This window comes from Homo sapiens, chromosome 3 (assembly GCF_000001405.40).
Source record: "Homo sapiens chromosome 3, GRCh38.p14 Primary Assembly".
Classification (NCBI taxonomy): domain Eukaryota; kingdom Metazoa; phylum Chordata; class Mammalia; order Primates; family Hominidae; genus Homo; species Homo sapiens.
This window is the reverse complement of record NC_000003.12, coordinates 106863655-107407684: the sequence shown is the minus strand read 5'-3', so window position 1 is coordinate 107407684 and position 544030 is coordinate 106863655. Positions and strand designations below refer to the sequence as shown.

Genomic DNA, 544030 nt, shown 5'->3' with positions numbered 1-544030 from the left:
ATAGCTTCTAGAAGCTGAAAAAGGCAAGAGAACAGTTTCTCCCTTTACAGGCTTCAGAAGAAGCTAGTCTTCCAGGCACCTTAACTTTGGCCTAGTGAAACTCGTTTTGGACTTCTGACCTCTAGAACTGTAAGATAATACATTTGTGGTGTTTTAAGTCACTAAATTTGTGTACAGAAATAATAGGTAACTAATACAGTAACTATACTGAGCCCCTTTACACTCTCAAAAATAGCTTGGTTTGGTGATAAATTATATCTCTATTCTATGCATAGGCCACAGCTGCTTATAAACCTATGATTCTGTCCAGAGTCATTTTAGGAAGTAAAATTTAAGTCTGTCTTCTCTGATTATCAGGGATTAGGCCTTGGAGGTCTGAAATTAGATTATGTTTACATATATATGGGGAATTGCCAACTAACCAGATTAAATTCCATGAGGGTTGAGAAGGAGCAAATGGGGAGATGGGATGTTACACTGAATCCTTTACTTCAGCAATATCCTGTGTTCGGATGTCCATGGGATCTTATTTAAAGGCTTAATTTGGCTTAAGTTATGTCTTGTTCTGTTTGCTGGACTTTGACAGACAAATACAATTTATGGTAAAATGTTTTCAGAACCATGTTTTTAGAACAGTTGGAGGTATTTGCCTTTTAGATTCATGTAAACCCTAAGTTCATATGCCCAGCAGCATCTGTCAGTTCATTTTTCAGAAATATATAGAAAGGATATTTTCTTCTAAATAAATATCTCAATTTTATTTACTATTTTAAAATAAATGCAGCAATTCCTAATAATATAATTTCTCAAATCAAAAAGTCTCTTAAAATATTTTGGTCAGGCCGGGCGCTGTGGCTCACGCCTGTAATCCCAGCACTTTGGGAGGCTGAGGCGGGCGGATCACCTGAGGTTGGGAGTTTGAGACTAGCCTGGGCAACATGGAGAAACCTCGTCTCTACTAAAAATACAAAATTGGCTGGACATGGTGGTCCATGCCTGTAATCCCAGCTACTTGGGAGGCTGAGGCAGGAGAATCGCTTGAACCCGGGAGGCGGAGGTTGCAGTGAGCCGAAATAGAGCCATTGCACTCCAGCCTGGGCAACAAGAGTGAAACTCGGTCTCAAAAAAAAAAAGAAAAGAAAAGAAAAAAATTTAGTCAGAAAAAAATCCCTGCAATTTCTATAACTTCAATTTTGCTTAAAGGATTAAGTCCCTATTCATTATTTTTTATTTTTAAAATGGTTTGATTCTTCAAGGATTTCCCACAAATTTCTGAGGCATTCTCTGTAGGAGAATTAATTTAAAATGGCAGCTCATTCATATATATATGTATATATATATACATATATATGTATACATATATATATATATGTATACATATATATATATGTATACATATATATATGTATACATATATATATATATGTATACATATACACCATAATGGTGTCTTGGCCCAGTTTATGACATAATAGAGAAATTCATTTTAGTAGCGACTAAGTAAAGCAGTAAAATAATTCTATCTTTATGACACGATAAAAGCCATTTATTTCTGTCTTATTATGTTTTGAGCTTTTAGATGTGTTCAAATGCCTATGTAAATGAGTAATTAACTTATATACTAGTTTTGGTTTTCAGAAAGATATTAAAAGATTTGTTTTTATATTTTAAGACCTTACAAAATGGGCCCTAGGCAGATGATCATTTGGACTTATAAATGGACTATTTTTATCCCTTCTGTTGACAGAATATTACTTTATAGTGTAATTATTCTATGAAATGAAGCTATGTGGTTATTTGACTTTTTAGAGCACAGTATACGTATATGGTACTGATCTTGCTGTCACTCAGTTTTATTCTGTTCTAAATTTAAAGTATTGTATATTGATTTGAAAAGTTAATAGAAGAATCAAAGAAAGTGAAGTAGAAACAAAATAAAAATTAGATTGTGAAACAATATTTAGGATAAACTAAAGTAGAACTTCAGTAATTCATTAGCAGGCTGTCTAAGTAAATAGTTAAACAAATACATCTTATAAAAAAAAGCTCAAACATGGATTAATGTATTATTATTAGTAAAAACTTCCTTCATAAATATCCAAGTCTTCAGAAATAAGAATATTAGATCAAAGAATCTGTGAAAATAACAATATAAAATAATGGTAGGTGGTGGCTGGAAAAGAACAGGTCAAAAGAGGAAAAAAATGGATTGAAAACAAACGTATGTACACCAGGAATAATAGAGCACATGAAAATAAAATGATGTCAGCTTGAGCAGTACAATCTCTCATACTCAGTAATTAGTAGACTGAAAGTCAATCTCCATCCCTGGCTGAGCAGGAACTCAGTCCCCCATACAGTTAGGACCATCCGCTTAACATTAAGAGTTTGCATTCTTCTCTGTATTAAGTGATTTGCTGGGAGGAACACACTTTCATCAAAAGAAACAAAGAGTAACAAGCAGAAACAACCTAGTTTTTCCTAATCCATATTTTCAGCAGTTTTAGCTTCAGAAAGCTAAAATTTCATGATTGTCGAAAAGGATACTTAACAGATAAGGAGATTCAATGAAATGATTTCTTTGTACATCTGCTTTTTAAAAAAGACAAATGATCTAGTCTGCATATAGAGTTGAATTACTTTGAAATTTCAGATACTTCACATAACTGAGGTCACTTAGTCTCCATTTTTAGATTTTTGTTAAACATCAGACTGGATCTTTTGGGTGGTAGGCATATTTCTAAAGTTTGTGGGCTGTGTTTGTAACATACCAGAGGAAAGAATGTATGACAGTCAGAGCCACTCAATAGCCTAGGCAAAGAAATAAGTGAGGATGATTCAAAGGTCACATAAATATTGCACAAAATGTTCTGTGGGTGTATGTGAAAGAAAGCTGTAAACTGTAAACCCATATGTACTAAGTGTTCTACATTTCATAGGTTTATATGTGTAAACATATATCATTGTAATTAAGAGTAATTACATTTATAACACAATTGGATTTGTAAATGCAAACCTGCATAGATCTCAATAAGTTTCCTTGAACTCTATGTCACAGTTTGCATCAATATTACAGGTAACTGATTATTAGCAGTCATAAAAGTTAAACCTTAATTAACTAGTACTAGAAAATCATCAGTTAACTAGGTATACCCCTAAATATACATGAGAAAATGTATAGGAAGAAAAATATCTGTGGAGATAAGAAATGTAGGCAAGTTTTGAACCACCAAATATCCCTTAATAAATAGCAGAGAATTCCTGTTGTATTAACTTAATATAAACATAGTTGAACCTCTCAGAGCTCATATGAAAACTGGTAGAAATATGAAAACTGCTTCTAAAAAGCAACCTTTTGTATGTAATCAGTAGAGAAAAATCTTTTGTGCCAACAGATACACACACACGCGCGGGTGCACACACACACACACACACACACAATCTACACTGCTACAGGCTACCAGATGGTGAAGGTTTGTGCATCATTTACTGGAGAAGAAACCTGTTAGATCTTATACCCTGAAAGAATCTTATAAAAATGTCTATTCAAATCTCCTTTTTTATAGTTGGAACCTGAGCCCCCAAAGGTAACCTCATATGCTTAGGTCTAGCAAACCACTAAGTGGAAGAAAACGTCATGTCACAGGTAAATAATGGTAGTCATAAAATGTTCCTTTAATGAACATTTATGAACATTATGAACAGGATATCTGACTCTGTCTTGGTGTTCTAGGTTTAAGAGCTTCTACAGAATGGTGTGATGAGAATTAATCTAGAGGTCTAGAGACCTATTTCTGTCCTGGCTTTGATACTTCCTGGCAAGATGCCTCTTATAATATCACTTATAGCTTCCATTTTCACATCTATAAAATAATGATAATAGTACATAACATTCTTCAAGTGAGATAATGTACAATCAAGTTTTATCAGGTATAAAACACATCATCATTATCTGAGTTGATCTCTTAAGATACATTTAGACCAATGTAGATTAGGTTTGATATGATTTTTGGGTTTATCAGAACCACAGGGAAAAAAGCTAATGGGGCTAAATCTGCACAGGTTGATGAATAAATGTACAGAACATATTCTAAATCTTTAATGAAAGCCTTCAGAGGTTTACATGTAAAGGAATAGGCCTACTTTGCATGCTTGTGGGTAAAGTTATTTTTCACAAGCATTACGTGGAATGTATGCATTCTCATTTCCCTCTGTACCTGTAGTTTCTTTCTTTCTTTTTTTGTTTTGCAATAATGATTTTCTCTTTTATGAAATACCACTCTCCCCTTTTCTTAGTCTGTTTGGGCTGATACAATGAACTGCCATAGACTGGATGGTTTATAAATAAGGAAGCTTATTGCTCACAGTTCAGGAGGTTGGGAAGTTCAAGATCAAGGCACCAGCATATCCATTGTGTGGTGAGGGCCCACTCTGGCTCATAGACAGTGTCTTTTCACTGTGTTTTCACATGGTGGAAGCAGGAAAGACAGTTCTCTGGGCCTGTTTTATAAGGGCAGTAATCCCATTCCTAATCACTGCCAAAGGCTCCTAATAGCATCACATTTGTGCTTAGTTTTCAACACGTGAATCTGTGCAGAAACGCAAACATTCAGACCATGGCTCCCCCTACTACTTGACAGTTACTTACTATCCCTGGTCTTGCCCCCGTCCTACTGCAGTGCTATTCCTGGCTCACTATCATCGTGTGCTTCCTTTCTTCATAACTGAGATTTCCTGATCCTTAACTGTAGGTTCAGCACCACCCTAGGCTCTGAAATCAACCAATCAATCCGCTTCTTAGAACTTGATTAAGGATCTATTCAATCTTGCTGTCTTTGTGTCTGAGTTTTGGCAACCAGACTCTGCCTTGTTTGAGACCAAGCTGCTGGCCTATGCCCATGTTCTAGTCTCTGAGAAGCTGGATCTGCAGCAGTGGAAGCTGGTTTCTCCTCATAAGAATATTCTCAAAAACTTATAAATTGTCAACATTTTTTAAAAGGTGATTATTGCTAAGATGGAAATACATGGAGGAAATAGTGGGAAACCAAAATATTGAGGAACTTAGGGGAGAGTAAAATGGTAGCTCTTTTTTACACACTTATATTCCTACCAAACTTCAGCCCAGAACTTTCCCGTGTGCACCATGTTGGAACCTAGCTCTGAACCTCAGTTCCACAACTGTGTTGCTTCTGGATGTCTTTGATGTCAATTGCTTACCCGCTGTGATCTCTAAGTGACGCCTGCTCTCAACTTAGATTCAATGGTTGACATGTCCTGATGACAGCTTGCTGGATTTCTCTGACACCTATAGCTCATCTAAAGTACCACTCATTATTCATCAGTATATTGGAAAGGCATGCTGTTTTATCATCTTAAATATCCTTCCTTGCATTGTTATCTGCCTGGTCTTCATTTAAATTCTTCTACTCTCAAAGGGTCATCCAACCCCAAAACTACTGTCTTTGAAAGGCAATGGTGGTAGTAGTCTAGGTGGTTAGAAGGTGTGATGAACATAACTGGATTGAAAGCCTTTAAAAAAATGATTTAGATAGTTGTCTGGGAATCCGCCCTGAGAGAAGACACAAAAGCTATCAGGCTAACAAAATCATAAAGCACCATCTTAGTTCTTTACCTGTATGTCTCAATGAATACTTTCGCTAAATTCAGGGCTCCATCCCACATTTATCTCTCTTCAACATTTATGAATTAGTTAACGAACATTTTGTTATAAGTAATACTAAATAATACTAGTGTCTTAGTTTGGGTTCCCTGGAAAACAGACTCTGAGATGGAGATTTATATTTGGGAAGTTTATGGTGGCGTGCTTTCCTGAACAACCCCTATGAGGTAGTGAGGAAAGCAATGTTCATGCAACAAAGACAGCTCATATCACAGGGGCTATGGAGCCGGGATAGTCCTTTAGAGTTGTTCCAAACTGAGGCAAAGGGGTCTGGTTTTTATACCTACGCATTGATTAGTCATTGGATAGGGGCTTCTCCCAGCAAGGTGTAAAAACTTGACCAAGTCATCTCCCTTTCCCTGGTGGCAATTGGCAGAGAGACCTGAGCTGTGACTAGTCTGCAACCAGTCTCCTTTGAAGCTGGCAAAATGTATGCCTGGGTCATAAAGGGTGGATCTGGATGGCTCCCCACAGGACGTACATACTGCCACACATACATATGCATACATAATATACACAGCCATACATATACATATGCACATTCATGCATACTGCAGACATAATTATACATATTCATACATACTTCACACATACATATACATACATAATATATACAAGCATCAATATACATATATTGCATATTTCCTTATACTGCACAAATATAGCTATTTGATGTTTTCCTCCATACTTTACTTCACCCAGCAATGACCTTTATCTTTTAATTTAAATATAGAATTCCTTAAGAGAGAAGTTCGTCCTGTTTCAACAAGAAATCCTTCTGGAAATTCGAAGTTCAAATCAGGCTACTTTATACTCAGCATCAGAAAGTCATTTTAGAGTCTTAAAAATAGCATTCTCCCTACCTCCACATTCTTACCACTACCCCACAGTTTCACCAGAAAGCTTTTATAATAAATTATTTGAAATGTTTGAAATGTTTCTACAGTCATTTTTTTTTTCACAGAGAGAACAACACCTTCATGTACAAAAATCTATATCTCAGCTAATGGCTAAGGATTACACTGACTAAGGTATAATGAGGTCACAATATTAGGTTAATATTAAAGATATTTCTCTTTAGCCTTTTGGGCTAAAGTGTCAGAGTGGTTATTCCTCTGTGTTAAAAAATCCTATATTCTGTTTTCATTTATAATAAGAAATTTCATTAAAGTAGCACCCTGACCATAATCTCTAACCTTGGACTCAATGATCTCGTCCATTTTTACTCCCCTCTGACATTGTCAGAAAACCTATTTTTTTAAAAAAAAGGTTTGATGATGCCACACTAATACTAATTCCCATTTTTTAACTGTAATGAATTTTTTACTGAATTAGTTGGATGAATTGATTCCCTATCTTGTTATGAAAATACATGAAAATAATAGGTCTTATGACAAATTATATATTCCTACAGCCACTGAAATGAACATTTTGAGAGTAAACTATATTATGTAGTAAGATTGTTTGAGCAAATTACAATGTGAATCAAATTGGCTATTGAGAGTTGAAGTTTTGTCTCTGTCAGAGTAGAGGACAGATTCTGTAATAATATCTTTCCAAGGTTTCCAAGATACTCTAGACCAAAAACCTCTCTTTAGACTTATGGTGAACTCATTGTCATCACTTGCATTATCATCATTATCAATGACTTAATTATTATCTTTGGCATTAAAGATGGGCCTTAAGGAAAATGATAAGGCAAAAAGTTAAGTAGCAAACTGAAACTTTTGAAAAGTGTAAAATAGTAGTCAATATTTAACATTTATTGAGTGTTTAGTATGTGGCAGGCAGTGTCCTAAAAGCTTTAGTGCATAATGCCAAGATTATTTTTGAAATTTTCAGATGAGAAAATTGAGGCACAGAGAGGATATATCTTAGGCCCAAAGTTATCTAGCTAGTGACGTTGTGATGTTAGTCCATGAGACCTGGCTCCAGAGTCAATGTTCCTACCGTTACACCACATTTGCTTCTAATTAAGAGGACTATACTCAGAAGATTATATTTGCCTCCCATTTCTGTATTTTAGAATATTTTCTCTGGGATATAGATGATTATTTCTAATATTTGTTTTGAAATACAAAGCAATGCTATGTAAAAAAGTATCACTGACCAAAAACCTATGATTAAAGTAGGAAAGCAAGGTTTCAAAAATACATAGATGGTGATATGTAAGAAGAACTTGAATCATTCCCTAATCTCTCTTTATAAGGAGTCTAGAACCTTGGGGTGTGGTGAAGGATGAGGTCAGAGTTGGACATATCATTGTTAGGTGCCACTTTTACCCTTTTCAATGGTGGGCCTATGGCCTGGTCAGTTATTCCACCTGAACCTGAGGATGGGAAAAAGGTTCAATGGACTAATCAACAGCCACATTTGTTTGAACCAACGATATGAAACTGGTCAATACTGGCTGATAAAACATTTCCATCTATGACCTGACTCTTGATTATCATAATACAAATCTGAATTCTAAATGGTACCATGAAGCTCAGAAAGAGTCAATGTCCAGTCCAAAATAACAAATTTATTTTGGGTGTAGAGGGGTGACTTAGGCCCTGGAAAAATCTACCTCAGTAAGAATTTAATACTTACTACCCCTATCTATTTCTCTTAACTTCTCCTTCAGAAGGAAAGTAAGGTCCTAGTCTACACCACTGTCTATTGGCCTTTGTCACTTTATCCCATTAGGCAAATAGTATTCTTATTGCACTATATCCAAGTCATCTTTTTAACACTATCCAGCTTTTTTTCGTGTCAGTGTAATATTTTATATAGTAAATTATGTTTTTCTACTGATAGAACATTTTTCTTCCCTTTCATCTCCTTTGACATCCCCTCCCACTTCCTAATTCAAGCAACTAGGTTCTTTGGGCTCATTGCCTCAGGGGAAGGACATGACAAGGTGGAAAGAGAAACCAAAAATATCTTCCTGGTTTTGGTCTAAAAAACCCTACGGTTCCTTGGGGAAACATCACAGGTGAGAGCAGTGCTTTCTTCCCGTGACTGCTCAAAGGAAAAACATCTTCCTAAATCTATATTGGAGAGGCAGAGAGACTGAAGAAATGGGCAGAGAAGTTACAGGGATGAGAAGAAAATGGCTGGACCAGAAAGGGCCAATCCAGCCAGCAATGAGGACTGTCTCAGAGGAGGACCACTGTGAGAGGCATTGTCAAGCGTCCAAGGGCTTCTGGAGAGTGAGGTCAGTGTCCTCGCACCCAGGGACTCTGCTAGTTGCCTTTCCCATTGGAGCCCAGTGAGGACTTCCCTTGGCCATGCTACGACTTTGCCTGGTGACTGTCCAGCAGGAGTGTTATTGCGCATCCCTGTGCAAGCCTTTGCTGAAACCCAGCTTCTGTCCAACTCACTGTGTGAAGAAGTCCCTCCTTCCCCCAGTTTTCACCACCCACAGAAGAGTGGATCTTGAAAACTTAGATCAGGTTAGCAGATGAAAAGTCTGAATGAAACTGGCTCCAGGTCCTTGGTCCCCAACACCCCACAAGGGGGAATAATATAAAGCATATACTTATGTTAGCTTTTTAAAATTAAAAAAAAATCAAGTAATAAAATAAATAATAAATAAAAAGTAGATGCCTTACTTTATAATTCTATGACATTGATTCTCCTTTTTTTCTCTATCTCTTCACTTCCATGGACATTTATTTTCAATCTTTGCTCCTTTTTCTCTGTGCATTCTTTAAATGTTGATGTAACCAGGTCTCCTTTTCATTCCTCTTCTCTTTTTAATTTAGACACTTTTTGGGGGGAGTGAGCTCATCCACTCTCATGACTTTGACTATCATTAATATTGCAAAGATTCTCAAATCTGTTTTACTAGCCTCAATCCCTGTCTAAACTCCAGACCCACATATCAAAGTGCCCAATGAACATCTCCTCTTTGATGTACCACAGACATTTCACACTCAGAAGAATACCTACAGTTGAACTCATCATATTTCTCCACTCCCAACTTACTCCTCTTGTGTCTTGAAGAGTGAGACTAATCATCCCTTTCCATGCTTTGGCTTGGACAATAGAGATGTAGGGTGTCAGAGAAATGGAGGAAGCACCCTCTACTTGGGGCTTTTTGCCTTTCTCTAGAATGTGGAACTCAGGAAGAAGATGCCTCACAGGCCACTCCACACCAAATTGGGAGTGACTGCATCAAAACATATTCAAAAGCTCTGCAAGGTTGGCTGAAGAAATTCCACAACTGAAATTTCCCAAGCCACTGTCTATTCCTCAGTTATGGCTAGGACGTAGGTATTTTCTCATATCCTTGATGGGGAACCTAGAATTCCCCGAGAGGCTGGCTGGAGGGCTTGCCAGTGTGTAGTGGGGGTGTTGCTGTGGAGGAGGGGGTAAAGTAGCTTGAGACAAGGGCTGCAGGGTTGACAACTTAAGCTGTGCCCCTATAAGGTTTAGAGCCAGCCCTGTGTGTGCCTACACGTGGGTGTGTGAAATATTACACTAGAGAGGGCAGAGATGGGGCTGAATATCTCCTCCTAAGGAGAAGCAGAGGACCCAATAAGGATTAGAGGAAATTTCAGCCCCTGCTGTCTGGAGATTACATGAGCCACATACCTCCCCATACTCTATATTCAAAATGTCATTTTAGGGACAAGAAAGGGGTACAACAGAAATCTGAAAGACATAAAACTGAGTCATCTGAAGGAGATTTTTAAGCCAGTTGGATAGGGAAACAAAATGTTGGAAGATTGAATGTTTAAAATGAGTGAAGATAATTTAACCAGAAAATCAAAATATTATAAAATTACAAGTTTAAATTGCTGCCATTACTTAGCAGGATGGTAGTTCCAGAGAAAGATTAGGCATGTTTTAGGGATTAAAGAAACCACATATTATTTGCATATCTGAGTATCCCTTGGGTATGGTAGTAAGTTTGCTTGTTTGCTTCAATAAACTCACCCCTTATATCAAAACAAAAGACTTCTGCTTTCTTTTTCTTGTTTTCCACTCCCATCTCTCATCCAAAATAATCTTCCTGCTCAGTCTTGTGGTATCTCCTGGTCTGAAGGGAAAGAGGGGAAGTTTTTTTTTTGTTGTATGCAAGGGGCCCACGTTGGACTTTGTTCCAGACCCCAATTTGCCTGAGGTGGTTTTTTTCCCCCCTCTTTGCGTTTTACCATTTCTGAAGACAGGAAAACTCTTACAGTCAGAGTTTCCAAGGAGAGGAGAGTGTTGTGGAGTTGTGGTAGTTGTTATTTGTTGAGTATATGTGAACTAAGCTGTGTATCAGAGTATCTCTTCATTCTATTATCACTTCTAGTTGAGCTTTGTGCATTGATAACAAGTTGTTGAATTTAAATTTAATTTGGATCCCCAATTTTTTGCTTAGAATTTTTGCAAAAAGATATCTTTATGATGTAGCACTGAAATGGAAATAAATTCTATCTATACATAGATGATTGCCTGTCATATACCAGGTAATGGCATTTAAGGGTGTTGAACTTGCCAAGTCTTTTACGTCAGATCACAGACTTTTCAAAGCAGGAAGAAGTTAGTGTGGTTAATTTGCATTCATATAGGCCCTTTATTCAGTTACGGAATATCAAAATGTTAAAGTTGCCAGCTAACTTGTGTTTTGTTTGTTTGTTTGTTTGTTTGTTTGAGACAGAGTCTCACTCTTGCCCAGGCTGGAGTGCAGTGGCATGATCTTGGCTCATTGCAATTTCTCCTCCCAGGCTCAAGCAATTATCATGTCTCAGCATCCTGAGTAGCTGGGATTACAGGCATGCGCTACCACACCCACTAATTTTTGTATTTTTAGTAGAGACGGGGTTTCACCATGTTGGCCAGGCTGGTCTGGAACTCCTGACCTCATGTGATCTGCCTGCCTCGGCCTCCCAAAGTGCTGGGATTACAGGTGTGAGCCACCATGCCTGGCCATCCAGCTAACTTTTAAGAGAAGCTCTTTGACCTATAGTAATAGGTAATCATGCAAAAAAACAAACAAACAAAAAACCTCTGAGTTTAACCAAATAGGAAATGCAGAGGAAGAAATTCTAATATAATTTGATAAGGTTTGAAATGTACTGTCAATCTTAAAAGAAGTCAAGACCACAGGCACTGGTGAGAAGCTAAATATAACTGCCAAATGACTGAAAGTGATTTAGAAGGATCTCTATACTCTTTCTATTTATCAAGAAGGTTTGGATGCAAATTCTGATTTAGGTATTGAAAAGAAAGAGTTTAGATGGATAAATGAATGATATTTTTAATTAGTTTTAAAATAAATGTGGCATTTAGGGTAGTGCTTCTATTTTTCCCTTGAAAGCTCTTATAAAATGGGTGGTGTGTCTTATAACCAATGACCTCTTAGACTCCAGAAAATGTGGAAGTTACATCTTGTTTCTGCTTTCCAAATGACCTCTCCACACTCCCTACCTCTCATCATATAATCCAGCTACACTGAACAATTTTTACCTTTGTAAATATACTATGCCTTCTCAACTTTTTGTACCTAATACACATCTTCTGCTTAGACTGCTTTTTCCTTTTTCTCATCCTCAAATGCAATTTTCCTGGCTCACTCCTACTCACACTTCAAGACTCAGCTCAGACATCACTTCTTTAAAAAATCCTCCTTGACTGTGCACCACCTCCATATTGCATCCTGTGCTTATCTCTGGCACTGCACTTATAGTGCAATCTTATATTTTCACTTGCATCAATTTAACAACACACAAACAAAAGCAAACATATTTTTCATGCAGCATGGCCCCTAAATGAAAGCCAAATTCTTCATCTGGTGCTTAACTGAAGAAACTGTGATCCATTTCCATACTGGGGGTGTGTGATCGCACTGTGTGTGGTTGATTTGCTGAGCTATTACAGTTTGTTGTATACAGTTGCAAGGCTCAGTTTGGAAAAAAAAAAAAGAAAAAAACAGAACTCATTCTATCTATTTTAAGTAGGACGGATTATAATACAAAGAATCAGGCCTATATATATTCATCAGACTGCTAGAAGTTTAAGGCTGAATGTGTCAGGATAAGTTCCAGAGATAGCAGTGCTGCTGCCTCTGTCAAAGCAGGGAGGCAGACTTAAGAGTTCACTACTGACCTGTTTGGTTTTGAGTTCAAAAGCACAGTGTCATAGCTGTCATTCAGGGATCAGGAAACCACTACTATCCCCACTGTACCTACCTCTGGATGCCCACAGAGCTGAAGACCAGACATTGGGACACAATTGGAGAAAACCCAGAGTTTCCAGGACTGTGCCTCTGAGCAGCAAGCAGCAGGAAGATAGACTCTTCCTCACTTGTAGATTCAACCTTATGCAACAGAAACCTGGCAGCAAGGGATTCTGGGCAAGGTAGTTTTACCAGTCCAACTGGTGCAGGTCAGGAAGGCACTCTAGGAAGATGAATTGGATGCTGAATAACAATTTACTATATCTACCATAACCAGGTGTACTATGAATTTCGGGCAAGGTTAGGACCTTTATTGGTTAATTTTGATTCCTCATTAAAACCTACACCTCACATAACTGCAAATCCACAATACATTCTAAGACAGTGGGCTTTTTGTCTCTTTATAGACTTTCAGCTCCTAACACAAACTGTGCTGTACTCGTATTTGAAACATCGTGCCTAGTACTGTGTCTGGTCAAATGAATGAATGAATAAATATATGAGTCAAGAAATCAGTAAATGGTTGAAAACCTGTGTCCTTTTGCACTTTTGAATTGACAAATTCATTTGACTTTTTCCAATTCAATGGCTCTCGACCAGGGGCAATTTTGCCCACCTGCCCTCCCACCCCCACCCTGGTACATTTGGCAATGTATGGGAGGCACTTTTGAGTGTTACTATTTGGGGATTGGCGGGTGGGTTTACTGTTGGCACCTACTGGGCAGAGACTTGGGATGCTGTTAAATATCCTACATTGCACAGGATTGCCTCCTGTAACAAAAAATTATCCAGCACAAAATGTCAGGAGTGCTGCAGTTAAGAAATCTGCTCTAATTACTACTTCCTCTTACTTTTGTCTGCCATAATATTCTTATGCCAATAGATCAGAACCCTTGAGAATTTGGGCTTTCTCAGAATTCAAGTCTTCATTAGTCTTTTTTCTCTTTGGAGGGTTTTTCTCCCATAGTCTCTGATTATATGTTAATCATTCTATTCCCACATATATTCATAATGGACCTCAGGGACACAGAGTGGCCTTTAGGTCCTTGTATTAAAACATTACTAGAGAAAATTTTTGGAGTGTCACTCTTCAACTTCTTTTCTTACTTAATCTCACAGCTCTAGATTTAGTAGTAACATTTCGTTCAATTTAGAAAATGCCTCAAGAAAGTGAGAGATGTTGTTCTATATTTTAAACCTTGATAGGCACCAATTGTACTGAATTAGTTGATTTTTGACTTTTTATATTTTATCTTTTTTTTTCTTTTTTTAAATACATGACAATTGACTGGCTAGTAGTCTTCAAGAAAAATGAAATTCTGTTCCTAAAATGGACTTCTTAGAAAAATCCAGAACTTCTTTTAGATTTTAGAAATTTATTCCTTTTCATAATCAAATACTTCTAAAGTATAAATATGTCATAATCGAATAATGATCACAATTAAAACTTAAGTAGTCATAGTTAAATCAAGTATGTTTGTGAACAGAACAGAAAGTCAATATAAATCTTAAAGATGGAAGTGTGTAAAATTCAGTTTACACATCCAACAAATCTTATTGAGCTTCACTGTTCCTCTCTGATAACCATTGAGAATACCTTAGTGAGAAAATTATTCCCAGTCTCTACCCTCATGGAGCTTACATTATTTAGTTAGAGTCTTCCTACTGGAGAATCACACAAGTAGTATTTAATTACTAAGGTGACAAGTTCTATAATTGAAAAATCACAAGGTGGCATGAAAATAAATAGGGAACCTAACATATTTTTAATCTAATCAGGAGAAATTTTTTTTTAAAGAAAGTAGTAATTAAACTCATACCTGAAAGATGAGTAAGAGTTAGCTGTGCACAGTGTGGAGCAAACAGCATTCCTGGCAGAGGCACATGTAATGGCTGGAGGCAAGAAAGAGCTTGTTTTTCTCAGGAAATACAAAGGATTTTGGATTTAATACTCAGTACTGAGGAGCCACTACATGGTTTTAGCAGAGGCGTGATTTGATTAGATTTACATTTTAAACAATTACTCTCACTGCCATGTGAAAAATGGGATTGAGGCAAGGAAAAGTGGGTTAGAGATAACTAGCCAGAAAGTAACTGGAGTAGTCTGGTTGAGACAAGATGGTGACGTTAACTGGAAAACAGATAGATTTAGAAGGTGGGGTAAACTAGGTTTGGTGGCTGATTTTTTGGGGGTAGATAATGAAGGGAGATATCGGTTATGGTTGGATCACAGGCTTCTGGCTGGAGCATCTGGGAGGATGTGGGTACCACTTATTATGTTAGGGAGCTCTAGAGGAGAAGCAGTTTTAGGGCAAGATGGTTAAATATAATACATTTATTTTGGGGCATGCTGTATTTGAAATTCTTCTAACACATCCAAGTATCCAAAATGGAAATACTATAAACATTTGGACCTATAAGTCTCTCACTCAGAAGAGTAGTCTAGGCTGGAGATATAATTTTGAAAACCACTGACTTTAGATGACATTTGAAGATATGAGAGTAGATAAGATCACCTTATCTCATAAGATATGAGAGGTGATGTTTGAAAATATGAGAGAGAAGAAGGTCCGAGGCTGAGTCATGATAAAAGGTCTACGTGAAAAGTTGGGGTCGAGGAGAAGTCTCTGAAGAGGACTAACAATAAATCAGAGGGAAAACAACAGAAGTAAACAGACGTGGAAAGATAGAAAGCAAGGAAAGAGAATATTCTAGAAGGAAGGAGTGGAAATCTGTTACAAATGATGCTGAGAGGTTAAATAGGAAAGACATGAATATTTTCATTGACTTAGCAACATGCACATCATTGGCGACTTAATGCTAGAATCTGAGAGGAAAGAACAGAAGCCAGTTTGGAGTGGGCTGAGAAGTCAGTAGTAGAAGGAAGTAGAAATTGAAGCTATAGCTATGTATTTTGTAACTGGGAGAGCAGATAAAATTTTAGTTGGAGATCTGTAGTTCGGTAAAATTTGTGTATACATGTTTTAAGACAGGAGAGACAATAGTATGTATAGATGATAATGAAAAGTGTCTAGTAGAGAAAGAGAGGTTGAAGTTATGTAGGGGAAAATGGGTATTGTCTAGAGGAGAAAGTTTCTGAGAAAGTGGGAGGAGATGGGATTAATAGCACATATCAAGAGATTCTCCTATGATAGAAAACACTTTTATTTGGTAACAGAAGGAAATAAAGAGTTAATAACTGTGAAGTTTAGAATATTCATTTAAGGCCTGGTGGTGGCTCATGCCTGTAATTCCAGCACTTTGGGAGACCGAGGTGGGTCGATCACTCGAGCTCAGGAGTTTGAGACCAGCCTGGTCAACATGGTGAAACCCTGTCTCTACTAAAAATACAAAATTTAGCTGGGTGTGGTGGTACATGCCTGTAATCCCAGCTACTCAGGAGGCTGAGGCAGGAGAATCACTTGAACCCAGGAGGTGGAGGTGGCAGTGAGCTGAGATTGCACCACTGCACTCCAGCTTAGGGGATAGAGACTCCATCTCAAAAAATATATTTATATATATGTATTTATGAATATATTTATACATATTATGAATATATTTTATATATATTCATATATAATGAATATATTATATATATGATATATATTCATATATATAATGAATATATTATATATATGAATATATATTCATATAAATGTGATTCTCCTCTAGAATGAATGATCTTAGTGATCTGAGATTGTTTGCACACGTGCTTCCAGAGCTTGAAACTAATGTCCATATTCTTGGGAGTTAAAATGTAGGCGGGTATTTGTGGATGCCTTCCACAAATACTAACCAAGTATTCAGTAGATAAGTTGCCATAATCCTATTTGAAGTGGGTTGGCATATATGTTACGGCATTGGCCTGGGGATTGGGAGAGCCAAAGTGGCCATGTATGTAGTACTGGTGTAGTATTTACACACACTGCTGCTCTCACACTGCTGCACTCACTTTTCACACCCAGTTTCACAAGGCAATTTGGCTTAGGACTCAAAGCAAACAACCAAAATAAAAGTTGATAGGCACCAAATAACCATAAGAATCCTGAAGTGCTTGTAGACTTCAACAGGACTAAATAAGACTGTGAGGTCAGTTTCTCACCCATGTTCTGGGCAGCACAAAAATAGAATGATTCACTAAAGCCCTAAGATGCAGAGGCAGTTTTGGCTCTGATCATGGCAATGGCAATATGTTGGTAAGACTTGCTTTTGGCTGCAAGAAACAAAAAACCCAACTACATTGGGTTTTATGATAGGAGTTAAATAACAGAGGTTTTTTTCTCACATCGTAGTAAGTCCTGAAGTACAGGTTGCTGATGTTGTTTCAGTGGCTCAATGATGTCAAGGTGAGCATCTTTGTGCTTCTCTTGTCTCCTCATGCTCACAATGTAAGTGCTGAAATTGTAGCTCTTACTTTTGCTTTTGAGGCAGGAAGAAGAAACTTGGAAGTGCTTACCAGTTGCAGGTGTCCCTTTTTATCAAAGAGGCAAGCTTCCCCTGAATTCCCTCCAGTGAATCTCTGCTTACATCTGGGCTGGGGGGTAAAAGGAAGCTAAGAGAGTATATATCTGACTCTATAGCCCCTGTGGTTGGAGGCATCATGATAGAGGAGGGTTGGAAATAGCTTTGAGTAGCCCAAGCAACAGTGTCATTTAACAATAGGGAGCCACAGGATACCCAGGGGGAGACAGTAGTTCTCAAGGAGAGAAAAGCATTGAACCACTTGGTAGTGGTGATGGCAAGCCATGACCAGGGCCCAGGCAGAGGAGGCAAGAGTCACCCCATAAAAATAGCTCTAAAGAGGTTGAAGACATCAGGTGGCATCTGCAAAAGCAAAAAGAAGAATTCGCAGGGAGACAAAAGCTCTGCGGGCTTCTACCCCATTCTCTAGGAAGCTCGGGATAGTTAATCATATCTATGTTACTTACCAACCTATTACCAAGAACTTAGCGTGGTGCCTGGTATATAGTAGATTCTCAATTATTGTTACATTAATTAATGAATAAATGAATCATCTAAGAAAATGGTGAGAATGGAAACAATCAATGGGTGAAGATGTCTCCCATTCCTATGGAAGAGAGAAAATACTTGCAAACCGAACATCTGACAAAGGGTAATTTCCAAAATATGTGAGGAACTCAACTCAATAGCAAGAAAACAGATAACCTGAATAAAAAAAAAATTGGCAAAGGACCTGAATAGGCATTTCACAAAAGAAGACATGCAGATAGCAAACAGGTGTATGAAAAACTGTTCAACATTGCTAACCACCTGGGAAATGCAAAATTAAATGAGATATCACCTTATATCTGTTAAAATGGCTATCGTCAAAAAGACAAAAGATAATTGTTGGCAAGGATGGGGAGAAAAGAGAAGCTTATGGGTGGGAAGATAAATTAGGGCAGGCATTATGGAAAATAGCATGTAAGTTCTTCAAAAAATAAAAAACAAAACTACCATGAGAACATGTGATTCAAAATAATTTAGAGTAAATTTCAAATGTCTCACCACAAAAAAATGATAAGCAGGCGAGGTGGTGGATATGTCAATTAGCTTAATTTAATATTCTACGTTGTATACTGTGATGGCTAATGTTAGGTGTCGACTTGATTGAATTGAGGGATGCCTGGATGTCTGGTAAAGTATTGTTTCTGAGTGTGTCTGTGAGGGTGTTGCCAGAGGAGACTGACATTTGAGTTGGTGAACAAGGAGATGAAGACCAATATTCAGTGTGGGTGGGCACCCACAAAGTAGGCAGGAGAAGGTGGGATAAGTTTGTTTGCTGAGTCTTCTGGCTCTCTTTCTTCTTCCTGTGCTGGATGCTTGCTTCTGCTCCTCCCACCCTTGGACCTCAGACTCCAGGTTCTTCAGCCTTTGGACTCTGGGACTTGCACCAGTGGTTTCCTTGGGGCTCACAGGCCTTGGGCTGCAGACTGCAGCCTGCACTCTCGGCTTCCCCAGTTTTGAGGCTTTTAGACTTGGACTGAGCCACTACCAGTTTTTCTCTCTTTCCCCAGCTTGCACACGGCCTGTCAAGGGACTTCACTTTGTAACCGTGTGAGCAAATTCTAATTAACTCCCTTTTATATATGCATATGTTCTATTGGTTCTGTCCCTCTGGAGAACCCTGACACATCTACATATATCAAAACACCATATTGTACCCCATGTGTATATAATTATGATTTGTCCATTAAAATAATTTTATTTATTTATTTATTTATTTATTTATTTATTTTGAGATGGAGCCTCACTCTGTTGCCCAGGCTGGAATGCAATGGAGCAATCTGGGCTCACTGCAACCTCCACCTCCCAGGATCAAGCAATTCTCCTGCCTCAGCCTCCTGAGTAGCTGGGATTACAGGTGTGTGCCACCATGCCTGGCTAATTTTTTGTATTTTTAATAGAGATGGGGTTTCACCGTGTTGGCCAAGCTGGTCTCGAATTCCTGAATTCAAGTCATCCACCTGCCTCGGCCTCCCAAAGTGCTGGGGTTACAGCCGTGAGCCACTGTGCCTGGCCAAAATAATATTAATTTTTAACAAAGAACATGGGGAGATAAATCCAAGATGATAGTAGTGGGAAACTATTGCTTCCTTGCTTAATTTGGGATTTATTTCATGGAGTTGGGGCTGATTTGGCAGATTAAAATGGTTAATTTTCAGACGGGAAGGAGGACGTATCCTCTTCATGTTATTTCCCAATATATGTCCTGGAAATAAGCCTGTTTAAAAGAAACACATAGAATTGAGGAGTTTGGGAAGGAGATGTGTTTCAGGGCTTTGCCAACTGGGACCCCCACCCACTGCAGGGACTTCAGAACAAGCTGAGGCAGGGGGATCTGGAGCAGCCCTGCTCATCATGTCCCTGCATGTCTTTCCTGTCCTTCAAAATATTCTGCACTTGCAGTTAATAAGGGACCAGAATGCTTGGCTGGGGAAATTTCACTCCTGATTAAAAATACCATTTGTCTGTAAGATGAGTTTGTTTTAATAAAGTGAAAGAGAAATGAATTTGAGACTACCTAGTTCTTCGCCTCATTTAGATGAGTCAGAGTGAATTGAATCTTTACAATTTTTTCAGTCTTCTTTAGACTGTGTAGTCATGTAGTATTCTCAAAGTTATAAATACGTAAAATTGATTTCGTAATTGTGGAAGTTCAAAACCTAGGAAGTTTTTGTTTTAAACCAAGAGATAAGGGGAGCTAGGGAAGCAGTCTCATCTCAGATCCAGTAATTTCCAAAAATCTGAAATTTTTGTCTAATGATTTGTTTATGCTATTCTTGACTTTCTTACATTTCATTGTTGCAGGTGACAGACTCAGTGTTCCTTCAAAACATGCTTATTCTAAAACCCATTTTCAGTGAACTGAAAAACAACCAAAAATATCCCCTATCTCTTATTACAAATTAAAACAAATTAATTTGCTTGAAACTACAAAGGGACCAGAATATAAGAGCAAATAAAGATAAGAAAATTGGATTAAAATCCTTTTGCATGTATTTTCTCAGGATGGAGATTTTTTTTTTTTTTTTTGCAATTGAGAAGCTACAGGAAAAATAATAAGTAAAAGCAGCTATAGCTAAAGTTACTTCCCTAGCTAAATTATAACTTGTTCTATTCACTTGCTTTTGAAATTCAGACCAAGGAACATTCCATTGTCTTTATTACACAAAATAAGTTCTACAATAAAATTTTATTCTGTATTACCATCGGTTCTACGGAAAAAAAGTAAGAATGAGTCAGAATGGAGATACAGTCTAGGATCAGATGGGTACATTGAAGCAGCCATACCAAGAGGACAGTCAGAAGGCGAAGCATGATTGCCGGCCTGAGTTGGACACAGAAATCAGGACCTAGGGAGGGGGATTTGGGAAATGGATGTAGCTGTAAGAAACCACGAGAGGAAGTTGGAGCAGGAAGCAGGGATAACAGGAAGTAGAATCAGGAAGAATAGGAAAGGTAAACACTGAAACTGAGTGGGGGAAAGTGACCTTGGCTGGCAAGTGACTATATGTGTGAACCCATGGGCTGCTGCACCATCCTGAGAAAAACTGAGGTGGAAGGAGGAAGAAGGGAGAAACAGAGACAGAGAGAGAAAGAGGGAGAAGTCCACTGGTGGAAATAGTAACACTTTATCAAAAACCCAGGAAAAGAGATAGGAAAAGAGAAATAATCCTGTTTCTTTTAAAGAAGATGGCAAGAAGGAAGAGAAGACAGGCTTAGAGTGCTTCTCTAGGTTTTAGGTTTTACATTAAGTGTATTAATACATGTTTCCTGTCAAACTCTGCTCTTCCCTTGAATGACAGGCTTCACAGTAAGTTATCCTTGTCCTTTAAGACTCTTATAAACTATATAATTCACAGCTCTTCAACTTTCTAAAAGTACATTAACATTTACAGGGACCATCTGAGTCTTCTATTACAAGTATGTGTGTGTGGGTGCTTATTATCACTATTGTTTTTTTTCATCTGTAGCTATAGTAACTAGAACAATAGCACTGACAATAGGTTAAAAAAATTGATCAAAGATTATAAATCTCTGGGATGTGTGTGTATAATACACACACATTTGATACCACATATACATATATGTATGCATATAGCTAAATCTACATAAGTGTGTACATACATACATTGCCATATAATATTCACACCTCATCCCTGATCAAATGATCAATAATAGAAGACCAGCCTGACAAATTATGGGGTGAGAAAAGTCAAAGTCTCAAAGGTAATGGAACATGCACTGTATGATCTGGGGAAAGGGGTTTGGTTGAATTGCAGTAATAGCAGATTTCTTATCCTCAATCAATGCACTTTGATACTTTATGAAACATCAGGGAGACTGCACAGAGGGAGAGAAGCACAGCTAAATTTGTCTTTGACTGCTAGGCCACTGCATTTCCCTGGTTATTTTCACTGATTATTACTTAAGTTGTCAGAATCCAAGGATTCAGTATGTTCTAAAAATCACAACACCCACCATCTGTAGCCCTGGAATCTGGTTCACACTCCTATAAGCTGGGTAACTTTAGGCAAGTCACTTCTGCCTCTGGATCTCAGGTTCCTCCTCAGTAGGTTGGACCAGTTTTCTGACCTCAGTCTTTTTTCTGCCTCAACATACTGGACAGCAGCTGCCCAGCCTGTTCAGTAGTAGTAGTAATAGTAGTAGTAGTGGTAGAGTTATATGGAACATTAATTGAGTACCTACTATGTGCCAGATGATGAGCTAAGTGTTTTTCCTCATTTGTTTTTCTGAAGCACATAATTTTACTTTATATTCTATTATCTCTAATTCAGAGATAAGAAAATCAACTCAGAGGATTTAAGAAATTCAGCAAGGTCACACATCTAGTGAGTAACAGCCCTCATGAATTCTGGCCTATCCAATATCTAGGTGCTTCTTCTTAGTCCCTACATTATGCTGGTCCTATTGTCATGATTCTTAAATGGGGTACAGACAACGTCATGTCCCCCAACCCATAGGTGTATCATGGTATTGGGAGGGATTACTTTGCAAATGTCTGCTGGGAGATTTTTAAAAGACCCTTGGGGGTACCCCCACTTGAATATCACTGAACTAAGTAATCTTTAAGCTTATTTTCATAGTTAAATTTTTATGAATTGGGATCCTGCTGTTGAGAAGGAAGAAAATTTCTATTGCTACCACTCTCAACAAGATCGAATCTTGCAAACTCTGTTGTGTTTTGTTGTTCTGTAACAGCCTGCATAAATTTGCAAGTCATGAGTTCCTCTTTGTCTCCTTCAATAGCTCATTGTCTTCAGAGCAGCCTCTGATCAGAAACTTCATTAAGTCAGCTCTGATTTGTCTTCTTATCATACCTCTTAGATAACATATTGAAAATGCCAGCTGGGTCGTGATGGTGCTTTTCTAATTAGGCTGCCATAGGCATAATTTCATTTATATTGCTATAACAACAAATAGTCATGTCACTGATGGCTGTGATCGAATTACAGCCTGTACATCAAGCAATTATTATCTTTATATTTGGTAAATGTAAGTTGACTAAGTGTCACTATAAATGACAGCACTATCCAAATTTAGATTTTCTGATAATCTGAAAGACATGTCACACCTTTCATCAGGAGATTGGCCGATGAGAACACCCCTTCTGAAACAACTGACGTTAGGAATAAATCTTCAGAATCAGATGATCACCTGGCCACATTTTCATGCATTCTTTTCCTATGACAGCAGATGAGAGTGGGAGAGAAAGGTAGGATCTAAAAATAGGTGGGAAAAAAATTGGTGGAATCTTTGACAAAAACAAAGATTGGAAGAGTCCTGTTGAGAGTCATTCCTGGAAGCTTGTGCAGATTGCTTAGGGCTAACATGTAACTAAGGGTAGAAAAAGGATGATCATATCATTAAATTACCTAAGGAAGCACTGCCTTCTTTTGCCTTTTTTAGCATTTTCGGAACGCATGGTGTAGTACCTTTGCTCTGCATGGGAGGAGTGGGCTGCACTAGAACATCAGTTGTTTCTTAATCCTATTGAAGCGTTTTTCTTCTTCTTGTTCTTCCCCCACCCCACCTCTGCCTCTGTCTAGGATGTGTCTCCCCAAACCCCACATCCTTGCATCTCAAGCTTTAGGTGAAAAGAATGGCATGGGAAAGGAGAAAGATGAGAGGACAAGCTCACATATCCTATCTTGGTCCCAAGAGCCCCACTAGTGCAACGTTCCTTTACCTACATGTCCCATCTGCACAACCATCGCCCTGCTCCAGTAACTCCATCTGCCACTGACATTGGAGTTTCATGTTCCTGACAAATAAAATTAGCCTCCAAATAGGTTGTATTCCAAAAAACAAATGAAGAAGCAAAACCCACAGTTTTTGCCTCTATTCCATCATCTCCAGTATCATTATCACCATTTATTGAGCCTGACTATGTGCCAAAAATTATGCTTTACATGCTTCAATTATCTCCCTTGTATGCAGCCTTCAGTCCCTCATCACCGTAAAAAATGATGTTGGCCCCACTTCAGTCCTTATTCCCTGGACTAGATTCTCAGCAGCCACATGGAGCCTTTGTCTCTTTCCTCACCCAAGAATTTCCACCTTGGCTTCCCATCCCTGGAGCACCTGTCTTGGCCCCCACTTAGTTGCTGTTCTTTGTTCCCTGTTCTCCATGGTGTCCTCCACTAGGGCCGTCAATCTATGAAATTTTCACTCCACTATCAGATAGAAGAGAGAATAAGGAGCGTGGGGGCACTGGTCCAGCTGTCAGGATTACCACTATTGCAGTTATTTTCCTGAATACACTTTAGCATGGGAATATACGAAAACTTGGCTTTAGAGTTTTATTAATGCCATTATCTCAGCTACATTGTAGTTCAGTCAGCTTTTACAGGTTGGTCAAAAATCCAACTCTAATACTATTTCTTTGTAGTACGCATTCTGAGTTTTAAAGGATTTACAAATAAAGTTTCAGAGCATAATCCACTGATATGTTAGTGACAGTCTACATTTTGAAGGTGTGTAGAAGCATTTAGAAAAAACTATATTTTTCTGTCTTGATGAATTAACCTTGAAACATTACTTTTAGGAAAGCAATGTCTTTTTCTAAATGGGACTTGATTTGTGTCCCACAAAAAAGCTAAATTAAGTTTTAAATGAAGAGTGTGGTTTTCCAATCCAAATCTAAGCAACAGACCAAAATAATTGGCAACTGGAAATAACACCATTTGAAAGTATGTTCTTTCAGGACAGGACTGATGTCTTTGCATCTCTGTTTGTTCACACCTAGCTCAGCTATTTCCTGGTATAGAGTCAAATTTCAATAAATGTTGGTGAATATTGTTTTTGAATGAACAGAATGCTGTTAGTGTCTGTGTCTACGCAAGCAAGTATTACACACTGAACTAAATTATTTATCCTAACTCAGCCTCCCTTCCCTCCAGATCCTTTTCTTTGTTGCTTATTTATACAGCGTGCAATTAAAGGTTGGCAAACGACTGTTGTAGATGATGGAATATTGGTTGAGTGCCCAGACCAGGAGGAGAGCTTCACACCCCGTCTTATTCTTATCACACTGTCTTTGGATGAGGGAGTCAAGATTTTGTTTGAAGCATTTGTATTTAGCCTGTCACTTTGTTCCCTATTTGTCTGGAGTCCTTTATGGCTGATGAAAGGAGGCAGAATCCTGAATGTGAGCTGCTTGAGGCAGGGCCCATGTCCTGTTCATCTTCATGCCTTCCATTGACATTTAGCCTATGGAGGGAAGGAAATGACCACCATATGCTAAGCACCTACGAAATCAGGCATTATTCTTGGCAGATTATACACATGATTTCATTTAATTAACACAAGAGTCTCATGACATAAATTGTTCTCAGTTCGGAGTTGAGAAAACTGAATTCAAGTTTTAAGGACTGCCAAAATCACATAGTTATGAGGGTCATGATTGTACACCCAACTAGCATAGTGCCTGATACATAATATAAATGTTTAGTAAATAGTCATTCTAAAATCTGTTCTTCTTTGAATGTCTTTGCTCTTTTTACCACCGAGTGTTTCCTCCCCAATAGATGTGTTTAATAGCAAAAACAATGATTTGAGATGTTTTGGTGAATGCACAATGACTTTCATGTTTGACTGATATACATTATAGACATTCGTCTAATTATATTTATATACATTTTTTTGTAGACACACAAGTGGAGAAGATAAATAGTAATTTGGAACCAAAACTCAGGACGTCCCAGGAGAGGCTAGATTAGGAATTCTTTGATTTGGGATCACGAAAATGAAGTATCCATATTTTAACAGAATGATTAGTGGCAGAGGAATCATCTAAGAAAACTGAGAAGACTCTGCCAGAGTGATGGGAAGAAAACTAGATGAGAAAGCACCATTCTGGAAGACATGCTCCCATGAACCATGGAGAGAAGAGGAGAGGGAAGGTGAGGACAGGGAGGGTGGGCCTCTCATTAAAAAAGATGATGGGAAATTGGCAGGAGACGAGGGGAACACAAGGACAAGGGAACCAGGTGAGTATTTTTGTAAGCGGAGTACAAAGAACTGAGAGGTGGTGATTAAGATGGAGGGGAAAGGGGGAGTAATTGATGAAGACTCTGCAAGGCACTGGTGGAGGAATGTGGGTTAGAGAAACGCCACTTCTCCAAGCCAGGAGGGATGGAGGTGGGCTGGTGAGAGGCAGGTGAACTTGCAAACCAGGACTGGGGAAAAGTTATTTGCTCACATGCTGAGTTATAAGATGATTTATAATTTTAACAAGTCATGTGAGATCTTGTCTAGGTGACAATAAATAATTGACTCAGAAGTAAAATCCTCCCTTTGCTCACAGGGAACTCAATTCATTAACAGGACAAACAGAATCCTCTCTAGGGAAAGTGCGAGACCTTGCGAAAATCACGTAGAGTCACTTTCTCCCCCTCTAACATTCTTATGTAGGTAAAGAAAACAGGTTGAAATGAGCATGGTGGGAATCTCTGAAGAGAAAAATTAGATCCATAAAAGGGTTGAAATAATAGCCTGTCTGTACTTTATGTTGTATAATGCCCGGTGGCTTTCACATCCCACGTTCCTTACTATCCCCCCGCCCTCTGCTCCTGTTTTTCCCTCTGTCAGCTGCATTGTCCTCTCCACCTCCTCCTCACTTTACTTCCTTAGCACAAGGCTCATCAAGCTTGTTTCTTCTCTGACACCAGCAATACTTGCAGTATTGCTATTTGCTGCCCATCCCCATTTATCATGTCTCAGAGTTCTTTGTGTACATTTTTTATTTATGCCATTTAATGTTCTATATTTACAGGACATGGAATGTCTACCTTTTCTTGTATCCTCCATGATCCCTTATTATTAGTGAACACTGAAAAAATATTTACTAAGTTCATATAATGATTATATTTTTACAGCTGACAGAAAAACCTCATTGAAATTAAATAATATAATTTGTAAGAGTAAAATTTAGGACTTAGGTTGAGAACCTTGGTCTTTTGATCCTCAAGCGTGTGCCTGTAAACTGCGTGCCTCTCTAGAAACATTAAGGGCTGTGTAAGGGACATGTGAGGGGGAAAAATGAAAGTCAGTGCTGATATACAGAGGCTCAGACGACCCAGGCTTATACCAGCTGGGTCACTTTTTTCTCTTCCAGAAGTTATTTGTGATGTCATTTGCCTGTGTCATGGCCTGCCTTCCCTAGATATTGTCCTAATGTGAGCATCACACCTAAGGTACTGAAGTAGAGTTCTGGCTGTTCCTTACGGACATCTCTGGTGGTAAGTAAATACATAGAGATTGCTAGTGCCTTTAACAGAACAATACATTGTAAGCACAGTTATCTCATTTTTAAACAAACTCATTTAATAAATACCTTTGCTTTTATTAGGTATGTTGCATATTGACATATTTTATTTTTTAACTTTTATTTTAGTTTTGGGGTACATGCGCAGGTTTGTTTTATAGGTAAACTCAAGTCGTTAGTACCCAGGTACTAAGCCTAATACTCAATAGTTATTTTTTTCTGCTTCTCTCCCTCCTCCCAACCTTCACTTTCAAGTAGGCACCAGTATCAGTTGTTCCCTTCTTTGTGTCCATGAGCTCCCATCTTTTAGCTTCCACTTGTGAGAACATGTGGTAGTTGGTTTTCTGTTCCTGCATTAGTTTGCTAAGGATAATGGCCTTCAGCTCCAGCCACATTCCTGGAAAAGACATGATCTCATCTATTTTTGTGGCTGTCTATAGTATTCCATGGTGTATATGTACCATATTTTCTTTATCTAATCTGTAATTGATGGGCATTTAGGTTGATTCCCTGCATTTTGACATATTCTAAAAGTTATTATGTACATATCTATAAATTTGTAAAGAAGGATCAAATAGAATATATTTGTCAATGAAAAAATAATGTGTTATATAATTACTCCCAGATTGGCGTCAGACGAAGCTGTGTCTTAATTTTTGCTGTGCCCACCTTTAGGTCCTTTGTCCTCTTTCATTTGTTCTCAGCTAGCTACCAAAACCCCCCTTTCAAAGTATTGACTGCAAATAATTAAGTGTAGTACATTTGCCAGGAATATTTGTGGTTTAATATATGACCACAAAGGAAGGTAGCGTTCATTCACTGAGTTAAGTGGTGAAGGAAACATTGTTTTTCAGTTATTCTGCATGATATTCAGAAATTACAATGACAACCACCTGTTATATCTAAAAATGAAGCTCTTCTTGGCTATATGCTTTAAACAAACAAACAAAGAAAAACCTATCATATAAGAGTTTATGGTATTATAGTGGTAAGATTTAACTTAGTTCACAAACCCCTTCTTAGATCTTCCCTTTTCCCCTGCATCAAACCTATAGGACATGGTATTTTTCTCCTTTCATGAAAATGTAAAAATTACCCAGTATCATATTGTCTTTCTCCTCTTATCTAATTGTTTCATAGAAAAGAAGCTGAAGTTGAAAGAAAAAGCCAATATTTTGAATATGTTCCTTGCAATAACTTAGCCTTTCAATCCCTTTCATTTTTATACTGCTAACTTTAGTAGCCTTGACAATGGGTATCCTTTTCACTCTATACTACCTAAAGTCTGACCGGGCGTGGTGGTTCATGCCTGTAATCCCAGCTCTTTGGCAGGTCGAGGTGGGTGGCTCGCTTGAGGCCAGGTGTTTGAGACCAGCCTGGTCAACATGGTGAAACTCTGTCTCTACTAAAAATACAAAAATTAGCTGGGTGTGGTAGCGTGCGCCTGTAATTCCAGCTACTCAGGAGGCCGAGGTAGGAGAATCACTTGAACCCGGGAGGTGGAGGTTGCAGTGACCCGAGATTGCACCACTACACTCCAGCTGGGTGACAGAGTGAGACTCCATTTCAAAAATAAATAACAAATAAAATGAAGTCTTGTCAGTAGTGTATGTTTCTGGTATCACAAACCGTATCCACAAAGGCCACGAGGACAAAGTGTATAGAAAACTGACATGGAGGCCACCAAACATACTACACATTGCCCTGGACTCCTTCATTCTTTGTTTCCAATTATCTATGAAAATGGACCCAGGATGAGTCCTCATGAATTGCCTTTGAGAAAACAAGAACATTGAGAGAAAACGAATTACAACAGTTCAATTAGATCATGTGCCTTAACTTACTGTAGACATAGAGAAACTCTGCAGATAGTGGGCCCAGAGTGAGCAAACTACCGAAGAATTCACAGCCACCACACCAATGTGTGAATACTTGGAGCCTCCAGGTTACATTTATTTTGTGCCAAGCAAAGCAGAACATAACTCTATAGTCGAGTTACTTCTTCTTTTAAGGAACAAATAAAGCCGTAAATATTGTTGAAGATGGAGAGACAGATTGTGGTCAAGCTCAAAATGGGCCCAGTGAATGGACAGTATCTCTGGGTTATGACCTGGGGTTCCTCAGGAAGAATGGTTGGCCTAGAAAGAAGCCACTGGATGAATTCTTCTAACTTGGTAGCACTGAGGAAAAATGTCCATTTTCCTCCATGAACAAAAGTTAGCTTGATCCATGTACTGAAGTCTGGGTAAATGTAAATATTTGGCTTTGCTTTTTCAAAGCTCCTTGATGCATTTTGATGGTTACGTTTCTTCAGAGTTTTCATTTGGGGAGAAATTGTTTTTTTCTCAAGATGGTCAGTGGACTTTGGATAACTGGGCACTTTCTCTGGTTCTGCTGAAGAGATTTCCATGTCTGTAGAGGCCAAAGTGTTCTTCAGAGTTGCTGGTTGTATGAGTTTGTAAAGCAGTTCTGTGATTTCTTTACCCCTTTCTCCCTCCAGAATCTCTAGACAATGTATCGTGGAGCAGGAATTCTGAATTTCCAGTTCTGTCACCTTCTTCTTTAATGCCTTGATGTCTTCTTTCATAGAGAGGATATCTTTAGTCGTTGTGCATTGTTTGTCTTCATTAACATTCATTCTGGTTTCCAGGACCTCCATCTGTTTTTGATACAAGTCAGTCTTTTCCTGGACTTTTGGTATCATATGGACAATGTCAGTCATTTGGCTGAAAAGTTCAACTTGAGCAGTTTTAACATCTTGGAGCACTACTGGAAGATTCATTTTTCCGTCATAACTATCATCATCTTGATTACAATCATCAGATGTCACAGTGGGATATCCAGTTGAATCTTGGTGCCGAATCTTACATTTGTGGTAAACATTTTTAAGAGACTGTCTGACCTTGGAGAGATTTGAAGTCCACATCTGCCTAGCAGCAGCTTTTACCCTTTTGGTGTGAAGTGTGTACATCTTTCATGGTGAAACAAGAGGCAAGGTGTTGGAAAACAGAATCACAGGAAGAAATAATGTACAAATGAAATGGTCCTTCTCTTACTATTTGTTGGATGCCTTTCCTGATAACATCTTAGAACACTCTGGAAATCATCAGCCACAGCAATAGACACTGTTAGGTGATTAGCTTCTTATAGAGCAGCCCAACCAGAGAGCTCTGTGAAATAATAGTCAACTGCATGGAATCTTTCATATGGTAATCATTGACCTGCTGCTGATGTCACAATGACTGCTGGCTTAGAACAAACATATTTAACTACAGCAGTTCTCAAAAGTTTTGGTCATAGGGCTCTTTTTGAATCATAGAAATTGTTGAGCAGCCTGAGGAACACAGAAAAACACCTGTTGCTACAAAAAAATAAAAAAATTAGCCAGCCATGGTGGTGCATGCCTGTAGCCTCAGCTACTTGGGAGGCTGAGGTGGGAGGATCACTTGAGCACAGGGGGTGGAGACTGTAGTATGCCATGATGGTACCACTGCACTCCAGCCTGGGCGACAGTACAAGACTCTGTCTCAAAATGAATAAATAAATAAATAAATAAATAAAAATAAAAATGAAAAATTATTGAGGATCACACAGATTTTGTTTATTTGGGTTATATCTACCTACATTTTATAGTAGACATTAAAACTAAGAAAGTCTTAGATAATTAGTTATTAATTTAAATTTAAAAACCCATTACATGTTAACATAAGTGATATATTTTCATAAAAAATAATTTGGTTTTCTAAAAAAAAAGTGAGAAGAGTGGCATTGTTTTACATATCTGCAAGTGTTTTAAATACCTGAATTAATAGAAGATAACTAGATTCTCATATCTGCTTCTGCATTATATCTGTTGTGATATATTATTTTGAAGTATATGAAGAAAAAATAGCCTCATGGAGTTACGTAAATGGAAAGGGGAGAGTATTTTCATAGCTTTTTCAGATAATTGAGGATATCATTCTTTGCTACTTTATGAAAATTTGACAAATGATTTTTTTTAAGAAGTTAGCTGCAATGTGTCATTTTAGGCCAAATCAAAGAAGTTTCATACTCTGTTATATTAATAGCCGCTGGTCTATTTTTTATTTTGAATAGATGCATAATATCATGTATTGGTCATTTGGCAAACAATGGTTCACTGAATTATGTAGGTCTTCCAAATGTCAACTCATTGTATTATATAATATCAAAATATCATTTTCATTAATATCTCCACCAATCTCACCAGAAAAGTCTTTGAGTACTGAGAAGAGGCCAAGCTCATGGTAGCAAATGCAGATTTTTCAAAATTCTAATTTTAGCTTGAAAATCTTGAAATTTATCAAGCTGGTTTATTGTTTTCCTTGAAGTGACAGATTCCCTCCATCCATTTTTTGCAAAAATGCTTGCCAAATGCCCAACTATGAACACTGTAGTTTGTTGTCAGTTTTTTTCAAGAAAAAATAGTGTTCCATGAAAAAAGCACACATTTGTAATTCAAATACTTATGTACGTTTCCTCATGAAAACCAGTATACTTTGTTAAGCTGCAGAAGCACTTATGTTTACTTCCCATTATATCATACATAATATAAAAAAGATGTACTGAAGGGTTGAGATCTAATAAGATTAAAAATTCTTACTGCTTCATTGAGGACATTCTTGAGTGAAACTGGTTTTTCTTGTATTTTTTTCCTTTTCTGATTGAGTCACTGTTAGTCAGTGTGGTACCCCTGCTGTAGTTCATGCTAAGGTATCAACAGTTTTACCCACCATTGCTTTTGCAATGTAATTTTCAACAGGCAAATGTAAGCACAGTGGAAGAGACAAACGGTGTCCTGGGATTATTTTGAAATATTGTTGCCCTCATTGTCACACTTACAGAGTGGTCTCATGACACAAAGCATTCCACACTTTGAGAGCCACTGCCTTAGAATTTAAAAATAACAGCAGCCATTTCTCATGTTCCTTCTTATAGGTTTTTCTACATAACAGTATTTGAAATTCAAACCCTTTGAAATATTAAATAATATTTGGCCCATTTTATATATTGAGGTAAAAACTTAATTTTATTCTCTAAACACATTAGACTGAACACTCTGGAATCAAAATGACGTGTTACTCACATGTCTCTCAAGGAGCAGTCCCATTCTACTCAAAAGGACATTCCCTCTTGGATCCATGCCAATTCCAACCTTCTACCAAATCACTGTTTCTTCTATCTGTGCCCAATTGGAGGGTCAGTGTTGGCCCAGGATTTGGTACAAACAGTGAGCTTTTCCAGCAGTAATTTTAAAATTTTGGCTCATCAATAATATCTGGGATTTTGCCTTACTCTCCTATCTTTCAAATGCTGTTTAGTAACCTTTCGAAAATGTCTAGAAACCTTTCCAAACACTTGCTGAGGAAAATATTCTCCAAGAGGCAGACTATCACAGGAATGGCATTTGGGGCTTGGAAAGGTTAGAGTTCACAGCCGTCCCGTTTACTCTGGCTAAGGCCATTTTATCCGTCGAGTTCTGCAGACACAGTACTTAGGGCCCATACAGTTTTTAAGGGCCAATGAAAATACTTAAGAACAGAAGAAAAAAAAAACAGTGGCTCAGAATACTGAAAGAAAGCTGCAAGATTGAAGCAATAAATGTTTAATGAAACGTCTCTGAAATGTACTATGTCATATTCATTAATTGTTAGATTTAGTATTATTAAAATTTCATTACATTTGGAGGCAATTTGTGTATTACGTATTCTCACTTTCCAAGAATTCCCAGTTAAATGAGAGGGACTGCTTGTCATAATTACTCCCTCCAGGTTAATAACAGCTAAGACTTGTTGGGTGCATACCAGACACTGCTCTAAGTATTAGCTTACTTAACTATGTTCAGAGAAGTCAAGTAACTTTCCTAAGGTAATAGAGCTTAAAAATGGGCAGAGTCAGATTTCAAATGCTTACATTCTGGCTCCAGAGTCCATGTGTTTTACCTCTACTGCCTCACAATCATGATTAAAATATATATTTAGTACAACTCAGAAAAAGATGGACATTTTCTTTTTAAAATCCTACTGTATATTTATAGAAGACTTATTTTATTAAAATTTTGTCTGTTTAGCATTATGAGAAAATTTAAGCTTTCATCGGTTATTTTATTTACCAAAAGCATTTGATACAGAAATTTGTGAAGACTTTAGAAGTTGAACAAGCTCTAATTTGTAGGTAAAAGTGAATATTTGGAGGCTTACTTTCCTTACTGTGGTAGACATAGTAATACAATAATTGGAATTAAAAAAATTAAAGTTTTCAACTTAAAATATGAGTGTATGCTTACTATTTTTATAAAACAAATAAATCTAATAGGCTGATACAAACATAAACCTGTCTGGGTTTCTAACTACTTCCTTCGTAATGTCAATAAAGGGAGCCTTGGCTTATCTGGAGTTTGCCAGGTGGTGAAAAGTTGCACCGGGAGGAGGTAAGCCTATTGATTTGGGCGAAGTTATGAGAGCAGTCAGAAAGTGAATGAATAACGGGAAATAAGCTGACTTCCGCTCTTCGGGTTCCTGCCAAGGGTATGGTGGCATTTAGAAATAAAATAGCACAGTGGTCTGAAGCCTAGTGGGAGACTTCCTGAGTCTACCTGTTCTCCAGGAGGTTGGCTTTCACAGGAATGGTATTTGGAGCCAGAAAGGTTCAAGGCTGTCCCATGACTAACTCAGTGCTCTTACACAAGTTTCTAGCCTCCCACAAGCCTGTAAAATGGGATAATAACAGCACCTAGTTCAGTGACTGGTTTTGAGAATTAAGATGCTGAATAGTTACAAGTCCTTTCCTCCTCATTTCCCACCACCTGTCTCTCACTTCTCTTCTTCCAGATGAAAGGAGATGGTTAACCGTTTTCAGCTTTAGCGCTGCCTGCTCTCTCAATCTCTCACTCTGCCTTTCTCCCTCTTTCAATATGACCAAGACATAAAGTGTGTGGTCCTTGCTGCCCAATATACCATGCAGGGAAAGCATTTCGATTAGAGGCAACTGAAATGCAGCAAACAAGGCTGACACATCAGCCCTTTATCTCTTAGCACAGGGTTTCCCAACCAGCTTTGGTTTCAGGCAGACTGGAGTAGAATAACCACTGGTTAGATGGGTCTAATAATACATAATATTATTCAATATTTTAAATGCTGTGTTTTTGAGTACACTAACTATATATTAATTATGGCAGAGTTTAGATTATCTATATAAATTACATATATAAAAGTCACTCTGGGCCGGGCACGGTGGCTTACGCCTGTAATCCCAGCACTTTGGGAAGCTGAGGCGGGCGGATCACAACGTTAGGAGATCGAGACCATCCTGGCTAACACGGTGAAACCCCGTCTCTACTAAAAATACAAAAAATTAGCTGGGCATGGAGACGGGCGCCTGTAGTCCCAGCTACTTGGGAGGCTGAGGCAGGAGAATGGCGAGAACCCGGGGGTCGGAGGTTGCGGTGAGCCGAGATCGCGCCACTGCACTCCAGCCTGGGCGACAGAGCGAGACTCCGTCTCAAAACAAACAAACAAACAAAAACAACAACAACAAAAAAGTCACTCTGTTTTTTTTAAACATGTTTTTTTGTGTGTGTAGGAGAGAGTGGGATAGTTACAGCTATCCTGCTAGCAATTGAGCATTATGTATAACGTTTGTGTTACACCTGTAGTGATCTACTATTACTCATGTTACCTTAGGGGTCGTGACCACAAAAACTTATTAAGAGTCTTTAACTTCCCCCACAAAATTTAGGGGCCAGGTTCACAAGAATCTGGACCCTCCCACGTGACTATCACCTGTCATGTGCACGGTGGGATAAAAGATTGAGGAAACAGGAACCAGGAAAGTCTTTCGAATTTGATCAGGGTGGGCTGACTCAAGGGGATAAGAATGTGCGAATTCAATCTCCTGTTACACATGCTAAGTAGTTATGAAGGGCCCAAAGGGAAAGCTGTCTTCTACTTTTCTTTCTTTTTAGCCATGAGAAATAGAAGAGAGTGGGCTTGAAATCAGAGCTGTTGCACTGGACCAGGACAGAGAAACAGGGGAAAGTCACAGTGTTTATAATGTAGGCAAGGTTTCAGGCTGAAGGAAGCGATGGAGCCCAGGGACATTGATAAGGCCATCTGGTGAGAGTGACACGTGGGGTAAGGGAAAGGGCCGCATCCACTACGTGGTTCTAATAAATATTCATAATGATAGTTTAAAATCCTGTGAGACCACAAGCCAAAAAATGAGGTGAACACCTTTGAGGAAATGATGGAACGATAACTTTTAAATAATATTTGGCAATGATATTTTACTTTTTCACTATAACTAAAATTGTATGGTCTTTCTGGAAAATCTTTCATCTGTTTATCGCCAGGGCAAATTTCTACCCATCCTTTGGAGTCATTCATTCATCTACTACACTTGTCTTGCCTTTTCTGATTCTCCTTATAGTCTTCCCAATGCTTCCAACAGATCTGGGTCTCCATCTAGCAATGATTCCCATATTGTATTGTTATTGTTGGTGAGCCTATCTCCCCTCTAGATTCCGAGTTCCTTGAGAGGAGAGACTTGGGTTTGTTTTTTTTTTTTTTTAGAGACGAGTCTCGGCATGTTGCCCTGCCTGGACTCAAATTCCTGGGCTCAAGCCATCCTTCTGCCTCAGCCTCCCCAGTAGCTGGGACTGCAGGTGTGCACCACCAGAGACTTGCTTTTTAACTCTATATCCTCAATGTCCCAAAGCCTAACATATAGTTAGTGCTCAAAAAATCTTTATTCATTGAATGAAAGGATGAATGAATGCACCTGTGGATGATTGTCAAGATGTTGATTGGGTCTCTCCTGAGCCTATTTCTATGGACAGCAAGGAGATACACTGTTTTACTCAGAATGGGAATAACTTTTCTCAATTCCTGGGGGATCATTTAGCAATTTTGGGATAGGATTTAATAATTGCTCCCCACAGACTTGAAGCAGTTAAGTGGCAGTAATTTGAGAGAGATGGAGGTAATTACATACCTGGAAACAGCTATGGAATGGAGAGAGAGAGCCCAGTAATGATGGTGACAGGGGTGGTGTTGATGGCTCTGGTCCTAGAGGTGACCAAAGTACATAGCATATGTACCCCCTGTGCAACATATTAAGTCTTTCAGGCCTCTAGAGAACCACAGGGTATCAGTGTATTCTCCATACCTCTGTGGGATTGCCCGAGAATGCATTCGTCATCAATTTAGATACTCAGGCACTTATCTCTTTATTTCTGTCATCTTATACTGTGAACTCCAAATTTACAATGAACTCTCTCTAGCTTATCTAAACATACCCTTCACCATGTAGTTCCATAACCCTTGGGGCACATTAGCATTTTATTTGATCTCTCTTCCCTGTCATCTTCCTCCAGTTCTTTCTGTTACGCTTGGCTCTCCCTGGTAATTTATTATATGAGGTTGCCTAGTTTCTGTAATTCTCAACTTCACCTCTTGGTTTCCCTTCTCAAATACCACCTTGAAACCTCTGCTCCCTTTAGCTTATGATTGACACTCTTCTTATAGTGCTTTATAAGTCTCGATGTGCACAATTGATGCAGCCATAAAAATAAATGTCTGGAAAAATGAAGGGAAACTGAAAGAGATTTGTTTTCACTTAACCATTCACCTCTTTCCTTTAATGGAACTGGTGAATAAATTCAGTGAGTTAGTCTATTTAAACACCTTTGTTTCACTGAATTTATATCATTTAGCAGATCTTTTTTGGAAACCATTATGTGACGGGTGCAGCACAGTGTCAACTTGCTATCTTGTTCCTGAATTGTATTGTTCTTCATTTAGGAAACCAAAAATTAAAAGCTAGAGAATAAATAGTGATCACATTGGAAATGGGGATTTAAGTGTGTACAAATCCAGAAATCATAAAGTGTAAAAAATTGGAGAATGCTAGTATTCCCATTTCTAATTATTATACTGTGTAGTTTGCAGTGGTGTCGTCTCTGGGTATGTTACTATGTTAGTATAGCCTTAATTTTAAGAAAAACTCTGTTTTTCTGTTTGGCTTTTTAGTTGTCCTAATGCTTTGTAGTACTTTGGAGTACAAAATCCAAGGAGCTATCTTCTTTCTTATTCCAACATTTTAAAGGTGATAAAGTGAAATATTGCACTGGCTTTTCCTAATAGTGCTCACCTTGAGAGACATGTATTATGATGGCATTTTATGTTTCTAATGGAATTTGCACCCATATCTCTGTGAAGTGAATGTGTATTTATCCCTTGACTGTATTTTGCTTTCTGTTATTAGTGTCCTCTCTATCTTGGGTGTATTATTTTTCCGTTTCATTCCATCTATACAATGAGAACAGCAGTAAAGCCATATGTTGACATTGAAGGGGGTCACAGAATTAACATGAAAATGTTTATTATATCTAATTTTAAATTTTATATTATATCTCTTATTTAAGAACTGTAAACGTCTTATTATGCATGGTTTTGGCAGTGTTTTTTCTTCAGCAGTTTGATTTTGGAATCATTTCCTTTCTCTGTTTAAAGCTACAGGCATCCTTTTTCCTGCATGGGTTTGGATTACAAAGATCTTATTTAACTTCCCAAATGTATTCCTTCTGCTTGTGCGCTATGATTACACACAAAATGGAAAATGTCCAAAAGGCAATCATAAAATGAAGTGGATTTTTTTTTCTTCCTTCTCTACCTAGGTTTTTATAACTATAACTATGATAATCTGAGGAGAAAATATTTATTCATTTTTTTAAATATTTATTGAAGGCTCCCCCAGTAGAAATGTGTACTGTTGCTGCAGCTGTTTCTATTATGCCAAAAGCCAGCTAGAATACAAAAGGTGTTTAGGAATGTTTAACTGTAAGATTGAGAATTTTATTTTTTTGGGGGAGATGGGTACTTCTCTTTCTGGAAATTTGAGTCTCTTTCTTGTAGTCTAAAAGTAATGTAAGTATTGAATAACAAAAAAGTAGAATGATTGGGAGGCCAAGACAGGTGGATCCCTTAAGGTCAGGAGTTCATGATCAGCCTAGCCAATATGGTGAGACCCTGTCTCTACTAAAAATCCAAAAATTAGCCGGCCATGGTGGCACGTGCCTGTAATACCAGCTACTCAGGAGAGGCAGAGGGTGCAGTGAGCCAAAGTTGTACCACTGCACTCCATCCTGGGCAACAAAACAAAACTTTGTCTCAAAAAAAAAGTACAGCGACAAGACAGTTCTATTAAATACATATTTCAATAATTTTCAGCTTCAGTGTTTGGCACTAATGGCTACAATTCTCACTGTAACTTGTGAGACTTAATTACTGCTCATTCTATTTAAGTGCTGAAGTTTCTCCTCCACCATGCAGTGTAAAATGAAACGAAACTGGTCTGAGCCCTTGGGCAATTTACATATTAAGATAGGCAAAAATTTCTGTTGTAACTTCCATTGAACTTTACATTTACATTTTTAAATGACATTTAAAAATAAGAACATGTTGCTGGAAATCACATTCTTTGTTGTTAGAAAGTAGAGCTGAAGTCAAATGAATGTCCAGGCTCATTGAAATGATTGAGAAAGTGATATAATTGCTTAAACCTTAGTAAAGCAGAAGATCTGGGTTCCAACATTCCTTTGAGAATCCGATGAAAGTTTTGCGTGCTTTTTCAGAAAACAGCACTGATATGGTTTGAATTTGTGTCCCCACCCAAATCTCATGTCGCGTTGTAATCCTCAATGTTGGAGGTGGGGCATGGTGTGAACTGGGAGCTGATTGGATCATGGAGCTGGATTTACCCCTTGTTCCTGAGATAATGATTTCTCACAAGATCTGGTTGTTTAAAGGTGTGTAGCACCTCTCCTCTCCCCTCTCCTTCTTTCTTTGCTCCCACTATGTAAGACGTGCCCGCTTCCCCTTTGCCCTCAGCCATGATTGAAAGTTTCCTGAGGCCTCCCCAGCCATGCTACCTGTACAGCCTGTGGCACAGTGAGTCAACTAAACCTCTTTTCTTTTTAAATTACACAGTCTCAGGTATTTCTTTATAGCAGTGCAAGAATGGACTAATACAGAATATTAGCATACACACACAAATTTGCACATAAGTACATCAGGGGATAGACACACAGACCTCTCCCACCCCAATCCTCAAAGCCCTTTATGGACACCGTAAGATATAAACCAGGTTAAAATCCTCACAATAAGAGAAGGAGGACCAAACATTATTCAGGCCCCCTTTATGAGTGTTTTTGATTTGAAGGAGCTAGAGCCTTTAGGTGGTTTAATTCAAGAACTTAGAATACGTGAAGTGCTGAGAATGCAGGCAGTTGATTATCTGAGGAACAAAGGAGGGAGATCCCCATGGAATGTATTGGCTTGGGAATGAAATCCTTGAAAACAACTGAGGTCTGGACAGGTGAAAGTCAAAAAGGTCTTCTGTGCTGTACACACCATGAAGTCAAGGACCCTATTTAGTTTGTTCTTCTAAACAAACCAGCTTGGTGCAAGCTATGAGCCACCAGGCTGTCAATAAATATATAGTGTTTTGTGCTTCATTTCTAGTGAGGAGTTTGAACCAAGAGAAATGACATAAACTCAGGGAGGGAATTCTGTGTGCGCCCCTGATACAAAGTGACTGAGATGAATGTCGGAGGCTGGGCTGGTATCTTTTGCGGTCAGTTGGGAGTAAATGTTTTCATAAGAGTTGTTTAAGGGTCAGATTTGCAAAATTAAATGTCTTGATTTTATTGCTAAGGAACTAAGGAATAACAGAAATGTTATATCCAGTGTTTTATTATGAAATTCTAATGGCCTTTAGAAATGGAACTTGGTAGTGAGGGTTCCAAATCTCAGAAGTTAACCGCTAGACCTAAACTGCCTACAGCAGTGGAAGAGCCGACATTTTCAATGGGACTCCTCCAGCGTGCACTTTCCTAATTTCCTAGAGTGGGTAGGAAAGAAGGAGAGGCTTTGTGGGGCAACAAAGTTATTGTTAATTTTGACTTTTTCCCTCTCCTCTTTCAGAAATATTTAAAAACGGGGGCTGTTGTTATCAAACGCAGAACCTGCTTCACCTCCCCCACCCCTTTTTTGGCTTGCTCCTTCCTCTTCCTGCCTACCTGCTGAGTCATCACTGTGGTGCAGTGAATCAGCTTTTGGCATTTCTTTATTCTGAGATGTAAATAAAATCCTTAGCTATTAAATCATTTAATGCTGTGTCACCATTGGGCATTTTTTTCCTTTTTAGATATAGAATTTACATATCTATACATGTATTTGTGTACTTTACATATATAATGCAAGTGACAATGAAGTTTTTCCTTTTTAAAACCTTGAGTTTACCCACAGCAGAACTATGTCATTTTACGTCTTATTCGCTACTGACCGTTAGGAATAAAATAATCATGTTGTGAAGTGCTTGAGGCCCAACATGCCCCAAATGAAAAGGATGGAATAGATCACAGTCTGGTCACACAGGATATATGTCGGCGGGTGGATGGGTAGGATGGTGATACCTCCTTTTTGGGACTTGGAGTTTCCACAAGGAGGGATAAGAATTAGCATATCACTTCTGCCCTGTCTCCACCCCCTCAGAGGAAGGGAATGCCTTTGCTGGTTGTGAGGTTGGACTGAGGAACTGGGCGTGCATAGCTCAGCTTCTTCCTCCTTTCCTTTGTCTTTGGGATTTGCCTGCCTGCCAAGGACACTCTTTATTCTTCATTCTGTCCTCCATGCCATCAGCTGGATAAGGGCAGACTCTGCCCCTAAAGATCAGGAGTGGGGTTTAGGGAGGCACAGAGAGAAGCCTGGAGATTCAATCCAATTCTGAGATTGGGTATTAGGAAGATTATCGTTGTCACACTTCTATGCTACATCCATCATAAGGGTGATATTTTGATCTCTGATCTACTGTACTCTTCTGACTATTCCAATTATTGTAGAAATTGGGAGCAGAATAATAGCATAATTTACTCACCTTTTCATACACTCAACAAAATAGACTAATTTGTAATCATTGCAAATTTGGATGGTATTACTCAGCCTGCGGTTTTGGAGTAGCCCCGAGTAAATTCTATTTAGAGTGAACTACATTTGGTGAGAAGCCTATGAATTTGAAATTTTGATTTTAGGTACAGAGTTTATAATTTTGATGTGACTGTACATCTTTTCTTTTTTCTTTTCACTGCAAACATGGGAAAACCATACTGAGCCGCTTTTTTAAAATGGTGTTACGAGAATTACCAGATAGAGGCATTTCGATCAGTTTCTAAAATTTTGTATGCTCTTATCTGTGATATGGGAATCATAGTATTTCATAAAGTTTTTGAGGGGATTAAACTAAATGAGAAAATGTATTTGAGAAATAGTTCAGTACTGGCCCATAATAATCATTCAATAAATGTTTAATCAATGTCTATGGTGTACTTGGCGCTGTGTCAGAACAAGAGCATTCTTTATGAATTAGTGAACTTAGCAACCAAGCATTTTGCTGTCCAAGATAGAGGAATTAAAAAGATGGGAAGAAGAAACAAGTGTTATTGGTGACCTCATCTTTTCCGCTTCTGTTTATTCTCTAAATATCTCTTTTTATTTTTAATTCAACCATTGTCATTTTGATCCTGTAAAATCTAGGTATAGTTTCTATGTGAGGGAATTTCCTTTTAAAATTGTTAATATTGCTCGAAGAAGGAGGGAAAGCCAGAAGCCAGCTGCCAGCTGGGTCTCTTGGTGACATCCCCACTGTCCTGTGGAATCAACTGACCCCAGTTCAGAGGAGAGAGTGAGAGGCCAGTAGGTGGCTCATGCTGCCAGACTAGTCTAAAACTGAGTACAGAAAGAGAAAAGAAGAAATGTTTAAATACAACCTTGAACTTTTCTTTAAAAATTTTTTTTTTAGATTTAGGGGGTACAAGTGCAATTGTGTTACCTGAGTATATTGTGTAGCCATTGCCCAAAGAGTGTACATTGTACCCATTAAGTGATTTCTCGTCCCTTATCCCCCTCCCACCCTCCCACCCTTCCTTGTCCCCAATGTCTATTATTCCACTCTCTATGCCCATGTGTACACATTATTTAGCTCCCACTTAAAAGTGAGAACATGCAGTATTTGACTTTCTGAGTTACTTCACTTAAGATGATGGCCTTCAGTTCCATCCATGTTGCTGCAGAAGACATAAGTTTACTCTCTTTTATGGCTGAGTAATATTTCATTGTGTATAAAAACCACGCTTTCTTTATTCAATCATCCATTGATGGACACTTAGGTTGATTGATTGCATATCTTTGCTAATGTGAATAGTATTAAGTTGGTGCAAAAGTAATTGCGGTTTTTGCCATTACTTTCAATGGCAAAAACCGCAATTACTTTTGCACCAATCTAATACTGTGACAAACATATGGATATAGGTATTTTTTTATATAATGAACTTTTCCTTTGGGTAGATACCCAGTAGTGGGGATTGCTGGATTGAATGAGAGTTCTATTTTTAATTATTTGAGAAATCTCTGTGCTGTTTTCCATCGAGGTTGTGCTGATTTACATTCCCATCAATAGTGTATAAGCATTCCCTTTTCTCCACATTCTTACCAACATCTGTTATTTTTGACTTTTTAATTTAATTTTAATTTGTATAGATTTAGGGGATACAAGTGCTGGTGTAAGATGGTATCTCAGTGTGGTTTTGATTTGCATTTCTCTGTTGATTAATGTAGTTGAGCACTTTTTCATATGCTTTTTGGCCATTTGTATATCCTCTTTTGGGGAATGTCTGTTCATGTGCTTTGCCTACTTTTTAATGGGGTTATTTTGTTATTGTTGTTGAGTTATTTGAGTTTCTTATAGATTTCGAATATATTAGTCCTTTATCAAATGTGTAGTCTGCAAATATTTTCTCCCATTCTGTGGGTTGTCTCTTCACTCTTATTTCTTTTACTGTCAGAAGTGGTTTAGTTTAATTAAGTCCCATTTGTCTATTTTTGGTTTTGTCTCATGTGTTTTTGAGGTCTTCATCTTTGAAATTTTCTTTTTTATTTGTCTTGAACATAAAACAAGATTTCACCAAACTTTTTTAGTTTCTTTTCTGTTCTTTTTTTTTTTTTTTTTTAAGACAAGAGTCTCACTTTGTTGCCTCACCCAGGCTGGAGTGCAGTGGCGTGATCTTGGCTTACTGCAAATTTCATCTCCTGGGTTCAAGTGATTCTCCTGCCTCAGCCTCCTGAGTAGCTGGGATTACAGGCATGCATCACCACACCTGGCAAATTTTTCTATTTTTGATAAAGACGGGGTTTCACAATGTTGGCCAGGCTGGTCTCGAAGTTCTGACCTCAAGTGATCTGCCCGCCTTGGCCTCCCAAAGTGCTGGGATTACAGGTGTGAGCCACCATGCCCAGCCAGTTTGTTTGCTATTCTTACAGAATAGCCAAATTTTCTGTTTCCAGGTGCTCACAAACCCTAGGTGTCAGGGGTGGAAGATGTGGATTGAAGTTGGTTCTTACTCTTCATCATCTCTCCAACTTCACAATAGCTCCATCACAGTTGGTTCTTCCTGGAGATGTACTGTGGGAGAAGGAAGCCTGCTTCCTACACTCAATCTATAAATCCCCAGCTCTAACCATCCACCTCTTTCTCAGAACTGGCAGATACCAATAATCTCCTCGCAGGGTCATGGTTTAAGAAGAAGAAAAAGAAATAAATCAAAGTAAGGTATTTTCTCTCTCTCTCTCTCTCTCTCTCTCTCTCTCTCTCTCTCTCACTCACTCATTCTCTCTCTCTTTCTCTCTCTCTCTCTCTCTCTCTCTCTCTCTCTCAGTTCTAGGCCTATACTATTTGTTTGCTTCCACATGACTTGTGGCAATGAAGTAACCATTCTTCTCTGTGCTAAGGGAGGGAGATACTTTCTCTCTGAGCAGCCTTCAAGTCTTGTTCAGTGTCAGTATGATGGCCTGGAGTTTGGCATGGTGAGGTAGCAGAGAGAGCCCTGGGTTCATCAGCAGAAGGCTCTGGTTCTGCTCTGTCATTAACTGCATGGAAGGAAATATACCCCACCCCCTGTGCTTCATGGTGATCTTCAGAAAAATGATGAGATGAGGCTTAATGATATCTTAATTCCATTCTAATTCCAATATTAGAAAAAGCACATCTATGGGTCAGAAGGTAGATTTAATTAATTTTTATTTATTTTTAAAATATTTATTTTAGAAATAGCATCTCACTTGGTTACCCAAGCTGGAGTGCAGTGTGAGATCATGGATCACTGCCGCCTGCCGTCTGGAACTCCTGGGCTCAAGTGATCCTCCCACATCAGTCTTCTGAATAGCTAGGACTACAGGTGCATGCCCCCACACCTGGCTTTTTTTTTTTTTTAATAGAGAAAGGGTCTCATTATGTTGTCCTGGCTGGTCTCGACCTCCTGGCCTAAATGCAATCCTCCTGCCTCAGCCTCCCAAAGTGCTGGGATTACAGTATAAGTCAACACTCCTGGCCTGATTAATTTTTATTGAATTTTTTTTTTAAAAACCCTGCTGTTGTATTAATATTATTCAATTACATCCCATTTTCACAGTGTAAGCCTACTTTTATATGCTTAGTAAGCTTGAAGCTTTTTAACAAATTTACTTGATTGCTGTCCAACACTCGGTTATTAATTTAAATTAAATATTATCTATTTAATTATGAATTGCCACATGGTAAGCAAAATAATTCAGGAGTTGGAGATTCTTTCTTTAATAATGTGTGCTTAGGTTTTAGAAATGTGCAAATAATCTGAGTCCAGGAAAACTCCCATGTCATCTAATACTGCATTTCATTAACTCTAAGATGCATGTTTTTGCACATTTTCATATCCCTGAAATTGAAATTTGTCTTACAATAGGTGGCATCTTAGTATTATGTCATATATTAGTTGGTGATGCTTTTCTTTTTTAATAAATACTTAATAGCATGCTTGCAGTTAATGACATCTTAGACTTAAAATATAGCACATATTAATATACTATAAACATCTAATTTAAGAGTTTTCTAATCTTACATAAAGGCGCTATACATGTTAATCCTTTAACTTAAGGGTTTCATGAACTTAATGTATCCTAACGTAATCATTTTTAGTACACAAAGCTACATTGTGCATTTTTTATTCAATGGAATTTCCAACTTGGGCCTAAACTGGGATTTATAATAACATGTCTGGTCATGTTGGGAGAAACTGAGTATGCATATGAGGTGTTAACGTATATGACTTTATTCAAATGGGGTGCTTTCAGAGAAGGAAGAAAGTTTTGTTTTGGAGTCTATAGCTGGAGATAGGCATGTCAGTTGGAGTCTATAGCTGGAGACTAGGCATGTCAGTTGGGTTCTATGGGAAGCAGACATTGAGACAGAGTTGGGAGTACAAGCAGTTTATTAGAGATAACACCTATGAAATACAAAAGGCAGAGAAATTGTATTGGGCAGGAAATGCCTACAGATTAGACAAAGTCTCAGAAAATCCAACAGGGAGCTTTGGAGCAAAGATTGTCCATGAGATTGAGCTCACTAATAAGCAGAAATGGCCAGGCCCTAGTACCCCCACTCTTCTCAGACTAGTTGGGGAATACCCAGGAAGAGGAGCCAAGGTCAACAGTGTCTGTCGTAGACAGTGGTTCTTGTCATGAACTTCTGTCTGAATCCTGTAATGAAAGGTGTGTCAATAACTGTGAAACATCCTAACAAGTTAGCTCGCCACTGTTCTGTGGATGCTGGCAGAAGACATGAGACTCCTGCATCAGAGACAAAGGGCTTTATTATTCATGGCATAGTAGTCAGCATATTTGAATTGACTCCACTTGCTCGAGTTCCCAGAGGGAGATGCAAAAGGGCTAGGTGAAGCCTGCACAAATCTTCCCTCTGTTCCACAGAAAGACACTCTATTTTCCAGGGCTGTTGGCCATACAGACATCACTAAAACAATAATTTGGAACAAAGTTAGCCAGTGCCTCTACTCACAAGATGTGCAGAAATGTGAGAGACCCCTGGGGAATTGACTTCCAGCAAGGTTCTCCAAACAGAGACTGAAGGAAATATTTTCATTGGTGACTTTGGAATGTGAGGAGCAAAAAGCAGAGAGACAATCGTGTCTTTTTTTTTTTTTTTTAAGAGAGACAGGGTCTCATTCTGTTGCCCAGGCTGGAGTGTAGTGGTATGATCATAGTTCACTACAGCCTTGAACTCCTGGTCTCAAGCGATCCTCCTGTCTCAGCCTCCTGAGTAGCTGGGAATACAGGTGTGCACCACCATGATCAACTAGTTTTTAAATTTTTGTAGATACCAGGTCTCCCTGTGTTGCCCAGGCTAGTCATGAACTTCTGGCCTGAAGCGATCTTCCTGCCTTGGCTTCCTAAATTGTTGGGATTACAGGTATGAGCCACCATGTCCAGCCATGTTGACACAAAGTAGAGAGAGGGACTGTATGAGTCTGTTCTCATGCTGCTAACAAAGACATACATGAGACTGGGTAATATATAAGGAAAGAGGTTTAATTGGCTCACAGTTCCACATGGCTCAGGAGGCCTCTCAATCATGGCAGAAGGTGAAAGAGGAGCAAAGTCACATCTTACAAGGCAGCAGACAAAGTGCATGTGGAGGGGAACTCCACTTATAAAACCATCAGATCTTGTGTGTCTTATTCACTGTCATGAGAACAGCATGGGAAAGACTCACCCCCTTGATTCAATTACCTCCCACTGGGTCCCTCCCATGACATGTGGGAATTAAGGGAGCTACAATTCAAGAGGAGATTTGGGTGGGGACACAGCCAAATCACATCAGGATCATTCTTCTTGCAACTTATTCTTGTGACACAGAGGGACTTTAGCTCCAAGAGAATTACAGTGGAGGCCATTCCATATAGGCATCTCAAGTGTTTGCAGTTTGAGAAGTAGCAAAAAACAAGACTATTGGCGTGAACATAAGTACTTTCCTTGACTTCTCTCAGTATTTGACTATAGCGAATTAGGCCACAGGCTGAACATAAGATAGTTTGTGAAAACTTTGAGATACCCTTTCAGGACCTCTAGAGATAATTGGGCATGGCTGCAGAGGCTTGTTTTGCATGAAACTGATTTATGTCTGCTATGGAGGTGAGAAAAAGAGGCAGGAAATATGAGATGTGACCATTAATATTATTCTACCCATACACAACTGCTGGGGAGGCCTGCTTAGAGAAACTCAGGTCACGCCAAAGGTGCTTATTCTGTAGTTCTTACAAGTTCTTTGACGTATGAATTACTATATTTAGTAATTCTCTCTAACCTAATTATATTTGGCCGTGTATCTATTTCCGTTTTTGTTCCCTAACCTTCCTTTCTCCTGAATATCTAACTTGAGGAAAGCCTGAGTAAGCAAATAATTTCATCCAGGTTAAAAAAAAAAAGTTAAAGTTTTAGAATTAATGAAGGAATTTCTTGTTCATATTTCCAAGCTCAGTTCAACATTTACCTCCTCCTTGCAAGGGGTTTCATAGAAACCCCTTCGTCTTGTGTCCTCACATGGTGGGAGTGGCAAATGAGCTCCCTTGGCCTATTTTGTAAGGGCATTAGTCCATTATCAGAGGCCTCAAGCCCTAATCACCTCCCCAAAGGCCCTACCTCCTAATACCATCACTTTGGGGTTATAATTTCAACATATGAATTTTAGGGGGAACACAGACATTCAGACCATAGCATTTTTCAAAACAAATGTGGAAAATATTACAAAGAATGAAACTCTCTTGCAAGATTGCAATGTACATTGCCATAATAAAGGCGATGAGAAATTGTGCATTAAAGAAAACTACTTGAATATATGTAATCTAGAATCTCCAAATTATTTTTTTACTACAGAACCTCTTGTTTTTCTGTAATATCCTAACAAATTCAACATCATGTAACACCCTGTGATGAGCTTGGTTTTATTCTCTTGTGTAGGAATAGAACTCTTGAATTATTTACCTTTTACATATTTGTTTTATATTTTATGCAGCTGAAGTATACACTTGTTGAGAACAGGGACTGTGTCTTAAACTTCTTGTATCCATCACAGAATCTAAATCAATGCAATGTACGTAGTTTGAGTTCAATATATATGTTTTAAATGTCTTAATTAAGTTAACCAGAATAAGACTGGTGGCTACAGATACTTCACTCACGAGATTGAGTTCAATAATAAGCAGAAATGGCAGAAATTCACAGATTCACCAGTGCATTCTCAGGGCTCGGCATATAGAAAGAACTACATTGAAATTTATCACATGCTAAAATATGTGTTAGAACAGATGCAGATAAAAACATAAGACTCAGTCCTAGAAATAAAAGAATCTAGAAGCTTTGGGGGCAACTTGTAAATAAAGACCATGAGCTCATGTTGCAGCAGGATATGAAGTAAGACTACAAAGAACACAAACAGCAAGTGTCGTCTTCAGTTTATTTGAGACAGGTTCGCATTGGACAAAATGTGCAGTATGCTTGGATGCTTATGAAGCAGTACAGTGCATGGTGAAGTGCTTTTTCTTGGGATAACCTGCCTAAGTTCAGGACTTAGCTCTGCCACTTGGTAGCTGAATGAGCTCAAGTCAATCTCTTAATCCCTTATCTAGAAAATGGGATTTTAAAAATGCCTACCATGCAGGGTTATTGTAAACAATAATAAGATATTTAAAGAATTTGACACAGTGCCTGTTCCATGTACTAGTCAGAAATCAATACATGTAATCTATTATTTTTGCTAGGGTAGATCAGAAAAACGACAGAAAGGTCTTTACACTTTCTAATAGCAACGTGGTTCAAGTCTTTTTACCTTGATCTTTCCAGACTTCTCTTCTTTCTCAGTTTTTACACTCTTGATATATGCTGTGTCTTGCATGGCCCTATGATCACACAGCTTTTTATACAGTCAGTTAAAATCATATTATAATGTATGTCTTTGCTTGAGGGCAAAAACCATGACCCATGCAGTTTTGTACTTGTACGGAGCCAGAACGGTAATTGCTGGTAGTTAAATGCTCAGTAAATACTGATCGAACAACACATTAATATTTTTAATTAAAAATATATTAAACATTAAAAATGTACAAATAACTGCTAAATGTGACTATGAATTGAGGGAAAACTGGTTCTTTTCGGTACAACAAGATATTTTAGGTGGTTAGATATCTGAATTCCCGAGTTGGATATTTTCTTATAACATATGCATACTTTCTTAAAGTTCCATTATTTTCGATATTAACCATTTCAATATAAATTTTTTGGAGCCTGCTTTTATAGTTGCCTCTGTTTCCTAATTCTCAAACATTTAATTGCTCTGTTTAATAGCCATTTACCTCTTTTTAAAATTTATTATTTATATCCTCCAACAGTACTAATAATTCTTTTATGTTTAATTACTGTTAGGTTTAGAATTATGCATTTTATTTTATTTTATTTTATTTATTTGAGATGGAGTATCACTCCGTCACCCGCCCAGGCTGGAGTGCAGTGGTGTGGTCTCGGCTCGCTGCAACCTCTGCCTCCTGGGTTCAAGTGATTCTCCTGACTCAGCTTCCCACGTAGCTGGGATTAAAGGTGCCTACCACCACCATGCCCGGCTAATTTTTGTACTTTTAGTAGAGACGGGGTTTTACTCTGTTGATAAGGCTGGTCTCGAACTCCTGACCTCAAGTGATCCCCCTGCCTCAGCCTCCCAAAGTGCTGAGATTACAGGAGTGAGCCTGGCCTAAATAATGCATTTTGAAATAAAAATGTCATATATGATTATAACGAAGACTCTTGAACATCCTATTTGCTTTTCATTATTTCTATTGGCTATTTAGGCTTTACTTGGTTTAGACGAAGCATGGATTGAGCACCGGCTTATATTTTTTCATGTTGCCTTATAAGCCATGAGGTCTATTTTGGAGCTTGGCTGGAGAACTGACCCTCAGAACACTATTACTCTTCCTGGACAAGAAAAAAACCTAGTAAAAAAGAAATAACTTGATAAAAATCTCCTGAATCCTTACTATATTTTAGGAACTTGTCATATCTGAAAACCTCATCATCATATGAGGCAAGTAGTAACATTTTACTGAGGAAATGGAAGACTAAGGAAGTTAAGAAATTCACCCAAAATTTAATTGCTTATAACTACGTGAACTGAGATTTAAGCATAAAGGTCAGTCTGATCGGAGCCTGCCCTACACCACCTTTTTATCCATAATTTATCACACACTAGTACTATTTTTGTAGTTAACATCTGAATGATTAGGCAGAAGTAAGCCATTTGGAACTGTGCTGCTAGGACATTGGAATACCTCTCTCTTTTCTTAACATATTACAGCTCTCTGGATATGTTTTTTATTTTTCGTTTTGAGACAGGGCCTTGCTCTGTCTCCCAGGCTGGAGTGCAGTGGTGCAATTATGGCTCACAGCAGCCTCAAACTCCTAGGCTCAAGCAATCCTCCCAAATTTGGGAGGCCTCAACCTTCCAAATTATGAGTATGTTTAATCCGAAAAAAAAGATAAAAATTGTTTCACTGCAACTTAAAAAATTGGTAATTTATTCCATAGATTTCCATCTAGTTCTCCAGCTTTCATATTCGCTCAACATCTACTGAAAGCTCCCATTCATGTTGAGTCAGCTAGCAGGGTATACAGGCAGGTCTGAAGCTTATGAATAGGAGAACTGGGATGACTGCCATTGTGCAGATCTTTCTGGTAAAGCCAGAATTTGAGGTTTAAATAACAGGTTGTCTTGAATATCTACTGATCCCCATGTAAGAATCTAATGTTATATCACTGACTCACCTGAGACTTATTAGTCACCTATAAAGCAACTATAATATAATGAGGAAAATAAGGGATTAATAATTTTTTTATCTTATAAAGCATTTCAAAAAAGATGCATTTGTAATTAGTAGAAGCATGTTTTTATTCACTGTATAGTTTTTCCATAAGAGCACTAAGCTTAAACTTGACTTCAGTATGTTAAGTATTCTGAGAATGTTACCTTTCTCAAAAAAACTTACAAAATGATAACTTGGAAACAAGGAAGATTTTGCATAAATCCTGCATTAAGAAATTTTTCTTGCATCACTGGGCTTACAGGAAGAAAGGAAAATCTTCAGCAGCCCGAAACACACAAACGCAGAAAGAATACACAAAATAATAATCTGTGAAGTAAAACCAGAGCAACGAGTAAACCCTTGTGAAAAGCAACGCTACCCTGATTGTAATGCCAGTGCCAGAGCTAAGGCAAGGAGACTAAGCCTTAGGCATGCAACAAGGTTGAGTTGCTGATCCTAAAACCCCCACATTAATCTGGGCATCTTAGAATGGGCCAGAGTGTTCTCAAGTCTAAGCTGAGTCTTAGAAGAAATAATTTTAATTTAATTTTTCCCTGGGTAATAGCATATTCAATTTAGGCCCCAGTTTCCCCTCCTCCTAAATATTGGAGACAAGGGCATATCAAGAAAGGTTGAGAAGTGGTAGAATCCTCATGCTTTGGGTTGGGATCCTGAACAACTCACTCTAGAAGTGATTAACTGTAAATGAAGTCCTTGAAGGAACTGAAACCTAGTTTGAATAATCCAGCCTAATGCCAGAGCCCACCACTGCTTACAGGCTGGGTGTACTTATAGGTATGGGCGGGAGGGATCTGGGCAGTATGGCTTGCTGCCCGGCAGGATATTGATAAGATGTTCCAATGATGAGGCGGTTCTGGCCCTTGTTCCGGCAGGTTGTCATCGTGGTGTTCCTTGGACCTTTGTCCAGCAAGATATGATAGGGATGTTTCTTTAGTTGGGCCTTTGTTTGCCTTGCGACACGGTCAGGTGGTTAGGCAGGAGGTTTCTCATGGCCCAAACCCCCATGAAATGTTTCACTTTGACCAAGGTCTGCAAAATAGCAGGGAGCTTAAAAAATGGTGCAGTTTGGACTAACAATTAGAAGATAGCTCGGAGAAAATAATTTTTAAGACAGAAAATAGATAAAATAGCCTAAGTTTGGGAATACGTGAGTCACAACTAACACGTGGATAATGAGAGTCCTGGAGGAGAGTAGAAAGAAAATAAGGCAGAAGTGTATTTAAAATAATAATGGACTTATAATTTTCCAAAAAGGATGAAAGATTTAAAATAGAGGTGTCCAATCTTTTGGCTTCCCTGGGCCACATTGGAAGAAGAATTGTCTTGAGCCATACGTAAAGTACACTAACGATAGCTGATGAGCTTTAAAAAAATCACAAAAAAAAATCTCAAAATGTTTTAAGAAAGTTGATGAGTTTGTGTTAGGCCACATTCAAAGATGTCCTGGGCTGCATGCAGCCCACGGGCCATGGTTTGGACACGCTTGATTTAAAGCCATAGCTTCAAGGTGCTTTATGAAACAAACAGGGTAAATAAAAGCAAAATCGCACATAAGTATATCATAGTAAAGTTGCGGAACTACAAAGATAGAAAAATGCTTAAAAGCAACCAGGAAGAAATCTTTGTAACTCTACAGGAATTAAAATAGGATTAACCATCAAAACTCATAATATGTAGCTAAAGCTATGTTGAGAGAATGTTTCATTTCAAATATATATGTTAGAAGAAAAAAATTGAAGTCAGTGAGTTAATAGAAGCAATGGAAACTCAAGCACAATAAAATAAAGGCTGAAAGAAAATAACTGCCAATCTAAAATTGTATTTTCTCTTTTTTCTTTATATATACATATATTCTAAATTCTATTTTCAATAAAAACATTCTTCATGAATAAAGGTGAAATAAAAATATTTTCCACACAACCAAAAACTGCAAGAATTTATCACCTGAAAATCTACACTGAAAGAAATACTAAGGCATGTTCTTCAGTAAGAAAGGGTAAATGGATAGTTTTAGACAGACAACTAGAGAGAAAACTAGACAGAAAAGTGTGGAGATGCAAGAGAAAGAGCAGCAAAAAGGGTCTAAATATTTACTGTTCAAATTAATAATAATAATATCATATTTAAAATTTAAAACATATAGAGTTAAAATATATGACAACAATGCCATCTAAATCTAAAGAATGATAAACTGAGGTTACATGTTCGAAGGTTCTTGAACTGTCTTGGAAGAAATATAAGGGCTAAATTATCCTAGTCTTTGATAAATGAAGAATCCAGGTTTTAATCGCTCAGGGTAATACAAAAAAAGTAAAGAATATATAACTAAAAGAGTCAATTATTTAAAGTAAGAAAGAAGAAAAAAATAACACCAAATGGTGACATTTTTAGCTTAGTTCTCTGTGAGCAGAGAAAATTTATGAAAATTCAGTACATGCATGCTAGCTAGGGCAGAAAGCATGTCACAACATGTTTAACTCTTGGCCCATTTGCTCCGAGAAGCCCCAAGAATACTCACTGACCACACTTGGCGGCTGTTGCATTTGACCCTGAGGTAACTAACTTTGCAACAAAATATCTCGCTTTTATTACTATTTTAACATTGCTCTCACATATCGACTTTGGAAAGAAAAGACATCTTTTTATTTATGCATTCTGTCCTTAGTAGTGTTATTCCCATTTACAAAATATAGTAATTCTCAAATGCTGAAAATGTCGAATTCTAGAAAAAGTAGCATTCTTACGCATGATATTAACATCATTCTCTGACAGGTATTGACATTTGATAAATCCAGTTTTTCTGAAATAGACAATTCTGATGTCAGTTCTGTTTAGAAAAAACTCCAAGAACAGTTTTTATATTTTATTATTTATTTATTTCAGATGGAGTCTTACTCTGTTGCCCAGGCTGGTGTGCAGTGGCACGATCTTGACTCACTGCAACCTCTGCCTCCCTGGTTCAAGCAATTTTCCTGTCTCAGCCTCCCGAGTAGCTGGGATTACAGGCGTGTGCCACCACGCCTGACTAATTTTTTTGTATGTTTAGTAGAAGTGGGGTTTCACCATATTGGCCAGGCTGGTCTTGAACTCCTGACCTCAGGAGATCCACCCACCTCGGCCTCCCAAAGTGCTGGGATTACAGGCATGAGCCCCATGCCCAGCTCAGTTTTTATATTTTATTTTCACAGTGAAAACCAGTCAGATTTAATTCAGCCTCAGAGAGCATATTTTTGTAAAATTAAATGAGCACTGGCAGAAAGCTTTTTTTTTTTTTCTAATCAGGAAAAGAGTTAAAAGGATTGTAATAAAATGGAGTGTGCTCACCGACCACAGTAGAAATAAAAGTCAACAACAATAAGAAAACTTGAAAATCCCCCAAATAGTTGGAAAATAAATAATATGCTCCTAAGTAATCTGTGAGTTAAAGAATAAATTACAACAAAAATTAGAAAATACTTTAAAATGTTGATAAATACAATACCTGTCAAAACTCATGGTATGTAATTAAAGGCATGCTGAATGAGAAATTTTTAGTTTTAAATACATATATTAGAAAAGAAAGATTAAAGTTAATGAACTGTCTCAAGAAATTGAGTCTTGAAGACAGTAGAACAGAAGAACAGAAATCATAAAGAGACAAGCAAAAAATCCATGATAGATTAAAAAAATGAGATAGAGGCATCAAAACCAAAATGGGGTACTTTGGAAAGAGTAATAAAATTGACAAACTCCTTCCTTCTGAGACTGGTGAAGAAAAAGTTTAAAAAGAGAGAATGCAGAAATACCTAATATTGGAAATGAAAAGGTTATATTTCTACAGATCCTATGTTCCCAACTTTATGACAATAAATTTGAAAAATATGTAAAATTAATAAAGTCCTAGAAAAATAAAACACTAAAACTGATGCAAGAAGAAATAGAAATTATAAATATTCTAAATAAATGTATTATATTTGCTAGTAAACTTTGTGAAATAAAGTGCTAATTTTGTCACCTTTCCTGGAGAATAAAATAGAAGAAACATGTCCGAGCTTACTTTATTAGGTAAGAATAATTTTCAAAATGAAAATTTTAGAAGAATATTAAAGAATGAAAATTATAGGCCAATTCATTTATGACGACGATATGAAAGTCTGTAAATTCAATTAGAAATTTGAATCAGCCAACGGATAAAAGTATAAAATATTGACCTTATTTGATTTATTTCAGAAATATGAGGTAGGTTTAATATTAGAAAATCAGTCATTGTAGTCTACATTAACGGCATAAAAGAGAAAATGTTGTAAGTATTCAAATGGATTCAGAAAGAGTATTTGATGAAACTTAATGTTATTAATGGTAAAAGCTCTTCTCTAACTAAGAATGAGACCTTAATCTCATTTCAAATACAAGATATTCTAAAACAAATAAAACAAACTACAGCAAACATCAAATTCAATGGTAAACATTAAAAGCTTTCTGTTGGAGATAGAAAATAATATAAGGGCACTACCTATCATCACTTTAAGTCAACATTTTTGTATAGGTCCTAGCCAGTGCAATAAATCAAAATGAAATTAAAATACAATCACTTGAAAGGAAAGAAAATTTATCATTATTAATGTACAATATAATTTCATGCTCCAAAAATCTGAAATAATCACTGATAAATTATTAGGATTAAGAAATGATTTTGGCAAGTTTATTGAGTGCAAGATCCAATATGAAAACATAACTTATATTTTTATGTATTGGCAGAGAATTAGAAAATGAAATAAAATAACAATTACAGTAGCATTAAAACAACAACCAATACCTAGCAATAAATCTGACATAGGTTGTGCATGACTACTATTCAAAAAACAATTTAAAGGTAAATTTTTAGAAGACTTAAAGAAATGGAGACATACACTACATTTATGGATTTAAAGAGTCAATGTTTCAAAGATGTCAATTCTACTCAATCTGATCCACTAGATTTAGTGCAGTTCTAGTGAAATTTCTGTCTTCTTAAGGTATGAATTGACAAGTTGATTATAAAGTTCACAGAGCAATGCAATGAGCCAAGAGCCATGAATAATCAACTTCCTTCATGAAGAAGAACAAGATGAGAGAACTTACTCTAATTGATATTAAGCTTATTACGAAGTTATAGTAATTGCAATAATGTGGTGCTGGAACAAAGATGGATAAATAGACCAAAGTAACAAAATGGTGCTCAGTAACAAACCCACGCATATACGTCTATTTGATTTATGTTAAAGAAGAAATAATAGAGCAGTAGGAAAAGGGAGTTCTTTTCAATAAATAGTTCTGGGTCAACTAGATAACCATATGGTCAACTAGGTAACAATAAGTGGTTCCAGCTCAACTTGATAACCATAACTAGACAATGAACCATATATTTGACCCCTACTGATATCAAATGCAAATATTGATTCTATATGAATGCTAGATCTTTTTAAAAATAATATGGAATATCTTTATGACTTTGAAAATTGTGATAGATTTCTTGAGCAGCACACACAACATTAATCATAAAAGAAAATATTGATATACTAGAATACTTTAAAATTAAGAAAACTTGTTCAGCAAAAAGATAGAGTGGAAGAACATACTTATAACACTTATAATCAACAAAAACCTTATGTTCAGAATGTATAAAAAACTTTTACAAATGGATAAGACATGGATAAGAATAAGAGATTTAAAAAGATGAAACATCACAATAAATGTAATAGAAATAATGATGAGAGAAAAATAGTAAAAATTAGTGCAGAAAATAAGGAGAAACAATCAAGCAATAGAAATTATCAACCATGTTAGTTTTTGAAATATTAGTGAAGTAAATAAATTTTGGCTAGATTGATAAACAAACAACACATAAATAATATTCATAGGCTGTGCACAGTGGCTCATGCCTATAATCTCACTTTGGGCACTTTGGGAAGTCCAGGTGGGAGGATTGTTTGAGCCCAGGGGTTTGAGACCAGCCTGGATAAATAGTGAGATTCCATCTCTACAAAAAATTTAAAAAATTATCTGAGTGTGGTGGCACATGCCTGTGGTCCCAGCTACTTGGGAGGCTGAGGCCAGAGGATCACTTGAGCCCAGGAGGTCGACGCTGCAATGAACCATATTTGTACCACTTGCACTCCAGCCTGGGCAACAGAATGAGATGCTTTCTCAAAAAAAATAGTAATATTAATAATAAAATTGACATAGCTATGGATCTGTACACAATAAAAAGATAAAACAATGAACAATTTTGTGCCAATATGCTAAACACTTAGAAAAAATGAATAATTCCTTAGAAAAAGGATTTATCAAAACTGACTCAGAAAAAAATGAAAGCCTGAGTAGTCTTAAAATTATTATCTTCATACAAAAAACAACAGGCAAAAATGGTTTTAGAAGAAACCTCTAACAGGCATTTAAGGAGCAGATGATTAAAATCATACTAAGGGTTTTCTTGCAAATAGACAAGGAGGAAATCAAACTCATGTTATTAGGCTAGTTTGGTCTTGATAACAAGATCATAAACAATTATTGTGGTAGGTAAATCATGGATGCAAAGTCTTTGAAACTACTTCCATAAAGAGTTAGGTTTACCTCTCCTCTACAGTATTTAATGCTTACACTGCCTTTTTTTAGAACTAATAAAGCATGGCAGAAGTGGTGCTATGATAATTCTGGACCCAGCTTTTAAGAGGACTGATGGGTACTACCTTGGTTGCTTGGAGCCCTGAACTACTGTGGAAGAAGCATAACTATCCTGTTGTATAGACTATGCAGTGAGACCCTGAGACTATATGGAGAAGGAGAGGGGCCCAGCTGAGCCCAGCATTCCAGGCTTCCCTGCCAATGCACCAGGCATTTGATTGAATTTGTCTTGGACTTCAGCTCAGTTCAGTCACAAGCTGACTACCACTGAGTGATCTTAGTTAACGGCATAAAGAAATGAACAATTTCCCAGAGAAGCCCTGCCCAAATTTCCAACCCACAAAACCAGGAGACATAATAAAATAGTTGTTACTTTAAGCCTCTATGGGTGGGAGTACTTTGTTATGCAGCAATAAAATAGCTGGAACAGACTGTATGGGGGAGCAAATTTGTAGTCCAATATCAGACATGAACATAGATGCAAAAATCCTAAACAAACTATTGGCAAATCAAATCCAGTGATATATATATATATGCCAAATTGGGTTTATCCCAGGTATGCAAGGGAGTTCAATATTAGAAACTTCACTAATGTAACTCACTGCAATAATAGATTAAAGGGAAAAAGCATAATTTTATTTCAATAAGTGAAAACAAGGCATTTGAAATGCCAATGCACATTCACTATAAAAACTCTTAACAAAATAGGAATAAAAAGGTCTTTTTTTAATCTGATGAAAATTCTCTGCCAAAAATGAACAGAAGGCATCCTTTTAAATGGTAAAATGTATTAGCATTTTATTTAAAATCAGGAAAGTTGTTTATCATCAACATTTCTGTTTAACATTGTATTAGAGATTCTAGCAAATACGTAATTTGAAAAAATATTTAAAATACCATTTATAATAGCAATAAAAATAGGCAAATAGGTACAGAGTAACAAATCTAACAATAAGTAGACAAACCTTTATGGAAACAATTTAAAACTTTATTAAAATATATTAAAGAAGACCTATATAAATACAGACATAACACTTCATGAATAGAAAGACTAAATATCATAAAGATGTATGTTTTCCCCAAATTAATCTTTAGACTAATGAAATTCCAGTAAAATTCCAATGGTGGTTTTAGTGAAACTTGACAAGCTGATTCTAAACTTTTGTATGAAACAGCAAAATCTCAAGAATAGGCAAGACATTCTTAAAGAGGAAAAATTTAAAAAAATAAATTTGGGAGGACTTGCCATGTTAGATATCATGATATATTATGAAGTTATAGTAGTTAATATACTTCATATTTGTGAAAGAATAGGCATACTCATTGGTGGAACCAAATAGAAAACGCCCCAAAATATGTAAACATATAATGTTATATGCATAATGATATCTATAATAATCAAGGAATACTAAATGTGGTAGAGATATTTCAGTCGAAGCTCTAAACTAAATAAACCATTTGTCATTAAAAAAAATCACTCAGAAGAGATAGTATATGCCAGGAAATCTGATTTTAAGGACAGGGAATTTATGACAACTAACCACAATTTTTGTATTTGCACCTAAGTTGAATACACTACTGCGTCACACCTCCAACGACTATTCTGATTTCTCTATCGCCTGACTAGCTCCTAATCATTTAAAAAATATATTTCAGATATTGAGATGTTCTCTGCTTAATTGTCTCTGGCCTACCTTAAAGAATAGCTCATCAGTCTCTTTGATGTACTGTTTTGTAAGGAACATAAATTACTAATGTTTTTGGACTTCAATCACAGTAATGCAATTTACTTACACATTTGCCCTGTTAGACTGAGTTCCTTGACAACAGATACTACCCTTTTAATAGATAACAGTTTTTGCCAGCTTCTGTACTAGATGTGTATTGGAGATACAGAAATCAATATGGATTGGGAATGTGGTTGGATTCATAAAAAGGATTAAGATAAAAAAGAAAGAAAAGGAAAGAAAGAAGATATAGTAGCATTTTAAAATTATTTTCCATGGTCTAAGCAGCATGCTAATCACATTTACATGTAAGGAGTCGTGGAATTACAGAGCTGGAATGGACTTTGAGATCATCTCTCAAACCTTCTTATTTTACAGAAGTAACTATGTCACAAAGCATTTAAGTGGCTCATCCAAGGTCATCTGACTATTTGGTTGTAGAAGGCATCAAAGTCCAAACGTCCTATCTCCTAGTTGAGTGTTATTTCCTTTACATCACACTGCTTCCTGTTCTGGCCTTTCTAAAATACAAGAACAGAATTTAGTATCCCAGACCCCTGTATATTATCTGACTATGGCTCATCATCAGAATATCCCTATGCTTCCAAAATAACAGTTTTAACTTTGCCTGAGAGGTTATTTTGAATCATTACCTTCCTATGAGAAATCAGGTACAAATGTTTATGGATTAAGTGATTTAATACTAAATTATGTGAGGTGGTTTCATCTCTGTATTATTCATAAAACCCAAATGTTATCAAATTATTCTAATTTATGTTAGGGAGAAAAATATCTGTATTAACCCTGGGCTAGACAAGTAGCATTATTCTTATTAAAAAACTCAAGTATATGTAAATTTACGGAATTCAGCTTTTTTTTCCATAGGTTATTGGGGTACAGGTGGTGTTTGGTTACATGAATAAGTTCTATAGTGGTGATTTGTGAGCTTTTGGTGATACTTTGATTACATGACTGTTTATGATTACATCAAATCAAAGCCTTTCCCTAAAATTTGGTTTCAACCTGGTTTATACTCAATTAGTTAAGACACTTTTATTTAATATTTGCTTTTTTACTTTTGCATGCATGAAGTTTAATAATTCATCTAATTTGACTTAATTTTCTAAAGCCTGGAGTGTTTTTGAATAAGCTTTGCCTTTGGTTCCTATTAGGATTTCTCTTTTCTCATAAATAACTTGATCTCATTTAGATTGCAAGAAATACACAGAAAAAAAAGTAAATATTTTTCCTGGCTCATAATGATGTCTCAATTTTTATCTGTCCCGTTGAACCACCCAGTTAAGTAAAAATAAAAATTTTATGCATAATACAAAGTTTTAGATGTTAGACCATTAGGCACTTCCAAATAGCTACTGATCATTTGTCAGAGACCCGAACTCAGCTAAGTAAGTTTCTTTTACTGGAAACAAAACAAAACACAACCAATGACAGCATCAGAGTTCGCTGTAGACTGCTCAGCTGGGATATATTCAATTCAGATACCAAGTCCTACCTGGAAGTGTGAGTTAATCTAGAAAGCACAGAATATTTCCTGTTCTCTGGAAACAGAACCTGTAAGAAGGGGAACCATTGTGCACAGAGATAAAGCATACTCAAAACACCACCTCACTTCTGTATTCTGAGTCACTACAGATATTGACTAACACGTCCCCAGACTGCTGAACAATGTATTGGAAATTTTCTCCTATCTTCCCTGACCCCTCCAAAAGTGAGTATTTGATTAATCCATTTTAAGGTCTGAAATTCTCAATTTTTCCTAAAACAAAATTTCTGAAAATCTAACTATATCAGTAGCAGATTGCTAAGGAAGGTATATTTATTAAAATCTTCAAAAGTGATATTGTTTGAATGTCACGAATATGATTTGACTCCATCTATTTCCACTGTGTGTGTGTCTTAATTTGTGTTTTATTATGTTTTCTCATTTATGAATGGGATAAATAACTTTCCTGGGGCTGATAGCAAAGAGAGCTATTCCGAAGCCAAAATGATTGTGGTTCTGTTGCTGTACCCTGCCACTCTGCTCCTTTGGGGGAAGTGCCCTGTGGTTTTGCCAGGGGCAGACAATCCCATAATCACACACCCAATGCCCTGGTCACAGAAGTAGATAACCAGCCAGACTGAGCCAATCACAGTGGTTTCTGTGGCCTGGCCAGGGGCAGCCAGGGGTCTAGAGCAGGTTGGCCAGCATCCTTCTCTAGGGAGTTCTAATCAGAAGCTGGGAGAGAAAATGTGTCTTTTCTATGTGTTCAGGAGCTGTGAAAATGTGGGATGTTCCCTGCCACATGAAAAAACTGAGAGCAGTGGCATTATGCGGTGATGAATAAAATAGGGCAAACAGAGAGAGACAAAGCAGACAGGGCTGACAATGTTTGAATTCTTGTTTCTGGCGCTGTCCCCACAGGGGCCCTCGTTCCTGTTGTTCTTTCTTCAATTTGGGGGCATAACCCAGGTTCTTCAGGAAATACCCTTTCACTCAAATACATTTCTTTCCCTTTGCTTTTCCTTTTTTTCTCTTTCTGAAAATAAAAAGCATAGGCCATTAATTTTGGATTTTTAATTCTATCTATGTGCTTATATAAGGCATTTACAACAATATTTTTTCCTTTGGACACTATATCCCATCAAGGATAGGCAGCATGTATAATTTTCATTCAGTTCAAAATATTTTCTAATTTTCCCTGCAATACTTTTGTTTTGACCCATGGATTGTTTAGAATTGTGTTAATTTCCACATATTTGGTGATTTCCACATATTTTTTGTGATTGACTTGTAAAATTGCATTGTTGTCAAAGAACACGGTCTGTCTGATTTCTATCTTTTTAATTTTATTGAGACCTATCTATGGCCCTATATGTGGCCTATCTCTGTGAATGTTCTTTGTACAGCTGACTAGAAAGCGTATTCTGCTCTTTTTAGGCGAAATGTTCCAAAAATGTCTATTAGGTCTACTTGATTGATGGTGTTGGTCAGTTCCACTACATGCATACTCATTTTCTGTCTACTTGTCCTATTACTGAGACAGGAATGTTGAAGTAACACTCAAATGGATTTGAGTTATGTTTTCTGGATAATACAATTAGTTGCCTATTTAAAAACAAAACAAAAATAAGTATAAAAGGCTGCTAACAGTAGGCGCTGTTTTAGAGAGTCGTGTATTTATATCTTACGTGAGCAGTGGACAAACAGCAACATGCTCAAGAGTTTCTTCCTTGTTTTGTTAGTTTATGGAAATGTTGGGAGATAAGAAAATATTCAGAAATGGCTTCTTTCTAGGGGTCTTCACTTCTTATAAGAGGCTCTTGGATGTCAGGCCAAGTCTGGTAGTGGGTGGGAAGTCTGGTTGAGTTGGCTACACTCTCTAGGCAGCAGTGCTTCTTCTGGTCTACACCAGCATCCTAAGACTACCCAGGAATGCACTGAAGAGGAGTGACTCACTCACCCACTCAGCCCAATTAGAGTGGTACCAAAATGAGCTTTCATGGAAATTTGCAGCACTGATGTTGTATTCAAAGCTTCTCTCCTTATTATTAGCACATTTATAAACAAAATTTTAGGCAGAAATTGTATGATAGTGTTAGCTCCTGTAGCTTCATAATATTTCAGCAAGGAGGCAGGTATTATCTTGTTTACTAGAGAGAGGGACACAGAAGACCGAGAGAAACAGGTACTTCCCCCAGTCTTCTGAGTGGTGTAAATGTAACAACAACAGTATGTTGAAAAATGATATGTCATTGGGAAGCATAGCTTTGTCGAGCTCACGTGCATGCTCTGAAGTTCCTGTAATAAAAGTAAAATGCTTTTAAAAATTATTTTGAAAGCTGCTACATTTCTGAAATATGCTATAATAATATCAACTTCTGGCAATGGAGCTGACGTATTTCAGCTCAAAGTACACACATACAGATGTTATTTTTAAAACAATAGTTCAGCAATTACCCTCATGCGGTCACATTCCTGATTTTATTGAGTGGCAGTGCTTGGGAGGAAATGTTGGATTTTAATTGATGATATCAATATGAAGTTTCATACAATAAAAATGAAGGCAGGGAACAAAGGCAACATATACTTGTTTGACAATATTTGAAAGCAATGTCAAGTTGTGGTGAGATTCTCCTGCCCATTTTAGGTAGAGTTTTGCAGTGTGTTGTTTGCTTAGATTAGAGTTTAATTCAGTATTTAAAAAACGTTGCTTATTTTTGTTCTTAACCATCATCATAATAGATCTGTGATTATCTGATTTTATAGATGGTAGGATATTTTTTGTGGGACTCGGTTTCATTTAAACAAGCTGTCTTCCATGTAACATATGCTTTTGCTAGTGGATCATAATAGTTATTAATAAAAATTAATGCATTGTGTTTATTCATCTATTTCATTGGAAACAATTGATAATCTTTCTTAATTACAAGACAAAATGAGTTCCAATGATTGAACTAAAAAATTGAGACAAATTTAAGGAGTGAAAGGAATTATTATCCTTGACTAAATGCAGGTAGTGATGTAATTTCTTTGTACATTGATGTGAATATCATTACTGAGTTATGTTTTTATTTGTGTGTAATTTTAGGATTCATACGCATGTCCTGTAAGCAACTTTTCTTTTTTTTTTGAGATGGAGTTTCGCTCTTGTTGCCCAGGCTGGAGTGCAATGGTGTGATCTCGGCTCACTGCAATCTCCACCTCCCAGGTTCAAGCGATTCTCCTGCCTCAGCCTCCCAAGTAGCTGGGATTACAGGCGTGCACCACCGTGCCTGGCTAATTTTGTATTTTTAGTAGAGATGGGTTTTCTCCACGTTGGTCAGGCTGGTCTCAAACTCCCGACCTCAGGTGATCCGCCTGCCTCGGCCTCCCAAAGTGCTGGGATTACAGGCATGACCCACCGTGCCCGGCCTAAGCAACTTTTCTAAGAGAGAAGTTGTCTTGGAATATGAGTGGGTTAAATGGAGGTTCCCATATGGATATCATGTAGACAAGCACCATCCAAAGTGTGGTCTGTGGACCTTCATTGTCTTCATCACCTGGGAGCTTGTTAGAAATTCAGAATTGTGCTGAATCAGAATCTCTTTGTTGGCGAGGAGCTCAGGAATTTGTTTTAACAAGCTCTTTTTTGTGTGATTCAATGAATGTTAAAGTTTGAGGACCATTGATCCACAAATTATACATTTCCGTGCTGGTATCAGGTATAAGAGCTGACTCAGACTCTGTATTCAACAACCATCCTAAGATCTGGGTTTTCCCCTTCTCCCATGGACACTTACCTGAATAAATAATCAGATTCCTTTAGGGAAGAACTGGTTAATTACTACCGTTGTGTCTCGACTACTTCCTCATGGGGACCTGCTCATTCCTTCAGTAGATGGTTGAGTCAAAGACCTGGCTAGGGATTGTGATACTCCATTGGGGCAACTTTATTTATAGAGTTGTTAGTTTTTGAACCATCACTACGATACAGTTTTAGAACATTTCCATCACCCCCTCCTCTTAACTTCTCTTCAGGCTATCTGAAATCAATCCTTTCTGCCACCTTTATTTCCAGAAAACCTCTGATCTGCTTTCTGTCTCTACACATTTGTCTTTTTCTTGAGCATTTCATATGAATGGAATCATACAATGTGTACTCTTTTGCATTTGGTTTCTTTCAGTTTTCATAATGTATTTGAGGTCCAGCCATTTTGTAGCAAATACCAACATTTTGTTCCTTTTTGTTGCTCAATAGTATTTCATTGTATGAGGATCACATTTAGTTTATCCATTCTCAGGTTGATGGATGTTGGATTGTTTACAATTTCAGAATATTATGAATAATGCTGCTAGGAACATTTGGGTACAAATCTTTGTGTGGACATACTTCCAGGTCTTGTGGGTGGATACCTCAGAGTGGAATTCCTGGTCGTATTGTTACCGGTGGCAGGTGTCCTGGTTCTTGGCATTTTGAACAAAGAATTGGACAAAACACACAAACAAAGCAAGGAAAGAATGAAGTAACAAAAACAGAGATTTATTGAAAACAAAAGCACACTCCACAGGGTGGGAGCCGGCTTGAGCAAGCGGCTCAAGAGCACTGGTTAGAGAATTTTCTAGGGTTTAAATACCCTTTAGAGATTTCCCATTGGTTACTTGGTGTATGCCCTATGTAAATGAAGAGGATGAAGTGAAGTTACAAAGTTATTTACTTGGTGTACGTCCTATGCAAATGAAGAGGATGTTTGCTACCGTAGCTGAAGTGAAGTTACAAAGCTCTTTATTAACACTTGGGTTTAGAAGGTTGGGGTTTTTCAGTTTAATTTAGTTCTAGGAATTCTTTAGGTTCCCTGTATGCAGAGCTTATTTCCTGCCTCAATATCACTTCTTATCATTGCTATTGATTACCTGAAATAATCAATACATTTACAAAATATTACTTCAAATGTACAATTTGGCTGAGAAAAATTTTTTATACATCACTTTACTCAGATCATGTCAGACAATTACAAAAGATTTTCTTACTGTACAATACTGGTAGATTCATCAGTTTTCAGAGAATTTTATTGACTTTGTCATTCTCTGAATAATAATTGGTCCTTTACTTTCTGTTCATAGCTGCAATTCCAAAATAGACTCTTATTTGACAGAGGCACTTTATCAATCATTTTGCTTGCTTTGTCCCCAGTCACTGCTTTTGCATTTATTTGCCTGTAGGATTATATGTGTTTCATCAATTATTTTACAACAACATAGGGAAGGTTTCTCCAGCTTTTGTATTCTTATCCGTATTACACACATGTTAGTTCCTAGGATGCCTGAATGTTCTTCTACTTTGCCTCAGAAATTTTAATAAGTTTCTCATAATGTTCTTTGTATGTGTCAAATGACACCAGTATTTTGAGACACAACCTACAATGAAATAGGTTTACTCTCAGCTGGCAAGTAAATTGCAAATTTCAAACTATTTTTGTCATTTTTGTGTAATGTTATTTTTGTTGAAGCTTGCATTTTATAACACAAACAGGTGATTCAGTCATTAATTAAGTTTTGCTATGATCAACACTAGTGCTCATATTTTTATAAATCTCTTCTATTATGTCCAGAAATTTTTTAAACCTCTTAATCATAATAGAATCAATTTTTTTTTTTTTTAAAAAAAAGGGTTCTTCAAAACCACAATGCGATACCACCTCACACCAATCAGAATGGCTATTATTAAAAAGTCAAAAAATAACAAATGCTGACAAGGTTGCAGAGAAAAAGGAATGCTTATACACTGTTGGTGGGACTGTAAATTAATTCAACCATTGTAAAAGACAGTGTGACAATTCATCAAAGGCCCAAAAACAGAAATACCATTTCACCTAGCAATCCCATTAGAAGGCATACACCCAAAGAAATATAAATCGTTCTGTTGTAAAGACACATGCACGTGTATGTTCACTGCAGCACTATTCACAATAGCAAAGACATAGAATCAACTTAAGTGCTGATCGGTGGTAGACTGGATAAAGAAAATGTGGTATATATACACCATAGAATACCATGCAGCCATAAAAAAGAACAATTGTGTCCTTTGCAGGAATGTGGTTGGAGCTGGAGGCCATTATCCTTAGCAAACTAACACAGGAACAGAAAACCAAACACCACATATTCTCACTTATAGGTAGGAGCTAAATGACGAGAATACATCGACACATAGAGGAGAACAACAACACTGGGGCCTATAGGAGGGTGGAGGGTGAAGGGTGGGAGGAGAGAAAGGATCAGGAAAAATAACTAATGTCTTAATACCTGGGTTGCAAAATAATCTGTACAACAAACCCCCCATGACACAAGTTTACCTATATAACAAACTTGCATGTGTATCCTTGAACTTAAAAGTTAAATTAAAAAAAGAGTCCAACCTGGATTATAGTTCATGATAATGTATATGTACATTTGACTTCTAGAAGTGCTGAATTGATGTATCACTAAGAAATACATGATGATAAGACAGAAAATTCAATATTATGAGAAACTATAGTGGTCATTTGTATATTCACAGTTTCCTTACATCCAAGGCAGACATTTTAATTATTGACACTTCGATCCATTCATAGGTCAGCATAAGTAACCAGACTCAGTCCATGGCATTACATATATTGGCATTACAGCAAGTAATACCATTTATAAATGATATAACCTTGCCAGTATCTGTTATTTTAAATTTTTAATAGTAGCCATTCTGACTGGTATCACATTGTGGTTTTGAAGGACTCTTTTTTAAAAAAAAATAATCCTTCTTTTTTTTTTTGAGACAGAGTCTTGCTCTGTCCTCTAGGCTGGAGTGCACTGGCACAATCTCGGCTCACTACATCCTCTGCAATTCTCCTACCTCAGCCTCCCGAGTAGTTGGGATTACAGACGCCTGCCACCATGCCTGGCTAATGTTTTTCATTTTTAAAATTTTTTTTTATTTTTTATTTTAATTTTTAATTTTTTTAATTTTTTATTTTATTTTATTTTATTATTATTATACTTTAAGTTTTAGGGTACATGTGCACAATGTGCAGGTTAGTTACATATGTATACATGTGCCATGCTGGTGTGCTACACCCATTAACTCATCATTTAGCATTAGGTATATCTCCTAATGCTATCCCTCCCCCCTCCCCCCAACCCACAACAGTCCCCAGAGTGTCATGTTCCCCTTCCTGTGTCCATGTGTTCTCATTGTTCAATTCCCACTTATGAGTGAGAATATGCGGTGTTTGGTTTTTTGTTCTTGCGATAGTATACTGAGAATGATGATTTCCAGTTTCATCCATGTCCCTACAAAGGACATGAACTCATCCTTTTTTATGGCTGCATAGTATTCCATGGTGTATATGTGCCACATTTTCTTAATCCACTCTATCATTGTTGGACATTTGGGTTGGTTCCAAGTCTCTGCTATTGTGAATAATGCCGCAATAAACATACATGTGCATGTGTCTTTACAGCAGCATGATTTATAGTCCTTTGGGTATATACCCAGTAATGGGATGGCTGGGTCAAATGGTGTTTCTAGTTCTAGATCCCTGAGGAATCACCACACTGACTTCCACAATGGTTGAACTAGTTTACAGTCCCACCAACAGTGTAAAAGTGTTCCTATTTCTCCACATCCTCTCCAGCACCTGTTGTTTCCTGACTTTTTAATGATTGCCATTCTAACTGATGTGAGATGGTATCTCATTGTGGTTTTGATTTGCATTTCTCTGATGGCCAGTGATGGTGAGCATTTTTTCATGTGTTTTTTGGCTGCATTAATGTCTTCTTTTGAGAAGTGTCTGTTCATGTCCTTCGCCCACTTTTTGATGGGGTTGTTTGTTTTTTTCTTGTAAATTTGTTTGAGTTCATTGTAGATTCTGGATATTAGACCTTTGTCAGATGAGTAGGTTGTGAAAATTTTCTCCCATTTTGTAGGTTGCCTGTTCACTCTGATGGTAGTTTCTTTTGCTGTGCAGAAGCTCTTTAGTTTAATTAGATCCCATTTGTCAATTTTGGCTTTTGTTGCCATTGCTTTTGGTGTTTTAGACATGAAGTCCTTGCCCATGCCTATGTCCTGAATGGTATTGCCTAGGTTTTCTTCTAGGGTTTTTATGGTTTTAGGTCTAACGTTTAAGTCTTTAATCCATCTTGAATTAATTTTTGTATAAGGTATAAGGAAGGGATCCAGTTTTAGCTTTCTACATATGTCTAGCCAGTTTTCCCAGCACCATTTATTAAATAGGGAGTCCTTTCCTCATTGCTTATTTTTCTCAGGTTTGTCAAAGATCAGATAGTTGTAGATATGTGGCGTTATTTCTGAGGGCTCTGTTCTGTTCCATTGATCTATATCTCTGTTTTGGTACCAGTACCATGCTGTTTTGGTTACTGTAGCCTTGTAGTATACTTTGAAGTCAGGTAGCATGATGCCTCCAGCTTTGTTCTTTTGGCTTAGGATTGACTTGGCGATGCGGGCTCTTTTTTGGTTGCATATGAACTTTAAAGTAGTTTTTTCCAATTCTGTGAAGAAAGTCTTTTGTAGCTTGATGGGGATGGCATTGAATCTATAAACTACCTTGGGCAGTATGGCCATTTCCACGATATTGATTCTTCGTACCCATGAGCATGGAATGTTCTTCCATTTGTTTGTATCCTCTTTTATTTCATTAAGCAGTGGTTTGTAGTTCTCCCTGAAGAGGTCCTTCATGTCCCTTGTAAGTTGGATTCCTAGGTATTTTATTCTCTTTGAAGCAATTGTGAATGGGAGTTCACTCATGATTTGGCTCTCTGTTTGTCTGTTATTGGTGTATAAGAATGCTTGTGATTTTTGTACGTTGATTTTGTATCCTGAGACTTTGCTGAAGTTGCTTATCAGCTTAAGGAGATTTTGGGCTGAGACAATGGGGTTTTCTAGATATACAATCATGTCATCTGCAAACAGGGACAATTTGACTTCCTCTTTTCCTAATTGAATACCCTTTATTTCCTTCTCCTGCCTAATTGCCCTGGCCAGAATTTCCAACACTATGTTGAATAGGAATGGTGAGAGAGGGCATCCCTGTCTTGTGCCAGTTTTCAAAGGGAATGCTTCCAGTTTTTGCCCATTCAGTATGATATTGGCTGGGGGTTTGTCATAAATAGCTCTTATTATTTTGAGATACGTCCCATCAATACCTAATTTATTGACAGTTTTTAGCATGAAGGGTTGTTGAATTTTGTCAAAGGCCTTTTCTGCATCTATTGAGATAATCATGTGGTTTTTGTCTTTGGTTCTGTTTATATGCTGGATTACATTTATTGATTTGCGTATATTGAACCAGCCTTGCATCCCAGGGATGAAGCCCACTTGATCATGGTGGATAAACTTTTTGATGTGCTGCTGGATTCGGTTTGCCAGTATTTTATTGAGGATTTTTGCATCAATGTTCATCAAGGATATTGGTCTAAAATTCTCTTTTTTGGTTGTGTCTCTGCCCAGCTTTGGTATCAGGATGATGCTGGCTTCATAAAATGAGTTAGGGAGGATTCCGTCTTTTTCTATTGATGGGAATAGTTTCAGAAGGAATGGTACCAATTCCTCCTTGTACCTCTGGTAGAATTCGGCTGTGAATCCATCTGGTCCTGGACTTTTTTTGGTTGGTAAGCTATTGATTATTGCCACAATTTCAGAGCCTGTTATTGGTGTATTCAGAGATTCAACTTCTTCCTGGTTTAGTCTTGGGAGGGTGTATGTGTCGAGGAATTTATCCATTTCTTCTAGATTTTCTAGTTTATTTGTGTAGAGGTGTTTGTAGTATTCTCTGATGGTAGTTTGTATTTCTGTGGGATCGGTGGTGATATCCCCTTTATCATTTTTTATTGTGTCTATTTGTTTCTTCTCTCTTTTCTTCTTTATTAGTCTTGCTAGCAGTCTATCAATTTTGTTGATCCTTTCAGAAAACCAGCTCCTGGATTCATTAATTTTTTGAAGGGTTTTTTGTGTCTCTATTTCCTTCAGTTCTGCTCTGATTTTAGTTATTTCTTGCCTTCTGCTAGCTTTTGAATGTGTTTGCTCTTGCTTTTCTAGTTCTTTTAATTGTGATGTTAGGGTGTCAATTTTGGATCTTTCCTGCTTTCTCTTGTAGGCATTTAGTACTATAAATTTCCCTCTACACACTGCTTTGAATGTGTCCCAGAGATTCTGGTATGTTGTGTCTTTGTTCTCGTTGGTTTCAAAGAACATGTTTATTTCTGCCTTCATTTCGTTATGTACCCAGTAGTCATTCAGGAGCAGGTTGTTCAGTTTCCATGTAGTTGAGCGGTTTTGAGTGAGTTTCTTAATCCTGAGTTCTACTTTGATTGCACTGTGGTCTGAGAGACAGTTTGTTATACTTTCTGTTCTTTTACATTTGCTGAGGAGAGCTTTACTTCCAACTATGTGGTCAATTTTGGAATAGGTGTGGTGCGGTGCTGAAAAAAATGTGTATTCTGTTGATTTGGGGTGGAGAGTTCTGTAGATGTGTATTAGGTCTGCGTGGTGCAGAGCTGAGTTCAATTCCTGGGTATTCTTGTTAACTTTCTGTCCTGTTGATCTGTCTAATGTTGACAGTGGGGTGTTAAAGTCTCCCATTATTATTGTGTGGGAGTCTAAGTCTCTTTGTAGGTCACTCGGGACTTGCTTTATGAAGCTAGGTGCTCCTGTATTTGGTGCATATATATTTAGGATAGTTAGCTCTTCTTGTTGAATTGATCCCTTTACCATTATGTAATGGCCTTCTTTGTCTCTTTTGATCTTTGCTGGTTTAAAGTCTGTTTTATCAGAGACTAGGATTGCAACCCCTGCCTTTTTTTGTTTTCCACTTGCTTGGTAGATCTTCCTCCATCCTTTTATTTTGAGCCTATGTGTGTCTCTGCACGTGAGATGGGTTTCCTGAATACAGCACACTGATGGGTCTTGACTCCATCCAATTTGCCAGTCTGTGTCTTTTAATGGGAGCATTTAGTCCATTTACGTTTACAGTTAATATTGTTATGTGTGAATTTGATCCTGTCATTTTGATATTAGCTGGTTATTTTGCTCATTAGTTGATGCAGTTTCTTCTTAGCTGCTATGGTCTTTACAATTTGGCATGATTTTGCAGCGGCTGGTACTGGTTGTTCCTTTCCATGTTTAGCGCTTCCTTCAGGAGGTCTTTTAGGGCAGGCCTGGTGGTGACAAAATCTCTCAGCATTTGCTTGTCTGTAAAGTATTTTATTTCTCCTTCACTTATGAAGCTTAGTTTGGCCAGATATGAAATTCTGGGTTGAAAATTCTTTTCTTTAAGAATGTTGAATATTGGCCCCCACTCTCTTCTGGCTTGTAGAGTTTCTGCCGAGAGATCCGCTGTTAGTCTGAGGGGCTTCCCTTTGTGGGTAACCCGACCTTTCTCTCTGGCTGCCCTTAACATTTTTTCCTTCATTTCAACTTTGGTGAATCTGACAATTATGTGTCTTGGAGTTGCTCTTCTCGAGGTGTATCTTTGTGGCGTTCTCTGTATTTCCTGAATCTGAATGTTGGCCTGCCTTGCTAGATTGGGGAAGTTCTCCTGGATAATATCCTGCAGAGTGTTTTCCCACTTGGTTCCATTCTCCCCGTCACTTTCAGGTACACCAATCAGACATAGATTTGGTCTTTTCACATAGTCCTATATTTCTTGGAGGCTTTGTTCATTTCTTTTTATTCTTTTTTCTCTAAACTTCCCTTCTCACTTCATTTCATTCATTTCATCTTCCATCACTGATACCCTTTCTTCCAGTCGATCGCATCGGCTCCTGAGCTTTCAGCTCCATCAGCTCCTTTAAGCACTTCTCTGTATTGGTTATTCTAGTTATACATTCTTCTCAATTTTTTTCAAAGTTTTTAACTTCATTGCCTTTGGTTTGAATTTCCTCCTGTAGCTCGGAGTAGTTTGATCGTCTGAAGCCGTCTTTTCTCAACTTGACAAAGTCCTTCTCCATCCAGCTTTGTTCCGTTGCTGGTGAGGAACTGCCTTCCTTTGGAGGAGGAGAGGCACTCTGCTTTTTAGAGTTTCCAGTTTTTCTGCTCTGTTTTTTCCCCATCTTTGTGGTTTTATCTACTTTTGGTCTTTGATGATGGTGATGTACAGATGGGTTTTTGGTGTGGATGTCCTTTCTGTTGGTTAGTTTTCCTTCTAACAGACAGGACCCTCAGCTGCAGGTCTGTTGGAGTTTGCTAGAAGTCCACTCCAGACGCTGTTTGCCTGGGTAACAGCAGCGTTGGCTGCACAACAGCGGATTTTCATGAACCGCGAATGCTGCTGTCTGATAGGTCCTCTGGAAGTTTTGTCTCAGAGGAGTACCCGGCCGTGTGAGGTGTCAGTCTGCCCCTAGTGGGGGGTGCCTCCCAGTTAGGCTGCTCAGGGGTCAGGGGTCAGGGACCCACTTGAGGAGGCAGTCTGCCCCTTCTCAGATCTCCAGTTGTGTGCTGGGAGAACCACTTCTCTCTTCAAAGCTGTCAGACAGGGACATTTAAGTCTGCAGAGGTTACTGCTGTCTTTTTGTTTGTCTGTGCCCTGCCCCCGGAGGTGGAGCCTACAGAGGCAGGCAGGCCTCCTTGAGCTGTGGTGGGCTCCACCCAGTTCGAGCTTCTCAGCTGCTTTGTTTACCTAAGCAAGCCTGGGCAATGGCGGGCGCCCCTCCCCCAGCCTCATTGCCGCCTTGCAGTTTCATCTCAGACTGCTGTGCTAGCAATGAACAAGACTCCGTGGGCGTAGGACCCTCCGAGCCAGGTGCGGGATATAATCTCCTGGTCCACTGTTTTTTAAGCCCGTCGGAAAAGCGCAGTATTAGGGTGGGAGTGACCCGATTTTCCAGGTGCCATCTGTCACCCCTTTCTTTGACTAGGAAAGGGAACTCCCTGACCCCTTGCGCTTCCTGAGTGAGGCAATGCCTCGTCCTGCTTCAGCTCGCACACAGTGTGCTGCACCCACTGTCCTGCGTCCACTGTCTGGCACTCCCTAGTGAGATGAACCCGGTACCTCAGATGGAAATGCAGAAATCACTTGTCTTCTGTGTCACTCACGCTGGGAGCTGTAGACCGGAGCTGTTCCTGTTTGGCCATCTTGGCTGCTTCCCCCCCATTTTTTAAATTTTTTGTAGAGATGGAGTTTCACCACATTGGCCAGGCTGGTCTCAAACTCCTGACCTCATGTTATCTGCTTGCCTCGGCCTCCCAAAGTGCTGTGATTACAGGTGTAAGCCACTATTTTTAAATTATGGTTAAGAGGTTTAAAAACATTCCTAGACATAATAGCAGAGATTTATAACAAATAAGAGCACTAGTGTTGACAATTGTAAAACTTTATTAATGAGTGAATCACCTGTTAGTGTTATAAAGTTTATTTTGCTAGTTTGTTTCCTGATAGATGTTAAAAATATTGGCCAGGCATGGTGGCTCATGCCTGTAACCCCAGCACTTTGGGACACCAAGATGGGTGGGCCATTTGAGCCCAGGAGTTTGAGAGCAGCTTGGGCAACATGGTGAAACAGCATCTCTACAAAAAATAAAAAATAAAAAAAAATTAGCCAAGCATGGTGGTATGCACCTGTGGTCTCAGCTACTTGGGAGGCTGAGGAGGGAGAGTCACTTGAACCTGGGAAGTCAAAGCTGCAGTAAGCTGAGATCCTGCCACTGCACTCCAGCCTGGGTGACAAAGCAAGACACTATCTTAAAAAAAAAAAGTAACGGTTAAAATGTTAAATCTATATAGCTAGTAAAATATTGAAATGTTAACCTAAAGTTATGTTGAGGACTAGCAGTGGTATATGGGGTGTGCTTTGGGAAATGCTGCTGTAACCTATAACATCAGGACCATGACTCACCTAAATAAACCCACCATCTTCACGTCATCTCACCATTCATATTGTGCCAATAGAAGATATAAACTGGGCCAGGCACGATGGCTCACACCTGTAATCCCAGCACTTTGGTAGGCCGAGGGGGGCGGATCACGAGGTCAGGATTTCGAGACCAGTCTGACCAACATGGTGAAACCCCGTCTCTACTAAAAATACGAAAATTAGCCGGGCATGGTGGCACGCGCCTGTAATCCTAGCTACTCTCTGGCTGAGGCAGGAGAATTGCTTGATCCCAGGAGGCGAAGGTTGCAGTGAGCCGAGATCGCGCCATTGCACTCCAGCCTGGGCAACACAGTGAGACTCTATCTCAAAAAAAAAAAAAAAAAAAAGATATAAACTGTTGGCCAGGCCAGGTGGCTCATGCCTGTAATCCCAGCATTTTGGGAGGCTGGAGCAGGTGGATCAGTTAAGCCCAAGAGTTCAAGACCAGCCTGGGCAACATGGTGAAACCCCATCTCTACAAAAATTAGCCAGGCGTGGTGGTACATGCCTGTAGTCTCAGCTCCTCGGGAGGCTTAGGCAGGAGGATCACTCGAGTCCAGGAGATTGTGGCTGCAGTGAGCTGTGATTGCACTACTGCACTCCAACTTGAGTGACAGAGTGAGGCCCTGTCTCAATAAAAATAAATAAAGACAAACTGTCATGAAGAATCTATCAGTATTCTCGATTCTTGCTTCTGAATCTAACTTTTTAAAAAATTACCAATAGTTGGAATGATTAATAAATGAAAGAGGCAAAGAAAAATTTGAATAAAACCCTCTTCCACTCTCCCCTCCACATTCATCTAACTGTGGAGCAATCAGGGTGATAAAGGAAAATGTAACTAGAGAAAGCTGGATTCCAATCCAGGTTTTTCACTTTAGAGCTCTTAAGTAGTTTAAGGGTATGAAAATAATTATATCTGTCTGGAAGGACTCTGTGAGGTTTTTTTTTGTTTTTTTGTGTGTGTGTGTGTGATGGAGTCTTGCTCTGTCGCCCAGGCTGGAGTGCACTGGCGTGATCTCGGCTCACTGCAAGCTCCTCCTCCCAGGTTCACACCATTCTCCTGCCTCAGCCTCCCGAGTAGCTGGGACTACAGGAGCCCGCCAGCACGCCTGGCTAATTTTTTGTATTTTTAGTTGAGATGGGGTTTCACCGTGTTAGCCGGGATGGTCTTGATCTCCTGACCTCGTGATCCACCCGCCTCGGCCTCCCAAAGTGCTGGGATTACAGGCGTGAGCCACCGTGCCCAGCCAAGGTTTTAAGATATCAAATGTAGCATGCCTGGCATAGGGCCTGGTGCATAATAGATATTCAAAATACTACAGGTAGTTTTATTTTTATTTTAGAGTCAGGGTCTCTCTCTGCCACCCAGGTTGAAGTCCAATGACCTGATGATCACAGTTCACTGTAACCTCAGACTCCTGGGCTCAAGCAATCCTCCCACCTCAGCCTCTTGAGTAGCTAGGACTACAGGTATGTTCCACCACGCCCAGTTAATTTTTATTTTATTATTTTTTCTTTTTTTGTAGAGATGAGATCTTGCTATGTTGTCCCAGGGTGGTCTCAAACTCCTGGCCTCAAGCAATCCTCCTGCCTTGGCCTCCCAAAGTGCTGGGATTACAGGTAGTTTTAATTCTTTTTTTTGTTATACTGGTTGAGCTAAGAATATCCCCCCATATACTTTGTGTGCTACTGTAGAAACTAAGTTACATTGTAAAATATTTTCCAAATTGCCTCTCTATTAAATATGAACAACATTTTCTTTGAAAATTCCAAAGGCATCAACAAATCTAAGGAGGATAAAGAATGGAAAAATGTAAATATTTCTAAAATATAGTACTTTTGTCACAGTCAGAATGGTTTAATAATGTGTTCAAAATGTTGGATGTTTTGAGATCTTCAGATGAAAAGCACTGCGGAAATAAGGTGTCATTACAGTTCATTTGACTATGCCTTAGCAAACAAATTTTTTAAAGTTATGGAATCAAAACATGTAGCTCACCCTTCCTGTCATATTATCCCTTAAAACATGCAGAAAATCTCTAAATTATTAGTGAACTTGAATAACAATGTATAAAATTATGATCCCAAAAATGAAAACACAATATTGTATCCCTTAAATAGTGAACTGATAATTAAATAATATGTATGTATTTATTTATTTATTTATTTTTGAGACAGAGTCTAGCTCTGTCCCCCAGGCTGGAGTGCAGTGGCACAATCTCGGCTTACTGCAACCTCCGCCCCCTGGGTTCAAGCAATTTTTGTGCCTCAGCCTCCCAAGTAGCTGGGATTGCAGGCATGTGCCACCATGCCCAGCTAATTTTTAAAAATATTTTTAGTAGAGACGGGGTTTCACCATGTTGGCCAGGCTAGTCTCGAACTCCTGACCTGAAGTGATCCACCTGCCTCACCCTCCCAAAGTGCTGGGATTATAGGCGTGAGCCACCACACCTGGCCTAAATAATATTTTACAGAGAGGAAAAGGTGAAAGTTGTTTGGACAAATTAATATTTAAAGAAAAGACTTCTCAACATAGAATATGTAAAGCTAAAATGATATCTCATCTTAAATATTGTCATCACGTTCCTTATTTTCCTCTCCAAGAAAAAAGAACCAGAAGTTTATTTGTTCTGAGGATTCAGGAATGAATTTTCATATCATGTGGTTTAGCTTGATGATTTTTTTCGGAGAGACAGACTACCTGGAATGATGTGATTTTTCTCAATTCATTCCTGTTTTTCCTTCTGTGTTCATGTATTTTCATTCATCACAAATATTATGGAATGAACCCACATCAAAGGACCTTGACCATAAAATGTTAAGAATACAAGAAAACCAATGAAAAACCTTAACACCATTCAAAGACCTTTGTCTCTTACAGGCACTGATGACATGTAGTAACACAAAAGAATGTGGTCACCCTTCTGGAATAGTGAGTGAGTCCAGTAAACTTGTGTTTGATTCAGGTCATGTGTTGTTTGGCTGGGCTATTCAACACTACTGTAAACTCGGAAATGGATTTTCCAAACACATTTATTTTCTTTTAGATTGTTTACAAAATCTGAGTAATTTTGAAACTTAAAATGTATATTTCTTACTATAAAAGCAACATGTGTTCACTGTACAAAAGCTAGACAACAGGAGAAAAAACATATTTTGTATTCTGTGTTTAACATTTTTGTTTAAATCCTAATCTGTCCAAAAACATTCGCATCTTTTCCTTTCTATAAACATTATTTAACTCTTGTGAATAAACACAATATTTTTTATTATTGAGGTCATCATTTTGCATATTCTATTTAAAATTTGCTGACATAAGAAACAAGAAACAAATAAGAACATACAAATAAACAAATCCCCACCTGTAACCCTGTCATTAGGTATAATCACTGTTAATTTGTTGGATGTCTATTTTTCCAGAATTTTCTCAATTTGCAAATCATTGTCAGAAGCAATAGGTCTTAAATTGATTTATTTGTAATCCAAAAATGCATTGGCTCTGTGCATTCTGAAGGTATACGTTGTTCTGTCTTCTACTCCACACACTGCTAAGAACTATTGGAAAGTCAGTCTTAATAAGTTCATAGTTGGCAGTGCACAGGGCCTTGCTGAGAACCCCTGGCTGGGCACCTGCTGCGGGTTCATCTATGTGTTTCCTCAGCTGCCTCCTTTCAACCTTGTCCACCCATTGCGGCCTCTGGTGCCGCAGTGGTGGTTCCTGTTTCTGCCACAGCTCTCTCCCCTTCTTCCCTCTCCACCAGATCGCAGAGTTCACTCACCATGGTTTTACCCAAGTGGCTGCCAGGCTCTTGGGAAGCAACAGTGCATCTTGTCTTGTTCTTGCTGCCTGGCATGCCAGTGCTTCCTCCAAGAATTTGAAAGACATATTGGCTGACCTGATAGTTAAGGAGCAGGCCAGAATTAAGACCTTCAGGCAGCAACATGGCAAGAAGGTGGTGGGCCAAATCACTGCAGACATAATGTATGGCGGCATGAGAGGCATTAAGGGATTGGTATATAAACATCAGTTCTTGATCCTGATGAGGTTATCTGTTTCCGAGGCTTCAGTATCCCTGAATACCAAAAACTGCTACCCAAGACTAAGGGTGGGGAAAACCCCTACCCAGGGGCTTATTTTGGCTGCTGGTAACTGGACAGATCCCAAGAGAGGAACAGGTATCTTGGCTTTTAAGAGAGTGGGCAAAGAGGGCAGGCAGCTCTACCTTCCCATGTGGTCACCATGCTGGACAACTTTCCCACCAATCCACACCCATGTCTGAGCCCACTGCAGCCATGGCAGCCCTAAACAACTTTGCCCGAGCATATCCAGAGGGTGCCAGTCAAACCAAGTACTGGGAGTTGATTTATGAAGACCATGTGTGTCTAATCACAAAGCTACCTTGTATTGCAGAAAAGGTCTACCAAAATCTCTGTGGAGAGGGCAGTGGTATTGGGGTCACTGACTCTAAGCTGGACTGGTCCCACAGTTTCACCAACATGTTAGGCTATACTGATGCTCAGTTCACTGAGCTCATGCACCTGTAGCTCACCATCCACAGTGACCATGAGCACAGCAATATAAGTGCTCATGCCAGGCATTTGGCAGGCAGTACCCTTTCAGACCCTTCCCTGCCCTTTGCAGCAGCCATGAATGGGCTGGCAGTTCCTCTACATGGACTGGCAAATCAGGAAGTGCTTGTCTGGCTAACACAACTACAGAAGGAAGTTGGCAAAGATGTGTCAGATGAGAAGTTACAAGACTACACTGAACTCGAGATGGGTTGTTCCAGGCTATGGCCATGCAGTACTAAAGAAGACTGAGCCACAATGTACCTGTCAGCGAGAGTTTGCTCTGAAACATTGCATAATGATCCCATGTTTAAGTTGGTTGCTCAGCTATACAAGATTGTGCCCAATATCCTCTGACAGTAGGGTAAGGCCGAGAATCCTGGGCCCAATGTAGACGCACATGGTGGGTACTATAGCATGACAGAGATACATTGCTACGCGGTCCTGTTTGGGGCATCACAGGCATTGGGTGTACTGGCACAGCTCATCTGGAGCCGAGCCCGAGGCTTCCCTCTAGAAAGACCCACGTCCATGAGCACAGGTGGTCTGATGAAGTTTGTGGACTCTAAGTCAGGGTAAAACTGGAGACTGGGGGAAACTGACTATCAGAAAGTGAGGAGGCCTTAAAAAAATGTATATTTTTGTTTCAGGGGGCCTTTTAAAGACTTAAGATTAAATTGTATCTGAGGCACTGATAATCTGTTTGAGGTTAAAATATTAATTAAGACTTTAAAAAATGAAAAATGAGCCCTTCTTCCCTAACCAGCTCCCTTCCCCTGCCCAGTGTTAGTTGCCCATCAACTGTAGGATGACCAGAACTAATGCATGTGCTGTGGGTTAGGTTTGGTCCCTCTCTATCTTTAGAGTGAGAATGTGGCTCCTCTTTCTCTGGGTCAAAGCCAGTTGCAGAGAATCTGCAGTCACTTTGGAGCTTTCGCTTCTTCTCTGCCAAACCTCAACAAGCCAGCTAACCAAGACTCTGCCGCTTCTGTTTCCATAGGAATCACGTTGGATAGTCAGTGGTACCAAGCCCCTTGGCACTCTGTCATGCACACGAACACCTCCTAGCAAGACCTTTTGATTAGCCAGACAGGCATGCTTTGGCAAATTTTTTATGATACCAAGTGACCATAAAGGCATGGCATTTGTGGTGACTGGCACCCAATGTTAGATTCTATTTCAATTTTTTAAACTATCCAATTAAAATTAAGGCTTGGGAGTGTTCTGTTTCCCATTACTTTAATATTTACCTCCTCCCAGACTTTCCACACCTACTGCATCTCAAGCTGAGGATGTTCCAGACCTCCCACTCTTGGTCCCTACTAGTGACCTCTCAACAGATCTGTGGTCCCAGTCATTGGGTTTTATCAGTGCTTAATATGAACTAAGGTGTTTTACTTCCACAGAACACAAGCCACTACCCTCTGACCTTCCCTTGCCCTTCTAATATGTTGTAGGGCATAGAACAGGGACTCAGGAATGACCAGCACGGTATTTTCAGAGTATTTTCATGGTATTTTCAGAGTCTGGTCCCTGGGGTATTAGCACCTCTTTTTGAACAGGGAATTGATTCAAGATTGGACATGATCTCCTCTGATTATCATGTCCTGGGGCTGAGGGGATTAAAAATAGTAAGCCTCCCTCCTCATCTGCCGCCTCAAGAAAATGCCCCCTTAATTATCAACATCCTTTTCCTGCCCCTTCCCCGAGAGCTCACAGTACAATGTTTGTTTTAGAGGCCCCATTTGCACAGGTTTTCAGCAACTTGGAATGCTCTGCTGCCTTTGAGGTGGGCTTGAGATACACTCCTGCTGTGCCCCCTTCTTCCCTCCAAACTCCTGCCTGTGTTTGTGCGGATCCTCAATCCCAGAACCACGGTGTTCAGTTGGACACACATAAACCCCTGGGTAACCATCAAGTCATGATGCAGACTTCAGGCGGTTCTGTATAAAATGCAAAATAAACGTTTTTATTAACAACAACAAAAAATTCATAGTTAAGTGGAGGAATCAGACAAGCATATCACTGTTGTCATTGACACCATATGCTGTAGGGGACTGAGGAGTGGCACCTACTGAGCCTAGAGGAATCTGAGGAGCCTTCACAGGGCAAGTGATGTTAGAGTCTTGAATAAGGAATAGAGTGTTCATCATTCAGGCGAGGCAGGGGAGGCCTTTCCAAGGAATGTGCAGGGCTGGGAGAGAATGTAAAGTAGGCAGCCCTGAGTAGGTTAATATGGTGTATGATAGTGAAAAATAAATCTTGAAAGACAGAGACCCGACTGACCATGCAAAGACTTAATGTCCAGATAAGAAGCCTGGGCTTCAACTGGTAGGTCATAGGAACCTATTTGAGGAATGTCTGTGTGTGGGGGTGGAGTGGGGGCTTCTATAAGAAATACACAAGTAATCTTTGGATAGTGCCTTCGGTTTAGTTTCTGAAGACATAGCCCAAAATGAGGATTGAATGAGCAAAAAAGGCTGAGTGTAGTTGTGGACACAACAGGACACGTGCTTCTGTCTCACCCATGAGGAAGCTCTGGAGCACAAATTGCACCACAGGGTTAATACCATTCCAAGGCATGGGGTTACCCTTTAACCCCTGGGTCGATTAGTCCTTGTCCCAGGGTTTGGTGGGAAGGGAAAGAGGTAGAGCTTCCTGTGCTAGCATCGGCCGAGAGCAATTCTCAGGAGAAGGGGGCATCCATCAGTACTCACAGTTCCCATCACAGCATGAGTGCAGAAGCAGGTAAAGAGGAACTGAGCAGAGCACCAGCGATGCATCCGTTGCAGAGAGCTTTAACTAAACAGCACAAGTGTATTCTCGATGAACATTTCTGGCTCTTCCTCTGAAAGTTTGAAACTCTGGTACGTCTACATCTATCAGATGAGGAGAGTCTTGTGGTGTTGACAACCAACTAATCATCCCACATTGACAGAGTGAGTCTTCCCTCTCTGAGGTAGTGTGCTCTTCTGGGTCATAAGGGAGAATTTTCTATCTACAGGGAGTAACTTAGGGTTGGGGAAATCATATTTCAATGTGTAAAAACATTAAGTAACAGTAGAAAAGTTAAAGATTTCCATGAGGCAGCAGTACAGCGGCTCTCAAAGAAATAGAAGGCAATTGTCACATGAATGGCTGTGACTTCATTTGGACTAGAGTCACTTCTTTGCTCTTTTGAAACACTTTCTCTCTGATACTTTCAAGATACTTGAGAAGTGACATCAGCTTCACTGCCATTAGCTTACCTGAAGTGTATACACAACATGGGCATGGAAGCAATGCTGCCTGTCTCTCAATATGATATGTGCATTCATTCATTCATTCATTCAGTCAGTCAGTCAGTCAGTCAACAAATACTATGTGGTATGCAGTGCCTTGGGTAAGAGAAATATCACAAAGAACAGTGCAATATCCCTGAGGTTGGGAAGCTTACATTTTAGATTTGGAGAGGCATACAGGCTATATATAAGTAATTAAGTAAGAATGAATGTCAGCTTGTGATAGGTATAAGGTAAAAAATAAAACAGGTGATCTGGGCATGTGAGTGAGTGGTTCATGCCTGTGATCCCAGCACTTTCGGAGGCTGAGGTGGGAGGATTGCCTGAGCTCAGGAGTTTGAGACCAGCCTGGGCAACATAGTGAGACCCTGCCTCAACAACAACAACAAACCTAGCCAGGTGTGGTGGTACATGCCTATAGTCCCAGCTACTTGGGAAGCTGAGGTGGGAGGATTGTTTGAGCCCAGGAGTTTGAGACTGCAGCGAGCCATGATCACACCACTGTACTCCAGCCTGGGTGACAGTGAGACCCTGTCATAAATAAATAAATAAATAAATAAAGCAGGATAAAGTGGGTAGAAAGCACCAGTGTCAAGGGGTTGATGTTGATTTCTATTTTATTTAGAATAATCTGAGAAGGCCTCACTTATAATTTGGCTTGAAGAAAACACGAGAGCAAGTCATGCAATGTTCAAGTAAGAGTGCAGCAGTCAGAAGAAAAAGCTATGCAAGGGCCCTAAGGTTGAAAGTGTTCTTAGTGTCTTTGAGAAACATCAAGGAATGTGCAAAAGGCAGAATGATAGAAGATGAGATCAGAGAGGTGAGGGGTGGGGAGGGGTGTCACATGTGTCCCTGGAGGTCATTGTAGGGCTTTTGCCTTTCATTCTGAATGAAGTAGGAAGCCTTTGTAGTGTCTTGAACAGAGACGTGATATGATCTGGTTTATGATTTAAAAGGCCTAGTTGGGTGCATTCAGGACTGGCTACAGTTTGAAGGACCTGGTGAGAAATGAAAGTGTGAGGCTATTTGTTCAAAAATTATCAAGAAATTCAAGATGGCAACAGCACAGCATTAAACCGAGCACTGGGTCTTTGTGAGTGAGGGACTCTGTGTGACTGCATGGGTCACATGCCCATGATGCTGGCCCTGGATGCATTGAGTATAGGCTGCCAGGAGTGAAGGGCAGAGGCAGTGAGACCTATAAAAAGTCAATGCAAATATCCAGTGGTGGGTGAAAGTATAGACATAGCAGCGGAAGTGGTGAGGAGGAGGCACACACTGTGGTTGTTGTTTTTATATATTTTTTGAAGGTAGAGCTGATGGCATTTGCTAATGGATTGGTTGAAATTTATTGAGATAAAAAAGAGGAGGAGCAGGTCTTTAGTGTAAATCAGAAGTTCATGGTTGGACTTTAATAAATGTGAAGTCATTTGAAAGCAAGTGGGAGGATGACATTTAAACAGTTGGATGTATGATTCTGGAATTGAGGAAAGAGATCCAGATTGTAGATCCAAATTTGGGAGTCTCATCTCCATAAAGAAAGCATTTAAGATCACAAAAGCAGATAAGATGGGGCAGATAGGAGAAAAATGGGGAAAGAAGAAAAGAGAAGGTAGGGAACAGATATATAAAGAGAAGAACAAAGTTAGAGGATAAGACACTCTACTTAGAGATCAGAGACATTGGGAGGAACAAACAAAAGAGAACTAGAACTGTGAATGAGGAGGGATGATCCAGAGGCCACGTGAGAAAAATGTGTCCAGAAGAAAGTGTTAATCATGTCATGTGGCCCAGCAGTTGAGGACTGAGGATCAACCATTGAATTTAGCTTCATAAAGGTTGTATGTGTTCTTGGTAGGAACTGCTTTGGTTTAACAGTGAAAATAAAAACTTCTCTGAAGTGCAAACAATTTAGAATGAAGGGAGAGGTAATGAAAGATAAAAAACACATACAACTCTCAAAGAGTTTTGAAGAAAGGGAAACAGACGAATGAGTGGTGACTGGAGGGAAAAATGGGGTCATGTCATCATTTTTTGTTTTGTTTTTGAATTGTGAGAAATAAAAATGTTATTATTTAGAGGGAATTATGTAGTATAGAAGGAAAATTTGATGATGGAGAAACAAAAGGGACAATTGCTAGAGTGATGTCCTGAATAATAGAGAAAGGATGGGGTACAGGGCCCAAGGGAAGTAGATGGCTTTGCATAGAAGCACAGACAGTTCGTTTATATTAATGGGGTTGTGGGGAGAGAGCAGGGTTTTGGGTCCAGATGTAGGAAGGAGGCAGATGTTATGTTGGGAGGGTATAGGAATTCTATTCGGATTAATTCTCATTTCCACTTAATTCTCATTTACAGGGGAAGTAAATTCAACAACAGAAATTGAGGATGAGGAACATGGTGTTGCAGTTCAAACCAGTTCCAGCCAAAATGGACTCTAGTCACAAACAAATAGTAATAACAATCCAAACTTGTGGCTGAATAGAGTTCTGAAGTTTTGAGAAAGAGGTAAAGATATGAAATAGTTGTCTAGGAGCAGGCAAAAAAATGGCTTAGAGAAATTACAATTGCTACTTAGCACTAAGGGGCCACTTGAGATTAGAGGTGATACATGAAGAGTGAGATTTGAACTGAGTTTTAAAGAATGTTAAGAACTTGGATGGAGCAACAAGGGAGAGAACTTTAGACAAAGATGATCTGTAGACCCAAGGCCTGACATTCTCATCATTATTGTTTGCCTTAGTCTGTGTATCCTCTAAAAGCCCAAGGCGAGCATTTATTTGGAAGGGGATTTCAGGGAACACAAGTGAGGAAGTGAGTGAAAGAGAGGTGGGGTAATGAAGAAAGCCAGTAAAGGCTTTGTTAAGCTGGCCACCACTGTGTTCAAATGGAGCTCATTCTCACTGGGGATTCTCTGAGAAAATTGAACCATGCCTCAGAATTATTCCACCAGTAGGGAGGGAGAGGCGGAGGCATTCATCCACCAGCTATCCCATACCCCTTCCATGGGTTGAGGGGTGTATCCCCAATATTTTAGTTTGTTCATGCTTGTGGCCAGCAGCTCTTGAGGCACAAGAGAAAGCCTGCAGAAAGAAAGCTTCAGCATGGGAAAAACTGTCTTGATTGCTCTGTCACTTCACCAAAGCAATTTCTCCCTCAATCTTCCCCAGTTCAGTAAATGGCACCACAATGTAGTCAGTAGCAGGAGCCAAAACTTAGCAGTCATTTATTCAACCTTTACATTTATTGAGTACTTATACCATGCCTAGCACTCATTCAGGTGCTGGGTGCTAGCGAGCCCTATATGCTGAACTCCTAGAACTCCTAGAACTCCTATAACATCCCAAATCAGTCCTCTTCTCTCCAAATCCTCTTTTATATCTATAATTTGCAACGAGGATGGCCATTTAAAATTGTTGCTAAAATGAGACGAAGGGGCTGAGTCTTTGTAACCCTTGTTGAGCCACTACCATGCTCCATTCACATGTCTTTTCCCCGTATGTTTTTGTCTCTGATCTTCCAGACCCCTGTCCAACTAGTCAAATCATTCACCTTGCATATGAGTTTCTGTATATTCCTGGCTTAAGCCACTTCTCCTTCTACACCCTATGTAGATGACCAAGTGCACTGTTTAAAGCTATCCCCAGTGGGAGGATTTTTCTCTCACTTCTGTCTTTCAAGGCACTGTGGGTTGAAATATGTCCCCTCAATGACATGTTGAAATCCTTACCCTTGGTACCTAAGAATGTGATCTTATTTGGAAATAGGGCCTTTGCAGATATAATTATTAATATGAGTTCATACTGGATAACAGTAGCCGTAATTCCAGTGTCAAAGCTTCTTATAAATAGAAATTTTAGAGACACAGACAAAGGGAAATAAGGCCATGTGGTGGAGGCAGAGATTGGAGTTATGCAGCCACAAGCCAAAGAAGGCCAAGAATTGCCAACAACTACCGGAAGCTAGAAGTGACAAGGAAGCATTCTTCCCTAGAGCCCTTGGAGAGATCGTGGCCCTGCAACATCTTAAAGTTAGGACTTCCAGCTTCCAGAAATGTGAGAGAATAAATTTCTGTTGTTTTAAGCCCCTTGGCTCATGATGTTTATTATGGAAACCCTAGGGAACTAACACCCTGGCTCACCCTTGAGTGGACTCTGGTATAGCAGCAGTCCATTTTCAGCTTGCATGCACTTACGACACCTCCATCAGTGAAGCAATGCTGTTTTTCCCCTTTATTGTTGGTCATAAGGGATCACCTCCACTTATGAGGTGGCACAGGTGTGAACTGGGAAAGTGTTGTTAATGCAATAGTGGTAAATGATGTGGAAATCTGGGCAGTACACTGGTACAGTGTATTTTTTAATGCCCTCTGGCCTTGCTCACAACTGATTATAACTGATCCTATTCTCACCCCACAATGAACTGCAGCTGTGCCACCTTATCTCATGATGTGACGAATCTGACAGGATGCACCTCATGATGGTCAGCTCTCACCCACGGTCACTTGATGTCCTATGGTCAGAAGCCTTTTCACTACCAGGGTTCAGTAGCCCTAGTAAACCAGGAAACACCAACATGTTTCTCAAATGGTGTATACTTGTTTGCTGCAGATGGCATGGTCTTGCTGCAAACTCTAGGAGCTCTATGTTATGATTCTTCTACCGTGGCTTCCCTAAACTCCACATGTTATCTTTTCACGGCACAGATACCTTTAGTAACCTAGACTCTGCTGGATCATATGGCCCAAGACGCCAGTCTGATTGCACAGCAGTCGACCTGCTGCAGATGCTTTCCCACTGTAAGTCACACTCAAAGCTGGGAGCCTTCCTCTTTGCCTGGTGAATGGGTTAGAGCTGTATTTCCAACTGTGGCAAATGCTGCTCCAGAACCCAGAGACACCTAGCAAGCTCTCTGCTTCCTTCCTAGTGCTGGAAGTGGTGAGATGCAGTAATGTGTCCTTTGCTTTTAAATGGATGTTCTTGTGCACTTCAAACTTTACTCCTTAGATTCTTCCTCCTCAGACTTGGCCCCTAAAATCTTTACTGTCGTGGTTGGGTCATTATGGCAGATATTTGCTGTGATCCTACTTAATAGGGACCCAACTTATCTTTCAATCAATAGGCTTCAGGTCTAAGAATTAGCTCAGGTCTGGAAACAAGGGAAAGGATTGTGAGTTTTTTTTGGAGTGACTGACCCCATTTTTCTGCTAATGCACTCTTGATCATCTTTGATTATATATATATGTCAATAATTATATATAGCAATGTCTTGTTGGTTGCTCATTTATCCTGCACCTTTAAATACCATGTTTTTTATGGCATCTCCATAGAGCCCTGCAAATCAGGCCCTCTTGGCTGTCCTTCCAACTTTGCTATTCATTTCAACAACTATTCCCACCTTGCTCCTGTCATTGAAATGCTACCATCTAGACCCTGTTATTTCATGATTATATCATCTCCATTGACACTCAGGGCCGGGTTTTCTAATAGCATCTCCTGCCCTTAGCCATGACTCAAGGAGAAGAACCATAACTGAGCTTTTCAATGATGCTGATGCCCTTCTCACCAGCACATTTCTCATTTCTTTGGTAAATGGAGTGTTCTCTGGGTCCTCCCATAGAACAGAGTTGGCTGTTGAGTTGTTAGGCCTTGAGAAGTATATTCACTCTTGCGTGCTGTCTTCTCTGAGCCTTTTGATTTCTTTCTCCACTGTCCTCCCCAAAAGATCTGGCATTTATACTGCATGTAGTGTGGGCCGTTGATTTCCTCCAGCTTCCAAGAGCTATCCTAGCAGATATTAGTAGCATCTCCTTTGGTCTTTGTGAGGGTGTTAAATTCTGTATTGTAGGAAGGTACTCCTGTATTAAAAAAACTCGCTTGTTCATTTTTATGTTTCATCCCTTAAACCAGCTATCACATTCCTGTTCTATATATACTCTCCTGGCTCTTGCCAGTTCATGCTGGGTAACCCTTTACACTTACAGTGTACAGTTCCTTTCCCTTCCCTAGTAGACCCAGATCATTTCCAGGTTATCCTAAGATTTGACCCTAACTAGGGGTCTAGTGGCTAGGAGGTAGGTGAGGGTAGACCCTGAGGGTGCGATGTGTTGTTCTTCAAGAATAGATCATTGCATCAGATACAAGCTAGAGGGGCAGGCTAGCCTTTAACAGGGAGGAGTGAGACACGTTTGCTGGCCCATAGGGTTTAGCTATATTTGGGTATACAGGTTTTCAAATGTTATTGACCCAGATGTCCCCATCCTAATCCAAGGGTCCCACTTTTTAAATGAAGCCTTTTTACTAATGTTTCAGAGCTGCTGGGGTTAACAGTTCAACCTTCTCTGAGGCTCCACTACACTTATAATTAAATTCTTGCACTGACCTTAGCTTTTTTCACATTTTAACAGGTGATTCAGCTCAAAAGTTTTGTTTAGAATCTACTTCCTAGTACCCACCAGCTTAGGCTGAGTTTCCCAGAATCAGATCTGTGTTGGAGATTTGTGTGTATGATGTTTATTGGGGAGCTTCCCCAGAAACAACACCTTTAAGTACAGGAAACAATTGAACAGGGACAAAAATCCTACAGTGATAAAATTATAACAGAAGTCGTAGGTAATCCTTTGGGGCTCTCTGGAGCTAAAACAGCTTTTCCAAATTGTCTATAAATTGATGCAAGAGGAACACATCTTCATACTTCACGTTAAACAGTCACTGGGCACAGGCTACCCTAGGAGAAAGCTTGTAAACTTGGATGAAGTAGGTTCCTTTGACAGAAAGCAATTCCAGAAGAGAGATGTACCTATGAGATAACAGTAGCCAGCACTCCCAGAAGCTCACAAGTGACTGCCTTTGTCCTGACAGAGGTATCTGAACAGTGCACTATGCCATCCACTACAACCCATTTCTACGTTTATCTGTTTATTTTAAGACAATAATTAGAATAAGCTCCAAGAGAACAGAGACCTTGTCTATCTCATACATTGATATCCCCAGAATTTACAACAGCTCAGTATTTACTCAATAAGTATTTGTTGACTAAGTGATTGAACTGAATGAGTAATTAAAGTATATTTATAGGTGCCACATTTTGTAAACTATCACTTGGCATATCACAGAGAATACTAATAAATGAAAACACAGATTGGGAAGCATCTCATAATACTTCTTTATTCTCATATTAAAGTATAAATCTCTAACATAAGATTTTTTAGATCCTCAGTACAGCACAGCTACTCTGTGAAAACGTGGCCAGACTACTGTTTTGAGCAGGTCCCTGATCCCATTCCTCCTGACTGGGCGGGACCTCCCGACTAGGGTCTCCAGCCACCTTCTACAGGTGCCTTGGGGTGGACAACAGGTCCATACCTCCCCGGCACAGGGCTTTCGGAGGGAGGGGCAGGCCACCATCTTTGCTGTTTTGCACCCTCCACTGTTGATACCTTCAGGCACTGGAAAATCCAAGGTGACTAGGGACTAAAGCAAACCCCCAGTAGCAGACCTACGGAAAAGTGGCCAGACTGTTACATGGGGGCCTGTTCCCATGTCTCCTCACTGTGCAGGTCCTCCAGGCCTGGACCTCTACCCACACCCTGCTGGGGCTATTAAGCCAGTAGCAGCTCTGCAACTGCCTCGACAGACCTCACAGTGGCGGGGGACAAGGGAGTGTTGCCATCTTCACTGTCTTGCAGCCCTTGCCCTTGCTGTCTCCAGGCTCGGGAGAGTCTGTGGGGACCGGGGACTTGTCTGGACCCCCAACAAAGAGCAATCCCCTTACAGAAAAGTGGCCAGACTATTCTCCACGCAGTTCCTGGTCCTCACTTCTCCTCATTAGGCAGGGCCGCCTGACGTGGGACTCCAGCACAACCACCCAACCCTTGCCTGATCACCACAATCAAAGACAGCCCAGCATTTCTTCAAGGAGGAAATCACAGAGTCAACCCACAACCCCTCCACCACTACAGGTGCAGTGGCTCAGCCTTTACAGCCTTTGGACTGGGAAGGAACAAAGGGCCTAGTCATTACACTGGCACCTCCAGCACACCGCAGCCGCCATATGGAGGGAAGTCCAGACCCCTCTTCCCTGGGAACCACCACCCTCACTCTTCACCAGGCAGGGGCCCTGGCTCATGAATGCAGAACAGTTGCTCCGCCCACAGCTGAACATGCCCACTGGTAGTAGCCCAGAGTTTCCCCAGGGAGAGCCTCCCAGAGGCATACAACAGCCCCTCTGCCACTGCCACAGTAACAATTCTATCCCTCCTGCCCTTGGCCTGGGGAAGAAACAAAGAGCCTGAGGAGTACACGTGAACTTACAGTACCCCACAGCTACCATATGGAAAGGACACCAACCTCTCCTCCCTGTAAGACTTCAACCCCCTGCTCCCCAACAAGCAGAATTCCAAGCTCACAGCAGCAGTGCAGCCACCCTACCCCACTGGCTGAACACCTCCCAATAATAGTGGCTCTGAGTTTCTCAGAGGTGGAGCCCCCAGGGGCAACCAAAAGCCTCTCTGCCACTGCCTCTGCAGTGGAACTGCCCTTGCCACCCTCAGACTAACAAAGGAGCAAAGACCCTAAGTGCTTTATCCACACCTCCAACAAACCAAACTGCTGTCAACCCAAGGAGAGAAGGCCAGCGCATCTCCCATGGGTCCCACACACCCCCCTCCACCCTACTTGTCACCAGACAGGGAACCCCAGCTTGGACCCACAGCACAGACCCTCCATCCTGGGATGATTACACTGAGTGATTGCCGAACTGCATCCCTCTGGGGTGGAGCCTCCAGGAGACAAGCAAAAGACCCTTGACCACAGTGACTACTAAGGTTCCTTCCTGTACTGCCTCCAAGTTGGGGAAGGAAAATAAACCCTGAGATTGCCCCAGAGCTATGGTGGGCAGCCCAAAAGTGCGAAGCCTCAATCTACAGCCAGCATTCAAGTGGTAGAGGAGCCCACACTTTCAGAGCATTGAGAGGGAGCATGGCTGCAACTGTGAGGAAATATAGAGGAGCCACGTGACCAAGCAAGAGCCTACCAAGTGACCAATACGCCTAAGCACCACCTACTGAATCACACCCCAAAGCTTCAACACCAAAAATACCTTGCTAACATACCCTCTTGTGAAACCAGACACAAGAAGTCTGCTGCAAATAAAGACCCTGCATAAAGCCTTGGCCCTGTGAAAACATCCAGCAAGAAGTTTATTGACTGTACTCAATCTATACTGCAGTTAAAGGAACACTCACACCCAGAGATGAGAAAGAACCAACACAAGAACTCCAGTAACTCAAATGGCCAGAGTGTCATATGTCCTCCAAACTCCAAAGTTGGAGAACTGCACCAGTTCTCCAACAAGGGTTCTTAACCAGGCTGAGCTGGCTCAAGTGACAGAAAGAATTCAGAATATGAATAGGAATGAAGATAATCGAGATTCAGGAGAATGAAAAAACCCAACTCAAAGAAATTAAGAATCACAATAAAATTATACAGGAACTGAAAGATGAAATAGCTGGTATGAAAAGGAACCTAATGGTTCTGATGGAGCTGAATAACACAATACAGGATTTTCACAATGCAATCACAAGTATTAACAGCAGAATAAACCAAGCTGAGGAAAGAATCTCAGAACCTGAAGGCTGGCTCTCTGAAATAAGAGAGTCAGACAAAAATAAAGAAAAAGTAATGAAAAGAAATGAGCAAAACCTCTGAGAAGTATGGGATTATGTAAAGAGGCCAAATCTATGAATCATTCGCCTCCCTGAAGGGGATAAGGAGAAAGCAACCAACTTGGGAAACATATTTCAGGATATTGTCCGTGAAAACTTTCCCAACCTTGCTAGAGAAGCTGGAGAAGTGAAAGTCAGGAAATACAGAGAACCTCTGCAAGATTCTACATAAGAAGATCATCCCCAAGACACGTAGTCATCAGATTTTCCGAGGCTGAAATGAAAGAAAGAATGTTAAAGGCAGCTAGAGAGAAAGGGCAGGTCACCTACAAAGTGAACCCCTTCAGGCTAAAAGTGGGCCTCTCAGCTGAAACCCTACAAGCCAGAAAAGATGAGAGGCCTATATTCAATATTCTTAAAGACAAAAAACGTTCAACCATGAATTTCATATCCAGCCAGACTCAGCTTCCTAAGTGAAAGAGAAATAAGATCCTTTTCAGATAAGCAAATGTTGAGGGAGTTCATTATCACTAGGCTTCCCTTATAAGAGATCTTGAAAGGAGCACTAAATATAGAAAGAAAAGACTGCTATCAGCTAATACAAAAGTACACTTAAATACACAGACCAGTGACACTATATAGCAACCACACAAACAAGCCAGCATAATAACCAGCTAACAACGCAATGACAGGATAAAATCCACACGTATAAATACTAACCTTGAATATAAGTGAGCTAAATGCCCCACTTAAAAGGCACAAAGTGGAAAGCTGGATATAAAAGCAAGACCCAGTGGTGTGCTGTCTTTAAGAGACCCATCCCACATGTGATGACAAGCGTAGACTCAAAAGAAAGGGACGGAGGAAAATCTACCAAGCAACTGGAAATCAGAAAAAAAGCAGAGGTTGCAATCCTAATTTCAGACAAAACAGACTTTAAACCAACAAAAATCAAAAAAGATGAAGAAGGACATTACATAATGGTTAAGAGTTCAATTCAACAAGAAGACCTAATGGTTTTAAATATATATGCACCCAACATGAGAGCACCCAGATTCATAAAGCTAGTTTTTAGAGACCTACAAAGAAACAGACTCCCACACAATAATGGGAGATTTTAACACTCCATTGAAAATGCTGGACAGGTCATCAAGGCAGGAAATTAACAAAGATATTCAGGACCTAAACTCAACATTGGACCAAATGGATCTGATAGACCTCTACAGAACTCTTCACCTCTACCCCCAACAGAAACAGATATACATTCTTCTCATTACCGCATGGCACATAATCTAAAATCAACCATATAATTGGATATAAAACAATCCTCAGCAAATGCAAAAGAAGTGAAATCATACCAAACACATTCTTGGTCCACAGCACAATAAAAATAGAAGTCAAAACTAAAAAAATCACTCAAAACCATGCAATTACATGGAAATCAAACATGTTCCTGAATGACTTTTGAATAAATAATAAAATTAAGGCAGAAATCAGGAAGTTCTTGGAAACGAATGAGAACAAAGATAAAACGTACCAGAATCTCTGGAACACAGCCAAGGTAGTGTTAAAAGAGAAATTCACAGCACTAAACCTCTATGTCAAAAAGTTAGAAAGATCTCAAATTAACAACCTGACTTCACAACTGAAAGAATTAGAAAAGCACCCAGCACTTTGGGAGGCTGAGGCAGGCGGATCATGAGGTCAAGAGATAGAGACCATTCTGGACAACATGGTGAAAACCCATCTCTACTAAAAATACAAAAATTAGCTGGGTGTGGTGGCATGCACCTGTAGTCCCAGCTACTCAGGAGGCTGAGGCAGGAGAATCACTTGAACCTGGGACACGGAGGTTGCAGTGAGCCAAGATTGCACCACTGCACACCAGCCTGGCAACAGAGCGAGACTCCATCTAAAAAAAAAAAAAAGAAAGAAAAAAAGAGAAAGAATTAGAGAAGCAGAACAAATCAACCCCAAAACTAGCAGAAGATGAGAAATAACAAAATTCAGAGCTGAACCAAAGGAAATTGAGACATGAAAAACCATTCAAAAGATCAATGAATCCATGAGTTTTTAATTAATAAAATAGGCCACTAGCTAGACTAATTAAAAAGAAAAGATCCAAATAAACACAATTAGAAATGATAAAGGGAATATGTCTATTGACCCCACAGAAATAAAAACAACCATCAGAAACTGCTATGAACACGTCTAGAAGAGATGGATAAATTCCTGGACACATACACCCTCCCAAAACTGAACTAGGAATAAATTGACTCCCTGAACAGACCAACAATGAGCTACAGAATTGAATCAGTATAAATAGCCTACCAACCAAAAAAGCCCAGGACCAAATGAATTCACAGCTAAATTCTACCAGATGTACAAAGAAGAGCTGGTACCATTCCTGTTGAAACTATTGCAAAAACTTGAGGAGGAAGGACTCCTCCCCATTTCATTCTATGAGGCCAGCATCATCCTGATACCAAAACCTGTCAGAGACACAACAAAAAAAAGAAAACTTCAGGCCAATATCCTTGATGAACAGTGGTGCAAAAATCCTCAACAAAATACTTGCAAACCAAATCCAGCAGCACATCAAAAAGCTAATCTGCCACAATCCAGTAAGCTTCATCTCTGGGATGCAGGGTTGGTTCAAGATACACAAATCAATAAATGTGATTCACATAAACAGAACTAAAGACAAAAACTACATGATTATCTCAATAGATGCAGAAAAGGCTTTTAATATAATTCAACATCCTTCATGTTAAAATTCTCAATAAAGTAGGTATTGAAGGAATACATCTCAAAATCATAAGAGCCATCTCTATGAAAAATTCACAGCCAACATCATACTGAATGGACAAAAGCTGGAAGCATTCTCCTCAAAAATCAGCACAGACAAGGATGCCCTTTCTTACCACTCCTATTCAACAAAGTGTTGGAAGTCCTGGCCAAAGAATCAGTCAAGAGAAAGAAATAAAGGGCATCCAAATAGGAAGAGAGGAAGTCAAACTACTGTCCCTGTTTACAGATTACATGATCCTGTATCTAGAAAACCCCGTAGTCTTGGCCCCAAAGCTCCTTCAGCTGATAAACAACTTCAGCAAAATTTTAGCGTGCAAAATCAATGTGCAAAAATCATCAGCATTCCTATACACCAACAACAGCCAAGCTGAGAGCCAAATCAGAAAGGCAATCCCATTCACAATTGCCACAAAAACAATAAAATACCTAGGAATACAGCTAACCAGGGAGGTGAAAGATCTCTACAAGGAGAATTACAAAACACTGCTCAAAGAAATCAGAGAAGTCACAAACAAATGTAAACACATCCCATGCTCATGGATAGGAAGAATCAATATCATTAAAATGATCATACAGCCCAAAGCAATTTATAGATTCAATGCTATTCCTATCAAACTACCAATGACATTCTTTTCGAAACTAGAAAAACACTATTTTAAAATTTATATGGAACCAAAAAAGAGCCCAAATAGCCAAAGCAATCCTAAGCAAGAAGAACAAAGCTGGAGGCATCACATTACCCAACTTCAAACTATACTACAGGGCTACAGTAACCAAAATAGCATGGTTCTGGTACAAAAACAGACACATAGACCAATGGAACAGAATAGAGAGCCCAGGAATAAGGATGAACATCTACAACCATCAGATCTTTGACGACGCTGACAAAAATAAGCAATGGGAAAAAGACTCTCTATTCAATAAATGGTGCTGGGATAACTGGCTAGCCATATGAAGAAGATCGAAACTGAACCCCTTTCTTAAACCCTTTACACAAATCAATTCAAGATGGATTAAAGACTTAAATGTAAAACCCAAAACTATAAAAACCCTGGAAGACAACCTAGGCAATACTATCCCGGACAAGGGAATGGGCAAAGATTTCATGATGAAGACACCAAAAGCTATCAAAACAGAAGCAAAAATTGACAAATGGGATCTAATTAAACTTAAGAGCTTCTGCACAGTGAAAGAAACTATCGACAGAGTAAACAGACAACCTACAGAATGGGAGAAAATGTTTGCAAACTATGCATCTGATAAAGGTCTAATATCCAGCATCTATAAGGAACTTAAATTTACAAGAAACAAACAAACAACCCCATTATAAAGTGGGCAAAGGACATATACAGACATTTTTCCAAAGAAGACATACATGTGGCCAATAGATATATGAAAAAAAGCTCAATATCGGTGATTATTAGAGAAATGCAAATCAAAACCACAATGAGATACCATCTCACACCAGTCAGAATGACTATTACTAAAAGTCAAAAAATAACAGATGTTGGCAAGGTTGCCAAGAAAAGGGAACACTTATACACTGTTGGTGAAAGTGTAAATTAGTTCAACCATTATGGAAAGCAGCCTGGAGATTCCTCAAAGAGCTAAAAGCAGAACTACCATTTGACCCAGCAATTCCATTACCGGGTATATACCCAGAGGAATATGAATCTTTCTACCATAAAGTTACATGCACATGAATGTTCATTGCAGCACTGTTTACAATAGCAAAGACATGGAATCAACCTAAATGCCCATCAATGACAGACTGGATAAAGAAAATGTGGTATATATACACATATATTTCTAAGCAGCCATTAAAAGCAACGAGATCATGTCCTTTGTGGGAATATGGATGGAGCTGGAGGCCATTATCCTTAGCAAACTAATGCAAGAACAGAAGAACAAATACCATGTGATCTCACTTATAAGTGGGAGCTAAATGATGAGAGCTCATGGACACAAAGAAATGAACAGCAGATACTGGGGCCTACGTGAGGGTGGAGGGTGGGAGGAGGGAGAGAATCAGGAAAAACAATTATTGGGAACTAGGCTTAATACCTGGGTGTTGAAATAATATGAACAACAAACCCCCATGACATGAATGTACTTATATAACAAACGTGCACAAGTACCGTCAAACCTAAAATAAAAGTTAAAATAAGATTTTTTAGTTTTCTGAAGTTGCAACCGCTTCTAACGCACTAAGAAAACTGACAAACGGCATGGGCTATATACTCATTTTAACCACTACCTTCTACTCTGATGCAGAATCTTAATTAACTGACTTGGCCGTTACCGGTATTAAAGAATATTAAACGAGGTATTATAATTAAATCAGCCCTTATAGTTAGATTGACTTACACAGGTAAATTTGGTTTTGCACCTACGTTGCACTAATACCCACTTTCAGCTGCCTCCCAACAGATGTCTGCTTTTGATTTTAAACATAGGTTTTCAAACATTTTTATGAGACTATAAACACATAGAATCTTCTGAGACATTTTTCTCTAACCACATTCTATTGAATATTAGCCCTCTCCCTTATGTTGTGAGAAAAAAATTAAGTCTGAAATGTCATTTTGTCCTTTCCTTAAGTATTTCCTATTGCAAAATGTCATAAAAACTCAACATTAGTAAAACATTGTTCCTAATTTTAACAACTACCATGTGTGAGTTCAAGTTTACAATTGAAAACGAATGACCACACTTCTTAAGATGAACAAATATCAGGAATGGCGGTAGTGAAGAGTTTTGTGGACCTGCTCCCCAACAAAACAAGCATAACTAGTAACAATTATTTTTTAAAAAACCTCAACCATTTCAAGTCTCTGGAACTTGTTATAAGGGCACACAGCAGATGAAGAAATACTTATTTAAGAAAATCTACTAAAGTCAGGTAAGAATAGCAAGACTTTGTGGTACTTGATCCATGACTCTCTCTTCAGTGCAACTTGATTGAAATTCCATTCCAGGTAGGGGTAGCCAATATAATGGATGCCTTTCCTAAACTCATAGCCAAGGATACAGCATTTCACAGGGAGGCACAGGCTTTTAGCCTCTGTCATACTCCAACTCTGAGTGGCAGAAGCTAAATCCCTGGTGAGTGTGGTTGTGGTCGTGGTGCCCTGCATTTACCCAGTTGCAATTCATAGGAAGGAGCCTCTACCCAGACATGGCAGGCTAAGAGTACTGGGGCCCTGGTAACTTTTGCCACAGCTCACTACTGGAGTGGAAGAGCCATGCCAGGAGAAGCAATCTGGGAAGACCAGAGGCTACTGCTCCTGCTCAGTACTCAGACCAGTCTGCTCAGAGATTTTTTTTTTCCCCAGGTGGGGAGGCAATCTATAGGAACAGAGAGCTCCAAAACTCTCCCCACAGGGACTGATTTTATTTGAAACCGAGTATGGTAAAGTTCAAGCCTAAGGGTACTCTCAAAAACAATGGAGATGTTGGCGGAAAGCAGTTAAGAGGAGGTTGGTACATCTATGGGAGTAACAACCAAAACCACAGGCCAGCTAATTTAACAGAGACAGCTGGCAAGAGACAGTTAAGAGGAGCTCTCCAGGGGAACAAATCTCAAAAACTGTCCTCCAAAATATTCTATCCCTGAAAAGTGGTCCAAATTCAATTAGATCAGACTGTGGAACAATTTATGCCCAAGGGCATTGCCAAAAACAAGAGATCAATCAGCCAGCAGTCAATACAGCAATCAGCAAGCAGTTAGTGGAGCCTAACAGCTCAGTGTGATACCAAAGGAGGCAGACAGCTTAACAGAGAGATCGGGACAGTCAAAGAAAGTTTCACTGAAATCACTGTCAAATCAGGGTGACTGCGTGCATGCCCAAAGCTATGCCCTCTGAAAAGCAACATCAGAGGTTTCACACTGTAGGGGAAATAGACTTCACTAAAATTATCTATCTAAGCCATTAAAAAAATAAACAAGCAGGCAACAAGAAAAACAAGCTCCAGAGCGGGGAGAGGGGAACCAGTATCCAGTTTCTGCAATATATTGCCCAAATGTCCAGTTTTCAACAACAAGAAAGAATGAGACATGATAAGAAACAGGGAAATGTGACCCATACAAAGGAAGAAAAAGCAGACGAGAGAAACTGCCTGTGACCCAAGACAATAATACGGATCCATGTGACAAAACAACACTGGTAAAGGTAACGAAGCAATTATAAAATACAGTATACACGCATTTCTTTTATCTGATTTAAATGCAATTATGTAAAAATATACATACAAATTGTATTGTTGGACCTATAACACATAGAAATGCAATATATTTGCCAATAACAGCATAAAGAAGGTGGGTGAGAGCAAAGATGTATTGGAGTAAAGAAGAGACACCAGATGGTAACTTGAATGCGCAGGAACAAGTGAAGAGAACCAGAAATGATAAATAAGATCAATATAACAAATTGTATAAATAAATATATACTTGCTTTTTTTTTCTCAGCCTCTTTCATGGACAGAAAAGTATATAAAATAATAATTATAACAAAATAGTAACAGGTTTGAAACATATTGTAATATAACAACAATAGCTCAATAACGAGGAAGTGAGAGTGGGCCTATATAGGAATAATATTTCTATATTTCACTGGAATTTAATTTGTTTAGGCTGGGCACAGTGGCTCACGCCTGTAATCCCAACACCTTGGGAGGCCAACGCGGGCAGATCACCTGAGGTCGGGGATTCAAGACCAGCCTGGCCAGCATGGCAAAACCCTGTCTCTACTAAAAATACATAAATTAGCTGGGCGTGGTGGTGGGTACGTTATCCCAGCTACTCGGGAGGCTGAGACAGGAGAATCGCTTGAACCCAGGAGGTGTAGGTTGCAGTGAGCTGAGATTGTGCCACTGCACTCCAGCCTGGGTGACAGAATGAGACTCTGTCTCAAGATAATAATAATAATAAATAAAGAAAATAAATTTGTATAACTCTAAACTTGATTCTGATAACTTATATGTTTATGGTAAGCCCTAGAAGAACCACTAAGAAAGTAAGTGGGGAAAAAAGCGAGAAAAAAAATTAAATGTGAAGACTGAGGCAGAGATTGGAGTGATAAAGGTACAAGCCAACGAATGCCAAGAATTGTGGTGTTGGGGCTCAGAAAACAATACCCTAAAATGAAGGCCTCAGAAGCAAAAGTTTTTCTCTGACCTTCTGCCCTCCTGTTTCTCAGTCCAATTCTCCCCTGAGGTTAACCATAGAAACTAGAATCCCTCTTCCCCAAAACCATAAAACCTAAAAAGAGTACTCTCACTTTCCCTCTGCCTTTTGGTGTCAAAAGTGGCCATAAAGAAATTTTTATCTGCCTTATTTGACTGTGGGTCATAATACCCCTATGCCAGAGAGAGCCTTGCCCCACACCCAGAAGGTAAGGATGCATGCTCAGAGAGGCCGAGAGGAATCTAGACAGACAGGCCTTGTTGGCTTCCCCGGTTTGGTCTATTAGCATTGGATCGCACCCTTCTTTTCCAATCACATTTCTACACGGCTGTCCGTACTTTGTTGAACTTAAGCATAAAAATGGACAATTTCCCCTGTTCTTTAAGTCTTCATTCTGGAGGCTCCTATGTATACACGTTAAATAAATTTGTATGCCTTTTCTCCAATTAATCTGACTTTGGTGAGCTGATTTTTCAGAGAAACTTTAGAGGGCCAAGGGGAGCTTCTCCCTTGAGAGAGGAGAAAAGATTCTGGCCGGGTGTGGTGGCTCACGCCTGTAATCCCAGTACTTTGGGAGGCTGAGGCAGGCGGATCACTAGGTCAAGAGATCGAGACCATCCTGGCCAACATGGCGAAACCTGTCTCTACTAAAAATACAACAATTAGCTGGGCGTGGTGGTGAACGCCTGTAGTCCTAGCTACTCGGGAGGCTGAGGCAGGCAGGAGAATCGCTTGAACTCGGGAGGCGGAGGTTGCAGTGAGCCGAGATCACACCACTGAATCCAGCCTGGCAACAGAGCGAGACTCCATCTCAAAAAAAAAAAAAAAAAGGAGGGAAGATTCTTCCCTAGAGCCTTCAGAGCGAGCACAGGCCTGCTGGCACCTTGATTTGGGGCTTCTAGCGTCCCAAAATATGAGAATGCATTTTTGTTTTATTTATTTTCATTATTTATTTTATTTTATTTTATTTTATTTTATTTTATTTTATTTTATTTTATTGAGTCAGGGTCTCACTATGACCCAGGCTGGAGTATGGTGACACATTCACAGCTTACTGCAGCCTCGACCTCCCAAGCTCAGGTGGTCCTCCCACCTCAGCCTGCTGAGTAGATAGAACTATAGGCACCTGTCACCACACTTGGCTAATTTTTGTATTTTTTGTGGAGGCGGGATTTCGCCAGGTTGCCCAGGCTAGTCTCAAACTCCTTACTTCAAGCGATACGCCTGCCTCAGCCTCCCAAAGTCCTGGGATTATGGGTGTGAGCCACTGCGCCCGGCCATCTTTGTTGTTTTAAGCCATTCGGTTTGTGGTAATTTGTTACAGCAGCCCCAAGGAAACTAATAATACAGACATCTAAAACAGTTCTTGAGTATTTTGGGAAATGGGTGTTGGTATTATTTCTTAACACTTAGAAAGTGAAGAAAAGTCTCAGAAAAACTTACCCATGATTATGAGTCCTGCCCTCCCCGCCATTCATATATTGAAATTCTAACCTTCAATACCTCAAAATGTGACCTTATCTAGATACAGGGTTGTTGCGAATGTAATTAGTTAAGATGAGGTCATACTGGACTAGGATGGGTCCCCAATCTAATCTGATGGGTTTCTTTATGAAAAGTGGACATTTGGACACAGACACACAGGGGAATCCCATGTGAACACGAGTTGTGCCGGCACAAGCCAAGCACCCACCACACGCTAGGAGTCCTGGCACAAACACTCCCGTCCCTCCCCTGGGGCCATCAGAGGGAGCAAGGCCCTGCCAACACCTCGATCTCGAGCTTCTAGCTCCAGAACTGTGAGACTGTAAATTTCTGTTATTTAAGCCACTCTGAGTATTTTGTTATGGCAGCTCTGGAAAACTGTAACACTCTTTATGCCATTTCCAAGTAATAACAACCGTTAATTTTTTGGTTTCTCTCCTTTCAGTTTCATATCTATAGAGACCAAAGTTTACTTATACACATACATACATATATGTAATCTCCATCTAAATATTAGAGGCAGGTTCCTCTTAAGAACATTGTCCATGGCCGGGCAAGGTAGCTCACGCCTGTAATCCCCAGCACTTTGGGAGGCCGAGGTGGGCAGATCACTTGAGGTGAGGAGATCAAGACCAGCCTGGCCAACATGGTGAAACCCCATCTCTGCTAAAAATACACAAATTAGCCTGGTGTGGTGGGAGGCACCTGTAATCTCAGCTACTCGGGAAGCTGAGGCAGGAGAATTGCTTGAACCCAGGAGGAGGAGGTTGCAGTGAGCCAAGATCACGCCACTGCACTCCAGCCTTGATGACAGAGTGAGACTCTGTCTCAAAAAAAAAAAAAGAACATTGTCTAAAATTTGGAAATAAAGCAGAAAGATAACTGTGTGACCTTTCAAACTCATACCGAAGACTAGGTAACAAGCTGGTCTGAGACGTCTATCACACTAAGCAAAAGTAATTTGTTTGATTTACTATTTACTTTTGGTTACGGCCCAGATTCTATAAAGTACAGTCAACTTGGAGAAAATGGATAAATTGCAAATTACCTTTTTTTTTTTTTGGTGGTGATTCAAATGATTTTTGTCCTATAGAAAAAATAACCTCTGAGGGTTATGATTTCATTACCCTGTACCTAAATTAGCAATCTTATTTCAGGTTTCTTCCTTTAGTAACTCTCTTTTTAATTTCTCATATCCTTTTTTGAAACAGGCTTACCATCCCTGCTGATTCATTAGTGAGTTCAAAACATCTTTGACATCTGTATACTATATACCCATATAAGAGCCATGTTTTTAATTTTTTGAAAATTATACTTTGACATGATTTAGATCAGTGGTTCTCAGACTTTCAGATTTCATAAAGAATAAAAATTATTAAAATAAAATAAAGTTGGATGCCATTTTGAATTTTCCAAGTAATGTCCACTTAAAAATCACAAAATGGAAAACTATCCTCTACAAATACCACCATTTTATTATAGGCTGTGCAGGGCTTTTTAATACCAAAAGAGTGGAATAAAATGCAATATTAGCCACATAATATTATGAAAGTTTACCCCATTCTACTTATTTTCCTCATTGCACTGCATTTTGGTAAGAACCTCAATGGCAGGCATAATTTAGCAAGACTGTGTATAAATGACTGGTTTCCTTTGTACTTGTGCAGCTTCTTTTATTCATTCACTCCAGGTCTTCACTGAGGTCTTTCTATGTTGCAAGAAATGCCTACTATGAGAGAAAGAGCACCAATTATATGCCAAGGAGCTATCTTCTATGTACAAACATGGTTCCTGATGTCCTGGAAAATATATTCTAGTGGAGGAAGATTGACAATGAATAATTACATAATTAAGTGATTATATAATCAAAATTTTGACCAAATTATTGTACCATTAAAATTTTGCCACATATTATAAGGAAAGAGCACACATTTAACAATGTGCATTGAGTTGCTTGTATGCCAGTCATTTCTCAGTGAAAACTACGACCCTGATAGAAGGACCTAACAAATTATTCTCAAAATTGCTTCTCCCAACAAAAGAAAGCCACTCTTTAAGGATTAAATGTGTGCCTGAAGGTAGCAGATAGTCAATAGTAGTTGACTTTGCCTTGCAGGGCTTCACAAAACCCTCAGAGAGAACAGGGACCTCTTACCTTCCCCTTCCTTCCTTCATCCCTAGAAGAAAGAAACTGGGCACTGATTAGTTTTCTCTAGAGAAAATAAAGTAAAATGAGGTTAGTTCATAAGTTAATCTTTCTGAGAGACACGAAAGTGTGCTGTTCAGCTGATAATATTATTTAGTTAATTGACGCTAATTAGCTCGCAGTCCAACAGACTTAGGCCCCATGGCTATGAAGCAATTCTACAAGGAGGGGAGAAGAGTATTATCATGTGCAAATATCCCTTCTTACAAACTTTCTGGAGAAAAGTTTTGACCTGATTGCATAAGTGTGGGCAACTTAGGCTTCAGGATAGTTTGTAAATATATAAGAAGAGAACAACAAACAGTTGAAACAATTCATGCTCTCCTATGCTGCGTTTGAAAGGTGATGGGGACAGGAAACCAAAACTCCTAAAAATTTCTTGAACAAATGCGAGGGTGAATAGAGAGAAAGACAAGGTAAGGTAGTTTGACTGAGAATTTGAGACTATTAAATCGGTTGAGAAACATAAAATAACTGACTCCCAGGAAGCAAAGCCTGTTACATATGCGACCAAAAAAGTGGTTGGGAGATTTCTCCTTGTTAGATAGTCAGGGAATACACTTCTATATTTGTGTATGAAGGCAATTTTCACAAAATAGGTTTGGCAGAGGAGTGGGGCAATAAATAATCTTCTCACTCTTCTACCATCACCAAGATTTATCTGTATTCCTCTGTAGACTTCATGGTTTGGGGATGACCTACACAAGTCAGGCTCAGTGAAGGTGAGGAATGAAAGCCTTTATACACTTTTGAAAAGCCAAAAGAAACAGGTATTTAATTTATAGAAAACCAATCAGGTAAGATACTCTGAGGACAAGAGGCCCATTTTGCAACTCAGGGTAAGAAAAGATTGATGAAAAGTTTAGCAGTGTTAACTCTCTACTCTCCCCACCCCCAGTAAACCACCAGAAAAGACTATCGATCAACCAAGACTGAATTTATTAGACTTACAGTAGTGAGAGAGGACACCAATTTGATAAAGTATTTATAGCTTCTCAAAATGGGGGTATTTATAGGTATTTATAGGGGGTAGTTATAGGTATTTATAGGTATTTAGGTATTTATAGGGCAGATTTCAAGCTGAGTCATGAAAAGTAGGTAACTTGGTATTGGGCAGAGTTTATGATATGGTAACTTTGGCTTGATAAGCACAGCAAGATGAGGTACTTGAAGAGAGTCTTGATAAACAAATTGTTAGTCTTGCTAAATAAGCTGTTAAGTTGGTTCACAGTTTTATTGTCTTGATGATGAGTATTTCCTAGAGTAAGATGAAGTCGTTATTTTTACTTGCCTCAGTATGGTTTCACATAAGAATAGGAAAGTATGCCCAGTCCCAGTAGTGTTTAATGTAAGGCCTCGGAACTATGTTGGTTTCAGTTCTCAGGAGTCTTTTTCATTTTTCTCCAGCCTAAGCTACAGAATAGAAGATTATCAACTAGGGACATGATCAATCCAGATTTATATCACTGTTTGATATGTTGTGGTTATATGAAGGGTTTCTGATGATAGTCACCCCATCCATTATTAATAACAGATTTTTTTAATTGTTCATTTTGTTGGAAGATCATGTTTGGATCATTTTATGGAACAACTACTGCATAGCAGATTTTAAGACTCTGGAGAGCACACATTTGAGAGTGGCAATATAATTTATATAATTTCTTTCTTTTTTTTTTTTTTTTGAGACGAAGTCTCACTCTGTTGCCCAAGCTGGAGTGTAGTGGCACAATCTTGGCTCACTGCAAACTCCACCTCCCAGGTTCAAGCGATTCTCCTGCCTCAGCCTCCCGAGTAGCTGGGATTACAGGTACGTGCCACCATGTCTGGCTAATTTTTGTGTTTTTAGTAGAGACAGGGTTTCACTATGTTGGCCAGGCTGGTCTTGAACTCCTGACCTCATGATCCTCCTGCCTCGGCCTCCCAAAGTTCTGGGAATACAGGCGTGAGCCACCGTGCCCGGCCCAACATAGATAATTTCTATGAGAAATATTATGATATGAACTTGTAGTCACTTTTAAGGCAGAAGCCAAGAGTGACAACATTTTATCCCCAATGTGAAGAGGCCACACAAGCAGATAGAGAGTATTAGCCAAATTACATAATTTCACTATTTTTATGTTTGCCACCCAGATAATTTTAGCAACATTAAAGATCCAAAAGAGGTCTGTAATAATGCAGGTACAGCATTCTTTCCCTAAGTCAGCACACATCCTACCTCGAAAGACTTCTGTTTTGAACCATCACCACACCTGTGAACCTCTTAGGTGAGAAGTTCTACAGCTGTAGCAATGTTGCCATTGTCTGTAGAATCCTGCCTACTTGTCAAGTCTCATGGAAAGTGTGAAATGAAGAAGAAAGCAGTCTGAAATGTTCTTTCAGGGGTTGATTTAAGATGTAAACCAAAGTTCAGCATTTTTGAATTAAATTATCTAAATGTCTTTTTTTCGTAGAAGGGAAGTCTGCAGGTCAAAATGGAGGCGGGGTGATACTAAGAACTCTCCTGAAGGCAGACCTCAGTTTACTCACATTATAGATCCCTGTTCAATTTACAGATCGCAGATCGCAGTCAATAGTCTTTTGTGCTTCAAATACTCATACGGGGATGTCAAATAGAATTGGCCTGGCATAAGGTCTATCACCTAGTGCTAGGCCAATTCTATCTGACATCCCCATATGAGCATTTCCACTGAAAGCAGATCATTGGGTAATCCCTCACAACTAGTATTGGATTTGAAGCACAAAAGACTATTGACTGCAATCTGTAAATTGGACAGGGATGGGGGTTTAGCTTAACTAATGCACCTTTCTTGCAAGGTCTGTAAAAGTTAGGCAATGTTTTAAATATACCCCAACTGTTCCCTGGCTTTTTCTACATTCTATTTCTGTAAGGGTTGATTGCAAAGGCTAGCTTTTCTGTGTATTTTTTTCCTACAGAAGAAGAAACACCTCATTTATAGGTTTGACATAGCAGAGACTTTAGGTTTCTTGACTCTCTGGTCTGTTACGGTTTTTGTCATCTAAATAAGTTGATTGGTGGAAACCAACTTATTTATAACAAGGAAAAGGTATCAAATAAAGCTGGATGGCACCCAGATAAAAATGAGTACAAATCCAAAGGTCAGTTTGATTGTATTCTTTAGCCAAATTGCAATAAAACTGCTGGCAGGTATTGGAATCAGGCCAAGAAGTATGTAAACATGCCGAAATATTATTAAGGATGGGAACCGTACAGATATTATGTTTAAGAAATAATAACTTTCTGTTAGCAATCAGAAACTTTAACAAAGAGGAGAGAAAATAGCTAGGGAAATAAAGAATGACATATTGCAGATAAAGCATGGGAATCACTGGTTCTGGTCATCTGGATCTTCTTCATAGATCTTGAATGGAAGTTGTCTACTATTCACAGTTGTTTCCATGATCTGATGGTCTTAATTTGAAGCTGTCTCCACCCTCAAAATCTATGCTTTTGGAGAATTCCTAAGTTCCTAAGGATCCTCAGCTTGAAGTCCTGCTAAGACCATCCTTTCAGTGATTCACGGATGAATTATATTTCTTTAATTGAGAGATATAGATCTTAGAGTCCACACCTTACAGTTTTTCTTTTGTATTATGTATTAATAGGATCTGAAAATATCATTTTCATCAAGCCTCAAGGACACTTTTTTTCCTGTGATGTCTCTTTCGAAATCTAAATCCTCTGGACATATAGCGAAGCAAAATTCTCTTTTAGGTATGATACACAACACAAGTATAAGGATATAGTCAATAATAACTCTGGGAGTAAGAACACATTATGAACAGTGAAGACATTGACAAACCTCCGGGACCTTTGATTTGTGCTATAAAGTATACTATGATCAGCCCTGATTAACGTAAGTATTGGAATCAAGTAACCTAGATATCAAATATTTTAAACAATTATTATACCAGTCTGTGTACATGAACAATAGCATGCTTATTTTAACATAAAAATGTGTATAATATTAAAATGTTTTGTTACTTAAGATAGGAAGTCTAAACTTTTGTGATATGTCCATTTTTTGTTAAGTTGAAAAAATAAAAGGTCTCTCTTCATTTTTGACGTAAAAACATCTGGAGAATGCTAAATAAACCTAATTATCTCCATTATTTTTACTTTATGAGGTAAAGGAGCAGAATTTTGTGTTACCTGGTGGAAATTCCAGGAAATCTAAAAATAATGTCAGCATAAAAGACATCTTAACAGTTTGAATGATCTGAATTTATGGACTGAATTCAGAAAATCATAAATTAAAATTGTCTTTAAGAAGAAAAAACATTTAAATACAAGTCCTAGTTTTAAGCAATATTTTGAAGATATACAATGATATATGACTTTTAGTAACTTATTTTTTCTAAGAAAATAAGAAAACTTTTATCAAAACAAATGAGGAATATGTCAAAAACTTAGAGAGATATCTTGGTGATAAAAAAGTTATTATTGAGCAAAGAACAGCTGAAAATTTCACAAATTTGGTGATGGAAAATAAATGGACAGATCTAAGAAGCTCAGCAAGTTCCAAGCAGAATAAACTTAAGAAAAATCTTCCAAACACATTATAATTGAACTGCTGAAAACCAACTATGAAAAAGAAAATTGTTGAAAAGAATCATTGAAAAATGTCAGTTGACTGGGCATGGTGGCTCAGCTCATAATCCCAGCATTCTGGGAGGCTGAGGCAGGAGGATCACTTAAAGCTAGGCCAGCCTGGGCAACAAAGTGAGACTCCATCTTTACATTTTTTTTTTAATAGCCAGGCATGGCAGTGCCCTTCTGAAGTCCCGGCTATTCAGGAGGCTGAGGCAAGAAGGCTTGAGTCCGGGAGTTTGAGGCTGCAGTCAGCTATGATTGCTCCACGGCACTCCAGCCTGAACAGAGTGAGATCCTGTCTCTAAGAAAAAAAAAATAAGATAAAGAAAAAGAAAAGTGTCAGTGATTTGAATAATTGAAGATTTCTCATCAGAAACTATGGAGATTAGAAGATAGTGTAATAACATTTTTCAAGTGCTTAAAGAAAAAAAACTGTCAACCCCAAATTCTATTGCCAGTGAAAAAATTCTTCAGGAGTGAAGGCAAATAATACATTCTCACATGAAGGAAAACAGAGAGTTTATTGCTATAAGATCCTGCCTTAAAAGAAATGCTAAAAGAAGTTCTTCAGGTGGAAGGAATTATAACAGAGTAAAAATAGGAACTTTATGAGTTAAGGAAAAGCAACTGAAATGATATCTGTATTATTTTCCTAGAACTGCCATAATCAATTACCACATAATTGGTGGCTTAAAACAACAGAAATTTATCCCTTCACAGTTCTGAAAGCCAGAAGGTGTGGCAGGACTGTGCAGTCTCCAAAGCTCGGGGGAAGAATCCTTCCTTGCCTCCTCCAGCTTCTGGGACTGTCAGCGTTCCTTGGCTTCCTTGACTGCATCATTCTAGTTTCTGTGGTCACATTGCTGCCTTCTCTTCATGGCTGTGTTTTCTTTTCTGTCTCTTATAAGGACACTTATCATTGAATTTAGGACCCATTTGGGCAGTCCAGGATGACCTCATCTTGAGATCCTTAACTTATTTATATCTTCAAGGACCCCTTTTCCAAAGAAGGTCACGTTCACCCATATCAGGGGTTAGGACAGGGACATATTTTGAGGGGGACAGCATGTAATCCATTACCCATAGTAAGTCTATAGGTTACTTTTGGGATTTTATGTACTCTTAGTCCATTTTGGCTGCTATAACAAAATACCATAGACTGGGTAGCTTATAAACAACAGAAATTTATTTCTCAATTCTGAAGGCCTGGAAGTCCAATATTAAAGTGCTCGCATAGCTGGCATCCAGTGAGGACCCATCCCTCATAGGCAGCACTGTACCTCTGTATCCTCACATGATGGAAGGGGCAAGGCAGCTCCCTATGACCTCTTTCATAAGGGCACTAATCCCATTAGCCCTCATGCCTAATTAACTCCCCAAAGGCTCCATCTCTTAATACCATTGCCTTGGGGATTAGGATTTCAGCATACGAATTCCCTACATATGAACACATATGTAGTTCATAGCACGTATTTAAAATACATCTATATCTAACCACCATCTCTCTATATATATTTCTATTGAAATTGAAAATTATAACATTGTGAGATGGAATTTTCTATGCAATTTTTTCTATGCATTAGATGTAATATATGTCACAACTACAATATGGGGGAGGTAAAAGTAGTTATGGATTGTAAAGTTTCAATAGTTTGTCTGAAAGGGTAAAATATTGACTCTCAGTTTACATTTTAGGTAATAATTCAAAAGAAGGTAAGTATGTATACTATAATGCCTAGAATAACTATTCGTGTGTGTGTGTGTGTGTGTGTGTGTGTGTGTGTGTGTGTGTATGAAGAGGTATAGTAAAACACCAACAGATAAAAAAATTCATGTAATCCAAGAGAAAAGAAAAAAGGGCAAAAAGGGAACCAGAAGAATAAAAGAAAAAAGAAGGGCTATTAAACAACTAATAATAATATATAGACCTAAATCCAGCCATATAAATAATTACATTAAATGTAAAAGTTTTTGTATTAAAAACAGGGATTGTCACATTGATGATAAAACCAGGACATAACTATATGCTGTCTACAAAAACACCACTTGAAATATAATGATATAGATAGGTTAAAAGCAAAAGCCTGAAAAATGACATACCATGCAAACACTAATACAAAAAGCTGGAGTGCTTATATTAATATCAGACAGAATAGGCTTCAGAACATGGAAAACTACCAGGAAGAAAGAAGCACTTTAAACAATGATATAAGGCTCAATTCATCAATGAGACATTACTATCTTAATTGTGTATGCATTTAATAACAACTTTAAAAGCTCTGTTTTACCTAATACAGGCAGTAACAGAACTGAAAAGAGACATAGACAAATCCACAATTATAGACTTTAACCTTCCTCTTTCAGTAATTATTTAAAAAGTATGTAGAAAATCACCAAGGATATAAAAGACTGGAACAACACTACCAAGACTTTAATCTAATTATCATTATGGAACACTTTAATCAACAACAGAATACATATTTTTAAGTGCACATGAAATATACACCAAGATAGTCCATGTTTTGAGTCACCAAAAATTTATTAAATTAAAATAAATGAAATCATACAAACCATAGTCTATGACCATAAATTGATCAAAAAATCAACATAAGAAAGTTACCTGAAAAAAACTCTATATCTTTGTAAATTAAATGGCATAGTCCTAAAGATTACATGAGTCAAAGAGGAAGTCTCAAAGAAAATCAGAAAGTATTTTGAAAATAAAAATATACTAAAATTTGTGGAATGCAGTTAAAACAGTCCTCAGAGAGAAATTTATAGCACTAAAAGCCTTATACTGAAAAAAAAAGATAAATCAATAAGGTTAGCTTTCATATTAATAAACTAGAAAATAAGTGCAAACTACACCAAAAGCAAGCAGAAGGAAGAAAATAATAAAAATGACAGTGGACATCAAATAAATTGAACACATAACAACAATAGAGGAGAAACAATAAATAATACCTTGGAAAGACAAATAAACTGATAAATTTTTAAGAAGACTGATGAAGAACAAAAAAGAGAAGACACAAGGCCAGGCTCATGCCTGTAATCCCAGCATTTTGGGAGGCCAAGGCAGGTGAATCACCTGAGGTCAGGAGTTCGAAACCAGCCTGGCCAACATGGTGAAACCCCATCTCTACTAAAAATACAAAAATTAGCTGGGCATGGTGGTGTACGTCTGTAATCCCAGTTACCTGAGAGGCTGAGGCAGGAGAATTGCTTGAACCTGGGAGGTGGAGGTTGCAGTGAGCCGAGATTGCACCACTGCACTCCAGCCTGGGCAACAGAGTAAGACTCTGTCTCAAAAAAAAAAAAAAAAAAAAAAAAAAGAGAGAGAAGACACAAAATACTAATATTAGTTATGAGAGAAGAGATATTACTATAGACCCCACAGACATTAAAAGCATAATAAGAGATTACTATGAACAACTCCATGCACATGCATTTGACAACTTAGATAAAATGGACTGATTTCTTGAAAGATTTAAAGAAAAAGAAATCAAGAACTCAAGAGTCCCATATCTATTTTAAAATTGAATTCATAGTTAAAAATGGTCCCAAAAAAACCCTCCAGGCCCAGATGATTTTATTGATGAAATCCCAAACATTTCTGGAAGAAATAATGCCAATTTTGTACAATTTCTTTCACAAAATAGAACTATTTCTTAATGTATTTTATGTAGCCAGCATTGCTCTGACGCCAAAACCAGACAAAGATAGTACAAGAATGGAAAATTGTAGACCAATATCTCTCACAAAAGCATACTAAAAAATCCTCAATAAAATAATAATGTAATAAAAAATTGGATCCAGGAAATTAAATGACATGGTTTTACAGATTATATGGGTCAAAAAGAAAATCTCAAAGAAAATCAGAATGTATTTTGAAAGTAAAAATATAACATACTAAAATTCATGGGATGCAGTTAAAGCAGTCCTTAGAGGGAAATTTATAGCACTAAAATCCTTACACTGGAAAACAAAAATATAAATCAAGAAGAAAAACCTTCACATTAATAAACTAGAAAATAAGTGCAGACCACCGCAAAAGCAAACAGAAGGAAGAAAATAATAAAATGAGAGCAGACATCAAATAAATTAAACACATAAAAACATAGAGGAGAACCAATATAAAAGAATAATATTAAAAAACCCTCAACAACCATACATCATAAGTAAGTAGAGTTTATTTGGGGGAATGCAAGTCTGGTTCACCATTCAAAAATCTTCAGTGTAATTCACCATACTAATAGACTTAAGAAAAACCATGTGGTCATATCAATAGACGCAGGGAAGGCATTTGATAAAATTCAATGTCCATTTAAGATAAAAATTTCCTCACAAACTAGAAGGAGGATGGAACCTTTGCAACATAATAATGCTCATCTTCAAAAAGCCCCTAGAACTAACATCATATCTAAAGTGAAAGACAAAATGTTTATCATCTAAAATCAGGAACAAGGCAAATATATCCACTCTCATCACTTCTATTCAATGTTTTATTGGAAGTTCTAGTTGGTGAAATAAGCTAAGGGAAAAAAAGGCATAAAATCAGAAAAGAAGAAATAAAATAATACATATTAACAGAGAGCATGATTGTTTACACAGAAAATCCTAAAGAATTAATTTTAAAAATCCAAGAACTAATTCACTAGCAAGGAACAACTAGAAATCAAAGTTTTAAAATCAGGATCATTTTTCAAAAGACTGAAAATTTACCTAGGTATAATCTAACAAAATATTTTTAGGATCTATCTGCTAGAAGTCTCTAAACACTGATGAACAATATCAACGAAAATCCCAATAAATGTAGAAATACAGTGTATTTATAGTTGAAAAACTCAACATTGGCAAAATGCCAATTCTCTCCAACTTTACCTATAGATTTAATGTACTCCCATTTAAAATCCCAGGAAGATTTTTTGGTGGATATAGATAAACTCTTTCTAAAATTTACATGAAAGTGCAAAGAAACTAGAATGGCCAAAATTATTTTGTATGAAAACAAAGTTGGAAAACTCACACTACCCAGTTTTAAGATTCACTATAAGGTCAGAGTTGTCAAGATCTTGTGGTATTGGCAAAAGGATCAATAGAACAGTACCAGTGGATCAGTATCTGGATTCTAGACATAAACTCACATTTTACTTACCATATGGTCAATTAATTTTTTATAGAGGTGCAAAGGCAATTCAATGGGAAAAGTATAGCCTTGACAAATGGTACTAGAACAATTGGACATTCATATGCCAATAAAATGATCATCCACTCTTACCTGACATCATGTACTAAAATTTAACTCATAAAAATAAAAGGTAAATATATAAAAATTTTAAAAGAAAACAGGAGAAAATCATTGTGACCTCAGGTTAGGCAAAGAGTTCTTAGATATTACACCAAAAGCAAGAGTCATAAAAGAAAAATCAATATATTGAACCTCATAAAAATTTAAAACATTTGCCCTGTGTTCTTTTTTAAGAGAGTGAAAAGCCACAGATAGGGAGGAAATAATTTGAAAATCATATATCCAACAAAGAACTTGAGTTCAGAATATTCAAAGAATTCTCAAAACTCAACAATAATAAAACAACCCAATTGAAAAAAAAGTCAAAAGATTTAAAGAGACACTTTATCAAAGAAAAAATATGATTGTCAAATAAGTGCATCAAATATGCTCAACATCATTAGTCATTAGGGAACTCCAAATGAAAACCAAAATGAGATACCACCACCCACCTATTAGAATGACTTTTCTTAATGACAATATCAATGCTGGCAAATATGTGGAGCAATTGAAACTCCTATAAATTGCTGGTGGAAATGCAAAATGAAATAGCTACTTTAGAAATGTTTGGCAGTTAAACATACACTTATCATATAACCCAGGAATCTGATTCCTAGGTATTAACTGTAGAGAAATAAAAACTTATATTCACACAAAAACCTGGACATGAATGTTTATAACAGAACCACATTATTCATATTGCCCAAAAATGGAAACAGACTAAAAGTTCTTCAGTGGGTAAATGGATAAACAACCCATGAAATACTTCTCAGCAATAAAAAGAAATAAATTATTGGTACATGCAACAACATGATTGAATCTCAAATGCATTTACTAAGTTAAAGAAGTAAATCTTAAAAGGCTAAATATGTATGACATTCTAAAAACGGCAAAAATAGAGGGAAAGAAGATCAGTGGTTGCAAGGCTTAGGCCTGAGGGGAGAGTTTGACTATCTACTGAGCAGGAAAAGAGACATTTTGGGGAAGGTGTGGAATTGTTCTATAACCTATTTGTGATGAAGCTTACAAGAATCTGTGCATGTGTTACACTCATAGAACCATACAGAAAAATGGAACTTTACTTTAAAAATTGAATTAGAAGAGTAATATAGAGATTAAAGTACATAAATATATTTTTATGTATAAGTAAATGTATAAATGTCTGCATAGTCGATTTTATTAATTACCACCTTTAACAAAATTAACCAACTTTTATTTTTCCAGACACAAGAGAAAACTAGAAGATAGGTAACCAAGATCAATAAAACTATTTTTATGAGCATATATGTTATTTTACTTAAATAAATTTTAAGATGGCAAAGTAAGTGCATTTAATATAATTTAAGGACATTTGTACATCTCCTTAATCTGTAGTGATTTTATGTATAAAGGTAAAAGAAATTTAAAATTATATCTAATAATCAAAGTTTTCTGTTTTTTCTTATAGAAAAATTATATATCCAAAGATTATTCATTAAATAAAACAATTTAACATTAGTTTAACATCTTAGAGTGACTAAATATCTGGAAAGTACAATTTAAGTCAGAAGATTAAATCCTGTGATTTGTAGTATTAGAAAAGTTCACAAGATTATACTCTTTGAAAAACATGTGTCAAGACAATTTCATTTAAATTATTTATATATACACATATATATGTATGTATGTGTGTGTGTATATATATATATTTTTTATCTTGTCTTAAAAATTTTCCAGACAGAATTATATCTTCCAAGATCCAAGACACTAATGGAAGACATTTTAAAAATAGAAATTATTGGAAATTAAGCCCAAGTGTTGTGTTAATAAAAAATTTTGCAAGCATTATTTTTTACATGATGACAGAACCAAGAAAAAGACATAGAGTTGTTTTTATTGTAAAATTAAATCACTCTAATTTTGTCCAAAGGCTCATCTATCCTCAATGTAAACTCACATGTTACTTACCATATGGTCAATTAATTTTTTATAGAGGTGCAAAGGCAGTTCCATGGGAAAATTTTTAAGATTCTTGAGTTTATTCTAAACTCTCAGTGTCTAGCTTTTCTTCTCATTAGGAATCCATGGTCATTAACCAAATTTGCAGTTAAATTTCTTCTCTGAGTTAGTGTTTTATCTGGGAAAACATACAAAAGAAACACAGTTTAATATTTCTCTTTCTTTTTGACTTTCTTGACTATTTATCTGGAGTAGATGCTCTTAGAGTGTGTACATTAGTATGGAACCATTTTTAAATAATCAGTGAATCTCCAAAGTTTCCTAAGAGTAGGGAAAAGGAGAAAGAAAGGAAGAAAAAACAAAAACAAAAAAATACAAATAGCTGGCATCAGATACATATATTATTAACATTGTAAAGGCTCATTATCTCCCCTCTGCAAGGAAGGGGTGCTATGGTTTGAATGTTTGTCCCCTCCAAACCTCATGTTGAAATTTGATCCTCAATGTTGGAAGTGGAGCTTACGTGGGTGGAGGTGTTTGGGTCACGCGGGTGGATGGACAGATTAATGCCCTCTCTTCAGAGGTGAGTGAGTTCTCAGTGTGTTAGTTCCCCTGAGAGCTGTTTGTTAAAAAGAGCCTGGCACCTCCCCCATGTCTCTCTGGCTTCCCCTCTCACCATGTGATCTCGGTATACCCTGGCTCCCCTTCTGTCTTCCATCATGAGTGGAAGCAGCCTGAGACCCTCACCAGATGCAGATGCAATCTTGAACTTTCCAGCCACCAGAATCATAAGTCAAGTAAACCCTTTTTCTTTATAAATTAATTACACAGTCTTGGATATTCTTTATAGCATTACAAAACAGACTATGACAGGGTGTTTTAATCCATTCAAGCTACTATGATAGAATACCATAGACTAGATCGCTTAAACAACAGATGTTTATTTCTCACTGTTCTGGAGACTGGAAAGTCCAAAATAAAATTGTCAAAAGATTTGATGTCCTGTGTGTTAGTCCAAACTGCACAATTTTGTAAGTCCCTCGCCATTTCCCAGACCTTGGTCAAAGTAAAACATTCCATGGGGATTCAGGCCATGAGAAACAGCCTGCCCAGCCACTGGACTTTCTTATCATATTCTCCTGAGAGAAAGTGCGAGGAACATCATATTCTGCCGGAATAAGGGCCAAACTGCCTCATCAAGAGAACATATTATTGACATTTTTCCAGGCAGCAGGCCGTGTTCCCCAGACCCCTCCTGCCCAGGCCTATAATTGCTCCAGCCTGTAAGCAGTGGCGGGCAATGGCATTAAGCTGGTCCCCCACCTCTGCAGGTCTTATGCTGGACATAGAGCCTGGATTTGCTGTAGAGGCACCACTCTCTCTCTCTGTGTCTTTCTTTAACCTTTGCCTTCCCTTCAAAACCTAACACTGTGAGGGTCTGCTTCCTGGTTCATAGATGGCACCTTTTTGCTCCATCCTCAAATAGTGGAAAAGGAATAAAGTAGCTCTCTGGAGTCTTTTTTATGAGGGCACTAACTCCGTTCATGGGTGCTCCACCCTCATAACCTAATCACTTCCTAAAGGTCCCACCTCCTAATATCATCACATAGAGGGTTAGGATTTCAACACATGAATTTTGGGGAGACACAAATATTCAGGCCATAAGAGAGGGCAAAGACATAGATGTAGGAAAACTCATTTTTCACACACGTATATGTGCACATACACAGGATTAGGTGAGAGGAGAGAGAGAGCATGTGAGAGGAAATAAGCCAGTTTAAACAGTAACTCAGGCCCTTGACAATTCTATCAAATTTATAACTTAAAATGATACTTCTTAAGTCCCTGAAGTACAAAAGCAAAGATAAGTTTTCTCCTTCTTTATGGAAGTTATCTCTCTTTTAGATTGACAAGACAGAGAATCTCCTCATGAGGGTTTCTTCCTTTTTTCTTTGAATGTACCTCTCAAATGAATAATCTTATTCATGTCAAAATTTTCCCCAAATGGTCACTAAATATCAAAGTGTCCCTGGTGGAATTATGCCAGTTAGAGAGAAATGCACATGAAATAAAACAGGAAGGGAGGAGGTATTCTACCTGGTAGGCAAACAGAATGAGAAGATCCTATTAGGATTGCAGGGGTTAGTAAGAATGATGCTTGTGCAAACCTCTGATCTCTAGAAACTGACCAAAGATTATTTATCACCAGTTGGGATCCAGAGAACCTTCCCCTTCTGAGCAGCAAAACCAAATAAAGCAGTTCTCAGGATACAAAGACAAGACTGAGGAAGATCCTAATAAGGTGTTGCAAGGTGACACAGGACAAACTTTGTCCAAAGGAAATTGATCTGACAAGAACTTCTGGACTTGTCAGTTCTTAGGGCTGACTGGTCTATCCTCTTTCTATTGACTTTGGCTTACTAGACTCAAGCAGAAAGTGACAAGGGAAGAAAAGGATACAAACAGAAGCAAGTTTCCAAGAACAAGGTTTACATCAGGAAGAGCCAATCAAAGATCATATCTGGAGGACTGCTGCAAAGTTGTGATAAATGACCAAATAGTATTTTTATAGAAGGTGGAATGAATGACAGACTAAAGATTTCAGCTGATTAAAGAAATTATGGAGTGCATCATTCTCAGTTTATATTGAACTGGGGTTCCTGAGAAATTCCTCCTTATAAATTTACATGGAAATTATAATTTTTACTAGTTGATTTCAGTTAATTAGCCTACTGAATAATTTGATTCTTGCACTCACTAAAAGATCATAGAGCACAAGAATACCATTTACAAAATACTTTAAAAGTGGGGATATAAACACAAATAAGGTCTTGTACCAACCTTGAAGGGATTTTCAGTCTAGGTAAAAACCATTTAAAATAAAAAGAGGGCATCCTTGTTTTATTCCTGTATTTAAGAGAATGTGTCTTTCAGTGTTTAAAATAATGTTTACTGCTGGTTTATGATAAATACTTTAAAAAATCACATTATGGGAATGTTTTCCAATTTTCATTTCCTAAGAGATTTTTGTCAGGAATGTAGTTGAATTTTATTAAGTGTCTTTTCTGTATCTCTTGATATAATCATGTGATTTTCAGCTTTAATAAATGTCTTAATATTGAACTGCTCTTGTGTTACTGATATAAAACAAACTTGCTTTCATATTTCTTTATTACACTTCTGGAATAATTTTATAACATTTTATTTAGGATTTTGGCATCTATATTTATAGGTGCTATTTCAAGTTTCATTAGGATAGCTCAAATAGAGCTTGGAATTGGTTTAAAGAGCAAATAAGAATTCCTTGTTTCAGAAGTGTTTGATGGAGCCTTTCTCTAAAATCATCTAGTACTCTTGCCCTTCTGGGTGAAAAATCTTTCTATTTTTTTCTTACCAATTTGATTCATTCAACGACTCCACATCTATGTGCTGAACGGCTCTATCCAATAACTCGGTGAGGTAGTCCATGCAGGAGTAATTACCTTGGTGGGCAGTATACTATGCTCCTACTTTCTGCCTATTTGGATCTAAGGATCAGTTCAGATTTCTTACCTCCTCTTGAATTAGTTTGGTAATTTTTGGTTTCTTAGTGTTTATGTGTTTAATCTGGGTTTTCAAATTTATTATCATAGGATATACGTTGTAGTCTCTTAAAAATTTTAAATTTCTCTCAATTTCCCCGTATATTTGTAAGAGTCAACTGTTTAATATTTTTCCCTTTTTATTTTTGGTCAGAAAGAAGATCTAAAAAGATGAATTATTTTAAAAGAGTTAATGTATACATAGTATTTCCAATCTGTTCTGTTTTCTTCATATTGTTTTATTTAACCCTCACAAAACCATATGAGGTGGAGCTAAACTGAAAACCTGTGCCCTTTTAAGAAGCCTATGCCAATTTTCTGTAATTGGTATATTGAAATCTTCATCTCAGTATCTTGCTATTATTTCTTTTCGCTGAAGGAATATTTTTATTCCTTCCATTAAAATTTTTTAAGTATTCACTGTCTCTGCAAGAAATAATCACTAGGGTGAAAAAATGAGAATACTACCATCACCATGGAGAAAAAAATAAGTGATTTTAAAAAAGAAGTACCTCTTGCTGCCTACTCAAAGCAGGCACAAATGTTTATTTGTTATATGACTAAACATTCCAAAAGCTTTTACCAAAAAAAGGTAGGAAAAAGTAGATATACAGGGATTATAAATATTACAAATCTGCTTGGGTAGACAAGAAACAGAAGATAATATTTTAAAATATTTCTACTGGGGAAGAGGTTCTGGAATTGAATTTATGTAGGTACAGAAGGCAGAATTAAATTTTAAAAAGTTTATTAGAAAGGAAATTTTGAATAAGTGTGAGGAAGAACTTTCTAGTAATTGTAGCTTCTAACCATGGATGAGAAGGGCTGTCTTACAGTGTAATGGATTTCCTCCCCACATAGGGTGACCATATAAAAATTTGAGAATAAAATGGCATGCTTATAATTATAATTACATAATTCTTGAAGTAATAACTGATTGCTAAATTGATTGTCTTTTATTTGTAAACATATAAATTCTATTCAAAAACTATTTAAAAATAAAATAGCAAGATATAATCATAATTTTAAAAATTCCATTGCTTTAAAATAAAGAAGTAATGAAAGGAAATGCGCACAAACACTGTCTTGGTGTTTGCTGCCCTGTCAGCTTACTGGTGGCCCATCCAGTGGAGCATGGCCGATGTGGTGGTTCTTACTACGGGCCTCGCCACAGCTAACAGGATACCTGAAACTGTCAGCTCACCAGTCGGTGGAGTCTTTGAGAAATAGGGAAAATTATAGGGTAAATTAAGATGAGATGTGCAGGGGAAATAAAGACAGAGATGTCCTAAACTATAGGTATTTTGTTTGTTTGTTTGTTTGGAGATGGAGTCTCGCTCCTTTTGTATTTTAAAGCAATATTTTTAAAGTACTTATATGAATTATCTGTATATTAAAATTATATAAGCAGGAATTTTTTTTCTTGGTACTTATTTGGGTACTATAGTCAATAACCTATAGGGGCCAGGTGCAGTGGCTCATGCCCGTAATCCCAGCACTTTGAGAGGCTGAGGTGGGCAGATAACTTGAGGTCAGGAATTTGAGACCAGCCTGGCCAACAGTGGTGAAACCCTGTGTCTACTAAAAATACAAAAATTAGCTGGGCATGGTGGCATGTGCCTGTACTCCCAGCTACTCGGGAGGCTGAGGCAGGAGAATCACTTGAACCCGGGAGGTGAAGGTTGCAGTCAGCCGAGATCAGGCCACTACACTCCAGCCTAGGTGACAGAGCGAGACTCCGTCTCCAAAACAAAAACAACAACAACAACACAATTACCTATGGGTTAGGACATCTCTGTCTTTATTTCCCCTGCACATCTCATCTTAATTAACCCTATACTTTTCCCTATTTCTCAAAGACTCCACCAACTGGCAAGTTGACAGTTTCAGGTATCTTGTTAGCTGTGGCGAGGCCTGTGGTAAGAACCTGTGCATCGGCCATGCTCCACTGAATGGGCCACCAGTAAGCTGACAGGGCAGCAAACACCAAGACAGCGTTTGTGTGCATTTCCTTTTGTTACTGAGTCCTGCATGATGTCTGTCTTAGTTTGTTCAGGCTACAATAACAACATATCAAAATCTGGGCAACTTATAAACAGCAGACATGTATTTCTCGTAGTTCTGGAGGCTGGGAAGTCAAGATCAAGGAACTGGCAGAATCTATGTCCGGTGAGGACGTACTTCCTGGTTCATGGTGTCTTCTTGCTGCATCCTTACATGGTAGAAGGAGAGAGGAAGCTCTCTGTGATTTCTTTTATAAGGGCACTAATCCCATTTATGAAGACCGAATCTCCCAAAGGTCCCACCTCCAAATACCCTCACACTGGGGTAAGGAGTTCAGCATCTGAATGTTGGAGGGAACATAAATATTCAGCTTGTAGCAATGTACTTGGGAAGTTGCTGTTAGTTACTTTGTGTTTAGAGAGGGTTGGAAGTCAATCAGATTTAACCATGTGTTAAAGTCGGAACTCTGCTCACTGCACAAAATCTCAGTTACTCCTTGCTGAGACCAGACTGAAGCTCGAAAAGTCAAAGTTCACCAGACCCATCTTAGCATGTTTAACACAACTGTTGCTAATAGCACTAGGTTAAAAATGGAAATCCCTGAGCAAATGCTAAACTGAACAGGTCAACGATACAACAAAGTGTACATGGGGACTATCCCTGGCAAACTAGTCATGAAGATATCAGACATACGAGTTGAATTCTCTTTTATTTAAACATAAATGCCACACAGGCAGAAGAAAGTCAGAATAAAAATTCCATGGGGTGTTTTAAGTATGTCCAAAATGGGATGACACTTGGTCATTTGTTTAGTCCTTCTCACCCTGTTGGAGGCATCCAAGAAGGGAAGAAAGTAGCCAGCTGGTTGCCTTCTTTCTCTTTGCTCCTGTCTGACGCTTGGGCAAGGAGTGCAGCCTCCTGTGAGGATGTGGATTGTGGAGCTGAGTAATCTGCATTTGAATCTGGGCTTTGCCTCCTGCTGACTGTGTGGCCTGGAGCAATCCCTGAGTCCCACTCAGTGTCTCATTTTCTCCTCTGTACATTGAGATAACAATAGTAACTACGTCACAAGGTTGTTATGAGGATGAAATGAACTAACACTAGTAAAATGGCATTCAATATATAGCTGTTCATCAAAATAAAATAGGTTCCAGAGTCCTGTGGGAGAGAGAATAAAATGGTAGCTACTGTGTTCTATTCCTTAACTGACTGGTTAGGGCTTCTCTTCAGTCTACAAGGAAAGAATTGCCTTTGGTGCTAAAATAAGAAACCTATTTGATATGGGACAAAGATACAATGACATGAATGCTACTCTCAAAGGGCCCTTAATGTAGGACCATCTTGCTTGTGATTAGAAACTCGATTAAGGGCTTTTAGGTCCTTGCACTCTGGTTAGGAAATATCTAAGATTCTGAAATCCAGAGCTATCTATAATCCTTTTTGCAAAGAGTATCAGCAGCAGACAGTAAGTAGCAGCTTCAGTGAATGAGTTGAAAATCTCTTCAGACTCCTATCATAGTTACAAGAGAGAACAAAATGTTAGCACTGTAAACAAGACTGTGACTCATCAAAATATGGTCCCTGAAATTATGCTCATGAAAACCAAAATGCTATGCATAAGAAATCATATAGCAGCTTCAATGTACTGTAAGATGATGTCATTATTCTGGTTTTATATTAAACTGCCTGTCATTCCATGTTTATGCTAACCCCACACTACTGAGGGGCATTTGATATTATTTTCATTCTAGAACAAAATGTTCCTTAACTGAAAAATTGCTCAAATGATTCACAACCTGAGAAGTACACGTGGGCAGCTCATAATAAAATAAAAGCATTACCTTTGCTAAAGCATTAGAATAATTTTTTAAAGCTGTTTATGTTTTGGATTCAACAGTATTTATTTACTATGTTTTTATAACAGCAGTTGAAAAAAAGCATGTACTGCTTTTTTTCTGACCTGCTGACTTACCTAAATTTTAGTGCTTCTACATGATGCTGGATGCACTTTTTAAGAAAGTAACATCCCAGATTTAGCTACAAATCTGGGTAATCTGGTCATAGCATTCATACTTTTCTCACCACCCCCATCCATTATCATCTAGTTACGTCAGTCTCAGCTCCACTTTTTATTATTCTTCAGACACCGTGATGAAAGGAGTTTGAATCATGCGTCAACAGGTAGCTCCTGTCTCACTCAAAATCAAGGGTCAAGCTCTATGCATATACCCCTGGAGTGGACTTGGCTCAATTAAGACTTGTTGAAAAGCTCTCTGCAGGGCTATGTTACAAAGCAGTTAGTTGCTAAGGGATCAAGAGACCTGATTAGCTGCACTGGAACATAGAACATCCACACACAGTTCACATACATTTCCATCTGTTCAAATTCTTGGACCCTTGAAAACAGAGGTCTGAGAGTAAGAAGAGGAACACAATTAATGAAGCTCTTCCTCTTTAATTCCAGGGTTTCCTAATATTCCCCAAAACTTTAGGTAGTAAAGGTAACAATTTGTTAAGCAGGAAGAAAGTTCTTAGGAGTGGAGATTTTGTTTGTATAAGAAGGCTGGTCTATTTTAGATATGTGCAAAAAAAAGGATTTGGGTCTTTATTAATTTTATTGGTGAGGGGTCATTTTTCATAGGCATAACTCTTTTGTGGTTTCATCAGTAAAAGACCAAGTAATTTATATTTGAAACTCATACATTTAGTTGTATTGATTTAATTGACGCAGGAATTGGCAAACCATGCCCCTGAAACCCAGTGTAATCACCTGTTTTTGTAAATGTTTGTTAGGACATAGCCACGCTCATTCATTTGCATATTGCATATGGCTGCTTTCACTCAAAGACCGAGTGGAATTCAGTTTAAAATAATTACTATCTGGATTTTTACAGAAAAAGTGTGCTGAACTCTGGATTAATGCATGATTTCATAAAACTTCCTCAAACACCTCATGGGTTTTCTGTATGATTGCTCACCTTATGGGTCCTGCAGGAGCTGAGGGATGTGACATAGTTACGGCTGGGCTAAGATCTATTCAGTGATTTTATAGGGCTCTGTGCTGCCTTTGTTTACCCACCCAGGCAAAGTTACTTCTTCCTTTGTATCTTTCTAGACTCTAGAGATGTCTATTTTTAGAGCCATTATTTTAAATGCTTGTGTTTCCTATTTGTTGTTGAGTAACTTGAGAGTAAGGCTCATGCTTGACTTAATTTTTGACTCCCAAGGTCTAATACAATGTTTGGCAGAATACTACAGAATTGAAGCAGTTGAATTAAATTGAGCAGAGTCTCCCAGCATCATCAAAACATGAACATTTTGTGATGGGTGCAAAGAAAAGAGGCTGAGAGTGCATGCTCCCTCACATCAGTTTAAATTGCCTTTTAATAATTTAGTATCAACTCTAACCCTAGAGTTACATGAAAGAAAAGGAATTGAAAGGCTGTGATGTGTCTTGATGACACAACTCAAAGTCAGTAACCAGGAAGTATAGTTAACAAAGACAAGGATTAGTTTTTGCTTTTGATTTTAATTTTTCTTTTAAAACAGTTGAGCAACCTTGAACTTTTATTAACTGAAATGATTGAGGGAATGAAATTTAATAGTTAATTTAGTAATCTGGCTAAATAGTAATGGGTTTTCAATTATTTTAGAGGGAAAATGACAAAATAAATAATTATAAGGTCATACTGAAAAATGTTAAACTTGCTTTAATGATTCAGAAAACACCTCAGGATCTCGAAGTAATACAGTTATCATAATGAACATAAATAGTAGGTGGTCAAATACTTATTGATTTGAATTCTACACTTCTAAGTAGACTGTCTATGAAATTAGGTGGAAAATATGCTGACCCTAGGGTATATTTTTGAAATTGCTTCAGAAATTCTTGATATCAGCTTGTTTACTTGTCATTTATATCTTTCGCATGAAAGTAAATTTCAGTTTAAAAAAGTCAGTTATTTGAGTTTCTTAGCTATTTGCCTTGTAGATGAGGAAAGTTTTACAGTTCTCATATATCTTGAGATTTGGCAGACTTCTAAAACTCTTTTCCTTTCACTTTTGATGCCAAGAGTAAGTGTTAGTTTGTACCCATCTTAAACATCAAAAACAAATATCCTACTATTAGTCTTCTTCAAAAAGTTTGGAAAAGAGATAAAGTAATAGCATATCCTTCTACCAGCGATTGATTTTCTGTCCCAATGCTCAAAGTAATGATTGGTAAAGACTATGGCTCTAGATGGATAAAGATAAGTTTAAATCCTAACTGAGCCACCTATTAGTTGTGTGATCATGGACAAATTATTTGATCTCTCTATGTTTAGATTTCCTCATCTGTGGAATAAGGATACTTAAGTCACAGGACTATGGTAAGGATTAATAAGTTAATGAACACAAAGCCTTTAGCTAGAAAGGTCCTGGCATGGCCGGGCGCAGTGGCTCCAGCCTGTAATCCCAGCACTTTGGGAGGCCGAGGCGGGCGGATCATAAGGTCGGGAGATTGAGACCATCCTGGCTAACACGGTGAAACCCCGTCTCTACTAAAAATACAAAAAATTAGCCAGGCGTGGTGGCAGGCGCCTGTAGTCCCAGCTACTAGGGAGGCTAAGGCAGGAGAATGGCATGAACCCGGGAGGCGGAGCTTGCAGTGAGCTGAGATCGCACCACTGCACTCCAGCCTGGGCGACAGAGCGAGACTCCGTCTCAAAAAAATAAAAATAAAAACAAAAATAAAAAAAAGAAAGGTCCTGGCATGTAGTTAGAGATCTGAAAATGATAACTATTTTTTACTTAGAGTTTAAATTATTAAAAATTATTGACATTTTATTTTTTAAATAAATTTAAATTTATTTAGATTTTACATACAGTCAAATTCATTTTTTATTTTTGGTATATAGTTCTGAGTTTTACCACATGTATATATCCATGTAACCACTATTACAATTGAAGTGCAGAACAGTTTCATCATCCCCTCAAAATCCCTCATGCTCTCTCTCTGTAGCCATACCCTTTCCCCAGCCCTAACCCATAACAAACACTAACCTATTTTCTGTAGCTATAATTTTTCTCTTTCTAGAATGTCAGGTAATTGGAATCATCAATTTTTGAGACTGGTTTCTTCACTCAGCATAATGCCTTTGAAATTCACCCAAGTTTATATGTGTGTTAATAGTTTGTTCCTTTTATTGCTGAATAGTACTCCACAGTAAACAGTTTTTCTATTCACTCATTGATGGAGGGGTTGGTTCTAGTTTTTGGCAGTTTGGGCACGTGTGAACATATGTGTGTGTGTGAACATATGTTGTATGAACATCTGTTTTCATTTCTCTAAGGTAAATATTGAGGAGTGGGATTTTGGGTCATGGCAAGATATATGTAACTTAAAAAGAAACTGTCAAAATGTTTTCCAGAGTAGCTCTACCATTTTCATTTCAGGAATGTATCAGAGTTCCAGTTGCTCTCCATCCTCAGCAACACTTGGTAATGTCAGGTTTGGTTTTGTTTTTTTTAATTTTAGCTTTTCAGATAGGTGTGAAGTGGTACATCATGCATTTAATAATAATGGTGAGGATATTTTCATGTGGTTATTTGAAAACTTTGTGGGGTTTTTTTTTGGTGAAGTGCCTATACAAATACTTCACTCACTTTAAAATTAGGTTATTTGTTTACTTGTCGGTGAATGTTTAGGGTGTTTTTTAATATTCTTTATATATTCCAGATATATATGAGATATGTATCTTTGTCAGATATATGATTTGCAAGTGAGTTCTCTCAGTTAATGACTATAGAATTGATAGTATAGAATTGCTAGAATTGATAGACTATAGAATTGATGGTATTTTCAACCTTTTTATTTTTATTTTTTGATACAGGGTCTTTCTTGCTCTGTCACCCAGGCTGGCATGCAGTGGTGTGATCATGGCTCACTGTAGCCTCCACCTCCTGGGCTCAAGCTGTCCTCCCATCTCAGCCTGCTGAGTAGCTGGAACTATAGGCATGTGCCGCCATACCTGGCTAATTCTTGTATTTTGTGTAGAGATGAGGTTTCGCCATGTTGCCTAAGCTGGTCTCAAACTCCTGGGCTCAAGCGATCCTTCCACCTCGGCCTCCCAAAGTGCTGGAATTATAGGTGTGAGCCACTGTGTCCAGCGGTCTTTTCAATCAACATCCTTTCACAAAAGTATTAACATTTGACAAAGTCCAATGTATCAATTTTTTTATTTTATGAATTGTCCTTTGATGTTACATCTAAAATCTCTGTCTAACCTCATGTCATGAAGGTTTTCTATGTTTTCTTCTAAAGTTTTGTAGTTTTATGTTTTGTATTTGTATCCAGGATTCACACTGAGTCACGTTCCAGTGTGGCTAATCAGGTCTCTTGATCCCTTAGCATCTAACGGCTTTGTAACATAGCCCTACAGAGAGCTTTTCAACAAGTCTTAATTGAGCCAAGTCCACTTCAGAGGTATTGAGGTTTGAGATTCATTTTTTGCATATAGATGTTCAGTTGTTCCCTTGTAAGAGGATTCTTTCTCCATTAAATTGCCATCACATCTTTGTAAAAAAAATCAGTTGGCCATATTTGTGTATTTGTGTGGGTCTGTCTCTGTACTTTATTTTTTTCCATTGATCTTTGTGTTTATCTCTTCACCAATAGCACACTGCCTTGATTATTATAGCTTTGTAGTAATTCTTAAATGACTTTCCAGTTCATTCTGCTGTTTCAAAATTGTTTTGGTTAGTCTAGTTTCATTGTCTTTCCATATAAATTTTAGAATCAGCTTGTATGTGTTTACAAAATCATGTTGGGATTGATTGGAATTACATTGGAATTGACACTTTTATTATGCTGAATCTTCTAACCCATAAACACAGTATGTCTCCACTTATTTGGGACTGCACTGACTTCTTTCCTCAGTATTGTATAGTGTTCAGTATAAAGGTTTTACAAATATTTTGTTAGATTTCTACCACAGATCAATTTTTGTGTGTCGATTATGTATCCTGAGACTTTGCTAAACCCACCTATTAGTTCATCATGGTTTTTTGTGGATTACTTTGGTGTTTCTTCACTGACAGTTTCATCTCTTGCACACAGGACCGATTTTATTTCTCCTTATCCAATCTTTATGATGTTGAATGGGAGTGATGGAAGTGGACATGTTTTTGTTGTTCCTGATCTAAGGGGGAAGGTATTCAGTCTTTCATCAACAAATATGATGTTAGGTAGAGGTTTTTATTGTTTTTGTTGTTTTTTGGTAGATGCTCTTTAGCATGTTAAGGAAGTTTTCTTCTATTCCTACTTGGCTGATAGATTTTTTTTTTTAATAATTAAGTGATGGTGAATTTTATCAGATGGTTTTTCTGCATCTTTAGTATGATAATATGGTCTCTCTTCTTTAGACAGTTAATGTGGTAGATATATAGTTGGCCATGGTATCCAGTGGTCATTATTTCTTTTATATATTGCTGTATACTATTTGCTGATATTTTGTAGAGAACTTTCATGTCAGTGTTCAGGAGTGAATGATTCTGCTCTGTAGATTTATTTTACTTTGTTGACCTTTTTGTCTGGTATTGATATCAGAGAAATTCTGGCCTCATAAACAGATTTGGGAAGTGTTCCCTAAGCTTTTATATTCTGGAAGAGACTACAGAATTGATGCTATTTCATCTTTAAATATGCAAGTGAAATAATCTAAGCCAAGAGATTTCTTGTTTAAAAGATTTTTTTCATTAAAAAATTCAGTTTCTTTAATAGTTATAAGGTTGCTCAGGAATATTGATTTCATCTTGGATGTGTGTTGTTGGTTTATGGATTTTGAGATATTGGTCCATTTCATATAAATTATTGAATTTATATATAATTAATTGTCCATAGCATTCCCTTATTTTCCTTTTAATTTTTGTAGAGTCTGTAATGATATCCCCTATTTCACTCCTGTTGTTGGTAGTTTATGTCTTCTCTCTGTTCTTCTTTTTCAGTTTTGCTAGAGCTTTATTAATTTTATTAACCTTTTCAAAGGTTAATAAAAACTAATTTTTCCCCTCTATTTATTTATTTATTTGAGATGGAGTTTCGCTCTGTTGCCCAGGCTGGAGTGCAATGGTGTGATCTCGGCTCACTGCAACCTCTGCCTCCCAGGTTCAAGCAATTCTCCAGTCTCAGCCTCCCAAGTAGCTGGGATTACAGGCACGTGCCACCAAGTCCGGCTAATTTTTTTGTATTTTTAGTAGAGACGGGGTTTCGCTATGATGGCCAGGCTAGTCTCAAACTCCTGACCTCAAGTGATCCATCCGCCTCAGCCTTCCAAAGTGCTGGGATTACTGGCATGGGCCACTGCGCCTGGCCGGGTATAATATATTTTTTAACTTTCCATGAATTTTCTCTTTGACCTATGGGTTGTTTATTGCATGTTAATTTCCAAGTGTTTAGAAATTTTTCGGTTATCTTTATGTTACTGATATCTAGTTAAATTCTATTATGCTTAGAGAATATATTTTGTATGGTATCAATTTTTTAAAATTTAAGTTTTGTTTTGTAACTCAGGATATAGTCTATATTGGTGATTATTCCATGTGCACTTGAAAAATTGTACTTTGCTTTATTTGATGAAGTTTTTCATAAATATGAATTTAATCCACTTAGTGGATACTGTTACTCAGTTCTGCATCCTTTCTGATTTTTGTCTGCTTGTTCTGTTAAATACTGAGAGAAACTGAGGTTGTCAAATATAATTATGAGTTTGTTTCTCTTTCTTTTCTGTCAGTTTTTGCTTCACATATTTTGATGCTCTGTTGTTATGTCCATATTCATTTTGAAGTGTTTTGGCTTCTTGGTAAATTTATCTATATTAATGTAATATCCCTTCTTATCACTTTAGCTTTCCTTTGATTAGTGTTTACATGATATACTTTGTCCATCCTTTTACCTTTAACCTGCCTACAGTTTTTCTCTGTAAATCTTTCCTGACAATCTCTATGTGTTTAGACTATGTACCTTTAATGTAATATTGGTATATTTGGATTTAGGTCTACAATTTTATTTTATTTTTTCTATTTTTCCTTTTCCATATTCTGCTATTCTGTTTCTCCTTTATGTCCTTCCTCTGGATTATATAAACTTTTGTAGTATTCCATTTAATTTATCTATTGTGTGCTTGACTTTCTCTTTTTTTTTTTTTTAACAGTTTAGGTAGTGGTCAATCAAGAGGTATGCATATTTAATTTTCATGATCTCTTTAGAATCTATATTTTACCACTTCAGTTAGAATGAAGAAAGCTTAGCACCATATAGGTCCTTTAATATTCCTCAATTTATGTTGTACTTTCCCCACATATTTCACTGATGTACATTAAATAAATCATCAGATAATATGACAATTTTGTTTTTATCTATCAAATGTATTTTTAAGAGCTCGAGAAGTTATATTTACCCAAGTATCTACCATTTCTGTTGCTTTCTCTTTATTCCTGATATTCAAAGTCTTCCTTTTACTTTTCATTTTACTTTGATCTGAAAAACTTCCCTTAACAATTCTTTTGGAGTAAGTTTTCTAGCAACAAATCCTCTTGGTTTTCTGTCATGTGAGAAAGCATTTATTTTTTCTTTATTCCTGAAGGAAACTTTTGCACTTGAAAATGTTGAGTCACTTCTTCGTGGCCTCTATGATTTCAGTTTAGAAATCCACTGTCATTTGAATTATTGTTCCCATTTTCTAGTTAATGTCTTTCTTTCTCACTGCTTAAAAAAATCTTTTTTCTTTATTTTTAGTTTACAGATGTTTGATTATAATGTATCTTGGCATGGAATTCTTTGCGTTTATTCTGTTTGGGGTTGACTAAACTTCTTTAATCTGTAAATCTGTGACTTTCATCAACATTAGGACATTTTCAGCCATTATTTCTTCAGATATTTTTCTGCACCATCCTCTTTTTCTTTCCTTATGGGATGCCAATTCCACAAATACTAGACCAAAAGGTACCGTCCCCAAGTCCTCTTTCCTGTCACTTCCATTCTATTATTGAGCCTATCCAGTAAGTATCCTGCCCAGTCTTATATTAGCCTCAGGTTTTACATTTTCAAACAAGTATTTTTTTTTAATACATGTAGCCAGCCAGTTAGATCAATAAGGGAAAACTATGTGTGCATGTTGTGGTTTGTGAACATGTCCACAAACTTTTTATCACTTTTTTTTTTTTTTTTTTTGAGATAGAGTCTCACTCTGTCGCCTAGGCTGGAGTGCAGTGGCGTGATCTTGGCTCACTGCCACCCACACCTCCTGAGCTCAGGTGATCCTCCTATCTCAGCCTCCCAAGTAGCTGGGACCACAGGCATGTACCACCACACCCAGCTGATTTTTTTGTATTATTTTTTGTAGAGATGGGGTTTCACCACATTGCCCAGGCTGGTCTCAAACTCCTAGACTCAAGCTATCCGCCTGCCTTGGTCTCCCAAAGTGCTGGGATGACAGGCATAAGCCACCATGCCCGGCCTAACACTTTTTTCATCAAAAGGTTTGCTTTAACTACCCTCCTCTTTAATATTGTTCAGTGTTATATTTGTCATTTGCATCTGACTAATAGAATGCATTGAAAAGTAATGCTGTGTCACTACCACCACAGTCAGGCTAAAAAAGTCAGCAGCTTCCTTGTGGCTTTCCTTCTTGAGAAACTCATCATTGGAAATTAGCCACCATGTTGTGAGTGCACATATAGACAGCACGTATAGGTGTTTTAGCTGACATCCATAGCTAATCCAGAAGATGCTTGGCACATTATCTCTGCCAAGCCTTGTCAAATTTCAGATTTCTGGGAAATATAAATATTGCTATTATTTTATGTCACTAAGTTTTGAAGAGGTTTGTTACATAGCAAAAGGTATCTAGACTTTTGTGAAATAGAAGCTGAGTGTTTTGTTAAGCTCTGTTTTCTCTTGCTATGGAAGGAGTTTTATCACTTACTGTAGGAACAAAATACATATCTACTTATTTTATTGTTTTGTAATTTTTAAAAGATTTGGAATGAACTTGATGTATTGAGTGGATACTGTTTTGAATTGCCTCTTTTGAACTGTGACTGCATACTATGTACAGCAGAAAGGGCAAAATGAATATTTGGTAAGCAGGTAGGTAGACTATCAGAGATAGGATTGATCAAAGCTGTTTTTTTTTTTGTTTTGTTTTGTTTTGTTTTTTTTAATGCATTGAGCCTTTTGGCAGACTGCTAAAGCATATGGTGTTCTTTTCACTGTTTTTATACTTTGCTCTGAGGACACGATGGTCTAATGACCATGACCACAGATCTCTACAAATCAAGGCAAACAAGTGGCAACTATGCTCTTGCTTTCTGTTATGGTAATGATATCAATGTTGCCTCTGATAGTTAAATGCTACTAGTTGTTCTCCACTATTATGCAATTCTACCATCCCCACTGACACTAAGGATTCTAGTCCCAAGATAGCATCTACCCCAGTCAATCCTGGGCTACAAAGTAGAGTCACCCAAGAGTGTCTCAGTGATGCTGGTGTCCCCCTCACTGGTGCATTCCTTGCACCCTAAAGAAGGATGTGTCTTCCCTTTCCACGGAACATAATCAGGCAGTAGGTTCTCATTGCTCACATAATTAATCGATTTAAAGATGCCCATTTGATGATCATTTTGTTCCCTTTATCAACTCCCTGAACACAATCTGTCATCTCTAACTCATTTATTGTAAGACAGTGTCGTGTCCAAGCTCAAAAGAATCATTGCAGCGTCATCTTAGAACTGGCTCCAGGTGTCCTTGCTAGTACATTAACTTTTGAGAGAGTGCAACCATGTTAATCATCTGCCCCATTGTGAGGCTTATATTATGCCCCATATCCTCAGGTCTATTATTCTCAAGATCCACTCCCAGCTTTTGTCAGTACACATGAGCCAGGATTTGCAAATCTTTTGGTAAGCTATTTACTCTTGTAGCAAGAAGTATTCTTCCTTGCTTGGACTATGCTGAGGTCTTTAGCTACTGGCCGGGAGTCAGTGAAGGGAAGGGGAGTCAATGAAGGGAAGTGAGGGCAGGCCTTAAGCATTATCTTACAAGCATCTACTTTAAGATCACTGCATGGTCTCCTGGCAATAGAAGGCTGCTTTTCTAGCAAGGGGCAGAGACTACTTTTGATGACCTAGAGTTTAGGATAAGCTGGGCATTCTAGGCTCTCAGTCATACCTACATATCCCGTTCTTTTCATTACATTTACCCCATACCATTCAAGTGATATAGATGCAGCATACGCCTTTCACCTGTACCACATCCCAATATGCCATAGATAAGCCTCTTAGTCATTGTGAGGCCACAACAATCTAGGAGTTAGCTCCTTTCCCAACACTTGCCACATGTGACAGTTGCTATCTGACTGTTTAGTAATTCAGTTTCAAAGTCTATAATGAGGGGCATTTTTCTAGAGCCTCTTCCCACACCAATGCTTAAATTGGATTGTCATGAAATCAGAGGCTGAGATAATGACTTGGTGCAGGTAGTTTATTTGGGAGATAGTCCCAGGAAACAGAAGTGAGACAGTGAGGAGAATAAGACAAGAAAGAGAGAAAAGCCAATAAATCTTACTGTGTTGGTTGCTGCTGAGAATAACTGGAACTCAATGCTACTTGCAAACTTCGAAGTTTATAGAATGTGCCTCAGAATAATCTTGCTAAAGAACTCGAGACTGGTCTGTTTACATAAACACTACTGTTTAGCATGGTTTGAGTGTTGTCCCCATGGTTATTAACCCTCCGCACTTCTGAGCTGCACCTTGCATCTACTGAGTGACCTTCCAAGACTTCAGATAAATCTTTAAAGCAAACAAAACAAAACAAAAACCACAGAGATGTCATACCTGCAGAGAGTCGCTGATAGTATGCATGGAATTGTTTATGTCAGCTGCACTGAAATCAGATGGACTGAGTAGAAATGGCTTTGGGCACTACCAGTGTCTATCATACCTACATTTATAATGGAAGGAAATGCTAAATTTCAGTTTGAGGTTAGAATGGAATTTCTTTCCATCTAAGCTAACAGAACTTTTGGTATCCCATGAAAACCATGTCAAAAACTCTAGGCCTAGATTAGCTGTGGTGGCTCACGTCTATAGTCCCACCACTTTGGGAGGCCAAGACAGGTGGATCGCTTGAGTCCAGGAGTTCAAGACCAGTCTGGGCAACATGGTGAAACTCCATCTCTACAAAAAAAACAAAAATTAACTAGTGGTAATGGCACGCCACCTGTTGTCTGTGGTCCTAGCTACTCACAAGGCTGCGATGGGAGGATCACTTGAGCCCAGGAGGTGGAGGCTGCAGTGAGCCAAAATGGTGCCACTGCACCTCCAGCCAGGTGACAGAGTGAGACCTTGTCTCAAAACAAAAACTAAACCAAAAACAAGACAAACTCCTGGTCTAGAAGCTCAGTAATTGTGCATTCTCTTTCCTGGCATACTGGAAGCCTCATTCTTCATCTAAGTTGATCATGTGACTGGGTTCTAGCCAGGCTAGGGGACAGAAGCAAAGTATACTACTTCCAAGCCTAGCCCCTGAAATTATGCCACTCTTTACTTGACAGCCAAGAGAAAATTCAGTGTGAAGATGATGGAGTGACACAATAGAAGGAACCTGAATCACTGAATCATCACTTGGAAGAAAGCAGCCCAGACTAGTTACCCAACTCCCATCAGACAGTGACCAGAGTGAGAAATAAGCCTTGTGTATGGTGTGTGTGTGTGTGTATGTGTGTGTGTGTGAATTCGTGGGTATTTGGGGTTGCTTACTTTAGCAGATTATATTACTTTAGTTGACACAGTCAATGTGGTATCTTACATAAGATCGATACTTTCCTGATTTGTACTGCACTTTGGTCATTGAAGAAAGTATTAGTTATCACCTCTTTACCTCATAGGCATATGATGAAAATGGACAGAATCATGTTTGTGGTTTGCTTTTAGCCTTTTAAGGACTAGGCAGATGGTTAGCTCAAAGCAGTGGTATAATTATTTCCAGATAAATGATTCCTTTCCTCCTAGTTAGGGAGAATCATCCATTGCTATTTTGCACTTGCTGAACACAACTTGACAAAGAAATCCTCCTTCACAATCCCCAGATAATAAATGTGAGAGAAAGAACCAGTATGAAATACTGTCTGCTTTCTCTTTTATCATGGCTGGTTAAGAAAATGTCCTGGATATAATACATAGGAAAGACACACAGATAATCACTCATATTTTAGATGAATAAAAATGAAGCTTGTTTAATAATATGTCTTATCATTAAAAAAACGCAGAAGGGTACTGTCTATCCAGTGTCAGAGATGGACAGTGACAAAGAAGTAAGAATACTCCCTCTTGTGGTTCTTGAGAGAAATAATTCCTGCTACGAGATCATGTTGAGAAAACAGAGATACTGGATTCAAAGATCACTTCAGTGGATAATTAAAGCTTATCCTTTTCACTGTGACCTGATTTAATGAAGCTAAGTAACCATTTTAGGCTGGGTTGGTGTGGCTCTTCTGGAGAGTGTGAGCTTGCACCGCTAACCTCAGGGGACAACTAAACATGTGACAGGAGGAAAGGACTCTTCAACCTGAACTGGAAAAGAGATGCTTTCTACTTGGATTTTTTTCCCTGAAGGGTAAAAGAAACAGTCATTGTCACTAAATTTCCTTTTTCTCTAACTTGGATCTGGTTCCCCAATGTGGCCATGTACTTGCACTTGGGGAAGCTTTGATTTAAGAGGAGTGAATTTGGTTTGGCACCCTATCTCCTCTAAAACACAGCTCATGCTATTATTTTGTGTGGGGGTATAAATGTGTTTCTCTGATATATGCTTTTCCCCTTTTCTAGGTGGAATCTTACTTAGCAGCTTTGTTTTTCTCGAGGGAGAGTTGATGCCCCCAAATAGGAATTTCCTCATTTCTTAAGGAGTAAAATAGGATGGCACAACTGGAAGACAGCACAGATCCAATGTCAGCAAACATTTGATGTGCAGTTGTGATTTGTTTCTCACAATTGGTATCCCTTACTTTTTGCTGCTAGTGTTTCACCATTAGAAATATGATATCCTCCAGTTATGAGGACGGTTGACATCTGCATGGGAAATCAATATCATCTATCTATCTATCTATCTATCTATCTATCTATCTATCTATATCTATCTATCTATCTCTATCTCTCCCTTTCTCTCTGCTTCTGTAGTTAAGAAGTACATATTGTTCTACTCTGCCCAGAGAGGTCCTGATTTATGCCACTGTCTCATTTGGTTTAAGATTTGTTCCTTTTTCATTTTTTCCAATGAAGAATATAATGATTTCAATTTTATTAATCACAAAATGTAACTTTAAGAACACTGGAGGTAATCTTATTTAAAAAAGATTTAAATATTATATTAAAAAACACATTCTTCAGAAAAATACCAGACATGATGTTAAAAGCAAAGAAACTGATTAAAATGCATTAATGTGTACCAAGAATAATTGTTCAACTTTTAGCATTTTAAATGTTCAACTAATCAATATAATAAATTTTTAAAAATTTTTGCAGCCTCTAAGATGGCCCCAATGAGACTCACCTCCTGATATTTATTGCCTCGTGTGATCTCTTCCCTGGCAACATTGAGGGCATATCATTTCCCTGATCCAAGTTACAAAAGACTGTGATTTCCATCTTGCTAGTTGACTCTCCCTGTTGATTTCTCCACATAATGCTTTAATGAAGCAAGGTGCCAGGTTGAAGAGGTCCCTTTAGCAAGGAATTGATGGTAGCCTCTGGTCAATAGCCAGTGAGGAACTGAGACCTTCAGTTCAAAAGCCTGTTGGCTGCTAACAACTAAGTGAGCTTGGAAGTGGATCCTTCCCCATCCAGCCTTCAGATGAGACCCCAGCTTTGTGAACACAGCCAAGGAGAGACCTTAAGACAGGCCCCAACTAGACGTGCACAGATTCCTTAGACATACACAGATTCCTAATCCATACAAACTGTGAGATAATACATATGTTTTGTCCTCAGCTGCCAAGTTTGTGGTTTATTTATTTATTGCACAGCAATATATAACTAATACAAGCTCAATCCCTTATCCCAGCCCAAATCCATTTCAGATTTTAACTTCACTGGGGTGAAGATTGAGCCCAAAGTGAGGCTTAAGCAGTTCTGTATTACCCCAAAGGTATAATAAGTATGTATTTAAAGATCAAGCAAAATAGAGGTAGTTTTTTTGGGGGGGATTTGAAATTTCAAATTCAAAATAATAAGCAAAAACACATTGGGGCTGGGTGTGGTGGCTCATGCCTGTAATCCCAGCACTTTGGGAGGCTGAGGCAGAAGGATCACTTGAGCCTAGGAGTTTGAGATCATCCTGGGCAACATACGGAGACCCCCATCTCTACAAAACATTACAAAAAAAATTAGCCAGGTGTGGTGTCCTGCGCCTATAGTCCCAGCTACTTGGGGGCGCTGAGGCGCAAGGATTGCTTGAACTGAGGAGGTTGAGGCTGCAGTGAGCTATGATTGTCATGCCACTGCACTCCAGCCTGGGTGACAGAGCGAGACCCTGTCTCAAAACAAACAAACAAACAAACAAACAAAAGAATCATTGGGGGAGTCATTATGAAAAAAATAAGGATTTTGTTGAAATGCTTCATATATATTTTATGATTAAATATTATTTATATTTACAATTACAGTTAGGGACACCACAATCTTTTTCATACCTAGAACCTCTAAAAATCTTAAAATGACTTTAGATTCTGGCATGGAAGAGCCAACACTGAAATGGACTTGAAAGTGCAAGAGGTTTATTGGAGGAGAAATGCCTATGAAAGATAAAACGGAGAGGAAGCAAGAGTGGGGAGGAAAAACCTTCATATCACGCTGTTGCTCTGACATGAAAGGAAAGAATGAAGAACTCAGATAGGGCAGGGGGAACCTCAAACCGTGATGCAGACTTGACAAAGTCTCAACCAATCCAACAATGGGCAAAGATTGTGAGCAAAGATTACCATTTGAGGAGTCTCACATGAGGCATTAAAGGCCAGGCCCTCACACCCACAGTGTGCCCAGTAATTGGCTGAAGCTTCTCAGGAAGAACACAACCTCAGCTAAAGGCTGAGGCATATCTTGGAGGTGCTAATGGTTGGCGAATTCTTGTTTAACGGGAGATTCAAGGAGCGCATATCCATGGCTGCCACAGGGCGTGGCATATTCATAGCTCTCCTCTGCTAATTTAATCTGTCTCCTGCTTATCCCTGAAAACTTACCTTGTTTTTGGTTTCTGTTTTTGTCTCTTTTTTTCTTCCCCATGGATTTTCTGTTTCTCTACAACTTAATCTTGCTTATGGCACTAATTTACCATTTGGGCCCCCGGGTGCCACATCGATTTAAAGTTTGGCTTTTCCTAGCAAACTGACTTAGTACATGTTCCACCTTCAAATTCCTAGGTAAGATAATTTGGTCAGGTAACCATACTGAGGCCATCAACTCTAATGGGAAAGGAGGGCCAAATTATTTGAGACACAGCTATTCTTTAGAGAGGCTACTAACAGAGTAACGGACAATTTGCTAATTTCTGTGGCTTAACATAATACAAGTTATTTCATTCACATGAGTCTAATGCAGATGTTGGGCAGTCTTCCTGAATGGCTCTCCTCCAAGTGCTGCTGTGTCAGAGACTCAGGCCTTCTCTCCTTCATAGAAAGCTCTGATATCCTCAACAAGGGCCTTTACTGTCGCCTCAGAGTGATGGATAGTGTGAAGAAGACACGTCTGCTCTCAACTGCCTCAGGCAGGAAGGCACACATCACTTTTGCTCACATTACATTGGTGCGAACTTGACATATGTTCCCATCTTACACACAAGAGGGCTGGAAATGTAGCTTACCAGTATCCCCAGGAGAAAACAACAACAACAACAACAACAACAACAACAAAACATTTGATAAGTATCATATAAGCTATAAGCTTCTGCCATAGTTTGCCCTTTTGGTCATCAAATACCAATTTCATGCTTCCTCCCACACATAGAATAAATGAGCCCCTTTCTTAAGTGGAAAACACAAGATCTCATCGAGTCAGTCCCTGCTTCTAGTTCTAGGTCCAAGATGTTCAAGTGATGTGAAATTCTCTCCTTTAGTCCTAGATGTGGCTCCTTATGGTTGTGTAGCCCATGATCTGAAAAGACAGTGATCAGTTTGCTACCCTCCATCCCCAATGCACAGTTAGTAAAACAGGCACAAGACAACCTGTAAATATTCTCATTAAAAAATTGGTAGAATGAAAGACACAGGAAAATCATTAGGCTATGGCAATTCTGAAATTCCACTTAGCCAATATTGTGAGGATTTGTCAGTCTGGAGTAGGAGAAGTCCTTTGATTAGTGCCAATTTCTACTGTCCTTGAGAATTTTTTTTTTTTTTTTTTAGTCTGTTGCTTTCTGTGACCCCTGGCTTTGCCCTCTAGCAGTTTCTTCCAAGTTTATTATTTTCCATGGCCTTCTCTGAACTGGGTATTAAGTGTAAGCCCTCTTTGGGAGTTATACAACTTTCCTAACTTTATTTGTTCATGGAAGTTAAAGGCTCAAGCTTTTTGTAAGTCTTGAAAGTCCGACATTTTAATTTCAGACTTCTGGTACTGGACAATGTATTTCTCAAAAAAATGTAGTAGCTTTCTACTTACTCATTTTCATGTGTTTATCAAACCCAAAGTACCTTCCTAGATATAGTTCTCCAGGGTGCTTTACTTTGCTTCTTCAGCTCACTGTCTCACATACTCAACTTAATGATGGCAACCTTGAAGCTGCCAGGCTAGAGTGGGAACACCAGTCTTAATATCTTTTTGCTGAAAGGCTGAGTCATTCTATCCAAGAGGGTACTAGGCTTCCCTCTAGGCTTCGTGTCTGTTTTTAAATATCATCTTCTATGATTTCAAGTTCAGAAATAGTTGACTTTTCCACCCAGCCAGCCCTTGACTTTCTGTACTCCTCATTCCCTTTAAAGTCTTTCCCCAAACTGGCCAGTCCTTTCCTGAGCTTTTTTCTTGTAATACTTTGCTGCCAGCAGTCAGTAACAACCAACGCATGCTATTCATTCTCCGTTTTCCAACCTCTCCCCGTAAACCTACTTGCTAAGTAGGTATGTAGTACGCCTTCCATTTTATGGCAGATGACAATTTTAATAGATATTATGTCACTGTATGGTATGACTCTGTAGGCATTCTGCCTGTTATCACTGTGTTCTTGCTCTTCATTGCCCACGTGCCAAGCTAGTGACACATATTTCATGTTTTTATTATAGCAATGCTCCATTTTGAAGTACCAATTTCAGTGGCAGGGTTAATAATACTGCTGTAACAAACAACCCCAAAATCTCAATGGCTTATTATAGTATAAATTTATTTTCCACGTAGGCAGAGTCAATTACATATGTTCCTGGTCAGGCAGCTCTCTTCCAAATGGTGACCCAAGGATCTAGACTTTCTATGTAGTATTTCTGCCATCTTCAAAATGTGGCCTCCAAGATTACCCTGTGAGGGGAAAAGAAACTGCCTCATACTGGATGAGACACATAACTTCTGCTTCTGTTCTGTTGGAGAGGCCTGTCATATGGGCCACCTGGATGCATGGCTATTGGACACCATCATTCAGCTGCTGGCCCAGAAATAAGAAACAGGTTTGGGGACTATGTAGTCAGTCTCTGCCACATTATCTCACAATAGGAGGAATGAAGAAAGGAGGCCATGGAAGACATATGCAGTAGAAAAACAAGAAAGGTGTTCTTTATACCTTATAGGCAAGGAAACTGAGGCTCAGAGAAGTTAAGAAAAATACCTATAGCTACCCAGTCACAAAAAGGGCAGAATTAGGCACCAAACATGAGTCTATGTGACTTCCAGTCCCAACACTTAACCATTACATCTCAAAGCTCTTTTGGTAGTTTTCAGCTATTAAGTACTATTTACGTCTTTATCTATGGTTAACAGAAGCTAAGATTTAAGTGATTTGGGTTATTACTTCTCATTTTACCTGAATTTTAATACTTGCACCTATTTTTTGGAAGCCATGGCTGGCTAAGCATAAATATGGAAATGATTTATATATACTTGTCTTCCAATAATTTAGATTCGATGTCAAATTTCTTCTTGTGAAAATTCATTACCTTAATTCTTCACAGACAGAAAATAGCCTCTCCTTTTCCCCATGTATCCACTTACTTTATTTTTCATTTTTGTTCTGATTTGAAACCACAGAGTTAGGAATGGACAATTATTATAGGATTATTATATCTGTTATAGGAGATTCTATCATTTTTCCTTGGTTAAGCATAAACATATAACCTGGTTGTGGCTCAGATTCCTTAGTTTTGAGGGGGAGTAGAATATAAACCTGGAAGGTATCTCTCCTCATGCCCATCATTCTCTTCTACGTAAATTATCTTGAGACTCATAAAAGGAAAATAAAATTCTGAAATTAAATTCTTCATTGCCTTTGTTGGCTGATTTTATCAACTGTCTATTGAATGAGTGGTTTAGTAGAACTCCTTAAAAACATACAATATACTGACCAATCTATTTGGCTATTTTCCACATGTTTTCAGAAGTCAAGACACAAAATCTAACTTGTTTGTTTTTGCCAAACAATGAACAGCATTATGTGGATCTTAGACTTTGAAAAAAAAATATGACACATATTATGTAGCCTGAGTACTAGTGCTGTGTCCTGCTTTTTGAAGTTACTTTCTGGCAAGGGTGATTTTATCCAACATCAGTTACCAATCAAAGTTGAAAAATATTAAAGATTGGTTGGTGGCCTTTTTTCCCACTTACATTTCTGTCTGCCTTCTTCACAGTTCAGTCAGTTCACAACTGAGCTGTGTGTTTAAAGCAAACTGGATGAAAAAAGTAAAAGGAAAGGTCTAAATCATTCCTTCCCATAATGCAAATGCCATTCTTGTTTTGATTCTGCTATTCTCCATGCTATATTTAGAAAACAAGGCCTAATTTTTTTACTTGGCTCTGGACCTGCAGATCTTCTTGCAGAAATGACACTGAATCGTTCTCTACCTGTCCTTTCTGGCAATGTGTTTTGGTTAATTGGTACTTTGCCCTTACTCTTTCCAAGCACAAAAACTCTGATGCTTGTCCTTTGAGGAAGCACAGAAACGAGAGAAGCATAAATCCCCATTTGTCTCAAATGACAAGTCAGACATTTAGCCGCTGAGCAAGAAACATGCTCTCTGTGTTCCTCGGAAAGCAGCAGCTCAGAGCGCTTGATATTCTCTGAGACAGGAAGCTTGGAGATTCCTTATCAATAGTATGTAAATAGAGTAAGAGAACAGGCTGTAGACTTAACTGGAATTCAGACAGGTCTGGGCGTGCCTGGTGTACTGGTAAGGCCATCTCCTCAAAAGAGTTTTCCTGAAGGACTGAGATTTCCGAGAAAATATTTGTCCTAAGAGAGGATGAGTCTGACTCTGTGATAAAGCGTTAGTTGTCTGCGTGATTGTGCGATTCTGTATATAGCATCAACATTTGTATTTTCATTTGACTTGTAGCAAAGACCCTATTATGTTTTGGTTGAAATACTATGGAGAGCAATGGGTCTATACATAAATCCCCAAAGATCTGATCTTCGAAAAATTCTTACATATAAATGCACAAACATTGCTTTTTACTGCACCTCTCCAAAATAGTGGGAAGCAGAGATGAAAGAGGATCTTCACACAGTAACTGGGAGGCAGGATTCTAAAGATGCATCCATACCCAAGATTTCTGACCTCTGCTTATTCATTCGAATACAAATCCAAGTACTTCTTTGAAGGAATTTTGCAGATGTAATTAAAGATGCATCCATACCCAAGATTTCTGACCTCTGCTTATTCATTCGAATACAAATCCAAGTACTTCTTTGAAGGGATTTTGCAGATGTAATTAAAGTCTCAAGTGAATTAATTGACCTTAAAGTATGGGGATAATCAAGGTGGGCCTGATCTAATCAGATGACCCCTTTTAAGGCAGAGTGTTTTCTGTAGGATCAGAAGAGGAAGTCAGAGATTTAAAACATGACAGGGAGTTGACGCACGGTTGCTGGCTTGAAGATTAGGGAGGGGCGGGTTGTGCCACAGAATGCAGGTGGTCTTAAAGAGCTGAGAGTGGCTCCTGGCTATAGCCAGCAGAGAAACATGGACCTCAGTCCATATTTGGCCAACAACTTGAATGAGTTTGGAAGCAGATTTCCTTCCTAGGGCCTCCATATTCAAAAGCTCAGCCAAGTGAACATCTCATTTCAGCCTTGAGAGACCCTAAGCAGAGAACTCAGTTGAGCTATGCCGGAATTCTGAGCTCCAGAAGTGTGAGATAATTTGTGTTATTTTAAGTCACCATGTTTGTGGTAGTTTTCTATACGGCAATAGAAAGTTAATGCAGTAACACGATGTGGTGAGGCTTTGTATTTTGTGGGACTCAGGCCTCAGCTGTGGTGGGAGGCCCCCAGCATCCCAGAGACGTCATGATATGCAGTGTTTACCCAGTGGTAAAAGATGACGAACGGTAAGAACAGACTAGATGAGTGCTTGTGAAACCTCCCCTGGAATTCCTAGAAATTCTCCTGGGTGGGGAAAAAGAACACTGAAATTCTTCTGGGTCGGGGAAAAGAACACTGAAATTTGCATTATTACAGTCAATATGAGTGACTAGAACCTACGGGCTGATGAATTCCAAGGAAATTGACTGCACACATTTCCATAAAGTCCAGATTAGTTTGATCTCCTAGGATATGCTTCATTTACCAAAAGGAACACGGGGTTTTCTTTTTCTTTTTTTTTTTTTTTTTTGGTTTTGGTTTTGTTTTCTGATTTACTCCTCCCACTCCTAAATTCCCTTGCCTTATTCACAGACCCTGACCTCTTTTGCTAGATGCCAAGGGAAGGATTTAGTTAGTATGTCCTTGGATGATTGTGACAGTAGAAAATATCTTTTTCTTTGTTAAATCTTTGCTACTGAGACAAAATAGCAACTTATTCTTGAGAGATAGAGGACCTCTTTCAGTATACTTAGGTGCCTTTCACAAACTTCCTATTAAAAATAATGAGCAAACATTTTGTATTGGATTATTAAGAAAGGAAACTCGGTGAAAATTTAGAAGAGTGTAGGATTTTCCTCTTCTAAGCCAGCATACAGATTAGTAGAGATGAATGTGCTATAACTGTACTGTAATTTTATAAAAATATTGTTGGGAAACAATTTTCCACAGATCTTTTGCATTTCTGTACATCTTCAGAGCAGATACATGGACAGCTTTTATTCTGAAATGTCTTCTTAAGTGTGTTTGCATGGCAAACAGTTTTGGAAGGTAAAGATAATGTCTCCCTCCAAAGCAAAGGACAGATTTGCTTTCTATTTAGAATAATAAAGATAATGTCTCTTTCCAGGGCAAAGGATGGACAAGTTACTGGCAGTCCCTTTAAAGGTCTGCTATCTCCTAAGCTCAGGGAATCTCAGCTCTTATATAAGTCTTGTGTGTACAGGATGACAAACTTGTCAGAATTTGCCTGAGACTTTCCTGTTTACAGTAAAGTAAATCTTGAATATTAGGAAACCCCTTGGTCTTAGGTAAATGAGGGAGGTGGTCACCCTAGTGAGCTGCATCCATCTGAGATGCACCATATCACTCCCATGAGATTTGGAAGACATGGAAACCAATGAAAAACTTGAAGCTCATGCTGCTTGCTGTGTTGTAAGAAATAAATTTCTTTAGCTCTGACCCAGGAGTCTTGAGCCTTCTTCCAGCATCTTAAAATTGTAATAGGCTAACTTCTTAGCAAGTAGAAAAAAATCTCAGACAGACCCTTCACAGTTCTTTAAAAACGTAAGTCTAGTAGTTGCTGGAATTATAATTGGAAAAAAAAAAAGGTTAGAGAAATGGAGTAAGACCACAAGCTTCCTCTAAAGTTTTCCAAAAATCTGTTGTATGAAATGGATAATTCAAAAGCATATCAACTTACAAAAGTGATTTGTAAGAACCTGTACTATTTTTGTGACTTCCATTGCATTTTTTCCTCTTATTAATAGATTATTTAGAAGTATATTGCTAATTTCCAAACATTTAGGAATTTTCTAGTATCTTTATGTCCCCATCCTTTAGTCTAATCCCACTCTGGTCAAAGAACATACTCTATAAGAATATACTCAATTCTTTGAAATTTGTTGAGATTTGCTTTAGTTTATTTTGGTAAATGTCTAAGTGCGCTTGGAAAAAATGTGCACTTTGCAGTTGTTGGCTATAGTGTTGTCTATATGTCAATTACGTTAAGGTGGTTGATTATATTGTTCAAATTTTCTATTTTCTTACAGATTTTTTGAATTTTGTGTCTGCTTGTTCTGTCAGTGATTGTAACATTTCCAAATATGATTGTGGATTTGTCACTGTTGTCTTTATATACTGTATTAGGTGATACAAATTTAGGAATGTTTTATTTTCCTATTTATCATTTTGACTATTTCCAGTAATACTTATTGACATGATTTGGCTGTGTCCCCACCCAAAATCTCATCTTGAAATGTAATCTGAATTATAATCCCCATGTGTTGGGGGAGGGACCTTGTGGGAGGTGATTAGATCATGGGGGTGGTTCTCCCATGTTGTACTCATGATAACAAGTGAGTTCTCATGAGATCTGATTGTTTTATAAGGGGCTTTTCCCTGCTTCTCTCTGTAGCTACCGTGTGAAAAAGGACATGTTTGCTTCCCCTTCTGCCATAATTGTAAGTTTCCTGAGGCCTCCCCAGCCATGCAGAACTGTGAGTCAATTAAACCTCTTTCCTTTATAATTACCCAGTCTTGGGCAGTTCTTTATAGCAGCCTGAGATCGGACTAATACACTTATCTTAAAGTCTACGTTACTTGGTATTAATAAAATTATACTAGCATCCTCCTGTTTAGTTTCTGCATGGTATATATATTTTCCATACCATTCCATGGTGTATATTTTTACTTTCAAGTTTTCTGTGCCCTTGTATTTAAAGTGTGTCTCTTGTAAACAGCATACTGTGGAATTTTGTTTTTGAGACAGGGTCTCACTTCGTCACCCAGGCTGGAGTGCAGTGGCATGAACACAGCTCACTGCAGCCTTGACCTCCTGGGTGCAAGTGATCCTCCCACCTCAGCCCCAGCAAGAAGCTGGGACTACAAGTGCATGCCACCATGTCCAGCTAATTTTTATATATTTTTTGTAGAGATGAGGTTTTGCCATGTTGCCCAGGCTGGTGATTGTTCGTTTTTTTTTTTTTTTTAATTTAGTATGACAGTCTCTGTCTTTTAATTGAAGTCTTTGGTCCATTTGTATCTCATATAACTACTAATATAGTTGGATTTAAGTCTACCAACTTGCTATTTGTTTTCTGTATGTCCTATCTGTCCTTGATATTTTACTTTTCCTTTCTTGAATTATTTTGGATTAATCAGTGTCATTTATTATTCCATATTCCCTCTATCAGTTTTTTAGTTACATATTTAAGAAAATTCTTTTAGTGCTTTCCATATAATTATAATATATTCATCCATATCTTATTGCAGTCTTAAATTAGTAACTTCACCAGTTACTGTCAAATATAAAAATGCTCAACAGTTTAACTCCATTTACCCACCTGTCACTATTTGTGCTAGCGTTGGTAACATGAGTTGAGGAATTTGAATGAAGATTTTTGTATCCTTCTCTCAATCTGTTTACTATCTGAAATTTTGAGACTCAATTCCAAGCCATATTGGCCGCTCTGAACTCAGACCTCTTTCCTCTCAGTCCAATAAGACTGTCACTTTTGGTTTGAGCTATATTTCCCTTAGTCATTATTTGAAAAATGCTCTCAGAAAAAAGTCATAGCATGAATACAGACCTCACCATATGTGCTTTCCTTCTTTCAGGGACTGAGAAAGTCCAGCCTGTACTGTTTGTTTGCCAATGCCTTCAAACAGTTGATTTGTATGTCAACCAGCTTTTATAGTTGTTTTTGGCAGAAGGGTTAGTTCAATACCAGCTATTTTATCATGCATGGCTGAGATTGGAAATCCCTTAGAACAGTTTTACAAACAGAAATTTTCCTTCATCTCCTATTTAATAGAACAGTGTTACAGCTCATGTAAATACATGATTGTTTCAAAATCATGTTTTCAAAATAATGAGATGATTCCCTGGCATCCCCAATAATTTTTAGTATAGTTAGGAACTCACAGATTTAAACATATTTGCTATGCTTTAATCCATTGTAGGTATGATTCTTTTTATTTATTTATTTTTGAGACAGGGTCTTGCTCCATCACCCAGGCCAGAGTGCAGTGGCACAATCACAGCTCACTGTGGACCCAATCTCCTGGACTCAAGGGATCTTCCTGCCTCAGCCTCCTGAGTAGCTGGGACTATAGGTGTGCACCACCATGCCCAACTAGTTTTTGTATTTTTAATAAAGATGAGGTTTCACCATGTTGCCCAGGCTGTTCTCAAATTCCTGGACTCCAGTAATCCTCTTGTCTCAGCCTCCTAAAATGCTGCGATTATAGGAATGAGCCACCATGCCTCGCCATTGTAGTGTTATTCTTAATGATGTTAAAATGTTCCTATCTTTGACCACTGAAAGCCTCTCTAAGTTAGCTCCTGGGTCCTCCTAATATGACCTTGGGTGTCTTCACTATCTTCTTTGTTATGTGTATGACAAGATATTCCAAGCTTATCTTGTGCATTTTTTCTCTGTAGCACTGGAATCAACCAAGATAGAGTATGAGAGAAGGATCAAGGGTAAGTTGTGTTCTCAGGGCACTGCCAAGTTTCATTTAAAGCAAAAAGGTTATAGAGACTAACCAAAGGGAAAGCTGAATTTATAGGCAATTTTTCTGATGGCAGTTCATGCTTGCTACAGGACAGAGAGAAAGATTATTAGAAGTAAGCAAAGGGTGAGAGTTTAGGTAAAATGAATTGAGTAAAAGAAGAAAAGGAGATGAGATGAATGAAAGCCCAGTAAATACTAACATGTATTGTATTTTAAGCAGATCAGCGTATGTGTGGTTATTTTTTGTTCTAAAAATTTTTGGTATATTAAAAATCACCATCAGTCAATTTCCATGTCACTGGTAGTTGCATAGACTCAAGCACTGTGCAGGATTGACTGTTTAAGGATATTTTTGACCATGCCTTTGTTTTGATCAAAGATTTACCTGAAAAAAAGCATTTCTTTACAGAGCTCAGAAAATTGTGAAGATTTTCTCCTTCTCATTGTCTTGGTATTTTTACTTTGAGTAGTGGGAATAATTGTCAGACACTATAGAGAAAGAGAGTAAAGTGTACTTTAATTTGTACATTTTATTCATTAATAAGTCTCCTCCATTCCCTATTACATTACTATAATTGTAATATATTTAAATATATTTATTTCATCTACATTCATTATGTAAAGAATCTCAGGATGTGAACTGCTGGTTAATATTTTCTAGTGAAGAATTGATGGATTTCAGAGAAGTTCCGGGGATGAACAATACTGTATTATCACTTGTAAGGTAATCTTCCTGGGCAGAAGTCTCTTGAAATAGTGAAGAGATGCTAATGATGGTAGTTGAATCGTAAAGTCATATTAACAGTGACAATAAATGGTGTGTGCTTGTGCGTGCTTTGGATGATTCTCACTGTGATAGATGCAGCAACATCTCTAACTTCAAGAATTTCATTAAGTCTAGTGGTAGAGGCAGGTAAGTTATAGAAAATATTGAGGGTAAGTATTAAGTGCTTTAAGAAAGTATGCTTGGGCTGCAGGGAGCATTGTAGGGTTCTCAGAGGAAATGATCCTTGCTCCTTTTTGGAATCATTCCAAGCAGAGGGAACAGCAAGTTCATGTGTATATAATGGGGGAAGGATAGGAGATAAGGTTGTAATGTGGCTCTATCTAATGGACCTTTATGCCATACTAAAGAGTTTGTACTTTATCCTATACAAATTAGGTAAGGGCAAAGGAATTAGGTAAGGGCAAGGTAAATTTAGTTAATAGAATATAACTAGAAGATTTTTAGTAATTAGGTATGGGAGATTAGGGGAAGGGACAAGTTAAGTGTGCTTCCCAGGTCTCTGATTTTAATAACCCAATGAATAATAGAGTGGAGTTGGGTGGGATACAAAAGAGCAGCCATTGGGGAAGAGTGAATATGATGAATTTGGTATTTATATATCTCTATTAGTATATTTATCTATAATTGTGTGTGAGTGTATCTCTCATAGTACTTTTTAACCTTAGCTATCTCTCGGGATAACCTTTCTACATTTCACAGATAACAAAATGTATTCTCATGTTTTGACTAGGAAACATTCATCTTGTCTTGCTGCCCTTTTAGTTGTTTACTTGTTCTGTACACTTTCTTGTTTTTTTGAGTAATGTTATGTACTCAGTGGATATTTTTATAATGAAAAGTCACACATCGGACTTTTTCTCACAGATACAATATTAGTCTCTTTAGGAAAGTGTCATCACACAAAAATGGGCCAGATTCAAAGTTAGAAGAATATGTCTTGCTGGTTGCAAGGGGTTTTGTACTTGCCAGCTAAATCTAAAGTTTAAGGGAGGAGTCAACTGAAAATCCAGGAGGAAGACAAGGACAGCATGGAAAAAGACAGAGTAATGCTAGAATGGAAAAGAAGGCACAGTTTACAAAACTGCTCACACACATTTCTGGCTAGCATGACAGTATGCCAGATTAACTTGCTATTTGTTTCATGTATAATTTTTAAAATGGAAACATTTATACCTCTGAAAGTACAAATGTTGAGACAGATGTGGATTTCCATTTTTTTATTTAACCAAATTCCCTGGCTTTAAAGGAGTTAGCCCAAAGTTATGAAGAGTCGTGGAGCACCACCCAGCATATCTCATGTGTCTTTTTTTCTGCCTTGGTTTAGCCTCTTATTACCTCACTCTTGACCTATTGAAATAGCTTCCTACCTTTTATGACCTTAGTTCCAGACTTCCTTCCTTCTGATATATTTCAAACACTACTAGAAAGAACTTTAAATGCCATTCTTCCAGTCTTAACAATATGTGTGTTCCTTGAGTCAGTTTGTTATCTACAACAAGACTTCTAGCTTTGTTTTTCACTTCATTGTGAGGTTAATGTTTTTGACATTTCTCTCCAAAAGGCTTGAATGAAGTCCAAATATTTCACTTCATCATTTAAAGTCTTCCATGATCTGACTGCAAATTTATTAGCAGCCATATTTCCCTTCAGCCATCATGAACCATGTCACATTTCTTGTTCATGTCTCTTCGACTTCACATGGCCTTGCTACTCATCACTCAAGTATAGGCACCATGAAAGCTGATCTCCAGAGACTAAAGCAATGGGAAGACTTTGAAATGAAGAAAAGCACTCATTCATCTTAGCGCATAGTAAATGCTTAGCAATTGTTCTTTGGACCCAATTTAATTAATTAATTTAATCAATTAATAAGTAAAGTTAAAAACCACCTTGGAGGTGTTTTATGGTTTGAAAACTCATGTTAAAATTTAAGTACCATTGACTTGTAAGAGTTAGGTCACGAGGGTTCCCGAATCATGGGTGGGATCAGTACCACCATAAAAGGGCAAGTTCAGCCCCTTCTTTCACCCTCTTCTTCCACCATGTGTGGATGCAGCAAGAAGGTCCTTGCCAAATATTGGCATCTTGACCTTGGACTTCCCATCCTCCAGGACTGTGAGCCAATACATTTCTGTGCATTATAAATTACCCAGTCTCAGTCATTCTGCTGTAGCAGCACAAAAGACAAAGTGGTTGTTGGATAGGTTCCTAAATCTCTAGAATAGGTTATCTCTAAACACACATACAGATCTCTCTTTTTACAAACAATCAAAAACTAGTGAAAATAAAATTACAGCCAATTTTGGTATTGCCATTTCAATGATTAGCAACTTTGATAATAACGGCCATGCTTTATTGAAAACTGGCTGTGCCAGGCAATCTAATTACTTTAAGTAAATTATCATGAGATCTTTAAAACTCCCTTGTGAGGACTCTATCAATTTAAATAATGAGCGTATTGAGGCTGAGGCTGTCTTTTATTTGCTAAGTACCTCAACTGAGATTTAAATATTGATCTGAGTGACTCCAAAGCTCAACCCAGTCAGCCATCTGCATTCTTTCATTTAGGAAATATTTTTGTTAACTGACTTATATGTCTTGTGTGACACTCACAGTGGAGACACAACCATGACCAAGAAACCTGGGTATCTCTCCCTAATGGAGATTTGATGGCTATATTGCCAACAAAGGAAGAAGATAACCTGAATAAAATCCCTAAGTGAAGTTTCAGAATTTAAGTCCATTCTGATCATCATTTTCTATAGTAATTGAATATTACAAGCTGGAATCCAGTGGTGAAAGTAAATTTTGAGAATATTCCTAACTGTGCTACCTGATTACAGTTTAAAGACCTGTATATTCTGAAGAACAGGAGGTCCCAGGACTGCCTTTCTCTATGCTTCCTCATTAACCTAATTTCCTCTGCCTACTTTATCTCCAATCATCCCTAGGATACACTGATTGTAATGTCTCAGTGGGTGAATGGAAGGTAAAACCACACAGGTACAAAACAAATTGACTGCAGAATCATCGGTTTTATCTCACAGCATCAGCAGATTTTTGTCCTTATGATTTTTGTTTTAAAAGAAAATGTAGTATGGCTAAGTCAATGAACTTTTAATTCTTTAATTGTGTAGTGGGTGTTTGTTATCTGTTAACAGGGGAACCACAGAATATTGCGTTTCTTTTTTTTTCCTGAGTTAGGTCAGTAAGGAATGTTCTAGCTCCTTCTTGACTGCCTTCTTCCTGCTTCTCTAATCAGTAAGGACATTTTTTGTCTCTCCACTTCAGATCTTCTTTTAGTACCTCCAAGTAGTAATAATTAATACATGAAAATCCCCCATGATTTTGGTATTGTGACTTATATGTGGCATGTCGATTATCTTATTTTAGCCTTAAATTACCATCAAAAGAAGGTAGATTGGTAGCATTTTCATTTCTATTTTACAGATGAGGACACGATCCTCTTCTTTCTGAATGTAAAAAAAAAAAAAACCAACAACAACAACTAGTATTTGTAGTCCTGCTACCATCAGAAACATCAACCGCAGTTGTAGCAGAGGACCAGGAGAAATATAAGCTGAACTCGGGTTCCTATTCCTCATTTTCTGTTGTATTTATCAATAAGTATAGCACTGAGTCAAGAGCATGACCTTGGACTAGCACAGCAGAAGACGTCTCAGCTCTGACACTTTGTAGCTGTGTGTTCTTGGGCAAGTTATTTGACCTGTCTAAATATCAATTTCATACTCTAAAAAGATGAGGATTCTAATATTTAAAACCTACCTCAATTAAATAATGTTAGGAACTATTTAATATCCAGATCATCCTCATTATACTTACACTCATCTATTCAAACTGCATATGTTGTTCTAGTATTCGTTCATTCCTTCAACGAATATTTGAATGTCCACCATGTATTAGACATTGGCAGTGAACCAGACACACATAGTCCCTGTCCTCATTAGAATGTACATAGCAGAGTGTCTAGTTCATTCAGATATCAGAATCTACACAGTGTATTTAAGAACAACAGTCAAATGTCAAAGGTCAGGATTTTGATAAGGAGCTAAACAGGAGATGGACAATGAACTTCCAATAAGGAAAAAGGAAAACTAGTCATATACTGTTGTTCTAGAAACCAAGCCAAGGAAGTGTTTCCAGATGATGGTAGTGATCAACTGCATTAAATGCCTCTGAGAATTAGAGTAAGTGAGAGTCTGAGTATGAAACGTTGATTTGGACAAGATGGACATCATTGGTGTTCTTGATAAGGACAGGTTTAATGAAGAATGGGAGAACAGAAAACAACTACTTGGTACATATACATTTTCAGGAATGAATTTCCAGCATCCTTAGCTCATGATTACTAGAATTCTTCTGTTCTCAAAAAGAATATTCATCTTTTGGTAGTGTGGGTGACTTACTCAAACTGAGCATCTGCAGTACTGCTATCGACATACCTATTCACCATCAAGTCTTTATCACTGTTATCAGAATATCTGGAAATATAATACATCTTTTGAACTAGCCTACCCATTGCTGGTTTCCCTTTATACTTACCATTGAGTACACCCTAATATCCGGTGATAAACATTCATCACCCTATCTTATTTTTCAAATATCTAGAATTATTTTTTTTTGAGACACAGTCTTGCTCTATCATCCAGGCTGAAGTGCAGTGGCACAATCATGACTTACTGCAACCTCTGCCTCTCAGGCTCAAACAATCCTCCCACCTCAGCCTACCAAGTAGCTGGGACTATAGGCATGGGGCACCACACCTGGATAGTTTTTCATTTTTTGTAGAGACGAGGTTTTCCATATTGCCCAGGCTGGGATATCTAGAATTTCATAATGTGTGACAAAAAACATAACTCTTGATGGTCTGATGAGATGTTCAGTATTTTGAGGGATTTTAGCCATTTAAAGAAACTTGTGCCACCATTTTTAGGCTTCTTTTAGTACATGGCACTTATTTCCCATGCAGAACAAGACATGGGCATCTTTTCTTCTGACATGGATTTACTTCTTATAAAGTAACTGGGAGACAAGCACATTTGAGTAAATCTCTTGTTTGGAGTTTTCTTTTTTGGTCTCAAATATTAAGTGTATAAGCTCTGGCACTTGATTTCTTGTTTGGGGAGAATGCTGAGAGACTTGAGAGACGGCGTGCAAGCTTGCTTTTGAGTTTGACTGCCAGGGCTGGGGTATCTAACTTTGGTTGATAATCACTCTCATATTTGAGACAAGAGCAGGGGCACTCACTCTAGAAGTTATAAATGATATTTCAGCCTGGATTGATTTATCAAATTGATAAAGCCAAAAATAATCCATTCAGAGTGATTTTATTACTTCTTAAAAAAGATTTTAAATTTTGCTTCTATTAAAAAATTACCATAAATGGAACATAAAATAAAATATATTTTTTAACATGTGGAATATCTGACATTTAACTGCAGCTTTCCCCTTGTTATTATGAGCATGTAAAAGAATTCTAGTATCTTAATTTTTAAAAATGTAATGAAGATTTAGAGAATGGCTAGAATTTTTGTTTTTTAATTTAACTGTAAGTATTTTGTAAGTGAATAAAGCAGGGTTTTGTTTTTCAATAAAAGCCTTACCTTAAGGCTTGTTTATTAACATATAAAGTTGTGGAAATTGGCTTTATTGGTTACAAACAACACATACTTTCAACATTTGGAAAAAAATGCTATTTGTTTAGCATTTTGGTTTGTAAAGACAGAACTTTTATTTATTTATTTATTTTGAGACGGAGTCTTGCTCTGTTGCCCAGGCTGGAGTGCAATGGTGTGATCTCTGCTCACTGCAACCTCTGCCTCCTGGGTTCAAGCAATTCTCCTGCCTCAGCCTCCTGAGTAGCTGAGATTACAGGCATGTGCCACCACGCCCAGCTAATTTTTTGTATTTTTAGTAGAGATGGGGTTTCACCATGTTGGCCGGGCTAGTCTCAAGCTCCTAACTTCGTGATCTGCCCGCCTTGGCCTCCCAAAGTGCTGAGATTGCAGGCATGAGCTACTGCACCCAGCATAAAGACTTAACTTTTAAATGTATACCTTTAAGATTTTCTTGTAGAAAGATCCTTACATAAGTTTTCTAAAGCTAGAGCCTTTCTTAGTCTGCTTTCCTAACCAAGTGTGAGTGTAACAAACTTTTCACCCAAGGATGAGTTACCTGTCTCATGTAGATGGACTATGAGCAATGTAGGCCATTGCTTCATTATGTGAGATAGAATATGTTCAGTTATTTATTTACAGAATCTATGAGTGCTTGCCTATCATTGAATATGTGCAACAAATCCATAGGGTGAATGCTATGAAGCTATTTCCGTCAAGGGAAAGCTATTCACCAAATAGAGAAATCACAGCTATCATGTTTAAAGGTATACATGCATCTATAGGAAAGGAATAGGGCCTCCAGTGCACATAACATGCCATTTCTTTGTGTAGGTTGCACTGGGGAAAAATATTTTAAGAAATATAGGTAGTACTCATAGCAGATAGGAATAGCAGATCATTTGCTTCTTGCTGCTCACATTTGCTAAGACTCTTATGAAGATTTTCCCTGGGCACATGAATCAGTTTAATAATGATTGCTGCCAGTTGGTGGCTAGACATCAGACTGCCAGCCTACTCAACAGTGTTGCCATCTGCTATTTGGATTCACAGTGTGTTGCTGCTACGCACCACCTCATTAAGAACGGGACCCTTGTGAGCCATAGACAGTGGCTTATTCAAGCGAGCGAAGCAAACTCCTCCCCAAGCCAAATTTGTAGAGGCTGCATGCATCTCATCTTATGTGGAGATTGCTCTACGTTGATCATGCAGTCTGATAGCTCATTGTCTCTGATCACTTAGGTTTAATATTTCAAGCCAGCTCCTTGTTTCAAATTAGTGTCAAAATACAAATATGATTATTTCAAAGACTTGTAAAAACTACTCACTCCAATTTTTTTTGGTAATGCATTCATATCTTAAAGTGGTATTAGTCAGTGGCTTGCCAAACAAATATTTTAATAAGTTATTATAATCCACTGGGCTTTTCTGGATAGATCTTCCAGTCCTGAAGATTTTTCAGTTTTGTAGAATTCCTACTGCAGTTTTTATTTCTTGGAAATGGACTTTCAAAGGCTTTAATCATATTTTCTCTTTTCCTCTCCCGTTAAATATCTAAAAGCAGCTGGAATGCAAAACATTTGTATCTGTCAGATAGACATGAGTGCATTTTACCTGACAACCACGGATTATCTTAGAGTTTTAAACACTGTTACAGAGAAAAGAAAATTTATTTGCATAGGTCACATAATATTTAGATCCTCTCCGTAGCACCTCCATAGATAGTAGATCCTGCAGTACTTTAAGCATTAGAGTTACACATCAAAATTAAGCTAGTTTCAAATCTCAAAGGAATTCATAAGCTGAGATTTAAGTCTCGGGTACCCCTCCCCTTACTTTCCACATAGGTACTTAGTTCTCACACCTGCACTTACCAGCATCCAGAATATATTTCTTAAGGCCTACTCTTGTTAGGTACTCTATGAAAAAGGGTTTTAGGCCAGGCACAGTGGCTCACACCTGTAATCCCAGCACTTGGGAAGCCCAGGCGGGCGGATCACTTGAGGTCAGGAATTTGAGACTAGCCTCACTAACATGGTGAAACCCCCATCTACACTAAAAATACAAAAAGTTAGACAGGCGTGGTGGTGGGTACCTGTAATCCCAGCTACTCGGGAGGCTGAGGCAGGATAATTGCTTGAGCCTGGGAGGCAGAGGCTGCAGTGAGCCGAGATTGCACCACTGCACTCCCTTCCAGGTGAAAGAAGAAGCCTCTGTCAAAAAAAAAAGGGGGGCGGGGAATGGGCTTTGATGGGCAAACAAAATTAGAAAGTGGGGTGTCTCAGACAGTATTCTCCAGGATGCAGATTCTGAGATATACTTTAATTGCAGGATATTTATTAAGAAGTGCCTTTTGCCAAACATTTGTTCAAAGAGAGAGAGAAGCGGAATTGGGAGAAAATGAGTTATAATGTAGGTCCAATGACAGCCTTGGCCAACCCCACAGGGAGCTCTGGAGTTAAAACGGCCCTCGGAGATGTCCTCAGATGGGCAAGAGAACAACTTTGTATCTCCACACTGATCAATCCTTGGCTATGGGCCACTCCACAAAAAAGTGTGACCTTAGGTGAAGTGGTTTTCTACAGCTATGCCAATTCCTGAAGAGGGCTGACAGCTGCAGGCTGCCTGCTAACATCACACCCAGCAAGTGGGGAGCAAGCCGTTCTTTGAAGGGGGATCTGGGCTGCACATCATACTACTGCCACATGTAACACATCAAATCATCTCTTTTGGAGAGTTGCACTAAACATTCACATACGAATGGCTTTGAGAATCTGGCACTGAAGCAAATTTCTAATTTAATTTTTCTCCTGACATCAGTTCATATCCTATGGAACTAGTTTTCCACAGAACATAATTCGATAAACGTCTCCCTAATCTTACAGTGCCTTGCAGGCTGTTAAAAGAACTGCATATAGATGGTTTGCTCTGGGCTTGCCTGCCCTTCAACAGGGTCTATTGGTTCTGCCTGAGAACGTTGGTGTTGCTATATTAGTTAAGGACCTGCTATACAATGGCATGTATGTACTGTGATGAAATTAACCATCACACCTTCATAAGGGTCAGATGAATGAATATGTGATGGATATACTGTGATGAATATGTCATGAAATAGTGACAATTCACTAAGGCCACCAAGAATGAGCCTGTGAGAAGGTACCAGTATCACTAAGTGCAGTAGTGGCTTTACTCTTTAGACCAGGGCTGATGGTAAATGAGGTGGTCACAGAGCTGGGATTGTTAATATGATTCAGGGGTAATGGACCCTCAAGTAATAGAGGGCTCTGGAGGACTAGTGCTTAATTACCAAAAGTCAAGAGGCCATAATTACTATAACAACTGGTGAAATTGGAGGGGTAGTTAAGGGGGTTTGATTCACAGGGTGTTTAGGAGATAATTAATTGAAAGTAACACCCCTATAGGCAAAATAGATGGGCATCTAACAAGAATGCTGCTTAACGCCTATAACCAAATAAGGCACGAATGGAACCGCACTGGCTCCAATGACACATCACAATCCCTTTCTCAGTTCCTAGACCTGAAGCACTTTTCAGGTAAGGAAGCCACAGATGGAAGAACCCATAGGTGGCTGGGTTACTAGGTCACAGGTCACTAGGAGGAAGAACCCTGCTATACATGTACAGACTTTGATGAAATGGCAAGTTCTTCCCCAAATAGATTTATGACTATATGCTGGCAAGGAAGAATATCCAGACATTTCCAGGTTTACTGGGCACAGAGCCTGAGTTGACAATGATACCTAGTAATCTTCCTGGCAGCTAGGCCTGAATAGAGCTGTGCAGCCCAAGGGGTGGACTGAGCCAGCAGTGGATATGCACCACTGAGATCTCTTGCTGTGGAACGTAATTGACTGGGGGGGTCCCCGCTACTGCTCTCTGAATCCATTGATACAGTCATGCCAAGGCTACATTTCCCATGGGTTGTTTCCATAAGAATAACAATAACTGAATGAAGAAGGTATACTAATAATGCAGGCCTATTCCTGTGAGGTAGGGGGCTCCTCCAATGGGCGACTTTGGTTTGAGTGTTCTTCATCAGCTGACCTTAAACTTTATCGGAATTGTGCTACAGCCTAAGCTTTCTGCTACTCAACCCGCCTTTCTTCCCTCTCTCCTTCTGTATTAGTCAGGGTTCTCCAGAGAAACAGGATCAATAAAACCTATGGCTCTATCAATCAATTAATAAGGATTTATAATCAACCTATAAGGATTTATCAATAAATAAACCCTTATTTATTATAAGGAATTGGCTTACACAATAATGGAGGCCGAGAAGGCCCCAAGTCTGCTGTCCGAAGGTCTGAGAACCAGGAGCACTGATGGTGTCAGTCCCAGTTCAAGGGCAGGAGAAGATGGGTGTCCCAGCGCCACAGTCAGGCAGAAAATTCAAGCTTCCTCCACCTATTTTATTTGGGTCCTTAGAAGACTGGATCAAGCCCATCCACACTGGGGACTGCAATCTGCTTTATTCAGTCCATCAATTCAAATGCGAATTTCCTCCAGAAAAAGCTTCATGAACACAACCAGAAATAATGTTCGATCATATATGGGGCATCCTGTGGCCCAGCGAAGTTGACATGCATAAAATTAACCATCACACCTCCATGGAGGCCAGAAATTTTATGTATTCTGAGGACTCTGTCTCTCTGGCTTCCTCTCCATTTCAACCCTCAGGCATTCTTTTTTTCCCCAAATAAATGTCTTGTAAATCTATTTTTTTTTTACATGTGTTTTTTTTGGAGTACTGGAACTAATAAATTTGGACTTTGTTCTGCAGGTAGTTTAGTTACTTACAGATCAGCTTTATACTATTGAGGCTTGTTTTTAAGCTTTTTGTGGGGGTGAGGAGCAAGTGTAGTGTAGTTTTTAGTCAGGATAGTTTAGCCCTACGTATGTAACACACAACCTTTCTGGGATCTTTAGCGAATGCCTGGTTTTCAGTCAGGACTCTCCACTGTGGCTGGATGGAAATTAGATATTTCCCAATCTCACGCTAATTTTGAGAATTGTTAGGCTTAGTGTTCCGCAATGTACACAATGGGGTCTCTACATAGATTTCTGGATTTTTTTGTCTACCTTCCTCCTTGTTGATACTTTGTCCTGAAAATTCAAGCTATCTCAGTATCAACTCCAATCTTCCTCTCCTCAACTCAGCAAGACTCTGATCTCCTGCGATGGGATCCAGAGTGCTCACCTCAGAAAGGCAGGGCGATCGGAGGTCTCACTTTGTTTCCCTGCCTCAGCGATCAAATTGTATAAACTTTTTCCCTGGCTTCTGGAAACACTGATAGCCAACCTTTCGGTAAAATTTCTAACATATGTACTTAGAGCTTTAATATGCTAAGTATTTAATATGCTAAGTATTTTCTTTAAAATTCATTTCAAAATATTTTTGCAATTTTGCCGTGATTTATTTTTTGGCTCATGGGTCATGAGGTGTATGTTCCTTAAATTAATGCATTTTGGAAATTTTTTGTTACCTTTATGTACTTGATTTCTGGTTTAATTCATACTCTATATGATTTCAATCTTTTGAAATTCTTGAGACTTGATTTGTGATCCAGCCTAACATGCGCCCCAGAACACATGGTAAATGTTTTGGGGTATACTTTAAAAGAACATGTATTCTGATGTTTTTGAATGTAATATCTTATGTCTTATTCATATTTATAGTACCAATACACAGCACATAGTAGAAACTTAACATATATTGAGTTAAATAATTCAAAGGTTTTATCCGATTGGTGGCAATTCAAGACCAAATAAGAGAGGATGATGATGACATCACTATTTCTGTTAAGACAGGGCCTCATACAACATACAGGAATGTCCAGTTGTCAAGTCATGCAGTTTCTCCCCTATTCTAACCAATGTTAATGCCAATACTTTGTGATGAAAATTATCCCAGTATTTTTCCTCCTATGTTTCCACCAGTTTTCCCTTCATTGATTGTTAAGATTTATATCACTAGAGCTATTTGACAGTAGGAAACAATTACCTTAGGAAAAGTTGGTGACATTGGTCTATAAAGGTCACGGAGACATAAGAAATGGTTATTTTTTCATTTTTCACCAAACAATTCACGATTGTTTCTAAGATTACAAAAGATTAGACGATAGCTAATATTTCTATGCAATGGTCAAATTTTTCAAGTAGAATCATTTTTAAATTTTCCAAGTTCCAATGTCACTTTCTCCTTGAACACGACTCAAGGTCAAAACTTATAAATGTACACCTTCTAGTACATTTAACTTTCCAATTTAACCCTTCTGCCAACTTTATTCTGGACACTGAAGTTTTGATTATAAAGAAGGGAGGAAATAGATTTCGATGAGTCTAACAGTATATTACGTAGGCTTATAAGATGCTTCTTGGGTACAGTCTCACATCTTTTCAACCTCTGATTCCAGTCATAGCTCTGGTGAAGAGTTAACGGGAAGATTTTACCCTGCTCTGTGCTGACACCGTCTCACTTCGAGCATGCACCAAGACTCTAGCTTCCTGTCTTAAGACCTCTCTGATGCAGCAATGTGTGATGCTAAGGTACCAGCTGGACTGTCAGCTAGCTCTTTGCAGCCCAGAGGGTTGGGGTGGTGGAGGCAGTGGGTTAATGCCCCAAAGGAGCAGCCCTCAACACACAGGAGGTGGCTGCTGATGGAGAAATACTTCTCCTTTCTCCCTGAGGCAGACAGTTCTGAGATAAAGTTTAAGAAGAATCCTGAGAAAGTTCTGCATTATGTAGCCATTAATAGGGGTGGACCACTTGATAAGAGCAGTATCTGGTTTTGCTCGGACTTAGTTTCCCTTTTCCCCAGTTCACTCCCCTATCTCTCATTCCTGCTCCTGGGTGTTAGACTCATAAATAGAATGTGTCTACCTTTGTCTCAGGCTCTGCTTTCAAGAATAACCTAGATTAAAACAGTGGGTAAGTGCGTTGTTGGTACATTACATAATGCAGGGATGTAATTTTCCTTGACTCTGTGCATCTACAAAGAAACACTTATTCAGATGGCAGCATAGTTGAGGATTTCCACCTTTTTCCTTTTTGAAAGCTCATGGTCCATCCTGAGCCTGACCACCTAAAGAAAAAAAAGTTGTCATAATTAGGTTATAATTAAACAGGAAAATTTCTTTGTGAGGATGGCTCTAAACATTTTTTTTCCTGTCTGAGGGAGTCCTCAGCAATTTGGCTGGATATTTTCGTCTAATATGGAAGAGCCCTCAGTCTACTTAATCATGTAAAGCTTTTGTTGCTTTGGAAACAAGCATATTAAATTTCTTATTTTCCCTGGTAAAAAAGCTGGATCTTGGCTGGGTGTAGTGGCTCACACCTGTACTCCCAGCACTTTGGGAGGCTGTGGAGGGTGGATCACTTGAGTCCGGGAGTTCGAGACCAGCCTGGGCAACATGGTGAGACCCTGTCTCTATTAACAATATAAATTTTTTTTCAAAAAGTAAAACAAACAAAAAAGCTGGATCTTTTAGTGGTATAATTCTTTTTGTTAAGAAATTCAAACATAAAAAACATAAATTACTGGAACACTATCAGGGCTTTCTTCATTCATGAAGGAATGCTCTGAAAGATACAGGGAGTTATTAGAAATAAATTGAGATTGCCCATATGCTAGCACGAAGTGAAAACGTCAACAATGATAATTTTTTACTCATTTGGTTCTGAAGACACTTCAGAGAACAAAATTGATTAAAATCCCTCCTTATTGAACCTGTATTCCAGTGGAACAGAAAGTTAAGACAATAAACCAAGTAAATCATTACAGTACATTGAATTTAAAATAAGGGCTACAGCCAGGTATGATGGTGCATGCCTGTAATCCTAGCTACTCAGGAGGCTGAAGCAGGAGAATTACTTGAACCCGGGAGGGTGGAGGTTGCAGTGAGCTGAGATTGCTTCACTGCACTCCAGTCTGGGCGAGAGAGTGAGACTCCATCTAAAAAAAAAAAAAGGTGGGGGGGAGGGGCGACAGATGAAAATAAACAAGAGATGGTGTATGGCCTGAATTATATACCCCCAAAATTCATATGTTGAAGGCCTAACCCCTAGTACCTCATAAGGTAACTATATTTGTAGAAATGGTTTTTAAGGAGGCAATTAAGTTAAAATGAGGCCCTTTGGATGGGCCCTAATCCAATCTAAATGCTGTCTTTATAAGAGAAAATTTGGGCATGCAGAGAGACACCAGGGGCACTCACCCACAGAGGACAAACCATGAGAGGACACAGAAAGTGGACAATGGCTGGCCAAGGAGAGAGGCCACAGGAGAAATCAAACCTGCTGCCATCTTGATCTTGGACTTCTAGTCTCCAGAGCTAAGAAAATAATTTTCTGAGGGTTAAGCCACTGGGTCTGCGGTGCTCTGCCATGGCAGCCCTGCAAACTAATCCAGATGCTGAGAGAATGTACAAGTTTTTTGTTTGGTTTGTTTCATTGGTAGGTCTCACTGAGAAAAATGACATCAGAACAAAGACCTGTGGAAGAGTCAGTTATATAAATATTTGGGGGCAGGAGCATTCTGGAAGAGGAAAAAGCAATCCCCAAAGCCCTGATCTGGAAGGAGGCCAGGGAGGTTTGATACATAGAGCATTAGAAGATGAGGTTAGAAAGGTTGGAACAGCGAGGCAGTGGCAGATCACAGGAGAGAAGGGTTCTCAGTGGATGCAGGGCCGTACTGTGCACCAATGGGATATTTTGAAAAACTGTGAGGAATTTTGGCATTACTATGATTGGGGTGGTGGTAATGTTAGTGGGCAGGCAACATTTATGTTAAAAGAATAGCCATGCTCAGGACCCTTCCACCCAGCAAAGTATTTTTTCTACAATCAATGTGACTTTTAAATGCCCTGCTGCTCATTCATGGAGATGTAACACTTTATAACCTTTTATGCTAACTTCTAAACTCCACTAATGGCAAAATAGGTTATGGGATCAACTCTTCATTAAACAAGTAAACATTCTGGATAAATATATTTGATCATATTTGGGGAACCTTTGCTAATACTTTTTCAAGTATTTTTCTGCCTGATAGTTTCTCTCTTTGACTTCTAAAAGTCCAATTTCATGTAAGTTAGATGTCTTGACATTATTTCATGGGTCACTGATGTTCTGTTTATTATAAACTTTTTTTTTTCTCAGTGCACTTTAAATTTGGATGATTTCTATTGATCTATCTTTTTTTTTGAGATGGAGTCTCACTCTGTAGCCCAGGTGGAGTGCAATGGTACAATCTCAGCTCACTGCAGTCTCCATCTCCCTAGTTCAAGCAATTTTCCAGCCTCAGCCTCCCGAGTAGATGGGATTATAGGTGTGCACCACCACACTCAACTAATTTTTGTATTTTTAGTAGAGATGGGGTTTCACCATGTTGGCCTGGCTGGTCTCAAATTTCTGACCTCTGACCTCAAATGATTCGTTCGCCTAGGCTTCCCAAAGTAGGCTGGGACTACAGGTGTGAGCCACTGTACCTGGCCCTCTATTGACCTATCTTTAAGCTTCCTGATTCTCCTTACTGTTGTCCAATCTACTGATAATCCCATCAAATAATTTCAGTTATTATAATTTTCAGTTCTAGGGGTTCCATTTTGTTCTTCTTCTATTAGTTGTATTTCTCTTGAAATTCCCTGTCTTCATTTATCATATCTACCCTTAGTAAGAATCTTTAATAATTTAAAATAGCCATAAATATCTTTAAAATTCCTTTTCTACTGATTCCAACATCTGTAGGTCTATTTCTATTGATTTATGACAAAGGTGATGTTGCAGAGCAGTGGGGAAAGGACTTTCTTTTCCAAAAAAAACTTAGGTCAGTTGGATAGCTACATTAAAAAAAAAAAAAAAAAAAAAAAAAAAAACTAGTCCTCACTTCACACCATATGCCAAAATTAATTTTAGGTAGTTAGCACATCTAAGTGTTCCAAGAAAAAACTTAAGGTTCCAGATGGTAACATAAGAGAATGCCCTTGTCACCTTGGGGTAGACAATGATTTCTGACAGGTTAGCGAAAGCACTAACCATGAACAAAGAGTGATAAATTAGACCTCAATAAAAATAAAAGATTTACCTTTATCAAAATCTAAAAATGGGAAGTTAAAATGCAAGCGTTTAATTAGGAAAAGGTGTTTGTTTGCAGCACTTATCTAGAATATACACATCAAGTAGAAGAAGATTAGCCAATAGAAAAGTGGGTGAATGCCTAAAAGGCACTTAACTAAAGAGGATATCCGAGTGGCCAATAATCACATGAAAGATGCTCTTTATCTTTAGTCATCCGAGAAATGTAAATTAAAACCACATAAACCCTAAATGTTGGAGAGGACGTGGAACAATGAGAACTCTCATCATACAATGCTGGCAGGTCTATAAATTTGAAAAACTGCTTGGCACTGTAATTATAGCTGGTTATGAGCATACCTTAGATATGTATCGCAATAGAAATGTGTATCTATGTGAACCGATTCACAGAATAACGTTCACGGAAGTATTATCTGTAATAGCTCCAAACCTGGAAAGAACTCGAATGTCCAGTATCAGCATAAGGGACCAGTCACAAAAGACCTCATATCATATGGTTCAATTTTTGTGAGATGTCCAGAATAGGGAAATCTATAGAGCAGAAAAATTAGTGGTTGCTTGGGGCTAGAAAGGATAGGGAAGTGGGGTTGCGGGAGTGATAGTTAAAGGGTATGAAGTTTCCAGGTGATGAAAATTTTCTAAAATTGACTGTGGTGATGGTTGCACATATCTGCGAATATGCTGAAAGCAATGAATTGTACACATTGAATTGCACACTTTAAGTAGATGAACTGTATGGTGTGTGAATTATATCTCAATAAATCTGTAATTAAGAAAAAATAACAGTAGAAAGAATAAATTGTGTATACTCATATAACTGAATTTCATACAGCATAGAATAAAATTGTAAAAAAGACTTGTTACATGCAACGACACGGATGAATTCAAATATAATATAAAGGGAAATAAACCAAATACTATAAAATATTTACCAAGTAATTCATTTCATGTGAAATGTCAGAATAGACAAAACTAACAGGGGGATGAAGAATGCTACTATTAGTTAATTTCTTGAGCTGAGTTGTGGTTGCCCGGACATGTTTGTGTTAATCTTTGAAAGTTTACTGAACTGTATTTGTAATTTGTACACTTTTTTGTATGCTGTACTTCAACACGTTTTATTAAAAATATTTCTAAAAATCCAAATGTTCAGTAAGTTGTCCTATAATATGCATTAAAAAAGAATTAAAAAATACACAAGCATTTCAAAAGTTATTTTTTGTGGGTTAGGGTTATGGAGAATTTCTTTTCTGCTCTATACGTCTCAGAATTTTCCAAATGACCATAGTAGACATATATTACATTTATCACTAGAAAAAAATACTATTAAAATACAATTGTCTGAGATAATCTTGTACTACTTTTACACTAAACTAATTTAGTTCAAATGTGGGGACTTCAGCTTTTGCTCCCAGATGAAAAGAGCTTGTCATTTTGGAGCAAAGGAGGGCGTGGCAGTTGGTCGGAGTGTTTCCTGGTGGCCTAGGAGACTGCCAGAAACTCACCAAGGGCCACCGGCCTAGGGGGAGGAGCAGAGGTGCAGGTGCAGGGAGGGATTCAAGAGACTGTGAACTAAACCTGGGTGGGTCCCAGTCCTCACAAAACCTGGGTCCTAACTGCAAAACTATGGTCGGGCCTGGGAAGGGGCGGAGGACTCACTGGCGCTCTAGCCTCTGTGCTGGGTGAATTAGTGATTAGGCTCTAATCTTCACAGTCCTCATGATTCTATTTTTGTAAGGCCAGCAGCTAAGAGTGGTTTTTACATTTTCAAAACAAAGACGAATACGCTACAGAGACAGTTCCAGGCCCAAATTCTAGAGTATTTGCTTTCTGGCTCCTTACAGAAAAAGTGGGTAAACTTCTTGATTAGAGGGTCTAGGCAGAAGAATTCTAAGGTATTTAAAATTTTTACCTGGGAATGCGCTTGCTGGTGAGGCGGAGCCGGCGTGAAGCCAGTGTGCCCAGCGGCACTGGTACCACGCGATGCTGGATTGCCTAGGCTGGTCAGACGGAGCAAATCGGAATCCACGGAAGAAAATTCACCTCTTAAGGATCCAGTCCGGAAAGGGATGGCCGGGCTCTTCCTGGGCAGGGGTGCCCAAATGGATGAGGATGCTCTCTGCAGCCCTCGGCGGATCGCAAAGGAGCAGGGCTCCGGTCTTCTATCTGGGAAAACATGGTTGTCACTCGTGGAGAAGCCAACGGAGCCCCTGCGGAGTTTTCTTTCCTTTTCTCTGCTGCAGGCAGAAGAAGCGCATTGCGCGGTTCGCCGGGCTGTCTGCAACTTTGGGAGCTGCGCCGCGTGGGTGCGGCCAGCCGACCGGCGCGTGCGCAGTGAGTTCTCAGCGCCTCCCGCCGCGCAGGCTCGGCGTTGGCCTCCGCGGCCCGTGCGAGTGCGCCCTTCTCGGGTCCCCTAGGTCGCGGGGCAGCCGGGGCGGAAGGGGCTTGTTCATTATTTTGAGAGTTTGTTGTGAACGTCATAACCTTTCGTCCTTAAATATTGCCGATACTTGACCTACGCAAGAGACAATGTCATGTGATTCAGCCTAATATCTCAGTATGTATCCCCTAAGAATAAGGGATTTTTCTACATCAGGGTTTCTCAACCCCGCGCTATGGACATTTTGGGCAGGATGAGTTTTTGCTGTCTGTACCCGTAAGGTGGGGTGACGGGGTGGGGTGGGGGTGTCCTGTGCTAAACAATCACTATTTAGCAGCATCCTTGGCCTCTACCCATTAGATGCCAGTAGCAACCCCCTCCCCCAGTTGTGACAGCCAACGATGCCTCCAGACACTGCCAAACCCAAACGGTGTGGTTGGGGGGGTTGAGGGGGGGAGGGGTAGTGGTGAGGGTTGGGGGAAAAAGGAGAGGTACAAAGTTGCCTCAATTGAGGACCACAGGATCACAATGCACATCATCATACTTAGGAAATGTAACATTGTTATATTACAATAATCTATATTTCATATTTGAATTTCCTCAATTGTCCCAAAATGTCCTTCTTTACCCTGTAGTTTGTAAAATGTAAATCCGAGATTTAACAAGAATCACATAGTGCATCAATAAGAACCACATATTGCAGTTGTCAAGTCTCTTTCGCTTCCTTCAATATAGAGCAGTTCCCTAGCCTTTTTTGTTTGTTTCTCCTGGTATTGACATTTTTGAAAAGTCTAGCCCGGTGGTCTTCCAGAATATCCTTCAATTTGGAGATGTCAGATTGGTTCCTCATTATAAGATTCACGAGTAATAGATATGTACACACAAACATATATGCAGGAATTCTACCTAGGTGATGTATCCAATTTTATCTATTTTCAAATGACTTTTTAGCTGTCATAACATTTAATTTATAAAGCACCTCCCTGACCAGCGATTTGCAATATTTTTATCACATACGTAAATTTCCACATTGTAATTGGGTCTAAGATATATTTTCTTTTTTCCCCGCATTGATCTTATTGTCTACTTATGGGCTAATATACTGTTTTTATTAGAGACTATATTTCAGTATCTGGTAGGGCTAGACTGCATCATTGCTGTTTTCTTAAGTGTTTTTTTAATGCTGGGTTATTTTTTCATGTTAACTATAGAATATAGCCCCATAAAAGTACTTTCAAAAAAAAAATCTTCTGCATACCTTTTCAGTTTATGATGTTGCATTTTCCTTTTGAAAAGCAAGGTTTATTTTTTCTCGTGCTCAAGTTTCAGCTTTGTGTCTTTCAAGGAAGCATCATAAAGGTTTTTCACTTGTTAAGTTTATTCTTAGAGTATTTCTCTTTTTTGTTGGTATCGTAAGTGGGATTATCTCTTCCACTTTTCCTTATAACAGCTAGATTCTTACATAAATGAAGGTACTGATTTCTATGTCTAATTTTGTATCTTGCTACCATATTGAATCTCCTGTTGCTTCTAGGAGTTTCATGTTGATTGTATCTGTATCTCTTTTTACACTTTTATATAATTGCAGTGATTATCCATTTTGAAGTTCAAATTGCCCGTCTTTGGCCATTTTTGGCTCCTTTGTTTATTTGACACAAGCTCGAATGTCTTGATAGCTTACTTGCTTTCTGACACTGTAAGAGTTCCAGTCTCATATTGTACATTTACTGCCTCAGACCTAGAATCAGCCATTTCTCAAAGGTGTCCTTGTTGCTTCCAGTGAAAAAGGTATTTGGATGCTACAGTCTGCACTGAAAGATGTTCATGGTTAAATGGCTTATCACTTCCCAGACTTTTCAACACAAGATCTAGGAGAGATGTAGTTTTTCAAAGAAAGATGAAAATAAATAATAAATTTGTGTTGATATTCCAATTCTAATAGAAGGTTATAGAGTTTTTACTTATTTGATTTTATATTGCATCTTTTTTCCCCTATGCTGAAAATCATGGCTCCTAAATGATATTAACAGAATTATTTACTTTTCTGCATAATATATATAATAGTTTCCAAAATCTACCAGTATTACAACTATTAGTAAAAATGTTAGATGTAGTTAAATACAATTAGGCTTATTTATCTCATGTTGTTTTAAAATCTAGGTTGCTTGCTGGGTGCAGTGGCTCATGCCTGTAATCCCAGCACTTTGGGAGGCTGAGGCAGGTGGATCACTCAAGGTCAGGAGTTCAAGAGCAGACTGGCCAATTGCGCCACTGCACTGCAGCCTGGGTGACAGAGGGAGACTCCTTCAAAAAAAAAAAGAAAAATCTAGGTTGCTCAATTAAAAAGAAAATTAAATCCAAAATCCAAAATGGAAAAGAACCTTAAATATATCTAACGTTTTCTTTTTGAGTGGAATATCTAATTCATAATTTCATTATTTATTTAAATTATCAGTTTTGTTCTGAACACTCTTTAGCTGCATCTTGTCAACTCTAATGTCATGTTTTCATTTTTTTCTAGAAATTCTCATTAGCAATTGATATTTCCCTTTGAGACAAGCTATGTTTAATAGGAAAATTTTAAATTTCAAAATGGGGCTTTCTTATGTTTTGATTATAAATTTCTGGTTTTATCATATTATGGTGAATATTTAGATCATTTTTATGTGATTTACTGGGGCATACATGTCTGTATTGTAAATTAGAGTCAATTTTCTAAGTGTTTTTGTATTTTTTTGTCTAATTAAGAGAAATGTACTATAGTCTGCTATTATTAGTGTATTTCAATTTCTCTTTGAATCTCTTATAATTCCTACTGTATGAAAGTAGCTGCTGTGTTATTCACTGCATACCTTTTCATAAATCTTTTATTTTCACTGGGAATTGTAGCCTTTAGGATTATAAGATGTTCTTTGTCTCAATAATGGTTTTTGGTCTGAATTTTATTTTATTGAATTGCAAAATCTCAATTCTTTCTTTTTTTAATTTGCATTTTCTCAGTAGAACTTTACCCATCCTTCCTTTCATTGTTAGCATTTCTGAATTGTTTTGTTTTAGGTGGGTCTTTGTCTTTTATATACAGCATAGAGTTGGATTTTCCTTTGAAATCAACCTGTTTTTCTTTTTGTTTTAACACTGAGGTTGAGCCCTCTGTTGGCTGATATGTTTGGTCTCAGTTATCTCCTGTATTATATTTACCTGTGTAATATGTAGCATATTTGATGGTGATACGTGCTATTGAGGAAAATAAAGGAGAAAGGGTGCATAAAAAATGCTGGGGAGAATATTCTATTTTAAATAGTGATCAGGGAAGGCCTCACGGAGGAAGTGATTTTTGCACAAACACTTGAAATAGGCAAAAGAATGAATCATTTGGATAAATGAGGTAAGATTGTTCCTGACAGAGGACAGCTAGGGCCAAGGCCCTGAGGCATAGAGTAGCTAGTGTGCTCTAAGGAACAGCAAGGGAGCTGGTGTGATCAAAGTTGGTAAGCAGGAGAACAGTAGGAGATAAGACCAGAGGATCAGATAGGGCCCTGTCAGTAGGGAGCAGAGAGTCCCTCCTTCAAGAGAAATTTTGGTACCAGATGTTGAAATAATACATCTGCCATACCACAGTAATAAATTAATAACTCTATGAGAACACATAAATAACCCTGGGAATTCCAGCCTAGGTAGGAGAGGAAACTAGGCTTGCGGGTATGATATTTTGGGTACAACTCAAATTATGCATGAAAGTAGCTTCGTATTTGCTAACTTTGGGGGTTGGATTACTAAAGCACCTTTCCCAACCCATACGATTGCAGGAATCCTTGACTGTTCTTCAAGTCTCTCATATTTCAGTTTGTAGTTCATATCCTACCTCCAAACATATCAGATATAGATAACAACTATAGCTTTTGGCTATTTATCTGAAGCTGTACATTTACAGAGGAAGAATTTTATTGCAACATTCATATTAATGAAAGGTATTTTGACTAATACATGTTCAAAAAGCATGAAAACACTAAAATTCTATACTCAGAAGCTTGATTAAAGGACAGAAAATGAGAGATTTTTTTGAATTTTTTAAAAAAGTCAAGTATTAGTTTTTAAAGAGTTTTTTGTATTTTTTGTTTTTCTTTTTATAGGAAATCTGTTTTGACAGAAAACTATATGGCAAATGTGTGCGTGTGTGTGTGTGTGTTGGGGAGGACTAGGGATGAATTCAGTCTGTAATCTAGAAAAACTGTGTCCAGGATAGGAACAGAGAAGGGACAAACTTTATATGTATACACAGGATTACTTTTTCCTTTTCATGATGTGTTTTATTTGGAAGCATTTACATGTTCTCTTTCTCTTTTCCTCCTTTTTTTTTTCTCCTGCACCTTTCTTTTTCTTAAGCTAAGCTGTCACAGTGAAATACTGTGACTAAGCCACAACTCATATAGAAAACTGAACGGTGCATTGTAAAATAGGACACAAAACAAAAGACTTCATCCGAGAGCTGAGATCATCACGAGTACACAGACCCACTGCAGTAATTCAACAGTGTTTCTCAGAGCCCAGGACAATTTTTTCAATTCGTGATATCCTACTGCCCCCTGCTGTTCATGTGGAAGCACTGACTACAGAAATTAAAGTTTTCATAACATTGCACAGGTTTTAGTGCAATGTTAGCGTGCTATCAAAGAAAGTTAAGTAGTTCAAAGATTTAAACAGAGTAATTTAAGGAATTGCTTTCTAAAAGGCTGAATATCAAAGAAATTACAAAGCAACTTTCTCTACTGCCTGATATGTTGAAGAGAACTCTAATCCAGTTATTTGGCTAATGAATCCGGTTTCGTTTTTAAGTTTCTGAGGGGAGCAGAGCAGAAGGCAATTGAGGTAGCTTAGAGATAAATTAGTAAAGATAGAGCAGGGAGTAGATGGAGCAAATGAAAGGCAAAATGTGCAAGAAGGAGGGGGTAATGAATAATTTACATCCTCGAGGGTAAAGCAGTTCAGTCCTGAACAGATCGTTTACATTCCTCAGGGGGGTCGGGCAGAAACGGGCTCCACGGAAAAGCCCGGATGGGCCATTTGTGAGCCTCAGCTCTTCTGCCTCCTGCTCCTGGATTTGATCATGGAAACCTCTCAGGGCAGTTAGGATGAGTTGGAGCCTCTGAAGCAGAGCAGAGGCACATCATCTTTAGAGCTGATTTCCTGGGCTTCTCTGCAATTTGTAAAGAGCTCAGGGGCTGTCTCCTGGATGTAAGTCAGCCCATGTGCAAATGCGTATGTGTGAGCATGCGAGTAGGATGTTATATGTTCCACGTTTTAGACTCTGAGGGCTGCTAGTTCCTGCATGGCAGACCTTCCCCTTGGGATTAACTAATAAGGTGCTAGCGTTCCCCGTCACTCAGCAAAAGTAGTTAGAAGCTTGGGGCCTTGCTTCAGCATTTGTTTTTTTGCTGGGACTCTTTCTCCATGAGGAACACGACTGGAGAAGAAACGTTCGATATTTAGAAAATTAAATGTATCCATGTTATGATAGATGTAGAAATCCAGTCCAAACTGCTCGTGAAAGATGTAGTTTTTGCTATAAGTACTATAGGAGTGTCACTTCTAAAACTTCCAAAGTTCCTACTTCAAAGGCACAATGATGGATTTTAAAAAATAAAACTTTGAGAAAACATTTACATGGTTTATTTCAGGTAACAATTAATAACCTGATTCCTTAATGCTTGGGGCTGTTACGTTCATAGCATTGCTTTTAGTGCTATCATTTCCTATTTCTCTTGTATGACATATTGTATTAGTCTGTTTTCATGCTAGTAATAAAGACATACCTGAGACTGGGCAATTTACAAAAGAAAGAGGTTTAATTGGACTTAAACTTCCACGTGGCAGGGGAAGCTTTACAATCATGACAGAAGGCAAGGAAGAGCAAGTCATGTCTTACGTGGATGGCAGCAAGCAAAGAGAGAGAGCTTGTGCACGGGAATTCCTCTTTTTAAAACCATTAGATCTCATGAAACTTTTTCATATCATGAGAACAGCATGGGAAAGACTTGCCCGCGTGATTCAATTACCTCCCACCAGGTCCCTCCCACAACACGTGAGAATTAAAGATGCGATTTGGGTGGGGACACAGCCAAACCATATCATTCCTCCCCTGGCTCCTCCCAAATCTCATGTCCTCACATTTCAAAATCAATCATGCCTTTTCAACAGTCCCCCAAAGTCTTAACTCATTTCAGCATTCACTCAAAAGTCCACATCTGATACAAGGCAAGTCCCTTCTGCCTATGAGCCTGTAAAATCAAAAGCAAGTTAGTTACTTCCTGGATACAATGTGGGTACAGGCATTGGGTAGCCATTCCAAATGGGAGACATTGGCCAAAAGAAAGTTGCTACAGGCCCCATGCAAGTCCGAAATCCAGCGGGGCAGTCAAATCTTAAAGCTCCAAAATGATCTTTTTTCACTCCATGTCTCACATCCAGGTCATGCTCACACAAGAGGTAGGTTCCCATGGTCTTGGGCAGCTCCGCCCCTGTGGCTTTGCAGGGTACAGCACTCCTCCTGGCTGTTTTCAGGGACTGGCCTTGAGTGTCTATGGTTTTTCCAGGCACACGGCACAAGCTGTTGGTGGATCCACCATTCTGGGGTCTGGAGGATGATGGTCCTCTTCTCACAGCTCCACTAGGCTGTGCCTCAGTAGGGACTCTGTATGGGGGCTCTGACCCCACATTTCCCTTCCACACTGCCCTAGCAGAGGTTCTCCATGAGGGCCCCACCCCTGCAGCAAACTTTTGCCTGGGCATCCAGACATTTCCATACATCTTCTGAAATCTAGGTGGAGGTTCCCAAACCTCAAATCTTGACTTGTAAGCACCCACAGGCCCAACACCACATGGAAGCTGCCCAGGTTTGGGGCTTGCACTCTCTGAAGAAACAGCCTGAGCTGTACCTTGGCCCCTATTACTCACCGCTGGAGTGCCTGGGACTCAGGGCACCAAGTCCCTAGGCTGCACACAGAATGGGGACCCTGGGCCTGGCCCAGGTAACCATTTTCTCCCAGGCCTTCTGGCCTGTGATGGGAGGGACTGCCATGAAGACCTCTGACTTGCCCTGGAGACACCTTTCCCATTGTCTTGGGGATTAACATTCAGCTCCTCGTTACTTATGCAAATTTCTGCAGCCAGTTTGAATTTCTCCTCAGAAAATGGGTTTTTCTTTTCTATCACATTGTCAAGCTGCAAATTTTCCAAACTTTTTATGCTCTGCTTCCCTTATAAACTGAATGCATTTAATAGCACTGAAGTCACATCTTAAATGCTTTGCTGCTTAGAAATTTCTTCTGCCAGATACCCTAAATCATCTCTCTCAAGTTCAAAGTTCCACAAATCTCTAGGGCAGGAGCAAAATGCTGCCAGTCTCTTTGCTAAAACATAACAAGAGTTACCTTTGCTCCAGTTCCCAACAAGTCCCTCATCTCCATCTGAGACCACCTCAGCTTGGACCTTATTATCTATGTTGCTATCAGGCTTTTGGTCAAAGCCATTCAACAAGTCTTTAGGAAGTTCCAAAGTGTCCCACATTTTCCTGTCTTCCTATGAGCCCTCCAAACTGTTCTAACCTCTACCTATTACCCAGTTCCAAAGTTGCTTTCACATTTTTGGGTGTCTTTTCAGCCACACCCCACTCTACTGGTACCAATTTACTGTATTAGTCCATTTTTCATGCTGCTGATAAAGACATACCTGAGACTGGGCAATTTACAAAAGAAAAGGGTTTAACTGGATTAGTTCCATGTGGCCGGGGAAGCCTGGGGAATTCCTCTTTTTAAAACCATCAGATCTCATGAAACTTACTATCAAGAGAACAGCATGGGAAAGACTTGCCCCCATGATTCAGTTACTTCCCACTGGGTCCCTCCCACAACACGTGGGAATTCAAGATGAGATTTGAGTGGGGGCATAGCCAAACCATATCACTTATTAATATTTATTTTCTCAAAGTTATATTCTCCATTTGGGCAGTGCTAAAGATGAGAAGAAACACAGGGCAGGCTATGTCTTTAAGACTTTTATAGTAATTTAGAAAACTGTAGAACCATAGCATGATAATCATGGAAGAGTGAGGTGGGGCCAAGAGTAAGAAAATAATCTCCCCATTATCTTTTATTCTATCAGTTTATCCTATCCCCTCCCCCGCATCCCATCCACATCCCCTCCCATTTCTCCGTTCTACTCTTTACTATTTCATTTTATTTGTATTGATATTTAAATTTCAAATCAGGAATACTGGCTATTCTGTTTATGTAATTTTGCTCAATCCATAGTACAATGTTTGCATATAGTTGCAATAAATCTCTGTTATGAACACCAACACACTTACTAATTGCCTAGCATTATGCTGCTCCTATGTAAAACAGTTGTACATTTGATTTCAGGAAAGGAGAAAAGTGAAGTTGGAGGGAATTTATGTAGACCTATAGGAAGAACTAGAAATATTTGTTTGTATTCAGACTCTTAGGGGCAATGAGAAAGTTCATTAGTGAAAAAAGCTAGAACACAAAAATTTCACCTTGTAAGTATCTGCGGAAATATTTCTCTTTAATGGTTTTCTTATGTTGCTAAGAAGGATCAACTTTTAACATTTCCCTTTGTGTAGTTTCTTGTCAGATCTGTGTACACGCACCTACCAAAGATAGGGTGGGAATTTGCATTTTTTATCAATCCCGGAGAGCCGATAAGTTTAGAAAAAGAAATTTAAACTTACTTTTTTTTAGAATCAAGAACTAACTTACTAGTGTTTCGCTGTACAAAATTTACAGTTAATTGAAACTTGGTTTTGCCTTCTGAACTGTTTGCAACCCAAATTGTCTGCTCTTATTTGTTTTACTTAAATTGTATTGAATACTAATATCTAACAAAGTTGTAGCCCTAAGTGGTTCCAAAATTTCATTAAGTTACTGAGAAGTGGATCTTCTCTGCAAATGTATTGTGGTGTATATGATCTCTTTTCTTCCCCTTCTATGGTTCCAGGGACTCTTCATAGAAAGTTTGGAACTATTTTCTGTTACGTGGTAGTGGTAGAAATTTGGATGGAGGAAGTTCACAGGGTTAAAAAAATAAATTGTTGATAATAACAAAATAGTTTCAAGGCTTCTTTTAATTCTCATATTTTGTGATTTTCCTTCACATCAGACATTGCATAAAGTATGTTAAAACAAGGTCCCAACTTTTGAGTTTCATTTCAATTAGACAGTAAACTATTGTCTAATCACTAGGAAATATTTTGTGAGTGTTTCATTGCATAGGGTGCTGGAATAGATGCTGATTAGAGAGAACTGCACAGACTATGTTCCTGTCCTCAGGTTATTTATAATAGCATGTGAGATGAAAACTTAAAAAAGGTCAAAACACAGAATTAGAGGAAAAGGTGAGTAAAGTATTTAGCATTTTACTTCTATTTCAGTAAAATGTCTCTTGGGAGCCTTGGGAGGCAGGATAGAATGATTAAAAATGTTCAAAGAACAAACCTTCATGTCAAATTATCCACCTGAAAAGCTGGAATTCATAAGCGTAGACCTCCTGTAAGATACAGCAAAGAATCAGCCTTTCTCTACCCCTAGACTCCCTACGTCTTGTTTAAGCCTGGATCATCTCGGTTTGGATTGCAGAAAACCAATGGAAATTGTTAGAGCTCCTCCTTATTGATCTTCCTTGCACAGCCATATAGATAATATGGTTGAGATTTAGAAGAAAAAAGAAGGTCCACGTGACTGAAAAAAAAAAAAAACTGTGTTACTGAGATGCTGAAAATACATGATTAAGTAGCCCAAATAGACAACACAAATAATTTATGTATCTTTTAAGTTGGTCAGTATGAGGTTTGTATTTAAATTGCATCTCTCCTCAATTCAAATTGCCTTAGGCTTTTGGGTATTTAAAAATATTTTGTATTCATGAACACTTCTTTTATAATTGATGTAGATGCTTGCTTATAGCCCAAGTCTAATTTGTAAGCTGGAAAGTTCATTTATTTATTCATTTTACATCTATTATATATTAGATATAATAATTGATGAGCCAAATATGATGGTATGATGGTAGGGATTGTTTTTTTGTTTTGTTTTGTTTTGTTTTTGAGACAGAATTTTGCTCTTGTTGCCCAGGCTGGAGTGCAGTGGTGCGATCTTGGCTCACTGCAACCTCCGCCTCCTGGATTCAAGCGATTCTTCTGCCTCAGCCTCCCGAGTAGCTGGGATTACAGGCATGTGCCACCATGCCTGGCTAATTTTGTATTTTTAGTAGAGATGGGGTTTCTCCGTCAGGCTGACGGATTTGGTCAGGCTGGCCTCGAACTCCTGACCTCAGGTGATCCGCCGGCCTCAGCCTCCCAAAGTGCTGGGATTATAGGCATGAGCCACTGCACCAGGCCTGGGATAGGTTTTTAAGTTAATTTTAAAGCTTACTTACATTATCATGAGCTCTATTTACCTAAATTCCAAGAAATTCTGTGTGTGGGACAAAGCAGGGTCCCACCAAGTGGCCCTGCTACACTTTGTCTAGATCTCTGTTGTAGCACTTATTGCATTTTTCTTTTTTGACAATTTTGTCAGCTGGAATGAGAGCACAGTGTGGTCTGGATCGATCTGATTGTTACTGTGTCCTCAGCACCTAACACAAAACCTACAACACAATAGAAACCCAAAAAGAGTGGCTTGGATGAGTAAAGCATCATGTACACATGCATTGCTCTATCTAAGGGCATTTTTATTCTCAATGGGTGTTAAGGCCATTTCACACTCTGGCATATCATCTCTAGGAAAAGGCAGAACCCCTCTTATCTTAATATCTTCCATAATTTGACTGAATACTGAGCTGAAGCAGTTTCACATCAGAGTGAAATCTGATTCAAGTCATTTTTGTAATAATTAGACCTTAAGGTTTAGATTGAGTTATTTGGGTGATATTTATGAGAACAACTGTTTTATACTATTCTTAAGAATATTTTTCAATTTCCTAGTAGGTAAAATCAGGCTTTGGAGAAGCAGTTCTTGCCTGGAGAGGCTGATGAGGGGTTCTCTTGAGAAACCTTCGTAGCCATCCAGTATTAATTGCTTTCCATGTATTCAGTGGGTTTATGTCCACAGAAATACATTTTATGAGTACTTTGAGAATGAAACAGTGCTGAACGGAGACAGCAGTCATATGCAGCCAGAATTTATGTGAAATTACTGATCATTCTCATTTAGGGTGGGAGTAAATGATGGTACTTTGGAGTGAAATTTCTGGTTCTGTCCTTATAGCTCATACAGGATTGTCATTTACTGTTGAGTGGATTGTGAATTCCACAAAAAAACACATCTAAAGTGTATGCTACTTATAGACATTATAAATTTGGTTATTTATTAAGATAATTTTGTGAGCAGTAAAGTGTCTGGTTTTAATAAAATCAATATATTATGGCCACTTTTATTACAGATGGGATAACATTTGATGAAGAGGTACGTTGTTTTTTTATTTTGTTTTGTTTTGTTTTTGAGACGGAGTCTCGCTCTGTTGCCAGTCTGGAGTGCAGTGGCACGATCTTGGCTCACTGCAACCTCCGACTCCTGGGTTCAAGCAATTCTCCTACCTCAGCCTCCCGAGTAGCTGGGATTACAGATGCGTGCCACCACACCTGGCTAATTTTTGTATTTTTAGTAGAGACAGGGTTTTACCATGTTGTCCAGGATGGTCTCTATTTCCTGACCTCGTGATCCACCTGCCTTGGCCTCCCAAAGTGCTGGGATTACAGGCGTGAGCCGTTGCACCCAGCTGTTTTTTTTTAAATTTGTACAAAGGCTGTATATGGACTTGCGGTGCCTGAACTTGGACAAGTTACATAACTCCTTTGGCTTTCATATGGAGATATTAATACCTACCTTGCTAAATTGGTTATAAATATTACATGTGTGTGGCACACAGTCAGTGTTCAATAAATACTTTTGAATGAATATTAAAGCACTAAGCATAATGTCTGTGATACAGATTTGGTAAATTGCGGCCCATTTTTGCCTTGAATGAGGGAAATTTTAGATTAATAGTATATGTGTAAATATGTGCCTTTGAAGTTTCTTAAGTGTTTCATATTTTGCACTTAATTACTGCATGGTACTACCTAAAATGTTCCCAATAAGATGTTTGGGATCCTTCTTTAATTTCCTGAGGAGTACACATCCAGTATAAAGGAAATTATGACTATGTGACACATTGAAAGGAAAAATTAGTGACTCATAGTTGAGCTTATTTTGGAATCCTAAAATATGGGAATCCTAGGTTTGTAAGGAAACATTTAATCCAAACTACCATCAGTTACTTGAATTTCACTTTATTTATCAGATGTATATTGATCAGTTATTATATGTTGGAACTGTGCTATGCATGAGGACTACAAAGATAAATGAGATATTCTTGTTGAGAAGTTACAGACCTTTGCGTGAACATTTCCAGGGACAATTCACAATTACTAACCTTATTTTTAGGAATCTTATGACAATTCAAAATTTATCTTTATCTTTCATTTATTGGCTTAGCTTTTCTATTTAGGGTACAAAGAAGTAAGCATAATTATTTTTTAGAAAAATATTTCTTATACATGAACGAAATTGAATTTCTTCTGAGACATCTGTTCTTCAACTGAAACATCACTGCATTACTCTGCTGTTCCTCAAGCCTCTTCACCATTTTGCTCACTCCTCTGAATGCCTTCCAGGTTGTCTGCTAAGATGTGGAACATACACATAACCAGGGTGTCCAGGCTCCAGCTGTAGATCAGCCATCACAGAACAATTTCTTTCGCATATCAGATACTGTCTTTCAAATCTGTGGCATGATTTATACTCATAACTGTGTGACCAATATGTACTATAAACTGTCTAATCCCTATTGTTATTTAAAAAGAATATAGATGATCTCTCTAATTCCTTAAGGAGCTTTTCATATACTGTTCCAACCATCAAAATGATAATAATGGGGGCAACCTTGCTAGAGGTCTAGGTTATTGAATTACTATTTGGAAGTCATTTTTGGTCCAGTTAATTAAAGCCACTGTAATTTATATAATTTACGACAGGTAGGTGGTAGATAGCTAAGGAAGGACTTCTATAGCTTTGCAGATCTGTTTTCTATAAATTGCTGTGTCACCTAAACAATTGTTTTCAATAAACAATGTGATAGGTAATTCTATTTATAACTCTAAGCACTTACTAAAAAACCTTAATATCTATTCACTTTTTATTTTAGTTAACAAATGCATGAAATGCCTCTGTACCAAGTGTACTCTGACTCAGCACTTGGGACAAGTGCCCTGCCCACCAGAACAGTAGAAGAAGACAGTTCTAACTCAGAGACAATTTATAGCTGTGCACACTGCTATGCTTTGCTACTTATAGAAGAAGGAAAGGACAAACAGGTGTGGTAATGAATTGGAAGATGGAGACAGGGAAGAGACCTCTGTCTGTATGAAGGGTGAATGTTTGGAAGCCGTGGGAGAGGTAGACCTGGATAGATGGTATGTTAGTTTCCTAGGGCTGCTATGCCAAATTACCACAAACTTTGTGGCTGAAAACAAAGAAGAGCAAAGAAATTTGCTCTTCCATAGTCAGGAGGCCAGAAGTTTGAAATCAAGGTTTTGACCTGGCCATCCATGCTACCTATCAAGGCTCTGGAGAAGAATCTTCCTTTGTCTCTTTCTATCTTTGTCTCTTGGCAATCATTGGCATTCTTTGGCTTTTATATGCATCCCTCCAATCTCTGCCATTGTCTTCACATGACCTTCCTTCCTGTGTCTCCTCTGTATCTCTGTGTCCAAATCTCTCTCTCTCTATCTCTCTTTTTTTTTTTTTTCAATAAAGACACTAGTCATGAGATTAGGGCCTGACTTAATCCAGTGTGACCTCACTTTTACTTGATGACATCTGCAAAAACCACATTTCCAAAGAAGCTCACATTTACAGGTCTGGGTAATTTAGTCTGTTTGTGCTGCCATAACAAAATACCATAGACTCAGTAATTCATAAAGACCAGAAATTTATTTCTCATAGTTCTAGAGGCTGTGAAGTCCAAGATCAAGGCACCAGCGGGTTTATTGTCCAGTGATGGTCCAGTCTCTGCCTCCAAGATGGCGCCTGGAATGCTGCATCCTCTAGAGAGGATGAATGCTGTGTCTTCACACAGCAGAAGACAAAATGGCAAAAAAGGATGAACTCTCTCCATCAAGCCCTTTTATAAGAGCAACTAATCTCATTCACAAGGGAGGAGCTCTCATGCCTAATCACCTTTTAGAGGCAATACCTCTTAATACTATCACATTGGCAGCACTTGAATTTTGGTGGAGAAACTTTCAAACCATAGCCAGGAGTTATGCCTTGAACATATCTTTTAGCGGAAACAATTCAATCCATAACAGGTGAGATGGACCAAATTATGAAACACTTTAAATGAAGGTGGAAGAGTGTGGGTTTTATTTATAAGTCGGGGGCCACTAGAAACTTTAAGTAAGGGTGCTAATGAGATAATAACAGGAAGGTCTGGTGGAGGTATGCTATAGCATGCTGAGCTGAAAATGAAGTTTAGAGATGAGGATATTAATGAGGATATCACAGCAGTGTTCCATGGATAAAGTGAAGGATAGTTTATAAGGGAAGATGTAGAAGAATGTATTTTTTCAAAGATGGCTGCAGCAATGTCTCTCATACCACTTGCTCTTTGTAATGAGATCTTCTCACAGCCTTATCAATAGGTAGTATCTGTTTCTCTACCTGTGCATCCGGGCAGACCCAGTGACTGTTTTGACCAATAGAATAGGGTGAAAGTGACACCTTGCCAATTATTAATATACGCATAGACTTTTCCTGCCCCTTTCCTACCCTGAGAGCACCAAGCTGTAAGAAGCCTGAGCCATGGAGCTATGTAGAGAGGCCCTGGAGGCAGGGCCAGGGCCAGGGTGAGGCAAGAGAGGTGCCTTGTACAAAATTTAAGGAGGTGCTCTGAGGTGCATTTGCATGACACTGAGAAGAAGTGTCCCTTAAATTTTGCACCCAAGGCACCTCTCTTAACTCGATTCACACTAGTTCTGGACCTGCCGAGGGAGAGGGAGACAGAGAGGGAGAGGGAGATGGAGAGGGGAGAGGGGAGAGGGGAGAGAGGAGAGGGAGACCAGAAACACCATGGGAAGTGCAAGACATTAAAGGAAGGAAGCCATCTTGAACGTTGGTCCTCTGGCCCAGGCTAACAGCTGGCACCAAGTGGATCAGTGGTGAACCACCAAGCTGACCCGTCCTAAACTGATCCACAAAATGATGAGTAAAACAAAATTGTTGTTTTAAGCCACTTAGTATTGAGGTAGTTTGTTATGCCACAATAGATTACCTAAAACACCCTCATGTCTTGCCAGTATTATGTGAAGCTAGTAGTTGATTGAGAAATACCAAGTTGCTCTCTATTTACTGAAATTTAACAGAGCTGAATGCTTGATAGTTCCTTAGGGTGAAAGGATGAAGGAAGTGATGAGAGAGATTATAGCGGGTAGCAGTCTAGGAAATAGAATTTAATGCCTACTTTCTTCAGTTCACTGCTTAAGCTACATAGCCATATGGCTTTTAATGTTTAGGGTTCCAGAACAAAAAGGTACACACACTCACAGTTGGGGTCTTTATAGAAACAAAACTCATGTCTGTTTTGATCTATGCCATGCAGAGTGCTGTGAAATTCCCATTTTCAAGCAAATGGTCTGAATTCTGATGCTAAATGAATAAAATTTTCCCTGGATCTCATTAGCCCGCACTTGGGAAGGAGGGGAGTCGGTTAATCTATTTCTTCTTGGCTTTGTCTGAACAAATCAAGCTTTGAATAAGAGGTTTAATTTTATGAAGACTGAAGTTACTAATTTTCATTGAGTACCTCTGTTTTACAGTAATTTACACATTCTTTTGAATGGTTGTTGGAATATTTACTTATTGTCCTCTGAGGCATTTTCTAATTACTTGTAAGCAAGGCTGAGGAAAAAGAAAATCCAGAAAAAACGTTAAGAAAGGGACTGTTTGGTAGACAAGGTGTATTACACATAAAATTAAAATATAATGGATACTTTTAAAAGCCTTTAGTCCATTTTATAGCTTTCTCTGCTTCTGCAAGTACATAGTAAGTGAAGATTTCCCAACTCATTATTCATTTCTACATGATGTTAGACATTTTTATGACCTCCTAGAGTACTTATAATCTGTACTACACAATTTAGCAGCTAATTATATTATGTTCATTATTATGTCATTATAAGTTCTCATCCCCTCAACTAGATTATATGATCTTAAAAGTCAGAGAGCATGTCTTCTGTATTCACATTCCAACTAGCATAACCACCACTTGGGGCATTTTAATTGATAGAAGCATATTGAGTTCTAGTCCCTCAAATTTCAGTGAATGTTATCTGTGGAGCACCTGTCACAGCTCTGGATATAGGGGCAGAGATAGGCAAGTTACTTTTTCTTTCCCAAGGAGTTTGTCAACAAGTGTTAAGTACCAAGTACTAAGGCGAGGGATTACTTTGACAGAGTGACTTCCTTTCTCTTTTTCCTTTAGTGTCAGAACAGGGCAGAGGAAAAGCAGAGAGCCTTGAGCCACCATGTCATTATCATTTTGATGTAGATGGATTATTGGCATTTTTTTACTTCTCTAGTTGGACAAAACCTAATGGTGTCTGACCCAGGAAGTCTTACTTGTCTGAGCCACTAGGCTAAATGGTTGGCAGAATTACATTTCTCTTGTTTTGAGTAAGCATCGGGGTATCAGACTCACATTTTTTTATTGTGATAAGACATACATGACATAAAATTTACCACTTTAATCAGTCTTAAGTGTACAGTTTAGTGATATTAAGTACATTCACATTGTTGTACAATCACCACCATCATCCATCTCTGGAACATTTTTATTATCCTAAACTGAAACTCTGTACCCATTAAACAAACACTTCCTATTCCTTCATATCCCCATTGCCTGCTAACCACTATTCTACTTTCTGTCTCTATGAATTTGACTATTCTAGGTACTTCATATAGGTGGAATCATACAGTATTTGCCCTTTTGTGTCTGGCTTATTTCACTTAGCATAGTATTTTCAAGGTCCATCCAAGTTGTATGAGGTGTCAGAATTCCATTCCCTTTTAAGACTGAGCAATAATCTGTTGTGTTGTAATAATCCATATATATAATATCTACATTATATATATATAATGTTTTGTTGAACCATTCATCCATTGGTAGGCATTTGGTTGTGAATAATGCAGCTATGAACATCGATATACATACTGATCCCCATTATTCTGAACACCAACACTGACTTAATGCTCATGGTGAGCAAAGTACCCTTCTTAGCCGTTAAAATGCCTGGAAGAGTCAGTGAATCTCTGGAATTTCATAACTTGAATTCAGACTTAAATACTCATTAGGAAAATATGACTTGGCAACATTTTTTAGATTAGGATCGTGACCAATACTGGGATTCAGTAAATATGTCCTGTTTATTTGTCCTTCAGAGTGTTTCCTGTGTCCATTTTTTTTCTATTTTCTCATGACTTAATTGTATATCCTCATTGCTAGGCAGCAGGACTCCAGCAGTCACATTCTAACTGGTCTCTCCCTTTCTGATTTTTCTTATAAAATGCTGCTTTGATCGTTTTACATTACTGGACAAAAATTTTCAGTGGCTCCTCATCATGTACAGGACAAAGCCCAAGCTCGTTTGCCTGGCACATAGGCCTCTTGGGATCTGGCAGCAGCGTACCACTCAGGCCCTACTTCTCTCACTTCATGTAGAAACTCTGCCCAAGCCAACATTGTCTTCTCATTACCCTCTGAATAAATTATCATTTTCTTGGATTTTCTCACTGCTGTTTGTTCCATCATGTATAAACATTTGGATGCTGTCTTCAAGTTTTAGCTTAAATATCAGCATCTCTGCTAACTTTTTTTTAAAAAAAGATTTTGAAATGATTGCTTGCTCTTTTGAATGTGTGTGCATTTATTGTAAGACTAATCATGTTAATGATGTTTTTGCAATAGCTAACATTTTTGAGCCCTTGGGCTAAAGCTAAGTGCATTACTTGCATTATTTCATTCATTTTTATAGCATTTTATATGAAGTATATACTATCATTATCCATTATACAGATGATGAATTTGAGGCTTTGAGATGCTAACTTGTCCAAAATCACACAACTGTTAAGTAACAGATCTAGGTCTTGATCTCAAGTTTTTGCCGCCAAAGCATCACTTAAGATGTATATTTATTGCATTAATTAGATTATAGGCCTGTAAGTGAATAAGGGCTTTACTGAATCCCCCATGGGAGCTACCCATCAGTGGTCAAAGTCAGTAAAAGGCTGCCCATTGAATAGAAATGTTTTTTAAAATTAGCTCACTGTGGATAAGCTTAGCATGATTTTTCAACTGGTTACTTCATACTGTTTCTTCAAGATGAGGAAAGCTTCACAACTGTTCATGTTTGATTAGGCGCATTCCTGAGGCATGTCTTTCTGTCATAGCACTGACCACACTGACCGTAGTTATCTGTAACCTGTGTGTCTCCCAAACATCTTTGCTTGGATTCCTGGTACCTAGAACAATAGCCTGCCTGCACATATGCTCAATAAATGCTTATTAAATGAATGAATGCATCTGTGGCCATTGTCCATCCTAAAAATTACTTTCTAAATGTGTTGCTGTTACAGAGTTGAGTAATACATAATTCCAGTAAAGTCAAACAAAGTATCTCCTCAAGAAGGCAAAATGACAATGTAAATGAAAACTATATTTTAAAAATTTGTGCTGCAACTTACCTTTCAGGATGTAATGGTTTTTGTGGTAGCATTTAACAAAGGATATTTGAATGTAAGCGGTTGATGTCTATATTCATGGAAAAGAGAACCTGTGTGTTAAAGGCATGAGTGTATTTGGTCTATAGGCAATTTGGGAGCAGGCATATTTCAGAGTTTCATACAGTGTTCTTTAAAATTAGCCAATTCTGTTTTTTCTGGTTATGTGCTTTCCAAACAATCTTCTGATTAATAATTGGATTACTCAAATACCTTGATACTTAAAAGCCAATACCATAGAGAGTAGATATTAATATACTAGGAAACGTATATTCTAAACAAAAATAAAATATGAGTCTTTATGTTTTAATTATTTAGAGTTTGTTAACTTTGTTTTAAAAAATTGAAGCAGAAAAGCTGAGGACCTACCTTAGACAGCAGTGACACATCTAAAATATTTCCCCTAGAGTTCTTGCCTGAGAAGCTAGTAAGCTTTTTCTTAATGTTTCTATATAGATAGATCCATCAATATCTGGCACATTGCTTTACATACAGTGGACATATAACAAATACTTTCTTTTTATTTTGTCATTTCAATAGAATATAGTACTCTGAAGCAACAGTTGTCAATCATTTTCTCTTTGTGACACACATGATAGATGTAACTTCAACCTTCTAACACGTTCCCACTTGCCAACTCAAGTTTATGCTTCATTTTATGTATACCAATTGTAGCTGCACTTTCTGCCTCCCATTCTGGAAGCATATGGAAATGTACATGAGAATGTGTTATTGTAGAGGTGATAATAATAAGAAATGATAATAATAATAATACTATAGCAAGAATATTTCAAATACCATCTAATCACTGTTTTGTTTGTAACCTTGCAATAGTTTCTTGTTGCCTAGAGCCAGTTCCCAAACTTTTGTTTGGGACACAGAACTCACCATGGTGGTAGTACTGGTAGCAGCTGGGTGCCTCAGCCCCTGCAGGATGGAGATCCACTCTGGCAGACCTCCAGGACCCTTCACATTCCACACCATCTGAAAAATCTCAAGAGATGTAAGAATTACAACTTAGCATTCATTGTGAGCTCATCTTGCTTCCCAGTCAGATGCGGGTATATGTAGATTCCTGGATACTCCAGGATTGTGAACTACTCTAGGGAAATCTCAGAGGCAATTTGATATGGACTGTACCTTCCTGAAAGTTTGTTAAAAATGCAGTAACAGAAATACTTTGGCCTGCTATGAAGTTAGAGAAACTGCACAACAAGGATAAACTTACTTGACTCTGAAGATTTTATTTTTGAGCACTGTACTGCCACTTCCCATTTCATTAGGAGTTTAATTCTGATAAAAATTCAGCTCCTTTGCACAACAGAATGTTAATTTTCCTTGAATTTCAGACATTTTAATAATGTCCATCCTAAAAATTACTTTCTAAATGTTCTTTTGTCCCTTATAGGCTAGTTTATGGTACTTCCAAAAGGATTCCCCAAGCAATTCGGAGCAATCGAGTCATTGATGGACTATCTTTTAATATCCTAAAGCTAAAATAGTAAATTATTTATTTATTTATTTATTTATTTATTTATTGAGACGGAGTCTCTCTCTCTCGCCCAGGCTGGAGTGCAGTGGCGTGATCTCGGCTCACTGCAACTTCCGCTTCCTGGATTCAAGAGATTCTCCTGTCTCAGCCTCCCGAGTAGCTGGGACTACAGGAGCATGCCACCAGGCCTGACTAATTTTTTGTAATTTTTGTAGTAGAGACGAGGTTTCACTCTGTTAGCCAGGATGGTCTCGATCTCCTGACCTCATGATCGGCCCATCTCGGCCTCCCAAAGTGCTGCTGGGATTAACAGGCGTGAGCCACCACACCTGGCCAATAATTTATTTTTTTCATACTCACATTATGGTATAATGGAAAGAATGACTAGGTTCAGATCCTGCTTCTACAACTTACATGCTAATTAGACATTGGGCAATGCAGTTTCTTCATGCATTCATTCATTCAGCAGATGTTACTGAGTCCTTACTTTGTGGCAGACATAGTATTAAGCTCTGAGAAGGGAAGTCAATAAAAATAATCTCTGAACGTCCACGGAGATTTTAGTCTATTGGGGGAGACTGGCAAGCAAGTTAGCAGTTAAAGTGGAGTGTTACTATGGAATTATGTAGCAGGGTAGAGTCCTGTGGAACTTAAAACCAAGGCAGGTGTGAATTGAGAATGGGGGAGAGTGTTAGGGAAGGCTTGTTGGGGAAAGCAGTGCTTAAGCTGAGTCTTAAAGCCAAGTATAATTTAGTTGAATATAGATATAGAAAAGAGATTCTAGTAGCATGAACAAGCTAACAGGGAAACATAAAATAATAAAACATGTTTATAGACCAATAATTACTGTTCATTATTACTGTTACAAGTGTTCCATCTTGATGAGACAAAGGAGATAAATCTTGGCAAATGTTTCCATTTCCTTTTCTCTAAAATGGAGATAATTATATCTACCTCGTGGATTTGTTGTGAGCACTCAATAAAACAGCCTTTGTCTAGTGCATAGCCCATGCGTGGTGTTCAACAATGCCAGCTCCTTTTGCTCCCTACCGTCCACCCTTTCTCTTGCCCTTTCTCACTCCTAATTTTCCTAGGTAGAAACACCCTGTGATGACTGAGTTATCAATTTGGAAATGATGGCCCTGTGTTGGAATGTGAAGTCTGTTTTGTTTCTGACCGGAATTGTGGAACTGAATGGGGGCTGGGCTTGACAGCAGCATCCCTTATTTTGACCCTGCTCAGCTTCCTATGTCATCACAGTTGGTATTTGAGGAGGGCACAGGCTCCCAAAGGGCACTGTATTCTTGATCTGTGTGTTTTGCTGAGCCCGGTGCTGAGCACAGGTCATGTGCGCTAGAGTGCCTGGAAAAGCCTTTGAATAATATCGTTGTGTATGCTGTCTTGTTTTTTACCACTTTGAGGTCTCTAAATTTGGATGTGTGTCAGGGAGCACAGTTTTTCAGTACATATTTTTTTTTCTGCAGAGCAGGTCCATAGCTTCCATAATCCAGCAAATATTAAGGACCCTTCCCTTTGGGGATTTTTAATCTACATTTTAATATTTCTTTCAAGGAGCATTGTCTCAAATACTGAATTGGGTCACTGGGAAGAATTACCTAGTGTGGAGAGATTTTCCTCATCCCATGGTTTATTGTTAGTAAGAAGCTGTTATTTATGTTCAAGTGAAGTTTTCCCAAATGTTTGCCATTTGCAAATATCTTTTATTATTTTCGTCATACCATGGACCATCTATTCTGTAACCTGCTTAATATTTTTCTTTAAATCTCCAGCCTTTTAAAAACATACATAAGTTTAATTTCCTCCCAAGTAATAATAGTTGTGAAGTCATGGGCTGGATGTGCTGGTTATATTTTTCTAATATATTTTCAAGCAAATCTTAAAAAATTGTTCATTTCACCACTTAATATAGGAGTTGGCAAACACAGCCAAGCCATTTTAAAATATATTCTCCATGGCTGCTTTTAAGCTATAATAGCAGAGTTGTTTAGACAGAGACAATTTGGCCTGGGAAAACAACCATATTTATTATTTGGCTCCTTAAGAACAGGTTTGCCAACCCCTGATCTTAAATTATTTCCAAACTATAAGCAGAACATAAACCTACTCTGCAGAATGTCACCCAGTGCATTCGCCAAGGGACAGTGTGTTAGATCCTTAACATTTTTTCCAGAATCAGCAAGTACTTTACCTTTTTATTCTGGACATGAAATATTTAATCAATAATATATGTTCTGAGAACTTTGGTGACAAGCCTATTTGAGATCAAAAGAAAAACACAGACATTAAGGATAATTTATATATTTTTAAATAAAGGGAATTTTTGCCTATAAAAATATCTAATGGTAAAAAAAAAAAAAAAAAAAAAAGCATAAAGTAAGAAGTCAAAATTTCCCGGCAAGGAAACTCCATTCTCACCCATTAAAAACAAAATTCCTTATATTTCCTGCTAGTCATTTTTCTGTGCCTATTCAAGAGAAAATACATTCTTTTTGTTTTTTAAAATATAGTATTTTTTAAAATTAAAAAAACATATAAATATGCACTACTTGTTTATAACTTATATATACTTCTTTTGTTTAGAAGTATAAGTAATATGGCTAAAATTATAAGTTGTTTAATATTCCTTCCAAGTATTTCTTGAATCTTATTGAGATGCAATTTCTATATTGTAAAAATCACCCATCTTAGGTTTACAATTCATTGATTTTTTAGTAAATTTACAGACTTGTGCAACCATTACCGCAATCCAATTTGAGAACATTTCTATCATTCCCGAAAGATTCCTCATGCCCATTTGCCTTTAATCTGTGTTCCTGCCCCAGCCTCAGGCAACCACTAATCTACTTTGTTTCTATGGATTTGCCGTTTCTGGACATTCCACATAAACGGCGTCATATATCATACAATTTTTTGTATCTGGTTTCCTTCACTTAGCATTTCAAAGTGACTTTAAGGTATAAGGGGGAAAGGGTTCAAATAGCCCAAGGTATCTTTATTCTTTTGCTTAGGTTGCTCTAGTTACAGTCAATGATCTGTTTCCTTTGCTTTGGAAATTTGCCTTTGAGACAAGCAGTGATACCAGTGCCAGGTAACCTTTGATGTTTTAAAAGCAGTTCCTGACATTCACCACTTCCCAAACCTGTATGGCACACATGGAAATGTTGATATTTGGGCAGCACTCTGGAGTGAAGAGAAGAGACTGCTCACCGCTGGTAGCAACAGGTCCAGGTGGCTCTGGGCCCTGCCCTGGCCACTTTGAGTGGAATAATATCTTGGTACAGCTGTAGCAAATGTGCGTCAGCCCAGTGTGCTCTGCCATACAGGCTAGGAAGTTTTCCTACAAAGCTTGTGGTTTTGATGTAACAAAACCTTCTCAGTGTTCTTATGAAAGTGTCATATGGGCCCAACTCCAAGATCCCTTTTCTCAGCTCAGCTTTTATCTAAAATGATGACTAAAAGCCTGTTCGGAGGCTGCCAAAACCAGTGAGGAGCTGAGTTAATCTTCTCTCTAATATGTCCACAAATATAGATGTACCTATTCCTTTCTTAACAGCTGAATTAGAATTTCATTGTTTCAACAGAATTAATTTAATCCGTTCATTAGTGTGTTTTCCTCCTTTTTCATTATATGAGCTGTGGTAAAATTTCACATTGCCACTTGCATGTTCTTTCCTTCTTGTGCAAATATCTGTAGAATAAATTCCTTCAAGTAGGCCTGCTGGGTCACAGGCTGTGCGCAATTCAAATGTGGTTATCTGTTACCTGAAGTGGCAGGTTGATTAGCGGGATCCTGGCCACAGCTGATGATGGTATCAGTGAAAGGCTATGGGTACTAGAGCAGTGGTTCATAGGGTAGGTGCAGCTGGGTGAGGATGAATGTATTTCAGTGTGTCCTAGATGTGGAAATTGACTGGGGATTCTGATACGGGCACCACTATACATGCACGGGTTCACTTCCAGGCCACTGCCATAAAGTGAATATTGAAATAAAGCAAATCACATGAATGTTTTGGTTTCCCACTCCCTATAAAAGTTATGCTTACACTATACTGTAGACTGCTGTGAATACAATAGTGTTATGTCTAAAAAACAATGTATATATCTTAATTAAAAATTGTTTATACTAAAAATGCTAATGATCATCTGAGCCTTCAGTGAGTTGTAATCTTTTAGCTGCTGTAAGGTCTTGCCTTGAAGTTGATGGATGCTAACTAATCAGAGTGATGGTTGCTGAAGGTTGGAGTGGCCATGGCAATTTCTTAAACAACAGTGTTTTTTGCTGCATCAGTTGACTACCTTTGATGAAAGACTTCTCTGCAGCATGCAATGCTGTTTGGTAGCATTTTCGCTACAGTGGAACGTTTTTCAAAATTAGAGTCAATCCTCTCAAACCCTGCCACTGCCTTATCAGGGAAGTTTATGTAATATTCTAAATCCTTTGTTGTCATTTTAACATGTTCTCAGCATCGTCACCAAGAGTAGATTCCGCCTCAATAAACCACTTCTTTTGCTCATTCATAAGAAACAACTCCCAATCTGTTCAAGTTTTATGAGATTGCAACAATTGTCACGTCTTCAGGCTCCACTTTTAATTCTAGTTCTCTCACTATTTCTACCCCATCTGTGGTTACTTCCTCTCAAATTATTGAACCCTTCAAAGTCATCCATGAAGGCTGGAATCAACTTCTTCCAGATTCTTGCTAATGTTGGTGTTTTGAAATCCTTCCATGAATCATGAATGTTCTTAATGGCATCTAGAATGGTGAATCCTTTCCAGAAGGTTTCCGATGGACATTGCCCAGATCTATCAGAGTAATTACTATCTATAGGGGAAGCTATAGCCTTATGAAATATATTTCTTAAATAATGAGACTTGAATGTCAAAATTACTCCTTGATCCATGGGCTGCAAAATGGATGTTGTATTAGCAGGCATGAATACATTAATCTACTTGTATTTCTCCATTGGAGGTCTTGAGTGACTAAGAGTCTTGTCAATGAGCAGTAATATTTTGAAAGGAATCTTTTCTTTGAACAGTAGGTCTCAACAGTGGGGTTAAAATATTCAGCAAAACATGCTATAGACAGATGTGCTATCATCCAGGCTTTGTTGTTCTACTTGTAAAGCAGAGGCAGAGTAGATTTAGCATAATTCTCAAGAGCTCTAGGATTTTTGGAATAGTAACTGAACATTAGGTTCAACTTCAAGTTACCAGATGCATTAGTCCCTAACAAGAGAGTCAGCCTGTCTTTTGAAGCTTGAAGCCAGGTGTTGATTTCTCCTCCCTGGAACATGGAAGTGGCAATGTGAAATTTTTCTCTATGCCCATATGGAGTCCTATATGGCATCTTCTTCCAATAGAAGGATGGATTGTCTACATTGAAAGTCTGTTGTTTTCTGTAGCCATCATCATCAATGATCTTAGCTAGATCTTCTGGATAATTTGCTGTAGCTTCTACATTAGCATTTCCCCTTGCACTTTTTTGTTTTATAGAGTTTTTTTTTTCCTTAAACTTCGTGAGCTAACCTTCACTAGCAAATGTTTCTTCTGCAGTTTCCTCACCTCTTTCACCCTTCATAGAATTGAAGAGAGTTAGGGCCTTATCCTGGATTAGGCTTTGGCTTAAGGCAATATTGTTGCTGGTTTGATCTTCTATCCAGACCATTAAAATTTTCTTCATATCAGCAACATTGCTGTTTTGCTTTCTTATCATTTGTGTGTTCACTGGAGCAGCACTTTTAATTTGCTCTGAGAAATTTTTCTTTGCATTCACTACTTGGTTAACTGGTACAAAATACCTAGCTTTTTGGCCTGTCTTGGCTTTCAATATGTCTTCCTCATTATGCTTAATCGCTTCTAGCTTTTGATATAAAATGAGAGATGTGCAACTTTTCCTTTCACTTGGACACTTACAGGGTTATTACTTGGCTAATGTCAAGATTGTGTCTCAGGGAAAAGGGAGGCTATACGAGAGGGAGAGAGATGTAGGAATGGCCAGTTGGTAGAGCAGTCAGAACACATACAACATTGATTAAGTTTGCTGTCATGGCTGGGCGTGGTGGCTCACGCCTGTAATCCCAGTACTTTGGGAGGCTGAGTCAGGTGGATCACTTGAGGTCAGGAGTTCGAGACCAGCCTGGCCAACATGGTGAAACCCTGTCTTTACTAAAAATACAAAAATTAGCTGGCCTGGTAGTGGGTACCTGTAATCTCAGCTACTTGGGAGGCTGAGGCAGGAGAATTGCTTGAACCCAGGAGGCAAAAGTTGCAGTGAGCCAAGATTGCGCCACTGCCCTCCAGCCTGGGCCACACAGTGATACTCTATCGCCAAAAAAAAAAAAAAAAAAAAAAAGCTTGCTGTCATGTGGGTGCAACTTGTGGTGCCCCAAAGCAATTACAGTAGTAACATCAAAGATCGCTGATCACAGGTCACCACAACATATATAATTGTAATGAAAATATTTGAAATATTTTGAGAATTACTGAAGTGTGACACAGAGACACGAAGTGAGCACGTGCAGTTGGAAAGTTTGTGCTGATAGACTTGCTCGACGCAGGTTTGCTGCAAAACTCCAATTGTAAAAAAACAAAAAATGTTATTATCTGTGAAGAGCAGTAAAAGGAAGGGCAATGAAGTGAGGTATGCCTGTACTAGAGTTTGTTTGTGTGTTTCTGCCCAAATGGTTGAATGCTGTTCTGATTGTATTTGGCATCGAGCTAATCAGAGCTGTCGTAAGGGGAACTATGGTTTTGGAGTTTGTTGTGCTTGGCAATTCTAAGGAAAGTAGCCATTAGAGCAGAAGAAAGTGACCTTACAAACTGATGCTAAAAATATCCCCGGTCTACATAAAGAAAATACACACAAACCTCTCATAGCCTTTCTTAAAGAAAGAGTAGAGTTACCTTTCCTAGATATCAAACATTCAGTCTCTATACTGTCCTTTGGTGATGGGATTTTTTTCTCTGCCAATCTGCATTCACTGCTTATTTTAAACTTTGGAAATGAGCAAGCGAGGGCTGAGAGTGAAGAAGCTGAACACATAGCAACATTTATGTGGTTTTGTGCACCATCAAGTAACAAACTGTAGCTTTTGGATCTCTGGACATCTACTTTTGCACTGTAATAAAATAATTCTAGGGCACAATTTCAAGTTATAGGACAATGATACTCTGTGAGTTTCAACAAGAGGGGAAAATGAAAAAGGATGTTTTTAAGTGAGGGTAGAAACACTTTCAAAATGAATGAAACTCTTTGAATTACAGTGTACTGTGACATAAAGAAACAGTTGTGGGTCAACTTCAAAATTCTGGTGTTTTCATCTCTCGGAATTTCTTGGCAGTGTCTCCCACTTGAAGGTTTATAGTGAGTATAATGTACCATTTCTACTGATCAAAGAAAGTTACTTGGTGTCAAAAAGCTACTTGGGAACCAGCCTGATTACTGGGTTATTTCTTAATGAGTTCTGGCACATGGTTCTCATCTTTTTAAGAGGGAAAAGTGTAACTCGGCAGCACCAAGTGGAAACATAAGCATTTTGGCAAGTGTGGAGATGCAGCACAGCTGGATAAAAACTCCCTGCTTTGAAATCTCGTATCTCAAATGCTACATCCATTTTTAAGCACATTGCACTGTCAGTTCAGGTTTCAATATGAACAGGAACTGGGGCCATTCAATGATATAGTAATAAATCAAAGATTGGGATCTATTCACTGGATTGCTTGCGCTCTCTTTTTTTTCTTCACAAGTAATTTGTGAGGACAACAGGTGAGGGACAATGAAGGAGGAGAATATGATGCATGGGTGTTGCGCTGTCGGCGGAAACCTTGGCAAGCAGGACACTTAAGACAGTAATTTATCCTGTGGCATGATCTTCACCTCCTGAATCAGCATTCCTCTGGTTAATCAGGGGAACACAAGGCACTGATGGTTTTTCTTTTAAAAATGCCTTTTATTTTTATTATAAAGTAATACCTGCCTATAAAATGCAGGAAATAAAGGAAAATTTAATTGGTAAAGATGTTGCCTACTGCAGCTTTCAGCTTTCCATCTTTGACACACAATTGTCCCTGTAATCCAATACAACTTGAATAAAGACCTCAGTCTCCCAAGCATACAATCTAGTCCTTCAATGGCAGTCAACAAACATACAACAAGTTGCATACCCTGAGTCAGGCACTGGACTAGGTGCTGAAAATACAAAGGGAACACAGATTTGGTCCCTGACACACAAATCTTAATGGAGAGTGGAAAATTATGAGCAATTAAACTAGTGACTAAGTCTGGGAAATTACTGGATATCTGAAGGCTGAATGAATCTGTATAAAGACTAAAAGAGAAGAAGTGTAGAAGTGGCATGTGTTTTTTCTATGAACACATGTGTTTTCTATGAATCTTGGCTTCCTCACCTGTGAAATGAGGAGGTTAGACCAGATGGTTTGCTGGATGATCAACTTGTCCCGGCTTGCTTGGTACTTTCCCAGTTTCAGCAGTGAAATGTCCTAGGAATCTTTTTAGTCTCTGTTTTAAAACTGAAAGTCCCTTGTCCTGGAGACCCCAAAGTCCTGGGAAAACTAAGAGGGTTGGCCATCCTATTTATATGGTTATTTCTAGTTCTCATATTCCATGATTGTATTTTGAGAAAGAGTACTTGAAGTTTATGATATGGCCACAGGGTAAGACAACTTAGATTGAAATATAAGTACATTAGCAGTACTATTATTATGTTTTTAATCCTAAAGTGTGATTTATTTAAACACATTTTGGGCAAAACAAGCTTTGTGTTCTAGCTTATGACAAAAACATTAGTATTGTATTTTTGGGAAAATAAGTTTTATTCTTCCAAGAAAATATCTCACAAATAAATATTTGCAAGCACTTTGCAGGGTCACAAAGTTTTATGCAAGCAGTTATCTTTGTTGTGATTCTCAGTTGTGTCCTCTAAAAGTCTGGTGTAGTGGAAAGAGTACTGGCTTTGCAGTCAGGCAATTTTTGTTCTTTTACTTACTGACCATGAGAGCTGGAGAAAATAACTCCTCTGTGATACAGTTTCTTCTTTTATAAAATATGAATAATAATGGCTACCTGGTAGGGTTGTTAGGAGAATCTGAGTACATGGGCATGTAGAAGTGCTCAATGCAGATTTTTTTTTTATTTCTGTAAACAGTTTGCTTTCTGTTATACTTAAAGGGATCTGGATGTGTTTGGGATTCAAGTGAGAGAGATGATCTTTATAGGAGTGTATCAACAAAATCTTGACTATGAATACATATATCCGCAAATACACAAGTATATACATATACAAATATATATTCCTCATTAATATTGCACAAAAGAGCCAAGCCATGTCCTAAATGTTACTACTGAAAATTAAGATCCAATCTAGGCCATAGAGTCCTGTAAACCCCATTTAAAATAGGGTTGAAAATTTGACTATTATAATGAGGTAAAAATGGATTTGACTTGTCCAATAGCCATTAAGTCTAATGATTTATTTGTATTTTAAAACACAAAAAAAGGACTGGATATTTGCAGGTGGTACCTTACTGAATGCTGATCCATAGGTTACTCTAACAAGGGTAATTTTACATTTTAAATAGTAACATTTAAAGTCAGAATTCTTAAATGTACACCAAGAATGATGGCTAATGAGTAATAACAGCTTAAGTTAAAAAGCTTAACAATAAGTTAATTCTTGTGTGCATTTATTACAAACACTACTGTGAGAAGTAATGGCTAAAGTAAAAAAGAGGGCAGAAAAAAACATCTGATGCTATAATGCGTCTAAATAAAGAATGTGAAACATAAAGTTTTGTTCTACATCTTCACTGGAGATTTTAAAGGGCAAGGAGACCTAGCTCCTTGAGATGTATAACTATTTGCTGACAAGTTGGAGTGTCATTAGCCAGTGTTCTAGAAAGTGAATAATATAATCCCCCCCCCCCAGCTCTACATTGATACATTTCTTAGCTAGGAGACAAATGTTAGTTTGTATTTCGTAGACCAAACTATTTTAACATCTCCATTTTCATTTGTCTGTATAGACAAAAATGTTTGGCCTACAAAGACACAGCCGTGAATATTGAATGACCCAGTTCAGTATCCATTACCTGAATGTTGTTGTGTCCCCACTGTATGCAGGGGAGATGTGGTAGGCATCGGGATGGATGATGACGATGATGATAATTAAATGAGTGAACAGACAAACAAACGGCAGGCATATTTCCTATCCTCTTAGTGTTTACAGTTTTGCTGCAGAGGAATGATTTTATGAAATAACATAAGTAATTTAGCTGAGATTATTTAAGCATGAGTTTTTGGAACATTTTCCCCCAGAATCAAAAAAGTAGGGTCAGTGCCAAAGCAGCCAGTTCCAAAGCGATGCTCTAAAACCTTAGAAGTTTCCTTGGAGTAACAAAAAATTTCCAGGAAGTGAAGCAGTTTATAAATAGTTTCAGATCTTTGTGGAAATACACAGAGAAACTGGCAGAAAATGAATCCATGGAGATTTTGACAAGACCCCTCTAAGCAAGATCTAAAGACAACATCAGATGGAGTTGTCTGTGGATTATGTACGTATTGTCAGAGACATTCATGCAAAATAATGGGTTTGGTGGTGACAGGGTTACAGCCACAACAAGAAAGTGAGATACAGTTAGTGGAATTCTCAAGTGCTCTCTTAGGATGAATAAACCTTAAGAAAGAACACCCTGCTTTTGTAACAGATGAAGAAAGGCTATGGAAGAGACAGATTCTGGTAAGACAGAGCATTCTCTAACACTAAAGATGACATTTCTGATCTATGGGCACGGGCTTTCACATGGGTTAAATGGGTGCAGCAAATAGTGTTTCAGCTGTTTTTGGATTAAATGAGTTGTTCAGGATTTGTAGTGTAACGGGCATCCATGGAAAACATTTCAGTATTTTAGAGAGCCGTACCTTCTATGTGTCTCAACAGTGTTATTTGAGGGCTCTCTAGGAAGGCTTCCCTTATCTAATTCTCTCTCAAACTTTTGAATAAAAGTCCTATTATTAGCAATTCCTGTGTGGTGACCATCATCATTTCCCTTTGTCTCTTTTTGAAGATGAATAATTGCAGAGAATGGAAGTACCCTTTCTCCATCACACCTTGGATCAGTGCTTATTAGATCACTTTCCTGATTGATGACAAAGATGGGAAAACTTGAGAACACTTCTCAGTATAGAAGGAGGAGGGGTGAAGAGAGGCTGCAGAAATGGTGTTAGAGTCCTGGATGACAACAGTGCTGGCTTATCAATGTTTTCAGGGCACTGCCGAATGAAACATGAGATTTGTATACAAGAACTTGAGAGCTAAGAAATGTTTACTTTGCCTAGGAAATACCCACTGGGATATTGTTAGGATGGAAGTAATGAGGAAATAATAATGATGATAATATACTTTTTAAATTCTCTCAGCATTGTTGAAAAATATGATTATAACATTGCAGTGGTGGACAACTTATCAATACCAACCTCCATGGAAATCTAGGTCAAAGAAAACGTAACCACAGGGCCGAAAAAATAAATCCATGAGATGGCCTTTAGCAAGGTCACAGAAGAAAATAATTTCCAGCCCTGAGAACCCCGTGATTTCCTTCTTGTTTCTTTTCATCTTTATCCATTCTGTATTCCAGTATTTTGTATCTAGTGTTCTTCTCCTAACCCTATGCCTTTCTCAGTATGGATATTTTCGGTCTAAGACCTGAGGATATTGCCACTGTTTTGGTGATTGCTTTTGCACTTGTGTAGCAGCTTTTAAATTCCCATCTTTTTTAGCAGCTGCAGCCAGACAAACATATGAGTCAGTGGGAGGGGTTTAGAGGAACTGGCTCAGTTCTCAAGGGAGCAGTAACCTTTTGGCAGTCCAACAAAAAGAACATTTAAAGTCCAGTGACTGCAAAAGCTCTCTCTGTACATGTGATAGCAACTGCAGTTTTCCCAAGGTCTACTAAGGGTTTTTTCAGGAAGAGTCAGGTTTCTGCCTATAGAGAGACACATTCCTGAAGGCTTAACTCTGACCTCATAGCTCAAGTGGATACAAAATAAAATCTGGAGACAGCTGGGAAGTGATAAAGGGCAAGGAAGAAATTTGGGGATATGAAAGTGACAATGTTTTATTAAATGTTCTCACTGGGTTTTGTTGCCTGTATACCCTACAGCGCAAATAATGAAGGACAGCTAATCTTTCTTTTTTCAGTACTAGTTCAGGGTACAGGATCTTTCTCTCTACTGTGTTCACATAAGAGATTCTCCAAGAATTGTTTCCCTACCTGGTGGTCCTTGAGAGCCTCTTAGAGGAATGGGCATTTTCAACTCAATCCTTTTCACCTGTTCATCCTCAAGCAGAGGTCCACAGGCTGGGATGTGCCTGTGTCTGAAACTTCTACTTTAAGCAACTAGTTGCTGATATTTGACTTTTTACAAAAATGCCAATTTGATCAACTTAAGAGGAATACAAAGATAAGAGTGGCTTGTTGATTTCTGCAGGAAACCAATAAATGATTCCTTGTTTCTCCGTTTCCTTGCATTGTTCTTCCCTGTACATTATTTTCTTTCTTCTTTATTGCTTATCATAAAAAGAAGAGTAAGGGGGTCTTATGTGGAAGGGATGAATAATAGAAAATTATTTTTGTGTCAAGTAGAAACAATAGATTCTTTTGCTAATGAAAATTTAGACAATACTTTCTGTGATACACATTTTGCTGAGATAAAATGTCACAATCAAGAAGTCCATTTACACTGAAATAGGCAACCTAATAGTATCTTAATTAACATAGAAGAAAGTGGTAATTAGAGGTCATTTGGAAAGCTGGAGACGGTGTCCCAATGAGACTGGCAAGTTTTACTTCATGACTCAAGGTACAAGTCTGGGTTCTTAGTTGCAACTAACAGAAAACCTCTGTCCAACATAGGCAGAAAAATTATTTGTTGGAAGGATATTGAGTTTCTTACAAATTGGTGAGAGGACTAGAGATCAGATTTAGAAAGAGATTGGAAATCAAGGGACAGTAAACAGCTGAGGATCCAGCTGAGCTCACACCATTGAAGCAGGCTGTTGAGGATCAGTCACTATTCCTGCTGCCATTTCAAGTGCTGCTTCTGGCAACACACCAGTGTACTGCTGGCCACTAGCCTCTGGCCTCTGCTATGGGGGGCCAAGAATATCTCTGACTCTTCCAGCAACTTGGCATCTCTCTCTCTCAAGAATCAAAGGTCTACTCAAGAGCATCTAATTGATTGAGCCTAGGTCACATGCCTTTTTCCAAACAGCTAAGAGTGGTGCCCAAGGCTGGGTGGAGGGTTGAGGGGAAGGAGACTGGGAGGTGGCATTTTCATTTCCAACTCGATTTGATCCATGTACTCATCCTCCAGCAATGATAAGAACCCCCTTATTTTTTTTAGCCTGTTGGAGGTAATGACATCTACCCTTCTTGTACTTTTGCAGTACTTCATATATTGGTCTTACTGTATTGTTCTATTTATAATTTATATGTGTGTTTTTCCCCACCTGACAGAATTTATGGAGAAGAGGGATTGTGTTGTGTTTTTAGCATCATAACCTACAGTGCCTTACATGCATTAGGTGCTTAAAATATATGGGTTTAATAAATTATGTTTAATGATGATGTCGCAGGGAAACCTAATATAATGCTAATAAATCATAGCAACAAATGTTGAAAGAGTACTTGTTATATACTGGACATTTTCTTATTTCATCCTTATAACAATCCTATGAAGTAGGTTCTATGCTTTTTCATTTTATGCATGAGGAGCTAAGGCTCAGGTTAAATAAGTTGTCCTTGTTTATATAACTGAAACTGACAGGGCAGATATTCTAGCTAGGGCGGTCAAATTCCAGAGCCCATCATCAGAACTGTACTGCCCCCTGGAGGTAAATCACAGAGAAGAGGAAGATGGATCCAATCTTAGAGAACAGAGACCACTAGTTTGCTATATTCTCAATAGATGTTCACTTAGAGTGTATGGTATTTATTTGATAGGAATCAAGGAATAATTTTATATTTACTGATATAAATGAAATCTTATTTTGAATTTAATATTGTTCTAAAGTAATAGGCATTGCATAGTAACGACTAAAAAAGCATTCCTTTTTTGCAGCATTCTAGTTATGTTTGCCTCATAATATAATAAATATAAATAAATATTTATTATGTTATATATTTTATATAAATAAATATTTATTAATAATATAATAAATATTAATAAAATAAAAATAAATATAAATAAATACATCTAAATATAAATAAATCCACATGAATATAGAATATTCATATGAGAATCTTTAAATTTTGTATCTCACATCAAAATTTTTTTATTTAATTATCTAAAGTCATAAGACAGAACTTCATATTTTACTCCAAAACTTAAGAATTTTGATTACTTTTTCTTTTCCATCAAAGATTTTCTTGCCTAAATATGAATAGGCTTATAGTATAAAGTAACAGTATCCCATTTTTAAGGCGTAAATGTATATATTTTTATTTTTAAGCTGAGTTGTATCTGAGAAAGAACATATACTTTCATCAGAAATGATAAAAACGTAGTTTGGGGAACTGTTACTACAAAAGAGCAGCACGTCTGACTTTCATGTACTGTAAGTTCAAAGAGACTGTTTCATGCTGAGTAAGCACAAAAGAAGGATTGGTCCTTGGAAAACACTGAAAGCAGCTCTTCTCTATGAGACTTAAGAAAACAGAATCAAGTGAATCTAGAAAGAGTTACCAATCTGAATTTAAAGGTGATTGCTTGTATTTTTCTAATTAAAATTTTTTTTGTCTTTCAAACCAATATTATTTTATTTAGTTATTTTTAATTTTTAAATTTTATTTTAGGTTTGGGGTACATGTGTAGGTTTGTTATACAGAAAAATTGCATATCACTGGAGTTTGGTGTACAGATTATTTCATCACACAGGTAATAAGCATAGCATCCAATAGGTAGTTTTTTTATTCTCTCCCTTCTCCTACCCTCAAGTAGGCCTGGCGTCTGCTGTTCCCTTCTTTGTGTCCATGTGTTCTCAATGTTTAGCTCCCAATTGTAAGTAAGAATATGCAGTATTTGGTTTTCTGTTTCTGTATTAGTTTGCTTAGGATAATGGCCTCCAGCTCCATTTATCTTGCTGCAAAGGACATGATCTCATTTTTTTTATGGCTGCATAGTATTCCATGGTGTATATATACCACATTTTCTTTATCTGTTCTACTGACTGTTGCTGGGTATTTAGGTTGATTCTATGTCTTTGCTATTGTGAATAGTGCTGCAGTGAACATATGTGTTCATGTGTCTTGATGGTAGAATGATTTATATTCCTTTGAGTATATACCCAATTGGGATTGCTGGGTTGAGTGTTAATTCTGTTTTAAGTTATTTGAGACATCACTACACCGCTTTCCACAATAGTTAAACTAATTTACATTCCCACCAGCAGTGTATAAGTGTTCCCTTTTATCCACAACCTTGCCAGCATTTGTTATTTTTTGACTTTTTAATAATAGCCATTCTGACTATTCTTATTAATAATTCTTATTCTTGTTAATAATAATTATTATCACCTAGATGGTATCTCACTGTGGTTTTGATTTGCATCTCCATAATGATTAGTGATGTTGTACGTTTTTTCATATGCTCACTGGCTGTGTATATGTCTTCTTGAGAAGTGTCTGTTCATGTCTTTTGACCACTTTTTAATGGGTTGTTTGTCTTTTCTTGTTAGTTTGTTTAAATTCCTTATAGGTTCTGGATATTAGACCTTTGTTGGATATATAATTTGCAAATATTTTCTCTCATTCTGTACCTTGTCTGTTTACTCTGTTGATAGTTTCATTTGCTGTGCAGAGTTTCTTTAGTTTAATTAGGTCCCATTTGTCAATTTTTGTTTTTGTTGTAGTTGCTTTTGGCATGCTTGTCATGAAATCTTTGCCAGGGCCTATGTACAGAATGGCATTTCCTAGGTTATCTTCCAGGGCTTTTATAGTTTTAGGTTTTACATTTAGTGTTTAATCCATCTTGAGCTGATTTTTGTATATGGTGTAAGGAAGTGGTCCAGTTTCAATCTTCTGCATGTGGCTGGCCAGTTATCCTGATCTGCTTGTATTTGGATAACAAGTTGCTAATGTGAAAAGATATCGTTATGTCATTATTTTTTTCCCGATATTTGAGGCATTTTCGCAGAAATATGCAGAAGTCATGCCATAATTTTTTTATGCCTTTTTGTATAGTTTTGGAGTAAATTTCTAAAAGGCTAAATTTCTACATATGGACTTACTCAAATTATAAATTTCAAGTAAATGGACAAATATTAAGGGCAGATATAGAAGAACAATTGATTTTGAGTAGGTTTGTGGGAAAGATTTTGTAGGTGATGGAAGATTGAGCATATTTGTAGTAGAGGGAATAGAGTTGTGGTGAAGGAAACAGCAAAGGTGTGAGGGAGGCAGGAGATTTGTTTATTAGGCTGCAGATTGTTGAAAAAAGTGGAAGAAAAATGATCAGGTTCAATAAAGGAGAGATGAGTGGTGGAAGCCAGAGAAGGGAGATACAAATATGAAAACTTTCAAGCTGGGGCATTTCCAAGAGATGATAGGCTGCAAAGTGGCTGAAGTGGATCATAGTTGTAGTTGTTTGACATTGAGAAGGTCAAGAAAAATGTGGTGGCAGATGAGGAGCTGTTGATTTTTGTCTTAGGTGGCTAGAGCTATTAAGGAATTTAGGATGTGTCCTGGAGCTCACCAGATGATGGAGATAAAGATGTAGGAAAGTGCATAAGGGAGCAAGTGTGCCTCAGCAGAGGATGCTCAGGGCTGGTGAAGGGCAATTTTTTGGCAGCAGCAGTGTAGAATATGCAACATGAACTCCTCCAGGCCACTGAATTAAGAGGAATGCAAGATAGCAGCTCCCACAGGATAGAAAACTGGGAGTGAGCATCATATAGGAAAATTGAGATGTCCAGTGCAGTCAGGAGAATGTACATCTTGTTTTGGTTGATATGGTTTGGCTGTGTTCCCACCCAAATCTCATCTTGAACTGCAGCTCCCATAATTCCCATGTGTCATGGGAGGGACCTGGTGGGAAGCAACTGAATCATGTGGTTAGGTTTTTCCCATGCTGTTCTCATGATAGTGAATAAGTCTCATGAGATCTGATGGTTTCATAAAGGGGAGTTTCCCTACATGAGCTCTCTCTTGCTTGCCACCAGGTAGCTGTCCCTTTGCTCTTCATTTGTCTTCCACCATGATTGGGAGGCCTCCCCTGCCATGTGGAACTGTGAGTCCATTAAACCTCTTCCCTTTATAAATTAGCCAGTCTTGGGTATGTCTTTATCAGCAGTGTGAGAACAGACTAATACATTGGTTCTGTCTTTAATTACTAACACTGTCAATGAGCACTAACAATGTGGTAGACATCATGCCGGATATTGGGAATTCAGAGATTTAAAACAATGCACCATTATGAAAAGTGGGTGCACGTTGAATACAGCTGAAGTTGGCTTTCAAATCTGACATAATCACCACCAGCTCTGTGGCCCCACTAAAGTTCTCAACTTCCCTGAGACCCAGTTTCTTCATGTATAAAATAAGAATACTAATAATTTACCTTTTAGGGTTGTTTTGAGGATAAAATATAAAGTAAATAAAAAGTCTATCATAGTGCTACCTGAGAGTTGCTATTATTATTGTTGTTTGTTATTGTTATTTTGGTTTCTAATATGATCATCTGTTGGCGCAGATGTATGTAACTAACAATAAGTTGGTAGAAAGACTTAGGTTAAATCCCCCCTGACAATTTTACTTTGGGAACTCTGGCATTGGGTTAAGATTTAACGAGCTACAGAGGCCAGGAAGTTTTGTCACTGAGATGAAATAGGGAGATAGATCACAGGTGGAGGTTAGTAACAACACTGCAGTTTGTGTAGTGATCGTGGGTGCAGCCTGGAAGTAAGGTCCATGGTCTGTCTTGGGAACACATTGGTAGAAGAAGCAATTGCATCAGAAACCAGAGAAACCATCTATCTGGGCTTCAGTTTCTCTTTTGTTGGAAAAATATACCTCCCTGCTCCTGTTTCATCATTGTGAAGATTACATGAGATAATGTAAGTGAAGGTGCTTTGACAACTGTGAAGGGTCTATCTATATCAGGATGATATGTTTATGAATATTTGTGGGCAGAATTTCCAGTGGCTGCTGTTTCCACCATCCTGATGAGACATGGAGAAAACGTTGTGCTGTTCTCTACAGGAGAGTAAATCCAAGAGTTAAAAAAAAAATTATTGAAACATTTGTGAATGGTAAGAAAGAAAAATTTTGTAGTTCTGAGGAGAGAGCTTCTCTGGTAACTTCTAGTGTTATTCATCACTAGAAAATATTTTGCTTAGTAACAAATACTGTAATAAGATGAAATGTGACAATTTTCTAAGCCATTCTTGGATTCTTCAAAGGAAAAAAAAACTTCCATTGTTTATTTGGAATAATATCAGAAAATAGAGCTTTCTTGTCTGCTAATATTTCTATTCAGACTCGTGTGGCTCTTCTCTTTAAGCAGCCAGCCATCATAGCACATGTTCATCCTTCCCTTTGCTTGTCTTTTTCCTGGTTGGAGCGGGTTCTCCTAATTTAGTTAGCTCTTTTTACGTTTGGCCTCCAAATGATTTGTTGAAACTACTTTTTTTTTTGAGATCTAGCCAGGCTATACATGGTGATAATAGGTAAAATGAATAAGTAGAAGACATTCTCCAGAAAATACTGCCCATTTTAAGACCAGATGTAAAAGATCAACATTCATAATGATCATAGCATAATGAATGTAATGATGTACTGGGTGCTGTTCCTGAAGTTCTGCATGTTTCAACCTGTTTAAATTCCTCACAACAATACTAAAAGCTGCTTGTTATTGTGACCCTATTTTAAATGTGAGGGGTTTGAAGTACAGAGAGGTAAAGTTACCTGCTCAAGGACTCTATCTAATCGGTAGTGCCAGAGTTGGGACTGGAACCCAGATAGTATAGCTTTAAGCACTAGGATATGCCTTTTTTTTTTTTTTTTTCAGTTTTGAAAGACTCACAGAAGAATGTTAAAATGGAAAAAATCAATCAATCAATAAAAGCGCTGGAAAGGATAATATATATATTTATTATATTTTAGAATAGGAATAGGAACACTTTTTTAAATTTGAAAGAGGTAAATATAGCACAATAATTGAAAATGTGTTTGATAAATTTATGCAATTTAGTAACCCAAGAGGTGATTCATACTGGAAACCTCCACTCTTTAAAAAAAGTTCCAGTGAAATAAATGTACATTTGGGTATCCTTGCTCTTTGGGTATACGTTCTCACTTTTTCAGGCTTATTTCAGGACCAGTCATTACGCTCACCTTTTATTATTGAGGTGCTATTGATAGAACCATAGTACTGCACTCAGAAACTGTTTTTTTGTTTGTTTGTTTGTTTGTTTGTTTTTGAGACGGAGTCTCTCTCTTGTCACCCAGGCTGGAGTGCAGTGGTGCGATCTCAGCTCATGCAACCTCCGCCTCCCGGGTTCAAGTGATTCTAGTGCCTCAGCCTCCCAAGTAGCTGGGATGACAGGCACCCACCACCACACCCAGCTAATTTTTGTATTTTTAGTTGAGACGGGGTTTCACCGTGTTGGCCAGTCTGGTCTCGAACTCCTGACCTCAAGTGATCCACCTGCCTTGGCCTCCCAAAGTGCCTGGATAAGAGGCATGAGCCACCATGCGTGGCCAACTTTTTGTTTTTTGTATACATATATTTAAGGTATACAACATGATGTTTTGATATATATAGCAAATATTGTACATAGTGAAATGATTACTACAGTCCTGCAAAGTAACATATCCATCTGTAGGAAACTTTTTATGCTCTGACTTGTGAGATCTTGTTAACTTCCTTGTGTGGGTTTGACTTTAATCTCACGTCTGTGTCGCCCCAGGGAAGTTTCTCCTAGCTTTTCAAAATCACTTTACTAGATTCTAAAAATAACTGCCCTCCCTTTGGCTTGAGAGACTAAATTTTGGGTGTCACCCATGCGACATTAAATGGAGCAATGATATTGTGACTGGCAAGAGGCAAGAGGCTTGGGTTTCCAGTGATTTCTATAATAGCTGAATTTATAGTTACTTATAAAGTACTCTAAGAAGGAACTTTTCATTATGAAGTCAGCATGACAGATTTTTGGATTTCTAAATCTGTCTTTGCAATATTATTCTGTGCTAGTTTGTTGAAATGTGACACTGCATCTTTCATTCAGAGATATGAGTACTGACTTGGCATCACTTGTAGCTGTGAATTTTTATGACATATCCATTTCATTTGAAATTATTTAAAAGGAATGGACTGGGCATGGTGGCTCACGCCTGTAATCCCAGCACTTTGGGAGGCCGAGGCAGGTGGATCACCTGAGGTCAGGAGTTCAGGATCAGCCTGACCAACATGGTAAAACCCCGTCTCTACTAAAAATACAAAAATTAGCTGGGTGTGGTGGTAGGCACCTGTAATCCCAGCTACTCAGGAGGCTGAGACAGGAGAATCACTTGAACCCGGGAGGTGGAGGTTGCAGTGAACCGAGATCACGCCATCGCACTCCAGCCTGTGTGACAGGGCAAGCACTCGTCTCAAAAAAGGATTGCTTTATTTTTTAAGTGATTTCATTTGTTTTTGGCCAAGTTTCTTTTTAAGGTAAGATTGTACAATTATTATATTAATAGGGCCAGAACAATGGTGTATTATTTTGCAAAATATTTTAGCAAAAGAAAGGGCCAAATGAAGAAAGTGATCATTCAGTAAGCTTGCAGAGACACACTTACGGTAAACTCGCTATGCAGTTACTCCTGTGGTGCTCCTGCTCTTTTGCCAGTAACGGGAATTTATTTGATTATATAGTTTAGAAATACCAAATTATGCATTCCAAATCATGTTTATTGAGATATGCCATGTAAGACAAATGGCCTGGTGTTTTGTTTAGAGCTTGGAAGCTGAGATGTTCCAGCTACAGTTCGGCGTTTCCCTAGGGGACTTGCGGGGAAATGGGACAGCCTAGTTCTCAGCTTCTGTGGCTGTAAGACGATAATTTCCAGCTGCTGTGGGAGTTGGACTGGTGGCCTGGCCCCAGGGAAATATCCTGGTCTCTTGGTTACGTCTCTTGCACCCTCTGGGGCTATATGCTGCATTCTCTCAGGCACATTTCATGCTCACATGAGAGGAAACCATCCTTATTGGCACTTTAAGGCATCAGGAAGCTTTTACAAATGTTGTCTCTGACAGCTTCGGAAGGGGCTTTTCAGCTGTCCCTGTGACCCCTGCTAGGCTAAACATATGTTTAAAACATGTGGAGGAATGGTCAGGTTTAGAGGCTCTGCTGTTGCTGCTCAGTATTATTCCTGGCTCTATTTTCTGCATGACTTGCCAACATTCTCATTGTGTGGGGCTTGCAGCTGCCACACAGTCATACATACTAGTCTCAATTTGGTGCTTCAGAGCTCCCAAAGATTCCACCACTTCTGCCAGAAGTCCTGCCGGTTGTTACCACCCAGAATGCTTTCAAGTTCGGAGACGAAGCTGGGGAGACTGCTTCTCTCTCTCTCTCCTCTCTCTCATTTAATTACATACTTCAAGTTCATGGAGAAAAGCTCTGTTAACTGCCTGTGTGGTGTCCACCACAGGGCTCTGTGCAGAAGAGCGCTTAATGAATGGTGTAGGGTCACCCACCGATGTTTTTCTAAGAATGTCTGGGTTAACTTCAATGCTTCTGTGAAGCAGGGGATTCTTCCATTGTAGTAATGCAGATATAAATTGATCATGAGTAGGAGATGTCGTAATATTTGACAGCTTTTCATAAAAAAGATCTACCAGGTCTTTTTGAATGAACCCTTCAACTTCCTGCCATCTCCAGTCTCTAAATGTGGCAGTCTAGATTTTTTTCAGGGTAAAGTAAAATAGTAGACATGACATATTTTGGTTGTCCCATGAGATCTCATTAAAGAGTCTGTAGTATAGTTGATGCTGGCATTTTTGAGTTGCAGCACTGAGGAAAGGGGAGAAATGAGGTTTGGAAGGCAACTAAAATGTTTCTCTTCTAGGAGCTACATTGGGACCTTTATAAGCATTTTCTCATTTAATGCTCGCAAAGCCCTATGATCTAGTCATTTCACTCCTATTTTAAAAATGGAAAAACTAGGCCTAGAGGGCTAAGTATCATACCCTAGAATACATATATGGTAAGTGGTAGAAAATTTTAAATCCAAGTGGGTCTGACTCCCAAGATAATGTTCTTTTGCTTGAATATAGTACCCCCCCAAATTAGTTCACATTTACTTTTGTTAAGTGTATAAATGTATACGTGTTCATTTTTGAAGGCTATTTACCTGTGCTGTTATCTACCAAAGCTATTGGCCAAAATTATTATCTACTTTACGAGTTATAAATATAAATTTTTGAGGCTTCTTTAAGAAATGTTCTGTCTGTATTTGTGCCAAGTAAGAGCTGCCCCCGAATATCATATACATCAGGAGGCTATGAAATGACACCAAAGCCTGTTACTGCTTGTGGCATTTTAGAAAGTTCTTAGAAATTGCTTTCAGAACAGATTTAGAAACCATTCCTTATAAAGTGCTTGAGAGGAGTCAGTGTTTTCTACAAGAGTACAAGTAAGAAAAGACATTCTGGATGGCAGCCTGGATAAGCATGTTGGGATCTTCCAGAGGGGTTGGCATGGCTCAAATGGAGAGTACTGGAAAATGATGGACCTGGAGCAACAAGGGAGGTGGTACAGCACTGTGATTAAGAGAATGGGCCTGGGAGACAGGAGATTTGGGTGAACCTCAAATCTGTCACTTGGTAGCTTGTGGCTTTAAGCAATTATTTAATTTATCAGATTCTCTATTTCATCATGTTTAAGATGGGGATAATGATTCCACCCTCTTTCTCACAGATTTTTTGAAAATAAACAATAAATTGTGTTTTTAGAGCTTTAGCACAATGGCATGCAGTAAGCACTGATAAAGTGTAGCTATTATTTCCTACAACTAGCAACAAAATGTCTTCTATATTTTGCTAAGGGGTTTAGATGTTTTTCTGAGGCTTTCATAAACAATATGATCAGCAAGTGTTTTAGCCCATTTTATGTTGCTATAACAGAATACCACAGACTGGATAGTTTCTAATGAACAGAAATTTATTTGGCTCATTGTCCTAGAGTCTGGGAAATCTAAGAGCATGGCACTGGCGTATGGTGATGATCTTTCTGCTGCACCGTCCCATACCAGAAGGCAGAAAGGCAAGAGAAAGTGAGAGTAAACCAGCAGGAGAGGGTCAAACTTGCCTTTTCAAAAAAATTTTTATGGGTATATAGTAGGCGTATATATTTATGGGGTTCATGAAATATTTTGGTACAGGCATGCAATGTGTAATAATCACATCATGGAAAACTGGATATCCACCCCCTCAAACATTTATCCTTTGTGTTACAAACAATCCAATTATACTCTTTTAGTTACTTTAAAATGTACAATTAAATTATTATTGGCTATAGTCCCCCTGTTGTGCTATCAAAATACTAGGTCTTACTCCTTCTTTCCTTCTTTCCTTCCTTCCTTCCTTCTTCCTTCCTTCCTTCCTTCCTTCATCTCTCTCTCTCTCTTTCTCTCTTTCTTTCTTTCTTTTTTTTGTCTTGCTCTGTCACCCAGGCTGGAGTGCAGTGGCACGATCTTGGCTCACTGCAACCTCCACCTCCCAGGTTCGGTCTTGCTCTGTCACCCAGGCTGGAGTGCAGTGGCACGATCTTGGCTCACTGCAAACTCCACCTCCTGGGTTCAAGCGATTCTCCTACCTCAGCCTCTTGAGTAGCTGCACCTACACGCGCCTGCCACCATCTCTGGCTTATTTTTGTATTTTTAGTAGAGACGGGGTTTTCACCACGTTGGCCAGGCTGGTCTCAAACTCCTGACCTCAAGTGATCCACCTGCCTCAGCCTCCCAAAGTGCTGGGATTACAGGCGTGAGCCACCGTGCCTGGCCCATTCTTTCTATTTTTTTTGTACCCATTAATCATACCCATCTCCTCCACTACTACTCTTCCCAGCCTCTGGTAACCATTCTTCTATTCTCTATCTCCATGAGTAGAACGTGCTTTTATAACAATGTACTCTCATGATAATGAACCCACTCTTGCAAAACAACATTAATCCGTTCATGAGGGCAGAGCCCTCATGACCTTGTAATCTCTTGATGGTCCCACCTCTTAATATCATCACAATAGGAATTAAATCTCAACATGAGTTTGGGAGGGGGCATTCACACTATAGCAGTAAGCAACATATTAAATTGATGTTTTTGCAAAATAGTACTGTGGAAGATGAATTGGAAGATTTTGAAAGTAGACACAGAGCAAGTTTCAGAAACAACATAAGAAATTATAAGATACTGCAGGAGCAAAGAAAAAACAACAAATAAAAAACATAAAGGAGATCAAGTTGACTGCTCACTCACTGGTGGACATGAGAAAGCAGAAATCCCTAATTCTGTTGGGGTCTAGATGAATGGGTGGCACCAGCTTCCACAAAAAGAAATCTAAGAGTAAGCAGATTTTAGCTAAAAGTATTATTTTTGAGATGTTGGATTTGTGATGCCTTTGAAAGAGGCAGGTGACAGCATGTGACCTAATGCCCATCAACCAGAAGAAAGTCTGGTATATAGAAAGTGCTCATAAATATTTCATAAATAAATTGGAGAAAAAAAGCCTGGGAACCATATATATGGTGAAAAAAGGCTTAGAAGTTAATGATATTATCCAAGAAGTTTGAAAAGAAATCCAGGGCTAGACTTGTGGGGGCCCACTAACACTTAGGGGTTGAGGAAAAGCAGCTCAGAGAAGAGATGGAGAAGGAATTACCAAAGAGTAAGAAGAAATAAATGAAGGTGGTGGTTTGCGAGTTCAAGGAAGAGTTCCAAGTAGAAAGGAGTCTTCTACAATGTTCATTTATAGAGAGGAGAAGTGAGATGCATACTGAAAAGAATCCATACTGATGATGAGATTAGTCATTTTCATCCTTGTCAAAGGACATTCAGTGGCAGTAGGGGCAAAAAATGGCTTAAGAGAGTTGAAAATAATTGTGGGTGAAGATGAGGGTATAGCAAATGGTGACTGAATGTAACTGTTCTTTCAGTGAACATAGTTGACCCCATTCTCTAATCTGCTACTGTGCATATTGATGGTTGGGAGGGGGCAGAGATCACCTGACCAAGTTGAAAAACTTCAAAATAGTATTTTCAAAACGATGTAGCTATTCTTGGTTTATAATTTCAGCCCGATGTGAAAGCCACTTTCACTGTAATTTTAAAAAAAATCAGTTAATTCTAATGATATCTTTTGGGTGACAAAAACAAATAAAATAAACTTATAGCTAGTTATTACATTTATATTCAATTTTAAATGTAAAATGGTAAATGAAGTTGATAAATTAATTTTTTTATTGCTTAGGTTCTAAGCAATAAAAAGAAAATACAGGTTTTTTTTTTTTTATTGCCTGTGCTCTCAGTTTTAAATCTGAGGACAGAAGTTGGTTTTCATCATCTGGGGCAAAACACATGAAGAACTTTAGTTTTAAAAAGTACAGCTTACATTATTCAAGTTTATAATGACAATACACAAACAGTCTTGGTACATATAATGAGCCACATATTTGTCTTTTAAAAAACAATTACCTTTATTTACATTAGAGATGATTTCAAAGCTAAACTGACATGCTATTTCATGAATAATATCTATCTTTATATAAACTGCACCCTACATACAATAATGAGATCATTTAGTATAAATTTACAACTTGTATATTCTGATAAATGCAGGAATTTCTAAATGTCATGGAATTGTCATAAGTAATATCTTCACTGAAATTGCTTATTTGCAAAGAAGGTACTCTCCTTTATTAATCTACTGAATAATTTATATGTTTTGGAAATAGTGTGTTAATTTCTGTGAAAAGTGATAATGCTATTTATTAGGTCCATTTTTCTGAGAATAAATCAATCCCTTCTTAATCAGTTGTCTAATCTGCAAACATTGTAGGTATAAATCAAGTTACAAATTAAGTTAGACACAGATTGATCTGACAATTGCCTTCAAGTGAAATAGCCTGGACCCAATAAAATTCTCTCCACTGATTTCTAGAAATGGCATTTGGTATAGCCTCATGGTATTAATGTGATGGTCATGGCCTGGCATTTGTACTCAGCTATGGTAGCAGAATATGCTTAAATTGATAAGATTAGATAAATAGCATTCTTCAGATGTTCTGGATGACAGCATATTTAATGTAATTGCATTTGTCTGCCAGTTTCTATGTGTTAGAGCACAAAAGATTTTGAACCATGCATAATTTTGATAGAGAAATTCAATCCACTTTCTTCTATAATATACCACAAATTATAAATTTTCATTGCAACTATTCAATCGCTTGAGAAAAGAATGCATTTCAAATCAGGTTCCATGCCAAATACCTCATTTATGGAGCTATGCTGCTTAAAATTGGACAAATTGATTACCTTACTGAATATTGAAAATATTAGTTGGAAGCATTAAAACCATCTTTATTAGCTCTAGACTCTAGTAATACATATACTTGTGTAATAAATATTAAGAGCTACTAATATACCAGCTTTTAAAGTGTGAGAATTCTCATTTGCTTAATTGTCAGTATATGATTATGCAGGCCTGAGTGTTGAAACATGACTAAAACATTGAAGAATCCTATCAGCTCCTTTGGGCAGATAATACATATCCCCATTAGATAGTCTGATGAGATACTATGGGCTTCAAAGCCTGATCATAGTGGTGATTTATGCCTGTATGAGTACTCTTATTACAAGATCATGAAAGGCTATGAGATCACTCACTAACTGATAACCACAATTCCCTTATGAGCTAAATGGCTAGTATTTATTTTTTTGTTGCTTTAGTATCTGGTTACTTTTCAAGAGGCTAATATTTTAATCAATTGCTTTTGGCCGCAGTAACTACATAACTGGAATATGTAATACTGAATTGAACTATAATATTTAGAAATTCATTGATAGTTCACTTTAAAAAAAACCCTCATTTTTTCAAAAGTTTTATTGCCAACCCCATGCACGTTTCCCTTACTTTTAAATTTTAGATTTAAGTCTGTAGCTTTACCAAGGTGTTCGGATTTTTGTCATGCAGAATCACAGAGTCATGATTGCAAGTGATCTTTAAAGTTTCAGGTTCTGACTCCAAGCTTGAATCTCCTCCCGGGCATCTCTGAATTATGGGCATTGGCCAGGACCATATATGTGTTCTCTGGTGTTTGCCCTGAGAAAGCCCTGATTTGTGTCCCTACCGAATGAATCCAGTGGGGGTTATTGCAAATATTTTCAAGATAAACTTTTTAGTTAAGAGCCAGCTTGAATGGTTATAGTTTTATTTTTATACCAAAAAATAAAAATTTCTCTTGAAATGGCCCTAACATGGCTCTAGGAATTAATAGAGTATGTTGCTTCTACTATTTCAGCACTTTTAATGACTGATATGTTTCCTTTAGTCTTCCGTACTCCATGGTAAATGATTCTAATTTCTTCAATCCCAAAGTATTAACATGGTTTGCAGAAGTCAAGAAGGTCCTCCTCATCAAGGTCTTCTGATGTTTACAGTTGTCTTAAATTGTTGTCTCCAGAGTTGAACATGCTGGTGAAAAACAATAATAGCTAACATTTTTTTTCTAGGCTAAACACTGTGCTAAGTGGTTTATATATGTATTAGGTATTCTTTAAAATTAAACTCTTTATTTTAAGGTAATTAAAGATTTTATCACATGCACTTGTAAGAAGTAATGCAGAGTGATCCTATGTACCCTTTACTCAGTTTTCCCCAATGGTAACATCTTGCAAACTGTAGTCTGTTATCATAACCAGGATATGGACATTGATGTAGTTTATCCATCCTATTCCGATCTCCCTAGTTTTATTTGTACTCCTTTGTGTATACAAAATATTGTGTTCTATGCCATTTTATCTCATGTGTGTTTGTGTATCTACCACTCCAGTCAAGATAGAGAGTATTTCCACCATCACAAAGATCCCTGGTGTTACCTTTATGTGAACATATCTACTTCCTCTTTGCTTCCCCTTCATAACCTCATCCTTAGCTCCTGGTAACCCCTAATCTTTTCTTTGTTTCTATAATTTTGTTGTTTCATGAATGTTATATAAATGGAATCATACAGTATATATATTTTAGGGGACTGGCTTTTTTCACAAAGTAGAATTCTCTGGATAGTCATCCAAATTATTGTGTGTATCAATAATTGGTCCCTTTTTATTGCTGAGAAGTATTCCATGGTATGGATATGTACCACAATTTGTATAACTATTAACCTGTTGAAGGACATCTGGGTTGTTTCTAGTTTGGGGCTATTATGAACATGAATAATGGTGTACAAGGTTTTGTGTGAATATAAATTTTTGTTTCTCTGAGATAAATGCCCAAGAATGCAATTGCTGGTACATGTGATAATTACATACTTAGTTCTTAAAGAAACCGCCAAACTGTTTTTCAGAGTTTCTGCACCAGCAATTATAAGTGATCTAGTTTCTCTATATCCTTGCCAGCATTTGATGTTATGACTTTTTTAAAAAAATTATCCATTTTGATAGGTATGTAATGATATCACACTGTAGTTTTTGATTTGTATTTCTTTAATGGCTAATGATTTGAACATTTTTTTTCTTGTGTTGTCATCTGTATATCCTTTTCAGTGAAATGTCTGCACGTGTGTCTTTTTTCCATTTCTAATTGGATTGTTTGTTGTTTTGTTTTGAGAGTTCTTCATATATTCTGAATACCAGTCCTTTGTTGGATGTGTGTTTTGGAAAATTTTCTCCCAGTCTCTAGCTTGTCTTTTTATTCTCTTAAAATGGTCTTTCAAAGAGCAAGAATGTTAAATTTTGAATCGGTCCAATTTATCAGTTTTTCCTCTTATGGGTTGTGCTTTTGGTATCAAGTCTGAGAACTCTTTGCCTAGCTCTAGATTCAGATGATTTTCTCCATTACGTTGGTTTAAGTTGGGGTTCAATTTTTTTGCTTATGAATGTCTAATTGCTCCAAGGCCATTTGTTGAAAAGTCTACCCTTTTCCCACTGAATTGCTTTTGTACCACTGTAAAAAACCAATAGAGTGTATTTGTCTCCATTCTCACCAGTATCATACTTTCTTTTGTACAGACAGGTTGGTAGAGTGATCATTCCCACTTTATTCTTTGTCAGTATTATTTTAGCTATTCTAGGACCTGTGCATTTCCATATAAATTTTAGAATAAGCTTGTCATTGCATACGAACTTCCTCACTGAGATTTTTGATAGGAATTGTTTTAAACCTATTGCTACATAGTGAATATTTGTGACCTCCCCAAATTCGTATGTTGAAACCTAATCCCTAATGTGATAGCATTAGAAGCAGGTGGGACCTGTGGGAGGGGATTAGGTCATGATGGTGGAGGCCCCATGGGTGAGATGGGTGTCTATATACAAGAGGCCCCAGAGGCTTCTCTTGCCCCTTATGCCATGTGAAGCCACAGTGAGAAGATGCCTGTCTATGAACCAGGAAGAGAGCTCCCAGTCGGCTGGCACCTTGATCTTGGATTTCCCAACATCCAGAACTGTGAGAAATAAATTTCTGTTGTTGATAAGCCACCTAATTTATGGTATTCTGTTATAGCAGTCTGAATGGACTGAGGGAGAAATTGGTACTTAGGAGTGAGGGTAGTGCTGTTACAAATACCAAAAAGTATGGATGTGGCTTTGGAAGTGGGTAATGGGTAGAGGCTGGAAGAGTTTTGACATACATTCTAGAAAGAGCCTGCATTGCTATGAACAGACTATTAAGGATGATTCTGGTAAGGGCTCAGAAAGAAAAGAGGAGAGCTTTAGAGAAAGCCTCAGTCTTCCTAGAGAATCCCTAAATAATCCTGAAGAGAGTGTTGGTGGAAATAGATGGTAAAGGCCATTCTGATGAGATCTCACATGGAAATGAGGAACATGTTATTGAATAATGGAGTAAAGGTCATTCTTGTTATAAAGTGTCAAAGAACTTGGTTGAATTGTGTTCATGTTCTAGTATTTTGTGGAAGGTATAACTTGTGAGTGATGAAATTGGGTATTTTGGTTGAGGAAATTCCTAAGCAAAGTGTTGAAAAGTGACCTGGTTTTTCCTGACCATTTATAGTAAAATGGAAGAAGAGAGAAATGACTTAAAGGCAGAATTGTTAATTAAAAAGCAAGCAGAACATAAAGGTTTGGGAGATTCTTAGCCTATTTGTATTGTAAAAATAGAGAAAGCATGTTCAAGAAAGAACACAAAGGGTATGGCCAAATGACTGTTTGATAAGATTTGTTAGCCCTTTAAACAGAAGTCAGGAGCTGTTCAAGACAATGGAAGAATGACCCTGAAGGCAGTTCAGAGATAATCAGAGCTGCCACCCCCATCACAGTGTAGAGGCCGCTGGCACATGTAGGATTGCAGTGTGCCCTGCCTGGCGCCTCCTCACATTGCAGCCTCTGCTGACTTCACTCCAGTGCTCATGGTATGGAGCAGCTTCACACTCAGCTGCTTCAGGTATGGCTCTGGAGGGCCCTGGTGTGGTGTGGCTGCTCCACCCAGCAAAGCTGAGGAGCCATGTTGTTCCTACCTAGATTTCAAAGGATCAGGCCTCCCAGCAGAGGCACAGGGCCCAGGCAGAGAACAGCCATGGGGGTGGGGGCCAAGGTACAGAGCTGCTGGGTGTGACAGGGCCACCTAAACCCAAAGGAGCAGTGCTACATGGAGCCTTGGGGTCCCCCTACCTGGCAAAGCTTTGTGGGCAGGACCACTGTTCAAGTGTGTCTATTGGGCAGGACCTCTGCTTCAGTGGGCCTTGAGGGTACAGCATACAGCCAAAGAAGATTATTCTCAAGCTTTAAGGTCTAATGGAATTAGCTCCACTGGGTTTTGGACTTGAGACCTGTCACTACTTCTTGCCGATTGCTCCCTTTGGAATAGGAATGCCTATTCTATGCCTGTCCCACCACTGCATTTTGGAAGCACATAAAATGTTGGTTTCACAGGTTCACAAGTGGAGAGAAGTTTGCCTAGGATGAATTAGACCTTTTATCTCTTCCATATCTAATTTAGGTGATATTTTGGTGAGACTTTGGACTTAGACTTTAAATTTGTAGCTGAGATAAGTTTTGACTTTTGGGGCTATTAGGGTGGAAAAAATGTATTTTGCACATGAGAAAAACATGAATTTTGGGGAAGGGGGTCAAAGGCAGAATGCCACAGACTGTATGTTTATGTCCCTCCAAAATTTATATGTTGAAATCAGATCCTTAATGTGATGATATTTGGCAGTAGGGCCTTTGGGAAATGGTTAGCTTATGAAGGTAGAGCCCTCATGAATGGGATTAGTTCTCTTATAAAAGAGACTTTATAGACTTCCCTCTCCCCTTCTACCATGTGAGAACATCGCAAAAAGATGGTTGTCTATGAACTAGGAAGTGGGTCCTCATTAAACAACAGATCTGCCAGCACCTTGATCTTGGAACTCCTTGTCTTTAGAACTGTGAGAAATACATTTCTATTGTTGATAAGGTTTCCAGTCTATGGTGTTTTGTTGTAGCAGCTGGAATGGACTAAGACACCTATAAATCAATTGAGGGAGAACTGACATCTTTACTATGTTAAATCTTTCAAACTGTGAACGCAGTATGTATATCCTTTTATGTAGATCTTTGGTTTCTTTCATCAGCACTTAATAATTTTCTGCATACAGATCTTGTGCATGTTTTGATAAAATTGATAAAATTATACCTGATTATTTTAGTTTCTTTGGAATGATTGTAAAGGTACATCTTTGGAATGATTGTTAGCTGTAGGTTTTTTGTGGGTGTTCTTTATCAAATAAAGGTAGTACCACTCTATTCCTAACTTGCTGAGAGGTATTTTTTGTCTCTTTTTGGTCAAATGCTTTTTATACATCAACTGATATGAACATGTAATTTTTCATCTTTAGGTATTAGTATGGGGGATTGCATTCATTAATTTTCAAATGTTGAAACAACCTTTTATACCTGGAATAAGCCTCAGTTCGTCATGGTGTTTAGTTCTTTTTATATATTACTCAATTTGATAATTTTTTTTTTGCTTATATTGTTGGGGGTTTTTACATGTAAATTTTATGAGTGATATTAGTCTATAGTTTTTAGGTTAATCCTATCTTTGTATGATTTTGATATTCAGATAATACTTCATAAATGAGCTTAGAAGTGTTCCCTACTTTCTGGAAGAGATTATGCAGAATTGATGTTAATTATTCTTTAAGCACTTGGTAGTATTTTCCAGTGGAACCATTTAGCCTAGAGATTTCTTTTTTGGAAGTTTTAAGTTATGGATTCAATTTCTTTAATGGTTATAGCGCTATTCACTTCTTCATCATAATCAAGATTTGGCAGTTTGTGGTGTTCATGGAATTGTTACATTTTTTCTAAGTTGTTGAATTTATGAGCATTACTTTGTAGTATTCCTTTATCAGTTTTTAAATGGCTGCAGTATCTGTTGTGGTATTTTCTGTTTCATTGTTTATATTGCTAACTTTTTCTTCTCTTTTTTAAAAATATATTCAGTCTTGCTAGAGGTTTGCCAATTTTATTAATTTTTTTGAACAAGCAGCTTTTGATTTCATTGATTTTCTCTATTGTTTTTCTGTTTTCAATTTTATTCATTTCTGTTCATATATTTACCGTTTTCCTTTTGCTTGCTTTGGGTTTAGTTTGCAATTTTCTTTTTCTAGTTTTTTGAGGTAGCATCTTAGGTTATTAAATTGAGATCTTTTCCCACATGAACATTTAGCATTATCAATGTTCCTCTCAATAATACTTTAGCTGAACCCATATATTTTGATCTATTGTATCTTCATTTTCATTCAGTTATTTTTGAATTGTTCTGTTTATCATTATGTAATATCCGTTTTTGCCCCTAGTAATTTTCTGTGAATTTTCCTTGATCTGAGTGGTACTTTATCAGGTATTAATACAGCTTCTTTTTTTATTGCATGGTATATAATTTTCCATCCTTTTATTTTCAATCTACCTTTATTGTTGAATTTGAGGTGACTTTCATGTAAATAGCATAGAGTTAGAATGTATTTTTCTATCCACGTTTCCAATCTCTGCCTTTTAATTGATGATTTTAGATAGTTTACATTTTAGGTAATTATTAATATTTTAGGGCATAAGTCTGTCATTTTATTAGTTATTTTCTATTTGTTACCTCTGTTTCTTTTTTATGTTTCTTTTTGCCTTCTTTTGGGTTATTTGAACATTTCTTAGGCTTCCATCTTGATTGATTTATGTTGTTTTTAGTGTATTTTTTGTATATATTTCTTAGTGGTTCCTTTGTATATTATAATATACATATGTTTCTTATCACAGTGTTATCAACATTTTACTACTTCTAATGAAGTGTTTACCTTACTGCTGTTTAAATTCCTTTATGTTTTCTGCTTTTAAATACCATCGTATTAAGTATCAGATAGCATTATAATTTTTTTCAATAGTCAATATGATTTATAAAATTCATGGGAGTTAGTTTATTTTATGTACTCATATTTGTGTTCTTTCAGTGACTCTTTTTCCTTCCTGATGCTCCAAGATTATATTTTCCTTATTGTTTTTCCCAACAGTTTAATAAGCCACACTTGAGTTTTTCTCCAAGGTAAGGTTAAACCTCATAGTTTCTGGAACCACTGTACCTATTAAAATTTTTTTCTTATATTCTCTGTATTCTGTCACTTGAAATCTTTAAAAACTACATGAATTCTGTATCTCATGCTTGGAATATAATATATGACTATGGAGACTTGCATCATTTAAATAATTTTGATATACTCTTTTTTTTTGAGACAGAGTCTCACTCTGTCTCCCAGGCTGGAGTGCAGTGGCATGCTGCAACCTCTGCCTTCCAGGTTCAAGTGGTTCTCCTGCCTCAGCCTCCCAATTAGCTGGGATTATAGATGTGTATCATCATGCCTGGGTAATTTTTGTATTTTTAGTAGAGACAGTTTCAGCATCTTGGTCAGGCTGGTCTCAAACTCCTGACCTCAAGTGATCTGCCTGCCTCAGCCTCCCAAAGTGCTGGGATTACAGGCATGAGCCACTGTGCCCAGCCAATTTTGATATACTCTTATCTTATTGTGTACATTTCTCCCTTTCTTTAACCGTTCCATACTGTTGTTCTTTCCAATAGTGTTTTACAGGGATTTCAATATTATCATTCATTTCGTTTTATCATTTTTTAATCATTTTTTTTTCTGTTTGAGGAATTTCTTTTAGCTGTTCTTTAAGGGAATGTGTACTATCAGCAAATTAGTTTATCTTTCTATGGGAATTTCTTTATTTCTTCTTTGTTTCTGGAGAATAGTTTCACTGATTCTAAAATACATAGTTGACTATGCTTTTAGCACTTGAAAAACATTGCACCATATTTTTTCTGGCCTCCATGGTTTCAGATGAAAAATCTGTCATTCAAACTGGTTTTCCCTATACACAATGTACTGTTTCTCTCTGGTTGTTTTTTAAATATTTTGTCTTTATTTTTCAGAAGTTTAATTATAATGTCCTTGAATTGAATTTATTTTGTTTTATCATATTTGAGATTTGCTCAGATTTTTGCATCTGTGTACATATGTCCTTTGCCAAAATTGGGACCCTTTCAGTCATTTCTTCAAGCACCTTTTCAGCTTCAATCTCTTTTCTCCTTTTGAGAATCTAATGATATGAGTTGGATCTTTTGCTAATTGTCTCTCAGGTTCCTGAGGCACTTTTCACTTTTTAAGATCAGCTTTCTCTCTTTTGTTCAGATTGTATAAATTCTGTCGATCACTGAGTCTGTCCCTTGTCATCTTCACTGTACTATCAAGCTCATTTAGTGAGCTTTTTCCCACTAGTTATTGTACTTCTCAGTTCTATTATTTCCATTTGGTTATTATTATTTACAAATTCTGCTATATACTCCAGACTTCCTGTTTTTTCATTTGTTTTAAGAAATTTGTAATTGCTTGTTGAAGTATTTTTAAATCACTTTTACAGTTTTGTATTCCATATATTCAATTCATCATTGTTCCTTCTCTTTTTTAAAAATTGTACTTTGTTGAGGTATTTTTATGATGGCTGCTTTAAAATCGTTGTCCGATAATTGCAGCTTCTAATTCATCTTGCTGTTGATGTGAGTTGATTGCTTTTTTTTTCATTCAAGCTGTGATTTTTCTGGTTCTTCATATAAGGAGTGATTTTTAAAATTGTATTATGGACAGTTTGGTTACGATGTTAGGAGGCTTTGGTTCCTATTTAAATCTTGATTTTAGCAGGCCAGGCAGTCATCACTTTTAGGTTTAGTCTTTAGGTCCTGGCCTACTTTTGTTGATTGCAGTTCCAGTAGAAGTTTAATTTTAAGAGCTCTTGTGGTGCTGTTTTCATCTGTTTGGTGTCTGGTGATGCCTGAGCTCTCATGCATTCCTTCTGGTGCTGCCTGAGGGAGGTCAAGGAACTTACCCAGTCCAGGCTTTCTGGTGACTCTAACTAGGAGAAGGAATTCTATGGGGATGACAAGTACTTCCTAGGCAGACTTTGTGTCTGTGTGTGTGTTCGTACTGCCTAGGAAAAAGGATTTTCTGGCCCATAAAGAGCAAGAGGCTTCCTAAGCTAGGCCACTGGACTTGATGTGATTCCTCTTTGCTGGTGCTGTACGACAACCCTCAGTAGGAGAGCATAGTCTCAGGCCCAGCAGAGAAGGAGTGCTTTCTGTGTCCTTTTATTGTCCTTGGGATTTCTGATCAATCTGCCAATACTGCTAGGCTCATCTAATATTGTCGTTGGGACTCGCATTAGGACTGGGGAAAAAAAAAGATCCTATGTGGGTTACCTTCTGTTGATAGAATGGATGTTGAAAATGCCCGGCCTGGGTTACCTTCTTCTGTTGAGTTAGAGGTCATGAAAAAGCCAACTGTTGTGTTCTTCCAGACCTGGAGTCCTTAATCAGTCTATCTTCCCCTTTCCATATTTCAGTGTTCTCTTTTAACGCCTTCTTGCATTATTTCCTGGGTTTATATTTGTATTTAGTGAGGATGAGCAAAGAGAAACAAGTTTATGCCATGTTGTCTACTCTGCACTATATATATGTTAATTATAGGAACTACTCTTTGACATAGGAATAGTTGCCTTCCTGCCGCTGCCTGGCACATAAGACACTTTTCTTCAGTAATTGGTGTTACACCTGTCAAAATGTTTTGAAAATTATAAAAGGGGATTTTATTATTATATTAATTTATAGTCTAGTAAAATCTAAAGTCATACATTTGGGAAGATTATATTTCATGTATTTTTCCAGTGACTATACTTTCCTTCTCATTTTCCCCAATAGTTTAATAAGCCACACTTGAGATTTTCTCTAAGGTAAGGTTAAACCTCATAGTTTCTGGAACCATTATACCTGTTTAAGAAATTTACTTAGGTTCTATATATTCCATCATTTCAGATCTTTAAAAACTACATGAATTCTGTGTCTCATGCTTTGGGATATAATATATGAATATGGAGACTGGCATCATTTAAATAATTTAGATATAGTCTTATCTTGTTGTGTACATTTTCCCCTTTTTTTAACCATTCCATTCAGTTATTCTTTCTGATAGTGTTTTACAGGGATTTCAATACTATCATTGATTTCATTGGTGAAAATGGGAAAAAAGTAAGAGTTGAATAGATCTGTGGTCTTTGTCATTTGTTAACAATATACTACTTTCTCCCCAAAGGGACTTATTTATCTTTAAGACCTCCATTTGTTCTAAATGGAAGTCTTGTTCTTTACTATATTCTCTATCATTTTTCCTTTGATGTTTACTCCAAAACTTCTTCTTTCTAGGTCACACAGTTCTTACTAGTTCTCCTAAGTAGAGAAAATTGTGTTGTCATTATGTAAGGAAAATGGTTAGTTTTTTCTCAAATGTGAAAGTGATATTATTGCATGTAGGTGCTACATGGTATTATGTGCTGTTCGTCATATACAGTGATAAAAATGATCTATTATCGCATCAGAATGAAATCCTTTTGGATGGCTTTTTTTTGGTGTTGATGAATCTTGTTTTTATTTGTCTGTATGATTTCATCTTTTTTCTCCTTTGTAATCAAGGACATGTTTTTGAGGTAACTGTCAGGGATAAGGGTACAATTAGAATATGACAACTAATCATATGAGATTTGAACCCGGACATTAGCCTCAAAGCACTGTTTGGATTGAGCTATCTATCTGACACTATCATTAATGACACTATGCAGAATTTTTGTCAACTGAGTTAAGAAGTTGCTTTTTGCCTTACATAAAGGTTATTTCAGTTTCTGAGGATATACTCAATATTTTGTTCTAACTATTCACTCTTAGGAATACATGGTCATGAAAGGGATATTCACTACCTAAAGATGAATGACTTATTCAGATGAAACTTATTTTATAGGTTACTCTTATTTTTAGACAAACTCTATGGCCCAAGGTTATTTCTCATCCTTATTTTTCATGTAAACAAATATACCTCCTCTATTTTTAATGTTTATCTCCTTCCATTTCTCTAGCCAGTAATCCTAGATGTGAGGAATTATCTTACCCTCGGACCAAAGGAGGCAGCAGATGCCATAGCTAAGTACATGGTTTTGTAGTCAGAATGTATCCAAACTCCACAACTTAGTGGCTTAGCTTTGTGAACTTGGGCAAGTAAATTAAATTCGGCATACCTCAGAACAAATTGGCAAGATAATAGTCTATTTTTCAGGTTTTCAATATTTAAAATTAATTTAATTATAGTTGTGTTTTATCTGGTGTGGGTCCCATCCTATGGGCCTTATCCAGTGATATCCGTTTTTTCTTCCTTGTTCCTTCTTGATAAAATTCACATAGTATAAAATTCACCATTTTAAATGCACAATATTATTGAATTCAGTATAGTCATAAGGTTATACAACCATCATCATTATCAAATTCTAAAACATCCTTATCATCCAAAAGAGAAACCTTGTGCCCATTAGCATGCACTCACTATTTCCCGCTTCCCACTAATACACCTTCTGTCTCTATGGATTTGCCTTTTCTCGATATTTTGTATAACAGAATCATAAAGCATATGGCCTTTTATGTCTGGCTTCTTTCACTTAGCATAATATTAAAATGTTCATCCATGTTGTAGCAGTATTTCACTTTTTTTTGCTGAATAATATTCTGTTGTATGGATATGCCTATTTGAATTATCCATTTATCAGTTCATGGATATTTGGATGGCTTTCACATTTTGGCTTTATGATGATATGAACATTCATGTATAAATTTTTGTGTGAATAGGTTTCAGTTCTCTCAGTTATGTACCTGCAAGGGGAATTACTGGGTCACAAGGTAACTCTGTGTTTCTACATTTGTTTAACTTTTTGAGGAACTGCCAAAATGTTTTTCAAAGTTATTATACTATTTTACACTCCCACTAGCAGTGTATGAGAGTTTAAATTTCTTTCTACATCCTTGCTACCTAACACTTGTCATGTTTTTTATTTTTGTATTTGAGAACAGTCATCTTTGTGGGTGTGAAGTGGTACCTCATATCTCATTGGTGTTTAATTTGGATTTCTGTGACCATAAAAGATGTTGAGCATCTTTTCATGGGCCCATTGTCCATTTGAGTATCTTCTTTAGAGAAATGTTCATTCAAGCCCTTTGTCCATTTTTCAAAATTGGGTTATTTACCATTTTAATGATGAATTTAAGAGTTTCTAAAAATTCTTGATATTAGACTCTGATCACATCAATCATTTGCAAATATTATCTTGAATTCTGTGGATTGTATTTTTACTCTGTTGATGTTGTTCTTTGAAGCACAATGTGTTTTAATTTTCTGAAGTTCAATAGAAAGTAAAACTAGATTATTTTTACTTTAGTTTCTTGTGTTTTAGGTGTCATATGTAGGAAAATATTGCCTAATTCAAGGTCGTGAAGATTTACTTCTTCTAAGAGTGTTTAGGTTTTAGCTCTTATATTTAGGTCTATGATCCATTTGAGTTAAAATTTTTATATGGTTTGAGGTGGGGGGTCCAATTTCTTTTTAGTATTGGTAGCTAGTTTTCTTAGAACCATTTGTCGAATACTTATTTTACTAGTAAATTATCTTGGCATCCTTGCCAAAAACCAATTGTCCATCAAGGTATAAGTTTATTTTTGGATGCTCAGTTCCACTTTACTGACCTATATGCCTATTCTTATGTCAGTACTATAGCTTTGCAATACATTTTGAAATGAATTTTTATGATTTTTTTGGGTATTCTAGATGTTTTTCATTTTTTAAAGATCCACTTGTCAATTTCTGCAAAAAGCTAGCTGGAATTTTGAGAGGGATTGCACTGAAGCTGATAATAATTTGGGGAGTATTGTCATCTTAACAATATTTAGTTTTCCAATCCATGAATATAGGATGTCTTTCCATTTACTTAGGTTTTCTTTAATTTCTTTCAATGATGTATTGTACTTTTCAGTGCACAAGTCTTGACCTTTTGTTAGATTCATTCTAAGTATCTTGTTGATGCTATTTTAAATAGAATTTTTTTTGAATTTTATTTTTGGACTGTTCATTGCTAGTGTATAGACATAAAATTGATTTTTATATATTGATCTTGTATCCTACAACCTTGCTGAACTCATTTATCAGCTTTAACTTTTTAAGTGAATTCCTTAGGATCTTCTATAAATAATATCATGTAACCTGCATACAGTGATAGTTTTATTTCTTTCTAATCTGGATGCCTTTTATTTCTTTTTTAATTATCTAATTTTCTCTGTGTAGAGCCTCTAGTATAATGTTAATAGATGCTATGTGAGTGGACATCCTTGGCTTGTCCCTGATTTTAGAAGGAAGGCTTTCAGTCTTCTACCATTAAATATAATATTCTTTGTGGGGCTTTGTAGATGTCCTTTATCAGGTGAAGGAGATTCCTATCTATTCCTAGTTTGTTGAGTTTTTTTTTTAATCATGAAAAGATTGGAGATTTTAGCAGATTTTTCTGTGTCTATTAAGATAATATGTGTTTTTTGTCCTTTATTAGTATGATATATTGCACTGATGATTTTCACATATTGAATCAACCTTGTATTCCTGGGATAAATCTGACTTTGTCATGGTGTATAATCCATTTTATTTGTTGCTGTATTTGGTTGCTAATATTTTGTTGAGAAATTTTTCATCTATATTTGTAAGGGAAAGTAGTCTACATTTATATAAGGGAAAGTAGTATAAGGGAAAGTGTAAGTGTGTATGTATGTGTATGTGTGGTTTCTTTGTCTGGTTTTAGTGTCATACAAAATTATCCTCACAGAATGAGTTGAGAAGTACTCCCTCCTCTTCTATTGTTTGGAAGAGTTTGTGAAAGATTGGTGTTAACTTTTAAACATTTGGTAGAGTCCATCAGTGACATTGATTCTGGACTCTTCTTTGTGAGTTATTATTATTATTATTATTACTAATTTAATCTCTTTACCTGTTACAAGTCTATTCAGATTTTCTATTGCTTCTTAAGCCAGTTGTAGTAGTATACATCTAGGAATTTCTCTATCTCATCTAGGTTATTTAATTTCTTGGCATGTAATTTCTTGGCATGTGATATGGTTTGGTTCTGTGTCCCCCCCCAAATCTCATCTTTAATTGTAATCCTCATGGGTTGTGGGTGGGGCCTGATGGGAGGTGATTGAATCATGGGGAAAGACTTCCTCCTTGCTGTTCTGGTGACAGTAAGTGAGTTCTCATGAGATCTGGTTGTTTGAAAGTGTGTGGCACTTTCCCCTTCTCTGGACTTCTCTTTCCTGCTCCACCATGGTAAGATGTGCTTGCTTCCCCTTCACTTTCTGCCATGATTGTAAGTTTCTGGAAGCCTCCCAATCATGCTTCCTGTTAAGCCTGTGGAACTGTGAATCAATTAAACCTTTTTTCTTCATAAATTGCCCCATCTCAGGTAGTTCTTTTATAGCAGTGTAAAAACGGACGAATACAGAAAATTAGTACCAGGAAAGTAGGGCACTGCTATAAAGATAACCTGAAAGTGTGGAAGTGACTTTGGAACTGAAAAACAGGCAGAGAGTGGAACAGTTTAGAGGGCTCAGAAGACGACACGATGATGAGGGAAAGTTTGGAACTTCCTAGAGAATTGTTGAATGGTTTTGACCAAAATGCTGATAGTGATATAGACAATGAAGTTCAGGCTTAGGCGGTCTCAGATAGAGATGAGGAACTTATTGGGAACTGGAGCAAAAGTTACTCTTCTTATCCTTTACCAAAGAGACTGGTGGCATTGTGTCCCTGCTCTAGGGATCTGTGGAACTTTGAACTCTAGAGAGATGATTTAGGGTATCTGGTAGAAGAAATTTACATCTGGGTAAGCAGCAAAGCATTCAAGATGTAGCCTGGCTGCTCCTAACAGGATACAGTCATATGCATTCACAAAGAGGTGGTCTGAAATTGGAACTTATGTTTAAAAAAGAAGCAGAGCAGAAAAGTTTGGAAAATTTGCAACCTGACCATGTGGTAGAAAAGAAACACCCATTTTCTGAGTAGAAATTCAAGCCGGCTGCAGAAATTTGCATGAGTAAAGAGAAGTCAAATAATAGTGGCCAAGACAATGGGGAAAATGTCTCTAGGGCATGTCAGAGACCTTCACAGAAGCCTCTCCCATCACAGGGCCTGGGGCTTAAGAAGAAAAAAAATGGTTTTGTGGCCCAGGCCCAGGGCCCAGCTGCTCTATACAGGCTTAGGACACGGTGCACTGTGTCCCAGCTCCTCCAGCTCCAGCTGTGGCTAAAAGGGGCCAAGGTACAGCTCAGGCTGTGGCTTTGGAGGATGTAAACCCCAAGCCTTGGCTGCTTCCATGTGGTGTTGGGCCTGTGATGTGCACATGACAAGAGTTTGGGAACCTCTGCCTAGATTTCAGAGGATGTATGGAATTGCCTAGATATCCAAGCAGAAGTCTGCTGCAGGGGCAGGGCCTTCATGGAGAACCTTTACTAGGGCAGTGCAGAGGGGAAATGTGGGGTTGGAGCCTCCATACAGAGTCCCCACTGGGGCACTGCCTAGTGGAGCTCTAAGAAGATGGCCACTATGCTCCAGTCCCCAGAATGGTAGATCCACTGACAGCTTGCATTGTGCACCTGGAAAAGCTGTAGGTACTCAATGGCCATTCAAGAAAGAATCCACAGGGGCTGTACCCTCCAGAGCCATAGAGGGGGAGCTGCCCAAGACCATGGGAATCCACCTGTTCCATCAGCATGCCCTGGATGTGACACACGGAATCAAAGTAGATTATTTTGGAGCTTTTAGATTTAATGACTGCTTTGCTGGGTTTCAGACTTGCATGGGGCCTGTAGGCCCTTTGTTTTGGCCAATTTCTCCTATTTGGAATGGGAGCATTTACCCAATGCCTGCACCCCAATTGAATCTTGGAAGTAACAAACTTGTTTTTGATTTTACAGGGTCATAGGCGGAAGGGACTTGCCTTGTCTCAGATGAGATTTTGGACTTTTGACTTTTAGATTAATGCCAAATTGAGTTAAGACTTTGGGGGACTGTTGGGAAGGCATGATTGTGTTTTGAAATGTGAAAAGGACATGAGATTTTGGAGGGGCCAGGGGCAGAATGATATGGTTTGGCTCAGTGTCTCCACCCAAATCTCATCTCGAATTGTAATCCCCACATGTCAGGGGAGGGGACTGGTGGGAGGTGCTTTAATCATGGGAGATGACTTCCCTTTATTAGTCTGTTTTTACACTGCTATAAAGAACTTACCTGAGACTGGGTAATTTATAAAGAGAAGAGGTTTAATTGACTCACAGTTCTGCATTGCTGGGGGAGCCTCAGGAGACTTACATCATGGTGGAAGGGGAAACAGACACCTTCTTCAAAAGATGGCAACAGAGAGAGCAAGAGAGAGTGTGTGTGAAGCAGGAACTGTCAAACACTTATAAAAGCATCATATCTTGTGAGAACTCACTCACTATCCTGAGAATGGCCTGGGGGAAACCACCCCCATGATACAATCACCTCCCACCTTGTCCCTCCCTCAACACCTGGAGATTTTGGAGATTACAATTTGAGATGAGATTTGGGTGGGGACACAGAGCCAAACCATATTATTTCATTCCTGGCCCCTCCCAAATCTCATGTGTTCACATTTCAAAACACAATCATGCCTTCCCAACAGTCCCCCAAAGTTTTAAGTCATTTCAGCATTAACCTAAAACTCAAAAGTTCAAAATCTCATCTCAGACAAGTTCATTACTTCCAAGATACAATTGGATACATTCTCTTATTCCAAATGAGTGTAATTGGCCAAAACAAAGGGGCCACAGTCCCCATGCAAGTCCAAAACCCAACAGGGCAGTCATTAAAATTAAAAGCTCTGAAAGGATCTTGTTTGACTACATGTCTCACATCCAGGGCACACTGATGCAAGGGGTGGGCTCCCATGGTCTTGGGCAGCTCTGCCCCTGTGGCTTTGCAGGGTATAATCCCTCTCCTGGATGCTTTCATGGGCTGGCATTGAGTGCCTGCAGCTTTCCCAAGTGTAGGGTGCAAGCTGTCAGTGAACCTATCATTCTGGGGTCTGGAGGATGGTGGCTGTATCTCACAGCTCTACTAGGCAGTGCTACAGTGGGGACTCTTTGTGGGGGTTCCAAACTCATATTTTCCTTCCACACTGCCCTAGCAGAGGTTCTCCATGAGGGCTCCACCCCTGCAGCAGACTTTTTCCTGGACATCCAGGCATTTCCATCCATCCTCTGAAATCTAGTCAGAGGTCCCTAAACCTCAATTCTTGACTTCTCTGCACCTTCAGGCCCAACACCACATGGAAGAAGCCAAGGCTTAGGGCTTGCATTCTCTGAAGCCATGGTCTGAACTGTATCTTGGCCCCTTTTAGCCACAGCTGGAGTTGGAGCACCTGGGATCCAGGTCACCAAGTCCCAAGGCTACACACAGCAGCGGGGCTCTGGGCTTGGTTCATGAAACTATTTCTTTTTCCTAGGACTCAGGGCCTGTGATGGGAGGGCCTGCTGTTAAGATCTCTGACTGGTCCTGGAGACATTTTCTTCTTTGTCTTGGCTATTAACCTTGGGCTTCTCATTACTTATGCAAATATCTACAGCTGGCTTGAATTTCTCCCCAGAAAATGAGTTTTTCTTTTCTATTGCATTGTCAGGCTGCAAATTTTCCAAACTTTTGTGCTTTGCTTCCCTTTTAAACATGTTTCAATTTCCGATCATCTCTCTTAAATTTAAAATTCCAGAGATCTTTAGGGCAGGGGCAAAATGCTTTCAGTCTCTTTGCTAAAGCATAGCAAGAGTGACCTTTGCTCCAGTTCCCAAGAAGTTCCTTATCTCCATCTAAGACCACTTCAGCCTGGACTTCCTTGTCCACATCATTATCAGCATTTTGGTCAAAACCATTCAACAAGCCTCTAGGAAGTTCCAAACTTTCCCACATCTTTTTAATTTTTTTTCTGAATGCTTCAAACCGTTCCAATCTCTGCCTATTACCCAGTTCCAATGTCACTTCCACATTTTCCAGTTACCTTTATAGCAGTACCCCACTCTCCATGGTACTAATTTACTGTATTAGTTCGTTTTCACACTGCTATAAAGATACTACTTATATCTGGGTAGTTTATAAACAAAGGAGGTTTGACTCACAACAGATCTGCATGGCTTAACAGAAAGCATGATTGGAAGGCCTCAGGAAACTCACAATCATGGTGTAAGGTAAAGGTGAGGCAAATAATTCTTACCATGGTGGAGCAGGAGAGAGAGACCTAGGGAAGGGGTAAGTGCCACACACATTCAAACAACCAGATCTCATGAGAACTCACTCACTATCACAGAAACAGCAAGGGGGAATGATATGGTTTGGCTCTGTGTCCCTACTGAAATCTCATCTTGAATTGCAATCCCCCTAATCCCCACGTGTCAAGGGAGGGACTTGATGGGAGGTGGTTTGATCATGGGAACAGTTTCCATTATGCTGTTCTGATAGTTTTTAGTGTCAGGAGTGATTTTGTGGGCCAGGCCCAGACCCTATTGCTGTGTGCATCCTCAGGACTTGGTGTCCTGTGTCCCAACTGCTTCAGCTCCAGCTGTGGCTAAAAGGGGTGAAGATGTAGTTCAGGCCATTGCTTCAGAGGGTGTAAGCCCCACCCCTTGGTGGCTTCCACAGGGTGTTGGAACCGCAGGTGCACAGAAGTGAAGAATTGAGGTTTGGGAACCTCCATCTAGATTTCACCTCTCTCCAGGTCCCTCCTGAAGAGTGTTTCATTTGCAGTTGAGAAAAATATATATTCTGTTGTATGGAATGTTCAATAGATATCTTCTAGGTCTAGTTGGCTTATGGTGTTGTTCACGTCTTTTATTTTCTTGTTGCGGTTCTTTCTAGTTGTTCTATTCATTATTGAAAATGGGGTCTTAAAGTTTTCTACTATTATCATTGATATTTCTCTAATTGTCACTTTTTCCTTCTTAAATTGGGGGCTCTGTTGTTAAGTGCATATGTATTTATAAATGTTATATCTTCTTGATTTTGTCACTGTAAACATCCTTCTTTTATCTGGTAACCATTTTTGTCTTAAAGACTATTTTGTCTGATATTAGCATATCCACTCTACCTCTCTTTTGGTTACTGTTTTCCTGGTATATATTGTATTGTACTTTTACTTTACTAATTTTTGTCTAGTATGCAGTATGTAGTTGGGTTATGGTTTTGCATCTATTTTGCCAAGTCCAATTAAAAGTCCAATTAAATTATAAAATTACTACTGGTGAGTAAATTTGCATAGTCCACTATTTTATATAGACATTTGTACATTTATTTCCTCAGGATAAATTTCTATAAGTGTAATTATTACTTTAAAGTAAATGTCTGATTTTTATTTTGATTTTTTTTCATTTTTTTTTTTGGGGGGAGCTGACCCTTCAATTTTAGACCACTTTTCTATGGTACACTCTAACAGGTAATCAAGACTTATGGCAACATTGCCCAAAGAGTTAATGGAAAATATGGTTTTCACAATGATAAAATCTTCCTTGAGTAACCCAATTCTGAGATAGGAATCTTTCCTAAGTGTCCCCGCAGTATGACATACTTCTTCTATTATGATCACTGTTTATTGGTCAGTATCCCTTGATAGACTATAAGCTCAGTGATGTCTGGTGCTGCTGCCTTGAATTGTATTTTACCTGTAATTCCCAGTGTCTGCCTCAGTGCTTTGTGCATAGCACATACTTGATTAAAATAATTAAATTGAAGAGCAGAAGAAATAAATTTCAAAGAATTTTGTAAGTACCTCCAAATAATTCAAGGTACCTAAAGTAGGACAGGTACTACTCTCATTCAACTTCTATCCTTTCATTATTTGAAGCTCTCTTTATTCTTTTTTTAAACTTTTGTTTTAAGTTCAGTGGTACAAATTCAGGTTTGTTACGTAAGTAAACTTGTGTCATGGGGGTATGTTATACAGATTATTTCATCACCCAGTTATTAAGCCTAGTACCCATTGGTTGATTTTTTTTATTATCTCCTTCCTTCCACCCTCCACCCTCTGAAAGGCCCCATTGTGTGTTGTTCCCCTCTATGTGTCCATGTGTTCTCATCACCTAGCTTCCACATATAAGTGAGAACATGCAATATTTGGTTTTCTGTTCCTGTGTTACTATGCTAAGGATACTGGCCTCCAGCTTCATCCATGTCCCTGCAAAGGACATGCTCTTGTTCTTTTTTTATGGTTGCATAGTATTCCATGGTGTATATGTACCATATTTTGTTCATCTAGTCTATCACTGATGGGTATTTAGGTTGATTCCATGTCTTTGTTATTATGAATAACACTGCAGTGAACATATGTGTGCATGTGTCTTCATAATAGAATGATTTATATTCCTTTGGGTATATACCTAGTAATGGGATTGCTGAATCGAATGATATTTCTGTCTTTAGGTCTTTGAGGAATTGCCACACTGTCTTCCATAACTGCTGAACTAATTTTCACTCCTACCAACAGTGTATAAGCATTCCTTTTTCTCCACAACCTTACCAGCATCTGCTGTTGTTTGACTTCTTAATAGTAACCATTTTCACTCATGAGAGATGTTATCTCATTGTGGTTTTGATTTGCATTTCTCTAATGAGAAGTGATGTTGAGCTTTTTTTCATACGCTGCTGGCTACATATATGTCTTCTTTTCAGAAGTGTCTATTCATGTTCTTTGCCCACTTTTTTTATGGGGGCTGTTTTTTATCTTGTAAATTTGTTCTTTATAGATGCTGGATATTAGACCTTTGTCTAAGGCATAGTTGGCAAAAATATTCTCCCATTCTGTAGGTTGTCTGTTTCCTCTGTTGATAGCTTATTTTGCTGTGCACAAGCTCTTTAGTTTAGATCTCATTTGTCAGTTTTTGCTTATGTTGCAATTGTTTTTGGTGTCTGTCATGAAATCTTTGCCTATGCCTATGTCCTGAAGTTATTGCCTACATTGCCTTCCAGGGTTTTTATAGTTTTGGGCTTTACGTTTTAATATTTAACCCATCTTGAGTTAATTTTTGTATATTATTGTATCAGTCCATTCTCACACTGCTATAAGGATACTACCCAAGACTGGGTAATTTATAAACAAAAGAGGTTTAATTGACTCACAGTTTTGCATGGCTGGGGAGGCCTCAGGAAACTTACAAGTATGGTGGAAGGTGAAGGGGAAAGAAGCGCCTTCTTCACAAGGTGGCAGGAGAGAGAGATCACAGGGGAGACTGCCAGTCACTTACCAAAAAGATTTCGTGAGAGCTCCCTCACTATCATGAGAACATCATGGAGGAAACTGCCCCCATGATCCAATCACCTTCTACAAGGTCCCTCACTGAACATATGGGGATTACAATTTTGGATTACAACTTGAGATGAGATTTGGGAAGAGATACAGCCAAACCATATGATTTTGTCCATGCCTCCTCCCAAATCTCATGTCCTTTTCATATTTCAAAACCAAATATGCCTTCCCAACACTTTCTCAAAGTCTTAAATCATTCCAGCATTAACTCAAAAGTCCAAGTTCAAAGTTTCATCTGAGAAAAGGCAAGTCCCTTCTGCCTGTGAGCCTGTAAAATCAAAAACAAGTTAGTTACTTCCAAGATAGAATGGGAGTGCAGACATTGGATAAATGTTCCCATTCCAAGTGGGAGAAATTGGCCAAAACAAAGAGCCAGATGCCCCATGCAAGTCCAAAACCAGGCCAGGCAGTCATTAAATCTTAAAGGTTCAAAATAATCTACTTTGACTCCATGTCTCACATCTGGGGCATGCTGATGCAAGGGATGGGCTCCCACAGCCTTGGGAAGCTCCACCCTGGTGGCTCTGCAGGGTATAGCCCCTGTGGCTGCTTTCACAGCCTGCCATTGAGTGCCTGTAGCTTTTCCAAGTGTATGGTGCAAGCTGTTGGTCGATCTGTCATTCTGGGGTCTGGAGGGTGGTGGGCCTCTTCTCATAGCTCCACTAGGCAGTGCCATAGTGAGGACTCTATATGTGGGCTCCAACCCCACATTTACCCTCTGTATTACCCTAGTAGAAGTTCTCCATGAGGGTTCTGCCCCTGTAGCAGACTTCTGCCTGGAAATCCAGGTATTTCCATCCATTCAGTGAAATCTAGGTGGAGGTTTCAAAGATCAACTTTTGTGTTTTTTATACCCATAGGCCCAGCACCATGTGGAAGAAGCCAAGGCTTGGGACTTGCACCCTCTGAAGAAATGGCTCGAGTGGTACCTTGGTCCCTTTTAGCCATAGTTAGAGCTGGAGCAGCTCGGACACAGGGCACCAAGTCCCAAAGCTACACAGAGCAGCTGGGCCCTGGGCCTGGCCAGTGAAACCATTTTTCCCTCCTATGCCTTTGGGCCTGTGATGGGAGGGGTTGGTGTGAAGGTCTCTGATATGCCCTGGTGACGTTTTCCCCATGGTCTTGGCTATTAACATTCAGTTCCTCATTACTTATGCAAAATTCTGCAGCCAGCTTGAATTCGTCCACAGAAAATGGGTTTTTCTTTTCTACCACATGGTCAGGCTGCAAATTTTCCAACCTTTATGCTCTGCTTCTTTTTTAAACATAAGTTCCAATTTCAGAGGATCTCTTTGTGAACACATATAGCTGAACACTTTCAGAATAAGCCAGGTCACAGCTTAAATGCCTTGCTGCTTAGAAATTTCTCCTGCCAGATACTCTAAATCATCTCTTTCAAGTTCAAAATTTTACAGATCTCTAGGGCAGGGGCAAAAGGCCCCTAGTCTCTTTGCTAAAGCATACGATGAGTGACCTTTTCTCCAGTTCCCAATGAGTTCCTCATCTCTATCTGAGACCACCTCTGCCTGGTCTTCGTTGTCCATGTCACTATCAGCATTTTGGTCAAAACTATTCAACAAGTCTCTAGAAAGTTCCAAACTTTCCCACATCTTTCTTTTTCTGACCCATCCAAACTGTTCCAGCCTCTGCCTGTTTCCCAGTTCCAAAGTCACTCCACATTTTTGTGTTATCTTTATAGCAGTACCCCATTGTGCTTGTACCAATTATCTGTATTAGTTCATACTCACAATGCTGTGATACTACCTGAGACTGGGTAATTCATAAACAAAAGAGGTTTAATTGACTCAAAGTTCCACATGGCTTGTGAGGCCTCAGAAAGCTTACAATCATGGCAGAAGGTGAAGGGGAAGCAAGCACTTTCTTCACAAGGTGGCAGGAGAGAGAGAGAACACAGGGGAAACTTATCAAACAACCAGATCTCATGAGAGTTCCCTCACTATTATGAGAACAGCATGGGAGAAACTGCCTCCAGGATCCAATCACCTTGTACCAGGTCCTTCCCTTGACACATAGGGATTACAATTCAGATTACAATTTGAGATGAGATTTGGGTGGGGACATAGCCAAACCTTATCAAAGATGTAAGTAAGTGGTCCAGTTTCAGTCTTCTGCATATGGCTAGCCATTTATCACAGCACCATTTATTGAATATGGAATTCTTTCTCCATTGCTTGTTTTTTTTTTCTTCAGGTTTTCAAAGATCAGATAGTTGTTGGTGTGTAGTCTTATTTCTGGGTTCTGTAGTCTGTTCCATTGGTCTATGTGTCTGTTCTTGTACCAGTACCATGCTGTTTTCATTACTGTTGCTCTGCAGTATAGTTTGAAGTCAGGTAGCATGATGCCTCTAGCTTTGTTCTTGTTGCTTAGGATTGCCTTGGCTATTTGGGCTCCTTTTTGGTTCCATATGAATATTAAAATAGGTTTTTCTAGTTCTGTGAAGAATATCAATGGTAGTTTAATGGGAATAGCATTGAATCTGTAAATTTCTTTGGGCAGTATGGCCATTTTAATGATATTGATTCTTTCTATCCGTGAGCATGGAATGTTTTTCCATTTGTTTGTGTCATTGCTGATTTCTTTGAGCAGTGGTTTGTAGTTCTCCTTTAGAGATCTTTCACCTCCCTAGTTAGCTGCATTCCTAGGTATTTTATTCTTTTTTGTGGCAGTTGTCAATGGGAGTTTGTGGTTTGGCTTTCAGCTTGACTGTTGTTGGTGTATAGGAATGCTAGCTATTTTTTTTTTTTTTTAAATGGAGTCTCACACTGTCACCCAGGCTGGAGTGGAATGGTGTTATCTTGGCTCACTGCAACCTCCACCTCTTGGGTTCAAGCAATTCTTCTGCCTCAGCCTCCCGAGTAGCTGGGATTACAGGCACCCACCACCATGCCTGGCTAATTTTTTATATTTTTAGTAGAGACAAGGTTTCACTATGTTGGCCAGGATGATCTTGAACTCCTGACCTCATAATCCGCCCACCTTGGCCTCCCAAAGTGCTGGGATTACAGGCATGAGCCACCGAGCCTGGCTGAATGCTAGCTATTTTTGCACGTTGATTTTGTATCCTGAGACTTTGCTGAAGTTGCTTATCAGCATAAGAAGCTTTGGGGCTGAGACGATGGGGTTTTCTAGATATAGGGTAACGCCATCTGCAAACAGGGATAATTTGATGTATTAGCTCGTTCTCACACTGCCATAAAGAACTACTTGAGACTGGGTAATTTATGAAGAAAACAGGTTTAATCAGCTTATGATTCTGTGGGCTGTACAGAGTTCTACTTCTGGGGAGACCTCAGAAAATTTACAATCATGGCAGAAGGTGAAGGGGATGGAAGCACATCTTCATATGGTGGGCAGGAGAGGGGAGAGGTGCTATAAACTTTTAAACAAGTGGCACTAAGGAGGATGTTGTTAAACCATTAGAAATTGCCCCCATGATCCAATCACTGCACACCAGGCCCCTCTTCCAAAACTAGGGATTATAATTTGACATGAGATTTGGGCAGGGACACAAAGTGAAATTATATCATTTGATGTCCTGGCTTCCTATTTGCGCTTTCTTTCTTTCTTTGCCTAATTTTCCTGGCTGGAACGTTCAATACTATGTTGAATAGGAGTGGTGAGAGAGGGCATCCTTGTCTTGCGCTGGTTTTCAAGGGGTATGCTTCCAGCTTGTGTCCATTCACTGTGATGGCTGAATTAGGTTGCCATAGATGGCTATTATCATTTTGAGGTATGTTCCTTCAATACCTATTTTATTAGGTATTGAAGCTTATTAAGTTTTTGACATGAAGGGATGTACAAAAATAGTGCTGGCAGTGTTCCTACTGAAACTATTCTAAATAATTAAAAGGAAGGGATATTGAATTTTATCAAAAGCTTTTTCTACAGGAAATAAATTCAATATCCCTTCATGTGAAAAACCTAAGTGATTATCTATTGAGATAAACATGTGATTGTTTTCCTTTGGTTCTGTTGATGTGATGAATCACATTTATTGATTTGTGTATGTTGAACCAGACTTGCCTCCCAGAGATGAAGCCTACTTGATCATGGTGGATAAGCTTTTTGATGTGCTGTTGGATTTGGTTTGCCAATATTTTGTTGAAGATTTTTGCGTCAATATTCATCAAGGATATTGGCCTGAAGTTTCCTTTTTTTGTTGTGTCTCTGTCAGGTTTTGGTATCACGATGATTCTGGCCTCATAGAATGACTTAGGGAGGAGTCCCTCTTTTTCAGTTTTTGGAATAGGTTCAGTAGGAATGGTACCAGCTCTTCTTTGTACATCTGGTAGAATTTAGCTGTGAATCTGTCTGGTCTTAGGGTTTTTGTAGTTGGTAGAATTTGTATTACTGCCTCAATTTCTGAACTTATTATTGGTTTGATCAGGGACTCAATTTCTTCCTGGTTCAGTCTTGAGAGGGTGTATGTGTTCAGAAATTTATCCATTTCTTCTAGATTTTCTAGTTTATGTGAATAGAGGCATTTATAATTCTCTGATGGTTGTATTTCTGTGGGGTCAGTGATACTGTCATGCTTATTGTTTCTGATTGTGTTTATTTAAATCTTCTCTCTTTTCTTCTTTGTTAGTCTAGCTAGTGGTCTCTCTATAAATTTTTTCAAAAAATCAGCTCCTGGATTCATTGATCTTTTGAATGATTTTTCATGTCTCTATCTCCTTCAGCTCAGCTCTGATTTTGGTTATTTCTTGTCTTCTGATAGCTTTTGGATTTGTTTGCATATGGTTCTCTAGTTCTTTTAGTTGTGATGTTAGTTTGTTAACTTGAGATCTTTCTACATTTTAGATGTGGGCATTTAGTGCTATTAATTTCCCTCTTAACACTGTCTTAGCTATGTCGAGAGATTCTGGTACATTATTTCTTCTCATTAGTTTCAAAGAACTTACTGATTTCTGCCTTAATTTCATTATTAACCCCAAATAATTCAGTAGCAGGTTATTCGATTTCCATGTAATTGTATGGTTTTCAGTGAATTTCTTAGTCTTGAGTTCTAATTTGATTATGCTGTTGTCTGAAAACTGTTTATTACTATTTCCGCTCTTCTGCATTTGCTGAGGATTGTTTTATGTCTGATTATGTGATCAATTTTGGGAATAAATGCCATGTGGCAATGAGAAGAATGTATGTTCTGTTGTTTTTGGGTGAAGACCTCTGTAGATATCTATCAGGTCCATTTGATCCAGTGCTGAGTTTAGGTCCTGAATATCCGTCAATTTTCTGTCTTGATAATATGTTTAATACTGTCAGTGGTGTTAAAGTCTCCCACTATATTATGTAGGAATCAATGTCTCTGACATTCTCTAAGAACTTGCTTTATGAAGCTCCTGTGTTTGGTTCATATATATATGTATGTTTTTTAAAAATTTTTTTGAGATGGAATTTCACTCTTGTTGCCCAGGCTGGAGTGCAATGTCACGATCTCGGCTCATCACAACTTCCACCTCCTGGGTTCAAGTGATTCTCCTGCCTCAGCCTCCCGAGTAGCTTGGATTATAAACATGCACCAACACACCTGGCTAATTTTGTATTTTTAGTAGAGATGGAGTTTCTCCATGTTGGTCAGGCTGGTCTTGAACTCCTGACCTCAGGTAATCCACCCTCCTTGGCCTCCCAAAGTACTGGAATTACAGGTGTAAGCCACCACGCCCGGCCTTTGGTTCATACATATTTAGGATAGCTCTTCTTTTTGAATTGAACACTTTACCTTCTTTGTCTTTTTTGATCTTTGTTGGTTTAAAGTCTGTTTTGTCAGAAAGTAGGATTGCAATCTATGCTTTTTCTTTTTTTTTTCTTTTGAGACGGAATTTCATTTTGTCATCCATGCCGGAGTGCAGTGGTACAATCTGAGCTCACTCCAACCTCCGCCTCCCAGGTTCAAGCAATTCTCGTGCCTCAGACTCCTGAGTAGCTGAGATTACAGATGCATGCCACTATGCCTGGCTAATTTTTGGTATTTTTTGTAGAGACACAGTTTCACCATGTTGGCCAGGTTGGTCTCGAACTTCTGACCTCAAGCTGTCTGCTCATCTCAGCCTCCCAAAGTGTGGGATTACAGGGTGAGCCACTGTGCCCAGCCACCCCTGCTTTTTTTTGTTTTCCATTTGCTTGGTAGATTTTCTTCCTTCCCTTTATTTTGAACCTATGTATGTCATTGCATGTGAGATGGGTCTTTTGAAGACAGCATACTGATGGGTCTTGACTCCTTATCCAGCTTGCCACTCTGTGTCTTTTAATTGGGGCATTTAGCCCATTTACATTTAAGGTTAGTATTGATATGTGTGGATTTGATCCTGTCATCATGATGTTAGCTGGTTGTTTTGCAGACTTGTTTATGTGGTTGCTTTATAGTGTCACTGGTCTGTGTACTTCAGTTGGTGTTCCTGTAGTGGCTGGTAATGGTTTTTCCTTTTCATATTTAGTGCTTCCTTCAGGAGCTCTTGTAAGGCAGGTCTGGTGGTAATGAATTCCCTCAGGATTTGCTTGTCTGAAAAAGAACTTATTTCTCCTTTGTTTATGAAGCTTAGTTAGGCCAGATATGAAATTCTGGGTTGGAATTTCTTTTCTTTAAGAATGTTGAATACTGGACCCCAATCTCTTCTGGCTTATAATGTTTCTTCTGAGAGCTCTGCTGTTAGTCTGATGGGCTTCCCTTTGTAGGTGATCTGGCCTTTCTCTCTAGCTGGCCTTAACATTTTTTCTTTCACTTTGACCTTGGAGAATCGGATGATTATGTGTCTTGGGGATGATCTTCTCATGGAGTATCTTACTGGGGTTCTCTGCATTTCCTGAATTTGAATGTTAGCCTGTCTTGCTAGGTTAGGGAAATTCTCATGGATGATATCCTAAAATATGTTTTCCAAATTGGTTCCATTCTCTCATCTCTTTCAGGTACACCAATCAGTCATAGGTTTGGTCTCTATACATAATCCCATATTTTTTGGAGATTTTATTATTTCTTTTTCATTCTTTATTCTCTATTCTCATCTGCCTGTGTTATTTCAGAAAGACAGTCTTCAAACTCTGAGATCTTTTCTCCACTTGGTCTATTCTGTTACTAATACTTGTGATTGCATTATGAAATTCTTACAGTATGTTTTTCAGCTCTCTCAGGTTCATTATATTCTTCTCTATACTGGCTATTTTGTCTGTCAGCTCCTGCAATGTTTTGTCATGATTTTTAGCTCTCTTGCATTGGGTTACAACATGTTTCTTTCACTCAGTGAAGTTAGTTTTTATTCACATTTTGAATGCTACTCCTGTCATTTCAACCACCCCAGCCTCAGCCTAGTTCTGAACCCTTGCTAGAGAGGTGATATGGTCATTTGGAGGAAAGAAGACACTGTGGCTTTTTGAGTTTTCAGTGTTCTTACACTGATTGTTTCTCATTTTTGTGGGCTTATCTACTTTTAATCATTGAGGTTGCTGACTTTTGGATTTTTTTTTTAAACAGTTTGGCCACTCTTCTGTAGGGCTACTGCAGTTTGCCTGAGGTCCACTCAAGTCCCTAGTTGCCTCAGATTTTCCAGTTCTTAGAGGTATCATCAGTGAAGGCTGTGAAACAGCAATGATTGCAGCCTGCCCCCTCCTCTGGGAGCTCCATCCCAGAGAGCTACAGACCTGTTGCAGCCTGAATGTATCTGTAAGAGTTGGCTGGAAGCCCCAGTTGGGAGGTCCCACCCTGTGAGGAGGAATAGGATTGGGGACCCACTTAAAGAAGCAGTCTGGCCATGTTTTGGTAGAGCAGCTGTGCTGTGCTTGGGGATCCTTTCTGCCCCTGGTTGGTTTAGACTCTCCAAAGCCCATAGGCTGGAATGGCTGAGTTCCCCAAACTACAAAGATGGTGGCCCACCCCTCCCCTGAGTACTTCATCTCAAGGAGAATTCAAATTTCTTTTGACTAAAGAACACCAGCAGGGGTGGCTTGAGGCCCCAGTTCAGAGGTTGTACCCATTGAGGAGGAATGGTATTGGGAATTCACTTGAAGCAGTCTGGCCACACTTTCATAGAGCAGCTGTGGTGTGCTGGGGTATCACTTCTGCCCTGATTGGCTTGGGCTCTATTTTAAATTTTTAATTTTTTTATTTGAGACAGGGTCTTGCTGTTGTTTCCCAGGCTGGAGTGTAGTGGTGCAATCATGGCTCACTGTGGCCTCAACCTCCTGGGCTCAAGAGATCCTTCCACCTCAGCCACCTGAGTAGCTGGGTTTACTGGTGCATGCCACCATGGCTGACTAATTTTGTTGCATTTTTGGTAAAAATGGGGTTTTGCATGTCGTCCAGGCTGGTCTCAAACTCCTGGGCTCAAGTGATCCACCTGCAATTCCTTAAATTTGTATTTCTTCCTGGAGAGTTTGTATAGTGTCTTGTCCCACCAAAAGAATGTGTGAAACTGGGAATATTAATGTTTTAGAACTATGCAGATCAGCTTTTTTTTTGCATATCTGGCAAGCCCAAACTCCTTTGATTTTCCTAGTTTACTCTTTTCATGTTCAGATTTAACTTGTGAATGTACTAATGTACTTTCTTAAGTACCAACTCTTTGTCTCCTGACATTTAAGCCTTTAGCAATGTACCCATAACCTATATCTTCAAGCTCATTTCCCATCTTTTCAACTACATTGCACTTGTAACACTCAATCAAGCTCATCTACCTTTGTCTTTTTTTTTTAACCTATTTAATTCTCTATTGTTGGAATATCCTTACCTATACCTCTTTCAGCAATACTTTTCATTCTTGAAGGCTCATGACGTACTTTATCTATGAAATAATTTATAATTCTTTCATATAAAAGTAATCTTAAAATCATTTAAATCTCTATGAAAAGACAATAAATCTCAGGACCCCAAACTCACTATGCCAAAGGGAAAAGTCAAGCTGGGAACTGGGTCACACAAACCTGCCTCCCATTTGATTTCTAAATAAGAGAGCTTAAAGATAAAAAGCTATATACCTTTCCTCACAGTTTTCCCACAAAGAAATTTCTTATAGGTCTTATGATCTTTATGCTATAATAGTTCTGATGAATTTCACCCTGGCAGTATAAATTGAGAGCTTATCTTCACAGGTGCGGGACAAAGGACAGAACTCAAAGTCATCCTGTGCACCTGAGACAAATGCGTATCTGATTGCTTTGTCTGCCCTATTGTTTATGTTATCTCACATAAAAATGCAGATTCACTGAGCCAGATGAAGGCGTAAAGGGAAATGTCAAGGGGACATTTCTGTGTGACTATTTCTGTGACCACCTTTCTCACATGAAAATTGTGTATTCAGGGAAAGGTTGATCAAAGACTCAAAAGGATTCAACCATTTGTCTCTTATCTACCAATACATTTTAAAAAATATTTTTTCTTCTCCCAATGTTTGCCCTTTCCCCAATCAGTATTTTTTCTTCTTTCTTTCTTTCTTTCTTTCTTTTTTTTTAATGAGATGGACTCTTGCACTGTCTCCCAGGCTGGAGTGCAATGGTGCGATCTCGGCTCACTGTAACCTCCGTCTCCCAGGTTCAAGTGATTCTCCTGCCTCAGCCTCCAGAGTAGCTGGGATTACAGGTGACCACCACCACGCCTGGCTAATTTTTTGTATTTTTAGTAGAGATGGCGTTTCACTATGTTGGCCAGGCTGGTCTCGAACTCCTGACCTTGTTATCTGCCTGAATCGGCCTCCCAAAGTGCTGGGATTACAGGCATGAGCTACCGTCCCTGGCCAGTTTTTTTTTTTTTTTTCCTCTAATTTTACTTTAAGTTCTGGGATATATGTGCAGAACGTGCAGGTTTGTTACATAGGTATACATGTGCCATGGTGGTTTGCTGCACCTATCAACCCATAATCTAGGTTTTAAGCCCCGCATGCATTATGTATTTCTCCTAATGCTCTCCCTCCCCTTGCTCCCCACCCCCTGACATCCCCAGTGTGTGATGTTCCCCTCCCTGTGTCCATTTATTCTCATTGTTCGACTTATGAGTGAGAACATGTGGTGTTTGGTTTTGTGTTCCTGTGTTAATTTGCTGATAATGATGGTTTCTAGCTTCATCCATGTCCCCAAAAAGGAAATGAACTCATTCTTTTTTATGGCTGCATAGTATTCCATGGTGTATATGTGTCATATTTTCTTTATCCAGTCCATCATTGATAGGCATTTGGATTGGTTCCAAGTCTTTGCTATTGTAAATGGTATTGCAATAAACATACATATGCATGTGTCTTTTTAGTAGAATGATTTATAATCCTTTGGGTATACACCCAGTAATGGGATTGCTGGGTCAGATGGTATTTCTGGTTCTAGATCCTTGAAGAATAACCACACTGTCTTCCACAACAGTTGAAGTAATTTACACTCCAACTAGCAATGTAAAAGCATTCCTATTTCTCCACATCCTCACCAGCATCTGTTGTTACCTGACTTTTTAATGATCGCCATTCTAACTGGTATGAGATGGTATCTCATTGTGGCTTTGATGTGCATTTCTCTAATGACCAGTGATGAGCTTTTTTTCATATGTTTGTTGGCCACATAAATATCTTCTTTTGAGAAGTATCTGTTCATATTCTTTGCCTAGTTTTTATGGGGTTGTTTGTTTTTTTCTTGTAAATTTGTTTAAGTTCCTTGTAGATTCTGGATATTAACTCTTTGTCAGATGGATAGATTGCAAAAATTTTCTCCCATTCTGTGAGTTTGCTTCTTCACTCTAATGCTAGTTTCTTTTGCCATGCAGAAGCTTTTTAGTTTAGTTATATCCCATTTGTGATATTTGGCTTTTGTTGCAATTGCTTTTGGTGTCTAGTCATGAAGTCTTGCCCATGCCTATGTACTGAATGGTATTGCCTAAGTTTTCTTCTAAGGTTTTTATGGGTCTAGGTTTTACATTTAAGTCTTTAATCCATCTTGAGTTAATTTTTATATAAGGTGTAAGAAAGGGGTCCAATTTCTGTTTTCTGCATATGGCTAGCCAGTTTTTTCAGCAGCATTTGTTAAATAGGGAATACTTTCCCTGTTGCTTGTTTTTGTCAGGTTTGTCAAATATCAGATGGTTGTATATGTGTGATGTTATTTCTGAGGTCTCTGTTCTGTTCCATTGGTCTATATATCTGTTTTGGTAGCAGTACCATACCGTTTTGGTTACTGTAGCCTTGTAGTGTAGTTTGAAGTCAGGTAGTGTGATGCTTCCAGCTTTGTTCTTTTGGCTTAGGATTGTCTTAGCTATAGAAGATCTTTTTGGATACATATTAAATTTAAAGTAGTTATTTATAATTCTGCAAAGAATGTCAATGGTAGTTTGATGGGAATAGCATTGAATCTATAAATTACTTTGGGCAGTATGGCCATTTTCACGATCCTGATTCTTCCTATCCATGAGCATGGAATGTTTTTCCATTTGTTTGTGTCCTCTCTTATTTCCTTGAGCAGTGGTTTGTAGTTCTCCTTGAAGAGGTCCTTCATGTCCATTGTAAGTTGTGTTCCTAAGTATTTTATTCTCTGTATAGCAATAGTGAATGGGAGTTCACCCATGATTTGGCTTTCTGCTTGTCTATTAGTGTATAGGAATGCTTGTGATTTTTGCTCATTGATTTTGTATCCTGAGACTTTGCTGAAGTTGCTTATCAGCTTAAGGAGATTTTGGGCTGAGATGATGGGGCTTTCAAAATATACAATTATGTCATCTGCAAACAGAGAAAATTTTACTTCCTCTCTTCCTGTTTGAATACCCTTTATTTCTTTCCCTTGCCTGATTGCCCTGGTCAGAACTTCCAATACTATGTTAAATAGGAGTGTTGAGAGAGGGCATCCTTGTCTTGTGCCAGTTTTCAAAGGGAATGCTTCCAGCTTTTGCCCATTCAGTATGATATTGGCTATGGGTTTGTCATAAATAGCTCTTATTATTTTGAAGTATGTTCCATCAATACCTAGTTTATTGAGAGTTTTTAGCATGAAACAATGTTGAATTTTATTGAAGGCCTGTTTTGCATCTATTGAGATAATAGTGTGGTTTATTGTCATTGGTTCTGTTTATGTGATTGATTACGTTTATTGATTTGCGTATGTTGAACCAGCCTTTCATCTCAGGGATGAACCTGACTTGATCATGGTGGATAAGCTTTTTGATGTGCTGCTGGATTTGTTTTGCCAGTATTTTATTGAGGATTTTTGTATCAATGTTCATCAGGGATATTGGCCTGAAATTTTATTTTTTTATTATGTCTCTGGCAGGTTTTGGTATCAGGATGATCCTGGCCTCATAAAATGAGTTAGGGAGGCGTCCCTCTTTTTCTGTTGTTTGGAATAATTTCAGAAGGAATGGTACCAGCTCCTCCTTGTACCTCTGGTAGAATTCGGCTGTGAATCTGTCTGGTCCTGGGCTTTTTTTTTTGGTTGACAGGCTATTAATTACTGCCTCAATTTTAGAACTTGTATTGGTCTATTCAAGGATTCAACTTCTTCCTCCTTTAGTCTTGGGAGAGTGTATGTGTCCAGGAATTTTTCCATTTCTTGTAGATTTTCTAGTTAGTTGTGTAAAGGTTATAGTATTCTCTGATGGTAGTTTGTATATCTGTGGGATCAGTGGTGACATCCCCTTTATCATTTTTTATTGGGTCTATTTGATTCTTCTCTCTTTTCTTATTAGCCTAGCTAACAGTCTATGTATTTTGTTAATCTTTAAAAAAAAAAAAAAACAACCTCCTGGATTTTTTTGAGAGTTTTTTCATGTCTCTATCTTCTTCAGTTCTGCTGTGATCTTAGTTATTTCTTGTTTTCTGCTAGCTTTTGAATTTGTTTGCTCTTGCTTCTTTAGTTCTTTTAATTGTGATGTTCAGGTGTCAATTTCAGATTTTTCCAGCTGGTGTGGGCATTTAGTGCTATAAATTTCCCTCTAAAAACTGCTTTAGCTGTATCCCAGAGATTCTGCTATGTTGTCTCTGTTCTCATTGGTTTGAAAGAACTTGATTTCTGCCTTGATTTCATTATTTACCCAGTAGTCATTCAGGAGCAGGTTGTTCAGTTTCCATGTAATTGTGTGGTTTTGAGTGAGTTTCTTAATCCTGAGTTCTAATTTGATTGCATTGTGATCTGAGAGACTGTTTGTTACTATTTCTGTTCTTTTGCATTTACTGAGGAGTGTTTTACTTCCAGTTATGTGGTCAATTTTAGAATAAGTGTGATGTGGTGCTGAGAAGAATGTATATTCTGTTGATTTGGGGTGGAGAGTTCTGTAGATGTCTATTAGGTCCACTTGGTACAGAGCTGCGTTCAATTCCTGAATATTCTTGTTAATTTTCTGTCTCATTGATCTGTCTAATATTGACAGTGGGGTATTAAAATCTCCCACTATTATTATGTGGGAGTCTAAATCTCTCTGTAGATCTCTAAGAACTTGTTTTATGAATCTGGGTGCTCCTGTATTGGGTGCAGATATATTTAGGATAGTTAGCTCTTCTTGTTACATTGATCCTTTACCATTATGTAATGCCCTTTGTCTTTTTTGATCTTTGTTGGCTTAAAGTCTGTTTTATCGGAGAGCAGGATTGCAAACCCTGCTTTCTTTTGCTTTCAATTTCCTTGGTAAATATTCCTCCATCCCTTTATTTTGAGCCTATGTGTGTCTTTGCACGTTAGATGGGTCTCCTGAACACAGCACACCGATGGGTCATGACTCTTTATCCAGTTTGCCAGTCTGTGTCTTTTAATTCGGGCATTTAGCCCATTTACCTTTAAGGTTAATATTGTTATGTGTGAATTTGATCCTGTTGTCATGATGCTAGCTGGTTATTTTGCATATTAGTTGATGCAGTTTATTCATAGTGTCATTGGTCTTATATTATGGTGTGTTTTTGCAGTGGCTGGTACTGGTTTTTTCTTTCCATATTTAGTGCTTCCTTCAGGAGCTCTTGTAAGGCAGGCCTGGTGGTGACAAAATCTCTCAGCATTTGCTTGTCTGTAAAGGATTTTATTTTTTCTTGACTTATGAAGCTTAGTTTGGCTGGATATGAAATTCTTGGTTGAAAATTTTTTTCTTTAAGAATGTTGAGTTCAGGCATGGTGGCTCACGCCTGTAATCCCAGCACTTTGGGAGGCCGAGGTGGGTGGATCACAAGGTCAAGAGATCGAGACCATCCTGGCCAACATGATGAAACTCCATCTCGTCTAAAAATACAAAAATTAGCTAGGCGTGGTGGCGTGCCCCTGTAGTCCCAGCTACTTGGGAGGCTGAGGCAGGAGAATCACTTTAACCTGGGAGGTCGAGGTTGCAGTGAGCGAAGATTGTGCCACTGTACTCCAGCTTTGTGACAGAGTGAGACTCCATCTAAAAAAAAAAGAATGTTGAACATTGGCCCTCACTCTCTTCTGGCTTGTAGGGTTTCTGCAGAGACATCTGCTGTTAGTCTAATGGGCTTCCCTTTTAGATAACTTGACCTTTCTCTCTGGCTGCCCTTAACATTTTTTTCTTTATTTCAACCTTGGAGAATCTGATGATTATGTGTTGCTCTTTTTGAGGAGTATCTTAGTGGTGTTCACTGTATATCCTGAATTTGAATGTTGGCTTGTCTTGCTAGGTTGTGGACATTCTCCTAAATAATATCCTGAAATGTGTTTTCCAACTTGGTTCCATTCTCCCAGTCACTTTCAGGTACACCAATCAATCATAGGTTTGGTGTTTCCACATAGTCCCATATTTCTTGGAGGCTTTGTTCATTTCTTTTCATTCTTTTTTCTCTAATCTTCCCTTTGCACCTTATTTCAGTAAGTTTATCTTCATTCTCTGATATCCTTTCTTCTGATTGATTGATTCTGCTATTGATACTGTGTATGCTTGACGAAGTTCTCCTGCTGTGTTTTTCAGCTCTATCAGGTCATTTATGTTCTTCTCTAAACTGCTTATTCTAGTTAGCAGTTCCTGTAACCTTTTATTAATGTTCTTTGCTTCCTTGCATTGGGTTAGAACATGCTCCTTTAGCTTGGAGGAGTTTGTTATTATCCACCTTCTGAAGCCTACTTCTGTCAGTTCATCAAACTCATTCCCCGTCCAGTTTTGTTCCTTTGCTGGAGAGGAGTTGTGATCCTTTGGAGGAGCAGAGGAATTCTGGTTTTTGGAATTTTCAGCATTTTTGTGCTGGCTTTTCCTCATCTTCATGGATTTATCTACCTTTGATTTTTGAGGCTGGTGACCCTTGGATGGGGTTTTTGTGTGGGGGTCCTTTTTGTTGATGTTGATATTGTTGCTTTCTGTTAGTTTTTTTTCTAACAATCAGGCCCCTCTTCTGCAGGTCCACTCCAGACCTTGTTCACCTGAGTATCAGTAGTGGAGGCTGCAGAACAGCAAAGATTGCTGCCTGCTCCTTTTTCTGGAAGCTTCGTCCCAGAGGGGCACTGGTCTGATGCCAGCCAGATATCTCCTGTAGGAGGTGTCTGTCAGCCCCTGTTGGGAGGTCTCTCCCAATCAGGAGGCACGAGGGTCAGGTACCCACTTGAGGAGGTAGTCTGTCCCTTAGCAGAGCTTGAGTGCTGTGCTGGGAGAATCCTCCTTGTCTAGATTAGCTGCTCTCTTCAGAGCCAGCAGACAGGAAAGTTTAAGTTGTCTGAAGCTGTGCACACAGCCACCCTTTTTCCCAGGTGCTCTGTCCCAGGGCGATGGGAGTTTATCTGTAAGCCCATGACTGGGCCTGTTACCTTTCCTTCAGAGATGCCCTGCCCAATGAGGAGGAATCTAGAGAAGTAGTCTGGCCACAGCTGCTTTGCCGCTCTGTGGTGAATTCCACCCATCCCAAACCTCCCAGCCTTTTTAGCACTGTCAGGGGAAAACCACCTATTAAAGCCTCAATAATGGTGGATGTCCCTCCCCGCACCAAGCTTGATCATCCCAGGTTGACTTCAGACTGCTGGGCTGGCAGTGAGAATTTCAAGCTAGTGGTTCTTAACTTGCTGGGCTCTGTGGGCATGGGACCTGCTGAGGAAGACCTCTTGGCTCCCTGACTTCAGCCCCCTTTCCAGGGGAGAGAACAGTCCTGTCTCAGTGGGATTCCAGGCGCCATTGTGATATGAAAAAACTCCTGCAGCTAGCTCAGTGTCTGTCGAAACAGCCGCCCAGTTTTGTGCTTCAAACCCAGGGCTCTGGTGGTGTAGGCACATGAGGGAATCTCCTGATCTGCGGATTGCAAAATTCATGGGAAAAGCATAGTATCTAGGCCTTGTAGCACAGTCTCCCATGGCTTCTGTTGGCTTGGGGAATGAGGACCCCGGCTTCTTGCATTTCCTGGTTGAGGCAATGCCTCACCCTGCTTCTGCTCACCCTCTGTGGGCTGCTCCCACTGCCCAGCCAGTCCCAGTGAGATGAACTGGGTACCTCAGTTGGAAATGCCGCAATCACTTGCCTTCTGTGTTGGTCTCTCTGGGAGCTGCAGACCGGAGCTGTTCCTATTCAGCCATCTTGCCCTCTTGCCCCCTTTCAGTATTGAAATCCTCAAAATCATCTTTGGAGAAAGTTGTAGACCTGCCTCCTGGACATTCATATTTATCTTTGGCAAATAAACCTAAAATGATTAAGACTCACCTCGGTTATTTTTATTGATTTACACTGCTATAACACTTTATGCTTCCCTAATTACAGTTTACCACTTATTAAATTTTTATATTGGTCTTATACTACTGCATAACAGATTTTAATTTATTTAAAATAAAGGGCAGCCTTTGCAATTTTTGTTTTCTCCAAAGCGGCATGTGTCTTGTATATCCTAGGCAATCAGATATTATTGAATTGAAACTGATTGTCCTACAACTCTATCCTTTCCTTTTCTGCTCCTCAGTAATTTGAGCTCTTAATATTTCCTGTCTGTCCTAATTTGATAACATCCTAACCGATTTGGCTGAGTTCATCTGTTTTCACTCTACATATTGTATGATAATAAGTTTATTACCCAAGGCAAATCATGCCTTTTTTTCTGCCTCAAACACAATATTGCCTTCTAAATAGGATCAGTCTACTCAGTATGACATCCAAGATCCTCTCATCTCTTTGCCTTATCTACTCAGTGTCTACTCTAAATTCTGTGCATTTGTCTTGGTACCTGAAATGAGGTCTGTGGTATCATAGTACGTATAGGAATGACATTAATAAGTTAACTGGGGTAACTGCACACAACTGCTTATGACAGGAATAATAGACATAGGAGGGTTTCTGGCTGCTTCATTCTTCACCTGGCTGCCCCAAAAGTTGAGGAGAAGTTATGTAATCACAGCTATAACCTATTTAAGACACAACTTGGAGGCAGCTTTGTACCATGCTTACACACCCTTTGGCTTTCATTTGTGTTGTCTCCTTTTTTAGGAAATATTGCCCTCCACCAATTCCACGGGCTCCCCCTGCCGCATTGCTTTCATTGTTAAAATGTATACCAATCTTTCAAGGCCTGACCCTGATGTTGCCTCAAAACTTTTATCTGACTTCTTTCTCTAAAATTGTGTTTGATTTCTGTTTTCTCCATAGCATTTTATTTATATATTTTTAATAAAACTACAAATAATCTCCCTGGTATTAGGCATATCCTTGTTGCCTTCCCTTCCTTTAACTCCATAAGGTTGCAAATCTTTGATTTGCATTCTATTCACTATTTAATCTATTCACTTTTTAATCTTCTTTAGCAGACAAACAGCAGCCTGCACATAGAAACATAGAATACACTTTTTTTGAGTCGACTTGCTGGGTATCTCATAAAAGTAATGTTTTATGCCATAAATGGAAGGGAACAGTTAGATTGATAGTGTTTCTTGTCATTTCTTTTAAAAAATAAATTATTAAAATCATTAGTTAAGTGTTTCTCAAACTTTAGTGAGAATAACCTAGACAGCTTATTGAAACACAGATTTCTAGGTTCCAATCCCAGAGGTTTTTTTTTTTTTTTTTTGAGACAGAGTCTTGCTGTCACCCAGGCTGGAGTGCAGTGGCACGATCTTGGCTCAGTGCAAGCTCCCAGAGTTTTTATTCAGTAGGTGTGGGATGGTTTCCAAAATTAGCACTTCTAACAAGTTTGCATGTGATGCTGATGGTGCTGGTCAAGGGATTACGTTTTGAAAATGCTGCATTGAGCTGCAGATATGCTTGTTTGGCTTTAGGAGGTCTTGTGAAAGTATCATTTTAGAAGGATATTTTTTGAATACGCGTGACAAGGTAGAATTGTTGGGTGATATAACAAAACCAGAGGTTACATTTTCTGACTTCAGCCATTCTTTGTTAGGCTTATGCATAGGAAATACAAATGTTCCTTTGGGATTTACTCTTTTGCATTTATACTGGTATTCTCAAACTACAAATGTACAATTCTGTGCCAGAGAAGGTACTCCCTGTGCAGCATGCATCTTGGAGCCTCTTTATTTTGCTTATTATCCACTAGAAGCCAGAAGTCACCAACTCTACATTAGATTAATGTCCAAGTTCTGGAGGACAGTGGAGAGAAGGGCCAGGTTGTCTTACTCTGCTTCCATCTTGAAAATGAGTGATTACAACAAATGTCTGGTAGAGGAGAGGACAACTAAGAGCAAGAGAGACACATGTTCCTGGGGCCAAATAATTTCCTTCTTATGCCCTGTAAAGGGCATTTACCCCATAAAGAACAGCCCATTCTTAAAGACAGTGTCATTTTAATTATGTTGCTAGTTTACCAGGGCCTTATGGATGACAGTTGTGAAGCTGGCCATCATTTATAACACTGCTTCTTGGGATAATGCATTCTGATTTCCAAGTAGCTAATTTGGAAATCAACTCAGGGAACACAACCTGTCTGCAAATTGGGTACTGCTTGTACTGCAGTTTCTAGAGCATATTTGTTCTACTCATTTCCTAAAATGGCTCATTTGTATACAGCAGGGTAATAATACAAGCAGGTGCTTAGTCTGTGCAAAGAAATTGACAATTTCCTGTGGATATTGTCTGTTCACATAGGGTGGAGGCAATGATGTAAAAACCTTGTGGCAGTTGCAGATTCTCATTCTGGATCAAAGGAAGGGTAAAGGCTATGTCTGTTAGCTAACACTACAGTGTTATGAGTACACTAACACTACAGTGTTACGAGTACACTAAAGGTACTGGGTAAGTAGTGGCCTCTCTGGGATGTGTTTGGCTGGCAGGCAGGTGGAGGAGGACCCTTAGGAAGTAAGGACCAGAATAAGAGGAGTACACTGTCTATGACACACAGTGATTGTCAAAAACAGTGACCAAGAGGGTTATGAATGTTCATTTAACCAAATTTTATGTGGATATCTGCACAGCATTAACAATAATCGCTAAGTAAGTGGTTTTGAATGTGGAATGTGGTGACCTATTTTCACCAAATAGGTTCCTGAGGAAGCTGACTCTGAGCCAGAGATCGACATGCAGGATATTTATGAGGGTGAGCTCTTAGGATCAAAATCTATATTACTCAGGGTTTTCTAGAGAAATAGAAATAATGTTTTACCTGTTATCTGGGCATCCCTTAGCCCAGTCAAGTTGACACATAAAATTAACCATCACAACAGCGACAGGAAGCAGGACTGGGCTAAGCCCCCAAAGCTTCCCTCAGCCAGGGCTGTGGGGGGCTCTGAGATTGGGATGACCTCTCAGCATTTCCCTGGTTTGGGCCAATGGGACTGGCCTGTATTCTTCTGTATCCATCAGTTTTTGGATACAGGCTGCCCCCTGGGAAAGGGGTTGTGACTTTGGCTGAGGAAATTCTCAGAGAGGGCTGAGAGTGTCTGCCAGTAGCCAGACATGTATCCTTCTGTTCTGAAGGGAGGTCTGAGTGTCAAGGCAGAGCATCCATGACACCTGTTCAGGAAGCAGGAGTGTCTATGAGCAGCTGGGAATACATAGAATAGGCTCTGTCTGTAGGGGAGGATCAGAGGTCCTTAGCAGAGGTCCATGGTTGCAGGTGAATAAGCAATTACAGGGCACTGGGCACCTTAAAAGGAACTAGAATCATATAACGTGGCCTGGATTTATTGAACTTCATCAGTACATTCATCAACTCATATATAGTATTGCTAACCCATACAGTAGCCTCAAAAGTAAGTACTGTTAACTTCACTTTACAGAAGAAGGCTTAAATAGAAAAGTGCTTGCTCATGGCCAGATAGGTGATAGATGCCTGCAGCAGACTCCAACACCAAGTCTCTTTCTGAAGCTCCTGCTCTTTTGACTCTGTTCCCTGAACAGACTCTGGAAATTTAGTCACACAAATTTTCAAAGCCAGGACAAATCCAGTAGTAGCTTCAGAATGGCTGAGCACAGGCTGCAGGAAACCATCCCAGGGTGCCAGGCTTGAGGTGATATGTGTTCCTAATGATGAGTGAGCCAAGGCCCCAAGAGGAGCTTAGCCCACAGATGGGCAGAGCTGGGGAGAAGCGATGGCAGACAGTGGAGGCAAAACCTTGGTGTTTCCAGCTCAGAATGAGGTAGCCGGATGACTGAAATATAATGATTTGTTATTGGAGAATCAGGGTTGCCAATTAAACTCATACTACATTGAGCTGTGCAAAGGGCTTGTAGCTCTATTTTCTACAGAAGATATTTTATCTCCTTTGAGAACCTCTTTCTGTCTAATTAGTGAGAGGGGAATAAAATATCTAAATTTAATCATTCTGATTCAATAATTTAAATGGTCTCTTAAGGTAAATCAGTTTCTTTTAGATCAAATCCTAATCTTTCAGATTGTTACTTCCTCACTCATATTTTCTTCCCATATGATGTTGGGATGTATGGAGGTATAAGTGATTTGGCATGATTGGGTTGGGGAATAATGATGGGGCCTCCAGGAGCCATGAGCAGGTCCTGGCACTGCCTCCTCTTCTTGTGGTAGCAGTTTCCCTCATTCTACTTGTCTGCTCAGGTCAAGTGGAGTTCTCTTTGCTCATGCCTCAGTTATATCCCAGAGGACCTCCCTGAAGATTCAGCCTCAGCTTACCTTTGATGGGCTTCTGGACCTCCCTGAAATCTGCTTGCAGCTGATCTGATTCCCAACTCTGGTCATTCCAGCACCTTCCAGTGTCTGTGCCATTTGATTTTTATAGCAGATACCTCCCTTGCCATCTAGCATTATCAGCTACCTTCTGCATTGCTCCACGATGCATGTGGAAACATGAAACTATTGTCCATGCTTCTTGAGAGCTGAAGCCACCTCCAGAAAGACTCTAGTAAGGCCAAGGCCTTCCATCTCTAACCAACAGTGATGCACCACCTCTCTCATTCTGCAATGGTCACTCCTGTGCTGAGGTGAGGACAGCTTCTAAATCATCACCTCACTATCTCAGACAGAAATGTGGTCAGAGGACACCAACTTTTGGCTTGATTCCCAATCTCTTTACCTTGTTGCCTGGATTAGTCGAGGGGAGGACAGCGAGATGTTTTATCTTTTTCTTCCTCCTGCTGTCTTCCCACTGCTGCAGTGCCAAGCTCCCATGCTCCTTCTCCCATCTCATGGGAACCTGCCGTTTCCTCATAGGCCTTTCCCCTTTTCTTCTTTTTCCAGATCAATGATGATGGAATTGCTACTAGGAGGCAGGGAGAAGACTGAAAACACATCAATTTAATATTCCCAAATATTCCTTTTGTATGAGCTATGGCACACATAATGAATCATCTTTCTTTGCACCCTTTCTCAGAATCCTGTTTTTGCCGTGCAATGCAAAAAATGTACTATTTGCCTTAATTTCCCCTGACTTATGATGCCTCTGAATTAAATACTTGCCAAAGTGGAGGAAAAAGCCTTTCTAAAACTTTGCAAATAGATGAATTGCTGACTCAATAATTGAAGGAATCTCTTGGTTGCTTCATTGTGTGGTCACAGTAATAAGAAAAAGAAGTTATAGTTAAATTTCTCAGAAATTGAAATATTCATACATTGAACTATTTCTGATATAATTGTAAAGAGTACTTTTTAAAAATTTTATTATTATTATACTTTAAGTTTTAGGGTACATGTGCACAATGTGCAGGTTTGTTACATATGTATACATGTGCCATGTTGGTGTCCTGCACCTATTAACTCGTCATTTAGCATTAGGCATATCTCCTAATGCTATCCCTCCCCCCTCCCCCCACCCCACAACAGTCCCTGGAGTGTGATGTTCCCCTTCCTGTGTCCATGTGTTCTTATTGTTCAATTCCCACCAATGAGTGAGAACATGCGGTGTTTGGTTTTTTGTCCTTGCGATAGTTTGCTGAGAATGATGGTTTCCAGTTTCATCCATGTCCCTACAAAGGACATGAACTCATCATGTTTTATGGCTGCATAGTATTCCATGGTGTATATGTGCCACATTTTCTTAATCCAGTCTATCGTTGTCGGACATTTGGGTTGGTTCCAAGTCTTTGCTATTGTGAATAGTGCCGCAATAAACATACATGTGCATGTGTCTTTATAGCAGCATGATTTATAATCCTTTGGGTATATACCCAGTAATGGGATGGCTGGGTCAAATGGTATTTCTAGTTCTAGATCCCTGAGGAATCGCCACACTGACTTCCACAATGGTTGAACTAGTTTACAGTCCCACCAACAGTGTAAAAGTGTTCCTATTTCTCCACATCCTCTCCAGCACCTGTTGTTTCCTGACTTTTTACTGATCGCCATTCCAACTGGTGTGAGATAGTATCTCAGTGTGGTTTTGATTTGCATTTCTCTGATGGCCAGTGATGATGAGCATTTTTTCATGTGTTTATTGGCTGCATAAATGTCTTCTTTTGAGAAGTGTCTGTTCATGTCCTTCGCCCACTTTATGTAGGGGTTGTTTGTTTTTTTCTTGTAAATGTGTTTGAGTTCATGGTAGATTCTGGATATTAGCCCTTTGTCAGATGAGTAGGTTGCGAAAATTTTCTCCTATTTTGTAGGTTGCCTGTTCACTCTGATGGTAGTTTCTTTTGCTGTGCAGAAGCTCTTTAGTTTAATTAGATCCCATTTGTCTATTTTGGCTTTTGTTGCCATTGCTTTTGGTGTTTTAGACATGAAGTCCTTGTCCATGCCTATGTCCTGAATGGTATTGCCTAGGTTTTCTTCTAGGGTTTTTATGGTTTTAAGTCTAACATGTAAGTCTTTAACCCATCTTGAATTAATTTTTGTATAAGGTGTAAGGAAGGGATCCAGTTTCAGCTTTCTACATATGGCTAGCCAGTTTTCCCAGCACCATTTATTAAATAGGGAATCCTTTCCCCATTGCTTGTTTTTCTCAGGTTTGTCAAAGATCAGATGGTTGTAGATATGCGGCATTATTTCTGAGGGCTCTGTTCTGTTCCATTGATCTATATCTCTGTTTTGGTACCAGTACCATGCTGTTTTGGTTACTGTAGCCTTGTAGTATAGTTTGAAGTCAGGTAGCGTGATGCCGCCAGCTTTGTTCTTTTGGCTTAGGATTGACTTGGCAATGCGGGCTCTTTTTTGGTTCCATATGAGCTTTAAAGTAGTTTTTTCCAATTGTGTGAAGAAAGTCATTGGTAGCTTGATGGGGATGGCATTGAATCTGTAAATTACCTTGGGCAGTATGACCATTTTCACGATATTGATTCTTCCTACCCATGAGCATGGAATGTTCTTCTGTTTGTTTGTATCCTCTTTTATTTCATTGAGCAGTGGTTTGTAGTTCTCCTTGAAGAGGTCCTTCACATCCCTTGTAAATTGGATTCCTAGGTATTTTATTCTCTTTGAAGCAATTGTGAATGGGAGTTCACTCATGATTTGGCTCTCTGTTTGTCTATTATTGGTGTATAAGAATGCTTGTGATTTTTGTACATTGATTTTGTATCCTGAGACTTTACTGAAGTTGCTTATCAGCTTAAGGAGATTTTGGGCTGAGACAATGGGGTTTTCTAGATATACAATCATGTCATCTGCAAACAGGGACAATTTGACTTCCTCTTTTCCTAATTGAATACCCTTTATTTCCTTCTCCTGCCTAATTGCCCTGGCCAGAACTTCCAACACTATGTTGAATAGGAGTGGTGAGAGAGGGCATCCCTGTCTTGTACCAGTTCTCAAAGGGAATGCTTCCAGTTTTTGCCGATTCAGTATGATATTGGCTGGGGGTTTGTCACAGACAGCTCTTATTATTTTGAGATACATTCCATCAATACCTAATTTATTGAGAGTTTTTAGCATGAAGCGTTGTTGAATTTTGTCAAAGGCCTTTTCTGCATCTATTGAGCTAATCATGTGGTTTTTGTCTTTGGTTCTGTTTATATGCTGGATTACATTTATTGATTTTCGTATATTGAACCAGTCTTGCATCCCAGGGATGAAGCCCACTTGATCATGGTGGATAAGCTTTTTGATGTGCTGCTGGATTCAGTTTGCCAGTATCTTATTGAGGATTTTTGCATCAATGTTCATCAAAGATATTGGCCTAAAATTCTCTTTTTTGGTTGTGTCTCTGCCCGGCTTTGGTATCAGGATGATGCTGGCTTCATAAAATGAGTTAGGGAGGATTCCCTCTTTTTCTATTGATTGGAATAGTTTCAGAAGGAACGGTACCAATTCCTCCTTGTACCTCTGATAGAATTTGGCTGTGAATCCATCTGGTCCTGGACTTTTTTTGGTTGGTAAGCTATTAATTATTGCCACAATTTCAGATCCTGTTATTGGTCTATTCAGAGATTCAACTTCTTCCTGGTTTACTCTTGGGAGGGTGTATGTGTCGAGGAATTTATCCATTTCTTCTAGATTTTCTAGTTTATTTGCGTAGAGGTGTTTGTAGTATTCTCTGATGGTAGTTTGTATTTCTGTGGGATCAGTGTTGATATCCCCGTTATCATTTTTTATTGTGTCTATTTGATTCTTCTCTCTTTTCTTCTTTATTAGTCTTTCTAGCAGTCTATCAATTTTGTTGATCTTTTCAAAAAACCAGCTCCTGGATTCATTAATTTTTTGAAGGGTTTTTTGTGTCTCTATTTCCTTCAGTTCTGCTCTGATTTTAGTTATTTCTTGCCTTCTGCTAGCTTTTGAATGTGTTTGGTCTTGCTTTTCTAGTTCTTTTAATTGTGATGTTAGGGTGTCAATTTTGGATCTTTCCTGCTTTCTCTTGTGGGCATTTAGTGCTATAAATTTCCCTCTACACACTGCTTTGAATGAGTCCCAGAGATTCTGGTATGTTGTGTCTTTGTTCTCATTGGTTTCAAAGAACATCTTTATTTCTGCCTTCATTTCGTTACGTACCCAGTAGTCACTCAGGAGCAGGTTGCTCAGTTTCCATGTAGTTGAGCGGTTTTGAGTGAGTTTCTTAATCCTGAGTTCTAGTTTGATTGCACTGTGGTCTGAGAGACAGTTTGTTATAATTTCTGTTCTTTTACATTTGCTGAGGAGAGCTTTACTTCCAACTATGTGGTCAATTTTGGAATAGGTGTGGTGTCGTGCTAAGAAAAGTGTATATTCTGTTGATCTGGGGTGGAGAGTTCTGTAGATGTCTATTAGGTCTGCTTGGTGCAGAGCTGAGTTCAATTCCTGGGTATTCTTGTTAACTTTCTGTCTCATTGATCTGTCTAATGTTGACAGTGGGGTGTTAAAGTCTCCCATTATTATTGTGTGGGAGTCTAAGTCTCTTTGTAGGTCACTCAGGACTTGCTTTATGAATCTGGGTGCTCCTGTATTGGGTGCATATATATTTAGGATAGTTAGCTCTTCTTGTTGAATTGATCCCTTTACCATTATGTAATGGCCTTCTTTGTCTCTTTTGATCTTTGTTGGTTTAAAGTCTGTTTTATCAGAGACTAGGATTGCAACCCCTGCCTTTTTTTGTTTTCCATTTGCTTGGTAGATCTTCCTCCATCCCTTTATTTTGAGCCTATATGTGTCTCTGCACATGAGATGGGTTTCCTGAATACAGCACACTGATGGGTCTTGACCATTTATCCACTTTGCCACTCTGTGTCTTTTAATTGGAGCATTTAGCCCATTTACATTTAAAGTTAATATTGTTATGTGTGAATTTGGTCCTGTCATTATGATGTTAGCTGGTTATTTTGCTCGTTAGTTGATGCAGTTTTCTTCCTAGCCTTGATGGTCTTTACATTTTGGCATGTTTTTGCAGTGGCTGCTACCAGTTGTTCCTTTCTATGTTTAGTGCTTCCTTCAGGAGGTCTTTTAGGGCAGGCCTGGTGGTGACAAAATCTCTCAGCATTTGCTTGTCTGTAAAGGATTTTATTTCTCCTTCACTTATGAAGCTTAGTTTGGCTGGATATGAAATTCTGGGTTGAAAATTCTTTTCTTTAAGAATGTTGAATATTGGCCCCCACTCTCTTCTGGCTTGTAGAGTTTCTGCCAAGAGATCCGCTGTTAGTCTGATGGGCTTCCCTTTGTGGGTAACCCGACCTTTCTCTCTGGCTGCCCTTATCATTTTTTCCTTCATTTCAACTTTGGTGAATCTGACAATTATGTTTCTTGGAGTTGCTCTTCTCGAGGCATATCTTTGTGGCGTTCTCTGTATTTCCTGAATCTGAATGTTGACCTGCCTTGCTAGATTGGGGAAGTTCTCCTGGATAATATCCTGCAGAGTGTTTTCCAACTTGGTTCCATTCTCCCCGTCACTTTCAGGTACACCAATCAGATGTAGATTTGGTCTTTTCACATAGTCCCATATTTCTTGGAGGCTTTGTTCGTTTCTTTTTATTCTTTTTTCTCTAATCTTGCCTTCTCGCTTCATTTCATTCATTTCATCTTCCATCACTGATACCCTTTCTTCCAGTTGATCGCATCGGCTCCTGAGGCTTCTGCATTCTTCACATAGTTCTCAAGCCTTGGCTTTCAGCTCCATCAGCTCCTTTAAGGACTTCTCTGCATTGGTTATTCTAGTTATCCATTCGTCTAATTTTTTTTCAAAGTTTTTAACTTCTTTGCCATTGGTTTGAATTTCCTCCTGTAGCTCAGAGTAGTTTGATTGTCTGAAGCCTTCTTCTCTCAACTAGTCAAAGTCATTCTCCGTCCAGCTTTGTTCCGTTGCTGGTGAGGAGCTGTGTTCCTTTGGAGGAGGAGAGGCACTCTGCTTTTTAGAGTTTCCAGTTTTTCTGCTCTGTTTTTTCCCTGTCTTTGTGGTTTTATCTACTTTTGGTCTTTGATGGTGGTGACGTACAGATGGGTTTTTGGTGTGGATGTCCTTTCTGTTTGTTAGTTTTCCTTCTAACAGACAGGGCCCTCAGCTGCAGGTCTGTTGGAGTTTGCTAGAGGTCCACTCCAGACCCTGTTTGCCTGGGTAACAGCAGCGGTGGCTGCACAACAGCGGGTTTTCATGAACCGCGAATGCTGCTGTCTGATCGTTCCTCTGGAAGTTTTGTTTCAGAGGAGTACCCGGCCGTGTGAGGTGTCAGTCTGCCCCTACTGGGGGGTGCCTCCCAGTTAGGCTGCTCGGGGGTCAGGGGTCAGGGACCCACTTGAGGAGGCAGTCTGCCCCTTCTCAGATATCTAGCTGCGTGCTGGGAGAACCACTGCTCTCTTCAAAGCTGTCAGACAGGGACATTTAAGTCTGCAGAGGTTACTGCTGTCTTTTTGTTTGTCTGTGCCCTGCCCCCAGAGGTGGAGCCTACAGAGGCAGGCAGGCCTCCTTGAGCTGTGGTGGGTTCCACCCAGTTCGAGCTTCCCGGCTGCTTTGTTTACCTAAGCAAGCCTGGGCAATGGCGGGCGCCCTTCCCCCAGCCTCATTGCTGCCTTGCAGTTTGATCTCAGACTGCTGTGCTAGCAATGAGCAAGACTCTGTGGGCGTAGGACCCTCTGAGCCACGTGTGGGATATAATCTCCTGGTGCGCCGTTTTTTAAGCCCGTCGGAAAAGCACAGTATTAGGGTGGGAGTGACCCGATTTTCCAGGTGCCGTCTGTCACCCCTTTCTTTGACTAGGAAAGGGAACTCCCTGACCCCTTGCGCTTCCCGAGTGAGGCAATGCCTCGCCCTGCTTCGGCTCGCACACAGTGCACTGCACCCACTGTCCTGCGCCGACTGTCTGGCACTCCCTAGTGAGATGAACCCGGTACCTCAGATGGAAATGCAGAAATCACCCGTCTTCTGCATTGCTCACGCTGGGAGCTGTAGACCGAAGCTGTTCCTATTCGGCCATCTTGGCTCCCTCAACCAATTGTAAAGAGTACTTTTAAGCCTGTGGTGTAAGATCAGAATCTAAGAGGTCAAATGAGCAATTTAAAATAATTAATATTAATGACTTTTTTAGTCATTCAATTTCCTTTAAGACCTCATCAGTAGGTAGTTTACTTTCATCCCCTACTAAGAGACCATTTCTAACATTTGACAGTGTAACTTTGTTTTTTTTACAAATTTAGTATTCTGAAGTGCTGTGTAGTTGACAGTCTTCTACTCAGTGTGTCCTCCCAAAACAGCAGACCTGGTGTTACCTAGAGCCTGTTAGAAATGCAGAATCTTTGGCTCACTCCAAACCTACTCAATCAGAAGCTGCATTTTAACAAGATCCCCAGGTGACTTGTATGCACATTAAAGTATGAGAAGCACTAGTCAGCGACGCTGGAGAAAACCCTGCAAAGAGGCATTATTAAATTCACTCAGTGTGTTTTTATAAACCATTTATAACAAATAATAAAATGAAGTGGAAGTAAATCATCCCTTTGCACTCTGGTTCTTATAATATTATTTTTCAAATCTGTGCTCACTTCCTTCCCCTAATTAAAAAAAGAGACAGCTGTTCACTCTGTGCACCTGTGTTAACCCGGGTCCAGGCTCAGTTAGGTTTCTGCAGCAGTCAAGCCAGCTAAGCACAGCTGTGGCATAGCTTCAAATCAGCAGTTCTTCAGGCCACCTGTTACAACAAACTACATTAAAACACTCCCAAGCAATCTTGTCTCCAATTCCTTCCTCCCCTAGCCCCCAGTAGTATGCCATAGTAATTGAAAGCAATATAAATTACTTGTCAAAAGTAAATCTCTATGAAGAAAAGCAGCTGTGTTATATTGAAAGGACCTAATTTCACTAAATAGTTCCCTTCCTCCACATCAGTTAAAACCACAGGAGAGAGGGGTGGGATGATGGGTTATAAAATACCCTGAAATCCCACCAGAAGAGGCCTCTACAGCCAAAGCAAAATGAGGATCTAAACAAGAATCTTGCTAATGTAGCCAAGCCCAGAACTGCCGGGATAATTGAGGATAAGAGTTGCTTTGTTCTCCCTTCCCACTCCCTGCTATTTTCTCCTTCTCAACCCCCCATTTAGCTTTACCCTCAGCGATTACTCTACCTTTTTAGCATTCCAAGAATACCTCTAAGCATCTACCTCTTTCTGTGTACACCCACCGTTTCCTGCTCAATAGTCTCTTTTGTTTCTTGGTTAACTCAGTAGCAAGGCTATTGAGTCCTGGCTTAAAGCTCACATCTTCAAAGACAGGGGACCAGAACCATAAATGGGCACACTGAATAGCATGCAGCAGAGGTTTAGGAAGAAAAAGGACAATGAGGTCACAGAATCCAGTGCACCTCATGATAAGTGGCAGCTTTTGGCTTTGATTAGGGAGGTCCAGCAATTATAAATAAAGATGATCACATTAGTTATATTGGAACGCCTACATCATGTTCATTTATTCATTACAGAGCTTTGAGGGAGGAATTATTATCATCACCATCATCACCGCTTTAGAAAACCAAAGCTCTAAGAGATTTTAGAAAATTTCCAGTTAGTAAACTGTTGTATTAGAATTAACACCTAAATCACTGCTCTTGTTACAACAGCCTGCTTCCCTTCTGGGTGTCTCAGCAGATGGGCACAGCATGAATACAGACATGTCTGGCAACAAGGTGATATGTGGATTTGCAGCCAGGTAGTCATATGGTGGGTATTAGGAAAGTCTGCCTGGAAGTAACAGAACATCTGCTGTGGGCCTAGGGTTCAGGGGCAGGACTTGAATGCTGAAAGTAAAACCAAAACTAAGTAGGGTCTACTCTTAGGAGAATTGGGGTTCCTGACAGTTGTCAATTGTGGACCCTCAATTCAAGTAGAAGTAGTCATCTGGAATACAATGTGGGGACTGAGTTCTAGCAGGCAGTGACTAAGAACTAGGGACAGCAATGGAGGAAAAGAAGGAAACAAGGAAGTAGGAAAAACATCCCATTTTCACTTGAGACACGGACCTGTTGAAACCTGCCCAGTTGTCCCATAGAACTGATGTTTATGGGTTTTTTTTTGAATAAACATAGAAATGGACTTTCCCAGTCTTAAAACTTGATAAAATTATCTTTGTCTTATCTGAGTTCCTTCTTGAGGAAACCAGCCCTCAGGCCTCCCAGATGGTATCAAGGAACTGAAACTCACCAGACCACCACATCCAGATAATGAGAAATCAGACCCTTTATCCCTCATGATATCCTTACCCCACCCTAATTTCTGTTAACCTGCATGTGATTGCCATTCTTCCCTGCTATATAAACCCCTAATTCTAGTTGGTTGAAGAAATGGATTTGAGACTGATCTCCCATCTCCTTGGCTGCAGTATCCAAATAAAGTCTTCTTCCTTGGCAATACTCATTTTGTCTCAGTGATTGGTTGTCTGTGTGGTGAGCAACAAGACCTAGATGGAACCCCTGGGTGTTTCAGTAACACTATGAATGGAGTGAATTGCGGAATTCCCTCTACTAAGCATAGATCTGGTCCTAGAGACTGGGTTGTAGTGGAGTGTGAAGGTGGAGATGAAAACAAAGATGGAAAAGACATTTTCTGGGGCTTTCTTTTGTGGTACTAGAGATTTAAGTGGAAATTACAAAGAGTCTGACTTAAGCTAATTGTAAAAGGAATCCTCTAAGAATCCGGACTCCAAGTTTAAGACCAGCCTGAGCAACATAGCAAGACCCTGTCTCTATAAAAAATAAAAACAAACAAACAAACAAAAAATCTGGACTCCAAGGTGGAATAGAATGCTGTATGAAGGCATTATGTTTCTGTCCCCAGAACTTACAAAAACATTTCTGTGCTTACTAGGCATTTAATGATTTCTGTCACACTTCTGATAACGATCTAAACTTTTACTGTGGCCCTGAAGCCCTATCTAATGTGTCTCCTGTCTAGCTCTCTGACCTCCTGTCTATCAATTTCTCTATACTCACTATTCTCTGTCAGGGCTGCTTGACGGAGGTGCTGGTATTTTGGTTGGGAAAATTCCTTCTGGAGCTTTTTCAAATACTGCTAGATATTTAGCATCCCTTGCCCCTGTTCACAAAATACCAGCAACACCCCCTTGCTATCACGTGCCCCCACACACTTCTAATGCTCCAGGGGAGACTTGATCTGTGGCTCCCTGGCATCCCTTCACTTTAATATGTGAAGCTCATTCCTGTCTCAGGGCTATCACACTGGCTTTGAATCTTGTTCCCATGATATTTCATATTCTCATTTTTCAGTCTACATACCATTTCCTCTAAGGGCATCTCCCAGCCCTCGTTCAGAGCATTTATCATGATCCAAAATGACTTTCTTTGACTTTTCCTCTTTGTCCTTTTTCTTCCCCTCACTAGAATGAAATCCTATGAGAAGGAAGTTGTGTACTTCACGTTCACCACTGTACATTGACACACAGAAGACTGCTTCATGTGTGATAGATCCTCAGATGTTTTTTGAATTTTATGAATTAAGGAAATGGAATTTTGAATACTACGAATAAAGGGATAGATGATCACTTTCCAAGATTGTATAGAGGAGGTTTCTGCATTAGGTAGAAAACTGTATTCCATATCAATGTAAGACTCAACTGTTCTTTTCTGTAGTTTCTAGAGCGTTTGAAGGAGAAAGAATTTTGCTCACTGAGCTTCTAATAAATTTTAGTGGAACACATACATTCAAACCATAGCATCTCTCAAGTTCATGTTGAAAAAATGATTTTAAAAGAAAAATCAGTTAGAAAAGCCAGGTACCTTTTCTAAAGGTCAGACGTATTTTCAAATTAAAGCAAAATGGCCAAGATTAACCCCTAACCCCAACCTTAAAAAGTTAACCAGGTTTGTTCTCCTCGTGAATGTATTCTCACGGGATGATGCTAATGACACTTAGCCTCTGGGGCCCCTCACTTACCCAAGGCCCAGAGAGAGTCCTTTATGGTATTCATAATATTTATTCTTTTTTTAAAAAAAGAGAAGCCCAAAACTGTATAAGCCTCAGGCTCCACAAAATCTGTATCTACCTCTATATATACTATTAAAGTAGACATAACTCCCTCTTGGTTATTGCAACCCAGGAAAAAAGAAATGGACAGTGGCAGTGGGGGTGGGGGGTGGTGGAGGTGCTTGTTTCTATTTTCAAAGACTGTTATTTAAAATGAACAAATGATGGAAATATCCATGCCTGAAAGTAAGGTGATCAAATGAACACACCTAAGTGCTAAAAGAATGGAATATTTTAAAGAACTAGCTGCTGTGGAAGCTGGTACAACATAAATTATATATACAGATAAACTGAACATATTTTATGGCTTTTAATGTGGATATGTGGCAAATTCCCTCTTCTTCATATTTTCCTCCTTTGAGGGTGACTTTAAGGATTGTAGAAGCTTTTTTTTTCTTTTTTCTTGGAAAGATGTAATAAGGACTTATGAACAGAAGACATGTCTGTGTGCCAGGCAGCTGTGAGACAAAATCGTGGATCTCCGCACTGTAAACCCCCAGACCCAGGACTTACATAACCTAGGGAAATGTTGTTTCAGAAGGGATGTGTAGGACAGTTGAAGTACAAGAACATCAAGGTCATTTCACCCAAGGGCAGAATTTATGGTAAGTACCTACTCTTACACAAGGAACAAGAGATAAACTGGAAATTTTAGAGGTCTTCCTGGAACTGGGGTTAATCAGAAGTCAATATGGTAGATTAGCATCCAAGATGGAGTGGCTTTGGCTTCCACACTCCATCCCCTAATTCAGCTCTTACAGTTTCATCTGCCTTCCTCTTCTGTGATGGTCCCTGAGCCTTTAGGGAAGATGCTTGATATGGTATAGGTTTAGCAGTAGTATGTTGGCAATGGAAAACAGAGCAGGCCAACTGAGATTCCAAATGAGGGAGATTCCCAGGCTTTGTTGAATCATCTCCAGTTTTTGAAATACTGTGACTTCAGTTTTCTCAGAAGAAGTAAAACAACGAGAGAGATATTAATAATTTGAGTAGTAGAATTATAATGCATACCAGGATTAAAATCAAAAGAGAATTTGAGGCCAGGTGTGGTGGCTCATGTCTGTAATTCCAGCACTTTGGGAGGCCGAGGTGTGCGGATCACTTAAGGCCAGGAGTTTGAGACCAGCTTGGCCAACATGGCGAGACCCCATCTCTAATAAAAATGCCAAAAATTAGCTGAGCATGGTGGTACACACATGTAATCCCAGCTCCTTGGTAAGTTGAGGCATGAGAATTTCTTCAACCCAGGAGGTGGAGGTTGCAGTGAGCTGAGATTGTGCCACTGCATTCCAGCCTGGGCAACAGAGTGAGACTCTGTCTCAAAAAAAAAAAAAAAAAAAAAAAAAAAAAAAAAAAGAATTAGAATGCCAGAAAAACAAAAACACAAAAGAACCTATTCCATTAAGAAGCCAACTAAAGGCATCGTGAAGAAAATTAAAATCCAGTTCTTCTTTAGAGATTTGTTGCAGTCAAAAAATAATTCAGGATTAGCTCAAATTTTAGGCAACTGATAACTCCAAAACAATGATTAGGGCTAGCATCTAAGTTTTTCTCTCTATAGTTTCCCCATTTCTACCAAGGATAAACCATATTAGGACAAATTTATTTTCACAATAAATTTTAGTTTTATTATACTTGGCCTGATTATTTGTGTAAAGTGTAGCAAGAATACTGATGGGCCACATAGGCTCTTTTTAAGTTGGCTTTGCTGGAACTCTTATAAGAAATTTCAGATTTGACTTTTTAAAAGCCTCAAGGCAAGAAGCCAAGCCAAGGATTTGCCATCAAACTGTGCTTGTAATGCCTCTCTTCTCAAGGTCCCAAAATATCTTGAGGTTCCTGAGCCTGTTAGAAAGTGACATTCTTTTTTTTCTTTGAGACAGAGTCTTGCTCTGTTGCCCAGGTTGGAGTGTAGTGGCGTGATCTTGGCTCACTGCACCCTCTGCCTCCCTGGTTCAAGTGGTTCTCCTGCCTCAGCCTCCTGAGTAGCTGGGATTACAGGCGCCTGCCCCTACACCTGGCTAATTTTTGTATTTTTAGTAGAGATGGGGTTTCACCATGCTGGCCAGGCTGGTCTTAAACTCCTGACCTCAAATGATCTGCCTGTCTTGGCCTCCCAAAGTGTTGGGATTACAGGCGTGAGCCACCACGCCCAGCCAGAAAGTGACATTCTTTACTTACCACAGATCAGGAACCTTGTAATGGAACAATTTAAACAAGATACCAGGCTAGTCTTTCCAAGGGGCTTTTTATTGGCTCTATAAAGTTGACTTCAATTCCTAAAAGCAATCTGATAATATCTGAAAATATGCTATTCCAGTCAAAGCCTTGGAAAAATAACCAGTGTCTCCAATTGTGTTCCATTATAAAAGAAAACACATTCTTACTGAATTTATGCAAATAACTAGATTGCCACAAAATAAGAATACTCCTGAATAGTTTCCAAATTTTGGAGAACTCAGGTAGAGAAAAAGGTAAATTTTGCTCTTTTTGAGTATTTGAAAAAATACTCAACTTCTTGGTACAATAAAAACTTCAGCTGAATTAAATTAGTGTTTAATTGAACAATGAAAGATTTGCGAATCAGGCAGCCCCCAGAATCACAGCAGTTTCAGAGAGACTCCAGGGATACCTCGTGGTCAGAACAAATTTATAGACAAAAAAAAAGGGAAGTGATGTACAGAAATCAGAAGTGAGGTACCAAAACAATTGGATTGGTTACAGCTCTGCAGTTGCCTTATTTGAACACAACTGGAACACTCAGCAGTGTGTGCGTGGTTGAATTACGGCTGCTGGGATTGGCCAAGACTCAGTGACTGTTACAGGTGCATACTCCTAAGTTAGGTTTTCAATCTTGTCTACCTATTAAGCTAGGTTGCAGTTCATCCATAAGGACTCAAATATAGAAGTATGGAGTGCTTCTCAGGCCATATCTAGTTTGCTTTAACATTCTCTAAGCTATAAATAGCTCAAAAGAAAGAAAGATTTCCTTGATTCTTCGTCATTTGGAGTAGCAGCCTTCCAAACAGAATGTTGTCCATTCACCTGGGAACTGCCATCCACAAATCAAGCAGCTCTTTGTCAGTCAAGTGAGACCTGTTTATCAGGCACTGTGGAATCCAGTGGCTCCTCACACAGTTCCACAGTTAGTCCTGTGGAAAAGGCTTTCTGCTTATGACTGTCACTTCCTTGCACTTCCCAGGTAGCAAGATCTTATAAACCACTTGCATTTTCTCATGGAACTCTTTTGGCCATTGCTATCCCCATTAGCACAGGAGTAGCTTCATTTAATGTCCCATAGCAAGGCAGTAAATGCCCCCCAAGTGGAAATTCTCTAGTCCAAAGTGCCAGTAGTCATTGTTGAGAGGGGCTCACAAACTTCTGCCATAAGCCCCAGTAAATGCTCCACAAACAGCTATTTGGTGGAGAATTCATTTTGACCAACACTCCAGCTTCTACTCTACACTCTGTAGGCTCAGGCAGTCTTAATTCCCATTTAGCATGTCCAATTAATATTGCTCAAAGGGAAGATTGACATGCCTTCTTTGTTTACAGTACTAGGTAGGGGAAGCGTTCCCTGGTTAGATACAGCATCTGTTTTCATAAAAGGTTTAGTTAAAGAATACCCAACTACTTTACATAAAGCCTGTTTAAACATTTCAACTTTTATCAACCCTAAATTTTTATCTTCTGTTTCCAGGAACTTCTCTTTTCCACTCCCATTTTACCCTCTGATGAAAAAGGATTTGGGTTCCCAGCAAGGGATTGAGCTAGGGAACTCAGGCCCTTTTGTCAATCTTTGTTTTGATTTACCTGCCTCAACACTGGCCCAGGTAGTTGTTGGTCAGCTTTCTTACTGTAACCTTTGCCTTCTGATTTTTTTTTTTTTAAATATTTCTCCAATCTGGGGTAAACATAGAAAATTGGTTTGAGGCTCTCTAATATTGGGGGCCCAGCAGGGGCTCTCTTTGGTCCACTCAACCTTTGATAGTGTGTTAAGGTCTTTGTTTTACCTCATAAATTTCCATTTATTTCATTCCATTTCTTAATAACCAACTAAAGATTCCCAACCTGCTGGGATGGGTCCCATGACCCTCCCCTTCTTTTTTCTCTTAGTTTTACCCCTATCAACTTTTTTTTTTTAAAAAAAACCTTACTTTTTAATAAGCAGTTAAAATGTTTCACCTTCCTAGGATGAGTCCTTGGATTATATATTTATATTTTGCTTTTCCCCATGCTGTTGTTAATTATCCTAATGTTTTTATTAGTGTCTGTAAAACAGATGAGGGGAAGTTAAACCAGCACATTTGATACAGCTTCCTTAACTGTCTTTCAGTTTGTAGCAGCAATGGTGTGCCCGTGCAGGAGGGGACCCCTTAACTACAGTACTTGACATGACCTGGGTAAAGGGCATATTCAGCAGGTGAATATCCTTGTCATCATAAAGCCAGTTCCACCTGGCTTGCATACAAAGCATATCAGTTGCTTCATCTAGGGTGCTCAATTGGGCATTTATAGGGAAAGTTGGGAAATCCCCCTTCTCAGGATACACAGACCTTACAAATGTCTTTTACCCAGTCCATCAGGCCAGCTATTGCCTCTGGAGTAGCCTCCTGTGTCTGGATTATTTATAGCCACCTGTGATTGTCCAATAGTGAACTGTGGGTCCTGCATCAACCCAAACAGGCTCTTCTACTCTGCAGCATTTAAAACCAAAGATACGGCCCCTAAATTATTACTCTCACAATCCATTTCAGTTCCTTAGGAAGCGGATAATACCGATCTTCAAAATAGACCAGTTCTTTCACATTATACCTTCTGGTTTCAGTCGTTACTTGGTTTTGCCCTTCCCTCACATGAAATATCAGATACTCACATACATACACATTATATACACATGACATGTTGTTTTCAACTGAGCTTTTTTTTCTTCTTTCTTTGTGTTTTTTGTTTTTGTTTTGTTTTTGTTTTTTTTTTCAGAGATGGGGTCTCGCTCTGTCACCCAGGCTACAGTGCAGTGGTGTAATCATGGTTCACTGTAGCCTTGAAGTCCTGAGTACTTTCATGGTAACCATAGGTCTCAGAGGTACTTTCTTTTGTCCCTGCCATAATTTTCCCCTTCATGGGTAGTTTTGAGGCTAGGAGCCAGAGCTCAGACAGACTCACATCTGAGCTTGGTTCAGCCTCAAGACCCAACCCAGTGCTCTCTTTTAATTTCATTTCAGCTATTAGAGATAACAATAACAGGAATTAAATATTTCACTTTCTGCTTCTTTGTGTGCCTTTCCTAATGCAGTCAGAGAACCAGCTTCCCAGAGTTTGATCCATCCCTGAATTCTTCTGCTAACTTTTACCTTTAGTAACTGAATGCCGCACAGCTGCTGCGCCATACCGGGGTGACCATGTGGCCAGCTAGGAATCAAAAGCTCCTCATTCTCCATATCATATCATTTCTCCTTCTTTTTGAAACAACCTTTAAATAAACTCTAAACTAGGCAAAATTATTTTTCCTTTAAGCCAAAACCATACATCTGTGTTCCTTTATAACCTTCTTTACCAAAGCACATCTTTCTTTATACATTCTGTATATAGAATTATATCTAGTAGTTTTAATTACATGGATTAACTACTATTTTAACTCTTAGTAACCCCAATTTCCAGTGAATAACCTATGACTATTTAATATAATATGACTTTAAGATTTTAAGTTACTGAAAAACATTTGGAAACTAGTTTCATTTACCAAAGATTACTAAAGTCACAGCAGCTAAAAGCCATTTCTATTTTTTTCTGAGTTCTTTCATATATTTTGGCAGTGAAATATCACATGCATATGACACATCTTATTTTCAGTTTAGTTTCTTTTTTCTTTTTTTGTTTTGTTTTGTTTTCTGAGATAAGGTCTTGCTCTGTCACCCACGCTGTAGTGCAGTGGTGTGATCATAGCTCACTATAGCCTTGAACTTAGTTAAGTGATCCTCCCACCCCAGCCTCCTGAATAGCTGGCACTACAGGCACGCACCACTAAGCCCAGTTAATTTTTACATTTTGTGTAGAGATGTGGTCTCATTTTGTTCCTCAGGGTGGTCTTGAATTCTTGACTTCTAGCAATCTTCCTGCCTTGGCCTCCCAAATTGCTGGGATTACAGGCGTGAGCCACTGCGTCTGGCCAGTTTGTTTCTTAATTCAATTACTGACTTTAGAGTGGAGCCCTTTAAGGAAAAGGGCTAAAAAAGTATGCAGTTTTTTAGGGCCTAATATTTATTGGAAGGCAGAACACTCACATCCCCGCAAAAGCCAAAGAAATCAGATAACACAATACAAAAGAGAGAAGAGTTTTAGACCTGGAAAGAATGTCTGCTATGCAACTCTTGGGGTTCCATTAAGAAAAACAGAGGCTCCTCGCAAAAAGGAGTCTGTGGTGCGTTTTCTGTTTTCTCCCAAGGGAGTCTAGGCTGTCAGAAATTCCTTTTTTTTTAGGTCTTTTATGTGGCATTGAGAGTGGCAAGAAAAAAGAGGGACAGGCAGAAGCAAATGGAGAAACAGAATTCAGTTGACAGAGTTTAACAGAGAAAAAACAGAGGCCTTATAACAACACGTGTATACCTATATACCCCAAATACTAGTTTTCACTAAGTTATACATATATACCCCAAATACCAGTTTTCACTAAGTTGACTTTTGACTATAGAGCTCTTAAAAAAAAATCTTTTTTTTTTTTTGAGCCGGAATCTCACTCTGTCGCCCAGGCTGGAATGCAATGGCGTGATCTCAGCTCACTGCAAGCTCCCCCTCCTGGGTTCACGCCATTCTCCTGCCTCAGCCTCCCGAGTAGCTGGGACTACTGGCGCCTGCCGCCACGCCCCGCTAATTTTTTGTATTTTTAGTAGAGACGGGGTTTCACCGTGTCAGCCAGGGTGATCTCGATCTCCTGACCTCGTGATCTGCCCGCCTCGGCCTCCCAAAGTGCTGGGATTACAGGCGTCAGCCACAGCGCCCGGCCAAAAAAAATTTTTTCCTAGTTGTAATTCCTACTCAAACCGTTTTACTTTTGCTTCTGATGCTAGCAGGGCTCTCATTGTCAAAAGAGCACCTCACAGAAGCAGCCATCCACTGCAGCAGCTGCCCTTCCTTAGTGCATGTGATGGACAGCTTTCCGCTGACAGTCGCTCTAAACGTGCCTATGTTTTTGACGTGTCCCGTACTCATGCGTAAGTGTCTGAAAGGTGAGTCACACCATTCCAGGAAGTGACAGCCACCTAGGACCTCCCCCATGGATGCTTCATTCCCTTTGCTCATTTCTTGGTCTTTCAGCTCCTGATCTGGCTCCCCACATGTTTCGTGGTAGCCAGGTCTATGCAAACCTACCCCCAAGTCCATGGCAGCTGACAGGCTAAAGAAAGAGGATGACAAATCCAGTTTCTTAGAAAGAAACATTTAATAGAGACTCACGAACGGAAGCCATGTCTGTGTCCTGGATGGTGGCTAGACAAGATGGCGGATCCCCACTGCAAAAGTTTCTCTAAGTTTCAAAAGGTCAAGGCCTAGATCAGCACTAGCAAAAGCAGCAGGAACAACTTTAGTGAAATCACTAAGACAGAATTCGCACAAGGAACTCAATGTCTGTACAAGTGAGTAACCTCTAAAATAGCAGTCCATAAGGGTAGGGTTGGGGGTGGTGGTCAGAGGTTCTCTTTGAGATTCTGAACGCTTTATGGATGCTTCATCCAGGAAAAGGCATAATCAAATTTTGCATATGACTTTGGGGCTTGTTAGACTCCTCTGGCAGTCCATCCATGGTATGAAACTTGGCTACCCTTTGATTTGTCACTCAGCCCTCCATTTACTCAGCTCCACTCACACTTAGATGATTATATATTATACATTATATTGTATTCCTTGATTTCAATAGAATATTATCTAGCAGACATACTAATATTTTGGTTATTTACTATATATGAAAGACACAACTTCTTTCTTTTCTTTTTTTTTTTTTTGAGGCGGAGTTTTGCTCTTGTTGCCCAGGCTGGAGTGCAGGGGCATGATCTCAGCTCACTACAACCTCTGCCTCCTGGGTTCAAGCGATTCTCCTGCCTCAGCCTCCCAAGTAGCTGGGATTGCAGGCTCCCACCACCATGCCTGGCTAATTTTAAAAATATTTTTAGTAGAGACGGGGTTTCACAATATTGGCCAGGCTAGTCTCGAACTCCTGACCTCTGGTGGTCCACCCACCTTGGCCTCCCAAAGTGCTGGGATTACAGGTGTGAGCCACTGCACCCAGCTGACACAACTTCTTTCTAAATAATCTTTATGCAACTTATAAGTTATAATCCTTATTATCCTGACTTACGAGTATGACCCAATCTTTGAATTTAGTTTCTTTGTTTACTCGTCAAATAATCTCTCATTTTTAATTGTAAGAAATTAGTTCTGTAACATAAGTGAGCCTGAAAGAAAGAGAACAGGCTCCGATAATGGAGTAGTTTTTATCAGACTTATCTTCCCAGTAGTCCCACACTGTCCCACTCACACACAGTCACACTCAGTGCCTTCCCAGGGGCAGCCCATAGCAGAATAGGATGCACACTACTCTGGGATGGAAGGAAAGGCAAGACTTCAAGGACTGGGCTGCCTAGCCAAACCTCTTTGGTGTGTTGCATGAAATTTTTGAAGTTTTTATGGATATTGGAGGCAAGAAGAGATACAATAAGAAGCTCAATTAACTAAATGACTTTTTTATCAAAACTTCATCTCACCCTAAATGGGCTTTCAGTCATCTCCCTAGTCTCACAAGTGAGCACTGAGGGATCCTTGCCCTGGAATTAGTCAGTTCTCTATGAATAGGCATTTAAGAACATTTCTCTCTGTAGCTAGAATGTCAGGTCAGCTACCTGGGCATTTACTTGGTTTCTGTCCTGATAGAGCCCAAGTGCTTATGTGATAACCTAATTCTCTCACCTTGTCCTCCTGTTCTTATGATATTTAAAAAGTCTTTTCCTTGACTTATTCTTCAATAATTGTGTCATTTTGGTTCCTGCCAGGTTAGCGGCTTCCTTGCTTTCGATTCTGACTTCATTGTGTCCCCTAATCCCTAAATGCCTTCTTGATTTCAGCCCACTTCCTTTCTGACCTCCAGTGGCACTGGCGTGTGTACAGACACACTGAGTTCCATTTACATGTGCCTAGGACTGTGCACTCACTTAGCCTCACACTCATCCACACTCACATCCCCACTTTCCCACAATCACTCACACTCAGTGTCCTCCATTTACTCAGCCCCACTCACTCTCGCCCAACCGTACACACTTGTTCCATTCACTCACACTCCTGGTCGTTCCCTTCACACTCACACTCCTTCACATTCATGACCAGCCACCCCACTGGCCTCCATTTAGTACTACTCGGTCTCACCCAGCCCTACCCATATGCACACCAGAGTCAGCTCACTCACAGTCGCACAGTCAGTCCCTCAAATGCAGTCACTCCCTCAGGAACTCCTTCCCTCTCACTCAGGTACAATGTCTCATTCATCCTCAGTGCCCTTCACACACTTCATATACACACTGGGCATGTGTCACACCCACTCACACAAACTTCAGGCACAGCCAGTCCTACCCACACTTATTCACGCTTATTTCACTCATGCCCAGCCCCACCCACTCACACCTAGTCACACTCACATGTGGTCCCAAACAGTTCCAGTATACCTAGACTCACACAGTCCTACTCATACCTAGTCACACTCAGTCACGCTCACACATGGTCCCGCACAGTTCCAATACACCTAGCCTCACACAGTCCTATGCATACCTAGTCACACTCAGTCACATGCATACATGGTCCCACCCACTCACACTCACACCTAGTCACACTCACATATGGTCCCACACCGTTCCAATACACCTGGTTTCACACAGTCCTTCTGACACCTAGTCACACTCAGTCACACTCACACATGGTCCCACACAATCACACTCACACTAGTCATACTCTATTCTACTACCTCTCAGAGAATTCCACTCTATTCTACTCTCTCGGTGTCATTTGTCCCCTCAGGAGGATGCAGCATTCAAGGTTCTATCTTGGAAGCAGAGACTGTGCCCTCACCAGATGCTGAACCTGCTGAGCACCCTGATCTTCCACTTCACCTTCATCAGAACTGTGAGAATTAACTTTCTATTATTTATAAATTACTCAGTCTAAGATATTTTGTTATAGCAGCAGGATCAGATTGAGACAAGGAATTTATACCAATTTAGACTATGCATGAATCCACAAGAATCCAAGTGGCACAAGAATCTAGCACCAAAATGGCAGCTCAGGGAAAGCTGATTCAGTTTAACGTTCAAAAGAAGAGGCAAAACTAATTCTAGAAACTTGTTCCCTTGAGATGCTCGGAGACGTGCCCTGGTTTAGAAAGAAAATACAGAATGGAAGCTTTGCTCTAAAAGACAGGTTCTTGCATTAGAAAAAGGGTTACTTCGGACTCACTGGCTCTAAATAAATTAGTCAGGAGAAAACTAATGAATGTTACCATGGAATTATCCATAGGACTTAACCTTCTCAAAATAGTTGTGAGTGGGATGAAAGAGCAACAATGAGTTAACCAGAGACACTGGAAGGTGTTAATTAGAAAAAAAATATATCGTATAGAAACAAATGTTGGTACAAGCATACAAGTAAAATTTTCAACTGTGTCATTAATACTTTCATTGTATAATTAATTTCTAGGGTGCTAAGAATTCTGAATTTATTGAGGAAATAAATGTCTGATTGCAACAAAAGAAAACTTGTCTGGCTTTGGGAAGGAAGAGGCTTAGGAAAAAAATTAAAGGCGTCTTTACTAGAAGTTCAAGGTGAAAACACTGCATTTTTTCTAGTACTTCACTACGTAATCTAAAGAAGTCTGGAAAGGAGCCAATGCATTAAAAATATAGCTAGAGGAAACCGTTCAGGGAGAAGACTTGTGGCAGTAGCAGTCTGTGCAAACATTCTCTTTCTCTTTCTGTCTTTCCAAGCAAAAATTAAACCTTGATTATCCCTTTATAAAAATAGGGTACTCATTTCCCAGTGAAATGTGGGAACTGCTTCTCTTTAGCAGCATAGTACCCAATTATTCTTACAGAAAATAATTTTATGTAATTTAAAAAATATACTGTCTTCTTGGTATGATTGTTCTTTTTGTGTGTACAGATAACCGCATTTAAAGAAATATTTAAAACTCTATCTTGGATTTCTTGAAGGTTTCTGGTTTGATTAGGCCATCTGAGTAGATAAATAACGAAATGATGCTAATGTGTTGACACAAGAAACAATGTTCAAAGGTAGACACCACCCAGGTGACATTTCTCATTGCTACACATATGTATATACGTGTGTATGTGTGTGCATATTTACATACCTTTGGGAAGATACAGGTGTAGCCAGAATGCTCTCACATGGTCGTCATTATCAAAATTCTCCCAATATATCCATCTCTTCACTTTTTGAGGTCATGGTCGGATTGAATTCCATGATTTCATGGTTCTATTGTATCTGTGTGGGAACCATGTGACTAGTTTTAAGAAAATATTATGAGCAAAGGTGACTTTGGTTACTCTCTGGTTAATTGCAAGTCTCTCTGGGGCACCCTTTAACTCTGTGATGTTTGAATGGTGACTGCTTTATGAGCCTGAGTCTCTGAATAAGTAAAAGGAGCAGAATCCCCTGTTAACCTGTTATGGACATGAGTAAGAAAGAAATCTTTCTTGTTTGAGTCATCAAAACTATGGGATTGTTTGTTATTGCAGCATACCGTAGCCCTATTCAGACTTCTATAATCTGATAGTAAGGGCAGATTTGGGGACAATTTACCAAAATCAGAATTATAATTCTGGTGACTCAGTTTGGGAAAAGAAATTCCATTTGACATCCAGAGATTCCATCTCCAGAAATCAAGAGCAATTGCTTCGATTTTTACAGATTCCTATTTGTTTTTGGACTAGACTCCAAAGAATTTGTTGTACTGTATAATTTTTAAGAAACTTAGGCTGAATAAATCACCTGAAAAATTCATTTTTGCCTGTAGAGCTGCTCATGGACTATGTTGAATAGTAGAAACCAGTTCTTACCACGTTGGTTATGCCACAGGCAATGCCAGTTTTTCTTAGCAAAGTTGAACTAACTATAACTTTGATTTATAATATATGTTAATATGATGCAAAAATGATAGTTCTTTTGTTTGGGTCTTTCACTGAACACATTTTATTGATTGCAGAGTTGTACAGCCAAAGATATTATAGAGAGGGTTGTGGGATGCCTAAAAATGCTGAGTTTGTTGGCAGAATCGAGATGACTCCTAATTTCTAACAGTGTCATTTTTCTGAGGCAGGAGCCAAATGTTATATTGTTTTAGCCAAGCTTCTTGAAATATTAGTCTATAATTTCTTTCCTTGCTTTCTGACACTCTTACTTACAGTCATCAAGTTTTAGTCACCATCTCGACACCAAACATGCACTGGAAAAGGTCTCTAATTTACTCCAGAGCAACAAGATCTTTGGGTACATTTCGGACTTCCTATTTTGATCTCCTGGAAGCTTTAGAAACTGACACATAATTGTTTATGTCAACTTTATTGGATCGCAGGGTCCCCATATATTTGGATAAACATTATTTCTTGTGTGAAACAACAGAGTGAGGTTGTTTCTGGATGAGATTAGTGTTTGAATTGGGAGACTGGGTGAAGCGCATTGCCCTTCCCAGTGTGGCTGTGCATCTTACCATCTGTGGAGGGCCTGGACAGAATGAAAGGGTGGAGAAAGGGAGAATTCGCTCTCTCTGCTTGAGCTGGGAAATTAATCTCATCCTGCTGAAAGCAGGGGTTTAACGTTTAGACATTAAACTGGGGTTTCCACCATCTGGACTCCTGGTTCTTGGGCCTTTAAACTTGGACTGGAATTATACACTGGGGTTTCCTAGGTTTCTAGCTTGCAGATGGAAGATTATGGGACTTCTCAGCCTCCATAATTATGTGAGCCAATTCCTGTAATAAATCTCTTTATACAGATAGATATAGATGTGTATCTGTATATATGTCTATCATCTATCTGTCTGATCATCTATCTCCTATTTGTTCTGTTTCTCTAGAGAACCCTGACTGATATACTAACCAATCATTGCCTTCTTGAAACTCTTTCCTACCATTGTTCCTTGACAGAAGTCTGGCTTGGAGGTTCTGTTTCTTCACTGGAATCTTCTACTCCATATCCTTAGGCTCCTTTTCCTCTCCTTACCATTTAAATATTGGTTAGTATTATTTTCTTTTCATTCCACTACCTGAATACTGATGATTTACAAATCTTTTTCTCCATCATAAAGCTTAGTCATGGGTACAAGAAGTACATTAAAGATATGCACCTCCTGCTACTTTGATTAGGATGTTCTATGGGGCTTCTATATTCAACCCATCCAACAGAATTCATGATCTTCCCCTCCCTGAACATCTCCACTCAAAGTCTGTTCTTTCTTTTATATTTCCATTCTTGAGGAATGAAACCTCCATCTGCTGAGCTATTAAGCCAGAAACATGAGAGTAATTATAGAACCTTCATATATAAGTGTTTAAATACTATTGTTTCAACTGCCTAAATATCTCTTGAATTTATCTCTCCCCCAATATCCTCATTAAAGCTTCCATATTTCTCTGTCTTTTTCCCCATGAATTAGTAGAGATGCTCCCTGACCAGTTCACTTTCCTCCTGTCTTAGCTTCCCAATTTACCTTCCACAGGGCAGTCAGAATGATCTTTCCAAAGACAAATCAGAATATTTCCCTTCCTTGAGGAAAAACCTGTCAATGTTTCTGCATTGATTTAGGATTATACTCCAAACTCCTTTATGTGGTGCACAATGCTCCTGAGGGCCTAGAACTTTACTGGTTTTAGCCCTGAAATTCTCACCATCACAGACAAAGCCTCATTCCCTGGGCAAACTGCAGTGGTTTATCGTCCCAGCTCAAAATATCTTTTTCGTTCTGGTCTTCTTGACTTGTCTTCAAGGTTCTGCTTAAGTTGATTTTTTCTAAAATCATATCCCAACCAATTTTTTCTCTAGCCTGAAATGTGTATACAGTGCTTGTATGTCCTCTAAGAAAAGGGATTATCATATTCTACTTTAATCTGGTCTTGCTATACTTTGTGCTTTTTAAAGAGAGATGCTCTATTGTTTTCATCTCTACATCTCAAACACATCTAGCACAGTGATTAGCACATAGCCATTGATAAATATTTGTTGTATGATATTAGAAAAACTCAGGGCATCCATCTTCATGCTGTATTCAATAAGTAACATAACTCTTTGCTGATTAACTTAGTATTTTCACATTTTTATTGTTTTCACTTTGAAATACAATCTTTTATTTTTCCTCTTCTGTTTTACTACCATTATTTAACTCAAAAATAGTGGTTATTTTTCTTGTTCTCTTAGTAGATCCCCCGTAATATGTTTAAACTTATTTGAACATTTCCTGCTTCTTCCATCCTAAAAGATGTAGACATGTTTAGAATAATTAAGAATATTTGCAAAAAGGATTTCTTACAACACTTAGTGAGGACCAAAAATGTACCAGGTTCTGTGAAACCTAAGTGTAAACTGAGGAATTTTGACTCCTGCCCTACAAAAATTTACAATCCAGGCAGTAAAGCTGAACAGTCTAGCCTGAAAATCTATTTTAAAACTGTTTTCCCCCAGTCCGAAGATATAACCTTGAAGCTTACTGCAAACCCCCCTTTTTTTTCTTCTCCTTAGTCTTAAAATATGGCCTTGGAGTGTACTTTCTTTGAAACACCATGTCCCTCCCTTTCCTGCCATACACTCCCTCACCTCGTGCACATTTATCTAACTGTATGCTTGTATCTAATTATGTGCTTACTTAGAAGTTCCAAGGGGCTAATCTTAAAACAGACAAAGCATAGAGACCCAGCTGCCAAATTCCAGAGATTACCTCAAGGCAGTTAGTCATCAACCTGGCCAGTGCTGAGATGACACCAGCCTGTGCTCCAGATGGCCCAAGGCTTGAGATAGCACAAAACATTCAGACCTTGGACTCAGCATCCCTCCCTCATGCCTCCCATTCCAAGTTCCCTTTTGTAAGCCCCTCTTTCCAGCCTAAAGTTTGAAGTGGTTCCTAGAGGCAAAAGCCAGCTGCGTCCCCACTGTTAGCTTTGGAAAATAAAGTCACTTTCCTTTTCACTGCACTTCATTCTTGTTACTGCTTTTGCAAGTGGTGAGTAGCTGAGCATGAGCTTGGTTACAAGGCAAGCATATGCTCTTAAGAATTTCATTTTAAAAAGCCCAAAATTATGAATATATAATCTAATGACCTGGGAATCTCTTCCTGTAATATACAAAATGTCTTTTAGGGATAAATAGAGGTGGGATATTTAGTTTTTTCTTAGGTGCCAAACACAACCAAAAAAGGCATATTTGAAACAAAACTGAATATTTCCCTTTTCCTTTCATTGATTTGTTTTAAATTTTAGCTGTCCTGTTTTGAATTTTCAAGGGCTTCTTGTCTCTCATTATTCCTTTTAAATAGTATTCTGTTCTTTGTTACTGACATAAACTCATTTCTCAGAGAATAGTAATGGCCAATTAAAAAAAATTCTTTCTTATACCCTGCATTGCCTCTTTTTCCTTTGTATTCCTATTTTTTCTTTTTTCCCCTATTTCTAAATTTTTTTCTGCTGGAAATTTCTCTAAAACACTTGTGGCAGTCATGTTTGAAGATTGAAGCAATAGAAAGTTGATTGGAAGCTGCAGGCCAGGGGAACTTATTTGCTGATAATTTACAGGGTAGTCCAGGGGAACTCAGCTCTTTCATTAGAAGCCTTCAAATTTGGAGTGTCTTTTCTTTGGGACTATTTGATTTATTCTAGGGAGGCATCCTCTCATATACTATCTTGGGATGGGGCTTTAAGCCCAGCTCTAGCATTCTATAAGCAGGGAGGAGGAAGGAGGCTGAGGCTGGATCTACTATTCACTGTGAAACTGCTTATTCAGTCCTATTGTCAGCTCCATGTTCCCACCTTCCTACCTTCTACTTAGGCCTGGTGCCCTAAATCTGAAGCCTTCAGATCCTGTCCTTTAAGGAAGCAGTAATGGTGGGGGTGAGATGTGAGAGGGATAACCACCAAGCTGCCAAGGATGCAAGGATGGTTGAGAGTGGCCTATAGATTTTTTTTTTTTTTTTGACAGTCTTGCTCTGTCCCCCAGGCTGGAATGCAGTAGCATGATCTTGGCTCACTGCAACCTCTGCCTCCCAGGCTCAAGCAATTCTCATGCCTCAGCTTCCCAAGTAGCTGGGAGTACAGGTGCACCCCACTACCTTTGACTAATTTTTGTATTTTTTGTAGAGACGGGATTTTGCCATGTTGGCCAGTCTTGTCTCAAACTCCTGGCTTCAAGTGATCCACCAGCCTTAGCCTCCCAAAGTGCTGGCATCAGGTGTGGGCCATGGTGCCCAGCCTGATCTAATATTTTCACATAAAGAATTTTAATTAATGCCTCTGGTTATAATCATATACATCTTACTCCTATTTGAACTATTTTGATAGGAGTAACTATTTTGATAGTTCAAATCCAGAGTCTTTCAAGGAGTCCTCTTTGTAGAACACTCTGTTCATACTTCTTTCATATATTAAGTCTGTTACTAATCCTATATCTGTTTTCTATCTTTTAAAAAATTATTGAAGTCTTTCAATTTCAGTAGTCTTATATTATTTTCTTCTCCTTGGAACTTGTACCTTTTATATTTTATTTCTCATATTGTTATTTGGGGAAAATTTCAGGACAGAGAAGAAATAGATGTACATATTCAATCTACTATTGTTCCAAATAAATTTATTATGCTTTTGTTTGCTAATTTTCCTTTGCCACATTCACTGGTTATGTGAAGAACATACTCTACTACTTATTCCTTCTAAAGCAATGACACTTTAAATTTGTCCTTTCCAGTCACTGTTTAAGTGCAATGAGTGTGTTGTTGGCAACATAAGGCAACACCTTTATAGAACACGGCCTATAGATGAATGAGAAACTAACCTTCTTTAGAAATTCTAGAAAAAATCAACTTGCAAATATATCTAATCACTAAAAGCATATTCTGTGCAGATAGTCTTTATTTACTAGTTATCAAAGGGTTATTTTCATGCAAAATAAAAATATACCAATAAAAGCCTTAAAACTTTGGAGAGCTGATTTTCTACTTCATGTTTTTTTTTTGAAATGTCAGACATGACTAAGGAGTGAGGTCTTTTTCTTTTCTTTCTGTATAGATATAAAACCCCCTTTCAATCTCCAGGTTTTGTTGATTTTGTTCCCTATTTTTTTTTTTTACTTTCTATTGCCTGCACTCTGGTAAAATCACCCTCACCACTCACTGGCTGTAATGAAAATGGCAAATACATTCCGTGCAGCCTGTCTTCCCCTAGCCCAGCCTGTTCTTCACACTGCCATCATAATGATGTTTTAAAGACAATTATAATCATAATCCTAGAGCAGAGATTGTTAACCTGAAATCATCCATGGTTGATCAACTTTGTAAGTCTGTGAATCCCTTACATTATAGAAAAAAAGTAGTGTTTATGATTATTTTATTTAGGGGAGAAGCCTAGGTATTTCATCATATCCTTGAAAGAGTCTGTGACACCTCCAACTGTTAAAAATCACTCCACAGAGAATCAAGTTGATGAATAATGATGAGAATAGCCGATGATCTTAACACACATGACTACCAAAATCTCTATTATTTTTCTGGAAACATGATTACTAGAAATCTAAATGGCATCTGTGATTGATTGGTATTCTCTTCCCCCCACATAAGAGTGGCAGAAGAATGACTGTTAGCCAAGTGTCTGTCAAAATGAACTACAAACATATTCATTAGGAAACAGGTTGTTAAAATGGATCAGGTATAAATATGTTTTGCATATCACAAAAGACACCTAAATTAAGGAAAGCTGTGAAAGAGCAGATAGCCATTTTTCAATTATATATGACCAATGTGGCATTTTTTGATATCTTAGTCAGTAATTTGAAGGTCTAGAAATGCCATACGTGCCTATGTAATTTGGGGTCACTGCTTTTGATACAGGCAGTGAGTCTAGAAATTTCTACCTCACTCAGAACAATCATGCTATGACTTTTTCCTACTTGTGCAATTACCAAGATTTCACACCATTTAACACTTTTATGTTTATGCACATGAATATTTACAGGGAAATAGACTTGGGCATTAAAAAAAAAAGTCATTCAGCTTCCTTGACTTCATCAGGTTGTTTGTGGAGGGGCTATTTCACAAACACACAAGCTACAAATCAAAGGTATATGACACCTTTTTATATTATCAGGCAACATGGTGATAAAAAAATGAAATGGAGTTTGTGAATTTTATTACTCCGGGTGACAATTTAATATGTGGGTGATGGTGTGCAGCTCCCAAATGAGATTTGTTGCATCCTCAGAACTGCATAAAATGTCTAAAGAGAGGGGCAAGCTTCCATGCCATATATAGACAGACTCATTGGATCTCCCGAGGAAGTCAGATTGGAAACTTGTAAGTCCATAGTCATTCACAGATGATAAAGTGTGTGAAGTGGGGAGCAGGGAGAGGCCGTGCTTGCATGAAGAATTTTAATGACTTAACGTTTCTTCTCTTCTTATTAATTTTAGCGTAGGGAGGGCAGTGGGATAAGGAAGTCATCAGTCTTGCATATGTCTTTTTCTGCTACAGATGGTACAATGGTTGATTTGGTACAAGGATCATACCAAATATGTATGCAGGAAGCCAAAAAATAGAATCAAATCAAACATGATTTTATAGTTGTTATTATTCCTAAAAATATCTGTGCTCCTGTAGGCATATGTCTTAGATAGGAGAATGCTGTTGGAATTTCTGGTCTCTGCATTGAGGGGCTGTTGGTCTTTTGGAAAGATGTGCTTATTGAATGGGACAAGCTTGCCCCAAGAGGCATTGCTAGGGCTGCTCCCAGACCTACTTGTGATTCAAGGCTGTGCTTCTCCTCTGCACGTGAGACAGGTGAGTTATGTTACTTGCTAGGTAAGAAGGAGGGGAGGAGATAAGTTACCTGAAATCATCTGATGCATTATTATCCCCTTCAGTATGGACATAACGTCAGAAGAGGATCACTGAATCAGATAGGGTAAAGCATTCTTTCGACCTCCCTGCTGGGGGCTTGTCTGTCCTGTTGTGCTGTACTTCTGTGCAGGTGGAAACAAGATGAACTCAAACCACTTGTCTGATTAAATGGGCCAACTGTTTCAGTCATTGCCCAAATAAACGGTGTTTCTGTGCCAACTTTCATGTGTATACTTTGGAGGAAATTGTTACTTCATATTCTAATCTCATCTTTTTCATGGGAGTCTTAGAAGTATTGGAAAGCTGTTTTGAAATCCTTTTTAAAACCTAAGATTGAGCCTCACAATTTTTTTCCTTTATATAGGTATTCTCAGTTTAAATTGCTTTACATTTTTACTTTTTCATTTCACAAATAGAAGGTAATTTATTTTGTTCCTCTTTGAGGGTGCTAAAATGGGATCACTGATTAGAAACTGATAACCACCCACTTGAGCCAGAATTCCTATCTTCTTATGAAACAGCGCTAAAACATTTGATGTAAAATTCCTCAGTATTTTTCAGATCAGACCCTCATTCATTTAAAAAATTTACCTACCTGTGAAAGATCAGAACCTGTACTTTCAGGCTACTGTTCCCTTATTAAATCAGTGAGCAAATGCCCTTAAAAGGGACATTCAATTGAAATTTAAAAAAAAAACATTATTTGAGTGCCTGTTGTATGTCAAGCCCCTTGTAAAGCACTGGGGAGAAAAAAGCAAATATTATAGCGTATAGGAAAGTAAGTAAAGATATTTAACAAACAACCCTAACGCAATGTGATAAGTGCTGTGATAGGGAATTTGGCTCTGTGATTTCAGTGTCAGTGGATTTCTTATTCAGTTAATCTCATCTGCCAAAGAAAATATTTTTGTAATGAGGAAATGTCACCTCTGTTCACCATTGGAAATTACTATTTATCAAGTTGTCATTTACTTGGATAATGTTATCAGGTATTGTCTAGCAGATAATATAGAGGGAAAATAGAACTATCTTCAATAGAGCCCCCTTTGACTTGTAAACTATGATACTCATAATGTTTAGTGCATGGTGTATATTTAGCTTCCTGCCCATCTGGTCTTTTGTTGAGGGACTGAACAATTGGTTTCCATAAGATCCAGTATTAATGAGAGCCCTCATTGTGGTTATTTTTATTACTCTCTTTCTTGAGCAGTTTTTTTTTTCCAAATGAGAATATTTACTGGGTACAAATGTAATTGCTTCAGAGATTTCCAGAAAAGGTGCTAAATTCGTCCTTATCCCAAAGCTGAATTTTAGTTGATCTTTTTTCCTCACCGACTTTTTCAGTTTTGTTTTTCACCACTTTCAAATAAGAATCAGTTGCATGTTCCAATCCTGGAGGTCTCTGAGTTTCCAAACTCTGAAGAAAGGGGCAAGAAAGGAAGAGTTAGGGATGTTAGAAGAGTTAGAAGAGTTACGAATGTTCCTATGTGCCTTCCGTCTGTCTTATACCTGCTGCGTGAGGAGCTGACGCCAACACCCAAAGCCCTGGACAAAGACTTCCTCCACAGTCACTTTCCTCTGACCCACAGGAACCTCCTTGGCTCCTCTCCCTCTTGCCTTCACAGCTTGACTTCCCCTTGTCATCTTGCCCTGTTAGGATCTAGCACCCTCAGAGCTGCTCTGGAAACCCCATAGGGCCTATCTCTGCCACTTGTACTACTCCACTCGCTCTCAGTAATGTGGGTGTGAGGTGCCTCGTCCCCTTGCCTAGCCCTTTCATAACATGGCTGGAAAGTCTTGTATGTGCTGTCCCCAAAACAGATCAGACAATGTTGACCCAACAGAAGGAGCATGGTCACCTCAGTCCCGGTGGGGGTTGGGGGTAGGGGGTCGGGGGAGCCAGTGAGGGGGAAGCGCACAGTGAAGGAGGCCTTGGATTTGGAGACAAAATTCATTTTGGGAGCCTGGAAGCTCTCTGGAACTGGACACAAACTCTTGTCTCTGTAGTTTGCTTACCCAGGGAACTTGGGTAAGAGCTAGTGAATAACTCGTATATGTATTATATGACCTTAATAAGTAATATTGTTTAGCCTGAGTTTTTGATACAGTTTTCAACTGCATGATGTTCTAACTCTGTCTGAGTTTCACAGAATTATTTCTCCAGAGTAAATTGACTTATTCTTCTGAGCAGAGCCCAGGTAGCCTAGTTATCTTAACTGTGAGGAACTGATAGAGCTCTCTATCTCCTTGGGGGATGTTTAAAAATACATAAAGCAAAATTATATCACCTTAAGAACGTTATGGTGATATAACATTCTTATCACCATGCTTTTAACATGCAGTCAGCCCTGCCAAATTTTCCTCTGCCATTGAGAATTGGAGTAATTATTATAAGTGCAGACAAAACTAGGTTTCTCTTGCAGGCAGATTTTTGTGATTGCACCCTGGACTTTCGTTCAGAATTCTTTTCAGTTTCTTAGGAAAGCTAAATGAAATTGCTGCAGTAAGGCCAGAGGGGGGCACCAAATAATCGTGATTGATAGAGTGGTTTGGCTGAGCATTTGCGGGAGGCTCAGGCATCAGGCCTGTGAGCCTCTGTGTCTGTTTTGAGCATTTTGGGCATAAAACATATTGAAGTCTCTTTGTTTACGGAATCGTCGTCAAGCCAGGAGCTGACACCCGAGCTTCAGTGGCCCAAAACATACTCAGCTAATGGGGAAGCAGCAGTTGGCAGGTTCTGTGGTTGTAAACATTTTAGAAAAATTTCTTCACGCTTTTTAGCTCCTTCCTTATTTCACTTATCAGAGTTGAATTGTGGGAAGAACTGAGAAACAAACTCTGCCATGCTCTTGGAAGGCGAGAATGCAGATGGGTCGTTCTTTCTGAGACAGAGGAATTATTGGCAATTTTCTAGGATTAATTGTTCTTGATAAATTGCTGAAATATCTATTTGGTCCTCAGGAAACTGGGGAGCATTCAATACCATTTAAAGTGTTTCTGCATTATTGGCTATTTCAGAAAAGTTGGCTTCCTCTGCTGTACTTCCTAAAGCCAGATTTCTAAATTCAATACAACTTTCAAAGCTATTCTACCACAATTGTTGCAATTTATCTAGTATGGAAAAGTAGTGTTTCATGTTTGTTGGTAGTTACTACTCCTTGTGATCTGTAGTTTGCTTAGATGTCCTTATTTATAGTGAATTAATTTAGGGCAGTGGGCAGGGGCCAGGGCAAAGGAGTTGGAATGTCCTCTATTCAATTGAGGAGGGTCTAGGTACGCTTACTTCATTCTTTGTCAGTACATGATGGATTCTAAGTCTTCTTGCAAAATACGTGTGAACACAAAAGTGATTAATTATGATCATGTCAAATTTGAAACTGATTTAAGTCCTGAACTATAATCTGTCACCTCAGTTTTCCTTTTAGACTTTTTGTATGGTTTAGGAATATTTCAAAAGTGTCCTTTGACCATCTCTTTTCATAAAGTAAAATCTGTGATCATGGGGTTACACGACAAGTCAGTTGATGCACACAGAACAATGCTGACTCAGGGAGACAGAGGCTGTGAGGGTTCTTATAAATGCTGACCCCTTCATATGCCGACATGTTCACTTAGTGTTTACGAACTTGAGCTCCGGAGCCAGACTACTTGGGTACTTGGGTAGGAATGTAGGCCCTACCACTTATTATCTATATGACTTTGGCAAGTTAGTGAGCTTCTGTGTGCCTCAGTTTCCTCATCCATAAAGTGGAGTAATGCTAGTATCATAGAGTTAGCCTGAGAATTAGATGAGTTATTATATGTAAAGCAGTTAGAATAGAACCTGGTGTATACTACTTCATAAGTACATGCTAAATAAATATTTTAGGTCAGGCAGGGTGGCTCATGCCTGGAATTCTAGCACTTTGGGAGGCCGAGGTGGGTGGATTGTCTGAGCTCAGGAGTTCAAGACCAGCCTGGGCAAAATGGTGAAACCCAGTCTCTACTAAAATACAAAAAATTAGCCGGGCGCGGTTGTGTGCGTCTGTAATCCCAGCTACTTGGGAGGCTGAGGCACCAGAACTGCTTGAACCCAGGAGGTGGAGGTTGCAGTGAGCCAAGATCATACTACTGCATTCCAGCCTGGGTGAGATTACTAGACTCTGTCTCAAAAAAAATAAAAAAAATTTTAAAAGTGATATAAAAACTATTATGTCAGTCCTATAGAATTTTTCCAGAGAAATTTACCATCAGGTGATTTTTATATGGGCATATATTGACTTAGTTGTTTCCTGTGCCTGGCTTCCTGGCTGGTATCTTAGGACCCTGCTGTTCTTTTATGCCTATAGAAACCTTTGGCAGGGCGCGGTGGCTCGCGCCTGTAATCCGAGCACTTTGGGGGGCCAAGGCGGGCGGATCACGAGGTCAGGAGAGCAAGACCATGCTGGCTAACACAGGGATACCCCATCTCTACTAAACACACACACACACACACACACACGCAAATTAACCGGGCGTGGTGGCGGGCGCCTGTGGTACCAGCTACTCAGGAGGCCGAGGCAGGAGAATTGAGTGAACCTGGGAGGCGGAGCTTGCAGTGAGCTGAGATTGTGCCACTGCACTCCAACCTGGGCAACAGAACGAGACTTCGTCTCCAAAAAAAAAAAAAAAAAAAAAAGAAAGAAACTTTTAAGAGACAAGAAATAGAACAATCAAAATCTTGTACAAAGATCATATTACAACCGACTCTTCAACATAATTTATTTAACAAACATTCATATAGCACTTACTATGTGCCACACACTGTTTTAAACACTGTACAAATATTAACTCATTGAATCCTCATTATAACAGAATACTTGTTGAATTTCAATTAAGTGATGTGGGAAAATCCTCTAGCCTGGTGTCTGACATGATAATCCTTTAATAAATATTTGTTGAAGGAATGAATACCTGTGAGTGACTCAATCAATCAGTCTATCTTGTTTGGCTAATAAAAAAAGCAAATAATATACCAGGATGTTATATTAAGTGGCCTAATGTGTTCTCAGAAACTGGAAACAATTGAGACTCTTTATCCACAGCTGTATTCAGTTTGTACTGAAGGGACTAAAGTGGCCTAAATGTGCCTGTTCCTTTCTGAATATTAAGTCACTTGCTATTTTGATATTAAGCTTAGATGTTTAGATGTCGTAGAATTGGTGAAGTCTTGGTGACTTGTAGGCTGTTACATTCAACTTATATTGAATATCTTAGTGTACCATTCTAAATTTCCATTTTTATCTTTATTTTGGATTTTGAGCAGACAGTATTATGATTCTGTTTAAGACATGAAGACATGCCAATTTTCCTACACTCTTTCAATTGCATTCTTTTGTTTTAATCTTGGAAAACATATTTGCATCATATTTCTTAATTTGTCACAGCCTGAGAAGTGACATTATTGAATGACAGTAGGAGCTTGAATATTGTGCTTTGAAATGCCATTGAGGATACCATTATTCATGTGACAGCCCTGAGAAGATTAGCAAATAACTACTTAACATTTTATAATGCTTTATCATCATAAAAATCCACATATTAAACTTGAGGAATAAATTACTTAAAAATATATCATTTCTATTCAAACACCATTTGGAAAAACTTGAGAGATAAATGCCAGTTTTTAATGAAGCTACAATAAATGTTTTTATTCACCATGTTATTGCTCCAGTCAATTGTAGATTATTTTTATAATCACTAAATTAGCTGCATTTAGCCTTAAACCTACTTGTTGAAACACAGTTAACATGGTAGAAGAGAACCAATGTAATAATAGTCTAAGACTTCAATAGTCTCTGTGCCTGTCTCTCTTTTCTCTTCCTTTCTAGGTACTAGTTGAAATGATCTCTTCCTAATCTATGACAAGTATCTGGGAATGTGGAATTTAATTTAATTATTATTATTATTTTTTGAGATGGAGTCTCGCACTGTCACCCAGGCTGGAGTGCAGTGGCGCGGTCTTGGCCCACTGCAACCTCTGCCTCCTGGGTTCAAGCGATTCTCCTGCGCCCACCACCACGCCCAGCTAATTTTTTTTTATTTTTCATAGAGATGGAGTTCCACCGTGTTAGCCAGGATGGTCTTGATCTCCTGACCTCGTGATCCGCCTGCCTCGGCCTCCCAAAGTGCTGGGATTACAGGTGTGAGTCACCGCACCCGGTGGAATTTAGTTTTTAAAAATGAAAGTGTTGAGATGTGGTACTGAAGGGCACGTGGAAAAGAGTGGGTAACTTTCCACGAGGAGCTCAGGTCCCTTTGGTGGCTATGAAGAAGTGGAGAGGAAAAATCAAAACTGTAAACTCTTATCTCTGAAATTAAATATTGTTGATACTGCCAGAGTAGACATGGGATTGTGGGCAATTCCTGGTTTCAGGGAAGTCAACAAATCTTCTGAAGTTACAATGTAGTTAAAAATAACAGTTGAGGAGTGGGATTGCCCTGTGCCTCATCCAGTGGTCAGAGGTGTAGAGTGGGTTGAAGTTTATAAACTGACAGTCAATAAAATCTGCCCCAACCCAGGCAAGTAACTGGCAGGCTTGAAGCCTGAGAAGAAGCTATTTAAGTAAACCCTAAAAATTCTAGTGCAATTTGACACCCTTGTTTCAGTATAGCTCTGGGATAGAGGCAGAGGGGTGGTCTCCTGACTGCATGGTGGAGGTTTTTGATGGGATGAGGGGCAGAGTGATGAAAAGATGACATTATTGGTAAGTCCAGATTTCAGTTGTGAACTGATACTTCAAGTTTTGGTAGTACTGACAGTGGACAGCCCCTCAATAGGATGAACAGGTTTCTGATAGGGACTGTGACACCTTCTAGCTTTAAATAAGACATCTGAATTCTGTCTCCAGAGATAAGAGGCACAGACTGTTGGTCTTAGATGCTAGGATTCTGGGATATTACAGAATGGTAGTATGGGGCGGGCTGTCTGGAAGGAAGATACTGGACTTGTTTAGTTTGGTTATAAGCTTGTCCATGTCAGTATTTAATAAACATTCAGGTGGCTCAACAAATTTTGTGGAAAAAATATTGCATGACAGTAGGAGCTTGAATATTGTGCTTTGAAATACCATTGAGGATATCATTATTCATGTGACAGTCTGTGGAGTAGGAGCCTTAAGTTCAGATTACCCATCCGTATATCCACTCCCACACATATATATTCAAACATGCCGTAAATTCTCATTTACTCCCTTCTGCCTCTTTTCCTTCCAGAATGAAGGAATCTCTTGACAAATGTGCCCCCTCCTCGCCCTCACCCCTCACACCCATATTAAGTCAGATTGGTCCCCTCAGCATCCCTGAACTTGCCTTGTTCATCATCATCCTAAAATACTTCTCATGCTATTTCTCTTACCTGGTTGTTCTCAGCTTTCTCTTTTTGCCTCTGCGAATATTATCCATTCTTTAAAGTTGAATGACCCTTCTTTGGCTACTTTTCCAAGCTTGTGCCCTTTCTACAACTTCATCTGTCTTAATAGATTGAAAACTTCTTCAGAGTAAGGGCCACATCTTTGTTTTCTTCTTTGCTATATTCTGTGTACTGTACCACACTCTGGTGATGTGTGACTATAAGCCAGGTAATGAAAAATCCTGATTTTTGCAAAAAGGAAAATTTTGCTTAATCTGCTTTGTAGTCTCTAAATAAACTTAGCCACTGCCTTCACAAATTACAAATTGCTTCTGATAAGTTCATTTTTAAAAATGGTATCAAAAGTCCCCTTTTGTTTTGTTTTACATTTATCCCCTTGAAATTCTCCTTGACCATAATCATGGTCAAAGACTTGAAATAGTTGGAAGTTTCCTCAGGTGGACAAAGGTGCTGAGATTAGATGTTCTAAAACATAACTTCAGTAGTCATTAAGGCCATAATCTGAATTAAGTTTCCTAGTAAATTACTGAAGAATGCTTATTTAAGTCTTCTGATCACTGTACCTTGTATGTATCAAGATATCGTTTTGTATCCCATGAATATGTACAATTATTATTTGTCAATTAAATAAAAAATTTTAAAACACACATAAAAATAAAGTTATCTGAAAGCTATTCATCTAAAACTGATCCAATTAGACAGATGTATCACTGCAAGCTACAGTGCTCAAATTTATGATATTCATAGTGAAATAATTTACTGTTACAATATATTTAAGCTCCCTGGAACCTTAATGTCAACCATATTGTTAGGCACACATAGTAGGTTCTCAATAAATATTTGGTGGAAAATTGATGTATTTTAATGTATGTATATTTGAGTGAGCTATTTCTGTTTTTGGTGTCCTGTCCTGATTTATAGTGAAATCTCTCAGTCTAGATTATTTTGGCACATTGCCAAACATAATGTAATGAAATAGAAAATTCTGTTCATACTAATTTATGACCAAATCTAAAACCTCTTTGAAATTAGTAGAGGTGCCTTTGTCTTCACAGAGCTTGGAAGACAATGAACTATTTTTCACAGAGATTATATTTAGTTATTTTCTTTTTGTAATTGTATTTTAGCACAAACTGACAAACAACTACATCAGCATTATCGTCTTTATCCTGTATTCACGAACATTTAAATTAAATTAGTATTCTTTAGGTTACATATGACATAACTTAAAATTTTTTCTGGATAAATGGTTATTTTTATAGTTGCATTATGGACTTTGGCATTATTCAAAGAATACATAATTTAAATTCTGACAAGCTTTTAAAACATTTTCTTCTAAGCAATGCCTGCAAATTAGTCTTTTCTTTCCCTTTTTAGACTGGGGCTGTGGCTGAGATGTCACATGGCAGATAGGATCACAAATTTCTGTTGTATCTGGATGGAGATCAGCAGGAGGATCTATGGGTGAGAAGAAGCACAGTTACAGATGGATTCTAGAGCCTGCTTGCTGACACAGGCTTGCAACTGCGGACTTTATAAGCTTAGTTTTTAATCTGCTATCAGCTAGCATAATACCATAAATGCATAAGAAACTAAGTATTCAGTCTTACGAGAAATGCTATCTTGACCTGACCCTTTCTCCAAATAAATTGACAAAATATCTCATCGTCTAGGATGCCAGACAGAAATACCAGTTGCAATGTTTTGTTGCATAAAGTTTATCCTAATTTAAATTAGTGGCATATAAAGTCATCATCTTGCTTGAACAAACATCTTATTAAATTGAGCATGTCTTTTATCCCATGAAATGAAATTAATTTTGAGATAGTTATTTTTCAGTTGGAAATTTATTGAGTTGATAGAAAACAAGTTATATAGTCTTCCAAAGAATATGTTACATCCATTTGCATTTTGTTTTTCTTCAGCAATGTTTGGTTTTTAGAAAATCTTACAAGTTAAATATACTAATGTAGAAATTGAAAGAAAATAATCAGAGATAGAGCAATAAATTTGCAAATAAAGATTATTCTTAAAACAAATGTTTACTGTAGTTTTATTTATATAAAAAATCCCAAACTACCCAAGTCTTCAAATAATAAAGACACTATTAAAAAACTGTTACCTTTCCATTTATGGATTATTAGGTAGACTTTAAAAATATTTTAAAAGACTTTTTAAAGGGCTATGCCATTTTCCCTAATGTAAAAACAAAGTAAAACACCATGACGAACCCCCAGAAAACCGACCTGTATATTCAATGTACCAACCAATTGCATATACACTAGAATTTTTGTTTGTAAATAGATGAGTGTGCATAAGACAATATGTTAAAGTACAGACACTTCCTACCTAATACAGATTGAGTTCTTACTATGTATTCAGTTCCCACTATACTCTAGGCTCTTGGCTAAGCACTTTAAGGGCCTTATCACATTTAATACTCACAGGAGCACAATGAGATTGTTCTGGGCAAGCCAGAAAATCACACTGTCAGAAACTGATTTGCTGGGTGAATACTTTCAGATCATTTTGAAGTTGAAAATCACAGGCAAACACTTTGAAGCCATGTCAGTTGTGTATTGGAAGGAATTAAACATGCAAATGTAATGAGTGCAATAGATTTTAAGAGTCTGTTTTTTCGGAGGTGATGCAGTAATTGCTGTGGTTGGGACTGTCTCTTGAAGTGGAAACTAGACAAGTGGGTTTAGACATTAAAATTCCTAACAGTGGTTTGCTCCCTCTGTAGCCTTGGATAGAGCACCTGTCCCTTAACACATTAGAGCTCCCATAAAATAAACTGCTTTACCCCAGCTAAAAGGAACAGTCTCTTTGATGGAACTTGAGCTACAGTCATGGTGATTTTCCACTAGGTACTTCAAAGAGGACATCCTCTCCTGAAGAACAGAAGAACCTGAAATGTTTGGAGCCTAAGGTTTCTAGGATCTTCTTTTGCCAGTCTTCCCCATTTATTGCTCTCCTCCCATCAACCACACTGACAGTTGAAGGGTTAAAGAGTGGTGTTGCATGAGGGTTTGCACTAGGGAGTCCATTTTCTCCTAAGAATTATTATATTACATTATGTTGCCAAGACATACAAATGAAGAATAACTGGTTTTAATACATAGAAGAATCAGGCTTGTTTTGCTTCTTTAATAATAATACATAAAAATTGGTGGCAATTTATTTTTGCATGTGAGGAAAATAAAACGCAGAGAAGACTGTAATTTCCCTAAAGTCACACATCTACTGCATGAGAGACAGAGTCAGAATTTCAACGCAGGTCTGTCTGGCTTCAAAGACCTTCGTTATTTCAGTAGTGGGACCATGGATCATATTTCTTCCTTTAAAAAATATTTCCTCAGTATTTTTCTAAACCTTAGATGATGATATTGCTTTTATAATTAAGCAATACATGTTATGAAAATAGAAATAAAATATTTTTATGTAAGCTGAAGAAATGAGAAAAGAGATTTTTCCTGTTAAGGAAAAACAAGTTCCTGTTCTTCTTTTCTATTGTAGACTGCTGTGATTGCACCTGCCATCTTATGCAGAAATGACCTGAAGACAGACTGAAACAACGTGTTCTACAGCCTGAAAATATCTACCTTGACTTACAGTTTTATTAATGCTGGTGTGATCAGACTGGACAAAAATTAGCATATGTTATTAACTGATCTAATTCAAGTGCCAATTCTTAATAGAAACACAAAACAATAAAAGCAATTCAGAAAATATTTACTATTTGATTTCTTCAAGCTCCAAACAGGCTTGTGCTTAGCTGTAGAAACTTGAATATATACAAATCTACATGGATAGAATTCTTAGTCTTCTTTGGGCCAGGTGTGTTAGCCCCTTGGGAAAGGATAAAGTTTTGGAATATATTTTTATTCATGAACCTGCTCTCTTTAAGACTTCTGAGGAAAAGAGCTGCTGGGCAGATGAGTAGAATATGTTACTACTGTTCCGACATGTCTACCCATCAAAACTAGCTGATACAGTACACTTTAATGACCCTTCTATAGTCAAAACTGACATTGACATTGACATTAACAGAAAAGATTTGGGACAAAGAACTGTGTTCATGCAGCAAATCAGCCTCAAACTTCACCACAAGCTGCACATTTTATGCTACTGTATTCTGCTTAAGCACTTATTTGTATTTATGTAAACTGAATGATCCTTTAATACTTAAGGACTTTATTCTGGGTGAGTTAGAATCACACTGTTTTGGCAGGAAAACTCTTTGATAGGAAAAACTGTATGGCTTGATAATTTAAGAGCTAAAAGTAGCCAAATCAGGAACTACTGAAATTCTTCAGTATCTGTTAGAATATCTCCTGTTTGAGCCATGTTTGTAAATGATGTTCAAAGGCATTTCAAAAGCATGTAAATTAAAAAAACAATTCATTTGATTCTGCTATGGTTTAAATATATATATCCCTCCAAAATTCATATGTTGGAACTTAAACCCCAAGGTGATGGTGTTAAGAGGTGAGGGCTTTGGGAGTTATTATAATTAGGCCAGGAGGGCTCTGTCCTCATGAATGGCATTAATGCCATTATAAAGGAGACTTCAGAAAGCTGCCTGGCCTTTTTCTGTCTCTTCTGCCCTGTAAGTACACAGCATTCATCCCTTTTGCCCTCCCACCTTTTGCCATGTGAAGATGCAGTAACATGAAGGCACCATCTTGGAGGCAAGAGCACAGCTCTCACCAGACACTGAATCTACCTGCACCTTGATCTTGGACTTCCCAACATCCAACTATGAGAAATAAATTTTTATTATTTATAAATTACCCAATCTTAGTGTTTTGTTATAGCAGTACAAACAAACAGAGACAGATTTTGACAGTCATATAAAACCTCAAGTACTTTGTAAAAAGAAAATATAAATGTTGAATGATTGAAGAACGTGAAAGACTGGACAGTGAGAAAACATGGGGGTAGGGGTTGTAGAAATGGAGTGGTATTCAGAGACATAACTAATTTAAGCTATCTCTAGGACAAGGTTAAATAACAGAAAAATCAAATGGGCCTCTGACTGGTAGCGTGTTTTGTTTGGGTACTAAGGGGTAGAGTTGTATTAGTCCATTTTCATGCAGCTAATAAAGACATACCCGAGATTGAGTAATTAATTAAGAAAAAAGAGGTTTAACGGACTCACAGTTCCACATGGCTGGGGAGGCTTCACAATCACGGTGGAAGGTGAAAAGCATGTCTTACATGGTGGCAGGCAAGAGGGAATGAGAGCCAAGTGAAAGCAGAAACCCCTTATAAAACCATCAGATCCTGTGAGGCTTATTCACTACCACAAGAACAGTATGGAGGAACCACCTCCATGATTTAATTATCTCCCACCAGGTCCCTCCCACAACACGTGGGAATTATGGGAGCTACAGTTCAAGATGAGATTTGGGTGGGGACACAGCCAAACCATATCAAGAGTGTTCAGCTTTAAAGAGTGCCTGAGAGTATGGGTCCAGGAGTTTGGACATCCACAGCTATTGTGACTCTTGGCATAAATTGATAACTTTCAAAATTAAAAGAATTCATCTTAAACTATTAGTTCCTCTGAAATTCCAGCAAAATACTCAGGTTTGAGAATTTCTGACCACTGCCTATTAGCTTTAGGTCAATAACTAGAAGATAATTAGGCTAAGAGCTCTATCAGTTATTTTATATTTGGGGTGATAGATGTCAATATTTACATGTATGATTTAGGTGCTTTTGTGTGGATCTTTGCATTGTGGCAAATTGAGGAAACCTAGATATTTGGTATGATTGATTTGGACTGCTAGAAGGAGCCTTCCCTGTTTTTCACCACAAAAATATTGGTTATTTCCATGGCCTCAGTATCCCAGGAAAAAGTGAATGAAATAGCTAAAGGGAAAACTCCTAGGTAATTACTTCTGTTGATTATTTAATCTTAGTAAATATAATATTTGATAGAGATTTTAACTGATCAAGGAGAGAAAATATTTTTTGTTCTGTATGAATGCAACCTGATAATTCTACCAAAGCAAGAGTGGAATAAAAATCTTTCCACTGACACAGATTGTGGTGGATATGGGATGTAGTACAACAGAAAAGAAAAACACAGCCTCACAATATAGATAATGCATAGCTGAGAGAAACTTTCCTAGGTAATAAGCATTTGCAGCTAAGATTTCCTAGGGTGTTTTGGAAGAAAACAACTGCCACAGAAATGCAGTTGGGAAAGACTATGTTGAAATTTTGAATTTTGCCATTTGTAAAAAGGGAACAAATATTATTTGTGAATTGTACTGAAAACATGGATATAAAGAAGTGATCATTGGGGGGTGGAGGAGGAGCTAGCCGGGCCGGGGGGCAGCTGCACAGTCTCCAGGATCCCCAGGCCTGGAGTGGGGTCCGTGCATGGCCAGCTGGCTCTGCCCCACGGCCAGTCCTGAGCAGGCCTCCCTTGGGCCAGCCCGATGTGACTGAGCCCAGCAGACCCTGAGCAAGAAGCAGGTCCATCGCGGAGCCAGAGGGCAGGAGGAACATGACATCATGGAAATGGTTTCACCCAAATATCACTGGTGTGGAGGCAGAAAACCTACTGTTGACAAGAGGAGTTGATGGCAGTTTTTCGGCAAGGCCTAGTAAAAGTAACCCTGGAGACGTCACACTTTCTGTTAGAAGAAATGGAGCTGTCACCCACACCAAGATTCAGAACACTGGTGATTGCTATGACCTGTATGGAGGGGAGAAGTTTGCCACTTTGGCTGAGTTGGTCCAGTATTACATGGAACATCATGGGCAATTAAAAGAGAAGAATGGAGATGTTATTGAGCTTAAAAATCCTCTGAACTGTGCAGATCCTACTTCTCAAAGGTGGTTTCATGGACACCTCTCTGGAAAAGAAGCAGAGAAATTGTTAACTGAAAAAGGAAAGCATAGTAGCTTTCTTGTACGAGAGAGCCAGAGCCACCCTGGAGATTTTGTTCTCTCCGTGTGCACCGGTGATGACAAAGGAGAGAGCAATGACGGCAAGTCTAAAGTGACTCATGTCATGATTCACTGTCAGGAACTGAAATACGATGTTGGTGGAGGAGAACGGTTTGATGCTTTGACAGATCTTTGGAACATTAGAAGAAGAATCCTATGGTGGAAACACTGGGTACAGTACTACAACTCAAGCAGCCCCTTAACACGACTTGTACAAATGCTGCTGAAATAGAAAGCAGAGTTCGAGAACTAAGCAAATTAGCTGAGACCACAGATAAAGTCAGACAAGGCTTTTGGGAAGAATTTGAGACACTGCAACAACAGGAGTGCAAACTTCTCTACAGCCAAAAAGAGGGTCGAAGGCAAGAAAACAAAACCAAAAATAGATATAAAGGCCGGGCGCGGTAGCTCACGCCTTGTAATCCCAGCACTTTGGGAGGCCAAGGCGGGCAGATCACAAGGTCAGGAGATCGAGACCACCCTGGCCAACACGGTGAAACCCCCTCTCTACTAAAAATACAAAAATTAGCCGGGCGTGGTGGCACACCCCTGTAATCCCAGCTACTAGGGAGGCTGAGGCAGGAGAATGGCGTGAACCCGAGAGTCAGAGGTTGCAGTGAGCCAAGATCACCACTGCACTCCAGGCTGGGCGACTGAGCGAGACTCCGTCTCAAAAAAAAAAAAAAAAAAAAGATATAAAAACAAAACATCCTGCCCTTTGATCATAGGGTTGTCCTACACAATGGTGATCCCAGTGAGGCTGTTTCAGATTACATCAACGCAGATATCATCATGCCTGAATTTGAAACCAAGTGCAACAATTTGTAGCCCAAAAAGAGTTACATTGCCCCACAAGGCTGCCTGCAAAACACTGTGAATGACTTTTGGCGGATAGTGTTCCAAGAAAACTCCCAGGTGATTGTCATGACAACGAAAGAAGTGGAGAGAGGAAAGAGTAAATGTGTCAAATACTGGCCCGATGAGTATGCTCTAAAAGAATATGGCATCGTGCATGTTAGGAACGTCAAAGAAAGCACCACTCATGACTATAAGCTAAGAAAACTTAAACTTTCAAAGATTGGACAAGGGAATATGGAGAGAATGGTCTGGCAATACCACTTGTGGACCTGGCTGTACCACGGAGTGCCCTGCGACCCCAAAGGCATGCTGCACTTCCTGGACGAAGTGCACCATAAGCAGGAGAGCATCATGGATGCAGGGCTGGTCGTGGTGCCCTGCAGTGCTGGCATTGGCCAGACAGGGACGTTCATTGTGATTGATATTCTTATTGACATCATCAGAGAGAAAGGTGTTGACTGCGAAATTGACGTTCCCAAAACCATCCAGATGGTGCGGTCTCAGAGGTCAGAGATGGTCCAGACAGAAGCACAGTACCGATTTATCTATACGGTGGTCCAGCATCATATTGAAACACTACAGCGCAGGATTGAGGAAGAGCAGAAAAGCAAGAGGAAAGGGCACGAATATACAAATATTAAGTATTCTCTAGTGGACCAGACGAGTGGGGATCAGAGCCCCCTCCTGCCTTATACTCCAATGCCACCCTGTGCAGAAATGAGAGAAGAGAGTGCCAGAGTCTATGAAAACGTGGGCCTGATGCAACAGCAGAAACATTTAAGATGAGAAAACCTGCCAAAACTTCAGCACAGAAATAGATGTGGACTTTCACCCTCTCCCTAAAAAGATCAAGAGCAGACGCAATAAAGTTTATGTGAAGACAGAATTTGGATTTGGAAGGCTTGTGTTGTGGTTGACTACCTTTTGATAAGCAAAATTTGAAATCATTTAAAAACCACTGTATTTTAACTCAACAATACCTGCTTCCCAATTACTCATTTCCTCAGATAAGAAGAAATCATCTCTACAATGTAGACAACGTTGTATTTTATAGAATTTTGTTTTAAATTGAGGAAGCAGTTAAATTGTGTGCTATATTTTGCAGATTATGAGGATTCAAATTCTAGTTATAGGTTTTTGTTGTTTTTTTTTTTTCTTTTTATAACCTTAACCAGTTTAATTTTTTTTTCATTGTGGGGCAAGGTAAGAAGAAATGATTTGGGAAAATTAAGTAACAACATCCTAGAAAAGTGAGAACAATCTCATCTACCATCATGTATCCAGTAGTGGATAATTCATTTTGATGGCTTCTACTTTTGGCTAAATGAGAATTAAGCCAGTGCCTGAGACTGCCAGAAGCTTACTGGTCTACCTTTGCATTAGCATTAAGGAGTCATAGAAAAAGAATCATGGATATTTATGAATTAAGATAAGAGGTGTGGCTTTTTTTTTTTTTTTCAGCCGATGACCAATTACAGTTCAGCTGTTGACTGAGAAGGTTGTGGTGGGAAAACATTTACCATATTTTCTTTGCATTTGAGTAATTGTCTTGTACTTAGAAAAAAGGCACCTATGAATGACCAGTGTTTTTGGTTGTCAAATGTTGCTCACAAACTTACCCCAAAAGTTTAGTGGCTTAAAACAATCCCACCCCCAACTGTTCTTCAATCTGAGCAGGGCTCAGCTGGGCCGTTCTTCTGCCAGCCTGCAGGTGGCCACTCAATGTGGTCAGCAGGTTGACGGAGAGACTGTGTTGGCTGGGGTTCTCTCTTGGCCTGCAGTCCTGAGTCTCTCCTTCTCTGTGTAGTCTCTTTCAGTGGCCTGACTGGCAGGGTAACTAGACCTCTCACATGCAGTTCAGAGCTCTCAAGAGCTCAAAAGCAGAAGGGGCCAGGCCTTCTGAAGACTTAAGTCCAGAATTGTTGCAGCATCCCTTCTACTGCCCTCTATTGATGATGACGATGATGATGATTTTTTCTAAACAGAAGAGAGCTGGAGTATGCCTCTACTTATTAAACAAGTCACGAGCCCAGCCCAGATTCAAGAAAAGGGTGTGAAGTGGAGGTGCAGTTAATTGGGGGGCCACTAGTCTAACAGATGGTCACAACCAGTGCCATGGAAAACCAAGGATATTAGCAAAAGTAGAAGTTGCTAGTGACCTTGGGAAGCCAAAGCCGCTTACAGTAGCTGGGACAAGCTGAAAGTCAGACTAAGAAATAAGGAGAGGTCCTTCAAGAAGCTTCCTGAATGATTTCTGCTAGCCCTGAGCCTATTTCTGGAACCAGCACTTGGGGAAACTGATCCTGTGAGAATGGATGTGTTTAGGGACACAGGGCTTTTGAAAGCAGCACCACCCCACTGGGCCACCTCTAGACTTGGGAATGTGATGTTTTCTTAATGCCACTGGTTTTCAGTCAGGCCACAGTGAGAAGGAACAGCCCTAACAGGCCTCCAGCCAGGTTGAAAGAGCTCATTTTTGTTTTAGCCAACCGGTAAGATTTTCTAATGTTCTACCTTAAGTGCCTTCTCCAAAGACATCCCTCTTTTGCTCATATGTTGAATCATCATTCAGTATATTTCAGTTAAAATATCATTGGTTGACTTTTGTAACGGTAATAAAATGCTGTGGCATCTTGGCCGTGAAAAAAAAAAAAGAAGTGATCATTACAATAGATATTTGTGGACAATATCATTGGTGTCAAATGCAGACAAGGTTTGCAGATGAAAAAAAATTAGATGACAAACCAAACCTGAGGCCAAACAGAGTAGTGCTAGGTCATTTCCTTGGCTTCCCTAATTCCCCAGGAGGGAAGAGCTGGGTGCTAATCAACTAATACCAATAAACTGCTCTTCCTTTGCCCCTAATTTTTGATTGTTCTATAGGTGAGCAGAAGAGGGTGAGTGTGTTTGAGGGTGAGTGAAGGTCAAGTTTCCGTATCTGCAACAAAGCGTCTGTTGTTCAAAATCTCCCCTTGCATTCTAAGAAGGGTGGACCCTGAAGGCGCACTTTTATTTGCTGAGGTGGATGGTGAGTGAGGATACAAACTGGGGAAGTTAAGTATCTACTACATTGCTTAATTTAATGAAAGTGGATTGAGAGGTTGGGGAAGGTAGTTCCGGTAGCAGTGAGTTGGCTACAGATGTGGAGAAGAGTTTTAAGCAACTGAAGTGGGAGAGGAAATTAGGGGCAAAGGAAGAGCAGTTTAAAGCAGAGCATTTCTGATGTCTTCCTAGGTAGTTAAAACTCGCTTTTTCATTTCCACATAGACACTTCAACCAAAGTGACTTCTATTTTTGGAGTGGTGTGTGTGTGTGTGTATGTGTTTAGATAGGACATATTGAAACTGCATCCTTGTCTGGGGTAAATACCTGAAGTTCGTTGTCTCCTGGCAGGGAAATCGAGGATGTGGACACACAGGAAGTGAGTTTAAGAGTGGAGGTTTGGCCGGGCTCGGTGGCTCACACCTGTAATCCCAGCACTTTGGGAGGCTGAGGCAGGCAGAATACCTGAGGTCAGGAGTTTGAGACCAGCCTGGCCAACATGGTGAAACCCCGTCTGTACTAAAAATACAAAAATTAGCCGGGGGTGATGGCAGGCGCCTGTAATCCCAGCTACTCGGGAGGCTGAGGCAGGAGAATCGCTTGAACCCAAGAGGTGAAGGTTGCAGTGAGCCAAGATTGTGCCATTGCACTCCAGCCTGGGGCACAAGAGCAAGATTTCGACTCAAAAAAAAAAAAAAAAAAAAAAGGTGGAGGTTTAATAGGTGAAAAAAAGAAAAGAGAATAACTCTCTCTCCTGCAGAGAGAGAGAGGGGTTCCAAAGTGGGTCTTCTGGCTTTATGGTCAAATGCATGAGGTTTTATAGATGAGCTTGAGGAGGTGGTGTCTGATTTACATAGGGCCCAAAGATTGGTTGGACCAGGTGTGGCATTTACATAGTGTGCGAAGAAGCGAAGAAGCTGGTCACCCCACCCTAATCTTTTATTATGCAGATGGGTTTTCTACCTGGCCAGCGCCATGTTATCTGTTCCTTACTGTACATGTGGTTGACAAAAGGGAAGATGGAGCTGCTATGCTGAACATGCCTAGCCCCCAGGTAGCCTTTTCCTATTGGTACAGCTGCCAGCATTTACCTATGGAAGATTTTCACTTGCTTATCTGTGCTTGCAGCTTGATTTTTCAGGCTGCTTTTTGTTAGAAAAGAAATGATTTTGGGGCTGCTTTTTATTAGAAGGAAACCTTACCAAGGATTCTCTTACCCTCACTAACTAACTTCCTAAATAATTTCTTTCTAGCTCCTATATCAATATCAGGTCTGACTTCAAGGCACATTTGGGAGGAGACGAGGGAAGCCCAGTGAGGCCAGTCTCATTTGAATTACAAGTGAATAAATTGAATTTTAAGCTGTATGCAATTATTATTCTATAATCTATCATGTATATTTAATCATATGATAGATTATAGAATCATTATTTATCTTCGTTTATCTTTATAGAATACGTATTTAATCCCCACCCCTCTCAGAGGTTATTATACAAAAGTAACTAAGTTGGAATATGTGCTGACAATTGCAGTCAAGATTCTGTGGCTAGAGAGTAGAGGGAGTAATAGAGGTTTTTATAGAATGATTCCAGACAAACTTTCATTTCTGTTGACATGAGCTTGACATAATATATGCCTACAAGTTATCATTATTTGTAGATTAATAGGACAGTTTATAAGCTTCTTATCAATTTTAGTCAAGATATAATTCTTTATCCAACTAATGAGGGATTGTTAGCACATAAATAACATTCCAAGAGTGTGTTTTGTCCATTTCAGTAAGTCAAATACTTATTCAATTGGTGACAAAGGCAAGATCTAAATTCACGAGCACTTTATGTCCTTCCTCAGTGGAAGGTATAACAGGAAGTAAATTAAGGTTCTATATAATTTATTGGATTTTTAAAAGCTTTGTGCACTTTTCCTAAAAATGCCTTGAGGCATTAACAATAAAATTAACTTAAGCATCTGCATCTACTTATAGCCATAATGATATATTCAAATGGAAATCAAGAGCATGCAAATCAAGCAGTATGCTGTTACCCTTAGAATATTGAAGGGTGCATTAAAGATATATAGTTATTTTAATAAGCAAGGATGAAAACCTTTCATGTGTCCTCTTTTTATACATTCTGTACTTCTCTTGATCGAGCAGCAAAACAAACAAACAAACAAACAAAACCACCAAAAAACCAAAACCCCTCAAAACTAATAGAAGCTAGGGTTCAGGGGCTCTACTTGAATGTGAATATCCAAGTCTTTTCTTCTGTGTCTGTGCCCTGCCATAGCCCCTCCTCCCTCACACTGTGCTGGGGATGGCTCTGCTTCTTGCACACACCAGCCATCCTCCATCATAGAGCTATGCTGGTCACACACACCTTACCTGAGTGCTTGCTGCCAGAGAGCAGCATGCATCATTGTTCTAGAAAGTGGTCTTTCTAGTAGATTGCTAGAGGGCCCTTTACCTTTATGATTTATTTATAAGACAAAATTCTAAAATGTAAGAAGGAGTAGAAATATACAGCATAACTCATGTGGGGAATAAAAGAAGCTTTGAAATTTTTTTCTAACTGATTTTATCTTGCATTGTGATCTCTTTTGTGCTAATGAGGTAAAAACTTAAACTTGACAATTAAAGATAGTCAAGTCTCTACTGGTGAAAACAGCCCCTTTAGATAAATATTCAAGCTGTTCAAAGTTCAAACTCCCTCTCAGAGCTATTTCTTTTCATACAAGTGATAGCCCTGCCCTCCCTCTCTTCCTTCCCTGGGTGGCAGGTGGGTGCAGGAGGAGACTTAAGTGTTGTCACAGTGGTGGGTGGGAACTAGAAGCCTGGACGCTGGAATGGGCACGAGTCCACTGAGTCCTCATCACCAATGTGTCCTGTCCTGCTTGTTTGTGGGGAGAGACCTTGGTCTCACTGCCTTTATCGCTGACATATCTGGTGCCCGGCATGAATAATGCAGTGGGCTCTAAATTGCTGGACTCTTCCTGATGATGTCTTCCCTCTCCACCTCTGCTTTCACTGATGCTCTGGATCCCTGAGGTTTGGCTGTGACTCTCATTTAGCCCCAGCTTGACAGTCGGCCATTCTGCTCACATTCTCAGCATCACTTCTCTATCTGTGCTTATCTGCCAGGCCAACTCACTATCCTGCAACCTCAGCTATTCCCTCTGGGATAGAGGACACTGAGGGGTTACTTGCATGTCACACTGAGGACCTGCAGAACTCAAGGTACCGTCTCAGGCCTTCTCTCTGTCTAAGCCTGTCATGAGCTATTTCATTTCAACATAGTCACTCCAGGTTGGCAAGGGTGATTTGAGCGGTTGCCTCTCAGAGTTCCAGTGGCATTTGGCTTTCCCTTTAAACTTGAGTATATCTATTACTCTTCTTGACCCTGATCTACAGGTCTTTGTAGTCTCTCCTCTCCACTGCTGTTTTCCTCTTATTTTTCCCTGTGAAGAAGGAGCCATTTATCTATGGGAAATACAAAGGGAAAAAAAGAAAAAGGTGATCAATTCCCTGTAATCTTTAGTCAAACACACATCTCAGTCCCAGCTCTCCAGGGTTTGTTGTGTGCTGTGACATCAGCTCCTTTGATGACTACAAGTGCAGATGCACAGCCAGTGGCTGTGTTAGCAGGTAATTGGTAGAGAGAAGAGAAGCCACAGAGAGCATGCTAGGAGGATCTGTCACAAAAATTGTAGTCCATAACTTCAGAGTGTCAGCAACAGGAATGCAAGACAGTTGCCACCTAGAAGTATGGATTTGTTTTCACTAACTCTATTCATCTCCTCAGTTGAGAAATGAACTAGCTCAGTGACTTTTTTGCTTCTTGTGTTTAACCCCTCAGGGAAAAAGTAGAATAGGCACCAATGATTTTATTTTTACTGTATTCTTACATAGCAAGTATGTTAGTTTGCTAGGGCTGCCATACCAAACCCCACAGACTGGATGGCCAGAACAACAGACATTTATTTTCTCAGAGCTCTGGAGGCTGGAAGTCCAAGATCAAGGTGGGGGTAGGTTTGGTTTCTTCCGAGGCTTCTATTCCTGGCTTGCAGAGGAACCCCTTGTTACTGTGTGCATGGCCTTCTGTGGGCACTCATCCCTGGTGTCTGACTTCTTAGGAAGATACAAGTCATATTGGATTAGGGCCCCACCCTAACAGCCTCGTTTAAACTTAATCACCTCTTTAGAAACCTCATCTCCAAATATGGTTACCTTCTGAGGTACTGGGAGTTGAGATTGCAACATATGAACTTACAGCGGGAAAACAATTTGGCCCATAATAGCAATGGCATTCTAAGGAATTTCGGTACTTTTAAATTATAACCATTACTGAAACAAATGTTAATACCATCCCTGCTTTTCAGATCATGAGACACAAGAATAGGGAATGGTTACGTCAGAGGTTTCAAAGCTCAGGGGAGAAAGTGAGAACTTAATTCAGTTCTCCTAGAATGAATGGGATATAGGCTCCTGCATTTTAAATTTTCTTCTTTTAATTACACAAAAGTACTTTAATATGTGATTGGTGGGGAGATTTCAAACTATCCAGAAAAATATAGCATCATGGTCTTTCTGACTTTATATTCAGTCACTCTTTCTTTGTCCCAGAGATTAATATTTTAGTATCTATTCTTTCTGATAAAAAATAATATTCATACATAAATATAATGTGCAGGTTTGAAAATTTTAATTTTGTTTTTCGGGTACGGGGTAGTGCTATATGTACTGTTGTTTGGCTGGCTTTGTTCCACTTAACCTGATGATTGAGAGTTCTTTCTATGTTAGTATAAGGCAAAGTTTCTCAGCCTTGGCACGACTGACATTTGGGGCCAATTTTTTGTTGGGAGGGTGCTGTCCTGTGCATTGTAAGGTGTTTAGCAGCATGCCTGGCCTCCATTCACTAGATGCCAGTAGCACTCATCCCTCTGCCAGTCATGCCAACCAAAAATGTCTCCAGATACTCATTGCCAAATGTCCACTGGTGGGCAAAACTGCTCCCAGTTGAAAACTACTGGTATAAAGAGATTTCTCTAATTTTTAAAAATTGCTGCATATCCAGTGCATGGATCACACCATAGTTTACTTTACAATCTTCCTATTAATGGAAATTTGAGATATTTCCATTTTGTTACCATTAGGAGCAATCCTGCATTAACCATCCTTACATATGACTCTTTGTTATATGTACTAACCACCTTAGATTAAAGTAGATTGCCAGAAATTCAGTTGCTGGGTCAAGGAAAAGGCATATTTTATATTTTAATAGATGCTATGAAATTATCCTTCAAAAGCTTCATACAATTTGGATTTCCTGAAATGAGTGCCCATTTCTTCACAACCTTGCCAACGTTGAATGATATCAAATCTTCTAATTTTGTTAGTGTGACTGAAAATGTGTATCTTGTTATATTTCTCTAATTACTAGAACTTAAGCATCTGTGTACTTGTATTTCTGTTTTTGTGCCTTGTTTGTCTTTCTTGCCCCAACCATTTTTATGAGTGGTTTGATTTGTAGGAATTCTTCATATGTATTCTGGCTCCAAATCTTCCTGTTACTGCATGCATTGCAAATGTTTTTCTCCCAATCTGTTGCTTATTTTCTAACTTTGTTAACACAGCCTTTTATGATCAGGAATTTAAATGTTTACAGTTAAGCATTTGAAACTTATTTAAGACAGCCTTCCAAACTTCTCTTATATAATGCTTTATAGTTTTATTCCTCTTGATGGATTTTTAGCATGCTTCACTTTTTATCATTTAGTTCTTTCACCCATCTATAATCTATTTTTTAGACTTTTTTTAAACAGGAGTTTTAGGTTCACAGCGAAGTTTTCCATTTATCCCCTATCCCGACATATGCATAGCCTCCCTTTTTATCAACATTCCCCACCGAGGTGGTACATTTGTTGTCATTGATAAACCTACACTGGCACAGGATCACCCTGAGTCCATAGTTTACATTAGGGTTCACTCTTGATGTTGTACATTCTGTGGGTTTGGATAAGTGTATAATGTCATGTACCCATCACTGTAGTATCACACAGGGCATTTTCACTGCCCCCAAATCCTCTGTGCTCCACCTATTCATCCCTCTCCCCATCCCCAATCCCTGGCAATCACTGATCTTTTCACTGTCTTCATAGTTTTGCCTTTTCCAGATGTGATATAGTTGAAATCACACAGTGTGCAGCCTTTTCAGATTGCTTTCTTTCATCTAATAATATGCATTTAGCTTTCCTCCCTGTATTTTCATGACTTGATAGTTCATTTCTTTTTATCACTGAGTAATATTCCACTGTCTGCATGTACTACATTTTATTTATCCATTCACTGGCAGCAGGACATCTTGGTTACTCTACTAATCACCTTAGATTAAAATAGATTGCCAGAAATTCAGTTGCTGGGTCAAGGAAAATGCATATTTTATATTTTAATAGCTGCTTATGAAATTATCCTTCAAAAGCTTCGTACAATTTGGATTTCCTGAAATGAGTGCTCATTTCTTCACAACCTTGCCAATGCTGAAAGTTTTGAAAATTATATATTGTTACTACAATCATCCAGGTGTAGATTTTTGTGTCGACGTGTTTTCAACTCCTTTGAGTAACTATGAAGGTACATGACTGATTGCTGAATCTTATGGTAAGAGTATGTTTGGTTTTATAAGAAACTGCCAAATTCTTTTCCAAAGTGGTTGTACCATTTCACACTTCCACCAACAATGAATGAGAGTTCCTGTTGTTCCACATCCTTGCCAGCATTTGGTGGTGTTAATATTCTAGATTTTGGTCATTTTAATAGATTTGTAGTTGTATCTCATTGTTTTAATTTGCATTCCTCTGATGACATATGATGTGGAACATATTTTTCATATGCTTATTTGCCATCTGTATATGCTTTTTGGTGAGGTGAATGCCAATGCCTTTGGCCTATTTTTTAATTGGGGTGTTTATTTTCTTATTGTTGAGTATTAAGTGTTCTTTGGATTTTTTGGACAACAGCACTTTATTAGATGTATCTTTTGCAAATATTTTCTACCACACTGTGGCTTTTCTTCTAAGTCTTTTGATATTATATTTTGCAGAGCAGAAATTTTTAATTTTAATGAAGTACAGCTATCAGTTATTTCTTTCATTAATGATGACTTTGGTATTCGACATAGTTAAAAAGTCATTGCCCTACCTAAGGTCATCTAGATTTTCTTTTATGTTATCCTCTAGAAGTTTTTAGTTTTGCACTTTACCTAGTACCATGATCCATTTTAAGTTAATTTTCATGAAGGGTGTAAGATCTGCATCTAGATTTATTATTTTTTTACAAGGGATGTCCAATTTTTCCTGTACCACTTGTTGAAAAGACTGTCTTTGCTCCATTGCATTGCCTTTGCTCCTCTGTCAAAGATCAGTTGACTATATTTATGTGGGTCTATTTCTGGGTTCTCTATTCCCTTTAATTGGTCTATTTGTCTATTCTTTTACTAATACCACACTGTTTTGATTACTGTAGCTTGATAGTAAGTCTTGAAGTCAGGTAGTGTCAGTTCTCCAACTTCGTTCTTTTCCTTCGATATTGTGTTGGCTCTTCCAGGTCTTTTACCTCTCCATATAAATCCTAGAATCAGTTTGTTGTTATCTACAAAATAACTTGGTGGGATTTTGTTTGGGATTGTGTTGAATCTATAGATCAAGTTGGGAAAAACACGTTAGTGGGTGCAGCGCACCAGCATGGCACATGTATACATATGTAACTAACCTGCACAATGTGCACATGTACCCTAAAACTTAGAGTATAATAAAAAAAAAAAAAAACAAAACAAAAAAAAAAACAAAAAAAACAACAACAAAAAAAAGAAAAAAAAAAAACTGATATAATGACAATATTGAGTCTTTCTAGCCACGAATATGGACTATCTCTTCATTTATTTAGTTCTTCTTTATTTTGTTCATCAGAGTTTTGTAGTTTTTCTTATGTAGCTCTGGTTCTCTTAGATTTTCTTAGATTTAGAACTAAGTATTTTACTTATTTGGGTGGTAATGTAAATAATATTGTGATTTTAATTTCAACTCCAATTGTTTATGTCTGGTATATATGAAAGTGATTGACTTTTGTATCTTAACCTTGTATCTGCAATCTTGCTATAATCACTTATTAGTTCCAAAGTTTTTGTGGATTATTTTGGATTTTCTACATAAAGAATCATATTATCTGATAACAAAGATGGTTTTATTTCTTCCATCTCCATATGTATACCTTTTGTTTCCTTTTCATGACTTATTGTATTAACTAGAACTTCTAGTACAATGTTGAAAAGGAATGATGAGAAGGGACATCCTTGTCTTGGTCCTGATCTTAGTGGGAAAGCTTCGAGTTTTTCACCATTAAGTATGATGTCATGCGTAGGTTGCTTGTAGATTTTTTAAATCAAGTAGTGGAAGTTCCCCTTCGTTCTTAGTTTACTGGCATGTTTTAGTTATGAATGGATGTTGGATTTTGTCAAATGCTTTTTCTGTATCTCTTGATAAAATCATGTGATTTTTGTTTTTTAGGCTACTGATGTGATAGATTACATTAATTGATTTTCGAGTTTTGAATCTGCCTTGCATACCTTTTATATTCACTGCAGATTAATTAAACTTTGTACTCAGGAAGGAGAACAATGAAAAAGGTAGAAAGGGTCTGAAAGAATATAGCCTTGCATACCTGATATAAATCCCTATAATTTATTTTTTATAAATGGTTTCATATAGGAATTTTTTTCCACTTCTAACTCAAGCATTTGTATAAACACATTTGAAGCTGTTTGACCAATCTTCATATAGGTTGCTGTGTCTAACACAAATATGATGATAAAAAACAAATACAATTTGCATTTCTATTCATATTAAGATTATTTATAGATCTCCTATCTCTCCTTTACATAGAGAATTTGTGGCACTTAGGACAGGTGATTTTCTAACTGCTGCCTTCATTATTCCTACTGGCTGCCTGGCTAAAAGTGGATGGAATAGAGCTCTACCTGAGTAAGGAAGAGAAGAGCAGAATTCTGATTATTTGTAGCTAGTGGTTGTTTTGCAGAAAGCAGGATCATCATCCGCATGAGGTCTTTGAATTTCTTTTTCATTTTGCTGTTGCCAATCCTCTTTATTTATACCATCCAAGACCTAAATTTTCTTTTTCAATCCCGTTGTTGGTTAGTCTGGCTGGGTCCAAACAAGATCACCACATATTGAAGGACCTGTTGTTCTTGGATTGCAAAACCATGAGGATGACCAGGTCAGGAGGGTGTGGTGCAGGAGGGTCTAGGAGGCAAAGATCTGAAAGGGGCTGCTGTAAAGGTAGCAGCCCAGAGCCTGAAGCTTTAGCAGAGATGGAACAAATCTGTGCATTCCCTACACTTCATCACCAATTCCACCCCCACACTGGATGAGTTCAAACCCTTTTATATTCACTGCAGATTAATTAAACTTTGTACTCAGGAAAGAGAACAATGAAAGAAGTAGAAAGGGTCTGAAAGAATATAGCACAAGTGATATTGTATATGATTTAGAACAAAATAAAAATGTAAGTGGGAGATGATGTCTGTTTCCTCCTCTCCGACCTCATCTCCTACCAGCCTGTCCTTCCACTCTCACCAAACTCTGGCCATGCCTCCCCCTTGCTGCTCCATGAACACACCAAGAGGCTGCTGTTGTGGATCTTGCCACTTTGATCAGAGCACTCTTTCCCCAATCTCCCCAGCGCATTAGCTCCCTTTCTTCAGTCTAGGCACACAGGAAACCTGTTAATGAGACCTTCTCTGGGCACTGCCTGTACAATAACATGCCTCTTCAGTCACTTGGCCCACGTTTATCTTTCTCTGTAGCACTTAATACCTTCTGCTGTGCTATATATTTCACGTATGCACATTGATTACTGTCTGCTTCTCTTACTGAAATGCAAATTCCAAGAGGGAGTTTCTTGTTTCTTTGGTTGATACCATGTCTCCAGTGCCTACAACAGTACCTGGTACTCAATACATATTTGTGCTGAATGAATAAATATATTCAGATTATTCAGCTAAGACATGGGGAAGACGAGGTGTGAAGTGCTATCATCTGATTCCTGTTTTTTTTCCTTAGGGACCCCATTTAAAACAAATATAATATTCCAGGATGAGGGAAATATACTTCTAATGTAGTTTTTGTTTGTATCATTTACCGTACATCTAAGTTGTGGTAACTTAAAGGGCATATTAAATGTGCTGAAATAAATGCTGTTGTCAGTAACTTTGGAGATTTGTGAGATAAGGAAGCAGAAACTAAGGGAAGCAGTGTTACTAAGATAGATTTCCCTTCTGCCTGTGGCTAGCTTGCACCTCTCTATGAGGTCATCCATGCAGATCTTTCTATTTCGAGCTTGTTTCAGTAATGTGCACTTTTAGGTAGAGAGTTCTTCCTTTTCGGATAATAGGATCAATAAAAGATTAGTGGGATGTTCCTTGAAAACTAACAAGTCAGCCAACAGAGGACACACATATGTTTGGGTACAGATAATACTTTTTCTTCCATAGTACCCATTTCCCAGTAATTGTGAACATTTTCTCTTTACCTTATGATATTATTATATAGAAAATAGAATCAACTGTATGTAGTTTTAATAAGAGCACTGTAATCTGCAGAGGGTCAGATAAAACCTGTGAATCCCACTTTCCTGTCTTGTATATTTTCATAGAATGTTTGAATCTTTTTGCAATGCAAAATTTAAAAAATGAAATGCCTGGAGAGTATTGCCCTAAAATTATATCCATTTTCAGATCCTATCTCAAATTATATGTTCTCCATAAGATCATCCTGAGCTCTTCAACCTCTTTGGAGCTTCCTATTTTAGGACAAAGAACTACTTTGGACTTTCCTGAAAATACTTGCTGGCTTTGTATTCTAATAAACTATATGTACATGTCCCATTTGCTCCATGAGATTGTACTTTAAAAATTTATAGATGAACTTGGGATAGGCCTTTTAAAATTGAAAAACAAAGTTGCAAATGTCAGCTTCATAATAAGATAAAATGGAATTTTAACTTTGATTATATTTAAGGCACCCCAAAAACTTATTTGGAATAAAAATATATTTTAATATTTATCAAACTATATTATTAAATGCTCAGAAGTGAGAGAATGCCCTCTAACATCAAAGGGTTCTGGTGAAAATACATTAAAATAAATAACCGGAATACTTGGGGAATTAACAAAAAGAGAAATAATGAGCAAAATAAAATTCTTGATTCCAATACTTAAGCCTTGTGTTGTTTCTAAGAGTTTCTCCTGTAGAATTATGGCACAGAAGGAAGGCAAACATATACAGAGAGACAATAGAAATTTTCCTTTGAGTGAACAATGCAATTACTAAAATTGCTAAGCTGAATATTTATGCTGTATAAAAAGCCAATGTTTATTGCTTTTGTATACACTATCAACATGACTACCAAGACTGTCCCATGCCACAGTACCTTGTCTTATTAAATGATATGAAGGTTGAAGAAAGGATTTACTTGTATTATTTAACAAATACTCTCTGATATTGAGTAGTTGACAATTTTTTCTTGAAATTGTTTGCCTATTTTTGAATACTTCAGTGTTTGCCAAAATATTGGTTATAAAAGAGTCACCTGCTCTAAGCCTTCTTTTGCAGGGATAGCACTCAGGAATAGGTTAACTGATGCTTTTTTGAAAATGTTATTCTAAGTGGGATTTGTAATATGTGGTTGGCTCTTCAGTCTAAGCTAAATCTTGTTTAATGGCTTCATTGGCCTAATGAGATACTACTACTAGAGACTTATTGAGAGCCCACCAATTCAGTAAGAATCTTTAGAGATAATAGCATTGCTGCACAGTGGATCCAAAAGACACCACTCATTTGTCAATGACCATGAAATGAAGTGGAAATGGCTTCCAGTGAATGTCAGATGTAAGCCAGGGCTGGAGATGATATTTTCAGTCAACAGTGCCTATAAAACTGTCAGAAAAATAAAAGTTCCTTTGGTTAAAAATAAAGAAAAACCTTTTGAAAATATTTCTAGGCAAGCCAAACATATCTGACTTATGTGGTCGGCATTTTCAAGGCCATTTTGTTGTTGTTGCTTTTTCCCTTTCTCTATAAGCAGAAACTAGTTATCTGAACAGGCAGTAGAGCACAAGTATTTGTTTCCGAAAAAGTTACCTGAAAGAATAGCTTAGGAACTGACGTGAGTTCTCTCTTTCTCTTTCCTATCTGAATATTTATACAGTTGCTTTTTCCTCTGCCAGGCACACGGTGTTGGAAATCAGCCTACGACCAAGGGTAATATCAGGATTGTATGCTTCTTTCTGCATGTCGTGCTTTTATAGACCATTGGTTCTGGAAGTAATCACTGACAATTACTACTGTTAGCTACATGGTATGACAGAGACCCTTAGACTATATCCTTCCATGGCATTTTCATTACAAATCCTACTAAAATGTGATTCATTGTCTCAAGTATTCCATACATTACCCAGAATCACTGTTTAAGGCTGGTATTACAAACCACTCCATACTATTACTTTTTGATCTATCAAAAAAAAACAAGGTTCTATTGTCCAAAAGCTGTGTATATGTAATAGCAAAATAATATCTATTGAGTCTTTATAAGAAACTAAACTTTTTTAATGTAAGACTACATTGAATGGAGGCTCCATCTCCATGCTATTCATTTATTTTATTATTGTTGACATTAACCAGCAGAGCTACGTCCTCTAAAGGCTTTTCCCTAACCCTTATAGACATTCTAAGCATGTCTGTAGAATGTAAGTTGTTTCAGAATAAGAACTACATCTTTTGAAGGTGTGCATGAGTTTGTAATATTTAATATCCATGGATATTGTATTAGTGATACAATACATTTAATACAAAACATTAAGTGATAAATAGAATGAAGATGACCCTAGGCTTTGTTTAATTCTCATTTATTGTTGAGAATCATAACAATACTAGTGTTTTCCGTGTTGAATTTCCCACTACCTCATAGATAATTTCATAAGCTGTCTCAGAATTGATCACTTTGTCCTAGCCTAGGTAAGTTCCTGCATATGTACAATGGGCCACCAGGCTCAGTTTCTTTAGACAAGACAGAAATCAGGAGGGACCTACCTAGAACTTTCCAAAGTGCTGAATTTCTTCCAGATGCTCTTTGGGAGACCAAAGCTCTCAGGCTGTAAAAATGAGTGGACCTGTGGTGTCTTCCGGTTTCCACTCATGTTAGTTCCTTCTTTGGTAGGTGATGAGGAGTCTGGCTGTTGACCAAAAACCTATGTGTGATTTTTTTTTCAAAGTTGACCCTAGGAAATTACAAAGGCTTCACCTAGCAGGCCTCACTGGAAAAGCTGCCCTCTTCACTCCAGACTTGGGGCACAGCCAGTGCATTGCATTCTCTGAAGGAAGTTGCAGTCAAGGTCTCATCCCCTCTGGCAGGCTATGCTCTTAGTCTTAGCTGCATTGGTAGCCTAGGTGCCTCTATTTGGAGACCTCCTTACTGAGAAAGTTTGGCAGAAACTTTCCTCAGGTGCCTCTGCTGAGACGGCCTTATCTATGGGACGGGGAAACCTTGAAGACACTTTTTATAGTGTCTTCACTAGAAGAAAAGTAGTCAGTACTTTTCCATTCCTGACCCTTCCCTTTCTCCCTCCTCCAGACCTTTGGTTCCATAAAACAGCAAGAGTCTTTTGTTTGAGACTCCCTTGGCAGTGATGATTCCTCACATCTGTGTCCCATGCTGCTCCATCTGACCATTCCCCACTGCTGATCCATGGCAAAAAAAACGAACGGCAATGGAGCTGGCACTTTCTCCTATTTGGCCTCTTTCTTATATTATGGCAGTAACTGATGGAAGGTTTGACTGCTACTTTCATTTTGTATTATTGTCTTAATTGACAGCTACATCACCTGGCAACTCAGTTCAACTCAGCTCAGCTCTTGACAGAAGATATTGCTTTCATGTAGAGTAATCTCACCTCATTCTAATTTTACATTCAAATTCAAACAAGAAATCTAATCATTGAACCACAACTTAGAGTAGTATACAGAGAGGGGGAAATTCACTGTTTTGGTTTTTTTGTTTGTTTGTTTTTCAGCCAAAGTCTCACTCTGCTCCCCAGGCTGGAGTGCAGTGGCATGATCATAGCTCACTGCAGCCTTGAACTCCTAGGCTCAAGCAATTCTCCTGCCTCTGTCTCCTGAGTAGCTGGGACTACAAGTGTGCTACCACCTGTATTTTTAAAAAATTTTTTGTGTAGGGGTCTTACTATGTTGTTCAGGCTGGGAATCAACTGTTGACCATTACATGGACAACTCATTTTATAGATGGAGGCAATACTAATTATGGCCGGTAAAACTCACACCTGAGCTGTCTTCCTTCCTCTGTCTACCATGCCCTGCTTTAAACTTCCATGTGGATAGAAATTTTAACCAATAATATATCCAATTAAACAATAATCAACATTTATTGAATGAATACTTTGTGTCACATACTGTATTGGGGGATATAGTGATAAAATACCTCACAAGTTCTGTATAAAATATTGGAGCAAAATATAAATGGGTAGTGCTAAAAGCAATGTGTTATATTTTCAGTTCTTTACAATAGCAGGGTGCTTACTGGTGGTTGGGTGATATGGAGACAAGTAGGGGGAAGACTCTTGGTGGCTGGCAAAATTTAAGTAGCATCAGGATTCTGGCCAAGTAGGATGGAGCTCAGGGAATGGTACAAATACCACTATGTCATTGAAATGTTGGATAGGTAACAGATTAGTAATGTGAATGGAAACACATTAGGTAGGTGTCAGAGAAGACAGGGAAGGTTATTGTGATGCAGAGAACTATGGGTATATTAATAAATGGTTAGCCAGGCTAATCCCATAAACAGACTCTAAACATTAAAGCTTCCACTTCCAACCTCATATATATATATATAATCAAATGTTGATAGGCAGTGGGATTGGTGACTTATCTACTTGCCCTGGAGAGGACTGGTTTATGAACTGGACCAGGATGTCCTTGTTGTACAAACTAGTAAGTAGGAAAGAAGTTTGAGCAGAAACTGAGAGATCATTTATGACTGGCTAATCTGTTGAAAGGGTATAGACCTTGTATATCTTTAAATACAAGGATTTCTGCTTTCTGTTTTGTGGTAGAAAGTTGCAAAAGACTCCAACTATATAAATGACAGCAACTCAGTACACTTTAACAGCAAAGAGCTAAAGAAACACAGTGAATTAAATTCTAGAAAGGGATAGGCCCTTCCTAGCAGAGAAGGACTTATGGCTGCTCTCATCCCAGGGGAAAAGGTCAGTAGAGAAGGCAACTATTTACCTCAAACTGGGTAAGAATAGACCAGATGAACTTTTAATAAACATTTAATCATGTCTGTGGGTTGGTTTGTTGTGTTATACCCCAAGAAGCCTCAGTCAGAGATCAAGGCCACACCTGCCCTCCAATTTTTGCTCACTGGGACTATAGAAGCATCATTGTTAGGGCTGGGGGCAGGTCCGGAATGTGGAGAGAAACCCCACTGGCATACAGCGGGTTTACTGACTGCAAGGCAGTGGGCTGCTGATGGCTAGGGGAAGGACAGTAGGGTGGAGAGAGGTCTTCATGCTACCTAAATCCTGATGCTACCTAAATTTTGCCAGCCACCAATGCTTCCCCCTACTTGTCTCCATATCACCCAACCACTAGTCAGAAGAGCAAAGGGAACTCCACAGACATCTTAAAAACTAGCGGATAGGCGATAAAGCATGGAGTGACCTCTGGAGCATTGCTGGTGTTCAAATAACAATTTCTGATTGCACCATGGAAATATTTGAAGGCATTGGTGACTAGAATTTAAGTAAAGCCACAACAAATCCAGACCCAGCTCAAGTACACATTAGACCTACTCAGCCTGGAACTGGCACAGCATCATTTCTGTTGCATTCTGTTGGTCAAGCCAATTAACAAGGTAAGCGCCAAGTCAAGAGTAAGAGAAATAATCTTCATCTCCTGATGTGAGGAGTGAGTAGCATTTGCACACGGAGAGGGGAGGCATTGTTGGGACCTCTATTTGTAGATGAGTTATGATATTAAGCAGTACATTTAAAAATAACCCATTGTTCTAGGAATAAACCACAGTTTTAAGAATAGGCCAAAAGAAGTTAGAAAATATTTTAAACTAAATGAATATGCAACCTATCAAAATTTGTGGAATGCAGCCAACACAGTTCTTAGAGGAAAATTTGTAATGTTAAATGCTTATATTAGAAAAGACAAAAGGTTTAAAAACAGTATTCTAAGTGTCCAATTTATGAAGGTAGAAAAACAAGTTAAATCCAAAGTAAGAACAAAAAAGTAATTAATAAAGAGTAGAAATCAATGAATTACAAAATGGACAATCAATAAAGTCAACAAAGCAACAAAGCCAAAAGCTAGTTCTTTGAAAAGATTAAAAAATTGATAAAACCCTAGCAAGACAGCTCAAAGACAAAAGAGGGGAAAACATCCCACAAATGAATAATACCAGAAATAAAAAATGAGATATCACAAAAAAGATAATAACTTTATGCTGGTAAATTTGGCCATTTAGATAAAATGAATAAATTATTTGATAGACACATATTACCATAGCTGATACAAGAAGAAGGAGAATATTTGAATAAACACAAATCAATGAAAGAAACTGAATTTGTCATCAATCACAAGAAAACTTCAGGAGCATTTATTTTTACAATTTTTTTCTCTAAAAGAAAGGATGAGAGAACACTCTAACTTGTATTTTGAGCATGTCTCTGATACCAAACCTGAAAAGGACATTTCAGGGTGAGAAAAATAGAGAAATATTTCTCATGAACATAGACACAGAAAACTTTGGTAAAATATTAACAAATACATTCCAACAGTATATAAGAAAGTGAGAAATAAAAATGTTACCAAGCCCCCACCGACTGAACAGACTGCTTCTTGACCAAGGGGACCCCAGAGAAACCTTAAAAACTGGGTTTCCAGCCATGACAGGATGGGAGGTCAGATATGCCTTCCTTATTAACCTTCAACCAGGATTCTTTCCTAAAGAGTAAGCAGAGACCAGCTTTAGAAAACAAGACATGGATGCCTCATTCCTTTATGGCCTTTAGCCAGTCATCTGAGGGCATGACCAGACTTCCTCGCAATGCATTCCTTCCTAAAAACTGACCACCATCTCCAGGCCGGTTTTGGCTGACTTGTGCAGAGGATGTGCGGTAAGCATGTACATGTTCTCTGCTTCACCTTTTGACAGCAGAGGGCTGACAACTCCACCCTCAGATCATGCTAACACTGCCATTTTTTTTGAACATGTGACCTATGAAGAGGCATGTGCATGGTTTCTTCTTTCGTAAATATTTATGACTCCTCTTGTAGCTTATTAAATATGTATATTTGGCCACCCTGCTCAGCGTGAATTCCTATTTCCTTTGCCCCTTCCCTGAAGTGCTTGTTCTTGGCTTTTACTGGAGACTATGCTTCCCAGCCAGCAGGATGGGCAGCCTGCAGATTATGGGTCTTTATGAGAAATAAAGCTCTCCTTTCCAAATTTATGAACCTTGTGATTCTTCAATTGGCAAAAGTATAATAAATATATTACATTAAAACATGCCATGGGCACTCATTAAACCAAGGTGAATATTATTGTGTTAATGTAAACTAGTCATTTTTTAAAAGAATTTGAGGCAGGGTCTCACTTTGTCACCTAGGCTGGAGTGCAGTGGTATGATCATGGCTCATTGCAGCCTCAACCTTCCCAGGTTCAGGTGATCCTCCCACCTTAGCCTCCTGAGTAGCTGGGACTACAGGCATGGGCCACCACACCAGACTAATTTTTTGTACCTTTTGTAGAGACAGGGTTTTGCCATGTTGTCCAGGCTGGTCTCGATCTCCTGGGCTCAAGTAATCCACCTGCCTTGGCCTCCCAAAGTGCTAGGATTACAGGCATGAGCCACCACACCCAGCTTAATGTAAACTAATCTCAAAATGATTATATAGTTAAAAAATTGATGATGGAGGATAACAGATATGCTTTTCAGTTATCACAGTTACAGGATAGGTTGTTAGGTGTGACTTTAACATACTCGAATCATTAATTCTGTTAGGCATGTTTATTAAGTTTGGCTGTTGCCTTCAGGCTGTTGAATGTTTAATAATTCGAAGTACAGTTACTGATAGAATTTCTATCTATATCTGTGTATCGATCTATGTACGTATGCATCTATCTACCTATCTAATCTGTCTATATGGTCAGCATTAATTCATTTTCTTTAGTCATATTCTTGTTATTTATCTTTCTACACTAGTGCTTCCTAACATGTGTTGATCACAAATTCTACAGGCTGTTAATAGTTTAAGTGAAACCAAACAGGCGTCTTTAAAGCCAGAAATTGCAAAGCGTTAATGGCCCTGATGCATGTAATAATCCCAGAGGTGGCCTACTTGGGAGCCTGCCTGTGACTGTCAATGCATTCCCCAAACTCACCACTGTGATTTCAGACACCTTAAAGAATAATGTGGATCTTAATCATTGGTATTCTTGAAGAGATAAACATAGTTTATGTAGTAAATTACAAGCCAGAACATTTCTGTATCCATCATTGAAGCAGCTACTCAAAAAATACCTTCTCTTTGCCCCATAATCTTCCTTTTTCCTTCCTCCTTTTCCCACTTATCTGTCAGTCTATCCATCATTCTGTGTTCATCTATCTCTCCACCCATTAATTAATCCATTCGTTCTCATTCTTTTTCTACTCCTTTGTGTTTTTACTCCACACAGTTCTTTTTTTCTTCTTTTTCTTTATTTGCTTTATATGTATATATATTCTTTATTTGCTTTATATATATATTCTTTATTTTATATATATATATATGTATATATTCTGTTCTCAATATCTTTGACAGCAGCCTTGGAATTTTAACACAGTCTATGCTGTGTTTTCTTTTTGCCCTTCCTTTTCCCTTTCTTTTCTCTGCCTCTCCTTGCCTCTCTTCTCTCTTTTTGCCTCTTCTTTCTGTAGAAATAAGAAGCACTTTGAAGTCCTGGTGAGAAAAAATTTCCATCTAATTATATTTCAGTTTTCTAAGAGAGGTGTATATATGTTATTTAATGTGTACTGTTTCCTAAGCTTATTTAACCACATAATTTTTTGAGGGGCATTTTTGAAACTAATTTTATATTGAAAAATTAGTTTAATAATTTGAAGTACAGTTACTGATAGAATTTCTAACTATATCTGTGTATCGATCTATGTACGTATGCATCTATCTACCTACCTAATCTGTCTATATGGTCAGCATTAATCCATTTTCTTTAATCATATTCTTGTTATTTATCTTTCTACACTAGTGCTTCCTAACATGTGTTGATCACAAATTCTACAGGCTGTTAATAGTTTAAGTGAAACCAAACAGGCTTCTTTAAAGCCAGAAATTGCAAAGCGTTAATGGCCCTGATGGCTTTAACCCAATGGATACCCTGCTGTATTTTAATAAATTATATCTTTCTTTTTTTGCTTTTAAAATAATAAAAGGAAAATAAATACTTACTGTAAATGAAAAATATACAGAAGTGTGTAAAGTAAAAAAGTTAAAATTCTCTGTACATTTCAACTAATGGTATGCTCCATGGAGGGAGGGGCCAGGCTCTGTCAGGTTCACCACTGTGTCATCGTGCCCAGCACAGTGCCAGATACTGAGGAAACCCTAAATAAATACATGTTGAATCTTCCAAACTGACACAGACATATATGATGCATTGGTTATTTATCAGGAGCTAAAATGTATTTCAACTATTTTGCATTTATATGTCATATAGTTCTTAGTGACTCACAATGAACTCATAGTTAATCCAGTTACTCTATATAATGTGAAAGTCCTTGTCGAATAGAGCAAATGCAATCCAGGCTTTAGAGTGAATCGTTCAACAATTTAGGAATGCATTCTCAGAAGTAATGAGCTACAGGGAATCTCCCTACCCAACCTTCATTTAGAAACCCAGGGTTGTATTATATGCAGCAGTCTCTAGGGTCACCTGCTATCTACTGAATGCCAGTCACATTTTCTCTGCATCACCACTGGCAATGGTAGCTATACTCTCATTCAGGAACAATATTAGAAACCTCCAAATCACAGTCTCAAGTAACTGCTCTTTTGTCTATAAGGGAAATCAGTGTTGGCAGATGTCTTATAATTTACAACCATGTTACCCCACATATTATCTATGCAAATCATAATTTAAACTTATTTTGATAACCAGTTCTTTAAACTTGGAAACAGATTCATGCCAGTTGTAAAATGGTTAAACAGCATGGAAGATAATACAGTATACATAAGTCTAGTGACCTCGACCCACCTAGCCTGCCCTTTCCAGAGATAAATGCTCTGATAATTTCCTGTGTTTCCTTCCAGACATTTTTTTAATCACCAATTTTATCTTCCAAGATTGTTTTTTGGGAGAAAGTTAAAGGCATATAGAGAAAACACATAAGAAGAGATCATTAAGAAGAAAAGAAGGAAGAAAAAAGGAAAGAAAAATAAAAAGAGCTTATTAGATTCTATATACTAAAACAGGAGATAGAGATTAAAAGAAACACACATGCACACCCACCTTTTGTACCTCAAACCTCTTGCTTTCCATGTCCTTCATGGGGTGCTGAGAGTCCTAGAAAATTTTTTTTGTGAATAAAAACTCATGCAATGGAAGGTGTCTTGGCTGTTGTCCTAGAGGTTTTGCATTTGATCACTCCTCCTAAGAAGGAGTCATTTTAAGAAAACTTCCTTTCTCTATTCATAACTACTTGTGTCATATTATAATCAATCAAAGATGTTCTCAATGTGACAATGACAGGTGCGGTGATACAGGTTTGGAACTGGGCAAGTTTATATGAGCTGTCTTTAAACCAGCAATTTTGTCTTCCCAGGGAACATTAAGGAGCAATTTTGTCTTCCCAGGAAACATTAGGCAAAGTCTGTAAACATTTTGGATTGCCATGGCTGGGGGTAGTTGAGCATTGCTGGCATCTAGTGGATGGAGGCCAAGGATGCTGCTAAACATCCTTCAAAGCACAGGACAGCCCCCTACAAGAAAGAATTATTTGATTCAAAATGCAACAGTGCTAAAGTTAAGGAACTCTACTTTATCTTATTTTATTTTTTTGAGACAGAGCCTCGCTTTGTTGCCCAGGCTGGAGCGCAGGGGCATGATATTGGCTCACTGAAGCCTCTGACTCCTGGGTTCAAGCAATTCTTCTGCCTCAGCCTCCCAAGTAGCTGGGATTACAGGTGTGCATCACCATGCCTGGCTACGTTTTGTATTTTTAGTAGAGATTGGGTTTCACCATGATGGCCAGGCTGGTCTTGAACTCTTGACCTCAGGTGATCTGCCTGTATTGGCCTCCCAAAGTGCTGAGGTTACAGGCATGAGCCCCCACACCCGGCCAGGAACTCTACTTTAAATGAACTCTTTTGCAACTTTTTTCTTTTAGGGACAGTGATTTTCATTAGAGAAACAACTCAAAATAAGCATCAATATCAACAGCAATAAAATCTTAGACAGTTTTCCACTGGGTTTAAAGTTTGGGATCTTGAACCTCAGAACATAATGGATGAGTTTGGTGTCCTACTGAATCATCCAGAAAAATAATTTTTCACAGCATTATCAATCCTTGGCCTTTTCCCTTTTTAACCTTTCTGATTATATTGCCTATGGAAAAAGCCAATCTGTTTCAGTCAGGTGAAACTTGAACAACAGGGAATAATAGCAAATAACTATATATTTGTTTGGAAAATAGTAAAAAATAGACAATAAGTCCCATGTTCATTGTCTTTTGCCAAGTTTTGTTACCAGCTCCTTTAGAATCTTTTTTTTTTTTAATTAAAAGTGGTTACATAAATCCTTATTAGGGTGAAGCCTGATAACTGTGTTCTGGTGGGATAATTGTATTTAATCTGCTCATTTCTGAATGCCAGAACAGATTAAAGCATATGAAAAATTAAATAATGTGAGATTGTAATGACTCTGGGTTAGAAAGATTCTTGAACCGTAGTAAATCCTATCATTGCTTCATTTCAGTGGAGTTTATGGCCTAGAGAAATATGTTGAATATTGAACGTTAAAGTTGTCTTAGTGAAGAAGGGAATTAGACCATTGGAACTGCAATAAAATGGTTTAGAGGGTATGGAACTCACTCCTTTAAGTTGTTGACAAGAAAGTAAAGGCTCTAAGCTGGTAAGTGGCTGGCCCTGGGTCAAGGTTAGTGGCACTCCTGGGGCTAGAGTTCAGGGCCCCTCATCTGAGTCCAGTGTTCTTCTGGCACTGTTTCTATGCTGCAGCTCATAATTATCTCTATGTGGCCAGGGCTACCCAGAGTAAAATTTACCAAAGACAGACCATAATGCCTTACATGTATTCATCACTTCAGAATATTCCAACTGCTTTCACACATATTCTCTCATATAAAAATCAACCTTATTACCTAAATAGGACAAGAATCTTGTCTCAATTGATCAGAGAAAATGGAAATGCAGACATATGTAGTCATTCATTTTAGTTAAATAACTATTAATAATAGACACAGATGTTTCAGCCCAGGACTCTCCTCATCATTTAATTGCAGGTTTATTACAGGCACAAACTGGTATACAATTAGCCTCTCTTTATAGGTGGCTTACCATGTGCCTGGTACCGTGCTAAGGGCATGAATTAGCCCATTTATTCCTTACAATGACTCTAATAGGTTGATATGATTTTTATCTCACTTGCTTGATAAAGAAAGTGAGGTGTAGTGAGGTTCAGTATCATTGATTTAGCTTAAGTCTGTATTAATGATAGCTTTAGACCAAGATCTGTTTCATGCCAATATCCATATTTTAATCATTATACTATACTACCAGCATTATTCAATATGGTGTTTCTATGGCTATTTTGGTAACTAATACAATGATTGAAATAGCCACTGCACATCCAATTTTATGTATTGATGTTCTGATTTTCACAAAAATCTTTTACCCTTTTTAGCCCTTATTTATAGCCGATGCTGGGGAGAATGGAGGCCACAGGTTAACATAATTTTCTTTTTCTTCCTTCTACATTTATCCAGTAATTTCTATCTGATTTCCCTCCCTCAGTATTCCTACACTTACCCATTCACTCTAACCTACCCAATGCAGCAGGGGTAGGCTTTTTAGGAAAGGTATCTGATTGTGTCATTACTTAGAAGCCTTTAATGGATCACTCATAACTTCAGACACAAGGTACTGCATGATCCACTCCCTGCTTTATTGCAATTTTATGTCTTGCTAGTTCACTTCAGACTCTGTTCCAGCCACCGTGGCAGTTTAGTATCTCCTCAAGCTCGGTGTGTGTGCATTTTCATATTCTTTGAATTACCTCTCCACACTGCCCCCTGCCTCCTTCCTCTGCCCCAGTGTAGCCCTAATTCTTTTGTTCTTTAAAGCTCCGTTTAAGAATGTTCATGTCCTTTGTAGAGACATGGATGAAGATGGAAACCATCATTCTCAGCAAACTATCGCAAGGAGAAAAAACCAAACACCGCATGTTCTCACTCATAGGTGGGAATTGAACAATGAGAACACCTGGACACAGGAAGGGGAACATCACACACCGGGGCCTGTTGTGGGGTGTGGGGAGTGGGGAGGGGTAGCATTAGGAGATATACCTAATGTAAATGACGAGGTAATGGGTGCAGCACTCCAACATGGCACATGTATACATATGTAACAAACCTGCACGTTGTGCACATGTACCCTAGAACTTAAAGTATATAAAAAAAAAGAATATTGCTTCTGAGCTCCCCAAACACCCAGAATATAGTTTGATCATGGCTCCATCATGTAGATGATAATTGACTTTCCTTTCCAACTACACTATGAGCTTTCAATAGAAGGGACCATTTCTAGGCCTGGCATGGTAGCTGACACCTGTAGACCCAGACTGAGGCTGAGGCAGGAGGATTGCTTAAGACCAGGAGTTTGAGACCAGCCTGGGCAACATAGCAAGACTCTGTAGAAAAATAAAACACTGGCCAGATGTGGTGGTGGTGGTGCGCTGTTAGTCCTGGCTACTTGGAAGGCCAAGGTAGGAGGATCACTTGAGCTGAGTTTGATGTTGCAGCGAGCTATGATTGAACCACTGCACTCTAGCCTGGGTGACAGAGTAAGGCCCTGTCTCTAAAAAAATAAAATAAAATAAGAAGGGACCATTTCTTAGTGTCTTTATTTCTCCAATGCTTAGCTCAGTTCCTGGCCTGTAATACTAAGCTAATAAAGTTGAATGAGCATGGTAGTGTGAAAAGAAGTTGAGGATTGAATAGATATGGAAAGCATAGGAAAGAGAAGCATGAAAGATAGTTTCATGAAAGAAAGAAAGACGTCTCCTTTGGGTAGCTGGAAAGATTTTTATGTTATTAATTGAAACAGGATATTTAAGATAATGATACGAATCTGCTGGGGAAAAGGGAAGTTGGTCAATTTGGTCTGCTCATGTAATATGTACAATATAATAAGGTGACCATAGAATAGTAATCTCCAACCTGCTTTAAACATTATGTGTCTAGTAGAATAGTTAGAAATTTAGGTTTCATGGACCAAAACAATTTAAAGAGGCTCTGTTAGCCTTTGTAATTGTAAAATAAATAGATCCTAAGTTCCTCTTCAATGCATGTATTTATGAAAATGAAAGGAAAGAATGAGGCTGACTTCCTCACTCAGACTCCAGGTTTCCCTCCATTACTTTTTGACATTGCTCAGGGAGAAGCAGAAATTGACCCTAAACTTTACAAGCAGCTGATCTGCAGCAAGCGAGTGAACTTTATAAGCTTAGCTGAAATGGGATGCTATGTACAAATGGAATGGTTTTTTTGGTAGCTAAGTGGCTCTTCATAACATTGTATAAATATCATTCACTGAATTAGCAGAGTAGGAGTAGTTGGCCTTAAGATATTTATGTCTTTGGTTGAATATGCAATCATATTACTTAAGCAGAAATTTGTTTATGTATGTAGACCTTTGTTCTTGGACTCTGGGCTGTGGGGACCCAGTCTCGGTTGGAAACAAAGAACAGAGAACAGTCCTGTGAAGAATAAGCTGGCTTTGTGAGAATTATACAGAAAAAACAGAAGTGTAGCTAGTACATGGCTAACTTGGTCTTTCTAGAATGGACCCATCTGGTTTCTTCACTAGTATTTTATCTCCTACATACTTTGCAATCTTTTTGCAAAATTTAGCCACAATAATTTCTAATTCTACAAGATTTTGAATGTATAGAGAGCCTCTCTGATTCTCTGGCAGAGGGGCTAGTGAGTAAAGCTTAGAATTGTCTTAACAGAGAACTTACTGTGAATGCAGTTTCAATATTTAAAAGGTGAGCTCACCGGTGGGCGGTAGGACTATGTCATGGCAAGTGCTGGATAGCATCACAATTTTTGCCTTCCCAGGCCTTTCTCAGGGCATGTCAGTGAACAACTGAATATGAGCATCCTGAAACAAGGAATGCATCTGCTATATGCTGAATTGTAATGCTTCCCGAACACTCAAATTTACATTTTGAAGTTCTAACCCTCAAATTTGACCATATTTGGAGATAGGTCTTCACAGGGTTAATGAGGCCATTAGGGAGGGCCCTAATCCAATATGGACTGGTGTCCTTGTAAGAAAAGGAAATTTGATGCAGACACACATAGAGGGAAGATATGGAAAGACATAAGAAGAAGATAGCCATCTAGAAGCTGAGGAGGGAGGCCTCCGTCAGATCCTTTCCCCATGACCCTCCTTCCTCAGAAGGAACCACCCCTGCTGGCACCTTCCGCTTGGACTTCCAGCCTCTAGAAATGTGAGGAAATAAATTTTTGTTGTTTAAGCCATCCAGTCTGTGGCACTTTGTTATGGGAGCATTAGCAAACTAACATGGCACCTTCTTGCCTTTGTAACATCAGGCCTTATTTCAGGCACAGCCTGGGATATAGAAAGTTTTTAATAACCGTTTTTGAACCAAAGGAATAGAAAAGAGTTAGCACAACTTGTGGGACTATGCATAATCCACAAACTATTATCCATTAAAAAAATTCACCAATCAGCCAAGAGTTGCCACAGATTTATGTGAGAGCTTGTAGTGGGTGCTGTGTATCCACTGTACTCACAGATGTAGGTGTCAGCCCTGGCCTTAAAGAGGCTTCACCTGGGTTTGCTCCTCCTAGAAAAGTACAGACTTAAGGAGTGGTCCCACAGTAGCCCTGTCCACACAGGTGGTCCTCCTGCCTTGTGCCTCATCTTGTCTGTACTGATAGTGGTGCTTTTTTTTTTTTTTTTTTTTTTGAGGCAGAGGAGGAAGGGCGTCAATAGTTTAAAGAGCCTCCTAAACACATACATTCAAGTGTTCCTGCCAGTAGGTGGGGGAGTAGGCTGGCATAATCAGAGGTTGTTTTTTGCCCTGGGCTCCAGGCTAATGATCAGATGATCATTAGGGTCCACTGGAATTTAGGCATTCTCCATTTCTCAGTATAATTTTAGTGTTCTTTACTTAGCTTTGTAGCAGAAGAGGATATTTACCCTGTAGGTAGACTATTAACTGAACTTACTGTGGAGTTGAATGAAACATAAAATACACAAGGCTGAGTGTAAGTTAGACCAAAAATCTTTTCTCGTATTAAGAGCTGGCAGATATTCTCTAGCCATCCAAGGATTCTTCAACATTTCCGTCTTGCTTTCTAGGAATGAGAATTATCCTTCACAACATTCTCTATTTAGCATACATGTTGTCTCTTTGTAGGTGCCATTTCATTTTGTTCTTACAACAACTCTAGGCAGTGAATACAATTGTCATAGCCATTTTACAGACGAGGAGATTGAGGAACACAGAAGTTAAGATCATTTGAAGAAGAAAGCTAAGGTTCAGGGAGTTTGGCCTTTTTCTGGAGCCTGTGGCCCTTGTTGTGCCTCATTATGTCCCTGTTTCCATTGATGTTCTTTTGATCCCTGTCTCCTAGTCTTTTCTTTTGGATGGAGTTTGTGCAATGGGTAGAGGTTGGGAGGACTTGCAACTTCCCGATGGCAATTTCCTAACTTTCCTGCTTCTTTTCTTATGTTATTCTTTGTGACTCTGTGATTCCTCTCCTAAGCATCTTCACTGAAGGAAGCTGTCTGCTCCATGTCTTGCTACTGTATGTCTTAATACTACTGCTTCTCCCTCCTCTCCATTCTAGCCCTTCATTTTTAGATTTTAGCCTTGTCTGCTTCATCACCATCCACTTTTTTTCTTGTATCCTTTGTGTTTTCTTTCTTTGCATTGCCTGATACTACACTCTGTTTATCTCTGGACTTGTCTGCCCTCTAACCTATTATTTGGCTCACCTAAGAGGCCTGGACATTGGATAATTGGTTTCGTGTAGTCTTGTGGTCCCATTTAGTTCATTTGTTACTTTATAGGTGAAATGGAAGCATGTCTTTTGTGCAGGAAGCTTCCCTCTTTAAATGGAAAAAGACCTACCTGAGAGATGACCTGCCATGAAAATGATATTCTCCACACACAAAACAAACTTTTTATGATGTTCTCACATTTTCTTATTTTCAAGAGACCCTATGACTGATTGATATCAAATCACACAGAAGCTTAATTCCATATGCTTCTAGACTTGAATTTTCCAGTATGTGTTCCAAGGAGCCTTAGTTCTGTAAGAATCTCCTTTACTATTAACATCATGGTAACATCTTCCTTTTGCCAGACACAGGATATTGGAGGTGGAAGGAGCCACCTGTGTACTCCTTGTTGCGTCATCTGTGCCCCTCACTCCTGATCACTTTCCCCATCTCTCCACCACAAAGTGCCCAAGAGACCCACTGAAGGAGGCTACAATAGCACTCAATCATCACTTTCTCCAGGATGTCATTGAGCCCTGCATCCTCACTTTCCTCAGTTACTGCAAAAAAAATCCAAGCCTCCCACTCATGCCCCATCCCTAAGACCCTTATTCTCACTTTCTTAATATAGCTGTGCACAATTTCTGATGAGTTCCAGTCTCCCTCCCTTCCCAGCAATTCTACTGTATATTCTGGAATTCACAGTGTGTGTACAAATGAGAAGAAGCTAGATTTTACTATAGTAGCAAATCAAGCACACACACACATACACACAGCACCCTAAAACACTACTGGTTCCTTATAAAACAAAGGTTTATTTTTCACTTTATATTCCACATTGGTTGGCAGGGAGTCGGTACTCCAGAATCACCCAGAGATAAAGCTGACAAGGGCTTCACAATCTTCTGTCAAAAACATCTGGAAATGAAGCCTTCTTGGTGGCCTCAACAGGGTAAGAGTGAAATGGGAGACTTGCTCATGGGTTTGTCACTGTCTCAGCCTAGAAGTGACACATGTCATTTCTTACATTTCTGTGCCAGAAATATTCAGATGACCTTGCCTAAGAACAAGGGGGCTGAGAAATCCTCTCTTCCCCATGGCTAAAAGAGTAGGGGAATGATATTAGTAGTATCTGTCTTTGAGATTGAAAAATTCCCCATCTTCAATCTCTGCTCATAAATTTCACTTCGACTTCTTGTTCTAAGTAAAATTGGCTTTTCCTAAGGTCACTGCTTCCCCTGTAGCTCTCAAATGATGGCTCTGTTTCCCCCTGCATCCCAGGTGCTTCTGGGCTCTTGAAGGTATGATAGTACATCCTTTGTTTCTCACTTCTCCCAGAATAAGGTTTTCTCTGGCTTTCTTCACTTTTCCCCAACATCTCCTCATTTCCCTTAAAGCTCATACCATCTGACTGCACCATTGGATCCCCTTCCTGTCACAGACATCTGTCATCCTTCCTTCCCTCTGCAGCCACGTGTTAATGGAACATTTTAGCACTCAGTATATTTTGATTTACTGCATTTTTCTCCTTCATGTCTCTGTCATTTGTCTTGGTGATTTCAATAGCCATGAGTACAATTCTTCTCATACCTTGTTCTTGACCTCTTCCCTTCAAAATGTTTTGCCTTTTACTTACCTCTGACACCTATTCTCTTGATCATCCTCTAGACCTTTACCTCTGAAACCTCAATTAATAGCATCTCACTTACTAGCCATCACTTTTTGTTTTTCCCTCTTAACCCCATTGTTATGGGCTGAATTGTGTCTTTCCCAAATTTATATGGTTAAGTCCTAAGCCCCGGTACTTCAGAATGTGACCATATTTGGAAATAGGGTTTTTAAAAAGGTACTTAAGCTGAAATGAGGGCATTAGAGTGAGCCCTAATCCAAGTGACTGTTGTTCTTATAAGAAGAAGAAATTAAGGCACAGAGGGGAGATCATGTGAAGATACTGGAAGAAGATGGCAGATATGATTTGGCTGTGTCCCCAGCCAAATCTCATCTTGAATTGTAGCTCCCATAATTCCCACCTGTTGTTGGAGGGACCTGGTGGGAGATAATTGAATCATGGGGACAGTTTCCCCCATACTGTTCTTGTGGTAGTGAATAAGTCTCACAAGATTTGGTGGTTTTCTAAGGGGTTTCACCTTTTGTTTGGTTCTCATTCTCTTTCTTGCCTGCCACCATTTAAGGCATGCCCTTCACCTTCTGCCATGATTGTGAGGCCTCCCCATCCATGTGGAACTGTGAGTCCATTATACCTCTTTTTCTTTATAAATTACCCAGTCTTGGGTATGTCTTTATCAGCAGTGTGACAACAGACTGACACAATAGCTATTTACAAGCCAAGGAGAATGACTTAGGACCAACCCTGCTGGCACCTTGATCTTGGGCTTCTAGACTTCAGAATAAATTTCTGTTGTCTAAGCCACCCAATCTCTGATCCTTTGTTATAGCAGCCCTAGCAAACTAGTACAGTACACTCCTCTAATATCCTTGTGTTCTTACCTCCCCTTCTCAGCTCACATTTCGTGGTCAAAAGAATAATAGTGGTTTTCTACACTTCTTCTTTTTTTTTTTTTTCTGGTCCCTTATCTCTGTGCTATATGTTATAACTCTTGTCTGGCAAAACTTCCACCATAAGTATATCTAACTCTCCTCTTAGATAAAGCCTATAGCCGAGCAGCTAAGCATGGCTAAAAGAAAACAACCCCCATGCAGTCCATGCCGGGCCATCTCATTTTCAACATTTCTCTAATCCTTCCCTCTCCTGTTCCCTGAGAAGGCTGGTTTAGACCATCTTCTTGGTCCTCTGACTTCCAATCCCCTCTAAATTCTTAGCTGATGATTTGCTTCTTTTTCTAGGCCAAAATAGAAGGAATCAAAAAAGAGTGCATGATTCTGCCTCCACCAAATCTACTAACTTCCCGCCTTCTGAACTCTCATACTCTGACATCTTGTCTGTAAAGTGAATGAATCATTCACATGTCCAGCTAAGGCAAGCTGTTTGCTTGTGCTCTGGATTGCCTACTGAAGGAAACTGCTCCTGCAATTGTGTCCCCGACCTCCTGCATCAATGCCCTCCTGCTTTCTGGAGAATCATTTCTATCAGCATACTCGTATGCCTCAATACTTCATAAGAATAGGCTTTTTCGGTGGTGGTTGTTTGAAGCTATAATACCAGCTCCCAATCTTAATGTATACAGTAATGATTTATTTCTTGCTCATACAATATCAAATGTGTGCCAGATGAGTCTCCAGGGCCACTCTCCTTCGTGAGAGTGATGTGGGGATTCTGGTTCCTGCAATGTGTGAGGCCACTGCCTCGACACATGGCTCCCCGTGTCCCTATGGCAGAGGAAAAGAGAGGGGAAGATGGCACACACATAGTAGGGGAAAGAGAAAAACATTAAGATAATTTTTTTTTCATCCTGGGACAAGCTGCTTTAGAGATAAATAATTAAAAATCCATGATATTTTAATTTTAATCGTGCTATCCACTATGTGAGAGGCCATGAACCACTGACAAATAAAACGAGGATGATGATCTCCTTTGTATGATCCAGATGTAGTAGTTGCACAGTTTTCTTCCATTTCATTTGTGTGTATGTGTGTATGCATGCGTGTGTGTGTGTATGTCTTCTCTATAGAATTCATAGCAGTACACTCCTCTTAACTTTGGGAGATAAAGGGTAATTTCATTCAATAAGTCTGCAATGGGAGAGAGGAATCTTTCCTCTGGGTTAAGTTTTTTTTCTTACTCTACAGAATATGAAATAAGATGATCTGAATTCATAAATGAAAGGAAACTATTTGCTGTCCATTCATGTCAGGGTGAGAGCAAGTGAACTTGTTTATGCCTGTGCATATCTGCTTGGGGTTTTCTGTAAGCATTCGTATTGCTCCAAACTAATCTTTCATTAATGTGTGAATGAAGTGGGAGAGAGCGGGTGACTAGAGGGATGACAGCTGCAACAAGAAAGAGCATCTAGTGGTCCAGTCAGAAGGCATGTGCTAATCTTTGGTTTTAAGATTTCAGTGGCATCCGCTTTGGGAGACCGACATGGGCAGATCACCTGAGCTCGGGAGTTCAAGATCAGCCTGGGCAACATGGTGAAACCTCACCTCTACCAAAAATACCAAAAATTAGCTGAGGTTGGTGGCGTGTGCCTGTCCTCCCAGCTACTCAGTAGGCTGAGGTAGGAGGATGACTCGAGCCTGGGAGGTGGAGGTTGCAGTGAGCTAAGATCATGCCACAGCACTCCAACCTGGGTGACAGAGTGAGACCCCATCTTAAAAAGCAAACAAAAAACAAAACTAAACTAAACAAAACAGAAAGAATCCAGCAGCATCTTTGTATTTACAAATATGTCCTTCAAAACTGATAGAACTAATGAAGAAGAATATGATATATAGTTGCTTTTTGTTACATAACAAACCATGTAAAAATTTTAGTAGCTTAAAACGTGAGTTTATTGAGCTCATGATTCGGTGGGTCAGTGGTGTTTCTGGTTTCACTAGTCTGCAGTCAGCTGCCTATTATCTAGGCAGTTCTGCTTCTGAGGGTTGGCTGGCTGTAGGCTGGGGTGAAGATGGAGATGCCTGGGCCACGTCTCTCATCTTCCTTCAAGACAGCCCAGGTATGTTCACATGGAAACTGGTCAGGATCCTGAGAAAAAGAGTGGAAGAATGCAAGGTTCTTGGACCCAGAGTATGGTACTGGTACACTTGTAGCTCTGCCACAGTCAGATAAGGTCAGACACAGCACAGTGGCAGCCCATATTTAAGAAGAAAGGGCAAGAATTGCAAAGTTAAGTGCAAATGGCTATAGAAAAAGAAAGAGAAATAATTTATGGTCACTTTGTAATCTACCACATAGGACAAACACTTGAGCAGTGCAGCCCGGGATATTTAAAAATTGTTCCCTCACCTACTACTGGCCAGTGAAGAAAGCAAAAGTCAGAAGCAAGTCTTTAAAAACTAGGCCTTACTAAATATTTCTCTTTTGTGTGTCAACCACGACTGTCACTATTAAATAGTTTTAAGAAAATAGTCTTTAATTTTTTAAACTAAAAGCTTCCATTTCCAAGCTCATTTATTTTCCAGTGGAAATAGTATTTCTGAAAGAGGAAGTGTGTTGATTGCATTGAGAAGGACCAGCATCTTGTCCCCATGGTAATGGCATCTTGAATTCTCCAAGTGTTCACCACCTGGTGTTCTGAAGCCCAGTAGCCATACAGTAACACATTATACAATGTGGAAGAAGGAATCTACTTGTATAACATGTACAATGACAGTGGGCCCACAGGTGAAGTTTAGAATCAAATTAAAATTATGGCCTATGAAATAATAAGAATATGGTTAAATTGCTAAAAATAATAGTCATAATAAATTAGTCTTTCTTGTAGAAGATACTTGGATAACTCTGCTACCTGTGAAAACCACTCTTTGCAACAATATTGGAATAAACCATGTTTTAATGCTTTTTGAATTCATCTAAGGCATGAGGTTTACATGCACATGTGCGAACACACAGGACTATATATACATGCGTATATATATATATATGCACACACACACAATTGCTGAGTCTTGAATTTGAACCAAAATGATAGCAGCCATAATTGGCCATTCTTAATTACTGTATTATTTAAAATGATTACTCCTATCCTAACTTACTATAGTCTTTTAAAGAAGATGTTTAAAAATCACAACGTCTAAGTCATAAGATATTTGGTGAATGGTTGCCTTTCCACAGAAATTATTCTGTCCCCCAAACCCTTGTCTCAGTTGGTGTCACTGGGGCTTTTGGAAATTAGAATTTAGATTCAAATGAAGCTGCATCTTCACGCAGTGATTTTAGGTATATAAGTGACAGATTTGATATCTGTCAGTATCTATGACTACTATTAAGCTACACAGGAACCATGAGAGAACAAATCCTTGCTCACTGTGATAGCTGAATGGCTGCCTTTACTGCTGAAACTGTGAAGCAATTTTCTATTGTAAAACCCATAGTAACAGAATTCAGGAAGGTGGATCCCTAGGGGGATTGAAGACGGGATGTGTGTGGGATGTTTTTGAATGAGTCACTGGGCAGAGTTGGAGGTGTTCTTCAAATTAGAAACAGGAAGCTAGTGGGTTGCTTGGAAAGGCAGACGTGAGCTTTGAACTAAGAAGAGACGGAGGTCTTCCTGGACCCTGGGAGGGATCTGACATGAGGCAGAAAAATTCCCAGGATGATGTTATCCTCCTAGAGGGAATACACAAAGTATGAAACCTAAATCCTGACACTAACTGCAAACATGCAAACAGTAGTTTAAGACTTTCCCCCTCATTGGCTACTGTCATGATTAAAGAAATCATTGTAGCAAATGTGCCTTAAAATTGTAATCCACAAAGCACTTTCCTCTTCACTGGGGGTTCCTACAGGAGTAGTGAGGAAAAAGAAGGTAGGGGGAGATTTTATGAAAGAAAACATTGCCGATGTACACCTCTCTCCCCTGTTCTCCTTCCCTTTTTCCCCTTCCCCGAGCTGCGAAGAAGCCAGCTCCCATGGGGCTCTGAGATCTAGGATATGAAGGGAATATAGAGTGGAAGACCTTTCTGGTTGTGTCTCTCAGGTCACTTGACAACTGGATGTTCGTTATCTTAGGAGAAGGAATTCATGCTCAACAAAGATTTTCCTTGCTTGTACTTGGATTCCATGAGGGCCCATTTATAATTCACCCTAGATAGTCACACAGATGCCTATCCTCTATATGTCATTCATTTGTTGCAATCACTCTATGATGAATATATTTGTATGTCACTAATCCCATATCCACAATGCCAAAATCTAGGAGGCTCTATATTGGAAAGTTCCTTTCGTAGTTTTGATGGCAATACCTGACTTGAATTCCATGAAAATAGTAATACATTTTATTTATCTCTTTCAGTGGATTATTGATATATTTTACTGAAGGAATATCAATATGTTTGCTTACTAAGTACTGCCTCAGACATTGGGGTGTCACATAAAATTCAGTATATGCATGACATTATGTTATTATAAAATTTAAAAAAACCTTGAAATCTAGTCACAAGAACTTCATGTAAGAGACTATGGATGTGTGTTTTCTCCAAATGAAGGAGGAAACTGATGTTTAGTGAAGTTAATGGCCGGGCTTGAAGTCACATAGCCAGGAAGTGATAGGTTGGGATTTCACCTCAGGTATATTGAAACTCCGTAGTTTCTTTCTCTACCAAACAGCAACCAGTTTCAATGAATTCTTTGTTTCGGGGTTAGGAAATTATTTCGATATACCACTTTCAAAAGAATAATGTAAAATGTGTTTGAGAGCTGTTGCCATAGGCAAGCACTCACCATCAATCTATCACTCAAGTTATAGAAGACGGCAAAACCTTTCATTGTTCTTTCAACTAGCAGAAGGCTGTTCATTCCTTGCACTTTTCTCTTTAGCATTAGTTTTTGGCTGACATACTGGCTTTCTGTCATCCCAAACTGATATGCTTTGGCTCTGTGTTCCCACTCAAATCTCATGTTGAATTGTGATCTCGAGTGTTGGAGGTGGGGCCTGGTGGGAGGTGATTGGATCACGGGGGTGGTTTCTAATGGTTTAGCACCATCACCCTAGTGCTGTCTTGTGATAGAGTTCTCACAAGAGCTGGTTGTTTGAAAAGTGTGTAGCACCCCCCAGTCTTCGTGCGCTGTCTCTCCTGCTGTTATGTGAAGAGGTGCTTGCTTCCCGTTTGCCCTTCTGCCATGATTGTAAGTTTCCTGAGGCCTCCCCAGCCATGCCTCCTGTACAGTCTGTGGAACTGTGAATCAATTAAACCTCCTTTCTTTACAAATTACCCAGTCTCAGGTGGTTCTGTATAGTCTGTGAGAACAGACTAATACACAACCTGAATGTCTTAGTAACACAAATAAAACATGGTGAGTTTAAAGGTAGTTCCAAACACAGTGTGCTTGCCCAACACTTCCACCCACATGGACCCTCAATATATGAAGTCTGATCCTTGAAATCAATGTCACTCTTTCCAGATTTGGTTCTTCAGCTTAGTCTGAGTCTATATTCTTTTGTTTTTCCTTTTATACACTCTGGGAAAGAGTGTTGTCTGATATGATGCGATTTCGACATTTTAAGGGCTTTTTCTAAAGGGCTTATTTTATCTTTTGTTCCAATCCTGTGCCAAATCATAGGATTTCATTGATTTAGTGGTGAATAGTTAGGATTTCATGATTGCAATCATGTTTATTTTAGAAATGGAAAATTGAGTAAGGCAGAAATCATCTATTCAATGCAATCATATTTTTTAATATTTAAAAATGCTACATAGGTGTGCATATAATACAGGATTGGGAATTGGAAAGTTAGGTTCTGGTTTCTGCTTTGCTATTGCAAAAAAAACAAAACAAAACAAAACTTAATCTTTGGACTTCTGTTTCATCATAAGTTAAAGAATTAGGTGGCTCTAAATGATTTTCATATAATAACCCAGTTTAAACAATTTTGTGAAGAGTCTTAACACTATGCTACATGTGAAACAGAGCAACACGGCAGTAATAATATCTCTAAAGTGCATTTTAAAGACTTTTATCTATGGCCGGGCACGGTGGCTCACGCCTGTAATCCCAGCACTTTGGGAGGCCGAGGCGGGTGGATCATCTGAGGTCAGGAGTTCAAGACCATTCTGGCCAACATGGTGCAACCCTGTCTCTACAAAAATACAAAAATTAGCCAGGCGTGGTGGCGGACGCCTGTTAACCCAGCTACTTGGGAGGCTAAGGCAAGAGAATCACTTGAACCTAGGAGGCGGAGGTTGCAGTGAGCTGAGATCACGCCTTTGCACTCCAGCCTGGGTGACAAGAGTGAGACTCCATCTCAAAAAAAAAAAAGACTTTATCTAACTTCACGTTTTCTTACTAGTGATTTTTTTCATCTTCTGACTTGCTGCAAGAGGGTATTTCCCTAGTTTCAATGGTTTTGAAGTTAATTTGTTCAGCTTCTGCTTAGTGGATATTTATGAGAGGTAATACTTGCCTTTAATTTCTTTTCAGCTTTTCTACTGCTGTCTTTTTCTTATTACTTCTTTTTAAGTTAGCTCCGACTTTGCTATTTTTAGAGAGAAGCAATAAGGATGGCACAGTGGTTACAAGAGGTTAGAAACAATTGAGATGAGAATCCTATTTTTGTTGATATAATTTATATGCAATTCGTAGCTTCAAAATGAAACACTGACATGGTCATCTTTTTAAAACTAAAAAATGATATAAAATTCCTAGTGCATGTGTTTTAAAAAATTCTTTCATAGTGAACAAATCATGCAAGATATTAATTTTTTTTCCCTAAAAGACTATTCTAAAGTCTCCCTGAACATGTCACTTCAAAATGTAAACAAAGAAACAAAACTGTCATCTATTGGAGTTGGGTGTGATTTTTGTCTTTTGTCTTCTCTGTCACACTAGTTTTCAGTTCTTTGCTGTCATGTGGCCCACTTTTCAAAGATGCAATTATGTGGATTTCAGGGGGCCGTCAGCTTGCCTTCCCCAGTTGCTCTGGGCCAGCTCTGGTCTCCAGATACCTCTGATGGAGGCGAGTCCCAAAGTTGATAACTAGGAAGAGACTGTGTATGCCAGGGACGGATGACAAGATGTGCTGAGCCTTGGGGAGACGCGGCAGGATGTTACTAATGAAAGAGGGCCCTGCTGCCGAGGGAGGGGAAGGAAGCAGATGTGAGGGCAAGATTCAGGTGACAACCTCAGCGTTCCAGAGATACAGGATGTTATGGAGGAGGGAGAAAAGCAAGTTGGCATTTGGCAGAATGCACAGAGGCGAGACTCGAGAGTGGGCGGTGGAAGCTGAGGCTTTCAAAGATTTCTGACCTTCTGCCTGCCAACTTGGAATTAGATTTCTTGATGGAGGGGGAGAATGGGGGAAGGGGGTAGAAAAGGCAGATGCCAAGAGAGATTACTGATTTGGCAACCAGACAAAAGGATGCTGTGGCTGGCACCTGCAGCAGAGAAGGGCAGAACGGTGTAGCCAGTAGGTCTAAGGCAATGGGCTGAGTGCCAGAGTTTGAGCTGCTACAGAGCGGCCTGAGATGGCCTCTTTTTTAGACACGAGAAAATAGTCTGTAGAGAAATAAAATTTAAAAATGAGAAATTTAATATCTTTGGATAGATTTTTAGGATTGGCATTTACAAGCGTATTCAGTTGCCTTTCTCCTGTCTGAGGAGCATAACCTTTTGTGGTCAGATTGATGATGCTCTTTAAAAAAAAATCCCAGCAATATTGTTACATTTCCAATTCCAAAACCAAAGTGGTGGGATTTGACTATAGGTTTCCTCATTTCCCCAGCAGTGAATACGAAGTGACTTTTCCATGTCCCAAATGTTGACCCAGAACAATATCATTCCCTGTGAGACAGGAGTAACTGATTACATTAGAATACAATTTTGTTGCCACAGAAATCAGGAAACTTTAAATTTAGCAGCTTCCTTCTAGGGTTTTTTGCTCTGGGCTCTCAGCAAGCGTTTGCGTTTCTACGTCCTATATCACCGTGCACCACTAGATGTCACTGTTACTCGGGTCTTTGGGTAACAGACTCAACAATATGCCTGACCTTTTGTGCCTGGGGAAAAACAATCTTCAGAAGGGGAGGATAATACTGTCTGTGTGGATTTAAATAAGACCTCTTTACCTGGCATTTTTATCGAAAAACAGATACTCCATATGTTGTGTTGATTGCTGTTTCCCTTTCTGTTTTTGAAAGGGAGAGACTGAATTAAATGCGTTTCTTCCCACAAATGTACCTTACCATTTCTCCTTATTCTCAATTCTCCCTTAAAAATGTAGCTTTTAGCTCCATAATATAAGAAATATTTGTTAGAAAATTAGGAAAATCATCATTCTATGGGTATTTAGAATCTATATATGGACTGCAAATGTTTCTTCCCTAATCTCTTCCTAACCTTAGAGAACTTCAAAATGCATTGTCTCATTTCCTAAGGAAAAATGTTGTAACTCTAACTAGGAAAAGAATCCTGTGAGAGCACAGCAAGTCAGCGTTAAGAATTGAATTTTCATGACTACCCTCGGATACATCCTTGAACCTAAGGGACAAATGTTGCCGTGAGTTTCAGGTTGTTTAAATGGTGGTGTTAGACACACAAATCATTCATTTTCCTGCTAAATTTCCTTTTCTTTTATTGAATATTGGATACAGGTATGTCTTTTAAGATGTGGCCATTGATTCATATATACCAGAGCATTATTTAAACATGAAATTAAATAAGATAATTAAATAACAATGCATTTATAAAGCGTTCTTGAAAATAGATTAATTATTTAGAGCATTTGAGTGAAAAGTCTCAATACGATTTCACTATAGCAAATGATAGCCATTAATAAGTCATAACAGGATAATAACATAAAACAAAAAATGAAAACCTTACAAAATATATCTTAAAAAGCGAAGTAGGGCTTTACTTTGAGTTGAGTTCGTGGTACAAAATGAATCAATTTGTTCTTTTTGGAACTTTATCTCCAACCGTGTAATATTTGTGTCTTTAACTGTTGGCTGCTTCTAACAGTTACTGAGCCAATTGACCTCCAAACTAGGACTACATCAATCTGTTTTCTCTCTAGCTGCGATGCCACAGTATTTATAGGTTATTCTGCACTGGAATTTTACCCCCTGGAGATAACTTGTAGCTATGGGCCAATGCCAACTCATTCTGACTCAGGTGGGGATAATAGTCCTTAAGATGAAGTTGCCATGGACTTTAACAATGTTTGGGGTCTTATTCTCTCTGCTCCTGTTCGCAACTCCTCACACTTTTTCCCCTCCCCTCTCTTCCTCTTCCCTTCAATTCTCTGTTCTGTATTCTTCTCTATCTCTTTCTTTTTCCTCCTGCCCTTTCTGTGTTTTCCTTCCATATGTGTGACCCTTAGATTTGTTGTAGAACTATATTGGAGATCGAATTATGATCACTTCTATATTAGTTTCCAGTGGTTTCTGTAACAAATAATCCAAATTTGGTGGCTTAAAGCAACAGGCATTTATTATTTTTTAGTTCTGGAGGTCAGAATTCTGAAACCCATTTCCTGGGCTGAAGTTAAGATATCTTAATTTCAGAGCTGTCCTCCCTATGAAGGCTCTAAGTGTATCTGTTTCCTCGCCTTTTCCAACTTTTAGAATTGCATTCCTTGCATTCTTTTGCTCCCCACCCCATCCTTCAAAGCCAGCACTGTAGCATCTTCAAATCTCCCTCTCTGCTGAGGCCATGACATTGTCTTCTCTCTTTTGTGTCAAATCTCCTTCTGCCTCCCTCTTGGGACACTTTTGAGCATATTTAGGGCCCACCTTGATAACCCAAGTTAATGTTTCCATTTCAAGATCCTTAATCACATCGGTAAAGCCTTTTTTTTTTTTTTAATATAAAGTAACACTACGAGTTCCAGGGATTAGGACCTGGATATATTTGGGGGCCATTATTCAGTCTCCCACAGCTTTTTAGCTGTGTGGTTGTGCAATTTATTTAGTCCCTCTAAATTTTAGTTTCCTTGCCAAATAGTGTTAAGTGAGGACTTAATGAGAAAATGCTTGCAAAGTGCTTAGCATAGTGCTTGGCAAAGAGTTAAAGCCACTTTAAATTAAAATAATTTAAGTGCTAATAAATATTACTCCTGCTATCAAATAAGATTATCTCATTCTTTCCCTCCCACTCATCTTTATGGTACTTCAATCTACCTTCTGACCTCATCTCTCTACCAGAACATTTATTTCAAGGTCTCCAGTCTCTTCTAGCTGGTCAAATTCTTGGGCTTCATTTAGCAGCATTTAATTAGGTAAACCACTTATTTTACTTAGAAATGCATTCGTTATTTTGCTTCTGCCATAACATATTTTCTGTTTTTTTTTTTCTACTTCACTGGATACTTCTGTTTTCTTTACTGTCTTCTCCTTCTTTTAATCTACAGTAAAATATTGGTGTTCCTCAGAATTCTGTCTTGAAGACTCTTTGTCTATTTTTATACTGAGATGAAGAGTAGCCTGGCAGTTTGATGATCTTAAAGAAGATAGTGGGGCAGGAATACAGGCAGCAAGGGGTGGGAATGGCATGGGACAGAGCTGGAGTTGTGGTCTGGATCAGATTCTGTGGTGACTGACAGGCCCTGGTATAAGGATTTTGACATTAATGTTAGGAGTGGTGAGATGTGTCTTAAGCCTCAGAAATAGATTTTGACATTGGTGTATTAAGTAGATCTCTGAGTCAGTTTGAGTTGCTATAACAAAATACCATAGACTAGGTGGCTTATTTATTTTTCACAGTTCTAGAGGCTGGAAGTTTGAGATCAGGGTGGCAACATGATCAGTATCTGGTGGAGGCCCTCTTCCGGGGTCTAGACTGCTGACTTCTTTGTATGTGCACATGATGGAAGGAGGGTGAGAGAGCTCTCCCTGGTCTCTTTTGTAAGGGCACTTGTTTCATTCATGGAGGCTGCACTCTCATGACCAATCACTTCCCAAAGGCTCTGCTTCCTAATACCATCACATTAGTGGTTAGGATTTCAATGTATGAATTCTGAGTGGGTGTTGGTAGTGAATGCCTGAATTATTTCCTTTCCAAAAGGTCTACAGCTCATGACCTTCTCCTTTCTGAAAGCTGCTGAACCATGAGCTAACCTACTATCTGGTAATTCTGAGCTTGGATAAAAGGGCAGGAGAGAGATGTCAGAGGTGTGAGTGGAATGTCAGGGGCTCAGCTTTAAACCCTATATTTAGTAAGAACATGGGAATTTCCTATGAGTTGGAAAAACACCACTAATTGTGGCTGTGATTTAGGCAGTACTGTAGATACCTTTCTGCTCCAGCTGGTGTTAAGGCAAGAAGGAATAGCCTTAGCTATAACCTGGTCTCCTAGCCAAGGGACATGCAGTGGGAGAGGCCAAAAAGGCCCTCCAAGAACGTACAAAGAGCCAATGCTTGGATAACTCTCTCAAAGGTGAAATTGCCAAGTAGTCAATGTTCAACAGAGAAAATAGCAACAACCTAAAGAAAGAGAATGGTGGGCCTGTCACCCACCATCGTGGTTGCTCCAGTAACTATTTCTCTCCCTGCCTCCTCTCACTGCTGCTGAAGCTTCGATGGAGAGTGCTTTCTCTGGAGAACACACCCCTTCCTCCCTACCCTCAAACACTTCTAGTCAGTAGTGTGTCCTGCTTTTGTGGAAGAGGGAGGTGTTTAAATAAATATAAGAAAATCTTAACCCAAACTGAAGAAATGTCATAAGAATGAGGTGAGAGATCTATAAGGAGCTTGTACCTAGGTAAAAAGAAGGTGAAAGGAGACATTTGATAGGTATTATTTGGGAAGATGGGAAAATAATTCCATGTTTATAGTTTAATGAGTTTAGATTCTTCAATCAAAACAAGTAAACATATGTGATTTAATTTTATTATCATTTTGCTCTGTATAACAAAACTTCGAGTTAAGTGTTCCTACCGTGATCTTGCAGATAAGTAAAATGAGGTTTCATGAAATCAAGTGACTTGCCCAAGGGCACCAAGATAGCAAGATGCAGATGAGGGACTGGAGCCCTCCTGTACTTGACTTTGAAGCCTGTACCCCTTCTCACCCACTGTACCGTTACGTATACCATGCTGTTAAATTGGTCTCATGGCAGTGGTGAGTTTAGAGTTTAAAATGAATAACTATTAATGATATTACAATTCCCCACATAGATCAGTCACCTAAAATTGCAAAGGGTAGGATGATGCAAATAATTGGCTAAGTCTGGAGGCATAATAGTTCTGATTTTGAAGTTAGATTCTGCTAAGACTACAGAAAGAACTATGCTACTCCCCTAGGTGTTCTTTATCCAATCACTCTGGATTATTTTAACCATAGCAAATGATTTTTGTATTGTCTATTTTCCTTCATCCACCCCCTTTAGAATATCAGCTCAATGACCTTTTTGTCTTTTTTACTGATGTTTTGCAAGCAACCTAGAACCAAAGCTTGGCACTTAAGAGGCCCTCCTTAAATATTTTCTGAGTAAATGAATGAAAGAAGAAATGATATGTAAGCTACCACCTAAATTCTACCCTGGAGTTACAGGCAAAAAAAGAAGGATAAAAAGGAGGAAGAAGAGGAGAACCTCAGTACAGAGCCCATCTGGTTATTCAAGAGTCAGTGGTTGGCAACACTGCATAAACATGTCATTATGGTCACTGGTTGTCTTTATAATGGGTTTGGTGACACTTGCATTAAAAAAATCTGTGAAGGGACAGTCACCATAAGAACCCAGTTGCATCAAAATTCTTTTTCCAAAAGCCTAACCAGGTGCTCAGCTTCTTCGTACCTGGGCGACAATTTCTAAGACTTTTGTCAGTTATTTGAGTGGTTGGGGTCTAGCTTGAGTCAAAGAGACTTAGACAAATAAGCATAACAGATATGCTGGTATGCCTGCTAGAAGTTTCTTTCTAGAGAGACCAATGGTCTTCTTGGTGAGATAATTTATTCTCAAAGGAATTTGATTTTCATCCAGTAATGAAGATTTCTTGTTTGAGTGCAAGAGCATACAAGGCTGGAGTGCAATGGTGCAATCTCAGCTCACTGCAGCCTCTGCCTCCCAGGTTAAAGCAATTCTCCTGCCTCAGCCTCCCAAGTAGCTGGGATGACAGGCACCTGCCACCACATCTGGCTAATTTTTGTATTTTTAGTAGAGATGGGGTTTCACCATGTTGGCCAGGCTGGTCTTGAACTCTTGACCTTAAGTGATCCGCTTCCTTCGTCCTCCCAAATTGCTGGGATTACAGGCATGAGCCACCATGCCAAGCCTCTCAGCGTAACTTCTATTAGACATGTAGCTGAGTCATATGGTGGATGTAGATGTGTTTGGCAGAGGGGATGTGTCTGTGTCTGAGAGCTCAAAGTGAAAAGTTACTGGATTCAAGTCATCATAAGATATCAAGGTCCAAGCAGCCCTACTTTGAGATCCCTTCTTAGGGGAAGCAACCCTGGTAATGCAACTAGGGGTAGTTGTTGAATGAGCTGAATGGCATTGGTAGAGTCGTTCATGAGTTCATGTGAAATGCTTTGCAGAACCTCCCAGAAGATTGTGAAAGGGTTTGAGGGACAAAGGCCAATGAATCCTTACTGTTGTACTCAGTACAAATATGCAGGTAAATTTACCTAGCTGTTTGAATAAATATAACTACTTTTCAAAACTCATCAATCCATAGTCTACTTAAAGGCAACATACATAATTGTAATAGTTTCCTGACAAATGTAGTCACCTTCATTCTATTGTTTTAGATGTTAAAGGAATTAATTAACTAGATTAATTAATTAACTCCCCTGCCTTCTTCTCCAAGTGAGCGTCATTGTCAATGTCCTGATGCTGGTCCAAGCTATCTTTTCTCCATACATGCATTCACTAACTGAGATGTCACTCATTCAGTCTGGTGTTTGGCCTTTGGTATCACTCCTTGCTACCATCATCGGAGATGTCAGTGTTACCATTTGGTGGCTGGCTGCAAAGTGCTCTGCTGCAGGGAGGTTCCTTGTTCTGACCCCAGGACGCTTCAAGGACTCCCTTTCAGCTAAGTTCTGCGTGCTTCTAGGGACCAGAGAGATTGGGCTTCCCTCCCATGCTATTGCTGGCTGGGCAAAGGATGTCTGTTTGACTGCCTCAGGTGCTCTCTGACAAACTTTTCTCTGTTGCAACTACACCAGGGGATCCTGCATTGGGAGGGAAATTGTAGGAGTTATTCCCTCTTTGGAGTCCCCTCCTAGGAAGATAATATGCTTTCTTTTTGCTCAGATTTTAAAGCATTCTGGGAGTTCTATTATTGTCTCCCATTGTGAGGCTAGTCAAGTCATATTTTGATTATACACAAAGGTGGATGCTTAAGATCACCTTTCAGAACTGAACTCTTGGCCAGGCATGGTGGCTCACACCTGTAATCCCAGCATTTTGGGAGGCCAAGGCGGGTGGATCACTTGAGGTCAGGATTTCAAGACCAGCCTGGCCAACATGGTGAAACCCCCTCTCTACTAAACATACAAAAATTAGCTGGTCATGGTGGCGGGTGCCTCTAGTCCCAGTTACCCGGGAGGCTGAGGCAGGAGAATCATTTGAATCTGGGAGGCAAAGGCTGCAGTGAGCTGAGATTGTGCCACTGTACTCCAGCCTGGGTGACAGAGCAAGACTTCATCTCAAACAAATAAACAAAAAAAATTCCTGAGCTCTTGATTTCAACTCTTTCTCTTCCAGTCTTTCTCATCTTAGAAAAGAGCCCCCCATCTGCCAGAGGAGTCATCTCCAGGTTCTGCCTTTTTCATCCACTCCCACATTTACTCCAACACCAATCCTGTCAACTCAGCTTCTGAAACACCATTCCACCACCTCCAGCATGGCCACCTAGCCACCATTGTTTCTAGATGATTCTGTGACAACAGCCTTCTATGTCTCTCCATATCCACTTTTGCTTCTACAATCCATTTTCCACAATGCGGACAGAGAAGCTTCTTAAAAGTGTAAGTCTGATCCCCCTATTCTGTAGCGTAAAACCCTGTTAATGGCTTTCCCTTGCACTTTGCACAAAATGAAAACCTACATAGACTAAAGTGATTTACTTCTTTTCTAATAGAATCCTACTTCTCTTCTCATCCACCTTGCTCTGGCCCCACAACCTTTCCTTAAGTTCCCGTATGGGATGCTTTTCCCTACTTTGACCATGCTCTTCCCTCTCCCTGGTCTCACCCCTGCTGCCCACGGCATGGCTGGCTCCTCAGCCCTCTTATATTAATTGATATACCATTAGAACCTAGCACATTTACTGGCACATAATAATACTAAAGTAAATGCTTGTTGAATTAATGAATACTTGAAAAGAAACCACTGCTGTGGAACGCCATTGTTAGGAGAGAGGATTATGGGGCCAGACTTTTCTGAATTCAGATCCCTTCCCAGTTGTGTGACTTGGACAAGCCACTTACTCTCTCTGTGCTCAGGTTCTTCACTGATAAAGTGAGGGTCATAACTATACCAACCACATAGGGTGGTTTTGAGGATAAATATTTTAAATATATTGATATATATAAATATGCCTGGCACATAGCAAGCATTATGTGTTAGTGATTATTAGAAGAGAGGAGACAGATTCAAGAGCATTGTCCATGTGGACCTAGAGAAGGTGAGTTGGAAGGTGGGGGAGAGATCTTGGCATGACATTGACAACCCCCTGGTGAGAGGGCAACAGCATGGGATGTAGAGACCCAAGGGCTTCAAACTGGGCAGGGAAGGGGGCAGGGTACAATAGGTAAATCAGAGAGACACCTTGGAAAGGAGAGCAATCTGTATTCTGTCTGAGAGAGGGGCTTCAGGAGGAGTAGTATCAAGTGAGACCGCCACCAACAACAAAATAGTCATGGCTGAATGTTGCCTGTGGCTTGCATGGGACTGTCTGTCATTGACAGGGACCAAACAGCTCCCGATTTGGGCAGGGATTTATGAAACTGATACTTTAGAATTTATTTTTCTCTGTGAAAAAATCCTGATCAACAATCATAAGAGAGAAAAGGTATGCATGCTTGCAGACCTGTGGTTTGAAAATTACTTATAATTCTCCTATTACAGTCTGCCATGAAAATACCTCAGCCTGACAAGATCAGAGCTACTGTCATCCTTTTACATTTAATTTTAATTTACACGAAATAATGTTCTTCCTGCTCCATTTCTTCCAATTCTTTTCTTCTCCTCCCCTGTTCATTTTTCCTTATCACTTCAAAGTTACTACTTTCAGCAATGTCATCTCTTCTTGCTGTAATGTGCTTCACCTTTATACAGCTAATAAAGGCATTATTTTCATTTCAAATTTATGTCTTCTGTGGCTACACTTCTGAGCAGTAGAATTAAACTTAGAAAAAATAATAAGCTGACTAATAGGAACGATTTCTCTTTTATTAACAATCACTGGCTGACATTATTTTGGAAACTTTTACTTTTGAATTTAATTTAGAAATTCAGGGAGCACTAGAAAACTCAGCAATGCCTCTTATTTTTGCCTCCTTCTTCCCTTCCTTTTCCCTACCTGTCTTCCCTTTTTTCCTTTTCTATGCCTTTATAACATTTCATAACATGAAAAAAGATATATTTTATATTTTGGCTATGAGTTTGAATATTTTCTAAACCTTGGATCTACTGCTAATAGATTTACAAACAATTTTCTTTACAAAACTGTTTGCTGTGACAAAAGATTCTGCATTGGGGATTAACTTTAGCACAAGACTTCTGCTAACTGAGATAAATACACAATGCACAATTTTAGGGGTAGGAGTTTAGTTTTTTTTTCAGGTCAGCAAGTATGCATTTACTAGTTAACGCTTTTAGAGTCTGAATACTGTCCTGGATGAATCATGAACTTGCTCTAATTTGGTAATTCTTTATGCTTTTATGTGCTTGCACCAGAGCTATGCGTCTTATCATAATTTATTTCCTTCATAATTGTTCTGCTTTGGAATATGGAAACACTCAGTGCTCTGATTTCTTCTTTCTGGTAAATTCAGGTCAGCTTCATCTCTCATTTCAACTCTAACCTCTTACAAAAGGCCACCACATTCATGATATCTGGTGTTGAAAGTTCTGAGAGACTTTACTTTTGCGAATTCATTTTCTCCCCCAAGAGATGAGGGCTACTATTCTTTTGAATTATTGCATCCATTTTAGAAAAGGAACTAATTATTTTTTATTTAACAAGGAATATCCTGTGACCGATATAACTGGATTCATGTGAAAATGCATAAGAGGTGATGAGGAGATCATTTCCTCCAAGAAAATGTAATTTCAAAAGTGATTTAAATGGAACATAAAGTACTCATGAATATGGTTGCTTTTATAGCTAATGCAGATATCTTACTTCTATCACTGATATTCCTGAGTGTTTTATGCTAGCAGATTCTCTGTAAATGTTTCTTAATATTAACAGTTTCCTCATCCTCACTTTTGTGCTGTTCCTTGGAAAATTTACATGGAGTTTTGAAATGTATGTGTGTACATAGATGCAGATCTCACATTTTCTAAGATAATATCATTGTTGGTGACCTTGATAGTTGTGTGTGAATGTGCCTCTACAGAATATGGTTTCACCAATACTTCTCTCCTTGCTGCATAAAGATCCATTTTTGTGCCCTGGCTTGTGATCCTTCCTTCAATTACAGGAAAAGCTTTGTTTCTTCCAGGGCACATGCTTTGCTGCACTGTTGGGAGTTTTATGACAATTATAAATTTACTTTTCAATTTTCTGTATTACAGATTCCATTTCAGTTCTGTACAACTGGCTACAATTTTAAAAATATCATTCATTCTGTGTACGCTACTCATCTCAGCAGAAATGCTTGGAAGATAACAATTTTTCCATGTTATTGACTTTGATGAACCTCATTGCTGCTGTGGAAGGGGATCACAGCAAAGCAAAACACCCTCAACATTTTAGCAGAGAAGAGGGCTCTAGTTAGAAAACTTGGCTGGGAGTAGTAACAGTTACTGCCTCCATTCATTCATTGATCATTAATTCAAAATCTTTAAACTAACATTTATTAATTAAAAAGCAGAACTTCTTGCTGGAACTTTTTTTTTTCATATCTGCTTAATTTTCTCTGAAGGAGCTTTTATCTTGTAATTTAAGGAGGATTTGTTGTTGTTGTTGTTTGGGCCATACTGTTTACATGGTGACCTTGTAGAGTTAGAATAGATTTCAGTTGTTGCTAAGAAAATGGACTAAGATGCCAAGTGGAACATCATCGGGGTCTAGTCGTCACAGTCATAGACAGTTAACTGCAACACTCTTCCTTTTTGGCCTTCCAGTTTGTTGATGTTCAATTTAACGTGGACACCAGCTTTTATCAGTTTCTAAAGACATGCTGATCTGGGCTTGATGCTCTACCTAGTTATTCATGTCCTCCTTGCAATGAGAGGTTTCTACTTCACTCCCAACTCCACAATCCTGGGATTCGGAAAGCAAATCTCCAAAACTACTGCCAACTTCTAGTTATATGTTATTGATGGAAACTTTTGAAACCTGATACAGGCTGCTGACATTTGTTTTGTAAAGGCAACTTATCATTTCAGAATAATACACATCATCTAAAAAGCATGTCATAATGAGATATATAGCATCTCTAAAGTAAGTCCAGGGGCAGAGTTATCAGTGTGCACTGAAGCTTCCAGATAACTTGCATAGTATGTTTTGTTGGTGCTTACAGATAATCCCATGCTTCTTTTCAGGACTAAATAAAACTGATACCATCATGTGGTATTTCATTCCTTTGCTCACGAAAGGATTAGTTAAGAGACGATTATTTCTGAAAAAAAAAAGATACTTATATTAAAATACTCTGCCAATTCTGTAATACTCTCTCTTCAACATTCTATTGCAGAAAACATCAAGTCACCTAGCTTCAGCTCTGCTTGTCTTTTATTTGTTCTGGCTAACCACTGTGTTCCTCTTATTCCTTTGAGAGGGAAACATACTGATATATATGTAGTGTAAAATGAATATGGTGAATCTAGAGGGGCATCTAATGACCATAGCATATCAGCGGGTGATATTTGACTCATAGTCCCAAACTTCTGATAGTGTTAGGATCCATAATCTACTAGAATACAATTTCCAGTGAGAGTGATGCTTCTTAAACTTTTAATGGGCACATGGATCACCGAAGGACCTTGTGAAAATTGCAGGTTCTAATTTAATAGTCCTGGGGTGGAGACTCAGATTCCACATTGCTGCAAGTTCAGCACTTGAACCAGGCCTAGAGGAGAAGAACATTTTTTATTTTAAATATAGGCCCTATACTGCTAAGAGTTCTAGATAAAATGGACATTTTTGATGTCCATGCAGAGAAACTGAGCCCAGTGAGAAGGCCTCACTGCCGACATTCACCTGCTGAGCGGACCCACTCCAAATTCTCAGCACAGCATTCTGACAGCATTAAATTCTTTATTCTGAAAAGCACCGAACTTGCGCAGGGCCTGAAAGTATTTGACAGTTTCTCCAGTCCAGTGGAAATCTACAGAGACAGCTTGGATGGAGAAGGGAAGCAGAGTACCTGGAGGCAGAAGGACTGGGTTTGAGCCCAGCTTTGCCTCTGCTTGGCTTCATAGGCTTGAATAAGTCATAGACCCTCTTTCAGTTTCCATTTCATTGTGTATAAATTAGTGATAATAGTAAAATGCAACTTTATAGATTTGCTTTGATTTCAAATGTGATAATTATGTAACAGTGTTTTGTCAATGTCAAGTGCTACACAAATATTAGTTGAGGGGCCCATAACCTGCAATGATGATTTACACTCACATCAGTACACCAGCGTTGCCTAAGCTCCTCCACTTTTTTGTTGTTTGTTAGCAATGAACATTCTGACTGAGAATGTAGTATTTTATTGTTTCCTCTGGATGCCATTTGTATACATAGTTTGGGTATAATTCTTCAGTTAAAAAAACCCCAAAATATTATTTTTCCCTTAAAACACCAGCATTGTCATTACTCTCCCAATATGTTTTGGGGAAAGGGGGAGGGACGGCTAGCTGTATGAGAGATAGTTTAGGACTCTGGAAGATCTATCTAGTGTTGTGTGGTGGTCATGGATATCCTGAGTTACCCACAACTTCTGAGAATTGCTTGATCAACATGGAGGTAAAGTTGGTATCAGGAGAACATGCTGTCCTTGTCACCTAGGGAAGAAGTTGGCCTACAGGCAGCTTTCATTTTAATTGATTTTTTGATGAGCATTGACTTTATTAAATCCTATACAAAATGCCCCATGGCATCTGTCAGTGATAAGTGACAAGAAAGGCATTAAAAGTTTAGTGAACGCTTAAGAATTCTTTATCAGCAGGCATTGATTGAATACCCTCTGGATAATGATGATAATACTTGCATTTATAACTTGCAAGATATTCCCATAATTCTATTTATGATACAGTTTTCATTGAATCACTTCCCTTTTCTGACATAAAAACCCATCCTCATGGGGCTTGGATTTTTTGTATGCATATTATAGACTGCAGCAAAGTTTTTATTTTAGGGAGACAAAATATATCAAAATATACATCATTGCAGAAACTAAAATGCCCAATAGCTGCTTTGCCATTTGCCTAGTTTGATATAGGCCCATTTTCTGCTGCTTTTCTTTCCAGACCTTCTCTGATTTTCCTGCCAGTCTTGGCCATGTCTTTTCATGCCTGTCATTTCTCTTCTATAATTAGAATACACTGAGGATTTGTCATTAAAGTTTAAGTTATATGAAGCATCCAAGGTCTTTCATTTAAGGCACTGTTTGGAATAAGGTAGATGACACTTTCCATGGACATCTGGCTTACAGGGTCTTCCCATTGCAAATGAGGCCCCATTGGAATTATTGGACTCATTACCCAGCTGGCCAGACTTGTGATTGAAGAGGTGGGTCCTGAGTGAGGATCCATTCTCTTGCAGGTGCTTCTGAAGTGCTTGTTTTGTCTCAGACTCCTGTGGTGGTTGCATTCATTGGAAGACTAGTTGAAAATAAATAGGAAAAGGCCAGTAAGAATTTCTGAAAATTCCAAGTTGAGGAATATGTAGAGAAAATGGAAATTTATTTGTCAAAAATATATGGAACATATTGTATCTGATGTAAATCTGCATCTACACATGAGGAAGTTAGAAAGAAAGATAAAGGAAATAACCTGCTATTAATAAACAGAACTTTTCTAAATGTGTGCTGCTTGTATTCAATCATTTGTGAATAATATAATTTATGTTTAATCACACCCAAAGCCTTGCCAAGTAGGTCCCACAGGAATTTCTCTAACGAATACATAAGCATCTCTTGTATTGAGCCCAGTAATTGCTTATATGCAAATGATTTTAAGTACTTGAACAGTTTGACTTAAGAAGGATAAACATTATGTCTGTAATCTTGTATATGATATTCATTTGCTTAGCAAGCCATTTTCTGATGAATTATATAAAAGCAAACTTTATAATCAACTGAATACAAATTATCCTGAGTTTGGAAAAACAAATTAATGAGGTTTTATGATCTTGAGTTCCAGACCTCTCCACCATCCGATTCAGTATGGGACAGCAACATAACATGAGTTGGTACAAATGACTTAAAATTTACATTGATTTTTGCCTATATTTTTTTCCTATTATCTTTTATGTGAATCCCTAGGTAATTATGAAAAACAGAATTTATATTAGCATTATGGAATTAGACAATCAGGCAACTCGATTTACCGGTATTAGTGATAGCACCTTCACCCTTCATGCCATTTGTGAGAATAGATCTTCTAGTATATTTGTCAACCAAAGGCAACCTTGGTGATACTTCTCTTGGATCTCAAGGTATCACCTATCTATTTTAGGTGTTAATTCTTAAATATGAAAAAGTATAATCATAATGTCTCAGAGTTGTCAGGACCTTCGAACGTAGCAGAAATTATAATTTCCAGAAAATCTTTTGTTTGTAGTTTCCCTACCGCAATAAGAGGCATGTTTTTTTTTTTTTGTTTGTTTGTTTGTTTTGCACGTGGAGCCAGACAAATACACACATCACCGTCATCCGCCGTAACCACACATACACACACTTATTACAATCAGGTGATAAAATAATTTATTATTAGAGGCAAAAAGCATATAACTAATTTTGAACCACACATATATGTGTCCCTGTACCTGAGAAACAGGACTTTGATTCTGATCACGGAGTCACCAATTGATATAAGAGAAAGAAAAAGAGAGCTCCCATCAAAATCCATCTGAAGTTTTTTTCAGAATCTGTCTAAAACTCCCCTAATCAGAATTCTGCTTTCTGTTTATTCATTTTCACAGATATGTGACCTTCTGGATCCTAGATTTGAGGAAAATTTCCTATGCATGTATTTGCCAGGATATACCCTCTAATGTTCATGTGTTCTCATCATTTAGCTCCCACTTACAAGTGAGAACATGTGGTATTTGGTTTTCTATTCCTGCATTAGTTTGCTAAGAATAATGGGCTCCACATCCATCCACGTCCCTTCAAAGGACATGATCTCATTATTTTTTATGGCTATATAGTATTCCATGGTGCATATGTACCACATTTTCTTTATCCACTCTGCCACTGATGGGTATTTAGGTTGATTCCATGTCTTTGCTCTTGTGAATAGCGCTGCAATGAACATATGCATGCATGTGTCTTTATGACAGAACAATTTCTATTCCTTTGGGATATACCCAAGAATGGGATTGCTGGGTCAAATGGTATTTCTGTTTTTAGGTCTTTGAGGAATTGTCACACTGTCTTCTGCAATGGATGAACTAATTTACACTCTCAACAACAGTGTATAAGCATTCCTTTTGCTCTGCAACCTCACCAGACATCTGTAAGTTTTGGACTTTTTACTAATACCCATTTTGACTAGTGTGAGGTGGTATCTCATCGTGGTTTTGATTCGCATTTCTCTAATGATCAGTAACGTTGAACTTTTTATCATATACTCATCGGGCACATGTATGTCTTCTTTTGAAAAGTGTCTGTGCATGTCCTTTGACCACTTTTTAATGGGATTTGAACAAATATTTATTATCTATTATCTGGTGAATACAGTACAAGATGCTGTAGATATAATGATAAACAAATTAATATCATTGCTGCCTTCATGTTGCTTATGGTCCGGTAATAAACACAGACGTTAATCAACTAATTACACAAATATATAATCAAAATGAGATGAAAGTACATGAAATGTATAGAATGTTATGGCAGACTATTTGAGGAGGATCTTGTGTAGGTTTGGATTATTTGGGGTCTAGAGAAGGCTTCCCAGGAGAAGAGGGAAGGCAGAGCAATGCAGAAATGGACGAGTACATACAAAGGACTTGAGATGAATGGAATCATGAAGTGTGAGGAATTTGAAGAAGTTTAAGTGTACCAGAAGCACACACAGGGAGGATAAGTGGAGGCCCGTATGAGCAAAATGTCTATGGTTGTATTAAAGACCATTTTTGAAAGAGAGTGACATGATCAAATTTTCATTTTAAAGTAACATTTTGGCCGCAGTATGGAGATTAGAGTAGACATGGGTGTTATGGACTGAATTGTGTCCACACACAATTCATATGCTGAGGACCCAAACCCCAATGTGACTATTTGGAGATAGGGACTATATGATGGTAATAAAAGTTAAGTGAAGTAAGAGGAAGGGTCTTAATCGGATAGGACTCATGCCTGTATAAGAAGAGGAAGAAACACCAGCGTGTGAGGTTGTGAGATCTTTCTCTTCCTCTCCCTTTCCCTCTTTCCCTACCCTGCACCTGTAACATCCACATAGAATAGGCCATGTGAGGACACAGAAATGAGGTGGCTGTTTGCAAGCCAAGAAGAGAGGCCTGACTAGAAACCAAGCTTGCTGGCACCTTGATCTTGGACTTCTAGGCTCCAGAGCTGTGAGAAAATGAATTTCTGTTGTTTAAGCCGCCCAGTCTGTGGTATTTTGTTACGGTAGCCTGAGAAGACTGATACAGGAAACTGTAATGGATATGAGAGTTCTGGGTAAGGGACCACAGCAGTGGTTCAGGTACGAGATAGTGGTAGTACGTATGACAGTGGGAATGGCAGAGAACAAGAAAAATTTACAAAATTGGGAGACTTTTCGTATGTGTAGAATTAACAGGATTTGGTGTTGGACTGTATATATAAGGTGAGAGAAAGAGGGATTAAACTTTGTGGCTTAAACTAGTGTGACCTGCACAACTAGATGAATGGCTTGCTCACTTTAAGAGTCACAAGAGGAGCATCAGGTTGGGGCCGTAACCCATAAGTTCAGATTCTCTCACATGAAGTTTTGGATGCCTTTGGATGTGTTGAAGAGACAGATGGGACTGGAGCTTAAAGAGAGAAATATTAAACAATGCTCACAGAATCTGTTGCTACGTGACTTCTCAGAATGTTTAATATGTGTAAATATATTATTGTGAATTGTGACTCTCTCATACAAGCTTATGGTTTCTTGCGGGTTTCTAAACATTGACCTCTTTTCTGAATGGAGAATCCCCCAGGGCTAGTAGTCTGTAGAATATAGTTGGTAAATGCTTGTCTGTAAGTGTATTTTTAATCGTTCTCTTTCCCTGCTGCTTGATATTAGTAGCTTTTGATTTTATTTAATAAGACATATTTTGGGCACATGATGGCCAGTGGATTCACAAGTTGTGGGAATGAAACAGAGAAGCATTCAAGACAAGAGCTTTGGCTATGAGCATTGCCAAGGTCCTATAGAGTGCCTGGTGGTAGCAGAGCTGAAAGCCCAGTGCAGAGCTGGAACAGCCCCTGCCTTCCAGGCCACTCCTAGATACTGTACAGAGAGAGAGAGTGATTAAACAACACCACCATCCTCAAGTCCTTGTCCCTCTATATAATTGTTGACTATTTTTCAGAGCTATACCATTCCTGAAGTTGAATCTATCTTAAAAACTTAAAACATGAATGTCTTTCTTGCACTGGCCTACACCAAGTTTTCAAAGTTATTACCTAGAGGTTCAAGTGAATTGAGTTTTATGGGCTTAGAATTTAGATAAATAGAACTTAATAAGTTATAATTCTCCTTAATGTTTCTGGCAAATATACTGTGTGCAACTTTCTACAACTGACTTTTTCATTCAACTTATATTCTAGAAATTTATTCATCTAACTACACATAAATTTATCTATTTTTAAGCTACTGCATAATATTCTATAGCATAACTATGTCAAAATATATTTAGACATTTAATTATATTCAACTACATTAAAAAAAACACCGTATATACCAGGTAAATTAGTAGCAGATACAGGAAGAGGAAGATCAAATATAAGAATTAAATCATTCTGCCTGCTCTTTGCCCCAAAGCTTATAAAAGCTACAAAAAGTTTACTATATTCATATTAATTACCTCCTCTTCATGTTTATTTTTGAGAGAAAAATGACTGGATAAACAAATTTCCAGAAAAACTCTTTATGCTAAATTTTATTCCTAATGTCAAATCCTCCATGCCATTTTTCTAGTTGTTCCAAAAAATATGATCTTTCACTTTTTTAGTGCTTCCTCTCCACTCCAATTAAATCACTTGGAAGCCTGCATTGGAGTTATTTATGAGAGCTTATTAAGGCACACAGCCTCTGCCTTTGTGTCCCTCGCAGTGCCTTGCTCAATGTGGTCCCACAGATATTTTTGGTTGGATTTTGAATTAAACTAGATTACTTTTTCAATTCTGGTGATTGGGTGACCAATGTGTTCTTGAGCTTCATGTGTGTCATTACCCTTCAGAGAGACAATTTTTCTTTTGAGTGACAGGTTTGGAGGTTAATGGTTTAAACATTTCCCAAAGCAGATCTATTAGTGATCCATGCTTTCTAATACCCCCTTCCACCTTGCTCTGCACTGTCTACATGAAGTATGGCCGCAGAATAATTGCTAGATAGTTGGAGATGTTGAACTCAATTATCAATTGCTACGAAGTAGAGAAAAGAAATTACATGAGCCATAGTTTTCATTAGGAAATATTCATAGAAATGAGGTTCAACCTGTGTTACAATAAAATGTTAATAAGACTTTTAAGAAGGCAATTAAAGAAACATGTTTACTTCTGGGATAACTGAATTCAAATCTATTATTCTTCAATTTGGCAAAAAAGGGTAGTTTGGGGGTGATTTAAGTGTAACATAGGTATATACTTGCTTTTCTCCAGGAAAACTTCCATTGTTATGAAGTTTCTACATGAATAATTTTAATTTTTTGAGATCTCCCTGTGGCAAAAATAAAACAATCAGAGGCATATTTATATACTTGCTCATACCTTTCCGCTGTAATATGTTTAGTAGCAATTTAAATTACCTTAATTTAGGGAGGCTCAAATCCCCTAAGATCCTTCGCTGTCCATGTGAAGATCAGAGTCAAGGAAAAATGACACTGCTCAGAGCTTAGAAATTCTCAGGCAGAGGCAGAAGTGGGAAGTCAAACTATCTGCCAAGAATTAATAAGCTAAAATAGGATGAGAGGAGTTCCTTCTTCCATTTTTTTTCATACTCCTTCCTTCACTGACTCTAAGCAGCTGTGGAAACTGTCAGTGCCCTGCCACTGTGCATGGCAAGCCTAGCATCAGCTGAACTCGTTGGCTTGTGAGTGCTGCCTTTGTCAGTTTCACTCTTGGCATCATGGAACGTGACCAACCTGGGTGTGAATGCTGCTGAGCTGCTCTTCTGAAATGTCAGAAGATACTATTGATTGCAACTCTGGCATTTTATAACGATAGTAAGTTCCTTGACAGGCTCTCTAGGCTCTAGCTTGGCCATTTACACTACAGGGGAGAAGGGACATTTCTTATATTGTGTGTGCATTTTTAGCTTTTTAAGGCAGAATTCTGGAATCAGCAGTCACTTTTTGTTGGAATTGCTAATGCCATAGGTTCAAATTATACAGTATGCACTGTATACCACTGTATAACACACTGGTCACCATGACTTTGGATATAAATCATCAGTAGGAAGCAAAGTCAGTATTATGTTGAACCCAAAGGAAGGAGATGAAGGCTACAGCATGAACACAGTAAGCCTGAGGTTAAAGAACCCAGGCTCTTCTGAGTTTTAATCTAGCATATTCTGAGCTTCTTAGATTGAGTCTTTCTTCATTACCACATTCTTCTATAAATTACAGGCAAATCGAAGACAGATAATGTCTTCTCACTCTTTAGTATAAAACTACTGGTACTGAATTCTGAGTATTTTGGTCACACTGTGTATTCATAGGTATTATTCTTGTTGGTGATCGCAGCAACTGTGCAGATAATTGCAGAGTTATCATCTCGATATGATTCCTTCTGTGATTAAAAAAGTTGAATATGTAAATGTAATTCTGGAGAGCACTGCCTTTAAATTTTATTATAAATTTTCCACACACAGTTATGCGAATCTAGGACTTCATAAGCGTCACTTAATGGTAATGATTGTCAGCTTTGTGGGAAATTTTATCTTTATAGATGGACTGAAAGAATATACAGAATTTTACATTTGTGGGAAATACAGTGTTGATGAAATACCTAATTAGGAGGATGATCTTTTCTGAGAGGGAAACAAGTAAATCTTCTGTTTCTTTCTGCTTAAAAAGAACATTAATGTTCCCTCATCTCTTCCTGAAGCCTTCCTCAGGATGGAGATACCATCTGAGTCACGTGTCTCAGAGTGAGAAAGCAGTGGAGTGCAGATGCAGGTTTTTTTTATCCTAGTGAAATGAAATACCAATTTTCTGGGATAAACTGTAAGTTCAGAGAAAATAGAATTTCCTGGCATGACAATTTTGGACATTCTTTGAGTGTTCATCAAAGAAGGCTGTGAATTGCTTCTGTCAGTATGACTGGCACAAGCTCTTACAATTGTTGACAGCTTGCAATTCTTTTTACTGACTTTGAAACAAATTATTGACAATATAATGCAGTAACTTTCATGTTAATGCAATAACAAAAATAAATGATTGAATACAAATTTTCAAATAATACCTCATACTTAGAAATTAAACTTCAGAATGACCTATATTTATTGTCATTCAATGACCATTTGATTGTATCAGGGTTTGCACTTGATTTCAGTTCTAAACAAGTTTTAGAATTTGAGGTGGTCTCCAAGGTGTCTACATAGTTGTATCGGTTTGGGCTAACACTGTCATTAATTCTGCTGGATAAATTGCTTATGACTTATGCTTTTACTCAGTGGCTGCTATATTTCAAATTATGTTGTAAATTGTGCTTTAGTCAGATTGTTTCTATGTCACAGCTAGCTGTGTTCTTATATGCTGTAAAATTGTTTGTATTGTAATAAAGTTCACTTCTTGATTTATCATACTTTTACAAGCCAAGATCTCAGATGATAACACATATTTATTACGGTGTTTAATGCTGCTTTCCACCTTTTGATTAAAGACTTATTTAGTCAACTAAAATGGGGTTTGATTTAAATTCCAATTAACCTTTTACTTCCTCTGTGCTTTTTCAGTGCATAGTGTTATTGTACCTTGATAATAGAGTACAGTTTTATTCCTTAATTCACTGAAACCAACTATATTAAGCCAGTTTGAGGCTCTGAACTCCAGTTATACTGCTGGGATGACTAAACTAATCGTTGTGAAATAAAATAAATGGTTCCCTTTATACAATTCTTAAACTTTATTTTCTGAAATTTCTGGAAATATGAATAAGCTATTTCTTAATAAAAGTTATTAAAAATATGAGTTACAGTTTTGCAAACTTGGATGAGCATCGTATGAATCTAGCTTTTGACACCACCACCTATTCAAACATATTTAATGCTTACCTTATAAGGTGCTTACCTTATATTCAATTTAATTCAATAAGACCTGGGCACTTGAGGCCATTGTAGTATGAAGCTGAATGGCATTTCCTAACTATGAAAAACTCAGTACCTAGCAGGGAAGACAAGTACATGAATAATTAGTATATTACATGGTAAGTTCTGATGAAGTAGTATATATGAAGTAGGGTGCAATACTAAGAATGGAGAATCTGATCTGAGACAACAGGAGAAGGCTTTCCATGAGAGGCGGGGCATTTGAATTATGTCAAAGTAAGAGTCTATCAGACACATGAAAGGATAGGGGATGAAATTCCAGGCAATAGAATAGCATAATCAGAGGCAGAAAGCAATGAAAGTGTATCGTGGATCTGGAAAACTCTGAGTAGTCAGGAATAAATAGTTCGTGGTATGTCTGTGGGAGATGGGGAAGGTGGGGTAGAAAGGTTGGTATAGGAAGGGTAGTATATTAAGATAAAAAGTTTGCATAGCCACATGGCTTTTTTTAAACTCTTATTTTAAGTTCAGGTTTATATGTGTAGGTTTGCTACATAGGTAAACTTGTGTCATGTGGGTTTGTTGTACAGGTTATTTCATCGCCCAGGTATTAAGCCTAGTACTCATTAGTTATTTTTCCTAATCCTCTCCTTCCTCTCTGCCTCCATCCTCCACTTGGCCCTAGTGTGTGTTGTTCCTCTCTATGTGCCCATGTGTTCTCATTATTTAGCTCCCATTTGTAAGTAAGAACGTGTGGTATTTGGTTTTCTGTTCCTGTGTTAGTTTCCTAAGGATAATGGCCTCCAGCGCCATCCATGTCTCTGAAAAGACATGATCTTTTTCTTTTCTATGGCTGCATAGTATCCCATGGTGTGTATGTACCACAATTTCTTTAACCAGTCTACCATTAATAAACATTTGAGTTGATTCCAGGTCTTTGCTATTGTGAATAGTGCTGCAGTGAACATACGTGTGCTTCTATCTTTATAATAGAATGATTTATATTCCTTTGTAATGGGATTGCTGTATCAAAAGCATTTCTTCTTTAGGTCTTTGAGGAATCACCACACTATCTTCTACAATGGTTGAACTAATTTACACTCCTACCAACAGTGTATAAGTGTTACTTTTTCTCTGCAACCTTGCCAGCGTCTGCTATTTTTTTCACTTTTTACTAATAGCCATTCTGACTGGTGTGAGATGATATCTCATTGTGGTTTTGATTTGCATTTTTCTAATGATTAGTAATGTTGAGCTTTTTTTTATTATTATACTTTAAGTTCTGAGGTACATGTGCAGAACGTGCAGGTTTGTTACATAGGTATACACGTGCCATGGTGGTTTGCTGCACCCATCAGCCCATCATCTACATTAGGTATTTCTCTTAATGCTATCCCTCCCCTAAACTCCTACCCCCTGACAGGCCCCGGTGTGCGATGTTCCCCTCCCTGTGTCCATGTGTTCTCATTGTTAAACTCCCACTTAAGAGTGAGAACATGCAGTGTTTGGTTTTCTCTTCTTGTGTTAGTTTGCTAAGAATGATGGTTTCCAGCTTCATCCATGTCCCTGAAAAGGACATGAAATCATCCTTTTTATGGCTGCTATAGTATTCCATGGTGTATATGTGCCACATTTACTTTATCCAGTCTATCATTGATGGGCATTTGGGTTGGTTCCCAGTCTTTGCTATTGTGAACAGTGCCACAATAAACATACGTGTACATGTGTCTTTATAGTAGAATGATTTATAAACCTTTGGTTATATACCCAGCAATGGGATTGCTGGGTCAAATGGTATTTCTAGTTCTAGATCCTTGAGGAATCACCACACTGTCTTCCACAATGGTTGAACTAATTTACACTCCCATCAACAGTGTAAAACATTCCTATTTCTCCACATCCTCTCCAGCATCTGTTGTTTCCTGACTATTTAATGATTGCCATTAACTGGCGAGATGGTATCTCATTGTGGTTTTGATGTGCATTTCTCTAATCACCAGTGATGATGAGCTTTTTTTCATGTTTGTTGGCTGTGTAAATATCTTCTTTTGAGAAGTGTCTGTTCATATCCTTTGCCCACTTTTTGATGGGGTGGATTTTTTTTTTTGTAAATTTGTTTAAGTTCTTTGTAGATTCTGGATATTAGCCCTTTTTCAGATGGACAGATTGCAAAAATTTTCTCCCATTCTGTAGATTGCCTGTTCACTCTGATAATAGTTTCTTTTGTTGTGCGGAAGCTCTTCAGTTTAATTAAATCCCATTTGTCAATTTTGGCTTTTGTTGCCATTGCTTTTGGTGTTTTAGTCATGAAGTCTTTGTCCGTGTCTATGTCCTGAATGGTATTGCGTAGGTTTTGTTCTATGGTTTTTATGGTTTTAGGTCTTACATTTAAGTCTTTAATCCACCTTGAGTTAATTTTTATATAAGGTGTAAGGAAGGGATCCAGTTTCAGCTTTCTGCATATGGCTAGCCAGTTTTCCCAACACCATTTATTAAATAGGGAATCCTTTCCCCATTGCTTGTTTTTGTCAGGTTTGTCAAATATCAGATGCTTGTAGATTTGTGGTGTTATTTCTGAGGCTTCTGTTCTGTTCCATTGGTCTATGTATCTGTTTTGTTACAAGTACCATGCTGTTTTTGTTACTGTAGCCTTGTAGTATAGTTTGAAGTCAGGTTGTGTGATGCCTCCAGCTTTGTTCTTTTTGTTTAGGATTGTCTTGGCTATGTGGGTTCTTTTTTGGTTCCATATGTAATTTAAAGTAGTTTTTTCCAATTCTGTGAAGAAAGTCAGTGGTAGCCTGATGGGGATAGCATTGAATCTATAAATTACTTTGGGCAGTATGGCCATTTTTGCGATATTGATTCTTCCTATCCATGAGCATGGATTTTTTTTTCTCCATTTGTTTGTGTCCTCTCTTATTTCCTTGAGCAGTGGTTTGTAGCTCTCCTTGAAGAGGTCCTTCACATCCCTTGTAAGTTGTATTCCTAGCTATTTTATTCTCTTTGTAGCAATTGTGAATGGGAGTTCACGCATTATTTGGCTCTCTCTCTGTTATTGGCGTATAGGAATGCTTGTGACTTTTGCACATTGATTTTGTATCATGAGACTTTGCTGAAGTTGCTTATCAGCTGAAGGAGATTTTGGGCTGAGATGATGCGGGTTTTCTAAATATACAATCTTGTCATCTGCAAACAGAGACAATTTGACTTCCTCTTTTCCTGACTGAATATGCTTTATTTCTCTCTCTTGCCTGATTGCCCTGGCCAGAACTTCCAATACTATGTTGAATAGGAGTGGTGAGAGAGGGCATCCTGGTCTTGTGCTGGTTTTCAAAGGGAATGCTTCCAGTTTTTGCCCATTCAGTATGATATTGGCTGTGGGTTTGTTATAAATAGCTCTTATTATTTTGAGATATGTTCCATTGATACCTAGTTTATTGAGAGTTTTTAGCATGAAGGGGTGTTGAATTTTGTCGAAAGCCTTTTATGCATCTATTGAGATAATCATGTGGTTTTTGTCATTGGTTCTATTTATGTGATGGATTACATTTATTGATTTGCGTATGTTGAACCAGCCTTGCATCCCATGGATGAAGCCAACTTGATTGTGGTGGATAAGTTTTTGATGTGCTCCTGGATTCGGTTTGCCAGTATTTTATTGAGGATTTTCACATAGATGTTCATCAGGGATACTGGCCTAAAACTGTCTTTTTTTGTTGTGTCTCTTCCAGGTTTTCGTATCAGGATGATGCTGGCCTCATACAATGAGTTAGGTAGGAATCCTTCTTTTTCTATTGTTTGGAATATTTTCAGAAGCAATGATACCAGCTCCTCTTTGTACCTCTGGTAGAATTCAGCTGTGAATCCGTCTGGTCCTGGACTTATCTTGGTTGGTAGGCTATTAATTACTGCCTCAATTTCAGAACTTGTTATTGGTTTATTCAGGGATTCGACTTCTTCCTGGTTTAGTATTGGGAGGGTGTATGTGTCCAGGAATTTATCCATTTCTTCTAGATTTTTCAGTTTATCTGCATAAAGGTGTTTATAGTATTCTCTGATGGTAGTTTGTATTTCTGTGGGATCAGTGGTGATGTCCCCTTTATCATTTTTTATTGTGTCTATTTGATTATTCTCTCTTTTCTTCTTTATTAGTTTGGCTAGCAGTCTATTTTGTTGATCTTTAGAAAAAAACAACTCCTAGATTCATTAATTTTTTTTTTTTTTTTTTTTGAGATGGAGTCTTGCTCTGTCACCCAGGCTGGAGTGCAGTGGCGTGATCTTTGCACACTGCAAGCCCCGCCTCCCGGGTTCACACCATTCTCCTGCCTCAGCCTCCTGAGTAGCTGGGACTACAGGCACCCGCCACCACGCCCAGCTAATTTTTTGTATTTTTAGTAGAGACAGGGTTTCACCATGTTAGCCAGGATGGTCTTGATCTCCTCACCTCATTATCTGCCTGCCTCGGCCTCCCAAAATGATTTATTGATTTTTTTGAAGGGTTTTTTGTGTCTCTATCTCCTTCAGTTCTGCCCTGATCTTAGCTGTTTCTTGTTTTCTGCTAGCTTTTGAATTTGTTTGCTATTGCTTCTCTAGTTCTTTTAATTGTGATGTTAGAGTGTCAATTTTAGATATTTCCTGCTTTCTCTTGTGGGCATTTAGGGCTATAAATTTCCCTCTACACACTGCTTTAAGTGTGTCCCAGGGATTCTGGTACGTTGTATCTTTGTTCTCATTGGTTTCAAAGAACACCTTTATTTCTGCCTTAATTTTGTTATTTACCCAATAGTCATTCAGGAGCAGTTTGTTCAGTTTCCATGTAGTTGTGTGGTTTTGAGTGAGTTTCTTAATGCTGAGTTCTATTTTCATTGCACTGTGGTCCAAGAGACTCTTATGATTTCCATTCTTTTGCATTTGCTGAGGAGTGTTTTACTTCCAATTATGTGGTCAATTTTAGAAAAAGTGCGATGCAGTGCTGAGAAGAATGTATATTCTGTTGATTTGGGGTGGAGGGTTCTGTAGATGTCTATCACGTCCACTTGGTCCAGAGCTGAGTTCAAGTCCTGGATATCCTTGTTAATTTTCTGTCTCGTTGATCTGTCTAATATTGACAGTGGGGTGTTAAAGTCTCCCATTATTATTGTGTGGGAGTCTAAGTCTCTTTGTAAGTCTCTAAGAACTTGCTTTGTTAATCTGGCTGCTCCTGTATTGGGTGCATATATATTTAGGATAGTTAGTTCTTCTTGTTGCATTGATCCTTTTACCATTATGTAATGCCCTTCTTTGTCTCTTTTGATCTTTGTTGGTTTAAAGCCTGTTTTTAACAGACGCCCCACCCTGCTTCGGCTTGCCCTCCATGGGCTGCACCCATTGTTTAACCAGTCCCGATGAGATGAACTGGGTACTTCACTTGGAGATGCAGATATCACCGGTCTTCTGCATCGATGTCGTTGAGAGCTGCAGACCGGAGCCATTCCTATTTGGCCATCTTGCCAGCAACCTGAACTTTTTTTCATATGATTGTTGGCTGCATGTATGTCTTCTTTTGAAAGGTATCTGTTTATGTCCTTTGCCCTCTTTCTTAATGGGGTTATTTTTTTCTTGTAAATTTAAGCTACGTATAGATGCTGTATATTAGACTTTGTTGGATGCATAGTTTGCAAAAATATTCTCCCATTTGGTAGTTTGTCTGTTTACTCTATTGAAAATTTATTTTGCTATGCAGAAGCTCTTTAGTTTAATTAGATCCCATTTGTCAATTTTTGGTTTCGTTGCAATTGTTTTTGGCATCTTCATCTTGAAATCTTTGCCTGTGCCTATGTCCTGAATGGTATAGTCTAGGTTGTCTTCCAGGGTTTTTGTAGTTTTGGGTTTTACATTTCAGCCTTTAATCCACCTTGAGTTAATTTTTGTATATGATATAAAGGAGTGGTCCAGTTTTAATCTGCATATGACTAGCCAGTTATCCCAACACCATTTATTGAGTAGGGAATACTTTCCCCATTACTTGTTTTATCAGGTTTGTTGAAGATCATATGGTTGTAGGTGTGTGGTCTTATTTCTGGGTTCTCTGTTCTGTTCCATTGGTCTATGTGTCTTTTTTTGTACCAGTACCATACTGTTTTGGTTACTGTAGCTCTGTAAAATAGTTTGAAGTCAGGCAACGTGATGCTGCCAGCCTTGTTCTTTTTGCATAGGATTGCCTTGGCTACTTGGGCTCTTTTTTGGTTTCATATGAATTTTAAAACAGTTTTTTCTAGTTCTATGGAGAATCTTCATGGCAGTTTAATAGGAATAGCATTGAATCTATCAATTGCTTTGGGCAGTATGCCATTTTAATGATATTGATTCTTCCTATACAGAACATGGAATGTTTTCTCATTTGTTTATGTCATCTCTGATTCCCTTGAGCAGTGTTTTATAGTTTTCTTTGTAGATCTTTCCCCTCCCTAGTTAGCTATATTCCTAGGTATTTTATTCTTCTTATGACAATTGTGAATGGGAGTTTGTTCCTAATTTGGCTCTCAGCTTGATTGTTGTTGGCGTATAGGAGCGCTAGTGATTTTTGCATGCTGATTTTATATCCCAAGACTTTGCTGAAGTTGTTTATCAGCTTAAGAAGCTTTTGAGATGATACTGTGGGGTTTTCTAGATATAGGATCATGTCGTCTCCTAACAGGGATAGTTGAACTTCCTCCCTTCCTATTTGGAGGTCCTGTATTTCTTTCTTTTGTCTGATTGTCACAGCCAGGACTTCCAATACTATGTTGAATAGAAGCATTAAGAGAGGGCATCCTTGTCTTATGTCAGTTTTCAAGGTGAATGCCTCCAGCTTTTGCCCATTCAGTATGATGTTGGCTGTGGGTTTGTCATAGATACCCCTTAGTATTTTGAGGTTCCACATGATATTTTGATGCAGCCTAAAATGCTAAAATATTTTACTTTAAATTATTTTTGAAGGGTCAAATAACACGCACAAAGATACTTTTACTCCATTTCTGATACTCTTTCTGTTACCTCTTCCCTAAACTTCCTAGTAATGGGGTAAAGATCAAGATTGTAGAGGGCTGTGAGAGATGGAATGGACATTAACCAATGTCCATTTTTGGTTTCCCTAGATATCTCAAACTACAGAAATGATAAAGAATGAGTCAGAACAATTGCTGTAAGTTTTCCTTTACACTAATAGGGCTCAAAGGTGAACACTTGCATTATGACTAAAACCATGCCTCACTAAGAATTTAAGTATAATTGGCACCAGGATGAATGTCCCACATCTAGAGACTTCCTTGACTCTGTGGAGAGAGGTCAAGAGAAACTTCCAGATACCTACCCCTCCTTACCTCTAAACTCAGGTCATCACCCACACTATCTACCTTGAATCTACCAGGATAAATCTTATGCCTTCTATCCCTGATTTGTCAGACACTAAAGGAAGCCCCCAAACCAGTCATTCTTCATCTCTAGCACTCCTGTAAGGCTTTGCATGACCATAGTTTCCCTTTTCCTGCCTATCTTCAACTCCTGAAACATTTCCATTGTGTTCCCCAGAAATCAGGGTCCTGCAACAGGAAATACTCCATATGTGACCACCGTCTTACAGAAACATTTAAATCACTTGTTTTGCTCTAATGGAAGCCTGTTTCTCCACACCTCTACTCTATGAATCCTTAAAACACGACTTCCACTTTAGCTCTCTCAACTATTGATAGTTTTCTTTCTTAGATCTCATACTCCTGGAACTTGGGTAGAGTTTTATGTCATCAGCTTATGTTGTCATCTGCTTATTCACTCGCTATCATTTTATTGTCATCTCAACCTCTGAGTTGTTCGCCTTCTTTCATGGATTTTTTATTTTTATTTTTTTAAGATGGAGTCTCACTCTGTCGCCCAGACTGGAGTGAGGTGGTGCGATCTCAGCTAACTGCAACCTCTGCCTCCCAAGTTCAAGTGATTCTCCTCCCACAGCCTCCCAAGTAGCTGGGATTACAGGCACGCACCACCTCTTCCAGCAAATTTTTTTGTATTTTTAGTAGAGACGGAGTTTCACCATGTTGGCCAGGCTTGTTTCGAACTCCTGACCTCAAGTGAGCTGTCTACCTTCGCCTCCCAAAGTGCTAGGATTACAGGCATGAGCCACTGTGCCTGGCCCTTCTTTCATAGATTTAAGCAACTAACTACCTGACACTTTTATCAACATCATTCCTGCCCTATTCAATTTTAATTTGATGATCCTTTCAACATTCTGTTCTCCAATGATCTTGTTCTTTATCTTATTTTATCTCTCACTCATGTGCTATTATTCTAAACCATGTCGTTACCAATAATTACAGCCCAACCAATATATTAATTTTTGGCATTTTGCTCTCTGACTAGGCTTGAATTCTATGGGCAATCATTATAGATGCTTCTTGCACACATGCTCCATTCTTTTGTTCCTCTCTTACTTCATCGAACTTACTTGGATAAACCACAACCCTAGTTAAAAGAGCTCTTTGTCTCCTTCATGCCTGCTCCTGTTCACTGACTGGAGAGAAATACCTAAATGTGCTCAATGGTCACATTTTAAATTCATGGTCATGAACATCAAATGAGTTTTTAATGCTATCTGGCAAACATAATGAATTTTCCTGGACTACTGTGGACTCCTATGCTTCTATTTCATGCTCTCTCCTCTTTCCTCAAACCTCTTAAGCCTTGCTCTCCATTTGCAATCTCAACTAATGATATTGGTCCCTATTTTACTGAGAAAGTGTAAACACCCCTAAACGAACTTCTGAGGACTCCCACAACTGCATCTAGTCATCGAATAGCTTTTGCACTAACATTTGTTGCCTTTGTGCTTATATCTGGGCTCTGATCTAAAGCCAATCCTTCCACTTGTTTACCAGATTCCATTCTTGTTTCCCTATTTGATTCTCTTTCCTCTTGGAACCTCAAAAGTGCACTTTAGCAATTATCTACATTCTTTTATTTTTTAAAAAAGCAATTATATTGAGATATAATTTATATTCAATAAATTGCAGATGTTTGAAATGCACAAACTGATTAGTTCTGGTATTGCAGACATCATGAAACAATTCCCATTATTTAAGATAATGAACTTACCCATCACTCTCAAAAGTTTCCTCATGTCCCACTGAAATCCTTCCCTTTTCATCCCTACCCACTTTCCTATCTCTAGGTGACCATTGTTTTGTTTTCTGCTACTACAGAGTATATTTCTTTTTCTAGAATTTTGTATGAATGGAATAATACAATATGTACTCTAGTTTGTCTGGCTCTTTGAACTCAACATATTAATTGATGGTATGTAAATGAATAGTTTATTCCTTTATATTGCTAAATAGTATTCCGTGTATAGCTACACCAAAATCTGTTTATCTATTAATCTTGTCAATTTCTACAAAATGGATCCGTTCTAAGGAAATTGCCGTCTTAAAAATATTGAAGTTTTTGACACATGAATATGGTTTAACTCCATTTACTTAGGTTTTCTTTCATTGTCAGCAATATTTTATACTTTTGAATGTATAGGTACTACACATTTTTGTTAGTTTTATTCCTAAGTAGCTTGTATGTTTTGTGTTATAAATGGTACATTTTTAGGTACCAATTGTTCATTACTAGTATTTAGAGATAAAATTGATTTTGCATATTGATCTTGAACCCTGCATTCTTGCTGAACTCACTTATCAGTTTTTGTATCTTTTTTGCAATGTTTCATAAAATTTTCTATGAAGATGACCATGTCAGCTGTAACTAATGACAGTTTTACTTTTTTTTTTTTTCAATAGGGCTGCCATTTATTTATTTATTTGCTTGCTTTATTGCACTGGATAGAACCTTCAGTATAATGTTGAATAGAAGAGATGTGAACAGACATCCTGGTCTTATTCCTGCTCTTAGGAGAAAAGCAAACATCTTTTTACCATTTAATATGATGTTAGCTGTAGATGTTTCATAGATGCCTTTTATCAGTTTGAGGAAATACCCTTCTGATTCTAGTTTGGTGAGACTTTTTATCAAGAATGGATGACATATTATGTCAAATGCTTTTTCTTTGACTATTGAGATGATCATGTGGTTTTCAATTTTAGTTGGTTGCTATGGTGAATTACACTGATTGACTTCTTCTTTTTTTTTTTTTTTTTCCTTTCTTTTTTTGAGATGGAGTCTCTCTCTGTGGCCCAGGCTGGAGTGCAGTGGCGTGATCTCAGCTCACTGCAACCTCCGCTTCCCGCATTCAAGCAATTCTCCTGCCTCAGCCTCCCGGGTAGCTGGGACTATAGGCACCCGCCACCACGCCCAGCTAATTTTTGTATTTTTAGTAGAGACGGAGTTTCACCATGTTGCTCAGGCTGGTCTCGAACACCTGACCTCAAGTGATTTGCCCACCTCGGCTTCCCAAAGTGTTGGGATTACAAGTGTGAGCTACCATACCTGGCCTACATTGATTGACTTCTGAATGATTGAATCAATCTTGCATGTCTGTGATAAAACTCACCTGATTATGATATTGTTCTTTCTATATATTGTAGGAAGTAATTTGCTGATATTTGTCAAAAATTATTGTATCTGTGTTTGTAAACAATCTTGTTCTGTAATTTTCTTTTCTCATAATGTATTTATCTGGTTTTGGTATCTGTATAAAGCTGGCTTCATAGAATAAGTTAAGAGGTATTGACTCTCCTTTAAATTTGTGGATGATTCATGTAAAAATGATATTACTTCTTTCTTAAATATTTGGTAGAATTCTCCAATGAAACCATCAGGTCCTGAAGTATTCTTTGCTGGAAGGTCTTCAACAACAAATTCAATTTTTAAAATATGTATAGGGCTTTTCAGAATATATATTGCTTCTTGAGTAAGATCTGGTAGTTTGTCTTTCAAGATATTTTTATTTAATCTAAGTTGTTGAGTTTATTGGCATAAAGTTAATATTTCCATATTATGATCTTAATAGCAGTATAATTTATAACTTATCACCTCTGTCATTCCTGGTATTTATAATTTGTGTCTTCTCTTTTCCCTAATCAGTATGGCTAGAGGTCAATTAATGTTATTAACCTCAAAGAATAAGTTTTTATTTTATTGATGTATATTGTTTTCTGTCTTCTGCTTTATTTATTTCTGTGCTAATCTGTACTACTTCCTTTCCCTTGGTTCTTTGGGTTCACTTTGCTCTTCATTTTCTAGATTCATATGTAGAAGCTGAGGTCAATGATTTAATATCTTCTAAGTTGTGCATTAGGGCTGTAACTTTTTTCTACATACTGCTTTAGTGGCATTCCTTAAATTGTAATGTGTTGTGTTTTCATTCATTTCAGAATACTTTCAGTTTTTTAAAAATTTAATTTTTATTTTAAATTCAAGGGTACATGTGCAAGTTTGTTAGAAGAGTATATTTTGTGATGCTGCAGTTTGGGCTTCTATGGATCTCATCACCCCGATAGTGAACAGCATACTCAAAAGAAAGTTTTTAAGTCCGTACTCCTCTCCCTCTTTTCTAAGCCCCCATTGTCTATTGTTTCCATCTTTATGTGGGCACCCAGCCTGTTTCCATGACTTTGCTATTGTGAATGGTGTTGTGAAAAATACATGAGTGCAGGTATTTTTGGGGTAGAAAAATTTATTTTTCTTTGGGTATATACCCAGTAAGGGGATTGCTGGATCAAATGCTAGTTCTATTTTTAGTTCTTTGAGAAATCTCCACACTGCTTTCTACATGGGCAGAACTAATTTACATTCCCACCAACAGTGTATAAGAATTCCCTTTTCTCTGCAGCCTCACTAACAGTTTTTTTTTTTAAACTATAAACATTCTGTCTTGTGTGAGACAGTATCGCATTGTGGCTTTGATTTTTATTTCTCTGATGAGTAGTGACTTTGAGCATTTTTTCATATGCTCTTTGGCCGCTTGTGTGTCTTCTTTTGATGACTGTCTGTTTGTGTCCTTTGCCTACTTTTTAATTGGGTTGTTTGTTTTTTTCTTCTTGATTTGTTTAAGGTTTTTTTTTTTTTTTCACATTGGCTTTGGAAACTCTGATAACTATGTGCCTTGGGGATGGTCGTCTTGTATGATATCTTGCAGTAGTTCTCTGAGTTTCTTGAATTTGCATGTTAACCTCTGTAATGAGATCGGGACATTTTCATAGATTATATCCTCAAGTATGTTTTCCAAATTGCTTACTCTCTCTTCTTCTCTCACAGGAATGCTAATGAGTAACAGGTTTGGTCACTTTGCATAATCTCATATTTCTTGGATGCTTTGATCATTTTTTAAAATTCTTTTTTTTGTGTTGTTGTTGCCTGACTGGGTTGATTTGAAGGACTGATCTTTGAGCTCTGGAATTCTTTCCTCTGCTTGGTCTAGTCTGCTATTAAGGCTTTAAACTGTATTTTGAAATAACTATAGCGATTTTTTCAATTCCTGAAGCTCTGTTTCGTTCTTTCTTAATATAACTATGTGGTCTTTCAAATCTTGGATGGCTTTTCTGGCTTTATTGGATTGGATTTCAACTTTCTCATGGATCTCATTGCTTCTTTGCCATCCAGATTCTGAATTCCATGTCTGTCACTTCAGACATTTCAATCTGGTTAGCATCCATTACTAGGAATCTAGTGTGATCCTTTGGACATGATTAAATGCTCTGGCTTTTTGAATTGCCTGAGTTCTTGCTCTGATTCCTTCCCATCTGAGAGAGCAGTCACTTCTTTTTCTTTTGGAATTTGCTGTTGTTTGGATGGGGTTGTTTGTTTTTATACTTTTTTTCCCTTAAGGGTTTGACTGTGGTGTATGTTTTATTTAGTCCATTGGCTTTGCTTCTGGGTACTTGCAGAGGGCCAAGGCTCTGTATGGTTTCCATGGTAGTAGATAGGGTTCTGCAGTGGGTTTCACAGGTGTTGTATGCTGAAACAATGTATTTTTGTTTGGTGGTGTAATTTAGGCTGCAGCTCAGTAGATGGTGCATAAGAGAGGGCCAGCCAATAGGCTTTTACCTGCACTCACCCTTCCTTTTGTATTTCAGTGCTCTGGGGAGCGGGGCAAGAGATGACTCCCTCTCCCAGTCTGTTCCTAGGCCTTGGTGCTATCCTCTTCAACTGCACCACTGTGCTAAGTTTTCTTTGCCCCAAAGGGGACTTTGGTGGGCTGCATCCCCTCTTTCCCTAGGGGTGGTTCGTGCTGAAGGTTAGGTTGCCAGGAGGCCCGTGACTCTCCAGTGATTCACCAGTTCCCTGTGCTTGCAGGAGTCAGAGTGCGTGCATTGTTGGGTATGGCTGCAGGTGGTCTGTTGATGCAGTGGGTCAATGGTGGAGGATCCCCAGGCAGAACAGTGATGCTGTGAGTGTGCAACCAGTATGCTGCCCACAGCCTGGGGTTTTCAGAAACATTGAACTACTCAAATATTTCTCAATATGCCTTGATCTTCAGCATCTCATTTCCTTGTACATGCTGTTCCCTTTCATTGACATGCCCTTCCTTGTTCGTCATCCACTTCTTAGTCTAGGCCATCAGAGCCACATATACACATCCGACTCCCTCAATGAAAATTGGTTTTCTCTTCATACATGCTTTTAGTATATTTAACATTCGAATCTAATTGTTTGATTATGCATCTCTTTTCACATATAGCTGTGATCAATGAGAAATATTTGATTTGTGCTTTTTATTTTATTTTTTTAATGTACCTAGTAACTAGCATATTATTTGGTACACTATAGTGAAGTTGTTAAGAAATTATTTGGGATGATAAAACAAGATGATGAGGGAATGAGTTGCAGTGGCGGAGGATGGAAGAGAGAAAGAGAGAGAGTGTGTGTGTGTGTGTGTGTGTGTTTGTGTCTGTGTGTGTCTATGAGCACATGTATGTGGCAGAAGGGGAGTTAATCAGTTGGATGTGAGTCATGAAGGAGATAGAGGAATTAAGGATGTCATTTAGGTTTTAGCTTGGTCCTTTGGATAAATATTCCAGCCACCAGGAAGACTAGAGGCTGTGGTGGACACAAAAATAGTCTATTCTCCTTTAGGAGACAGTGGAAAAATATCCCTGAAATGTTTTATGTACTCTCTCACTTATAAAGGAAAATATGATGCCTGCGTGCTTGTTCTTACCTGGTACATGAGTCCAATTCTGAGTCAACTAAGTGTTGAAAAAAATACTTTTTCCAGTATTGGGTTATCCTTAATTGTGCACAATATTGTACATCCACTGACAATCTAGCCACATTTACAGTCATTAATATCTTTAGAAAATTTATAACTGCTAAATTGAACAGTTTTTGTATAAAAGAATTCTAAATTGGCAATGTGATAGCTTGGGTGACAGAATATAGTTTAATAAATCACCCGTGGTTCTATAGATGCTGAGTGAGAATAATTGATCTGAAGGAAATCTAGAAGTTTCACTTTGGAAACCAGTTCACTTTGAGGCTTTTATTTTGGGTCACAGTGGTGCATTTCAGAGGAGTAATATAAAATTAAGTAACAGTGGACATTCTTGTTTCTTCTTTCTTCAGTTGTAATCTGCTCTATTGTATGATGGGTAATCATCATATATAATCACAAATAAAGTTTCTGGTTGGAGTTGAATCACACAAACTCCAAATCCACCGTGAAATTCTGGAAGAAGATTCTCAAATATAAAATAAAGGGGCAAGCATATTAGGATTTATCAATTTTATTAGTGTCTATTAGCTATGCTGAATATATCAATGAGAGAAGAATCTATATTGAAACAGACTCTTTATAAATCTCCATTGCTTTAAATAAATAACATACATGAATTAATATTGGACCTGTCTTAGGAATTATGGGTAAAGTGTATTCTGGCTTATGTAACAGGGCATGTATGTCTTGAACTAAGGTATTTGGAAACATCTTCCACAATTGTGTCATATGGAAATCAGGAAAACTAATATCTTTTTACTCATTATGATGCTACTGTTTTGAAGACAAAAGGAACTATCTTTGAAAGAGAAAGAATACTTCATTTGTACATGTGGGAAAGAAATACTTCCATTCTTCTCTATGTACTTAGAAGCTTCTATTTCTGTTTACCTCTTCTTATATCCAACCTCATGAGAGAAGACTATGCATTGAGTCATATTTGACAAGTGGGTGGACCACTGTGTTACAACGCAGACAGTTGTGCTCAATTCTCTTCTAATAGCAGGGTGGAATAATGGATTTAAGTCAGTTCTTGCTATTTTCAGTCTTTTACTCTCTGTTTAATTATCACCACCTTTGTGATTATAGGGGACAGGTCATTGAGGCAGGGTCCATTCTATAAACCAAACTGACATGTTTGATGCCATTCTTCCTCGTAGCATGTAGATTACAATTAATGGAGTTAGAACTGTCATGTTGTTGAAAGAGTATTTCGAGAAGTTTTTTTTCTTTTTCATATGAATATGCCTTTTCACAGAGAACACACACTCATGAAGATGCACAAAACACAGGCAGTCTTTTGATCCTCTCTAGATACAATATAGAAAAAGGGACAGATTTCTAAACAAAGATGAGAGCAGAGGATTCTATTTGTCACCATTCTAGGCAGTGTGTGGTGCAGGCTGATGGCAAAGAATAGGCATCTTGTTTTAGCAGCCTGAGAGTTCCAAAGCAAACTAGAGGAGGGAAACAACATTGGTCTTTATAAGTACAACATATCTATTCTGTATCTATTCTATTGCTGGAGGCAATTTTGAAGGTAATGGTATTTGTTTGGGATTAACAGCATCAATTTCAAAAGTGATATCTGGTTCCTTATACTGTTTTAGGGGATAGTATTAAGAAAACATGCCTTAGATTCAAATCCTTGGTTCCAGTCTGAGATTTTCTGTTTATTAGCTGTTGACTCAGTTTCTTTCATTTTTAAAAGAAAATTTCAATAGCTTTTGGGGTACAAGTGGTTTCTGGTTACATGGATGAATGTTATAGTGATGAAGTCTGAGATTTTAGTGTACCCGTCACCTGAGTAGTGTACATTATACCCAGTATGTTGTTTTTGTTAATCTGTCCCCCCTTTTCTGAGGCTCCAATGTCCATTATATCACTCTGTATGCCTTTGTGTACCCATAACTTAGCCCTCACTTATAAGTGAGAACATACGGTATTTGGTTTTCCAATACTGAGTTATTTCACTTATAATAATGACCTCCAGCTCCAACCAAGTTGCTGCAAAATACATTATTTCATTCTTTTTTATGGATGAGTAGTATTCCATGCTGTATGTATACCACATTTTCTTTATTCACTCACTGGTTGATCGGCACTTAGATTGGTTCCATATCCTTACAGTTGTGAATTGTGCAGTATAAACTTATGCTTGCAGGTGTCTTTTTGATAATAATGACTTTTCCTTTGGGTATATAGCCAGTAGTAGGATTTGTCCATCAAATGGAAGATCTACTTTTACTTCTCTGAGAAATCTTCATACTGCTTGCTACAGGGGTTGGGCTAATTTATATTCTCCCCAACAGTGTATAAGCTTTTCCTTTTCACCATATCCACACCAACAGCTATTGTTCTTTGACTTTTTAGTAATGGCCATTCTGGCTAGGGTAAGATGATATATCATTGTGGTTTTAATTTGTGTTTCCCTGATGACTAGTGATGTTGAGCATTTTTAAATGTTTCTTTGCCATTTGTATGTCTTCTTTTGAACAATGTCTATCCATGTCATTTGCCCACTTTTTGATGGGACTATTTATTGCCAACAACAATAAAAAGCCCGTGGCCAGATAGATTCACAGCTGAGTTCTACCAGACATTCGATAGTTTTAGTAGGTGCCAGTCCTATTGAAACTATTACAAAATATTGAGAAAGAGAGAATCCTCCCTAACTCATTTTGTGAAGCCAATATCACTCTGATACCAAAGCCAGGAAAGGACCTAACAACAACAAAAAAAAAACCCAGACAGACGAATATCCCTGATTAACATAGATGCAAAAATTCTCAACAAATTACTAGCTAACCAAATCCAACAGCACATCAAAAATATAATTCACCATGATCTAGTTGGTTTCATTCCAGGGATACAGGGATGGTTCAATATACACCAGTCAATAAATGTATGCGTAATTCCCTCGGGAATGGCTTAGAAAGAATAGGTGATTGGCAGGACAAGATTTAGTAATTTCTGGGTCTCTGGAAGTAACTACATCTATTTCAATTCAGTAACTTCTAACTCAACTTCTAAAAGAACTAGTTATTTCTATTAGCAATTTGAAGACTACTTGCATCATCTGTGAAGTTTACCATAATGTCTTGCATATGGTCAGTGCACAGTAACTACCTGGAATGAGTGAGTAAATCCTAGAACCCTCTCTGTTTATGAGGAAGTGAGTTGTGACACAGAGAGGTGAGAGATTAGCCAAACACCACACAGTTAGGTACCAACAGACCAAGATTAGAATCCACCCGTTCTGGTGGCATCGCAGACCATTACTTTTAAAATGGTTTGCACTGCTTCTTGAATTGTTTTTGTATTACTTTAAAATGATAACTCTTCTCAAGGGTGCAGAATAAACATTATCCACCTACCTACAAAGCTACTAGAGCTGAGAAATCAAATGACAGCTTTGAGATACTGAGTATTGTGTGTAATCAAATTCTACTTTGGATGCCAGAAATCAGAAACCAAGAGGCAGCTCTTCTGAATAACACATTCATGTAAACGACACTGCCAGTTCCTGGCACATGGTAGTTATAGGCACGTATATCAATTCTTGCTGATTTTATCTTGATTTCTTAGGCGTTTAAGGGTGGTAAGTAATCATGAGAATGGCTAACTCAAAGCACAAAGGGTTCCTTCTGATAAAAGCACTCATGGCCTAAATACTTTAGCAGGATTTACTCAGAAGGAGAAATTTTTGAATAGTTTGAATAATTAGCACTGAACATTGACCTAATTTTTAAGAAAAAAATTCTAAAATATTAGAAAAATACTGTAGGTTTATGTATAACCAAATATGTATCTGGTTATAATAATATGTTTTATAAATTCAAAGAAACTTTAGGAATTCAGGCTAACTAGAGTTTAAAAAACATATTTTCTAAATTCATAGGATTCAAACTACCAATAGAAATATTTTTTCCTTCTCTTATAAGATGTCACAATAAAACCGTTTGAATTAAAAATCTGGAATGTGAATTGTTTTCACTTTCGAAGAATGATAATTTCAGCATCATTTCAGAAGACACTTAGTTGTAACCCTTGAAGCATCAACGTGTTAAATTACATTTTAATAGGATTTAGTTTCAAAATGAAATACCTATGCTATTATTATATTTAATACTATAATATCAACTCCTCAAGGTTATAAGCTATTGTTTAATCACTTAAAAACATTCTATTAATGCTTGATATTGCCAGGGCAGTGTATGGAGATACAAGAACAAGTAAATCTCAAATTCTGCCCTCTGTCAGTATGGTGAGATGAGTAAATGAGTAAATAAGTAAACACCAGACAGTGTGATTTACATAAGAGTAGTGGTAAGTGCAAGGCACTCTAGAAGCATAAAGAAGATTATGAACAGGAAATATTTCTTGGGGTACACAGCTCTTCTAGAGTCTCTTTTTGAATACCCTTTAAATACAGTATCAGATATGCCTCATGCATGTCTTAGAAATCATTATATGCAAATATTTAAGGATAAAATATTAGCTTCCAAGTACTTAATCATCCGGAAGAAAATAGAGCACATCTAATTTAGTAAATGTTTGAACAGAATCTTGTTGCCATTTGTGAGGAAATTTGCTCTGGGAGAGTATGTGTGAATTACTACTGGAATGTGCTTCTTCCTTCTAGCCTTCCGTAGTGCTTTCTGTAGTTCTATATCTGGAAGGCTAATCTTCTCTCTAGGCTTTGCTGAACAGATAATAAAATTCTCTTCTTCTTAAGCTGAATGCTTCATCCCAGGAAATACCAGGAGAAACAGCAAACATATCCCACATTACATTCTGTCACAGTAAATCTTTAAGTGCAGTTTAATTTCTCTCTTTTTATGTGTAGGTTTTTTTTTTAAAGGTGTATTTTAAATCATCACATTAGATTTTCAATGGGGAGGAGGAAAAAAAAGAGAAAAGGAAATGGATAGTTGCAGATAGAGTTGGGGAGAAGAACTTGATTATCTCTGAATTGCAGCCTCTGCTGATGCAGACAGATGATCCGCATGTGTTGTGTGCTCTGCAGAGCCCTGGAGAGCTGCCAGTCGTGATCCACCTTAATATTTAATAGACATTTGTACAGAAACACTGCATGAAAGATGTTAATTGCTCATGACATTTTATTTTTTCTTTTTTTATTTAGCAGGCTGCTCATCATAAAACAAAGAATGTTGTTTGGCTAGGTTGAAATTTTTAACGTTCAGCTCTTAAATTTTTCTATGAGATAATTTTTCCTGTGACAAGTTAGTAATAAATACTTTGTGCTTGTAACATGCCTCACTCCAAAGACATCAAAGTCATCATCAGAAAGTCACTGATATTTGGAAAGAATTCCAGGGCCTTTGTACTCTGCACTCTGCTCAGTTCTCCTGGAAATGCTGCTCCAAACAGTGAGTCTGAGCTATAGGGAAACTCTCTTTTCTGTACCATGTTTCTTGAAGTCTTGCTCAGTTATTCTGTGGCAAACATCTTAAGTCCTGAAGGCTCACAGTCCTTCTGGTTCTATCACAATCACTGAATGATTTTTTATGTTCTCTTTAAATTTCATTCACAAATCAGTTTTAGTTTGGAGAGTATTATGCACAATATCTGTATAGAAGCACCAAATAAAACGATTTCTAATAACTTCTTAAGGATTACAGCAAAAAGAGAAGTGATACCTGGTGGTAAATAGCGACAGGATGTATTTTACTAGACAGTTCTTCTGTAATAGTGACTTTTTTTGACCCCTCATAGCATCATCCATGTTTTATAATTCTATGTTCCTTCTTTTTTTTTTTGAGACGGAGTCTTGCTCTGTTGCCCAGGCTGGAGTGGCGCGATCTCGGCTCACTGCAAGCTCCGCCTCCCGGGTTCACACCATTCTCCTGCCTCAGCCTCCCGAGTAGCTGGGACTACAGGCGCCCGCCACCACGCCCTGCTAATTTTTTTGTATTTTTAGTAGAGATGGGGTTTCACCGTGTTATCCAGGATGGTCTTGATCTCCTGACCTTGTAATGCACCTGCCTCAGCTTCCCAAGGTATTCAGATTACAGGCGTGAGCCACCGTGCCCGGCCAATTCTATGTTCTTTTAATGCAACATGCTATAGCCTCTGATTTTAATGTGTTTCTTTTCACTGCTTTGAAGTCTTTTTCTTTTTTTCTTTTTTTTTTTTTTTTGGTCTATTCAAAAGTTACCTCCTCTGAAAAGTTTTTCCAGACCTGACCACAAGGCTCAATTTATTATTTTTCTATTCTAGCCTAAATGTTTTCTCAAGTGTAGTAGTGCCTATCCATGGTACTGTAATTATTTGTATACATGTTTGTCTCTCTTACCATGCTATGAATGCTTTGAAGAGAGATCATCTCTTACTGTTTTCTGAATTTTTATTGTCTAACAGGGCTGGACCCATACAAAGTGCTCATAAGGGTTTGTTGAAAAATGCTTTTTTATAAATTACCAAAAGTTTCTACAGAATTAAAAATGGCAACAGATGTTTAATTTCAAATAGGTTCCTCTCTGCTTTCACCAAATCAGCGTCGGTTCAAAAGACATGTTATTGTCCGTGCTTTAAAAATAACTAAACCATTTCTTGTATTAAATTTACATGAGCATTTGAGAAAGAAACAGGAAAAAGGGAATAACCTATACATATAAAAATTAGATAAATAATTATGGAACAATGTTAACTTTATAAAGTGAATTTGCTGTGTTAAAGTGAAACATTTTAGGAGTTTAAACAGAAAAAAAATGCTTTCTTATGAAAGGCCAATACGGTGTTTCAATTTCTGGAAACTTCTACAAATATGTTAAATGTAATCCTTTGCAATGTTGCCCCTGGAGTAATATAGTCACTTGTTTTCTTTTGTATGTTGGACTAGGCTCTTAATTTTATATCTTGTTTTGTCTCCTTGAATGTTATAGCCCACAGTCCAATCTTCAAGAGAACATGAATATAACCTTCCTGTTCTTCCTTACTCCGTAGAACCTCGAGGCAGTTTTCTAACAAAATTGTTCAGTGAATTGCTTTAGGCCACAGAGCAAGTAAATTGTAATAAAGGGAAAAGAGTTCAGATGTCTGATTTCTCTGCAACCCCATCTACTCTATGAAGATTATAATATTCTATCATGAGACCACATATTTCATAATGGTCTGTAAAAGAGTGTAGATTTTCTGAGGTGGTGTGATTCTCCATAAAGAGATAAACTTCACATAAATAACAGACCCTTAATATAATCTACATGAAATGAAGAGCTTTAAAAATGTTTATCCCCGGCGGGGCACGGTGGCTGTAATCCTAGCACTTTGGGGGGCCAAGGTGGGCGGATTACCTGAAGTCAGGAGTTTGAGACCAGCCTGACCAACATGGCAAAACCCTGTCTCTACTAAAGATACAAAAATTAGCCAGGCGTGGTGGTGGGTGCCTATAATCCCAACTACTCGGGAGGCTGAGGCAGGAGAATTGCTTGAACAGGGGAGGCGGAGGCTGAGTGAGCCGAGATCGCGCCATTGCACTCCAGCTTGGGTGACAAGAGCGAAACTCCGCCTGGAAAAAAAAAAAATGTTTATCCCCAGTAAACCCATTCCTGAAACTCTTTTAAGAAAGTTATCAAAGATTCGTACTGAAGAACTTCATGTCATTATCTTAGTAAAGAATGAAAACTATTATATGTTCAACAATGTAGACTGTAAATAAGTCACAGTACACCTATATGATGAAATATAAAACAAAAATTTAGGTGTTGGAAGATTTTTATAAAGGCATTGGAGAATGGCCACGAAATAACATTACATAAAGAAAGACAAGAACAAGTTGATATATAAAAAGAAAGAAAACATGTAATTTTTTTAGCAAAATGTATATGTGCATACACACATACACATTAGAATAAAAATGGAAAAATTAGAATAAAAATGAAAAAAATAGAATTAAGACCAATTTTCTTTGAAATTTTTCTTATCCCATAATAAGCATATATTGCTATGAAATGAGAAAAAAAGGAATTTTGCAAGGTACCAAGTTACAGATTAAACATAAGATCTATTGGAATTTTACTGTAGGATACTATGATTTAGGGTAGACTCAGTGAATTATAGAGACTTGTTATAAATTATGTCTTGCCTCATGGTATCCTAGAATATGTAAGTAGATTTAACTTGATGATTATGGGCTGTGCATCAAAATAAGTTGGATGGAGAAAAACTTTTAGAAACATTCCTGTAAGTATTCATCTCAGTTCTCTTGCATGTGTGCATCCGGGAATGTGAATGTGGAATCCAGCTTATATATTTTGACAAGTTTTCTCCAGGTAATTCAGATACACATAAGTGATTATATTTTACTACCTTGGTTTGAAATAATGAGATTGAATCCTGAATCAAGCTTAAAAAGAAGAGGTGAGAATGGATGAAGAGGAAACATTTAACTTCTGGTAGAAAGATAAGTGAAGTGCTCATAGCTCTCTGAAGAGGAAGATAATCATGAAACAGGTTTGCTGGTATAGATTACCAGCAAAATCTATCTGTTACAAAAGATATACAAGAGTAGTTGGTATCTTACTGCTTTTTTAAACTCCTGAACTGAGGGTAGGGAAAGGGAAATGAACAGAAATAGTGTCTTTTGGGGTTATGACCTGAGAAATAGACTTCAGTCATTATAAAGACATGCATACCTAAATTGGCAGGCTAATTTAATCAATAATTCTGTCCTTTCCAGAGCAATACACACAGATTAAAAAGCTTTAATTCAGCCAGGCGTGGCAGCTCACACCTGTAATCCCAGCACTTTGGGAGGCCAAGGTGGGTGGATCCCTGAGGTCAGGAGTTCGAGACCAGCCTGGCAAACATGATGAAACCCCGTCTCTACTAAAAATACAAAAATTAGCCGGATGTTGTGGGGGACACCTGTAATCCCAGCTATTTGGGAGGCCAAGGCAGAAGAATTGCTTGAACCCAGGAGGCGGAGGTTACAGTGAGCTGAGATTGCATCATTGCACTCCAGCCTGGGCAACAAGAGTGAAACTTCATCTCAAAAAAATGAAATAAAAAAGGCTTTAATTCCTATTACTCCCTCTCATTTTACATGGTACTATTTTTGGTATTTTATTTTTATCTAGCTTTTATATCCCACAATTTTTTATTTTCTTAGCATCAGTGTTTGTTCAGATTGCTCCAAAAGTTTGGCAGTTTATTTATACACAGGGGTATCTTTCAACCTATTTTCTTTTTTCATTCAATTATCTCCTGTTAAAAATTCAGTGATTCACTTACTGAGAGTATGACTGATAAATTCTGTCATGCTCTGATTGTTTTAAAATGCCTCTATTTTACCCTCACTCTTGAATATGTAAAAACAAAATATGAGTGGATGTTTGTTTAGAATATGTTATAACAATAAGATGTTTTATGGAAGCCTCATGGTTACCACAAAGAAAATACCAGCAGAGGATACACAAAAATAAGTGAGAAAGTAATCAAATTATGTCACTACATAAAGATCAATGAAACATAAAGGAAGACAGCAAGAGAGGAAAAGTCTAGGTGGAGTTTGCCATGCTTCCATGGTTTTTTCACTCTGTGCACTTACAGAGTTAGCGCTGTGCAGACACCATCATGGTTTATGGCCTGTACCTTTCGGAGTAGTGACCTAAGCCATACCTGGGTCCATTGGTGGCATTGTTAGGGCAGTCAAGAAGTGATGCACCAGAATGCAGGGAGCAGAGACTGGAGTGGCCCTGGGCAGTGAGCCTTATGTTCCCACAGGTACCCTGGACCTCTCCCTTGAAACTGTTAGGCCTTTGAAGCCCTAGCACACTGGGCTTGTTCAGCCTCAAAAAATCTCTAAACTGCCTTTGGGGTCATTCTTTCATTGTATTGTTGAATAGCATCTGGCTTCCTTCCATCCATACTACTTAAAAAAAATCTTTTTTTTGAGACATCGTCTTGCTCTGTCACCAAAACTGGAATTCATTGTTCTTAAATTCTGCCTTCCATAAAGTACTAGACATGGACATAATTCAGCCAAGTTATTTGCCACTTTTAAGAAGGATGGTCTTCCAGCCCTCCAGGCTGGAGTGCAGTGGTGCCATCTCAGCTCACTGCAACCTCTGCCTCCCAGATTCAAGCGATTCTCGTGCTTCAGCCTCCTGAGTAGCTGGGATTACAGGCATGTGCCACCACACCTGGCTAATTGTTGTATTTTTTAGTAGAGATGGAATTTCGCCATAGTGGCCAGCCTTTTCTAAAACTCCTGGCCTAAAGTGATGCACCCACCTCAGCCTCTTACAGTGCTGGGATTACAGGCATGAGCCACCACGTGCCCAGCCTATCCATACTACTCTTATGCCACACCTTTCGTATTGTCGAACACACCATCTTATTCTTTACAATCTGGCTAGGCTGAGAATTTTCCAAATATTTAAGTTCTGCTTCCCTTTTGTGTATAAATTATAAACAGTTATGAGAAGCCATGCAACATCTGAAATTCTTTCCTGCTTAGCAATATCTTACCAAAACTGGAATTCATTTTTTTTAAATTCTGCCTTCCATAAAGTACTAGACATGGACATAATTCAGCCAAGTTATTTGCCACTTTTAAGAAGAATGGTCTTCCTCCCTCCAGTTTCCAATAAGACATTCCATATTTCTGCCTAAGACCTCATTGAAATGGCCTTTATCATCCATGATTCTACCAGCATTCTGATCACAACTATTTACATCTCTAAGAAGAGTGTCACTCTCTCTACAGCTCTTCTCTTTTGATCCCTCACCAGAATTTCCATTAATGCTGTGCTCATGACAGTCTCGGCTGTTTTTAGCAACCTCCAAATTCTCCCAGCCTTTATCCCTTACCTAGTCCAAAGCTGCTTTCACATTTTTAGATATCTGTTGTAACAACATCGTTGGTACCACTTTCTGTCTTAGTTCATTCATGGTGCTATAACAAAATACCCAAGACTGGGTAATTTATAAACAATAGAAATTATTTTCTCACAGTCCTGGAGGCGGACTCATAATCAAGGTGCCAGCAGGTTCAGTGTCTGGCAAAGGCCTGCTTCTCGTAGATCAGGATGTCTAGGTGTCCTCACATAGGAGAAGGGATAGAAGGGCAAAAAAGGGGGCTGCATTCTCACATGAGAGGAGAGTGAAAGAGGTAAACTTGCCCCCCTCAAGTTCTTTTAAAAAGCACTAATCAATTTATGAGGGTGGCACTCTCACGGCCAAGACTCAAACAAAATCATAGATGAAACAGGAGACATTACAATAAATATCACAGAGTTTAAGAAGATGAAAAGATACTTTTATGAAAAATTTTTTGCCAACAATTTGAATAATTTAGGAGAAATAGATCAATTCCTAGAAACATAAAATCTATCAAGACTGAATCATGAAGAAACAGAAAAATCTCACTAGAAGTATAACTAGTAAGGAGATTGTACTGGTAATCAAAAATCTCCCAGCAAAGAAAAGCCCAAGATCAGTTGGCTTCCCCAGAGAATATCAAACGTTTAAAAAATAATTAATGCCAACTTTTAAAAAAAAATTGAAGTGGAGAGAACACTTTCAAACCTATTTTATGAGTCTAGCTTTGGCCTGATAACCAAGTCAGAAAAGATACTACAAGAAAATAAAACTTCAGGACAATATTACTGATGAATATAGATGGAAATATCCTCACCAAAACACTAGAAAACAAAATTTAACAGCACATTAAGATAATTGTACTTTACAACCAAGTGGGATTTATCCCTGGGATGCAAAGATGTTTCAACATATGAAAATCAATTAGTGTGATGTACCACATTAACAGAATGAAGGACGAAAATCACATGATGATCTCAATAGATGCAGAAAGAGCATTTGACAAAATTTGACATCCTTTCATGATGAAAATACTCAAAAAAATAGGAATAGAAGAAAATTAACTCAACATAAGATGAGTCATGTGTGAAATGTCCACAGCTAACATCATGCTGAATAGTAAGAAAATGGAAAGCTTTTTTTCTAAGATCATGAAGAAGACAAAAATGCCCTTTTACCACTTTTATTCAACATAGTTCTAGAAGTACTAGCCAGAGCAACTAGGCAAGAAAACATAAAAAACATAAAAAGCTTTCAAATTAGAATGGAAGAAGTAATATTATCTCTGTTTGTAGATAACATCATCATATACATAGAAAATTCCAAAGATTCCACAAAAAGCCTGTTAATACTAATAAATAAATTCAGCAAAGTTTCAGGATCCAAAATAAACATACAAAAATCAGTTGTGCCTCTATACTTTGACAAAAAACAATCTAAAAAGGAAATCAATAAAGCAATCACATTTCCAATAGCATCAAAAATAATAAAATACTTAAAAATAAATTTTATGAAGGAGATGAAAAATTTGTACACTGAAATCTACAAAACGGTGCTGAAAGAAATTAGAGAATGCAAATAAATGAAAAGACATCCATGTTCATGGATTGGAAGAACTAATATTGCCCAAATCTCCATACTACCCAAAATGGTCTATAGATTAATAAAATCCCTACCAAAGTTTCACTAGCAGTTTTTTCAAAAACGTAAAAAATAATCCTAAAATTTATGTGGAACCACAAAGGACCTTAAATAAATAAAACAGTCTTGATGAAAAAGCTGAAGCTGTTGACCTCACATATTCTAATTTTAAAACACATTATAAAGCTACAGTAATCGATATGGTATGGTACTGGAATAAATTCAGACCTATAGACCAATGCAACTAAATAAAGAGCCCAGAAATAAACCCATAAATAAACCCCTGTATATGTGGTCAAAGAATCTTCTGCAAGGGTGCCATAGAGAAAAGATAGTATTGCAAAATGATACTAAGAAAACTGGATATGCACATGTAAAAGAATGAAATTACCCTTATCTTGCACCATACACAAAAATCAACTCAAAATGGATTAAAGACTTACATTTGAAACCTAAAACTATAAAATTTCTAGAAGAAAACATCGGGAAAAACTTAGTAACATTAGTCTTGGCAATTATTTCTTAGATCTGACACAAAAAACTTAGGCAACAAAACAAAAGTGGGCAAGTGAGAGTATGTCAAGCTACATCAAAGCTAGTGCACAGAAAAGGAAAAAATAATCAGATTGAAAAGTCAACCTATGGAATGGTAGAAAATATTTGCAAAACCATGAACAGAATGAGGAATCTGTTATATCTGATAAGGGATTAAAATCCAACATATATAAGGAATTCCTACAACTCAATAGTAAAAGAACCTCCCTTCTGCCAAACACACACACACACACACACACACACACAGACACATACACACACTAAAGTAGGTCAAGATCTTTGACACATAAGTGGCCAAGAAGTATATGAAAACATGTTCAACACCATTAATCATCAGGGAAACATAAATCAAAAACACATTTAGACATCACTTATACCAGTTAGAATAAACATTACAAGAAAAATTGAAAATAGGTGTTGGTAAGAAAGTGGAGAGTTGGAATCCTTGTGCACTGTTGGTGGTAATGTAAAATCTTGCAATCACTAAAGAAACAGTATGGAGGTCCCCAAAACAATTAAAAATAGTGTTATCATATAATTGAGCAATCCCACTTATAAGTATTCATCTAAAGCAATTGGAATCAGGATCTTAAAGAAATATCTATACTCCAGTGTTTATTACAGGATTGTTTACAATAGCCAACATCAATAGGTGAATGGAAAAATAAAATATGATCTATACATACAATGAAATATTATTCAGCCATAAAAACAGGGAAATTCTGCCATATGTTACAACATGAATGAACCATGGAGGCACTATATTAAGTGAAATGAGTCAGTCATAGAAGGACAGATACTCCATGACTCCACTTATATGAAGCATTTAAAGTAGTCAAAATAATATAAACAGAAATGGTGGTTGCCAGGGTTTTGAATGAAGGAAATTGCAAGTTGCTGTTTAATGGATATAAAGTTCCAGTCATGCAAGATGCAAAATGTCTAGAAATCTGCTTTACAACACTGTATTTAGAGTTGACAATATTGTATTGTACACTTAAAAATTTAGGCCAGGTGCGGTGGCTCATGCCTGTAATCACAGCACTTTGGGAGGCCGAGGCGGGCAGCTTGCTTGAGGTTAGGAGTAGAGACCAGCCTGGCCAACGTGGCAAAACCCCATCTCTACTAAAAATACAAAAAATTAGCTGGGCATGGTGGCACATCCCTGTAGTCCTAGCTACTCAGGAGGCTGAGGCAGGAGAATTGCTGGAATCCAGGAGGCAGAGGTTGCAGTGAGCTGAGATTGTGCCACTGTACTCCAGCCGGGGCAACAAAGCGAGACTCCATCTCAAAAAAAAAATAAAAATAAAAATAAAATAAAAATAAAAATTTGTGAAGAAGGTAGAGCTCATATGATATGTATTTTTTACCACAAGAAATATAATATCAGAAAATTGAATTTAGCAATATATAAAAATGCTAACATATCAGTACAAATATGGTTTATTCAAGGAAGCAATATTGGTTTAACATTTGAAACTCAAATAAAGATAAAAGACTTGTTTTTCTCATTAGTAAGTAAAAAAATTTGATAAGATGAAAAACACTTTTATGAAAAGTTTCAGTAAGCTAGAAGTTAAGGAAAATTTCTCAATCTGAAAATATCTGCAAAACATCTAAAGGTAATGGAATACTTAATAGTAAAATATTGAATGCTTTACTTCTTAAAGTCTGAAGTGAGACAAGAATATTGTATCTTCTTTTCAACATTATACTGTGGTTCTAATTAGTAAAATAGTGCAAAACGAAGACAAACATATATATTGAAAATGAAAATGTAAAACATTATCTGCAAACAATATGGTTTAGATATATAGAGAATCCAAAAAACGATCACTGAGAATGCATAATTAATAAGTGAATTTAGCACTTTTGTTGAGTAAATGGAAAATATAAAAATTAATTACATTTCTTTATACTTGTAACATTCAAAATAGCATAAAATATCAAATATCTAAAAATAAATACAAAAGAATATATGCCAGACCTTTCCCCAGAAAAGAATATATGCCAGAACTTTCCCCAGAAAACTACAAAACATTTAAACAAAAAATTTTAAAGATCTAAATAAATGGAGTTCATTTAGATAAATAGAATATACAATATTCATGGAACAGGAGACTTAATAGTGATAAAATGTCAATTTTCCTTAAATTGATCTTTAAAATTTAAAGCAATATTGATCAAAATTCTGACAACATTTTTTTTTAAAAAGCTTGCATGATGATACAAAGGACATAGCATAGTTAATATGATCTTGAAAGAGAAACAAATAGTTGGAGGGCTTATATTGCCTGATATCAGTATTTAACACACAACTACAGTAATCAAGGCAGTGTTGTATTGATGTAAGGATAGAGCATAAATTTGACAAATTTTGATGATGTATACATTCATGTAATCTATATCCTAGCTCCCAATCATAATATAAAATAGTTCTATTTTCTCAGAAAGTTTTTACTTGCTTTTCAGCCAATCCTCACCCTCCATCCATAGAAAACCACTATTATGATTTCTATGACTGTGGATTTTTTCTGTCCTTGAACATTATATAAATGGAATAAAATAGTGAATACTCTTTTGTCCCTGTTTTTTTTTTTCTTTTTTACTTAAAATAATGTCTGAGGGATTCATTCATGTTGTTGAGAGTCTCAGTAGGGTTTTTTGTTGTTGCTGTTAAATTGCTGAGCAGTATGAATATGATATAAACATAATTTGTTTTTCCACTATCCTCTAGATAGGCATTTGGGTTCTTTGCAGTTTTGGCTACTATGAATAAAGCTGCTATGTAAATTTATGTACAAGTCATTTCATGAGCATATGCTTTTAATTTTCTTGGATACATGCCTAGGAATTGCTAAAGCATGGGCAAACTATATGTTTAAATTTATAAAAAGTGGACAGTTTTCCAAAGTGATTGTACCATTTTTTTACTCCCACTCACAAATTTTGAGAGTTTTATTTATTCTACATCCTTGCGAATATTTGTTGTTGTCACTCTTTTCTTTTTTTTTTTTTTTTTTGAGACACAGTCTCGCTCTGTTGCCCAGACTGGAGTACAGTGGCGCAATATTGGCTCACTGCAAGCTCCGCCTTCTGGGTTCACGCCATCTCCTGCCTCAGCCTCCCGAGTAGCTGGGACTACAGGTGCCCACCACCACGCCTGGCTAATTTTTTATATTTTTAGTAGAGACGGGGTTTCACCGTGTTAGCCAGGATGGTCTCGATCTCCTGACCTCATGATCTGCCCGCCTCGGCCTCCTAAAGCTCTGGGATTACAGGCATGAGTCACGGTACCCTGCCTTGTTGACACTCTTTTAAAAAATGTTTTGTATAGCAATTCCTTGATGACTAATGAGGATTACCATTTTTAATGTGCTTATTTGCCTTTCCTATATCTTTTGTAAAAAGTCTTTCAAGTTAATTTCTTTTTAATTTTCCATTTGGTTGGTATTTTTCATATTGATTTTTGGAAGTGTTCTATATATTCTAGATATGAGTCCTTTGTCAGCTACTTATTACAAGTATTTTCTTCCAATCCTTGGTTTGCTTATATATTTTAACGTGTTTTAAAATAATATTTCAAGTATTTTATTTAACATATAAATGAAGTAACTGGTAAGAATTTTTTTTTTTTTGAGATGGAGTCTTGCTCTGTCGCCCAGGCTGGAGTGCAATGGCACGATCTTGGCTCACAGCAACCTCCGTCTCCCAGGTTCAAGCGATTCTCCTGCCTCAGCCTCCCAAGTAGCTGGGACTACAGGTGCACGCCACCATGCCCAGCTAATTTTTGTATTTTTAGTGGAGACAGGGTTTCACCATGTTGGCCAGGCTGGTCTCGATCTCCTGACCTTGTGATCCGCCCACCTCGGCCTCCCAAAGTGCTGTGATTACAGGTGTGAGCCACCGTGCCTGGCCACTGGTAAGAATTTTTAACTGGTTCATATGAAATTTTGAATTAGTCATTCTGCAGGGGATTGGTTTCAGCCCTCCTTGTGGATTCCAGAATCCATGGATGCTCAAGTCTATTGCATAAAATGGTGTAGTATTTGTGTATAACCTGCATGCATCCTTCCATATACTTTAAATCATATTTACATTACTTATAATACACAAAACAGTGTAGATGCTATATAAATAGTTGTTATACTATATTTTTTAAATAAAATATGTATTATTTTATGGTTGTGTTATTTTTTATTTTAAAAATATTTTCTATTTGTAGTTAGTTGAATCCACTGATGTGGAACCTGCAAATACAGAGGACCAATTGTGTAGAGGTTTATATTCTCTACTGAACAAAATTCGTTTTCATTGTTATGAACAGAGATCATTTTATTGCTAAAAATTATTTTAAAGGCTTTCAGTTTTCTACAGATTAATCACTACCTCTATGGAGTTACAAAATTACCCAGTCAATAGAAAGATAAGGGTTTCATGCCCCTGTAGAGTCAGAAAATTTTAGGGGATCTACTGGGCAATGCCTAGTACTCCGTTAAAACAATCCCTAGCACACTCTTTGGCCTATTTTCAAGTCTTGGACATTTTCTTTCCAGCAGTACTTCCCTCTCTGATCCCCTGTGACCATAAATAATCTCTAAAGATTATTACTTTTTACCTTTTATTTTTAGTTGACATATAATAATTGTACCTATTTGTGGGATTGAGTGGTATTTTGATACATTGTGTAATTATCAAAGAGGGTAGTTAGCATATTCAACACCTCAAACATTTACTATTTCTTGGTGTTGTGAACGTTCAAAATCCTCTCAATGTAGCTTTTTGAAAATATGTAATACATTATTATTAGCCGTATTTACTGTACAGTGCTCCAGAGCACCAGAACTCATTTTTTTAAAATCTAGCTGTAATTTTATATCTTTTAAACAACCTCTCCCCATTCTCTCCTCCTCCTTACCCTTCCCAGCCTCTAATACTCAGTTGTACTCTATACTTCCATGGGCTCAAAACAGTTTTCTTGTTTTCACATATGAGTGAGAACATGTGGTATTTATCTCTCTGTGCCTGGCATACTTTGCTTAACATAATGTTCATCAGGCTTACCCATGTTGCCACACTTGACAGGATTTTATTCTTTTTTATGGCTGAACAGTATTCCATTGTGTATATATGCCACACATTGTTTATCCATTCATCCATCAATGAATATTTAGGTTGATTCCATATCTTAGCTATTATGAATATTAAGTACTGCAATAAACGTGGGGTTGCAGGTATCCCTTTGAGATACTGATTTATTTTCCTTTGAATAAATATCCAGAAGTGGAACTGCTGGATCATATGGTAGTTCCATTTTCACTTTTTTGAGAAACTACCATACTCTTTTCCATAATGCTGTATAAATTTACATTTCCACCAACGGTGTATGAGTTCCATTTTCTATACATTCTCACTGGCATTTGTTATTTTCTGTCTTTTTGTTAATAGCTATTCTAACTGGGGTGAGATGATATTGAGCCTGAAAGACACAATGTTAAGCAAAGTATGTTAGGCACAGAGAGATAAATACCACATATCTCACTTATATGTGAAAACAAGAAAACTATTGATTTGCATTTCCCTGAAAATGATGTTGAGCATTTTTTTTATGTTTGTTGGTTATTTGTATGTTTTCTTTCGGGAAATGTCTATTCGGTTCCTTTGCCCACTTTTTAAAGTGACTTTTTATTTTTATTTTTTTGCTATTGAGTTGTTTGGGTTCCTTGTATATTCTGGATATTAGTCCCTTGTCAGATGAATAATTTGCAAATATTTATTCCCATTATATAGATTGTCTTTTCACTTTATTGATTGTTTCCTTTGTTGTACAGAAGATTTTCAATTTAGTACAGTCCTATTTAACTATTTTTGTTTTTGTTGTCTGTAATTTTAAACTCTTAGGCATAAAATCTTTGCCTGGACTAATGTATTGAAGTGTTTCTTCTGTTTTTTTTTTCTAGTAGTTTCATAGTTTTGTGTTTAAGTGTTTTATCTATTTTTAGTTGATTTTTGTACATATTGAAAGATAGGGATCTAGTTTTATTCTTCTGCATATGGATATCCAGTTTTCCCAGTACCATTTATTAAAGAAAATGTCCTTTCCCCAGTGTGTGTTCTTGGCTTCTTTGTCAAAAATCAGTTGGCTGTAAACACGTGGATTTATTTCTGGGTTCTTTATTCTGTTCCATTGTTCTGTGTGCCCATTTTAATACCAAGACCATGCTATTCTGGTTCAGCTTTTTTCTCTTGCTCAGTATTGCTTTCACTATTCAGAGTCCTTTGAGGTTCCACAGAAATTTTAGGATTGTTCTTTCTATTATCATGAAGAATGTCATTGATATTTTGATACAGATTGCACTGAATCTGAACATTGCTTTAGACAGTATGGTCATTTTAACAATATTAATTCTTCCAATCCATGAGCATAGGATGTCTTTCCATTTGTTTGTGTCCTCATTTTTTTTTTCATCAGTGTTTTGTAGTTTTCATTATAGTGGTCTTTCATCTGTTGGTGAAATTTATTTTTAGGTATTTTGGGTAGATATTGTAAATGTGATTGCTTTCTTAATTTATTTTTCACTTACTTATTGGTGTATAAAAATTCTACTGATTTTTACATGTTGATTTTGTATTCTGCAACTTCACTGAATTTGTTTATCAGTTCTGAGAGGGTTTTGGCAAAAGTCTCTAGGCTTTTCTACATATAAGATCATATTGTCTGCAAAGAGGGACAATTTAACTTCCTCTTTTTTCAATTTGGATGACTTTTATTTCTTTATCTTGCCTAATTGTTCAGGCTGCCAGTATTGGAATATATTGAGTAAGAGTGGTAAAGTGGGCATCTTTGCCTTGTTCAAATTCTCAGAGGAAAGGCTTTCAGCTTTTCACCATCAAGTGTTAGCTATTTACTTGTCTTATATGGCTCTTATTATGTAGACATATGTTCCTTCCATGCCTAATTTGTTGAGAGTTTTTATTATGAGGAGATGTTGAATTTTGTCACATTCCTTTTCTGCATCTATTGAGCTCATCATATGGATTTTGTCCATGATTCTGTTGAAGTGATGTATCACGTTTATCAATTTACATATGCTGAACCGTTCTTGCATACCTGAGATAAATTCCACTTGATCATTATGTATAATTCTTTTAATATACTGTTAATTTGATTTGCTAGTATTTTGGTGAGGATATTTGCATCTATATACATTGGGGATATTGATCTGTAATTTCCTCTTTTCTGTTTTGTTCATGTCTGGTTGTGGTATTATGGCAATGCTGGCTTGTAGAATGAGTTAGGAAGAATTCTCTTCTCTTCAATTTTTTGGAATAGTATGAGAATTGGTGTCCTTTAAAAGTTTGGTAGAATTCAGTGGTAAAGCCATCTAATCCTGAGCTTTTCTTTGTTGGGAGACTTTCTATTACAGATTCAATCTTGTTACTCATTACTAATTTGTTCCGATTTTCTATTTCTTTCTGGTTCAATATTGGGAAGTTGTATATGTCCAGAAATGTATCCATCCCTTCCAGGTTTTTCAATATTTAGCTTGTAGTTGTTTGTAATAGTTTTTAATGATGCTTTAAATTTCCATAGTATCAGTTGTAATGTCTCCTTTTTTATTTCACTTATTTGGATTCTCTCTCTTTTTTCTTGGTTAATCTAGCTAGTGGTCTATCGATTTTGTCTATCTTTTCAAAATACAACTTTTCATTTTGTTAATCATTTGTATTGTATTTTTTTGTCTCTATTTCATTTACTTCTGCTCTGATCTTTATTGTTTTCTTCCTTCTACTTTCAGCTTGGTTTGTTCTTGCTTGTCTAGTTCCTTGAGGTGAATTTTTAGGTTGTTTGTTTGAAATCTTTCTACTTTCTAATGTATGCATTTATTGCTATAAACTTCCCTCCTTGTACTACTATTGTTATAACCCATAAGTTTTGGTATATTGTGTTTACATTTTCATTTGTGTCAAGAAGTTTTAACAATTTATTCTTAATTTCTTTATTGACCCAATGGTTGTTCAGGAGCATATTGTATAATTTTCATGTATCTGTACAGTTTCCAAAGTTCCTCTTGTTGTTGATTTCTAGTTTTATTCTATCGTGATTTGAAAAGACTTGATATGCTTTCAGTTGTTAAAAATTTGTTGAGACTTGCTTTGTAACCTAACATATGGTCTATCTTGGAGAATGTTCCATGTGCTGATGAGAAAAATGTGTATTCTGCAGCTGCTGGATGAAATTTTCTATAAATGTCTTTCAGATCCATTTGGTCTAAAGTACAGTTTAAATCCAATGTTTCTTCACTGATATTTTTGTCTAGATGTTGAAGTTCTCAACTGTTGTTTTAGTAGGATCCATCTCTCTCTTTAGCTCTAAGAATATTTACTTTATATATCTGGATGGTCTTGTGTTGGGTGAATATGTATCTTTATAATTGTTCTATCCTTTTGCTGAATTGATACCTTTGCCATTAAATAATGACCTTCTTTTCTCTTTTCATGTTTTTGCCAAATGGGATATGCACATTATTAGCCCTGCCTCCTATCTGCCATCTTCTTCAAGTGTGTTTTGTGTGTTTTCATGATAGTAGATATTCTTTTTTGCTTTCAGGTATAGGACTCAAACATTTCTTTTTTTTTTTTTTTTTTTTTTTAAGACAGAGGTCTGGAGTGCAGTGGCGCGATCTCGGCTCACTCACTGCAAGCTCCGCCTCCAAGGTTCATGCCATTCTCCTGCCTGCCTCAGCCTCCCGAGTAGCTGGGACTACAGGCACCCGCCACCACACCCGGCTAATTTTTTTGTATTTTTAGTAGAGACGGGGTTTCACCGTGTTAGCCAGGATAGTCTCTATATCTCCTGACCTTGTGATCCGCCTGCCTCAGCCTCACAAAGTGCTGGGATTACTGGCATCAGCCACCATGCCTGGCCAGACTTAGGCATTTCTTATAGGGTTGGTCTAGTGGTAATAAAAAATATGGAATGCTTTACAAATTTGCATGTTATCCACTCACAGGAGCTATGCAAATCACCTATCATTTTAATTTTAGTATATGTGCTGCCAAAGTGGTCACTAAAGCTTATTCTTGACCACACACAAAAAAGTCAAGTCCCAACAGATTTGGCCAGATTACTTATTTAGGAAAACCCATGGTGTTAATTATATGTGTCTCATTGATTTTTTCCATAAATCTAGAGTTGTGTAATATACAGTAATCACTAAGTCTAAGGGATTTATTTCATCCCGAAATATTTATAGGGCTTCTTGGATTGGAATTTTTAAATCCTTTATTAACTGCTAGCTGTGAACTGAATATCTTCCACCCAAAAAATTATACCTTGAAATCCTAACTCCACAAATAATGGTATTAGGTGAGGCCTTTGGGAGGTGACTGTGTCATGATTTAGTCCTCATGAATGGGATTAGTGCCCTTATAAGGGCCTAAAGAGACCAGAGTTTTCCCTTCTGCCATGTAGTGACACAGCAAGATGACCATCTATGAGCCAAGAATCATGTCCTCACCAGACAACAAATCTTCTAGCACCTTGATTTTGGACCTCTCAGCCTCCAGAACTGTGAGAAATAAATTTCTGTTATTTATAAGCTACCTGATTTATGGTGTGTTATTATAGCAATTTGAATGAACTAAGACAGTGCATTTCTATCTTGAAACTAGGAAGCAAAGCCCCAAAACTCTCTCTACCAGATTTTATCTCCAGTATTTATAAATTGGATGAATTCCTTTTCCTAGCAATTCCCAAATTTTGTTGTAGTTCCTGGTCTGCTGAGTAACCTTTTTACCATCTGGTAGATTGAGACCTTATGAACACAAGTACCAGGCCAATATTCTTGAAAAGGCTTCGTAGGTATTGACTTCACATACGAATTTGGAATTATTCCTCCTTAATATGGGGTTTACCATTTGTAATAAAAGTGAGTAATGCAAAATCAGACACTTATTGAATCTATGTAAGTAATGAATGTTTCTGTGAATAATAAGGAGAGTATGTAAAGGTGTCTGCATTTTCAGGGGTCAATGAGAATCAAAGTTCCTTTAAAAGTTTTCATTTTTGTTTACAAAAAATCTATTTTGGGTTAGATATATCTTAAAGAGAAGAAATTTTTTTCTCATATAACCATAAAAATAAAACATTATAAATATTACCAAAATATTTCAAATATTACATTTAAATTTCTCTCTTTAATGTATTCATTTCTATAAAATTAATTTTTATTCCACTGCATCTTGAGTCAGTAGATTGCTTCATGACTGGAAAAGAATTCTTGTGACTCTCAGTCCACTGTTATCTAAAAGTAGTCTGAGTAATGTCATCTTCTAAGTCTGATTTCAGAACTTTGTCCTTTGAAGTAAAATATTAGAATGATAAGTAAAATTATCTATTAAGATTTTATAAATCAAGCTGGGCTCAGTGGCTCATGCCTATAATCCCAGTAAATCAGGAGGCTGAGGTGAAAGGATCACTTGAGAAAAAAGTTTGAGAGCAGCCTTGGCAACATAGCTAGATCCAGTCTCTAAAAAAAAAATAATAACAAAAAATTTAGCTGGGCCTATTGGCATGCACTTGTAGTCCCAGGTATTTGGGAGGCTGAGGTGGGAGGATAGCTTGAGCCCAGGAGTTCAAGACTGCGGTGAGCCATGATCATGCCACTGCATTCCAATCTGGGCAACAGAGTGAGACCCCAACTCAAAAAAAAATTTTACAGATCAATTTGAGGAAAATTGTAGCTATAAATATTGAATCTTCTGATACATTAACATGTATATCTTTGTATTTATTTAGATTTTCTTTAAAATATTTTTGGCAGTGTTTTGTAGTCTCAGTAGAAATATCTGGCATATCTTTTAATTTTTTTGGTATTTAATGTTTTGGATATTCTATTAGTCCATTTGTATACTGCTATAAAGAACTGCACAAGACTGGGTAATTTATAAAGGAAAGAGGTTTAATTGACTCACAGTTCAGCATGGCTGAGGAGGCCTTTGGAAACTTACAATCATGGTAGAAGGTGAAGGGGAAGCAAGGCACCTTCACAAGGTGGCAGTAAGGAGAAGTGCTGAGCGAAGTGGGAAGAGCCCCTTATAAAACTGTGAGCTCTCGCGAGAATTCACTCACTATCATGAGAACAGCATGGAGGAAACCGCCCCATGATGCAATTACCTCCACATGGTCTCTCCCTTGACATGTGGGGATTCTGGGGATTATGGGAATTATAATTCAAGATGAGATTTGGGTGGGAACACAAAGCCTAAACATATCAGATACTAACTTTTATTTCTCAGAGAAAAGTGGAAAGTAGATAATTGAGAACTTTAGGTAATATAGAATAGAAAACTTTTAGCTGCACCAAACCTCATGAATAAAAACAAAACAACTTTTTGCAGCCACTCGTATTTCTTTACACCTTCTGTCTTAATGCTGCTATAATGAATGGCAATAGATTGTGTGGCTTATAAACAACACAGGTTTATTTCCCACAATTCTGGAGTCTGGAAGTCCGAGATCAGGGTGTCAGCATGGCTGGGTTATGGTAAGAGCCCTCTTCCAGAACCCAACTTCTATTTAATTTCTCACATGGCAGAAAGGAACAAGAGAACTCTATGAGGGCACTTTTATTACTTTTAATAGCAAAAACTGCAAGTACTTTTGCACCAAACTAATACTTCTGCACACAAATTCGGGGATTAGCTTATTCATAACTTTAATATTTTTAAGGTGAAATTTGGAAGAAGGATATTAGAGAAACAAACTACAGCCCCAATATCTGCCGTTGATATTGGGGCTAAACCTGATATTTCTCTTTTTAGTTTCCATTCTCCATTTCAAATTCAGCTATCACACTGTTAGATCTCAGTAGTTTACTAACTGGTGTGACTCGAATCTTCCTTTCAGAGTGGTCTGAAACTTTGGCAATCATTTTCAGTCCAGGGCTTCTCCAAATGTATATTTACAGCTACAGTGGGGCAAAGGAGTATCAGTTGGCATCCAAGAAGATCGCCTGGGTTCCACATATATTTGTCCTGTCCCTATTATGCAAACCACCTCTACCTCCCCTATTGTTCACAGTTAATTACCCTGGGCAGGCAAGAAGAGAAGTTACCATATTGCGCAGGGTATTTAACTGTGAACAATGACTGAAATGATTACTAATAATACGGAACTATACAAAATATACATTTGGAGAGAAGGAATCCAAAATGTCTAGCAGAAGCTACAACTTGTAGTTCAGTTGAACCCTTTCTTTGTCCACTGGCAAGAGTATGGCCCCTTACTGTCAATTAATGCTTCATATGTTTTGAAGTTGTGTTATTAGGTGTATACCTCTTTAGTATTGTGTTTTTTTTGATAAATTAACTTTTTGTCACCATGAAATGAGTAATTTTTTGTAGCACTTTTTGTCTTGATATCTATTTTGTATATTGATATAGCTAGCTACTTTAGTTTTCTAATAACTATTGTTTGCCTTAGTATCTTTTCCCTTATTTTTAACCTATTAGTATCTATAAAGCTAAATATGTAAAACTGAATACTGTTCACAGGAGACATTTTAAGCATGTCTCATATAAACAGTATTTAGTTTTGGAATTTTTTCCCAGTAGCTTTTAACATAGTTATGGTATGATTTTGGTACAAGTCTATCATCTTACTATTTGTTTTCTACTTGTATCAGTAGATCTTTGATACTTCAATTTAAATTTTCTACCTTTCACTTTTTAAAATTTTTATGCCAAATATCATTCATTCAAAAGTTGAGATTGAAGTAACATATTGGTTGTTCTGAAGTCCAGAGAATAAAATCCCTTTCCTAGGTTATATGATTAGAATGAGGTCCTTATCATTTATTGTCCTTAGCATATTGTGTTGAGATAAGGCTGGGCAACAGCTATAATTATATTGAATTCAACCCCCTTTTAGCTTGTAAATATTTGAGTCTGGAGTGAGTTGGCTGCACTTTCCAATACATTGGTTATTCTTCGGATTCATCAACTTTAGGACTCAAAAATCCAGTCATTTTGAGAACGCACAGGATCGTGTTTTCAGATCTTCCTTTACTGCAGCTCTTTTAGCAAAATTTGAGGGTACTGTTGGTGGAGAGAATTATCCGACCAGCAATTTGTTTCATGCTTGGACGTTTTTTATACTCCAGTTCAGTCACATGATCATTCAAGGTAATTCTGACCTCTCTTATTTTCCAAAAAGTCTTTCCATCTTTAGCACCTCTCACTTTAATTTGCCATAGCTAAACCAGATACCTGTACCAAGGTATGGAAGAATTCAGTATGTACGAATGCGTTTATCAAGGCTTCTTTGAAGCATCTAATCTTCCTTAGTCACATTAAAATTATAACTTTTCTTTGGTCTAGGTTTTTCTCATTGTTACCACAAGAACCAAGGTTTTTTTCATCTTTTACATTTTAACCAGAAGCAAAAAGGTATTATATTCTACCCAGCATTTCTTGGTGTTAGAGCTTGAACATTTTTAGGTTATCTGAGTTTTCTGTCTTTCTGAAATAGAAATGGAAACCACAGATTTACCTTTACAATATGGCTATTAGAGAAATAATATGTTAGGGTTTAAAACATCGATGTGAATTAAAATTACATTTGAAGTTTATAAAAATATAGATACTTTGGTCCTATAGTGGATGATTCAAATTCACTCAGTTTTGGGCTAAATCCAAATGAAAATTATGTGGTTTCCAAATGTATTTTCCAAAAGTCTCTCAAGTTGATGTTGATGCAAACCAAAGTTTGAGAAAAATGGTAAAGTAGATGAATGGTGGCCTAAACATTCACAATATTTATCTATTCTTTATCCCCACTGTCCAGCACAGTGATGGCAAGTGCTCAATTTGTACAAATGGATGAATGCATTTATTATGGGCAATTGGTTTTTCATGTAAATCAGCATGAGATAATTTAGACATTTTAGATGTTCTTTCAATAAACAAAACTATAGTCATATTAGAAGACTGAATCAATTTACTTCTTCTGATGAGTTTATCAATGTGCTCCTTGTTGCTTAATCCTTTGGACACCTCCTTACATATTATATTTGACCTCGCTGTAGAAATGATGCTATCCTTTCTCTTCCTAAAACAATTTTTCCCTTGCCTTTGTTTACATCATAATTTTCTTGTTTCTCCCTAACTAGTGGCCACTTAATTTGAATTTTTAATTCTTTTTCTTCCCCTGTTAAAATATGAAACTTCTAATCTGCATTTGAAACTCATCATAGTTGTTTCAGTAATCTCAAGAGGTGATGTGGTTTGGCCACGTCCCCACCCAAATTTTATCTTGAATTGTAGTTCCCATAATCCCCACCTGTTGTGGGAGGGACACAGTGGGAGGTAATTGAATTGTGGGGATGGTTACCCCCATGCTGCTCTTCTTGTGATAGTGAGTGAGTCCTCACGAGACCTGATGTTTTTTTAAGGGGCTTTTCCCCCCTTGCTTGGCACTTTTCCTTCCTGCTGCCATGTGAAGAAGGACATGTTTGCTTCCCCTTTTGCCATAATTGTAAGTTTCCTGAGGCCTCCCAGCCTCACTGAACTGTGAGTCAACCTCTTTCCTTTATACGTTACCCAGTCTCAGGTATGTTCTTATTAGCAGCATGAGAACAGACTAATACAAGAGGGGTGCAGTAAAATTCTTGCAGTGAAAGAATTCACTATAAATTAATCATAATTCCCCTCTCTTTCTCTCTCTCTCCGTGTATGTATTGTCTATCAACAGTAAACATTTATTAAGGTTTTTTTTCTGTGCTACTTGCTGGGAGTACAAAGAACCTTAAGATACCATCTCTGCCCTTAAGGAGCTTATAAATCAAATAAATAAGGGTATTTTATAATTCTGAAAGAATTCTGAGAATGCTGCCCTTAGCTATGAATACAATTTCCTTCCTCCGTGAAGCTTTTATACATTCTCCTCTTCACCCTCTATTTTTATTTTCTTGAAAATTTGTTTTAAGGACTTAGCTGTCTTCACATATGGGAATATGTGATTGGAGAGAGGTGAAAGAGAAGTGAGGAGGAAAAGTCAGGGAAGAAAGAAGGGTCTCAAGGCACATGGCTTTCTGATTCTTTACTGTAAATAACATAAATGCAATTAAAATACATTACAGTGCCCGGGCGTGGTGGCTCAAGCTGTAATCCCAGCACTTTGGTAGGCCAAGGCGGGTGGATTGCCTTAGGTCAGGAGTTCAAGACCAGCCTGGCCAACATGGCAAAACCCTGTCTCTACTAAAAATACAAAAATTAGCTGGGTGTGGTGGCGCATGTCTGTAATCCCAGCTACCCAGGAGGCTGAGGCAGGAGAATCACTTGAATCCAGGAGGCTGGGGTCGCAGTGAGCTGAGATCATACCACTGCACTCCAGCCTGGGTGACAGAGCAAGACTCTGTCTCAAAAACAACAACAACAACAACAACAACAACAACAAAATTATAGTATTTTAACTTTCTAAAGGGTTCGTAGAATTTCATCCAATTTTATTTTTGCAACATTCCATTTTACTGTGGAAAAACTGGGTCAGGGTGTGCCTATGTGTTTACCAGACACCTCCATCCTTCAGGTTTTAAAGCACATTTCTTTTACTTAATACATTATTAATTTGATCCTAGCAACAATCCTCTGAGTCTTTTGCTTATGAAACAGGAAGGAGGAGTAGAATCAAGCGTGTTTGAAAGGCAGAAAAAACACCCTGCTAAGTTTGAATCCTTGTTTATTTACTTGCTAGCTGTGCGACTTCCATTTAACTTCCATGAGCTCATTTTTCTGTTAAATATGAATAACAGTTCCTATTAGTAGAGTTTTGTGCCTAGCCTGTTATATTCTAAGTGTTGGTTCATTTTCTCCTTCCTCTGAATTGGATCAGTTCTTCCAAACACAGAGATTTTTTTTCATGTAAAGAGGTACTTTTCCTAAACAAAGACAATATTTTTGGTTCTGTAATTGACCTGCAGATTGGGCTGGCCCTGCGTTTAGGAAGGTGGATGCTAACTACATCTTCCTTTGCACTAGACTGGTGTGGCTGTGTTCCTTTCTTTCACCTGACACAAAGTCTTAGGGAACATATTATCCTGTGCAAAATTGATTTCTAAATAATACATCAAAACATCCTAGTAATCTCCTGAAAACAGAAAAAAGGGACCTGAAATTTATTATATGGTGTGTGCTTAGCTGCACAATTTCTAATCTGGTAAAAGTTCAAATGTAACAATTAGTGTCACACTTCACCTTATTCAGAGTGGTCTAAAGCTTATCTGCCATGGGTAATAATAATCAGGATCCAATAAAAGATGTTGGAGCAGATGGAGGTACTACAGTTTCCAATTAAACTCCTCTTTATTAAACTTTGTATTCTCTCATGATTTAGTGAACTTACTTCAGCTCTGTCACCTATACAACTGGCATTTGTGTTTAGCACTGCTCTGTAAGTTTGCTTACTTTCTAAGGTAGAAAAAGGCTTTATGTAAATGGTGAGTCTCATCTTTTCTTAATCAAATAGTTGCAGATGATATTTTGTTTTGCAGCAACAAAAAGAGAAAGAGAAAAAGGCAATTGATATTTATTGAGCATTGGGAATATCTGGCAGGCATTTTTGAGTGAATCTACTCTTGAGTAATTTGCTGCATTTAATCCTCTTAACTATACTATGAGGAAGAGGTTGTTTCTTATTTATTGACCACTTTGTTGATGAGAAAACGGAAACTTGGTGTTTGAATCAGTGAGCAGATGTGAAAAAAACAGAAAGACCTTTCTAGCTGTTCATAAAATCATATTGCCAAGGGAAAGGTAGGAGAGATTTTATAAATGAGAATGTAGAGAACCTTATTAATAAGAACATCTTGTTTTATTACAAGGAAAAATAATATGTCTTACGTATATATGAGTCAAAAGAACTCATATTTTTAAAACTCTAGGAGACTCTTTTACATGTAAATATTATCACCACGTGAAGTGTTTAACAAACCTGTGTGGACATCACACAGTCAGATGCTGTGTTTGGCACTGAGGCTTAGTGGTGGTGTGTTCGGAATTGGTTCCTTCTGGTGGGTTCTTGGTCTCGCTGACTTCGAGAATGAAACCGTGGACCCTCGCAGGGAGTGTTACAGTTCTTAAAGATGGTGTGTCCAGAGTTTGTTCCTCCAGATGTTCAGCTATTTCTGGAGTTTCTTCCTTCCGGTGGGTTCGTGGTCTCGCTTGACTTCAGGAGTGAAGCCGCAGACCTTTGCAGAGAGTGTTACAGCTCTTAAAGGTGGTGCGTCAGGAGTTGTTTGTTCCTCCTGGTGGGTTTGTGGTCTCGCTGACTTCAGGAGTGAAGCCGCAGACCTTCGCAGTGAGTGTTACAGCTCATAAAGGTAGTGCAGACCCAAAGAGTGAGCAGCAGCAAGATTTATTGTGAAGAGCGAAAGAACAAAGCTTCCAAAGTGTGGAATGCGACCCCAGCTGGTTGCTGCTGCTGGCTCAGGTGGCCAGCTTTTATTCCCTTATTGGCCCCACCCGCATCCTGCTGATTGGTCCATTTTACAGAGTGCTGATTGCTCCGTTTTACAGAGTGCTGATTGATCGGTTTTCACAGAGTGCTGATTGGTGCATTTACAAACCTTCAGCTAGACACAGAGTGCTGATTGGTGCATTTTTATAGAGTACTGACTGGTGCATTTACAAACCTTTAACTAGACACAGAGCGCTTGTTGGTGTGTTTACAATCCTTTAGCTAGACAGAAAAGCTCTCCAAGTCTCCACCCAACCCAGAAGCCCAGCCGGCTTCACCTCCCAGTGAGAAACAGAGGCTACATGTCTGTTTTCATAGAAAGATTAAATACAGATATTTATGAGATTTCAGTTAATGCTTACCTATTGTTCATTGAGAGAATGAGAGTTTAGTTTACTTGATTAGTCTGAGGCAATTAACAAGGCAGAAAGGATCCACTAGTATGGGAAGCACAAAGAAGTCTTAAGAAGCAAGTGACAAAAAAGCTGATGTATTTCCCTAAATAAGTCCTAGACCCTGAAAAGGAATATGGGATGAAAGATGGAAGGGCCAGGTGCTTTCAGTGTCTCAAGAAGAAGAGCATGGTTTAAAAGCACTTAGGATTTCTTGGAAAGTAGAATTTCTTTCTATGTCACTGTATTTGCTCCCTCCAAATTACTGTTCTTGGACTTTTACTGAGGCAGTCCAGCTACTCAATAAGTAACACCTGCTAACAAAATATTTCTGTTTTCCTCACAAGCAAGGGGCAATTAACTGTCTTAAGCATAGTATATGCTAACAAAACATTTCTGTTTTCCTCATGAGCAAGGGGTGATTAACTGTCTTAAACATAGTATATTTGATATGTCATTCTACATATAAAGATTCAACAATTGTGTGTTGGGACATGAATTCTCCACATAGGGTAATTTGAGTTAAACCAGTAACAGCTTTATAGTCGATAGCTTAAGTGCAATGTTAATGTCTATTGTTTCCAGAATTTAAAAAATAGGTTTCAAGATACAGTAAAAGATGTAGAACCCATGAAGTAAGGCAAGCATTTATAATTTAGTATAGAAACCAATGGACAGTCTAACAAAAGGATATCAAATGCAAGCAGGAAAGGAGTAATAAAGGAAAAATAAAACCAGAGATTTTTCAGTATTTTTCAAAAAAAATAAACAAATATTCAAAACATTATTAGACTGTTGAATTCATCTAACACGTAGGAATGTTGAAATGGTTCAAATATCACAAAAATGATCAATGAGTTGGAGAAAAGGACTTATAGGGAAACTTTAATTAGAAATATAATTAGGGAAGACCTTTGTTACCACATGACTCATAACACAGATTTGAATATAACATAGTTACATGACTCCTCAAATGAAACTTTATAATAAAATTATAAACTGCTCTGGGTAGATCATAAAATGTGTGTGTGTGTGATTACTGATCTATATATGAGGATTTACTCATTGAATAGAGTATTATTAGGATAAGTTAATATGCTGTCAAAAAAGGGCTTTGCAAAATTATAGTAATAAAATAAACTTTCTGTTTATAAAATAGTCAAATGACAGACGGGATCACAGAGATGGTTATTATGATGTCATGTGTGTGATGAAATTATTTCAGTTTTGACTCTAGACTATTAAGGAAATAAGGCCGGGCACGATTGCTCATGCCTGTAATCCCAGGACTTTGGGAGGCCAAGGAGGGTGAATCACCTGATGTCAGGAGTTTGAGACCAGCCTGGCCAACATGGTGAAACCCTGACTAGGTAAAAATACAAAAATTAGCTGGGCGTGGTGGCAGGTGCCTGTAATCCCAGCTAGTCAGAAGGCTGAGTCAGGAGAATCACTTGAACCCAGGAGGCAGAGGTTGCAGTGAGCTGAGATTGTGCTACTGCACTCCAGCCTGAGCGACAAGAACGAAACTCAGTCTCAATTAAAATAATAATAATAATAATAATAATAATAATAATAATAATAATAATATAAGATGACATCTTGTCTCACAGAAACCTGAAATTTTTAGTTTTTAGGTTGTTGAGAAGTGCCATGTTTTAATTCAATCGCCTATATTCTAATCCAGGCATTTCAAATGCACATTCTATTATGCTATCTTGACTATCTTACATAATTGTTTTAGACACCCCCCCCCTTATCTATTTGCACAATTCTGTGGAGTAAGGACCAGGATTTAAATGTTAATCTATTGAATAGGTAAAAATGTGCTGTTCTCTGTTACCGCTATTAAAAGAATCCATGAATTGTGAAAGGTTTTATCTCTGCAGTATAACTCTCCATTTAGAAATGACTCACATATTTATTTCTTTGGCTCTGATCATCCAAACTAAAGTATTAGCCATAAAAAATGTTTTAGGAATGTAGAAATTTAATATTATGAATATATGTGAGTTTATTGAGAGACACTGTAACAGTGAGTATGTAATATAATTTTATGTATAATTTTAAGACTGCCATTGTAATTGTACATATTTATGGGATACAATTAATGTTTATATACATATGTATGTTATATAATGAAAAAACCCAAGTAGTTAGCATGTCTATCACCTCATATATTTATTATTTCTTTGTGGTGAGAACATTCAAAAGCTTTTCTTCTAGCTGTTTTGTAATATACAATACCTTATGGTTAGCCATAGTCTCCCTACTGTGCAATAGAACACTAGAACTTATTCCTTCTCATTGTGACTTTGTACCCTCTTGTCATCTTTCTCTTCCCCCTTTCCTCCTCAGTCTCTGGTAACCACTGTTCTACTTCCTGCATCTATGATATCAACTTTTTTTTTTCCAGATTCCACATATGAGTGAGACCATGCAGTATTTGCTTTTCTATGCCTAGCATATTTCACTTAACATGATGTCCTCCAGGTTCATCCATGTAGTCAAAAAAATGACAGAATTTCATTCTTTTTATGGCTAAATAGTATTCCAATGTGTATATATACCAAATTTTTTTCATTTCTTTATTTCATTTATTGTTGTATAGTTAGGTTGATTCCTTATCTTGGCTACTGTAAATAGTGCTGCAATAAACATGGGAGTACAGATATATTTTTGACATGATTTCATTTCCTTTGGATATGTAGTGAAACCAGTAGTGAAATTACTGGATAATATGGTAGTTCTATTTTTAATTTTTTTGAGAAAGCTCCATACTGTTTTCCATAGTTGCTGTACTAATTTACAGTTCCACAAGCAGTGTGTAAAAGTGTTTCCTTTTCTCCAGATCATTGCCAACACTTTTTTTTGTCTTTTTTAAAATAGCTATTCTAACTGGAGTGAAGTGGTTATCTCATTGTGGTTTTAATGCGAATTTCCCTGATGATTAGTGATGCTGAGCATTTTTTCATATGCCTGTTAGCCATTTGTATGTCTTCTTTTGAGAAATATCTAGTAACGTCTTTTGTCCACTTTTAAACTATGTCGTGTGTGTGTGTGTGTGTTTGTGTGTGTGTGTGTGTGTGTGTGTTTCCTGTTAAGTTGCTTATATATTCTGGATATTAACAACTTGTGAGATGTATAATTTGCAATTTTTTTTTCCCTTTGTAGAGATTGACTCTTCACTCTGTTAATTGTTTCTTTTGCGGTGTAAAATCTTTTCAGTTTGCTTTAATCCTAATTATTTGTTTTTGCTTGTGTCACCTGTGCTTTTTAGGTTTTATTTAAAATCTTTTTTTATAAGGCACTTCCTCTATGTTTTTGTCTAGTAGTTCCATAGTTTTGGGTTTTATGTTTAAGCCTTTCTATCCATTTTGAGTTGACTTTTGTATATGGTGAGAGGTAGGGGTCTAGTCTCATTTTTTGCATGTAGATATCCAATTTTCCCAGCACCATTTATTAAAGAGACTTTTTTCCCAATGTGTGTTCTCACACATTTATTGAAAACCAGTTGTCCGTAGGTGCACAATTTTTTTCCTGGGCTCTCTATTCTGCTCCATTGGTCTATGTCTGTTTTTATGCTAGGACCCTACAGTTTTGGTTCCTATATTTATAAATTAGGTAGTGTGATGCGTCCAGCTTTGTTCTTTTTGCTCAAGATTGCTTCGGCTGTTCGTGATCTTTTGTGATTCCACATGAATTTTAGGATTGCTTTTTTTATTTCTGTGAAGAATGTCATTGATATTTTGATAGAGAATGCATTAAATCTGCAGATCACTTTGGGTAGTATGGTTATTTTAAGAATATTAATTCTTCCAAACCATGAATGTTGTCATATGTTTTTGTACTTTCAATTTTTTCATCAAAGTTTTGTAGTTTTCAGTGTATGTAACTTTCACCTTAAGTTTATTCCTAGATATCTTTTTTATGGTAGCTATTATAAATGGAATCCTTTTCTTATTTCTTTTTCAGATGTTAGTGCATAGAAATGCTACTGATTTTCATTTATTTTATTTTTTTTTTGAGATGGAGTCTTGCTCTGTCTCCTAGCCTGGAGTGCAGTGGTGCGATCTCGGCTCACTGCAAGCTCCGCCTCCCGGGTTCACGCCATTCTCCTGCCTCAGCCTCCAGAGTAGCTGGGACTACAGGCGCCTGCCACCACGCCCGGCTAATTTTTTGTATTTTTAGTAAAGACTGGGTTTCACCGTGTTAGCCAGGATGGTCTCAATCTCCTATCCTCGTGATCCGTTCGCCTTGCCTCCCAAAGTGCTGGGATTACAGGCGTGAGCCACCAGGCACAGCCCGAAATGCTACTGATTTTTGTATGTTGATTTTTTTAAACTGCAACTTTACTAAATTCATTTTTTAGCTCTAACAGTTTTTTGGTGAAGTCTTTGTGGTTTTCTATTTATAAGATCATGTCTGCGAACAGGGACAATTTGACTTCCTTCTGTTCAATTGAATATCTTTTATTTCTTTCTCATGTCTGATTGCTCAGGCTAGAACATCCAGTTCTATATCGAATAGACATGGTGAAAGTGGGCATTCTTGTCTTGCTCCTGTTCTTAGAGAACAAACTTTTTAGCTTTTCCTGGTTCAGTATGATGTTAGCTATGGGTATGCCATATATGGCCTTTATTGTGTTGGGATGTATATCTTCTGCACCAAATTTGTCAAGAGTTGTGTTTTTTATATCATGAAGAGCTGCTGAATTTTATCAAAGGCATTTTCTGCATCTATTGAAATGATCATATGGTTTTTTATTTTTTTCTGTTAATGCAATATATAACATTTATTGATTTGCATTTATTAAACCATGTTTGTGTTCTTGATATTGAATGCCACCTGATTATAGTGAATGATCTTTTTAATGTGTGGTTGAATTCAGTTTGCTATTATCTTGTTGAAAATTTTTTTGTCTATGTTTATCAGTAATATTGTCTTGTAGTTTTCTTTTTTGGCTGTGTCATTGTCTGGTTTGAGAGTCAGGGTAATGTTCTCCTCATAATGTAAGTTTGGAAGTATTTCTTCCTCTTTGATTTTTCTGGAATAGTTTGATGAAAATTGTTACTAGTTCTTTAAATGTTTGGTAGAATTAAGCAGTGAAGTCATCATATCCTGGGCTTTTCTTTGATGGAAGACTTTTTATTACTGACTCAATTTCCTCATTCATTATTGGTCTGTTCAGATTTTCTATTATTTTATAATTTAATCTTGGTAGGTTCTATGTGCCCAAGAATTTATCCATTTCTTGTATGTTATCAAATTTGTTGGAGTATAGTTTTTGTAATAGTCTTTTATGGTCCTTTGTATTTATGTGCTATCAGTTGTAATGTCTACTTTTTAATATCTGATTTTATTTGTCTTTTCTCTTTTGTTCTTAGTTGGTTTAGCTAAGGGTTTGCCGGTTTTGTTTATTTTTTCAAGAAAAAACTTGTTTCATCAATCTTATGAATTCTTTTAGTCTCTAATTCATTTATTTCTGCTCTGAGCTTTATTATTTCTTCCTTTCCATGAATTTTGTATTTGTTTTTGTTTTCTTTTTTTCTAATTCCTTGAGATGCACTGTTAGGTTTTTCATTAGAAATCTTTCTTCTTTTTTGATGTAGGTGTTTTATTGCTATCAACTTCGCTCTTAGAACTGCTTTTGCTGTGTCCCATAGGTTTCGGTATAATGTTTTAACTTCCACTTTTAATTTACATATTGACCCACTGGTTGTTTAGGAGCATGTTGTTTAATTCTCATGTATTTGTAAAGTTTTTGAAATTTGTTTATTCTTGATTTCTATTTTTATTCCATTGTGGTCAGAAAAATACTTGATACGATTTCAGTGTTCTTATATTTGTTCAGATTTATTTTGTGCTTTAACATATGTTCTATCCTGGGTAATATTCCATCTGCAGTTGAGAAGAATGTGTATTCTGCAGATGTTGGATAGAATGTCTCTTAGGTCCATTGAGTCTATGGTCCCTTTGATCTATGGTCCATTTGGTCCATTTGGTCTATGGAAAAGTTCAAGTCTGATACTTCTTTCTTGATTTTCTCTCTAGATGATCTGTCCATTGAAGTGGGGTGTTGAAGTCCCCCACTATTGTTGTATTGCAGTCTGTCTTCCCCTTTAAATCTATTAATGCTTGCCTTATATACCTGGGAGCTTTGGTGTTGGGTGCATAGATATTTATAGTTGCTATGTCTTCTTACTGAATTGACTCCTTTATCATTATTTAGTGACCTTCTTTATCTTTGTTCATAGTTTTTAATTTGTAGCCTGTTTTGTCAGATGTAAGTAGCTACTCCTGCTTGCTTTTGGTTTCTATTTACATGAAATACCCTTCTCCATTCCTTTACTTTTAGTCTTTGTTAGTCTTTAATGGTGAGGTGGGTCTCCTGTAGCCACTATATAGTTGGGTATGTTTTTTTAATATTTATCCAGTCACTTTATATCTTTTAATTGAATAATTCATTTACATTCAAGGTTTTTGTTGATAAATAAGGACCTACTCCTGTCCTTTTGTTAATTGTTTTCTAGATTAGAAAACATTTTTTCTAAAACTGTTTATAAACAGTTTGATTATGATGTGCCTCAGAGAGGATCTTTTTGGATTGAATCTGATTGGAGACCTAAGTTTCCAGGAGAATACAGATGTGGATCCAATGTCAAGTTTTTGTTAATTGTTGTTTTGTAGATTCTTTGCTCCTCTCTTTTTATTTATCTGTGTGGTTTGTGGTTTTCTTTGGTGCTAAGCTTTGTTTACTTTCTCTTTTTTGTTTATCTGCTGTAATTTCTTTCCTTGTAATTTATTTTTATTTTTATTTTTTTATTATTATACTTTAAGTTTTAGGGTACATGTGCACAATGTGCAGGTTAGTTACATATGTATACATGTGCCATGCTGGTGTGCTGCACCCATTAATTCGTCATTTAGCATTAGGTATATCTCCTAATGCTATCCCTCCCCCCTCCCCCCACCCCACAACAGTCCCCAGAGTGTGATGTTCCCCTTCCTGTGTCCATGTGTTCTCATTGTTCAGTTCCCATCTATGAGTGAGAACATGCTGTGTTTGGTTTTTTGTCCTTGCAATAGTTTACTGAGAATGATGGTTTCCAATTTCATCCACGTCCCTACAAAGGACATGTACTCATCATTTTTTATGGCTGCATAGCATTCCATGGTGTATATGTGCCACATTTTCTTAATCAAGTCTATCATTGTTGGACATTTGGGTTGGTTCCAAGTCTTTGTTATTGTGAATAGTGCTGCAATAAACATACGTGTGCATGTGTCTTTATAGCAGCATGATTTCTAGTCCTTTGGGTATATACCCAGTAATGGGATGGGTGGGTCAAATGGTATTTCTAGTTCTAGATCCCTGAGGAATCGCCACACTGACTTCCACAATGGTTGAACTAGTTTACAGTCCCACCAACAGTGTAAAAGTGTTCCTATTTCTCCACATCCTCTCCAGCACCTGTTGTTTCCTGACTTTTTAATGATTGCCATTCTAACTGGTGTGAGATGGTATCTCATTGTGGATGGAACTAACATAAAGAGTCTTTTAGCTATAATAGTTATAATATAAAGTTAAGATAATAACAACTTTGGTCACATCAAAATCTCCTAGACTCTTCTCCTCCCCCTGACAATTTATACTTTTGTTGCCTTATTTTACATCTTTATCTATTGTGTATTCCTGAACCACTAATTGGAGCTGTTGTTGTTTCTGACCATTTTGATTTTGAACCTTCATACTAGAGGACTGAAAGATGTATGTAGCACCATTACAGCTCTGGGATATTCTGAGTTTGATTATAAATTTAACTTTATTGGTTAGTTTTATAGATGTACGTGTTTTCATGATGAAAATTATTGTTTTTCCATTTCCAGTTGTAGCACTTCCTTAGACATTTCTTGTAAGGCTAGTTTAGTGGTGATTAATTCCCTCAGCTTTTGTTTATCTGGAAAGGTCTTCATTTCTTTATTTCTGAATAATAGCATTGGTGAATATAGTATTCCTGTCTAACAGTTTTTTAATTTTATTTTCAGCACTTCAAATATATTATTCCATTCACTTTTGACTTGCAAGGTTTCTGCTGAGGTATCTGCTGATAGTCTAATGGGAATTCCTTTATATGTGACTTGATGCTTTTCTCTTGCAGCTTTTAGAATTCTCTTTGTTTTTCACTTTGGACAGTTTGATTATAAAGTGCCTCAGAGAGGATCTTTGTGGATTGAATCTAATTGGTAACCTCTGAGCTTCCAGGAGAATACAGATATGGTCCAAAATCTCTCCTAAGACTTGGGAAATTTCCAGCTACTATTTTGTTAAATAGATTTTCTGTGCCTTTCTCCATCTTTTCTCTCTCTGGTACTTCTACAATGCAACAATTTGTTTAATTATGTCCCATAAATCCCACCGGCAATGTTCATTCTTTTTTATTCTTATTTTCCCCCCCACTCTGACTGGGTTATTTCAAAGGACTGTATTCAAGTATAGAAATTTTATCTTCTGTTTGATTTAGTTGGTTGGTTGAAGCTTTCAATTGTATTTTTTGTTTGAATTCTTCAGCTTTAAGATTTCTTTTTAGCTCTTTTTTATGATATCTATTTGTTAAATTTCTTATTCAAATCAATAATAGTTTTTCTAATTTCATTGAATTGTTTGTATTTTCCAGTATCTCACTGAGTTTCCTTCATAACATTATTTTGAAATACTTTTCAGGTATTTTGTACATATCCTTTTCTTTGGGGTCAGCTACTAGAGACTTACTGTGTTCCTTTCATGGTGTTAGATTTCCTTGCTTTTTCATGTTTCCTGTTTCCCTATGTTGATATCTGCACATCTAGTGGAACAGTTGCTTTTTCTAAATTTATGGAATAGGTTTTGTAAGGAGAGACTTTTTCCTGTAGATTCGTCCTAGGACATCAGTTGGGTGTGGTGCATTGCCTTTAGTTCTAGGGGGCTCAGTAGCATGGTCTTTGTGCAGTTTCTTTAGCTGTAATCCTCGTCAGTTATATCTGTGATTGCCTTAGTGGACTAGGCTGTGGGAGTTGCAATGGCAGTTGTGATGGCAATGGTGTGGTTTTTCTGAAAGTGGAAGAGCTGGGATGGTGGTCAGGCCTGGTACGTGTAGGTGCGGGAGGCTGGGTAGCTGTGTGGTGGTCTCTTTGTGGAGGTAGGCCTGCTGCTAGACTGGCCATTGAGCCAGTTGCAGTTTCACATGAACACAGTAGTTTGTTTGGTTGTACAGTGGTTTCTCTGAGGAGGCAGTGCTGCCTCCGGCCTGGTTGGTGGGGATGGGGCATTGCATGGGTTTGAACATTGTGGTCTCAGTTGTTCCACCATGGCTAGGCTTCATGTAGGTGGGATCATAGTGCTGCAGGCAACAGTGTTCACATAGTGGAATGGCAGTAGGTCCTTAGGGATAGAGAGAGTGGCCACTCAACCCCATGGCAGATGCATTCTAGCAGTAGATCCATTTTCAAGATGGTGCTGTGCCATAGCAGCTTAGGTCATGGGGGTTGAAGGGGTCTCCTATTCTGAGACCACCCTGATTCTGGGAGGTATGCAAATTCCCAGAAACTCTCCAAACTGGATTCAGGGCCTGTGAAGACTACGGGGGCTGTACTGTAGCAAGGATCATTGGCATCTGTGGTGACAATGGAGACCACTTGGGGTCCCCAGCTTACTTTTATCTTATAAGAAGAAATATCTCCTGATTCAAAGCCTATCCTGGTGAGGGAGACAGTCTGGCAGGGGCAGGGTGTCTTGCTCCCTTCTCTATGGTGCTATCTTGGGTTTCCATGATCCACAGAGATTTTGCCATTTTCCTTCAGCATACTTTCTCAATTGCTCCAGTTGAAATATAATTGTTTATTCACTGTTTGATTCCTTTTTGTTTAGGGGGTGCAGCAAATTCCAGACCACTCTAGTCAGTTACCTTGCTGATGTTATTCGTGTTTATACTTTAAAAATGTATTAATATGTATATATTTTGGTATGTATGTATATGTGTGTGTGTGTGTTTGTGTGTGGCATATATCCACATTTAATTTCTCAGTTAACTTTAGGCATCTATCTACCACAGAAAGACATTAAGAATGCCAGGTGAAATCAAAGAGAAAGTGAATGAATATTCAGCCTCTGATCGTACAAATAGAAGTTTACAGAAGACAACTGTCTTAAAAGCCAGGCATTGTTAAACAGGATTTTCTAGATTCTTTTATCTAGATCTCATGACTGAGACCAAGTTTCATTGGCCTCACTCATGTTATGCCTCATGAAGGGAAGAGAAAGAGAAAGAGATGGAGAGAGCGAGAGAGAGAGAGAGAAAGAAAGAGAGAGAGACAGAGACAGAGACAGAAAAACTAAGAATAAATGAATGAGAATATGCTTCTTGCAGTCCTGGTAGTTGGTGGGTAAAGGATGGCAAAGGAGAGGACAGAGAGAAGGGTCTGCAGATCATGAAGAAGGGCTTTATTATCTGTCTAAAATTGCAAACAGAAATTGACATGGTTATGAGAGGGCCTGAGTCCATTCAGGCTGATCATGGTTTCCTGAGTGTCTTCAAGCCTCAGTTGGGAGTCTAGCCCACAGATACTGCTAACATGGCAAGTGGTAATTATGCATATCTTTGCTGTAAAGCAGGTAGATAGATGGTCTTTAGGGCATTCTGGAATCACAGACTTTCCTGTATATCCCAGTGAAGTAATGAAGAGGTGTTAAAATTGCCCCTGGGTAGCGGAGACTTGGAGTCAAGACAAAGTTGCCACCATAGACTTTGAGACTGGGTGAAGATGTTGGTACTATGAGTTCTAGCAGGGTTCCCAACATGTCATCCCAAAAGCCTAGTGGAGCCTGTTGCCTCTTGGCAGTCACCAATCTGGGGTTCATATATTCTGCACAAGAGACAATAGAGATCCAATACCTCATGGATCTGAGGAACATTCACCTCATGTCTCCTTCACCCACTTCTGTAAGGACAAGGTCAACCCCTCTCATGCATATAAACTTGAGAAAAGTAAAGAGAAAGAGTGAAATCTGAAAGACTGAGCACTTACCTATAAAATAGTACATTATGTGAAAGAGGTAAATTTGAAACAGCCTTAATAGGATGTTTAACTTTGAAGAGACTGAAAAGGGATTGTTGAAACCAGAGGAGTTGGAAATATTTTAATTGGTAAGTTAAAAAAAAAATAACTTCTGCTCAGCATGGTTGGAAATTGTGAAAAAGATAAATGCAGTTTTAGAAATTTAAGAAACTTTTCTTGGTGCCACCGACTTATATTGGAATTAAATGTTCGAAGTCAGATCCTAGCATAAACCTAGAGTTTAGAAAAATAATTGAGTGAAAGAATTAAATTTTTGGTGTTTCTCTTATGCTGTTAGGGAAAAGTAATAACACTCAATTGACACAAATATCCTGAAGAGTGGAAGAAAATACTTCATTTTGAATTAATACAAATTTTTAATGATATTTCACCACTTCTTGGATAAAATAAACTCCAGACTAGTCAACTTTGATATAGTAGAATGAGACTTGAAATACAAAGTCTAGTTTGAGGTACTTAGCATTATTTACCGTACCACTTCTGGTAAAGCACTTAATTCCTCCTAATCTCAGTTTCTTTACCTATAAAATAGGTCACATCTACCTCTGGTAACTGTGATAAATCTCATATATTATTGCACACCTGAATGTGGAGTAGACCAAGGGCAAATCTGACATGCTGCCTGTTTTTGTATATACAGTTTTTTGGGGGGGAAAAAGAGCCTTGCCTACTTATTTATTCACCTTTTCTACAGTGACATCACACTGCAAAGGCAGAGTTGAATATCTGTGATACAGACTGTGGCCTGTGCTGTTAAAAATATTTACAACATGAAGCTTTACAGAGAAAAATTTGCCAGCTCTGGTGTAAAGTATCATAAGCAATAAAATGAGCAGGTGCTATTATTTTTATCATGTTATACCCCATTTGCTGATTCCATGCTGACATAGCTGTGTTTTAGCAAACAATTTTGTTTAAAAACCATCTTCTTTCTAGGCAGGGGTTATTCTGGGTAATAGAGAAGACTAGCTTTTCATTCAAAAGCATGCTTCTCATTGCAAAATAACCAACTGGGATCAGATTTATAAAGCAGCCTACTCAGAATTTGGCTTCTTTTTCCTTGGCAAAGGCCTGATCTCCTTGGTTGAGTTGATATGGTTAAACTTGGAAATCTAAAATTTAAGTACCACCTGTTCTGAATTCTCCTTGAGCCATTCTTCACACACCATTGGTATTGACATCAAGGGGCCAGCTACTCTCCCTCAACTTTACCATACTTCCCAGAGGAGTGTCAGCCAAACATTTTCAGTTGCCTACGTGCACATGAAATTGGAAGACAAACTACTTTTAAGAAGGACACAGATACCTACTTTGATAAATTTTCCTTTTCTTTGTTCCAAAGTCTATCCTCATGTGGACTGACAACAAAGCTGTCACCTGCTGCAGGGTGAAATCGAGTGAGAATAACAGACGGCTATTATGTGAAAGGGAACCTTGGGTGAATTTGGCAAGATGCTAGGTTATGAAAAAATAATAATTTCAAACACTAGTTTATTATTAAATGAAGTCAGATTTTAACAATTTCTTGTTATAGGGTATCCAGCAATGGGAATGTAACATACTTGGGTTAATTATGTCATTCTTTAGGGAAAAAAAGTTAGTTAACAGCTAGCCACCTGCCATGTATTAAAAAATAAGAGGCTGTAGATTCCTTTCTGGAAATAGAACATATTTGAAATGTAGATGCTGTAATTTTGCCAAAGGCTGATGAAACCCCAAAAGGTAATTATGTCAGCCTGAGAAGACTATAATAGTGAAAATAAGATTTACAAAAAGAGTTACAGGTTTTCCGCCACCATCAGCAGACAATTTTAAATTTGGAAGTGAATGCTATTGTGCTTGGGCATCGCTTAAATCTTTTCCTCCCCACCAAATGTTTCTCTAATTTGCCTGAAAATCTTCCAGTTTTCTCTCTTCCTCTTTTCTCTATTTCCATTATTTTCTTTCTCTCCCACCTCCTCTCAGGTTCTCACCCTTCCCACAACAACTAATGCTCTTAACATAACTTAGAATAGTATAGAAAGCTGTACTCTTTTAACAGGGAATGGAAAGCAAAACATTTTTGTAGGATGTCACCATTGCTTTTTATTACATATTAGAAAGTTTTGAACAGCCCCTGTAAGTCCAGTTTAAGGAATCTGTCCTATAGATATACTTCCAAGTATGCAAAGCTATGTTATGAAGGTCTTCATTGCAGACTGAGGATGGAAAAAAAGAAAAGAAAAAGAAGTGAAGCAGAGAATAGAAACAATAGAAACAGTGGGGAAAAAACAGGAGAGGAGAAGACAGGAGGAAGACCAGGAGCTGGGAGTGGCACTAAAAGAAAGCTCCAGAAGTGTGGCGTGAGAGAAGAGCTAGCAACAAAGGCTTCCCTTTCTTGGTCCACAGAGGACTCTACATGAACTATACACATTTTTTAAAGCTCAGTATCCTAACTGTAGAGAATCCCATATTAGTTTGCTGGTGAGGCATTAGGGACTTGGAAATGAGCCCAAAATGTTCTGGAGAAATACTTGGTATAACTGAGGATACTTTTCATTGACACTGTATTAATGAAAGGTGCCAGAGAGAAAGAAGACAGCATTAGGCTGCCAAAGGTATTTATTGTAATAAACTTGGTGGGGCAGGTCATGTGGCACCATGAGCCCTCAATTATTTAGCCTGCAGGAAGAGAAAAATAAGTTAGGAATAGGCAGTACCAGGACTAGGGAAACGTAATCAGTGGGAGAGTTGGCCTCCAAGTAAGGTGGCAGGAACCTGATTCAGGGTCCAAGTTGATGGAGCAAATCTTTCTCTATCTGGGCTTTAGTTGACATCCCAAGATTCAAATTAGGTGGTTGGGCCCCAGCAGCTGTAGTTTTCCAGTAGCAGTGCTACTCAGAAACAGGTGGATGGGAATTGTGTGGTTTCTGGAGTGTGGAAATCCATCTGGATTGAAGTAGGATTCTAGCCAGTTGCTGGCAAAAGGGAGAGAAGGTCCAACTCTTAGGAAAATTGGGACTGTTTCAGAACCTTGTTGTGATTGTTGGAGCTCAGAAACAAGATCCAATCCGAGTCAGAAAACTGGAATATAAATCAGGACCTGAGGCAGTTTCCCAGTCCCATGAAAGCAGAGTAGGAGGTTGGATAAGGAAAGCATAGCTCAGCAAGCACAAAGGCATCTTGAAACTCACACCTGTTATGGAGTGGAGAGTTATTCCAGACTCTAATGCACATTCAACAGGCAGGTTTGTTCATTTGGTTCAGGCATGAAAAGGGCAATGTGAGAAGCAATGAAGACAATAAGAAATGACGCTCATGGTAAAATCGTAAGAAATGTTTTGCATGGTGCTAACAGTTCAAAAGATCCTGGAAGCACAAGTTAGAAAGATAATTTTCTGAAGGGTGAGTAAAACATTTCAGGGCTGATTACTTCAATCTTTAATCTATTAATTTGCTCTTCAAAAAGTTAGTGGTGTTCTATTGACCTGAAGAATAGACTGCTCAACATTACTGACTTCAATTTCACAAGCAAAATGTAAATGAGTAAAAAGCAAGCTAATTATTCAATTTAAATAGAAAGCAAGTGTCTAGGATATCTTTGGGTTCATACTCCTTACTTTCTGTATCCCACATCAGGAGCAGATGTGGCATGTATAGTTGATGTCATAATAACTGTGAGTAATTGATAATATGTGAAATTTGGTAATACTGTACTTAAGGCAGAGAAAAGAATTTGCTATTTAATAAGTACCTTTAAGAGTTTATGCTAACATCTTAAATATTTTTGAAAATTTAGTTTATACACATTTTAATCCTTAAGCCTATATTATATATGAGATTTCACTCATGTTTTCCAACAGTGGAATTCTATGTGGTAACTCAATTATAATAATATTTTCTTAGAGGTGCCAAAAACTATTTAGCAGATGTAACATGCTTTCATCCATAATATATATGTGAGTATGAATATTTATACCCAGATTTATCCATTGTATGATTATACTGAAAAGAATAGATTTAATGCACATCATGATAATTATCATTAGTGGGTGTTTACTGTTTGTTAGACACTGTACTAAGTGATTTTACAAACTTTAACTCATTTAATAATAAAAAAATTCTACATAGCAAATATTCTTACCCTGATTTCGTAGAGGAGGAAACTGAGAGTTAGCATCCTAAAGCTAAAAAGTGGTGAAATTGCATATGGCTCCAGAATTAGAAGATACTGAAACTGGAATTCAGACAAAAGTCTATATTGATGAGTGTTGTTGCTGTTAATTTCTATGCTACATTACTTGCACGAATTAACTTACTTGATTCACTAATGAAGTCAAAGTTGTACAGTCAATTTATACATAAGCCAATTAGCTTTGCATAAAGAAAAGACACTACTTCATTGTCACCATACCTGACCACTGCTTGAAATATCTGTGCCTCTAATTTCAGTACATTTGGGCAAGACTGAGCAGCCATTTTAATACCAAACGTGTGTATGAATAACTCTTTAAATTCCACATTTTGATGCTATGGTATCTAATATAAAGGATAATAATTTATTAAATTTCTTAACAGTTTTTAACTTTAATTCAATAGCAGATGGTATAATAGAAAAAATATGTTACTGTAGGCAATGCCATTTACTTCTCTACTTTAGTTTGCCCATCTATATAATAAGGACTGGATTGGGTATTTTTCAGATTCCGTTTATCCTTGAAACTATATTATTCTAAACATCTAATTAATTGCTAGTCAAATTACATTTGCTAGAAATAATACAAGACAGAGGAAACTAGCATTTATTGAGCTGTTTTATATACCTGAAGTGTGAATACACGCATGCACACACACACACACTCAAATTTATTCATTTAGTTCTCTGACTTAATTTGCATGATAATATTGCATAGCATGTGATATTGTATGCATTCTACAGAAAAAGCATAGTGACTTAGAAGTCACAAAGCTTTCCAAAGATCTCAATCATAAAGTACAAATCTGCATGCCCTTTTGCTTAATGACTAATCTTCAGCTTATTTGGAAAAGTAACTTGTTTAGAACACACTGTGTATTAGTTAGGTAGCAAATTAAGATGTGAAATAACAGAAACTTATCATAGAAATGTTTATTTCTTACTAATGTGACTTTAGCATTGGGTCTTTAATGGTCTTAGAAGAAAGGTGGAGAACATATACCCCCTTTTACTTCTGACTGTAAGTTACATCTATCAGTTTCATTCACATTTTCGCAAGACAGACAGATTACACAGCTGTGACCTTAGCAAGGGAAATTTGGAAACGGAGTCTTGTGTTTTCAGGCAGAGCAAAATGAAACTGGATTTTATAAACAAACCCATTGCACTGGTTCTGCCGAAGCCTTATCTCCATCACTGATAATGATGCAGATATTTGAAGGGCTGCTATGTTAACTTTTTAACTATGCTTATAGACACAGAAAGAATAAATAACACAGAGCTTATGTCTTCTTGATAGTAGTATCCTTTATTTAGAAATTTCCAGAAAACTGGAATCTAATGAGATTCCAGAGCTTTCTTCTTGATATGGAGTTCCACAATGGCTTTACTGTTTCTTATGTTCACCATTTCACCTCCAGTGTTCATTGCAGTGTATGTATGTGCATATGTATTTGTTGCATGAATGTTAGAATGTGCTTATAGTGACAGCAGGTGACTAGTGGGTGAAGTTGCTAATATTTTAGCACCTAATTGAAAAGCCTCTAAATGAAAGTAAATATTTAGAAAGACATCGCTGGAATTTGGAAACATTGCAACAGTGTAAGCCTTGTGGTCAACTACCTTCTCTCAATTTATCTATATTCAAAAAGAAGGAAATCTTTGTCCACAATGGTTTAAGCTGTTTCTGGCCAAAGGGCTGACCTTTTTGCTGAAACAGATTTCACAAATGTGGACAAACTCAGGCAATGACTACCAGAGCCCTTTAGAAGAGAAGGCTTAGCAGGAGCACTTTTAGTCTTTGTGTATTCTTGACTCAAGTGCCCTTTGTTGCTTGCCAGGGAACTCAGGGAGGCAGAGATGACATTTTGATGCTGTGGCATAACCTAGACCTGTGGTTCTCAACCTTTCCAAGTACAAGGTTTCTTTTTTTTTTTATTTTTTTTTATTTTTTTTTATTTTTAAGCTTTTTTTTTTTTATTATACTTTAAGTTTTCGGGTACATGTGCACATTGTGCAGGTTAGTTACATATGTATACATGTGCCATGCTGGTGCGCTGTACCCACTAACTCGTCATTTAGCATTAGGTGTATCTCCCAATGCTACCCCTCCCCCCTCCCCCCACCCCACCACAGTCCCCAGAGTGTGATATTCCCCTTCCTGTGACCATGTGATCTCATTGTTCAATTCCCACCTATGAGTGAGAATATGCAGTGTTTGGTTTTTTGTTCTTGCGATAGTTTACTGACAATGATGGTTTCCAATTTCATCCATGTCCCTACAAAGGACATGAACTCATCATTTTTTATGGCTGCATAGTATTCCATGGTGTATATGTGCCACATTTTCTTAATCCAGTCTATCATTGTTGGACATTTGGGTTGCTTCCAAGTCTTTGCTATTGTGAATAATGCCGCAATAAACATACGTGTGCATGTGTCTTTATAGCAGCATGATTTATAGTCATTTGGGTATATACCCAGTAATGGGATGGCTGGGTCAAATGGTATTTCTAGTTCTAGATCCCTGAGGAATCGCCACACTGACTTCCACAATGGTTGAACTAGTTTACAGTCCCACCAACAGTGTAAAAGTGTTCCTATTTCTCCACATCCTCTCCAGCACCTGTTGTTTCCTGACTTTTTAATGATTGCCATTCTAACTGGTGTGAGATGGTATCTCATAGTGGTTTTGATTTGCATTTCTCTGATGGCCAGTGATGATGAGCATTTTTTCATGTATTTTTTGGCTGCATAAATGTCTTCTTTTGAGAAATGTCTTTTCATGTCCTTCGCCCACTTTTTGATGGGGTTGTTTGTTTTTTTCTTGTAAATTTGTTTGAGTTCATTGTAGATTCTGGATATTAGCCCTTTGTCAGATGAGTAGGTTGTGAAAATTTTCTCCCATGTTGTAGGTTGCCTGTTCACTCTGATGGTAGTTTCTTTTGCTGTGCAGAAGCTCTTTAGTTTAATTAGATCCCATTTGTCAATTTTGGCTTTTGTTGCCATTGCTTTTGGTGTTTTGGACATGAAGTCCTTGCCCACGCCTATGTCCTGAATGGTAATGCCTAGGTTTTCTTCTAGGGTTTTTATGGTTTTAGGTCTAACATTTAAATCTTTAATCCATCTTGAATTGATTTTTGTATAAGGTGTAAGGAAGGGATCCAGTTTCAGCTTTCTACATATGGCTAGCCAGTTTTCCCAGCACCATTTATTAAATAGGGAATCCTTTCCCCATTGCTTGTTTTTCTCAGGTTTGTCAAAGATCAGATAGTTGTAGGTATGCGGCGTTATTTCTGAGGGCTCTGTTCTGTTCCATTGATCTATATCTCTGTTTTGGTACCAGTACCATGCTGTTTTGGTTACTGTAGCCTTGTAGTATAGTTTGAAGTCAGGTAGTGTGATGCCTCCAGCTTTGTTCTTTTGGCTGAGGATTGACTTGGTGATGCGGGCTCTTTTTTGGTTCCATATGAACTTTAAAGTAGTTTTTTCCAATTCTGTGAAGAAAGTCATTGGTAGCTTGATGGGGATGGCATTGAATCTGTAAATTACCTTGGGCAGTATGGCCATTTTCAGGATATTGATTCTTCCTACCCATGAGCATGGAATGTTCTTCCATTTGTTTGTATCGTCTTTTATTTCCTTGAGCAGTGGTTTGTAGTTCTCCTTGAAGAGGTCCTTCACATCCCTTGTAAGTTGGATTCCTAGGTATTTTATTCTCTTTGAAGCAATTGTGAATGGGAGTTCACTGATGATTTGGCTCTCTGTTTGTCGGTTGTTGGTGTATAAGAATGCTTGTGATTGTTGTACATTGATTTTTTATCCTGAGACTTTGCTGAAGTTGCTTATCAGCTTAAGGAGATTTTGGGCTGAGACGATGGGGTTTTCTAGATAAACAATCATGTCATCTGCAAACAGGGACAATTTGACTTCCTCTTTTCCTAATTGAATACCCTTTATTTCCTTCTCCTGCCTGATTGCCCTGGCCAGAACTTCCAACACTATGTTGAATAGGAGCGGTGAGAGAGGGCATCCCTGTCTTGTGCCAGTTTTCAAAGGGAATGCTTCCAGTTTTTGCCCATTCAGTATGATATTGGCTGTGGGTTTGTCATAGATAGCTCTTATTATTTTGAAATACGTCCCATCAATACCTAATTTATTGAGAGTTTTTAGCATGAAGGGTTGTTGAATTTTGTCAAAGGCTTTTTCTGCATCTATTGAGATAATCATGTGGTTTTTGTCTTTGGTTCTGTTTATATGCTGGATTACATTTATTGATTTGCGTATATTGAACCAGCCTTGCATCCCAGGGATGAAGCCCACTTGATCATGGTGGATAAGCTTTTTGATGTGCTGCTGGATTCGGTTTGCCAGTATTTTATTGAGGATTTTTGCATCAATGTTCATCAAGGATATTGGTCTAAAATTCTCTTTTTTGGTTGTGTCTCTGCCCGGCTTTGGTATCAGAATGATGCTGCCCTCATAAAATGAGTTAGGGAGGATTCCCTCTTTTTCTATTGATTGGAATAGTTTCAGAAGGAATGGTACCAGTTCCTCCTTGTACCTCTGGTAGAATTCGGCTGTGAATCCATCTGGTCCTGGACTCTTTTTGGTTGGTAAACTATTGATTATTGCCACAATTTCAGCTCCTGTTATTGGTCTATTCAGAGATTCAACTTCTTCCTGGTTTAGTCTTGGGAGAGTGTATGTGTCAAGGAATGTATCCATTTCTTCTAGATTTTCTAGTTTATTTGCGTAGAGGTGTTTGTAGTATTCTCTGATGGTAGTTTGTATTTCTGTGGGATCGGTGGTGATATCCCCTTTATCATTTTTTATTGTGTCTATTTGATTCTCCTCTCTTTTTTTCTTTATTAGTCTTGCTAGCGGTCTATCAATTTTGTTGATCCTTTCAAAAAACCAGCTCCTGGATTCATTGATTTTTTGAAGGGTTTTTTGTGTCTCTATTTCCTTCAGTTCTGCTCTGATTTTAGTTATTTCTTGCCTTCTGCTAGCTTTTTGAATGTGTTTGCTCTTGCTTTTCTAGTTCTTTTAATTGTGATGTTAGGGTGTCAATTTTGGATCTTTCCTGCTTTCTCTTGTGGGCATTTAGTGCTATAAATTTCCCTCTACACACTGCTTTGAATGAGTCCCAGAGATTCTGGTATGTTGTGTCTTTGTTCTCTTTGGTTTCAAAGAACATCTTTATTTCTGCCTTCATTTCGTTATGTACCCAGTAGTCATTCAGGAGCAGGTTGTTCAGTTTCCATGTAGTTGAGCGGCTTTGAGTGAGATTCTTAATCCTGAGTTCTAGTTTGATTGCACTGTGGTCTGAGAGATAGTTTGTTATAATTTCTGTTCTTTTACATTTGCTGAGGAGAGCTTTACTTCCAACTATGTGGTCAATTTTGGAATAGGTGTGGTGTGGTGCTGAAAAAAATGTATATTCTGTTGATTTGGAGTGGAGAGTTCTGTAGATGTCTATTAGGTCCGCTTGGTGCAGAGCTGAGTTCAATTCCTGGGTATCCTTGTTGACTTTCTGTCTCGTTGATCTGTCTAATGTTGACAGTGGGGTGTTAAAGTCTCCCATTATTAATGTGTGGGAGTCTAAGTCTCTTTGTAGGTCACTCAGGACTTGCTTTATGAATCTGGGTGCTCCTGTATTGGGTGCATATATATTTATGATAGTTAGCTCCTCTTGTTGAATTGATCCCTTTACCATTATGTAATGGCCTTCTTTGTCTCTTTTGATCTTTGTTGGTTTAAAGTCTGTTTTATCAGAGACTAGGATTGCAACCCCTGCCTTTTTTTGTTTTCCATTTGCTTGGTAGATCTTCCTCCATCCTTTTATTTTGAGCCTATGTGTGTCTCTGCACATGAGATGGGTTTCCTGAATACAGCACACTGATGGGTCTTGACTCTTTATCCAACTTGCCAGTCTGTGTCTTTTAATTGGAGAATTTAGTCCATTTACATTTAAAGTTAATATTGTTATGTGTGAATTTGATCCTGTCATTATGATGTTAGCTGGTTATTTTGCTCGTTAGTTGATGCAGTTTCTTCCTAGTCTTGATGGTCTTTACATTTTGGCATGATTTTGCAGCGGCTGGTACCGGTTGTTCCTTTCCAGGTTTAGCGCTTCCTTCAGGAGCTCTTTTAGGGCAGGCCTGGTGGTGACAAAATCTCTCAGCATTTGCTTGTCTGTAAAGTATTTTATTTCTCCTTCACTTATGAAGCTTAGTTTGGCTGGATATGAAATTCTGTGTTGAAAATTCTTTTCTTTAAGAATGTTGAATATTGGCCCCCACTCTCTTCTGGCTTGTAGAGTTTCTGCCGAGAGATCCGCTGTTAGTCTGATGGGCTTCCCTTTGAGGGTAACCCGACCTTTCTCTCTGGCTGCCCTTAACATTTTTTCCTTCATTTCAACTTCGGTGAATCTGACAATTATGTATCTTGGTGTTGCTCTTCTCGAGGAGTATCTTTGTGGCGTTCTCTGTATTTCCTGAATCTGAACATTGGCCTGCCTTGCTAGATTGGGGAAGTTCTCCTGGATAATATCCTGCAGAGTGTTTTCCAACTTGGTTCCATTCTCCGCATCACTTTCAGGTACACCAATCAGACGTAGATTTGGTCTTTTCACATAGTCCCATATTTCTTTGAGGCTTTGCTCATTTCTTTTTATTCTTTTTTCTCTAAACGTCCCTTCTCGCTTCATTTCATTCATTTCATCTTCCATTGCTGATACCCTTTCTTCCAGTTGATCGCATCGGCTCCTGAGGCTTCTGTATTCTTCACGTAGTTCTCGAGCCTTGGTTTTCAGCTCCATCAGCTCCTTTAAGCACTTCTCTGTATTGGTTATTCTAGTTATACATTCTTCTAAATTTTTTTCAAAGTTTTCAACTTCTTTGCCTTTGGTTTGAATGTCCTCCCGTAGCTCAGAGTAATTTGATCATCTGAAACCTTCTTCTCTCAGCTCGTCAAAGTCATTCTCCATCCAGCTTTGTTCCGTTGCTGGTGAGGAACTGCATTCCTTTGGAGGAGGAGAGGCGCTCTGCTTTTTAGAGTTTCCAGTTTTTCTGTTCTGTTTTTTCCCCATCTTTGTGGTTTTATCTACTTTTGGTCTTTGATGATGGTGATGTACAGATGGGTTTTTGGTGTGGATGTCCTTTCTGTTTGTTAGTTTTCCTTCTAACAGACAGGACCCTCAGCTGCAGGTCTGTTGGAATACCCTGCCGTGTGAGGTGTCAGTGTGCCCCTGCTGGGGGGCGCCTCCCAGTTAGGCTGCCCGGGGGTCAGGGATCAGGGACCCACTTGAGGAGGCAGTCTGCCCATTCTCAGATCTCCAGCTGCGTGCTGGGAGAACCACTGCTCTCTTCAAAGCTGTCAGACAGGGACATTTAAGTCTGCAGAGGTTACTGCTGTCTTTTTGTTTGTCTGTGCCCTGCCCCCAGAGGTGGAGCCTACAGAGGCAGGCAGGCCTCCTTGAGCTGTGGTGGGCTCCACCCAGTTCGAGCTTCCCGGCTGCTTTGTTTACCTAAGCAAGCCTGGGCAATGGCGGGCTCCCCTCCCCCAGCCTCGCTGCCGACTTGCAGTTTGATCTCAGACTGCTGTGCTAGCAATCAGTGAGATTCTGTGGGCGTAGGACCCTCCGAGCCAGGTGTGGGATATAGTCTCGTGGTGCACCGTTTTTTAAGCCGGTCTGAAAAGCGCAGTATTCGGGTGGGAGTGACCCGATTTTCCAGGTGCGTCCATCACCCCTTTCTTTGACTCGGAAAGGGAACTCCCTGACCCCTTGCGCTTCCCAGGTGAGGCAATGCCTCGCCCTGCTTCGGCTCGCGCACGGTGCGCACACCCACTGGCCTGCGCCCACTGTCTGGCACTCCCTAGTGAGATGAACCCGGTACCTCAGATGGAAATGCAGAAATCACCCGTCTTCTGCGACGCTCACGCTGGGAGCTGTAGACCGGAGCTGTTCCTATTCGGCCATGTTGGCTCCTCCCCCCTACAAGGTTTCTTTTAAATGTCAAACTCTACATAATCCCAAGAGATTCTAGTTGCGTTCTTTGAATCAGTTGCTGAGGAACTACAAAACAATAAAGGTCCCATTGGGACTTTTATTTTAAAACTTAGTAGTAGTTTTAAATGCATTTATACTTTATTACTTAAAATTACATATATTTGAAAAATAGATGCAAGATAAATTTATTCCATCAATTAACTATATTTGATGCACTATGGATTTGAAGATGTTTTGCAGTAACTCTGAGGCCCATAGGTTGAGAAGCAGTGAATTCAGTGGAAGCACTGATCCCCATAGTGCCAAATACAGCTTAAAGATAGTATGTAATGCTCCATGTATATAGTTGACATAGACAGGTACTTTGAGCAGTTTTAATTATTTATAAAGGAACACCTGATTATGAATATTCTACATTTCATTAGGCAGTAGGATATGCAGGGTATATGTGTGTATAGGTGTGTTGAATATTCATTCATTTGCTATTCTAGGCATTGAAGAAAGTGGTAAACATTAATAATAAAAGCTAATGTTCATATACAGATGTTCCTCAATTTATGATGGGGTTTCATTTCGATCAACCCATCATAAGTAGAAATATTGTAAGTCGAAAATGTATTTAATACACCTAATCTATCAAACATCATAGCTTAGCCTAGCTTGTATTAAAAGTTCTCAGAATATTTACATTAGCCTCCAGTTGAGCAAAATCATCTAACGCAAAGCCTATTTTATAATAAGGTGTTGAATATCTCATGTAACAGTATTATACTGCATCACTGGACAGGGAAAATTCAAAATCCAAAATTCATTTTACTGAATGAGTATCTATTTTGTCCCATCATAAAGTAGAAAAATCATAAGTTGAACCATCATAAGTTGGGGACCATCTGTAGTGATTATTATCTACTAAACAGATCTTATGGTATGTATTTTAGGATGTATTAATCCTATTATTAACTTTATTTTACAAGTCAGTACACACAGAGATGTGAAGCAGTATGCCCAAGAGTATAAATCGAATACATGGCAGAGCCAGCATTCCTACTCAGTGTGTTTAGCCCTCGAGTCTGTGCTTTTAATCAATTTGCTGTACTGCCTCTCAAAATGCTACTACCCCCGTCTCATATACCTTACATTGCCTTTAATGAAAAAGAAAACAATCCAGTAAAAAAATAATTAAACTTGATAAATTTATGCATAGATACATTCTGTGATATGGAATGAGTGCTCGCTGCCTATTTTCTCTAGGGGTGTTTGGGAGAGCCCCACTGAGGAAATGACATTGGAGGATTAAATAAGGATATGTTCAAACCTCTCTCTTCTCAACCAGCTCCTAACCACGAGAGCCTTTTTCCTCTTTAGGGGAACAATCAAAAATACAGTCAGTGCCCAAGAGGTCATAATTTGTAGCATCTATGTAATGATTAGATTGCTAGCTCAGTCATACATTTTCAACATAATCTCATTAAATATTTTTCACATTGTATGTGTAAGTAATCTCTGGGCTAATAAACACTGCAATAGAATTTCAATATTAAACATTTTTAGGGATTGTTTTTACTTTGTGATTTTAGTGCAAAGTTCTGTTACACTGAATCATTCCCCTTTTTTTGTTGTTGTTTTCATGCATTACATCTTGCAAGAACTCAGCATAAGTTCTAAGAAGTTGAATCAGAAGTAAAAAAAAAAAAAAAAATCTACTAAATTTAAGCCAATGACACTTCAGGCTAGCCAGCCTTTCTTCTCAGCTATGCTGCCAAGATTTTTGTATTTTGAATTGCTTTCTCCTAATTCCAGCAACAAAAGGTTTGAATAGTACGATCATGAGTACAAAGATCCTTGCAGAGGTGGGATCCTTCTCATCTGTACTGTTTCTACTGATTCTCATGTTCTTATAGTTTTCACCCAAGAGGTCTGCTTCCTACCTTTCTAGGACACACTGGTGGCTTGTTAATCTAGAAGCATGCATAGCTACATGCTATTTGATCACATTTGGTCTGAAATATATGGGTCACACAGAGCACAGCTCTAACCTTTTGGAGCAGAAGGTGAAGCTTCTATTCTCTTATTAGCTGTCCCCAATACTCCCTTTTCTCACATGCAAACCCCTGTGTCTCTGCTTTTACATGTTTTTTTTGGAAGATTCAAGTCTTCTTTCTCTTTGAAGAGACCTCTTCCTAATCACTTCAGTTTTACTAACTCCTCTTAAATTTTCTGTGATTCCACATCTGTTTGGGGACACCTATCATGATTAAGTTGTCAGTTGGCTCTTGTGCCTAATTTCAAGAATTTTTCATGTATTTCCTTGGAACACATTGTAGACATTGGCTCAATGCATTTCTCTATGAGGAGGCTAGAATAGAGTTGATGCAATCTTGTTCCCTTCATGAACTTTTCTCTTGATAGCTTAATAATCAATGTCCAGTATCTACCCTTCCTTCCCTCTCTATAGGGCTTTTTTTCTTCAGGTAATATTTATTGCATACCTATACTCTGCTTTACAACTTGCAAACTGCTGTGAATATAGTTTTGAAAACTTCAAAATCTCTGTCCTGAAGATAATACTTTTTAGATATAGGAGAATTAACATAAAATTGTGTTTATGTGAATATGCAACATGTACATATAATTCTTAATGATAGTAATATTTTATTGAGTGGTTATGATGGGCTAGATTTATACCAAGACTTTATACCAAGATGTATTAACCCATTTGACTTTCATAATTACCCAGTGAATTAGGTACTTTATTATGTCAAAATTTTAGATGGGAAAATTGTAGCACCGGAATTCCAAAAGTTTGTCCAAGATTACAGAGCTGATAAGTGGAAGAACTGGGAGTCCAGCCCAGCCACATTCATTCCAGAGCCTGTCTTCTTTTCCAGTATGTTGTATACATTTAAAGTCCCCAAAGTAATCATTAGTTTCTTAATACCCTTCTTTACCCCGGCCTCCAGATTAATCTACGACAATGCTTATAGCTCATCATTTTCTTATTTCAATCCTTTTGGTGGTTTGTTTGTTTCTACAGATTCTCATGTGACATTTAACACTCTCAATCCAGTAGAAACTATCCTAAACATTTTATTTTCACTGTCAATCACTTTGGTTAGCGCCTCTCTTCTGAATAATCATTCCTATGCTATGCCATTTCCCAAACTATCTCCCTTCCACATAGAATATCTACTTTCCTCTTCACCAATCAATCCAACAGCTATACTTTCTTAAGTAACAGCCTGGGACCAAACTCTTCCATTGCTTGCTAAACTCCCATAGCAAGTATAGCTTGAAAACATTCTAGGGTGTCCTATTACACTGACTTTAATTATTTTCCAGTTGCTTTGGGGCTTTTTGTTTGTTTTAGTTGCTTTTGCATGTGTTTTTATAACCAATCAGATGTGATTTTTTAGTGGTAGAGATCACACATTTTACTTTTTCTTAAAACTTCCATAGTAACTAGAATATGTTCAATGCTGACTAAATTCTTCTTGATGGACTTTTTGGAGAAGAAGAAATGATAACTTGATTTCAAGCACTTCTTCTACAGAGAAAGATAATTTCCAAGGAAAAGTAAAACAAACTCAGGTTAATGCTTTTTTTTTTTTTTTTTTTGAGATGGAGTTTGGCTCTGTTGCCCAGGCTGGAGTGCAATGGCATGATCTCGGTTCACTGCAACCTCCGCCTCCCGGGTTCAAGCAATTCTCCTGCCTCAGCCTCCCAAGTAGCTGGGATTACAGGCATGCACTACCACGCCTGGCTAATTTTGTATTTTTAGTACAGACGATGTTTCTCCATGTTGGTTAGGCTGGTCTCAGGCTCCCAACCTTAGGTGATCGGCCTGCCTTGGCCTCCCAAAGTGTTGGGATTACAGGCGTGAGCCACCACGCCCAGCCATTAATGCCCTTTCTTTATGTAAGTGACAGTTTATAGCACATGGCCATACTAATTATCTAAAATGATTCTCCAGAATTTGAAGACTATGAACTTTGATTACACACAGTATAAGTTAAAGAGTGCCCCTGACTTACTGGTATTACTTGGATGCTTTTTATGCACATATATTATTTGATCTTTTCACCTTTAGAACAGACGAATTAGAGATATTAGGAGAAGAGGCAAACCTCAGTTGCATAGGATGCTGTTTCCCCAGAAATCTTGTTTCTTTTGCCTTTGTTCTATGTCAGAGAGTGCTGGGGAAGGTGGTAAGACACACCCTAGTCATTGGCCAGAATTTGAAGTGGGTGAGTAGACTTCTGACATCATGGTGTTCTTGGTATTCCCAGTTTTCTTCTTTGGATGTACTGTTTTAAATTCTACTTCCTCTATAAACAATAGTATAAATGTCTACCAGTGAATCACTGGGTAACTAAGTGTACAAAAGGCCTTGAAAAATAAGTATAATATATCGTATGTAACTCAGTTACGGAAGGCTATCTTACTTTTTGATGTAACTAATAATAAGCTAGTCACCAAATGCAACTGTATAATAAAATGTTGGATTATAAGGAATTCAATAGTAGTTTTAATTGCAGTCCCTAAGCATTTATACCAAATTTGTTGCATATGTGTTTTGAAAATCTGTTGGCCAATAGCCATCATTGAATTTTATAAGAGAAACTGAATATCAACTTGATACTTTATTTGCAATATTTCAATTATATACCTACCATAAGGTTGGCAGTTCCATAACAGTGTTTTAGAGTATTAACAGAGCCATACTAATTGGCCCCCAGACAAAATCTGCAGTGCCAGGCCTAACTTTGGGGCAGTTTTTAAGCAATTACCATTATGAAGTCAAACCACTTTGAAGTATTTACTTTACAATATACTGTATACTGGAATGGACAGGGAAATAGGACTTTATTTTCAATATGTTTCTAAAAGAGTTCTACTTTTGGGGCTTGAAAACACATTTCCTCTTAAGTGTAGGGGATTCATAACTCACTATCAAAATAAACGCAATCAGAACTACCAGATTTAATACATAAGTATCTTAGATATATTCTAAACATATACACTTAAGGATAATTACTCTATTTGAATACAGCTTTAGTGAATTCATATTGAAGACTTGGAATTTACGCTTTTGTATAGAAGATTAAAAAGTGCTCTTATGAAAGCTCTAATAAATGGCTTGTTGGGCAATATGAATATTCAAAAGGGTGCCAAACATGCAACAAAATGTATCTGAAATATCCTATTGTATGTACAATAGAGATTTATTGTTCTATAAGAAAGGAAATAAGCCTCATTGAATATTTTAGGGTGATATACCCTTCTGGAAATTATTTTAAATCATTGCACAAATTTTTTTTTCAAGTACATTGGCCAGAAAAGGTGCTATCTGTATTAAATCCGAAGGCTAAAAAAGAAAAAGGTATTCATACAGAGAGAGTCACAACCTCTCACACGCACATTGCTCTGTACAACTGAACCTACTCCTTTTGCTCATTTTCTGTTCTTTTACCTAGAGGAGCTCAAGTGTATGTTTTCTCAAGATTCCTATCTTCTTTGCTAGTGCTTGATCTTCGTGGGCCTCTGTGGGTCTGAAATTATAAGACTGATATAATATCAGAGAGCTGAATGGACCCCAGGGAGTAGAGAGAATTCGAGGAAATCACGTAGTTGGAGGCTCCCCATGGAGGTAGCTGAGCCTGAGTTGAATTTCACATTAGTGCATAAAGAGTAAGGATGTCAATCCAAGCTGGAGTCAGGGTTATTTGAGTACTTGTGTCTCCTACTTAGCACTGCCATTTGCTTTACTCTCTTACCACAGAGAAACCCATTTCTTCACTGTGGTGCATGCGAAAATTTGCCTGGAAATCAGGGGCCATACTGCTTTGGGGAGGATCATTACCTGTGACAGGGAATATTCAGGTAGCCATATTGGAGTAATATGTGCATGATCCCTGAGCAGTTGCAGGTAGACATAGACCTAGATTTTTATTGTTCTTACTATTTGTTACAGTTAAACTTGCCAAATCCAAGGCATTTATTTTTGTAGCTTCTTGATTACAAAAGCTGTGTTTTGGGGGCAATGTAATGTTTGGAGGTCTAAAAAAGGAATTTATAAATACAACATTTAATTTAACATTAATTGAATTTAATGTGTGAAGGTCTAAACAAAGAAATTTCTAAATATAATGCAAAGGCTCAATACTAAAGTTTTAACATTAAAATGCTTCTTAAAGATTGGCCTTAGCTCCTTGATTCTGTTTTGTTTCAGTTAGCCATTACAAGCCATTGTGAGAAATACTAATACTAATATTCACACATTCCTGTTTCAAAAGTGTGCTGCTAATGATTGATATAAGTTATAGGTGGGCATAGACTTTTGTGAGTCATTCTTTAGGTAATGTGCCAGAGGGTAGTTTAAGGACATGGATTTTGGAGCCATATTGCCTAGGTTCAGATTCATCTCTGTCACTTACAAACTAGTGACCTTGGCTGAGAGTGGTGGCTCACGCCTATAATCCCAGCACTTTGGGAGGCCAAGGCAGGTGGATCACCTGAGGTCAGGAGTTCGAGACTAGCCTGGCCAACATGGCGAAACCCTGTCTCTACTAAAAATACAAAAATTAGCCGGGCATTGTGGCACATGCCTATAATCCCAGCTACTCAGGAGGCTGAGGCAGGAGAATTGCTTGAACCCGCGAGGTGGAAGTTGCAGTGAGCCGAGATTGCTCCACTGTACTCCAGATGGGTGACAGAGTGAAACTCCGTCTCAAGAAAACAAAACAAAACAACAACAAAAAACAAAAACTAGTGACCTTGGGCAATTTACTTAAATGCCCTGTGCTGATTTATTAATCTGTATAATGGGAATAATACAACAGTGGTATCTATTTGTAGGGTTGTTGTGAAGATTAACATTATATATGTATTTATTTATTAGGACAATAAAACAGTGGCTGGCACTAGATATGCCCTATGTAAGCATCAGCTATTATTATTACTGCATGCCTTAAAATGTTCAATGAAACATTTTTCTCAGAGCATCCATGTGCTCAGACTTTGAGAATGGTAGAAATTATGCTCAACTTTGAACAATTGTTTTGTATTGGGTTTCACGTCTGGTACATATACTTGAAGGTGTCTGTAAAGTGAGGTGAAAATCGCCTAATAGGTTTTTTTCTCTTTGGAATTTAGGATTTTAGTCGTTATGTAAAAAGCAAGATACATATATAGGAAGTTGTTGACTTCTGTAGGAGAAAGGCATAGTCTGATAGTGAAATATAGAAAGTAATAAGTAATTTTTGAGTTAGTTTTTAAAAGAGAATAAATTAAATTCAATTAAAACAACAAGATGTGTCTGTTATTGAAGATAGATCAAATATGCTACGAATGTTGTCAGGGTAGGAAGAATAGAAATGTTGTAGAATTTACTGGAAAAAAATTGAATTAAATTTGAATTAAATTTGGCTTACAAATTTAAAGGTAACTGATATGGTTTGGCTGTGTGTTCCTCACCCAAGGTGAGGGATAGGAGTGAATACTAATGGGTATGAGTTTTCTTTTTGGTGTGATAAAAATGTTCCAAAATTATATTATGGCAATGGTTGTACAATTCTATAAATATACTAAAACCCATTGAACTGTAAACTTGAAATAGGTAAATTTTATGGTATGTACATTATGTCTCAATAATACTGTTAAAAGTACATTAGTGAAAAAAGAACTAATATAATGCACTACACTAACAAAACAAAAAACATGAACAATCATCTCAATGATTTCTATAAAAGCATTTAGTAAAATAAAACGTTTATTTGTAAAGTATATCTTAAAAATCCTACATGAACTTACTAGTGAAATTTTTGAAATTTTTTCATTTTAAAATGACTGGTATAAAAATATGTCTGTTACAATCTACAGGTCCTTGTTAGTGAAATAAGACAATATAAAAATAAAATGTAAATATTGGAAAAGAAATAAAACTGTCACTATTTGTAGATTGTAGGATTATTTATGTAGAAAATTCATAAGATAAATTACTAGAATTTATAAATGCATATAGCAAAGTTGCTAGATATATTATATAATAATATAATAGAAAACAATAAAGTAAATCAGTTACCACATACCTTAGCATAAAAAAAAGTCAAATATTGGCCCCATGCGGTGGCTCACGCCTGTAATTCTAGCACTTTGGTAGGCTGAGGTTGGTGGACTACTTGACCTCAGTGGTTCGAGACCAGCATGAACAACATGGCGAAACCCTTTCTCTATAAAAAATACAAAAATTAGTTGGGGGTGATGGAATACTCCTGTAGTCCCAGCTACTCGGGAGGCTGAGGTGGAAGGATTACCTAAGCCTGGGAGGCAGAGGTTGCAGTGAGCCGAGATTGTACCATTGCACTCCAGCCTGGGTGGAAGGGTGAAACTCTCTCAAAAACAAAAACAAAACCAAAAAAACCATACAAATATTTTTGGAACAATTGTAAAAATGGGCAAGACCATTACATAGAAAATTCCAGAGCTCTACAAGCAAGAGTGCTGGGAGAAATTGAAGAAAAGAGAAGTAATCAGAGGGATAGATTATATTTATGTATCTTTAGTCTAGGTATGCATCTGTGCATACCCAGTGAAAAGTTAAGCCAGAGAGTGAAGGTATTTCTAAATATATGTAACTAACAAATAATGCATAACTAGAATTTTTAAAATCTACAAATCAATAAGAAAAAGGCAGACAACATAATAGAAAAATCGGCATGATATTTGAATAGGAAGTTCACAGAAGAAAATATCCAAATAATTACCACATGAATATATTAAAAGGAACCTAACCTCATTGGTAATAAGAGAAAGGCAAGTTAGGTACCACTACACACTCATCAAAATGACTAAATTTCAAAAGGCAACATTAGTTATGGTTTGCTGAGAATGTGCAGATTATAGGAGTCTTCCTACACTACTGATAGGAATATAAATTGGTGAAACCACTCTGGAAAAATACTTAGCACTATCTTTTAAAGCAGACATTTTGCATACAGTATAATTCATCATTTTTACTTCTAGGTATATCCAGCAGAAAATGTATATATTTGCCTCAAAAGACATGTAAATAGACATTCAGAACATCACTATTCATAATAGCCCCAAACAGGAAAAACATAAATGTCCATCTAGCAAAATAGATGAATAAATATGACAGTTATATAATGAAATGCCATACAGAAATGAAGAAACTACCATCATACCCAATGACAAGGCTGAATATCACAATTACAATGTGTGTGTGTGGGGAGGTCAGATACAAATAAATGTATATACTGTATATTTTCATTGATATTAAGTTTTACCAAATAGTCAAAACTAAGATACAGTGTTAGAAGGCAGGATAGTGGTTTCTCTGGAGGAGATGGGAAAGGGAAATGGCTGGGGCTGAGCCTGTATGGTTAGCAATTACTGTCTTTGTTGTCCTGATGACAGTTCCAGAGGACTTTGCTTTGTTGTAAGTCATTGAGCTGTACCCTTATAATTTTTGTACTTTTCATATGTGCATTATGTGTCATAATACAAAACAGTTTTAAAAGATGATTAAGCTATACTGGCCACAATCATGAATCTTTCAATGTGCATATGGTGAATTTCTATATATCTCACTGTATAAAGGTTTTTCAACTAAAATAGAGACCAAAAGTGCAGTAACCAAAATCACACAATGGAATTTCATCTGTGCATACCCAGGAATATTTTTAATTTCAATGTTGCCCACTGTTTCCACAAGTCTTCATGACAAGGTAGTCTACTTCTTTTCATCATCTAAGATTTAAACAGGCATTCTTAGAATGTCTGTTTCACACCAAGCCATTGAAGAGGCTGCTATTGAGAAAGGATCTGAATACAACTGCCAGGATTTTCAGCACAGAAGGGCACGATCAAGGCAGTTTTTTTCCTATGCTAGTAAGACTGGCACCATATCAGAATCTCTAGCCCTCTGAGTAAGTCCTTGAGAGCAAATGCAGTCAAGGTTGTCACCACCCTATCTGAAAACTACTGAACCTTAAAAAATGTATTGCATATTCATTAGTGATCACTGCTGCAGACGGGACCGTAAGGCAATCTTGCAGATGAATGTGTACCTTCTACAGATATTTTTTAGCAAAGTGCACTGTCCATGAAATTGTAAATAAAAACATCTTGGAAACAGCTGTATATTTTTTCTAGGCCCTCCTGGCTATTCTGTTTTCCTAAAGGTCTGAACATGATGCGTTCACGCTAATCATGTGTTTCTTGGAAAACATCCTTCTTACCTCTGCACATGTATTGCTGGCAGCACATTTCAGAGGTGTTTAGGTGTATGTAGGGGTATCAAGTTTTTTTTTCTTTAATTTTCTCTGAAATGTTTGGCCCCTCATAGCAAGAAAGAAGCTTTTGAATAGTGAAAGGTAGCTTATAATTTGGGGGACACTGCATGAGCTTACTTAAGATTTAAGATAAAGTTCTTTGTATTTCAGTGGCAATGATAATATATTAACCATCAAGTTATATGTTTTTTAACCCAGATGTGAAAGAGAGCTTTTGGACAGTGTGAAAAAAATCAGGATGGATTATCACAAAGAAGAGAATTGTTTCTTATTTGGAAGTCTTAGCAAGTAGAATTTAATCTCTTCTATTTGGGATAACACACATGGAACACAGACTAGAGAAAATGGTTGCTTCTAAGCACTTTAACTTATTTTTCCTTGGGATGATAATATGAAAACAGGTGACTTTAGACACATTTTGGGCAGTTTGTTCCTGGATTATAACATTTTACCTTTTGTCATTAGCACTGGATGAATTTGCGACTCTTGTTAGAGAACCATTTATAGCTCATACTTTAAACCAGTCCTTGCCAAATATTTCAGATCATAGGTTTTACTTTGGGTGCTTTTTAAAAACACATTTGTCTGGGTCTCTCGTGAATCTGAATCTCTTAAAAAAAAATCCTAGAAAACATTATTTATGTAACGAGCAACCCGGGAGATTCTTATGTCCAAGCACAAGGGGGAGACGCGATTTATACATGAAACTTTGGATTGGGATATTAAGGATATCAAAAGATTCTTCTTCTTCTCTGTATGAAATAGAGATAAGATAGAAAGACATGATTACATACAAAAGCAAAAGCAAACTTAAAAATTTTATTTTTTAAGTTATAAATCCACTTAATATTTAAAAATATGGGTAGTCTGTTACATAGCAAGAGCTAATTGTGACAAATGACTTTTTATAAGATTTTACAGTTTATAAATCAGATATATTTACCCAGTCAGTTCTCATAAAAACCCTGTGAAATATAGGTTACTGTGATCAATCTCAGTTTCTAAATAAGTCTTGGGAATTCATAGAAGTTAAGCCGCTTAATCCAGTATCTCTTGCAAAGTTGAATCTCATTTAATTTTAAAATAATTTATGTTGAAATGACTTTTCTACTTGTGATTCTGCCAGAAGCTAATGTTCTGAATGTCATAGACATCATTCCTACCGAACTCCTTTTCATGGAATGGCCTAGAGAAAACAATATCTTGAAATACAAACCTCCATTCTAAAGTGAAATAACCCCATCATGTTTTTTCCCTTTTAAAGCAGGAATTCTTTTTTTTTTTTTTTTTGGGCTGTCACTTTTATACTGGAATCTGGTGGTGATAATAATCTACTCAAAGTTCTCCAAGAAATTATTTGTTTTTGTCTTGAAGGCAGAGTAAACATTCTTTTCTCCCTGTTTATTTAAATTTTAAGGCCAAAGTGCACTTAAATTATCCAGAAGGCTAAAAATAGCAGCATAATAACCACAGAATAGTTTATCTTTCTATTAGCTGTTCTGCCAGTCAGCATTAAAGTTCATTCCCGGGGCAAAAGCAGGATTGCAATAGAGCAAACAGAAACAATGAAGTACTAAGCAGCCATTCTAATAAGACAAACTCCCTTTAAAAAGGAGTACATAATAAAAATTCACCAAGTATGTAGGGAAATTTATCACCATGAAGGAGAGATAACAAAGGCAATAAACAGAACTCAAACTCGAAGAAACAGAGTGGTTAGAAAAAGAAAAGAGTTTCTTATGAGGATGCATTTTAGCACAGAGAAATGCAAGCAAATATTGCTACCTAAAACTTAATCAACTAAATCATATGGATTAAAAATTGATCAATGCACATAACAGCAAAACAGATGAACTAAGGAGAGCAGAATGGCTCCTGAAACAGAAGAGTAAATTTACATAAGCAGATTCTTGATCAGCGTCATTTCATTCAGTATTTTATGTTGATGAAAAAAAAAGATTCCTGGCAGAGCCACTGTCTGGGTGGAGTTTGCATTTCCTCCATGTGTCTTCATGGTTTTTCTCCAGGTACTCTGGTTTCCTCCCACATCCCAAAGGTGTGCACATTAGGTAAATTGGTGTGTCTACATTGCTGCAGTGTGAGTGATTGTGAGTGTGTGTGTAAGTGTGCCCTGCAGTGGGATGGCATCCTGTCCACAGCTGGTTCCTGTCTTGTACCCTGAGCTCTTGGTATAGGTTTCAGCCACCTGTGATCCTGAACTGGAATAAGCAAGTTGGAAAATAAATGAATGAATGAGTGAATAAAAATTATCATGCTATAAAAATGTGTAAAGTCTATGACCATACAAATACATGACAAAAACAATGCAGTACCAAAGCTCTCAGTGAACCCATCATATTTGTTATCATTTTTTTTGAACTGCATAGTGTTAGGAGGTGCTCCTTGCAAGTTTTACTTTGAAAACGTTTATTCTTTGATTTGACCATCACAACTGTGACTGCTGTCACTGATTCACCAAAAACTGGGTAAATAATATCTTGTTTTTATTAATCTTTTAAAAATGCACATATAGCTCACATTTATTTCAATGTTTAATACTGTAATTGTTTTTGGTCTTTATTCAGAAGTTTGGTGATGTTTTGCAACTAGAAATATACCATAGGAACTTAATTCTTGTTTATGTCAGTTAACCTATGGTAAAATTGGTTTCATTATGCATTGTTTTGCTTAAAGTCAAAATTTTCAAAAACCTATTGACAATTTTAAGTGAGGGCTTATTGTTCTAAATAATCAAATATTTATAGAATGCAGGACAAAAGAAAAAGATGAAAAGTTTGAAAGATAAGACAAAATATAGACAATAATTCCCATGTTCCAAATTGCATATACTAGAAGACTCAGAAAAGAGTGGAAGAAAAGTGATACCTTATATTAAATAAAATATTAGACAACTATTTCTTAGAATTGAAAAAGTTATGTCTTCAGGTTAAATGCGTATACCTCTGCAAGCACTCAGCAAGATTTAGAGTGAGCTATCAGAGCACCACCTATCCAAATAAAATTTAGAACACCAAGGACAAAGACAAACCCTAAAATCTTCCAGAGAAAGAGAATTGTTTACTAGGAAATAATGGTAAGATTGAAATTGGATTTACATAAACATTCACTAGATTCACCAGATGCAAGAAGATAATAGAAACATACATTTGAAGGTAAGTAACTTTGAACTTGTAATTATCTGATCATTCAATTGTGAGAAAGGAATAGGGTGGTTTTGCACATGAATGATTCAGAAAATGTATCATCACTTATAGACAGAGGTTGATTTACTCTTAGGTGCCCTCCAGCAAGAAGACAAATATGAACCTAAGAAGAAGAAATAAGATACCTGAAGTAATGATAAGTAATTAAATTATTTAAAATTATTGTAAATTCTAAATAAGTATTAACTATAATTATTTTTTCTGAAATTGACTACTTATAATAAAAAATTTCCAGGTGGTATCAACATGGGATGGCGAATAAAAGCAAAAGCATATTCTAGTTCTTGACTTTTGGAGGGGATATAATATGTACAAAGTTTAATACTAGTCGTTGTTAAAAACAATATCATTATAAAGAAGTTGTTTAAAAATTAAAGTTTACTGTAATTGGAAGAAGAAAAATAAAACACTGAAATTATTAGTAAAAATGAAAGCAACAAAGAAAATTTGATTAATTCAGTGATTAATTCAATAAAGGATGAAAAAGGGGAATACATATATTTTAAAATCTGATAAAGGGAAAACAACATGTAAGCTCACAGGAAAAAAATCCATGTAAACATGAATGCAAAACTCTTAAATAAACATTTAAAATCGTATCAAACAGTCCATTGAAATTAAAATATGTCATATGAACATGTAATGTCTATCCCAAAAATGTAACAATGATTTAACAACAACAAAATCTGTCAATGCAATATACAATATCAACATCTTAAAGCATAAGTACAGCCTTTTAAATATAACTTAAATGGCATTCCGTAGCAAACAAGGACTTGAAAGGTTGTTATCATCATCTTGATAAAGATTCTTTACAAAGGTCTATAAAAATAAGTGTCATACTAAATAATATTTGAAGCTTTATTGAAAAGGGTGACAAGAAAGAAGGACCATTTTTACCAGAAGCCCAGCCCTGGCAATAGCAGTAACAGCAGCAATGACAATATAAGTGGATGATAGGGTTTGACTGTGTCCCCACCCAAATCTCATCTTGAATTGTAGCTGCCACAATTCCCATGTGTTGTGGGAGGGACCCCGTGGGAGATAATTGAGTCATGGGAATGGGTCTGTCCTAAGCTGTTCTTGTGATAGTGAATAAGTCTCAGGAGATCTGATGGGTTTATAAAGAGGAGTTAAGATGTGACTTGCTCCTCCTTGCCTTCCACCATGATTGTGAGGCCTCCCCAGCCACAAGGAATCGTGAGTCCACTAAACCTCTTTCCTGTATAAATTACCCAGTCTCAGGTATGTCTTTATTAGAAGTGTAAAAACAGACTAATACAATGGGTAATGTGGGGAAGGCGATTGTCTCATAGACAATCCAAGAGAATCAGCTGATAAGCTATCAGCACTCATAAGCTTATTTGCAAGGTTGCTAGATAAAATATCAACATATGAATGTAATTACTTTCCTGTATGCCTATATGTGAATTTTACAAATGAGGAAATATAATATTAAAAGTCTAAATAAAAATCATGCACAACAACAATAAAAGCAGCAAACTTTCAAGCGCCTAAGGAAAAGGCCAACAAATAATGCCCAAGAAATTTAGGTTTAACATTCTAAAATATGTCTAAAATGTTATTTGAGAAATTTTGGAAGAACTGCGTACATGGAGAAATGGAAAATTTTGTGGGTGGGAAAATTTATTATTTTAAATATTTCAATGATCAGAAAGCAAATCTATAATCATGATTTTTTTCCATCAAACTCAAGAAACTAACAGAAATTTATAAGTAAAAACCAATGTCAAAAATAGTTAAGACAATATTAAAAAGCATAGTGGTAGGAGCTTGCCATATTAACATCAAAGCATTAACAAACAATAGTTAAATCAGAATTTAACCATTATTAGTTAAAAAGATAATAGCTAATAGAAATATAATAAAGAGCCTAGAAACAACTCTTTTCCTCTTTCTGAATTTGACATGCTATAAAGTGGACATTTTAAATCATCAGGGAAAATGGGCTATTCAGTAACTAAGAGAATAAGTTGATAATATTCTATAAAAGTTTAAGATATGATTTTTATTCACACAACTCTGAATTAAAAATAGATTAAATATATTCATGTAAAAGTAAATCATAAAATTATTAGAAAACAATGTAAAAGAATATATATTTGATCTTTAACTGGAAGAACACTTTTGAAGTAAGTCACATAGCCAAAACTTAAAAGGAATGTTATAGGCCTGTTATAGAAATGCCTACAACACATTGTGAGAAGTGCAGATGGAATGAGAGATGTTGTTGCTACCATTTTGGAAAATGAAATCTACTACATACACTATTGAAAGAAAACTAAGATGCCATGCTTATATGCCTCCAAAATTCAAGGTGTAATGATATCTCAAGTCTTATATCTTAAGAATCTTTATTTGAGATGTAATTTTTTAAATTATACTTTAAGTTTTAGGTACATGTGCACAATGTGCAGGTTTGTTACATATACATACATGTGCCATGTTGGTGTGCTGCACCCATTACTCGTGTCATTTAACATTAGGTGTATCTCCTAATGCTATCCCCCCTCCCTCCCCCCACCCCACAACAGGCCCCGGTGTGTGATGTTCCCCTTCCTGTGTCCATGTGTTCTCATTGTTCAGTTCCCACCTATGAGTGAGATCATGCAGTGTTTGGTTTTTTGTCCTTGTGATAGTTTGCTGAGAATGATGGTTTCCAGCTTCATCCATGTCCCTACAAAGGACATGAACTCATCATTTTTTATGGCTGCATAGTATTCCATGGTGTATATGTGCCACATTTTCTTAATCCAGTCTATCATTTTTGGACATTTGGGTTGGTTCCAGGTCTTTGCTATTGTGAATAGTGCCACAATAAACATACGTGTGCATGTGTCTTCATAGCAGCATGATTTATAATCCTTTGGGTATATACCCAGTAATGGGATGGCTGGGTCAAATGGTATTTCTAGTTCTGGATCCCTGAGGAATCACCACACTGACTTCTACAATGGTTGAACTAGTTTACACTCCCACCAACAGTGTAAAAGTGTTCCTATTTCTCCACATCCTCTCCAGCACCTGTTGTTTCCTGACTTTTTAATGATCGCCATTCTAACTGCTGTGAGATGGTATCTCATTGTGGTTTTGATTTGCATTTCTCTGATGGCCAGTGATGATGAGCATTTTTTCATGTGTTTTTTGGCTGCATAATTGTCTTCTTTTGAGAAGTGTCTGTTCATATCCTTTGCCCACTTGTTGATGGGTTTGTTTTTTTCTTGTAAATTTGTTTGAGTTCATTGTAGATTCTGGATATTAGCCCTTTGTCAGATGAGTAGATTGCAAAAATTTTTTCCCATTCTGTAGGTTGCCTGTTCACTCTGATGGTAGTTTCTTTTGCTGTGCAGAAGCTGTTTAATTTAATTAGATCCCATTTGTCAATTTTGGCTTTTGTTGCCATTGCTTTTTGGTTAGATGTAATTTTTAAACAAATTTAATGCTGAAAAGTTTTAGGGCTTCTGTACCAAATATTTTAGCTTATAAACAAATGTTGTAGGGCAAAGAAAATTTAAATAATTTGTCTAAGTCATTGAGATATTTATACTCTCTTAACTTCAGTAGAGTTATCTTCCAATTATGTACCCTGTCTATTAAAATGCTTAGATTTCTATTATTTCCCATCTTTCATGTATCTGTGACCATAACCAAGTGATCAGTAGTATTTCCACTCTTTCTGAGAAGTTTTAGAAATGCAGGTGATGCCTTCCTTCCTTGTTGTAAACAAATTTTATATAGCCCTGTGTGAAAGTTACAGGAATCTTTAAATATTACAGTAAGCATGAGGCTAAGCAAGACCTCAGGTGTCGAGCTGACATATTCAGTTATAGTAACAAGGCCATGCAAGACAAAAACATAATTACTCCAAATTTGTTTTCAGACATTTATTGACCTTAAGAATGCAGGGTCTATTATACTCCCCTCATCCAAAACTAATCACTGACACTTCATAACTTCAATACTGACAAATTTTCATTCAGTTGCTATCAAAGGTTGAATAATTAAGGCACTTTCTTCTGGAATGTTTCATTTATTTTGGAGTGCAATATTGAAATCTAATTTTGAAGATGTTCACTTGTCGACATAATATTTTTAAAGTTCTCAGCAATTACTTCTGAGGGATAGTTAAGGATAGCGTGATAGCCTATTTAATCTTTCCCAGGACTCTTATCCACTGAGGAGTGAGGAGACTTCTTGAAATATGTTGATTTACCATAGCTTATCAACCAACTTTAATGGGTCTTTAAAAAGCTAAGTCTGCAGTTAAGGACTCAGCAAGAGGGTATTAGCTCCTACCAATTTTCACAGCTTTACGGGGAACAAAATGTTCCAAAAGTCATCTCAGGAGAGGAGCAGAGATAAAGTAAATAGTCCTTACATATATGAAAGATAGTTCTATATTTTTGCATCTAAACTGCATAAAATTATATCTGCAGGCATATAGTGTACAAGTAATGTCTTGACAAGCAGTTGTTTATTATAAATTTTTAACTTTTTATTCAGATGCCTTTGATTTCATTAAACATTAAAATAGGATTCACAGCTGAAGATGAGTAATCCAGTATGAGTCTTATGTATGTAAAATAAAGTTAGTGTTTTTACATTTCTATTAGCATATTTTAAGAGTTGCCTCAGGAAAGTGCTCGCTTGGCAGTGAGCTGAGCTCACTGTAACTTGATATTCAGATAATGTTGGGGGATATGTCAGAGTCCAGCGTGGAACTATTCAAAAGACCATGGGTACAGGGAGATATTTCTTCCTTAAAGTTTGAAGGCTTTCTAGCAGCTCAGGATCTTCCAATGTGATCCTTGTGGATGCCCCTAGACGTGCAGAGATATATGAACCCCATGGCTTCTCTCGTGGATAGTGCTTCTTATTATCAGTATTCATCATTTTCTTTCTGTTGTTGCCTTCTTCCACAACTACCTCAAGGGAACATCATTTATTCTCAGGTTGGTAGATTATCTTGTCTTCGATCCCTATACTCATCTAGTTGTATACCTGATTTTGTAGGCTGATTAATCCTAGATTTACATCTCTAGTCCCAATCTCTTCCCTGAGCTCCAGCTGCTTTTTAAATATTTGGCAATATCAACATCAACATCCACAATTCATCATGTCTAAATCTGAACTCTTGATCCTCCTTGCTCTTATTTCTCTCATCTCTGTCAGTCAATAGTATCACCATTCAGTTTCAAACCCAGGAATTATCTTTAAATCTTCTCTTCTCTTCACCCTCCACAATTAATATTCCAAAAAATCCTCTTGGCCTCACTGCAAAATATATGATGTAATTTATCAAGTAATCTATTCAACTAATATGTTAAAGGATCAAATAACATGCCCAGATTATAGCTAATAAGTTGTAGAACTTCTTTTGGATAACATCTACTGTAGCCTAGTTTATGTGCTCTCTTGCTCCATTTCTGTTGTGGTCTATTCCCCATGTTAACAACCAGTGTAACCTTTAAAATGTAAATCATGAAACTGCTACTTTTGTGAAGACGGAGTACATGTATTTTTTTTATTACTCTCAGTAAGTACAACAAAAAAACCCTGAATATTATACATAACAAATATAAAAAGTCTCTGAAAGGTGGAGAGAAAAAGTTAGATGGCTAGGGACTTCACGACCCAAGGAATGGCACACCATGAGTTCCTAGGTTGTGTTTTTGCCTGGAATATCCTAGATTTGAAGCTGAAAAAGCTGGCAACCTAGAAATGCCAACAGGAGCAGACAACAAAACAAAACACGACAAAACAGAACAGAACAAAACCAACAAATATCTTTTCTGTTTAGGCAAAAGACCAGGAAACGGGCAGCCTAGCAAGGCAGAAGACTTTTAGACAATAACCATTTTGCTTCAGGCACAAATCACAGAAAAATTTCCTACCCATTCCAACAAAGACCAAGAAGGAAACTAAACATCTTGGCCAGGCATTAATGAGCCCCCACCCCAACAAGGTGTTGACAGAAAAGCCAAGTAGGAACCAGGACTTTCATTCCTGCAGGGTGTCAGGGTGTCAGAGGAGACCATGCGGTGAGTCTGAACTTCCACCACTACCCAGCATTAATAAAGTGCTTCTCTTCTTCCCTTCTAGGGGTGGTATCAGAGGAGGTCTAGTAGAGTCAGGCCTCAAACCACCACCCACTGATAAGAGGGCCATCTCCTTGCAGAGTTAGTGGAAGCTAGGCTACAAGCAATAGCAGGCACTTCTACCTTTTCCAGCAAGGGAGTTATCAGTGGAGGCCTGTTGGAGTGATGGAACTCCAACCCCTGGTTGAAAGTAACCAGGAATCCCACCTCATGTACAAACAAAGGCTGGGTAGAGAACCTGGACATCTTCTTGTACTGGGCAGTAACAAGTCAGTGTCATTCCTTCCCCTACTTGAGTGGGTGTCAGAAAAGCCAACTAAAGCAGAAGGTTTAATTAAGATACAGAGTTTTATGATATAATACCCATAATGTTCAGGTTTCAATAAAAAGTCACACATTATACAAAAAATAAGGAAGATCTCAAACTGAATGAAAAAAGGCAATAATAGATGCCAACATCAAACAGAGATGTCATACTGAAAAATATTTTAAAGCAGCCATAATAAATATACTTCAGTGAACACTAACAGGCTCAAAAAAAGAAAAGCAAAAAGGAAAGTCTCAGCAAAGAAATAGAATATATAAAGAAGTACCAAATGAAAATTCTAGAACTTAAAAATACAATAACCAAAATTTTTAAAAACTCAATGAATTTGCTCCACAGCAGAATGGTGAGAGAGATAAAAGAATCAGTGAACTTGAAAATAGAACAATTGAAATTACCCAATCTAAAAAAAAGTTGAGAAAATAGACTAAAAAATGAACAAAGTCTTAGGGACCTGTGTTACTATTTCACTATTTATGTTATCAAGATTCCTAGAAAGAATACACTATTTATGTTATCAGAGTCCTAGAAAGAAGAAGAAAGTGTATGGAGCTTAAGAAGTACTCAAAGAAATAATGGCTGAAAAACTTCCCAAATTTGGCAAAATACACAAACCTATAGATTCAAGAAGCTGAACAAAACCCAGAGAAGTTAAATAAAAAAAAAATCTATACTGACATACATAGTGGTTAAAATTATAGATAAAGAAAAATTCCTTAAAGTAGAGAGAGAGAGAAAGGGAGAGAGAGGTGTGACACTACCTGAAGTAAAAAAACAATATGAGTGACAATGGATTAGTCATCAGAAATTATGAAGACCAGAAGAAAGTGGCACAATATTTTTGAATTGCTGAAATGAAAAGAACAGAACTGTCAGCCCAGAATCCTTTATCCAGTGAAATTATTTTTTAGAAATGAAAGGGGAAATCATGTAATATCAGATGAACCAAAGCTAAGAGAATTTGTCACCAGCTCAGAATTAGTCCTAAAAGAATAGCTAAAGAAAGTTCATTAAACACAAGAAACACAATAAAAGAAAGAATCTTAGTAAATGAGGAAAGAACAAATACATAGTAAGCAAAAACATGGGCAAGTACAATATATTTTCTTTATCTTCTTGAGTTTTCTAAATTATGTTTGATGGTTGAAGCAAAAACATAACACCACTTGATGTGGTTCTAAATGTAAATAGAGGAAATATTTAGATTGATTAGATTATAAATTGGGGACGGTAAAGGAACACAACAGGAAATAAGATTTTTAAATTTTGCTCAAACTGGCAAAATGTCAATGCAAGTAGAATGTGGTGTAATCTATAAATAATGAAAAATCTACAGGACCACTACAAGGTTATATACACAAAGTGACACACAAAAAAACACCATGGAAAAATAAAAATGAAGTTCTAAAAAGTTCAAATAATCCATAGAAAAAGCAGGGAAACAAAAACACATGAAGGAAAACAAAGAGAATAACCCTCCCCCCACATGAAAAATCTAAAATGGCAGATTTAGGCCCTAAAATGTAAGAATTATATTAAATAAAAATGATTGCAAATGTAAGAATTATATAAATAAAAATGATTTCAATTAAAAGATAGAGATTGGCAGAATGAGTTAAAAACTATAACCTAATTTTATGATATCATATTTATTTTATGTATAATGATGTAGGTAAATTAAATTTAAAAATGGGAAAGTATCATACAAGTATTAATCTAGAGAAAGCTGGATTGATCAAAGAAAATTACCAGAAACAGAGAAGAATGTTTTATAATGATATGTATTATAAAGAATCAAATATGTCACTCTATCAAGAATATATGATCCTAATGCTTATGCACTGAACAAGTTGCAAAATAAGTGATGCAGGAACGTACAGAACTGAATTAGGAAGAAAATTTTCAGTCTTTTGCCATTAAATATAATGGTAGTTATAATGTTTTGTCAATTCCTATCAAGTTGAGGAAATTTCTTCCATTCTATTTTGTGAGAGTTTTTATCATAATGGTGTGTTAAGTTTTTCCAAATGTGTTTCTGAATCAGGAAAAGCCATGGATGTCAGCTTTCACCACTCTTACTCAATATAGTGATGGAAGTTCTATGTAGTGTGCCATGGCAGGAAAAGGAAATTAAAATCGTATAGATGAGAAAGGGAGAAATAAAACTGTCCTTATTTACAGAAAACATGATTGTTTATGTAGAAAATCCCAATAAATCTACCCCAAAACTCCTGTAACTAATAAATGAGCTCAGCAAAGTTTCAGGATACAAGATAAGTATATAAAATTAATTGTGTTGCTATGTACTAGTAATGAACACATGGGCACCAAAATTCAAAATACAATACCATATAAAAACACTCAGAGATAAAAAAGAAATACTTAGGTGTAAATGTAATAAAACATGTATAGGACTTGCATGCTGAAAACTATAAAACACTGATGAAAGATCAAATGAGGTTGAATTCAATGGAGAGATATGCTATGTGGATTAGAACACTCAATATAGTACAGGTGTTAATTTTCCTCAAATTCATATATAGGTTTAATGCATTCCCAATAAAAATCCCAGTATGATTTTGTAGATATAGACAAGATTACTCTAAAATTCATAAGGAAAAGCATAGACCCTGAAGTATTGAAAACAATTTTGAAAAAGAATAAAGTGAGAGAAAACCCATCTAGTCAATTTCTTTATTTTATTTTATTTTATTATTATTATACTTTAAGTTTTAGGGTACATGTGCACAATGTGCAGGTTACATATGTATACATGTGCCATGCTGGTGTGCTGCACCCATTAACTCGTCATTTAGCATTAGGTATATCTCCTAAAGCTATCCCTCCCCCCTCCCCCCACCCCACAACAATCCCCAGAGTGTGATGTTCCCCTTCCTGTGTCCATGTGTTCTCATTGTTCAATTCCCACCAATGAGTGAGAATATGCGGTGTTTGGCTTTTTGTTCTTGCGATAGTTTACTGACAATGATGATTTCGAGTTTCATCCATGTCCCTACAAAAGACATGAACTCATCATTTTTTATGGCTGCATAGTATTCCATGGTGTATATGTGCCACATTTTCTTAATCCAGTCTATCATTGTTGGACATTTGGGTTGCTTCCAAGTCTTTGCTATTGTGAATAGTGCCCAATAAACATACGTGTGCATGTGTCTTTATAGCAGCATGATTTATAGTCCTTTGGGTATATACCCAGTGATGGGATGGCTGGGTCAAATGGTATTTCTAGTTCTAGATCCCTGAGGAATCACCACACTGACTTCCACAATGGTTGAACTAGTTTACACTCCCACCAACAGTGTAAAAGTGTTCCTATTTCTCCACATCCTCTCCAGCACCTGTTGTTTCCTGACTTTTTAATGATCGCCATTCTAACTGGTGTGAGATGGTATCTCATTGTGGTTTTGATTTGCATTTCTCTGATAGCCAGTGATGGTGAGCATTTTTTCATGTGTTTTTTGGCTGCATAAATGTCTTCTTTTGAGAAGTGTCTGTTCATGTCCTTCGCCCACTTTTTGATGGGGTTGTTTGTTTTTTTCTTGTAAATTTGTTTGAGTTCATTGTAGATTCTGGATATAAGCCCTTTGCCAGATGAGTAGGTTGTGAAAATTTTCTCCCATTTTGTAGGTTGCCTGTTCACTCTGATGGTAGTTTCTTTTGCTGTGCAGAAGCTCTTTAGTTTAATTAGATCCCATTTTTCAATTTTGGCTTTTGTTGCCATTGCTTTTGGTGTTTTAGACATGAAGTCCTTGCCCATGCCTATGTCCTGAATGGTAATGCCTAGGGTTTCTTCCAGGGTTTTTATGGGTTTAAGTCTAATGTTTAAGTCTTTAATCCATCTTGAATTGATTTTTGTATAAGGTGTAAGGAAGGGATCCAGTTTCAGCTTTCTACATATGGCTAGCCAGTTTTCCCAGCACCATTTATTAAATAGGGAATCCTTTCCCCATTGCTTGTTTTTCTCAGGTTTGTCAAAGATCAGATAGTTGTAGATATGTGGCGTTATTTCTGAGGGCTCTGTTCTGTTCCATTGATCTATATCTCTGTTTTGGTACCAATACCATGCTGTTTTGGTTACTGTAGCCTTGTAGTATAGTTTGAAGTCAGGTAGTGTGATGCCTCCAGCTTTGTTCTTTTGGCTGAGGATTGACTTGGCGGTGCAGGCTCTTTTTTGGTTCCATATGAAGTTTAAAGTAGTTTTTTCCAATTCTGTGAAGAAAGTCATTGGTAGCTTGATGGGGATGGCATTGAATCTATAAATTATCTTGGGCAGTGTGGCCGTTTTCACGATATTGATTCTTCGTACCCATGAGCATGGAATGTTCTTCCATTTGTTTGTATCATCTTTTATTTCACTGAGCAGTGGTTTGTAATTCTCCTTGAAGAGGTCCTTCACGTCCCTTGTAAGTTGGATTCCTAGGTATTTTATTCTCTTTGAAGCAATTGTGAATGGGAGTTCACTCATGATTTGGCTCTCTGTTTGTCTGTTATTGGTGTATAAGAATGCTTGTGATTTTTGTACATTGATTTTGTATCCTGAGACTTTGCTGAAGTTGCTTATCAGCTTAAGGAGATTTTGGGCTGAGACAATGGGGTTTTCTAGATAAACAATCATGTCATCTGCAAACAGGGACAATTTGACTTCCTCTTTTCCTAATTGAATACCCTTTATTTCCTTCTCCTGCCTAACTGCCCTGGCCAGAACTTCCAACACTATGTTGAATAGGAGTGGTGAGAGAGGGCATCCCTGTCTTGTGCCAGTTTTCAAAGGGAATGCTTCCAGTTTTTGCCCATTCAGTATGATATTGGCTGTGGGTTTGTCATAGATAGCTCTTATTATTTTGAGATATGTCCCATCAATACCTAATTTATTGAGAGTTTTTAGCATGAAGGGTTGTTGAATTTTGTCAAAGGCCTTTTCTGCATCTATTGAGATAATCATGTGGTTTTTGTCTTTGGTTCTGTTTATATGCTGGATTACATTTATTGATTTGCATATATTGAACCAGCCTTGCATCCCAGGGATGAAGCCCACTTGATCATTGTGGATAAGCTTTTTGATGTGCTGCTGGATTCGGCTTGCCAGTATTTTATTGAGGATTTTTGCATCAATGTTCATCAAGGATATTGGTCTAAAATTCTCTTTTTTGGTTGTGTCTCTGCCTGGCTTTGTTATCAGGATGATGCTGGCCTCATAAAATGAGTTAGGGAGGATTCCCTCTTTTTCTATTGATTGGAATAGTTTCAGAAGGAATGGTACCACTTCCTCCTTGTACCTCTGGTAGAATTCGGCTGTGAATTTCATGATGTATTATACAACTTGTTGTATAGCTATAGTAATCATGATTGCATAGGACTGGTGGAGAAATAGACACATTGCTCAGTGAAATACAATAGAGAACTCAGAAATGGGCCCACAAATGTATGCACAACTAATTTTTGACAAAAATGAAAACAAATTCAATAAAGGAAGCATAGCTTTTTCAACAAATGGTACTGGAGAGTTTGTATTTCCATAAACAAACAAACAAAAGAACTTTGATCTGTGTCTCATGTCTTATATAAAAATTAATCGGAAATGAATCACAGAATTAAATGTATGATATAAAACTATAACACTTTTAGAAAAGATATAGGAGAAAATCTTTAAGATCTAGGACAACAAAGAGTTCTTAGAATATTAAGTGCCATCTACAAAAATAATATTTGATAAATTAAACCTCATCAAAATTAAAAAGTTTTTCTCTGCAAAAACCTTATGGAGAAGACAAAAAGATAAGCTATAACAGGGAGAAAATAATTACAAAAAAATTCATAAAACACTGTTACATAAAATATATAAAGAATTCCCCAGAACTTAATGGTAAACAAAAATTCACTTAGATGATGAGCAAATGTTATGAATAAACATTTTGCTGAAGAAAATATAGATTTGCAAATAAGCAAATGGAAAAATTTTTATTATCATTACACATTAGGAAAATGCAAATTAAAATCACAATGAGAAACTTAGCACTACACACATATCAGAATGGCTAAAATAAAAACAAAACGGCAAAGACTGTAGGCAAGAAAATGGAGAAACTATATCACTCATACATTGCTGATGAGAATGTAAAATGGTACAGCAACTCTGGAATTCAGTATGGGAGTTTCTTTAAAAACTAAGCATGCAACTACCACGCAACCCAGGAATAGCACTCCTGGGCATTTATCCTAAAGAAATGAAAACAGGTACACACAAAAATCTGTACATGAATGTTTAGAGCAGTTTTATTTCTAATAGCCAAAACCAGATATCCTATAGTAAGTGAATGGTTAAACAGGTACTTGTTAACCATGCTAACTTATATGAATGGTTAGCAGGTACCGTGGAATAGTGCCTGGCAATCAAAAGAAGCAAACTATCAACCACCTCTGTGAATCTCCAGAGAACTTTGTTAAATGAAAAACGCCAATCCCAAAAGTTTACATCCTATGTATTCCATTTCTATAACATTCTGGAAATGATAAAATTATAAAAATGGAGGACAGATGAATGGTGCTGGGTAATCCCAAGGTTACATTGTATGATTCCATTTCTGTAACATTCTGGAAATGATAAAATTATAGAAATGGAGAAGAGATTAATGTTGCTGGGCTATAAGGACAGCGTGGGGATGGTTGTATAGAGACAGCATGAGGGACCCTTGTTGTGATGGAAGTATTCTGTATCTTGACAATATCAGTGTCCATATCCTGACTGTGATACTGTGCTACAGTTTCACAATACGTTACTAATGGAGGAAATTGGGTAAATGGTACATGGGCTCTCTCTATATTATTTCTTACAACTACATGTAAATCCACAATTATGTCAAATAAAAAGTCTAATTTAAGAGCAGCAAAATGTAAATCAGATTCCTCCCCTGCTAAGAGTCCTCCAATTGGTTTCTCATAATTCTTCAGATAAAATCCAGACAAAGTCCCAAAAGATGTAGCTCCTGCTTACCTCTCTATGTTCTCCCCTTTGCTCTTCCTCTAATATACCAAGCTGGCCTTAGGCCCATTGTACTTGCTGTTCATTCCCACTGCCTAACATTTTCTATATTCCACATGATCAACTTCCTCACTTAGTTCAGTCTTCTACTCAAATGTCAATTCCTCAGACATACTTCACCTATCACCCTATTTAAAGAACTTTTCCCCATCCTCACCAGAGTTCTTTTTGTCTCTTTCTCTCCTCCTCCACTTTCTACTCTTTCTCCTCCTTCTCCTCCTGCTCCTTTCCTCTCTCACTTTCTCTTTTTCTCTCTATCTTTCTCTTCTACATACTGTCTATAATTGATCAAAGTTAGTTAAGTTATAAAATAATTTTATTTCCAACCAAGTAAATACTTGCTTCCAACCAAGTAAATAAAATATTATAAAAAATGCTAAGGTCCTTTTTGACCATAAAATTAAATCTGTCTTTTCCCTACCTCTTTGTTAGATGTCTTTATTATCAGATGTTTTTCTATGGATTTGTATACATATGTGATCTCCGTATAGATTATATAGTGCTCTATTTCTTCCTTTATTGTTTCTGTGTAGATGCTCCCAAATGCTATAAGCAAATCTATCCATGAGAGTATCTACATATATAATTAGTATTTTATACATTAAGTGTCTCACATTTTATTTAGCAATTTTATTTATTGTATTGAAGAACTGCCATGTTCTCCAATATTTTTTTTTTGCTGTTGTTTTTGTTTAAAACAATAATGAACTAAACATCTTTGTATATGTCTTTTTGGCTATATTTGTGATCACTGTTTTATCATTTATTTTAATTTCCCATGTAGTGCAATGACTGGTAATGTGAACTTTAATTTTCAGATGCATAAATTTTTCTATTTTTATTGATGATTACTAATTTTTAAAATAGAGTCAATGAATAAGTACTGTAAAATACTAATTTTTGAAATGAAATTGTCTTTACAGTGTGGCACAACAATTTTTTTTGTAAATGTACTAAAAAAGAATATGCTGTCTTTTGTGCAACATTGTGTGTGTGTGTGTGTGTGTGTGTATGCATGCAGGTTTGTTTGCATGTGTTAAATCAAACTTCTTAAATGTGGTATTCAAATCCTCTATACTAATTTTATTTTCTATTTTATCTTGTAACTTCAATCAGAGATGTGTTATATCCCCCTGCTGTGAAATTTGGACTTATCTATTTCTCTAGGGGAATATCAGTTTTCCTTTAAAGTTTTGAACTTATGCTGTTAGATGTGTAAAACTTATGATATTTATATTTTCTTATTGGACTGTTGATTTGTAAATATGTCAACTCACTTAAAGCTGTTTGCTTTGAATTCTTTTTTGTGCCACTGCCAACCCAGCTTTTTTTCGTTAGCATTTGCCTTTAATTTCAACTTTCTTGTGTCATTTTTATAAATGTGTGGACCTTAAAATAGAACGTGGTTGATTTGTTTTAACAAATCTTAAAATGTTTTCTAAAAGATGAGCTAAGCACATTAATATTTACTGTGTCCACTGAAATCTTGAAATCTTGCTTCGTGTGTTTTTTATTCACCATGTTATCTCATTGTTTCTTTTGTCTTCCTTCCTTGGTTTTGTTAGATGCATCATTTACCTTTTTCTATGTTTGTGTTTTCTAAATTGAAAATGATACTTGTATTTCTATTCTTGTTTCCTTTTTCACTTTAACATAAATGTTCAAACTTACACTTTTTAAAGCAAAGATTAAAATTACTAAGCCATCTGTCTAAAGACATAGGCCTGGCGTGGTGGCTCACGCCTGTAATCCCAGCACTTTGGGAGGCTGAGGCAGGTGTATCACCTGAGGTTGGGAGTTTGAGACCAGCCTGACCAACATGGAGAAACACCATCTCTACTAAAAATATAAAATTAGCCAGGCGCAGTGGCGCATGCCTGTAATCCCAGCTACTCGGGAGGCTGAGGCAGTAGAATCGCTTGAACTCAGGAAGCAGAGGTTGAGGTGAGCAGAGATCACGCCATTGCACTCCAGCCTGGGCAACAAGAGTGAAACTCCATCTCGAAAAAAAAAAAAGAAAGAAAAGACATAAACTGTGTTTATATCATCTAATTTCCACTTCTGTGCCCCCTCCTACCTTGGGCAACTCTCATCTTCCCCTACATAATGTGCAAGCATATAAACATAGAATTAATTCATGGGCAGAATTTGTATATTGATAATATCCTTAAATTAGTTTTCTATTGTACGTGTACTTTAATAATCAATACCTATTAAAACTTTCCAATAATATTGAGTAAATAACTTAGCATTACTTTCTGCATTTTATTACTTCCTCCTGGCTTCATTTCACTACTTGCTGAGGCACCTTCTCCAGTAACTCTTTTGTATACATCTCTCCAGGGCAAATACTGTGAGTCCTCATAGATCTAAAATGTCCTTATGTTAGTTTCACTCTTGAATAACAGTTTGTCTTTTTATAGAATTTGGCGTATGAAGTGACTTGGAGATTGGTCTTTGGGCCCAAGCATGGCTCTTAAGTTTCAGAGATCACCAGCCAGTGGGTTCTGCCTGCTCTCTAATGTACGCTCTCACACAGATTTTTTCCACCTAAGGCAGATGCGTGTGTCTAAGGTGTGCGTGTGTGTGTGTGTGTGTGTGTGTGTGTGTATGTGTATAGGCAATGGATGCATGAGGTTCTATCTTTCCTGGCTGACTGAACATTGAATACACAGGAAGTGTTCAGTGCTGCTGCAGAGGAAGAGTGGGAGGTGCAGAACTGTTCAACCATCAGCCTAATGATATCTCACACTTTACTTTCCCATCTGCTTTCCATTAGAGGATAATGATGTTGACTGTGCACGTGTAAGATGCCTTTGATATTTTGCAATAGTGGACTCGTCATTGAACTGCATACTCCCTCATCTGATCACGTTTAACACAATAATTTCAACATGGACACTTGAAAACAGGGTGTCATCAGTGGCTATATATTACCACGCCCTAGTGGGGCTTGAACCTCTTTAGATAAGGATGTAATGCCCTAAACTAATTCATTCTCTTTGTATCTTATACTTCCTTAGAATTTTTTCCTTCAGACTGTGAATTCATTGTTATTTGATGCCACTTTGCACCATGCTCATCTTCTTACTGAGCTCCACTGCCTTCCTTTGGCTTAAGTTTGCAGGAGTGGTGGAAGAAGAAGACTATAAAAAGATATTGGTGGAAATTATCAGGGGAAGTATGGGGAATATAATCATTACTAATGTAAGGTGATTGGAAACAAATTTTTATTTGATGGTTTGTTCATTCATTGAGTTAGTATTTATTGAAGATTTCTTATCGTCATACCCAGTTCTATGTGCTGGGGATAAATTAGTGGACAGACAGTAAAGAAGAATGCAGCCTCAGAGTTTGTACTCTACTGACAGAGATCCTAGTTTGAGTCCGACACTTGTATTTACAATATTCCATCAAATCACATAGTTGCATCTGAATTCAGATTTATTTAGGGTATATTTATTTTTCATTGACCTTTTGCACTCATTTTCCTTTTGATCTTCTATTGCCATGTAGTGTGGGGAAATGCTATGAGTTTTTGAAAAATAAATGCTTCATTAAAAATAATGGACTCATTTTCACATTGCAGCCAAAATTATCTATTAAAAACATAAGTTTGATTGTATATTATTCAATATATTTTAATGATTTGTCATTGTTTTTAGGACAGAAGTAAAACATTTGATATGGCCTCTCGGCCTAGCATGTCTTCCTGCTTCTCCCTCTACCTTATATCATGCTATTACCCCCTCACTCTTGGTTCTGCTCATTTTGCTGTTCTCTCAGTTCTCAAACTTGCAATACTTCAATCCAATCTGGGCCCTGTTAGCTCAGCCGCCATAGTCCTCTTTCTCCTCATTGCAGCTTCAAGCCCTCTGCCCTAATATCTTGCTCATCCTTCAAAATCAGCTTATGTATCTATTCTCTAGGAATCATTATCTGAGGCCCTACTTAATCAAATCTATTAATAGTTCTCATCATAGCCTATTCTGCTTCATATTGCTTATCACGTTTGAAATGAATAATTAGTCATTTATCGTTTGTCTCTGTAGGCCATAATTTCCATGAGGACAGGAACTATTCTTTTTCATGATCATTATTTTGTTCTCAGAAGTTAGTATAGGTTGGCCTGGGGCAGTGGCTCATGCCTGTAATCTCAGCACTCTGGGAGGTCAAGGTGGGTGGATTACTTGAGCTCAGGAGTTTGAGACCAGCCTGGTCAAATGGAGAAACCCTGTCTCTACAAAAAATATAAAAATTAGCCGGGATGATGGCTTACATCTGTAATCTCTGCTACTTGGGAGGCTGAGGTGGGAGGATTACTTGAACCCAGGAGGTTGAGCCTGCATTGAGCCATGATGAGCCACTGCACTCCAGCCTGGGTGACAGATTGAGACCCTGTATCAGGGGGAAAAAAAAAAAGAACTTAGCTTATATCACAATATATTATAATCATTAAAGATACTCAGAAAATATTTTTTGACAAAGTAATTAATCCAATTTTTCAGCAAACCTGGTATATGCAAAACACTATTTCTGTGTACTGAAGTAGCATATTAAAGCTCCCATAGTCCAAAATGGACTCAGTCATATTTTCTCTTGAATGGAAAAATAAGAGAAGTCTAACTTCAGAAAAATGATGAAATGCACATTAAAGTATGCTCTTGTGTGAAAGATGAAATGAGATTCTGAGGAGGAGAAGTTCTTTGGTATTTCTTGAGTTTTCTGATATTGACTTGCCCAAACTGAACTACCGTGTAAACCAAGGGCCCCTTGATAAAATGATCTCTCAGCCTTTGTTCCTTTCATTTTGTTTTACTTTCAAAAAGCCCTCTGGATATTCTGTCGAAACTACAAAGTGGAAATTGGTTAGCTTCATTTAACACCATATCGTGCAGCAAAGGCCTCACATCAAGGCCCTTGTCATTTTACATTCTTCTTATTTCAATAGTTTTCCCAACTTCAAAATCTTAGAGTTGTAGATAGCCAAAGACTTCCATCCTAAATCCTTCAAGACCTAATTCTTTGATTATATTAAAATCCCAGTGTTCTAGCAGCCATAGGAATATAAACTTTTCTCTGATTCTTCATCCCAGGACTCTGATGAAATCACACTGATGAAATCAGGAGGGCCTTTGGCAACACATACTGACTCTCTGGGTCTTTAGCAGTGGTGGCATTTCTTTGCCTTGGCTGGCACTATCTTATGTGCTAGTTGTAATTTGAAATTTAAATGGCAATAAAAGTTTTCAGATTTTCATTGAAATTTCAAAAGAATAAGACAGGAAACCATAAAGTAATTTCCTCATAGGAAACAATGTTATAAAAGAACAAATCATTATTGCTTTGATCTATTTTGTTTATGAATATGGAAGCCTGTGGGTGGAGTTTGCAGTTTTCATATCTAGTTAAAGAAGCTATAAACTTTACAGGTGGGATTTGTCATAGATTGTGGAACAAAATATGCACATTTTAATATATGCCACAGGTATTACACCAAGAAGCTTTTCCTCTTGTTTTACTGATAAAATCTCCTTCTTTGATGTTTGATAGATTTTCTACCAGAAACATGTTTGTTTTGTTGAATTGTTAGTCCAGAAATACAGCATTAGGTATTTTGATGACCAAAATAATAGTATTTCCTATCAACAACTCTAAATATTTTTCTTTTTAATTTATAAAATAATATTTTATGTTGCCTTTATTTATATTTTTATAGGGAATGTATTACCTGCTAGATATTTAGCATAATATTTTGTAAAACTTATGGTCTGTGTATCCTAGTTAAATTGAGGTTTGAAGTAATTTGTGTATGATCAGCTAGGTCAGAAACCTTTTCATTTTAATGCTGACGTGGGATGGTCATGTCAAGAATTACTTAATGACCTCACAGAACTGGAAAAAGGGGTCAGTAATTATATTTACATTGTAAGATCTATATACTTCTTTATTTATTAAATTGACGTCTAACTCAAGTCAGGAGATTATTTATGTCCTGTTATAGCTTGCAGACAGTATATCTTGCTATCAGTGTGTCTTCAGCTGAATTAGCATTTCAGTGTTGTCTATTTTTAGTTTTGTGATAACGGCATTTGGAGCTTTGTGTAATTTAATTGTCAAAACTCGACCATTTCTTTAATTTGTTACTGGGCAGTTCATCAGGCAGTTTTGTAAAGTATTATTATGAAAAGAGTTCTAGCCCTGCAGAAACTCTCCTGAAGCCAAATTTCATTTAGGAATAGAACTGTTATACATTTAACCATGTAATGGAAAACATCCTTGCATGGGGAGTTTCTTGTGTAGTAATAACAGAACTAAAAGAAGTGAAAATTAAATAATTACCTTTTACCAAGTAACTGCCATGGACCAAGCCCTGTGATAGGGGTGGAAGTGGTGTGATTTTTCTTTCTTTCTTTCTTTCTTTTTTTTTTTTTAAGACAGGAGTCTCACTCTCACTCTGTCGCCCAGGCTGGAGTGCAGTGGCGCAATCTGCAACCTCTGCCTCCTGGGTTCAAGCTATTCTCCTGCCTCAGCCTCCCAAGTAGCTGGGACTACAGGCGCCCGTCACCATGCCCAGCTAATTTTTGTATTTTTAGTAGAGACAGGGTTTCACCATGTTGGCCAGGATGGTCTTGATCTCTTGACCTCATGATCCACCTGCCTCCGCCTCCCAAAGTGCTGGGATTACAGGCGTGAGCCACTGCGCCTGGCCGGAAGTGGTATGATCTCTAATCCTCACAACAACCGTAAAACAGCTGTGATATTAAAACAGTCTCAATTTTACATATGAAACGTAGAAATAGGCACAGATTTCTTTTTGTTCTTTTTTTTCATGTACTCTTTTATTATTATTATTATTATTATTATTATTATTATTATTATTATTATACTTTAAGTTCTAGGGTACATGTGCACAACGTGCAGGTTTGTTACATAGGTATACATGTGCCATGTTGGTGTGCTGCACCCATTAACTCGTCATTTACATTAGGTATTTCTCCTAATGCTATCCCTCCCCCAGCCTCCGACCCCACGACAGGCCCCAGTGTGTGATGTTCCCCACCCTGTGTCCAAGTGTTCTGATTGTTCAGTTCCCACCTATGAGTGAGAACATACGGTGTTTGGTTTCCTGTGCTTGCGATAGTTTGCTCAGAATGATGGTTTCCAGCGGCACAGATTTCTTAAGTAAGTTAGCTATAGTCACCTAGCTAGAAGATGGAAAAGCCTAGCATTGAAGCTGATGGGTCTGACATACATCTTTCATCTCTTTGTGCCTTAAATTTTATGGCATTTATTTTTGCTACGGTAGTTTGTTTCTCCACTCATCAACTGTTGTTTTGGTTTATTTTATTATGTAGCCCAAATGTGGACCCTTTCTTAGATGTCAAGTTAAAAAATTTTGCTCCTTGGAAATAATATTAAGAACTTTGTTAAGTTATAATCAAAAGTATTTTTTATCATCTTTCATATTAAAAGGCAATCACATCCTTTATTATAAACTTTTAAAAGTCTGTTTCCAGATCAGCAAATGTGAATTTCAGACAAATGTGCTGTGGAAGGCGTACTAATAGCCCCCTAAAGATGTTTATATCTAATCCCTGGTACCAGTGAATATGCTAGGTTACTTGGGAAAAGAGACTTTACAGCTGTTGTTAAATTGATGACCTTTAGATGGGAAGATTATCTATGGGTGGGCCTAATGTAAACACAAGAATCCTTACAAGAAGAAAATACCAGCACAAGAGGAGGTCACAGTCAGAGAGGGATTCAATGATGCTACTCTGATGCCTTTGAAAATGTGGGAAGGACCCGGGAGCCAAGGAATGTAGGCAGCCTCTAGAAACGAAAAAGTAAAAAGAAACTGATTCTCCTCCAGAGCCCCCAAAAGGAATGCAGCCCTGTCAACACCTTGATTTTATACCTAGTAAGCCCTGTTTCAAACTTCTGACTTCCAGAAAGGGAAGATAATACATTTGTATTGTTTTGGGTAATATGTTGTAGTAATATATGAAACTAATACAAATGCAATTGATTTAATTTTAATTCTAGATGTGGAATCAGGCTTCAATTTAAGCCTTTTCTGCTCAGTGGGAGCCCAGAAATTCTATGCAGAAGATTCTTAAGGCCAGCAAGGTGACTGAAATGGGGTGGTGCTGGGAGAGTATACTGAGTTGCCTTCATATAGCAAATCACTTTTCTTTTTTAAATTAAAATGAAGCCACTGTTTCTCCCCCCTATTTATTTATTTATTTACTTACTTACTTATTTTTGCTTTGATTTTATCTTACTAGCTTCTTGATTTGGGGGACAGTAAAATCGTACCTAAGTTTCTTCCTGACTAAAGGGTGTTATGAGTATATAATTTGGTAATGTATGAACTCCTGGTAGAGTAGTTAGTATACAGTAGGCTGCCCAAAATTGATAGTGATTCTACAAAGTATGTCATATTCTTTAAAGATTCTAAAAGTATGTCATACATGACTCCAGGATTGTTGTGGGTATATTGAGAGGTAGTCAGTCACAAAACACGATGTGAACTCTGAAGTACTATGCACGTTTTAGTTTCCTTATTACATTATCAATAAACTGGATGCAAAATATCGAAACACACATCCATGCAGCAAATGACACTTATTTTAGTGATCAAATGGTCACTGTTAATGATTCACTTCTTCCTCACCAATCTTGTCCCTGAACATCTAGGCCTAGGAAGTTTTCCTTTGACCATCTTGCTGGGCTCTTCTGCTGGAGTCCTAGGCCCTGCTTCCTTGTGATCTGGGAAAGCAGTCCAGAGACTGTTTTATCAGGTGCAATCCTAGCTGATTGATTCCCAAGTCTCTGAAGTTAAAAAATAAATAAAAAATGCTTCCTCTAACTCAGTCTCAATTGTGACTCGTTTTTATGCTGCTCAGTAGAAAGGACATCAACTACCATTCTATTTACTACCTCCACGAGATCAATTGTTTTTTAGCTCCCACATATGAGTGAGAACATGTGATATTGTCTTTCCGTGCCTGACAGATCACCTAACATAATGTCCTCCAGTTCTATCCATGTTGCTGCAAATGACAGGATTACCTCCTTTTTTATGGCTAAATAATATTTTGTTGTGTATGCGTACCACATTTTCTCTATCCATTCATCCATTGATGGACATTTTGGGATTGGTTAATGAGTACAAAAATACAATTAGATAGGAAGAATAAGATCTAGTCTTTGGTAGCACAATTGGGCAATTATAGTTAATTAATTTATTGTATATTTTGAAATATCTAGAAGCAAAGATGAGATGGGGCAAGGACCCCTCATAGGGGCCTGCTGCTGCCCCTACTGAAGTATAAGAATAAAGGAAAATATTGAGTGTCTTCAAGGGAAATTTCAGGCACCTAGATAGCCTTGAGAAGTAAATGATCAACCTGATAAGAAGGTAATAGTAGCTGTTGTTTTGTTTTAAGAAACAATAGCCACAGAAATTAGAGTCACTAAATATTTGATTCCCTATGGAAACTAAAGATAACATCTTAATATATGTCTCTGAGTTGTCTCTCAGAAACCCAGACCCCACCAGATGGATCCACTGTCATGTAGACCTCAGATAAGAGGGAAGTAAGGACTAGAGTCTCGACCACTGTTCTTCGTTTTAAATTTCTTCCTTAGGGGCCTAGAGGAAGTCATACCCACAGGCCAGACCTAACATTTCTTTCTGCTGACCCAAAATTTTTAAACAAAGCTTTTCTCCCTTAATCAATTGCAAATCAGAAAGTCTTTGAATCTACCTGTGACCCGAAAACCCCCACTTCAAGATATCCTGCCTTTTTAGGACAATCCAATGTATAGCCTCCAGGTATTGATTTATGACTTTGCCTGTAACCTCTGCCTCCCTGCCTTTAGAAGTCCTTACATGTAAGCCATCAGGGAGGTCAAGTCTTAAGCATGACCTGTCTGATTCTCCTTGCTTGACACCCTGAAAATAAATACTTTCCTTTTTCCTACTGCAAAACTTTGGTGTTGGATGTTTGGCTTTACTGCACCAGGCAAGTGGATGTCAGTTCATTTCGGTAACAAAGATTTGGAATGTTCCCAACATAAAGAAATGGTAGGTTTTTGAGGTGATGGATAACCCAATTAGCCAGATTTGATCATTATCCATTGTATACTTGTATCAAAATATCACATGCACCCCATTATATGTACAACTATTATGTATACATAAAACTTATAAATAAATAATGAAGAGAAAGAACATTAACTGTGGAATCTGATAGATCAAAACTGCATTTGAGTTTTCTCACGCTAGCTGCATAGCCTTGTGTAAATTGTCTTAACCTTTCTGAACCTTAGTTTTCTAATCCATGAAATGTGAATCATAACGCCTACCTGCAGTTTTTCTGTGATGTTTAATTGAGATAACATATGTAATGCATCTAGCATGGGGGCTTGACCTTAGCAGGCATCCAAATATGGCCTATATTTTGCAAAAGCGTTCAGGGATTTGAAGCACTAGAAACAACGTTGAATTAGTTTTCAACATTGAAAACTGTTTCTCTAGAGCCTTAGTTTGACTAATTCTATGTAAGTTCAAAGGGTAAAATTGGGAACCTAGAATTAACAATGTATGTTTTCAATCTTAAAAGAGGCAATTTTTTCTTTCTTTTTTTTTGTTTGTTTGTTTTTTGTGGTATTATGGAGATATAGTGGTCAGAGTTCAAAGGACTGGTCTAAATTTCCAGAAAGGCCAAGATTCCCTTGTCAAGCACAGTTGCATTTTTAATGAGTATTTCAATTTGCCTTGCCACGTAACCATTTTCTCTACTGTGAGATTAACTTCAATTAAAGTCTTTTGTGGCTATGTTCTTTCTTAGATTTTTCCGTCTAATTGGTCTCCATGCATTTCTTCTGCATTAGCACTAATTTACTTGTGCCTATGATTGCAGTCAGAACAAAGCTGAACTTTTGAATTTTAGCTATGAGTCTTTTCATCCTAGATATTTTAGAAATTTAATTTATTATTAAGCCAGAGAAAGCAAAACCCTGTAAAAATTTATATGATGGTTATAACTGACTTGGTTCCTTTCCTAGAGCTGAAAGGTTTAGAGAAACTCAACATCTGAAATATTGATTATACAGGATTCATCATTTTCTCTCTCTCATAGGAAATGAAAGCTTCTGGGCAAGAGAAAATGCACTGCAGTGTTGTACAAGTCTCTAATATTGATTGTGGTTAAGGGTTGTAAAGTATTGACTACATGGATTTAAAGTCTTATGGACAATGAATACTCACACTTCTGTCTTGAAGTGAAAGAGAGAAGAAATAGAAAGTGGGTCACTGAAGACTGCTGAAAGTGCCAATTAGTGACCCTAGTCATTACTTCCCGTAAAGAAAAGTAGGAAAACCTAAAGAGCCCTGTAGATTGGATTCACAGGGCTTTGGGGTACCATCAAACAAGGTGCAATTGCTGCTTTACTTCATAAAGATAATAAGCATTCAGGAACCATGAAGAGGGGAAAATAAACTATGAAAAAAGATTATATAGACATCAAGGAGATGTTACCAAGGAGACCAGAGTGCAAAGCAATAAGACAGGGTGTTTACTGGGGTCTTAGGAATTGCAATTCAGGAGACCAGATGCAACTAGAAGGCAAGTTGTGTCCCAAAGAAAGGAAGGAGAATGGGAACTTTTAACAGAATGCTAAAAGTGATCACATAAGTTATTTTGAAAGAATTATCAAAATAATACCTGACTCCATAGTTCATTGGTTGTCACTGCTCAGGAGTTGCAGCAGTGGCAAAAGTCAGCCGTTTTCCAGGATGTTGTGGTCATGGCAGTTTGGCCCACTTCAAAGGTTTAAGACAAGCTCCTGCTGAGACAACCAAGTAAAAAGGGGTCCCCAGAGAATCGCCAACTAGCCTGCACACTGTAAGGATGGGGTAGAGCCTCAGGAAATTCCTGACGTTTGCAGTGGGGAGGAGCCCGGCCTCTCCTGTTCCTGGATAGTAACTTGGGATTTAATCCATTGAGGTGGAGAGCCTGTTAGCAGGACTCCATCTCACTTTGCTGAGTTGTATTTCCTTCTTCCTTTTCACTTGATAAATTCCACTCCTCACCCTTGTATGTGTCTGTGAGCCTAATCTTTCCTGGTCATGTGACAAGAACTGGTTTCTTCCTACAACACTGCTTTACAAGGTTGCAGATCATGCAGGTGGTCTCCCTGGAATGGTTTCTTGACCCCATTTTAGAACTCTAAACCAGAATGACAACATTTTTTACATTACATTTCACAGAGAACAGAGTGTTCTCAAGTATGGAGGAAGAAAAAGTGGAGTCTTTATGAAGAGATGGACCTTTCAGCTTCTGAAATCCATAGTTGGCCCTCCAGGTGTGCAAGGCATTATAAGTAATATATGGACATGTGTTTATAACATTGGAATGAGGTTGGGTAACATCTGAAAAGACATTCTTAATTTGTTGGCATAAATAAAACAAGCACCATGTTGGTTTTCATTTATACCTCCTCAATTAGGAGGTAATAGTTTATACTATACTTTTTAATAGTTAGGTAATGTGTAGGCTTTTCAACCTGTTGACCTGTAATATCCCTGTATTATAACTTGTATATGTTTACAATGTCACTGTAATATCATTTGTAGTATAATGTGAGGTCCTATTTAAATAAAGTAAGATATAGAGAAAAGGAACAAGATGGGATTTTGAAATTGATGAGAACCTCATTCGGTATGCTTGTTCCACAGTTGGAGAACTCTGTACACTGACGTAGTTAAGTGACTTGCCAAAGAGGAGGTAAGGTGAGTGGCAGAGCTGCCATTAGATCTCAGGCTTTAAAATCTACAATCCAATGCCCTTAGACTACACTTACTGGAAATACTTCAGTGTAAGCATAGAAATCTTTGTGATATCTTTAAAAACATGCATTAATTGAGCAGATCATTATGTTTCAGACACTGTTCCCTGTGAGCATAATAGACAAAGATCCCTGCCCTCCTAAAGCTTAGATCCTAGTGGAAAGAGATAGACAATGAACACAGAAGCGTGTAAATATGTTACATGTCAGATTGTGATGAGTGTTATGAAGGGTGATAAAGTTGTAAAGGGAAGAAGGGAGATTTTGAGCAAAATATGAGCAAGTTGAGGCCTTTAGGGGATATATATTTCAGAGAGAAAAACAAAAGTTTCTAAAGAAAAAAACCTACTTGGTAAATTTGAGCAATTGCAGGGAGAACAGTGTGACTGGACCAGAGTGAATATGAAGAAGAATGACAAGAGATGGAGACAGAGATAACACAGAGCTAGATTATATGGAACTTTATAGGCAATTTTAAGGAAATTTGGGGCTTTGTTTGATGTGATGCTTTGTTTTGTGTGTCAATTTGAGCAGGCTATAGTACCTAATTATTTAATGAAACACTAATCTAGGTGCTATTGGGGAGTTATTCTAGGTGTGACTAACATCTACAATCAGCTGACTTTAAGTACAGGAGATTATCCTTGATCATACTGAAACAGGAGAGTTCTCTGCTCCCTGACTCCCCTCTCAGGATGTGTGACAGAAGTGTTGCTCATCTGTTTGGCCACCACTGCTCAAACCCCTTACAGGAGGGGGAGCATGCAAATGGGCAGGTGCAGGAGCCAGGGAAAATGTGTCTGGGGTCCAGCCCTATGGTGGCATCTAGGGATGTGGGTATGCGACTCTCAAAGCCCCAGTAGGTGTGCTACCATGTTCTTTCATCTCTGCCATCCACAGATGGCTTAAGTGTCAACCAGTGCCCTCTTGGTATCACACATGGACTTGAAGGATAGTGAATATGGGGATTTTATTGGATGATGGAGTTGGCTCTTAATGGGACGGGTGGGGAACTGGAAAGGGGATGGAGTGGGAAGATGATCTTCCTCTGGAGTTTGGCTGTTCCACAGCTGACCTCCTCTCTGACTGTCTCCAGCTGAACTCCTCTCGACGTTCAGACTCTTCTCTTCTCTCCTTCTCTGCTGAGCTGCTTCTCTGCCTCTCTGCTCTTCTGTACATCTGTTCATCTGCTCGTCTGCTCATGGACCCTGGAGTTTGGGGTTTATATGGGTACAGGATAGGGAAGTGTGGTGGGCCAAAAGGCAACATTCAGTCATGAAAACAGGAATGCTTGTTCCCATTTAGGGCTGTGGGCTTCCAGGCTTAGGGTCAGGGCATTTGCTGGGGAACTGCCCTCTTTTACCCAGTATTTCCCTGTTTCCTGTCTGTATCAATATGGTGGGTCTCCAGGATGAAAAGGCCTTAAGAGCAAAAACTGAGATTTCCTGGAGGTGAAGAAATTCTGCCTTAAAACTACAACATTGACTCTTGCCTGATTTCTAGTGCACCAGAGTGTCCTTTAGATTTCAGACTTACCAGCCCCCATAATCACATGAGCCAATTCCTTAAAGTCTCTCTCTCTGTATTATCTATCTATCTATCTATCTATCTATCTATCTATCTATCTATCTATCATCTATCTATCTATCTATCTATCTATCTATCTATCTATCTATCTATCTATCATCTCCTACTGGTTCAATGTTCTGGAGAACCCTGAATGGTACATGTGAGATGGGAAACTCTTCTAGGGTTTTGACCAGAGAAGAAATATGATGTTGCTTAGGTTAAGAATAAGCTGTGGAGGTTCAAGGCTGGAAGCAAGTGACAAGTTAAGAGTGCTGTAAAAACTCAGGGGAGGAATGATGGTAGCTTTGCACTAGGGTAGTAGCAATGGAGGTCGTAAAAAATTGCAGATTCTGAATATATTTGAAGTTAAGTGAACAGGGTTTGATGACAGATTGATGGGGAGTATAAAAACAAGAAGTAACAAAATTAAGATTTTTAGCTGCAAGTAGAAAAACGAGGTTGCCACGGACTGAATTGGGGGTTTTAAAAGATCAATTTTCATGAAGGGAGAAGGCCAACATTCAGTTTGTACATGGCAAATTTGAAATACCCATTAAACATCCAACTGTAGATGGGGAGTAAGCAGCTGGACAAAACATTCCAAAGTTTTCTGAGAGATCTAGACATAAGGTACAATATGGAGATCCTCTGAGTATAGATAATATTGTAGCTTTGAGAGTAGCTGAGATATTTTAATAAGTGTATAGATAGAAAAAGAAATACTATCCCAGGACTTGAACCTGAGTACTCCAACATTAAAAATATATAAGATGGAAGAAAATAGCAAGAGACTGAGATAAGGCAGCTAATGTGATGAGAGGAGAACCAAGGAAGAAGGAGACCTAGAAGATAGGTGAAGAAGGCATTTGAGAAAATATCAACTATGACAAATTCTGTTTATAGGTTAAGATGAGAACTGAAAATTGATTGTTGATGCCCTTCACCAGAGCTGTTTCAGTGTAGTAGAAACAAAAGCTTGATTGGTGAGGAAGAGAAGAGATAAAGTAGACAGAGATATGCTATATTCTAGTAAACAGCAATATCCTATATGCTTTTAGGAAGTCGTTTCTCTTGGAAGATAAAACATCACATTTCTATATTGATGTGGATAATTTAGTGGGGAGTGAAATTTATGGCAGAAGAAAGGAGAGCATTGCTGAAGCTACATCCTTAAGGAAATGAGAGGGGAAGGGAACCAGAACATCGGTGGGAGATTTGGCTTATAGAGGAGTTAAGGCAGTTCATCTATGGCAATGGGAGGGAAGGCAGTTCCTTTAATGACAATGGGAATGGAAGTGTACATATAAGGGTTCAAATGTAGGCAGGTTGCAGAAATGGAAATGGGAGCATGTAAAAAACTTCTGATGGCCTTGTTCTTCTAAATGAAAGAAAATAAGACTATAAGCTGAGAGTGAGCACACATAAGGAGGTGTTAAAATTTGAGCCAACAGAAGACTGATGTAGTCATCCAAGTGTGGAGAGTAAAAATACAAGGAAAATGTGGCAGATAGAAGGAGGACTGTAGTCTTCTTGCAGAGCTGTTGGCTTCTGTCTCTACTACTGAAGATGAATGTGGAAAATTGGTACATTTTCCTTTAAGTGGATGTATTTTATTTTGCTGATTTGTAAGGAAACAGCAAATTGAAGCCAGAATTAGAATGAGTTCTGGTAAATGCGATTAAAGGTAAAATTTCCTCAGATTTGTTATACCTCTAAAAATTGTGTTAATTTCTAAAATGCCACTAAAACTTTATGGTCATGTATTTAAGCCCAATATGATAGAACTAAACCTCAATATAGCAATTAGGATCTCTTCCAAACCCCAAGCCAGAAGTTGGTTTGGGAGATGTTGGTGGCAGGAAACCAATATCACTAAAGACATCAGAAGACATTAAGTCTCATTCAGGCTCATGATTGTGAAAATGTCATTTGTTATAATTCAGTCTAACACTATATTTCTGGGAACAATCTGTAGTGGGAATTTTTACATTCACATGCATAAAACAATATAGGAGGTTTGGGGAAAATGTATCCTTAGTTATCATATTTTCCAGTGATATGTTGTCAATACTCTCAAATATGAGAGTCATCAAAGAACAAGTTTTGGCAGCAATCTTTGAAGATAATGCTTCCTTTAGTACATTGCCAAACTTCTCCTTTAAAAATGAAAGAACAACTTATAATTATTTGTGACACTTGTGAAATGATAATGGAAGCTTTGAATAGTTTTGCTCAGAATTCACACCTATTCAATTCCACATAGAGTTGTTAAAATAAATGAGAAATACAGCCTCAAGAACAAAGACACATGAATTCAGACAGAGCAATCTAAGAAAATAGGGTTTTCTTTTTAAATTTTCATTTGAATGACACTAAGAAAACCAAACTCTTTTAAAAGTAATCATTGGTGTTTACTAAAACACATTTTTCACTATGCTGAACATACGCCCTTGAGGTAAAAATATTTTTCTTTGCCAAAACCTTGAGAAAGTTATAATTGACTAATAATTCTCTGCTTTGGAAGAAACACAACCATCAATATCAAAGCTTGTATAATCATTACAACTTTTGCTGTAAAATAGTGAGATTCTTAACTAAATTTTAGAGGCATGATATTATCATTTTGGAGTCTTTTCTTCATTGTATTCTTTCTGGAAGAAAACATTATAGTTCGTCTTTGATGAATAGAGCTTACATTATGTTCCTAAGAGATAGTGATGTTTTTTACAGTGGCGGCTGTCGATGTGTGCTGCTTAGATTTTTCTTCCAGGAAGAACTTGCATATTCACCTGAAAGAAGTGCAGTTAGCTGACAGCTTCCAGCTGTTAGCACCTTCAGGATTCACCTCAGCTTTCAAGCCAAGACAATGATCTTTCTGGGCAGCCCCCAGCCAATTACTGGATGGGGATACTCTAGACCTGGCCATTTCTGCCCAACATGGGACTCCTCTCATGGGTACTCATTGTTCTGGAGCTCCAGATTCATTGCTCTGGGTTGTAGATCTGTATTACAGGCTGGAAGCTTTCAATGGTCAGTTCAGCTTCTTCTGCTTTTTATCTTTCACGGATGTTACCTCTGTCCTCCCTGCCCCCCATGAACTCCTTGCACTCCAATCAAAACTCTATCTCAATGTTTTCTTCCCATGGACTCAATTGACAGTAATCCCCCTCAAATGTGTTGGGCCAAGTACTGTGTTATTAATACATGCCGGGAATACAAACGTCACTTAACACATATTTTCTATCCTAAAAAGCTCACAAACTAATTGGGAAGCAAGCACCCACTATAAGCATAAAGTACAAAAGAGTCAACATAATTATGAAGCTATGGAGTTGAACTGGTCTTTGATTGCTTTGTGACAAATCACCAGAAACTGAGCACCTTAAAACAGCACGATGTACTATCTTGGAGTTCTGTAAGTTATATGTCTCAGCAAGCTTGATTGAAGTGTCTTCTTAGGGTCTCACAAGGCCAAAAATCAAGGTATCAGACAGTCTGGGCTCTTATCTGGAAGGTCTGGGAGAGAATCCACTTCCCAGCTCATTCAAGTTTCTCGCAGGATCTAGTCCCTTGTGGTGGTACAGTAGGCCTGAGGTTTTTGTTTCCTTGTTGGCTGTCAGCTGGGGGTCACTCTGGCTTCTAGAGGCCCGCCCTGTTCTTTATCATGTGGTCCCATGCCATTTCTTTAAGTCAGCAATGATGCTTTGAATCCTTCCCATTCTTGGACTCTCACTGACTTCCTCTTCTGCCACCAGCAAGAGAGAACTCTTTGCTATTTAAAGGGCTCATGTGACTGGATTATGTCCCACCTAGATAATCTCTTCTTTTATTAACTCACAGTCAACTAATTAGTAACTTTAACTACATCTGCAAAATTACTTATATTAATTAACATAATCTGAATGAATTCTTATCATATTCACAGTCCTGGGAATTAGGCAGAAAATCTTGTGGGATCATATTAGGATTGTGCCTACCATAGAAGCATAGAGAAAGGGTTCAGGATGATGACGCTGAGAAGGCAGAAACTTCCAGGGGTAGATGATTGTTGACCTGAATTTTTAAAAAATAGCAAGAAGGTCAAATGGGGGCAGTTTTAGCCAAGAGTTAGTTGGAGGTTTGAAACAGTGTAGGGTGTGCCAGGATATATAAGTAGAACTATTGCTGAAGACTACTCAGAGAATGTCCCAAAATTTTAAGCTTAGAGATTAGGGTTAGTTGTTGGGAAACCATAAGAGGATTTTAAGCAGGTGATTGACATGTGTGTTGGAGAGTGATTTGGCACAACATAGAAGGTAGATTTTACAGAGTATCACTAGAGGTGGAGATCAAATAGAAGCCATAAAATGTATGCATCTGAGAGAGAGTGATTGTCTAAATCAGTACATTTGCACTAGAATGGGGAAAAGGAGAAGACTGTTTTTAATTTAGAAGGTAAATTTTGTAGCACTTAGCGATGGACTGCAAATGGAAAATGCTAGAGAAGAGGCACTCTGTGGTGACTTTTGGCTTAGGAGACTGTAGGTGGAGGATCTATACATTGATTTGGGGATGAAATCCGGATAGACAGATTGAAGGGAGGGGAGAGAAGTGGGATGATGAGTAATTGAATACTGGAAGTGTTGAATCTGAAGCAGTTGTAGAACATCCACATCATCAACTTTTCTCTTTCTACTGAATCAGCATAAAAGCATCCTCTTCTATTTCCGTTAAATACAAAACAAGAAAACGTCCCTGAATCCCTCATTGCTCTCCAGCTACCAGCTTAAATTTTCTTCTTCTTCATCCCTAAACTGCTTCCACATATCATCTCTTTTCATTCACTTTCCTTTTACTTTTCAATGCTTCTTTAGCTTTGCTTCCTAATTCACCTACCTACTCCATTGAAATTGCTTTGTCAAGGTCAGAGGTAGCTTTCCTGTTGCCATTGTCCTCAATTTATTCAGTGACCCAGCAGCATTTGATAGAATTGACCTGCTACTTAAATCCACAAATTGACTTAGCAGTACATAGTGCAGGCCTAAAAAATGAGAAAGAATAATCACACACAAAGTTCACTGTAGCATAATGAAAATAACACTTAAACACAACCATTTATTTATGGCATAGTCTCATTGTGTCTTCTAGTCAGAAAGTTAAAATATTATGCTGGGCAGTTCAAACTATATTCATCAAAATTATGTCGTTTTTTTCCTAACTTAGAAGAATATTTTCTTATATCAAAAGTTAAAGTCTTTGCCTATACTTGGATCTTGCTCTCCTTTCAAACATGCCTGAAGAGGTGAAAAATGTTATCAAGTTTTCAAAACAGGCTAGTCAGAGTCAGAGGCAGAGGCAGAGGTGAGAGTGAAACTGGTTTTGAGGTCAAGTAATCCATTGATTTCACTGCTCCACAAATTTTGTTCTCACTTTCTTTTTCACTTAGAACTTCATGTAAAGATACTTACCAAATTTCCATTTATTATTTAAATCATTATGAAACATTGCAGACATGCAGAATTACATAAAGGATAGACAGATAAATAGAATATGCATATTCCCACTATTTAAGAAGTAAAATAATCAAATTTTTCCTGTAGAGGAAACTGTCAGGCCTCTGAGCCCAAGCTAAGCCATCATATCCCCTGTGACCTGCACATTCACATCCAGATGGCCGGTTCCTGCTTTAACTGATGACATTCCACCACAAAAGAAGTGAAAATGGCCTGTTCCTGCCTTAACTGATGACATTATCTTGTGAAATTCCCTCTCCTGGCTCAAAAGCTCCCCTACTGAGCACCTTGTGACCCCTACTCCTGCCTGCCAGAGAACAACCCCCCTTTTTCCTTTTCCTACCCAAATCCTATAAAACAGCCCCACCCCTATCTCACTTTGCTGATTCTCTTTTTGGACTCAGCCCGCCTGCACCCAGGTGATTAAAAGCTTTATTGCTCACACAAATCCTGTTTGGTGGTCTCTTCACAGGGACGCGCATGAAATTTGGTGCCGTGACTCGGATCGGCGGACCTCCCTTAGGAGATCAATCCCCTGTCCTCCTGCTCTTTGCTCCATGAGAAAGATCCACCTACGACCTAAGGTCCTCAGACCAACCAGCCCAAGAAACATCTCACCAATTTCAAATCCGGTAAGCAGCCTCTTTTCACTCTCTTCTCCAACCTCCCTCACTATCCCTCAACCTCTTTCTCCTTCCAATCTTGGCACCACACTTCAATCTCTCCCTTCTCTTAATTTCAATTCCCTTCATTTTCTAGTAGAGACAAAGGAGACACGTTTTATCTGTGGACCCAAAACTCTGGCGCTGGTCGCAGACTGGGAAGGCAGCCTTTCCTTGGTGTTTAATCATTGCAAGGATGCCTCTCTGATTATTCACCCACATTTCAGAGGTGTCAGACCATGCAAGGACACCTGCCTTGGTCCTTCATCCTTAGCGGCAAGTCCCGCTTTTCTGGAGGAAGGGCAAGTACCCCAACCCCTTCTCTCTGTGTCTCTACCCCTTCTCTGCTTTTCTGAGGGAGGGGCAAGAACCCCTCAACCCCTTCTCCTTCACCCTTAGTGGCAAGTCCCGCTTTTCTAGGGGGCAAGAACCCCCAATCCCTTATTTCCATGCCCCAACCTCTTATCTCTGTGCCCCGATCCCTTATTTCCATGCCCCGATCTCTTATCTCTGTGCCCCAACCCCTTTCTCACTTTTCTGGAGGGTAAGAACCCCCAAACCCCTTCCCTCCGTGTCTCTACCCTTCTCTTTAAACTTGCATCCTTCACTATAGGCAACCTTCCACCTTCCATTCCTCCTTCTTCTCCCTTAGCCTGTGTTCTTAAGAACTTAAAACCTCTTCAACTCTCACCTGACCTAAAATCTAAGAAGTGTCTTATTTTCTTCTGAAATGCCGCTTGACCCCAATACAAACTCAACAGTAGTTCCAAATAGCCAGAAAATGGCACTTTCAATTTTTCCATCCTACAAGATCTAAATAATTCTTGTCGTAAAATGGGCAAATGGTCTGAGGTGCCTGACGTCCAGGCATTCTTTTACACATTAGGCCCTTCCTAGTCTCTGTTCCCAATGCAACTCGTCCCAAATCTTCCTTCTTTCCCTCCCTCCTGTCCCCTCAGTCCCAACCCCAAGCTTCCCTGAGTCTTTCTAATCTTCCTTTTCTACAGACCTATCTGACCTCTCCCCTCCTCGCCAGGCCGAGCTAAGTCCCAGTTCTTCCTCAGCCTCTGCTCCTCCACCCTATAATCCTTTTATCACCTCCCCTTCTCACACCCGGTCCAGCTTACAGTTTCGTTCCGCGACTAGCCTTCCCCAACCTGCCCAGCAATTTCCTCTTAAAAAGGTGGCTGGAGCTAAAGGCATAGTCAAGGTTAATGCTCCTTTTTCTTTATCCCAAATCAGATAGCATTTAGGCTCTTTTTCATCAAATATAAAAATCTAGCCCAGTTCATGGCCCGTTTGGCAGCAACCCTGAGATGCTTTAGAGCCCTAGACCCCAAGAGGTTAAAAGGCTGTCTTATTCTCAATATACATTTTATTACCCAATCTGCTCCCGACATTAAATAAAACTCCAAAAATTAAATTCCAGCCCTCAAACTCCACAACAGGACTTAATTAACCTTGCCTTCAAGGTGTACAATAATAGAAAAAAGTTGCAATTCCTTGCCTCCACTGTGAGACAAATCCCAGCCATATCTCCAGCACACAAGAACTTCTAAACGCCTGAACTGCAGCGGCCAGGCGTTCCTCCAGAACCTCCTCCCCCAGGAGCTTGCTACAAGTGCCAAAAATCTGGCCATCGAGCCAAGGAATGCGTGCCGCCCAGGATTCCTCCTAAGCCATGTCCCATCTGTGCGGGATCCCACTGGAAATCGGACTGTTCAACTCACCTGGCAGCCACTCCCAGAGGCCCTGGAACTCTGGCCCAAGGCTCTCTGACTGACTCCTTCCAAGATCTTCTCGGCTTAGTGGCTGAAGACTGACGCTGCCTGATTGCCTCGGAAGCCCCCTAGACCATCACAGATGCCGAGCTTCAGGTAACTCTCACAGTGGAAGGTAAGTCCGTCCCCTTCTTAATCAATATGGAGGCTACCCACTCCACATTATCTTCTTTTCAAGGGCCTGTTTCCCTTGCCTCCATAACTGTTGTGAGTATTGACGGCCAGGCTTCTAAACCTCTTAAAACTCCCCAACTCTGGTGCCAACTTAGACAATACTCTTTTAAGCACTCCTTTATAATTATCCCCACCTGCCCAGTTCCCTTATTAGGCTGGGTCACTTCAACTAAATTATCTGCTTCCCTGACTATTCCTGGACTACAGCTACATCTCATTGCCACCCTTTTTCCCAATCCAAAGCCTCCTTTGCATCCTCCTCTTGTATCCCCCCACCTTAACCCACAAGTATAAGATACCTCTACTCCCTCCTTGGTGACCGATCATGCACCCCTTACCATCTCATTAAAACCTAATCACCCTTACCCCACTGAATGCCAATATCCCATCCCGCAGCACGCTTTAAAAAGATTAAAGCCTGTTATCACTCGCCTGCTACAGCATGGCCTTTTAAAGCCTATAAACTCTCCTTACAATTCCCCCATTTTACCTGTCCTAAAACCAGACAAGCCTTACAAGTTAGTTCAGGATCTATGCCTTATCAACCAAATTGTTTTGCCTATCCACCCTGTGGTGCCAAACCCGTATACTTTCCTATCCTCAATACCTCCCTCCACAACCCATTATTCTGTTCTAGATCTCAAACATGCTTTCCTTACTATTCCTTTGCACCCTTCATCCCAGCCTCTCTTCGCTTTCACTTGGACTGACCCTGACACCCATCAGGCTCAGCAAGTTACCTGGGCTGTACTGCCGCAAGTCTTCACAGACAGCCCCCATTACTTCAGTCAAGACCAAATTTCTTCCTCCTCTGTTACCTATCTTGGCGTAATTCTCATAACAACACATGTGCTCTCCCTGCTGATCATGTCCGGCTAATCTCCCAAACCCCAACCCCTTCTACAAAACAACAACTCCTTTCCTTCCTAGGCATGGTTAGTGCAGTCAGAATTCTTACACAAGAGCCAGGACCGCACCCTGTAGCCTTTCTGTCCAAACAACTTGACCTTACTGTTTTAGCCTAGCCCTCATGTCTGTGTGCAGTGGCTGCCACTGCTTTAATACTGTTAGAGGCCCTAAAAATCACAAAGTATGCTCAACTCACTCTCTACAGTTCTCATAACTTCCAAAATCTATTTTCTTCCTCCCACCTGATGCATATATTTTCTTCTCCCCAGCTCCTTCAGCTATACTCACTCTTTGTTGAGTCTCCCACAATTACCATTGTTCCTGGCCCGGACTTCAATCTGGCCTCCCACATTATTCCTGATACCGCACCTGAACCTCATGACTGCATCTCTCTGAGCCACCTGACGTTCACCTCATTTCCCCACATTTCCTTCTTCCCTGTTCCTCACCCTGATCACACTTAGTTTATTGATGGCAGTTCCACCAGGCCTAATCGGCACACACCAGCAAAGGCAGGCTATGCTATAGTACAAGCCACTAGCCTGCCTCTTAGAACCTCTCATTTCCTTTCCATCGTGGAAATCTATCCTCAAAGAAATAACTTCTCAGTGTTCCATCTGCTATTCTACTACTTCTCAGGGATCATTCGGCCCCCTCCCTTCCTACACATCAAGCTCAGGGATTTGCCCCTGCCCAGGACTGGCAAATTAGCTTTACTCGACATGCCCCGAGTCAGGAAACTAAAATACCTCTTGGTCTAGGTAGACACTTTCATTGGATAGGTAGAGGCCTTTCCCACAGGGTCTAAGAAGGCCACCACGGCCATTTCTTCCCTCTGTCAGACGTAATTCCTTGGTTTGGCCTTCCCACCTCTATACAGTCCGATAGCAGACCGGGCTTTATTAGTCAAATCAGCCAAGAATTTTTTCAGTCTCTTAGTATTCAATGAAACCTTTATATCCCTTACAGTCATCAGTCTTCAGGAAAGGTAGAACAGACTAATGGTCTTTTAAAAACACACCTCACCAAGCTCAGCCACCAACTTAAAAAGGACAGGACAATACTTTTACCACTTTCCCTTCTCAGAATTCAGGCCTGTCCTCAGAATGCTACAAGGTACAGCCCATTTGAGCTCCTGTATAGACACTCCTTTTTATTAGGCCCCGGTCTCATTCCAGACACCAGACCAACTTGGACTCTGCCCCAAAAAACTTGTCATCCCTACTATCTTCTGTCTAGTCATACTCCTATTCACCGTTCTCAACTACTCATACATGCCCTGCTCTTGTTTACACTGTCAGTTTACACTGTTTCTCCAAGCGATCACAGCTGATATCTCCTGGTGCTATCCCCAAACCGCCACTCTTAACTCTTAAAGTAAATAAATAATCTTTGCTGGCAAAGCTATGCTGAACCTCCTTAGGCACTCTCTAAATGTCCTAGGTCCTCCCAATTCTTAGACCTTTAATACCTGTTTTTCTCCTTCTCTTATTCCGTTTTTCAATTCATACAAAACCGTATCCAGGCCATCACCAATAATTCTAAATGACAAATATTCCTTCTAACAACCCCACAATATCACCCCTTACCACAAAATCTTCCTTCAGCTTAATCTCTCCCACTCTAGGTTCCCACGCCGCCCCTAATCCCACTCGAAGCAGCCCTGAGAAACATTGCCCATTATCTCTCCATACCACCCCCCAAAAATTTTCACCATCCCAACGCTTTACCACTATTTCATTTTACTTTTCTTATTAATATAAGAAGACAGGAATGTCAGGCCTCTGAGCCCAAGCTAAGCCATCATATCCCCTGTGACCTGCACATACACATCCAGATGGCCGGTTCCTGCCTTAACTGATGACATTCTACCACAAAGGAAGTGAAAATGGCCTGTTCCTGCCTTAACTGATGACATTATCTTGTGAAATTCCTTCTCCTGGCTCATCCTGGCTCAAAAGCTCCCCTACTGAGCACCTTGTGACCCCCACTCCTGCCCGCCAGAGAACAACCCCCCTTTTTCCTTTACCTACCCAAATCCTATAAAACAGCCCCACCCCTATCTCCCTTCACTGACTCTTTTTGGACTCAGCCTGCCTGCACCCAGGTGATTAAAAGCTTTATTGCTCACACAAATCCTGTTTGGTGGTCTCTTCACAGGGACGCGCATGAAAGAAACTATTAATACAATTTTATTATTTATCAATCTCATTTATTTCTTTACATTTTTGCTAAATGTGTATGTATTCCTATGTAGTATATAGACTCATTTTGAATGTTTCCATTTCTATATAAATGAAATCACTGAGTATATAGGTCTTTGCCTAACATATTTGTGATTTATCCATAATGAATTTTCAGTTGCTAAGAATTCATTTTCACTGTCATTTAACATTTGATATATGATAATGTCAAATTTTATTTACCTGTTCTTTTGATAAACATTTAAGTTGTTAATATATTTTTCTATTGTTGCTATTTTAAAAATGTCTCCTTATGAAAGTGTATGATCATTTCTTTGCTGTATATACCTATAACGTGCTTTCTGAGTAGCAGGTATAATAAACTCATCAGATTTGCTAGATATTGCTAATTGCTCTTAGTAGTTGCCTTCCCCAGTGGAATAAAAAAAATCTTATTTATTATTCTTATCAAAACACTATTTTCAGAGATTTGAAGTAATATCTAAAGTTAGTTTTCATTTGCACATCCCTCTTTGCTACTGAGATTGAGCATCTATTCACATTTAATATTTACCAGTTTATTTACCTTTTTTATCTACTGCCTGTTCATATCTTTTGACATTTTATACTAGATTAATTTTTATTTTTCTTTATTGATTTGTAGAAATCCTTCATCTAATCTGGCAAACACATGTGGCAGGTACTGTTACATGCTTACTCAATACCCATGTAATTTACCATGTTCTCTAAAACTGTCATTATGACTCTTAGTAATTTGTTTTCCATGCTAATTTTATAATGAGCTTGCTACACTATAAAAAATGAAAACAAAACAAAACTTTGGTGAAACATCATCTGAGTTATGTTGAATGCATAGATTAATTTTGAGGAAACTGCCATCTTCACAATATTGAATTTCCATGTCTTTGAAATTATCTCTACTTATGTACATCTTTAATTTCTTTCAATAAAATATTTTAAATGCTGTGCATCATTATGACACCCATTTTTTAAAATTTATTTCAAGATAATTTTTACTTTTGGAAGTTATTCTAAATTAAATACTTTAAAAATTTATTTTATGGACCAGTTTGTTGCTGAAGTATTGACATTAAACTAATTTTGTTTGTTGGTCTGTTATAAAGCAATCTTGCTAAAATTATTAGTTATAATAATTGTTAAGTCTCTTGATTTTGTTATGTAGAGCATCATATTCTGGCAAATAATGCCAGATTTGTTTCTTGCTTTAGAAATTTCCTATTATTTATTTCGTGCTGTGCTTGCTGGCTAGATCCATAAAACAATTTAAAAAAAGACTGATAAGTACCTTTGTTTTGTTTCTGATTTTAAAGACATTATACCTAATATTTCATTATTAAGTGTAATGTTTCTTTATTCTTTTGGTATATCTGGTTCAAGAACTTTCTATTCCTAGATTCCTAGAGTTTTTAATCATAAGTGAGCAGTGAATTTTAAGAAAGTCTTTTTCTGTTACTGAGATACACTTTTTTCTTTTTATCTATTAGTTTTGTTGATTATATTAATATATTTTGTCATGATAAACCATTCTGAATTTCTGTACTGCATGCATTTGACTTGTTAATATTTTATTTAGAATGTCTGCATGTGTCTTCTTGAAGGATATTGCACTACAACTTAACCTTGCGTCCGTGTTCATGTTGGTATTTTCTTTCTAGGTTTTTCTCACCGCATAAAATATGTTATAGAGTAGTCCATCTATTTCTCTTCCATGGAAGAGTTCATCTGGTAGATTGGACTACCACTTTTCCTTGTGAGTATATTGATTATGTGTCCCTACCTGTTATTATTTGACTTACACTCTCTCTGTCCCTGAGAGTATTCCTCGTGCATTAGCGTTGGGATTGGATACACAATTTATATGAGAAATAAATCTTTGTTGTTGCAGATCACTGACACACGTGAGATTTTTTGCAACTATAGCATAAATGAACTGACACATCATTAAAAATTAAAATTACATTTTTCTTTAATGTCTGATAGAAATCACCTACAAAATTATTTTTCTCTTTTAAATGAGATTTTTAAAAAGATATTAATTAGTTTAATAATTGTAGGTCTATGTGGGTCTTAAAAATTTATTTCTGAACCACTTTGAATAAATTAAGTTATAGTTGTCTAGAAAACTCTCCATTTTGTTTATATCTTTGTCCTAAAGTTGATATAAAATTCTACTCATTTTTAAATTTCTGCTGCCTTTACATATTCTCCCTAGTTTAAAATTTCAAATGATTATTTCTTCCTTTGGTTTGTTCTTTATTAATCTTGCTATGCTTAGTTTTTTTATTTTTTTTTTTGTTTGTTTGTTTTTTGTTTTTTGTTTTTTTTTTTTGAGATGGAGTCTCTCTCTGTCGCCCAAGCTGGAGTGCAATGGTACAATCTCGGCTCACTGCAACCTTCACCTCCCAGGTTGAAGTGATTCCCCTGCCTCAGCCTCCCGAGTAGCTGGGACTACAGGCACATGCCATCACACTTGGCTAATTTTTGTATTTTCAGTAGAGACAGGGTTTTACCATGTTGGCCGGGCTGGTCTCAAACTGCTGACCTCAGGTGATCTGCCCACCTCAGCCTCCCAAAGTGCTGGGATTACAGGCTTGAGCCACCACGCCCGGCCTTTATTAGTCTTTTCAAAAAGCCAACTCTTTATTTCATATTATTTATTTAATTTCATTATCTACTCATATTTATTATTTTTCTTTTTCTTTCTTTGTGATTATTCTTTTTTTAAACTTTATCGTTTTAGAACAGTTTTCAGTTCACAGAAAAATTGAAAAGAAGGAGGAAAGCTTTATCATTTACCCCTTTCCCCTATACATGCATGAATAGCCTCCCTCCACCATTAACAAAGTCCCCCACCAAAGTGGTACATTTGATACAGCCATTGAACCTACGTTGACACATCATTATCACCCAAAGTCCATAGTTAATATTGACTCTTGATGTTGTACATTATGTATGTTTGCACAAATGAACAATGACATGTATCCACCATTATAATATCATAGAGAGCAGTTTCATTGCATTAAAAAATTTTTCTGTTCTCCACCTATTCAACCCTGCTTCCTCTGTAACTCCTGTCAACCTACTGATCTTTTTTAATGTCTCCATAGTTTTTCCTTTTCCAGAATATCATATATTTAGAATACAGTATATAGACTTTTCAGATTGGCTTCTTTCACACATTCACTTGCTTTCCAGTTTCTTCCATTTCTTTAGAAATATCAAGTCATATAATCCATCATATCAAAAGGCCAAAGGAGAAAAAAAAATCATACGATTGTATCAATTGATGCAGAAGAAACATTTGACAAAATCCAATACCCGTTAATGATTAAAAACTCTCAGTAAACTAGGAATAGAAGGGAACTTCCTTAACTTGATAATGAATATCTGCATATTAGAACTAACATCATACTCAACAGTAAGAAACTAGAAATTTCCCCACTAAAACCAAGAACAAGGCAAGAATGTCCCGTTTAAGCAGTATTTTTCAACAGCATACTGAAAATGCTCGCTAATACAATATGAAAGGAAACCAAAATAAAAGATATACTGATTGGGAAGGAGAAAAACTCCTAGGCCTAATAAGCAATTATACTAAAGTTACAAGACATGAGATTAATATATAAAACTCAGTTGATTTCCTGTATATAAGAAATGAACAACTGGAATTTGAAATTAAAACACAATACCACTTACATTAGCAGCCCCAAAATGAAATTTTTAGGTATAAATTTAACAAAGTATGTACAAGATCTATATGAGGAAAGTTACAACACTCTGATGAACAAAATAAAAGAAGAACTAAATAATTGGAGAGACATTTATGTTCTTAGATATGAACCATCTTGCATTTCTGTGCTGCATGAATTTGACTTGATAGTATTTTATTTAGAATGCCTGCATTTGTCTTCATGTAAGACATTGCACTACACTTTAACCTTGTGTTGGTATCCATGCTGGGTTTTATTATCTAGGTTTTTCTTACCACATAAAATTTGTTATAGAGTAGTGCATCTATTTCACTTCCACAGGAGATTTTATCTATGGTAGATTGGACCACTACCCTTTTCTGTGAGAATATTGATAATGTTGTATGTCCTTGCCTTTCATTCCATTTTCATGACTCTATATTGTCAAGATGTCAGTTCTTCCCAGCTTGACTTATAGATTCAGCGCAGTCCCCGTAAAAATCCCAGCAAATTATTGTGTGGATTGAAAAACTGGTTTTAAAATTTATATAGAAAGGTAAAAGACCCAAATTAGCCAACACAGTGTTGAAGGAGAAGGAGAAAGTTGGAAGGCTGACACAACTTTACTTCAAGACTTATTATCAAGCTACAGTAATCAAGAAAGAGTGGTACTGGTGGAAAAATAGACAAATAAATCAATATATAAGCCATCCAGTCTATGGTATTGTGTTATAGAAGCCCGAATGACTAAGACACTACACAATCAGAGTGTGGACCAATCCAAATATATTTCCTTATTATTTTCCTTTATTTTAATCAACCTAACTACTGAGAATGTAGCCTTTTGTGTTTTATGCTACAGTCTAAATTAGGAATGTTAACTTTGTGGATTCAAGGCAAAATGTCTTGTCCTCTTTGTAATTATTAGAAAGCAAGGCAATAAGTAGCACAGAATAATAAATGACCTAAGTTTGCTACAAGTAAATGCCCATTTTTTACAGTGGTTTTCAACATCTTTTTCATTTTTGGCTTTAAAGTTTCCTTTATTTTCTGGCAGGGACAAATGTACATTGGAAAAGATTGTTAAAATGTATTCACCATATTCACATTTTTGTATGGGGAAGGTTTTTGATGTTGTCTAATATGAATTAAGCTGAAAATGATAGTCTCCTTTCATTCTTAAACTCTTTACATTCTGAATTCCTGCTCTCACCTCAGTTCTTGTAAATTTTCTCAATGATCTCATGAATACCAAATTTTATTTCTGCCTCTCAGTGCTCATTTGCTCATCATTTCCCCTAATTTCTAATTTCTGTTTTCCATTGCCATTATCTTTTTTTTTTTTTTTTGCTCTCTTTGTAACACTACCACCATTTCCTAAGGTTCAGACTTCAAAATTACATAATAAATTTTCCTTTCTGTACCCTGTATTCCATTAATCAGGAAATTCTATAGATTCTTGCTACTTATTCTGTTTTTGTCTATTTTTTTTTTTCTATCATTCTCAGAACAGCAGAAACTCAGACCCTGCAATGTTTCTTGTTGGTCTTTCTCATCTTTGTATATGTCCCACCCCTATGTTTGATCATGGCTTTCCTTTCTTTAAAAATCTACAGTCTAATGTATTATATATTATATATTACATATAATATAACTTTCTTAGATTAATATTCAAATTCTTACTTGATTTGGCCCTAGACTATTTTCAACCATTATCTTTCACAAAACACTTTTGAAGACAAAAATCATGCCATATGAAATGATTTATTGTTCTCTAAACATAAAATCACTCCTTTCAATTTCTTGGGCTTCTGATTTCTTCCAAATGAAATACATTTTACAATGTGTTTACATCCCCACAAATTGAAAGTAACTTCTGTCAACATAGAGACTAAATGCTTGGTACAGACATCTTGCATGGATGCTACCAAGAATTCCAAAGTTGTAAATTATCTCCCTTTTCTTTTCTTCTATAGAATATTTTATCTACTTTATTATGTCTATCAGATGCTGCCTGGTTAGATGGACATTTATGTATGTCTTCCTATTAAACTGCAAGGTCCATGATAACTGGGTCTTTTCAACCTCTTTGTGTAGTTGTTATTACTAATCACAATGAATAAATCATAGAAGATTTTCAACAAATGCTTACTGAGTCTGGAGGTAAATATTGTGAATACAAGCTAATCTTTCTTTTTAAGAATGTACAAAATGCTATTATTCTATATGATAAGGAACCAAATAGAAATCAGTAAAGACAGAAGAAGGCTTCTTTTGTCCTCTATGGATGATATGTCATTCCTAAAAAACACATGCTGTAGTTTCCTAAATTGAAAACTTATAAATAACATTATCATATCACCATTGTGTATCATCAAAAGAAATAATTAAAATTGTTTTACAACTGAATATAAAAAGTATCCCTTATACTGCATATTACTTTACTCATTTAATTATCATTACCTTCTGTGTTGGCCTAAGATTGCATAGCAAGTAAATGGTGGAGACAAAATGTACACATAACTCTTCTAAAACTCTAATTTTGTATACTTCACACATATTTGTTCTATTATATTAAGCTTATACTGGTTTTAAAATTTCCTTTGTGAGATCATGTGTCAACAAAACATCAAAGACAGTGTTTAACTCCCTTGCAGAATAAGTTTAAATGTATTGTACTAAGCTCCAACATAGTCACTCTGCATATGTGGGAAAGTTCTTTTCAGACTTAGAGTTCCTGAAGTAGAATAAGAGTTTGAAATGGCACTTAGAACCTGTTTGGAGCTGATATATTATACTAAATACAAACTATAAGTAGTATTTTTTCAAACTGTTGGCATGTCCCCAGGTAATACATGGACTACATTTTTTCCCCAAAAGGTATTTGGTTTAATCTAGCGTTTTTCAAATCAGATTTCACATATGTGTTGTCAGGAAATGTTAGATGATCCACACATCCTATATAGTCATTAATTTAGTGTTAGTTTTTTTATTCTATTTGAAATAAGCAATTGACACAATTGACAGCATTTAGCTTTTAATGTACTGGCAAACATGTCTTAGCAATAGCAATTACCTTGACATTTTCTAATATTAAAATGATTACTATCTGTTACAATATTTATATTTGAATTTTTATTATAAGGATATCTACCATTTGATCCTAATATCAAAAAGATAAAATCATTTCTTTTCTAACACAATTTTCATGTTGGACTTTTTAACATTACCAGACAAATGTATAGGTATAAATTTCTATTGAAAATGTTTTCATAGATTAAGACTTCAATTTATTAAGGAATATAATATATTGGGATCTGAGAGTAAGAAAGAGCATTGAGGGAAAGTAATGTACCATTTATAGTGGATTGAGAAGAGGAAAACAGAGGCTGATTTAAAATGCAAATGCAACATGTGCACCAAGGGAAAGGCCAGATGCTATCACAAAGGAAAAGATCACTTAAATAGAAAAAAGTGGTGAGGTGGTCCTGCCATCACATCACCATTAGTTTGCTGAACCTCCACCAACTTACACTGTAGCATTCAGTACCGTGTTTATATTGAGAGTTTTAATTTAGTTTAGCAAAATATCATCCATCACATTAATTGAATGCTGTTACTCTGAATTTTTATTTTCTTAAATTTTTTAGTATTTGCTATAAATGCTTGGCTTTATGATTGGGAGAGAACTAGGCACATGAGGGATTTATTCTGTTGTATGTTTTTATGTATTTAAGCAAGATAAAAATAACTGAAGTCAACACTGCTAGTTCATAATACATCTTTCCTTTATGTGAGGTTTTTTTCTTTTCTCTAGTTGGGAGTCATTGTCTTTAACTATAATCATTCATACAGCAGTTTTAAAACAAAAGCAAACATAATCTAAAACCTACTATAATCTGTTTTTGAAATGCTAATAGCAGGTTTGCCAGTTTTAAAGTGTAAAGCAATTCATTATCACAGCTAGCTGACAAAAGCTTGGGGGCAAAGATCTGCTAAAATTATATTAAGAAAAATACAAAACAGTTAACACTTGAACTTTGAAACTGTTTGAAAATACTAGAATGAGTCTGTACTAGTATGTATAACATTTTGTTATTTATGGACATTTAAAAACAAATGAAAACGCTTGAAAATAGCTGAAAATTAAATACATCTTAACCAATATAACTAAGTCAACTTCCTCCCCATGGAGAATAAAATAGCAACAAAAAATTCAGGGTTTCTAGTTACCAAAAGTGTATTCTCCTATCTCTTCTCTCTCTTGTTTCACATATTTTAGGCATTTTGCCAATGTTTAGGCCAGTGATCCATTTATTGCCATGAGATAATATAATGATAGATGATAGTGGTCAGAAGTCTTCTCAAACTGCACAGCTTTCTAGAACCCTTAGTAGATTTGGGAGTTTTGTGTTTCTTCCCATGATAATTTGATTATACTTTGCCAACTGCCAAAATTCTTGTACTAGAGAAATGAATAAAGTAGCCCTGTAGTGAGGCTCTTCATTTGAAGTCAGATTTTCACTAAATACAACAAAATGGCTGCAGGCAGATGTTTCACAGTGGCCCTAAAATGCCATGTTTTGCAAATGCATATATTCAGGATTATAAGTGTTGGTGCCACCTGCTCTTGAATAGTGTGTCCTTTTTCTTCCCCACTGCTCCCCTAACCCTTCATCATCACTTCACAAATTTACCCTCCAACTGTTAGTTCAAATGAAAATAGCAAATACTTGGTTCAATGGTAAGATAGTTACCATCATTGCTATGGTTTGAATGTGTGTGTTCCCTCTGAAATTCATGCTAAGTCTTAATCCCCAGTGCAACAATGTTAAGAGGTGGAGCCTTTAGGAGATGATTAGCCTCAGAAGACGAGCGCTGCAGTGAGACCCTCAGTCTTCTTAGTGTGTATGTAAGCGGTCATGATCAGAATGCTGGTAGAAATAGGGAAAGATTCTGAGATGGTCTTAGATGGAAATTACAAATACTATATTGAAAACTAGAGGAAAGGACAACCTTGTTACAAAGTTGCAAAGAACTTGGCTGCGTTGCCTCAGTATCCTAGGGCTTTGTGGAAGGCAGAATTTAAGAGCAGTGAACTTGGATATTTGTGGAGGAATGTCTGTGTAAAGTGTTCAGGTTGCTGCGTGGCTTCTATTAATGTCTTAAAGTAAAATGCAGAAGAGAGAAATAAATTAAAGATGGAATGTATAATCAAAAAGGGAACAGAAATTAACGATTTGGAAATTCTAAATGTTTCCATGTAAAGAATGAAAAGGGTTGTTTTGGGGAGAATAGCAAGAATGTGGCCAAGTGATATGGAAATTAGTATGGATAAAAGGAACCCGGATGCCATTCATCAAGACAGTGGAAGAATGACCCTGAAGGAATTTTGGAGATCTTTAAGGCTGCCACCCCCATCACAGGCCCAGAGTGCTAGGGCCTTGAGAGCAGAAATATTTCAAGGTAGGGGCCCTGAGGTATGGGCTCACAGAAGGGCCGCAGCTCTTCTCCCCTTCTCATCGCCCGCAGCGCAGTGAGAGGGAGGGTGTGTTTCAGAGGGCTGTGTTTCAGTCTGTTTTTTACAGCTCTTTCACAGTCCTGGGGCCCCGCTCCAGCCCGCATCTCCTGGACTGGCCTGGCCCGGCCTCTGCTTCCTGTTGTGTGGGGCAGCCACCCACTGCTGGCAGAAGGTGGGAGGGCTATAGTGTTACAGCTCTGGCTCAGGCAACACCAAGGTCTGGGCCCCCAGAAGAATCACTACTCTTCACTCCCACAGTCTGTGAGCGTGTCACTGCCCGCAGCTCGGTGAGTCAGCCAGGAAAGTGTTACAGCTCCTTTCACTCCCGCTGTTCAGCAGGTCCCGAGTTCTCATCCCGCATCCAGGAAGAATGAGGTTATGTGGACACCTGGAGGGTGAGCGAGGCTGAGAAAAGCTTTATTGGGCAACCAGACAGCTCTCAGAAGAGAGGTGACCTGAAGCAGGTAACCCCTATCTGCAAGTAGGTACTCCCAACTAGTGTCTAGTCTGGCTCTTAAAAGTAATACCAAACCATTACTTTTTAATTGTTCTATTTGTAATATTTACATTCTATTGAATAACTAAGGGAATTCAAAATCCTTTGCTTATATGTTAAGTTTTTAAAATGGAAAATAAATAAAGGTTGTTATAATATTATGATTATATGAATATATGACAGGAATAAATATGATAACTAGACCCACAGAAAATGCATGTAGTCCTATGTCATTTCAAAGAGAATGAGGATGTTGCAAGAGACAGAGCATATGTATTCAGATTCTTATATGTTAATGCTTTTTCAAAATCAAGTCATAATTAAGGACAAGCTACAAAGTGAGAAAAAAATACTTGGAAATCACTTATCTGACAAAGGACTAAGTATAGAATATAAAAACACCACTCGAAACTCAACAGGTAATAAAACAACCAATCCTGTTTTAAAAATTGGAACATAAACCATCACTTCACCAAAGAGCATATACAGATGGAAACAAGCATATGAAAAGATGATCAACATCATTAGCCATTAAAAAAATACAAATTAAATCCACAGTGAGATAATGTATATTAGAATGACTGGAAAAGAAAACCAAGCAGATGTCACAAAACCAAGCAGACGTCACAAACCAAGCAGATGTCACAATATAAATATGCACTTAATATATGATCAAGCAATCCCACTCAGGTATTTATTCTAGAGAAATAAAAACATGTTCATATAAAAGCTCATGTACAATATTTATAACAGCTCTTTTTATAATTGCCAAAACATAGAGATAAACTGAATTTCTTCAATGAGTGGATAGATATATTATGACACATTCATATAATAATGTTCAACAATAAAAAGTAATAAACTATTGATACACACAAGGATTAATATTTAAGGCATTAAGCTGTGCTAAAGAAGTTTGTTTTAAAAGGTTACATACTGTATGACTGATTATATTTATATGATGCCTTACAAAAGGCAAAACTGTAGTGAGGATGAAATAATGAGTGAGGCTGGGTGAAGTGGTTCACTCTTGTTATCCTAGCGCTTTGGGAGGCCGAGGCGGGCAGATCATCTGAGGTCAGAAGTTCAAGACCAGCTGGCCAACATGGTGAAACCCCAGCTCTACTAAAAATACAAAAATTAGCTGGGCATGGTAGTGCGTGCCTGTAATCCCAGCTACTCGGGAGGCTGAGGCAGAAGAATCGCTTGAACCTGGGAGGGGGAGCTTGCAGTGAGCTGAGATCATGCCACTACACTCCAGGCTGGGTGACAGAGTGAGACTCTATCTCAAATAAAAAAAAAAAAAGAAATAATGAGTGTTTGCCAGAGGTTTGGGTTGGGGAAACGGTGCAACTACAAAGGGGCAGCACGATGGAGATTTGTAGGTGGAGGAAATTGTATCCTCAACTATGGATCGTGGTGGTATTAACATGTTTTAATACTCATGGACTTGTACATCAAAGAGATCAATTTTAATGTATGTAGTTTTTAAAAAGTAAGATTAAGTTGTACCATGTATTACTTAATTCAGATCTGGAGTATAAGTTTCAACACTTTCCCTAGAATTTCCTATTGTATTTTTCCTTTTGACAGAAGAAAATATATACTTTTGATCAAATAAATGTATAAAAGATTTATGTAAATGTCTTTTATAAATATCTCACAACTTCTTAATAATAATAATAGTATATGTTACATGACACTTACTTTCATTTTGAAAGCATTCTTGGAGTCCTCTGACCTTCTGTCTAATTTTGTCTAAATATTTGCTAGGTGTACTATACTATTATCATCCATAATTTTTTTACCTTTGCACTCCTGGGTTGGTTCTGGATTTTGAGCTCTTTTCTCAGGAAAATTTACAATTTTCTCGATTTAATCTTTAATTTTTTTAACTAAATCTTCATGAGATGTAAGATTTATATATTTTCACATGCCCCAAAATATATTTTTCTTTTATGCCTGGTAATAATTGGTCTGGGTAAGGAAATCTAGGTTCCATGTCATTCTCAAAGAGCTCTGAAAGTGCAGATATCAAACTCACTGTCTTAATTTGGGTTCCTCAAGAAAGCAGGACCTAAGCAAAAATTTAAGTATAGGTAGTTTATTTTGGTGTTAGACCCAGGAATCAGAAGTGAGAGAGTGGGGAGAGTGAGGTTGTTAAGAAAGAAAATGCAATGTTAGGGTGCTCTATCAAAGTAGCTGCTATGGACAACTGGGCTCAATTCCTCCAGCATATTCTGAGAAGTGTACCTACTACCTCCCAGATTTTTCCGTCTGGAGTATAGGACACTGGAGTACTTAATACAGAGGTTACCACTCCACATTGTTTGTTGGTTTCTCTTAAGGTGCATTAAATTTCTCCTTAGCACTGCCATTTGTTGTTAGTACTTGAAAGTTCCTACAATGCTGGATAAAACTCTGAGGCAAAATGCAAAAAGATGCACATTTTTCAGCATTATATAAATTTGAGGCCACTTGGAACTGTCTACTACAACTGATAATGAAATTATATGTGCATTGATAGGATGTGACCAAGGACCCACCCCAGAGGTGTCTGGTTCACTCCTTACACTGTAGATATATCTCCTTATGTACCTGACATGGTTTGGCTGTGTCCCTACCCAAATCTCATCTTGAATTGTTATCCCCATAATCCCCATGTGTCATGGGAGGGACCAGGTGGGAGTTAATTGAATCATGGGGGTTGTTTGCCCCATGCTGTTCTCCTGATAGTGAGTGAGTTCTAATGAGATCTGAGGGTTTTATAAGCATCTGGCATTTCTCCTGTTGGCACTCATTCTCTCTCCTGTCACCCTGTGAAGAAGTTCCTTCTGCTATGATTGTAAGTTTCCTGAGCACTCCCCAGCCAAGCAGAACTGTGAGTCAATTAAACCTCTTTCCTTTGTAAACTACCCAGTCTTGAGTATTTCTTGTGAGAACAGACTAGTATAGTACCACATTAAGTTCAATCAGTTTCTGATACTTCAAGGTAGTAACCAGCTGGAATTTTTATAAGATTTAATACAGGAGTCTTAATGGAACAGACTACAGTTCCTAATGCTGCCACTTTGTCCAAGACCATTAGAGATATTTATCGTCTCTTGTCTCAATTGTTCATTCTAGATTTTCTCCCTTTTTTCAGCCATAATTTTAGCTTGTCTAAACTGCTTACCTGGTGTGATGACCAAGAGCTTAATCTCTGAAAGGTCAGTTAAATTACTCGAAGTTTCTTCTGTGATTACCAACTATCTACTTCTGGATAACAAGGCACTAAAAAGTTTAGTGGCTTAAAACAACATATTATTTATTATTTATTATGGTTTCCTGTGTTGACTAGACTTAGCTGGGTTGTTGCTTGGGATCTCTCCTATGGTTGCAGTCTGTTAGAAATAGATATTGCAGTCATGAGAAGGCTCAAATGACCTGAATGCCTAAGTTCCAGTTCACTGCAGGCTGGTGACTGGAGTATCTACACATTGCCTGTCCATGTCTTAGGCTTCTCATGTATGGCAGTTGAGTTCCAAGAATAAGTTTATAGAGAGACAGGAAGTATAAATGTTATGTTATGGGATCTTTGGGGTGTCAGTTTTTCTGGCTGGAAACCTCTATGGCTAGTGGTGCCTTTGCCTGACTTCTTGTTCTATGTCCAGAAAGAATGAGGTATGCAGACAAGTGAAGGATCAACAAGACAAAGAGGAGCTTCATTAAGTGTTAGAACAGTTCAGAGGAGACCTGCAGAGGGTAGCTCCTCCCTGTTACTACCAATGTCTGCTGCTCTCAGCAGAGTGGAGGCCCTGGAGAGGGTAGCCCCTCTCTGCAGCTGGTAGCTCTGATGCCTCTGCTGGTCTCTGAAGCTCTCAGTTCAGAAGGCAGTTCCTCTCTGCTATCAGCTATCTCTATTCTCTCCACTCTCTGTCCTGCTCTGGCTGAGCCCAGGGCTTTTATTGACCTCAGAGGGGAGGAAGTATGTGCTGACTGCATGGGCAGCCATGGGAGGGCCCAGGAAAAAGCACCATAAGTTCCCCATCTCATCAGCAGGACTGGCATCCTGGCCCCCAGCTTCAGGCCTGTTCTGGCCTGAAGGTGGGGCTTCACTGGGGATTCACCCCCTTCCTCCCAGGAGCCTGTCTGCCTCCCACGTCATCCATGGAGCCCAGGCTGCTGGTACCTGCAGGCCATCACCCAACCACCCCCAACCCCACCTCAATGTCCCCTCCCACACTTCTTGGTGCCTCAAGTCTGCAGGGGGCCAAGGCAGCAGGGGGCTGACATGTCAGTGCTGCCCCAAATGTGGGCACACCTGGCTGGGCTATGACAGTGCCCAAGCTCAGCCCCAATCCTGCTCCAATATTGGAGTTAATGCTGGGAGTTGGGAGAGGCTAGGCAGTGGGAGCAGGCACCTCTAATCCTGCAAGGGCAAGGGGGCCCTTCCCAGGATCCCCAAGAGTGCAGGAATGCCTGGGTCTGCAGCTCTGGTTTGGGAGGCTGCAGCTGGCTGGGGGGCAGGGCTTCTGCCTGCTCTTGTAGTGGGAGGCCCAGATCCACAGTCACAACGTGGGTGGCTGCAGCCCCACCCTCCTGGCAACTCCAGGTCAGGCCTGGACTGACATCCGGGGCAGGCGCCACGTTGCTGTGAGCTGCCCCTGTGGCCTCAGCACGCAACCTGGCCCAACCCCATCATGGCGGCTCCCAGGGTGGTGGGCTGCAGGCAGCGAGGGCTGTCCAACTCCTTCCTGTGCCCTCCCTGAGGTGGCCAGCGTGATGGCAGTGGTTGCGCCAGATGGCCCACTGTTGCCATCAGAAGCTGCCAGTTTCTTAAGGCCAGGACCTGGCATAGTGTGACTTGCATTATATTTTATTAGTTAAAAGCAATTACAGATCCTGCTCAGATTTAAGATGGGCATAAGATTCATTTTCAATGGAAAGATTGAACTTTTCATAAAATAACCTATGTTTGCAACTAAGTAGTTTTCTTAGTGTCCTTCCTGTTTAGATATCTGGAGAGAGCTTTTTCTTTAATTTTGTCCCATTTCTCTCTCTTTCAGTCCAAGCTGATAATCATTCCTTTAACGTTTTCGTGGACTTTCTGTGCATTAAATTATAATCCACTTTTTTAAACCAGTGGTTCTAAAATGTAGATTATTTTGTCCTACAGGCATTTAGATGGCCTGGAAACAATTTTGACTGTCAAGAATTGGGTGAAGAGGCCAGGTGTGGTAGCTCACACCTGTAATCCCAGCACTTTGGGAGGCTGAGGCAGGTGGATCACCTGAGTTCAGGAGTTCAAGACCGAGCCTGGCTAACATGGCAAAACCCCGTCTCTACTAAAAATACAAAAATTATCCTGGCATGGTTGTGGGTACCTGTAATCCCAGCTACTCGGGAGGCTGAGGCAGGAGAATCGCTTGAACCCAGGAGGCACAGGTTACAGTGAGCCAAGATTGCACCATGCTGCACTCCAGCCTGGATGACAGAGCGAGACTCCATCTGAAAAAAAAAAAAAAAAAGAAAAAAGAATTGGGTGAAGAGCGTCCTACTGGCATCTAATGGGTAGAGCCCACAAATATTGCTAAACATTCTACAAGGTACAGAACAACACAAAAGACTCCCTCATCCCAACAAAAAATTATCTGACCCAAAATGTCTATAGTGCCAAGGTTGAAAAGTCCTGCTTTAGATAACAGCCATACCCGTAAGTCTATTTGAGACAGTCCCTTCATTACCTTTGGTTCCCTATGATAATGTCCTCAATATTATTAGAAGACTTAATGTGTCACAGAGAGGGTATACAAGGACCTTTATCTGTTTGAAGTTATCTTTCAGATACCACTTTAGCTCTTTCTTCAGTTTATCAAGGATCTTATACTTCCACACAATTTGATCCTTGTTTTGAAAAGATTTATACTATGACATTCTCTTTCTGGAGAGATTGGAGATTTTAAAAAACGGTCTTATTTTTGGTCCCAGAAAGCTTGACCTTTTATGTTTCATTTAAATTTTGATTTAAAAAATGGAAGTATTTCCCCTTTATTTCATTTATCTCTTCTTATATTTTATCATAGGCAGCTAAAATCAGCCAGATGAAGCTTGAAATTCTGCCTTCAAATCTCCCTAACTATTAACTGGGTACTCCCTAACTATTTACTGGGTACTCCCTAACTATTTACTGTTACTGGGTACTCTTTCTATTTTTCTTATTGCCAAAGGTGACAGTGTTGCCAGATTTTCTGCCACTACATAAAAAGTGCCTCTTTTCACTATGTTATGGACTGTTATGGACTGAATGTATGTATCCTCCACAAATTCATATGTAAAAGCCTTAACCTCCAATGTGACTATCTTTGGAGGTGGGGCCTTTGAGAAGTAATAACATTTAGATGAGCTGATGGGGGTGGAGCCATCATGATGAGATTAGTTCCCTTATAAGAAGAGGAAGAAAGACGGATTTCTCTACAAGTACACACATTGAGGAAAGGCCATGTGAGCGATACCAACAAAGTTGGTCCCCCTTAAAATGGGGTCTTTCCCTGTCCAGTGCTACGAAGTCAATATGCAAAACCAAAAGTGAGCGTCTAGAAGTGCAGGTATAGGGCATATTTAATGAAAGGGTTGGGCATTAAAAACGAGGAGAGGAATATTCATGTATTTTCTGGGAGTGGGTAGAGAACTTCTTGGAACGGGAGTTGCCACCTTCCTTTTTGTCATTTTATGGTTTATTCTGGTCATTGTCATAGTGATTGTCAATGGTCATGGTGCTTGTGGGAGTGTCACTGAGCATGGAAATTAGATTATAATGAAGTTAGAAGCTCTTCAGAGGTCAGGTGACCTGCCATTTTAGATCCCACCAGTCTTAGCTGGTTTAATCACAAGGGGAAACTTCTGACTTTAGTCCTGTTTCCTAAAGATAAGCAGAGTTAAGGTGGATAGAAATTGACCTAGGTCTTGAAGGCATTACACTAGGTACCATAAGGACACAGGGAGAAGGTGGTCATTTGCAATCCAGAAAGAGGGCCCTCATCAAGAATCAAATCTGCTGGCACCTTGATCTCAGGCTTCCAACCTTCAGAACTGTGAGAAGTGTCTGTGGCTAAGCACCTAATCTTTGGTATTTTGATATAACAGTCTGGGCTGAGCAGGACAGCCTCTAATAATATCCTCACTGTCTTCAAGCCCTCTCCAACAGCCTCCTTGAGGTCTTCCAGGTTTCACTATCAGTCTCCTGCAAACTCTTCCAGCATCTGCCCATTGCTTAAACCCAAAGCCAATTGTCATTAATTTTTAGATTTTGTTTTTTCTAGGAGTAAAATTTACTTTGCTCTTGTTAGGCTGTCATAGCTGTAATTATTCCTTCATCATTGTCACCAGGCATGTGAGCACCAACATTTTAGTTTATGTTTCCCTAAACTAATGCCTGAGAAAAAGACTTAAGTGAAGTTCATCTGTTTGAAATAATATTCTAAGAAACAGGGTTAAGGGAAGGGAGTAGTGAAACAAGGAAGGAGGAAAGGTAATGAGGTCACTGCTTGGAGCTTTAGTCTGCTAGGATTTTTGAAGCACATATAATGCCACCCAGAATTATCCCCTGGAAAGACAGTATGCACTTGAGTTGAGAAGCTGTATCTGTGAGGTGTCCCTTTATGTGAAATGTGCTTTTCAGATGTTCTGAAATTAGATCTGCAGCAAGGGGCTGTGGCACAGAGGAGCATTGAAAATATCTTCTACACCAAAACTCATTATTTATAGGCTATTTTTTTTTCTGGAAGCTCTTAATATTTTATCTTCATTCTAGATATTTTAGATTACATTATTACGTGTCTAGGTGTAGGTCTTTTTAATTTCATTCTGCTTGGCACTTAGTGACCCTTTAAATATAAAGTCTCATAGCTGTTTTTAACTCTAGGAATTTAGAACTCATACATAATTTCTGCTTCTCCATTTTCTTTGTTCTTTCTTTGGAACCTCCTATTTATTAGGAATCAAAATCTGCTATATTCTATTTCTTTGTCTTTTTGCTATGTACTCTAGGACATTTCTTTATCAGGAAACCTTTCTGCTGAGTTTTCAATTTCAGAAATCATATTTTGAATTTCAAAAACTCATTTTAGATATTTGTTTTTCGTGGCATTCTATTCTTTTGCATGGATATATTATCTTGTCAAGTGGAACAGAAGAGAACTGAAGATATACATCTTTTATTTCTTAAAAATCTTCACACAAAGACAAGTTTCAAGGGGAATAAGCCAAATAATTGATCCTGGAGAAAGCAAAAATAACAAGGAAAGACCTTGTTATTTATGTTTTATTATGTATTATTATTATTTATTATTTATGTATTATGTTTTATTTCCTTATTAATTGAGTTTTCTCTAGGATCAGTTATTTGTCTTATTCTTCTTGATACTTTTTATTACACAATGATTTTCCCAAATGTCTCATGATAATTGGATTTCCATTCATCTTTATGAATAAAAAAGTGTTGATTCACTTAAATTGCAGGGATAAGTGTCACTGCTGCTATTTAGATATGTTTGTATATCAAACTAACAAGCATTTCTTTTTTTATCTAAGAGGGAAGTATATGTGTGTGTTGTGTATTGTTTGTGTTTGTGTGTGATGTTACTGGTAATCAGCAGGTTTCATTTGAATGTATATAGATGGTACATAGATGAGAAGCACGCAGACAGTCTGCCCATGGGATACCCTGGAGAAAATCAAGGTAACTTTAGATGGAAAATCTAGCACTTGGAACATTTGCTATTCCCAAGCAGTTGATTCAATTTCTTTAGGAAACAGTTCTTTGGTTTATGCTCAGGGAACATGCAAGACCTGTCAGACATCATTCACATGGCAATGGGAGTCTGTTGGGAGGAGCCAAGATACCGTGATGTGGACAGTTTTAAAATAATTTCCTTTGATTGCTTCTCTTTAGTTATTGCTTACTCTCTGGGCCTGCTAGTTCTTAGCATCGGCCTCCTCTAGATTCTCTAGAAAGAGCAGTTTCCACCAATGCTGACGTCTGTTCCTATTCAGCTTCTGACCTATGTCTTCATCTGCCTGCATAGTTTATGTGCCTTTATAACTCCTTCTACTTTTAGCTATGAAAGAGCCATCAGAATATTTGGTCCAGGGATGGGCTCTCTGCTCCAAAACGTACTTTGGTTATAAATTTATCTCATATTATATGTCTTTACCCTAAGTTAAATAAAACTGAGAGACATTGAAGAGGTAACTACATCTTTTCAGTCTGCCATTTTAAACTGGCAGCAACAAATATTTTCTTAATTTATTTAATAAAGTTTTATGTCTTCTTAACAATGTAAAAGTTAAGTAAAAAGTATTTTATATTTTTTAAAAACACAAAGATTTTCTTTTATATAGAACTTAACTTTTAATAGACTTTTAAAAACTTTTATTTAGGCTCAGAGGTACATGTGAAGACTTGTTACATAAGCTACAAAAGTGAGTTTGATATCCTGAAAACATATAGCTAAGACCCAGACTGGGATTAGATACCTCACTGTGCTTAGCCCTAAACCCAGATAGTTAAATTAACAAAACTACTCGCCAGAGTACTACAAACAACAGCTTAAAACTCAAAGGACTTGGCAGTGCTTTATATCCCTCTAGAGGAGCCTGTTGTATAATCGGTAAACTCCGATATACCTCGCCATCTCTCGCCACTCAGCCTATATACCACCATCTTCAGCAAACCCTAAAAAGGCCTTAGAGTAAGCACAAGTATGTACATAAAAACATTAGGTCAAGGTGTTGCCTATGAAATGGTAAGAAATGAGCTACATTTTCTATTTCCCGAAAATTTTACAATAACCATAATGAAACCTAAAGATTCAAAGAGGATTTAGCGGTAAATGAAGAACAGAGTGCTTCATTGAATGAGGCCGTGAAGCATGCACACACCACCCATCGCCCTCTCAAATACTTGTCTAGAGACCACTATTACCAATAATTTTCCTACATATGTATAGAGGAGATAAGTTGTAACATGGTAAGCGTACTGGAAAGTGCTCTTGGACTAACCAAAGTGTAGCTTAACTTAAAGCACCCGGCTTACACCCGGAAGATTTCATATCACCTGACCACTTTGAGGCAACTCTAGCCCCAACTTTATTAAACTGTATTACCAGATCTCCTTAAACCAAATCACTTACCCGGGACAAAAGTACAGGTGATAGTAGTTACTCTGGTGCAAAAGCTATAGTACCACAAGGGAAAGATGAAATAATCACACCAAGCATCAAAAAGCAAAGACAAACGCTTGCACCTTTGCATAATGAATTAACCAGAACAGACTTCACAGAGAGAACGCTAGCCAGGATCCCCAAAACCAGACGAGCTACTCAAGAATAGCTAAATGAGCACACTAATCTATGTAGCAAAATAGTGAGAGGATTCATGAGTAGTGGTGATAAACCTGTCGAGGCTGGGGATAGCTGGTTGTCCAAGACAGAATTTTAGTTCAACTTACTTCAGGGACCCAAAGTGAAAAGGAGACATTTCTAGTTTTATTATTAAGATCATTATTATTATCAAGGTTGATAGTTGATTGATTGAGTTTATGATGGTTCATTGTCCAGAGAATAGCATATTGGAAATGATTCCTATTATGAGAATTATAGATGCAGTTGCTTGTGTGAGGAAATATTTGGTAGCTTCTTCTGTGGAGTGGATTTTCTTTTTAAGTTAAAATTGGGATAGTGGCTAGTATGTTTATTTCTAGGCCTATTCAGATGAGACGTCAGTGTGAGCTTAATATTGTAATGAGATTTCCCGTAAAGATAGTGAAAGAGATAATAAGTTGGGTTAGAGGGTTAATTAGTACTGAAAGGATAAAAAGCAACATTTTCGGGGTAGGGGCCCAATAGCTTGTTTAGCTGACCTTAGTATAGGATGTGGTGTATTAGGTAGCACAGAGAATTTTGGATTCTCAGGGGTAGGTTCGATTCCTATAATTCTACAAATAAGAGGACTTAAACCTCTATAATTTAGTCTATCAAAGTAACTCTTTTGTCCGACATATTTCTTATGTTCGAGGTGGGGTACTAGATATTAGGACAGGCATAGAGATGTGTCATCTGCAAAGCACTAGTGTGAATGCTAAGACATTTTTTCATAGAAGATGTACAAGTTGATCGTAACAGAATCAAGGGTATGACTCTTGAAGTCATAAAAATAAGGTTGTTAAAAGGAGGGTTTTGGTGATGAAAATTATAGTATAGAGTTCTGGTGTATGAATATCATATAATGCTCCTAGGAAGATAATAGTGCTTAGGGCATTTATTATAATAATATTTATATATGCCACATAAAGAATAGGGCAAATGGACCTGCAGCATATTCCACATTAAAGCCTGGAACGAATTCTGATTCCCCTTCTGTCAAGTCAGATGGGACTCTGTTAGTTTCTGCTAGCATGGAAATAAATCATATGGTTAGAGGTCACGATGGTAGGAGTAGTCAGAATAAACTCTTGGGATGAGTATAGATAAATTGAATGAACCACTTATTAACAGAACTGATAGGAGGATAATAGCTAGGGTAACTTCATATGAAATTGTTTGGGCTGCTGCTCATAGTGTACCAATTAGTGCATATTTCGAATTGGATGCTCATCTTGGTCATAAGATAGAGTAGACAGCTAGGCTTGATGTGGCTAGTATAAATAAGAGACCTATGTTAAGATTAGTTAGAGGATATGGTATGGGGAAAGGGATTCATATAAGGAGGGGATTAGATAAGGCTAGGGTTGGAGTAATAACGTATAGGGGAATAGTGGATGCTAAAAGTCACAGCGTTCTTTAATACAAAGTTTTATTGCATCTGCAAAGGGCTGAAGTAGTCCCTACAGTGTGGGGTCTTTTGCGTATTTGTACATAGCCTAAGATCTTTCGTTCAATGAGCATAAGGAATGCTATGGCAATGGCCCTAAGTCTCCTAATTCGAGCAGAACTGGGTCAAACAGGAACTCTACCAGGACATTATCAGATTTATAATGTTATCGTCACTGCTGACACATTTGTTATAATTTTCTTCATATTAATACCAATCATAAATGAGGGCTTTGGCAACTGGTTAGTTCCCCTGAGAATCGGTGCACCAAACATGGCATTCCCTCGAATAAATAATATAATATATCTTAGGTGCTTTACTATTAGAATTGTTGTTAGAATTGTTGGTGGTTGGGTGAATAGTTGAATATGATGAGGTGGAAATTGTAATTGATTTTAATAATATAGAAAATTGGGTAATTTTTGAGGGTGAGGAAGTAGGGTTATTACGTGAGGATTCTATAGGTGTAGCTCCCTTGTATAGTTATGGATATTGATCGGTGGTAGTTGCTGGTTGATCTCTGTTTGTTAGTATGTATGTTGCAATTGAGATTACTCTGGGGAATAGATTAAATAATTAAGAATAGAGTTAGGAGAGATGGAATAAGGAGGGAGAAAAAATAGAGTTTAATTAGGCCTTTCGGGGTAGATTCAATGGTGGAGGCTAAAATTTGGACTTGAGCAGTGTTTTTGGCATTGATTTTTCTAATCAAATTAAGTCTAGTAGAATGGAGGCTAGATTTTGACTTGCATGTAGATTTGAGTGTGGGGGGCAGTTGCACAATGTATTGTGATTGGATAAAACCCTAATATGTTTGAGAAATTAAATGTTTGTGATGGATGCTTAAGTTTAAGGTTTTTAGTCATGAGGTTAAGTTCTGTTACTAGTGAAATGCCTAAAATACTTACACCAAGGGCTGCAAGTTTTAGGTGGAGTGGCATAGTTATTTGGGGAATTGATATTAGAGTAATGTTGCTGGAGATGAAGAATCTGGCGAAAATGCTACCAATTGTCAGGTGTTAGATTGCATTAATTAGGAGGGGATTGTTTTTGTTGATGATAATTGAAGTTGTGAAGTGAAGTTGTCCTAACAGTGTGAAAAAAATTATTTGGGTGCTGTAGACAGCTATTAGGGAGGTGTCAATGAGAGTAATTAAAAGGACTCATGCGTTGGTACACGACGTTTGCAGTTTTGATAATGAGATCTTTGGAGTAGAAACCTATGAGGAAAGGTATTCCTGTGAGTGCAAGGCTGCCAATAATAAGTGAGGAAGAAAAAAAAATAAGTGAGGAAGAGGTGAAGGGTAGGGCCTTAAATAACCCACCTGTTTTTCGGATATCCTGTTCATCACTGAAGTTAATGGATAACAGATCCAGAGCATATGAACAATTTGGCTTTGAAGAAAGCATGGGTACAAATGTTAAGAAATGCTTAGTGAGGTTGATTAATACCAAATGTGAATGTTATAAAGCCTAATTGACTTGAGGTGGATAATGCTACAATTTTTTAAACATCATTTTGTGTCAGGGCACAGATGGCTATAAATAGTGTAGTGATAGCTCCTAGGCATAATCTGAGGGTTTGAATGATTAAGTTGTTTCTGTTAAAGGGTGAAATTGGATAAGTAGGAAAACCCCTGCTACAACTATTGTGCTAGAATGGAGCAGAACTGTGACTGGTGTTGGGCCTTCTATAGCTGATGGAAGTCAAGGATGGAGGCCAAATTGGGCTGATTTTCCAGCCCCTGCCAGAAGACCAATTATTGGAAAGATACTGGGGTTGGGATTTAAAATAAACATTTGTTGAAATTCTCATGTGTTGGAGAATAGGAGGACTCATGCTATTGCTAAACCAAAGCCAGTGTCACCGATGCGGTTATATAGGATTGCCCGAAAGGCTGCTATAGTAGCATCTGTTCGGCCATATCATCAGCTGATTAATAGGAAAGATATAAACCATACGGCTTCTCACCCGATAAAAAGTTGGAAAAGGTTTTTGGCAGTAACCAGAATTAATATGGTAATGAGAAAAATGAGTAAGTACTTGAAAAATTGGTTCACGTTGGGATCTGAGTGTATCTACCGCATTTAAAATTCTCTGATGGATCATGTAATGAATAGTGCCACTGGAATGGATATTATAGAGAAGTAGTCCAGTTTGAAGTTGAGTGAGAGTTTTAGGGTTTGGATTGTTATCCAGTGCCAGTTAGAGAAGACAGCTTTTTGGCCTGTGTATATAAATATGGTTGCAAGGATGAGGCTAATGATAAAGGCACATGGGCTTAGTCAAACTTCCGTTTATCACTTAATTTTTATCACTGCTGTTTCCAGTGGGGGTGTGTTTGACCTAGGTGTTGTGAGCTGCACTTATGCATACTTGATACCTGCTCCTTTTGATTTGGATAATCTAGAGGGCATTCTCACTGGGGCGGGGATGCTTGCATGTATAATCTTACTAAGAACTAACAAAAAGGCCAGGACCAAACCTATGTGTTTATGGAGTTACGTGAAATCTTCTGAGCATTTTCAGTGCCTTTCTTTAGTAGTTAAGCTACATTAACTAGGCGAAGTACACTGGAGCTCAGGGAGGGGGTCTGAAGTGTTTGGTAAGTATTAAGTCAAAACCTTGTCAGGATGTAAATGGAAAGTGAGCATTTTAGCCCAGAAAGTCTAGTTTTTGATTTTTTTAATTGACCATTTCTAAAATTGCACTAATTGAAGGTTTAGCTAAAAAGCCATTTGTAGTTGAAGCTATAATTAGTTTAAAATTATAGCATCTAGAGTATACTCTCTTTAAAGTGGGTAGGGGTCTGAAGTGTTATGTAGGTATCAGGGCAAAACCTTGTCAGGATATAAATAGTAATCATTTTAGCCCAGAAAATACTGGGATTTTTATATTATATTTCCCACCCCTAATTGTTCAGTCAATGACTGACTGACCTCTATTCAACAGTGATTAATCCAACTTGTATTGAAACAAATAGTATCAATGCATAATATCAAAGGACAAACCTGATCCCTTATGTTAATTTCCCTGATTCTCTTTATTGGTTCAACTAATCTTCTTGGACTTCTATCCCATTCATTTACACCAACTACTCAACTATCAATAAACTTAGAAATAGCAATTCCTTTGTGAGCTGGAGTAGTAGTCACTGCTTCCGCTTTAAGACTAAAGCTTCTGTAGCCTACTTCCTACCACAAGCACACTGATTCCACTTATCCCTATATTGGTAATCATTGAAACTTAGCCTATTCATCCAACCAATAGCACTAGCTGTACGATTAACAGCCAACAATACAGCTGGCCACCTACTAATGCATTTAATTGGAGGAGCTACACTAGTATTATCAACTATTAGCCTACCGACAGCTTCAATTACATTTATTATTCTAGTTTTACTAACCATCCTCAAGTTTGCCATAGCCCTCATTCATACCTATGTCTTTACACTCCTAGTGAGCCTCTACTTACACAGCAACACATAATGACCCTCCAAACTCAGGCTTACCACATAGTTAACCCTAGCCCCCTGACCACTAACAGGAGTCCTTTCAGCACTACTTATAACTTCTGGCCTAGCCATATGATTTCATTTTAACTCAACTGCCTTCCTGACTTTGGGCTACTAACCAATACATTAACAATATATCAATGATGATGCGATATTATCCGAGAAGGCCCATTCCAAGGCCACCATACATCAACTGTTCAAAAAGGCCTTTCATACAGAAAAATCTTACTCATTATTTCAGAGGTGTTCTTTTTCCGCCAGCTTCTTCTGAGCATTCTATCACTCTAGCCCAGCCCCCACTCCAGAATTAGGAGGATGCTGGCCTCCAACAAGCATCTCTCCCCCTAGCCTCTTAGAAGTCCCTTTTCTTAATACATCTGTTTTACTTGCATCCGGGGTTTCAATTACTTGGGCTCACCAAAGCTTGATAGAAGGTAATCAAAAATACATACTTCAGGCACTGTGTATCACAATTGCCCTAGGCATTTACTTTACACCTCTACAAGCCTCAGAATATTTTGAAGTCCCTTTCACTATCTCTGCTGGAGTTTACAGCTCAACATTCTTCATAGCCACAGGTTTTCACGGGCTTCACGTTATTATTGGATCAACATTTCTTACTGTCTGCCTACTCCGCCAACTAAAATTTCAGTATACATCTAACTGCCATTGTGGATTTGAAGCCTCAGTCTGATACTGGCACTTTGTAGATGTAATATGACTATTCCTATATGTTTCTATCTATTAACAAGGATCATACTCTTAGTATAACAGTACAATTGACTTCCAATCAATTAGCTTCAGCATTACCTGAAAAAGAGTTATTAATCTAACATTAGCCTTAGCAACTGACACCTTACTAACACTCTTACTAGTAACAATTGCATTTTGACTCCAACAACTTAATATCTACACAGAAAAATCCAGCCCCTATGAATGCGGCTTTGACCTGATAGGCTCTGCCTGCCTCTCCTTTTCCATAAAGTGCTTCCTAGTAGCCATCACATTTCTCCTCTTTGATCTAGAAATCACCCTACTACTACTCCCACCATGAGCTTTTCAGACAACTGACCTAAAATTAATAATTAGTACAGCTCTCATATTAATTATCATTTTAATCTTCAGTCTAGCCTACAAATGAACCCAAAAAGGATTAGAATGAATTGAGTTGGTGAATAGTTTAAGTCAAAATAAATGATTTCGATTCTTTAGATTATGATATATCATAATTACCAAATGCCTTCTATTTATATTAATATTATATTAGCTTTTATTATGTCTTTAGTCGGGGTAATAGTCTATCAATCCCACCTGATATTGTCCCTACTATGCCTAGAAGGCATAATACTTTCTTTCTACCTGTCTATCTATGTATCTATGTACCTATCTATCATCTATCTATCATGTATCTATTTATCTATCTATCTATCTATCTATCTATCTATCTATCTATCTATCATCTAGCATCTATCTATCTATCTATCTTTTGAGATGGAGTGCAGTGGCCCGATCTCAGCTCACTGCAACCTCCGCCTCCCGGGTTCAAGTAATTCTCCTGACTCAGCCTCCTGAGTAGCTGGGATTACAGGCGCACACCACCATGCCTGGCAAGTTTTTGTATTTTCAATAGGGATGGGGTTTCATCATGTTGGCCAGGCTGGTCTCGAACTCCTGACCTCAAGTGATTTACCTGCCTTGGCCTCCCAAAGTGCTGGGATTGCAGCATGAGCCATGGCGCCCAGCCAATACTATCAATATTTATTATAAGTACTCTCGTAATTTTAAATATACATTTCATGCTGGCATCCATAATACCTATTATCCTCTTAGTTTTTGCAGCCTGCGAAGCTGCTGTAGGTTTAGCCTTACTAGTTACAGTCTCCAACACCTTTGGCCTAGATTATGTACAAACCTAAATTTACTCCAATGCTAAAAATTATTATCCCAACAATTATATTACTCCCAATAATGTGATGCTCTAAGAACTCTACAATCTGAATTAATACAGCTTCCACAGTTTACTTATCTGTCTCATCAGCCTGCTATTCTTCAACCAATTTAATGATAACTCTTCAACTTCTCATTAACTTTTTTTTGTTCTGATCCACTGTCATCACCCCTTCTAATCCTAACAGCCTGGCTACTATCCCTTATAATTTTAGCAAGCCAATATAATCTATCCAAAGAATCGTTCCCAGGAAAAAAAATTTTATATATCAGTACTAGCAGGGATACAGATATTTTTAATTATAACATTCACGGCCACAGAACTAATCATATTTTGTATTATCTGTGAAGCCACACTAGCTCCCACCCTAATTATTATTACTGGTTGAGGTAATCAAGCAGAATGCCTGAAAGCAGGCTTGTACTTCTTATCTTATACACTGGTAGGATCCTTACCTTTACTTGTAGCACTTATCTATACACAAAATGCCTCAGGCTCACTAAATATGTTAATCACCATATATACTACTCAAGAAATAACAACTCTGGATCTAACAACCTTCTATGACTAGCATGCATCGTGGCATTTATGGTAAAAATGCCTCTCTACAGACTCCACCTATGACTTGCTAAAGCCCACATAGAAGCCCCCATTGCCGGCTCAATGGTACTTGCAGCCGTATTCCTAAAATTAGGCAGCTACGGAATGATACAGGTCACTCTAATCCTTAACCCCTTGACAGAATTCACAGCCTACCCTTCCTTATAATATCCCTATGAGAATAATTATGACAAGCTCCATTTATCTACGCCAAACTGATCTAAAATCGCTCATTGCTTACTCCCCTGTAAACTACATGGCGCTTGTTATTGTGGCTGTTCTCATTCAAACCCCTGAAGCTTTATAGGTGCAACCACCCCTATAATTGCCCACGGACTAACTTTGTCCCTACTATTCCGCCTAGCAAACTTGAACTATGAATGAGTTCAGAGCCAAACTATACTACTTACTCAAGGCCTTCAGACACTACTCCCACTAATGGCCATGTGATGACTTTTAGCTAGCCTCACCAACCTTGCCCTACCCCCTACCATTAATTTAGTAGCGGAACTCTTCATATCCATAGCCTTATTCTCTTGATCCAATCTCACCATCATTCTTATGGGACTTAACATGTTAATCACAGCCCTCTACTTTCTGTACATACTAATCACCACACAATGAGGGGTCTTCACGTATCACATCAACAATATTAAACCCTCTTTCATTGTGAGAAAAATACCCTAATATTAATACACCTAGCACTGCTTCTCCTATTATCCTTAAACCCCCAAATCATTTGGGGATGTACATACTGTAGTTATAGTTTAATTAAACATTAGATTGTGGATCTAATAATAGAAGTCTACAGCTTCTTACCTACCAAGAAAGTATGCAAGAACTGCTAACTCATGCCCCCATATTTAACAATATGGCTTTCTCAACTTTTAAAGGATAGGAGTTATCTATTGATCTTAGGAACCAAAAACATTGGTTCAACTCCAAGTAAAGGTAATAAAATATATTCTCCTCCCTTACTTTAACCTCCCTAGTACCACTCTTGTCATAGAGGTTTGTTGTACAGATTATTACATCACCCAGGTATTCAGCCCAGTACCCAACAGTTATCTTTTCTGCTTTTCTCCCTTATCCTACCCTCCTCCCTCAAGTAGACTCCAGTGTCTGTTGTTTCTTTCTTTTTCTTCATGAGTTCTCATCATTTAGATCCCAGTTATAAGTGAGAACATTCAGTATTTGATTTACTGTTTCTGGATTAGTTTGCTAAGGATAATAGCCTTCAGCTCCATCCATGTTTCTGCAAAAGACATGATCTCATTCTTTTTTATGGCTGCATAGTATTCCACAGTGTATATGTACCACACGTTTTAATTTAATCTGTCGTTGATGGCCATTTAGGTTGATTCCATATCTTTGCTTTGTGAATAGTGCTGCAATGAACATTTGCGTGCATGTGTCTTTATGGTAGAATGATTTATATTCCTCTGGATATATACTCAGTAATGGTATTGTTGAGTCAAATGGTAATTCTGCTTTTGGCTCTTTGAGGAATTGCCATACTGCTTTCCACAATGGTTGAACTAATTTACACTCCCACCAACAGTGTATAAGTGTTCCCTTTTCTACCCAATCTCACCAGCATCTGTTATTTTTTGATCTTTTAGTAGTTACCATCCTGACTGTTGTGAGATGGTATCTCATTGAGGTTTTGATGTGCATTTCTCTAATGGTCAGTGATATTGAGCTTTTCTTCATATGCTTGTTTGCATCTATGTCTTCTTCTGAAAACTGTCTTCATGTCCTTTGCCCACTTTTTAGTGGCGTTGTCTGTTTTTCTCTTGTAAACTTAAGTTTCTTATAGATGCTGGATATTAGAGTTTTGTCAGATGCATAGTTTGCAAAATTTTTCCCCCATTCTGTAGGTTTTCTGTTTACTCTGTTGTTAGTTTCTTTTGCTGTGCAGAAGCTCTTAAGTTTAATTAGATCCCATTTATCAATTTTTGCTTTGGTTGTGCTTGCTTTGGTATCTTTGTCATGAAATCTTTGCTTGTTCCTATGTCCCGCATGGTATTCTCTAGGTTGTCTTCCAGGATTTTTATGGTTTTTGGGTTTTACATTTAAGTATTTAATCCATCTGGAGTTGATTTTTGTATATGGTATAAGGAAGGGGTCCAGTTCCAATCTTCTGTATATGGTTGGCCAATTATTCAAGCACCATTTATTGAATAGAAAGTCTTTTTTCCCATTGCTTATTTTTGTCAGGATTGTTGAAGATCAGATGGTCATAGGTGTGTGGCATTATTTCTGGGCTCTCTTCTGTTCCATTGGTTTACATGTCTGTTTTTGTACCAATATCATGCTGTTTTGGTTACCGTAGCCCTGTACCATACTTTGAAGCTGGGTAATGTGATGCCTTCAGCTTTGTTCTTTTTGCTTAGGATTGCCTTGGCTATTTACTCTTGTTTTTGTTTCTATGTAAATTAAAATTCTTTTTTTTCTAGTTCTGTGAAGAGTGTTGTTGATAGTTTGATACAAAGAGCATTGAATTTATAAATTGCTTTGGGCAGTATGGCCATTTTAACAATATTGATTGTTCCTGTCCATGAGCATGAAATGTTTTTCTATTTGTGTCATTTCTGATTTCTTTCAGCAATGTTTTTTAATTCTTATTGTAGAGATATTTTGCCTCCCTGGTTTGCTGTATTCCTAGGCATATTAGTTTATTCTCACATTGCTGATAAAGACATACCCAAGACAGGGTAATTTATAAAGAAAAAGAGGTATAATAGACTCACAATTGCATGTGGCTGGGGACGACTCACAGTCATGGTGGAAGGCAAGGAGGAGCAAGTCACATCTTACTCCTCTTTATAAACCTTTAAGATCTTGTCAGACTTACTGTCATGAGAACAGCATGGGAAAGACCCACCCCCATGATTCAATTACCTCCCACTGTGCCCCTCCCATGACACGTGAAAATTGTGGGAGCTACAATTCAAGATGAGATTTGGGTGGCGACACAGCCAAACCATATCACTAGGTATTTTATTCTGTTTGTGACTATTGTGAATGAGATTACATTCTTAATTTGGCTGTCAGCTTGGACACTATTGGTGTATAGAAATGCTATCAATTTTTGTACGTTGATTTTGTAACCTGAAACTTTGCTGAAGTTGTTTATCAGATCAAGGAGTCTTTGGGCAGAGACTATGGGGTTTTCTAGTTATAAAATTATATCATCTGCAAACAAAGATAGTTTGACTTCCTTTCTTCCTATTAGGATGCCTTTGATTTCCTTCTCTTGCCTGATAGCTCTGGTGAGGTTTTCCAGCACTAGGTTGACTAGGAATAGTGACAGTGGTTATTCTTGTCTTGCTCCAATTCTCAAGAGGAATGGTTTGAGCTGTTTCCCATTCAGTATGATTTTGACTATGGGTTTGTCATAGGTGGCTTTTATTATTTTCAGGTATGTTCCTTTGATGCCTAATTTGTTGAGGGTTTTTAATACTAAGGAATGTTTAATTTTATCAAAAGACTTTTCTGTGTCCATTGAGATGATCATATGGTTTTTGTTTTAGTTCTCTTTATGTGATGAATAACATTATTAATTTGCATATGTTGAACCAACCTAGGATCCCAGAAATAAAACCTACTTGAATTTGGTGGATTAGCTTTTAGATGTGCTGATGGATTCACTTCGGTAGTATTTGTTGAGAATTCTTGTGTCTATGTTCATCAGGGATACTGGCCTGAAGTTTTCTTTTTTGTGTGTGTCTCTGCCAGGTTTTGGTATCAGAATGACATTGGTCTCACAGAATGAGTTAGAGAGGAGTCCCTCCTTGATGTTTTGGAATAGTTTCAGTAGAATTGATACCAGCTCTTCTATATATGTTGGTAGAATTCAGCTGTGCATCTGTCTGGTCCAGGGCTTTTTCTAGCTGGTAAGTTTCTTATTACTGATGCAATCTCAGAACTTGTTGGTATGTTCAGGGTTTCAATTTCTTCCTGGTTCAGTTGTGGGAGGTTGTATGTCTCCAGGAATTTACCCATTTCCTCTAAATTTTCTAGTTTGTGTGCATAGAAGTGTTTATAATATTCTCTGAGGGTTTTTTGTATTTCTGTGGGGTTGGTGGTAATGCCCCCTTTGTCATTTCTGATTGTGTTTATTTGGACCTTCTCTCTTTTTTCTTTATTAGCCTAGCTAGCAGCTGATCAATCTTATTTATGCTTTCAAAGATCCAATTTTTGGTGTTGTTGATTTTTTGTATGTTTTTTCTCATCTCCTTTTTATTCAGTTTAGTCCTGACTTTGGTTACTTCTTTTCCTTGCTAGCTTAGAAGTTGCTTCGCTCTTGTTTTCTAGTTCCACTAGTATGATGTTAGTTTGTTAACTTTAGATCTTTCTAACTTTTTGATGTGGGTGTTTAGTAAAAATTTTTAGTATCAACTTTCCTCTTAACACTGCTTTAGCTGCATCCCAGAGATTCTGGTATGTTGTATCTTTGTTCTCATTAGTTTCAAATAATTTCTTGATTTCTGCTTTAATTTTATTTTTTATCCCAAAGTCATTCAAGAACAGATTGTTTAATTTCCAAACTGGAGGCCCTGCCTGGTGAAGAGCAGGGACTCGGGGTCTCACAGGAAAAGAGGGACTGGACTCTTCACTAAATGGTGGCTGTGGCATGCTAGAGTTACCAGCAAAGCAATCAGGGCCTTTGTTTTTTTCCCCAGGCCAAGGGCAGCAAAGGTGGGACCACTGCAGTGGCAATGAAAGAAAGCCTGTGGGTCATCTCTGGGACTTTCTCCCGAGAGAAAAGCAGAGCTGCCACTGACTGAAGTTATCAGGCTGAGCTGCACCATTTTGCATTCCCACCAGGAATGAATGATCGTTCCTTTTGCTCTACATCCTTGTCAGCTTTTGGTGGTGTCAGCATTTGAATTTTGGCCATTCTAATAGATGTGTAGTAGTATCTCACTGTTATTTTAATTTGCATCCCCCGATGACATATGATATAGAGTATATCTTTATTTGCTTATTTTCCATGTTCTTTGGTGAGGCAAAATGCTAAGTTTTTGGCTCATTTTTAAGCTGGGGTATTTTCTTATTGTTGAATTTTAAGTGTTTTTGTATACTTTGAATAGCATTCGTTTATCAGATATCTCTTTTGTAAATATTGTATCCCAGTCTGTGGCTTGACTTCTCATTCTTACAATATTGTACTTTGCATTCTTACAATATTGTACTTTGCAGAAACTTTTAATTTTAATGAAGTCTAGCTTACCAATTATTTCTTTCATGGATTGTCTCTTTGGTGCTGTATCTAAAAAGTCTTTGCCATAACTAAGGTCATACAGATTTTCTCCCCCAGGCTGGAGTGTAGTGGCGCAATCTCTGCTCGCTGCAAGCTCCGCCTCCCAGGTTCACGCCATTCTCCTGCCTCAGCCTCCTGAGTAGCTGGGACTACAGGCGCCAGCTGTGTAGCCACTGTGCCCAGCTAATTTTTTGTATTTTTAGCAGAGACGGGGTTTCACCGTGTTAGCCAGGATGGTCTCGATCTCCTGACCTCGTGATCTGCCTGCCTCGGCCTCCCAAAGTGCTGGGATTACAGGTGTGAGCCACCGTGCCAGGCCTATGATCCACTTTTGAGTTAAATTTTGTTAAGGGTATAAGGTCTGTGTTTAGCCACTTTTCTTTTTTTTTTTTTTTTTTTTTTGGTGTCTAAGCACTTTTTTGTCCAGTGGTTCTAACACCATTTTTTGAAAGGAATGTATTTGCTCCATTGCATTGCCTTGGGCTCTTTCAAAGATCAGTTGACTATATTTATGTAATTCAATTTCTGGGTTCTCTATTTTGTTCCATCGAGATCTTGATTGATTTTTTTCCCTTTATTAATTAGTAGAGGATGGCAGCCAACACAATAGCCATACACTACACAAGGCAACATCTTCCTCAGGGGTTATTCTTCTTTTAAAGGAAGTAGTGCAGCCTTCCTGTTGGTTGCCTTCTCAATTACACTTTACTAGGTTCTGCCCTTTCTACAGTCTTTCTACTTAGTTAACGTAGTTCTCCTAGGCCACAATGCTTTTACCACATACAACATCTGTTTAACAGTGGTTATTTATTCAAGAGCTGTTATCTCTTTGACATAAGCTGGAAGGTAGGAGGCATTGGTGACTTTTCTCTGGGTATTTAGTATTAGATATGTCCTTGGTGGCCATATTTTCCACAGTGTTTACAAATTAGACAAATCAGGGTTTCTGGGTGGCTAGGAAGGTGAGAGTTGATGAATGTGAGAGAGAAATAAAACAAACTGGCAGAAGGAAGGAGAGGTTAAAGAAATCCTGTTCATTTCAAAGGCTTGTCTGATTCTCTGGCCGTGTATTCTATGAAACATCCTTGAATCCTGGGTTTCTTAAGTTGGCTGGAGTGGGCTGCTGTAATTTGAGGTTAAGAAAAGTCCAAATTAATATACTATCCCTCCAGTGAGCTGCAAATATTATTCATATATACTATAAATAAACTGGGTGATAAGTTGGTTTTAATTAATGATATTCCAAGTTTGTTCCAATGAGATTGGCATATCTAGTCATGAAACCAAATATTAAAAGGGTTCCATACTATGCTTTTCGTCTCTTTAAAATTGGCATTCCACTAAAGGAGAAACACCTGATGCCTGAGGCCTTGACGCAGACACAGTTGAAAGGCTTTGGGGAAATAAACTTAGAGCACAGCTTGACAAAGTCTTATAGCTTTCACTGGGAAAGACAGAAAGTAGTAGACTCAAAAGAAATCAGTCAAGAGTGCCAGGAGCTGAAGGGGAATTGAAGACAGGTCTAACTTTGAAAATGAATGAAATATTAGAAGGAAGCAAGAGTAGGAGAATCCACAGAGATGGAATCCACACAGTTTGTACTGCATCTTATTCATTTAGGATCAAACTGTACCCCCTGGTCCCTGAAATAGGGAAATGTGCTAAAAGTGTCATTTTCTGAATGCTGAGCAAGATTTATGGGCTTGTTATGAATTAAGTGACAAGATTAACTCGTAGTCTGAACATCACAAAAGCAACATGATACAAGTGAGACTAAAGGTTTTAAAGATTGTAAAATATTACAAAAGAGATCACACTAGGTTACTGAAAATATAGATTTGCCAAATCTCAATTCCTGAGGGAATTATCACGCATTTGAGTTCTCAGAAAAGCATACTTTCTTGAGAACTGTTATAAACAAACATACAAATATTACAAACTAAATGGCTCTTGTTTTTGTCTGAACACTTTCAGACTACACTTAAAGAAAAACAAGTATGGCCAGCCGGGCGCGGTGGCTCACGCCTGTAATCCTAGCACTTGGGGAGGCAGAGGCAGGCGGATCACCTGAGTTCAGGAGTTTGAGACCATCCTGGCTAACATGGTGAAACCCCGTCTCTACTAAAAATACAAAAAATTAGCCGGGCTTGGTGGTGGGCGCTGTAGTCCCAGCTACTCGGGAGGCTGAGGCAGGAGAATGGGGTGAACCCGGGAGGCGGAGCTTGCAGTGAGCCGAGATGGCGCCACTGCATGCACTCCAGCCTGGGAGACAGAGCTAGACTCCGTCTCAAAAAAACAAAAAAAAAAAAAGAAAAACAAGCATGGCCAAGGCCCCATTTAAGCTTTCTTTTCCATAACCCCTCACTCCTTCATTTTCTATGCCATATTTTAGGCCAATATCATTTTTATCTTAGATTATTTATAGTAAAAATGACAGAAAACATCTATTGGGTGCCAGTGGTTCTTGCAACAACACGATCATGTAGGTGACTATCAATATCCCCATTGAGGAAACAGGCCAGAGAACTTAAGTATTGCCCAAGGTCACACAGCTAAGTGGCAGAAACCTTTGGCCCCGTCCTCATAAGCGCTACACATTACTGCCCCTCCAAGTGGTATTTCAGGCAACCTTTGTCCTTGGTGCCTTGTTGGGAAACTCTCCCAACCTACAAGGCAGTTTGAAAGAGGAGGTGGTGTGGTTTGTATCAGATAATCTTCCTGTGCACACAAGAGGCTCAACCAAAAAGGTCTACCTCTAAAACAACACTGATCAACTCATATGCTGAAAATGTGCAATTAGACATATGTGTGCATGTGTCTTTATAGCAGCATGATTTATAGTCCTTTGGGTATATACCCAGTAATGGGATGGCTGGGTCAAATGGTATTTCTAGTTCTAGATCCCTGAGGAATTGCCACACTGACTTCCACAATGGTTGAACTAGTTTACACTCGACCAACAGTGTAAAAGTGTTCCTATTTCTCCACATCCTCTCCAGCACCTGTTGTTTCCTGACTTTTTAATGATTGCCATTCTAACTGGTGTGAGATGGTATCTCATTGTGGTTTTGATTTGCATTTCTCTGATGGCCAGTGATGGTGAGCATTTTTTCACGTGTTTTTTGACTGCATAAATGTCTTCTTTTGAGAAGTGTCTGTTCATGTCTTTTGCCCACTTTTTGATGGGGTTGTTTGTTTATTTATTGTAAATTTGTTTGAGTTCATTGTAGATTCTGGATATTAGGCCTTTGTCAGATGAGTAGGTTATGAAAATTTTCTCCCATTTTGTAGGTTGCCTGTTCACTCTGATGGTAGTTTCTTTTGCTGTGCAGAAGCTTTTTAGTTTAATTAGACCTCATTTTTCAATTTTGGCTTTTGTTGCCATTGCTTTTGGTGTTTTAGACATGAAGTCCTTGCCCATGCCTATGTCCTGAATGGTAATGCCTAGGTTTTCTTCTAGGGTTTTTATGGTTTTAGGTCTAACGTTTAAGTCTTTAATCCATCTTGAATTAATTTTTGTATAAGGTGTAAGGAAGGGATCCAGTTTCAGCTTTCTACATATGACTAGCCAGTTTTCCCAGCACCATTTATTAAATAGGGAATCCTTTCCCCATTGCTTGTTTTTCTCAGGTTTGTCAAAGATCAGGTATTTGTAGATATGCGGCGTTATTTCTGAGGGCTCTGTTCTGTTCCATTGATCTATATCTCTGTTTTGGTACCAGTACCATGCTGTTTTGGTTACTGTAGCCTTGTAGTATAGTTTGAAGTCAGGTAGCGTGATGCCTCCAGCTTTGTTCTGAGTAGGCCACTTAGCCAAAAGGAACTACCATAAATGATCTTAGGGAACTGTAGGTTTGCAGCACTGCTATGCCAAAGCCATATGCAAAATGCAGTTAGGGAAGGGCAGAAACAAGGTAAACAGAGAAATTCACTCTGAACCAAACACTCTCTTGGCATCAAAATTTTTACTTGACTTTCTGAAGAATTTCAGCAATTTACATTTTCTGCAACTGTTTGAAAGTGCCTCCTTCCCCTACCTTCATAAATGCCAGGTTGCCCGTTTTTGCTGTTGTTGTTTATGCCAATTGTTTGGACAAAAATGGCATTTTTTAAATGTCCACATTTGAGATTAATGGTGAGTTGAATATCTTTTTATGTATCATTATCTCTTCTTGACTACTTATATTTCTTGTTTTGTTAAATATCTGTTTACATATTTGCCAATGTTTCTATTGGTTTGCTCTTTCAGGTCCCCTCCATTATACACAAGAGTTCCTGGTTTATTAACATTGTAACTCTTTATCTATCATACGTTTTGCAATATTTTCCTATTTGTTTATACTGGATCCATAATTGATTTATTTGGCTCTTGTTTTGTGTCTTATTATATCACTACCTGGATGCTCTTTCCAAAATCTAAATCTAATCATGAGTCTTCTCTATTTTATAAATGTTCAATAACTCTACTACATCTACCAATTAAATTGGAAATGCCATATGTTGGCATAGCAATCTCTTTATTGCTTGATAGTCACCTCTCTTGACCACTTCATTCTTTGTATAACTCTAATAATAGGTATTTTAAAAAGCACTTTATTGAAACATTATTGACATCTAAAAAGCTGTACATATTTTATGTGTAAAAGTTGGAGTTTAGAGATAAGTATATACCTACAAAACCACCACCACAATCAATGCCACCAGCCTGTCCATCACCTCCAAAACTTTCCTCCTGCTCTCATTATTTATTATTATGATTAATATTTTTGACAAGAACATTTAACATAGGATCTACCCTTTTATCAAATTGGCAAGTGCACAATACAGTATTGTCAATTATAGGTACAATGCTGTAATCTCTAGGAATTACAAATCTTGTATAACCAAAACTTTGTACACTTAGACTAATTAATACATTCCCATTCCTTTCCCTTCAGCCCCTGGCAGCCACCATTTCACTCTCTGCTTCTATGAATTTGACTATTTTAGATTCATTATGTAAGGGAGATATTGTAATATTTGCCTTTCTGTGTCTGGCTTATTTCATCTAGCATAATGTCCCTCAGGTTCATTCATGTTGTCACAAATTGTAGGGTTTCCTTAATTTTTTTAGGCGGAATAATATTCCATTGCATGCTTATATCATGTTTTCTTTATTCAGTTGTCCATCAGTATACATTTAGATTGCTTCCATGTCTTGGATATTGTGAATAATGCTGGAGATGCAGACATCACTTTGAGATCCTCATTTCAATTCCTTTGGATATATACTCAGTAGTGGAATTACTGGATCATATGGTAGTTCTACTTTTCATTTTTTTAGGAATTTCTGTATGTTTTTCATAGTAGCCACACCGATTTACATTCCCACCAACAGTGTACAAGGATTCCCTTTTCTCTTCATCCTCACCAATGTTTGTCTTTGTGTGTGTGTGTATGATAAACAGTTTTTCTAACAGATGTGAGGTGATATCTCATGGTAGTTTTTATTTGCATTTCCCTGATGATTAGTGATGTTGAGCACCTTCTCATATACCTATTGGCTATTTGTATGTCTTTGGAAAAATGTCTAGCCAGTTCTTTTGCTAATTTTTTAATCAGATTTTTTTTCTTCTGAGTTGTTTGGATATTAACTGCTTATTGGGTATATGGTTTGCAAATATTTTTCTTTCATTTTATAGCTTACCTTTTCATTATGTTGATTTTTTTTCTGTGTGGAAGATTTCTAGTTTGAATAATTCCACTTGTGTATCTTGTATTTATTGATTGTGTTTTATTGTCATACCCAAAAATTCATTGCCAAGGTCAATGTTGAAAAATTTCCCTCTTTATTTTCTTTTACAAATTTCACAGTTTCAGGTCTTAACAGTTATCATTTTGAGTTAATTTTTGTATATGGGTTGAAGTAAGGGTCCAATTTTATTATATTGGATGTGGATATCCAGCTTTTCCAACATCACTTATTGAAGAAAATGTTCTCTCCCCATTGTGTGTTCTCGTCACCTTTGTGGAAGATCAGTTAACCGTAATTATGTGGATTTATTTCTGAGCTCTCTTTATATTTCTTCCATTGGTCTATGTCTGTTTTTATGCCAGTGCCATGCTGTTTTGATTAGTATACCTTTGTAGTAGCTTTAAGATTGCTTTGTCAGGCCAGGCGCAGTGGCTCACGCCTGTAATCCCAGCACTTTGGGAGGCTGAGGCAGGCAGATCACAAGGTCAGGAGTTTGAGACCAGCCTGGCCAATATGGTGAAACCCCATTTCTACTAAAAATACAAAAATTAGTTGGGCATATTGGCATGCACCTGTAGTCCCAGCTACTTGGGAGGCTGAGGCAGAAGAATTGCTTTAACCCGGGAGGCAGAGGTTGCAGTGAGCCAAGATCGCACCACTGCACTCTAGCCTGAGCAACAGAGCGAGACTCCATCTCAAAAAAGAGAAAAAAAAGATTGCTTCGGCTATTTGAGGTCTTTTGTGGTTCCACATGAATTTTAGAATTTTTTTTTCTAATTCTGTAAAAAATTCCATTGGAATTTCATAGGGATTTCATTGAATATGTAGATATCTTTCGGTATATGAACATTTTAACAATATTAATTTTTTCAACTCATGAGCATGGGATATATTTCATTTATTTTGCATCTTCAATTTCTTTCATCAATATTTTATAGTTTTCTGTATGCAGTTCTTTTATCTCTTTTATTAAGATTATTTCATATTATTTTATTTTTGATGCCATTTTAAATGGGATGGTTTTCTTGATTTTTTTGATACATTTTTGTTACTGTATAGAAACACTACTGATTTTTATATGTTGATTTTGTACCCTGCAACTTTGCTGAATTCATTATTTAGTTCTAACAGATTTTCTTGTGAGTCTCTAGGATTTTTTATTTAAAAATATGTTATCTGTAGATATAGTTTTGTTTCTTCATTTTTATTTGGATACCTTTTATTTCTTCTTCTTGTCTAATTGTTCTGGTTAGGACTTCCAGTACTATTTTGAGTAGAATTGTAGAATTGGCAAGAGTGATCATCCTTGCCTTGTTCTAGAACTTAGAAGAAAGCTTTCAGTTTTCTACCACTGAGTATGATGTTCTCTGTGGGCTTTCCATATATGGCCTTTATTGTGTTGAGGAAAATTCCTTTTATACCTAATTTGTTTGAGTTTTTTTTAATCCTGAAAGGATGTTAAGTATTTTCAAACGCTTTTTCTGCATGTGTTCAGATGATCATGTGATTTTTATCCTGCATTCTGTTAATGTGTTTTATCACATTGATTGATTTACATATGTTGAATCATTCTTGCATCTGAGTAACCAATCCCATTTGGTCAAGGTGTATAATGCTGAATTTGGTTTGCTAATATTTTGCAAATTTACTTTGTTTGTATTTTATTCAGGACGTTTGTTCCCATGTTCATCAGAGATACTGGCCTGTAGTTTTCTTTTCTTGTGATGCCTTTGCCTGGCATTGCTATCAGGGTGAGTCTGGCTTCATAAAAGCCATTTAGAAGTGCTCTCTCTCATTTTTTGAGCATTTAAGAGGGATCGGTATTAATTCTTCATTAAACTTTTGGTGGAATTCAGCTGTGAAGCCATCTAGCTGTAGGCTTTTCTTTGTTAGCAGGGTTTTGGTTACTGGTTTAATCCTTATTTGTTATTGGTCTGCTCAAGCTTTCTATGTGACTCAGTCATGGAAGATTATATGTTTCTAGAAATAGGTCTGTTTCTTCTAGTTGTTGAATTTGTTGGTGTATAATTGTTCATAATAGTCCCTTATGATCTTTTTTATTTCTATGGCAATGGTTGTAATATCTCCTCTTCTAGTTCTGATTTTATTTAATTTTCTCTCTTTTTTTCTTAATTGATTTAACTAAGGGTTTATCAATTTTGTTTGTGTTCTTAAAAACCAGCTTTTAATTTTATCGATCTTTTCTACTGTTTTTCTACCCTTGATTTCATTTATTTTTGCTCTAATCTTTATTATTTTCTTCCATTTGCTAACTTTGGGCTTAGCTTGGTCTTCTTTTACTAGTTCCTTTACTTATACTCTTAGGTTGTTCATTTGAGATCTTTTTGTTTTCTTACTGTAGATGTTTATCTCTAAACTTCCTTTATAGGACTGCTCTTTTTTTGCCTTCTATGTTTTAGCACGTTGTTTTTGTTTTTGTCGGTCTTGAGGTATTTTCTAATTTCCCTTTGGATTTCTTCCTTGACTCAATGACTATTCAAGAATTTATTGTGAAATTTCCATTTTACAGATTCCATTTGTGAATTTTTCCATTTTACTTTTGTTATTGATTTTTAGTTTGCTAATGTTGCGGTTTGGGAAAGATACTTGAAATGATTTCAGTCTTCTTAAATTTGTTTTGTCACCTAGCAAGTGACTTACCTTCAAGAAGAGAAACTAGTGGTAGGGCAGCACTTATCACATACATGCACCTGGTTTCCTGTGTGGGGTGCTCAGAGCCTGTTTGTGGGGATGTTGATGCAACAGGAAAACATAAAGTTTTAAAATTTATAATACACAGGTGTTTCCCAGGAAATGGTGCAAGGTGGCTAAACCTTGATCTATTTTATATATCTGAAATATTTTAATTCTGCTATCAAATTTGATTGATAAATGTCTGGGTATAGAATACTATGTTAGACATAATTTCCCCTCAAATTGTTTTCTGGATTTCTGAAACATTTTAAAAGTTGGATGCCATTTTTTATGGTATTTCTTTGTATGGGGCTTCTTTCTTTCACTCTGGGTGTATCACTGTACCTCTTTATTGCCAACTTTCTGAGAAAGTATGATGGTATGTCTTGATGTGAGCTCTTTTAATTTATCATGTGGGAGTCCTCAGTGCGTTTTTTTCAAACCTGGACTCTCATGTTCTTTAATTCTGGAGAATTGATTGAAAGCATGAATGGAAGTTGTCTTGAAATTGCTTTCTCTACCTAGAAGAAATTCCTATTCACATTTTAAATTAAAGTTTAAAGATTACATTCATCGAAAATATTTCTGACTACCCTTCTCATCTCCAAAAAGAAAACATAGCAAAACACCACCACCAACAACCTAGGGACATGGTTCTACCATGTGTACATGTCTACTGATCCTTTTATAGTAATGATTTTTACTGTTTATTTCTCTGTCCAGGCAGTGAGAAATTTGGTCAGGACTAAATTTTAAAGAGAAATGATTTCAAAAAAGTTCTTCCTGACACATATGTATTTACCTTACTGAAATAAATTCATTGTTTTTAAGAAGAATAAAATGCCTGTTGTAAGATAGTAAGAACTACAAAAAACAAAACAAAAAATCCCACAGTGTACTCCATTTCTTAGAAAAGTGGGTAAGCAATACTAGTGCTGTGGGCAGCTGAGCTGGGCTGTGTGAGGAACAACTGCTGGGTTCCTGCTGCTGGATTTAAAAGGGCAGAGGTCTACTGGATTCTATTTGCATTACTATAAGTGTACTAGAGACCGAAATCTTATTTCTTGAGGTGAATGTCTCTCTGGTGACTCTAGCAGGAAGCTAGGCTTTTCCATCAGAAAGAGTAGGTACCTAAAGGATAAAAATAGTTCTTTCCACTCTGAGTGAAGGCAAAGCAAAGTGAAATTTAAAGAAAGTAAAGACAGGTCATTTGGAGAGATGAGCAGAAAAATGAGCAAACCTACTAATTCCTTGTGTCAGGAAGAATTAGTTGTTTAAATAAAGTATACATGTAAATAGCGTATTAATTGTGTTGGAACTCTATTTTGTATAATGTGCTTCATATGTAGCTGTTATTCTCTTAAGCAATATGTGTAATATTAATTCTAAATAAATCTCCCTATTTAGATTAATATTGTTTATTTACCAAACATAGAAAGGCAATATGCCTAATTCCAGATGATGTCTATCTACAAAGTAATCACTAAACTAGTATCCAGACTGGGTCTCACAAAACTTGAGTCAGTATATTTGTTCTCCTTTGCTCCCCTGACCCCCAGCTTTACTGAGGTATAACTGACAAATAAATACTGTATACATTAAAGGTATACAGCATGTTGTTTTCATATACATATGTATTGTAAAATAATTATCATTATCAAGTTAATTAACATATATTTCACCTCACATAGCATTTTTTTTTTTTTGGAGAGAATGTTTATTATCTACACTCTTAGCTAATTTTGAGTGTACAATAGAAGACTATTAACTATAGTCACCACGCTGGACATTAGATATCCAGACCTTATTCGTCCAGCATAACTGAAATTTCATTCCCTTTGACCAGCATCTTCCCATTTCCCCCACCTCCCAGTTCCTGGAAACCACCATCCTACTCTCTACTTCCACTTTTTAAGAGATCATGCAGTATTGTGTTTCTGTGTTTGGCTTATTTCACTTGACATAAAGTCCTCCAGGTTCATCTATGCTGTCATGAAGGAAAGGATTTCCTTCCTTCTTAAGGCTGAATAATATTCCACTATATTGAAAGAGTTAAGAATATGCTACCCAAAAATATGCTTCTCTGGTTTATTGACTATTTTGAATTAAAGAAACTTAAAAAATAGCAGTTGCAAAAAGATTACTCTGACCTTCATTGTTTTTTAAAAGTAGAAGATAAAATTCTCACATGAAGGGTGTTTTCCTCCAACTAAAAGAATAACATTCGAATAATTAAGAAAGGGAAGTTGAAACTGTTTGTGTGAAAATGCCATTGGATTTTTTTAATTGATTGATTATTTATTTTTCCTTTCAACTTTTTATTGTAGGTTCAGGTGTACATGTGCAGATTTGTTGCATGGGTAAACTGTATGACATGGGGATTTGGTGTACATATTATTTCATCACCCAGGTAATGAGCAGCATAGTACTCTATAGGTAGTTTTTAGATCCCCTCCCTCCTCCCACTCTCTACCTTCAATAGACCACACTGTTTATTGTTCCCTTCTTAATGTCCATGTTTACTTAATGTTTAGCTCCTACTTATAAGTGAGAACATGTGGTATTTGGTTTTCTGTTCCTGCATTAATTTTCTTAGCATAATGGCCTCCAACTCTATCCATGTTGCTGCAAAGGATATGATTTCATTCTATTTTTATGGCTGCATAGTATTCTATGGTTTATATGTACCACATTTTCTTTATCCAGTCTCCATTGATGGGCATCTAGGTTGAGTTTATGTCTTTGCTAGTGCTGTGATGAGCATATGTGTGCATGTGTCTTTATGGTAGAATGATTTACATCCCTTTGGGTATATACCCAGCAATAGGATTACTGGGTCAATAAATTCAATAATAACAAGCAATGGGGAAAGAACTAGCTATCCAATACCAAACTAAAGCTCTAATATTTTTGTATAACCATTAGGAAGAGGAAGAAGAAGAGGGAGGAAGGAGAGAAAAAAGGAAGGAAGGAAAGAAGAAAAGAAAAAAGAATGAGAGAGAGAGAACAAAAGCATCACCAATAAGTGACGCTAGGAGCTAGCCCAATGCAGAAGAATGAAATTGGACCCTTTTCTTTCACCATATACAAAAACTCACTCAAGATGGGTGAAAGACTTAAATGTAAAACCTAAAACTGTAAAAACCCTAGGAAACCTACGAAATGTCATTCTGGATATAGACCCTGGCAAGGATTTCATGATAAAGACTCCAAAAGCAATTGCAACAGAAACAAAAATTGACAAGTAGAATATAATTAAAGAGCTTCTGCACAGCAAAATAAACAATCAAAAGGGTAAACAGACAACCTACAGAATGGGAAAATGTATTTGCAAACTATGCATCTGATAAAGGTCTAATATCCAGCATCTATAAGGAACTTAAACAACTCTACAAGAAAAAACAAACAACCCCACCAAAATTTTCTTAGAATAGTCAAAAAAATAGACAAAGAACATGAACAGAGAAGACATGCATGCAGCCAAGAGAAGACATGCTTCTCAAGAGAAGACATGCATGCAGCCAACAAGCATATGAAAAAAATACTCAACATCACTCATCATCTGAGAACTGCAAACCAAAACCACAATGATTTACCGTCTCACAGCAGTCAGAATGGCTATTATAAAAAGTCAAAAAATAACAGATACTGGTGAGGTTGTGAAGAAAAGGGAATGCTTATACACTGCCTGTGGGAATGTAAATTAGTTCAGCCACTGTGGGAAGCAATTTAGAGATTTCTCAAAGAACTTAGAACTTCCACTGGAATTTTGATAAGGATTGCATTGAATTTGGTCTCTCTTTGGGTACCATGAACACTTTAACAATAGTAATCCATAAGCATGTGGTATTTTTCCATATATTTGCTTCCATTCAAATTTTTGAACACTTTGAAGTTTACATAAATCTTTCTTTTCTTTTCATTCCTCTTTCTTTCTGTCTCTTACTTTCTTTGTTCTTCCTTCCTTCTTTCCTTCCTTCCTTCCTCTTCTTCTTACTTCTAGTGGCAATAAGAACATATTCTAGCTTTAATCTGGTGATTTATATTTAGTGAATTTTTAAAAATTGAGAATAATGATTGAACTGTAATTGGAAATAGACCTAAAGCAGAGAGAAACCTTTCCTCTTTGTTTTTCTCTTTTTTTTTCCTGTTCTCCACTGCTTCTTAATTGATCGATTTGCTTTTCTAGTCATAAGGAAGTTGTTTATTATAAAATTAAATTGATATTGTCATTTCTGGAGATAGCTACAAGTGGCCAGAAGATGTTTTTAAAATTGAAAGCTAACTGCCAATTGAAAAAAAATCCCAACAAAACAGAAACTGCCTTCCAAGGTTGTCTTGGGAAGAGGATGCACAGGGAGTTGTGTGGGGGCTATGCATTTCTACTGTGAAACTAGTAATCACTTAAGGGGTTAAGGGGGGAAACCACAATGTGTCTGTGTGTTTCTTTGTGTTTCCACAGCCTGCATGACTCCTTGTTTTCTTCTTCTTTTTTTTTTTCTTTTTTTTTCCTTCTTTTTTTTTTTTTTTTTTTTGAGATGGAGTCTCGCTCTGTAGCCCAGGCTGGAGTGTAGTGGCAAGATCTTTGCTCACTGTAACCTCCACCTTCCAGGTTCAAGCAATTCTCCTGCCTCAGCCTCCCGAGTAGCTGGGACTACAGGAACCCGCCACCACACCTAGCTAATTTTTGTATTTTTAGTAGAGACTGGGTTTCACCATATTGGCCAGGCTGGTCTCGAAATCCTGACCTTGTGATCTGCCCACCTCAGCCTCCCAAAGTGTTGGGATTATAGGTATATGCCACCGTGCCCAGCCTTTATTTTCTTATACACACTGCAATTGGTTTGTTGTTTGTTCTTCTTCCCTGCAGGGAATAAAGTGAGAAGTACAGAAAAGATGTTAAACAGCTGTTTGAGTAAACCTTCCTTAGCCGAATTGGCTGAATATTAATTGGCTGAATATGACTAGTCTCACAACATGCAGAAGATGAGGTGTTAGTAGGCAAGGAAAAGTCTAGAGGAATGTGTGAATATTTTGCATCTCTAGTTGGTAAACTTAATGGATCACATATTACAGTTGATGGTCACTGCTGTGTTCTGCACATGGCAGCCCCAGGTGTGACTATAGAAGGTTTGCTTATTAGAGGCCAAGTGTAGCAGAAAAACCTTAACTCCTCTTGCTATTACTCCCAGGTTCCTGGGTTGGGGTACTGATAAATTAGTTGACAAACCTAATATTCTTTAGAGACAAAACCCACAAAATATTCATAGACTTTAATAATGCTGTAGTGACTGCATCATTTCCCTAGCTTTGCCTCTGTTTTCATATCTGAGAAGACAAAGGGTCTAAAAAAACTTGCCTAAGGTCCAAATTTAACCCACATCTTTTAACACCATGCATTATATTTTCTCATTGAACCCTAGAAATCATAACTGTTAAAAATGCAAGACTGTGTTTGCTCTCTTACAGAAGGGTAAAGCTTCTATTACGATATTTCAGTTCTCATCCTAAGAGTGAACAAAAAGTTCTGCTGATGTCTGATGTGCAATCTCCTAAAAATTCCAGTTTCCAAGGGCTCCTGAAATATTTCAGGATCTATAATTTCTGAAATATTTCAGGATCTATAATTTCTGAAATATTTCAGGGAGGAATACGGAGTAGACATCAAGAACACGGATTCTAAAGTCAGACTGGTGGAGTTTATGGCTTAAAAGTAGCAACTGAATTTCTCTCTCAATGCTCTTATTTGTAAAATGGAGAAAATAATATGTCTCGCTAGTTAATGAACATTATCGGGTGCACACCTTATAGCTGAAAGGAAGTATCAGTAGTACTTAGAAGTATGAGCTTTAGAACCTTAATACTAGGATAAAATCTAGGCTCCTCTACTTGTTAGCTGTATAGTCTTGGGAAAGTCACTCAATCTCTCAGTGGCTCCGTTTTCTCATACGTAAAGTGAGAATATTAGTATCTACATAAACTGTCGGACGTAAAAAGGGAGAACTTAATACATACAAAACTCTTATAATAGTCCCCTGTACATAGGTACTCAATGAATATTAGCTGTTACTGTTACCATTTATACTTAGAATTGCCGTATAATTTATCATCCATATTGAAACACTTTTGGGATTTGAAAGGGATCACTATTAAGAATTATGCAGTTATTTAAGAAATAACTTCAACACTGATGACTCAACCCCTTTTCCAAAGAATTTCAAATACTAATACAGAAGATAAACTTGTAAGCAAGCATTCAAATCAATCATGAAAAATGTTATAATAGCAGTAAAGTCGAAGATTAATTGGGACATGTCTAATTTCATATTTTGATAAATAAGAAGATTTCACAGAGAAGGCAAACCTTGAACAAGATTCATAAGTAAATGGGAACTTTAATCTTCTAAACTAGAAGAAAAAGAAAAGTGAAATAAGGGCAAGTTATTTAAGAAATAACTTGGCCGGGTGCGGTGGCTCATGCCTATAATCCCAGCACTTTGGGAGGCTGAAGTGGGTGGATCACGAGGTCAGGAGCTTGAGACCATCCTGGCTAACACAGTGAAACCCCGTCTCTACTGAAAATACAAAAAAAAAAAAAAAAAAAAAAAAATTAGCCCGGCGTGGTGGTGGGCACGTGTAGTCCCAACTACTCCGGAGGCTGAGGCAGGAGAATGGCGTGAACCTGGGAGGCGGAGGTTGCAGTGAGCTGAGAGCATGCCACTGCACTCCAGCCTGGGGGACAGAGCAAGACTCCGTCTCAAAAAAAAAAGAAAAGAAAAAGAAATAACTTACATAACCCTTAGGAACTCTTACTTCAGGCTTTAAAAGGCAAGGAGCAAATAGTTTTAGGAGACTGATAACGATGTCACCTAAATTTGAGATACTAAAAAGAGATTAGTGCTCTCAACTATGTGAAATCTATTTCTCCTACTGTCTCAAATATAATCCTAGGAATGTGCTTATAAACAAAGCATTTCTGGGCCAGGATAGCAATGCTTCACATCATATTGTGCTGCAGTTTCCATCATGCTTAAACGACAGAGACATGAACGATAAATAAAGGTATAAAAATATTACAACCTACCACCTCAAAAACAAAAAAATCACATTATTTATGGAGTTCAGAGCTTGGAGATTCAAGTATTGGTTACAGTTTTATTTTGAAAAGAATCCTACAATTTATGTGGTTTTTATTTCTCATGTTTATATTAAAAGAAAAGCTAATAAACTCTATTTTAATTTTAAAAAAAGAATTATCCAGGAACAATAGAAAGTACAGTAACTGTCCCATTGCAAACAGAAATGCAAGGTCACTCATTTAATACTGAGTCAGGATTCATAGGTTCTCTGTAGGTTGGTAGATCTTGCTTGCCTTTCTTCAGGTCTTTGACCCTGAGAATGAAACTGCTGGCCGGGCGCAGTGGCTCACGCCTGTAATCCCAGCACTTTGGGAGGCCGAGGCGGGCAGATCACGAGGTCAGGAGATCGAGACCATCCTGGCTAACACAGTAAAACCCTGTCTCTACTAAAAATACAAAAAATTAGCTGGGCATGGTGGCACGTGCCTGTAGTCCCAGCTACTTGGGAGGCTGAGGCAGGAGAATCACTTGAACCCGGGAGGTGGAGGTTGCAGTGAGCTGAGATCATGCCACTGCACTCCAGCCTGGGCGACAGAGCGAGACTCCGTCTCGAAAAAAAAAAAAAAAAAAAAAAGAATGAAGCTGCTTTCTAAGGTAGATTCTGGGAATTTTCAAGCTTTCTCACCTTCTAGTACCTTAGTACTTCCCGCCGCTTATGACCTTCTCTTCCAAGCAGCTTCAAAAATTGGCCATGTGCTCCCAGACACAGCCAGGAAGGTCAGGCCCTCCACTCTGTTCCACATTCTCTTTACATGAAACAAAACCAATGAAGTTAGAACAAAAACTCAGAGCCAAATTCTAAATCAGCTTATTTTTGCACATTTCTCTCTCCTTCTAAAACAACTTTCAAGAAAAAAGGAGTAAAGCTCAGAATCATACTACAGTATGCATTTGTGGTGTCTTTTTCTATGTGCAAGGCCCAAGACAGACTGCCCCTGTCTTCCTCAGGTGGGTCCCCAGAGGAGGAGTGGGAGAACGCAAATAGAGGACAGCACGTGGACGAAGCCTCCACGAGAAGCTTTCTCTGAGCGGCGTTAGACTCTGTAATCACTTTAAAGATAAAGAGGTCGGCGGGGGATGTGGGTCTTCTACATTAGGAAAAAATGGGCAGAATTAATTTGATAGTGCGTGTGGAGGTTCGCCTTACCCTCTCCTGTATTTTGGCAGTATCAAAAGTTATATCAAATTAACCATGTGGTAATAAGGTGGGACTATTCCCCCAAACCATTAAAAAAATAATACAACCAAAGTAAAAAGAGAGAAAACAGGTTAGCACAAGTAACAGGTAACTCTTTTATGAGATGATAATGAAAACGATGGAAATGAATTTTGATTTTAGTTTATATATATTTTTGAACAAACTGGAAAGTTATGCCCAATTCTGCTAAGTACTAGGGGAGTGGTACCTCTCCAGAGGTGTGCCCAGTTCTTTCCATAACATGGCATGTTCTTAGCGGTCTAAGTTAAGTGTTGAGTTTTCTAAGTGGGCCCAGCACGCACTAGTTTCTCACTTGTGGGTCTTTGCTGTACTGAGGTCTTTGCATTGGGTGTCCTGTAGCCCACTTGCCCTTATTTCACCTTTCTTTTTCTTCTAGTTTAGAAGATTAAAGTTCCCATTTACTTATGAATCTTGTTCAAGGTTTGCCTTCTCTGTGAAATCTTCTTATTTATCAAAATATGAAATTAGACATGTCCCAATTAATCTTCGACTTTACTGCTATTATAACATTTTTCATGATTGATTTGAATGCTTGCTTACAAGTTTATCTTCTGTATTAGTATTTGAAATTCTTTGGAAAAGGGGTTGAGTCATCAGTGTTGAATGAATTAGAGTCCTAGCATGGATCCCTCAGAACTCGCCCCAAGGAGAACAGAGCCTCTTTGTGAGCTTCAGGGTTAAGTTTGAAAATTTGGAGCTAGATCCTATGGTAAGTTCATCCATATTTTCTTAGGTCAATAGCAGGTCATAATGTTATGGGTGGGAGATGCCTAGAACTTGGTTTGCACGCCTTAGATTAGCACTTATATGAGGTTACATAAAATTCTTTGGTTTATTGTTTGGCATATCCTTTGGTCCGCTTAAATAGTAATTTTTAATGGTATTGACTGAAGACCATTTGCGTTTGAATTGTTTGGGTAGGTTTTTACAATTGTAAATTTCTCTACCTAATCCCAGAAGAGAGGAATCAGAATAACCAGTGATGAGTCCTGGGATTCTGCATTTTAACAAGACCTTTGGGTAATACTTAAGCTAAATAATATTTGAGAACCAATGTGGCCAGGCGCAGTGGTTCATGCCTGTAATCCCAGCACTTTGGGAGGCCGAGGCGGGCAGATCACCTGAGGTCGGGAGTTCAAGACCAGCCTGACCAACATGGAGAAACCCCATCTCTACTAAAAATACAAAATTAGCTGGGCGTGGTGGCACATGCCTGTAATCCTAGCTACTGGGGAGGCTGAGGCAGGAGAATGGCTTGAACCTGGGAGGCGGAGGTTGCAGTGAGCCGAGATCGTGCCATTGCACTCCAGCCTGGGCAACAAGAGCGAAACTCCATCCATCTCAAAAAAAAAAAAAAAGAGAACCAATGCTCTAGTAAATTATAGCGTGGTAACTTCCTTATACTTAAATACATTGAGTGACATCAATATAATAATACTGGCTAAGTTTTATTGATTATATTTTAGGTACTTAGTAATAGTGGTAAGATCTATGACTACACTGTAATTTGACAGGTATATTATGAGAATTATGAGTTAATGTACATGCCTGAAAGACACTACACAGCTGTGAAGTATAATTATCCCTTTATTTCCATGTGCTCACAGAATGATTTGATAGCAGAATTGGAAACTGAATCCAGGAAACTCATTTTTCTTCCACCAGTGCTTACTAGAGTGACTTGCAGGAATAAAGAGGAAATTTGTTATTGAATACCCAGCTCCTAGCCGGGCGCAGTGGCTCACGCCTGTAATCCTAGCACTTTGGAATGCCAAGGTGGGCGGATCACTTGAGATCGGGAGTTCGAGACCAGCTTGGCCAATATGGTGAAGCCCCGTCTCTACTAAAAATACAAAATGGGGCATGCTTGTAATTCCAGCTACCTGGGAAGCTGAGGCGGGAGAATTGCTTGAACCCAGGAGGCGGAGGTTTCAGTAAACCGAGATTGTGCCACTGCACTCCAGCCTGGGTGACAGAGTGAGACTCCGTCTCAAAAAAAATAATAATAATAATAAATTTAAAAATAAATAATAATACCCAGCTGCAGTATTATTTCATTTGTGACCTCCCTAAGTGTCTCGCTATTTAGTACCATTAGCACATACCCTTTTTGATCTATCCTATTTTTCCATGACTAATTAAACCTACTTTACAAAACACTTAGGTTCAACTGTTTCTTCAGGCCTTTATTTCCTTATGAAGGCTCCCATACTATGTAAAACTTTTATTAAATAAATTTGTGTGCTCTTCTCTTGTTAATCCGTCTTGTTATAGGAGCCTCTGCTAGGAACATAGGATGGATGAGAAAAATATATTTTTCCTTCACTATAATTTCAGGAAATCATAGTTCTTGATTAGTGACAGACACAGTTATCATTTATACTTGCATGGTACAGTTGATTTGTTCCGTAATGCAGATGAATCCACCAGACAACTAAAAACAAAAAAATTGACAGCTTTCATCGACTTGTGTGCTCCTTTTTTAAATTACATTTTCTTATCTTAATTTTGTGTTTCTTTTGATTTTCTTCGGTAGTTTTACCCTAAATCTATTAGCCTAAATAAGAAATTATTTAATTTTAATTGTTTTTAAATTCAACAAAATGATATCAGTCTCATAAAGCTTCTTACTCACTTAATATTAACGAATTGCATTTTATCTAGATTATTATGGGTAGCTATAGTTTATTTATTTTCATGGCTGTATAATATTGCATTATTTGGATATACCAAAACTTTGACTCCATTCTCCTTTCAGTAGACATTTTTAATTTTTACAGTTTTATTCTATTATATACCTTATTTCCTAGAACATACATCTCCTGTTTCACGTTTGCAGAAGTTTCTCACGCATGTCTAGGGTCAGAAGTATTGGGTCATAGGGTATGCATATTTTCAAATTTTCTCAACAATACCACACCACTTTCTGTCAGCAACATGGAAAAGATCTTGTTTGTTTTGCCTGTTTATCTAAGTAAAGCTCAACTTTAATCAGGATCTCTAATCTCTCCCAAAGTGATACAGGAGGTTAAAAAAACTTTAACTCCAGTAACTTTTCTTGATATTACATATCATTATTGCCTACATTTTTTGGGTTAATTTTCTTAGATGTTTCTTCTACATTGCTAACTCATAGTAGCAGGACAGGGTACTGGTCAGGAGTATATGTTCAAATCCTGGGTCTACTACTTGCCAGCTGTTATTTCTTAAACAAGTCATTTAGTCATTTTTGGCCTGGTTTCACCATCTATAAGTGAGGATATTAGTAGTAACTATATATATAGTCTATCTATATAAACTATATCTATATATATAGTTTGTGTATATATTATATATACACAAATACATATATCATATATTATATATATTATATATTATATATAAACTGTATAGGGTTTATTATATATTATATATAATACATATAGAGTATATTATATATAATACATATAGAGAGAGTATATTATATATATAAACTATATAGAATCTGAACAATTAGGCCTCATATTATATATATACATATATAATACATATACACATACTGTATATAAAGCCTAATATATAAACTCTATAGAGTTTATATATATATATATAAACTATAGTTCGAGACCAGCTATATAGTTTATATCTATATATAAACTATATAGCTTTAGTTTATATCTATATATAAACTATATAGCTTTAGTTTATATATAAACTATATACCTACTTAGAGTTTATATATATTAGGCTTTATATACAGTTGTGTGTGTGTGTGTGTGTGTATATATATATAATATATGTATAATACGAGGCCTAATTGTTCAGATTCTTCTCTGTAATACTTTGCCTTCAGCAATAAGAATGTCCCTTAGGTATAGAGAGGGCCCCTCTCACTTGAAGGTCTTATAACTTGCTTCAGTGGAGGGTCAGAAAATTCTTCCTAGATTTCATGACTTGCTTCAGAGAGCAAGGGTAGAGGAGAGTCAAAGAGACCTTTCTGCTTCTGCAGTTTTCTCAAATTAAAATATTTTGGGGTAGCATGTCCTGCATCTCTTCAAAACCATGAAACTACATTTTTCTGTCTCTCTCTCACTCTCCCTAAAGCACTTGAAAGAATTTCTAGCACATAGCTATACATTAGTTGTCACTTTTTAATATTTTATTTGTTCCTGCTTTTTATCCTTAGGTTAGTGATTATGATCACTGCTTTAGAGAATACTTGATGACATTTACTTGTGCTTCCTGATTTCTCTGCTTACCATTGTTTCTTGCATCCTCCTCCTTCATTAGCGTAAATTTCTAAACTTCTCTCTGAATTATCTTCTAATCATTTCTTTTTTTTTTTTTTGAGACGGAGTCTCGCTCTGTCGCCCAGGCTGGAGTGCAGTGGCGCGATCTCGGCTCACTGCAAGCTCCGCCTCCCAGGTTCACGCCATTCTCCTGCCTCAGCCTCCCGAGTAGCTGGGACTACAGGCGCCCGCTACCACGCCCGGCTAATTTTTTGTATTTTTAGTAGAGACTGGGTTTCACCGTGTTAGCCAGGATGGTCTCGATCTCCTGACCTCGTGATCCGCCCGCCTCGGCCTCCCAAAGTGCTGGGATTACAGGCGTGAGCCACCGCGCCCGGCCTCTAATCATTTCTTTAATAAGCATTTGCAGTGGTAATTTTTAGAAAACTAAAAATGTTTTTCTTTTGCTTTGCTTCTGAATGGCGATTTAGCTAAGCTTGAATTTGAGGTTGAATATTTTAATTTAGCACTTGAGATTCATTGTTTCCTCTACCATTGTTAATGAGCCGCATTCTAACAGTCTGTTTTTGTTGCTTGAAGACTTGTCTTTTTTCTTTGGGCGCTTTTAGGATGTTTTCTTAGTTTTCGTGTTATCTCAAAATATTATGCTTTATATATGTTCTTTAATACAAGACTCAGTTTGTTTTATTAATTGTGGATAATTTTCAACCATTTGTTTTTTTCATGAAGTAGTTTATCACCTATTTCCTGTAATGTAGCATATGGTTCCATGGTTTTAGTAGCTGCAGAAACTGGAATCCAGAGGTTAAATGCTTTTTCTAACATCAACATTAAAAAAGTAAGTATCTACAATGAATCAATAGATGAGTATCTTAGTAACGATGATAATAATAATAATAATTATTATTATAGTATCACTGCTAAAATGGACTTCTTTTTCTGAGTGCAGAAGCCCAAGATTGATCTTTATCTTATTAAATGCCAAGCCAGACAGAAAAGGTATTTGTAAAATGAGATTCTCTTGGAAAAACAGATCTATCGAATGTTATAAGATATTGCACTACTTCTGGGACCAGCTTGCTGGAGTTATAATCTTCCAGTAGCAGATTGTGGAGAGCTTTTTGGGAGGTTCCAGGAGGGAGATCTAGTAGCTTTCTCTAAGTTTATATGTGTCTTCAAGCTCTGGCTAAAGTCTTGTGGGTGTTCATCAATGACATGGTTAAGAATCTGAAGAGGAAGATCTTATCCAGGAGATCTGGGTGGGCTCTAAATGCAATCACATGTATTCTTATAACTGAGAGGCATAGGGAGTTTTGTAAGAGAAGAAGAGGAGACAATATAACCAAGGAGTGATGTGGCCACAAGTCAAGGAATGCCTGGATCCACCAGAAACTAGGAGAAGCAAGAAATAGATCCTTCCTTGGAGTCTTCAAAGGCAGCATGGCTCTGTAGACATTTTGATTTAGTACTTCTGGGTTTCAGAACTGTGATAGAATAAATTTCTGTTATTTTAGTTCACCAAGTTGGAGGTAATTTGTTATAGCAGCTATAGGAAACTAATACATACCCATCAGAGACACTCTATGTTAAATACTTGGGAGCCAAGATTTATTTCTTCTGGAATTTTCCAGTGTTTCACCATTACTCTTGATGTTACTGCTGCAACCTGGCACTGCTGATCCTAGCAAATGAGATGGAAAATGGAATGGGGAGAAACCACACCAAGGGGCTGGACAGTGGGTCTGTGGGATCTGCCATGAGACAGACGAGGAGGCTGGGTTGGCATAAGTAGAGGCACCTGTAACCCACATTGGCACAAGGGCAAAGAGGGCTATTCCACTGAGTAGCCAGAAGTTTGGTATTTAAAAGATGAGCTGAACTGGGGACTAGAGCAAGTAGGTGATTGTCATAGATAAAAGGAATGGGGCCAGGCGTGGTGGCTCACACATGTAATCACAGCACTTTGGGAGGCCGAAGTGGGCAGATCACTTGAGCTCAGGAGTTTGAGACCAGCCTGGCCAATATGGCGAAACCCCATCTCTACTAAAAATACAAAAAATTTAGCTGGGCATGGTGGCACATACCTGTAGTCTCGGCTACTCAGGAGGCTGAGGCACAAGAATTGCTTGAGCCTGAGCAGCAGAAGTTGCAGTGAGTCGAGATCGCGCCACTGCATTCCAGCCTGGTGACAGAGCGAGACACTGTCTCAATAAAAAATAAAATAAAATAAATAAAATATAAAAATAAAAAAGAGGAATGGGGTCCAAGTCAGTGCAGACACATTTTGTTCTGTAGTTTCCACAAGGTGTTGTCCAGTTTTAAGTGACACGGATTTGTATTTGGAGACTCTTATAACCTTCCCTGAAGGCACTTTTCAAACTGTCACAGTTATATATATCAGAGGAGAAAAAAATGTCAGCTTCTTCTTTAGCTGGGGAGGTAGTACATGGGCGATTGTTATTGCGTGATTATGTCTTATATGATTTTATAAATAATCATATATATCTTATGATTATGCAATGTATTTTTAAAATGTCTTCTACTAGTCAAGGAATTACAACTGAAATCGACAATAATTGCTCTTCCTTTTAGAAAAATAGCCCATGTCCTTAACTAGATCGCTATGTATGCAGCATCTGCTTGTGTCGTGTTTGCCAGCAAATCTAAATGAGTAATATTGAATAATAATATCCTACACCCTCTGCTACTGAAGATCCCAGATGTGGATTGACACTTCTCCAATTTCTGATATTGGAAGCTCTCCCTGGCCCACTTTTATAGTTATTAGGACAGGATCCCAGATTGGCTTCAAGTGAGCATCGTGTGGAGCCAATTTACAAACCATGCACATAATTTAGCTACCTAGTCAAGCTGATTTTCATGGGTAAACTGCATTGTTTTTCTAGAAGAGTATTATGGCATCTTGATCATGATACATGCAGCACATCCTGGGGTGAATGCCCATGAATACATGTGGCTTTAGTCATCATACTTTTAATATGAAAGAAAACTATCATGTAACATAGCTTCTAGTAGATGTTCGATACATAATCGTTCATTTTGATAGTCATTGACAAGTCTGTCAGAGGGGGTAGAATATTTTCAGGGTAGAAAGAATATAAACAACTCAGCATATTCCAGGATTTTTGGCATAACCTGTTGAACACGGGCATTTTTTTTCCAAGATGTGACCAAGAAGGCTATGCTGACCCTATGTGAGTTTGGCCTGCCTTTCATGGCAAAGCTTTCAAACAGATGCGTAGACTTTGGTGAGACACATCAAGGTGTTCCTAGAGGTATGGTCTTGTCCTGTTCTTCACATGGAAAGCTTCACTTCTCTCCAACATCTCCACTCGTCATCATCCATCTATGCTTGGAGATCTCCACAGGTATTGCACCACTCTTATTTCCACTGCTGAAAAGTTTGCTCTCCCTTTCATGGATGTAAGTCCTTTGATTTATTATCTCATACATTCCATGGGTCAGGGTTCAGACACATCTTAACTGGGCCTTCAGCTCAGGGTTTCACAAGGCTACCCACCAGTTGTTGACCAGGCTATATACCTTCTGGAACTTGGGATTCTCTTCTACATTCACACAGTTGCCAGCATTCAGAGCCCTGCAGCTGCAGGCCTTGAGGACCCTGCTTCCTTGCTGACTGTCCACGGGGACCACTCTCAGCCCTTGGAGGTATCCCATTGCTCTTTGCCACAGGCCATCTCACAACATGGCAGCTCACTTCTTCCAGACATTACTTTTCAGGTGTTTGCATCTCCATATTTCTTTCTATTCTTTTTTTGCAATTCCGTCTAGATGTATATTGGATTTTCATATTTTGTTCTCCTTGTCTCTTAACTCCTTTTGTTATTTTTCTATCTCTTTACATCTCCAGTCTGCATATTAGGCAATTTTTTCATACCTATCTTGCAAGTAATTATGTCTTCAGCTGGGTTTAACGCTTATTTTTTTAACCTATTGACTGAGTTCTTAATGTAAATGACTGTGTTTTTTATTTCTAAATACTATATGTTTTTTTCTGTTCCCAACGTTTCCTGGCTTCTTGTTTTTTAAATGATGAAGGACAAATCCTTTAGCATAGCAGGAAAGCCCATTCAACACCCTGGCAAAGACTCCAGTTAGTTATGCTCCTCTGAGTCCTCTTTTTGACTAGACTTCACCCTTGGGCTCTGTCCTGGGGTCACTTAGTTCAGTTTTTTGTTTTTTTGTGTGTGTGTTTTTTTTTTGTTTTTGAGATGGAGTCTCACTCTGTCACCCAGGCTGGAGTGTAGTGGCACGATCTCAGCTCACTGCAACCTCCACCTCCCGGGTTCAAGCGATTCTCCTGCCTCAGCCTCCTGAGTAGCTGGACTACAGGCACCCGCCATCACGCCTGGCTAATTTTTGTATTTTTAGTAGAGACGGGGTTCCACCATATTGGCCAGGCTGGTCTTGAACTCCTGACCTTGTGATCTGCCCACCTTGGCCCCGCAAAGTGCTGGGATTACAGCTGTGAGCCACCGTGCCCGGCCCTTAGTTCAGTTTTAGTAAGGTTCCTGCTGGGTCAGTTTATCAAGACTTTCCCATCCTTGGTATCTGATCAAATTCCTAATTCCTTACCCTCAATATCTGATCACCTTGTCTTGTCTTCTGAAAGAATCCTGGTGAGCTGGTTTAGCCAGAATCCCCTTTACCCTTGATGTTTTCTCTTTGTAATTTTTTATCCACATACCCGCATGATGATCTTTGACTGTAAATCCCCATTTGTTCTTGTTATATTCAGAATGGAGCTCAGTTCTATTACTTTTCCCTTATTGCAATAATTCATGAATAAAATCTATCTTTTCTGCTTTAACTTCTGTCCAACTCCCTTCCCGATTTGTTTCCTTTGCATTTCGAGATTGTTTAGGACATCATATCCTAAGTCCTCACTGTTCTTTACATATGTCATGCTTTTGAACATCCTATGTGTTTACACTTGCTGCTCTCTTTGATGGAGATACTTTCCTCTTCTTTCTACTTACTGAACTCCTGTTCTTCCTTTAAGACCCAGCTCAAAACCCTTTCTTTGTGAACTTTTCCCTAACTCCTCTTCCATTCTGTATTTCCATAACACCATATAAAGAACACTTTTTACATTGTACTTTAGTTACTAGTCATT

At 38.1% G+C, this 544030-nt stretch overlaps 1 protein-coding gene, 6 long non-coding RNA genes and 14 pseudogenes across 8 annotated transcripts, besides 14 other annotated features; 14 read left to right on the top strand and 7 right to left on the bottom strand.

Moving 5' to 3' along the window:
* The first annotated feature begins 25525 nt into the window (after positions 1-25525).
* CCDC54-AS1 (CCDC54 antisense RNA 1) lies at positions 25526-27209 on the top strand. Its single transcript, NR_126332.1, has 2 exons — positions 25526-25762; positions 26977-27209. It is a non-coding gene; the product is annotated as a CCDC54 antisense RNA 1 (long non-coding RNA).
* Positions 27210-29049: 1840 nt separating this feature from the next.
* CCDC54 (coiled-coil domain containing 54) lies at positions 29050-30246 on the bottom strand. The gene has a single exon (NM_032600.3). The coding sequence runs from the start codon at positions 30095-30097 to the stop codon at positions 29111-29113; it is 987 nt and encodes a 328-aa protein (NP_115989.1). The 5' UTR covers positions 30098-30246; the 3' UTR covers positions 29050-29110.
* Positions 39711-40910: an enhancer, noted in NCBI's record as "MED14-independent group 3 enhancer chr3:107085622-107086821 (GRCh37/hg19 assembly coordinates)". NCBI's record gives its function as "activates an origin of replication core promoter dependent on BRD2, BRD4, P300/CBP and CDK7 cofactors, and independent of MED14, by STARR-seq in HCT116 cells {active_cell/tissue: HCT116}" and the evidence as "EXISTENCE:reporter gene assay evidence [ECO:0000049][PMID:35650434]".
* Positions 39711-41175: a biological region, named in NCBI's record as "MED14-independent group 3 enhancer GRCh37_chr3:107085622-107086821".
* Positions 40089-40383: an enhancer, noted in NCBI's record as "tiled region #4803; HepG2 Activating non-DNase unmatched - State 24:Quies, and K562 Activating DNase matched - State 6:EnhF". NCBI's record gives its function as "activates a minimal TATA promoter and a strong SV40 promoter by Sharpr-MPRA in HepG2 and K562 cells {active_cell/tissue: HepG2 | K562}" and the evidence as "EXISTENCE:reporter gene assay evidence [ECO:0000049][PMID:27701403]".
* Positions 40174-40673: an enhancer, noted in NCBI's record as "H3K27ac hESC enhancer chr3:107085859-107086358 (GRCh37/hg19 assembly coordinates)". NCBI's record gives its function as "activates a minimal SCP1, AML or CMV promoter by ChIP-STARR-seq in primed H9 embryonic stem cells {active_cell/tissue: H9 hESC(primed)}" and the evidence as "EXISTENCE:reporter gene assay evidence [ECO:0000049][PMID:30033119]".
* Positions 40674-41175: an enhancer, noted in NCBI's record as "H3K27ac hESC enhancer chr3:107085357-107085858 (GRCh37/hg19 assembly coordinates)". NCBI's record gives its function as "activates a minimal SCP1, AML or CMV promoter by ChIP-STARR-seq in primed H9 embryonic stem cells {active_cell/tissue: H9 hESC(primed)}" and the evidence as "EXISTENCE:reporter gene assay evidence [ECO:0000049][PMID:30033119]".
* Positions 78365-80052, top strand: CSP2 (CS pseudogene 2; annotated as a pseudogene).
* A 668-nt stretch (positions 80053-80720) lies between these two features.
* Positions 80721-166993, bottom strand: DUBR (DPPA2 upstream binding RNA). 2 transcript variants are annotated; one of them, NR_028302.1, is made up of 4 exons: positions 166598-166993; positions 115755-115923; positions 81994-82078; positions 80721-81219 (listed from the first exon to the last, which is right to left on the bottom strand). It is a non-coding gene; the product is annotated as a DPPA2 upstream binding RNA (long non-coding RNA). The 2 variants fall into 2 exon arrangements; NR_028301.1 differs by lacking the exons at positions 80721-81219; positions 81994-82078; positions 115755-115923 and adding an exon at positions 158813-161677.
* Positions 91090-91590: an enhancer, noted in NCBI's record as "H3K27ac hESC enhancer chr3:107034942-107035442 (GRCh37/hg19 assembly coordinates)". NCBI's record gives its function as "activates a minimal SCP1, AML or CMV promoter by ChIP-STARR-seq in primed H9 embryonic stem cells {active_cell/tissue: H9 hESC(primed)}" and the evidence as "EXISTENCE:reporter gene assay evidence [ECO:0000049][PMID:30033119]".
* Positions 98214-99142: an enhancer, noted in NCBI's record as "OCT4-NANOG hESC enhancer chr3:107027390-107028318 (GRCh37/hg19 assembly coordinates)". NCBI's record gives its function as "activates a minimal SCP1, AML or CMV promoter by ChIP-STARR-seq in naive H9 embryonic stem cells {active_cell/tissue: H9 hESC(naive)}" and the evidence as "EXISTENCE:reporter gene assay evidence [ECO:0000049][PMID:30033119]".
* Positions 121636-122445: an enhancer, noted in NCBI's record as "OCT4-NANOG-H3K27ac hESC enhancer chr3:107004087-107004896 (GRCh37/hg19 assembly coordinates)". NCBI's record gives its function as "activates a minimal SCP1, AML or CMV promoter by ChIP-STARR-seq in primed H9 embryonic stem cells {active_cell/tissue: H9 hESC(primed)}" and the evidence as "EXISTENCE:reporter gene assay evidence [ECO:0000049][PMID:30033119]".
* Positions 122446-123255: an enhancer, noted in NCBI's record as "OCT4-NANOG-H3K27ac hESC enhancer chr3:107003277-107004086 (GRCh37/hg19 assembly coordinates)". NCBI's record gives its function as "activates a minimal SCP1, AML or CMV promoter by ChIP-STARR-seq in primed H9 embryonic stem cells {active_cell/tissue: H9 hESC(primed)}" and the evidence as "EXISTENCE:reporter gene assay evidence [ECO:0000049][PMID:30033119]".
* Positions 166994-167046: 53 nt separating the features above from the next.
* Positions 167047-297895, top strand: LINC00882 (long intergenic non-protein coding RNA 882). The gene is made up of 4 exons (NR_028303.1): positions 167047-167242; positions 277693-277797; positions 295539-295625; positions 297681-297895. It is a non-coding gene; the product is annotated as a long intergenic non-protein coding RNA 882 (long non-coding RNA).
* Positions 171702-171751: a silencer, noted in NCBI's record as "silent region_14585". NCBI's record gives its function as "represses an Ori minimal core promoter by ATAC-STARR-seq in GM12878 lymphoblastoid cells {active_cell/tissue: GM12878}" and the evidence as "EXISTENCE:reporter gene assay evidence [ECO:0000049][PMID:35858748]".
* LOC124909404 (uncharacterized) lies at positions 176187-187178 on the bottom strand. The gene is made up of 2 exons (XR_007095994.1): positions 186844-187178; positions 176187-176817 (listed from the first exon to the last, which is right to left on the bottom strand). It is a non-coding gene; the product is annotated as an uncharacterized LOC124909404 (long non-coding RNA).
* Positions 264396-264935: an enhancer, noted in NCBI's record as "NANOG hESC enhancer chr3:106861597-106862136 (GRCh37/hg19 assembly coordinates)". NCBI's record gives its function as "activates a minimal SCP1, AML or CMV promoter by ChIP-STARR-seq in primed H9 embryonic stem cells {active_cell/tissue: H9 hESC(primed)}" and the evidence as "EXISTENCE:reporter gene assay evidence [ECO:0000049][PMID:30033119]".
* Positions 300520-302371, top strand: PTPN11P1 (PTPN11 pseudogene 1; annotated as a pseudogene).
* On the bottom strand, positions 400015-400117 carry RNU6-1308P (RNA, U6 small nuclear 1308, pseudogene; annotated as a pseudogene).
* LOC107986021 (uncharacterized) lies at positions 479811-495754 on the top strand. The gene is made up of 4 exons (XR_002959680.2): positions 479811-479850; positions 485592-485627; positions 486625-486719; positions 494519-495754. It is a non-coding gene; the product is annotated as an uncharacterized LOC107986021 (long non-coding RNA).
* Positions 484347-484901: an enhancer, noted in NCBI's record as "OCT4-NANOG hESC enhancer chr3:106641631-106642185 (GRCh37/hg19 assembly coordinates)". NCBI's record gives its function as "activates a minimal SCP1, AML or CMV promoter by ChIP-STARR-seq in naive H9 embryonic stem cells {active_cell/tissue: H9 hESC(naive)}" and the evidence as "EXISTENCE:reporter gene assay evidence [ECO:0000049][PMID:30033119]".
* Positions 493969-494263: a silencer, noted in NCBI's record as "tiled region #705; K562 Repressive non-DNase unmatched - State 24:Quies". NCBI's record gives its function as "represses a minimal TATA promoter and a strong SV40 promoter by Sharpr-MPRA in K562 cells {active_cell/tissue: K562}" and the evidence as "EXISTENCE:reporter gene assay evidence [ECO:0000049][PMID:27701403]".
* Positions 499068-499750: an enhancer, noted in NCBI's record as "H3K27ac-H3K4me1 hESC enhancer chr3:106626782-106627464 (GRCh37/hg19 assembly coordinates)". NCBI's record gives its function as "activates a minimal SCP1, AML or CMV promoter by ChIP-STARR-seq in naive H9 embryonic stem cells {active_cell/tissue: H9 hESC(naive)}" and the evidence as "EXISTENCE:reporter gene assay evidence [ECO:0000049][PMID:30033119]".
* MTND2P14 (MT-ND2 pseudogene 14) lies at positions 505162-505512 on the bottom strand (annotated as a pseudogene).
* On the top strand, positions 505583-505654 carry NMTRQ-TTG4-1 (nuclear-encoded mitochondrial tRNA-Gln (TTG) 4-1; annotated as a pseudogene).
* Positions 505723-506617, bottom strand: MTND1P16 (MT-ND1 pseudogene 16; annotated as a pseudogene).
* Positions 506604-506831, top strand: MTCO1P35 (MT-CO1 pseudogene 35; annotated as a pseudogene).
* Positions 506830-507092, top strand: MTND6P6 (MT-ND6 pseudogene 6; annotated as a pseudogene).
* On the bottom strand, positions 507100-508796 carry MTND5P16 (MT-ND5 pseudogene 16; annotated as a pseudogene).
* MTATP6P22 (MT-ATP6 pseudogene 22) lies at positions 509417-510014 on the top strand (annotated as a pseudogene).
* On the top strand, positions 510014-510794 carry MTCO3P35 (MT-CO3 pseudogene 35; annotated as a pseudogene).
* On the top strand, positions 510873-511208 carry MTND3P6 (MT-ND3 pseudogene 6; annotated as a pseudogene).
* MTND4LP3 (MT-ND4L pseudogene 3) lies at positions 511277-511956 on the top strand (annotated as a pseudogene).
* On the top strand, positions 511967-513334 carry MTND4P16 (MT-ND4 pseudogene 16; annotated as a pseudogene).
* LOC124906264 (uncharacterized) lies at positions 525829-530527 on the top strand. The gene is made up of 2 exons (XR_007095993.1): positions 525829-528695; positions 529211-530527. It is a non-coding gene; the product is annotated as an uncharacterized LOC124906264 (long non-coding RNA).
* The last annotated feature ends 13503 nt before the right edge of the window (positions 530528-544030 follow it).

Bases quoted from the DNA above. Each gene is read 5' to 3' on its own strand.
- CCDC54 (NM_032600.3), bottom strand. From the start codon at position 30,097: ATGTACACACTTCACACCAAAAGGGTAAAAGCTGCTGCTAGGCAGATG.